The sequence below is a fragment of the Marmota flaviventris genome, chromosome 9 (genome assembly GCF_047511675.1).
Source record: "Marmota flaviventris isolate mMarFla1 chromosome 9, mMarFla1.hap1, whole genome shotgun sequence".
Classification (NCBI taxonomy): domain Eukaryota; kingdom Metazoa; phylum Chordata; class Mammalia; order Rodentia; family Sciuridae; genus Marmota; species Marmota flaviventris.
The window spans coordinates 101,494,071-102,070,786 of record NC_092506.1 but is presented as its reverse complement, the minus strand read 5'-3'; the positions used below and the strand labels follow the sequence as shown (position 1 = coordinate 102,070,786).

The 576,716-nt window shown below is 41.0% G+C and overlaps 13 protein-coding genes, 1 long non-coding RNA gene and 2 pseudogenes across 37 annotated transcripts in view; 9 read left to right on the top strand and 7 right to left on the bottom strand.

Annotated features, from left to right (window-relative positions):
* The window catches only part of Cep164 (centrosomal protein 164), a 64,920-nt gene extending 40,476 nt beyond the window's left edge, over positions 1-24,444 (bottom strand). For 3 of the 5 annotated variants that reach the window (XM_071616729.1, XM_071616732.1, XM_071616733.1), the window contains exons 1-5: positions 24,355-24,444; positions 19,098-19,198; positions 17,368-17,470; positions 12,904-13,015; positions 3,781-3,985 (exon numbers count right to left, since the gene is read on the bottom strand). In XM_071616729.1, the coding sequence (XP_071472830.1) occupies positions 3,781-3,985; positions 12,904-13,015; positions 17,368-17,449 (399 nt within the window). In that variant the 5' untranslated portion in view covers positions 17,450-17,470; positions 19,098-19,198; positions 24,355-24,444. Of the gene's footprint in view, positions 1-3,780; positions 3,986-12,903; positions 13,016-17,367; positions 17,471-19,041; positions 19,199-24,354 lie in introns of those variants that run through there. The other 2 variants (XM_071616730.1, XM_071616731.1) reach the window with 2 other exon arrangements.
* Positions 24,445-30,300: 5,856 nt separating this feature from the next.
* On the top strand, positions 30,301-54,764 carry Bace1 (beta-secretase 1). Of its 2 annotated transcripts, none has more exons than XM_027930700.2 (9): positions 30,301-31,014; positions 47,280-47,368; positions 48,882-48,966; positions 49,685-49,747; positions 50,347-50,481; positions 51,414-51,515; positions 51,858-52,007; positions 52,269-52,440; positions 53,030-54,764. In XM_027930700.2, the coding sequence occupies exons 1-9, from the start codon at positions 30,754-30,756 to the stop codon at positions 53,269-53,271; spliced, it is 1,299 nt and encodes a 432-aa protein (XP_027786501.1). In that variant the 5' UTR covers positions 30,301-30,753; the 3' UTR covers positions 53,272-54,764. The 2 variants fall into 2 exon arrangements, with proteins under 2 accessions (XP_027786501.1, XP_027786497.1); XM_027930696.3 differs by having other exon boundaries at positions 48,882-49,098; positions 49,610-49,747.
* A 2,323-nt stretch (positions 54,765-57,087) lies between these two features.
* On the bottom strand, positions 57,088-89,350 carry Rnf214 (ring finger protein 214). 4 transcript variants are annotated; one of them, XM_027930693.2, is made up of 15 exons: positions 89,266-89,350; positions 87,642-87,757; positions 84,027-84,537; positions 83,263-83,322; positions 80,097-80,237; positions 76,104-76,243; positions 61,327-61,423; positions 61,069-61,157; positions 60,436-60,526; positions 60,070-60,168; positions 59,513-59,889; positions 59,240-59,372; positions 58,929-59,033; positions 58,581-58,676; positions 57,088-57,704 (listed from the first exon to the last, which is right to left on the bottom strand). In XM_027930693.2, exons 2-15 carry the CDS (start codon positions 87,749-87,751, stop codon positions 57,639-57,641), a joined length of 2,115 nt encoding a protein of 704 aa, XP_027786494.1. In that variant the 5' UTR covers positions 87,752-87,757; positions 89,266-89,350; the 3' UTR covers positions 57,088-57,638. The 4 variants fall into 4 exon arrangements, 3 of the variants coding, with proteins under 3 accessions (XP_027786494.1, XP_071472829.1, XP_027786495.1); XM_071616728.1 differs by having other exon boundaries at positions 84,492-84,537; XM_027930694.2 differs by lacking the exon at positions 89,266-89,350 and adding an exon at positions 88,505-88,682.
* Positions 89,351-89,873: 523 nt separating this feature from the next.
* Pcsk7 (proprotein convertase subtilisin/kexin type 7) lies at positions 89,874-116,707 on the top strand. Of its 7 annotated transcripts, XM_027930541.2 has the most exons (18): positions 89,875-89,966; positions 91,363-91,493; positions 91,976-92,455; positions 93,114-93,248; positions 93,843-94,008; positions 95,368-95,458; positions 96,489-96,543; positions 96,996-97,134; positions 97,876-97,976; positions 100,500-100,667; positions 101,076-101,183; positions 101,742-101,844; positions 102,755-102,863; positions 113,111-113,260; positions 113,777-113,871; positions 114,662-114,755; positions 115,037-115,154; positions 115,431-116,707. In XM_027930541.2, the coding sequence occupies exons 3-18, from the start codon at positions 91,988-91,990 to the stop codon at positions 115,779-115,781; spliced, it is 2,451 nt and encodes an 816-aa protein (XP_027786342.2). In that variant the 5' UTR covers positions 89,875-89,966; positions 91,363-91,493; positions 91,976-91,987; the 3' UTR covers positions 115,782-116,707. The 7 variants fall into 7 exon arrangements, 6 of the variants coding, with proteins under 6 accessions (XP_027786346.2, XP_027786345.2, XP_027786347.2 ...); XR_003582066.2 differs by lacking the exons at positions 115,037-115,154; positions 115,431-116,707 and adding an exon at positions 114,085-114,166 and having other exon boundaries at positions 89,874-89,966; positions 113,104-113,260; positions 114,662-114,749; XM_027930543.2 differs by lacking the exon at positions 102,755-102,863 and having other exon boundaries at positions 113,104-113,260.
* Positions 116,708-116,941: 234 nt separating this feature from the next.
* LOC114088813 (transgelin) lies at positions 116,942-141,168 on the bottom strand. Of its 7 annotated transcripts, XM_071616726.1 has the most exons (29): positions 140,481-141,168; positions 138,454-138,575; positions 138,023-138,187; positions 137,891-137,936; positions 137,379-137,480; positions 137,187-137,270; positions 136,362-136,461; positions 135,999-136,064; positions 134,827-134,920; positions 134,397-134,449; positions 133,594-133,665; positions 133,053-133,124; positions 132,807-132,869; positions 131,860-131,978; positions 131,517-131,590; positions 131,368-131,434; positions 130,770-130,843; positions 130,504-130,627; positions 130,076-130,193; positions 129,326-129,462; positions 129,040-129,148; positions 128,660-128,736; positions 128,435-128,481; positions 128,057-128,162; positions 127,361-127,471; positions 118,524-118,715; positions 118,241-118,418; positions 117,850-117,952; positions 116,942-117,513 (listed from the first exon to the last, which is right to left on the bottom strand). In XM_071616726.1, exons 1-29 carry the CDS (start codon positions 140,661-140,663, stop codon positions 117,369-117,371), a joined length of 3,003 nt encoding a protein of 1,000 aa, XP_071472827.1. In that variant the 5' UTR covers positions 140,664-141,168; the 3' UTR covers positions 116,942-117,368. The 7 variants fall into 7 exon arrangements, with proteins under 7 accessions (XP_071472827.1, XP_027786335.2, XP_027786339.1 ...); XM_027930534.2 differs by lacking the exon at positions 132,807-132,869; XM_071616727.1 differs by lacking the exons at positions 116,942-117,513; positions 117,850-117,952; positions 118,241-118,418; positions 118,524-118,715 and adding exons at positions 124,381-125,806; positions 125,890-126,003.
* A 6,250-nt stretch (positions 141,169-147,418) lies between these two features.
* Pafah1b2 (platelet activating factor acetylhydrolase 1b catalytic subunit 2) lies at positions 147,419-177,670 on the bottom strand. Its single transcript, XM_027930552.2, has 6 exons — positions 177,531-177,670; positions 170,878-170,965; positions 162,661-162,750; positions 160,814-160,930; positions 158,443-158,565; positions 147,419-154,456 (listed from the first exon to the last, which is right to left on the bottom strand). Exons 2-6 carry the CDS (start codon positions 170,956-170,958, stop codon positions 154,178-154,180), a joined length of 690 nt encoding a protein of 229 aa, XP_027786353.1. The 5' UTR covers positions 170,959-170,965; positions 177,531-177,670; the 3' UTR covers positions 147,419-154,177.
* Positions 166,113-166,672, bottom strand: LOC114088983 (large ribosomal subunit protein uL6 pseudogene; annotated as a pseudogene).
* Positions 177,671-209,003: 31,333 nt separating the features above from the next.
* On the top strand, positions 209,004-445,240 carry Sik3 (SIK family kinase 3). Of its 3 annotated transcripts, XM_027930526.2 has the most exons (25): positions 209,004-209,287; positions 337,898-338,014; positions 341,931-341,994; positions 368,876-369,037; positions 393,012-393,136; positions 393,660-393,783; positions 412,071-412,189; positions 412,742-412,852; positions 413,108-413,251; positions 413,642-413,719; positions 413,829-413,938; positions 415,289-415,442; positions 415,773-415,928; positions 419,618-419,688; positions 421,863-422,006; positions 425,804-425,954; positions 426,707-426,832; positions 427,108-427,193; positions 427,883-427,992; positions 429,088-429,427; positions 430,012-430,901; positions 439,694-439,857; positions 440,737-440,869; positions 442,124-442,294; positions 443,019-445,240. In XM_027930526.2, exons 1-24 carry the CDS (start codon positions 209,015-209,017, stop codon positions 442,279-442,281), a joined length of 4,110 nt encoding a protein of 1,369 aa, XP_027786327.2. In that variant the 5' UTR covers positions 209,004-209,014; the 3' UTR covers positions 442,282-442,294; positions 443,019-445,240. The 3 variants fall into 3 exon arrangements, with proteins under 3 accessions (XP_027786327.2, XP_071472824.1, XP_071472825.1); XM_071616723.1 differs by lacking the exon at positions 413,108-413,251; XM_071616724.1 differs by lacking the exons at positions 393,660-393,783; positions 412,742-412,852; positions 413,108-413,251; ... (14 more) ...; positions 442,124-442,294; positions 443,019-445,240 and having other exon boundaries at positions 412,071-412,179.
* LOC114088984 (ubiquitin-conjugating enzyme E2 W-like) lies at positions 251,156-320,121 on the top strand (annotated as a pseudogene).
* A 4,763-nt stretch (positions 445,241-450,003) lies between the features above and the next one.
* Apoa1 (apolipoprotein A1) lies at positions 450,004-451,557 on the top strand. Of its 2 annotated transcripts, XM_071616725.1 has the most exons (4): positions 450,004-450,066; positions 450,233-450,386; positions 450,928-451,153; positions 451,199-451,557. In XM_071616725.1, the coding sequence occupies exons 1-4, from the start codon at positions 450,024-450,026 to the stop codon at positions 451,523-451,525; spliced, it is 750 nt and encodes a 249-aa protein (XP_071472826.1). In that variant the 5' UTR covers positions 450,004-450,023; the 3' UTR covers positions 451,526-451,557. The 2 variants fall into 2 exon arrangements, with proteins under 2 accessions (XP_071472826.1, XP_027786277.2); XM_027930476.2 differs by having other exon boundaries at positions 450,928-451,557.
* A 2,675-nt stretch (positions 451,558-454,232) lies between these two features.
* On the bottom strand, positions 454,233-455,711 carry Apoc3 (apolipoprotein C3). The gene is made up of 3 exons (XM_027930475.2): positions 455,654-455,711; positions 455,387-455,510; positions 454,233-454,356 (listed from the first exon to the last, which is right to left on the bottom strand). The coding sequence occupies exons 1-3, from the start codon at positions 455,706-455,708 to the stop codon at positions 454,233-454,235; spliced, it is 303 nt and encodes a 100-aa protein (XP_027786276.1). The 5' UTR covers positions 455,709-455,711.
* A 5,800-nt stretch (positions 455,712-461,511) lies between these two features.
* On the top strand, positions 461,512-463,957 carry Apoa4 (apolipoprotein A4). The gene is made up of 3 exons (XM_027930763.2): positions 461,512-461,560; positions 461,880-462,006; positions 462,967-463,957. Exons 1-3 carry the CDS (start codon positions 461,512-461,514, stop codon positions 463,955-463,957), a joined length of 1,167 nt encoding a protein of 388 aa, XP_027786564.1.
* A 34,133-nt stretch (positions 463,958-498,090) lies between these two features.
* Positions 498,091-499,763, top strand: Apoa5 (apolipoprotein A5). The gene is made up of 3 exons (XM_027930477.2): positions 498,091-498,130; positions 498,244-498,355; positions 498,812-499,763. Exons 1-3 carry the CDS (start codon positions 498,091-498,093, stop codon positions 499,761-499,763), a joined length of 1,104 nt encoding a protein of 367 aa, XP_027786278.2.
* A 2,232-nt stretch (positions 499,764-501,995) lies between these two features.
* Positions 501,996-511,422, top strand: Zpr1 (ZPR1 zinc finger). The gene is made up of 14 exons (XM_027930608.2): positions 501,996-502,208; positions 502,382-502,543; positions 502,955-503,045; positions 503,431-503,501; positions 503,944-504,030; positions 504,173-504,295; positions 504,664-504,711; positions 504,887-504,953; positions 505,322-505,392; positions 506,120-506,209; positions 506,713-506,823; positions 507,806-507,892; positions 509,787-509,852; positions 510,819-511,422. Exons 1-14 carry the CDS (start codon positions 502,038-502,040, stop codon positions 510,951-510,953), a joined length of 1,380 nt encoding a protein of 459 aa, XP_027786409.1. The 5' UTR covers positions 501,996-502,037; the 3' UTR covers positions 510,954-511,422.
* A 3,670-nt stretch (positions 511,423-515,092) lies between these two features.
* Positions 515,093-516,196, bottom strand: LOC114088924 (uncharacterized). Its single transcript, XR_003582091.3, has 2 exons — positions 515,976-516,196; positions 515,093-515,232 (listed from the first exon to the last, which is right to left on the bottom strand). It is a non-coding gene; the product is annotated as an uncharacterized lncRNA (long non-coding RNA).
* Positions 516,197-516,234: 38 nt separating this feature from the next.
* Positions 516,235-539,314, top strand: Bud13 (BUD13 homolog). The gene is made up of 10 exons (XM_027930677.2): positions 516,235-516,430; positions 518,906-518,996; positions 522,599-522,683; positions 525,475-526,356; positions 527,913-528,130; positions 530,104-530,209; positions 530,575-530,713; positions 530,989-531,173; positions 531,394-531,475; positions 538,913-539,314. Exons 1-10 carry the CDS (start codon positions 516,288-516,290, stop codon positions 539,004-539,006), a joined length of 2,025 nt encoding a protein of 674 aa, XP_027786478.1. The 5' UTR covers positions 516,235-516,287; the 3' UTR covers positions 539,007-539,314.
* Positions 539,315-576,716: the final 37,402 nt, after the last annotated feature.

The following is a 576,716-nucleotide window of genomic DNA, read 5'->3' as shown; positions in this document are numbered from 1 at the left end:
CTGTTTGGCTGGCAATGGGCTTGCTGAGGGGCCTCCTGCTCAGCTGGACCAAGGGCTAACTCCTGAGGATGTTCCAGCAGCTCTGGCCCCCAAACCAGAAACCTTGAGTCCCTCTCCATGGTTCTGATGGCCTCTTGCTCACCCTCACTAGACATCCTGGAAGACTCAGCAGCCATGCAACAGACCATGCTGGCGATGTCTTTGCTTGGCATTTCCTGCATGCTTTCAGGCAGCCCCAGGCCTTCCAGTCGCCTAGAGATCTTGACCATCTGAAGGATGTGCTGGTAGAACCTCTGATCCTCAGAGTAGTCATCACTCTCTGACTGCTCTTCAGCAGAGCTCTGCATGTGGGACAACTGGGGCACCATGTATGGGCAGGCGTGTTGATCTCTGGGCCCAGGGCCTCCCTGACCCATACCTGGCACAGATCCACGGGAGCTCTGTAGGTCCCAAGGGAAGTTGTTTACCTCACCCAGGATCTGAGAGCCAAGATGCAAGGCCAGGTTGCTGCTGCAGCCACTGATGCTCTCCACATCAGCCCCAGATACACTCGCCTTCCTATCTTCACTGGGGGGCTCTGGAGACCCTGCAGGGTATCTCTGCTCACTGGTAGGAGCCCCATTAAGGGCATTCTGGGCTGCTTCTGATGTCCCAGTATCAGGTGGTATTATGAAGAGTCCCTGCAGTGGAGTTTTGGCTGAGGACCCTTGAGCCTCAGGGATACTGGTCTCTGTTTCCTTGCAGCTCCCTGGGGTATCCTTGTTGACAAGCTTGGAGACTTGTCCCATCCACAGTCCTGGGGACTCTCTCTTTCGCCTCCCCCTGCCCAGGCTCCCACCTTCCCCAGGAACTCCCTGCCAGTTCAGGTCTTTAGCTGGGCTGTTATCTAATAAAAAGAGATTATTATTTCTCATAGGCAGCATATGGTCAGAAGAACACTGGGATAGGGAGGATTCTTCCTCAGGGGATAGTAAGGGAATGGGGCTCTGACCCTTGTCCCCTGCAGGGCCAGTGGAGCTCAGTGTGGTTATGCTGTGGCTGTGCTGCTCCCCTTTTAGCTGTGAATCCTTGATGGCTTCAGAAAGCTTAGAGTGGACAGGGGTCTGGCTCCTGCTTTCTAACACATCCTGCCCATTCCAGAGGGGTCCAGTGTTCTGAGGGCACAGGACACCAGGTTTCTGCTGTCTGGTCCTCATTTCCAGTTCTTCTATTTCAGGGTCTGAAAACCCCAGGTAGATTTTCTCTGTTGCCTTCTGGGGTGTCTCCAGACCCTGTTGATGAGCTAATTCTGTCCTGCATTGCGCTGGAGCCCTGCCTAAGATTTTCTCCACATCAGCAAAGATCTGGTGGGTTCGGGAAGCTTGATTTTTGGAGAGTGGCTGCAGTTTGCCGGGGAAGGCACCCATGAGAGGCCGAGAGGTGTCACCCAGCATGTATGGGCTCTTCCCTTTCTTAAAGGAGCCCTCACTTCTAGCCTGCATCTCTTGGTCTAGGTCCAAATCAGCAAGCCCAGGTGCTGGGAGATGGGATGGGCCACGAAGAAAGGAGGAAGAAGGTAGAAGTCCCTGATCAGGCTGTATTTCCTAAATGGATATATAAACATGCAGAGAAAACTAAGACAAAGCACTTCTGATTTATACTTGCTACTTCAGCCCTTGCTAAGCACTTAGCACAAAACCACCCTCCATTTAAAGTAAAGCAGAAATCAAAAGAGGGAAGAAAAGCTAAAAACTCCTTTGGGCTGAAAATGTTGTTTTCTGGGCTCCAGTTTTCTTCTTTACACAGAGCAGGCTGGACTAGATCAATGTCTTCCTGCAAACCATAATCCATGGAACCTGAGGGACTCAGCACAGGCAGGGCTCTACAAAGTATGCATGTGACAAAGAAAAGGCATCACCCAGACCTACATTCCCAAATTCAACCAGAGCAGCTTCATTTCTTTTTTGATAAGCTGAACCTCTGTAGAGAACTGATTTGAAAACAGGGCTTTACTATTAACAAAACTCTGAAAATCACCAGCCAGGTTATCTCCAAGATGCAATCTAGCTCTCAAGTTCTGTGATTGGTTAATTTTATAAAATCTGCCAATTTTATCAAAGACTTCTAGAAATTGCCTAAGTGGAAAAGAAGAGGAGAAACAACCAGTGCCCTGAACCCTGGAAACTCAGTCCAGTGAGATACTCAGAAAGTCATAGAAAAAACCCTGAAAAATAACCACTCTCTGCTAACATTCACACTAAACACACCCAGCTAAGAGTGCACACATCCAGAGGGCCCAAGCCACCTAAGTCTGGGTTGCCCACCAAGTCTGTCCCCTAGACAAGCTTGAGGTGCCTGTCCTGAGCCCTAAGAATCAGACTGAGGGTTCATGGCTGTCCAGTCATCCTCATTTCCTGAAATCACAGTAGGAGCTCTTTTTAACAGAGAGCTCCAGGAATTCAGACACACAGCCAGGACTCAGTCTGTCACCAAGCCTCTTCCCCAGAACCCACACTACATTCCCTGTCCCACCTTCAGTCATGTCAGCACCTGCAGGATGCCTGATTATCATTTCAAATAATTTCACGAAAGTAAAAACCTACCTTTTGCCTCTCAAACATATGATTTTAAAATTCAACCTATTTGGAAATTAACTGTCCTCTTCTATCTAGAGAAATGAACTTGTTATCTAGTTTCTCAGAACCATGAGTGATATGTGGGAGAGGGGGTAATCAACAAAGCTTAACATGATAAAGAAGCTAAATTAATCAGCAACTGTACAGCACCAGAATTGACACCATAGGAAAGAAAACAAGGCTGGGAGTGTGACTCAGTGGTAGAGTCCTTGCCTAGCATGCATACAAAAAAAAAAAAAAGATGAAAATCTTCATGGAGAAGTAAGCACCAGACTTTGGCAGGAAATAAAAACTATAAACAATAGGACAAAACAACTGGACCACAGAGAAGGTTGGAAAAATATTCTTGGTTCTCCTCATTTGGCTGAACTGAGTTTCCATGAGCCTTCCTTCCTCAATGTGCCCACAAGTTCCAGGCATGGGTAAAGGAAGAAGGCTCAGTGGCGGCACCAATAGCAGACAGGAAGGGCTCAGATCTCACTCCTGTAAAGCTCCAATTCCATTCCTCTCCCTATAAAACAAGGGTAATAACTTCTGCCTCATAAGTTCAGACACGCTGCAGAGACAAATAAAACAACAATGGATAAGAGCACTTTGAACTCAGCACAAAAGCTACTCAAGACCATGGTGATCACACTGCAATTAAATTTGTTACCCACCACTAACCAAAGACACCAAGAAAAAAAGGAAGCCATAAATGCAAAAAGCACAAAGCTTTGCTTCTGAATCTTGAAGGTACTGGTATTCTGATAACTTAACTCACACCACTTGAAGACAAGTGATGAGCCCACACTAGAAAAGCTTGACTCTGCGTGAAGAGAAAGCACTCACTTGTCTAGGCCCACTGGCTTCTATCAATTGTCCCCCATCCCCACTTTCCAAAGCAGCAGATGCCATCACCTCTTAGACTATCGAAAAACGACAACAATATATGGCAGAGCAGGCACTCTCATCAGTCTCATTATGTAACCCAGGTTCCCATGGAAAGAGAAAGAATTGTTTAAAGATAGTAATGACTGCTAGAAGCTGAAAGAAAATTAGAAGATGTAGCATCAAGAATGTATTGTTATTGTTGTTTTTCACCTCTTGGCTGAAGACAACTACAGGCTCCCCATCCCCTCAGTTCAGCCCTGGCCTCTCTAGAAGCTGGTACCCACTGACTCACCAGGGGACTTTGGGAGGTCTCTTTGTCCTTCTTTTCTTTCTTTTCCTTTTTCTTTTTCTTGTCTTTCTTCTTAATGGCCCCAGAAGTTGACAGCTTCCCTCGCTCTTGGATCACCAAGTTCCGATAATGCTCATCACACGGATGGTCCCACATGGACTGCCCATTGGCAAAGTTGAAATAATAAATATCACCTGTGATGTCCTGGCTGGGGATGAGCAGAATTCAGAAGTTAGTCCCTGCTCAGGCCAAGGCTACTTAGGACAAAAAGAAAAGAAAAAAAAAAGAAGAAGAAGAAGAAAAAGGGCAGGAGGAAGAGAAGAAGGAAAGCAGGGAGATAGGAGGGAAAAGAATGAACACAAAATTGAAGGGCGAAGGGCACCACTGGCTAAGATTAAGGAGTTCACTTAGATATAGAACAATGGACTGAAATACTTAAGGATTTCTCTAGATGAAGACATATAATCACTGTAGTTCCAGGAAATTAATATTAGACTGGAGTAGAAATGAACTTGGTTTTAGTTAGATGGAGAAATATAAACATTATGTCATCTAGGAATAGAGTAGACCTTGTTTAATATTTAATAAGAGTATGAAGAAGAAAAATGTGAAAGCTCTGGTTTTGTAGAAGATTCTAAACTCACAAGAAGTGATAACCCAAGGTAGCGGGGAACCCAACAGAAGAAAATAAAGGAGGAGAATCTGTTTCAACATGGACAAGTCCAAAATAAACCAAAATGAATGGTTTATTTTGGACTTGTCCATGTTGAAACAGATTAATAATTAACAATAATCTATTAGGACAGCGAACAGGAAAAAGAATCCCATCCCCAATAACAATATAAAAGATAAAATACACAGGAATGAGTACAAACCGTGTAAAATCTTTACAAAGCTTTACTGAAAAAGGAAAAACAATTGTCCCTAAGATTCAAATCTACAAAGATGCCAATTATCTCTAATTAATATATGAATCCAATACAATCCCAATAAGGCTCCTTATGAATTTGACAAGTTGAATCTTTAATTCAAATAAAAGGGAACATTTTCCAGAAATAGACAGGGAAATATCAGGGGTACTATGGTCTGGATGTATATTGTCCCTGGAAAGTTCAAGAGTTGGAAATTTGGTGTGGTGATACTGAGAGGTGGTTGAACTCTTCAGAGAATGGGCCTAGTGGAAGATGGTTACATCACTGGAGCAACTTTCCTTAGAAGGCATTAAGTTAGTTCTCATGGGATCCCTGAGCTGGTATGAGGCACCCAGCCTCAGGTATTTCATTATAGTAATAGAAACAGACTAATAACAGAAAATTGACACTGAGAGTTAGGGCCACTGCATAACTGATTTTTTTTTTTTTTTAACTAGGTAATAGGCAAGAAACAGGCTTAAAAAAAAAAGCCTAGAATGCTATTATAAGCGCAGTGTTATGGTTCTAGCATCAGATGGAAATGATGATCCAAATGAAAATGGTAGTAAAGGCCACTATTGTTACACAGATACAAAAAAACTTGGATGCATGTGTCCATCCATGCCCTAAAGCTTTATGGAAGGCCAAATTTAAGAATGACAGACTAATTTATCTGGCAGATTTTGGATTGGCAATTTTTTAATTGATAATATTTCTACATGAATAATAAAATGTGTTATTAGAAGGACTGCTAAATTTTAATTAATAATATGCACATGCTAAACAAGCACTCTACTATGAATTACATCCCTAGCTCCAGAAATTTCTTTGAAAGAAACATACAAAACTTCAAGCAACATGCTTAGCTAAACTGAAGGAAACAGATGACATTTCCCTGCCAACAAAGATAAAAATGGGACTAATATATAATACAACAACAAAAAATTTTTTTTCAAACTCAACCAGAAAGAAAAATTCTCAGGTGCAAGAAACAGAAACCCAGAAGCCCAAGTAATAAATATAGAACTGAGAAGCCAACATTAGTATCTGATTTGGATATAGGTCCCAGGAAATTGGAGTTTAATGTTAATTTAGGGACAGAAATGTGGCCTTAAGTCTTGATTAATTTGGTAATTAGAACTGTGACCCTTGCATGTATCTGGGGCTCTTAAGAACACTAACTCCACAAAAAAAAAAAAAAAAAGAACCCAGTAGGTCATGGAAGTAGCAAATGAGTATGGGGCCCACTCCAGGATCTAGACAGACAGAGAAGATCTTATGACAAATTGAAACTTCAGGACATATAAACAGAGTCCAAAACATGCCAAGTCAGGAAATTAATACAAAACTTTAGTCTTAAACTACTGAAAAACCCCTGGGAGAAGCAATTGTGAAGGTACTCAACAAGTGAGGAAGGAGACTCTCACAGAAAATAATCCCCATAGGAAATAAATTCACAAAATTCACAATAAAAATTACAAACCATGTGAGAAAAGAGTTCAACATGAGGGAAAATCAGAAGATATAATAATAAGAAGAATCAGTATACCATATAACTTGAGATAGTAGGATAATCAAAAGAAAACTAAAAATAACATTTAAAATTATTATAGTGGGCTAGGGACATAACTTAGTAGTAGAGTGTCTGCTTAGCATGTACAAGGTCCTATGTTCAATTCCCAGCACTGAAAAAAAAAAATTATGACAATGATAAAAGGGGTGGAATTCATAATGAAAGAAAAGAATTCTAAAGAAAAAAAGGAAAGGTTGGGTGCAATGGCACACATCTGTAATCTCAGCTATTCGGAAGGCTAAGGCAGAAGGATCACCATCAAGGCTAGCCTGGGCAACTTGAAGAGACCCTACCTCAAAATAAAAAATAAAAAGGTTGAGAATAGAGCTCACTGGCAGAGCACCCCAGGTTCAATTCCCAGTGCTGCAAAAATAAATAAAAACATAATAGAACTTGTAGGAATGACGAGTTATTAAAAAAGAAAAAAGTAAGTAAAACAATAGATTTGGTGCAAAAGAAAGAAAAAACAATGAATTATAAAATATACCTAAAGAAACTCAGAATGCAATATGGGAGATAAAGAAATTCTTAAAATGAGAAGTTAAGAAACATGGAGTATAAAATATGAAGGTTCAACCCCCAAAAAAGCTGATTTTGAGAAAATTAATACAACTTGCAAACTTCTAAAAAATTCAAGAAGAAAAGAGATGACAAAAAGTATCAGGAATAAAAAGGGAAGTAACTACAGAGTCAGTAGAGATTCTAAAACCATACCAGGAAATTAAGAACTGATGATAATAAAGTTTAAAACCTTCACCAAAAAGACAATTCCCCAGAATAAAAACAGGTTACCAAAATTGACTCAAGAAAGCCAGAATCGGGCCATAGCCATAGCCATTAAAATATTGAATTGTCAAACTTTATACATACACAAACACACACACACACACACACACACACACACACACACACAGAGGCCCAAAATGAGTTTTACCAAATCTTCAAACAAATTGCGGGGGGGTGGGGGGGGGAGACACATTCATACATTGCTGGTGGAACTGCAAATTGGTATAACCGCTCTAGAAAGCAATATGGAGATTCCTCAGAAAACTTGAAATAGAACCACCATTTGACCAGTGATCCCACTCCTTGTTATATACCAAAAGGATCTAAAATCAGCATACTATAGTGACACAGCCGCATCAATGATTATAGCAGCTCAATTCATAATAGCTAAGCTATGGAACCAACCTAGGGGCCCTTCAACAAATGAATGAATAAAGAATTTGTGAAATATATATGTCTATATATATATCATCACATTGTGTGATATATACACACAATAAAATATTCTTCAGTGGGTGGGGTTGTAGCTCAGTGGTAGAGTGCTTGCCTCACATGTGGAAGGCACTGGGTTCAATCCTCAGCACCACATAAATATAAAATAAAGGTATTGTGTGCATCTAAGACAAAAAAAAAAAAAAGTTAAAAAAAATATTATTCAGCCATAAAAAAGAATGACTTTATGATTTCTGCTGGTAAATGGATGAATCTGGAGACTATCAGGCTAAGTGAAACAAGCCAATCCTGAAAAACCAAAGGTCAAATGTTCTCTTTGATATGTGGATGCTAACATACAACAAGAGGAGGAGGGGAAGAGTAGAAGTTCAATGGATTAGACAAAGGGGAATGAAGGGAAGGGAAGGGGGATAGGAATAGAAAAGATAATAGAATGAATCTGACTTTACTTTCCTATGTTCACTTATGAATACACCACCAATGAAACTCACATATAACCACAAGAATGGAATCCTAATTAGTATAAGTTATACTCCATGTATGTATAATATGTCAAAATATACCCTGTTGTGTATATCAAAAAAGAATAGAAAAACAAACTTAAAAATAAGCCTATCCTAAGGGCCTGGGTTGTAGTTCAGTAGTAGAGTGCTTGCCTAGCATGCATAAGGCACTGGGTTAGATCCGAGGCACCACATAAAAAGAAAAAACAAATAAAATAAAGGTGTCATGTCCCTCTATAACTAAAAACAAATATTAAAAAAAAAAAAGCCTATCCTAAACAAACTATTCCAACAAAGAAAAATCAGGAAACTCTCCCTGAATAATGTTTTAAGGCAAAAACACCTTGATAATAAAATCACAAAGAGTCAACACAATAAATATATGGTTAATCTCTGTTATAAACATAACTGCAAAAATTATAAATAAAATACTAGCAAACTAAATCCAACACTACCTAAAACTGGCGTTCTATGACCTATTAGGATTTATTCCGGAAATTTCAAGATGTTCTAACATTAGAAAATATACTAATGTTGTTCACCACATTAATAGATTATGGGAGCAGTGTGCAGTATAATTATACCTGTAATCCCAGCAACTCAGGAGGCATCACCACACCTGGCCTTATTTCATATTTTATTTAGAAACAGGGTCTCAGTGAGTTGCTTAGTACCTCACTCTTACTAAGCTTTGAACTCAAGATCTTCCTGCCTCAGCCTCCCAAGCTTCTGCGAGCAACTTAGCAAGACCCACAGCAACTTAGTAAGATCTTGTCTTAAAAAAAAAAAAAAATTAAAGGCTGGAGATGTAGCTCAGTGGTAAAAAGTACCTCTGGGGTTCAATTCCAAGCACCCCCCCAAAAAAATTAAAGATCATATAGAAAAGACCAGCCTTAACAAAATATTAACTCATATAACCATGACAATTAAAACAGTGTGTCACCCCTAAGAAATTAGAAAAAGAGCAAATTAAACCCAAAATAAATCAAAGAAAGGAAATAATAAAGATTCCATGAAAAATCAATGAAATAGGAAGAAAAAAAAACTGTGAAATTCATATAACCAAAGGCTAGTTCTTTGAGAAATCAACAAAATATATAAACCTCTATCCAGAGTAATCAGAGATAGAGTATACAAATAACAAGTATCAAGAATGATAGTGAGGAGCTGGGGCTGGGGCTCAGCAGTAGAGCACTTGCCTAGCATGTGTGAGGCACTGGGTTCAATTCTCAGCACCACATATAAACAAATAAATAAATTCAGGTCCATCAGTAACTAATTTTAAAAAAAAAAGAATGATAGGGGAGCTGGGGAAATAGCTCAGCAGGAGAACACTTGCCTAGCATGCACAAAGCCCTGGGCCGATCCGCTGTACCACCAAAAAAACAAATAGATGAGTGGACAAATTCCTTGGAAGACACAAGCTACCAAAGCTCATTCAAGAAGAAATATACTGAATAATCCTATATCTATTAAAGAATATGTATTTTTAGTTTAAAATTTTCTCATAAAGAAACCTACAGGCCCAGATGATTTCACTGGTAAATTCTCCCAAAAATTAAAGAAGAAAAAAATACCAATCCTACTGAAATGTGTCCTGAAAACTGAAGAGGAAGAAATTCATAAATCATTCTTAGAACCCAGTATTAACCTATACTAAAATAAGACAGATTATTAGGAAAAAACTGATACTATACACCAATTTTCCCCATGGACATAGATGGAACAATACCTAATGAAATTTTACAAAGTCAAATTCAATAAAATATAAAAAGAGTAATACATCATGACCAAGTGGAGTTTATCCAGGAATATAAGGTTATTTAAACATTCAAAAATAAATCAATATAATTTTCTATATGAACAGAAAGAAAAGAAAACTATGTGATCTTATCATTTAATAAAATCTACCACCCATTCATCCATTCCTGTTTTAAGCTCTCGGTATGCTAGGAATAGAGGGAAACTTTCTCATCCTGACAATGAGCATTTCCAAGAAGCCTACAGCTAACATCTACTTAATGATGAAAGACTGAATGCTTTCCCCTTAAGAGCAGGAAAAAGGCAAAGATGTCCTCTGTCACCATTTCTATTTAATTATACAGAAGGCTCAAGTCAGTGTAGTAAGGTAAGAAATAGAAATAAAGGCTAATCAGATAAGAAAGGAAGAAGGGAAAATGTCTTTATTCCCAGAAGACATGATCATCTCTGCGGAAAATCCTATGGAATCTAAAAGCGACTAGACCTGACATAATTGAGTTTAGAAGGTTGCACACCACAAGATCAATACACAAAAACCAATTTTATTCATATAAAAAAGCAATGAACAACCAGAAATTGAAAATATACCACTTACAGAAGCATCAAAAATATAAACTCAGACATAAATCTGATAAGATAGGCAAGACATGTACAAAAATCTACAAAACATTTCTTACAGATATTAAAGAAAACCTAAATAAAGGAAAACAGACCATTTCATGGGTTGAAAGATCCAATATTGCTCAAGATGTCAGTTGTCCCCAAACTGATTGATACATAATCCCAATCAAAATCCTAACAAGAAACTGACAAGCTGATTCTAAAATTCATATGGAAATGCAAAGGACCTAGAATATCACTTTGAAAATGGAGAACAAAGTTGAAAGATTTACCCTAAATGATTTTGAGAGTTATTATAAAGCTACAGTAATCAAGATAGAATAGTGCTGAGCAAGGTGGCGCACGCCTGTAATCCCAGCGGCTCAGAGGCTAAGGCAGGAAGATCACAAAGTTCAGCAAAAGTGAGGCACTAAACAACTCAGTGAGACCCTGTCTCTAAATAAAAAACAAAATAGGACGTGGCTCAGTGGTCAAGTGCCTCTGAGTTCAATCCTGGTACTCCCCTCCCGGCCCACCAAAAAAAAAGAATAGTACTTGTGAAAAGACGAGACAAATAGATCAATGGAAGAGATCAGAAATTTCAGAAAAAGATGCTCCTATACATGGTCACTCTAAAAAAAATCTCTAAATGTCCTTCAATATTAAAGTAATTAACTAAATCAAGACTTTTTAAAAAACGTGATACAGCTGAGTAGCAAATATAGCTCAGTGACAGAATGCTTGCCTAGCATATGCAAAGCCATGGGTTCGACCCCAAGCACCACAGGGCTTGGGAAAGTAGAATACCTACACAGCCAATAAAAAAAGTAGACCTACATGAATTGACATAGAAGAGCAGAGTATATAACACTTAGGTTTAAAAAAAATGTGTGGGGTGTGTGGATTTTAGAAGGTGTGGAAGGGGAGCTGGGGGTGGAGAGAACTGAAAAGTATGGAAGGAATTACCAGTTAATAGTCATGACCTTGAGAAAGGGAGAAGATGACATGTATGAATTATTTTTAAAAATGAAAAACAATTCATGTTCCCCCTATAGCACAATGAAACACTGACAACCCTGGCAGGTACATGAAAGCAAGTGGCACAAAGTCTGGCACACAGATGGCTCTTAACCAGTAACAGTTTCCTACCTTCCCTCAGACTGTGTATTAGAAACAACACAAAACACTATCCTATAAGGTTATCCTATAAATACAATCATGAGTTCTCAGCACTTGGAATACTGTGTGAAGTGCTGACAGATTTCCTATAAGAAAGATGTCATGAAAAACTGGAGAAAGTCCAATGAGAGGCAGCTAAAAAGATCAAGAGAACAAGAAGGCTGCCATGTGAAGAAAAGCTAAAAGGATTATAATCCTTCAGCCGAGAAGAGTAATGCAACAATTGCCATTTTGGAATATAGCCATCGCATTAAATGATATGGGTAAGAACAAGATGATTACACCTTATCTCCCAAATTGCACCTTACCCTCTGAGAGGGGAGCCCCCTAAGACATCTGAGCACTAGTTTGGGACAATCATAGGAAAATCCACTCTAAGGTGGGAAGTAAACTTATGGCACTCACTTCAGGGAGACAACTTATGAGCTCTGTGCATGTAATGAGGAAAAGAAACTAAAGAAGACAGAGCAGACATATAGCACAGGAAACAGTGTCACTGTGAGTGGTGGTAGTGCAGTCCTCTGGAGAAAGAGTGAGCAACAGTGACATGGTACCCTGCAGCTTTCTCTCCTTAGCCACTGTTTCTTCACCAAAGCCAGTTTCCATGAGATAAACTGAATAAGCTGTGCTCCTCATAATCCAAAGAGCTCTAAAAAGATCAGTGAATCCACAAATGTGAAATATTCATTAACAGGTTACACAAATTCAGAGATGGCAGAGCCATGGATTGCCAAGAGAGAGAGATGCTTTGCCAGTCTAGGCAGCCTCACTACAAACTCTTTGGCACCAGCAACCATTCTGGACATGCTAAGGAGATACTACTGTCATGTTCAATTAACAGTGGGCACCAGGCACAGGGGCACAGACCTATGATCCCAGAGACTCAGGAGGCTGAGACAAAAAAAATCCCAAGTTCAAGACCAGCCTCAGCAACTTAATGAGGTTCTAAGCAACTCAGCAAGACTCAGTCTCAAAATTTAAAAAATTAAAAAAGGGCTAAGGATTTAGCTTACTGGGTTCAATCCCCAGTACCCAAAAAGAAAAAAAAAATTATCAGTCTGTAAGGAGTAACAACAACCCCTTCTTAGCCCACGCAAAACAGATGCTGGTGTAGAGGACCTGAGCCAGGATAGCAGCACTGTGGTGCTAGGTATAAGTACTGAAGCCTATCACAGAGACTGTCAAGTCAGCCTACATTGAGATCTGAAACATGAGGCAACTTAGCAAAGAAAGGGCACTGAGCTATCCCTAACTATAGAGGGCAGGTTTGGAAAAGATGGCCAATTAAAACCGACCTCCAATACCAGATCCCTCTGCCTCTGACAGGCCAAATTAGTGACCCACACCCCCACTTACTTACCATGGTTTCCATTCCACAGGCAGTGGGGCCACAATGCCCTCCCGTGCCAGCCACATCAGTTCTGGTTCCTTGATGGGATCAATACCAATCTCTCGGGCAAATTCAAGAATTTCTGCAAGAGTCAGGAGGGCAGAAAGGTAAAAGAGACGAGAAGTGGGGTAGTGGATGGAGAGAAGAAAAAATCATTATCAATCTGTTTTCTATTTTGCCTTTACTTTCAAAATCTTCTTCAAAGAGAAATTATTATTTCTCTAAATATAAATAATAAACATATAGAATTATTTCCTTACATCTTAAACAATTTATAAATGATACACCTGAATCAAATTAAGTTATCTCCATATTTCCAAGAATATAATCTAAAGATAAGTCTAACAAAGGTGGAAAAAAAAAAATGAAACCAAGGCTTCATTATGGTGGCAGGCTCAGGAAGAACCCAAAAGCTACAACCGGAACCATCCAGGATGAGGGCAACCTCACCAGAAGGAGATAAGCTTTCCCAAGATTTGCAAAAGGTTGGTGCAAAAGCACTCATCATTCAGTCAACAAACATGTTCTGAACAAATACAGACAACTAAGCCCCTAAGAACCTTACAAACTCACAAATAAGAGTATGAACCAAGTGATATATGATGTGACAGGAGCAGAGAAAAGGCAAAGAATGATTCCGCCTAGGAGCAGGGAGACAGCTAAGCTAAGAAAGTGAATGAAGCTCGGGAGGCCTTCTTCCCAACAACTGACCCATTCTTCCATAAAGGGAATTATTTCTTTTTCAATTTTGCTAAATATTTTGAACTCTAATACTTTTGCTTCAAGCACTTAGAATCCTTTTGCAAGAGATCTGGAGAACAGGAGAAATTTATGTACTGAATAAAGGGGTATCTCACCTTTCTGGGGAAGGAAAAAATAGATGAAATGACCAATAGAAGATGTCGCTGGAGGACTAAGGAATGATGAAATAAATATACAAGGGGCATCAATGTTTTAGTTGATAATAGCCCAGGTCAGAGATGTATCACCAATATGAGTCATCACAGTGGAGAATTTGGAGGGTGACATCTGCAGACTAGGAAATAAAACCACTTTTTTCAAAAGACCAGTCAGAACTTGGTTGGCCAGGGACTAATTTATTCATTGATTTTCATCATTTTTTTTTTTTTTAGTGCCTCCCACATGCCAGTCACTATATGCCATGAATAAGATAAAAATAGTCACTGCTCTTATGGTGCTTACATTCTAATTGAAGAGAAAATCAGCAAATAAGTAAACAAATAGACAAAGAATTAAAGTTTCTGATAAATGCCATGAAGGAAGTAAATGATGCCTAAGAGAAGGTCAAGGTGAAGGGGCACTTCTTTACCAAGGATGGCCAAGGAAAACCTCTCAGCAATGGAGACACTAAATTGAAACCTGAAGAAGTCAAAAGAAACCAGCCATGTAAAGTACTAAGGAAAGAGCAGACAGGTAGAAGAGCAGATACAAAAGACTTATGGCAAGATGCAGCTTAGCTCACAAGAGGACTTTCAGAAAGCCAATATAACTGGTAGAGAAAGTCTGGCCAGATGAACAGATGTAGAGTCCTACAACCGCAGCAAGGGTGTCATGTTGAATATACAGAAGAGAGTTAAAAGTAGAGACCAGCCTATAATCCCAGCGACTGGAGAGCCTAAGGCAGGAGAATCATAAGTTCAAAGCCAGCCTGAGTAACTTAGCAAGGCCCTAAGCAATTCAGCAAGACCCTGTCTCTAAATAAAATATAAAAAAGGGCTGGGGATGTGGCTCAGAGGTTAAGTACTCCTGTGTTCAATCCCGGGTATCCCCCCAAAAAAAGCAGAGACCACTAGAAATGGTCTGCTTCATATCATAAGATCACTCTGGCTACTAGGTAGAACAGACTGGACAAGGGCAAATGTATAAACAGTGAGCTAATTAGGAAGCTACTTAGGCAGTCCAGGAAAAGAATATGATGGCTTGTGATTAGAATATCTAAACTCGGACAGAACAAAAGAATTCATAAACATCCTTGGAAAAACCTTGACCTCATTTACAACAGCAACCCAAAAAGAAAACAGTCAGGTTGAGTATCACTTATTCAAAATGCTCAGATCTAGAAGTGCTTCACATTTCAGACTTTTTTTCAGATTTTGGAATAATTGCATAGACTTTACTAGTTGAGCATCCCTAATCTGAAAATCCAAAATCAGAAATACTCCAAAAAGTTTCAGATTTTGGAGAATTTTGGTTTTGGATTTCCAGAGTAAGCATGCTCAATCTACATTTAAGAAATAGGGGCTGGGGCTGTAGCTCAGTGGTAGAGCGCTTGCCTAGCATGTGTGAGGCACTGGTTTGATCCTTAGCACCACATAAAAAATAAACTAATAAAGATATTGTGTATCACTCTACAACTAATAAAAATATTTTTAAAAAAGAAATAACCTGAGCAAGTAGTAAGACGTCTATGAAGAAAACTTAAAGTCATCCCATAAGAGCACACAAAAAAAGAAATATGACATTTTGAGTAGAAAGACTTCACTTCATAAAGATGAAAGTTATCCCTAAATTAATTCAAATATTTAACAGAATTTTCCCCAAGTACTAACAGTTCCTCCATACACAGCTCTACCCAGAACTTGACAAGGTGATTCTAAAGTTCATGGGGATAAAAACAGACAAAATAGCAAAGAAAACTTTGAAAAATGACCAATAAGGGCATTTTGGCCCCAGTAAACATTAGAATTTATGATGGAGTCTCAATAATTAAGGGTACAGCAGTGACATATAAATAGGCATTCCAATGGAAGAAAAGATACACCCAGTACAACATCCAAATCAGAGAAGAAAAGAGAAGTATTCCATTAATGGTTTAGGAAGAAAACGTGAGAAAAGTATTTTCACCTTGGAGTGGGGAAGGCTTTGCTTTTCTAACTTTGATACATTAACTAATTCAGAGGCCAGATGAGAATGAACTAATAATACATTTAACATAAAAATTTAAAAAATTTGGGTTGAGGATATAGCTGAGTGGTAGAGCATGTGCTTGGCATAAGCAAAGTCCTGGGTTCAATCCCCAGTACCAAAAAATATAAAAACAAAAAACTTCTCTATGGCAATCAAACAAACACATACAACAAACTATAAAAAAAGCCCAAGGTTTAATGTGGGCTCATGAGCTCCCAGTGGGTGCAAGAGTTCTCGTTCCACTCTAACCCATCTACTAACCACATAGTTGGTGAACAAAATTTGTGAATCCAGATCCATAACTCTTTATAACTTCAAAGGAGTTTTCACTCCAAAAAATAACAATGCCTCAGGGATGAGGATATACCTCAATTGGTAGACTGCTTGCCTTGCATGCACAAGGCCCTGGGTTCTAATGCCTAGCACCACATACACACACACACACACACAAAAAAAAAAAAAAAAAAAAAACATAGTGCTTCAAAGAACAGGTTGAGGACTTAGAATACCTGGGTAGATCCTTTGTACCACTTAGTAGAATTGGGTAACTACAGGAAAATTACTTACCCTTTCTGTGCCTTGATTTCCTCACCTATAACATAGGAACAATAATAGTACTTAGCTTATGGAGGATTGACAAGGGTTGAAAAGGTAATAAATATCAGGCTGGGGTTGTGGCTCAGTGGTAGAGCGCTCGCCTCGCACGTGCAAGACCCTGGGTTCGATCCTCAGCACCACATAAAAATAAATAAATAAAATAAAGGTATTGTGTCCAACTACAACTAAAAATAAATTAAAAAAAAAAGAAAAGGTAATAAATATCAAATTCTTAAAATATAGACTGGCACACAATGGTACAAAATAATGTTATCATTGTTATTAATAATATCATTATGAAAAAAGAAAACACAGCTTTAGTTTGTTCTTAAGAAAACTCGGGTGGGGAGCAAGGAATTAAACTCGGTGGTACAGCATCTGCCTAGCACGAGCAAGGCCCTGGGTTTAATGCCCAGCACCACAAACAAAAAAAAGAAAAGAAACTGGGTTTGCCTCAGGACATACTATATTTCATGATATCCCCTACTACAATTTCATTTTAAACTAATCATTATGGGTCCAATGCCAGCACCAAAAGCAAAAAAAAAAAAAAGTTATCATTGATCTAACCCAGGTCAGCAAATCTCTTCTGTTCTGATAGTAAATACTGTAGGCTTTGTGGGTCATATGGTCTCTGTCATAACTATTCAACAATGCTACCATAGCATGAAGGTAGCCACAGGCCACCGAGAAGCAAATAAGCATGGCTGTTTTCCAATAAAACTTTATACAAAAACAGGCAAAAGGCCAAGTTAAGCCCATGGATTATAGTTTGCCAACCTTTGATCTAACACTTGTGCATGTAAGCAGCATTGAGCATGTACCACATGTTACACTGCAAGAACAAAAATAAATCAGACATAATCCCTGCCCTCAGAGAACTACTACAATATACTTCAAGCCTCTTACCTTGCTCACTGGGAATATAGGTCTCATCATAATCTTCCTCCAGAACCAGCTGGTCTCCTATACGGATGGGTCGTCCCGCCATGACTGATGTGGGCTCAAACACCTAGATCCCAGAGACCCCCCAACCAGAGAGAAAAATCAGTGACTCAGCTTAGAAGGGGAAAGGTAGAAGAGGGTCATGAAGCATCTGGGTCAGATCAGATCCTACATGCCAACTCTGCTAAGAACTCTGCAGGCACCAGCAATAATAGAGGGTGGGACTAACAGCTCAGAACTCAAGCCTCACGGGTTCTGTGTCTAGGAAAATTCCCTGAGATGCACCTCCCAAAGATTGTTGAACATTCAGTGAACCACAAAAGATCCACAAGCCTAACTCTCTAAAGAATTTGACTTCATAACCACCATCCCAAAGAGGAAAAAGAATTACAGCATAGGACCCCCAAACAGAAAATCTCAACAGATACCCATATACCCACATACCCTACTACACAGTCACACATTTACATCCAACAATGCCTACAGAGAGCTGGCAATCCAGGAAGGGAAGAGATACAACTTCAGTGATAGCAGAAGGCAGAAGGAAAAATTCCCAGTGAAGCATAAAAAAGGCATTCTAGACAGGGATCACCCTGGGCTGCAGCGGGTGTTCTGGAACATGGGATAACAGTATGCATGGCAAGGGCCAGAGTGGAAAGCCAGCTAAAAGGACCATGTGGACCACGCTAAAAGGCCTTGATTCTGCCCTGCAGAAGAGACACTAAGGGATTTGGGAAAAGAAAGTGACATGAAGTGGCCTTTTTTTTTTTTTAAGGACAAGAACTCTGGTAAGACTGGCATGGCTAGACTGAAGAAATGAGAAACTGGTGTCAGGAAAACCACTTAAGGAGGCTACTATCCAAGTGAAAGATGATGAAAACTTAAACTAGGGCAGAAACATTAAGAATGGAGAAGGGACAGACACAACGAACACAGCAACATCAGGCTTAATAGGACCAAGCTGTTAGAAGGACAGAATGGAAAGGAGTTGCAATGGACTACATTGAGTCCCTCCAAAATTCAAACATTGAAAAACTAGCCTGCAATGTGACTTTATGGGATAGAAAGTAATTCAGGAAGTGATTAGCGTTAAATGAGGTCTTAAGAGTGGGGCCCTGCTCTGACAGGATTAGTGTTCTTAGGGCTGGGGTTGTGGCTCAGCAGTAGAGCACTTGCCTAGCAGGTGTGAGGCACTAGGTTCAATCCTCTACACTACATAAAAAATAAATAAATAAATAAAATAAAGTTATTAAGTCCATGTACTAAAAATAAAAAATAGATTTAAAAAACAAAAAGGAGGAAGAGAGATCAGACTTCTCTCTCCACCAAATGAAGACACAGCAAGAAGGTGGTAGCCATGTACAAGGCAGCTACCAGAAACAGATGTTGATCTGTGACTTCCAGTCTTCAGAACTGTGAGAAAATAGATTTCTACTGTTTAAACCACTCAGTCTATGATATTGTTACAGTAGTGTGAGCCGACAACCATAGGAGTCCAACTTGAATCCAAGATTTCTAGCATTCATAGATGGAACAATGCCAAATTCTTCAACTGACAAGCTGGTGCAGTTCTAGAATTGCTCCTCTCTTCTTGCCCCTAGTCCCACCACCACTTCGGGACCCCCAGATCCCACTAACTTTCTCCTAGAATAGCTTCCATGCCGAAGCCTGATAAGCAGAGACAAGCTGCATGCCTCTCTTAGGAGGAGTTAGCCACACCAGGTGTGATAGACCAACAGGAGTCTGGCACAGCAGGTTCTGTTGCTCACTTCTTCAGAAGCTGTCACTCTTCCCCCTGTAACAATGAGCATAAAAATGGCCACCTTTAAGTAGAAAGGCCTGGAGTAAATGTTTAGAAAATGGCTGGAGGGGCTGGGGTTGTAGCTCAGTGGTAGAGCGCTTGTCTAGTATGTGTGAGGCACTGGGTTCGATTCTTGGCACCACATATAAATAAATAAAGTTCCATTGACAACTAAAAAAGAAAAATTAAAAAAAGAAAATGGCTGGACTTGGTGACTCTCAATCTACCCCAGATTCCTGTAGTGGGGCCCCTGACAAATGACAAAAGACCAATCAAAGACCATTACATACCCTCTGTGACTACAATAGCAGAGGTGTCCTGCCTTAGAACTCACAGACACTAGCCTCTTTATCAGTCCACAGGATGCTAAGGGAGCCAGACTCCATCCCTGACCCTCTCATTCCCATCATGCTGCCCCCAAGAAGGAAGACAAATGAAAGGAAGTACGTACGCAGGACCTAAGCTGAAGTGAAAATCTGTTCCTAACCCTGAGAACCCGTAATACCGAATACACAGTAGGGTACTCACACCTCTACACAATCAGAGAAAAGGGGGGCCTGACTCTTCCAATTCCAGACAGCAAAGCAGAAATGGACCAGGAACCAGAATGGCAGATGGGGCCCACTGCTGTGTGACTTAAGAAGTTACCTAGATCTTTAATACTCTTAATTAGAGAAGAGGGAAAGAGAAAATGAAAGGATCTACAGATAGGTAGGACTCAATAGTAGCCTGAACATCAGGGTGAACAAGCACTTATCAAGCATGGCTCTACAAGGCACTGTATTAACTAACATAGAATCTGAGAAATTTTGCAGTTAAGAAATGTTACTTATTCCTACATAACTCCAACCTCCAGAAAGCGTGAGACACATACAACTGTTTTCATGGCACAAATCCTAACTGAGCCAGGTGTGATGATGCATACCTGTAATTCCAAAAGCACGGGAAGCTGAGGCAAGAGGATCACAAGTTCAAAGCCAGCCTCAGCAACTTAGTGAGGTGCTAAGCAACTTAGCAAGACCCTGTCTCAAAATAAAACATAAAAAGAGCTGGGGATGTGGCTAATAGGTTAAGTGTCCCTGGGTTCAATCCCCAGTACCAAAAGGGAAAAAAAAAAAAAAGAAGAAAAGAAAAAACCCTAACTGGCTATGTACATAATAATCTGCATTTAACTATTTAAAGTCTGGGAAGAACATGGAAAATCTGAATTCAAGCACACCCAAATTTCAAACAAATCTGCCAGAAAAAAAAAAAATCAAAATATGGATGGCCTATATTTCACCTTCTTTCCTTGCCTTGCCTGGCTTCAGAAAGATGTGGGCAAAGACAGGGCCAAAGGGGTACAGAGTTGCAGGGAAGAGGAGTGTGGAGAGGGAGATCATACTTCTTAATGACTTCTACAGAGCATTTACCATTCAAGAAAGGTTTGCCGAGCACCTATCAAGTTTATTTACTTATTCATAGGCACTAAAAATGTAGATTTCTGCCAGATGCAGGAATACATTCTTGTAATCCCAGCTACTCAGGAAGCTGAAGCAAGAGGATCTCGAGTTCAAGGCCAGCCTAGGCAACTTAGTGAGACCTTATCTCAAAATAAAATTTTTGAAAGGGGCTTTTGATGTCACTCAGTGGTAGAGCACTTGCCAAATATGCAAAGGGCCTGAGTTGAATCCCCAGTATGGGGGAAAAAAAACAGATTCAACTGTCACTTCCCTGAGCTACAGCCCTGTGGACTGTGACCAATCCAGCAGTCCCAGATAAATGTATAATACAAATGAGATAAAAGTGCTGAAGGAAATGAACCTGGTTAGATGTGCCTATGCTGAGAACTGAAGAATGAGTAGGGATTCCTCAAAGAAATGTGTTCTAACAGCAGAAGTAGCATCATGTGCAAACGTCCTTCTGTAAGATACATCACCTACCAAGAAAGAGAATAGCTAGAGATGATGTTGAAGAGGTGGGCAGAAGCCAAGACATGCCGAGGACTTGGCCTTTATCCTAAGGCAAATGGAAGCCAGGCAAAGGTTTTGGGTTGGGGTGGGGAGGGGGAATCACTCTGGCAACCATTGGGAATATGGACTAGAATGGTGACCAGATTAGAAGGAAGAAAAACCAGAATGGCTATGGGAAGATGAGAAACAAAACCATGATATGGTCTAGGTGGGAGATGGTAACAACCTGGACTAGCTTAGTAACCTAGAGAAGTCCAAGAAAGCAGCCATTAGAGTTGCTATGGCAAATAAATGTCATGTCCTGAGATTTTCCTCCAGGCTTATGACTATGAGCGAAATTCTAGTCAATCATGGCACTCCAGATATGGCTTCTGAAGCCTCAACTGTACTTCGTGTTGCAGTCACCAACAGATCAGATGAAACCTAGTAAGATCTACTCACTACCTGGCCTGAGCCCCACTGCAAGCCTTAGAGTTGTTGGGGAGAGTCACTCAACTGCACTCTTCAATCTCCTGCCAATCCCAGAATCTAGCAGAAAAGGAGTGATCCACACATCTCCTCCAAAATCACCAACCTCCTGCCAATCCAGAAGCACCTCAGCACTGGGGACACAGTTTTCACATGTTCACAGGCATATTTCTCTCAACATTATCTTTTCCATGTGTTCCACCTCTTTTGTGAAGGCCATGCTTGTTCCTCTTAATTTTTCCAACCAAGCCTAAAATGAGCTTATATAAACTGCAGGAGCTCAATTACTGCTATAAACCACACTAACACAGAACCAAGGAATCTTGGGAACCGAAAATGTCCATGGTAGCACTTGCACATGCTAAATATCCCTTCCAATGCTAAATATCCCTCTCCACACTTTAAATGACATATGGCATAGTGATAAAAGAACCAGCTCTGGGAACAGAAAACCTGGACTCAAATTCCAGCTCTCTCACTTGCCAGCTGTATGACTTTAGGCAAGGTACTTCATCCTTTCTAAACCTCAGTAATCTCATCTGTATAATTCAGTGATGATAACCTATGTCGAAAAGATATTTGGCAGTGAATGAGATAATATCTGAAAAGTGTCTAGCACATTTCTGGCATAGAGTAAATGTCAAACCAAAAATAAAAGTATACTGGGCTGGGAGTGTAGCTCAGTGATAGTTTATGTGCTTAGCCAATGGGAGACCCTAGGTTCAATCTCCAGCACCACAAAAAATAAATAAATAACAAAAGCATCTCAGAGTGTTGTGAGAAGTGGTTAAATGTAAAATGCTTAAAGTATATTAAAATCTCAACAAATGCCAAGTGTTACTATGATTATTACCACTACTACTATATTTAAGGACTTATTCTATACTGTTCCAAAAGACAGATCCAATATCATTGAAGATAAGGTCATTCAGAAATTCAATAGTCATTTATTGAACACCCACCAGGCATTATGCTAGATACCAGAGCTACAAACCTGATTAAACATGATCCTAAACCCAAGTTCGGCCTAATGTGAAGCCAGACATATAAACACATGACTACATCATGTGTTAAATACAACAGGACACAAAGATAAGGGTAACTAATATTACTCTGGAAGTTGTGGGAAAGCATCACAGATATCTGGCCACTGAGACGGTTCCTGAAGGATAAGTAGGAGCTCACTAGGATAAGAGTAAGGGAACTTAAAGGCAGAAAGGACAGCACACACAACAGCAAAGAAGCAGGAAAGAGTGCCAAGAAACTTATTATGACAATAAAAGTTTAAATTTACTTAACAGTCCCTTTGTTCCAAAACTGTACTAAGTGTTTTATTTACATCATCTCACCTCATCCTCTCAGCTAGATAGAAATTATTATCACTGCTTTTCAAATAAGGAAATTGAGGCTAAGCAAGGTTAAAAAAAAAAAAAAAACTTTTTAAACTTGCCCAGTTTTTCAGCTAGTAAATGGAACAATAGAATATGCATGTATTTATCTGATTCCAAAGTCTGGGCCCTTAACCGCTTTGACATGATCAAATTGCAAGGGAGAGTGGAAGGAGTAGCAGGAGAGAGATCTAGAACGGAAGGCAAGGACTATATCATAAAAGGTTGGAAGGATTAAGGATGTTGTACATGATGAGGAATTATCACAGGATTTCACAAAGGAGACTAACATTGATGAGTTTTATAGTTTAGAGAAATGCAAGAACTGAAGCAGAGAAATTGCCTACGAAGTTAGCCTGAAAGTCCTGGCAAGATATTTATGAATTAAGTGGCTGTGAGAATGGAAAGGAAGGGCCAGAGGGTAGAAGAAGGAGAGTAACTGCACGTGACCTATGTATAAGTGAGGGGAAGGAGGGAACCAGATCACTTCAGTCAGTATATAGTGATTCTAGGCTTTGTCCAATAGACCATAGTAGGTATGCTGCCTAGAATATAGACATGTCTTACTTCATACTAGATGAATGTTCCCAATGTAGACGTGGCTGTGTGGTGAAATCCTTCACTACGATAGACAATACAAGCAGAGGAACAGATCCCAGACATCAGGAAAGAGATGATCAGTAATCAGATCTAAGCTCAGGAAAGAGATTCACCTTAAGAGTGGTTTGCTGAATGGATGGTAACTGAAACTTTGGGTGAAATCACCCAGAGACGGAGTGGTAGAAGAGAAGGGCTGAGTCAAGAGAACCAGGGGGAAGGGAGTCCTGGAAGCTAAGTGAAGAGAGCGGTTCCAGATGTAAACGGAGATGCTTGAATCAGTGCAGTGAAGAAAAAAAGAAAAACTTCCCAACTTCCCCAGCGGGCCAAAAGATGGCATTAGGTTGGGCTAGCCCGGGATTCGGAAACGGGGACGGGGCGGGGGATGAATCTCACAGGAGGATTCAGACAAGGCTCACAGGACCGGGCCTCGCACAGGCTCGGGCCGGAGGAGCGAAGGAGGGACCCAACTAGCTCTCACACCGCTCTGCGCCCTCACTCCCCCCACCAGCCGCCGCTCACTCACCCGCCAGGCCCCTGCCGCCTACTCGCCAGCGGGCGAGGTGGGGTTTTGAATAGATGCACACTCGCCCAACCGCTCCTTTTTCAATTCTTCCCTCAGTTCCCGCCCACACTCTACACATAGCGCTCGCTGATACACCAGAGTGCCTCAACTCACCGGCAACCCTCCTTCTCCTGCCTCGCCACCAGATCACACCACCCTCTCCCCTGAAGGAGTCCTCACCTGTCCCCCACCCCGGGAGCCTTGGGGCGATGGCTCTGCGCCGTTTGCCCAGCACCACCCCGGTTCCCCGCTTCCAGGGACGCCGGGGTGTTGCCCTGCAGAGGCCAACAACCACTTCCGGAAGGGGACCAACCTAGCAACTGAAGGTTCCGCCTCCACCCAGAGCCAATAGGTCCCTGACTGAGAGCTCTGGAACTGGATTGGTTCAAGGTCCTGTCGGATCACTCAGAGTTCTGACCGTTTCCCGTTGCACGATGGGAGTTGTAGTTCAAAAATACTTAATGGGGGGCTGGGGATGTGGCTCAAGTGGTAGTGCCCTCGCCTCGCATGCGTGTGGCCCGGTTGGATCCTCAGCACCACATACAAACAAAGATGTTGTGTCCCCCAAAAAATAAAAAATAAAAAAAATTCTCTCTCTAAAAAAAAACTTGATGGGGCTCCAAAAGGGATTAAAAGAGAGCCTTATATTTGCGTAAGGAAAATTTTTTCCAGGGCAGAGGGGGACAAGTCATAATATTTATAGAAACGTGAATTCCCAAGGCAGTTTATTGATCATCAATTTTTAGTAGTGTGGTTAATATCAGATGAATAACAGTGATCATTAATAATCAACCCATTGAATGGACCTTAAATAAACTAAAGAAATAAGAATGTTAAGTAATGGAAACCCCCAACCCCATTCGCCCCGCCAAAAAAAAAAAAAAAAAAAAACAACATAAAAACTGTCTCCCTTGTGTTCTGATTAAATCAGTGAATACCTGACCAAGAATTAAAAAACCTAGTTTCTATCATCCATATTTTGCTGGAGGACAGGATTCAGTTTACATATCTGCAAAATGGTGATAATAATATCTGTGGCAATTATTTTGAAGAGTCTGTTGAAGATGGAAAAAAAGGGACACAATATGTAGAGCTGGGCTGGGGATGTGGCTCAAGCGGTAGCGCGCTCGCCTGGCATGCGTGCGGCCTGGGTTCCATTCTCAGCACCACATACAAACAAAAATGTTGTGTCCGCCGGAAACTAAAAAATAAATATTAAAAAAAAAAAAAAAAATCTCTCTCTCTCTCTCCCTCTCTCACTCTCTCTTTAAAAAAATAAATAAATATGTAGACCCTGCAAACTCACTATCTGGCAGAAGAATCACTACTAATATAATTAGTTTTACTTACATGGAGGGCAAATATTCCTTTCTCTCTATGTAGTCTATCCTAGAGAAGTTAAGAGGGACAAAAGCAGCTCTGGTCATTCTTTCAATAGAAAAACAAGAACATAAAGTAGAGACATTAGGAGGTGCAGAGGAGATGATGAGGACATTCTAGAGATGTATCTGGTTCCTCCTATCTCTTGAAACTAGTCCCTGCACCACTTAGTCCACAGTAAAGAACTTGGATAGTTGTTCCTATAGATCCCAAACTAGACAGTTGGAATATATTTCTCATATTTAACTTCCTTTTTCCTCACTGCAGATGAAAAAGCATTGGTTCTCTTCCTTTCCGCACACCTTAAAAGTCTTACTGAGGGGGTTGGGGTTGTGGCTCAATGGCAGAGCATTGCCTCACACATGTGAGGCACTGGGTACAATCCTCAGCACCACATAAAATAAATAAGTAAAATAAAGGTATCATGTCCATCTACAATTAAAAGAATATTAAAAAAAAAAAAAAAAAAGTCTTACTGAGAGGCCAAAGGGACTAGCCTGGGAAGAACCTCTACGGCTCACCAACTAATTCACCACAGACATGCACAAAACAAGGATTCAAAACACCATTTCTAGTTCCCTATACACATGAACTTACAATCAATCTAGTTGATTTTGATTGTCATCAAAATACTTCACTTTACAATTCTATTTTTTTTTAGAGAGAGAATTTTAATATTTATTTTTTTGTTTTCGGCGGACACAACATCTTTGTTTGTATGTGGTGCTGAGGATCGAACCCGGGCCGCATGCATACCAGGCGAGCGCGCTACCGCTTGAGACACATCCCCAGCCCGAGAATACTTCACTTTAAATTTTGCCAGGCACAGTGGCACATGCCTATATCTCAACTGGGGAAGGTGAGGCAGGAGGATCACAAGTTCAAAGCCAGCCTCAACAAATTTAGCAAGACCCCAGGCAACTTAGTGAGACTCTGTGTCAAATTTTAAAAAATAGAAAAAGGGCTGAGGATGGGGCTTGGTAGCTAAGCACCTCTAAGTCAACTGCTGGTATCCAAAAAAAAAAAAAAAAAAAAACCACTTTGGTACCTTAATCTGGGTTCCCAACTCATGGGAAGAGCTAATAAAATAAGGGATTCTGTGGGTATCATATTCATTTTATCAGGTTTTCCTACAAGTTTGTACTCAGAAATGCAAACCAATTTATCAAATGCCCTTAGGTAAATATAATTAAGAAAGTTGTTTTTGTTTTTGTTTTGTGGTACTGAGGATTGATCCCAGGGGTACACTGGTACTGAGCTACATCCTCAGCCCTTCTTGCTTTTTATTTTGAGACAGGATCTGCTAAGTTGCTGAGGTTGGCCTCAAACTTGTGATCCTCCTGACACCATCTTTGGAGTTACTGGGATTACAGGCCTGTGCCACCAAGCCCAGAAAAGAAGCAAGTCTTTGGGGGGTGGAGGGATAGTAAAAATGACACAGCGATAGGAATATCAGTAATATACTAAATCAGTGAAGAAGAGAGAATTTCATTCATTGTAGGTCAGAGGTGAGCATTTAGAGGTGCTTTTTAAAGATGAGGGGATGAGTCTCACAAATTGTTCCCTAATCTCCCACATCAGAAATTCCACTGATAGAGCTTTTCTCTCTCTCTCTCTCTCTCTCTCTCTCTCTCTCTCTCTCTCTTACTGTTTATTTGGACTTCACAAAAGACATTCAACATGAAAAGAAAGGAAAACACTCATTAATCCTACCACTTTTTTTTTTTTTTTTGGAGTGTGGGGTGTATCGGGGATTGAAGTCAAGGGTACTCCACCACTGAGCCACATCCCCAGCCCTACTTTGTATTTTATTTAGAGACAGGGTCTCATTGAGTTGCTTAGAGCCTCACCATTGCTGAGTCAAGCTTTGAACTCAAGATCCTCCTGTCTCAGCCTCCTTACCGCTGGGATTACAGTCATGTGCCACCATGCCTAGCCTCACTTTCCTTTTTTCAGAGGCAGTGTCTTGTTAGGTTGCTCAAACTGGCACTCTACCACTGAGCTACACCTCCAGCCCTTTTTATTATTTATTTCAAGACAAGGTCTTGATAAACTGCCCAGCTGACCTCAAACTTGTGAACATTTTGCTTTAACCTCCCAAGGAACTAGAATTACAGGCATGTGCCACCCTGCCACATATGCCATTGTTTTTAATGGTTGTTAAGGATGTCATTGAATAAAAGTCACCTCTTTTGGTCTCCTATTGATGATCATTTACTTTGTTTCCAACGTCTTGATATTGTACACACTGCTGAAATTCCTGTTTTGTGGACTAGAGTCCTAGAAATAACAATGCTCAAAGAGTTCGTATTTTTTACATTTTAATAAGCATTGCCAAATTACCCTCCAAAAAATGCAGTAATTTACCAACACATTCACTAGCACCAACACATTGCCAATCTGAGAGGGAGGGAAGAAAATGGTACTTAAATAGTGTTTTGTGTTTTTACATTATTAATAAAGTCAAACTTTTTCATGTTATTTGCCATTTTAATCTCTTCTATGAATTACCTTTCACACCCTTTGTTCATTTTTCTATCACATTGTTTGGGGGGTTTATTGGTTTGTGGAAGCTCTTTGTGTATTGTAATTAACCCTTTGTCCCCCTGTTTATAGCAAATGCTTCCTAATGTGTAGCTTATCTTTTAACTTTGCAAATGTCACTTTCTGAGTAGTTGTAGTAGTAAAACTGCTAATAGCTAGCCTTTATGGAGCATGCCAGACACCATTCTCTGAGCTTTACATGGATTATCTCATTGATTTCTTACTTTAAGAGGTTTTTACAAATGATAAAATTGAGCACAGAAAGGTTAACAAGCCTGTGGTCTTCTGGTTACTAAATAGAAGAACCAGAATTGGAATACTTACAGTATTGAAGGGCTTCTGATTGTACAGAAGTTTTAAATATTTAAGTAGTCAAACCTATTCAGTTTTTTTCCTGAGTTTTGTTAGAGAGGCTGTCTTCAACATAAGATTATGAAAATATTTTTCTATTTCTTCCTTATTTCTATTTATTATATAAAGCTTTTTGATCTCCAGGGATTTATTTTTAGATGAGACATGGATTTTATTTTCTTTCCTTCCAAGTGGATTACCAATTGTCCCAACACAGTTATTGAATAATGCATCCTTTTTCCTCTGATATTAATTTCATCTTTATTTATATACAATTCCCATACATTCGTTGGTCTATTGATTTGATTTTTTTCTCTGGTGCTCAAAATCAAAAACAGATACTCATGCATGCCTGACAAGCACTCTACCACTGAGCCATGCCTTCAGCCTTTACAATTTTTATGTGTCTAATCACCTTATTGTTTAGTATTCTTCATCATATCTTCTAATCTGCAGATAATGATTCCTTTATTTTCCAGCATTTATAGCACTTGTTCAATTTTCTTATCTTATTGAATTGGCCAAACCAACCTAGACTCTGTGGAATAAGAGTGGTGATAATGACCTTCCTTTTCCTAAGCCTGACTTCTATGAGAATAACTTTAGCCTATAACAATAGGTTTTCTATGATTTTTCACTATCTTTATGCCCCTCCCCTTCCAGGGTTGGGATTGAACCCAGGGCCTCACATGTGCCAAGCACTCCACCCCAGAGCCACTGAGTCACACCCCAAGCCATTTGTTATCTTATTAAAAGTTTCCCTTTAGTTTTTTTTTTTTCTTTTTTTTTCATCAGAATGACTAGTGAATTTTAACAAGGGCTTTTTACTTCTGATAAATATCATGATGACATAATCATATATCATTTCTATTTTAAGTAATTAGAGCCCTACAGCTCTTTGTTTTAAACACTTAGCAATTAATATGTTGATGCTTCTTGGAGTTATAACACTTCAAAGCTCTCTGCAGCCATTCATCCTCAGCCTAACTGGCTGACAGTGCATGAATCAGGGGATCATAAGGATTTGTACCCCAAGAGCATCAAAGGCACAGATTCAGATAGAGAAGACCTGACTAGCTCTTAATTGCCTAGTGATTGCAGACTCTGGTGAAAACAGACACTCTTCATTCCCCTTGAACCCTTCTTGTGTGGTTTGCTGCCTAGCACACCCCTCCATTCCTTTAATCTTGTTCCCCTAGTCTCTGTTCTAGAAATACTATGCATTTTTTTAAAAAAATATTTATTTTTTAGTTGTAGTTGGACACAATACCTTTATTTTATTTATTTATTTTTATGTGGTGCTGAGGATCGAATCCAGGGCCTTGCACATGTTAGGCAAGTGCTCTACCACTGAGACACAACCACAGCCCCCACTACCCATTTTTAAAGCTCAAATTAAATACCATCTTCTTCCATTGAATCTTTCCAGTTCCCTTAGATGTCCCCTAAAGTCCTACTCCTTAATGCCACATCCTTTGTTTGTAACCCCTCTGTGGCAGGAATCACTTAATTCTGCCCAATGGACAGAATGTAGTGTGTATTCATTTTACTTTGTAGCACCAGTAACCTGGCAGTGTGCTTGGCATACAGTGGGTGATCAATCAATGCTGAAAGAAGTAATGACAAGTGAGAGGTATGCCATCACTGTAACTGCATCGCCCTGCCCGCCCTGCCAGGGCTGGGGAAACTCTTCCCCCCCAGGGTGCTGCAAGGTGTACTCCACCTCGGCAGAGGGCATACCAGACCCCTTTCCATCCCCGGAAGCTGGGCTGCCTGCCATGGAAAGACTACACTTCCCAGGGATCCCAGGGAAAAGCGAAAACCCTTTGGCTTTGACAGCCGCCGCCACAAGTCTTTCCGCCTCTCCAGCCTGCCTAGGAGCTGGGAGATAGGAGCTGGATTATGGTGGCCTGAGCAGCTAACGCAGTGCAGGAGCCCGGAGCCCCTGCCCCTTCCAACACCGCCGACTTCACCAGAAGGACCAGGACAGCAGTCGGCGCCAACCTGCCATGCCCGCCCCTCCCAGCCCCCTGAGGGGCCCAAGCCCACTGCTGAGGCTGTCTGCCGCCGTCCAGATGTAGCTGGGTCCTGGAGCCCAGTCGTTCCCCTCTTGTGCTCTGCAGATTTCTGCTGCTCGCCGACCATCACCTGGACCAGGGGACTGGTTGAGAGGCCTACAGGCACTGGAGTCCTGATGCCTCCAAGCCCCCTCTCCTGAGAGAAGCCACCGCCACCACCCAGATTTGGGAGCAGGCAACTTGGACAGACGTGGGCCTGAGGGAGCCCAGGAGGTCCGGGCCCACCATGGCCCCAACCCTGCCCTGGCTCCTGCTGTGGGTGGGCTCAGGGGTGCTGCCTGCTCACGGCACCCAGCTTGGCATCCGGCTGCCCCTGCGCAGCGGCCTGGCAGGGGCCCCCCTGGGGCTGCGGCTGCCCCGGGAGACCTACGAGAAACCAGAGGAGCCTGGCCGGAGGGGCAGTTTTGTGGAGATGGTGGACAACCTGAGGGGCAAGTCGGGCCAGGGCTACTATGTGGAGATGACAGTGGGAAGCCCCCCACAAACGGTAAGGTGATCGGGCTGGCGGCAGCCCTCCTTGCTGCACAGCAGGCGGGCGGGAATGCAGCAGGCTGACCCCTGCTAAGATGGGCTGGTCCTTCAGGAGGAGGGACCCCTTCCCAAACCATTCCTCTGGGATCTTGTTGGCAGAAGTCATCCCCAGTGCTCCCCTTTCCTGCCTTCTTTGCCCCCTCTGGCATCCCAGAACCCCTGGGCTGACTGCCCTTCCCTCACTCACAGTCATACACATGACCCCTCAGGAAGAATTTGGGGGCAAAAGAAGCATGTCAGTGGGGGAGCGTGGCCTGGGGAAGGGGCCAGGCCACAAGGACGCTATAACAGGTGTCAGCCCCCTCTGGCGCTGTCGGAGGAGTCTCCAAATTCCACCACTGTGGCTGCTGGCCACCCAACCCTCCTCTCCCCTGGCATTCCCAGGAATTCCAGGCCCTGACCTTCATTTCCTTGAGGACCAAGGAATCTTGGCACTAGTTGGATCAGCCCCTTCCTCCCATGGTCTGGGTTGCCACAAAAGCAGCAAAGGAGGGCCCTCCTGACCTAGCAGCCTAGAAGCCCCAACAGGCCCCTGCCTGCCCCGGGTCCCTTCCTTCTCCCCTTCATCCGTCCCCTTCCCCCATCCTACTCTCTCTCCTCTCTGCACTCCATCCCCTCCCCCACCCCAAGCCTCTAAGCACAGGCCAGAGGGGAGCTGAACTGAGCTTTGGAGAAAGGACAACTGGTAGAAAAGGAGTCTGAGCCCGTTCAAAGAGGTTTTCTTTCACAGAAGAGGGGCATGGCAATGATGGAGAAAACACTGCCCACTGTCCCCATCCCCATTCCAACTGAAAATTGCCAAGGTACCTCCAAGGTGGCTGGTGGAGGTTGTGCCCTCCCAGCCAGTGTGCATGCCATGGTAGTGTGGGCTTGAGCAGCTCTCCATGTGGGGTGCCTGGCTGACCTCTGCGTACATCTGCCTCCTCTGTGGGTGAATGAGTCTGGACATGGACATTGATATGGTTCTGCATATGCTGGTGTGTGTCACCTTGAATCTGATCCCGCACATCTTTGTGAGCCACCCCTGGATCTGTGTCATGTCCATGTCTGGAAAGCCTATCCATGGTGGGTGTGGAAAGGTGGGTGTGGGTTGAGGGAAGAGACAGCCATGCTTCCCTGAACTCAGATGCTGGACCTAGGAGCACTGTGGACCCTCACCTTCCAAATACTTGACAGAAGCCAGCCTTCCTAAGTCTGTGCCAACAGTCCTACCTTCCAGAATTCAAGATTCTGGTCTCCCCCGTTTACCCCCCGCCCCACCCTTTCCTATGCACCAAAACTTCTCCAGAAGTAGTCTCAAATCTGTGAGTGGAGACCAGGACAGTGCCTAAATCTAGGCCCTAAAAGCATAAGCAAACAAAATGCTAGGCATTGTCAGGAAGCAGGAGGCATGTGGAGCATGGAGCAGGCTATGCTGCTGAACCAACAAGAGGTTTGGGGTCAGATAGACAAGGAATCCCCGCTCTATCTACTACCCACAGCTTTCCCTTTTCCCAGCTACATGGCCTTGGACAAATTATATAACCTCACTGAGGCCAATGGCTTGTCTTTAAAATAAGTGAAATGAGATTTCTTTTGCAAGATGATTGTGAGGATTAAATGAGACTGTAGATAGAAACACCTAGAACAATGTATCTGGACACATATTTGACCTCCAGAAAATATTGCCTCACTTTCTCCTTAACTGGCCTGACCACCTCTTCCGCTTCTATGATATGCTACACAATGAGGCATGAAAACTTGACCCTCCATATTTTACAGGTGTGAAACTGAGGGACCAGTTACTATACTTCCCTGGTCTCCAGAGTCAATGTATACATGCCCCAGCCCAGCTCTTGGCAGAGAGTAATTGCTCAATGCTTGTCAGATCCTTCTTGCTCTTTGCTAGAAGCTACAAAAGTGGGCTGGGAGTCAGTCACACCAGCCCAAGGAGCTGTGCCAGAGATTCCTCAGTAAAGCAGCTCTGGATTACTCTGTGATTCCTAACCTGAGCCTAAGCCAGCCAGTTTGCTCAGTGGCAACTTTGATCTTCATAGCAATCTGTGAGGATGAGCTTTCTCCCTACCTGTGGGGCTGTTGTAAGCAACAAATGAGAATATGGACAGCAGAGCACTGTGAACGAGCAAAAGTACAATTTGGAGATCATTCTCTATGTTTGGGGGCTGATCCACAAAGAGATGGAAGACCCATTTTCTGCCCATAAAGACCTTAGGAAGGAAATGAAGTATAAGTACTTAATGAAGGTAATACTCAAGTGATAGTCTGCAGATCCCTGTCATCAGTGCCTGTTAAACTCTCTGGACTCAGGGAGTCAGAATCTCTGGGGGGTGGGACCAACCCATTTGTATCTCAACCTTGAGAATCACTGATTTATGGGAATACAAAGAGTGAAGGGTTAGGGATATATGCTATAGATGTGCATAAGATAATGAGTGAATCAGAGAAGGCTTCCCATAGGAGGCATGCCCTGACATGGTCTTGAAGGATGGATAGGTGTGGGAGGCCATTCCTAATGAGGAAATGGCACCTCTCCCACCATGCTAAAACTGCACCTTACTTGTCCATCTATGACTGCTGCTTCCCATCCTACCCACTTAAGGACTAGGAGAGGCCACAATGAATGAGGAAATAAGTTATGTGTGTTTGGGTTTGTGCATATTTGTTCAGGAGACAGAAGAAAGCCAGACCAGTTAATATTACTGGTTTGTGCCGAGATCAGATAAGTTTGGGTAAATAAGACAGAGCCAAATTACTTTTAAAAAATCTTAAATAATAAGCAATAAAGTTTGGACTTGACATTCAGCTATAAGGAGAAAATTGAATTTGTGCAGAGGAATGATATGAAAAGCAATCTTTTAGGAATAGACACTTGAATTTTAGAAAAAACAGAACAGAACAGGAATACAAGCAGCAGGTGGCTCTGTCAAAAAACCATCCAGGTGTGAGGTGCTATGACTAGGATTGCATGAGGCTGTGATAAGAGGGAGAGGAAACGGAACCACCACCAGCTCGTGAGGATGTTACATGGCAGATGGGCAGGACTGGTGTCAGTGCTGTGAAGGATGAAGAAGGCAGCAACTATGATTTGGAGAGGGGACTCTGGGGTGAACTAGAGGGCAACAGGAAAGTTGGCAGGAGGGCGTGGTCCAGGAGTACTGCTGTACAAATGTATACTTTTGTTTACTAGTAGAGTATATGCAGTTTCTTTTATAAATTCTACATTATTTAATTCTTTTCTTTTTGAAAAACATGAGCAGAATTATATTCTCTAAGAACTTTGTTATATGCTATGTAGAAATACATTTTTTGTCCTTTACAGCAATTTCTTTTTCTTTTTTTGTACCAGGGATTGAAACCAGTCAGTCAGTGCTTAAGGGGTACTTAAGCACTGAGCCAAGTCCCTAGCCCTTTTTATTACTAATTTTGAGATAGGGTCTCACTAAATTGCTTAGGGCCTCATTAAGTTGCTGAGGCTGGCTTTGAACTCTCAATCCTCCTGCCTCAGCTTCCTGAACCACTGGGATTATAGGCATGCACCACCGCACCCAACATTTACAGCAATTTCTACAATATATAAAGTCATGTATGTGTGTGTGTGTGTGTGTTGTGCTAGGGACTGAACCAAAGGTGCGTTACCACTGAGCCACAACCCCAGCCCTTTATATATTTTATTTTGAGACAGGGTCTCCCTAAGTTACCTAGGGCCTCACTAAATTGCTAAGGCTAGCCTTGAACTTGGGATCCTCTTGCCTCTGCCTCCAGAGCAATTGGGATTATAGGTGTGTGCAACTGCCTTTACAACAATTTCTACAATATATTAGGTCGTGTATATGTGTGTGTGTGAACCAGAGGTGTGCAACCACTGAGTTACAGTCCCAGCCCTTTTATTTTTTATTTGGAGACAAGAATCTGGCTAAGATGAGGAGGCTGGCCTTGAATTTGCCATCCTCATGCCTTAGCCTCCTGAGTCACTGGGGATTACAGGTGGGCCTGGCTAAAAAGATCTTTATTATTCACAGCCTCCAGAAGAAGAGAGGGCTCTGGAAAATTAAACCACTGGCCAGAGGGAAGATAGGAAGCTGAGACCTTGTCCCACCCCTTGTTCTTCCCACTGTGCCACTGTCTTGCAGAGATGAGTTTACCTCCAGCATTCCTCCTCCATTCTCCCCTAACACCTGCTTGGGCCTTCCTCGCTGCACTTGTCATAATGTGTTATAACTGGTTTTGTTTCCTTCATAAAACTCCCAAGCTCTTTGGGTGGGGGTGTAGCTCAGTGGTAGAGTGCTTGTATAGCCCAGACAGGGCCTGTGTTCCATCCCCAGCACTGGGGGAAAAAAGCTCTTAGGAACAATGCTGTTTTTATCTTATTTATTTATTTTGTAGTGTCTTATCTATCTTTGCCTTCTAATACCTAGGACAGTGTCAAACTCAGAACATTCACCAAAAAATGTTAAGTGAATGAATAAATATGTTGCAAGTCATCTAAACAGAACTGCTGATGGGCAGCAGTAAATGCAGAATTGGGAGTTCTTGGAGAAAGTGTTTTTATTCTTTTCACTTAAAAGGATGTCATCTCATGTTTTTATTCTTTTCACTGAAAAGCGTCACTGACCAAACACATCATAATAAATTAGAAGTGAAATTTGGTGATAGTCAATTCAATGTAACAAATAATATTTATTGAGTACTTACTATTTACAGAAGAAAAAAAATAATGCCTTAATTTCAGCCCTTGGAGAGCTCACAATTTGGTCTAAGATATAAACATAAACATCATATAAGACCAGATGCACTTGATACAGAGGGAAGAACAGTGGGTCTTGAAAGTTCACAAAGAGAAGTGGCCATTTCTGACAGGGTAACAGGAGAGGCTTGCTGGAAAAGTAAGCACTTCAAATATGGCCTTGATATGTGAATATGGCCTTGAATGATGAGAAAGCTTTGCTCTAAGTGGTGGGAAACTGACACTGCAGGGGGAAGTGCATGCACTATGGTGAGAGGTTGGAAGTGGTGGTAGAGATACTGTGATGCAGGGTAGAATCTGGGATTATTCTGGAAGTAGTCGGGAGTCTTAGTAGGAATATAAGAAGAGGACAGTGGAGTCTAATTTGAGCTCCAGGGAAATAAGTGTGGAGGAAGACTTGGATAGTCTAGAGTGAGAGACGAGGATCTGTGAGGATACAAGGGCCTGAAGGAGGGTGCTGACTGTGAGGGCAGAAAGGAAGAAAGGTTCTCAGGACACGAGTATCCACATCTTATTTCCACCAGTCCTTCTCTGCCCTTATGAGATTTAAGAGGTGAGAGATAAGAAGAGAAGTTGGCTTCTTTCTGTTGAACCCCTCTGACTTTTTGTCAGGGAACACAGCAAAAGGAGCAAGCTTTTAAAAGAATAATATGGTTTAAGTTCCCACGTTTATTTTTCCACTTCAATTATGAGGGACAGGTGTTAGCATACCCATTTTAGGAATAAAGAAATTGAGGCCCAGAAAGATTAAGTGGTTTGCCCAAAGTTACTCAGCTAGGAGGAACAGAGCTGGAGTTCAAGTCTTTAGATTCCATGTTCAGATGCTAATTCAGTCCCACATTTTATAGTCTTGAACGTGTTGGTTGACCTAGGGATGCTGACCTTGAGGGTATAGTCCTCCACCAGCTGACTGTGGGGGTCTGGAAACCAGGAGAGAAGTCAGAACTGGACAAGGAGATTTGAGAATCACCTGCAAATGTGGTTGTAGAAGCCAACTTAGCAAATGGACTTGTTCTTAGAATAGACAGAAAAAAGAGGAAGGTGATTATGGAAAGAATATTGGGTATAGACAAAGGAGAAAGAAATGTTCAGAGAAGTGGAAAATTATGAGGCTTCAGGATCTCAGAAACCAAGAAGGGACAAGTGGTTTCCCTTTTTTCTCTCTGTCCTCCATAATGTTTTTCAAACTGTGCCTTGTAGGGTTCTGTAAAGGGACCACAGAGGAAAAGGAGATGATTAGGAGAAAGATAAAGCAAGAATCTGGACCTCCCATCCTTCCTATCTCTAAGCTGTCCACCTCCTACTGCTCCAATTCTCCTGATGCTCCCAGAACAATTCTGGTTTTTTTAATTATTTTTACACAGTAGACTTTTGGGTTATATTTCATTTTTTAAATTATGTATTAAAATGGTTAAAAGCCATGGAGCTCAAAGAACTACCCTCCAAATTAAACAAATTAGGAAAGCCCCTAGCTGCTAAGCAGCTTGCTCAGCGCTTGTGACTACACTGGCCTTCCCAGGCTGGGCCTCAGCTGCACACAGACCTTTGCTAAAACCCTGTCGTTTCACACACTTCTCCTCTGCCTCCCAGCTCTGTAAACATGAATTTTATCTGGAGGTGGGGAGTGTTGAGAAAGACAGTGCCCTCTCTCTAAGGTAGAGAGTCAGGAGCCCTTCTTGGGCATCACCAGTGAAGACCTAAATAGAAAATTCTGATTGAAAATCCAGGAAGAGACTCATCTCTCAGGGAAATCCCCATTCCTGACAATTCACTTGTCTCTCTGCTGGGAGCCATCTCCCCTGGGTGCCTGGGCAGTGGAGAGTTCTGGGAAGGAGCCAGACCATTTTCCTGGTTTCAGAGCTGCCCTAAGAGTCTCCTGACAGGATGGCCCAGAGGGCTGGAAAGCTTCACTGATGCTTGTCTGCCACATCTTCAAGTCCTGTAGTCAGGTGGTTCCTAAGAAGAGAGAGGTGGACATTCTGAGGGGAACACTGAATCATTAGTCCTGGGGGATACTGCCTCCACCCCCATGGGGTATCATGGAACACAGGCTCAGGTGATTTTTCCTACAGCCTGACGAAACCATGGAACAAGCTGGCTGAGCGCCATCTTCTCTCATGCCAGCCTTCCTCAGACTCCCCAACTGCCATCACCCTGTAACTACCCTCTTTGTGCCTACTGTAGCTCCACTGTATCCAGGCTGTCTTGTTGCTTAGCCTCTCGGGGTTGGTGAACCCCACTACCTATCTTTTCCAGTGCCCAAGGAGATTTTCCCAAGGAACATAAGGAGTGAGCTCTAGCAGCTTCTAATGGCTGAAGCAAGTTAGCTTATGTGCTGGGCATGACCCAGATGCCATGGGAGGAAACTGGGCTTATGCCAGACATCAGATTTTTTCACTGAGAACTGACCAAGAGATTAAAGCCATTGAAATCTGTGAGTAGGACAAGTTAGACAACAGGAGGGACTTATTGTCTGACAATGAGAAGCAGGTAGCTAATAGCTGCTGTGTTCCCTTGTATAGCAGGGTTTTCCAGGTAAAGTCTGCAGAGGCTGAAGGTACACAAGAGGCCACAAGGGCTGGAGATGCAGCTCAGTGATAGATTTAGTAGTTAATGTGTACAAGGCCCTGGGTTCAATCCCCAGCACCACCCCCTGCAAAAATCTTTAAAAGCCACTGTCTTAAATCTGTTTCTCTAAGAACAGACTGGGACATTTTTTAATTGTGTCTGTCACCTCATGTGACTAGGAAGCACTGACAAATGCTAGTCGAGTTGAGATAGAGGCTGGGGGGAAAGGGAGCATCCTGGCCAAAGGAGGAAGGTTTCACTAGATAACCTTGACTTAGGATGATCTTGATACCTTGGGATTCTTTGAAAACCAGCCTAAGGTGGGGTAAGTGACACTAGGAAGCCTTCATGCTCCCAAGTACCCACTGCCAGTGACCACATAGAGAGCGAAGTGACAGGCAGAAGATATGTCTGGGATAAGAGGTGTATCTGTGTGGGGTCAGCTGATTTGTCCAGGATGGGAGGAACCTGGACAAGACCCAGTCTCTGAACTGTTTGAGGCAGGAACTTTGGCTGCTGACTTTAGGTTCCTCGTATCCTTTCTCGCCCCTTCTCTCAGCCTTGGTCAAGTTTGGATCTGGGAAGATCCACTGAGAAAAGCAGATGGATCTGACTCAGAAGACTCTGGGACCAAGACATTCTGGAGCCACCAGGACCTCTTTAAGAACCACAGGGCCCTGGAAAGACATTCAGTCAATGAGCATGGATATGGGGGGGCATCAGTTGTCACAATCACTGTGTTCAGTGGTCATGCATACTGCCAGATTGAAAATCCCCCCTGTGTGCACCCTGGGGCTGAGAATTAATAGCAGGAGTCTGTAGGATCACAGAGAACTAACTGCAGGAAATGAGGCAATTACTGTCAGTTTAAAAAAAAAAAATCAGTATGAAGTACCTACTTGAGGCCAAGGAATAATTAAGTAATAAGGATACAAATGGCTCTCTACCCTTGTGGAATTCATAGTCTGGGACAGACAGACAATCATAAAATAAGTGATTAAAGGTTTACTGAGTTTGTGACAGAGAAGCATAGGTTCTGCAGGAGGAGGAGCCTCATCTTGGCTTGGGCATCAGGGAAGGCCTGTGGGAGATGGGATGTTTCACTGTGACTTGAAAGTTGAACAGGAGTTAGGCAACAGGGAGAGAACATTCCAGGCAAAGAAAACAGCATATGCCCTGGTGCACAAGTGAGATCATCCTTCTACTACTAGGAAACCACAAGAAGCACAGTGAGGAAAGGGGAGATGTCAAGAGATGTTTGCTGGGGTTGACCTATGACTGTTCAGATGCCTTAAGGTCAAGGGTCCCAGGATTTAATTTAGATAGTTGGTATCAGATGTAGAATAACAAATTGCCAAAATGTAAGTGACTTTAAACAAGAATCATTTCTCGCAATTCTGTGGGTTTTGGCTTGTGGTTCTTCTACAGGTCTCACTTGGGCTCACTCATGTGGTTCACTTTTCTGGCTCTGTGAGGTCCTTCATCCTCAAGGAGGCAAGACTGAGTGGCTTCACACTGAATCTCAGGCCCACCCCCAGTGCACAAATGCCTAACAAGCCCCTCCTGTGTGGTTTGCTGATATCCTAATGGCCAAAGCAAGTCACATGGCTAAGCTCTGAGTCAATGTCAGAGGGGATCACACAAGGGCATGGATACAGGGGCATGTGATTCATCAGTGTAGCAATCTACTACACAGGAAGGTCAAGGACATGGAAGACCACAATTGAAGGTTGGGCAGAACCAATAAATTCTTGTTCTAGCTTTGTGACTTGTTGTGTAAGATGGGTTAAGTTGCTCACTCATTCTAGGTCTCAGTTTCCTTTTTCAGCTTTAGCCAAAAGGCTTGTTGGACAAGAATATAAATCATTTCCCTCACTGACACTGGGTTCCACACAGAGGAAAAGAGACTTCCTCTTTAGGATGAAGATTTGCAGAAGTGGTCAGAGCCTGGGATAGTCTGCTAAGAAAAGTTGTGGGTTTGTTTTGGTTCCAGAGTGTCACACATACTGACAAACATTCTGAGCTACACCCTCAGCCTAGGTTGTGGCTTCTTAATAACTAGAGATTATTCAAAATTGAAAAAAAGCCCCACCTCTCCTGGACAGTGGACAGATGCCTCCTGAAGGCCCTTTCCATCCACTAGAAGCTCAGCTATCCCGTCTATTGAGGAGAGCTGGTATCAAGATGGGAGGGATTTGGGGAACAAAGGGCTCATCCCAAACTTGCCAGTTCCTTTCCTGTCTCATCATCAGAGATATGCTGAACAGAGTGAATCCAGGCAGGTGTGCCCTTCCCTCTGGGGCTTGTTAGCACTTCCCATGAAGCCACCTTCCCTCAGAGGCCTCCAGGAGCACATTTGTTTGTTAAGTGATTGGCACTGACCTAGCCCTGACCCCAGGCTACAGTCTCCTGGGCATCTGACTGCTGGGTATGCCTGGGCCAGGGGACAAGGAAGAAGAGGGCTCCAGGCTGCAAGAACACAAGCCTCCTGTGTCAAGCCAGGGCCAGGAAAGAGGAGAAGGTCTAAGCCAGGCCACACCTATAGCCTAAATCAGCCACTGTCTGAGGGATCATTCCCCAGCCCCAAAAGACAGGATTATCTCTTCTACCATTTCTTTCCTTAATACAAGAAATACTTATTTCTAGGTACTGTGATACTCGGTAGAGATACAATGAGGATTTTTTTTTAATTATATATGCAAGAGAGCCAGTGCAGTGGTCCACATGCTGATAATCCCAGCAACTCAGGAGCCTGAGGCAAGAGGATCAAAAGTTCAAGGCAGCCTGGACAATCTTGTGAGACCCTGCCTAAAAATTATTATTATTTTTTTTTTTTTAAAAAAAGGACTGAGAATGGCTGGATGCGGTGGCACAAGCCTGTAATCCCAATGTCTGGGGAAGCTGAGACAGGAGGATCTTGAGTTCAAAGCCAGCCTCAGCAAAAGCGAAGTGCTAAGCAACTCAGGGAGACCCTGTCTCTAAATAAAGTACAAAACAGGGCTGGGGATGTGGCTCAGTGACCAACTGCCCCTGAGTTCAATCCCTAGTACCCAAGAACAAAAACAAAAAAGAACTGGGAATGTACCTCAGTGCTACAGTGCCCCTGAATTCAACCCCTAGTTAAAAAAAAAAAAAAAAATACAAAGAGAGGTGAGAATCAATGTGAAATTACAAGAGTGGCAAGTTTTTTGGAAGCATTTGAATAAGAGAACATGACCTAGTCTTTCTCCATGAGGAAGTCCCTCTTGAGCTCAGGCTTAAGGATGAGCAGGCAGTGAGTAGACAAAATTGCAAGTGAAATAATGGTCCAGGCAGGGTGAGCAGCCAGTGCCACAGCATCTGCGGATAGGGAGACTGAGATGAGGCCAGGGTGGCTGGTGGGCAGAGGGCTTGGTAGGGGTAGGGGATACACATAGGTTGGATATGCAGCCAGGGTCAGACCATGAAGGGCCTTGTAGGAGATGCTAAAACGTGAAGTTTTCGTTTTAATAGCAAAAGGCAATTATTGACTTAAGAGGGTAACCTGGTCAAGTTAACACTTTATTTTATATTTTTAAGAGAGAGAGAGAGAATTTTAATATTTATTTTTTAGTTTTCGGCGGACACAACATCTTTGTTTGTATGTGGTGCTGAGGATTGAACCCGGGCGGCACGCATGCCAGGCGAGCGCGCTACCGCTTGAGCCACATCCCCAGCCCCCTCAAGTTAACACTTTAAAAAGATCACTTCTGCTGCAGAAAAGACTGGAGAGGTACAGGGTGGATATACCAAGACCAGCTGAGAAGCCACTGTGCTATTCCAGAGTGAGATGACGATAGCTTGTCCTAGGAGTGGCAAAAGAGATTGCAAAAAATGAATACATTCAAGAATGTGGAGGGCGTTAGTTGGACAGGACTGGTTGGTGCACTGGAAAGAGAGGTGAAGAAGAAGAGGTATTAGGTTGTCTCTGGAGTTACTGCCTTAAAGAATAGATGGATGGTAATGCCGTTCACTGATACAGGAACACTGGAAGATGACCAGATGGGAAGGACTGTGTAAAGTCAGCTCTGGACATCCTGGTTTTGACGTGTCTTAAGACACTTCAGTATGAGCATTCAGAACTCAATAGGGAGGAAAGAGTAAGCATTAGAAGCTTAGGGGGTCAGGAGGCTGAGGCAGGAGGATGGAGAGTTCAAAGCCAGTCTTAGCGAGGTCCTAAGCAACTCAGTAAGACCCTGTGTCTAAATAAAATATTTTAAAAGGGTTAGGGATGTGAATTAATGGTTAAGCACCCCTGGGTTCAATCTCTGGTACCAAAAAAAAAAAAAGAAGAAGAAGAAGAAGAAGAAGCAGCAGCAGCAGCAGCAGCAGCAGAAGTAGGAGCAGCTTAGGGGTCCTGGAGTTCCAGGCAAGATGCTTAGCGGGGAGAGGATGGTGTGAGAGGAAGAAGCCCAAGCTTGGGATGTGAGCCTGAGAAGGAGAGAGAAGAGAGGACCTGAGGAGTAAGACGAGGACTGACTTGAGAAAACTCTCTTGTGTTGGTGACATGAAATCACTGGTAATTGTAGTAAGGGCTGTTTGGTAGTGGAAGGCTGGAGGCAGACCCAGTTTTAGAATGGGTTGAGAAATGAGTAGGAGGTGAAGAAATGAAGACAGCTTGGCTTATGAAAGGAGAGGAGAAAGAAGGTAGCTGGAGGCGGGTGTGAGATTAAGGAAGTTTTTTGTTATTTTTTAATGAAGAGACTCAAGCATTTGTAAAGGCCAGTAGAAGAATCCAGAATTGATGGTGTTGGGTGACATGATGGCTGAATCTACCTGAGGGAAGAGACATCATTAATAGGGTAGGTGCCTGAGAAAGGAGGAGGGAATTGGCTCCAGAGCTAAGGTGAGGCTGAGCCAGGAGGGACAGCTGAGGGGAAGGATGGGCTGGGGCAGCTGCAGGCAGGCTGGTATGACTGGCTGTGGAGATGAGGATGGTCCCATCTAACAACCCCCTCCTGTGAATAACAAGGTAAAACTTCCACTACTTACTTCCCTCTTGGGCTGCCCCTGAGGCCCTGTCCATGAGTGTGGTGGCTCAGCTCCTTTACCTCCACATCCCTGCCCTGAAAAAGGCCTCCACTGGAGTGGGAAGGGAGAGAGGTCTCCATGGAGAGCCCAGAGGGCTCAGCTAGACACATTGAATGACAGGACCAGAAATGACTTCTCTCAGAAGCAGGACCACATGCAAAGGGCAAAGAGTCAGACATTTGCTCCAGAGGGAATCTCTACTGTTTATTTTGGTTTCCCTTTTTTTTTTTTTTTTTTTTTGAAGAGTGTGGAGAGAGAGAGAGAATGGAGAGAATGAACAGTGGGGGGCCTGGAATCCTGGCATGGGGGTGAGTGAGGGGGACAGGAGTGGCAGGTGTTCCTTCCTGGGCTTGGCCCCCTTTGAGGTAGAAGAGGAAGAATTTCCTTAGAAGGAATAGAAAGACTGAGACTGGAAGGGGATCAGGATACCCTCAAGATGGGGAACACAGTAATCTGCAGAGAGAGGAGAGGAGGGGAGTAGGGAGACAAGGAGCACACCCCACCACACACACTAAAATTCCATTCCAGCTGGGAGTGGTGGCGCATGCCTGTAATCCTACAGATTCTGGTTACTGAGGCAGGAGGTTCCCAAGTTTGAGGCCAGCCTCAGCAACTTAGCAAGACCTCTCAAAATAAAAGATAAAAAGGGCTGGGGATGTAGCTCAGTGGTAAAGCATCCTCAGGTTCAATCCCCAGGTTCAAAAACAAACAAAACAACAACAACAAAAAAAAAAAAAAAACCTTCATTCCACTGTAAAGAAATAGCCATGTTTGCTAGAGCAGGCCAGGCACACACATTCCAGGTAATCCCCCCTTGCCACCACCTTGCAGAGGCTACTATAGGGACTGTGTAGGAAAGAGACCCCTTTCTCTTTGGGATCCAGTAATAGCAGAGAGCCTTGTGATATGAGGCCCACCCCGGGTGCTGAGAGTTGAAGGAGGTCCTGGGGAGGCGGGGTGAAGAAGCCTTTTTTTAAATCATTAACCTGGATGATTGAAATCTGAACTGCTGAGCCTCCCAGTTCTATTGATTTTCTCTGAAAGCACAGCAGCTGGAGCTGGTGGCTGCCCAGAGACCAGAGAGAGGGACGGGGAGAGGCAGCCGAGGGGAGGCAGGGAGGGAAATGGGAAACCAGCCAGGGGTGTGGAGCTGGGAAGGAGGCAGGGGCACAGGGCTGAGAAGCAGGCTTTGGGGACAGGCTGGAGGCCAGGAAGTCAAAGCAGGCACTGGGGGTGGGTACAGTCAGCACAGCCACAGAGGCACCACAGAGAGCAGGGAGGAGCCAGGAGAGGATCTGGCAGAGGACAAAACTGAAGCTGGAGAAGAAGTGACCTGCTCAAGGTGACAAGGTCAGAGCCTGCACCAAACCGGAACTCAGCTGATTTCACTGCATTGATAGAGGGTACAGAAATAAAGGCCCCAAGGTGGAAGGGGGGGGCCGGTGGGGGGGGGGAGCTGAGGTGCTGAACGTGAAAAGTAGGCAAGAATGGGATTCAATTTACATATTACCATTTTTGGAGGACAGGAGCCTCATGAGAATACAGTAGATACTCACAAAAAATGGCTCTGGTCTGACTGAGGAGGGGTCAGACCATCAGAGTGTTACTGAGCCGGGACGTTGTGCCGTTCATGCAGTGTGTCAATCACTGAAGTGATGAATTTTGCCAAAGAGAAAGAGTATATTCACACTTGTAATCCCAGCAGCTCAGGAGGCTAAGACAAGAGGATTCCAAGTTCAAGGCCAGCCTTAGCAATTTAGCAAGGCCCTAAGCAATTTAGTTAGACTCTGTCTCAAAATCAAAGATAAAAAGAGCTAACACTGGGTGTGGTGGTGCCCACTTATAATCCCAGCAGCTCAAGAGGCTAAGGCAGGAGGATTGCAAGTTCAAAGCCAGCCTCAGCAATTTAGTGAGGCCCTAAGCAACTCAGCAAGACCCTGTCTCTAAATAAAATACAAAAAAAGGGCTGGGAATGTGGCTCAGTGGTTAAGTGTCCCTGGGTTCAATCCCAATACCAAAAAACAAAACAACCAAGAATTTATTCACAAGGCAGTGAAATGTGACAGAGTTGAAGGATATCTGTGGGATAAAGAAACAGGGTTGCTATAGTTTGGATCTGGAATGTTCCCACAAAGGCCCATGTGTTAATATCTCGGTCTTCAGCATGTTGTTTCTGGGAGATGGTGGAAACTTTAGGAGATGGGGCCTAATTAGTAGAAGGAACTTGGGTCACTGGGCATGTGCCTTGGAAAGGGATATTTGGATCATGGCCCTTCCTTGTCTGTCTTGGTTCCTGTCCTCTGTGAGATGAACAACCTCCTCTGCAAACATTCCCAACACGTACATCATGCTGCCACTGGCCCAAAGCAAGGTGGCCAAGTGACCATGGACTGAAATCTCTCAAACCGTGAGCCAAAATAAATCTTTCCACCTTTTAAGTTGATTTGCTCAGGTATTTTGTAATACCAACAGAAAGCTGACTAACACAAGGGTGGTCTGAGGTTCAGGAAAGGTGTGGAGGTAAGTAAAGTGAAGGAATAGGTGGTCTGTGCAAACTTGAAGACTGCATGGAAAACAGTGATATTAGCATATCTGAGAGTGGAGTTTTGGTCCTCTGATGTCAAAAGATCACACAGTAGACACCTGTGCAGGCTCAAATAAAGGGACTGGTGGTTTCAATCAGTTTGATACACAAGGCTAAATAAAACCAATTTAATCCTTAACAAGGTGAATGAGGTGTTATCTATAGTAAAGGTAGCTGAGGTCTATTAGTTTATTGTTTAGTTAAGTGACTTCTAAAATCAGTGATGAAAATAACTATAAGTGAATGAATCTAGAAGATTTGTTCAGATTTTCTCTGGATTTCAAAAGAAAGAACATGCTCTTTGGTTTTTAAACTTTCACTAGGGACAGAAAATGGCTCAAGCCTCTTAGAACAGAAAAAAAAAAAAATTATGAGAGCCGTTGCGGTGGCACATGCCTATAATCCCAGCCATTCAGGAGGATCAAGAGTTCAAAGCCAGCCTCAGCAAAAGTGAGATGTTAAGCCACTCAGTGAAATCCTGTCCCTAAATAAAATACAAAATAGGGCTGGGGTTGTGGCTTAATGGTCGAGTGCCCCTGAGTTAATCTCTGGTTAAAAAAAAAATTATGAGGAGTCAGTTTTAAGAGGAGGAGGAAAAAACAAGGTAAAAGAAATGCTAGGAACTGCACAGCAAGGAGCACCAAGAAGACTGCTGTCTGTGTCCATGCAGCCCAAACCAGGGCCCGCACAAGATAGGTTTTCACCAAGACATCATATGTGGCTCCTGGTTCTCCATTATTTCTGACAATAGGACATATAGGCCTCTTATGAAATTCTGAGATAGAAGGGGAGCCACATTCTGGAGGGCAGGGTCACAAAAACACAGGCAATAATGTGTCCTCCTAGTACCCTTACCTGTGCCAGCTCCTAGAACAGCTTTTCTAAGAGCTGGGGTGGGGGTGGGGTACACAAGGCTTCTTCCTGGGAGAATCAGAAAAGGAGGAAAGGGACAGGCTTCTGAGAGCAGAGGCCATCTGATGATAGAAATGGGAACAGTGAAGACACACATCCAGTGTGGCTCTCATGACATTGAAAATGTCAATTCTATAAACAGAAGCAGACACAACATTTCTGAAGCCAAATTGAAGGTTCCATGGACCCCAGGTTCTGTCTATGGTTGTGGTACCAGTGGGTGCCAGCCTGGCTGGTCCTGCATCATGGATGCTTCAGCCTGGACATCCCAAAAGGAAAATGTGGCTGTGGGGTGAGGGGCCGTAAGGCTGCTGAGTCCAGAGCCATCTGTCCACAATGAATTTCTCTTCCCTTTCTCTGACAGCTCAACATCCTGGTGGACACAGGCAGCAGCAACTTTGCTGTGGGGGCTGCCCCCCACCCTTTCCTGCATCGATACTACCAAAGGCAGCTGTGAGTCCTGGGGAGAGCCCAGGGGAGGAACCTTCCCCAAGGAGAGTTGGGAGGGGTGCAGAGAGAAAAACCAGATCCTCAGATCCTTTCTTCCTGCCAGGGAAGGGGAAGGGAAAAGAAGGCAACAGTGGCTAGGGGAGAAGGGTGAAGAGGAAGTTTAAAGAGGCATACTGAGGGAAAGTGTGATATGAAGGCCAGCCACCTATAGGAGAAGGAGGCAGAACGCTCCATGGCTCCCCAAGCCATCTCAGCAGGGAGGCGAGGGAGGCTTCACCCAGTGCTGTCAGTGGCTCACAGTTTTCTGACAATAGCAGCTAAAGCTAGGCTGAAAGTCTGCAGTGGTTAGCTCCCTTTGCTGTGTTCTCACCCAGGGACCACTGCAGGTGGCTTTGCATGGTTCAGGGACGTGAAAGAAAGAATTTTCCATAACCCCCACTGCCTGGACCCATATCAGGAACTGAAAGCTACAATGTCTTTTCCATGGACCACCCAGAGTGCCACCAGCTGGGTCCAGCTCACTGGTCAAAGGGAGGTTGGAGTGAGTTTTTAGGTCAGAGAGGCAGTGGAGAAAGATCTGGAGGCCCCCTTTAGGCATTATGGGCTAGGGATGTGGCTTAGTGGTAGAGTGCTAGCCTCCAAGCATGCTTTCCAAAGCATGAGACCCTGGATTCGATTCCCAGCACCACAAATACATACATACATACATAAGGCATTATGAGGAAATGGCAAGAAGGCATCTAATATCTGAGTCACTTGTGTGAGGATGAAAGTAGAAGCTTGCATCCTAACCTTAGACTTCCAGGCAGGTGCCAGTTCCTGCCTTCTTTGGCCCCCTTCCCTTTTAACATCCCTACCTAAACAAACAGTTGGGGAGGGACAGGGGTAGGAGCAATGAAAGGGCATTCAGGTCTTCATCCCAATCAATCACTGCTCCCACTCAAGCCCTGGCTAGTGGCATGCTTGTTGATGAGAATGCTTCACCAGGTGGTGTGCAATGCCTAGCAGCTCTGCTGAGAGGCTTGTGCAAATCCTTTCTCTAAAAGAACTTGCTACAAGCTTCCACACTCACCCTGCCTAGCATTTTCTCCATCATATAGATGGTACCACTGGGTCCCAAGGCAGAAAGTGAGTCAATGGCTCCTTTTCTGTGGGAGCCTGCTGGAATCAGGGGGAGAAAGAGATGCTGCTAACTGTCCCTGCAGCAGCAGCACAACAGCAGACACAATTCACAAAGCCCAGCTTGTTCTTCACAGGCTTGAGCTCCAGATCCAGGAATATGCACTATGGAGACAGGACAGCACACCCTGGCAATAGCTCCCCTCATCTTTTTATAAGATCACTTTATAATTTTTTTTTTTCTAGGTGAGGAGTCTAGGGATATTCTACAGAGTAGCCTGAAAGCAGATTCTAGAATGTCCCTGAGATAAGATGGCATTGGCAGTAGGTTTGATGGTGGATCTCTATACCAGTTGTTGTGGTTCTGCATCTACAGATTTCTGCCTCCTTTCCACAGGTCCAGCACATACCGGGACCTCCGGAAGGGCGTTTATGTGCCCTACACCCAGGGCAAGTGGGAGGGAGAGCTGGGTACCGACCTGGTGAGCATCCCTCACGGCCCCAACGTCACTGTCCGTGCCAACATTGCTGCCATCACTGAATCAGACAAGTTCTTCATCAATGGCTCCAACTGGGAGGGCATCCTGGGGCTGGCCTATGCGGAGATCGCCAGGGTGAGAGGGACAAGGCCTGACCTTACACACTGAGTCTGCATGTTGCATGCTACCTGCCATGTGGGAAAGGAATTAGGAGAAAGAAGGGAGAAGAATAGACCCAAAGATAGATACATGTCAGTGTGAAGTGTTACCGAGCAGGGGTAGGGTGGCAGTCTTAATTTCAGCCATACAGAGGGCAGAACTATAGTGAGAGCAGCTCTTATAGGTACAGGAATAGGTTGTGGTTTCTGTGAACTCTAGGATCATTAAAAATGAGAGGCCCCCATAAATCTGAAGTAGATCAGGCATACAAGGATGAAAGAGTCTCTGGCTGTGGGCCATGATTTCCTGTTTGCATTGCCAGTGTCTCTTGCTACCCTCTCTCTGGCAAATCTCAGTGCCTCAACATTGTCTTTCCCAAGGAACATCCCCAAGTTTTTGCTCTTGCCTTCCAGCATAGGCAAAAACTGGCCTCGGTTCACTAGGGTCTTGAATGTGAGGATTCACTCCTTGTCTCTTTCTGCCACAGCCCGATGACTCCCTGGAGCCCTTCTTTGACTCCTTGGTGAAGCAAACCCACGTCCCCAACCTCTTCTCCCTGCAGCTCTGTGGCACTGGCTTCCCCCTCAACCAGTCTGAAGTGCTGGCCTCAGTTGGAGGGAGCATGGTGAGTAGGTCCTCAGAGAGGAGGTCCTGGCACTGGGAGAGATAGGTGCCATCTGCCCCCCTCCCTCTAGGTTACAATACAGTCATCTCTACCACTTAGAATCAAGAGCCATTATTTTCATCCTTGCATTATTCCTGAAAGAAGTCAAGGCATCTATGGTAAACCTGGGATGTGGATTAGGAATATTCAAAGGAAATGAAAATAAGACCTATTGAATTCAGATTACTCAGTCTGATGATCAGAAGGCAAGAGATACATGCAGTTTAAGCTATTTATTAATTAATTAGGACAATGGTGAATAGTTCTCCAACAAGCAGAGAAGATAAAACTCATAATTGAAGCACATAATCAATCCATTCAACATTTATTCTGCCAGTTTAGGTTTAAATAACTTTATAGCAAAAGTCTCTTTCCCTGAACACACTTGAGAAACTATAAATCACTTTGGGGCATGATTTGATTAGAAGCAGAAAAATGAAAAAGGTCATCTGTGGAGGGCTTTGCCACCCCCAAGGAATGCCTGATCTTATTGCTTGGTTTCTGGGTGGCTTGCTCTTCCTCCAGACAGAGACACAGATACCTGCCTCTTCTTCTCCTAGATCATTGGGGGTATTGACCACTCACTGTACACGGGCAGTCTCTGGTACACTCCCATCCGGCGGGAGTGGTATTATGAGGTGATCATTGTGCGGGTGGAAATCAATGGACAAGATCTGAAAATGGACTGCAAGGAGGTAATGAAACCAAGGGGCAGCCAAGGGGAGGTGAATGGGATAGATGCCACAGTAAGGGGTGGCTTTTCATTATGAGGTTGGAACAAGGAGGCAAAGGTAGGGGACCTGTGGAGAGGTTGAAGGCTAGGTCTAGAAATCAGAAGCTTAAGGGTCACAGAGCAGGACCTGAGGTTAGGCGCCAGGGATGGGCACAGCACTTTTACAGAGACCATGGGGCTTATGGTCTAGTGATAAAAAGAGCATGGACCTAGTCCCTGTCTGGACTCTTTTCACTAACTGGCCAGCTTTATGATCTCAGGCAAACCATTTGCAAGGCAGTGTCATATGCCACAATAGAAGAGTCCAGCTTTGGAGCCAAAGACCTGGATCTGAATCCGGTTCTGCCATTTACTAGATATGTGCCCTTAGGCTAGTTACTATTCAGTGTTTTCAGTTTTCTCATCTTACAAAACAGAGGTAAAAACAACTTTCCCAAAGATCATGGAGAAGGTCAAGAAAGTGTCTTCAGTGGCTGGCGGTACCCAACAAATGCTAGGTAAACCATTTGGGTCTCCTTCCCTAGATTCTTATGTATGGTAAATTAGTACTATGACAAACTAAAAAGCACTAAACAAAATTATTTTTAAGATTGGAGAATATCTGCAATTGTACAACATTTAGTGAATGCCTCCTGTCTGCTGGGCACCATTCTAAGAGTTTTCAGTGAGTTAATTTAGTTAATCTTTACAATAACTCCTGAGGTAGGTTAATATCCTCATTTTCGAGATGAGGAAACTTAGGCACAGAAGTAACTGGCTCAAGGAGGTACATACATGAAGTGGCAAAGCCAGGATGCCAACCCAGGCAAGGCTCCAAGCAATCAAACTCACCTCTCCAACTCTGCCCAGAGCCTGGCATCAAAAACTCTTCTAACCCTTTCCTCTCCTTCTCAGTACAACTATGATAAGAGCATCGTGGACAGTGGCACCACCAACCTTCGTCTGCCAAAGAAAGTATTTGAAGCTGCAGTCAAATCCATCAAAGCTGCCTCCTCGGTCAGTGGACTAAGAACAGGGTATAAGAGATGTCACAGTTTCAGAGGAAGTCAGTTAGAGTTGCATTTCTCAGCAAGAGTCAAGATGTCTCATTTAGATCTTTCCACTTAGAGCTCTTAACAACTGCTCTCCTTTATGGGTCTGTTGCTCTTGATACAATCCTCCAGTACAAATCGATTACCTTTGTTGCAGTTCACCTTTCCCTACCTTGGATATTTCCCTAGAGAAGTAAATAAAGGGCCCAGTCAATGTCCTATGAAAATGGAACAGGAAAGAGAGTGGGAGAGGAAGGACAGCGGGAGAGGCCGATTCCTCACTGTTATTCATTTCTTGTTAACACAGACAGAGAAGTTTCCAGATGGGTTTTGGCTAGGGGAGCAACTGGTATGCTGGCAAGCAGGCACCACCCCTTGGAACATTTTCCCCGTCATCTCACTCTACCTGATGGGTGAAGTCACCAATCAGTCCTTCCGCATCACCATCCTTCCACAGGTATGTCCCCAATCTGAGGTGGTGGATCAGAGGAAGAGGACAAAGTACATATTGGGAGATGGAAAGCAGGTATGGTTTTATACTTGGAAGACAAAACCAATGAGTGTCCAGTGACAAAAGGTTCTTGGAAAAACCCATCCCCTTAGCACTCAGGGATGGCAGAGGGAAGAGCTAAGTGCAGAGATACCTAGAGGGCAATGACGTGGGGAAGGAGAGAGCAAAGAAGACACCCTCTAACCTTTGATTGCTTGCTTACCCTAGCAATACCTGCGGCCTGTGGAAGACGTGGCCACGTCCCAGGACGACTGTTATAAGTTTGCCATCTCACAGTCATCCACCGGCACTGTTATGGGAGCAGTAATCATGGAGGGCTTCTACGTTGTATTTGATCGGGCCCGGAAACGAATTGGCTTTGCTGTCAGCGCTTGCCATGGTGAGAGTACCAGGAACAAGGGTGTGGGATCACTGTCCATATTCTGTCAGCAGTTAGGACACCTGTTACTTTGGGAGGGAGTTAACAGATACCTCAAGCTAAATCAAAATGTTGTGTGAAAACTAGTGTCAGTGTTTATGGACGATTTCTTGTTGTTGTTGCTTTCTGGATTGTCTCCCCTGGTGACTCCCTGCCTAGACTGGTAAGCTGTTGGAAAGCCAGAGCAGCAAGAGCTGCCTCAACACCTTGGGAAGCTTTAAATGCCAGGCAGTAGGCTGTCAGCTGCCCCACAGTGAGGCTGAATGCCACTTCAGAACGGCGGCAGGGTTCTGTAGTGAGATTTCATAGAGTAGGCAAGTGTGCTAGGGGTGTAAGAGGCTAGCTTTTTGGTCAACCCAAAACTACTACTTTGGGGGTATCATTCCTAGTGGATAGGTAAGCAGGGGCCTGGGAGACAGGCCTGACTTTCCCACCTGCTCCTAAATAACTCCAGGAGGGAGAACTAATTTCAAGGTGTCACTATCAGCAGGTCTTTTGTAGCTGCTCTGTGACAACAAGAGCTACCCATTCACATCTGTCCTTTCTCCAGTGCACGATGAGTTCAGGACGGCAGCGGTGGAAGGACCTTTTGTCACACCAGACATGGAAGACTGTGGTTACAACATTCCACAGACAGATGAATCAACCCTCATGACCATAGCCTATGTCATGGCTGCCATCTGCGCCCTCTTCATGCTGCCACTCTGCCTCATGGTGTGTCAGTGGCGCTGCCTCCGCTGCCTGCGCCATCAGCATGATGACTTTGCTGATGACATCTCCCTGCTAAAGTGAGGAGGCCCGTGGGTGAAGACAGATTTCCCTGGACCACATTTTGGTCACAAGTCGGGAGACTCAGATGGCACCTTTGGCCAGAGCACCTCAGGACCCTCACCCACCCACCAAATGTCTCTGCCTTGGCAGAAAAAGAAGGAAAAGCTGTCAAGGTGGGTTACAGGGCTTGCACTGGTAGAAAACAAGAGGGAAGAAAGAAGCACTCTGGTGGCAGGAATACCCTTGATCACCTTAAACTCGAGATGGGAAATTCTGCTGCTTGAAACTTACTTCAGCCCTGAACCTTTGTCCACCATCCCTTTAGATTATCCAACCCAAAGTATTCTTTCCTTATTTCCAGAAGTCCTGGCATTATACCCAGGTTACCCCAGCATGTGTCTCTGTGGTACCCTGGCAGAGAAAGGGCCAATCTCATTCCCTGCTGGCCAAAGTCAGCAGGAGAAGATGCACAGTTTGCTATTGCTTTAGAGATAGGGACTGTAGAAACAAGCCTAACACTGGTGCAAAGACTGCCTCTTGAATTAAACAAAAAACAATTAGATGGAATATTTGTACAAATGAGGAGTGGTCAGAAAGAGGAGAAGGAGGGGGGGTACAGCAGTTGGGATCACAGCTAGGAAAGGCAGAGATACAACCACTCGCCAGTCCCAGTTTTAGACCTCATCTCCAAGACAGAAGCCCATCTCCTGAGTCGGATGTCATTTCTCAATGTTTCTGTGGTCACAGCCTGACCAAAAAGTGAGATGGGAAGAAGGGCTTATCTAGCCAAAGAGCTCTTTTTAAAGCTCTCTTGATTAAAAAGTGCCCGTGAAGAAGTTCCACTTAACAAAATAATTTCTACCTTAATTCCACTTGTCTCTTCCTGACCCCTTTCCTCTATGTATGATAGGTGGTAGTGAAACACCCCAAACCCCAAAGCCCCAGGTGCCCTAGGGGAGAGGAACTGGAGTTTAACAAGGCTGGGCATTATCTTCCTGGTCACAGGTTCACTCCCTCCCCAAGGCCCCTATTGCTCTGGAGCTTTGCAGCAGAGGTGCTAAAAGGAACAGAGAGAAGGCCTGTCCTATCTAATCCTTAAAAGCAGAATCCTGAAGATTCATTCAACAGGTATAGGAGTGATGCCTTATACCTCTGCCCAGATTTCTTCCTGTTTAGCTGTAAGAAGTGGTAAGATCATTAGATTAATACTGAGTGGTTTTATTGTTTTCTTTGCTTCTCTAATGGCCCCTCTACTTATTTGGCTAAGACTTCACACACTGGCTAGTATTATACTATGACTGTCAGCAATCGAGGGCTTTCTGGCTCTAAGCCACTGCCTTCGATGTCAAGGCTGCTTGAAGAAAGGATGGCAGCCTCAGGCTTCCTTATTTTCTTCACCACTTTTCCTGTGTTGGAGGCTGTCCTTTCTCCTATCCTGCTTTCTGCTCCCCACTCCCATGGGTACCCAGGCTGGTTCTTGGGTTAGGCAGTGGGGACCAAGTTCATTTTCTCCCTATCAGTTCTAACACACTAGACTATGATACCAGTGTTAGTGGGAAGAGCTGAGTTTTCCCAGTATACCCACTGCATCCTATCCAGTCTACACACTGCTGCCAGGCAGGGTACCTAGCAAGTAGAGAATTATTTGATGAGGGAGAGGGAAATATAAGGAGGGCCTCTGGAGTTGCTGGCCTCTGCCAGTTGTCCACAAGCCATAAACCAATAAAACAAGAATACTGAGTCACAGTTTTTTTATCTGGGTTCTCTTCACTCCCACTGCACTTGGTGCTGCTTTGGCTGACTGGGAACGTTCCACACCTATAACGACTTGACAGGAAGACTGGAGACTGTCCACTTCCAGCTCAGAACTTACTGTGTAAATAAACTTCTAGAACTGCTACCATGAAATGAAAATGCTACATTCTGCTTTATAATTTCCACCCATGTTGGGGAAACTGGCTTTTCCCCAGCTCTTTCCAGGGCATACAACTTAACCCATTCATTAGTAAGTCCCACTGTCCTATTATTTTTTTTAAGAGAAAACTTGCACTTATTTTTCTTTTTACAGTTACTTCCTTTTAACTATACTGAAACTATGAACTCTAAGTGTGAAAAAAAAATCTCGACAACAGTTTCTTGCTTGTAAAAATATGTATTATACAGCTCTATTTTTAAATTCTACTTCTGAAAAATGACTGTCCCATCTCCATTCACTGCATTGGGGGCCTTTGCCTTTGGTCTGCACGGTTTTTACCACTACAAGCCAGTGGGCAGAGGGAGAAGGGAGAACAGGGGTGGCCAAAACTAATGCGTTGCTTTCTGATTGACCCTGAACAAAGAAGACAAAAAAAGCAATGATGAGGCCCTAGCCACCATGTACAACTCTCTCTGAAACCACCACCCTCTGCTGGAGTTGGCTTCCCAGGGGCTTTCACTGGGAAAGCAGCTAAGCCCCTGATCCATTCATTCCTCCTTTCTTCTCTCTCTATTCCTTTGGCTTCAAAAGATTTTTTGGAAAAGAAAGAATATCCCTTACACCCATCTCTAATTTCTAAATTTCCTGGGGACACCAGAAGATTTTACAGGTAGCCCAAGGCTGCTAAAAAGTTGAGGGGAAAGAAAATCTTAAGATTATAAGATAAAAACTTAATCCTCCCAAATGAAAAGAACAAAAAGGAACTGGTCTTCCATTTTGCCACCTTTCCTGTAATGTCAGTACCAAACTGGAGGCAGTAATATTTATTAACCAAAGAAAGTAGGTCATCTGACCTCTGAAGAGTTGAGTACTCAGGCCATTTAAATCACCCTACAAGATCCCAGCAAGTTCAGCTTCTTACACTGATGCTGGTCTTTAAACCTGGGCAAGTAAGGCAAGAGAAAAGAGGAAGAATTCATCCATGAGCTAATAGGTGAGAATGAAAGACAAAAAAGGAAAATGGTAACAAGACGAGAGCATTTAGTTGGATCCTAAAGGAAACGTCTTTGCCACCCTGGCACATATTGCTAGACATTTCCAGGTTCCACAACAGGAAAAATCAGTTGCCAGTAATATAATGATGTCTTTCCTTTGGAGACTTTTTTTTTTTTTTTTGATTAACACTCAGTTTTTACTTGCTTAACTCTAAAAGAGAAGGGAGCAAAAGCCATTTCCTGAAGGAATAAAGATAAAAGGATAGGAAAAGATTCAAAGCTCTAAGAGAGTCACAGCCTTCCCAGGTATAAAACCTAAAAGCCAGAAGTGCTCAGTAAGCAGAGGTGGAAAAATGATCTTGTTCCAGATAGCTATTCACAGAACAAATGATTTATAAATGTGAAATCCCACCTCCCTTCTTCATATCACTTTGGTCTCCATTTTTCCCAGGACAGGAAACACATCCCCCATACTTTTCTTGCTTTGGAAATTAAAATCCAGCATCCCAAGATCATTCTGCAAGTAATTTTGCACAGACACCTCCTCACCCCAGTGCCTGTCTGGAGCTCACCCAAGGTCACCAAACAACTTGGTTGTGAACCAACTGCCTTAACCTTCGGGGGGGAGGGGGGTTAGCTAGACTAGGAGACCAGAGTGAAATGGAAGGGGTGAGGACTTTACAAGGTGGCCTGTCAGAACTAGACTAGAAGCCAAGCCAATGGTAGCCAGGGATGGCTTACCCCATGAAAAACCTGTGGGTTGTGCTAATTTCTATCCAGAAAGTAGGTTGGACAGAAGCTGGCAGGGGAAATGGGACTTGGTTATGTGGTTGTTATTCTTGGACTGTGAATTTTGCTGATGTAAAACAGAATATTCTGTAAACCTAATGTCTATGTATAAATAATGAGCATTAACACAGTAAAATATTCAATGAAGAGTCAAACTATTAGGGTTACATTTTTTACCTCAATCAGAGAGTCTCATTTCACTCATTTGAAGTGGAGTGACTAGAACAACACTGAGGCTTGCAAAGGCTCTCAGTAAGCAAGGCATCTGGTTGGACAGCAGGTGAGCACCAGGCTTCAAATCTGCATACATGAGCCTTAAGGAAATGAACTACAGGCTGAGCCAAACCAAAGCAGGATGGCCTCAGAGCAACAGCAGCTTCCTAGATGTATTTGATAACAGCCCCAGGCAAGGATATCACATTTCAAGGCCAAATTAAACATCATCTTCCCTATAATCTGTAACCCCCAAAAGAATTGCAAGATGAGGGGGAACGAACTGTTTCTGCATAATATACATACTTTCATTTACGAACATTTGAATACAGACTTTCTATACACACATTACCTATATAATAAAAATGTACATGGCATGAGTATATGTCACTGTATAAATATAGAGTTTTAGAAATCTTGAACCCGCGCTTCCTGTTCACATCAGTTTTCCTCTTCTTCCTCCCCAGTCAGGTCCATCATTTAAGAGTTGGACAAAAGGGACAAGTGTCATTTGTGTTGGTCTGGGCCCAGAATTTGATACACTGGAAAGAAAGAGAGACACATCTCAGATTTATCTGAGAAGGGAAAAGAGAGTGCCATTAAAGTTCAACAAGATTTAAGTCAAAAAAGTTCTTTCTGTGGGAGACTAAACAGGCTATTTCAATGGCTCTTACTCTCAAAAGAATCTTCAGAGCAGATGAACCTGTCCTTTTTACAAGGACCAGGAACTTGGCTATTAAGGGCACTCATGAAGTTGCTTTTTGTTAAGTATCAAATGTGGCTTGCTACTTCTTATGATCTATTTGATCTGTGATGAGCTTTCATCTAACACTCACATCACCCTCAGAAATACCCATCACCTTATTCAGGACTTTTTCTTACCAAGAATTTAGCTGTCAATCCAGTTTCTACCTCTTGGAAAAGAAAAACAAAATAGTTAAGAAGAAATCATCCCTGCTGCTAAAAGATTTACCTCTGCCTGGTAATGTAAGAAAACAGAAATGACTTGGCAGTCAGTGAAGGTAATCTCTCATGGGCAGTCCTTCAAGCTCCTCTATTAATGAAGCTACTAACTGCATATTTGGGTTCCTTATTCCTCTCATCTAAGCAGTCTCTTGATAACACTATATTTGAAATGATGGTTAGATACGTAGGATTGCCTCTTACAGTCAATTTTCTAAGAAAGTGACTTATCAATGGCTTAGTATGAACTACTTACCCAGTGCCCTAAAGGGAATTAGCTAAAAAGAAGCTGGGAGACCCCAGATGCAGTATTCTGAATTCTGCTGATGTTTAAGCTACAATTTACTGAAAACCTTATGATTAGACATTAACAGTGAGCATCAATCCAGTAAAATATCCAAGAAAAATTTTCTCAGCTGTCAGAAAACAAACAGAAGAAAGTATGTGCTACTCACCTCCTTGTGCAACACATGGGTACATGCCATTGGATGCAGCTCACTGGGCTGGACAAGTTTCTGGCACATCAGACACAGCTTACAGGTAGCGGGAGCCTGCAGGACAGAGATTGCATGCCACAAAGTAAGGAATCTCTGGATCACCTTTCCTTTTATGCCCATGATTTGATGCAAAAGAAATAAAAGTACAAATACAGATCTTGCTTCAAGTATTCCCATGTTCCCAGTAGGACTATAAACAAAACAGCTGACAAGATGTTGGTTTCCTCCTACACTCCACCCATAAATCCACCCACTTCTTACCCTCAGCTTCTCTACATCCAAGTGTTAAAAGAAAAAGAGTCTCACATGTGAAGACCTCCCAGGATATGAAACTTGGGCAGAAGGCAAGAACATTGGGGTACTGATTTGGGCCAGCGGAGCAGGGTACAAGGCCCGGATCCGACCAAGTGGCTGTGGGTAGAAACAATTTCAGGGTAAGGAAGAGTGATTAACAGTACATATAGCAAAAAAGAAATCATTTACTTCCAAGTTCAGCAAAGCAAGAAAACAGACAAGACACTCAGGCTGTAATGCTTCTTCCTACCCAGAATCTTTAAAGTCTGTCTCTTCTCCAACCTCTCAGGAGGCCTCAGCTCTTTCCAGGCAGCTTTTCTCACCTGAGTGCTTGCTGCCACCCTCTCATGTTCGGCCAGTCGTGCAGCTACCAACTGGATCAGTTCCTCCATGGTCAAGCCTGCCATGGTGGTACGTGCTGTCTTGATTTGCTGAAGAATGTTGGTCATCTGGGCCCTAAGAAAGACAAATGTTGAAGGAGAGGGAGAGAGATTCTATGCTACACCCCTGGGGAAACACCTATGAAATCTCCCCTATTACAAACCATAAGCATTTCTCTGACAAAGATGTTTTAACTAATCCTTTAAGATACTTACTTATTGCACTGTGGGAACCGAGTCAGCAGCTTCTCCAAGATCTTCTCCAGTTTGTCTACTGGTTGGGGCCGGGGAGTTTCAGTAGAAGCCTTAACACCGCCCAAGCCTGGGGGAGGCGGGATGGAGGCGGCAGGGGGCATGTGTGGACCATGGGGGCCAACAAGGGAACCCAAGCCAGGGCTATTTCTCCCATGGGAGCCAGGAAGGGGTGGGGAAGGCTGGTTAGACTGGGAAAGGGTGGGGTTCAGGATTGGGAAAGATAAGGAACGGGGATCTGCACTGGGCATAACCATGGGCATTGTGACCTGCCCAATGGAGAAGGGCATCCGAGGAGCCAGAGAGGGACTGGGTTGAAATACTTGAAGCATGAAGTCTGTCTGCAAATGGGAAGATGCAAAGGACAAGAGAATGGAAGAAAGTTTAGGAAACTGAAACAGAAATCAATGAACTACCCTTACACTAAATAGGGATGGTCCCAATATCTTCATAAAAAGAAGAAGAAGACTCTGACTCTGCCACCAACACAGAAATGTAGACCCCTTCAAAGATTCTCTTACCTCTGATGGGGGTGGAGGCAAAGTTGGGGTAGGAATTTGAGGAAGGCTGCTCAGCTTGGCTCCATTCCTCACTAGCTGGATATGACTGTTAAACTGGTCCTAGATGAAAGGAGAAGAAAAGATCATACTTTACTTCTGAGATGAGTGAGTCTCTGCAAAAAGCACACCTTTAATTAACAGGAAAACAGGAAGTGGTGAGACAGGCCCCAGTGGCTACACAAAAAAGGCTACCTCCTGGGCCAGGAATGTAGTTTGGTTGGTAGAGTGCCTGCATAGCATGCACAAGGCCCTCGGCTCAATCCCCAGCACCAAAAAAAAAAAAAACATAAATTAATGCTGATCAAATGATCACCCACTATCACTTACCCGAACATTCTTTTTCATTATCCGAACTCCATTTAGTCTAGTTTCCCACTCCTGCTTGGAACGAACTGTCTCCAGTGTTGGGGGAGTTGACCTTTCAAGAAACAAGAGTAATTTACAGAATCAAATTTTAAATCTCCAAGATAGCAAAATAGTAGTTGGGTAATGAACCTTGAGAGAAAGGTATGAGAGAAGGTATGAGAGCCTGAGAATCTAAACTCCATTGACTTTTAAGCCAAAGATTTGGAAAAGAGGATCAACCACAAAGGGGGTTCTTGTCCACCTTAAAATGTCACAAGAGGCATCCAAATTCCATAGCATAAAGAAGAGAAATGACCATATAAGAAATAAATCTCCTAAGACCTTTGTTATGCTTTGATAGCTTAACAGGTTCTATTTATTCAAATGGAAACAATGAAATAAAAAGTACAAAGATGAAACTGTAGGGGGGAGGATTTAAACAGTGCAGGAGTTTAGAATACAGGAGAGAAATCACTGTTTAATTACTACTGCACTGAGATGGCTTCAAATCCCTGTGAAGAAAGAATAAGTGCCAGATTTGCTGGCTTAGAGTTTTAAAAAACTAAAACAAACAAACTACAGAGCTACTAAACCTTAGAATGGGAAGGTACTTACTTGAGGTAAGTAAGGTGCAGTTCTGCTTCTTTTTCTGCTTCTTCTAATTTCAATACCAGCAACTCTTTCCGGCTTTCTAGTGATAAGATCTAAAGAAATCACACATGCACACATATACATACACTTCATTAATTTTTCATACACAAATACCCCTAGATAGTTAAAACAAGTGCCCACTGGCTCTTCTGATATTATACCAAAAGTATGTACCATCTGGAAGGCCAAAACCAAGGCTTTCAAGATATTAGCTCCTCTCACCTCTGCCTTCCAGGCCCGCTCTGTCTCTTCCATAATGTTCCGATTTATTTCACCATCCTGATTCTTGAGTCTATCCAGTTCCATTTCCCACACCTCTCTGTAAGATAAGAAACCAAGAACAAGACTGAGGGAGAAAAGATTAGTTTGCCACCAAGGCAAAAGGAAAACCCAACACTGGTCTGCCAGGTATGCTACAGAGCATTTCACACTTAATATTCATTATAGATATGGACAGATGGTGTACAGAAAGGTCTGCAATTGCATAAAGGTCCTATATTTGGAAATAAATATATTCACATCTCCACTTACTAAAAAAACATTTCCTTGAGCAGGAAAGAATATCTCTTAGATCCAAAACCCTCCACTAAAGGCAGGACATTCTATGTTCAAGGAGGCTTAAAATCTTTGTAGCATTCCTCTTATTTCCCAATTTGTTTTTTACATGAAGGATGTAGAACCAAACATATCATCTGAAACACAGCAATCAAACACATCAATACTGGCTTACTGACTTCTGCATTTTCTTAGCTATAATAAACATTCTTCCAAAGAAAAATATGTTCTCTTTATATCTCAGGACTTTTCATTTTCATCCATATCCTCCTACCCCAATTCCCATCCCCAGAGTGTAATATTCACCTTTAGGATTAGGATGATCAACTGTTTCAGTTTATCCAGTACTGCAGGATTTCCTAGGATGTGGGACTTTCTGTGCTAAAACTAAGGCAGTGATTACTCAGAAGTGAAGAGCCCATCATGGAACAGAGCCAGGAAAAGAATTTCCTTCTGTTACACTGTATTGTGGTAAGTTTTACAGCGGAAAGCATGGATTACCCAGGTTAACAAATAGAATGATACAAAATGTTTAAATTATTTTCACTGGATTTTAAAAAGATGAAAAAAAAAAAAAAAAAGGACAGCTTGAGAAGAGTTACATCTAAAGAGAAATGTTTACCACTTCTCTTTTTTTTTTAATATTTATTTTTTTTAGTTGTAGTTGAACAAAATACCTTTATTTTATTTATTTATTTTTATTTGGTGCTGAGGATCAAACCCTAGGCCTTGCACGTGAGACGTGAGCTCTCTACCGCTGAGCCACAACCCCAGCCCTTACCACTTTTCTTTAGTGACAGAAACAAATTGATCCCCTCTCAGTTTTTAGTAACTTTACATAATTAAAAGGGAGCAATTCACTTTCTGAGGTCCCTTCTCACATATTCTTGCTTTTGACCCAACTTACCACACGTCCTGTTCTCTATTTCATAGATACTGGGTCATATTTGTATGTGCATATGTATGCTTTACACACACATTCACTCACTTATTCACTTTTACATTAAGTCTACTCTCAGCAGACAAGGCCTATTCATCTTTATAACAGATATGAGTTAAGTGAACATTTCTCTCTTATTCTCCATGTAGTATCCCAAAATTAACTTTCCAGCAGAGGAAGAATTCTATAAAAGTTCTTTAGAAAAAAAATTTCTAAGTAGCCATGTTTTCCTGCTACAACACATATTCTCAAATTCCAAACCCTCTTAACTGTAAACATATGTGAAATAGGTTGCACAGTCCATCACTGATCCACTTAGCTTACTTTTCACTCTTAGACAATGGGATAATTACATGAAAATATGACACACTGTTAGTTGTCATCTATGACTGATGTTATTCTTTTTTTGTTAATTTTTTTTAGTTGTAGATAGACACAATACCTCTATTTATTTATTTATTTATTTTTATAAATAAATAAATGGTGCTGAGGATCAAACCCAGTGCCTTGAACATACTAGGCAAGCGCTCTACTACTGAGCCACAACCCCAACCAGTGACTGATGTTATTCTTGAAGATTGTAGATGGTCAATGAACATCTATGACTCTCACTAAACATATTTGTCAATGACACACACATATATATATATATATATATATATATATATATATGAGAAAAATCCTCATAGACTGATGGAGACAATACACATATTTACACACAAAAAAATCTTTTCCTTTGAGTATTTGTCCACATTTACTTCACTGGAATCCAACAAGACAAAGGGAACTACTAAAAACCACAACAAAAATAGTTAAGGGGTTCTTGAATATAGTTACAAAAATACTCAGCCTTATCAATATGCTAACTACCCTATAACATAAGCACCAGATTTCACTTCACTAAAGTATACTAGCTGCAACCCATCATAACAAATAAATCATTCCCCATAGTAGACAGTTTAAAAAAAAATTCTTTAGAGAACAGAAACCACTGGTTATGTTTAACTTTTTAAATTCTTGATCTAATTTCTTTCAAGTCCCATACTTCTGTTATTTTGCAGTTAGTTTAAGGTACAAATGGTTCAAATGAATAAATTCATTATTATTCATCAGATGTGTACTATTCATCAGACTGTATAATCCTGGCTTATTGTAGTTTCCAATATGCTTGCATAAATTTAAAAATTAACTTTGATCTTGATCATGTAAGCCAGGCAAATTATTAAAAGTTTAGACAATATAAAACAGAAAAAGGACACTTCACAGAAGAAACACAATCGACCAACAAACATATGAATAAGTGTTCAATATCTCTAGCAATTAGAGAAATACAAATCAAGATTTCATCTCACTCCTGTCAGAATGGCAATCATCAAGAATACAGGCAACAATAAACATTGGCGTGGATGTTGGAGAAAAGGTACACTCACACATTGCTGGTGGACTGCAAATTGGTACAACCACTATGGAAAGCAGTATGAAGATACCTCAGAAAACTTGGAATGGAACACCATTTGACCCAGCTCTCCCACTCCTTGTTTATACCCAAAGGACTTAAAATCAGCATACTACAGTAATGCAGCCATGTCAATGTTTACAGCAGCTCAATTCACAACAGCTAAACTATGGAACCAACCTAGGTGTCCATCAATAGATGAATGGATAAATAAAATGTGATTATATATACATATACACACACACATATATATATATATATATAAAAAGCTGAGTATATTCATATATATATATATATATATATATATATATATATATATATGAATATACTCAGCTTTAATGAAGAATGAAGTGAAATTATGGCATTTGTCAGTAAATGGATGGAGTTGGAGAATGTCATTCTGTGCGAAATAAGCCAATCCCAAAAAACAAAGGCCAAATGTTTTCCCTAATACAGATGCTAAATCACAATAAGGTGGGGCAGGGCAGGGGGCACTAGAGAAAATAGCATTACCTTAGATTAGGTAGAGGGAAAGGAAAGGTGGGAAGGGGAGGGGATATGGGGATAGGAAGGATAATAGAACGAAACAGACATTATTAGTTTATGTATATATGCGACTGCATGACCAATGTGATTCAACAACATGTACACTCAGAAAAATGAGAAATTATATCCCATAAGTGAATAAATGCCTTCTATTGTCATGTATAACTAATTAAAACAAATTAAAAAATTAAAAAAAAATAAACAGAAAAAATCTAATGTAGTGTTCCCAGCATTTTTACTTACTGGTTGCATCACCTTAAACAAGTTACTTAATCTTTCTAGGCCTCAGTTTCTTCATCTAAAAGATGAAGAGTACCTACATCGTAGGATTAATGAGTTAACTGAGAAAACACACATAAAGAATTTAATAGGATGCCCAGCACATGGCAAGTAGCCCACAAACGTTATTGTTTTTTAAAAACTCAATTTCTCACAATCATACTACTCGTAAAGAATCACTATTATACTTCTTTCCAGACTTTGAAAACAAACATTTGCATACTTGTTTATGTATATGTAACATATGCATATAATATTTATTTGTTCTAATCAGTTATATATGACAGTAGAATGTTCTTCAATTCATTGTATACAAACAGAGCACAATTTTTCACATCTCTTGTGGTACACAAAGTAGGGTCACACCATTTGTGCAATCATACATGTACCTAGGGTAAAGATGTCCGTCTCATTCCATCATCTTTCCTACTCCCTTTGCCTCAAAGTTCCTCCACTCATTCCATTCTCCTCCCCCACCCATTAGGGATTAGCATCCACTTATCAGAGAAAACATTTGGCCTTTGGTTTCTTGGGGATTGGCTAACTACACTTAGCATGATATTCTTTAACTCCATCCATTTACCCGTAAATGCCATAATTTTATTTCTTTTATTGCTGAATAATATTCCATTGTGTATTATATTTTCAACATCTTACTTTTCTATATTAATAAGTATTTTTCAGAAATGTGGGGTTTTTTGGAGGGTGGTGGTACTGGGAATTGAACCCAGGGCTACTTATGAACTGAGTCACATCCCCAGCCCTTTTTCTTTTTTATTTTGAGACAGGGTCTCGCTAAGTTGCTTAAGGCCTTCCTAAATTGCTGAGGCTGGCCCTGAACTTGCTATCCTTCTGCCTCAGCCGCCCAAGTCACTGGGGTTATAGGTATGAACCACCAAATCCAGTCATAAATGTGATTTTTAATGACTGTTTAACATAAAGATCTACCTTTTTCTTTCTTTCTTTTTTTTTTGTGTGTGTGTGTTGTGTGTGTGGTACTGGAGATTGAACCCAAGGCGCTCTACCACTGAGCTACCTCCCCAGCTCTTCTTATCTTTTATCTTGAGACAGGGTCTTGTTAAGTTGCCCAGCCTGACCTGAAATCCTTGAAATCCTCCCAAATACCTGGCATTACAGGTATGTACCACCATATCTGGCCCTTAAGTAATTTTCAATTTCACAATTATAAATAAAGCTGTGATTATAATGAGCATTTAGGCATGTGCCATTAACATAGGCTAATGATAAAAGTGACATTTAAATTTGAGAGATGCTGGGGCTGGGGTTGTGGCTCAGCGGCAGAGTGCTCACCTAGCATGTGCGAGACCCTGGGTTCGATCCTCAGCACCACATAAAAATAAATAAACAAAATAAAGGTATTGTCTCCAACTACAACTAAAAAATAAATATTTAAAATAAATAAATAAATAAATAAATTTGAGAGATGCTAAGCTAGGTAAAGAGCACAGCCTCTGGAACCAAACAAATCCTTGCCCTATTACTCTGTGCAACCTTTACTGAGTAAGGCTTTCTATACCTCATTTTCCTGAAATATAAAATGAGAGAGAATAAAACAGTCTACAACTTACTGAACTGTGACGCAGATTAAATGAGTTAATATAACATCTATCTTCAGCCAGGCATGGTGTCATGTACCTGTAATCCCAGTGGTTTGGGAGGCTGAGGCAGGAGAATAGCAAATAAGAGACCAGTCTCAGCAATTTAGCAAGGCCCTAAGCCACTCAGTGAGATCCTGTCTCAAAAAATAAAGGGACTAGGGATGTGGCTCAGTGGTAAAGAACCCCTGGGTTCAATCTCCAGTATCAAAAATAAAATAAAATAACATCTGTCTTTAGAGAAATTAAAATATATGAATACATTTTTTCCAGCAAATGATGGAAAAATCAGCTTGCCATTAACTGAGAGAAGCAGATACTCAGTGTCCTATGAAATGCTTTCAAAACTAAGAGACAGAGCTAAGAATTAAGATCTGTTGAGTCCTCAGCCCAAAGGCCTTCCTTTCAGAATAAATCACACTGAAGGCAAGGCAAAAGGAAAAAAAGCAAAACAAAACTGTTGGAGGAATTAATTATACATGGGTTGGCTGCATATATATCCAAAGGGTATATTCCCTGAATTTGTAGAAGGTGATTATGAATTCTTCTTTGTTTTGACTTAATTCAACATCTACTAAGCAGCGTTAAGTATAAAAATCTAAAACCTGGGTATATAAATAAGTCTAATTCCTGCCCCCAAGAAGCTCACATTTTTGTTTGTTTCTGGTACTGGGAATTAAACTTAGGGGTTTAATTCACCACTAGCTACATCCTTAGCCATTTTTAAATTTTGAAACAAGGTATCACTAAGGCTGGCCTCAAATCTGCAATCCTCCAGCCTCAGCTTCCTGAAGAGCTGGGATTATGTGCCAGCGTACCTGGCTTCCCAAGGTCTTAATCTAGTAGTGTGCCAGGTGAACAAAGGGAACAAGGAAAATCTGGACAAAACAAAAAGCATGTGCATAGGCCAATGAGCAAGAAAGCACTCCAGGTCATTCAGCAGGCAGCAGATATATAAATCTAAAGTTCAGTAGTATAGTCTGAGAGAGATGAGAGTCTCTAGCATACAGACAGTAGCTACAGCCATAGGTATAGAACAGCAGTTTCCAAAATGTAGTCCATGGTTCCCAAAACACTTTGAGGGGTATGGTCCACGAAGCTAAAACTTGTTTCATACAACTGCTAAAAGTTGTATGCCTTTTTCATTTTCATTCTTTCATGGGTGAACAACCAAGTTTTCTTGAGGCTATATGACATGTGATTGTATCATCACTAATGACTAACAGAATATATATGCTTTTGTATTCTTGTATTTCCTACAGTAAGTTTAGAGTATAATTTGGCCTCACAATTTTTTCTTTCTCAGTTCTTCTATTGTGCTATGACTAGCTATCTTTAGCTCTGTTTGCAATAATCTACATAATCCCATTAATAGCTAATAAACCATTGCTATAAAATTTCAAAGTTCTCTACAAAGCCAGGTAAAAACAATTATACTCTTATTTTATTTGGCAATAATATATTTTTTAAATGTATTTATTCATAGTAGTGGGGATTGAACCCAGGGACCCTCTACCACCAAGCTATATCCCCAGGTATGCCCGCCTCAGGCTTTTTTCCCCCGTTTTGTTTAGTACTGGGGACAAACCCAGGGGCACTTTACCACTGAGTTACCTCCCCAGTCCTTTTTAAATTTTATTTTATTTTGAGACAGGGGTTCAATAAGTTGCTGAAGTTTGCCTCAAATTGCAATCCTCCCACATAAGATTCCTGAATAATTGAAGATTACAGATGTGTGTCACTGTGCCCAGCGATATTTTATAAAATTTTTAAAAACTTTTTTCAATTTTCATTTAAAATGTATTACGTTAGAATTTAATAATATTTGTTAAAATGAAGAATTCATTTGTAATAACACTCTTTTATTTAAACATGAATCACTGACTCAGTCACTTGCCATTGTCTTTATTACTGCCAGATGCTTGCAAGCTGCAGGTAAATTCAGTTTTCTTTAAGGATATCCTTGATGAAGCCACATAAAAATACTAATTTTATTAAATTTCCAACACTTAAAAACACATCTTTTTATATTTTATGTGATAAATGCTACATGCCAAAGCACAATGGCTATCCCAAGAAAAAGCACTTTGGGTACTGAGTTAGGAACTGAATTAGCCTCCTTTTTCATGAAACGTAATTTTTATTTAAGAAAACGACTAAAAGATATACTAAAGTTATTGGAACTTGAGTATATGACAGATGTGTTCTTGAAAATGAATGAAGTAATCCTGTTATTTCAAAGAAAACAACCATTTATTGCCAACAATAAAATCTGGAGCTAGCAAGCAAAAGTTAGAATTTTAGAAAGTCTGTACCTGCCACTGTGAGCTTAGATGCTTCCCACTACTAAAAGACTATTCTAATGAAATTGACAGTGACAGAATATGGTTCTTTAAATATTATATAATAAAAAATAACACTTGGAATATCTGTATACATCTGCATAAATGTTGAGCCAATACTTTATTATAAATTACGCACTGTGTTATCAAATCAACTATGGAACCCACTCAGAACTACAGAGTTGGTATAAAGATTATTTTCCAGTGAAGACATGAGATTCAACAGCCACAGAAAAAAGCATTCGGAAAGATTCCCTCATTCCAATTGAAAGCAGCAACTTCCAGGAAACAAGGCCGTCATAAATTCGTTATAAGGTAGATCTACTCCTAGAAAGGGAATGCAAATAATCTGCCCCTTCTTTGGGGCTCTAAAGAAGATGAAAAAAAAAAAAACTAGATAAACATGTTATAAATGTTCTTATCTCCTGAAAACACATTTATCTTTCCAAAAAGTTCCATTAGTTTCTCACCCCCTTCTAAGAAGACAATGGTTTTCTCATAAGTGCTTTTCTCCCTTTTCCCCTTCACCTGGTAAAATGGAACCACTCCTTTGAGTTATTGGTCACTGAACTGTCCCATGTGTATGCACACTACATACATAAACTGTTTTTTCTTCTTGTTAATCTGTCTTTTTTAGAAATATTTATTTATTTTTTAGGTGTAGATGGACACAACACAATGCCTTTTTTTATGTGGTGCTGATGATCGAACCTGGGTTCTGCCCATGCGAGGCGAGCGCTGTACCACTGTGCTACAATCCTAGCCCTAATCAGTCTTTTTAATTTGCAGGCTCCAACTGCTAATTCTGAGAGAGTAGAGGAAAAGTTTTTGCACCTTTTCATAACACAGGTAAATGATCCATTCAAGTTCAAGGTAAACCAATGGATTTTGCCATAGCAGTACAAAAAGAATCTCTATGGATGTGGTTTCAGATTGTACTAAGCAAATAACCTTTAAGAAACTATGGCTTGGGGCTGGAGTTGTAGCTCAGTGGTAGAGCACTCACCTAGTATGTGTGAGGACTGGGTTCAATCCATACCACCACATAAAAATAAATAAATAAAATAAAGGTATTGTGACCATCTACAACTAAAAAGAAAAAGAAAAATGGCTTGACAAGTTTTAGAGTAGTATCAAAATACATTATTTTTAAAAACTATTAAATATCCCCTGCTTTTCCAACTACTTAATCATGTATTGTGATTTTTGTTAATATATTTCAACCAAAACAACATTTTACAATCAATCAATGCAAAAACAGCCAGAAAAATTCATCTTCCTCCATTACAGAGATTTATAAAAACCGAAACGATGTTAATCTTCTAACTGAATTGATTTTTTAAATTTGGAAAATAATTATTTTTCATGAAAAATATGCTATTTATGTTAATACATAGTTTTGTGATTATTGTTGTTATTTGCAGAACTGGAGACTGAACTCATATGTACTCTACCACGGAGCCTTTTATTTATTTATTCTTAATTTTGAGAGAGGGTCTCACTAAATTGCCCAGACTGGCCTCAAACTACTAGGATTAAGAGATACTCCTGCCTCAGCCTCCCACGTAGCTGAAACTACAGGCCACCATGCCTAGCTCACAACACCTTTTGTGACTTCAATATTCAATTTCATGATCAATATGACACTAGGAACTTAGAGCTCTTCCTTTTCCTAAACTTTATTCCTTGCCAATCATCTACCAGCAGAGCCATATCTTGAGCCTCATTAACACATATGGTCCATTTTCTAAATCCCAAACCTGGTTTTGACTTTCTCTGACCACAATTTCCTTTCAAAACACCATTCCAGTTCTTCACAAGGAATGAATCAACACTGATCACCTCCTATGTCACCTAGTTCATTAGCTTCATTTCTAGCTCCTTTTTTCCTAATATTTACTACACATACTGGCATGTATATCCTGCAAATATTGTTTTTTGAGTTTAATCTGTTTATGATAGGATTTAGAATTCCACTTCCATCCAGATTCATTCTCTGGCTATAAACAACTGAAAAACTGGGAAAAAAATGTGAAACAGTGTCTACAAACGCTGGACAATAGGAAGCATAGAACAGACCACTGAGAAAAAGAACACAAATGAAGACAGACCTATAATGCCCTAGCTAACTGCCTAGTGGGAGTTGCCAGACTGTAGCATCTGAAGGGTGAATACAGAGCTGGCACTGTTGCTGAATTAAGGAGACAAAAGGCAGGGGTCAAGAGAATCCAAAATGACTACAATTTTGAGGGAACAGTACAGAGAGTAAGGACTATCTTTTTGATTCTCAAATCTACAAAACATTGCCATGAGAAACTAAAGAAGGAAAAAAAAAAGTAATCTTCTACATGACTAAATAGAAGACTCAATATTATTGTACATCAGTTTCCCAAAATGATCTGAAGATTCAATACAAATCCAAACAAATATCAAGCACACTGTTTTTTATAGAAATTGATAATATGATTTTTTTTAAAGAGAGAGAGAGAGAATTTTTTTTAATATTTGTTTTTTAGTTTTTGGCGCACACAACATCTTTGTTTGTATGTGGTGCTGAGGATCAAACCCGGACTGCATGCATGCCAGGTGAGCGCGCTACCACTTGAGCCACATCCCCAGCCCTGATAATATGATTTTAAATTAATAAAAAGTATCTTGAATATTCAAAACAATTCTGAAAAAAAAAAAAAGTCAGGCATTCATAATACATACTTGTAATCCCAGCTACTTGGAGACCGAGACAGAAGAATCTCAAGTTCAAGGCCAGCCTCAGCAATTTAGTAAGACTCTGTCTCAAAATAAAAATTTTTTAAAAGGGTGGGAATATAGCTCAGTGGTAAAGTAACCCTGGGTTCAATCCCCAGTACCAAAAAAAAAAAGAAAGAAAGGAACAGAGTTGGAGGATGCATTTGATTTGATTTTAAGATGTAAAAAGTCACAAGGCAAAGAAGGAAAGAAATATACCAACATAACAGAATAAAGTACAGAAATAGAGCCACATTTGTATGTGTAAGGGCAAATATAAAAGAAAAATAAGGGCTTTAATTCTCCCTTTTGAAAATTATGGAAGAAATTCTCCCCTAACTAATCTCCCCCACTGGACCCTGCAACCTTTTCTTTCAAATTTTCTGCCTGTTGTATGTATATTATAAACTCTAAAAATAGTCACACAAATCAGGAATGTTTCAAGTACCTAGAAGCCATCCCTTTAAACTGCACACATCCAAGGAAACAGCGTCCTTGTCTCCCAGATCCCAAGGGAAAGCAGGAGGGCACCTTACTCCAATTTACAAAATTATCTCCTATGATAAAGCAATCTGTTTCTCCAAGTAAAACTACACAAGGGATCTCCCCAATTACCATAAATTGGGTGAAGCATTCTTAACAAAAAGTGCTGTCAAGTCCTCTTACTTAAGGACTACTGTTTGTTTATTTATTTATTTACTTATTTATTATTTTGGTTCTGGGGATTGAACTCAGGGGCACTGACCACTGAGCCACATACCCAGCCCTATTTTGTATTTTATTTAGAGATACTAAATATCACTGAGTTGCTTAGCGGCTCGATTTTGCTGTGGCTGGCTTTGAACTGGTGATCCTCCTGTCTAAGTGTCCCAGCCTCCAGAGCTGCTGGGATTACAGGCGTGAGCCACTGTGCCCAGCCTTACTTCTTATCTTGAAAGCATCGTAATAGGTTGTTTCTCTTTGTTATATAAGGGGGTAAGATCTTGGTCTTTGCCATCTGTCAGAGGTTTACCTGTGATGTATATCACATTCAGATTTTTCTTTTCTTCTTCTTCTTCTTCTTTTTTTTTTTTTTTTTGGTGTGGTACTGGGGATTGAATCCAGCACCTTGTGCATGCAAGGCAAACACTCTACTGAGCTATATCCCCAGCCCCACATTCAGATTTAACAGCTATTCAATTATAACTGTTTTCTTTCTCTATCACCTTTTCAAAGTGGTTTTCTGGTTTGGGGGAAGATTTTCTTTTTTCTTCTTCTTCTTGTGTTTGTGCGTGCATGTGTGTGTGTGTGTGTGTGTGTGTGTGTGTGTGTTACTGGGAAATGAACTCACATATGCTAGTCAAGTGTTCTACCACTGAGCTATATTCCCAGCTTTTTATTCTTTTTTTGTTTGAGACGCGGTCTTGATAGTTGCCCAGGCTGGCCTCAAACTTGTAACCCTCCTGTCTCATCTCCTGAGCAGCTAACGCTAAACTGTATTTACAACTGGGCACAGTGGTGCATGCCTGTAATCCCAGCAGCTCGGGAGGCTGAGACAGGAGGAATTTAAGTTCAAAGCCAGCCTCAGCAAAAGCAAGGCACTAAGTAACTCAGTGAGACCCTGTCTCTAAATAAAATACAAAATAAGGCCGGGGATGTAGCTCAGTGGTCGAGTGCCCTTGAGTTCACTCACCGGTACCCACCCCCCCCCAAAAAAAAATTACTCTATTTCCTCAACAGTGGTCAATTTATTTTCCACAAAAGTGTCAAGATAATTCAATGGGGAAAGCATAGTCTTTTGAACATAGGGTGTTGGAACAAACATACATCCATATGATACTCCAGCCTTAGGTGTACCATACTAAAAAATAAACTCAACGGATTGTAGACCTAAATGTAAAGGTTAAAACTATAAACTTTCTCAAAGAAGGTGACTTTGGGTTAAGAGGATGCAAAATGCATGAACCACAAAAGAAAAAATGCAGTACACTGGACTTCATCAAAATTGTATCTTTTGTTCTTCAAGAGACACTATTACAAAATGCAAAAGCAAGCTACAAACTAGTAGAAAATATTTATAAAACACACACCTGATAAAAGAATTCATACAGAAAATATATAAAGATCTCTCATAACTCGATCAGAAGACAAAGGATTTTGTTGCTGTTGTTGTTTAATGGGCAAAGACTGATCTGAAAAGCCTAAAATATTTACTAGAAAGCAGTCAATTCCTTCCCTTCACCCTAAACTGCTGACACCCAGTGAAATACATTTCCTTACTATAATTATATCTTCTCTAGAATTCTGTGTGAATAAAAATCATATATATTCTGTGTCTGTTTTCTTAGGATGACATTTCTCTCTCTCTCTCTTTCTCTCTCTTTTTTTTTTTTAATGGAGATAGAGTAGTCTTGCTATGTTGCCCAGGCTGTTCTCCCAGGCTCAAGTGATCCTCCAGCTTCAGCCTTCTGGGTGCTGGGACTATAGGTGTGTGTACCATACCTGGCCAGAAAAAATGGGGTTTTTTATGTTTTGCTTTTGCTGGGGATGAAACCCAGGACCTTGCGCATACTAGGCAAGTACTTCACCTCTGAGCTACATTCCCAGCCTTCAGATAATACTTTTGATTGCTGACTCCAGATTAAGAAAAAAGGCAATCAATGGATAGGAGCTTCAAGATGACCAAGATGCTGGAATTAGCAGAAAAATATTCTAAAGCCTCCATTTTTAACTATATGAAGGGACACAAGGAAAATATGCTCACAAGGGTATAAACAAATAATAATTTTTGGCAGAGAAATTACAAAAAAAAAAATAGAGTTAGGGTTGTGGCTCTGTAGTAGAGCAGTTGCTTGGCACATGTGAGGCACTGGGTTCGATGCGATCCTCAGAATCACATAAAATTAAACAAATAAACACATTTAAAAAAAGAACTAAACTGAAATGACAGAACTGAGAAATAACAACACTGGAAATATGAAATTCAAATTCATTGCATGGGCTTAATTACAAGAATGAAAATGATATAAGGAAAAGTAAGTAAATTAAAGATACAATAGAAATTATACAATATAAGAAAGAAAATTAAAAAGATTGGAAAGAGCTGGGCATGGTGGCACATGCCTATAATCCCAGCAACTTGGGAGGCTGAGGCAGGAGGACCACAGGTTCGAAGCCAGCCTCAGCAACTTAGCAAGATCCTGTCTTAAAATAAAAAATAAAAAAGGAGTGGGGATGTGGCTTAGTGGCTAACTGCCCTTGGGTTCAATCCCGGGTACTAAAAGACTGGAAAGAAACAGCAAGAAGAGACTTGTTGAGCTATAGGACAATATCAAAGTCTTACACATGTGGACATGGAGTCCAGGAGGAAAAGACGAAATGGGGCAGAGAAAATAATTGAAAATTATGCTACAAAAATTTAACAATTTTGGTAAGAGACACAACTTTATAGATTAAGAAACTCAGAAAATTCTCAACAGAAAAAATATGAAGAGAACCACACCCGAAAGCCAAATAGCTAAAAACTAAAGAAAATGAGAAAATCTTGGGGAGTAAATAGTGACATAATACAGAAAAAACAACATCAATTGTCACTTACTTCTCATCAAAAATAATAAGAACCAATTTAGTTTATAACACCTTTAACTGGGTCTTGCTAGGTTGCCTAAGCCTATGGGAGGCCATCCTCGCACGTGATTTCAGTTACCTCCCTGGCTGGGCGAGAGGCGCTTAGTCACATCTTTGTGTCCAGAGCTTTCCCCACCCTTCTCAGGTCCAAGGGCTTGTCTGTGTGGAGGCGTGTCTGGCCACTACCCTGAAGACCCAATCATCGCATCTGACCTTGGGACACTGACCCCCTTAATCTTCATTGGATGGGATTTTCCCCAGAATTTTTTGTTCCCCAATAAAAGTCCATTCCCTGGCATGTTCTCTCTTGCTCACTAGCCTCTTCAGTAAACCTCGCTACCATAATAGGCAGCTTGAGGCTGGAGCTAGGAGAAGCCACCCTGGAGCTGGTTTAAAGGTAATTAGAACCTGTCTCTTTAATTCAAAACTCCCTTGAATTTCTCACGCAGCTGAACCTTCATTTATGAAGCCTGTGTTGGCCACGGGCTAAATAAGCCAGTCCCAAACTTGTGATTCTCCTGCCTCAGCCTCCCAAGTAGCTGGTATTACAGACCTACACCACTATGCCTGGCTCACACATCAAAATTTTGATCATATACAGAACTCAATAATTAACTGCTATAATTTCTTTCTTCTTTTTTCTTTCTGGTGCTAGAGATTTAACCAAGGGCTCTGTATATAGGTGCTCTACCACTAGGCTATACCCCAGTCCCCTAACTTTATAAATTTTTAAAGTTATTAAAAAATACTGGTACCTCTTTTCTATTAAGTCTAACAGAATACTGAGAATGCTAAATCATTAGAGAATTTTATTTGTGTGCTTGTTTTTCAAATAAAAACCAGACTGAAAGAAACTACAACACAAATGAAAGTGGCCCCATATGCACACATGTACACATACGCACATTAATTACCTTCTGCCCTTCTCACACAGCTTCTCAATTTCAGCTTTCAGATCCTGCTCCTTCTGCAAAAACTCCTTCTTTTCTTTCTCTATCTTCTTTTTTGTTTCTTCTCGCTTTATTGTCACATCCTGTATAGCCTTTAATATCTCCTAAATCCCACAAAATCACAGTCACACACAAATAAAGAAGGAAATAAATTAGTTCTTTTGATCTGAAGGTTGTGTTCAACAATCACATATACATATTGATTTTAGTGGATTCAAACTGAATTGAAAGAATCTGGCTGTTGAGCAACTCCAAAAGTCAGAATTCAGACTGCAGGGAGAAAGTTACAGGAACACAGACTTCAACTCAACAGGAAAAAACCGTATAATAATCACACCGTTCAAAAACGAAACACACTGCCTTGTGAAGCAATAAGTTGTCCATTTTTGGTGCTCAAATGTCAAATGAACACCCCTCAAGACTGCTGGGAAAGGCATTCTTGCTGTAGGAGGGAGTTTGTTGCATCCAACAAATTGGTCTTGTCTTGTTTTGTTATTCTACTCATGTTCTATTTGTTATATGTATGGGTCTTCTGTTTATTTGACTTTTTTATTATTTAACAGCAGCAAATAAGAAATCAAACAATACAAAAGTATTGAAGTTAAATTACCCCCAAGTTCATACCACTTCCACCCATAAGGGCAATCAATGTGTTAACTGTTCTTATTATGACTGCACATTTTCTCAATTCTCAAAGAAATACACATGTACTTATATATCTATTTCTTTGGCTTTTTTTTTAAGCATTCCTGGGGATCAAACCTAGAGTCTTGATCATGCAAAGCACACAATCTACCACTGAATTATATCCTCCATCCCGTTTTTCTTTTTTTATGAAGTTATTTTATATTCATTATTTTACATTGTGCTTTTTTCCACTTGGACAACATACATCAATAACTACAGATATAACTCAAAAATACCTAGCTGCATAATAGGACATCACATAGACATATCCAATTTATCCTGATGAACTGTTAAAAGACCTTTGGGTTTATTCCAACTTTTTTTGTAATTTTACTTCTTATCACACAAAAAAATCTTTCCTGATTTTTCTCTAGATTTTTTTTTTTTTTTTTTACTTTTACCATGAATTTGTAGAAATCTTCAGAATGTCATAAACGTTAAATTTTTTTATGAGGGGCTGGGGTTGTGGCTCAGTGGTAAAGTACTCACCTAGTATGCGTGAGACACTGGGTTCAATCCTTAGTACCACATAAAAATAAAATAAAGGTATAAAAAAAGGTGTTTTAAAAATTTTTTTTTTTTTATATGTGCTAAAAATATTTTCTCTCTCTCAGCAGGTTTTTATATTGTTTTGTACTGGGGATTGAACTCAAGGGCACTCAACCACTAATCCACTTCCCCAGCCTTATTTTGCATTTTTATTTAGAGACAGGGACTCACTGTTGTTGAGGCTGGCTTTGAACTCATGATCCTCTAGTCTTAGCCTCATAGGCTGCTGGGATTACAGGCACGCGCCACTGCACCCAGCTGGTATTTTTAATTATAGATAATTAAATTCTGGGTTTTGTGCCTTGCTTAAACTGCAATAAACATTCTATATGTCTATACTTTCATACATAAATTTGTGCCTGTAGAATGGACTCCCAATAATGAGACTGGTCAAAGTAGAAGCATATTTTAAATTTTAACTGACAATTCCTAATAACTAATGAGGTCATCATAATTCACACTCTTACTAATCATGTCTACAAGAGTTCACTTTACCTCATGCTTGACAACTTATTTCATTTTGGCTCATCACTTGGGGGAGTAAAGAATAGTATCCAATAATATTAATGTGTACTTCCCTAACTTTCATTCTTTGTTTTATACCAGGGATTGAACTCAGGAGCACCTGGCCATTGAGCCACATCCCCAGCCCTATTCTGTATTTTATTTAGAGAGAGGGTCTCACTGAGTTGCTCAGCGCCTCACTTTTTTGTGGCTTTGAACTCACAATCCTCCTGCCTCAGCCTCCTGAGCCACTGGGATTACAGGCATGTGCTTCGTGCCTGGCATTCTTTATTGTTTAATGCTTATTTGAATAATGTTTTGTTCATTACTAAATGTCCAAAACTTACATCAAACACTCTAAAAATATTTTCTGAATGAATGAGTACCTGTGAGTCTGAGCTTCTTTCCAATTATTTACAATCATTTTGCTTTTCCTCTTCTATGAATTACTATTTATAACTATAGTAGGCAAAATAATACCCTCCCCCAAGATATCCATATTCTAATCCCTAGAACCTATTTATTATGTTACCTTCCATAGCAAAAGAGACTTTGAAAATGTAACTATGGTAAGGACCTTAAGATAGGGAGATTAATGAACTATCTGGGTGGGCCTAATATAATCACCTAAATCCTTAAAAGTGGAGAACAATTACCAGTTGTGATCAGAGCAAAATTTGTCTAGGGAATAAAGATCAAAGAGACACTGTTGTTGCTTTCAAGATGAAGGGGCCCTTAAGTCAAATAATGAAGGCAGGCTTTACAAGCCACAGACAAAAAAGAGTTGGCCCTAGAACTCTCAGAAAGGAACACAGTCCTACTAGTACTTTGACTTTAGCCCAGTGACACTCTATGTAGACTTTTTTTTTCCCTTTGGGTACCAAAGAGTGAACTCAGGGGCACTCAACCACTGAGCCACATCCCCAGCTATGTTTTGTACTTTAGAGACAGATTCTCACTGAGTTGCTTAGTGCCTCACTTTTGCTGAGGATGGCTTTGAACTCGAGATTCTCCTGCCTCATCCTTCAGAGCCACTGGGATTACAGGTGTAAGCCACCATACCCAGCTTAATGTAGACTTTAAGCTGCTAAACCCATAGTGATTTGTTACATGAGCAATAGGAAAATAGCATAATAACCTTTCCTGATTTTTTCTCTAGATTGACTTTTACCATGAATGTGAGCTATCTTCAGAATGTCAGACATTATATCTGGTCAGATGTGCTAAATACACACACACATACATATATATATATACACACACATATATACACATACATACATGTGTGTATATACATATGTATATATATATATGTATGTGTGTATATATATATGTATATATATACATACACACATATGTACATATATATGTATACATACACATATATGTGTGTATATATACATTTTTTTTTGCTAAAAATATTTCCACTCAGTTTAACAATCTTTCAACTAATTTTTACATCACTTGGTATTTTTAATTATATGTAATTAAATTAATTAATTAATTTTTTATGGCTTCTGGGTTTTCTGCCTTGCTTAAAGTGACCTCTTATAATTTGAGGTTTTATAAATACTCCCCAAAATTTTCTTCTACGTTCAACTTTTTTCCAGTTTTTATATAGAGATTTTTAATCTACTTATGAATATATTTTTCCAAATAACATAAGATATCAACAAAATATATTAAATAAATAATCTTTTCCTCTCTGAACTAAAATCAGATTTATCCCCTGGACAACAGGATTGTTTTTATTCTTAAACTTCTATGACAACCATTAAAAAGTAAATATCGCTTTTCTTTTTCTACTAAGAAACAAACTTAAAAGTCTGATCGGGGGCTGAGGTTGTGGCTCAGTGATAAGAGTGCTCACCTAGCATGCATGAGGCATTGGGTTCAATCCTCAGCACCACATAAAAATAAAAATATTGTGCCCACCTAAAACTGAAAAATAAATATTAAAAAAAAAGTCTGATCAGAACTGTTGCTTTACTCTTTGATTTTTTTCTTTTTAATATTTATTTTTTAGTTGTAGTTGAACACAAAACCTTTATTTATTTATTTTTATGTGGTGCTGAGGATCGAACCCAGGACCTCGCACGTGCCACGCAAGCGCTCTACGACTAAGCCACAACCTCAGTTCTCTCTTTTGCAAATGCAAGGCAAATACTCTCCCACTGAGTTATATCTCCAGTTCAAAAATTTTAATAAGTAAACTACCTGGTGATTCTTCATTTCTTCTTCTCTCCTCTGCTGAAGTTGCTTTAATTGCACTTGGAGTTGATTCTCCACCTGCCTCTGCTTGTCCAGGACTTCCTGGTAACGTTCTTTCAATAGGGTTCTCTCTGTCATCATTTTGTCCTATTGGAAAAAACAAGTTTATTTTCCAATTTAAACGTAAGAAACTAAATGCCTAACCAAGACATTATACAGAGTTCTAAAGCTGTGATGTCCAATACAGTAGCTACTAGCCAGATGTGGATAGGTAAAATTAATCAAAATGATAAAATAGAAACAAACAGACCCTCAATTACCTAGGCACACCTCAAATACTCAAAAGCCAAATATGATTAGTGGCTACTGTACCAAACAACTAGGTTAACAGAACATTTCTACCACTACAGAAATTTCTGTTATACAATACTGCTATAAAGCAGGGGTTGGCAATCTACAGCATGTGTGACAAATCCAGCCATCGCATGTTTTATGTTTTTTTGTTTTTTGTGGTGCTGGGGATTGAACCCTGGTTCTTGTGCATACAAGGCAAGCAGTCTACCAACTGAGCTATATCCCCAGCCCCTCATCGCATGTTTTTATAAGTAAGTTTTATTAGAACAAAGCCATGCCCATTGGTTTAAAGATTGCTTTCAAACTATAACAGCAAAGTGGAAAGATTACAATAAATGCCACACAATCCACAGAACCTATCTGGTCCTTTAAAGAAAATGTTTGCCCACCACTGTTACTAGGGATAAGAGAAAGGAGATATTCTATCGTCCATTAGGAGAGAGAAAAAAGTAATACGCCAGAACAAAGAACAGATCACCTACTCAAAGAATAGGACGCCTTACCAATCATTAGCACTGACAACTGACATATCCACTAAAGAAGTCTGGGTAACCTCATATTCAGAATGAGCAACTCAGAAAGCTCACATAAATTAGGGATTAGAAGTGATGTTTGTGAGGACCACAATATGGCTCTGCCTCCCTCTCATCAGCAAATTAAGGAAAGCAATGGTCACCTCTCAAATGAACATAAAAACTTAAAAGAGTCAATTTAAAGCAAATTTGGTATAAGGTAGTTCTTGTAAAAATTAAACCAAGAGTATTAAGCTGAATTTGTTCTCTAAAGGATGATTATTTTTCAAGAAAATAAAGTTCCTGAAAGTGAATATTAGAAAACCTATATTGTATTATCATCATAAAAAACAGGCTCTCGGGCTGGGATTGTGGCTCAGCGGTACAGCACTCGCCTAGCACGAGCGGGACCCGGGTTCGATCCTCAGCACCACATAAAAATAAAGGCATTGTGTTGTGTCCATCTACACCTAAAAAATAAATATTAAAAAAAAAAAAAACAGGCTCTCAAGATGGTTTAACTTTGGGATAAACCAGTCCTCAGTCCATGTACCAAAATGTGACCACATCACTCCAAAGAACTGATTCCTCAACATCACATCTTTGCAGGGATTATGAATGTAGGGTCTGTGGATAACCCTGGGGGATCTTTGTACTCTCTGAAATTGGGGTGTGTGTGTGCATTTTACTTTGATGACAATTAAAAGTTTTCAAAAGATTCTAAAAGAGGACATAAACATTGTTAACTTTGTTAACAAAGTTTAAGAACCAGTAAGTGAACCAGAAGATTAAAGGATTCTTTTCTTTTTTAACCACAGCTCCTTTCCTTTACCTCCTTCATTCATAATACATCTTTTTATAATACATCTTTTTTTTTTCTTTTGGTACTGGGGATTGAACTCACGGGTGCTTTCCCACTGAGCTGCATCATCCGACATTTTTCTTTTTTTTCCCTAATATTTTTTTAATTGTCAATGGACTTTATATTTATTTATATACAGTGCTAAGAATCAAACCCAGTGCCTCACACATGCTAGGCAAGTGCTCTACCACTGAGCCATAATCCCGGCCCATCACCAGACATTTTGAGATAGGGTGTCACTAAGTTGCTTAGGCCCTCACTAAAGGCCGAGGTTGGCCTTGAACTTGTGATCCTCCTGCCTTAGTCTCCCAAGTCTCTTGAGATTACAGGCATATTCCACTGTTTCCAGTTCTCCATGATACATCTTTAGAATAACACAGGAAAAAAGCATTAGTTTGCACCAAACACTTTTCCTTTCTATATTGTTCTTTCAAGAAACACATCTTACCCTCAAGATCTCTTTTTCCTGATCCTAGAGTGTCTTTCCCAGATTGCTGGGAGATTGAGGCAGGAGGATCATTTGAGCCTGGGAGACCAGCCTGGCAAATATAGCAAGACCCCAGGGATTTGTAAAAGTAAAGTCCTCTAAGATTTAAAAACTAATTACCAAGGAATAAAATGGAAAAGATACATGTAAACAGTACATTAAAAAAAAAAAAAAAAAAACTTGACAGAGTTTGACTGGAAGCTCAATGATGTGACAAGATTACCAAAATTAGTCAATGTAAGCTTAAGAAATAGTGTTTAGAATAAGAGGCTGAGACTCATTCTACTGTGGACTAATTATGCTATAATCTGAACTATTTCATTTGATTCATTTTTTTACATAAAAATAAAGGTACTGTATTGTGTCCATCAGATTTTAAAAGAAAGACTGATAAAATGGAACATAGCTAAATGAAAGTAACCAGGATAAAAGGATTAAAAACTGGAAAAAATATCATAAAAAGAAAAATGCTAAAACAAACAAACAAACCAACCCAGCAACAACAAAACAAAACAAAGTAGGAACATTTCACCTGGAAAGATTTAGACTAAGCTGGGCATTACACCTGTGTAATCCCCAGCAACTAAGGAGGCTGAGGGGGAGGACCGCCGCAAGTTCAAAATCAGCCTCAGCAACTGAGTGAGGCCCTAAGCAACTCAGCAAGACCCTGTCTCAAAATTAAAAAAGCTGCTAGTGTGGCTTGGTGTAAAGCACACCTGGGTTAAATCCCTAGTACCAAGAAAGGAAAAAAAGAAAAAGAAAGAAAGAATTTGGATTTGAGGAGGAGGCACTGAAAAAAAACACACACACACACACACACACACTTTAAATATATGTAGAGCTATTACACTCTCTGGAGTGAACAAGGAGATTCCTGCACTTTTTTCAACTGAGATAAAACGTTTCTAGATTTTATACTTTAATGGTGTCATATAAAATGACACTTTTAATACTTACCAGATTCTTTTCAATATCTTGATCTGTGTTCACCTCTGAATCTGCTGTCTTAAAATCAGTCTAAAAAGAAAGAAATAATATATTCAGAATTTTTCAGAGTCTCTTTAAAAAAGGCAGAATTATTCCAGTACTTTCACTTAGAAATCTGCCACAAACAACTAAGAAGCAAACTTTCTGCTCTGTCCCCTTATCAGCTTCACAGTGAGAAGCAATGTAGTTCTAGCAAATGAACACCAACATCCACATTGCATCAATCATTTATCCCACAAAATAACCTGAATAAGACCCAAATTTGGACTGAGAAAGCCTCAAATCTGAGATAAGAATCTACTGTGCCCATATTTCCTCCTACAACAAAGCACACTAGTCACTATAAAGCAGGATACACTGTACTTCTTAAGATGTAGGTCAGAGAATTAACAAGGATTCCTCCCGTAAGGACAAAGATGGGAAATATGAATGCTAATGACCTATACTAATCAATCACTCAGTGATTGATTATATGTAGCTCATAAAGCTCCTATTTGCCATAAAATTAAACACTGGCTACTGGCTTTCTTATTTATGGAACAGCAGAATGAAGTCATTGCATGACATTGTATGAAAACAGTATGATGGGTGGTAGCAAAAACAAAAAATAAAAACAAAAAAATAAAAAACAAGACAGCATAGCTCTCCACCAAATATGAACTATCTCCTACCCTCAAAAAAAAAAACAAAAAAACCCCAAATTCCATTTTAGTAGTAGAAACTTGATACTTGACCTGTACAGCAATGTTCTGAGAAAGCTTCAGGGAAGAGCTATCCTGATCATCATCCTGATCCACTCTGACTCCTTCAACCCCATTTGCTGGAGGCACTACAGGTCGGAAATCCAAGCCTGTGTCCCTGCTACCTTCCTTTGGGATGGAGGCTTGTGGGGATTTCTCTTCAGAGCAATTCCCGGAGGCAAGCTGCTTTGTATGGCACCCTGCCTTAAGAGACCGAGTGACTGGATGGAGGCTCTCCTGGAGGCTTGTGTCCCCCTCCTCTCCTGCTGTGCTGGCCAAGTCCTTCAAATCAGACTGAGACCCACTGCCAGAAAGACACAGGGCTGTGGCTATCAAGTTTTCTCCTAAAACCTCCTGATGCGCTGCTGAAGTGTCACCCGCTGATGAACCAGGATTCTGCTCTGGGTGTTCCAAATGGACATTTCTGTTATTCTCCTTGGTTATCGTTTGGCTACTTACACTCGATGGAGGTGAGTTCTTCTGCTTCTGCGCTGGGTCTTTGGGGCTATGAAAAACACAAGGTAAAAAGTTTCTAAGTTCTGGGTGTTGCTCAGTGGTAAAGCACTTGCCTAGCAGACATGAGGCCCTGGGTTTGATCTCCAGCATTACCAAAACACAAAATAAACAAAAAAGATGGTTTTTTTCTCACCCAATCCAGTCTTAAAAAGGATTACATATCAGAATGACAAAGAATTTCATTTCTATCCAATAACTTGTATTCCATAAGCAGATAAGAACCTGGGTTCTGGAGATAGTCTACAGCCAATGTCTAAACATAAATGACCTTGAAGATCTAAAAAAGTGTTTTGAGGGCCCATATGAATAATTTTGGGGATATAGATAAAATAACCTAATGTTTATTGGAATATTTAGCTACTCATAACATTTTCATAAATAAAATATTAACTTATTTGTATCTCACTCTCATATTCCACAAAAAATAATTTCCCTTCAAATTCATTATAAATAACTTTGGCCAGAACTACTACTTAAATTCAATAGTTTTTCAAAGCATAGCATCACCTCAAGTTGTTTAAAGAACAATCCTTACACAACAATTGTTTAAGGATTCAATTTTGAATCCAAAATTGAAGTTGCTGATAGAAATCTTATCCTGAACCACAAGCATACATATATTTAATATTGGGATAATTATTTTGTCACTTATCACAGACACTTTTTGCCCCAGTGCTAGGGATAGAACCCAGAGCCTTGTATGTACTAAATACACATTCTCCACTGAGTTACATTCCCAGTCTATGTATTGCTTTTTTTTTTTTTTTTTTTTTTGGTACCAGGGATTGAACAACTGAGGGGCACTTGCCCACTGAGCTGCATCCCCAGCCCTATTTTGTACTTTATTTAGAGACAGGGTCTCACTGAGTTGCTCAATGACTTGTTTTTGCTGAGGCTGACTTTGAACTCGAGATTCTCTTGTCTCAGCCTCCCAGCAGCTAGAATTACAGGCATGCACCACCACACCTGGCTGTGTATTACTTTTTAAGGCGATCTTTAAAACATATTTACAATGACATCCAACATTCACAGCTATAAGTCTTTCACACATAGATATAATTCTATGTTAAAATTTTTCCCTTCCCTTCACCCCTTTCTTAAATGGTTCTGTCAACTGATCCCTTAAGCATCCCAAACTAGCAATGATTGAGGCTTCAGGTCAATGTGTCTGCCTTTCCTCAATACCACTTGTCCAAAATAAAACAATTGAGAGAGTATCTGTGATATAAACATCTTTATCACACCTTAAGCGGATTCCTTCTTGCTGGCAGTTAACTGTGAGCTGAGAGAAAAGAACTTATTTTAAATCTGGTACATACAATGCCAGGTTTGAATCCTAACTCTTAACACTTACTAGCTGTTTGACTCTAGGCAAGTTATTTCATTTATAAAATAGAAATTATATAACCCACCTAATAGTATTATAAGAATTCCATGAGAATATATATATACACACACACACACACACACACATACACACATATTAATTACAGAGTGGCCAGCATATAGTAAACACTTAATAACCCTTAGCTGCTATTATTATTAATAGTAGTATGTGGTTGATTTTATTTATACAAAATGAATAAAGACTTAAAAGATCCAAGTTTATGATTAGGTTTATGTAACATTTCCTCATGACCCATTCACTAACAAGCATCTCCTCTTTTTTTTTTTTTTGGTACTGGGGATTGAACACATTTTACCACAAAGCTACATCTCCAGCCTTTTTTTTTTTTTGGTACTGGGGATTGAACTTAGACACTCTTGACCACTGAGCTACATCCCCAGTCCTATTTTGTATTTTATTTAGAGACAGTGGCTCAGTGAGTTGCTTAGTGCCTCACTTTTAACTTGAGATCTTCCTTCCTCAGTCTCCTGAGCCGCTGGGATTACAGGCATGTGCACCACTCCCGGCTTCCCAGCCTTTTTTTATTTTTTATTTTCATTATTTTGAGACAGGGTCTTGCTAAGTTGCTTAGGGCCTTACTAAATTGCTGAGGCTGGCGGTCAAACTTGAGATCCTCCTCCCTCAGCCTCCTGAGTCACTGAAATTATAAGCATGCATCACTATGCCTTGCTTATTTTTTATTTTGAGACAGAGTCTCATTAAGTTGCTGAAGCTGGCCTGGACCTTGCAATCCTCAGCATCTCATGTCACTGGGATTACAGATGTGTACCACTGCACCTAGCAACACATCTCTTCTTTGAAACAAATGTTTAAGTTATCTGGAGTCAGACAAACCTTGGTTTAAACCCTGACTCCAACATGGCTTGATAACCTTGGGCAAGTTACTAACCTCTCTGTGTCTCAGTTTCTTCAACTCTAAGTGGAAGCAATAATATTAGCACCTACCACCTAGGACTAATATGAAGATTAAATGTTTAATATGTATAAAGTTATTAGGGGCTGGGGATATAGCGCAGTTGGTAGAGTGCTTGCACCACATGAACAAGGCCCTGGCTTCAATCCCCAGCACCAAAAAAAAAAAGTTGATGGGATGATATTATCTATTATGTTAAGTCCCAGATACTTTAATCAACTTAATTCAACATGGCACATAACTAAGTATTAACCATTGTTGCAAGATTGGTAATTGCAATTCTTACCCTTGAGAGTATGGATGGGAGGCAAAATGTGCACATGAAGTACTAGGCAATATTAACCAAGATATCTAGATAGGCAGATACACAGACATATCTGCATTTGTATATGTATATATATGTGAATGTGTCTCTGTGTATATCTGTATCTATCTACATAACAAAGTATTTTATAAATGAGTATGGTATATAAACATAAGTTTAAATGAATACATACAATCTATATAGGACAGAGAAGGGAAATATTTACATTTTTTATGAATTGATGCATGTATTCTAACCTATTTATTCAACAAACATTTAGCATGCCTACTGAGTGTAAGACACTTTGTTGGATACCAAAAATACAGACAGACCAGGCAGTCCCTACCTTTAGAAAGTTTAATCTACTGCAGTGTCATTAGAGCTCAAGAAGAAAAGACCAGCTACAGAAGTCCATCTCAAAAGTCCTTTACCCAATTGAACCTTCCCTGTCAAGAATGCAGACATTACCTTAGACCATCTGGGAGACTTTCTTCTGATTTGGAAGCACATAAAATAGAAGAGGATTCCGGCGGATTGGAGGCATTGGCCACAACACCAGCCACCTCAGATGCTGCCATCGCGCTCTGCACATTCAGAAACAAATTACAGGCTACAAGTTTCAAAAGTTTAAGATGAATGTATCTTTCCCCCTCAGAATACCGACTCAACAGTTGCTCCAAGAAATACACACAAGGAAAATCTTGGGCTCCAGGAGAAAATATTTAACACTATTCTGCAGGAGGGTATTAAAAGAGTCACAGCATGCAATAGGTCCCAGTGGACATCAATCTTCAGGAGTCACTTTATTTACATAAATATCTAGGAGTTCATACAAAGCTTTTATTTATTTTTAAGAAGTGCAGTCATTTAAAATAGATCATAATTTGTGAGAATCTTACAAATGGTACAAAAGATGTTTTGGGCCTAGCATCAATAATATCTTATGTTTTTAAATCACTTTATGGCAGTTCCATCTAAAGCATTCTCCATTAACTTAAATAAAGTTTTTTTGGAGGTGATTGCAAGAAGCAGCAATCGATATTGGCAACTCCAATATTATTTTTTCACTCCCTCAATGCGTTCCGTCCACACAAATGGGAAAAGTCTGATACCCATGGCTGGAGCAAAGTACAGACTCTTAGGAGTTAGCACAGTGGAGCAAAAAAGAACTTGGTTAGCATGAAAATGAGAAGCAGAAAAACATAGTAACACTGGTAAGGAAACCCAGAAGATGCCTTTTTCCCCCCTCCACCAAAAGGTCATCCTTTTTGCTGCAAACTCATGACCTTCTATGGTAAGATGGAAAACAAAAACAAAAACAACGAACCAACCCTTGGGAGGTGAGGGGTGAACACAGCCTTGGTTTACATTCTTGTTTTTATTTTGACAGCACCCCAGTGATACCCCTGAACCCTGAAGAGTGCACAGAGCAGATAAGAAGACCAGGCTGTGTCAACACTTCAAGCACCGCCTGTGTCTCAGTTTCTCTCATTATATAAAGCTCCTGGGAAGAAGAGACCCCAAATCGCTATTACTCTTAAATGCAAATATTCTACCTCCAACAATGTCTAGCGTCGGGGTCATCGGTGCCGGGTAAACGGAACGACAGGGCAAGGGTCGTACATGCAGTTCCGTGGCCAGAGCCCAACCGGGGCGGGGGTGGGGAGGAACATTTGGCTGGAGGGCCGGGTGTGCCCAAGGGAATCCCGCAATCCCCCGGCGGCCACCAGCAAGGTGGCGACGCCTGGGGCGACGGGTCCTCAGAAGAGAACGGAAAGGGGACAATAGGGTAAAGCAGCGGCGGGGGTCCTAGCCACCCTCAACAGGGAACTGCTACTCTGGCCGCTTGCTTCGGCCAAAGCCACCTCCACACCTTCCCCTTACCTCCCCCCCCAACGCCGCTTCCAGCCCCGGTCCCGCTTCTAGGCCCGGATACCCGCCCCCGACCTCGCAGCACCCTCCACGCCCCCCACCACGACCCCCGCCCCCACCCCTCCGCCCCGCAGCGCCCCCCCCCCCCGGCGCACGCGCCCCGCACACACCTCCCGCGCCGCGCCCCCCGGGAGGAAGGGGGGGGAGGGACGGGACGCACCTGAGCGGGCGGAGCGGGGGGAGGGGGCGGCCAAGCCACGGGGGAGGGGTCGAGCGCCGGCCCGCGCGCGACACCTCCCACTTCCGGCGGCACGAGCGGAGGGGGCGAGGCTCGGGCAGCGAGAGGAAAGGCCGCGTCGGCTCCGCGCCTCCCGCGACTGCGCCCTCTGGCGGCTATAGTTAGAACTACCCGGAGCGCAGGGATGCTGGCGAAGACCCTTGAGATGTAAGTGGACCCTGCCTCGGCGCCAGGAAGAGGGATTTCTGACCGCGAGAAAGAAGGAGGCCTGGTGGAGACAAGAGCCCTTCTGGGACTGCTACAGGGAGAGTCAGGGCCATAACGGTCAGAGGAAGAAGAGCAACGAGGTTGTGTTTTAAGGTCGGAACCGAGAGGCCCTTTTCAAAGGACGCCATGAAGAAGTACACTCTGGGGAGGGATCCTGTTGAAGATGCCCAGAGGACTCGGGCGTTGGAGCCCCGCGCGCTAAGCCGAAGCCCTGCACGCCGCTCCGCGGAGGCCGCCTGCAGGCTCCGTCCCGGAGCACCGGTTGCTGGGCCCGGCGGGTTGAGGGTGCTGGAGGACCCTCCGCTGATTGGCTGCGGCGTCCGGGCGGAAGTGATGCTGCTGTCACTGGCTCCCCGGGCTCCCGGGAAGCCGCGAGTTTCCGCAGGGAGGCGGCGGCGGCAGCCGCGGCCGGGCTGGTGAGTTGGGAAGTAGAGCGGGGCTGGACATTGGAAGTCCGGGTGGTCCAGAACTGTGGGGAGCCGGCGCCTAAGGAAGAGGGCGCTGCACAGAGGCGCTTTTAGTCCTGGTGCGAGGCCTCGCAGAGGTTCGGGGCCCTGGTCCTAATGAAGAGGGGGCACCTTATTCGAAGCAGTTGAGGACAAGGGAGGGGGAATCGGTGAAACAAGTCCCTGTGCATGACTTAGTTCGAGCAGGGTGTAGAGGCGGCAAGGAGTCGCTTAAGAGCAGAATCTTGGACTTCGAGTTGCCCTTCTTCCTTGAGAAGAAGGTAGAGATAGGCCCAGCAGATGGGCGAGGTGGAGATCTGCTTTCAAAAGGTGTTTAACATTACTTCCCCAGAAGTCCAGGGGACAAAAGTGCTGATCTGCTCCCGGGAGACAGGAAGGGCTCGAGTTTCTCTTTCTTCCGGCAGTCTGGGTGGGATGTACTGAGACTGAAGAGCCTGCCTAGATGGCTCATTCCCTTGCCACCAACAAAATTTCATTTCCACTTAGTGGAGTATGCGGACTGGGAAAGACACCTGAATATTTTGAGACAATGGAAGCTACTAGAGGGCAGGGAAGAATTTGAGAGAGAATAAGCCCTGGAACCTAAGAGGAAAAGAGAGAGATGTGGAATGGGGAATCCTGGAGGGAAATGTTAAGTGGCCTAAGTCCTCTCCCTTTCCAAGGAGTCTTCAGTAAAAACACATGTTTTGTTTTTTTGTTTTTTTTCTAGAATGTTTTTAGTTGACTTCTTTTGGGTGTGTGTCAGAGTTCAAAGTTGGCCCCATGGTGGACTCAGTAGACAGCAGAGGCTTTTAAAGAAGCCTAACCACCCACATTTGCTTGTCCCCATGGTTGCCTACCAGTTCTGACTTGACCCTTCTATCTCTTTAAGAGCTTTTAAGACCTTTTCCCTGGTTCTTTGGATCCTAAGCAATTAGAGGACAGGTTCAGAGCCTGAGCCTTTGCTTCCAAGCCAGCCTGTTGAGCTGGTTACAGGGGCATCTCTTCGGTGCTGCTTTCCAGTCATTGCTTATCTCCCAGTTGCCCACTTGCCCTTTATACTGGTTTTGTTTTCATTCTCTGACTTTCTTCCTGTTTCACCTTGCCACCTCCCTAGGCTAACAGTTAAGCCTCTGCTAGGGCCTCTACAGAAACAAATGAAAAAGGATAGCTTGATAGGTCAAGAGTAGAGTTGCTGGATTTTGTACTGATTTGGACTTAACTGTGCCAGAGCTGTTCCAGTCTAGGACCGGTCTTAGATTCCTGGCAATGATACTTATCATTGTCCAGCATCTTTGGTGACTGGTCCTTGGCTAGCCTCTGCTTGTTCCACTGGATTTGGTGGGACACTGTTTTCTGTTCTTAGGACCCACAGGTCTTCAACCTGTGCTCAGAGTCAACAGTTCTCACAGCAAAGGTGGCACTTTTTCTTCATTTGCATAAAATGAGGATGACGTGGTTAGCCAAATCAGAAGCTCAACCTCACAGAGAGTCCAGGTAGGAATGGGGCCCCATCGCATGGGAGTTAGCCCCGAAGACAACTGAACTGAAGTCAGCTGGGATATGACTTACGTCCCTTCTAAATAAAGAGGGGAAGGGTCCTCCTAAAAAACAGTCATGTTGCTACCAGTGTTTGTGGGCGTATCATGTACTTTGATCCCTGAGAGTGGCAACACTGGGAAGAGCAGGATGGTGCCCATGAGCAACAAGACCCTGCTTGTTTATCTGGTGTAGCAGAGTTTGGCCCATCATGCCATGGGAGGTCATCCACTGGGGTTAGTCCTGGCCTGCACTCCACCTGGGGCTTAGCTCCATTGGTCCAGGGTAAATATGATCAAAAAAAGAAGATCAAATGTTTCATAATGGGAATAGCAGATTGGTTTCCAGGGGCAACACACAGAGGACTCAAAGTTACCCTCTCAGACCCCTGTGGTTATCACCTCTTTTTATTTCTTTTATTCCATTCTCTTTGCCCACAGCCTGCTGCTCTGATGCCGAAGGGAAGACAGAAAGTGCCACACTTGGATGCCCCCCTGGGCCTCCCCACCTGCCTCTGGCTGGAATTAGCCGGGCTCTTTTTATTGGTTCCCTGGGTCATGGGCCTGGCAGGGACAGGTGGGCTAGATGCCCAGGGCACAGGGGGGCTGAGCTGGGCTGTGCATCTAGACAGTCTGGAAGGTGAGAAAGAGGAAGAAAATCTGGAGCAGCGGGCACATGCTGTGGCCCAGGCAGCAGGATTGGTGAACGCCGGACGCATCGGAGAGCTCCAGGGCCACTACCTCTTTGTCCAGCCAGTTGGGCACAAGCAGGCCATGGAAGCGGAAGTCATCCGGCAACAGGCAGAGGCTGTGTTGGCCAGGCATGAAGCTGTGCGTTGGCACTCAGAGCAGAGGCTGCTGAAGCGGACCAAGCGCAGCGTCCACTTCAATGATCCAAAGTACCCACAGCAGTGGCACCTGGTGAGTCCAGCCCTGCAGTGTCCATTTCAGATGAAGAGGTTCTAGTCTAGTTCTTTAGTGGGCTTTTCACCAAATCCCTCTTCACTTGTCCCATCCTTGGTCTGAGGGGCTGTTTCTGGGGGCTGAGTGGTATGGTACCCTCAGCCTCTACTTTCCCTGGAACCAGTGCACTATAGTGCTTAGGGCTTGAATGCTGCCCAGGCTTACACTGCAGCTCTGCCACGAACTAGATCTGTCTTCAGGCAAACTGCTTCACCTCTCTATGCCTCACTTTCCCCACCTGCAAAATGGTACCTACCTCCTAGAGTTAAGGCTAGAATAAGTGAATTAATATATATGAAGCACTTAGAACAATGCTTGGCACATAGGAGAAATTATTTCATATGTGATAACTACTGACATTATTGCATAATAATTATATTATCCAACCTATAACCCAAGCCACCATTTCACCCTGAATCACCCATGGGTGATGCCAACCTTCCCTGGAGACCAGCGTCATGGCAGAGTTCTTATGTGCCTCTCTTGGTTCTGTTCCCTAGTACTCTTTTGATTTGTAACCTCTGTCTGGCTCTTTGGTGGAGTTCAAAGTTGAAAGTTGTCTTTCTCTAGACTGTGCTGTGTGTCTCACTAGATTCCCACCCCATCTCTCCTACAGAATAACCGCCGGAGCCCTGGCAGGGATATCAACGTGACAGGTGTGTGGGAGCGCAATGTAACTGGACAAGGGGTGACAGTGGTGGTAGTGGACGATGGAGTGGAGCATACCATCCAGGACATTGCACCCAATTATGTGAGTGGCCTGGGTTGATCACTCCTACCCCATGTCATACCACCTTCTTCATGTTGCCTCAGTCTTATTCCCTTTCCTAAAGGGCACTGAGCCAAACCAAACAGCCTGGAAGGTGGGGTGATATTCTTCCTTCTCTCCTTTCCCTGCCAGCCTTCTAGGTTGGCAGTTAAGGCACAACAGGTGGCTCCAATCCCAAGGGAGGGCAATCCTCAGAGGTACTTCCTGCTTCCTGTTGCTGCTCCCTCTCTGGTGTGAAGGAGTGGCCCAGTTAGGCTACTTCTTCCCTCTCCACCATTCTGAGTACCTTCCCTTCTCTAAAGCATGACCTTCAGAGAGCCCTAAATCTCTTTTATCCAAAAGAGAAGATTATAATTCTTATAATTATATGTTCTTATACTAGGCCAGAGAGAAGGGTGCTGAGAGACATGGCACTTCTCAGTTCTGTCCCACTGTCTTTTGCTCATATCTTGTATCCTATGTGATGTGAAGAAGATGGGCCTGCTGGCCTGACTTGGAATCCCAAACTCCTACTTCCTTTCTCTCCCTGACCCCTCTAACCAGTGAGTGACCACATGTCACCCCTCCATATTTCAGAGCCCAGAGGGTAGCTATGACCTCAACTCTAATGACCCTGACCCTATGCCCCACCCGGATGTGGAAAATGGCAACCACCACGGCACGCGGTGTGCAGGAGAGATTGCTGCTGTGCCCAACAACAGCTTCTGCGCAGTGGGTGTAGCCTATGGGAGCCGCATAGCAGGTAAGTTGGGCTTCCCACTAGCCTTAGAGGGCTTTTCCTGTGGCCACAATGGTCATTCCCTGCTCTGCACCCCCATTGTGTAACTTTATTCCATCCCAGTATTCACAACCTGGAGCAAAGGATAAGCTCTTAATAGGACTCCTTAGCTCATTGATTTTTCAAACATGTTTTCTTAGCAGCAAGCCCCACTCTATAAAACAGATAAAAATAGAAATGCTCTTGACATGGGCTAGAGACTCAAGCCCCTGGTCAGTTTCTTCCTTTTTTCTGATGATGGCTATGCCCCAATACTCATAACAACTCCTTCAACTAGACTACATTGTACTCATATTTTCATACGTTACAAACTGTCTTCTCCTCCGTTGTTCTTCACAACCTCTTGTATCTATGGAGGCTGCTGTCACAGGCCCACCTCCCAGCCCCCAGTGCTACTCATGATCACAGTTGCTTTCCATCCTTTCAAGAGAGCTAACCCAGTCCTATGCTAGAAGAGGTTCTCTGGTTCCTTTACCTCTCAGTCTTTGTCATGACAGAAGGTGAAAGGAATGAATAGGAAAGCCATCCACTTGATTCCTAATAAATGCCTGGGAACCTAAGCACCCAATGGGTTGGCTGTAGTTCTCATAATATCCAGCAGAGGGCAGTAGCCTTCTGCAGATGAGACTACAGAGGGGGTACGAAACTTTCAAGGTTCCCTTTTTTTCAAAGCCTCATTTGTCCCTACATGGTCCACCAGGATATGACCCACCCTACTTTGGAGGGTGAAACTAGGCATCCCTGGAGTAGTAATGGTACTGAACACTATTTACTGAACACCTTTGACATGTCAAGCACTATGCTAGGGGCTTTACATGATGAAGGGTGAAAATAATAAGAGAATCTTGGTTAGCTTCGTTCTAGCCCCACTCTTTTTAATCAGACTCCAAGATCATTAAAGTCTAAGTTCCAGCATGTTAGTAAAAATATTTTTGGTTAGGCATGGTGATACATGCCTGCCAAATCACATTTACTCAGGAGGCAAAGGCAAGATGAAGTTCAAAGCCATCCTGGACAACTTTGCAAGACCTGTCTCACAGTAAAAAGGTATAGGACTGTAGCTTAATGGTAGAGTATTTGCCTAGCATGTACAAGGTTCTGGGTTCAATCCCTAGCACTGTTGAAAAAAAATTTTTTTTTAAATTTTCGACAGGTAATACAAATACATGGCATAAGAATTCAAAAAGTACAAAAGAGTATATAGGGGAGAAGTATGTCTCCCCCATGTAGCTCCCCACCACCCAGCCCCCCATTAGGGAACTGGCACTGACAGTTCTTGCAGGGCCAGAATTAGTGAGGAGCTGGTATGTCTTCAACACCTAGGTATCCGGGTACTGGATGGACCACTCACAGACAGCATGGAGGCTGTGGCATTCAACAAGCACTATCAGATCAATGACATCTACAGCTGCAGGTGAGGCAGAGCTTCGGGTGGGGCAGAGCCAGTAGAGGGCAGGAGGCTGATGTACCTGGGAGGAATCTTCCAACAAAGGGACAGCAAAATGGGTTGACTCAGGCAGATAAGAACAGGGAACTCCTCACTGGGCTAGCTGATAAGGTCATTGCCCTCATCTTCAGTTCTCCACTAGGTCCTCAGTCTTAAGTTCCCATCGTCCCAGTAATCAGTTTGTCACATAAGAAGTGCCCAGCCTGCCCCACATTTATTATTTTCTTAACTCACAAGGCCCTGGGGAGAAAGTGGGCTATCCTCTCCACTCCGGGTATACTGAATCCCAGAGGCAGTCTCTGCCATCCTACAAAAATGCTCCTGCAGCTTCAGGTTATGGCTCTGGTAGACAAGTTCCAAGAAGGAACTGAGGTGAGGTGGCCCTGTAGCATTGATGGTACCTACTCCTCCCCCTAACGACTACCTTCTTAAATCCTTGACATCACCCACAAGATGTGTTTCCTCGGGGCTGGGGTTATAGCTCAGTTGGTAGAGCACTTGCTTAGCATGCACAAGGCCCTAGGTTCAATCCCCAACACCACACACACACAAAAAAAGATATGTTTTCTTTTAGACAAAGAACAGAAAACTCAGCCTAAGAATCAAGAACTGACCCACATAGAATATCCCATCATGCATGCTTTGCCATCAAGCCTAGTAGTAACCCTGTTCCTCTTTACCACTATGTATAGTCTCCTGTTCCCTGGGACCTGAGAAAGGACTCTATTTTCCACTTAGAAGAGATAGACTTGAGCCCTGTCTGTTAATCGTGGAAATCCAAGTGGTGGGGATATAACTCAGAGGTAGGGTGTTTGCCTAGCATTCTCAAGATCTGGGTTCAATCCACAGTATCGGGGGGGAAAAAAAAATGAAAGTTCTGAACCAGCACCCCTGGGAGGAGAGTAAGAACTACAGGCAGAAGGGTGGCTAGCTGAAACTGGGAGTCCCTGAGTGGGTACCACAGCCACAGACTGCTTCCTGTATTTATTCTCAACAGCTGGGGCCCAGATGATGATGGGAAGACGGTGGACGGTCCCCACCAGCTTGGAAAGGTAACTGAACTGCATGAAGACAAGGAGGCCTAGAACACTCTTCATTCAGTCCTAGAAGAACTACTACAAGTCGATCCCTCTTCCTACCCACTCCCACTTGCACTGCCAGACCTGTGCCATCTAGCTCTGCTGCCTTCTTGCAGGAAGAAAGTACAGCTAACCTGGGGTAGGGGGCACCTACAGGAATGAAGCAATGCTTTTAAATTGTTTCCCTTTGATCTTGTTCTCAGCTCCCTTCCCGGCCCCACTCTGTTATCTGATAAACAGAGTACATCAAGTGTACTACTCCTCTCCCATCCTGTGTCCATCTCTAAATATCTTTCTCCCATACCTGTGCCCTTTGAACTTTTTTCCCTTTTCTTTTTAGAAGGGGAAGAGGGGATGACTGGTTTGGTAGGTAGAGGTCTTTCTCTGAGCTCCTCAACTGATACCCTGACATTTTTGCTCCTCAGGCTGCCTTACAACATGGAGTGATGGCTGGTCGCCAGGGTTTTGGGAGCATCTTTGTAGTAGCCAGTGGCAATGGAGGCCAGCACAATGACAACTGCAACTATGATGGCTATGCCAACTCCATCTACACAGTCACCATAGGTAGTGACCTGATGGTTCTGTGTGTGTGTGTGTGTGTGTGAGAGAGAGAGAGAGAGATGTATCTTGGGGAATCATTGTGTCTATCTAAATGTACGATCATGAGTGTCTCTTTGGGCTCAAATAGGACTAGCCTACTCTCGAGATCTTAGGGCTTCCCTATGAACACGTCCAACCATTCCCTGAAGATCACCTCCCCATCTCCAGCCCAACCACCACTGACTCAGCTTCTGGTTTGGCCTCTCTTTTCCATGGCCCATTTGCCTCCTGCCTGAAACCTTCCCTCACTCCCCACTAGCCTAAATTAAGTGCCCTTTACCTGTGTTCTCAATCACAGCATTTGTCACAAGAAGTGTATTTATTTACTTACTCAGCTTCCTACCTGGTTTCTTGAGATCAGGAAGTGGCCTTTTCCAGATGGCCCTATTGCCAAGCACAGTATGTCACTCCCAGTAGATATTTTGTAAATGTTGGGGGGGGAAATGTGAATAACTAGGTATAGTGGTGGAAGACTCTTGGTTTTTCCCCAGAGCCTATGGGAAGAATAGCCACAGGGCACAGAATACTCTGTGCCACTTGAGGCTGCTTATTGAGATGAAGATTGTAGGCATTCTGAGACAGCTCAGATCTTTTTTTCCACTCAAGATGCCTCCCCCAGATAATAACTCAGAAACAACTCTGATATTATCAGGCCCTGTGCAGGATCCATTCCTCATCTCAGCTCCCATTTCCCTCTATGCCCAGGTGCTGTGGATGAGGAGGGTCGGATGCCTTTCTATGCAGAGGAATGTGCCTCCATGCTGGCAGTCACCTTCAGTGGTGGGGACAAGATGCTCCGGAGCATTGTGAGTGCCTCCCAGACCCTCTGCCCCCTGCCCCTACCCTTCCCATAGGACTCCTCTCTGGCATCATAAGGTGTTCTTTTGTTCCCGGTCCCGCTCCTAGGGCTCCTCTGCCTTCACAGATCTAACTCTTGGGCATGCCACTGTTGGGAGAACCACCAAGGACTCTGCATAAATCTGTGTGAATGGTTTTTATCTTAAACTTTTTAACTTGGGACAAATGTACATATTATTAATAGAAGCAAGTTTTGCATTGATTAAACAATTTCTTTGAAATGTTTTCCTGTGGTAGAATTTGGGCTTGCGCTACCTTCCATGAACTTAAGAAAGAGAATCATGGTATTTCTATAATTCCATGAGTTCTGTCATATTGGTCCTCAAGAGTGGAGCCAGCGCTTGTCTCTATGAGATCCGTGGGAAAGAGAGCCTGTCTTCTGTTAACCCACAGAGCTCTTGCTAGAGCTGTCATTGAAGCCATAGCATAGAAACTGGAGCAGGGGACCAGAGCTGCTCTAGCCCATGGAACCTTGAAGGATCCAGGGGCTACGGCCTGCATCCCCTGTGCTGGGCTCTCTCCAAGCAGGGTGAAGCCAGGTCTGAGGACCACCATCATCCTAGAGCTCCCTCCTGTCCCTGTTGCTCACGCAGTGTAACACGGGTATAGGAGGCTCCAATAAGAGCTGGGCTGGAGCCAGCTGGTGTCAGATTTCTCCAGTGGCTGGGTTGGAAGGTCTCTCCAGGGCCCCTGGGAATTAGGCAGCTTTGTCTTCCTGCAGGGTCAAGTTCAGTTTCCAAAACTAAAATTTTGTTATGCCAGTAAATGACTTCTGATCAACACAATGTTCCAAGGCTCTGTGCCAGCTGACCCCTACTCCCTCCTCCCGCACCCAAGGAGAAGAAGAAGGGGAAGTAGACTGAAGTAAAGATCAAGCAAGGCTTTGCTGGGTAGCCTGGGGTCCATGCAATGGCCTTCCCCACCCTGAGCCAGGCTGTGTTATGAAAAAGCAGGAACATACTGTGCTACTCACACCTGGCAGAATTCTGGGGGACCTCACTCACACTTGCCCCAGGGCAGATTTCCAAGAAGGCTCCATAACCATTGTCTGTTGCTCTGTGGTACCTGGCTTTCCCCTCCAAACTCAACTCAGCTTCTTACCCTTACCCTACCTTCCACCCAAACTATAATTTATCCAGAAATGAAACGAGTTTATTTAGCCAAGTTTCCATTTTGGAATGTCCTTGCCCTGGAAACCTCCTGTTGCTGGTTTCTATCCAATGACCAGGGCAGCTGGGTGGAGCTGTCTTTGTAAGGGCAGGGGTGCGGGCATGTGCTTTCCACCACTAAGGCCTGGGGGGGCTCCCCTGGACTTCCCTATGGCTGCACAGGGCTCCTGCCACCCTGGGCAAGTTCACAGGCTTCCCAGCTACACACTAGACTGTCATTGTAAGGCTGTTTCCTTAACAGGAAAAAATCAATCTGCTTCCTGGCACCAGCCAGGCTTCCCACCTCATTGAGACTACAACTTGGAGAGTATTTCTCCCTTTCCTTCTGGGAGTGCACAGTGTCTGGGTGAAAATTACATCTCTTGGCAGCTGCTATAACAGCTGGGATGGAAGCAGTGAGTACAATGGAGAAAGGGCAGCTCTTGGCAGAAGTCGGTACCCTAGTATTTTACCCAGAAGAGAAGTATGGAAGAAAGGAATTCCGTAGTCTTTGCATTGGCACCATAGGTTAAGGATCCAAGTGCCACCTAGTGGAGCAGGTTCAGGCAGGGTCCTCCTCAGCCAGCCCCTTTGAGGCTCCATGTTGATGGGACATGAAAAGAACTTGATGCCAGACAGATGCCATCTCCCCCACTCTCACACCCCAGCTCAGAACCACAAATGGAAAGCGGGGCTCCGGAAAACCCAGCTAAGCTGCCAATCAGAGCACAGAGGCAGCTTATCCTGTGGGTGGCCACCAAGCAGGGTGCCCGACTGTGTACACACTGTGCCCATGCCAAGCTTGGGTGGGCAAGGACAGCTGTCTCCCTGGAACATACTCCCTGTGTTTGCACCCCATGTCTCTTCAGCCCCCGTGGCTGAGCTGCCAAATTGTATTTCCTTGACTGGTGCTGTCACTGTTGTCCCTGCTCCAACTGAGGCCCAGCAGCTCCCGTGACACTTCCTCTGTCTAGTGTGGCTGTGAGGGTTGAAGGGCTTGGGGTAGAATTTGGGAATGGGAGCAGGAAAATAAGGGAACAAGAATAGGAAATTATTGTCTGCATCAAAATCCTCTCACATGTTTTCATCTCCTTTTCTCCACAACCATGCCCTCAGAAGCAGCTCTTTCATTTTGACTATGTGGTGGTTCCTTGGGGGGCCAGAAGGACTACAGGTCTCCTCTGTCCTGTTGGTGGGCCCCATTCTGGTCTGACAAAGAAAGGGCCCACCAGAGAGGGTTGTTCTGAGGACTGTGTGGTTTCCCTCCCTCTGCAGTTTTGAACTCAGTCACTAACCCTCCCCACTCCCCCTTCCACTTCCTAGGTGACCACTGACTGGGACCTTCAGAAGGGCACTGGCTGCACAGAGGGCCACACAGGGACCTCAGCTGCAGCACCTCTGGCAGCTGGCATGATAGCCCTCATGCTGCAGGTACGGCCCTGCCTCACATGGCGTGATGTCCAGCACATCATTGTCTTCACAGCTACCCAGGTGAGATACTACCAGGTAGATAAGTGGTCCCACCCAGCCCACCCCAAGGTTTGAGTATCAGCAGGCTTCAGATTCTAAATGTCCCAAATGTTAGGTGTCGAGTCCCTTTCAGAAGAAGGGTATGTGTAAGCAGTGGTATGGGAACCCCATCAAGACCTCAGGCTTCGACTCACTCATATCTCTTCTGCAAAGGAGAGCTCTGGCTGGGCTCCCTCTCCAGAAGCAAGCTTCTGGGGTAGTGATATCATGGGGTTTTAACCTTCGATCCCAGCTTTTCTGGGGGAATCCATTCCTCGTGGCCTCAGTGGAAAAGTCTGGATTGGATTGGCCAACAGTCAAGTGAAAAGTGAGGTTGAGGCCGTTGAGATGTGGGTAATGCAGGAGACTGAACCAGGCCTCTGCTTTCAGTATGAAGACCGCCGTGCAGATTGGCTCACCAATGAAGCAGGCTTCAGCCACAGCCACCAGCATGGCTTCGGCCTGCTCAACGCGTGGAGACTCGTCAATGCAGCCAAGGTGAACAGGCGATGGCAAGACGGGGCGGCCTGCGTGCGTGGCAAGCACTTAACAAATATTCATTCATTTCATTGATTCAACCATTTTCACCCTCATCCCAGCTGATGGTCATTTTACAGATGAAAACCACTCCGACCCAGCACTGTAACTGAAAGTCCCAGACTTATTAAGGAGAGCCCATGGGAGCAGAGGATAGCTGGGGCCTCTCAGGTGCTCCAGTTCTCTTTTCTTTTTTTCTTTTTGTGGTGCTGGGGATTGAACCCAGGGCCTTGTGCATGCGAGGTAAGCAAGTACTCTACCAACTGAGCTATTGCCCCAGCACTGTGCTCTGGTTCTCATTGGACATAACCATCTCTATGATTCCTTGAGTTGGTGCCCTAATGAGCCTCAGGAGTGAAAGAAGGTGATGACAAGGAGAGGAAAGATGGAAAGAGGGCTAGGCCTTAAAGATCACATCACTGGCCTGTGTGTGTGTGTGTGTGTGTGTGTGTGTGTGCATAAGAGAGAGAATGAGTGAGAAGTCTGTGTTGATTTGCCATCCCTCCCTTTCTTTAACAGATCTGGACATCTGTCCCTTACTTAGCTTCCTATGTCAGTCCCGTGCTGAAAGAGAACAAGGCTATTCCACGGTCACCTGGCTCCCTGGAGGTCCTATGGAATGGTAAGTAGTTAACCCAGAAGGGTTAATCTTAGGCTTGAGGCCTGGGCAGTGATGGGGAAATAAAGCTTGTCCTCCCTGCTGGATTCTCCCCCCTTCCTTCAGGAGCTGAGCTCCAGCCAAACCTGTGGAGTTTTCTTTGACCATTTTAGGACATGTTGCTGCTTCTGAGTTGGCTGGCCCCTGGCTGCTAAAACAAGACCTTTCTCCTGAGTTCCTAGTAGCGAAAAGGAGCTGCTGAGCAACCCGCTAGGAAGGCGGGTGGGTGGGGTGGAGGTGGGACTTGGGGAGACTCAGCAGGAGTTGGAAGAAGTTCCTGTGACTTCCATGCTAAGATGTTACCAGACCACTCTATCCTAGTGGCTTTTGGATGAAGTAAAAGTGTTAAAAACTCTTTCCTTTGATTCTCAGATCTATCTCAGAAAGAGAGAGAGCCAGATGTCGTCTGTTGGGAATGAGACAGAGGTATAAAAAGAGATCCCCTAGACTAGAGTTACTAGGGTTGCTAGAATTCTAAAGGGGTGGGGTTGGAGTGTTACCTCCTAAGCCAATGATGTAGTTGTATGTTGAGCACAAAGGCAGAAACCCTTCCCAGAGAAAAAGTAGCTGGACCAGGATGCTTGTTCTAGAGGACCCTATGTCTGCACAGTTTTTTTGTTTTGTTTTGGTGCTAGGGACTGAATCCAGGGCCTTGCACATGCTAAGCATGTGATATACCACTGAGCTAGACCCACAGGTCCTCTGTACATTTCCCAGTTTTCCTTACCCTCAGTTCCTTGGGGGATTTTTTTTTTTTTTTTTTTTTTTTTTTAGGAATTTTGATAGAATTATTCACTACTTTTCATGAAAGTTGAGGGACATCACACTTCATACCCAGATCAGAACTCTGTCCTCATGTTTCCTGTCCTCCTAGGAAGTGGTCAAACCAGAGCCATGGCAGGAGAAGGAGTGGCCAAAGGAGGGAACCCAGGAGGAAGGAAGGAGGGGGCAGCCTCCCTCGGGTGGAGCTTTCGCCAAGAAGAGTTGAGTTTCTATCCCTAAGCATGTGCAGCTTTTGCCAGTCTCCCTGCACGTGGAAGGAGACCTAGGGCCCTGGTTATTGCATTTTCCGTAAAAGGAATGCTATCTTGGAAAGGGCATAAGGCATGAGCCAAGGCAGAGAAGTTCAAAAACACACCCAGGAATGCAGTTCCATCGAAAGCCCTGGCTTTGCGCTCACTGTCTTGGGGATCATGTGCCTTTTAACCTTTCCCTCCTATTCAGGGCTGTTTCCCATCAAATCTGTCAGATGAGGAAGTTGACTTAAAGGACTAGGGGTCTTTCCAACTTTGTCATCCTCTGCTTCTCACAAACCAGGGCATGTTGCCCCAGAGTGTCTGACAAAATTCCATAGATATCAAGGCATCTGGCAACTTCTTGTCATTAGGAAGCAGGAGAAAGGGAGGAGAGCGGGAGATGGTCTAGGGGACAAGCAGGATGCAGAGGATAGATCCAGGGAGGTTTGCTAGTGAACCTCATCCAGGGCAGCAAGCAGTCCTGATGCTCATTTCAGAGGCCAGAGAAGGTGATTTGACATGACTACGTTCACCCCTGAGCAGACACAATGGAAGGTGTAAGCTTGAGGGCTGGCTTAGAAGGAAGTAAGTCCCAGTAGCATAGAACTGAGCACTTCAGTCCCAGACAGTGGAGATATCTCCTCCCCTAGAGCAAAGCTATAGTTTTTTTCCAGCAGAATCCATGTGATTCCTTGTATGGGGCTAGAAAGGGAACTTTTTATAAGGTAGAGGGAGCTAAATGTCCCTAATATAGAAGAGGATATGAAAGACCTCTAAGACTTCAGGGCAGCATTGTCCCGCAGGACTTTCTTCTATGATGGAAACGTTCTAGATCTCTGAGGCCATATGGATCTACTGAATGTTTGAAATGTAGTTAGTTTGCAGAACTGAATTTTAATTGCATTTAATCATAATTAAATTTATATAGTCGCATGTGGCAAATGGCTGCCATCTTCTGAAGCACTGCTGAAGAGCAAGACAGGTTTTCATTTCTCCCCACTGACAGGAATTTAGGAGGGAAAGGGATGGGTTCTCTTAGCTCCATTAGATCTAACACTGGGTCGAAAATCGCCAGACATAGGACATAGAAGGTAGGAGGGAGAGTGGAGTTTGGGGAAGACTGGCTTCTCCACAAGAGTCTGTAGGTTAGAAGATGCCTGAACACTTATTTGCACCTATCTCTTGTCCTTCCATACAGTTGAGTGTACTATTAATCCTCTGCCCGCGCAGTTAGTCCTGTTCCTCACCTCTCTACGTCTCCCTCTTCAGCCCATTCTTTCCCTCTCTCCTTCCTTTCGCCTTCCAACTGAAGTCCCTGTCTCCCCTCAACCAGTAGTTCAACTGAACTAAGTGAAGCTGCTGCCTCTCATCACACACTCCCTCTGCCATGGAAGACTCACTTCATGACTCACTGTGCCCCTTTCTTGGACTGATCCAGGGGCTAGTTTAGAATCCATCCTTGTTAACCTTCTTGTGACTCTGACCCTACTAATGAGGAGTTAATTGCAACCCCTCCCTTCCTCTGGCTGCTGTGACCCCCTTTGCTCCATAGTCCTCTTCTGTCCTCTCTGCCCAACTTACCTAATTTTTGGTTTGCTTGTTTACTATTCTGGAGCTGTGACTGTCTTCCAAGACTCATCCCATGGCTCTTTGTCCACCTTCAGTTTCCATCGCTTCACACAATTCCTCTAAGTCTTATTCCAGTCCCTCATGGGTGGGATAGATTGTCAGACCTCCCACTAAATTATGGGCACACAGAGCCCGGGCATCTTCTGGAACAGGATGAGAGGTGAAAAAGACCTCAACTTACCACAGACTAAATAATAATAATAAGATGAGGATCATCAGCTAACATTTGGGTGCTTTCTGTATGTCATGCACTGTTGTAATATTGGCTGTTTCTTTGTTTGCAGTGCTGGGGTTGGAATCCAGGGCCTCGCACATGTTGGGCAGGTGCTCTAATACTGAGCTACACCCCCCACACCCAGCCAGTAATAGTTCATTTCATTTATTAACTCATTGAACTCTAGTAGAAATAACTCACATGCAGTACTACCCAGTCCCCACCCACACAACTAAAAAATGGATGTGACATGCCACTATGTAAACCACTAACAGATAAGCACTCCTTTTTGGATTCTATTTTATTTCATAATGTTCCATAACATGTCATTTATTCTCCTTTATGTCTCTTCTCTGCCACTTCAGGGCTCTCCTCCACCTACGTCAAGACTTTTCCTTTTTCTTTTTATTCCTGAACCACTGTGTGCTGTTAATTCCTATCTATATATTGCATTTAATACATATAAAAATTTTAGATTTCATTATCCACTCTCAAAAGGCAGCTTTGTCCCCCTCCCCCTCCTTTGGTAGATACCAGGAATTGAGTCCAGAGGGGCTTAACTACTGAGCAACATCCTCAGCCCTTTTTTATATTGATTTTGAGACAGGGCCTCACTAAATTGCTGAGGCTAGCTTTGAATTCAGAAACCTCCTGCCTTAGCCTCTTGAGCCACTGGGATTACAGGCATGTACCACTGTGCCTGGCTCAAAAGGCAGCTTTCTTTCCAAGTTTCTCCCATGTTTGTCATTACGATTACCATCCCCTAGTCTGCCAAACATGAAACTTTGAAAAGGAGTTTTCAGTCCTTCTGTCCCCCTTCTCTCCCCAGGTCTTCTCCTAGCCTTTCCCTTGTAGTTTAGTCTTTGTTTTGTTTGTTTTTTGTTTTTTCTCTGAGGTCTCTCTTGATTTGATTCACTCATTCATTCTATAAATAGGTAACACCTATTTTGCCCCAGGCACCGCATAAATTCTAGGGATTAAGGGATAAGATGATTTCTGCCCTCAGGGAGTTCTCCTTCTCGCATGGGAGACAGTGGGCCATGGAGACAGCACGTGTGCTTTCAGAGCACAGTGGGGAGACAGGGAAGGGTTCTTAAACCAGTCGCTGACCTAAGTTTTACTATATCAGCTAGCCAGGAGAAAAGTGACAGGACATCATACAACAGGTACAACATGTGCAAAATCAAGGGTCTCTTCAGAGAGCTGCGGGTAATTCAGGATGGCTGGAGTGGCGAGCAAGGGAAGGAGAAGACCAGAAACTGGAAGGTGGCAGATAGACCATGTGTTTGTTCTTTACCTTGAAGCCTCCAGGAGCCTTTAAAATATTGTCACCAATTGAGATTGATATAAGGAGACCGAGAGGAATCAAAGATCTGCCCAAAGTTTCATTTTCTAGACACATGTACTAAAATCTTTACTGATGAACTGGTTCACTGCCTGGGGATTCTATAAAAGGAATTTGGGAAGTGAAGGAGTAGAAGTCATCCATGAAATAAATATATTGATAATTTTTGAAATTAGATGTTGAGAACATATGCACGCTCTACTTTTTTATGTCTGAAGTTTTGTATAATAAAAAGTGCATATGTATATAAATTAATATTATACTTATGTATTTATATATGGTTACATAAATAAGTACTGTGTCTTATGTTTTTAAAAATATTTACAGATGAGAAGGTTTCCAGGTTTTTAGTTGGGCCAAGGACTAGATGGCGATGCTCTCAGGTAGAATTGGAAATCTAGGAGGAGGAACAGATGTGGGCAAGGCTGTGAAGTAAGGAAGAAAACGAGCTATGCCATATTTGTGCATACCTTTAAAGGTTTTACCTAGAAAGCAGTTGAATAAATAAACGTTAGGTGTAATGAATTTGGGAGTCATGGAAGAAAAGATCTTGGAGAGAATGAGATCATCAGGCTTACAGGGAGATAGTCATGAAAGAGGGCCCAGAATGAAGCCTGATGTTAAATAAGCAAATATAAGAAAGGAGTCTCTAAAGAAAACTGAGAAGCAATGACCTGAAAGGCAAGAGAAAAATCAGGAGATTGGTATTATGGGAATCAAGGAAGGTTTCAGTGAAAAAGGACGAGTAAGGCAAGGACTAAAGATCATGACCAGGTTTAAAAAAGAGACCACTGGTGACCTTGGGAAGAATCACACCAGTGTATTCACAGGGCCAACAGCTAGATTGCAGCTGGCTAAATAATTAATGAGCACAGGAGAAGATTTCTAGTTATAGCTGGCAAATTGAACCCATGCTTTTATTCCTGCTCTCTCCCACAACCTTACAAAAATAAGAATAAAGGAATAAAAATGTATAAGCACAAGGACAAAAAGAATGAGAGAGAAGACTACATCAAAACGATAGATTTCATCACACTTTTGGAAGATGGAAAAGAATGGAGAAGTGAGCAGGGCTAAGAAAACAAAATTCCCACTGGGTGCCGTGGCGCATGCCTGTAATCCCAGCAGCTAGGGAGGCTGAGGCAGGAGGATCACAAGTTCAAAGCCAGCCTTAACAAAAGCAAGGCACTAAGCAACTCAGTGAGACCCTGTTTCTAAATAAAATACAAAATAGGGCTGAGGATGTGGCTCAGTGGTTGAGTGCCCCTGAGTTCAATCCCTGGTACCTCCCCACAACAGGGGGAGAAACTAAATCCCATTCCTGCCATAGTATCCCAAAACACTCAGGCCCTATATGCTATGGAAGACAAAGTATGAGACTAAAACTAGGGGTCAACTGAAGGTTAGACTTCAGTCATCTTCTCTCATCCTAATAGCCAGATGATAGCATCTTCCTTTTCCATGCAGGAGTCAGGAAGTTTATTCCCCAAAGTTAGGGGCTCCAGGTGCAGCACAAAGTGGGAGGCAGGGACTATGCTGAGAAAAGGAGACCCTCTCCATGAGCCAGCTGCTCGGATCCCAGGGTGCTGCAGCCAGGAACTCAGAAGAGTCCTTGATGGAGAAATGGAATGGCTCCTTGCCATAAGACAAAGACGCTGACATGTGGGGCTCATCCAGTGACATAAGCAGGCCACGGTCCAGGTAACTTTGGACCTTCCAGGTGAAATGCTCCACCTGTGCTGAGAACTTCCAGCTGGCTTTTGGAGATAATAGGGATCACTAGATGTTTGGGAAAAAGTCCTCTGAGATTCTTGTCAATCAATTATTACTGTCAATCAGTGGAATTGTACCTAGCCTAGCTAACACCCAATTACATGGGAAGGCAGAATAAAGCTATTTCCAGACACTGAAAGCCTTTCTCGTGCTCCACTTGTCTGAAAACTACAAAAAGATGTGTTCCTCTACAATGAAGGATAAATCAAGAGAAAAGGGAAGAAATAAAGCAAAAGAAGGAAGGAAGGAGAGAAGAGAGGAAGCAAAAGCCCAGGGTAAAGGAAGGTCCCACCCCAACAGCAGTGCCCCAGATAGGAATGGGACAGGGGCTTCCAGAGAGAATTCCCAGGGCAAATATCACTGAATGAGCTCCTGATCTGTTGGTTTATTTAGAATAATGGTATCCAGGGATGTTTATGATTCTTTTGTGCAGTTTGGGAAGAATTACTGATAGGGATATGAATTTAAGTAAACCACAAAAACAAGGCAATTATTAACTCCAGAGGGGTAAACAAATCATTTAGGAAGGGAAGTATAATCCTTGTCTGCTGCCTGGCTAAATTCAGTATTGTATTTGCAGGGTCATTGTAAGGTAGATAAAATATTGATCTAACTAAAAATTATTATATAATTAGTTTGAGAAGCAGAAAGAAGGGCAAGCTGGAGAGAAGGTGTGGGTATGTGTGTTAAATCCTCATCAGCCATATTGGAAATCAATAAATAATGTCTCAAATTGATATGCCATGAAAGCTGGGCATAGTGGCATGTGCCCATAGTCCCAACTACTCCAGAGGCTGAGGCAGGAGGATCACTTGAGCCCAGAAGTCAGCCTATTCAGGCAACATAGTGTTCAAGGCAATATAGTGAAACCTTTTCTCGAAAAGAAAAAAAAAAAAAAGTAGATAAACCATGAAATAGCTGTACATATCTATTATCTAGAAACATGAAGGTAGATCCCAGAAGAAACCAGAAATAATCAGTGTTTGCCTCTGGAGAGTGGATCACAAAGATTAGGAATAGAGTAAGGAACTGTTCTTCTTTATGATAGGTACTCTAGAACCAACTTCCAATTAAAACTGGACTTAGAGCTGGGCACCATGGCGCACACCTATAATCCCGGTTACTCAGGAGGCCAAGTGAGACAAGAGGATCGAAAGGGCTGGGACTGTAGCTCAGTGATAGAGCACTTGCCTAGCATGGACAAGCCCTGGGTTCAATCTCCAGTCCTGGAAAGAAAAAAAAAAAAGTGCATACAAAACTATTTTTGTAGGAAAAAAAGGTCAAACTAGCCATAGTGAATATATAAGACTTTCTCAAGAAGTTTGACAGTAAAGGAAAAGGAATGACACCTAATAATGATGTAACCTTAATATTTGGTAGGTCCCTGTTTTAAGCACTTTAGGTATCAATACTGTAATCAATCCCAGCAACCGTGTCCTATGTGGTGTTTCATTTTACAGATATGGCAACTAATTCAATTCTCATAGCAAGTAGTGGAATAGCTGGGATTTAAACCCAAGCTGGATGGCTCCAGAGCCCATGTTCTCAACACTAGGAGGCAGAGAAAAATGAACAGTAGAGAAAGGGTTCAGTTGTGTTTATTTTTTGTGTGTAGTAGGAAAGACATAAGCAAGGAGACCCAGCCAAGAAGATGGATAACTGGGCTGATCCAGTGTTCCACGTTTGCCAGAGACTGCTGTGAATGGACAAGAAAGCAAGGGGACCTTGAGGTGTGAACAGAGTGTTGGAGAGAGGAGCTGCAGGACCTCAGCCAGGCTGAAGGAAAGAACTTGATGGATAGCAAGGAAATGAAGGGCCAAGCAAACAGAAGGAGGGGGTTATTTTCAGACAAAGCGAGACAGGTGGAATTAAACAAAATAAACCACACACACACACACACACACAGGCTGGGTATGATGTGTTGAATAATCATCAACATTTTATGAGGAATATGGGTGCCTTTACATTATGATTTTTTTTTTTCCTTTTTTTGGTACCAGGAATTGAACCCAGGAGTGCTTAACCACTGAGCCATATCCCCAGCTCTTTTTAATATTTTATTTATAGAGAGGGTCTTGCTGAGTTGCTTAGGACCTTGCTAATTTGCTAGGCTGGCTTTGAACTCACAATCCTGCTGCTGCCTCAGCCTCCTGAACCTCTGGGATTACAAGCGTGCACCACCACACCTGACTACATTCTGACTTTTGCTCATCTACTTTTCTTTTTTTTTAAAGAGAGAGTGAGAGAGAGGGAGAGAGAGAGAGAATTTTAATATTTATTTTTTAGTTTTTCAGCAGACACAACATCTTTGTTTGTATGTGGTGCTGAGGATCGAACCCGGGCTGCACGCATGCCAGGCGAGCGCGCTACCGCTTGAGCCACATCCCCAGCCCCATACTTTTCTAATTTATCTTCAATTAATCTATATTGCTTATATAATAAGAAAACACAATAGAACTTACTAAGCCATTTGGAAGTAAAGCAGTCCTGGGATATGGTTTGGATATGAGTGGCTGACATGGGAAGTAAAGAAATGTGGCGTTAGGCTGGATATGATGGTGCATACTTGCAATCCCAGCAACTCAGGAGGCCGAGGCAGGAGGATTACAAGGTCAAGGCCAGCCTTAGCAAATTATTGAGGTCCTCAGCAACTTAGTGAGACCCTGTCTCAAAATAAAAGGACTGGGAATGTAGCTCAGTGGTAAAGCGCTCCTGGGATCAATCCCCATTACCAAAAATAAAAGAAGTTATGGAATTAGAGAGAGGTTGATGTCACAGTGGAGAAGGGGAGCCGTCACTCTTCAGTGAACAAAGTGAGGGGGAGTAAGAGGAGATCAAGGACTAGGAAGCACAGAAATCTGGGCATGGCGGTAATCCTAGCTACTCAGGAGCCTGAGGCAGGAAGAGTGGGAGTTCAAGGGCTGGTCTGAACAACTTAGCAAGACTGTCTCAAAATTAAAAAATAAAGGGCTAGAGATGTAGCTCAATGTTTACCTAGCATGGTTAAGGCCCTGGCTTCAATCCCTAGTACTGCTCCTCCCACCCACCCCCATAAAAGAGTACCTTGAGCCTTTCCTTTCTCCTTCCATCCCAATTATCCACGCACACATCACCTCACCCCTAGAGTGAGCTAGTTTTCTTCTCCCTGGTTTATCCTACCCACAGATAGCTGTTAGATTAACTTTCCTTGAGCATTTTTTATTTTAAACTGCATCATTGCTCAATAATTTATAATAGCTCTTAAATGCTTGTTTAAAATCTTTAAAAAAGAATGTTAAAGTCCTTCCCATCCTATGTCTCCTTTCTCCTACTATCCAATACCTCTCTGAGCTTCTTCATCTGTAAAATGAAGGTACTGCTCTGTCTTATATATTGGAATGAATTCTTGGAAGAAAAGTTGCTTTAAAAAGAATTCTTTTATTGCAATCTAATTTCTTAATAAGCCCAAATTGAGTCTTCCACTTCATTAGTTTTTATTTCCAATTTTATTTTGAAATAATTGTTGATTCATGGGAGGTTGCAAAATAATGTACAGGAAAATCCCATGCACCCTCTTCTAATCACATTGTACACAATAATAATGCCAAAACCAAAAAATGGACATTAGTGCAATTCATATGGGTTGGTTCTCACTAGGTTGACATGCAGTCTCTATTTGTGTATGTGTGTATCCTTGTGTAACCATCACCATAACCAAGGTCTAGAATATGCCATCACGGGACTCCTTTGAGTTACCTCACACTCATGTTCTTTTCCCATCCCTAGCTCCTGGCAACCCCAAGTCTGTTCTTCATCTCCTCAGTTATATTATTTCATAAATTTTATGTAAGGCTGGGTGCGGTGGCACACACCTGTAATTCCAGCAACTCAGGAGGCTGAGACAGGAGGATTGCAAGTTCAAAGCCAGCCTCAGCAACTTATCGAGGCACAAAGCAACTCAGTGAGACCCTGTCTCTAAATAAAATTCAAAATAGGGCTGGGGATGTAGCTCAGTGGTTGAGTTCAATCGCTGGTACCAAAAAATAAAATAAATGTCATGTAAGTTAAATTATGTAGTATGTATCATTTGAAGATTGGCTTTTTCCATTCAGCATGATTTCCTTGAAGTTTATCTACTTTGGTAGTTTTTTTTTTTTTTAATTCAAATTATTTTTTAATTGTTATACATTGCAGTAGAATCTATTTTGATACAATAAGTTCAAATTTTTTTTAAAGAGAGAGAATTTTTAATATTTATTTTTCAGTTCTCTGTGGACACCACATCTTTGTTTGTATGTGGTGCTGAGGATCGAACCCGGGCCGCACGCATGCCAGGCGAGCACGCTACCGCTTGAGCCACATCTCCAGCCCTTTATTTTGTTTTAATCAATTTTATATTGCAATCCTAGTGACTTGGGAAGCTGAGGCAAGAGGCCAGGGGCACTTAGCAAAACCCTGTATCAAAATTAAAAGGATAGGGCATGTAGCTCAGTGGTAGAGCACTTAGCAAGTACGAGGTCCTGGGTTCAATCCCCAGTACTGAAAAAAATTAATACTTATATTGTCTTCCATATATGAGACTTGCTCACGTCTTTATACATGCCCTTTATCTTTGTAAATTCTTTCTAGAATATCTTCTCCCAATCAGTTTTCATTTCCTTTTCAGCATGTCTATTATCTACCTCAACTCATCTGACTTATGTCTTTTCCCTTATCAAGGTCATATCATATAATTTTCCATTTGTGAGTATAAGGCAGGGTTCATGCCCAACTTATCTTTACATTCCCAGCATCTAGTACAGTGCCTGAAAAGTAGGATGTACTCAGTAGATAATTTTTGGATGCATGAATGAATGACTGAAGTTACTCAATTAGGTTCTTATTTTTTTGTTTTATTTTGGTTTTTATTGTTTTTTGTTTGTTTTGCTTTGCTTTTTGTTTTGTTTTTGCGGTATTGGGGATCAAACCCAGGGCCTTTAGTATCCTAGGCAGGCTCTTTACTACTACATCTCCAGCCCTTCAGTTGGGTTCTTATATTGTGTCTTGGTTGTGTATGTTGTCTTCCCAACAATACTCTAAACTAGGTTGTGAACTCCAAAGCAGCACTGCATTCCTGTCACCAGTGTACACTGGGTCACGGTTCAGTTTGCCATAGATGTTTGTGTGTGTGGCTTCAGTAAGCTCATGCTTTTGTGTACATTGGGATGAAGTGAGGGTATAAGTGTTTGTGGGCTGGATTCCCGGCTGCCCAGCCTGACTTCCTACAGTCAGCAGGACGGACCTGGAGATGTCAGGACTGAAGACCCTGGAGCATGTGGCAGTGACAGTCTCCATCACTCACCCACGACGCGGCAGCTTGGAACTGAAACTGTTTTGCCCCAGTGGCATGATGTCCCTTATCGGCGCCCCCCGCAGCATGGACTCGTACGTACATCTGTCCATGACCCCTGAGCTCTCTGCAACAAGAGCCTTTTCAAATAGATACTGGCACTGTCCTAAGCAAGTGTGGCACTGGCTATTGGCAGCTGGAAGCTGTTGATCACATGCTTTATTCAAGTGTTTACAATGTGCTAGGCATTGTACTCTACATATATTTGCTCTGATCCTTAAAGAAATAGACTTTGTAACCTCCTTTGGCAAATGAGTGAACAAATTATGGAGCTAGAAGTGCCTGAGTGAGTAAGAATAAATATAGATCTGTGGGACTCCCAGACCTGTGCTCTCTCCAGGTTAGCTTTTTTCACTCTGCCACATGGAACCAAGTCCCTCATTCCCTGAGATCCCAGGAGCAAGGGACAGCCCTTGAGAACCCCATGTGACACCCTCCAAAATGACTGTAGCTCCTTTCTGTGCCTACTACAGTAAGAAAATGATGCTTCTGGAAAAGGGGCAGCTCCCTGTGCCATGCTTCCCATGTTTTCTGTTTCGTTCTGTCCCTAGGGATCCCAATGGCTTCAACGATTGGACCTTCTCCACTGTGCGGTGCTGGGGGGAGAGGGCAAAAGGCATCTACAGACTCCTTATCAGGGATGTAGGTGAGCCTCCCCACCCTTCCTTCAGGGCCTTGCCTCTCATGATTGTCTTCTGGTCCCTGTGGCTCTCAGAGTCCCCCCAGAAGCTGTCCCATGTGGAATATATAGGGTTGCCGGTGGCTAAGAAATGTGCCTCATCCAGAAATTGAGCACTGATCTCTAAAACTGTTCTTTTATACTATTCCTTGGAGAAGTGACTGATCCATTTTTCCTCAGGATAGCAACAAAAATTCCTTGTTGAAACCACATTTCAAGTCTTTTCACATATAATCATCCTTCGGCCAGCCCTGGTAGGCAGGTAAGGGCAGGACTAATTTTCACCATTTTTTTTTTTTTAAACTGAGGCCCAGAGGTTTGAAGTGACTTTTATAAAGTCAAAATAGTAGTGAAGGTCAGAGTATCAGTGAATGCTAAATATCTACAGTATCAGTGAGGAGACTGGAAACTGAGCCCAGCCCTCCCAACTTCCAGTCAAGTTAGGTATTCACCAGATCAGTGGTTTTCAAACCTTCTTTAATTTGGTAGAAAAGTATTTTTTCTTTCCAAAAAAAAAATCTGAAACTGCAAAATATGGAAGACAAAGGCTCAACTCTGCTCGGAGTATATCCTTTCCACCTTCCCTTTCCATCCCTAGGGCACCCTGTGAGGCACTTGTGCAGAACCCCGGGGTCTGTGGGACATAGTTAGACAACCTTTACAGCAGGCCACATGGTCTGAGTCCCCTTGGGTGGCGGGAGGGCTGGTATGGCCTACGGAGGGGCATTGCTCATGGACTACCCACTTGCCACCCCAGGAGATGAGCCGCTCCAGGTTGGCATCCTCCAGCACTGGCAGCTGACCCTGTATGGCTCTGTGTGGAGTCCAGTAGACATCAGGGACAGACAAAGGTAGGTGTAGCTGCATGTGTCAGAGGGAAGGCAACTCGTGAAGGGATAAGGAAGAGGCCACACGGGGAGCCCCTTCTCCTTCTGAACCCCAGCTGTGCTTCCCAACTCCAGGCTCATATGTGTAGACAGAGCCATGGGCTAGGAAGCCCCAGTGTGCTCTTGCCCTGTTTCCTGTAGGCCTTTTCTCCCTCTCTTCAGGTGTAAGGTGGGAGGCTGGGTGAGGGCAGATGGCATAGGAACCATGTTCAGTAGGGCGTCCTAATCCCTTTTCTTCTCCACAGGCTGTTAGAAAGTGCCATGAGTGGAAAATATCTACATGATGGCTTTGCTCTACCTTGCCCACCTGGGCTGACAATTCCTGAGGAAGATGGTTACACCATTACCCCCAACACCCTGAAGGTACTAGGGCCAAGACTCCAATTAGGGGCAGACAGGACTGTGCTGGGGGTTTAGTCCTTGGGGCTATTCAGGATGATCTTATGGCAAGAGTGGGTAAGACCTGGGTCCCAACAGTGGTTTCAGAGCATTGCTCCTTCTCTTAGGGAGCAGTCCTTGTGTGGGGGAGCGGCATGAGGGGTAGAGGTGAGAGAAGCCGTGCCCAGAAGGGGAGACTCCCCAAGCTCATGGTTCTGGGCTAGAAGCAGTCCCTAACATAGGTACCTGACTTTTCTCCAGACCCTGGTGCTGGTGGGCTGTTTCACCATCTTCTGGACCATTTACTACATGCTGGAAGTATATCTGAGCCAGAGGAATGTGGCTTCCACTCCAGGCTGTAGGAGTGGACCCTGCCACTGGCCCCAACAGAGCCGAAAATCCAAGGAAGAGGGGACAGAGCTAGAATCAGTGCCACTTTGCAACAGCAAGGATCTAGATGGAGCAGAGACAGAGAGAGGGGGCCCTTCTACCACCTCTGGCCTCCTCACCTCAGACCTGCTCGATGAAGAGGACTGGAGCATATCCCAGAACAAGAATCCTCAGCACCAACCCTTAGACCTGTTGCAGGGAAAGGAGGAGCAGATTTGTTGACCTCGGGGCCTGATAGACTCAATGTGGACAGGTTCTTCCTTCCCAACTTTGGGGAGCTCTGGAGAGAAAGCAGTCCTGATGCTTACATATGGAACCCAAGGCCTAAACAGTATGTTTGGGCTGCCCTCAGGGAGGGTAAGGGCCTTCCTCAGTACAAGTGGCAGAGGACTGATGCAAGAGAACAGTCTGGTGAAACACAGGATCCTTCTCCCTCAGACTGGGAGCTTTTGGTGAGAAGGTCCTAGACAAGGGATTGGTGCCTGCATGGGGCAGGCCTCCCTCCATCCCCATTCTCTCTCAGGCAAGCCAGTGATTTAAGTCATAGGGACCCCTGTTTATGCATGGGTGGAGAAGGTGCCTGCATCACCAGGAACATGACTGGGTTACTTGGGAAGAGGGCTTGTGGGAGGCTCGGTAAAACCCCCTACATGCCTGCCCACAAGCAGCTGCCTCCATTGTCCCTCCCTGCACTCCTGGTCTGAAGCCAACTTTGAACGTGCCCCTGACTCCCTCTGTCGTCACCCCCCACCCTTCCTCCTTCTGAAGGATCAGTATGGTGCTCCTGGTACAGCTGAGAAGGGGCACTGCTCCCCAGGGCCCATGCCACTTCATCAGGAAGTCTGTGGCAGGATTGTGGACAGGTGTGAGACAAGTGTTTTAGGAGACAGCCTGGGGAGCCACTGCCACTTAACTAACCCTATGACCACCCTGTCTTCCTCTGCAAAGTGCTCAGGGAAATGGCCTTCCCCCGGGAGGCCTCTGTCCGCCTGACAGGCTGTTACTTTTGCTCCCTCTCTTGGCCTCCTCCCTTCTGAGCTGATTCGTTGATTTGAATTTTTTTAATGCTTAAGATTTGATTTTTCACAGCAACATTTTGTTGATTTTTTTTCTGCACAGCTTTTCCAAAATAAAAAGCTTCCAAACAATTCTTCCACTCCCCATTTATTCTGCCTGCCCAGAGCTAATGCCAGGAGCCAGGTGGCTCCTCTTCCCCTCTAGTCCTCAAGATTCACTCTCCTGTCCATGGCCTGCATGAAGAGTCCTCCAAAGGACAGCAGCCAGGAACACACCCGAACCCCAGATGCCACCTGCTTTCTGCTTGGGTTTCCTGGAACCATAACAGGAATGACTAGGGCAAATCAAACTCTGCCAGACAGGCCTGAGAAAAGATGGACGTATATATATTTTTTCCTTTTTGAATTTTAACCCCAAAAGGAAAATTCCAGAAAAAGATGGGGGAAAGCCGGCTGGGTCTCCATCAATGGGCTCTTGCTGCCAAGGAGGAGAATGGGCTTGCCCCATACCCACACTATCCCAGCCCATGTCCCCCTGCTCAGCCTAGGACAGGGAGACAGTAGAGGCGGGGGTACAGCTGGGAGAAGGGGCCAGGGCAGTGGTGCTTTGAGGTAAGAAGTAGGGCTGAGGCTGGGGGGTGTGAAGAGCTGCCACTGTGCAGTCTCCTCTGCCCAGTGACAGCCTTACACCTGGACAGCGCTAAGAACGCACACAGCTGCAAGTGAGGCAGGCTAAGCAGGAAGGCAGCAGCCAGCGGGCGGGCAAGCAGGGCTCCGGGCTGGCCCTCCCCTTCTAACTGATGATCTGCCGAGGTCTTCCGTAGCCCGTCATGCCGGCCTGGGAGGCCCCTCTGTTGCTGCCCATCTGAAGGCCAATGACATGCTTTCCCTCCTGCAGCTGGCTCTCTGTGAATTCCCTCTTATGCTCCTGGGCTTTCCTAGAAGAAGAGGAACCAGGATAAAGACTCACCAGAACTTGGTATCTTCCACCTGTTTTCTAGTCCCTCAGTTGCTTCCTCATCAGATTCCATTCCTTTCCGATTTCACTCTTTTCCCCCTCATCTAGCTGACCCCAGAGGCTGAGGAACCTTCTTGAGCACAGGAGAGAAGAAAGGAAGGAGTCAAGAAGCATAAACGATAATTCCCCCTGTCCTAGACCCTCACTTGGTACCTTCCTGGAGCTCTGCTTCCTCTGATCATTCCCACAAGCTGAATAGCCCAAGCCACCCCCATCCCATGAAGAAATCAGGCTGAGATCCCTGGTGGCCACATACTTCATAAACCAGTTGGGATCTCCACGGTAGTGCCCATCATTCTTCGTCACTGCCAGGCTGCCCAGAGCCATCAGAGTTCTCTGCACTGCTGCCAGGTCTTTGCCTATAAGAAGAAAGAGCAGCCAGGAGACATTTTCAGGACGATATAGACAGGACTTCACCAGAGATAGCCCCTGTCTCTCAGAATGCCAGGGACAATGCCAAAGGAGGCTCCAGTAAGTCCTTGTTGGTACAGTGTAGCATTCTCTTGGCAATTCCTGTTACTGCTAGGTACAGATTACTAGACCCTGGATGAGGCATATTTGATCATTCCTTCTCCCTGCCTCAGAATCCTGGTCACCTGCCTGCCTGCCTCCCTCCCGACTGGTTCCAGCCCCTTTTCCCTTTGTACCTTCAAAGAGATCAACAGTCTGGAACATGTCAGTCTTGGTGACCCCATAGTCTTCAGCTGCCTTCAGGAACTGAGCCACCTGCTCCATCTGCTTGAAGACCATGGAGGGTGGGTTCTCTGGAACCTTAACTGGCTTGGAGCCATCAGGATACAGGCTGTTCACCAACTTGCTCAGAATCTGCCAGGCATAGGACACAGCGTGGCACTCATCTTAGAGGTCCTGACCCTGCACCTCAGGATGGCACAACCCCAGCCCCCTTCCCCTTCCCAGGGTGCCACTCACCACACCATTCTTCAGCCAGACCTGGAAACCCAGGCGGCCACGATCTGGACGACCCACATCAGGGCCACACTGCACTATGATCCACTCCACCAGTCGTTCCTCCAGTTCCTCGTCATACTTCTTCTCAATTTTGGATTGTACTTCACGGCTCATGCCATAGGAAGGACCCTTGTTGGCCATGTTGCAAGAGAGCTAAATCACAGCAGGGCAGAGAAGGGAAAGGGTCACAGAATTAGGAAACTGCTGTTTTCGTTTGTGCCAGGCAGATCTTCTAGCTCTGCATAAAGACATTTACTGCAGCACATTTAGGCCAGACCCATCCCCTTAGTGTAGAGGCCTTTCTGAACTTGAACCCCAGGACATAAGAGGTTCGGAGTTCTAAGCAGGGATCTATAGACTTTTTGTGTAATGAATCAGGCAGTAAATATTTTAGGCTTTATGGGCCATATCTTCTCTGCTGTTGTGGCATGAAAATAGTCATAGACGATACATAAACAAATGAGCATGGCTATGTGTCAATAAAACTTTATTTACAAAAGCAGACAATAGGCTAGAACCTGTGCCCTGGTCTAGAGTCTTTGTCAAGACTGGCTAGAGGCACTGGAAGGGCCTTCCAGAGGTCATATCACCCCCCAAAATCAAGCCGGAAGTTGTCATTGTCCAGGTAGATGTGAAGTAGTTTACTGCTTCTGCCTCAAGGAACAAGTTACCTCCAACCCTTATTGGCACAGAAGTTGGAAGTGCAAAACTTCAGCTCCTTGCCAGGTCCACTCAGTCTCTGGCCTTACAGCGGAAGAGGCTGAGACTGGCAAAGCCACCAAAACCCAAGAGTCTTTGGCAGAGCAGCTGCATTTCCTCCAGGGAGCTGACGTACCCATTCACTTTTCCCCACCCCTCAGGCTCCTGACACTGCAGTAGCTTAGGGAACCAAGAAGTCAGGGCCCCCCAGGGATATTCCAGAGCCAAGAATCTGCCAGCCAGAGCATGGGAAGCCCCGCCCCAGGCCACAGCTGCTGCTTCAGGGCCTGGGCTTGGCACTCGAGAGGAGGGAAGGCTACAGGAGCAGGGGCATGGGTTTCTGGGCAGACATGGGTGTGGCTGGTCAAGAGAAATGGGACCTGACCGCAGGTGTCACCCTGGTATGGATTTATCTGAAGAGCCTTCCAAAAGAGGTAGCAGAGGAGGCCAGACCCATCCCATGGCCTCTGAAAAGTCAGAGGTTGGGAGGGAGAGAATGATGTGAGGATGGAGGCAGTCAGCACCCTCCCTCACCTCCCACATGTGAGGCCTGGGACCCTTTCTCCATCCCCCATCCCATGGGAAGCAGAGTGAGCTTCGTCATCACATCACTCTGGTCCCGGCCAACTCCATTGTCTTGCCCTTCCTTTCCCCGTGGCGGACAGCCTTGCTGAGCTGATGTTCCCCAGTTGTGAAACAGGATGACAGGATCCATGCAGAGGGTGGTGAAAATGACATAGCATCTGTGAACTATTTCCCAACTGCCTAGGCCTAGTGGTCTCCTGCAGGTGACCTTGAGAGGGCCAGCCTTGGCCAGGAAGACAAACACAGTGAATGATCATCACCCCCTCCAACACCCACCCTCTTCCCAAAATCATTCCCTGATCCCGTGACAAAGTTTGAGAGAGAAAAAACAAACAAAAACCCCCGCAAGAACCTCCTCTCAATGCCAGCCTTCTCTCTGAGTCCGTGTCCTCATTTGTGCGGTAGAGGTGAGTCATTGCAAGGACATGGTGCTCTGAGCACTGGGGGGCAGTGGAATTCTTAGCCCACCACCCCTTTTCCAACTGATGATGCAGGGGAATCCTGAGGCAGTGTTCCCCTGGTCAGCTGCACATAGCCAAGACCCTCCGTCCCCAACCCACTGTCTGGCCCACCCACGGGCTCCTGCACAAAGGACTGTAGCCAAAAGTCACAATTCATTTGGACCAGCCAACTGATTTCCGCCAATCCTTCCTTCTGGCCTCCACCCAGCCTCCGTCTGGACCTTTGTCCCACCATCCCAGATAGGTGTCCAGGCCAAGATGTTCATCATCTTCTATCCCCTGCCCCCTCCCACCCTCACATCTTCCTTCCCACACCCACACCGCATGCTGGGCAAGGGAGGAACAGCATGAAAGGAGAGTGTATCACCCCACTGGCAGCTTTCTGTCCCAAGAGGTTTGGAGAGAAAGTACAAGTCAAGGAGTCAAGGCTCATGGTGACAAGAACACAACTTTGCAGCCCCTCGATCTAGAGACATATTTGGATTTTGGTCAGAGCAAGGAAGGGCAATGAAATGCTCTTCGCGTCACCTCCACCCAGCACCTCTCTTCTTCCCTGCCTCCCTCCTGGTGGAGATACTGAAAGTGGAGAGTCCCAGGACATCCTTTAGAGTCCTCTGATGGAAGCCACCCCAGTCCCACCTTCAAGCCATTGGGAAGAGGAGAAGGAAAGAAAGAGGCAGGCAACCAGTGGCATTTCTAGACAAAGCTCTGGGGTCAGGAGGACTGGTGCTCAGCCTTGATGCTCTTGCCCTGTGGCTCCTTGTCAGGCCTCCTGTCCCCGAGGTAAGCCCTTTTTTGAGGGTGGGCAGTGGGAAAAAGGGCAGGAAGCACCTTCTTCTAGCCAGAGCCTAGAAGAACAAGCTGACCAAGGGGTCTCTCCAGGACTGTGGGACCCCTGCTCTCATCACCAGAAAACACAGCGAACAAGAGTGAGTACATCCAGATCCCTTAAAGTACTAGGGGTGGCTCATCTAAACTCCAGGGACCAAAATTACCCCTACTACGTAAACATGGCCCACCTCACAGCTACCCTTTGAAGGCGAACCACTGAGACACAGTGGGAAGGGCTAAGGATCCCCAACCTGACCAGCTATTTCTTCAAAGCTCCTGAACCTGCCACCCACCTGCCTGTAATGGGGGGGGGGGACTCTTTCAGCCTGTGGAAGAAGCTGCTCCCAGTAAGAGAAATTCTCCAGCTTTTCCTTTCATCCTGCCACCCCAGCCTGTTCTGAAATGCAAGAGTTCTGTGTGGCTGGGGGTATAGCTCAGTGGTAGAGGGATGCTTAGCATGCAAGAAGCCCTGGCTTGATCCCTAGCACCATGGAAAGAAGGAAGGAAAAGAGAGAAAGAAAAAGAGTTCTGTGGTCCTTCACACTGCCTTAGGAGCTCACTCTGGGGTTCCCCTATGCTGCTCAAACCCTGGGACCATTCCAAGGGGCCACTGCTCTCCAGAACTAGTACCTCACGTGGCCCTCACCTCTTTCGACTTCTCCTAGAGGGGACACACAGCCTTGGCCTAATCAGGCAATGCCTTGAGTTTGCACACACACCCTGTAGTGTGAGTGTCACAGAAATGCGGAGCCTCCCTCTTATGCCAATTGTTTCCACCACGCAGCCCTTTGCACCAGCCAAATCATCTGAGCATTTCAGGAAGACTGGGGCTACCCAGTCTCAAATTCAGGACTCCAGGGATCCATCCTATGCATCAAATGGACAGCTCAGGTCTGGAGCCTGGGAATACAAACTGAGAGGGTTGTGGTCTTTCCCAGCCAGCAAGCCCACCACCCTGGAGACCTCTGGAGAGTCCTGCCTGAAATACACCACTGCGTGGAGCTCCAGCCCCAGTTCCCTCCCAGGCCTGGAGAGTGTACTCACTCACAGGGCTTCCTCAGAGTTGGCAGCAGGGAGTATGGCCTCGAGTCCGGGCTTGGCAGACAGGATGGGGCAGGGGCTGGGTGAGGGGTTTAAAGGGCTGCCACTGTGGTGACGTCAGCCTCCCCGCCAGCTCGCCCTCAGCCCCCTCCCTGCCGAGGAAACCGACTCTGGTCCCCTCCCCCCCGCCCCCCAGTGACTCCACACAGGCTCCATATTTGGGGAAAGACACCAAGTTGGAGCAGTCTGTCGGGGGCTGCCCGAGACATTCTCTGCGTGCTTTGGAGATGGAGCGGGCCAGGGCGGGGCATGCTGCCGGCAGGAGTCGGGCCGGGAAAAGCCTTTTATGGGCAGGACCACAAAGGCCTTCCCTGCCTCCGGATTTAGGGCTGCTCCTGCTTCACTTCTCCCTGCCCCCGAATTTGGGAGGAGGAACTCAAGAGAGTCTGCCAGAGAGGAAAGGGACCAGGGAGCTGGGGATCCCTGGGACTTGTAGGGGTAAAACAGTCACCTTCTCTCCTCCTGGGGCTTCTAACTCTAGTCAGAGGTGAGAACTATGCTTTACTAAGGACCTACTCCATGCCAGGCACTTTGCAAATACTGTCACTTAACACAGCCACATGGTGAGACTGTATTACTATCCCCATTTTATGATGACTGAGGCCACATGATGAGTGGTGAGTGGCAGAAACAGGCACCCTGTCCACCTCTGATGGGCACTAGGGAAGTTGTCACACCCACTTTTTAAATTTTTTTGCAATCTGGGGATTGAACTCGGGTATGCTCCACCACTGAGCTACATTCCCAGCCCTTTTAATTTCAAGACATTCCAAGTTGCTGGGGCTGGCCTACAATTTGCCATCCTCCTATTTCATCTTCCAAATAGTTGGAATTGCAGACTGGTACTATCACATCTGCCATACCCACTCTTCTCAGTTGTACCATCCTGGGGACAGCTTTCAGTTGGGGTTCATCTTTAGTTACATACTTTAGGAGGGAGTAGGATTTGAGGACTCAGCAGTACTGTAGTGAACAGTGGCCGCATCCAGAGGGCAGTGATAAAAAGTTCTCCAAAGCACAGCAGGACTGGAGACACTAACACTAGGGTAGAAGGTTCAGGAAGTTGGGTCATCCCTCCCTCCCTTTAGAATTGGGGATTGAACTCAGGGACTGCCCTACCTACTCTGGAAAACAGACTAGACTACATCACCCCAAGAGGAAGATCCACTGACACCTTGCTTGTGGCTTGCTACAGGAGCTTTGAGAAGGGATAGGTTAAAAAAGTGGGAGACTTCCAGTGGGGTTTTTGGGCTACTGCTGTGGCACCCACCATCCTAAGACTTGGTAAGGAGGATGTAACGCTCTCCACTGTACAACACCCCAAGCCAAGCAAGGCTGCAGGAGGAACAGACAGGCCTGGCAGGGAGGCACAGAGCCTGGCTCAGAAGCTCCGCCCACCACAGCTAGTATTGCCAGCGCCAGAGCCTAGTGATATATAGAGCAACAGTGCCTCTCAGTGGCGCCTGAAGGGAAAAGAGGAGAGAAGCTAAAGATCAGCAAGAGAAAAGCCCACCCCTCCATTCTCAGACATCCTAGACCTCTGAACTCACCTAGTGTCCTGAACTCACAACTCCTTGGCCCCCAAGTCTTGTCCTCGGCCTGCTGAAATCTAAACAAACCTTCCAAGAATATCTCAAAATCCCCTTCTCTTGGGGTTTGCCCATCATCCATTACCATCTTGCCATCCCTGACCACCACCTTGCCATGGCCTGCACACACTGCCAACTAAAGCCACATCCGGGAGCACTGCCTGGGCCTGCAGCCTGCAGAGCTGGGAAATGCTCAGGCAGAAATGAAGCTGGTCTCAGCAGGGTGGGTGGAGGCCAGGTAGGTAGAGGCAGTTGCTATTTGCCAGGTAAGGGGGGATCTTTGAGGGTAGACTGCATGGCAAAGGATTTTCCAATATCTAATCTGTGCCCAGCACAGTGCCTGGTACAAAGTAGGCCCCCAGCAAATATTTATTGACTTAATGATGTTGTTCAAGGCAGAGAAAAACACGGGGGAATCAAGAAACCTAATGCAACCATGGCATGGAAAAGAGAAGGTCTCAAGAGAAATGGGACCTGGAGAACACTGCCCCTCACCACAACCAGTGTCAACATCTCCACCCAGGACATAAGAGCAAACAAGGGCCCAGGAACTGCATCTGGTTGTCTCTTTATTGAATGCACTCATTCATAGAAAACACAAACACAACCGTAGCATGGAAAGACAAACCAGGGCTCTGAAACAAAAGACCCAGACCCATCTCCTCTCCCCAGCCCAAGCAGAGCTATAAAAACAACTTGGGGAGAATAATGCACATTCCCACCCCCGAGGCAGAGGTCTGACCTGATGGCCCCTGTCCTTGGCATCTGGAATGGACCAGGTGAGGTGAAGGGAAGCCAAGGACTGGAGTGGCCAGGAGGCCCAGAGCTGGGGGCATCTCCATGTAAACTCCAAGGTGTGTGTGTGTGTGTGTGTGTGTGTGTGTGTGTGTGTAACCAAAAAGAAATTGGCTGGAGCCTGGACGGAAACTCAGAAGCCAAAAAACTGGGAAACGGAAACTGGGTCCTAGCGTGAGGCTGAGCCTGGGGACATAAAGGACAATGGCATGTCCCTTTCTTTCTAAATTAGGCACTGGGACTCTTGTGGCCATGGTGAAGGTTGGGCTCTGCACCATCCCTTCATTGCCCCTGGACATTCTTGGGCAGTGTCAATGGCACTGAAAGGCCCCAGCTGGGGCTTGGCAGGACCGAGGGCATAGAAATACAGAAAGGGACGGACGGGTGAGTTACTTTTCCTTCCAATCCTGGTGCTGGCATCAGTCTGAGCACTCATGGGATGAGAGGGTAACATCTGAATCCAGCCCTTCAGACAAGAGGCAGCTCTCAAATTGAGCTGACTCTCATTGCTAAAGAGTCAGCCCGAGTGCAGGTCGAGGGAGGAGGGTCCTGCCCTGGGCCCCTTGCAGGCCTTAGCACCAACCAGCCAACCCCTGAAATCCCACAGCCATATCCATCCTGGGCAGTGATGGCAGCTAGGAACAGTCCCAGAGAACTGTGATCCTGGGACAGGGCAGAGAATCAGGCCCCAGTCCAGGGCCCTGGAGCAGGAGCATGGGAGGAAGAAAGGGCTTTGGGTCCCAGGCTGAGGGGGAGGAGAAGGATGGGCAGAATGGAAGGCATGAAATGGGGAGGGCATTGCCTTCTCTCCTTCCTCCTGAAGAGGGACAAAGAGCCAAGGGATGGGACCACAGAAAGCCCCAACACTGAGAAGAAAGCAGCAGTTTGGCCAATGTCTGGGGTATCAGGAAGCAGGCCTCCTCCCTTGCAGAGGGTAGCTGTGAGGCCCATGCCACCCTGTGACTGTCCCAAGTTAGGTCTGGACTAGACCTTGCCGTCCCGCTGCCACCCAGTGCTGGGCAGCAGGCCTGGGACTCACACCTCCAGAGCTACAGAAGCACCTGGCAGGTGACAGAGGAGCTCAGAGCCCCATGAGGTGAAGCGAAGGGTCTGGCTCCTGCTAGAAGACATAGATCTTGTCCCGCTGCACAGTATCCAGGTCGTCATCCAGTGTCAGCAACACCTGGGAGATGGCCACTGCATCAGGCACAGAGAAAGAGGCAACCTCTGCCCCTACCCACCCTCCCACCTGGGCTCAGTGCCTACCAGGAAGGACCCAAACATGGCAATGGAGGATAAGAAGTGCCAGATGTCATGGTCATCAAAGAAGTCGAGGAGGATGCAGTCCCGGTTGTGCTCCCTTGACTCTGCAGGGGTTTTCTGGGGGAAGCACAGGGAGAGCTGCCTCCTGACCCTGCCCTGCCCTGGCAAGGCTAGGGCTGGGCCCACCTCCAGTATCACTCCAGGACACCCCCACTTCCCAGCTGGTCAGGAAAGTGCCTTGTTCTGACTTGTCTCTGGTCCTCATCCCCCACATCTAAGAAATGGACTTTTGTTACAAATTTCTGCCCAAGATTGCTGCCTTCTATTCTTTCATTTTATTTTAGTCTCATCCTCCCCCCTTCAGATTCTTTTCCTTTATCTAAAAGCAGGGAGACATGATTAACTGAAGATGCCATCAACTCAAGAGATTCCCAAAGACACAGCTGACTCCTAACTCAGCACCCTGCCTTGGACTTAACCCCTGCTCTCATCTGTCCTTCAGGCTTACTGTTTTCTCCAGCACTACTGTCAGGTCGTAACCTTGCTCCAGACAACAGTGGCCACGACCTGAGATTCCCAAGGTCCTCCCTACTCTATCTACAACCTCACCCCCCAGACATCTACAACCTCTACCCCCCAAACATTTACCGATCACCCACCCTGTATCCAGGGCTATCTGCTAAGTTGAGGGCTCAGGCAGGACCACAACCCACCCTGCCCTCAAGGATCTTGCAGTCCTTGCTTGGTTCCCAAACTGGTACATTCATTGACCTCCAAATCTACCTTATTCATTTCTACCTCTGTATCATTACTCAGGTCAAGCATTTCTGGGCCACAGGGCTCTTCCCCATCACCCAGAGCCTTTATGGCCAAGAGCAAAGCCTGCTTCCTTTGGAAAGTTTTCCTGGACCTCCTACCTCACAGAGACCTCTCCATCCTCTGTCCTGAATACCCATATCCTAGCTTACCCTTGCTCTTCATTTTAAATATGTTGTAAACAGCAAGATATAAACTAGGGGCTGGGATATAGCTCAGTGATAAGAGTATCTGCTTAGCATGTGCAAGAGCCTGGGGTTCATTCCTAACACCAAAATAATAAATAAAACTGAAAAACAAAAACGCAAGAGATCAGTGACTCTCTTGAACTAGATATAAGTGCCTCATAGATAGATATCATGTCAGACTTAGTTCTGACTACAGATTCAAAGCCCTACACACAGCAGTGCCCTTTGAGGTTGGGGAGAGAGTCTCACAGCTCTAGCTTGAAACCCCAGCTGCCACTCACTGGCTTTGTGCCAATGGGGAGGTCACTTGGCCTCTCTGAGATTCAGCTGCCTCATAAGTAAAATGGGGCTATCTTGGTGCTAGAATGTTGAATATCAGGAGAAGTAATGAGAAAGCAACTATGGAAGTGCTGGCCCACAGCCCCATCAAGCTGTGTCAGCTCACGGTGAGCCTGGGAGTGACTCCTTACCTGCCAGGTGCTGAGTCCCTGGAAGAAGAAGAAGAGTGCAAAGCCCCAGACCACAGAGGTACAGACGATGCAGAGCAGGGGGATGAGCTTGATCCTCTCTCCGCTCCGGAGCTGGGTGGGGGTCGGGGGAGAAATGGGCTGAGAGCCAGGACTCCCCCAGGCCACATCCTGGCCTTCCCTGGATCTCCTCTCCTAGGCCTCTCAGACTCCCAGGACTCACTCCTTAGGAAGCCTTCCTGGATTCACAGCACCTCATGACTACAAGCTCATTCAGTCCCCATGCAAGCAGCCTGGTCCTCTCCCTGATATTCACCCTCTCTGGGCTTCCATGTACCCAGAACCCTGTGCCAACAAAGGGTCCTGGCCAGGGGGCTCTCCTCTCCCACTGCATGGCCTGGGGGGTCCCTTGGGAAGCCCCCGGTCCTTAGAGGCTCAAGCCCATCACTGACAAAATGAGCTACACCTCCTCAACCTCTTCAGCAACCAAAGGGCCCTGGGCTGGGTTGCAGCTTGGTAGCAGGGATCTTGCCCAGCAGTGGCTCCCAGGGGTCAAACACAAGAGGGTGTAGCCTCCTGCTGTTCAAACCCCACTGGCACAGACAGACGAGCAGAAAAATTCTCACTCCACCTCAATGCGGGCCTGGCAGGCCAGAAGCAGAGCAGCTGACAGAGGAGGCTCAGTCCTTCCCCGCTCACCTTCATAATAATGTAGAAGGCAAAGTAAAGCAGCAGGTTGCAGATACCGATGGCCAATAAATAGGAGGCAAAATCATTGGGGCGCATGATGAGCCCATAGGCAGCCCTGGGAAGAGGGTGAGAGGCAAGTGAAGAGGGGAGGGCCGAGAGCAGAAGGCTCTCCTTTGCCTCCACCCCACCATGCTTGACCATGATGTTGGACTTGGTTCAGAAGCTCACAGAAGATTCTGAAACCCAGGGACCAACACCTCTCTCCTCAGCCCCAATTTCTGGTGCCCAAGGTTTATAAGTTGTCCACAGCCCCTGAGGCAGCCAGTGGCTGGCCACATCCCCAGCTGTCTGCCCAGCCAGGCTACCACAGCCAATGGCCACACTCACAGCGACCAGTTGATAATGTTGCCCATGACCAGCAGCACCATGCGGTCCTGGGGGGAAGCAGAGACACGGGGACTGAGAGGGGGAAGAGAAATAGGGAGAGAAGTGGCAGAAGGCCCAAGTCAGCTGGTCCCCACCCCTACCCTGGATTTCCCACTACACCTCCCTATCCCCGTGGAGGGAACTGACTATACGGAGGAGAAAGGGGCTGGGGAGCTGGGCAGGTACCACATAGAGGGGCCCGCTGCACTGCCGGATGCAGTCCGTGTAGAGCACGTGGAGGATGCGGCGGAAGATCCCCGAGTCTGCAAGGAGGAGGGCACGGAGCTGAACGGCATGGGCACCCTTCTTTGCTGGATCCCTGGCCTATGCCAGCTGAGAGGAGCCAGGGCCCAGAGAACCCAGGAATGCCAAGGCCTTTTCTAATTCCTCACCCAGTGGTACCTCCACAGGGGCCAAGGTGCAAAGCAGGGGGACAAGCTTGATCTCCAGTGAAAGGACATAACCAGAGGGTCTCTGCAGGTCCAAGTCCCTGAGGCCACTGACCCCTCATTCCAGGGGGCTTCCCAGCCTCCCCCTCATACATCTTGCCCTGAGCATGCCCTCACCCAGCTTCCAGCGGCCCATGTAATAGAGCTGTGTGCTGAGGAGCAGGGTGGCGATGATGTGAATGACAGAAAAGACAATCCAGAACACCGTGTTCCCTTTGCCAAAGACCTGTCAGGAGGCCACAGGAGGCATAGCTGAGGGGTGCTGTTGGCACCCACTCCCATGCCTGTCCTTGCTAGGGCTGGCTGCATAGCCAGGCTAGGATTTCCCTTAGGGAAGGAACAAGATTTCTTCTGCAGGAGGTGGAGGGGGATGTGCACACCCACGTGTGTGAATGGCCCTCACCACGCCCAACACGGAGAAGAAGATGACAATGGCCAAGCAGGCGTAGGCGCTGTAGGCGCTGGCGTTGATGTCTGGGTGCCGCTTCTGATAGAGCTTCAGCATGCAGAGCCCAGCAATCATGTACATGAATGACGTATCTGGGTTGGGGGACACAGGAGTGAACTACAGAAGTACCACCAGGCTCTGCCCTCTTCCTCTTCTTTCTCTCCTCTGCTCTCTTTCTCTCTGCCCTCCTCCTTTCCTCTCTCTGCTCTCTCCTTTTCTTCCCCTTCGGGCAGCCCCCAATAAAATCTCTTGGTTGAAAAAAAAAGAAACATCTACCAGGCCTCAGCAGAGAACTCCCAGGCCCGACAATTAGAGAAGAGGAGAGAGCCCAATGCCTCCTTATGGCCACAGGGTGAGTTGGTACTTAACCTAAGCTCCAGTAGTCCCTAATGTCCCTGCCACCACAATGATGGTCACCAAGAGTCTGACCTGATGACAAGGTCAACTTAGTCTGAATGACTTAGCCTGTGAGCACCCTGACATCAGGGGCCACTTCCTGATGCCCTCTGTTCTCAGTGATGACACATGCCTCCATGCAGGAAGAGATCGACGGCTGCCTGTTTTCTATACTTCAGACATGTGCATTCATATGTCCTCACCCCAGGCTTGGGAGGTTTTACACAGCTGTTGTGGGGATCCTGTGGGTGAGGGCTTGGGCAGATCCCTGCTCTAGGTTTACCCAGAGAAGAGGGAGACGCCACTCACCAAACTGGAAATTGGTGTAGTTGGGGCAGACGTGATAGCAAGCACTCAGCAGCCCCTCCATCATCAGCGCAGTGCCCATGGCATAGAACAGACCAAAGTGTTTGGGGATCCCACATTCCTACAGGGGAGGAAGAGAAGGTGAAATGGGAAGGGAAGAAGGGACTCCTAAGAGAGAACCCCGAGAGGAGCAGAGTGGGATGTATATTGAGTGGGTGTACGTGCCAGGCTGGGAAGAGAGGGCAGGGCAGGGCTAGACTGGACAAGGGAGGAGAGGGTGGAGCAAGATGGGGCAGTACAGGGCCAAGCAGGGCAGGTCTGGGCACAGCAGAGCTGGGCTGGGCAAGGCCATGCCTGCCAGAAAGGATGCATTAGAGCCAAAGCTCAGAATGTGTGCCTGAGCTGGTCTCAGCAGGCAGCAGCTCACTCACCAGGGCATAAAGGTCATTGCGCAGCAGGGCCCTGTTGTGGTTGATCTCCCGCTGCAGGATGATGAGCAGGAAGAGCAGCCCCAGCAGGATGTACCCCAGGTTGCTAAGGATGTTGTTGAAGGCGCTAGAAGGAACAACACAAGGCACATTGCCTAGGCCTCACACTCAGGCCTCTTCCCCAGCCCAGGCAGGCACTTCACAAAGCCCCTGCCCCTTCCCCAGTTCACCACTGCCCTGGAGAGGGGAACTCCCAGCACAATCCCCACCTGAGGTTTCCCAGTGGGTGGGCACACAGGAAGTTGTAGTAGCAGATGTCCTGATTCCCAGTGACATTCACCACCTGCAGCAGGAGTGCGGCAGGAAATGTGGCTGCTAATGTGCCAGATTCAGCTCATGGCCCATGCCACACCACCTGGGCCAGACTGACAAGACAGTAAGTGTACACACAGCATGTACATGTAGTACCCAGGGGACGTGCTCTTTTTGAAAAGAGGGATGCCAAGTGGCAGTCATTATCCACCCCCATAGCTGTGGCTGAAAACCCCAAGGCATGATCATGACAGAAGTTCCTGTCTCACAGTCTAGAGAAAAGGGAAGAGAAACCAACTCTTACAAAGTCCTGTGATGTTTGTTTCAAAATTCTCACAACATTTATGTTGCCCCATTTTGCAGACAAAGAAACTGATGCTCAGGGAGGTTAACTGATTTTTCCAAAGCCTCTCAGCTCATAGGCAGAGCTAGGATTGGAAACCTGGCAATGGAATCTAAGACCTGCACTCACTGCAGAGCTCCCAGCTAGGAGGCTCTGAATGTAAGGGCAGAGTCCTGAATTGTGGCCAACTGAGCCAGTCCCTGCCCTCTCACCGTCTGGTAGGTGATCACCAGCTGCACCACAGGAAGGGCGTAGAAGACAGCAATGGTGGCGATGTTCCTGAGGAGTAGCAAGGAGCAGTGAGGTGGGCAGGACTGAGAAGCACTCCACCTCCCACAAGGAACCGGCTTGTCCTGCTCACCAGAAGTAGATCTGGTACTTCTTTCGAAGAACACGCTTGTCCTTCCGTGCCAAGTCAGCCACATAGAGGTATTGCTGAGGAGAATCAGGAGTGAGCCCCACTTACCACTAGCTGGGAGAAGGGGCCTCCCTCATACAGGCCCAGCTCAGGGTTCTAGGCTATCCCACTGCTGTAACCAGTTAGACCAAGAGGGTCTGTGCTGGGGTCAAGGGGTCGGAGGGAAAGTTAGTTTCCCCTGAGCTCTCTCCCTCTGCTTCCCTGACGAACCAGATGGCTAGGGCCTCAAATTAAAGGTCCCTTCCTCAGAAAACCCCTGACCAGGGCCAGGCACATGGTGTCAGACCTTGGTGCGAATGACATTCTTGTCTGAATCGATGTCGGTCAGTGTGTCATAGTCATCCTCCTCCACGGAACTCATAGAGTCCAGTCGTGGTCGAGGGCCCACTGGATCAAAGGGGCGGTCTGAGAAGGGCAGGAAAAAAGGGGTCAGCTGTTGGGCACAAAACCCAAGGTCTGCCCCCACCCATCTGAGGCAATTGTCAAAATTACTAGGCTCTGGGGAAGTGGCAAATTGTGGACTAAGGCTCAGAGCTGGGGTAGAGGTGGGCCCAGGTGCTGGGAGACATCAGGTGCTCCTAAGTCAGCGGGGAGTGACAGGAGTTCTGCAAAGAGGCCACCAACCAGGGTCAGCTCCAGATTTGCTCCCCTCCTGGCTCTCCTCCCTAAGGTAGGGCTCCCAGGCAGGACACTGAGCAGACCCCAGGCCCCAACACAAGCAACAGGATTGAACTTGGCCAGTCATGCTGATTAGAAGGTGCCCAGCCATGTGGATTCTGAGAAGACACTGCTGGGAACCTCACTAAGTTCAAGACCCACTGAGCCTGGGGTGCAGGCAAGGGCAAGAGGCTGCCTCCAGGAAGAGCACCTCTCCTTGACCTCATCTGTCTCTTGCCTACAGAAGCTTCCTTCTATGACCTCACCTGACCAAAGCCCCACAGGCCAGAACGTGACTCCCATGTTCAGGAGCCTGTCCCCAGCAGACTGGGGAGAGGGTGCTGGCAAATGAGACAGCAAACTATAACATCTGACCTGTGGTGGCCAAGGTGCCAGCCCACTGGCATCAGGGGCCAGTGCCTGTCTCTCTCAGAAGACACACAGGCTAGTATTACTGGCATTAGATGAGGAAGCCATGCACCAAGCATCTTTCTGACCCTGGAGCCAGCAGGCCCCAGTCAACTGCCCTGGCAGGAGCTGATTGGCAGGGCAGCCCCACCCCCTCCCCACATCTACCCATGGCAATGCACAGCTGCCGCATCTGGCCAGAGGGGAGGCGCCGCTTGAACTGGTCGTGCCCTTCAAAGGAAAGGGAAAGTTACCAGGGAACTGGGGCCAAGGAGGAAAGGATAAGGGAGGACAGGGGCAGACCAGCAGGCAACTGCTGGTTCCAGCATCTGGCAGAAGAGGCAACCGCCCACCATGACGCTTCACCCAGCCAACAGCAGCCCTGTACCACACACCCCTGCCTGTCCCACTTACCCTGGTAACCATAAGAGAGGTCCCCAGTACCGGCACTGTCAACCAAACCATCAGTAGATCCGGAACCATTTTCTGCAGGGAATGTAAATGGTGAGGTATGTGGGGAAGGGACACTGGACCCATCCTGATGGGGCTCTGAGTAGCTGTGAGGGCACAGGCATCAAAGAGCCAATGGCAAATGAATTACAGTAGATGGGGTAGAGAGAGAAGATGGGAGGGGATGGGAGGGGAGGGGAGGGGAGGGGAGGGGAGGGGAGGGGAGGGGAGGGGGGATAGTAGAGGATAGAAAAGGCAGCAGAATACAACAGACACTAATATGGCAGTATGTAAAAACGTGGATGTGTAACCGATGTGATTCTGCAATCTGTATAAGGGGTAAAAATGGGAGTTCATAATCCACTTGAATCAAATGTATGAAATATGATATGTCAAGAGCTTTGTAATGTTTTGAACAATAATAATAATAATAAATCAATTAAAAAAAAAAAAAGCCAATGGCCACTTCAGCAGTGGGCAAGCAGTCTCTGGTTTTGACACGTACCAAAGGAGCCATAGTTGTAACCCTCATAGGAGGAGCTGCCAGGAAAGGAATCAGCCAGGACCCGAGGGTGCCCTGCAATGAGAAGTCAAGATTCCCTTACCCTGGAAGCAAAGAGAGGCCTAGGACCAGGGGGAAGAAAGAAGGGACAATCCAAAGAAGACAGTTATAAAGGGGCCACGTCAACAGTGAAGAATAAGTACCTCTCCAGGCAAATACCTCACTACCACCCACCACCACTACCAGATGCCCTGAACTCCAATGTGTTCAATGGAAACACGTCACCCTGTGCTCTCCCTAAAGAGAGAGGAAGTCAAAGAAACCATGTACTAAGCTACCAGCAGCAAGGACAAATGACATCCAGCTGCTCGAGTTCCCCCAGACAGCCCTTGTGCTTCACCTCCCTCCCCTTTGACAGTAGCTCCTCTACCCACAGCACCTGGAGCTTACCAAGGAGAGAAGCTGAGAGAGAAGGTCCCAAGCAGGAGGAAGAATAGAAAGAGAGGGCGGGGTGGGGGGAGGGAGAGAATGGAAAGTTAATAATCTCAAAGACTGTAAGCAGCACTGCCTATGACAGACAGCGTAGCTAGACATGGAGAACAGACCACACAACAGCTTCCAGGGTACACATAGGGATGGACAGCAGAAGACACCAGCCCTGCTTCCATCTGTGGAATGTCACTCCCAATCCAAACATTCAGAAACCCACAACCCTTCCTCCTCTAACCACACAGAGAACCATCCACCACTTTCCCTCCCCAGGACTAAGCAAATCCTGCCCTCCCACCCGGGCCCTTTAGAGATACCACTTTCTGGGCAGACTCGGTCTATGGCCACCAACAGAGTCTTCTTCTTCTGCCTGCAGTGACAGAATCAAGAGGATACCCAGACTGGGTAAGATGAAGATCCCTCCATGCTAAGTTGACCTCCCTTCTACCCTCTCTACCTCATTCTGATTCCTATAACCCTAAACCCCAACCTTGATCCTGGGTTCCTCCTGGGCTGAGGAGCTATGTGGGGTCTCTATACCTGGGTAAGAGATTAAGGTTCCCCTTCCTGGTCAGTTTCCAGAGAAGTGGCCTATGGACCACAGTTTCTAATAGGCACCTGCCTTGCATTGCCCTGAGGACAGTTAGGAGATAACCCTGAGCCAGCTCAGATCCTGCCAGGCTATCTCACTCATACTCCCTGCCCACCCACCCTCGACCAGGGGAGGGCTCGGCAGTTCCATCTTACCTCCAGTTCTCCCAACAGGCCAGAAGGACGGTCAATAGGTAAAAGGAGAGAAATATGCCCAGACAGAAGAGCATCCCACCAACATAGGCCTCGGCTACAGGGAAGGAAGCAGGAAGGTGAACAACGCAAACTTTTCAACATTACCATCATGATGCCCAAGGGCCATCATTATCTGGCTCCTCTGCCCAGCCCAACCTCTCACCACATAACCCCTCAAATGCAATGCCTCAGCCAGTATGAACAACTGACAGTACTCTAACTGCACTAAGCTCTGACATGATCCTGTCTTTGTTCATGTTGCTTCTTGGGCTAGAACTTTCTCTTCTACTTCTTGAAAACCCCATCTTGACCACATTCAAACCACAGCACAGGGACTGTGCCTTTTAGGATGCCTTCTCAGTCCTACATTCCCACAGTGACTTGTCCTTTGCTCATCACAACTTTCGGCACCCTGTATAGCAACAGCCTCCTGTCGTCTACACGGGAGCTCCTTGAGAACTATAGCCCTGGGACAGAACCCAGGACGGGCTCAATCAATATTTGCTGAGTCAATGAGGCACTCAAGGGGCAGCTTTTCTCCTCTCATCAAAATCCCTTATTTTTATCTTATACTCTCAAGTTTATAAAGAGCCCCATTTATGAGGACTAGGTTGTGGCTCGGTGGCAGCGTGCTTGCTTAGCATGTGTGAGGCACTGGGTTCGATTCTCATCACCACATAAAAAATAAATAAATAAAATAAGGTCCATGGATGACTAAAAAAAACATTAAAAAAAAAAAAAGCCCCATTCAATCACTCAGTAAATATTTATTGAGTACTATCTAGGGTCCAGCACTTTGCTACTAATTTTCTGCTAAGCCTAACAACTGAGTTTAATAGGACTATCTTATTATTTCTATTGCAGAGGACCTAGGAGATTCCTCCGCTGATAAGTGACAGAGAGTGCACTAGAACTCAGCTGTTCCATCTTTTGCCATGGACTCTGTCCCACGTTACACTGGATCCCCCTCCAGGATCGTTCCATCTTGAAGTCTGCTAAGATACCTGTTCCCTACCCGTAAGCCTACTTGAGTAGGTCCTTGTCACCCTTCCCAATCAGAGAGCACCCTCTCTCCTAGGTCTGAGAGGAATAACCAGAGAAGCTCCCTATCCCACTCAGCTCCGCACACTCACATGTGACTGCTTGAGATACCAGCACTGACAGGGTTTTCTGGCGGTGCCCTTGATCGACTGGCTCATCTGGAAGAAAAATGTCAAAGTGCCAAAGATGGTTACTTGGAGCTTAGCTAGAATTGGTAGGAGCAGGACACAGAGAGTTCAGGGCCAAAACCTCATGATCTGGAGGGCTAGTAATAGCACAGTGGTAGAGTGCACATTTAGCATGCATGAGGTCCTGAGTTCAATCCCCAGCACCACAAAAAGGAAAAAAAAAAGGCATCTCTCATCAGATCCACCAACAGCCATGCAGGTACTTCCAACTCCCAGGAAGCCACCAAACCTCCCCATACCAAGCCAGGACCAGGGCACAAAATTTACCTTCTACAAAGGGGTAGAAAGGCAAGGAACCCCCACAGGCCTGGTCTTCAGTCTTCACCACTACTACCACGTAAAAGCTGTTGCTGGGGAAGTCTTTGCGCTGTAAGATGATGAGGTAGAAGAGGAGGAGGAGGAGGAGGATCATTCCATCATGGACACAGCGCTTTTCTGAATACTTACTTTGGGCTAGATGCTATGCTAAGCTCTTTAATATATTATTTTACTTAATCCTCAAAAAGATCCTTGAAGAAAGTACTATTATTATCCTTGTTGTATTGACTTAAAGAAGTTAGCGAAGAGTCATATTGCCATTACATGGAAGAGCCAGGATTTTCTAGTTGCAGAACTTCAACCCTAAACCTATACCATGGCCAGGTGAGCAAATTTATATGTGCCTCACATGGGTTATCCTACTTCAGGCTGAGCAACAGCCAAGAAAAAATGTGGAGATGCCATGTTACTTGTCAGATGCATGGGTTTGATACTGTGAGGTAAAAACATGACTTCCTCTTCCCTGTCCCCAGAATAGGTCGTGGCCTTTGCCAAGGATAACACCTAGTATTAAACAGGACCCTAGGGCCCCTTTCCTCTCCTCACTCACCTTATAAAAATGAAATAAAGACAACAAAAAAGAGAACTCTGCTCTTTCTATTCCTAAGGGTGACTGGGATTATAGTTCAACTCACACATACCAGGGGACCCAAAGTCACAGGAACTAGATAGCCTGTTTCGAGTAGGAATGGGGCAGAGAACAAGGAACGGATTTGGAAAGCCAGCAGCTTCTCTGCAAGCCGCATCCTCGACAGGACCATGTGCACTTCCTACCTGCACAGTGATGGCTGCTTTCTTGGTCATAGTCTGGTACATGCCGATGAAGGCGACATTGTTGTCCAGGTCATACACAGGGCACTATAGAGGAAGGTGGGAAAAGACAGATGGACAGGAACCTGGGCCCTATCCCCTCTCTTTAATGGCCTTGCTACTCATAGGAGGAAAGCAAAAGGGCAGGCAACTTACCAGGACATCCTGGATGGAGATGACTGAGCAGGGAAAGGCCTTGTTGGACGTCACCTTGACAATCACAGAGTCTACTCCCTCAGGAAACTCATACTTGAAGTACTGAGGGCACAGCAAGGGCAAAGAGAATCTTACCTCATGAGCATGCTCTCTTTACCCCCCTAGAAGGAACAGTCTCCCCAGAGCAAGGCCCCAGAATCCTCTTGGGTTGGGCAGCGGAGGCTCTCTGGGGAGAGGGGCCTGCCCATAAGCACACTTGCTCTCCACCCCGCTTCAACCACAGCTGGGCACTAAAGGCAGTGTCTGGGAGGCAGAATAGGAAAGATGGGAACCAGTCCCGTATCTCTGTACTGTTGCTGAATATCTGTCCCTCATCACTGCAGGGCTTCCAGAGAAACCCTCCGTGGAGAAAGTAAACACTTGTAAGCCCCAGAAACACCACTGACCACTCCTGCTCTCATGTTTAAGCTCTTCCATTTCTCCTTCAACAGGAGGTCAACAGGGATTTTTACCTGGGGTTGGGCTGCAGTGGTATTGAAGGTAAACTGTTCCCCAGTCCTGCAGGGCAGAGAAGATCCCCTGTAGTCACACCCAGGACTTAGGAATGAAGCTGGTCCCCATGGTTCCCTCTCTACCCTGCAGACCTGAGCACAAAGTCATCCATTCGGCTGACCCGGAGCTGATATGTGGTGTTGACTGGTGAGAGGGTGGACACATCCACGTAGAAGAACTGGACCTCAGACTCATTCTTCGTAGGGGGCTGACATAGTGTTCGTTCCACCTTTTGGTAGAGATATTTGCGCTGATACCTGTGGCCCAAAGCAGAGAGTCACAATGTGATTACCATGCCAGCTGGCCTGCCACTCCAGAGAAGCAAGGCCCAGTTCTTCCCATCAGGTTCCCACACCTCCTGAGCCCTAGGCTGACAAGCTCCAGGCTGGCTGACTTGGCCTTCAGCTACTGACTAGCTTCTGGGCTCAGGCACTGGGGAGAAGAAACAAGGGAGCTCCTGTGTGAGGCTCCAAGCAAGGCCTGGCCCAGGACAACCCCTCCCCCATCTCCAGGTCCTACTCACAGCCCTCGCAGGATTAGGGGCACCTGGAAGGACACCACAGCCTCCTTCTGGCGGACCACAAACAGCAAAGGCGCCCCCTTCTGCTTGTTCAGGACGTTCACGGACACACGCACGCCTTCGGTCTGCAGATGACATGGAGGTACCCTCACTCACACCTCTCCCCACAATCACTAACACATGCCTCAGGAGTCTGTGAGCCCTGCCCTCCCTCATCCATCCTGGTCAGGCTAGGACACCATCTATGCTCTGATGCTAGAATAAACCCTGTCTCCAGGAGGTACTGGTGCTAAGTGAAAGGAGAGGTTCATGAAGAGGCTGGCTCCTGGCCACAGGTGTGTGCGGGGCAGCAGGACCAGGCACCGAGGGGCCAGCACCCTGACCAGAGATAGTGGAGACCTCAGGAGTTTCTAAGATAGCCCATTCCTTTCCATGCACATGGGACACACAGGCCTGCACATGTACACACGTACACGTACACACGTACACACACACACACAGAGAAGAGCAAGAAGTGTTTGCAACCTTCTTCCTTGTAAGCCACGAAACCAGCAGGAAGCTCCGGTTCAACAACTGAAGTGGAGGCCAGAGCCCAGTGGGGATGGGGTAGAGGAATCATGGGGAAAATGTGGGAGGTGTCGAAAACTTAAGTTGTATCCTTAGCTCTGATCAAAGGACAGGACTGTAGAGAAGTCACTTCACATCTCTGAACCTCAATTTCCTCTGGTATACAATAATACCCTCACCCTTAGCTATGTAGGAATATATAGAGAACGGTGGGAGATTAAATAAAAAAAACAAATAAATCCTGGAAATGTTTGTTATTGGGGTACTGAAGCCCAAGGCTTAGAGTAGTATTTTTCTAAAGGCCTTTTTTGTGTGTGTGTGTGTGTGTGTGGTACTGTGATTGTGTGTGTGGGGGGGGGGGGTACTGGGATTGCACCCAGAGGCATTCTACCACTGAGCTATATCCCCAGCTTTTTTATTTTTTGAAACAGGGTAAACTAAGTTGCCCAGGCTGTCCTTGAACTTGTGAGCCTACTGCTTCAGTCTCCTGAATAATTGGGATCATAGAAGTGTGCCACCATACCCAGTTAGACATGATAGCTCTGGGATGACCCCAGATATGGGGGAAAAAAGGACTCCAAGCAGGAGGAGATCAAACTTCAGAAAACCAGGTACTAAAGGCAGATCCTGGCCTTCCAGAAACCAAACCCTGTCTGGCCTGAAGAGCATCCCAATTCTTCATTTTCAACTCCACTGCTTTCCAGTAAATCTAGACCCAGTCACGGAGAGAGAACAAGAAAGCTAGGCAGGAGACCACCCAGCCTGATTGTAAGAGCTCTCCCAGAGTGCTCTACCTAGGGTCTAGACTTCCCAGGCCTAACTATGCCCATTCTCAACTCTCACATTTGGGAAGAAACCACTCTCACATTTGGGAAGAATCCAAAGAAAAATTCGGGTGAGACAGATTCTTCAAAGGGGATGGACTAACTCCCTTTCCCTTGCCACCCAACTTGCTGTTGATCTTATCTCTACCACCCTCCACTTGGAAGGCCAGCTGGCTCTCTGAAGTAGGGAGAGGACTGGGAAGTCCTTCACTCATCTCCCCAGAGAGTCTGACTTCTACTTGCCTGGGCAGAGCCTTTCAGTTGCAGGCCTCTCTCATTTGTTGCGGTTGTCTGGGTAAACCCAGTAGCAAGCAAGCTTCCCTTGAACTCAGACCCCCCAGGACTACCAGATACTGAGGGTCAGGATATGGAGCAGGCCCAGTGTGCTCAGACCACAGATGGTGAAAGGGAACAGGTAGAAGAGAAGATGGGAATACGATAAATTCAAAAACTGTACCGCTGGAGCTTCAGAGAAACATTGGTGAAAAAAAGGACTGGTCAAAAGGCTCCTGTGTGGTTCTGGGAAACAACCCCAGCCGGGTACCTGGTTCATGGAGCCTCCTAAAAAAGCAGGGGAGTGGAAGCAAAGCCTAGCCCTTCTGCTCACCCACTCACCACCGGCCCAGCCCCAGCCCTCACCCGGTTGCGAGTCACAGTATGGTTGAAGGTGTAGATGTTGACCAGCTCGCTGTTGACTTCATCCACGTAGGTGCGCTCAAACTCTGCGTCTTTCTGCGAGACGTTCTTGGGCCCCAAAACCCCCAGATGGCTCTCGACCGAGGCCACCCAGAGCACCAAGAAGGGCAAGCCCAGAGCGAACATGGCCCCAGCAGGGCGGCAGTGGCAGCGGTAGCGGTAGCAGTGGTGGTGGCGGCGGAGACAGGCAACAGGACACCTCCGGGACGGGTTGCGGCTGCGGCCGCAGCTTCCAGCATCTCACCCGGACCAGAACTTTAACCCCGGCCTGAGATTAGGAAACGTCCCCTCCCCGGAGCCGCGGAGGCGCTCCCAGGAGCCCCGGAGGGGAGGGGGCGGCGGGGAGGGGGAGGCAAGGCTGCAGGAAGGGACCCCAGCTCGCGAGGGACTGAGCACGGCCCCGCGACCCTACAGCCCCCGGCCAGGGTTGTGGGAACTCGGGCGGCTGGTTGCCGGGAGCCCTGAGACGCCGGGAGAGGGGAGGGGAAGCCGGCGGCGGGGGCGGCCGCGAAGGGCGGGGGGTCGGAAGGAGAGGGGCGTGATAGCAGCCGGACGCCGTGCGCGGCGGCGAGTTTTCCCGGACGCGGGCTCTTTAAGGGCGGGCGGACGCGGCTCCGGGGCGCTCGGAACTCGGGAAAGTGAGCTGCGCCGCGCGGCGGTAAACAGCAGGGCGGCCGGCCCGCCCGCTGACGTCAGGGGAAACTGACACAGATTTAAAGAGCCAAGTCCCGGATTGGCCCTTAAAGGGGCCGCAGTCCTCCCGCTGAAGGGGAAAGTCAGACATCCTCTCCAACTTCTACCTCGCTCCTGCCTCCTCTTTAGATATGCTTCCCCCTCTGGAAGCTTCTGTAGGGATAAGCGGACGTCTCTACGAAGGATCTCCAAGTGTTGGGTTCTTGTTGACAAATTTTAATCTTTATGCAAACATAGGACCAACTTGCACCCTCCCGGCCATTACAACCACCACCACCAACTCCGCCACTCCAGCTCAGTTTTCTCCCCTGATACTTAAAAAACGAATTAGGAAACCGGACGGGGCAGTGGCCCTGCCGGCAGAGGGGAAGCTGAGGCAGAACTTCAGAAAGAATTCATGACTCTCCCACTGCAGGGGTCACACAGCTGTAAGGATGCCTTCCAAGCTCGAGAGCTATTTCTCTGCTCTGTAGGGGCTGTTATAAAGCTCACGGAAAGATGCTGACCTTGAGTGTAAATCAGTAAAACTTTTGAAATATTTTGACTCTTTTAAGAAGCTTAAAGAGATACATACACTTTGGTCCAGTAATTCCATTCCTGCATTCTATCCTAAAGAATAACAGTTACAGATACAAATGTGTGGGCAACTATGCTTTTCACTGTGATATTTCAGATACTCAAAAGAAGCTACTTGAGAAGGAGTGGTTAAATGCACTATTATCATGAAGTCATCAAAAATGATGCTTGCCACTTTAACGAACATAGAATATGTCACTATATAAGCAGTATACCATATACAATGACATGCACAGAAAAATGTTGAAGTGTACAAAATTAACAAACTGGTCTGGTGACACAAGCCTGTAATCCCAGCGACTCCGGAGACTAAGACAGGAGGATCACGAGTTCAAAGCCAGCCTCAGTACCTGTGAGACGCTAAGCAACTCAGTGAGACCCTGTTTCTAAATAAAATACAAAATAGGGCTAGGGATGTGACTCAGTGGTCGAGTACCCCTGAGTTCCCTCTCCAGTATCCTTCCCCAAAAAAATTAACAAGGAATATCTTTGAATTACAGGTAAATTTTTAAAACTATGTGTATTGTATATCATTCCCCTATAATTCCAAAAGTATATATTAAAAGTACCAGAATAATAGAAAACTCACTCTCTTTTGAGCAGTTTTTTTTTTAATTTTCTCTTTTTTGAGAGAGAGAGAGAGAATGTTTAATATTTTATTTAGTTTTCCGTGGAAACAACATCTTTGTTTGTATATGGTGCTGAGGATCAAACTGAGGCCGAACGCATGCGAGGGGAGTGCGCTACCGCTTGAGCCACATCCCCAGCCCCTTGAGCAGTTTTTAAAAAGGCTGGGATTGTGGCTTAGCGGTTGAGCATTCCCCATGCACATGTGAGGCCCTGGGTTCGATACTCAGCACCACATTTAAAAAAAAAAAAAAAAAAAAAATATATATATATATATATATATATATATATATATAGAGAGAGAGAGAGAGAGAGAGAGAGAGAGAAGTCCAACTATAACTAAAAAAAAACAATAAATACTTTTTTTAAAAAATACTTTTAAAAGATGTATAAGCATATGCCGGGCACAGTGGTGCGAACCTGTAATCGTGGGAACTTGGGAGGCTGAGGCAGGAGTATCTCAAGTTCAAAGCTACCCTCAGCAATTTAACAAGACCCTGTCTCAAAAATAAAAAGGGGGCTGGGGGTGTAGCTCAGTGGTAGAGAGCTTGCCTAGCATGTGTGAAGCACTGCATTTCATTCTCAGCACTGCATGTAAATAAAGGTCCATTAACAACTAAAAAAAAAAAATTTAAATAAAAATGAAAAGGACTGGGAATGTAGCTCAGTGAAAAAATGCCTCTGGGTTCAATCCCCAGCAACAAAAATCAATAAATAAAATGTATGAATTTGCTATAATGTACACGTATTCCATTTATAGGACATACTAAATATGTTTAAGGGAAAAGAAATGTGGTTACCTTAAATGCTGTCAGACATTCTGGTGAAGCCAGGTAGGCTGGTGCCTCTTAAGAATTCTCTTAGCTGGAAAAATTGCAGCAGTCTCAAGTCAGCTTTTGGCCCTGCCTTACTCCCAGGGCATCATTCCAATGAGGGCTATTTTACCTTATGACCAGTTATAAATATTTATTCATTCCTGCAATAAATATTTAATAAGCACCTACTATGTGCCATGTACTGTTCTAGTTAATGGGCAAATGGTGAATGGGAGCATTAGAGCTGGCCCTTGTCCAAATACAGCAAACTTAGGGTGAAGGCAGAGCAAGAGGCAGCAAAAGGAAAACCCTAGAAAGTCAGCCAGAAGGGCACCTTAGGGGTTTCCTCTACTAACCTTTCCTTGAATGATGAGTAAAGGGAAGCCCAGAAAAAAGACAACTTATTAGTAGCTTACTATACTCAAGCCTTCTAATTATTTTTACTTTTTTTATTTTTTGGTGCTGGAGTTTGAACTCAGGGCCTCATGGACATAGCTCAGTGGTGGAGCGACACCCCCAGTCCCTATACTCGAATCTCTTGCACATTAGTCCAGTACGTTTGCCAGCATCTAGACAACCCTGGATCAGAGGACCCTCAAAATAACAAGAGGTTTTTATTTGTTTTTTTCTTTTTTGGTATTGGGAATTGAACCCAAGGGCACTTAACCACTGAGCCACATCCCCAGCATCTTTTTATCTTTTGAGATAGGGTCTCACTAAGTTGCTTAAGGACACACTAAATTGCTGAGGCTGGCATTGAACTTGCTATCCTCCTGCCTCAGCTCCTGAGCTGCTAGGATTATAGGTGTGCACCACTGTGCCTGGCCCTCAAGAGGTCTTTATAATGAGCCCTCCATGTAGTCAGATGCCCAGTTTGGAGAATCAATGTGGATTTCCATATTCCAACTGAACTTCTCTCTTGATGACCCAGCTCATCTTGCTAGTAAATACCAAGAACACTCCCCATTGACTTGAGCTCCCCACTTATAGTCTGATGTAATTCAAAGGGCCTACCATTTGCCAGGAACTTTCCTGGGTGCAGTGAGAACAAACTGAGGATTATAGAGTTTCTGCTAAACCCAGGATGGATGACTAAGGGAAGAAGCATTAAAGTTTAGCCTCAAAGAAAAGAAAAAAAAAGTTTGGCCTCTTAGGTTTTTGGGTAAAATGTGACCCTAGACCTTTTAAAAATACACATATGGGGGGCTGGGGTTATGGCTCAGTGGTAGAGCACTTACCTCAAATGTGTGAAACACTGAGTTTGATTCTCTGCACTGCATACAAATAAAAAATAAAGGTCCATCAACAATTAAAATAAATATAAAAAATTTAAAAATACACATATGGGGTTCTACTTCACACTTACTGAATCACAGTGGAACTAAAAAATCTGCATTTTACGGGCTGGGGTTGTGGCTTAGTGGTAGAGCGCTTGCATTGCACATGTGAGGCCCTGGGTTCGATCCTCAGCACCACATAAAAATAAATAAAATAAAGGTGTCCATCTAAAAATAAAAAAAAAAAAATCTGCATTTTAACAAATTCTAGGAGCTTGTGTAATAAAATTTTATAATTAGTGCCTAGTGCCACCTAACTGTGGACTATCTATATTCCTATCTGCTGCTTTTCTCCTCCCACTATCTTGAGAGAAAGAAACTCAAGCAAACTCAGTGATCCTTCTTGCAAGGTCTCCAGGGCTTAACCTTTGAATTCTCAGTCCCCTGGGTGTTTAGGCCTTGTGGGAGCGTAGCAGCCCCAGATTTTCTTGCTGTTCTCCTCTGCAGAACTTTCCTTAGTCTCTGCCCCACCCCCTGGGAGGGATCAATAGGACACAGTTATGAATAGGCCCTTTCTGAAATCTGGCAGAGAGGAGAGAAGGCCTTTTTGTTAGCTGCTGTAGTCAATACAAAAGAAAAGCAGTGCTGGGTCTCAAAGCCAGACTTTGTGCAAAGGGGAGATGTGGAGGTCTCAGGGTACTTCAGCTTTCTTTTTTTTTTTTTTTAAGAGAGAGTGAGAGAGATAGAGGTAGAGAGAGAGAGAATTTTTTAATATTTATTTTTTAGTATTTGGCGGACACAACATCTTTGTTTGTATGTGGTGCTGAGGATCGAACCCGGGCCGCACGCATGCCAGGCGAGCGCGCTACCGCTTGAGCCACATCCCAGCCCCGGTACTTCAGCTTTCTGTGCGTGTCTAGCTATTGCATTCTCTGCCACAGTATACAGAAAGCTCAATCCAAAGCGGCCCTAAAGGGGGCAGAGTAGGTAGAGTCATATGGCTCAAGATACTCCCTTGTGGGTCAACTTTCCTGAATCTGAGCAGCAAACATACCAAAGACATGGAACCATTTACAAAGTAGCTGACAGAGGTTCCCAGCCTTGCATGGGCCTGCTCATTTTAAGTCACAGGGGATTTGTGAAGTTTGGGGCAAGAGGACCAGGAAGAAACTCTGGCTGGCTAAGGGGTATTGTTAAAATGAGCCGAAGACTTCACAGGAATAGGATACTATAAAAATCAGTCAATGTGCTATTCAAATCCAATCAAGTATATAATTTAGAAACCTGGGAGGAACAGAATGGCCGTGCCTATCTGCCTATTGGGGTGTGACAGACCTTAGTGTCAAGAAATGGTATAACTTTAGCACAGAGAAAAAGGTTGCAAAACCAACTTCAAGTGAAGGAAATGGACTTGAAGTTCCTTGTTTTCATCATGACCATAAAAAGGGCTCAGTGTGTCCATTTGGAGCTCAGAATTGTCTGGACCTAGGCAGCCCCAGCAGCAGGAGTTCGGCACTTCTTTCCATCATTTAAGTTCTGTTCTTTCCCAGGGCTGCTCTTGTACCTGGACATTTCTCCTTCAAGGACTGTGAAAACTGGAATCAGATCAGATTGGGACTCAAGAGTCCAAAATACTCCACAGTGGTATTGGGCTTAGCTGCATTCACCACTCTAAACTATTGTCTGGAAAACACAAGGGAGAGCAGCTTTGACCAAGTGGGCAGGTCTTTTTGTCTTTCTCCTAGAAATAGATCAATTTCCATTTCCTAAAACTGAGAAATTACTGCAATTCATTCAGGCCCTGCATCTGATCTGGTTCCCCCTGGCCATATGATAGAACCAACATCAGAACTTTCCAGGAAACCAGGCTGGTTATCAGGTTATAGGAAACAAGCATATAAATAATTGATCAGTTCAAATCTGTGCCTCCAAAGATCGCTGATAAAGATGAGACAGCCATCCTCCTCCAATTTCAAGAAAGCTTGGGTCTCTCGACAGGCGTGGTGGCGTACACCTGTAATACCAGAGATTCAGGAGGCTGGGGCAGGAGGATTGCAAGTTTGAGGCCAGCCTCAGCAACACAGTGAGGCCCTAAGCAACTTAAAAAGACCCTGTCTCAAAAAAAAAAAAAAAAAAAAGGCCTCAGTAGTAAAGTACCTCTGGTTTCAATCCCTAGTGCACGCATGCACATACACAAAATTAATAAAAGCAAGCAAGCAAACTTAGGTCTCTAAAATGTTCGAAGATGTACCTCAAGAACTTTGGCCATCTCTGGCTGTATTTAAAGATTACACATAGCCATCCAATTGTTATTCCAAGTTGTTCTCAGTAACAGAAAGGAATCCTCTCTTTTCACTTGGGCCACATCTCAGGATATATCCCATACCTTCTCCTAGTCTATTGGTCCTCAGATCCCTCACAAAGATGATTTTTGTCACTCATAATATCTTTGTTTCTTTGAACCTGTCTAGCTTTTTCTTTTACCTTCTCTTCCTATAAACATTATCTTTATTAATTCCATCTAGTTCTAAGCAAACTATTCAAAAAGAATTCTCAGAAAGTATTTAAATTTTTTTTGTAATTGTAGATGGACACCTTTATTTTATTTATTTTTATGTGGTGCTGAGGATCTAACCCAGTGCCTCACACATGCTAGGCAAGCCCCTAAGCTACAGCCCCCAGCCCCTCTCAGAAAGTTTTATATTATGTATTGCATCTGTTGTGTTGTTCGAAAGTATGTGTTGTTCCACTTTTGCCTTTATTCATCACTAGCAGAAATAATCTCTCTCATAAGCAGCATCATGGTGTCATCTGAAAGACTAGGCATAAAGATCAAAAGATTTGTGTGACTATTTCAATTCTAACAGTTACTGGATAGATGACCATGAACAAATCACTGGATTTCCCATTTATTCATTCATCGCCTAGTTTTGTACTATTCACTAAGCTAGGTGCTAGGAACAAATATTCTTTGTTCTTAACAACTCATAATGTAGTAGTATAAAGAAAAAGATAAGCATATAGTACAAAATAAATGCCATAATAAAAGTTTTACACAGGGTTATCATAGGAACTCAGATGTAAGACCTCACAGACCAAAGTTGAAAATAGGAGAAACAAGAGTACACTCTAGGAGGTTTCTCTGTGGGATAGAGAATGAGTAGGAGCTAGCCCAGTAAACAGGCAGGAGTACATCCCAGACAGGGAGTTCCAACTAAGGGGAAATACATAGACTTAAGTTCAATGCTAGGGGAATGAAAGTTCAAGGGAAAATGTGAGAGAATAAGAATTGAAAGGAGGGGAGGGCTAGGGCTGGGGGTGCAGCTCAGCATTAGAGCACTATCTCCCATGTGTGGGGCCCTGGGTTTGATACTCAGCACCACATAAATAAAATAAAAAGGTATTATGTCCACCTACAACTAAAAAAATATTTAAAAAAAAAAAAAATTGAAGAGGGGCCAGGGCATGGAGACTGTTGGATGTTACATTTAATAGCTTGGACTTGATCTTGTAAGTCAGCAGCTGTCAACAAGCATGCTGCAGTACACTGAAGTGTTATGATTTAGCACAAATGTGCTGGCACAGCTTGATGGATGTGTAAAATCTGCATGTAAATAAAGTAGAATGAGCTAGCAAAAAAGTGAAAGGTAAGAGGCATTGTACAAAATCAGGCCAGAGTCAAAAGACTTCTTACAGTTAGCAAAACATTAAAATCTTTGTTTCTGGGCCATGTAAAACTAGGTAGTTGTTCAGTGCAGCGCACACCTGTTATCCCAGTTATTTGGGAGGCTAAGGCGGGAAGATCACAAGTTCAAGGCCAGCCTCAGGAACTTAGTGAGACCCTGTCTCAAAATAAAATTAAAAAGGGGCCAGGGGACCCAGCTCAGTGGTAGAATACCCCTGAATTCAATTCCTAGTACCATAGGGGAAAAAATATAAAAACAAAAAATGTAGCCACTTTGAGATTCTGTATTTGCCATGGCTTTCCCCATGTTCGGAGTGAGGGACCTTTGTCTTCTAAGCACACCACAACTTCATCCACTTGTGCTAACTGAAGTTCAGTTGGGGGTAATTTGGATTACAGACAAGCAAATCCTCTGGACCTACACTGCCTTCACTGCTGCTGGGTATTTTTGTTTGTTTCTTTTTGTTACTGGAGATTGAACTCAGGGGTGCTTAACCTTGAACTACATTCCCTATCCCATTTTTTTGAGACAGGGTTTTGCTAAAGATCCCATTAAATTGCTGAGGCTAGCCTAGAACTTGTGATCCTCCTGCCTTAGCCTCCTACATTGCTGGGATTAGTCTGTCCTACTGTGCCTGGCTCTGTTAGATGATTAAGGGTTCATAAAAGCGGCTGACAAAGGAGAGACCTTCATAGATGGAGAGAAATTTGGAATGATTAGATACAGGGGAAGGGCAACTAGGAAAACAAAAATTCCTCAGTTTAATATTTCCACATTTTCATCATGCTATTTTGAAGTAAGCCATTTTAGTTTAGTAGCAGCACTGTGGTGAAGTGTGATGAATCATACAAAGATTAGCGAAACTTCTATCAAGGAATACTATCGTGGAATATCCACTAGCTTGTGTGGTATATTATCAGGATAGGTACTGATGTCAGTTGAGTAACTGACCTTTGTTCTAGTCTCATAGAAGAGAATAATTAGAGGAGGCTGCTTTAGTTTAGAAGGTAATAAATGAGCCCATGCTCAAGGTTCATGTCCTACATTCTGTTGTCACATTAACTCAGTCTGATGACACTCACCCAGTTCAGATAAGGCATTCTCTACCACAAGAACCCAAACTAACCTTTCTGCAAAATGGTTTTAGCCTTTTATGTGGTGGACTTCAAGGGAGGTAGCTGTGCTTTCTGAAGGTCTGACTAGAACTCCTCGTTTGACGTTTTCATCTGCAACTGTGGTCACTTCCCACAGTTTTAGAAGCTGCTAAACTCCTACCTACTTAAAAGTTATCTCTCTGCAACATATTGTGATTATACTTAAACCTTAAGCTTTTAATTGCTTTTATTCCTATTCTGCTATACTAGGGACAGACACAGGGCCTGGCACATGCTAGGCAAATACTCCACCACTGAGCTATATATCTAACCCTCCTCCTTCTTTTTCTTTTTTAATATTTTTTAGTTGTAGGAGGACATAATGCCTTTATTTTTATTCATTTATTTTTAAGTGGTGCTGAGGCTCGAACTCAGGGCCTCACAATGCTAGGCTAGCGCTCCACAGCTGAACCACAATCCCAGCCCTGCCCTCTAACCCTTCTTTAGATTTTTAAATTCATTTAGTCAAGTAGTATCTTCCTATTAATCTGAATTTTTAATAAGAGTAGCTAGGCAATCTTTGAACCCCTTCATGTATACTACCAAAAATTCTTGCTCCATATTCACATTTTAATTTTACTGCTGGTTTAACGTAGGAAGATGACCAGACAATGCACTTTAAATAATTCTCATTACTATGGCTGCAGAAAGACTGAAGGAACTCCAGACTTGGTTCAAGTGGGAAAACTGTCTTACTTCATTCCCAGGACCTTCAACTGAAAGGAAACCAGGGATTTGTCATCAACTTAGCAAATCAAAAGCTGGAGCCAAAAAGATACCTCAGCATGAATTAGCAGCAGCAAGAGCTAGGACTTTTAAGTCAGGTAAAGCTGGGTTCAATTCCTAGATCAACCATTTAAATTACAACTAACCGGGACAAGATTAAAAAAAAAAAAAAAGTCTCTGGGCCTCTTAGGCAAGAATAAAAAGAATGCAGTTACATAAATCACACAAGAGGTTAACACATGGAAAATACTGTCCTGAGCATTTCTTTTTCCTTGCAGTGCTGGGGATGGAACCCAGGGCCTCATACATGGTAGACAAGATCCCTACTTCTGAGCCACATTCCCAGGCCACCAGGCTTTTTTATCTGGATGGCAAAGAAACTCAGCAGTGCAAACTTTTTCAAGTGCTTAAGTTTAACCTCAGGGCAATAATGGAGAGATTTTCAAAATTAAAAATTGTTAGTGTACAGAATGGAAAAACAGTGCAACCTGGGACATTTTACGTGAATTAATTCTAAACACTGCGATTAGGGAAAAGGGTCAAAAGGTCAGTTTATGGTTTAAGAGTTATTTTTAATTGCCAGATACTCTGAACCAATTTAACACATTTAACAATTTTTCCTCTTTTGTACCCAGGATTCCTTATAACTATTCACCCCACCCAAGAAGGTAAGCGTACATTCAGTTCCACAGAAAAGTAGCAAAATGATAAAAGTATCCAATTTACTTATGATAAGGTAGGAAAAAAACCATCCCTTCTTTTTCCCACTGGAATCCAAAATATGATAAAAGGAGACAGAAAGACATCAGCAAAGTTCGAGTGAAATGGACATTTATATTGAAATATGCACTAAACAGAATGAGTACTAATAGTCAAGGAAACTTTGCCAAAGCAGAGTCACAAGCTCCCCTTGGGGAGGTTCAGTCAGCCAGCGGCAGTGATTCCCCCAAGGAACACCCCAAGGGAGTCTGGGGCTCCTCTCCAAAAAGCCTCCTTTCAAGAAGCGCCCACTCACTGCTCCCACATGGACCCACACAGATTCAGGAGCCTGGACATGCTCCTCCTTTTCAAATAATTTTAGTTTCTTCTTCACTGCAATAAATATAAAATTGGCAATGTTCATACACCACAGCACAGACATTATTTCAGGCTTTAGCATACAACTGTAAACAGTGACTAGGTTAAAAAAAAAAAAAAGGCCAAGAATTTCTTTTTATGTTTTTAAACAAGAGTCAACAATTATTTTCCTTTTTTGTGATACGAGGGATTAAATACAGGGCCTCACGCTTCCTAGGCAAGCATTCCACCACTGAGCTACATACATCCCCAACAGGTTTGTTTTATTTTGAGACAGGGTCTTCCATGCTAAATTGCCTGGGGTGGTCTTGAATTTGGGATCTTCCTGCCTCTGCCTCCTAAGTAGGTAGAATTACAGGCAGGCACCGATTACAATTCTTAAGAACAGACCATGAGGTACTTAAGATTTGTCTTGGCGGATTAAGATTTTTGACAGAAGATTCAAGGTGATGGCCAGATCACTGCCTATGGCAACCTACACTGTGTGGGCAATAAAACAACTTGCACTAGATCGCCCTGAGGCAGTCTACCTTCAACCCAAACACAGGCATCTTTAAAGTTCCATCACTGGCTACCAAATAGCAGGAGGGTGGGCAAAGGGATTAAAATTTTCTGGGAAAGGAACAGAACAGTATCTCTACTAGCTGCCTGGAAAGTTGGCCCCTTAAATCATAACAACTAGGACATTTCACGGACAGTGCATTAAATTTATATTTTAAAAAAAGTACAGACTTTGCAGTAAATTCTGTCACTGAAGCAAACTGGGATGTTAATCAAAGTAAAAAAATACATTTTGTCTAGAGCAGTGCAAAGAAATCTTGGCAAGAAATGACAGTGGACTCAACATCTGCACATTAGCAACAGGGCAGAATTTTATTTAAAAGGCTAGTGGTTCAAATACTATTGCTTGAATAGCTCTGGTAGATATAAAATGTACTATCATCTGAGGTTTATACACATAAGCAAAGGAGCTGAGGCCAGCTCACAAAGGGATATTTGATCCTCAGTGACAAGAGAAGCTAAAAGCGCATGCTTGCAGGAATAACCTAAGGGATTTATTTGGACCATATTCCCACCACCTCTGACAGACACAAAAAGACCCAGATAGGAACCTGGCTTTCCACACAAAATTCTGGCTTAATTAACACTCCTTCCTGCAACTATATATCTCATTAAGAATTAAAAAAAAAAATCTGACTTGAAAAACTGAAGAGCCTGGGCTACCAAAAATAAAAAGGGAATTTTAATATAGTAAACAAGTTTAGTAAACACCATGTATATTTTCTGTTGTTAATGAAGACATGATACATTCAGAAAACTAATCTTTTTTTAAAGACAAAAAAAAAAAAAAAACAAAAAGAAATCCTAGAAAGAGGCTCAACAAGGAAAAAAAACCAGCCCAAGTTCAATCCTTCTCAGTCAGATGTGAGTACTACACAGATCAGTACCTTTCTATGAACACACAAAGCCCTGCCAGTTGCTTTGCAAGCAGCACATAAAACATATACCTTCGTTACTGAGTTTGAATTTAAGCAGAATCATTGCAGAGCATTTTGATGGGTCATATCACTACCCAATCTGGTCCAGTTTAAAATGTTTGTAGATCCAGTTTGTATGTACTTCATAGGAATAATAAACAATAAACCACCTACTGTTCCATTATTTTCTTAAATGGCAGTTCTTATAGTTCAAGCGAACCATTAAGATTATAAACAGCGCTTTTGAAATTCTCAGATAAAGATACATTAATAAGAAACCTGAAAAGTTAAGTGAACCTAGTTTTTTTTTACTAAACTGCCAGGATAAAGGTAGAAAGCCTATCAGTAGCTTTACTGTTTTCTCACGAAATGTCAAAAGATTTTTTTGACTGATATTAAAAAAAATAAAATATAGAGCTGGGGTAAGAGGGTAGTTCAGTGGTAGAGTGCTTGCCTAGCATCTGCAAGGCCCTGGGTTTGATTCCCAGCACTGTAAAAATTAAAAATATACACCACAGAATACTACAAAATTTGAAATGTCAGGCATTATGGAATGAGAAACAGAGTTCTGATTTTTTTTTTCATAAAAGGAAACTGTAATAGGTTTTAATGAAAAAACAAACTAGAACTCTGAATATGGATAACACCACACAGACTCTAGCACAGAACACCACACACAAGAATGAGTTACACATCAGTAATATCATCATGAGAGTAAATGGCTGGGGACTCTGACTTCCAGCAATGGAGCTCCTAGATCAAAATTTGTTAAAAGCTCGTAAGGTCAATAAAGACCAAAAAATAAAATTAAAAAGGAGAAGGGATGAGGAGATAAAGAGGAGGAAAGGCTGCATGCATGAGTCTATTATAGACATGATATTCAGCAGCATAAAAAATAATACCCTCCAAAAAGCTTGTCAAAGGGGGCAAAACCTATTTTTCACTGTTAAGCATGGGAAAGATAAAGAGTGGTACAAATTCACTTGTAACTATCGCATCTCCCATATTTGAGTAATACACATTTAATATGATGCTATATGTTAAGAAAACACCAAGGACATATATGAGTAAAACAAAACAAAAGGCTAAATTATGAACCTTAAAAACTGGAAAACAAAAAACAAAAAACATCTGTTTAAAGCCAAGTAGGTGTGATTGTGATAATTATCATATGACATAATCCTTAGAAAAAGGCCAAGAAAAGAATCTTCATATTATTCAGTACTTGGGCTTGATGATATCCTAGGAAAAACAGTGATAATTCAATGAATGTGTCACACAAACAACTAAAAAGTCACCTTCTGGTTTCAAATCAATTTAAACAACAATCTTCCTTGGCTAATTTTTCTCCTGTGTCAAACAAAACTTCTATATACAGGACCAGTTTAAATCCCTCCTCCCTTCAAACACTAGATATGAGCATCCAGGAGCATTCTACAATGCAAAGTGCCTTAAGAAAGAGGATTCTGTAGTGCCAGTGATATAACTGATCTGAGGAAGCTGGGATGCTATTAACACTGATGGGAGCCAGTCAGGCAATGGTGGTCTGTTTCTCCTCAGGTGTTTCCTCCAGCAACTGCATGATCAGTTCATGGAGGGGTTTGCAGATCTTTGCATAGCCCCCGCCTGTGAGATGCAGAAAATCAAACATGTCATGGCAGGAGATGGCACCGTCCGAGTGCACGAAGCCCCCATCTGTATCCAAGAGCTGCACATTGGCAAGCTTCGGCAGGGAAACCTTGAGAAGCTGGTTCACCTTGGCATTCTTTTGCCGCAAAGGGTTGGGCTTCTCACCTCGAGGTAATAAACCCTGGGGCAAAACAGAGAAGAACATTAAGTTTGAAGGTTCATGTGTTTTTCTTCACAAGCTTGTGATTTCAGATATTTCTGGAATACTTACTTCATTTGACACTGTAAATAACCTTTGATTTCTAAAACACAAGATTAGTTTTAGTGGAAGCTGACCAGTCCTGCTTAATTTCTTCATTTTTCTTTCCTCCTCCTGTCACTCAATTCTTGGCTGGTGTTCTTTGGGGAGGCACCCTTAGTCTACTATTATCTCTACTCTAAACACTTCACCCTAAAGCTTCAGAATTACATACTGAACTTCTGGCTACAGAACCAAACCTGGATGCACTTGAGGTACTCCCAACAAGTCCAAAAGCAATTCATCATCTTCCTCTCAACCTATGCTGTTACATTCTATCAACTGGTCATTCCAACATCCCTGAGTCTCTCATCCCACACACCTTATTTATCACTGTTACTGTGCTGTTGCATCCTAAATATTTCTCTAAACCATCTACTTTGTGTGTGTGTGTTTTAGTTGTAGATAGACACAATATCTTTATTTAGTTATTTTTATGTGGTACTGAGGATGGAACCAAGTGCCTCACACATGTGAGGCAGGCACTCTACCACTGAGCTACAAGCCCAGCCCTAAACCATTTGCTTTTTTTCATCCTGATCATATACACACACTGCTATAGCTCAGGAACTTACCACCTCAATTCATGTAAAAATGAAATGTCCTGACTAGACTTCCTAGCTCCATTGTTGTTTTCCGTTCAATCCTGTCTCCTATAGCTATCAAAAAAATCTAGCTCAAAGCCATACTTATTAATGCCATATGGAAGATACACCATAATACACTAGAAGAGAATTGGAACCAATGCAGTCTTGGTGAATCAGAGCCACATAATACCTGGCAGGATAAAACAAGGTGCCCTAAAATGATTTTAACTTGTATTAGTGATCTAATATAATTTTCAGGTAGATAAGAAGTCTGTCAGCCTACTAAAAAAGAAAAATGCCTACTCTTTCTTATATAGAGCACAGTTTTATCATCCCAAACTAGCAGTAGTCTTTACAGAAAACTGATCCCATTACAGAACTATTGTCAGATATCCCCAACCTAACTGGGTGTAGTGGTGCACACCTGTAATCTCAGTGACTCAGGAGGTTAAGGCAGGATTCTGAGTTCAAAGCCAGCCTCAGTAACTTAGTGAGAATCTGTCTCAAAATAAAACATGAAAAGGGCTAGAGATGTGGCTCAGTGGGTAAGTGTCTCTGGGTTCAATCCCTGGTAACAAAAGAAAAAAAAAATCTCTAATATTTCAGTTGGTTGATACCCAATAGAAGTTACTTTTATTTAAGCAAAAATTTTTCCACTAGCTTCTCTTATAGGGTCTGTATGGTAACAGGTCTTATTTTACAGAAGTATATTTCCTGCAAGTATTTTTTTCATTTGTTTATTTATTTATTTATTTTTGTATGTGGTGCTGAGGATCGAACCCAGGGTCTCGCACGTGCGAGGCGAGTGCTCTACTGTTGAGCCACAACCCCAGCCCCTGCAAGTATTTTTTTTAAAAAACATAGCTGGGAGGCTGAGGTGTGGTTCAGCCGTAAAGCGCTTGCCTTCCACGTGTGAGGCACTGGGTTCGATCCTCAGCACCACATAAAAGTAAATAAACAATAAAAATACTGCGTCCATGTATAATTTAAAAATATTAAAAAAAAACATGCTCAAAATATATACATTTTCATGTCTAAGCTTTTTCAGAAAATGTTAGGGCCAGGAGCACCAATTTATTTTATAAGTTTATAGCTCCAAAGAGCTATAGAGAATTATGACTCATTACCCTGGTCCATTACTGTCTATCCTTATTAAGTATCTCAAAAATTTTACAAAATGAAGTCAAACCCTAGTTTGTATTTCTGTTAAAAGCATAAGGTGTTGTATCTAATAGTTAACAAAGAAAAACACTCTTCAGTGCTGACATGTTAAAGTCTGGGTAGACGGGGCTGGGGATGTGGCTCAAGCAGTAGCGCGCTCGCCTGGCATGCGTGCGGCCTAGGTTCGATCCTCAGCACCACATACAAACAAAGATGTTGTGTCCGCCGAAACTAAAAAAATAAATAATAAATATTTAAAAAAATAAAAAAATAAAGTCTGGGTAGAGATATAATGAACAATAGGAAAGATGACCAGTGAATATCCATCAACAACTATATATATATATATATTTATTTATTTATTTAAGTCTCAAGAACAGGGAAACATATTTACTGAGATTTTTTTGCCAAGGATGAGAAAAATTATGCATTTGTATGCCATCTTCCTTAATATCACTACTGAGGGTATTCCATATGATTCCCTCCCCACATTGGTTTTTAACAACTGCTAAAATATGGTAATGTTAAAGGAAAAAATATATATATTATACTCCTAATCCCTTCACCTTCTAACAAGTGTTAATTTTGTTTCCTTTTAGCCCTTTTCCAACTACATGTTTAAGTAATTCTAAATATAATATACATGTTGTTTAGCATTCCAACTTTTCATCTAAACACACCATAAAATCTGTTTTTACACAGCCCTTATAACTGTAATGTATTTAACACCAACATATTCAATGACTTTTGTAATCACATCCCTATACTACTGGCTATTTAGGTTATTCCCAATATTTTAGTATTATCAATAATTAATACTTCTGTATTTTTCAAATTTCAAAATCTGCCTGAAATAAAGAATATTTATGGAAGATTTACCCAGCAACATTCATACAACAATATTTCCTAAGCAACTACTAAATTCTTGTCACTGTAATTTAAAAGTAAACTGTTAACCACAATACAATCCTTTCTGGAATAATACAGGATATATCAACAAGTAAATTATACCATGGAATAAAAAAAAAAAAAAGATCTGGCTCTGTAGCATCGATAAATCAAAATCAAGTCTCCCTAGCACAGCATACTAGGCCACATGATCTGGCTCTGGCCTCTTCCTCCTGACAATTAGAGCCTCAAACTTTATATATCCTCCTATGTTTACCCAACAAATACATACAGGTACAAGCCTTTGATCATTTTCTTCTTTTTTCTCTGTAATGCTTCCAAAGTTCTTCCTTCCCCATTTGGAGAACAATGAATTCTTTAAAACTAAACTCTAATATGGTAATGTTTGTCTAAAACATCCTCTGTTCTTTCCTCACTGCCATTAGTATACAGTAGAGTAATTCCCTATATTGCTGTCTCCATCTACTAGACTGTGAACTCCCTCAGAGGGATGATGCCTTATTCATTTTTGTGTGCTCCAGACCTAGGATAGTGCCTTGTATACAATGATCCTTATGTCTGTTGAACAAATGGCTACCTTCTTAACATTATCTCATTAAAGAACTAAATATGTATCAGAGTTTACTAAAATGTACATTTCAAATATGGCTAAAAAATATCTATATCTAGGCTTTTACACTAAGAAATATAGCTGTTTATCTTTAAGACTATGAAGAATTAGCTTTAACTTTACAAATGATAACACTTTCTGCTTAAGTAAGATTATGAAGTATCTCTTTTCCTCGACAGAAATTTCTGATGTTTTAGAGAATTCAGATATTCTAATACATATAACACCTCTAACATACTAACAGCAGATCAAACAACAAAGCTAACCTAAAACTAGGTTTATTAAAAAGAGACACAGGACTCAAACAAATCTCTATGTACAATTTTTTATCAATAAAGGTAACAAAGAAAAAGGCTACATGAGGCAACAAAGGATTTCCATATGTCTGAACAAAGATAAGCAGATAAAACAACCCTATAGTTGGTATAGGGAATGCTGAGACTAATAACAGTAGGAGATACATCAGAGAATAAAATAGGTCAAGTAGTAGTACCTTAAACTTTCACCTAAAGATTATCCAGATTCATCAGCCACAGTATTTTTAAAAAGATTCCTCAGCAAAACTAAAGTATCAAATTCTCCACTCAGCAAAGATTACATACCAATACGATAATTTTGGCCTGTGGCTGCCTTGTGTTGATAAGCTGTACGATGGCCTCAATCCCGCCTGCTACCTCTTCAGCTGTATTTTCATGGTTGTTTGTTCCTACCCAGACAACAATGACCTGGAAGGACGGAAGAAGGGGGGGAAGGCGGGGAAGGAGAGGAGGGGATAAATACCCAGAAATAAAGGAATGTCTAATATTTAGATGAAAATCTGATGTCAACAAAGAAAGAAATATGAACTTCTCAGCTGATGCTGGGTAACTTCAACTAGGCAGCTATCTTAAAACATTGATTTATACCTCATATCCTGCATCAGGATAAATTCCAAGCAGAGTAATATTTAATTGGCAAAACTATACTAGAAGGAAAAGAGAAAATTCTATTATTATAGAGTAGGAAGCTAATCTCTCTAGATTTTGAGAGATTAGCTTCCTACTCTATAATAATAAGATTTATGGAAAACTCAACTATATTAAAATAAAATCTAGGGGCTAGGGTTGTAGCTCAGTGGTGGAACAGCTGCCTAGCATGTGTGAGGCACTGGGTACGATTCTCAGCATTGCATATAAACAAAAAAGTCTACTGAAAACTAAAAAATGTTTTAAAAATATAAATAGGGCTGGGGTTATGGCTCAATGGTAGAGCCTTGCCTAGCATGCGTGAGGTACTGGGTTCAATCCCTAGCACCACATAAAAATAAACAAATAAAGTAAAGGTATTGTATTCATCTACAACTAAAAAAAAAAATATTAAAAAAAAAAAGAGAGAAAAGGAAATGTCTAAAAAATACCAATCAATCAATCAATCAAACCTAGGCAGCCACAGTGGAACATGCCTGTTAATCCTAGTGACTCAGAAGGCTGAGGTAGGATTGCAAAATCAAGGCCAGCCTGTACAACTTAGACTCTGTCACAAACAAACAAATAAATGGGCTGTGGATATAGCTAAGAAGTAGAGCATTCCTGGGTTAAATCCCCAGGATCCCCAGTAAAATCTGAGAAATATGGGGGGAAAAATGTAATTCACATCTCCCCGATTAGGAGCATCTCATATAACAATAGAAACTCTGAAGGGATTATAATGTGTATAAATACAAAGGTGAACTCAAGGAAAAGAGTCACTAGAGTGGAAGCTGGCTAATGTTCCAAAAAGCTTTCCTCTTTAAATAAAATAAATAATTTTACAAATTGGGTGTGGTGACACACAACTGTAATACCAGTGGCTTGGGAAGCTAAGGCAAGAGGAACACAAGTTCAAAGCCAGCCCCAGCAACTGAGTGAGGCCCTAAGAAACTTACTGAACCCTGTCTCAAAATAAAAATTAAAAAGGGGCTTGGCAGTGTCTCAGGGGTTGAGTGCCCCTGGATACTTGGGGGGGGGGGGGTATCATTCTACAAAGTGGCTGTCACTTAAGAGACATACATCTAATGATATGGCCCAACAAAACAACTTTCTGCTCCGTCCCAAAAGAGACACACGAGGGTTAGGGATGTAGCTCAGTGGCAGAGCACTTGCCTAGCATGAGGGAAGCCCCTGGGTTCAAACCCTGCACTGCAAATGGGAAGAAGGAAAAAAAAAAGAGGTGCATGGATACTTTCAATGAAATCAACATTTATCAGCTCAGCTTTGGGGTTTTTCTTTTTTTGCAGCACATAGACTCAGGATGTTTATAAGGTGATAAGTAAACAGATCCACATTACTTCCCGAAGTAAATCATGGCTCTGTTTCCATGGCCCACCTAAGAGCAGTTTCCCCCTCATACTGCCCCAGGTCCATCACTCCACAGAAAAGCATATATTGTTAGCACTAAATCTTTTCTTACAACTGAAGAAAATATATATTTTTTAATTTTAATATTTATTTTTTAGTTTTCGGCAGACACAACATCCTTGTTTGTATGTGGTGCTGAGGATCGAACCCGGGCCGCATGCATGCCAGGCGAGCGCACTACCGCTTGAGCCACATCCCCAGCCCATGAAGAAAATAATTTTAACAATTTCTTTTTCTTTACTGGGAGGAGGGGGTACTGAGAATTGAACCCAGAGCACTTTACCACTGAGGTACATACCTAGCCCTTTCTATTTCTTATTTACAGACAGGGTTTCGCTAAGTTGTTGAGGAGGCCTCAAACTTGCCATCTTCCCTGCCTCAGCCTCCCAAATCACTGGGATCATAAGTGTGCACCACCACACCCAGCTAGTTTTAACAATTTCAAATATAACCCAGGCAAACAATATGTAAAACATGAAGCAAAGAAGAATATTAAAGCAATGTGTTGTTTTTAACTACAATTTCAGATAATTTAACAACTTAATTTGACAAAGACTTAAAATTAATGATATTCTTTTAAAAGTAAGTTTCATTTCACCTTAGGTTTAATGTTCTCCAGTTCTCCATTCTTTAATCTCCACAAAACGTGTCTTGTTGTATCTCCCCCAATTCCAAAATTAAGTGCATGAAGTGGGGAAAAAAGCTCTCGCCATATCTAAAGAGAAAACTTGGGTTAGTAAAGCTAAAATTAATGGAAAATGAAATTCTTCAATTGCAATGGGTGGTAAAGCCTCTAAAATAGACAATTTCCATTATCTCTACTCAAACATACTGCAAAGGGGATGTGAGGGTGATCTGGCTAAAACATCCGTGATCGCCAGGCTTGACTCAACTGATCTGGCTGGCTAGATGGGTGTTCCCTTCCTCCTTCACCTCTCCATGTACTTCTCTCCTGAAGCTTTGTGCTCAGACAAAGAGGATTACCTTCCTGTTAAAGGATGACCATTCTTCAGTCAAGGGTATACAAGTAGCTGTGCTCCCCTGCTAGAACCTCCAAACAAGCTCTCAAACACACTGCAAATGATGTGCCATTCACTGTTTAAACAGCTTTGAAGATGCCATTGTGTTGTAACAAATTCTTGATGCAGCACTGAGCTCAAGAACTCAGTCACAACTCAATTTGATGATCCTTAAAAGATCCCAACATTTTAAAATTAAGCTACCAATTCAATAAACTCTCCTTTTCAATTATTCAACTATGTTTTTAAAATTGGGTGAAGCAGAAACACATGAGCCAAAAAAAATAAAAATCAATGTCTTCTTTTAAATTTTAAATTTCCCTCAGAAAAATGCCCAACCCCCCAAAAAGATTTGGAATAGCTCATTACAAAAATAAATAAGACAGCTTTGAGTTGCTATCGTCTCTATTTTCTTCAGGGCCAGCCTTAAACAAACTTAATTCTTTCCTAGCAACACTTGTCTCCCAAATATTAGTATCTGAGCAACAGACAGGCCAGACAGTTTTGGTGAGCCAGTCAGGAGAAATGTGCCCTCTGGTGGCCCTCCCAGTTTGTATGGAAAGGAGCAATAATCACATGTAAAGGCAACTTGCTGCACATGGTGAGCCAAACCAGCAGCCTGGACTTTAGGGAATGATCCAGGAATAAATAAGTCATCTTTTCATCTTGGGGATTCTCCCTTCTTTTCTGCTCAAAGTGATAAGGTACTTATAAATAACTTGGTGGTGGAAGTAAACAGTCCTTGGTCTTTGGAGAACCTTATAAGGTCCTCCAGCCAGGCATGTCATACCAGGGAGCACAATTAAGATCTTTAATCTTCACTGTTTGGGGCTATAGCTTAATAGCCATTTGGACATTGCTCGGGCAGTTTTGGGATACCAACTGATGTGAATAAGATTCAGAGAATTAGGGGAAAAAAGGAAATCCCTGCATCTCCTTCAGGGAAAAATTCATTTGGAGAGAACTCTTTTGGTAGTTTTTTCTATAGTAAAGACTCTAGGAAGAGAAGTAAATTAATGATTCAGAAAGGAAAGAAAGACATTATTACCTGGTAGTAATCCTTGGGAAAAGTAAAAAACAGAAATTGGTCTTCTAAATGCGTTAAATCCACATCAGTTGGTGTAGAGACAAGGTACTACTAGGTCCCATATATTTAAATTAAAAAATAAATAAACATAACATCAAACTACTTGGAAGTCAGAACAAAAAACAGTTTACAAACAATGCTGTTTTTGTTTTTGTTTTTTTTAAATCATGTTTGGTGGCACCAAGAATTCCATCAGGTAGGTCTGATTTCCCTTATACTTTGAACTAGAGCTTCTCTAAAAGTTATGAATAAATCTATATGGTCAGATCACAATGAAAGTCTGTTGGTAACTAACAGATACATACTAGTAGCCATGAACCACCCTCTCCCCACTTTTACCTCATATTGTTGCATTAACTGTACCATGGAGTCTCCCACAAATAATACATCGGGCTCTTTGTCTTTGCAGTCCAGGACAAATCTATTGTGCTGGTGTGAAGAAAAAAGAAAAAATCAGAAACTGGCATTTATTTCCCTGAGATTTCTTGGCCTAGAAGGAACAACCAGTTATTGTTAAAACATTTCTCTTTGGCTTGGGGGGGTATAGTTCTGTAGTACAGAGCATACTTAGCGTGTGCAAGGCCATGGGTACCAAAAAAAATAAGCAAAAAACCCAAACTCAAAAAACAAACACCTTTTTGGTCTATCCTTAAAGTTATTCTTATTTTGTGATCAACCAACTCTCTTCCTCCCTTACCATATATTGATCACTTCAGTATGATCAAGAAAACCCGAATTCTACTGAAACCAGAAAAGAAAATTACATTTCATGTTTTTTTTAAATTTATTTATCTTTTCCTCATACATTCTTTATATATACCTATATACATACTGGGGATTAAACCCAGGGGCTCTCTCCCACTGAACACCAACTGGTGTGGATTTCAAGCATCATTAGCCCTTTTTATTTTTTGAGACAGGACCTCAACTAAGTTGCTAAGGCTAGCCTCGAACTTGCAATCCTCCTGCCTAAGCATCCCAAGTCCATAGAATCACAGGTAAGTGCCACTGCACCCAGCTTCCTCAAACTTTTATTAAAAAATTTTCCAGGTTTGGGCTGGGGCTGTAGCTCAGTGGCAGAACGCTTGCCTTCCAAGTGTGAGGCACTGGGTTCAATGCTTAGCACCACATAAAAATAAAATAAAGGCATGCTGTCCATCTTCAACTACAAAAAAATAAAAAATAAAAATAATTCCCAGATTTGCCAGGCACAGTGGCGCACACCTGTAATCCCAGTGGCTCAGGAGGCTGAGGCAGGAGGACTGCAAGTTCAAAGCCAGCCTCAGTAAAAGCAAGGCACTGAGCAACTCAGTGAGACCCTATCTCTAAATAAAATACAAAACAGGGCTGGGGATGTGGCTCAGTGGTTGAGTGCCCTGAGTTCAATACCTGGTATTGCCCCCCCATCCCCACCCCACCAAAAAAATTCCCAGATTCATCTCTATGTATGCATATATGTTTGCTGAACAATTTAAAAGGGTAAGTTGTAAATATGATTCTTTGTCCCCTAAATATTTTTGCACACATCTACTAAAAGGACATTCTTCTATGAAACCATCAACTACTTTCATACTAAAAATGAACAATAATCCCATAACATCAATATTCGATCCATTTTCAATCTTTCCAATTGCTCCAAGAGCTAAACTGTTTCTATCCTTTTTTTAAATTTTTTTTTTTTTAGTTGTAGATGAATACATAGTATCTTTATTTTTATGTGGAGCTGAGGATCCAACTCAGTGCCTCCCATGTGGGAGGCAAACGCTTTACCACTGAGCTGTGGCCCCAGTCCTCCTCCTTCCTTTTTTAGAGACAGAATCTCAGGCTGGGATATAGATCAGTGGTAGAGAATTTGCCTATCATGTGCAAGGCCCTGCCTGAGTTTACTCCCATGTGTGTGCATGCACATATGCACACACATGGGACAGAGTCTGGCCTAAGTTGCCAAACAGTTCCGAATTCCTAGTCATGAGTGATCTCTTGCCTTAGCCTCCTGAGTAGTTTGAGATACAAGCATGTGCCAACACACTTAGCTAAGACACTTTTAAAAATGAATTTTACCCATCATGCTAAAAGACAAAATTTTAAATTTTATATTCATCCCAGAAACAAATTTGCAGGATGCTTTAAGCTAGTTCCTCAGGAAGGTATGAACACTGTTTCTTTATTTTCCAACTCTACATTCTACTGTTTCCCTTAGGAATTCAGATAGAATTGCTATTTAACGTATTTCTGGTGACAACAGCAATGCAGATGACACACTGGAATGAATAAAATGAAAGTAATGAAAATACTTCCAGAAATAATTTGACAGTTTTGATTAAAACAGTTCTTCTCATGGTGACAGAATCAAGGACAGCCAGCTTGCCTGCCTATCTTTCTCCCTCCCTCCCTCTTTTTTTTTTTTTTGTATAAGAGACTGAATTCCTGGGGTGCTTTGTCACTGAGCTACATCTCCAACCCCTTTCATTTCAAAAGGTTTTTTTTGGTATCACAGACTGAACCCAGGGGCACTTCACACTGGAGCTACAACTCCTCTCCTCCTTTTTTAAGACAGGGTTTAAGTTGCTTAGGGCCTTGAACTTGATTCCTCCTGCCTCAGTCTCCCAAATCACTAGGATTACAGGCACACCACCATGGCAGGCTCTAGGCCTCTTTTAAATTTTTTAAAATTTTGAGACAAAGTCTTGTTAAATTACCCACGCTGGCCTCAAACTTAAAATCCTCCTGGCCTCAGCCTCTTGACTAGCTGGGATCGTGGGTATGAGCCAGCCCAGCATAACTTTTTTCTTGCTTCCATGTTTTGTGCAATAAACTTTTTTTTTTAATTACTATTTTTTCCAGAGGTATTTTCAAATTGAAAGGTGAAGATAAAACAAGAATAAACCAGGGAGCTGGGAGCACAACTTAGTGGAAGAATACACATGACTGGCATGCACAAGGGCTTGTGTTTGATTTACAGCACTAAAAAAACCCAAACAACAACAACAACAAAAAACCTTAGCTATTTCAAGTGTCAACTCTCAACTGCATGCACCAATTATCACTTTCAATATCAACAAGACAGCTCATGTTTATAGAGTAACAGAATTTAAGCATTGCTGTTCTAAAGATTCCAGCACTTCACATTTCAAGTACAGAGGCAGAGCTGTGAGTGGTGGTGCACACCAGCAACTTTGGAGGCTAAAGCAGGAGGATTGCAAGTTAGAGGCCAGCTTTAGCAACTTAGCAAGTCCCTGTCTCAAAATTTCAAAAAAATAAAGCAAAAACTGGGGATGCAGCCCAGTGTGGTCAAGTACACCTGGATTCAATCCCAGTATCAAATAAAATAAACCAATAAAGTATAGAAGTAGTTGTATTAAGTTTGAAAAAAATAGAAAAGACTAATCCAAAACTATTATCATTTTAGGATATTTTCTTCTCATCACTTTTTTCACATGATCCTATCTATCTTCTACTCCCCCCACCTTTTGTTTTGTTTTGTTTTTAAACACAGTTAATCATCACAAACACCTCTCTCCTGGCACAATGGGTTTGGGGGTCAGGGGCAAAAGAACTATACTCAAATTCTATCTTGTTTATTTTCTAGTCCCGTGACATTAAAGCGAGTGTATAATCTGAGTCTTGGTTTTCACAGCTGGTGATAATTCTCTTTTTGGAGTTTAGAAGATCATTCTATGAAAAGGGCTCAGCTATTCTATGGCATACAATATGTAGTCAATAAGCGACAACTATTAGAACTGTACTCAACATCATATTACATGCATTTTTCTATGTAGTTTTTATGATTTTTATAATATTTTTAATGGCCACATCATCTTCTTTGAATGCATCCACTGCTGTTCCAAAGGTTCTGATACTTTACATTTTCTTTTACAGTACAAAAATAGTTGTAATAAGCTTGGAAAAATAGCAACATGTTCAATATCATTTCCCTCAAGAATTAACTCATCTTTCTGGGACTGAGATATGGAATAAGCAACAAATGTCTTCATCTGAACCCTACAGATTTTTCACCCAGGAAATCCTGAATTCAACAAGAAACCCATTCTCCTGAATAATGATGTGGATGGGGAAGTGAGCATACAGAGATCTTGTCTTCTCACAGAAGCTCAGGGCTTGATTGTGTTTTGTACAGGACTAAGGACAGTGTGAACAGTAGCCAGTTCCTTTCTATTTCCCCACTATTTGTCAACCTAAAGCCTATTCTTTTTCTTTCTAGGGAGACAAACTTCCATATTGATGTGACTGAAGTCCCTCTGGGGCCCTTCACAATAACCGGGTATCCCTTCAGAGTGATGTTGACATTTTCTGGAACGTCAACAGCCTGACTACCAAGAACAATCTTCATTTTCATAGTAGATGCAGTACAGAGCTTCAAATTTATAACAAATGAGCTATATAACAATCTATACTGGCTAGTGATGTATTAGAATTATTCTTATTGTACTTTCACTTGAACTGATTATTAGCTCTCCTACACCACTCCTTTCTTTTTCCATTTCAGGAAACAAAAGTTAAATACTTCATGTCATGACTTTTGAGGTACTTACATTCTAATACTTTGAGGATATTTTTATTGATAATGTAACCAAAGAGATCAATGCTTCATTTGCAATATTTACTACAAATATTTTCCTCAGTCTACTGCTGAGCCTTATTTTTCAAGTTAATAGGCTCCCCCCATTTCTTTTTTTGATACTAGGAAATGAACCCAGGAGGGCTTAACCTCTGTCAAGTTAATAGGTTTTGCAATGATTTCTATTAAGTTTGCCTATAGTAGGGTCTATATATAACCTTTTTTTAAAAAGCTGATTAAGGAAAATATAAAATGTTCACAAAGTTAAGAGAATAATACAAGGAACTGCCATGTATCCATCATGAGCTATAGCAATAACATAACTTTCTTTGGGTGAGTTGGGGTACCAGGGATTGAATTCAGGGGCACTCAATCACTGAGCCACATCCCCAGTCCTATTTTGTATTTTATTTAGAGACATCTCACTGAGTTGCTTAGCACCTCGCTTTTGTTGAGGCTGGCTTTGAACTGAATCCTCTTGCCTCAGCCTCCAGAGCTGCTGGGATTACAGGCATGTGCCACTGTGCCCTGCTACAATAATATAACTTATGGCAACATTTTTCTTCTTCTTTTTGCAGTAGGAGAGATTGAATCCAAGGGCACTTAACCACTGAGACACATCCCCAGCCCTTTTTTTAGATTTTATTTAGAGAAAGGATCTCACTGAGTTACTTAGGGCCTCACTAAATTGCCAAGGTTGGCTATGAACTTGCAATCCTCCTGCCTCCACACCCCATGTCAACAGGATTACAGAGGTGTGCTACCACACCTAGCTCCTGGCAACTATTATTTCAGTCATACCCGCAACTACTATCCCACCCTATCCCCGGATTATTTTGAAGCAAACCAAGGATAAATAATTCCAGGTATGAATATTTCAGTATGTAAATCTTTAAAAAGACTTTAAAAACTATAACCACAATAAAATTTTACTCCAAAAACATAAAACAGTAGTTCGTAAACAGCAATAAATAGCCAGGGTCCAAATTCCACATTTCAATTTTTGTTTGATTTTTTTTTAAAATAAAGCAGGATGTTAATAAATTCCTTTTAACCTACAGGTTGCCCACCCTTCTGCTACAATCTCCTAAATTTACTTTTTGAAAAATATATTGACATATAAATTTTATTGATTGCATTCCCATAGTGAGAGTAAATATCTTCATCTGTCTTTGGATTCAATCTCTCCTACTGCAAAAAGAAGAAGAAAAATGTTGCCATAAGTACTGGCGATTGAATCCAGGGGCACTTAACCACTGCGCCACATCCCCACCTCTTTCTTTTTATTTTGAGACAGGGTCTCATTAAGTTGTATAGGACCTTGCTAAATTGCTGAGACTAGCCTCAAACTTGTGGTCCTCCTGTCTTAGCCTCCTTAGTCACTGGAATTACAGGTGTGCACACCACACCTGGTAAGGGTTAGATATTTTGGCAATATAGTAGGTACTCTATATTATCGAGTTCTGCTCTACAGATTCAACCAACCTGATCAAAACTACTGTCAACTTTTTCCTTTTCATTCCATAAATAACAGAGTATAACAACTACTTATAGGGCACTTACATTGTATTCAAGTGATCCTGAAATGATTTAAAGTACACAGGGAAATGTGCATAGGGTTGTATCCAAATACTATACCATCTTATGTAATAAGTTGAGCCATCTGTGGATTTTGGTATGGGGAGAGATTTCCCTGGAACCAATCCTCCATGAATACTGAAGGACAACAGTCCATAGGTATTTCATGGGTATTATATCTCATGCTTGTTTAATCATAATTGTTTTATATTTTCCTTTTTAAAAAATACTTTACTTTGAAATAATTTTAGGTCTACAGAAGAGATGCCAAAGTTAGAGTATTCCCATATACCATTTCCTCACAGCTTCCTCCAATGTTAACATCTTACATAAACATGGTACTTTTATCAAAACTAATATCAATAAATACTATCAACTAAACTAGATTTTTTATTCAGGTTTTTTTTCCTCCTCAGTACTGGGGATCGAACCCAGTGGCACTCTACTGCAGAGCTATATCCCCAACCCTTTTTTTATTTGGAGAAAGGGTTTTGCTAAATTGCTGAGGCTGGCCTCAAATTTATACAACTATCTCCAAAGTTGCTAGGATTATAGGTGGTGCACAGGTGTGCATCCAACTCATTCAGCTCTTACCTGATTTTCTACTAATGCCCTTTTTCTGTTCCTGGAACCAGTTCAGGATACCATGTCGAATTTAGTCCTCATATCTCCTTAAGCTCTTCTAATTTGAGACAGTGTTCTGATCTTGTCTTTTGTAACTGACACTTTTGATAAGTAGTGGTCAGGTGTTTTGTAAAATGTCCTCAATCTGGGTTTGACTTCCACAGAGGTGATACATCCTTTTTGATATGTAGGGTACATGACCTTAATATGACTTATTACTAGTGATGTTAACAGAGGCACTGGGTTCAGTTCTCAGCACCACATATGAATAAATAAAGACCCATCAACAAATACACACACACACACACACACACACACACGTATATGTAAATGGACTTAACGCTCTAGCTGCTGGAGAAAGGGATATCAAAAAATAATGGTCACACGTTAAAACTATCAAAGTAATTTCAGGGGAGACCCTCTGAGACTAGGCAAATACTACACACTTCTCCTTAAAGTGTATCCACCAATTTTAATATTGATCAGTGGAGGCTGCCTATGGATATTATAATATGCGAGTCCACAGATTATTTTATTTTCCCTCCTTCCTTCTACATTCATTAAAATTCTAGCTGTCCACCACTGTGCACACTTGAAACCACTATGACTCAGGATGCTGAGGCAGGAGGATCCCAAGGTTGAGGCCACCATGAGCAACTTAGTGAGATGTCTTGAAATGAAAAATAAAAAGATTGGGGATAGATATAGCTCGGTGGTAGAGCAATCTAGGGTTCAATCCCTAGTATCAGGAGAAACACACAGTACACACACAAAACCCACTCTAGTGAAACAAATGGAGAATTAAAAAAAAAAATTTTATTATATATATTTTTAGTTGTAGATGAACATATGGTATCTTTATTTATTTTTATGTGGTGCTGAGGATCGAACTCAGTGCCTCACACATGCGAGGCAAGTGCTTTTCCACTGAGCTACAGCCTCAGCCCCACAATTAGAGAAATTTGAATATGGTTTGTAGATTAGGTAATAATATTCTATCAATGTTAAATTTCTAATTTTAATTAGTTATGTTTTAAAAAAAAAAAAAAGAGTCCTCAGGGGCTGTGGCTGAGGCTCAGGGGCTAGTAGCGCACTTGCCTGGCATGTGTGAGGCACTGGGTTTGATTCTCAGCACTACATATAAATAAATAAAATAAAGGTCTAACAACTTAAAAAAAAAAAAAAAGTTATTTGAAAGAAAAAAAAAGTCCTCATTCTTAACAAATATTCTGAAATATTTAGGGAAAAACAAGAATAGAGAGCAAACTTACCCCCAAATGGTTCAGGAAAATTAGTATGTTGGAATATACAAATAGATTCAGAGAGAATTAGGCAGATATGGCAAAATGTTAATGATTCCTAAATCTAGGTAAAGGATATAGGACATTCTTTCTAAAATTTTTGCAATATGTGTTTAATTTCAAGACTTCTTTAAAAAAAAGTTTTTAAGACATTACTATCTTTTTTAAAAAGTTTTTATTATTGTTCAAAACATTACATAGCTCTTGACATATCATATTTCATACATTTGATTCAAGTGAGTCTTTTTTTTTTTTTTTTTTTTGACATTACTATCTTTTAAGACTAACATAGGACAACCACCAAGCTATCAAAACATTCCTCAGCTCCAATGACAGACTAGTGATCAGGAACATTTCTAACACTAGATTTTTTATTCATAGGTATACTTATACATTGCAGCTTTGGTCAAAAGACTCCCCCAAAATTGAAGAGACTTGTCCCATGTGAATAATAGATATGCACTTCCTTTTTACCTGAGACATCCATCTGTCATCTCCTTGAATATCTTCTGCTGCATGTGGAATTGCTGCTGGGTTTGAGTCTCCTTGGCTCATTCTATACCTGAGAAAAAATGTCTATGTCATGTTCATTTATTAAAAAGAATGCTTGTTACCACTTAAATATTACATGACAGATTTTAAATAATTTGTTTCATAATGGGTTTTGGCCTAGAAATTAAACTGGGATTTATTTTCAATAGTTATAGCAATTATTAGTCCACTAATTACAAAATATCACAAAACAACTCTATTACAGATATGATAAAACCAATCATAACCTGAAACTAATTTTGAACAATTTTTTACTAGTTATTTTTATTTTTTTTTACATGTCTTCACTAAAAACATTTTAGTGATGATGAGCTCAAATATGGACCTAATGGGTAGGAAGGAGGAATAAGTAAAATTCAGAAAAAAATTAGAAATCCTAATCTTCTACAAAGACAAATAGGAATCCAGATCATTTTCAACCAGTTCTGGAGAATACATACTAGAAACAGACTTCATATGCAAAGACAACAAAAAAAAGGAAAATCCACGTTCTTTATGACTTATACACAAAAAGGAAGCCATCCTCAAACTAGAGTCAGGCTCTCTCTAAATGAAAACTGATATAGTAAATAAAAATATAAATTCATTTCAAACACACATACTTGTGCACATTTGAGCATGCACATAAATACACACAAAAAGTACCTAAAACACCACATAGGGGATTGCCAAGGGAGTTCTTTCTTTGTTTTTGGTGCTGGGGATCAAACCTGGGGCCTCAGGAATGTCTACCATTAAGCTACACCCAAAAAAGTAATAGTATTATTAATTATAAAATTAGCTCAGTTCTAAATGATACTACTGAAAAAAAAATTAGGGTGAGGGCCAAGTTCCTATCTGAATGAAACTATAAAATATCCACATCATAGGGGTATGTTTCTTTATATTACTGTAAAGAAATGTAAATGTATGTTGGAATATACATAGATTCAGAGAGAATTAGAAAATGGTTGCTCTCTACCCAATTCTCACAATAGCACTATAAAATGAAGAAAGCAAGCGTCATCAGAGAATTCAGATAATCTGTGTGGTGAATTACTGAGAAAGATTTGCACTTAGGTTTGCCTGACATCCATGTAGCATCTGACTTACTGAAGATAAATCAGTTTATGCTAACTCCTTATATGAAGACTTTTATGTAACCACTCAAGAGACATGCAACATAGAATTAAAATCATCAATGGAGTCTGGCATGGTAGCAAACACCTGGGATCTCAGGTACTGGGCTAGGGGTGCTGAGGAAGGAAGTTTGCAAGTTCAAGGCCCACTTATCAAGACTTTGCTTCAAAATAGAATTGAAAAAGGGCTGGGGATGTGTCCCAGTGGTAAAACATTTGCCTAGCATGTTCAAGGCCATGAGTTCAATTGCCAGTACCATCATCACCAGAACTACAACAAAAACATCAACAGAATAAAGGAAAAATAAAAATTAAAGGGTCAAAAGACTGTCACATATTAAGTTTGTAAAATTTGTGCGTTTTACTTTTGTTTTTAAATCAACAAAATGTTCTATATAGAATTTTTAGTGCCAGACACTGTGACACACACTTGTAATCACTGCTACTCAGAAGGCTAAAGCAGGAAAATTCTAAGTTCAAGGCCAGCCTTGGCAATTTAGCAAGACACTGCCTCAAAATAGAAAAGAAAGGAGCTGGTGGGGTCGAGGTGGTGAATGCCTGTAATCCCAGCGGCTCGGGAGGCTGAGACAGGAGGATCAAGTTCAAAGCCAGCCTCAGCCAGCGAGGCTCAAAGCAGCTCAGTGAGACCCTGTCTCTAAATAAAATACATAATAGGGCTGGGGCTATGCCTCATTGGTGAAGTGCCCCTGAGTTCGATCCCCGGTAACCCCCCCCACTCCCCCCAAAAAAGCTCTTACTAGTCTTAAGACAGATGGCAATGCCCCTTCTCCATCTTCAAACTTTGATATCTACATATGTAAAAAAAACATAACAACATACAATTCCATTTTAAAAATCAACTATTCAGGGTTGGAGTTTGTAGTCAGTGATAGAATGCTTGCCTAATAAGCATGGTGTTCAATCCCTGGTACTGGGGAAAAAAACACAAAGAAAGGGGCTGGGGATGTGGCTCAAGTGGTAGCGCGCTCGCCTGGCATGTGTGTGGCCCGGGTTGTTGTATGTGGTCCTCAGCACCACATACAAACAAAGATGTTGTGTCCGCCGAGAACTAAAACTGAAAAATAAATATTAAAAAATTCTCTCTCTCTCTTAAAAAAAAAACCAAAGAAAAAGAAATAGTTCAAAGAAATGAGTATGTTTATAAAGTATAGAGAAACTGGGGAAAAAAAAACACAGACATAAACAGCTGTCTTAAAGTATTTAAAGATTATTAGGAAAGTATACTAAGTTTATTTTGCATGACTCAAAACAGAAAGAATGCCAGTATATACAGTGAGATTTGGGCGGGGGGGGGGGGGGGGGGTTTAAATATAGGGCCTAGTGCATTCTAAGTATGTGCTTTACCACTCAGTTACACTCCCACCATAGTGAAATAAATTTCTAATAAATAAAGAGTACAGACTAAAATGATTTGTCTCATAAAGTAGATTTGTCTCAATGGAGATACAAAGAAAAACTAAGTCAATATGTAACAGTAAAGCATCAAGTGAACATATGAGTAAAGGTTGATCCAGATTAGTGGGGTCCAAACCTTCTTCAATGTTTTAGAATCTTTTTGAAATGCACTCCAGTATACTTGTGTATAAATTAAATATTTGAATTACTGTGTAAAATATAAAGTTTATTTTTTCCCTTTTTAAAGTTAAAAGAAGTTTTTAAGTTTTTTTCTTATGTTTTCATCTTATGTATCACAAAGGGTGAACATCCTTTCAAGACCAATGGTCAACATAAACATCTCTTAGATTTAGGGTTCAGTTTACCAATGTAGATTTTTTTAATTTATCCAACAGGTAAACAACTAATCTAAAATAATTAAGCTGGGCATAGTGACACACACCTGTAATCCCAACTACTCAGAACGCTGAGGCAGGAGGATCACAAATTCAAAAACAGCCTGGGTTAAAATTAAAAAATAAAAATAAAAAGGGCTGAGGATGTCACTCAGTATACAAGTCCTCGGTTCAATCCCCAGTACCACAAAATTAATTAATAATTAAACTTATTATCTATAGAACCCTGTGCTAGGAGCTTTACTTCAATAAAATTGAAGCTCAGAGAAATATAAGAAACCTCCATGATAGCTGGGATTTGAAATCATAGTAATACATAGATTAACTATCCCTCATCCAAAATGTTTAGAACCAGAAGTGTTTTGGATTTTAGACTTTGCAATATTGGTACATACACAAATGAGATATCTTGGGGATGGCACCCAAAGGTAAACATAAAATTCACTTATATATCACAGGCTGGAGTCGTGGCTCAGTGGTAGAGCACTTGCCTGGAATGTGTGAGGCCCTGGGTTCGATTGGCAGCACCGCATCTAAATGAATATAAATCCATTGACAAATAAAAAATATTTTTTAAAAAATTAACTTATATATCATATACATCTTATATGCATAGCCTGAAGATAATTCTGTGTTATTTTTAGTTGCCTGCATTTGACTGTGATCCATCACATGGTGTCAGGTGTGGAATTTTCCACTTGTGGAAAATTCATGTCAGTGTGCTCAAAAAGTTCAGATTTTGGAGCATTTCACATTTTCAGATTAAGGATGCTCAACCTATTACTATTGAACAAACCCCAAAGTATATTATCCTTGAGCAAAGGATGTTACATTCTGTACCGAAAAGACAATATGAAACAGAGACAAATTTTAATTTACCAAGTTTTTCTGCTTATTTTTTATCATCACTACCCAAATTTAATGGTATTTTGATACTGAGAAATACTTCCACCTGAACTTCCTTACTGACAAAATGAAAAAGGCATGTGGAAAGAGAAACTGAGGGGGAAAAAAAAGTCACTTGTCTAAAGCTAAAAGGCAGCTATAATGGAAAGAAGACTAAAAAACACCCAATTAGGTAGTTCTTTTTCCCCTTTTTAATTACGAATACAGGATCATCCTTCCTCTTCGCAGAGGGCAAAGTATTTGGGCAAAAATTTGTTTCTGTGTGCCTTCAGAGACTTGGATTTTGTACTATTTTTGTCCAATCAAAAATCTCAACAATACAAAGTAGCTTTCACAGTTTCACTGATGCCTATGCTTGGTAACATTTTAAACACCCTAAATACCAGAAGACAAAAACTAAGCCTGAAACAAGATCTTGGGTTCCATCCCCAGCGCGGGGCGCATACATACATACATACATACATATATACACACACACACACACACACCCCTGACCCATAAACCCAAGTGATTTACTCTTTAAGAATCGGGTGAAAAAGCCTGGCGTGGTGGCATACACCTGTTATCCCAGCCGCTCAGGAGGCTGAGAGAGGAGAATCAGTAGTTCAAAGCCAGCTTCAGCAACCACAAGGAACTAAGCAACTCAATGAGACCATGTCTCTAAATAAAATACAAAATAGGGCTGGGGATGTGGCTCAGTGGTTGAGTGCCCCCAAGTTCAATCCCCCATACCAAAAAAAAAAAAAAGAATCAGGTAAGAGATGAACAACCTAGAGGGTTATGCATTTGGAGGATTCAAATGTGGGAGACAGTTAAAATTGTTGAATTTTTTACAACAAAAAATGAAGAATGTGTCAGGAGCTATGCAGAAGAAGCCTGTGTTATATCACATAAAAAAAAAATGTGAGTAACTAGGTTTTCTACCTCAGTGACAGATTTGCGTAGTATGTGCAAAGCCCAGGATTCAATCCCCAGCACTGCAAAAACAAACAAAAAAAGTAACAGGGAAGGATTTGACTTCCATCTCATTTTACTGATTCATAAGCAAGTCATAAACTTGAGATCACAAACAGAATCATTTAGAAAAAGCTAGCAGAATGGATTTAATAGATAAGAGCAAAGTTTTGTTAATTTATTACAACAGGCTATATTCCAGAAAATCCTTAATTGCCTATCAAAATGAATTTTCTGAGAAGGTGAGGAGCAAGCAACTAGCACAATTTTGCTGCATTTTAAATCTTCTTTACTTAATGTGGCCTATGACAATACAAAACAAAACTAGAATTTCCAGATGCATATAGCAGGATACTGCAGAAACCAGTTCCAACAAAGAAGTGTAAATGTTCAAGCTGAACTGGATGATTCTTTAAAAGTTTGAACTGTGAAACAGATGGAAGGAGAAAGTTTACATAAGAATTAAAAGATGTAGAATGTTTCCACTCAGTCCTAAGATTCTTCATTTTGTTTCATAGGGAGCTGGCAGGCTTATTCTAAAGAAGAAGACAAGCCTCATCCAGAATACCCTGCCTCAGTGGTGGTGGGTGGGTCCCTGGGTTCCAGCACATCCATAATTTATCACATGCCCTAGCCAACAAATTAATGCACAATGATTCCATCCCCTGCTCTCCCACAAGGAGGCAACCTTTATGTCAGAACAATGTGCCCAGGAGAAGAACCTAAAGATCCAAGGCATATCCAAGGCAAAGACAAGCCTCCCTATTTTTTCTTTCTTCTTTTGCCACACCTTTACCTCTCTCCCCAATTTAAAGCTGTACAAAATGAGGTCCCCAGGCCCTAGGGTCCAGGCGGTTCTTCCTTTCTCCATGGGCAGGCTCTACAAAGAAGCCAAAGCTTGTATTGAGTTTTCTTAAGGTTTGCATATAAATAACGAAAAGCCAGCGCTGGCCTGGGAGCTATGGAAAGCAGAATAATGAGTCACCCCGCAACGACTCAATCAAACCTGTAGACCACAATGCCCCCGGATCTGGTAAATGGACGGGGACTGGGGAAGGGGGACCACCCCCAAAAAACCTATCCACTGACAGGTTTAACTAGCTGATTGGAGAATGGCAAATCACCAATCTCTCTGAGCCTCATCTCTAAAAAGAGGTGCTGGACTGGATAGCCTTCCAAGAAACAATTTGAGTCATGACATGGATCTTTAGAATACGGTACAGGAGGCAACTGAGAAGTTTCCAAAGAGGCGGCATTTTTCAACAAAAGGGGGAGGGAAAAGTGCTTGGTAAAAACACACACATTTGGGCCTCCAACTAGAGGCCGGCGGAGAGAGCAGGGTCAGAGGTTCAAGCCCAGGGATGGAGGGAAAAGGCAACAGCGACGCTGGAGGCTGGGTGTGTACGTATAGGAGGGAACGATCGGATGGGGGAGCCGGGGGTGCAGGAAGGCCTACTCCAGAGGTGGGCAGGGCGCCGCGCCCCGCCACGCTACACCTCCACGAGAATGGCAGGGTGGAGGCGCCGGCCAGCGGCTGAGGAAAGTCGACAGGTTTAGGGATGGGGTACCGGGAAAGAGGCTCACAGGCGGAAGGCGGGCTCCACACATCTCGCCAGCCGAGAAGGCGCGCGCTAGGCCCCCCAAGGGCTGGCTGGGGTGATGGCGCGGGGGAGGGGCCGGCCAGGGTGGGGGAGGGGAGGTCGCGGGCCTCTCACAATAACACCTCGCGGCGCGTTCCAACCCCCACCCTTCGGCCACGGGTTCCGGCAACCGTGGATGCACTCACTCAGGTAGAGGGTCCGTGCGGGCCCCAAGCGGCTGCGGCGTCGGCTGGTGGCGCGTCTGTCGCTCGCTCAGTCCCGGCGGCCCCAGTCCGGCGCGTCCCTCCTCGGGCCCCAGCACCAGCAGCAGCGCCTCCACTTCCGGTTCCCCTGCCACTCAGGCAAATGGCTTCCGGAAGTTCCGCCCCCGTTCCTGCCTGGCCTCGGACTGGCCCGTCTCTCACTTTCACTCTCAAGGCGCGCTCTCTGCTCGCGACCAGGTGTCCTGCCACGCCCTACTGGGTTCTCTGCTTTGTCTTCTCTGCGACGCTTCTTTCGCCTGTAGTCTGCACCGCTTGGGCCTCTGTCTTTCCTACAGCTGCATCCCCGAGTCCTGCGTTCCCATCACCACGGTGTGATGGATGCCATCCGAGTTGGCATTCGGGACAATGTAGCGTGACCTCACGCTGACGCCATTCCCTTCTAACCCCGCCAACCTGATTTCTTCCTCCCCTCAGAGAATAAACCAGATTGCTGAAAGTGTGAGGGAAATTGGGTGCCAAGGTTAATGAGGCAGCCCCTTACTTTTATAAGTGGAACTTGTTTCTGTGATGAACGTACAAATTGTGGGTGACCCCTTTTTAAGGTGATACCAGAGAGGATAGGGAGCCCCAGTCTTCCTTAAAGGTCCATCCAGGTCAGGAGAAGACATACAATGAAAATATATGCTAAATGCTAGATAAATGCGGAATCTGTAAAAGCAGAGAAGAGGGGCAAGAGATGTGCTCAGACTTTCTTAGGAAAGGTTTGGTGGAGCAGCACCTGGGTTGATTCATTCAGACCTATGCTGGTTAAAAGGCAGAGCTTCCAGGAATATGAAATTAATCAAGAGATTCAGATTTGTTTCCCAAAACCTGTTAAGAATACTGTAAAAACCTGGGAACCTTAAGTGTCAAGATATGTTAATTTTTTTGTCAGACTACTTGTTCTGTCAGGGGATACTGAATTTGTATTATCTCAGACATAAACATCCAAAAATAATTTTTTCTTGATACAAAGTAACTTTCACATTGTTAACTTACTTTGGAACTCTCCTGCAGATGTTCACACATAGGTAGTTTGGGCTCAGTAAGGGTTGTTTTAAATGTTTTACTGAAAAGAATTTGTGTCTGGGAATCCAAATGATATCCAAGAGATAGCCCAGAAATATATTGATAAGACAAACAGCTTGAATGATTCTTCAGGAATAAATTGAGGGAATCCTGTATTCCCCTCATTCAATACACCACATTCATGAGAAAATTTTCTTGAGGTTATCTATTTATTTATTTATTTATTAGGTTTTAGTCATAGATAGATACAATACCTTTATTTTATTTATTTATTTTTATATAGTGCTGTTTTACATATGCTAAGCACTCTACCCCTGAGATATTGAAGATTTACAGATAGGTAGTTAATGTAGTTAGGTAAAAGGGGTCTAATGTGGAGTAAGATATATAAAACGGAGGCCATTATTAAGAATGGAGTCCAGGAAACCAGAGCAGCACTTGGGGAAATTGAAATGTTAATGTCCCCAAGGCCCTGATCGCTTCCTAAGGAAATGTTAATGAAGTAGCTCCCAGCAAACAGGGAGGTGCTAATCAAAGCTGCCCCAGGCCTTCCTGCCCATATTACTCCTTCAGCCCACCTATCTCCCACCTTTTGGACCTTCCCACCTGAATTCTAACACTGCAAGATAACGGGAAACAAAGGACCAGAGTATGGGAAAACTGAAAGATCTTAGCTATAAAAAAGGGAAGACCTCCCCCCTTCCATGGATTCCACCTCTTGGGTCCCCTTCTTCCTACGGGGAGAAGTCTTTTCTGCTGTCCTTTAATAAAGCTTCTACTTTCCACTCTAAACTTGCCTCTGCATGCTTCTCTGGTTTTATACTTCAGCTTCAGGGAAGCAAGGACTCATCACCGGTAAAAAGCAGTAACATTACAATCCCAGTCCCACTTTTTATTTTTTAATTTGGAAACAGGGTCCCACTAAGTTGCCAAGGCTGGCCTCAAAACTTGTGATCCTCTGCCTCAGCCTGCCATGTCACTGGGATTACAGACCAGGCCAGGCCCTAATATAGCATATAATCCAATAAAATATACTTGTAAATATTAAATAATACTTTATATCCTTAATGAGTGTAAGTGTGTTTGAGGAGGATTGAGGAATTCAATGCCAGGCCAAAATACACATGCTATCTAGGCATCTGGGTGTCACTTATTAGCTAAATGCTTGGCTTCCATTGCCCAACAACCTTGAAGATAGTTTTATTCAAGGGCAGGCCTAATGGAGCATACCTGTAGTCCTAGCTACTCAAGAGGCTGGAGTGGGAGGATCATTTTTCATGGAGAAGGTCTGAGGTGGTCCTGAAAAGGGGGACCTCAACACAGGGGAGGGGTTTTTGACGTTTGTGAGAGAAAAGAATTTCAGGGTATGCCATATATTGACGCACAAATGTTTGTTTATGAAAGCAAGGTGTACATATTCAAAGGAGAATTTATACTATCTGAAACAGAAGAGTTTTAGGATTTCTTGACTCTTCTTTTAAAGGAAACTTGACAGCCAGGTTCAATTTGTAATCCCAGCAACTGGAGGCTAAGGCAGGAGGATGGCAAATTTGAGGCCATCCTGAGCCTATGTCAAAATATTGTTGTATTCTCAATGGTAGAAAGCCCTTGGGTTCAAATACCTGAATGAGTGAATGAATGAATAATATATAAAAACCTGGTGAGGGGATGTGGGGATGACATCAGACTGGTAATCACAAGATGATTTATAATGGTCTGGCTATTCTCAGGATCCTTAGGTAGAAGTTTCCATTATCTGACCAATAGATAACGTTGGGAAAATACCCTTAAGCTTCATGTCTGCCTTTGCTCAATCTATTCTAAAAATATGTGTATTAACGGGCTATGTGATAGGGCACAGAGTAATTTTCATAAGTTGCTGAATTTCCAGTATCTTGAAGATTATGAGTGAAGATTTGTAAATTTCTCTTAAATTTGGGATTGAGAGGCCTGAAAGAGAGAACTAGTTTGTGGAGGAAAGGCATGAGGAATTTTAACATAAGGCTTTCAGATCAAAGTTATAGTCACCTCCTTTTGCTTGCTTTCTCCTTTCATGTGTGTGTGTGTGTGTGTACATGTACTGGGGATCAGTGATATTTTACCACTAAGCTACATCCACATGCCCTTCTTAAATTTTTATTATAAGACAGACTCTCACTAAGGTGCTTACGGCCTTGCTAAATTTCTGAGGCTAGCCTCAAACTTGTCACCTCCTGCCTTAGCCTCTGTAGTCCCTGGGATTACAGGTGTGTGCCGCTATGCACCACTTTACCTATCTTCTTTATGTTTCTTCTATTCTATCTCAGCTTGACCCTAGGAGTTCAAGGCTAGCCTATAAGGTATTATTATTCTTCTTTATAGATAGTCATGGAGAACCTGTGGTAGAGAGAAATCAGGTGATTTGCTCAAGGTGACAAAGATAATAATAAAAAAAAAATGGATGACTTCAAATTTAGGCTGAAACTAGCTAGGGCTTGTACTCCTTACCATCACTGAATCATCCTTTCATATAGAAATAAAAGTGTAGGCTGGGCATATAGCTTAGTGATATAACACTTGCCTAACATGCATGAGGCCCCAGATTCAATACCCTGTACCTCCCCACCCCCCCAAAAAGAAAGAAACAAAAATGCTAGGATGTGAGTATATATTCACAAGGGTATACATAATAAGCACTGTTGTAATGGTGAAAACCAGATGCAAGGAGAATCAACATTTACAGAAGATGTTTGATCAACTGTGGAGGATTCATAGCACAAAATACTATGTAGCCACACAAAAAAAGAATATGATAGATCTCTACCAATTGGGAAAGATTTCCACAATGGAAAGAAAGATACAGATAAATACAAATAATATAATCTCTCTCCCCTCCTCTCTTTTTCTGGTGCATGTGGTATGGGAATTGAATCCAGGGGTACTGTACCCCTGAGTTACATCCTCAGTCCCCCTTTTTAAATTTTGAGACAGGGTCTCCATATATCACCTCAACTGGCCTAGAATTCATGATCCTATTGCCTCAGCCTCCTGAATAGCTAGAATTATGGGTGTGTGCCACTAAACCTGACTCTAATCTCACTTTTAAAATATAAAACAAGAGTCATGCACTGTAGCACATGCCTGTAATCCCAGCAGCTGGGGAGGCTGAGGCAAGAGGATCCTAAGTTCAAAGCCAGCCTCAGCAACTTCATGAGGCCCTAAGCAACTTAGCAATACCTTGTCTCAAAATAAAAAATAAAAATGGGCCAGAGATGTGACTCAATGCTTAAATGCCCCTGGGTTCAATTCCTGGTACCAAAAAATAAAATAAAAACCAAAACAAACTCTCTCAACAATACAAAAAACAAAAACAACTCAAATTAAAAATGGGCAAAAGATTTGGACACCTCCTAAAGATGAAACACACATGAAGAAACCACTGGATGGAGAATATTTCACCCTTAAGATTCGTGGCCATGCATGCTTTGAGATGTTCCAAGAGTTGAATGAAGCCCTGGAGCTCAAGGATGCCCAGGCTGAAAAGGAGCCAGGGGAGAGCAGGCCTAACCCCAGCTACCTGAAGTCCAAGAAGGGGCAGTCTACCTCCCGTCATAAAAAAATAATATTCAAGAGAGAGGGGCCTGATTCAGACTGACATCCTCTGACTCTAGTCTCCCACCCCCACCCCTGCCCTCCTTCCCTAGCATTTTGGAACTTGGGTACTTGAATCCCTGCTTAGTATAGGTGTGCCTCAGAAATGCCTAGGAATTCTGCCATTTGTCTTGTCTATAGAGTTTCACTCAAGTCAGCCTGCACTGGTGTTTTGGGGAGAGGTGAGAGCTAAGACATACTGGCTTGGCTTTAACTGTGAAGAGTGGGAGATGGAAGAAAATGTTCTTGCATGTAAGGGTTAACCTACAACCAGCCATCCAATGGGTTGGAAGCCCTTCTTCAACCATGCTGACCAGAAAAGCTGTCTTCAAGTTGTTTAATTTCTCCTAACTTCAATACCCACATCTATAAAACGTTGATCATCGTACCTACCTCACGGGTTTGTTGTGAGGGTTAATAAAATAATGTATGTCTGGCTTTGAACTGCCTTGTATTAGGAGGTGGCTGGGACTTGGCCCCCTTGTGGTTGTTGGTTTCCTGCCCCTGTTAGGGAGATGTGTTGATGGTTTCCAAGATTGAGCAGCTGGTTAAGGGGAAGGAGTTGCCAAGTCTCTGCTGGCCAGCCAAATCCTGTCCAACCTCTTGTTGAACCTTGGCACCTGAAATGAAATCTCATCCCATCCCACAGCCTTGAGGATTCCATCTCAGGCTTATATAGGGTCTGTGTCCACCAAGATCTGTTTTACTTCCCCCATATGCTCAGGGTCAGGTTTTTGTAGTTTTGGGGGTTTTTTAATTTTTTTTATTTTTTTATTTGTTTGTTGGCACGCTGCAAGACAAATCTGCATTTGTCACCCCATACCCCTTCTCTCATTTTATATCCCCTTTTTATATCGATTTCTTGTTTTACAATAAAACTTTGCTACCAAAAAAAAAAAAAAAGATGAAACACACATGGTAAATATGTATATGAGAAGATGCTCAAGATTTTGTCATTGGGAATTGCAAATTAAAACAACAAGATATCACTGCACAGTTATTATTTGCACCAAAATACAAATTTTGATAAAACCAAATGCTGGGAAGGGTATGAATCAACAGGAACTCTCGTTCACTGCTGGTGGGAAGGCAAAATGGTACAGTCACTTCAGAAGAAACATTTTTTTTACCATACAACTTAGTGGTCATGCTCCCTTGTATCTACCCAAGTGAGTTTAAAATTAACATCCATACAAAAACCACACATGGATGTTTATAGCAGCTTTATTCATAACTCCCAAAACTTGAAAGTAACAAAGATGTTCTTCAATAGATGAATAGATTAAAAAGAAAAACTGTGGTACATCTATACAATGGAATATTATTCAGTGCTACTAAGAAATGTGCTTACTTAGAAATGTGCTACTAAGCACAAAAAGTCATGGAGGGAAGTTAAATACATATTATTAAGAAAAACAATCAGTCTAAAACAACTACATTACTATATGATTTCAACCATATGACATTCTGGAAAAGTCAAAACTGTTGAGACAGTAAAAAGATCAGTGTTTGGGTTGGGAAGGAAGGGAGGGATGAATAGGTAGTACAGAGGGAATTTCTAGAGCAGTGAAATTATTCTGTATGATGCTGTAATAGTTAATACATGACATTATACATTTTCAAAACTCAGAGAATGTACCAAAAAAAGAGTGCACCCTAATGTAAGATATGGACTTTACTTAATAATAAATTATCAAGCCAGGTATGATGACATGTCTGAAGTCCCAGCTACTTGGAAGCCTAAGTCAGGAAGATCTCTGAGCCTAGGAGTTCACAGCCAGCCTGGACAACATAACAAGGTCTGATGCCAAAAAAAAAGAAAAAATTATAAAGTATCAATGTTGACTCATCAATTGTAATAAATGCAACACATTAATGCAAGATGTTAATAATAGGGAAATTATGGGAGTAGAGTGGGATGGAGGAGCAAGCTATATATGAGAAATTTGTACTTTTCATTCTGTTTTTTTATAAGCCTAAGACTGCTCAAAATGGATAAGTAAAGTTGATTAAAACATACAAGCAAAGCCTCTAATACATGTCTTTTCTATATGTATGATCACATGTGCAATGAGAAAGCCAAAAGAGAGCGCACCAGGGTTTTGGTGATGGAGTGATGGTGAAGTGGGAGGGGCTCAACGCAGACAGAATTTTGAGCAAGTACATGAATATAAACATCAAACCCAGGGTCTTTTATTTATTTATTTTTATTTTTATTTATTTATTTTTTATTTTCCTTTTCCTTCCTTCCTTCCTTTTGTGCTAGGGATCAACACCAAAGCCTTACCCATGCACTTGGTCACAGAGCTACACCTCATCCCTACTTTTATTTATTTATTTATTTTTTAAAGAAATTTGATTTTTTGAACTTTTTTTTTTTTAGCTGCAGATGGACTCAATATCTTTATTTTTATTTGTTTATCTTTATGTGGTGCTGGGGATTGAACCCAGGGCCTCAAGTGTGCAAGGCAAGTGCTCTACGGCTGAGCTACAACCCCAGCTCTTTATTTATTTTTTTAAATTCAGGTTTTTGAGCCAAGAAAATATTTCAAACAGAAAGGAAAAAAGGCCAGGGCAGGCACAAAGAAGAAGATCTGACACTGTATCCAAACTGATCCCTTAGCTATACTGTTGAAGGTTAATCCAGTTTCTAAGGGAAGAGAGGACCCTGAGATCAGAATCACTGTATACATTTATCTTGCACAATTTGTGAAATTGTGTAAAGTTTGCATTAAAAACAAATCAGCAGCCAATCAACCTAAACAAACAAATAAATAATGATGTCTATTACTAAAACATGTCCTAACTATTGGGTAGAACACTTGCCTAGCATTCAGAAAGCCCTGGGCTAGATCCCTAGCAGAGAGAGAGAGAGAGAGAGAGAGGGAGGGAGGGAGATCTTTCATGATCTCCCACACATGTCCATCTTTTGCCCATCTTTTAAGACCCAGTTTAAATGTCCGTTTTCAATTCTACCGGCTGGAAAAAAAAATAAAACCTTTTTCCTTCTTCTGAGATAATGCATACTTTGCCTATATCTTCTGCGGGTATCTTATATCATCTCTGTACTACCAGATGCCTAAAATTCACCTTCAGAGGTTGAGGATTGATACCTGAAATCCAGGAGGGTCTCCACTTCACTGTTTCTAGGGTGTCTGTTCCAGGTTGTAATTTCACCGAAAAATTGTCAGCAAGTACTGATAAATCCTGCCAATAGCTGCTTCATTGCTCTTGTTCTGTCTATATTCAAAATTTCCCCCAATCTCAGAAGTAGTGGATGGGAATGGTATCTTGGAAAGAAGGAAGTTTTCAGTGAAAGGTCCAGCATTAGCTGGGCACAGTGGTACACGAAATCCCAGAGATGCAGGAGGCTGATGCAGGACGTTTGAAAGTTTGAGGCCAGCTCCAGCAATTTAGCAAGAACCCTCAGCAACTTAGCGAGATCCTGTATTGAAATAAAAAATATAAAAGACTGGGGATATAGTTAATTGGTAAATTGCCTTAGGTTCAATCCCTCAGTAACAAAAATAAAAACAAAAAGAAAGAAAAAGCATGGGGGAGTCAAGTCCTCAGGCTCCTTATTTTTATGAATTTCCTAGCCTTCTCCCAAACATTTCAGAAAATATGATGAAACAGGATATATGTCCAAAGATTAGGTTAAGTTGCTTGCAGTCTAAACAGTAGTGGGGGAAAAAAAAAAGTCTGATTTTTTTTTCAAATACCTCAGTTTCTCAATTCAGACTTACTGAACTAGAATTATTGGGGCACACATGGTGAACGAACAGATACATAGTTTAAAAAAAAAAGAATTACTAGGACAAATTCTTTAGGTGATTACTATGGACACTGAATATTAATAGCCACTGACTTGTACATCTCCTCAGATGACATTCAAGTAGCAAGCTTATAGACCTGGAAACTTTTATCTTTTTTTTTTTTAAAGAGAGAGAGAATTTTTTAATATTTATTTTTTAGTTTTCGGTGGACACAACATCTTTATTTTATTTTTATGTGGTGCTGAGGATCGAACTCAGCGCCTTGCACATGCCAGGCAAGCATGTTACCACTTTAGCCACATCCCCAGCCCAACTTTTATCCTAATTAAGTTTCATTTGATTTATTTGTCACATAGCTAGATTGCTATTGATGTCCCTCCCTACAAAAAGAGTGAATTCTTTCTATCTTAGGAAAGCCAAGAGGATATTCAGCTTCTAGTTAATCAAATAGTTATCTTTAAAATGAATTCAGAATATGCCACAATGAATCCTACCATTATGTATAATAATAAATGCACTAATAAAAATTAATTAAAAGGGCTGGGGTTGCGGCTAGGGGTAGAGTGCTCACCTGGCGCATGCAAGACCCTGGGTTCGATCCTCAGCACTACATAAAAATAAATAAATAAAATAAAGTTATTGTGTCCAACTACAACTAAATAAATATTTAAAAAAAATGAATTCAGGCTGAGTACAGTGGCATATACTTGTAATCCCAGCAACTAGGGAAGCTGAGGAAGGAGGATTGTAGGTTCAAGGCCAGCCTCAGCAATTTAGGAAGGCCCTAAGCAACCTAGTGAGACCCTGTCTCAAAAAATAAAAAGGTCTGGGATATAGCTCAGTGATAAAGAACCCTGGGTTCAATTCAGAATAAGAATAATCCATTTTTTTCCTCCTTATACCGCTATTTTCATCTCCAACATGTTAAAAATGCAAAGAAAGCACCTGTTTCTTGTTTTCAGGGAAGATGTAGTGTTGCCCATGACAACCATCAGACCACTTGAGATTTACTGCAGCAGGTTCCCTGAGCAACCCTGACAATCATCTTTGCAGGGAATCTTCAGTGGGAAAAGGCTCTGGCTAAACTAGTTATTTGCTTCCCCAGCTCCCACCTGTTTCTGACCTTTCTTGGGTGGCATAAAGAACCTGTTCACTAAAAGGTGAGTTAAGAATTGTCCACCTCTCCATGTGTGACCACACAGAATGGTGCGAGTCTACATCGTGCACAACCAGAGAAATGAAAACTTGTGCTCCATTTGTGTACAATGAATTGAAATGAATTCTGCTATTGTGTATAACTAATTAGAACAAATAAACAAAATTTGAAAAGTCTAGATATTAAAAGTCAAACAATAGGGGCTGGGCTTGTGGCTCAGTGGTAGAGGGCTGACCTGGCATGTGTGAGACCCAGGGTTTGATCCTCAGCACCGCATATAAATAAATAAAACAAAAGATCCATTGGCAACTAAAAAAATTTTTGTAAATGCTATAAAAAAGTCAAACAAGGGCCTGGGGCTGTGGCTCAGCGGCAGAGCGCTCGCCTAGCGCATGCGAGGCCCTGGGTTCAATCCTCAGCACCACATAAAAATAAATAAATTTAAAAAAAAGATAAAAAAAAGTCAAACAATAAATTTTTGTCTATATATTAAACTTCCATTATTTCTGATGAAGTTATTAATCAATGAGTTTATGCTGTACATGATGAATTATTTTTATCATTCTGATTTCAATAGTATTAATTTTACTTTTGAAGCTATGAATAAAATTTCTTCTTATTTGAATATGAATGAAAACATTATACTTAAATCACCAATATTTGTGAATAAAAAGGAGTATCACAGTGTACACTGGATCTTAAAAAAAAAAAGAATTGTCCATCTCCTTTGGTTTGGGTTCTTGAGGCAAGGCAAAACACAAAGAAAACTCTCCTTGGAAAAGTAGAAGCAGCAGTTACTCTGGATATAGGAAAATTATAAGAACTGCCTGCCAGGGAGTCTTGCTGCCCAGCTGATAGCCTGACATGGAGGGTTTTTTTGTTTATTTATTTGTTTTGTTTTGTTTTTTACAGAAGCTTGAAGCCAGGGGTGCTCCACCACTAAGCTATATCCCCATCCCTTTTTCTTTTTTTTTTCTGAGAGCCATGTTCCCTTGCTGGCCTCAAACTTGAGATCCTCCTGCCTCAATTTCCCAAATAGCTGAGATTATAGGCATGTACCACTGCATCCAGCTGACACAAAATGTTAAAGAACTTCATTTGAAGCTGTGCTTCTGAGTACTAGAGAATTAATAGTTGAAAATTACTCAAAGACCTATGGTGTAAGAGGCATCTTTAACTTTAGGCCTACATTGTGACTGGATTAGTGCTCCAGAGAACAAGACCCAATACACACACACACACACATACACACATACACACACACAGGATTTACTGTGACTGATTATCTCATGAGGTTATGAAGGCCAAGTACAATCTGCTCTCTACAAGCTAGAGGCCTATTAAAACTGCAAGTTTAATTTCAGTCCATGCATGAAGACCTGAGAACCAGAGTGCCAATGTCTGAGAGCAGAAGAAGGTAGACGTTCGAGCTCCAGCAGAGTACATTTACCCACCCTCTGCCTTTTTGTTGTATTAGCACCCTCAACTGATTGGATGAGGCTGACCCACATTGACGAAGGCAGAGTGTCTAAAATACCCTCACAGGCACACGTTTAGAAATTCAAGGTGACACGTAAAATTAACCATCAACTTCAAGGTCCAGTTACCATCTTCTCTGGGATGCCCATGATTTCACTGACTTTTTGTTATCTGAAATGGCGCTGTATCACATGAATTTTTGCTGCTGTTTTAGTGCCCATCTATTAACTTAGGAAGCTCCTCCTTCAATGGTCGTAGCAGCTCCATAGGCCACCTATAGCCTTCATTCCCAAAATATCCACAGTGCTCTCTCGCCAACGGCCCGCACTGACAAGATGAACTGGGTTCAAAAGAGCTGGCTGCAACATTAAACTAAGAAAATGGCGAAAAAGCATAGGCCACAAAAGTCATTTTCATATCGAAGGCGAGACTGCTCTGAAACCTCAAGGGTCCTCTTCCATGCTGGAATGCAAGAGAGCAAGTGCACCCAGAAAGGAAAAGAAGGCAAAAGATTTTCAATAGAATATTCTATCGATAGAATATTATATTCCAAGTAAGGTTTCAAGGTGGAGTCTTGCTTCGTGATGTCTTGTGGTCAACAGATCGATTGACATCTTGGCAAGTCACACCTATCTCAGGTGCTGTGTGGGATCACAGGCGAGCGAGAGGAGAGGCACACTTGCATCGCACAGCCCAATTAGTGTGCATGCCAGACCTGTCCCCTCATATAGCTAGAATGTGCAGAGCTCACATACACAGTTCATGGATGGCTTGCGACAATGCTCTATCAAGAATCACTGCTGATCCAGGTGTGGTGGTACATACCTGTAATCCCAGAGCCTCGGGAGGCTGAGGCAGGAGGATCTTGAGTTTAAACCCAGCTTCAGCAACTTAGTGAGGCCCTAAGCAACTCAGCTAGATCCTGTCTCTAATAAAATATAAAAAAAAAAGGGACTGGGGGACTTAGATTGTGGCTTTCAGTGGTAGAGTGCTCGCCTAGCATGTATGAGATACTGGGCTCGATCCTTGGCACCACATAAAAATAAAAAATAAAGCTATCATGTCCACTTACATCATATATATATTTTAAGGGCTGGGGATGTGGCTCAGTGGTTAAAACATCCTGTGTTCAATCCCTGGTGCCAAAAAAAAAAAAAGTTGCTGCTGAGCGGGGAGATTTAGTACATGCGTGTAATCCCAGCTACTCAGGATGCTAAGGCAGGAGAATCTCAGGATCAAGCCCAGCCTGGGCAATTTCATGAGAACTTGTTTCAAAATAAAATTTAAAAATGGGCACTAGGGGGGCCGGACTTATGGCTCAGTGGTAGAGCACTTGCCAGACATGTGTGAGGCACTGGGTTCAATCCTCAGCACCACATCAAAATAAATAAAAACAAAACAAAGGTATTTTATCCATCTACAACTAAAAAAAAAGGGGGGGGGGAGCGGAGGGCACTAGTACCAATTCCAAGTACCAAAAAAAGAGGGAAAAAAAAGTTGCTGCTACTCTGAGATATTTTGTTTAGACCACCTCATACGATGTATCTGCATGGTAATTCCTGGTAAGGACTGTCCCCTTTCTGATGAGAACAATGCAGACTGCTGAATTCAGTATTGTGCTGGGATTCTTGCTGGGTATTGACACATCTGCAGGAATGACACTGCCCCTTCTCTTTGGCACTCTGGGTGCCTCCCATTGCTCCATCAAGAGCTTTCTGGGTATCAGAGACTGAGTGCATGGTCTGTAGCAGATTAGAAAATTTTCCCTCTCTTTGGTTTCGTGGTCAGAGAAAGGGGTCCTAGAACATGTTGTATGAGCCTTCTTGTTATAGAGGCAGGGAAGCAGCCCATCCTTTACCTCCATAAGACTTGTCTTTTGGACAGGGCCTGAATCCTCAGCTAAGGGGATGAGCCTGCATTTCTCTGAATAACAGTGGTCACACTGCATTCTGACAAACAAGGCCTTGGCTCTTGGAGAATCCTATCATACCTGGCTTATTCCCCTAGAAGGAGGTGTCTCAAATGAGGAAGCCAGCCTTCCTGACAATAAAATTCCTCAGAGGCATCCTACCAGACACACCCAGCCCTGCCTGAGTCATCTGCAACAGATAAGAAGAGAACTCAAATCAACCCTGTGCAGCCATGAGCCATCCTACAGGTTTGTTATGTTTCCAAGCTTTATTTATGCTATAGAACCACAAGATACTTGAGATCAGACACCACATTGTCTTTTTGGGGGGCGGGAGGGGCTAGGGGGTGAATCCAGGGTGTTTAACACTGAGCTACAAACTAGCCCTTTTTTATATTTTATTTAGAGGCAGGGTCTCACTGAGTTACTTAGGGCCTTGCTAAGTTGCTGAGGCTGGTTTTGAACTCATGATCCTCCTGCCTCAGACTCCTGAGCTGTGAGATTACAGGCGTGCACCACCGTGCCTGGCTTCCTTTCCTTTCATAATTTTTAATTACTACTATAGCCCCAGAATTATCCTACCATTAAGCAAAATAATCCTATATTACCCAGTATGATTTACAAAGTCCCTTTTGTTGTTGCCTTTATAGTGCTTGGGTTTGAATCCAGGGCCTTCTAGGCAAGTGCTCTACCACTGAGTAATACCACCAACCTTTACGAAGTACTTTTACAGATATTGTCACATTTAGCATTTATTTATTTATTTATTTATTTGGTACTGGGCATTGAACTCAGGGGCACTTTACCACTGAGCTACATTCCCAGCTTTTTTTTTATTTTTTAAGATACGATCTCACTAAGATGCTGAGGCTAGCCTCAAATATGCAACCCTCCTGCCTCAGCCTCCCAAATCACTGGGATTACAGGCATGTGCCACCTCACTCAGCCCTCATTTAGTTTTTATGACAACCTCATTTTTCAGATTAAATAACACAAGCCATCCACACTCACAAAGCTACTCAGTTATGGAGCCCTAAGCCACTGTAACTGACTCAGCATTCAGATCTTATTGACACCACTGCTATCATCAGGCACCAACTACAAACCTAGCGGCAACCTTCCCTCTCTGAAGACCCTTCTTTTCCATGCAAATCTCAGCAGGAAGCATAAAAAAGGACTGAGGCCACTTTGTTTTTACTTCATCCTTCTTCTCTCCCTATACAACATACCTTCTGCATTTGGGTCCTTTTTCTGCTTGAAGCCCTGAGATTTTGTTATGGATTGAATGTTTGTGTTTCTGCCAAAATTCATATACAAAAGTCCTAACCTCACAGGTGGTGGTATTTGGAGATAGGACATTGGGGAAGTAGTTAGGTTTGAATAAGTTCCTGAAGGTAGGTTCCTCGTGATAAGAGTAGTATCCTTATAAGGAGAGAGAAAGAGACCAGAGCCCTCTCTCCACCATGTAAAGATGATATAAGAAGGTGGTCATCTGTAAGCTAGGAAGAGGGTCCTTACCAAGGAACTGCATAGGCTAGCACCTTGATCTTCGACTTCTCGCTTCCAGAACTGTGAGAAATATATTCCTATTGTTTAAGCCACCTGGTCTGTGGTTTTCTGTTATGGCAACCTGAGCCTCCCAGATCCCAAGCCTGCCATAATCATGGAAAAGATAGGATCCCTTGTTATTGCTTTGGTCTCCTGGTTTCTAGGCTTGTTTTCACCTGCTCTTAAAAGGAAACACTATGAAGGCAAGAGTGCTTGCTTCTTGTCTTAGTTCATTCTCTGTTGCTATAACAGAAAACCCAAGACTAAGTGATTTATGAAGAAAAGAGGTTTACTTATCTCACAGTTCTGGGTTTCTGAGGCTGCCTTGGGAAGCCAAAAATCAAGGGCAAAAACCAAAAAATAAATATCATAATGTTTACCTATGGAAAACAAAAACTTCAATTAAAAGAAGAAAACAAGGCCAGGAGAAGTGGTACCCTTCCTAACAACTCAAGAGGCTGGGGCAGGAGGATCCCAAGTTCAAGCCTAGCCTTGGCAACTTGGCAACAGCTTGTCTTAAAATAAAAATAAATAAATAAAAAAAAGGGCTGGGGATGTAGCTCAATAGTAGAGCACTTCTTGGGTAAATTCCCAATACCACCAAAAAAAAAAAAAAAAACAACGAGTAAGTCAGAAAACTGACTGAAATTAAGAAGAAGGTTAAGGAAAATTGTGTTAGGTAACATAATTCCATAACAAAATATATAGCAGTATTAGAAGAAGCAAAAATCAAAATACTACATATAATAAAATGAGTGAAGAACAAGTTATCAAGAAAATAACAGCCAGGGAGCTGAGGTTGTGGCTCAGTGGTAGAGCGCTCGCCTAGCATGTACAAGACACTGGGTTCCATCTTCAGCACCATGTAAATGTAAAATAAAGATATATGTCCACCTAAAACTTAAGAATAAATATTAAAAAAAAAAAAGAAAACAACAGCCAGGTGTGGTGGTGTATGCCTGTAATTCCAGTGGCTAGGGAGGCTGAGGCAGGAGGATCAAGAGTTCAAAGCCAGCCTCAGCAAAAGCAAGGCACTAAGCAACTCAGTGAGACCCTATCTCTAAATAAAATACAAAATAGGGCTGGGGATGTGGCTCAGTGGTCAAGTGTCTCCGAGTTCAATTCCCGGTATACCTCCCCCACCCGAAAGAAAGAAAGAAAGAAAAAAAATAAACTAATAATAAAAATACAGTATCTCACAGTTCTGGAGGCTGATATACATGTACAGGTCTCCCCCACCCTGAGTCAAAAAGGCACTAGGTAAACACAATACTGAGAAGAATTCAGCCCAGGAGAGCACCTCTACAATGAGACTACAATCTAACCCTTGAGGTCTACCAACAAGGGACTGGCAAGAAATGACAGACAGGGCAAGTGCTAGTGAACCAGTTGAGGTTTTTATGACCACAAAGGATTCTTCAAGGGTGGGGGACTAGTTTTTCTAACATGCACGAGGCACTGGGTTTGATCCTTAGCACCACGTAAATGTAAAATAAAGATATTGTGTCCACCTAAAACTTAAGAATAAATATTAAGAAAGAAAGAAAGAAAGAAAATAACAGCTGGGTGTGGTGGTGCATGCCTGTAATCCCAGTGGCTGGGGAGGCTGAGGCAGGAGGATCGTGAGTTCAAAGGGATCAGCTGTATGGCTCATTAAGTCACTGGATATGGAGTATGGAGTAGGGCTTTTATCTTTGCTTTTTGGTCAGTAAAACTGTCGAATGGGAATGGGGAGGAATTGTATTACTTTTTCCTGTGAAAGTCTCCTTCCTTGAGCTTTTCCGTACATACCTCCTTCCCTGGAGTCTGGTTTCTTTATGTAAATTGAAACTGATTCTGACTCTGAATTCTACGTGTCAAAAACTAGTGTAGACCCAACCCTCCTTACCACCTTCCCTTGGTGGTCGGGGTATAGTTTAGTGATAGACGGTGTGCCTAACATACCTGAGCCCTGGGTTTGATCTCCAGCTCCACAAAAACAACATCAAAACACGCGCCCGCGCGCACACACACACACGAAATTTCCCTCTCCCTTTATTGAAATCCATTTAGCTGAGTCTAAAGATAAAGGAGAGGATGTTTTCCTATGAATTTTTTTGTTTGTTTTGACGCCAGGGATGGAACCCAGAGTGCTTAACCACTGAGTCCCATCGCCAGCCCTTTTTCCTTTTGAATTTTGAGAAGGAGTCTCACTAAGCTGCTTAGTTCCTCACTAAATTAGTGAAACTGGCTTTGAACTTGTGATCTTCCTGACTCAACCTTATGAGTTACTGGGATTAGAGGTGTGCCTCACCACACCCAGCTACCCTAGTGAGTTTTTAAATTAAAAAATTAAAGCTTTTATTGAGGTATAATTCACATATGATAAAATTCACCCACTTAAAGGATGCAAATTAATGGTTTTATTATGTTCCTGGACTCATGCGATCTTTACAATTTAAATTTCCAACATTTTCACTAACCTGAAGGGAGATGCTCCATCCATTAGTAGAATCCCATCTATTCCTAACCCCCAACCCTTCCAGCCCTACACAACCATTGTCTTGCTTCCTATTGCAATGAATCTGCCTGTTCTAGACATTTTATTTAAATAGAATCATGCAATATGTGACATTCATGTCTGGCTACATTCCCTTAGCATATTGTATTTAAGGTTCATACATATTGTAGCTCATTACTTAATTTATTTTTATTAATATTTTATGATTCACTGTATGGTTATGCCACATTATTTTATCCATTCATCAACTGATGCATATTTGGGTTGTTTCTGCTTTTTGTTATTATAAATGATGTTGTTATGAACCTTCATGAACAGATTTTTGTGTGAATATATGTTTTCAGTTCTCATGGGCATGTACCTAGGGTGGAATTGCTGGGATATATGGTAATTTCACATTTAACATTTTGAGGAACTGCCAAAATATTTTTCAAAGGGCCACACCATTTTGTACTCCTACCAGCAGTTCCTGAGATAACCAATTTATTCTCATTCTCACCAACACTTGTTACAGTCTGTTTTATTAATTTTATTTATCTGGTAGGATATGTTATCTCACAGTATTTTGATTTGCATTTCTCTAATGATTAATGTTGTTGTATTCTTTCATGTGCTAACAGGTCATTTGAATGTCTTCTTTGGACATCAAATGTCTCTTCAAATTTTTGTCCGGTGTGTATGTGTTACAGGGGAATAAACCCAGGGGCACTAAATTCAATGCAGGCACTGAATTCACTGAAGCACTATCCACAGATATTTTTATTTTTTATTTTGAGTCTCACTAAATTGTCCAGGCTAGCCTTGAATTTGCAATCTTCTGCATTAGCCTCCCAAATTGTTGGGATTACAGGCATGTACCATCATACCCAGGCTTGTCCTCTTTTAAGTTGGATTATTTATCTTTATATTATTAGGTTGTAAATTTTTAATATAGTCTGGGTACAAGCCAGATGTATGATTTGCAAATATTTCCACCTGTTCTGTAGATTGGGTTCTCACTTTCTTGATGGTATTATTGTGACACAAAACTCTTATTATTTATTATTACTGCTAATTTTATTAAGCTGTGCATGTGGGGCACACATGTAATCCCAGTGACTCAAGAGGCTAAGGCAAGAGGATTACAAGCTGGAGGCCAGCCTGGGCAACTTATCAAGATCTGTCTCAAAATTAAATAAAAAGACTGGGGATGTAGCTCAGTGATAGAACTCCTACTGTTTTGTTATATTCTGTGGACAAGGCTTACCTTTCTCTTGCTTAATGTGTTCAATACCCTTATTGTGGGGGGTTTCTCTTAGCTACATAGGAGGCTAAGGCAGTAGTATCATATGAGTCCAGGAGCTGGGAACAGCTTGTACAATATTGTGAGAGCCCACTCTCTCTCTCTCAAAAAAGTTGAGCACTGGATATAGTGATACAATCCTAGTGACTCAGAAGGCTGATACAGGAGGATCCCAAGTTCATGGTGAACCTTGGCAATTTAGTGAGACACTGTCTCATGTTTCAAAAATAAATAAATAAAAAGAACTGGGGGTGGCCAGGTGCAGTGGTGCATGCCTATAATCCCAGAGGCTTGGGAGGCCAAGACAGGAGGACAGCAAATTCAAAGCCAGCTTCAGCAAAAAGTGAGGCACTAAGCAACTCAGTGAGACCCTGTCTCTAAATAAAATACAAAATAGGGCAAGGATTGTAGCTCAGTGGTTGAGTAGCCCTGAGTTCAATCCCCCATACCAGGAAAAAAAAAAAAAAAAGGAAAGAAAGAGAAAAACATATTAGCCCAGCCAGGTGTGGTGGACCACACCTGTAGTCCATTTATTAATGAGTCTGAGACAGGAGGATTGCTTGAACCCAGGAGTTCAAGACCAGCATGGCAACAAACTGAAACCTTATCTCAAAAATAATAATGATAATAATAACAACAATAGTATTGCTATTTATATTTTAATATGGATAAGTTGGGCTACAGTGTATCCATTATTTATTTAGTCTGTTATGCTTTTGGTGTCATAGCTAAAAAACCTATTTCCCAAAAGAATGTCAAAGACTTACTTCTATATATTTTTCTTTTCTTTCTTTCTTTTTCTTTTTCTTTTCTTTTTTTTTTTTTTTGGTACCGGGGATTGAATCCAAGGGCACTTAACCACTGAGTTACATCCCCAATCCCTAGCCCTTTTTTCTTAATAATATATTTTATATAGAGACAGGGTTTCACTGAGTTGCTTAGGGCCTCGCTAAATTGCTAAGGCTGTCTTTGAACTCACAATCCTCCTGCTTCAGTGTCCCAAGCTGCTGAGATCACAGGCATGTGCACCTGCACCTGGCTCCTATATTTTCTTCTAAAAGTTTATAGTTTTAGCTCTTACATTTAGGTTTATAATTCATTTAAATTAATGTTTGTGAAACATAAAGTAGGAGTCTAATTGTGTTCTTTTGAATCCGGCTGTTCAGTTGTCCCTGCACCATTTGTTGAAAAGACTATTCTTTTTCTTTAATTTTTAAATTTGTTCTAATTAGTGAAAAGACTATTTATTCATTGGATTATCTTGGCATCCTTATAAAAAATCAATTGACAATAAAGGTAAGGATTTATTTATGGACTCCCATTTTGGTTCCATTAACTTTTATTATTTTATACTGTACCACACTGTCTTGGTTACTGTAGTTTTCTAGTAAGTTTTGAAATTGGTAAGAATAAGTCCTCCAACTTTGTTCCTTTTATTAAAAGATTGTTTTACCTATTCTGGGTGCCTCACATTTTCATATGAATTTCAGGCTCAACTTGTCAATTTCTCCAAAATGTAAATAAAGCCACTAGAACTTTATATGATCAGGATTAAATCAGTAGATCATTTTTGAGAAGTGCTGCCATCTTATCAACATGATGTCTTTTGATCTTCCTTAATTTATTTTAACAATGTTCTGTTGTATTCAGTGTACAAGTCTTAACCTTTCTCTTGTTAAATGTGTATATGAGTATTTTATTCATTTGGATATTATTGTAAATGGAATTATTAAGCCCAGTGCAGTGGTACATACCTGTTGTCCCAGGAGGCTGAGGTGGGAGGATCAATCTCTGGAGCCCAGAAGCCTGGGCAACATAAGGAGACCCTATGGCAAAACAACAACAACAACAAACAAACAAAACAACAACAAACAAACAAAACAACAACAACAACAACAAAAAGCAAGAGAATTAATATCTTTTCTTTTCTTTTTGGTACCAAGGCTTGAACCCAGTGGGGTTTAATCACTGAGCCAGGATCTCACTGAGTTTAAATGCCTTGCTAAGTTGCTGAGGCTGGCTTTGAACACACAATACTCCTGCCTCAGTCTCCCACGCTGTACACCACAGTGCCCGGCTGGAAATTGATTTCTTACTTTAATTTTCAGAAATTTTGTTGCTAATGTATGGAAACTAGCTTAGTTTTGTATATCTATCTTGTAGCTTGCAACCTCACTAATTAGTTCAAATGACTTTCTAGTGTATTCCTTAGGGACAGAAAGAAATTCAGCTACCTATTTGGGGAGAGAAATTATTTTTAGCTTTTATGCAGTCTCTGGGGAATTTTTTTTTTTTTTTTATACCAAGGATTGAACTCAGGGCCACTCGACCACTGAGCCGCATCCCCAGCCCTATTTTGTATTTTATTTAGAGACAGGGTCTCACTGAGTTACTTAGCATCTCCCTTTTGCTGAGGCTGGCTTTGAACTTGTGATCCTCCTGCCTCAGTCTCCCCAGATACTGGGATTACAGGCATGCGCCACTGTGCCTGGTTGGGGGCATGTTTTAACAGTAGTTAGAAAAAGTCTTCCATCTTTCCTTTTCTTTGTGTCTGAGTAGAAACTGGATCTTTCCCAACTATCCTATCTCTTGCCCTTTGTTTCCTTGAAGGAGCGCAGCCCGAGGATGTGGTATGTGCGCTATTCTTGGACAGTACTTGATTGCCCAGCAAAACCTTAATTTTTCCCTTGACTTCTTCAGAACTCACAAGCATGTACAAATATCAATTTAAAAAAGTCAAAAGGAGTCACTAAAGTTAGAGTGGGAAAAATAAAGTGGGAAAGTAAATGTAACATAGGAAGCTGAAAAAGTAAATTGGGGTCAGGCTGCAAAGGAGTTTGAATATGCTGCTCTGAGAGTTGAACTTTACCAAATAATGGATCCACAAATGCCTGGTGCTTGGAAGTCAGTGAAAAGAAAATCTTAGAAAAATCAAAGCTGTTACTCAAGTTGGTATAAAACTTAAAGGTGGAATATTTGATACTACTTTGGCTTCTACCTCCAGGTCTGTTTGAGTGTGGCTCCAGTCTCTCGGGGCTTAAGGGTTGAGTGAGGCTTGTTAGAACCCTGAGATGCTTTCCCTATGTGGTTCAAATCCTTTCACCCTACCTCATTATGCTATGCCCCTAATTTTTAAATTTAAATTTTAATTGTTTTGGTACTGGGGATTGAATCCAGGGGTGCTTAACCACTGAGCCACATCCCAGCCCTTTTTATTTTTTATTTTGAGACAGGTTTTCAATAAGTTGCTAATTTGCTGAGGTTGGCCTCCAATTTGTGATCCTCCTGCCTCAGCCTCCCGAATTGCTAGGATTACAGGTGTGAACCACTGTGCTTGGTATGCCCCCCCCACACTATTTTTAACTTAAAATTTCACTCAACTGGGCTGAGGATGTAGCTCAGTGGTAGAGCTCTAGCTTGTCTTGTGTCAAGCCCTGGGTTCTATTCCCAGCACCCCAAATACAAAACAATAGCAAGGACAACTCCACAAAATTTAACTCAACAGTATAAACTTAAGGAATAATAAAAAAAAAATTAGAACATTTTTTTAAAAGAAGAGCTAAAAAACAGATATGGGTGGTTCCTTTCTTAAATAGTTAGTTTATTTCATAAAATTTAGACATTATGCCAGGCGCAATGGTGCATGCCTGTAATCCTAGTGGCTCAAGTGGCTGAGACAGGAGGATCACAAGTTCAAAGCCAGCCTCAGCAAAAGTGAGGTGCTAAGCAACTCAATGAGACTCTCTCTCTAAATAAATAAATATATGAAAAACAGGGCTGGGGATGTGTCTCAGTGGTCAAGTGCCCCTGAGTTCAATCCCTAGTACCAAAATAAATAAATAAATAAAGACTTTAGTGTACATATAGTTATTTTTTACACATATAACTTTAAATGAATTTTATTTTTTAAATTTTTTTAATATTTATTTTTTAATTGGACAGAATATCTTTATTTATTTATTTTTATGTGGTGCTGCGGATTGAACCCAGAGCCTCACACATGCAAGGCGAGCGCTCTACCACTGAGCCACAACCCCTGCACTTAAATGAATTTTAGAAGAAAAAATGCCACCAGGATTAAATTTTTCTGTCCCATAGAGCTTCTATAGCTTTTTTAAAAAAAGTTTTTTTAGTTGTAGATGAACACATGGCTTTATTTTATTTATTTATTTATTTTTAGAGAAAGAAAGATTTTTTTTTTTAATATTTATTTTTCAGTTTTCGGTGGACACAACATCTTTATTTTATTTTATGTGGTGCTGAGGATCGAACCCAGCGCCCCGCGCATGGCAGGTGAGCGCGTTACTGCTTGAGCCACATCCCCAGCCCCAAAGCCTTTATTTTATTTATTTATTTTTATGCTGTGCTGAGGATCGAACCCAGTGCCTCACACGTACTAGGCAAGCAATGAGCCAACCTTTCTATAGACTTTTTACAGATCTCTGGCATTCTACAGAAAGTTTGAGGATGCAGTTTCTTAAGCAGACTGTTAAATGGTGATAATAAATAGTTTGATATTTTTCATATGCATATTTACTGTGAATAAAAGTAAAATTTACTGTTATCATTTTCATCTTTTAATCACCACTTTTAAGTGTGGAAAGGCAGAGGTGGGATGTAGTTCATTTGTAGAGCACTTGCTCAGCATGCAGAAGGCCCCTGGCCTTGACCCCAGCATGGCCAAAACAAAAAAGTTTAAGTGAATTGACTTTGGAGATCAACTGCCTTCAAATTGCTTCTCAGATTCACCCCTTACTGGTGAAGTGAGCCAGTCATTAGATAGGCCACATAACTTAATCGTCTATAAAGTGGGAATAATAACTACTTTGTGAAGTTTTAGAGTTAGAATGTTCTCATTGCACATACAGTTTCCATCATAACACGAAGATGTCCAACTTCCAAAGATTTAACTGAACATGTTCAGGAAACCATGCCAAAAGATTTAAAACTCTCACTTTTTGTCTTTGACTAGGAAGTTAATCCATTTTCAGCCTAATTCAATTCTCAATCATTCCTAAACTTTTGAAAGTGATTTGGAAGCCAGCATGTTATTGTCTACTTGATTTTGGCATTTTGGGGGAGGAAATTCATACTTAAGTACACACTATGTACCAGACTCTTATTCAGGTCCAGTTAATTCTAACAACCTCATAAGGCAGGAGTGATATTACAGAGAGGGCAACTGAGGCTAGAAATGATCTCCTAAGTAGAAAAGCCCATGTCTAATTTTAAAACCTTTGCTCTCTATTTATCATGTCACACTGGCACTTAAATGAGGCAAATGAACGAGATTATTTATTTACTTATTTATTTAGAGATGAGATCTCATTGTGTTGTTCAGTCTAACCTTGAACTTTTGGGCTCAAAAAGTCCTCCAGCCTCCTGAATAGCTGGGACTATTGGTGTGCTCCACCATGCCTGGCTTTGAAAGTATTTTTAAAATAAAAATAAGCAGAAACAATTTTATCCTTAAGAAAAAAAATTAAATACCATGGGAATTTGGGAGATAAAAAGTAACATCCTTGGGTGGCACAAAACCACAGCAGAGATTGCTACCTAAGTCTAAAGCCTCTCTGTAAACTCACCCTCACTGGAATTTCTACTCAGCCATACAGAAATCCAGCTTCCTAGAGCCAGCTTCCATTTGGATTCAAGCTTTCTGGCTCTTGATGCGGGCTTGTGGTTTTCAATAGCCTGCAGTTTACATAGAAAGAACTAGAAGGCTTCAGCAAAAAAGGGAGTAGTTAGGCATCATGCACTGAAGGGCTTTAACCAGCAGGTGTCTCTGCAGACAAGGGAGAGGGCTCCTTTTGACTTCAAGAGTTGCAAGATGGATTTTCTAGTTAGGGGAAAATTGGGGTGGAAATGAAGCAAACAAAGGTAGGTTAGCTACCTACAGAAATCAAACTCAATAGTGGAAATTGTTCTTAGCTAACAGCTGGAAAGGTTGGTAGAAAAATCTGAGCAAAAGTCATTCTCTTTTTTCCCCTTACAGTACGTGAAATTGAACCTTATGCATGCCAGGAGTCCCACCTCCGAGCTACATTCCAGGCCCCCTTTTTTCAGTATATTATTTTGAGACAGAATCTCACTAAATTGCTGTCAAACTTGTGATCCTCTTTCCTCAGCCTCTAGAGTAACAAGCATGAGCCACAATGTGGCTGATAATACAGCCACAGAAAAAGCCAGTTTTTGTTTGTTTGTTTTGTTTTTGTACTGGGGCTTAAACCCAGGCCCTTGCACGTGCTAGACAAATGCTCTACCACTGAGCTACACACCCAGCGGCATTATTATTATTATTATTAATTTTTTTTTAGTTGTCAATGGACCTTATTTTATTTATTGATATGTGGTGCTGAGAATCGAACCCAGTGCCTCACACATGCTAGGCAAGTGCTCTGCCACTGAGCCACCAACCCAGCTCTTAGTGGTATTATTATTATTATTATTATTAGTAGTAGTAGGCCTTGAACCTGTGATCCTCTTGCTTCAGCCTCTCCAGTAGCTAAAATTACAGGCATGTGCCACTATACCGGGCACAAAAGCCACTCAACTCTGCAGTAAAAGCAGAGCACCTGTCCTGTGTTCATAAACATGCAAGGCTATTTGAAAGTGAACCCTGAGAACTGAGAGGCAATTCCCTAGACTGGTGCTGTAGAAGAGGAAGCTCTTAGGTCAAGGGAGAGGTGAAAATAACAGGAAAACAGGAAAGATGCAGTTCTGTAGGTGGAAAACCAGAGAGACAAAGGAAGACTCCACCCTGGGTAGACTTAGAAGCATGCATTTATTTTCTCTGAAATGTTCTGACCTCCTAGGATCTTGGATATACTTCTATGTTCAAAGGAAAGAAAAGATCTAAATCTTAATTAATATGTATTGTTATTCTTTTCTTTCTTTTTGGGGTGCTGGGGGTTATGGTACTGGAGGTAGAATCCAGGGGCACTTTACCACATCCCTACCCCTGTTTTTTATATTTTACTTTGAGACAGGGTATTGCCAAGTTGCTGAGGCTGGCCTCAAACTTGTGATCATCCTGCTTCAGCCTCCTGAGTCGCTGGAATTACAGGTGTGCACCACTGTGTTGGGCTTTAATTAATATTTATTGAGTACCACACTTTTCATTTGGGAGAAAGAGGCAAATTACAAGGAAAAAATTTTATTAGTATAAATATTTGATAGCTGATCAAATAACTATGGATACTGCATCATAAGGAGCATAGACTTTCTTTTTTTTTTTTTAAAGGAGCATATACTTTCATGAAAGAAGTTTTCCTGGATTATTTTTTTTCTCTATTAAATGTATTGTTGCATTTATTTTCCTTATAAAACCAAAGTTGGTGACTGCAGTGGTGCTGATTGGTGGCAGAGCATTTGCCTCACATGTACAAAGCCCTAGGCTCAATCCCAGCACCGTAAAAAACAAAAACAAACCTAAAGATATATTTATCTGGGAAAGATATTGATCCTGAATGATAATACAGCCACATGAAAAACAAGATACATTGGCTTCTTTGTATTCTCAGCTATTATAGAGTTTGAGACAGGAGGATCCCCTGAGCTTAGGAGTTCTGGGACAGCCTGGGAAACATAATGAGATCTTGTCTCAAACAAAAAAAGAATGCAGATTTTTTTTTTAAAATCATCCTTAAAGATGCCTAGAATTGGGTGTGGTGGTACACTCCTGTAATCCCAGCTACTCCAGAGGCTGAGGCAGGAGGATGGCAAGTTTAGGCCAGCCTAGGCAACTTAGTAAAACCCTATCCCAAAATAAAAAATAACAAGGGCTTGGGATGTAGCTCAGTGGTAGAGCACTTGCTTAACATGCTTGAGGCTCTAGGTTCAATCTCTAGTACTGGAAAAAAAAAATTGGGGAATGATTGAAAGGATATTTAATAATAGTCTAAAAATACATAAACCACATTCTAGAATATATACAAAAAGTAAGGGTAATTTTTATGTTCTGTGTTGTAGATAGAATGGTTAGATTGAAGAGAAAAATGTGGCAAACTGAAGAGAAAATTCTTGACTGAAAGCTTATTTAGTTACCCTTAAGTCCCCTCCCCATGATATTTTATAGGAGGAGTATAAGTAATAACTTTGGCTGCTTAGACCTGCTTCTAGATACCCAGGGGAAATGTTTGAATATGACTACATTGATCTGGGATAGAGAATTGAGGTAAAAGCCACACAGCTAAGGTGGTGATGTAAAGCATGGCCCTGCCAGAGAGAAGGCCCACAATTCAGCTCTCCTAGAAAACCAGGGCGTTTGGAGTGTTCAGACAACATGAGCCCAACATGACCTTGTTCTTATGTGATGGCAGAATTTATAATCAGTAATTTTCATGTTTGGGAAACAAGTGGCTTGTAAATATTCTCTGATAGTGTTTTTTTTTTTAGCATACAGAATTTCTGAATAATGCTTCTGTATCAACTGACTGCTTGTACAGCATCAGCTTTTTCAGAGCAATAACAAATTGGGCCAATGTGAAGTAAAGAGCTGAATTTTCTGTAAGGTCCTCCTGGCTCTGAGAGACCATGGAGGAACAGCGTGAGGCTACTGTTTTCTTTTCGGTTGCTCATAAACTACCCTATATACAGGCTAAGTGGGCCTTTAGACTCTCAAGAGTAAATGTGTTAGATCCCACTGTTTATACCACTCTGAATTCAGGCTTTAAATTCTCAGGTTTTGTCCATCAAAGGTCCATCCATCAAGGATGTCTTGGCTTGCTCCCTTCAAATTCTGGAAGCAAGACACAATGACATTACATTGGAAAAAGTCTCCTTTGTATCTTTGAATCTATCTTTTGCTTTTGCAGAAGACGCTGAGTTGATTATGATGGCAGATTGGGAGGTGGATGGTGGCTAGCTCTCTGCCTGTCCTGTGGACCACAGGGTCTCTATGAATGCCACCCTCAAGCCACTCCTTTGAGTCTGCAGCAGGTCCGGAACATACCTACTGGCCTGTTCAAATGAGGGCAACAATGTTCTTACACAATAAGCAGCGAGTTTCTTTGGAATGCCATGTACGGTGAAGCCATCACAGGTACTTCATTCAGTTGTGTACTCTGTTCTTTGTAGACATAAGCTTCCATTGCCTGTGTGTCCTGCTTTTAGGAACTCTCAAGACCTTCTTCTCTGGATATATTATTCAGCTTTCTGTCACTATAACAAAATATCTGAGGCAATAAATTTATAAGAGACAAGATTTATTTTGACTCTCAACTTGGGACGTTCCAGTCCATGATTCATTAGCCTCGTTTCTTTGGGGCCTGTGGCGAGAGGCAGCATGTTATAGTGGGAGTACATGGTGGAGCAAAACTGCTCACTTTTTAATGTGGTCCACTTTATGCTTTGAATATAGCCCTTGCTGCTCTGCCACTGCAACTTATTTTCAAAATGGACATGTTTCTTTCTTTTCCTCTCTCCATGCTCCTCCCTAATCTCTTTCCCTAATCTCAGGGGAAACAAGATTACCTTTCTTCCCCATTTTAGGCATATTTATCTCTCCTTGAGTATACATACCCACCATGGGAATGAAGTGATCCAGATTTTGGGGATGGTACCAGAAGATCACAGAAATGTCTATCTCTCAGCGCCGGGCAGGGTGTCACACACCTGTAATCCCAGTGGCTCAGGAGGCTAAGGCAGGAGGATCTCGAGTTCAAAGTCAGACTTAGCAAAAGTGAGGGGCTAGGCAACTCTGTGAGAACCTGTCTCTAAATAAAATACCCCCCCCCCAAAAAAAATGGCTAGGGGTGTGGCTCAGTGGTTGAGTGGCCTTGATTTCAATTCCTGAAACCCTTCTCCAAAAAAAAAAAAAAAAAGAGAAGAAGAAAAAAAAGAAAGAAATGACTAAATGACTATCTCCTAAATTAACAAGTGAATTACAACTCCATCAGAGAACATGAGGAATCTAGCCTTTGAATCTCCTCTATAAATCCCCCTGTTCCTGCTGATGGGCAGAATCAGAGTCTTTGGGACAGGAGTCCCCTGTGTTTCTTCTTTGCTAGCAAAGCAATAAAACTTCTATTTCCTTTTTCTTAAAACTGTTTTTCATTATTGGATTGGCGTTGGGGAAAGGAACCAAGCTTTTGACAACAACTTTATGGCTAGGAAGCAAAGGAGAGAAGATAGAGGAGTCCCAGGTGCCATAAGCCCCTTAGAAGATAGGCTCTCAATCATCTAAAGACCTTTCTCTAGGCTCTATCCACCATCTCCCAGTGGTACCAATCTGGGGACCAACTCTTTAATACAAGGGCCTTTTAGGAAACATTCCTGATCCAAACTATGATACGAGGTCTAAACTGAGCATAGTCACACTGGCTTTTGGAGAAACCACTTTTCCTACTGATTCCTGCCTTGACAGGGATTATAATTCCCTAGGGAAAGATCTCAGATTCCAGAGGTAGATGCCTGGTTTTGAATCTCAGTTCTATCACTTTCCAGCTCTATGACCTTGGCAATTCCCTTAATCCCAATGTACCTTATTTTCCTTATCTGCAAAATAGGAAGAATAAATATCATGCATCTCATGGGATTGTGGTGAGACTTAAATGAGTTTACATATGTAAACTGTTTTGTATAATGCCTGGCAAATTTTTATTATTTTTCTTATTATACTTTTGCAGTACTGGGGATTGAACCTTGGGCCCTTGAACATGCTAAGTATATGCTCTACCACAGCTTCACACCAGCCCCCAAATTATTATTTACTGCGAGATCCTACTAAAATATAACTCAGAGGTTGGTACTCAATGTATCTTTATTAAATATACACAACCAATTTTTCTTTCTTTCTTTTTTTGCACTGGGTATTGAACCCAGGGGCACTCAACCACTAAGCCACATCCCCAGCCCTATTTTGTATTGTTTTGAGAGACAGGAGCTCACCAAGTTGCTTAGTGCCTCACTGTTCCTGAGGCTGGTTTTTAACTTGCAATCCTCCTGCCTCAGCCTCCTGAGCCACTGGGATTACAGGCATGTACCACCATCCCCAACAAAAATTTTCCATTTTCCCTACTGATTTTTTTGATTAATCCCCTCCCCAATTTTCTATATTCTTCTCACCAAAAGGTACTGTTCAGGAAGATTTCCAGCAGGTCTTTATCCAAGTATCAATTGGACACATTACCTATCAACCTTGCTCCACATGGGCGGGGAACATAAATGGCATGACACACAGCATATGAGTACATTCTGGTCATTATCGTGGAACAAGGGTGTCTGCCTATTCTCTCTGGAAATCAGACCAATGCTCCATTTTTCTAGGTCTTCCCCAATGTTGTCTTTGATACCCTTGAGAAAGAATGAAAAAGTTGTACTTGATGTTCAAATTATCTCTGTGAGTGGAAAACACTGTAAGTGTATAGTCACTAGTGAAAGTGATTTCAGTGCTGCTTCTGCAGTCTCCAGAGCGAAAGATTTTTTTCTTCACTTTTCCAGCCAGCTTAGGGATCCTTAAGTACAATGGTAAAACTGGACCTCTGGTGCACAGGACCAAAGTTATAGAAACAAGTTAGGGCCATAGGGTGGTGAGAGAGGCTGGCCACACCCTATCATTTATCTGGGATTGAGTGAACTCAATTGATGAAAGAGCTTAACCAGTGCAAGAAGGGAGGCCTACATCATCCTTATCCTTATTTGCTTGTAAAGAAGCCAATTTGTGTTAATTGTGTTGGCAATTTGGAACAGCCACAAGGGAACTGATTCAAGACAATTGTGGGATGACCTCTCTGTTCCATCCTAGTCCCAGTCATTACTCATAGTCAGGTGGGAAATTGGAGCACTAGGAAATGTTCTTTGGTCAGAGAGAGTAGACATGTTTTGCTTCTCACACATTTTACTGTGTTACAAGTAGTTTTAAAGACTGTACATGCAGGGAATTCTGCCATGGAGAGAGATATAGGAAACTGAAGGGATAAATTTTAACATCGGGGTAGTCACTGTCTTCCCTCTTCCCCTCCTAGTTTGCAAAAGGTTATGTCCCATTGATAGCCCAATTTCCTAACCCTCATCCCCACCTAAGGCAGCTAAATTGATCTACTCAATTGGGGGGGGCGGGGAAGAATAGGGGTAATCCTAAAAGAGTGTGGAATTGTCAGATAACAGAGGAGGGAAGAAAAAGGGGTCTGAGTTTTATTGATGGAATTATTAACTTGATCACTTAATGTTTTTGAAGAGTCACTAGTAAGGACAGAAATCTTATTTTACTATTTACTTATTTTGTCTGACTGTTCATCTTTAAATACGACACGGCTCACCAGACAATGTGCAGCACTGCTTCACCCAAGTTATCCAACAACAGAAATAGTATGCAGACACTCAGACATCTATCTAGCTATAGAACTGTTCAGAGACGGGGGTGGTAGGAAGGAAAATGACGTACTTCTCTGGCCCTCACCCACCCAATGACTGGAATGCGTGTTTGGGCTGGTTTCTCCGCCCTGGAATACGCAAATCCTAGTTTCCCCATTCTCCTCTGTTCGGCGACAATTAGATTGATTGTACAGGGTGAGCTGGATTTTGTAAGAGGAAGGAATTTTACTGAACAATTCGTTTGCCTTGCTACTAACTTGGTTACAGTTGCTTAAATACTGCAGCTATTCCTGCCTCTGTGGCCTCAAGGGCTAAAGTGGGACAAGGCTGGTATTTTTGGTGATGAGGAAATACTTATAAGGGAGGTTGGGTGTTGTCGAACTGGGGCAGAGATCACAGTTGGGGTCACTGCGATCCCGGGGTCAAGGAGGGGATCGGTTTGGGGTTGGGCATCATGCATCCTCAACTCGGGAGCCGCGGCCCAGGCTCTGAAGTTGCTGGCACACTTGCGGTTCCCTCTGCCTGCTCCCCAGAGGGGGGCACCCGGGAGCCGGCGCCTAAGGAACCGGGGCCCACGCGGGAAGGTCGAGCGAGCCGGTGAGGTCACGGTTGCCATGGCTCTGGGCAGTGACGCGCGTCGGCACGTGACCAGGGGTTGCCATGGCGCCGGGCGCCCGGCGGCGCGGGAGCTCCGCCTCCCGGAGTGACGTCTTTCAGGCCCCCCCTCCTTTTCCCGCCCCCCCCCTTGCCCCCTCCCCCCGAGCCGGCTCCCCGCGGCCCCGGAGGTTTCACTGCACAACAAGATGGCGGCAGCGGCGGCGAGCGGAGCTGGCGGGGCTGCGGTGGCCGGAGCTGGGGGATCCGGGCCGACGGGCCGCCTGCTGCCTCCGCCCGCGCCGGGGCCCCCGGCCACCCCGGCCGCTGTGCCCCCGGCAGCCGGCCCGCCGCGTCCCGCAGCCCCGGCCTCCCGCGGGCCGATGCCGGCTCGCATCGGCTACTACGAGATCGACCGCACCATCGGCAAGGGCAACTTCGCTGTGGTCAAGCGGGCCACGCACCTCGTCACCAAGGCCAAGGTACTGGCGCTGGGGGACCCGGCGGCTGTGGTCTGTGCAGCCCGGGACCATCCGAGTGTGGCGGGGCCACGCGAGATCCGCGACCCCCGGGACTGAGGGGTCGGGGCAGCGAGTGGGGTTGGCATTTGGGAGAGCGTTGGGGGCCTGGGAGACGGGCAGGGAGTCGGGGCGGAGGGAGTGAGGAGGTAGAAACACCGGCGGACCCGGAGAGGGAAACTCCAAGCCGAGGGGCGAAGGGGCCACAGAGCCCTGGGACCCCGAGCCGAGCAACTGGTCACGGGAAGGGGGGTCCTCAGGGCTGCGTGGAGGGTAGGTGGAAGGGTGAGTGGAAAGATGGGGTTGGAACTCTCAGGGGGCCGGCGGACTGTAAGCCAAGAAGACTCCGGAACCAGCAATTAGGAAATCGTAAGGGAATGAGGGCAGGGGCATATGAAATGTGGACCAGGAGGATGGGGGGAAGACAAGGGTAAAGGCAGACCTGGGCTTCTGAGGGGCCCCGGGACAGATGGAACATGGACTGGGGTTGTGTAGTGGGTGCAGGGCACTGCAAGGTATGAGACTTGGCACATTATGACAGGAATCCGCATTTGATCATCAAAGACTGATAGTGCAACTGGAAGCCTAGGAGAGTCTCGAATATTGGAGGAGGCAATGAAGAAAATGGGGAAATGAGGGGGGAAATTGTTTTGTGTGTCAGTAGGAAGGGGCCCAGGTTTATGGTGGCACTAGTGAATCTAGGGTTAAACAATTTGGGAGAGCTGGGTTGCTGGATATTTTTAGTTGTTGGAGGGTCTGGAATTGTGGGCTTTATGGGAATCCAGGGTGGGCTTTCAGTGGTGAGGGCAAACCTTGCAACTGAGAAACCCAGACACCAGAGGATTACACTCATTGGGCCTTTTGGTTCCCAAGGGATTTGAGGAGCTATAGTAGTGAAATTGGCCAAGGTCAATTAGGAAGCCATATAGGTAAACATAAAATTCCCCCTTTGAGGAAATATGGGTAGCACTTTGATATAAGCTTTCTGGGGGGTGTTGGAATCTAAGACATCAGGAGGAATCCTGTAGTTTTTATAGAACCCACAAAGCCCATTTTCACTCCAGAATTTTTCTTTGCTTGGTAACTCACTTGAATGAATACTTTTAATGTAGTCATTCATTATATTTAAAACTGCAGTTTGTGCTTTCCTTCAGCCTGACAAATGAAGAACCCTTATAGCTGCTGCTGCTTCCTACCAAAGCCACATCAATTCCCCTCACCTCCTCAGCCTAGCCTCTGGTTGTCATGACCTACCTGGGGTTTTGTTTTTATGGCCATCACTTGTTTTCAGAAGCCTAGGTCTTCTCTCCTGTTCATTTGCAACCTGAAGTTCCTCCTCCTGCCCCTCTCTCTGCCAAAGACTACAAGAGGCTGTTCTTACCAAGGTGGCAGGGTGGGTAGCTGTGGCAATTGATTGGTCAGTTTCACTTCCTCTGGAGGCCCCCCTTCAACCTTTTTTCAGTTTATACCAAAGAATGTCAAGTCTTCAGATTAGAGCTGAACAAGACACCCAAGTCCAAGACTCCCTGATGGTTCCCACAGACCCTTAGGGGAAATAGATTGAGCCTGTAATGTAGACTCTGGTACGTGGCCTCACCACCTAGTGTTTCCAGTCCTGTTTACTGTTAGTGAAGCCAAATTTATAAACAGTGTTGTCGTCCCCCTCCCTTCTAAGTAATCACATTGTGCTTCTGTGATTATTTTGCTCTGAGCTCTGGGGAATGGACTCCATGAACTTAATTGGTTGTCTGGTTTATGGTCTTAATGATTTGAAAATATTTGAATCTTCCAGCCCTTGGATATACCAAAATATTGATTAAAAAAAACCAAAAAAGCAAAACTATGACTTCCCCATCTAGGATTGAATGTTTTTGTAAATATAATTGCAAATAGTTGATTCTTTATATATATATATATATATATATATATGACATTTCTATGTTCAGTAGTCAGCAAAGCCAGTGCCTAATTATGGCTGGTCTGCTGGCTTTCTAATTTTGTGTGTGTGTGTGTGTGTGTGTGTATTTTGAAGCTTTTTTTTCTGAGACCTTGGTATCCTTTAGGACTGCAGTATTTAAAACATTGGCTTGTTTATGAGTGGGTGTCACTGTTTATGTTGGTTTTTATCTTTGATCATTTGTGGTATACAGTTATGCAATTCTTATGTATGGAAATATTCAGGGTCTTGAATGAGACTGAATGGCTTGGACAATGAGTTGCATGTGTGAAGAAACCATACCAGCACTCATTTGTGTTTCTGTAGCAGTGTGCAATTTCCTAGTTACAGTTACAAGTACCCTATCTTTTGCAGCTTAAATTACTCTGACGACATGAGTGAAGCTTAATTCACAAGGAGTTGTCATGTGCTCTGGATGAACGATGAACATATTTTGGCCTGCTCCTTGCTTATCTGAATCCACTTTGGAAGTGGTTCTCAACTGCTGACAGCTTAGATGTGCCTAGCAGCTGTTGACATACAGTATGATGGCCTATTAATGCCATGGTTTGGTTATATAATGGTGGGGAAGGTGTATATGTACTAGAAGTTGCAGGAGCTGCTGCTTCAGTTACTCAGGTAGAGATTTTTCTCCCCATGCACTGCTGCATTTATCTTACTTCTGCAGTCAGGTCAGTCCAAAGCAAAGAGTTATCTCCCCCTGCCCCCATCTCGTTCTACAATGTATTATTTTTGTTTTTTCTTATTGAGGTGTGTGGTTTTCTTTTTTCTTTCTCTTTTTCCCCCTGTAGGTAATTGAATAGTCTGGGTTTTTCTTATAACCATAAATAACAATCAGACTCAAGTAATACAGATGATACTTGTGCAGGTTAAAGGGGTTAGGTAATAGATATTTTCTGAACATTGGAGAAAAAAAATATTTATGGTCACCTTTTCTTACATGACCCTTTCCAAGGACTAAGAGACTAAAGTAAACTTCATTTATTGACTAAACTACTGTACTTCATCCAACAATAAGTGGTGAAGCTGGCTCTTTCCCAAATCCTGTTAACTCGCAAACCTCCTAGAGTAGGACCCTGGGATGAATAAAATCAGTAGAGAAAAGGATGTTATCTTCCTATTTGGTTTTTGTGTACTTTTGCAGCAGTGGCATTCATGAGCTCAGACTTCATATTGGCAGCACTGCAGTGCTTAGAGCGTCACTGCAGAACAGTTCAGAGCAGTGAATATTCATCTGTGACACACTTTGGTCAGCAGCTCACCCTGCCTTTGTCCTACCTGCTTTGATTTCCTTTTATTTTGGGGGAGGAGCCTACCATAAGGTTCTCTGGCTGTCTTCTTTAGATAGGACACTATAAAGTATTGAAGAGGTTAAAAAATAGGTTTAGTGCTTTTAGATTGCTTGTAGTCTGTTTCATGTTTTTGTGCCTTCATGCTAGTTGGACAAATGGGAACCAAGAGTAGGTATATTTTGTGTGCATTTAAAAAAGTATGCATGACTATAAAAATCTTTGGTTAAGTACTTTTAAACTGCAGTGTGCGGTAGTACACACCTGTAATCCAGGCTGCTTGGGAGTTGAGGCAGGAAGCAAGTTCAAGGCCAGCCTGGGCAACTTAGTGAGACCCTGCCTCAAAATAAAAAGGACAGGGAATTAGCTCAGTATAGAATACCCTTTGGTTCAGTTCCCAGTACCGCATAAAACAAAATAAATGAAAACCCTTTTAAACTGTATTTCAGTAAATATGCATCACTTGCCTCTTATTGGTTTGTGATAAGAACTTCAGCTTTGGGTAAGACTGTCTGGTTTGAATCCTCTGTTGCTTAATGATGGGCCATGAGAAGTTATTTAACTTCTTTGTGCTTGGATTTCCTCATCTATAAAATGGGATGGCAATAGTACTTACAAGTTTGGGTGTTAGGAAGATTCAGTAAGATAATATATGTAAAGGTATTCATGTTTAGTCAGCATTTAATAAATGTTATCATCATCATTATCATCAGGTGCGATAGTAACCAAGATAAGACACTCCTTTTTTTTTTTTTTTTGGCTTTTTACCCTTAGGAAGAGTTCATGACTGCATATATCTTCAGTTTTGTGTGGGTGTATGCCATCCTGATGATAAGCTTTCATGGTGAAAAAAATTAATAATTTGCTATTGTTTCAGGTGCCCCTTTGAGATACCTTGGGTTTAGTTGCTGTGGAATGTGAGCTGACTACTCTCATGAAATTGTTATTTTAAAAACACAGTTTTTGGCTCATTAAACTTCTTTTTTTTTGTGGGTGGAGGCATTAGGGATTAGGGGTACTTTATTGCTGGGCTATATCTCCAGTCTTTTTATTTTTTATTTTGTGACAGGGTCTGGCTGCTTTGCTGAGGCTGGCCTCAAACTTGAGATCCTCTTGCCTCAGCCTCCCGAGTTGCTAGGATTATAGGCATGTTAACTGTGCCTGACTTGATTAAACGTTTTTTTTAAACAATTATGAGACTTAATGAAAACTAACACTGACTTTTGCTTTGGACTGCCTTAAATTTTCATTATCTTTTGGTAACTAATTTTTGTCATACTGATAATAGAACAGTTTGAGTGCAGTCTTTTCTCCAGAGATTTGCTTAAATTTGGTGGAAAATATGTAAAAACATTCCTATAAGCTTAAGAACACATTTGCACTTATGTGCAGTGTGCTTCTTAGAAGGCTTAGGTTAGGATCCAAACTTTAAAAATTACACAGAGAAAACACCTTCCCCTTTGAGATTGTTCCAAATATTAACCAGCCAGGACACATTTGTGTGCTGTTTTACTGCAAACTCATTTTCACAAGACTAACTCAGAGTGGGCTAAAAGCATTATTTTTACCTTTAAGGAAGGGTTGATTGAAATAGATGAGATGATGCATGTGCCCTTTAGGAAGTTGAAAACAATAATTTTTGGCATAACTGGAAGAGATAATTATGTCAAAAAGAAATTGAAAGCAAGATTTACATTACATACATTTGAGGAAGATAGTCCTATCCCTAAACAATCTAGAAGTGACTATTGAAAGATGACTCAGTTCATTTTGACATAGTTTTGATGGGTTTACTAACTTTTTGGAACTTGGAGAAGAGCTAAGACTGATTGGGACTAGTCTTCAGAGTCAGAATACCAGTATTCCACTTTCAGCATCCAAGATGTTTATTTTAACATTCTGACTTTGGTGCCAGCTCCCTAGAAAGTCATAGATCTGGCTCAAGCCAGAGGTGCCCAGACTAGTTATTCCTGTGCCAGAAGTGCTGTTTTCATTTTCCAAGCATCAATCTGGCTGATATTTTCTAGTTCATGGCACCAAAGAGAACAAAATGGACACATGGAAAAGAATAAGAAATACTCTGTATTCACTAGAGTCTCTGTAATTGTAAAAAATGCCTAAGACATATCTGCTAAGAGATGGAATCTTTCGCTTATCCATTCATTCATTCAGCACACGTTGACTGAATGCAGTTATTTTATCAGTCTATTCTAGGCTCTGTAATAAGCCAATGAAGAGGAGAGACAAAAAAGTACTTGCTTGGAGCTTACTTTCACATAAGTGGAGACAGACAGGAGACATGTTAAAAATATATATGTGTGTGTGTGTGTGTGTGTGTATGTATTTTTCCATATAGTAATGAGTAAGTATTAAGAAGAAAATAAATGGTCTAGGTCTACATGTCTGGGGAGAGGTGCTGCTTCAGATAGAGTGGTTATGGAGGGATTTTTCAAGATTGCGACAATTGAGTTGAGACCTGAGTAATGAGGGAAAAGCATCCTGGGAAGATTTGGAAGACAGAACATTCCCCGCAGAAGGAATGGCAAGTGCAAAAGTCCTTGAGAACAGAAATGAGCTTGGATTATCTAAAGATTAGACCCAGGGTCATGTATCATGGTACCTTAGTCCACAAGGGTAGGATGGTAAGGGGTAAGGTTAGACAGGTAGATGGGCCAGATTATGTAGGTCTTGTAGGTCATTTTATGAAATTGGGCATGATATAGGGGATTGGCATCTGATAGTATCAAAGTGGAGCACTGACATAATTTGATATTTTAAAACTCATGTTTTTTTTGGTGGGGGGCGGTACTGGGAATTGAACTCAGGGGCACTCAACCACTGAGCCACATCCCCAGCCCTATTTTGAACTTTATTTAGAGACAGGGTCTCTCTGAGTTGCTTAGTTCCTCACTTTTGCTGAGGCTGGCTTTGAACTCGCAGTCCTCCTGCCTCAGCCTCCTGAACTGCTGCCATTACAGGCATGCACCACCACACCTGACTTCATGTTGGGTTATTTTATGGTTAAGGGCAAAAAAACCTTTTTCTGATGCACTTCTTAAGACACAGGAAATGGTCAATTTTAACAACTTAATATATCCTTTCACACTTTAAGAGAATGCCATACTTTTTTTTTAATATTTATTTTTTAGTTTTTGGTGGACACAACATTTTTATTTTTTATTGTATGTGGTGCTGAGGATTGAACCCAGCGCCCCGCGCATGCCAGGCGAGTGCGCTACTGCTTGAGCCACATCCCCAGCCCGAATGCCATACTTTTTGCATATAAGCTAAACATGATCAGTCAACAAATATTTGTTCATTTGTCAGGCACAAAAAAGACTTTAGAGGTATGATGTTCTTTTCCAGAGTCTGGAAAAATGGACTTAACAGAATTTAGACTCTCTACTTTTAATAGACTATTAAAGTTGTTTAGATCAATTATCCATTATGTTCATGGCTGTCTTCTGTATCATCTCTCATTTTCGTGGAGTCCTATAGCTAGTCAGTCAGGGAGTTGGAATTAGAATTCAGGTACCTGCTGGGTGTGGTGGCACAAGCCTGTAATTCCAGTGAGTTGGGAGGCTGAGGCAGGAGGATTGCCAGTTCGAGGCCAGCCTCAAAAACTTGAAACTCTAAGCAACTTAGTGAGATGTTGTCTCAAAATAAAACATAAAAAGGGCTGGGGACTTAACTCAGTGGTAAAGCACCCCTGGATTCAATCCCTAATTAAACAAAAAATGAAAAGAATCCAGGTATCTATGCCTAGTTAACTCCCTGACTTTTGTAATTATAGAAAACATTATTTTTGCCCTCTGAACATTTGTTTTTTTGTTAGAGACAAGATATATCTCCTAAAACAAGTGAGATTCCTCCAAGAATGGAGGAAGAGTAATATATACCAACACTGTACTTCACCAGTGCTCTGTCATTATGTCATAGTCATCCTACCATTTACCTGCAGTCCTCCCTGCTTTGCCTTCAGATCTCCTACTCTGACACTCTTGGTGCCCCCTTGACTTGACAGATGTGGAGGAAGTAAACAGGGAAAGAAATAAACATTGAAAATACAGTGACCCAAACCTTTACCTGCCTTATATAGTTTTCTTGTGACACTCTTATCTAGCTACTGCCAGGGAATATGGGTGGTTATGCTTTTGGGTTGGATTGGTCTACCTTTGAAGGTGATTTCTTAGATGAACTCCTCACTTACCAGATCATTACCAGTTTCCAGTGATGATGCCATCTTATAACACGTTAAAAGAATTGGTTTCCTAGAGACTCCTTGATGACATGGTGAGGACTGAGAGAACCCTGTATCTAGGGTTTTTCTTAATTTCGTTCTATTTTCTGGCCTGAGAGCTACACCTGTTCTTCACATGAGTAAACTCATACATCAGGTGAGTCCCTGATCCCTCCTAATGAGTAGCTTTATCCCTTTCTGATATAATCATATGACCAGAGCGTCCTTAGCCTGACTGATAGTATCTAGAGGATGAACATTATACATATTCTCATGGCTTTTGTCTTTATTTGATATTTCATTGTTAAATAAATGGCCTAGGCAGTGTCTTTGAGAAGACTGTAGTCTGGAATGAATTAGATTGAAAGACCCCTTTTTGGATCTATTCAGAGTAGAATCCCATCAGCTTGTACAAAACTGTTGGATGAGGCATCATGAAGTTATGTTAGGAACATATTTTGATTAGCATTTGTGATCCGCAGTAGGTAAGGAGTCTCTGCCACTGTAAAGTATTTTATCTCAGTATTAGGCTTTTCAAAGAGGTAGGAATCAGATTGTGAATACTTAGCCACAGTTCTTAGAAACTGAAAAGGAAGAAGAAAACCTGTTGAAGTTTGACTATGTGGGCTGTGCTTACTCACTTGAATACTTTTGACCAGTTATTTTAAGCTAAATTTAGGTTTTGATTAGGAAGTTATCAGAAATTATCAGATTCCTGCCTATTTCCAGTTCTAGCACTTGCTTACCAACAGTATGCTTTCCTTCTTGTAGCTCATCCCATAAGTGCATGTGAATGCTTTCTAAAAAAGTGCTCCAGAGCTGGGGCTGTAGCTCAGTGGCAGAGCACTTGCCTAGTATGTGTAAGGCACTGGGTTTGATTCTCAGCACCACATAAAAATAAACAAAATAAAGGCATTTATTTTGTCCATACACAACTACAAAAAAAAAAAAATAAAAAAAAGTGCCCCACTTTGATACTATCTGATGCCAATCCTGGGTATCAGGCCCAATTTCATAAAATGGCCTATAAGAGCTACGTAATCTGGCCCATCTACCTGTCTAACGTTATCCCTTACCATCCTATTCCTTGTTGACTAAGGTACCATGACATGTGAACTTGGGTCTAATCCATAGATAATCCAAGCTCATTTCTGTTCTCATGTGAATACTTTCCTTTTTATAGCTCTACCTAGAACTGATTGTGAAAATTTGGGTTAGCTATCCATTTCTTCTTTTTCTTCTTCTGTACTGGGGATTGAACTCAGTGATGCTTAACCACTTAGCCAATCCCCAGCTTCCCCCCTACCTTTTTATACATATTTTATTTAGAGACAGGGTCTTGCTGAGTTGTTTAGTGTCTCACTAAGTTGCTGAGGCTGGCTTTGAACTTGATCCTCCTGCCTCAGCCTCCCAAATCACTGGGATTATAGGTGTGGGCCACTGCATCTTACTAGCTGTCCATATTTCTTGAGGCTAAATACTTTGGAGAGGAATTTTTTGTTCATTCATTGCATCTATCCATTCAATAAACTATTGAAAAATTATCAGAAATAGAAAGGGGCCTTCGCATGGTGGCACACAACTGTAATTTCAGTGACTTGGGAGACTGAGGTGGAAGGATCACAAGTTTGAGGCCAGTCCGGGCAATTTAGTGAGACATTGTCTCCAAATAAAAAATAAAAAGTGCTGGGGTGGGGCGCAGTGGCACATGCCTGTAATCCCAAGGGCTGGGGAGGTTGAGAGAGGGAGATCACAAGTTCAGAGCCAGCCTCAGCAACATTGAGGCACTAAGCAACTCGGTGAGACCCTGTCTCTAAATAAAATACAAAAATAGGGCTGGGGTTGTGGCTCAGTAGTTGAGTGCCCATGAGTTCAATCCCTGGTACCAAAAGGAAAAAAAAAAAAAAAAAATCTAGCCTCTTTTGCTCCATGGCCTGTCACAATACAATAATTTAATGTAATCAAATAATAATTATATTCTCAATATTTAGTACAATGTCTATAAGTATTCATTAAATGAATGAATGTAAGTAATAAAAAATATCTGTTTGTTTTATACTCAGTGCATCTTAGACTTATTAGAATTTTCTATTTCTGTTTAAAATGTTAAGGACAAATAATTTTCTACCTTTTTCTCAAAAATCTCTTGTTAAGGAGATTTTATAATCTTTCTGGGCAAGTATTTTTTTACTTTTAAAAAATATTTTATATATATATATATATATATATATATATATATACACACACACACACACACACATACATACATACATACATACATACACATATACACATACATACACACACAGTGCTGGGAATCAAACCCAGGGCTCTGCACATGCCAGGCAAATGCTCTACCACAGAAGCACATCCTAAGCTTTTTGGTATATTTCAAGCTTTCATTATTATGAAGTTAAGTGTATCTAAAGTAAATCTTACAATTTAAATTCAAGTTACTTATTGTATTTACTTATTTTTACAGTGTTGCGCCTTGTGAATTCAGGGCCTTGTGCATACTAAGCAAGTGCTTTAACCACTGTGGTACATTTCCAGCCCATGTTCTTCATTTTTTTTCCCTATTTCATTCTATTGCCCCGGCTATTCTTGAACTAGGGTACTCAAGTGATTCTCCTGTCTCAGCGTCCTGAGTACTATGAGTACAGGCATGTTCCACCACCCCCGGCTAAGTCTCCTATTTTATGTTATTTATTTAGTTTTTAGTACTGTATTTATTTAGTTTTAAGGGGCACTTAACCACTGAGCCACTTCCCCAGCCCTTATGTTTTATTTTGAGACAGGGTCTCACTAAGTTGCTTAGGGCCTCACTAAATTGTTGAGACTGGCTTTGAGCTTGAGATCCTTTTGCCTCAGCCTCCTGAGCCACTGGGAGTACAGGCGTGGAACACTGTGCCTGGCCATTTCTAAATGGAAGGTTCTTTCATATCCAGGCTCCCAGTGGGTTAATTCTCTGAGATGGCTCCATGAGTATGGTCAGCCAGTGCCTCTAGTTTTCCCTCTTCTGCCTTGGAACCTCTCCCTTTGGAGACCAACCAGACTGTCAGGCTATTGGCCCTTCCTGAAAAAACTTCACACTATTTGTTGAGTTGCTTCTTGTTCTTTCCTTTCTTTTGATTACTGGGATTGAACTCAGGGGTGCTTAGTTTCTTAGACATATCCCCAGCCCCATTTTTTTTAATCTTTTTATTGATTTTGTTTTTTTTTTAAATTCATGACAGCAGTGGAATGCATTAATTCTTATTACACAAATAGAGCACAGTTTTTCATATCTCTGTGTATAAAGTATGTTCATGTCAATTCCTGCCATTATACATATATTTTTTTGCATTACAATTCTTAATATACATATATACCAAAATTTTTCATATCTCTGTTTGTATAAAAAGTATGTTGACACCCAATTCAAGTCTTCATACGTGACCTTTGTATAATGATGTCCATTCCATTCCACCATCCTTGCTAATCCCCTGCCCCCTCCCTTTTCCTCCCACCCCTCTTCCCTAACTAGAATTCATCTATTCCTCCCATGCTCTCCTTCCTTACCCCATTTTCTAAGCCCCCTTTTCTATTTTATTTTGAGACAGAGTTTCCCTAAGTTGCTATGACCTTGCTAAATTGCTGAGGCTGGCTTTTAACTTGGCATCCTCCTGCTTAAGCCTCCCTGAACTATTGGGATTATAGCTGTGCACCACCAGGACCAGCCCTTCTTGTTATTTTCTTTATATTTAAGTGATCTGATTAAAATAGTTTTTTTCTCCCCCCGTCATTGACTAGTAATCTCTGTGTGTGTGTTTGTGTTTGTGTTTGTATGTGTGTGTGTGTGAATATTGAGCCCAGCACTGTTCTGTCACTAAGCTACATCCTCAGCCCTTTTTATTTTTTATTTTGAGACAGGGTTTCACTGAGTTGCCTAGGCTGGCCTCAAACTTATGATCTTCTGAGTTGTTGCGATTATTGGTGTGCACTACTATGTCAGCAATCTTAATGAATTACTTTTAATTGATTCTTAATTTTAATGGATTAATGCAAGTAATATTTATTGTATCATCTGTATTCTAAAAGAGATTACAACTAGAAGGTAAGAAGAGATTTTATTCTAGGGTAGATAAGGGGTTAAATTAAAAGAGCAGTTGACTGCTTGCAGCTTGAATCTAATAGAGGAAGGAAGACGAGGTATTAAACATAATAAATTCTTCTTTTTGTTGCTTTTTGCTTTGTTGGGGATCAAATCCAGGGCCTGCTGCATGCTAGGCAAGTACTGTTTACTGAATCATATCCCCAGCCCATAATAATTTTTTTTACATCAACCACACTGTTTTTATTGGCTCTCTTCTATACCTTGTCCATTTTTTTCTGATTATAAAAATTACTTTGTGCTCATGGAAGAAATTTGGGAAAATTTAGAAAAGTATAAAGAAGTGTAAGAAAAAAATCACCCATAATCCTGACACTCAGAGACAGTAGTTATTTATATTATAAAAGATTTGTACATATATATGTGTACACACACACACACACACACACACACTTTTTTTTTTTTGGTGCCAGGATTAAACCTGGGGTGCTAACCACTGAGCCACATCCCCAAACCTTTTTATATTTATTTTGAGACAGGGTCTCTCTGAGTAGCTTAGGGCCTTTGCCAGATTGCTGAGACTGGCTTTGATTTGTGATCCTCCTTCCTCAGCTTCTGTCACTGGTTTTATAGGCATGCAGCACTGTGCCCAGCTGTACCTATATATTTTTAAATAGGTTCATGTTGATACAATGTATTCTTTTCCAGCCTCATTATTATCATTTTTACATCATTAGAAACTTTTAGTAATTAGTAATTTTAATTGATATATACTTTTCTGTGATATGACTATAGTATTTTTTTTTGAAACTTTTTCCTAATTTAAGGTTTTTCCCAGTTTTTCTCTTTAAAAGTTTGCTGTGAAAACCATATTTGCACCTGAGTCTTTGATGTATTTCCGATCTTTTGTTCTGGATAGATTGTTGAAAGTGAAATTACTGGGCCAGAGGGAACACATGTTTGTTAGACACCTGATATGTATAATGCCACAGTGCTTTCCAGAAAGATTGCATCAGGATTGGTTTCCCCAGCAGTGGATTGAGAAGGCCTGTCTCACAGCCAGCCACACTGGCTCTCTTTATCTTATCTATCTCCACTTCTGCCTTCGTTGGCATGGAGGTATAGGGCTTTTAAGTCCCTATTGCACCTCCAAACCTAGTGTGTAGATATAGTATCAGTCAGAAGAGTATTATAGCATCTGCCTAATCCATCTTTCCCTGAGCCAAACTAGAAGAAAGAGGAGAATAAGTGTGTATCTAACCTTTTACTTGCTTTTTTGAATCATCACTCTCTCTCCTTATCTTTCACAAAGGGACATAAATCTGTACTGGAGGAATTGCTGAAGCAAAGAAAGAAGGCTAATGAGAAATATACTCTGATTACCTGAACCTTTGATTTTTTCTTTTGAAACTTTGATTTTTAAATAACTATTCTTGGCTAAATCTGAGCGAGAATTTCAGATTAATGAAGGTCATAAATTGTTCCTCCTTCTTTTTAATGGTGAAAAGACTGTGAAGTGGATTGTGAGGGAGATAATTGTGAGAATAAATATGGTAACATAGCTTCCCTATCATGTTTGGATTTGCTTTATGCGCTGTACTTTATAAGTTATTTAAGAGATTTACAAGAGCATTTAGGCTGATTCAGGATATGATTCTTGGAATGTTTTGGGATTACCACAGTTGTGTGGAGTTACCTGTATTTTGGACAACTGATGATAGGCTCTTTTATTTCCAATAGAAGCCCTCTTACACAATAAGTTTGACTTATGATTTACTTAGTTAATTGGGGAAAAAAATTGATAAAGCATGGAAATCAGAAGTCTGCATTCATGTACTAATGTTTTATTTTATTTTTTTTTAGTTTTAGATGGACACAATACCTTTACTTATTTATTTATTTTTATGTGGTGCTGAGGATCAAACCCAGTGCCTCACACATGCAAGGCAAGTGTTCTGCCACTGAGCCACAATCCCAGCCCAACATGTACTAATGTTTTAAAATGGTTTGTTTTAGAATATTTCCAACATAAAGAAAAGGGAGAGAATAGTATAATGATTCCTCATGGACCCACTGACTATCGCCACCTTGAATAGCTGTCATCTTGTGGCCAATCTTTCATCTGTGCCCTTTCCCACTTCCCCTTTCTCCCCAGATTTTGAAGCATGTTCTTTGATTAAATCTATAAATATTTTGGTATATATCTCTAAGTGGATGAAGATTCTTTTTCAGAGAAATATAACCATAGTATGATTATCCTACTAAAACAATTAACAAGAATTCCTTAATATCATTAAATATCAATTCAGTGTTAAACTTTCCTTGATTGCCTCACATTATTTTTAATCACTTATCTGTTTGAATTATAACATAAACAAACTTCATACATTACAGTTGATCTGTGTCTCTTAGTTTGAAAGTATTTTATTCTATAGGTTTCCCCTCCCATTTTTTCCCTTGCAAGCTAAGAAACACATTGGCTAATATTTGATATAGGGCCAAGACTTTTTCTTTGCATGCCCTGATTAGAGTTCTTTTGTCTTGTTTATATTAAACACATGCAAAATTCACTATGATTTCCAGTTTTAAAGAAAAACAGTAATTTAATGGCACTTGTGATGTGATAAGAGTACAGAATCCCTCTTGATTTTTCTGATCCTCTTCCCCAGTGTTTAACACTGGTCTCATCCACATCTAATTTGACTTTAACAAGTCTTTATTAGACTTAGTTTTTATAGAAACATGTACTTTTTTTCTCCCTAATTCTTCATCAGTTTGCAATATTTGATTAAATTCTCATAACTATAACAGATAGTATGCTTGGAAAAAACCTATAAATTACTGATATGCATACATATAACAATAGAAGTATCCAGGAGTCAGACAATAGTTGTTAGAGTTGTTAATTGAGAACAGTTTCTCTCTCTGTGTGTGTGTGTGTGTGTGTGTGTGTTGCTGGGGATTGAACCCAGGACCTTGTGCGTGCTGGGTAGGCACTCTACCACTGAACTATACCCTTAGCCCTGACAATTGTGTGTTGTGAGCATCATTTGTTTTACAGAGAGAAGAGGAAGTATTAATTATATTTGCATGTTGGTCAGATGGCTGTGAATTAAGAGTTAATGCATTAATTTAAAATTATAAATAAGCTAAAACTCTTAGAAATTTGAGGACAAACTATTTTATAGAATCTTTTATTATTTATAACGTATACTTCAGGTTTTTTAATTTGACCACTTATGTTAGAGTTTGCAAGAATTGAACTGAATTCGATTAAGGGCCAATGATATTAAAAACTTTGTGAGGAAACATCCTAAACTCTCTTAGCTTAAAAGGTTTATATCTGTTCACTGCCAATGTAGTGTTCCATGGAACAAATTGACATTTTCATGTAGTAAGTTGTTTTCTGTTTCTGGCAGAAGAAATCTTGGTTCATATGCCATGAGAAACAGAATTGTTTTTATTGTGGAAGGCAGGAGCAGAGCTGTGTGTTTCTTATTAGGATTAGTTGGGCACCTGCAGGATTTCTTACTTCTGTCTTTCTGCTTCCTGCCTCCTGTTGTCCTTTCCTTCTGTCAAAATGTTCTAATGTTGCATAAGCAATGTTCTGACAATAGATGAGTTTTTTTAGTAGCTCATTTTTTTTAAACCCTGAAAATAATGTTTTTAGTGATTGTATGTTCTTGGCTTACTTTCCATTTCCACATCAACAGAGATATTGTGATTCTAGTCAAATGGGGTAGTTGTATTCTGCCAGTGATCTTTGTGTCCAAGTCAGCTGCAGAAATACCACTTTCACATTATACCTAAATAGCATCTATGTATATAGTAGTTTTGGAAGATAACTAAAGGTTGGAAAGGCACTTCAGGATCTTTTAAAAGGATTTTCCAGTTCTCAGGAATAAAATAACTTGTTTGAAGTATGTTATTCATTGGTCTCTGACATATTCACAAGAGGAGCTAGTGATTTCAGCCCATTGGCTCTTCTGATGCCATTTTCCTCCTTCCTTTTGAGTCAGCAGCTGCATCCAGTGCCCTGCTCTAATTGAGCTCCTAGTAAAAGGAGCACTGTTACTCTGAATCATAACCTCTTTATCAATACTTGTTGAAGTTATAGGCAAAGAATCCATTTTGGAGTCACTTTGACTTTAGAAAACCACATTTCAGTTGTGTTACCTAAATTCCTCTTCTTTTTTTAATGCTATTACCAATGTTTTCTCTTTTTTTCATCACTTTGGAGGAACTTTTTGGCCCACCAGAGTTGCTTGAGACAATCTGTAGTCATGCACTGAGCCCTGGGGGATGTGTTTCCAATTTGATTTTAGGAGCAAGTAGTTTGACTTTGGGTGAATCACTCAACCTCGTGGAGCTTCCAGTTTCTTTTTTACTTATTTTTTTCCCCAACAGCTTTATTGAGGTACAGTTCATATACAATACATTTTACCCAATTTAATTTTTTTTGTGCACTCAAATAATTTCTAAAAATATTTATTTATTTATTTTTTAGGTAGATGGACACAACACAATGCCTTTATTTTTATGTGGTGTTGAGGATCGAACCCAGGTCCCGCCCGTGCTAGGCGAGTGCTCCACCGCTGAGCCACAATCCCAGCCCCATCAAAGAATTTCATAGCCATCGCCACAACAAATTTTCTAACATTTTTGTTCCACATAAAAGAAATGCTGTATTCATTAGTGGTCATTGCTCATTTCTGCAACCTTTGTCCCCCAGCCCTTGTAACCACTAATCAATCTATAGATTGGCCAGTTCTGAACGTCTCCTGTAAATGGAATCGTGCAGTATGTGATCTTTTGTACATGGCTTCTTTCAGGTAGCATAATTTCTTCAAGATTCATCTATCTATAGTTATCTTAAAATATATATGAAACATGGGAGGTTGAGGCAGGAGGATCATAAGTTCAAGGCTAGCCTCAGCAACTTAGTGAGGAGGCCCTAAGCAACTTAGTGAGATCCTGCTTCAAAATAAAAAATATATAGAGCTGGGGAATAAAATACCCTTGGAATAAATCCCCAATACCAATAAATAAATAAATAACAAAAAATATATGTATGTATATAAAAAAAGATTCATCCATCTAGCATATTTTGGAATTCCTTTTTATGGTTAATGTTTTTTGTATGGATGTAGTACATTTTGTTTATTCTTACATGAATCAATGTATATTTCTATTATTTTTACCTTATGAATAATGCTTTTACAAACATGCACGTGCAAATTTTTGTGGGTTGTATGTTTTCCTTTTTTGTGGGGTATACAACCTGTGAGTAGAGTTGCTTGGTTATATGGTAACTTTATGTTTAACTTTTTGAGGAACTGTCAAAGTGCTTTCTAAAGTGGCTGCCCCATTTTGGCATTTTCACAAGTAATGTATGTAGTATCTCCACCTGCAAAACTTAACTTTCTCTTTTACTTTAGTCGTTTAGTGGATGTGAAGTGGCATTTCAGTGTTGGCTAATGGTATTGAGCATCTTTTCATATGCTAATTCATCATTTGTATGTCTCCTTTGGAAAAATGTCTGTTTCTTTTTTTTTTTTTTGTATCTGGGATTGAACTCAAGGGCACTTAACCACTGAGCCACATTCCCCAGCACTTTTTATATTTTATTTTGAGACAGGGTGTCACTGAGTTGCTTAGGGCCTCGATAAGTTGCTGAGGCGGCTTTGAACTCATGATCCTCCTGCCTCAGCCCTCAAGCCTCTGGGATTACAGGCATGTGCCACCAGCTAAAAATGTCTGTTTCTGTTCTTTGCCCATTTAAAAATTGGGTTATCTGTTTTTTTATTGTTGAGTTGTAAGAATTCTTTTATGTTCTGAATACAAATTCCTAATCAGACATACAATTTACAAATATTTTCTCCCATTCGGTGGGTTCTCTTTTTACTTTCTTGGTAGTTTGTAGCACAAAAGTTTTTAATTTTGATTTTCTAGTTTTTAAATTTATATAGTTATTCTAACTCTGAAATTATGTGTTCTGCTGTGATTATGTGTACCTCTGTGCTCATTTTGTATGTGTATGACTCATTTTTACATAGCTCTTTCTTTCCCAGGACACTTTTTAGCCTCAAAATTATTAAAAATATCTATCTCTGTATCTGATACTGTATCTTATAAAATAGAGAACAAAGAGAGTATTAATATTTTGTAAAGAGATTTTCCTATTCATGTTAATATTTTGTTTTTTATTAAAAAGGGATCATGCCACATATCTAGTTTGATGCTTGTTTTTTCATTCAATAAATGGCTGAAGAATATTTCATTTTATGAACATATTGTGACTTTTTAAATAGTATCCTATCGATAGATTTTAGGGCTCTTCCCAGTTTTTATTATCTTTTTTAAATTACCGATTATACATCAATTAATGTTCCTGTACATTTATATTTGCACACTTGTGCTAGTATATTTCTTTTCTATGTGATTTATTTGGTATTGCACTATTTACTATTCATATGATTCTTAAGTCTCAGGCTTTTTTATTTAAATTTTTAAAAATGCAAGAGCTTTATTAAGTCTGACCTAGAGTTAACTTCCCCAAAATTATGTATTCTGTGTATGTGTGTGTGTGTGGTTCCGGGGACTAAACTCAGGGTGCTTTACCACTAAGCTATATCCCCAGCTCTTTTTAGAAAATTTGAATTATTTTTATTTTGAGGCAGGGTCTTGCTAAGTTGCCCAGGCTGGCCTTGAACTTGTAATCTTTCTGCCTCAGCATCCTTAGGAGCTGTGATTATAGGCATGCATGTGCCCAATTTTTTTTCCCCAGAATTGTTTGGAATTTTATAGATACTTGTTATTACTTCAGAATCTGATTGTCAATGTCTACAAAATTAGTCTGCTTGAAATTTTTTTTTGGGGGGGCTACCAAGGATTGAAATCAGGGGCACTTGGCCACTGAGTCACATCCCCAACTCTGTTTTGTATTTAATTATTTAGAGACAGGGTCTCCCTGAGTTGCTTAGCACCTCGCCTTTGCTGAGGCTGGCTTTGAACTCAAGATCCTCCTGTCTCAGCCTTTCAAGCCACTGGGATTACAGACATATGCTACTGAGCCTGTCCGGTTGGGTTTGAATTGAATTTGTGGATCAAATTGGGGGTAACTGACACTGAATAATATTGAGTTGACTTATTCATGCACATGGATTATTCCTTTTTTTTCTTGTTTAGTTTGTCTCAGCAATGTTTTGTAGGTTTGAGAGGACAAGAAGATAGTACCTACTTTTTGTGCCACAGTGCCCAACCATGTATTCTTTTTTATCACAATACCACAATACTTAAAATGTTAGGATCTGTGTTTGAAGACAGATTCATTTTCTCAGTAATTATGTAGAAAAATTCACTAGAAGTGGTATACCTAGGTCAGAGTATGAATGCTTAAAATTTTGAAGATGTTGCCAAATGGAACCTTCAAGTAAGGCCATGCTAATTTGCTCAATTTAAGAGTGTATCATGTTGCCAGGTGTCGTGTGTGCACCTGTGATTCCAGAGATTTGGGAGACCGAGACAGGAGAATCGCAAGTGTGAGGTAGCCTCAGCAATTTAGCGAGGACCTAAGTAACTTACTGAGACCCTGTCTCCAAATAAAAAATTAAAAAGGGCTGGGAATGTGACTCTGCCCCTGTGTTCAATCCCCAGTATAAAAACCAACCAACCAAACAAACAAACCAAAAAAACCCTCAAAAAGTATGATAATGCCATTTCTGTTTTCTTTAACCCAGGCAACTAGTTTCTTTAGGGTGTCTGACAAGTGAAAACACAAAAAAAGTAATTTTATTTTTTATTTGTCATTATTTATTAGTGCAATTTGTCTGTTGGCTATTTGTATTATTTTTCCTGGAATTATTTGCATCCTTTCTTTATTTTTCCATTGGGCTTTGGCTTTTTCTCATTAATTATAACAACTTTGTGAATATTAGGGAGATTAGTTACCTTTTAAAATGTATTGCAGGTTGAGGGTGTAGCTGAGTGGTAGGGCACTTGCTTGTAGTCCCCAGAACCTCCCTCCCACCCATAAAAATAAAAAAGTAACACATGTTTTTCAGGACTTTTGTTTTGACTTTGTGTATATGCGTTTATAAAACGTAAACATTTTTATGTTTATAGTCAGATTTTTGTTTTTCTTGATGGCTTCTCAGTTTCTTATTCCAATCTTATAAAAATATTTACCCTTGTTTTCTTCAAATACTTTTATGGTTTTGTTTTTAAATTTAAATATTTGCTTCATGTGAAGTACATTTTAGTATAAACCAAATAAAGTGAGGATTAGTTGTAGAATTTGTTGGAGTTGTAAGTTTAGGCTTATTTTTGTGATTACTAATGGCTTTCTTCCTCCCATTTGACTTCACTCCAAGAGGGCAAGGGATTGTGACTTTATTTTTCTATTTCTTATTTTCAGTGTCTAGCACAGTGCTAGCCTCATGAGAGGCCCTCCATTCATTAAATAAATGGATGACACTAGGTTTTTCTCCAGATGACTGACTAGCTTGTCCTGACATTATTTATTGAATAATTCATCTTTCCTCCTGACTAGAAAAGCTACCTTATCATTTGCAAATCCTCCACAGGTTCTTGGGTATATTCTGTACTCTTTAGTCCATTGATTATACTGTCCTTACTTGCTTTAAAAAACTATCATTTTAGGGGCTGGGGTTGTGACTCAGTTGTAGAGTCTTTGCCTGGCATGTGTGAGGCACTGAGTTTGATTCTCAGCACCACATATAAATAAATAAATAAATGAATAAATAAAGGTCCAGCGACAGCTAAGTATTAAACAAAACAAAACTAAACCTATCATTTTATAATTTTGGAAATTTGTAGTAGAACAGTATTTTCTCACAGTCTTTTAATACAGAATAGAGAGTGGGGGGAACAGAAAAGAGAGAGAGAAGGTGCCAGAAAAGCAGCAGTATAGTTGTGTTGGCACCTATTTGTCATCACAGCAGATAGTCAAAAAGATATTACTTCAAAGTCTTACACAGAATTCAGTTTAGTGATCTTGATTTCCTATCTTGTGCATGAGATGGAATTGGGTTGATTCATCGGAGAAGACTCTGGTGAAGTTCAGGTGACATTGCTGAATAATTACTTTCTTTTTCTTTGCCTCTTTTTCTCTGTGAAACATTAGAAATTGTTAAATTTGGAAATAGAGCATTCTCTTGGGATTTTTCTGTAATGTCTTTCTCATGGATTTATGTTGCAGTTTATTAAAGTCTGAGAAAAGAGCTAATGAAAAGGGGCGTGCCTGTTGTGATAAAAATCCTTATTTTCTTTTTGGGTTGAACATTATTCCAGAATGCTTCAATGAAATTCCATTAATTTTTAAATAACTGCAAATCGTCAAGGGTATTTTTGTATGATCACCCCTTTAAAAAAAAACAGAGGTTTTAACAAGGTCTTTCAGACTTTTCTTTAATAAACCTAACCATGGATTTTAGAATTTTTATTCATTTATTTTTAGATGGTTTTCACTATGTTGCCCAGGCTGGTTTTGAAGTCCTGGGTAAGTAGCTGGGACTAAGGGTATGCACCACCACACCCGGCTCAATTTTAGAATTATTACGGAGAAAAATAACTCGAATAGGTTTGTTTGTGACCCTTAGTTTCTACCCTGGAATTAAGTGCCACTGAAAATAACCCTGAAACAAAGGGTTTTTATGTGGTAGAACTTGTTGTCGTACATAGATTCTTCTCTTTGCATGTTTTCTGTGGGTAGAAAAATGGGCTTACTTTTCTTTCAGTTGCAATTTTAATTTTTCTCAATTCCAGTCTTAACTAAGAGAATTTTTTGATCAGTTAACTGCCCCAGCACACCAATCAGTTGATAGATAATATCTCATGTTGATTTGTTACTCTTGAGATTTACTCTGCTAGCAAAACACCTGTCTGCATTTGAACTTTGCTGTATTGTTGACGTCTGGGTTTGAAGATTTGCTCTAAAGAAAACAAATAGCTTTTGGAAAAAAGAGAAAAGGGGAAAGACTATGTCAGCAAATTTCTATATGCTTTCATGGAAGAGATTTCCCAATTAGAAAGCTTTTTGCAGGCTTAACCTCCTTGCCCTAAAGTAACCCAGCATTTCATTATGTATTCCATTGAGGTTTTGGAGCTCTGTGCCAGAAAGTGAGGACCAAGGTTGAATGTGAAAGGAATATTCACAGGATGAAGCTCATAGTCAACAAAGTGCTACTTCATAGGCTAGGTCCAAAAATAACCTGCTTACCATCAGGGAGTAAGAATGGAGGTAGCATTAACTGCTGTTTTGAGCAGTGTTTCAAATCCTCGTGTGTCACTTCAGAATGATTAAAGTCATGTTTAAGGTAGTATCATTTAAAACTTAGGTTTGGGAGAATGTTGCCTTGATAAATTTTCTTTACCCTGTGCAAGAGGCTTTGGAAGAGAGATATCTTTCTGCCAGATTGGAAGAAATTCTTTTTATTTCTTTTTTTGTTGTTATTGATGGACCTTCATTTTTTATATGTGGTGCTGAGGCTCGAACCCAGTGCCTCGCACATGCTAGGCAAGCACTTTACCACCGAGCCATAACCCCAGCCCCAAATTCTTTTTTTTCTGAATAGAGGGGTAGTCTGCCTTACAGTCTGCTTTAGTCTAATCCTTAAATTCAAATTAGTGATTTGCTTGGCTCCTGTGGTACATCTTGACTGATTAAGAGGCAGAACTCAGAATTTGGTTCAGAATAGTTAAGATAGAATAAGCAACGGAATGAATTCCCAGCATAACCTGAAGGTAGGGAATGTTACTGTTCACAGGGCTCTTCTAAGGCTTACAGTAGAGCCCTAAATCAGTAAGTTTTAAGAGTTATAAATAACATTGGATGTGGAAGTGCTTAGCACATAGACACATAATTAGCAAGTCAGGAAGTTTGACTAGAAGGAATAAATTAACTCTAGTCACTTGATGGAATGAGATAATGGAAGGGAACATAGTTTGTTTCAGGTGGTTATAATTGTGATGTTGAAGCTGGCCCAGGAAATGAGTTGTCAGATTATGCTGGCATCCTCAGTAATGGTTCAACTTATTTCTCAGATTTATAGTTGTATGAAGAGATGATTTTCCTACCCATTTAGGGAACTAGGGGTTTAAAAATTTAAAAACTACAGAAGAGTGAGATACAATGAGAAGTATCCTGCCTATACCTGTAGCCATCCAGCCTGCCCTTCCCATTAGCAGTTGGTATTATCTATGTTTAATATGTTCTGAGATATTTGATGTGTATATAAGTAACATATGTATCTATTATTCTACTCCCTCTTAAAAAATTAAAAAATTTTACTTACTAATCTGCATCTTACTTTTTCCCCACTATTGTCTCCTGAGAATTATTACATATAACCATATAAAGAACTTTCTTTCTTGTTTTTTAATTGCGATCCTGTGGGGTAGAACTCATGACCTTGCACATGCAAGCTATATCTCTACCCCTTTTTATTTTATTTTGAGACAAGGTCTTGCTAAGTTGCCCAGGCTGGCCTTGAACTTTCCATCCCCTTGCCTCAGCCTCCTGAATAGCTGGAATTACTGGCATGGTTTCACCATGAAAGAGGATTTAAAAAAAAATATTATTAGGGTTTATTGACAATTCTTGTCACAATAGAAACTTGCTATATTTAAATTAAATCTATGTAGCATGTTCACAGATGTCTTATTTGAGCCTTTCTTTGATTCCATAAGGTAAGTACATTTTATTTTAATTAATTATTTTTTTGTGTGTGGTGCTAGGGATTGAACCCAGGGCTTTGTGCATGCGTGCTGGGCAAATGCTCCACCACTGGGCTACATCTCAACCTCACCTACAATAGCAAGTTTTTTTTCTTTTTTCTTTTTGGTGGTGGTGTTGGGGATTTAACCAGGGTCTTGATCGTGCTAAGCACATGCTCTATCACTGATCTACATTCCCATCCTTAGCATAGCATTTTATTTCAGAAGGAAGTATATCCCCTTTAGAACTAGTTTACATGCAGAGATAGAAGGAAAGCCAAGGACAGAGACTCCCATTTGAGTATCTTTCCATTTTACCTAAAGTAAAGTGCGGAAGTACAGTTGTGGGTCTCTAGGGATGTGAGGGTGGGAGAATAAGATGAAATAAGACTGGGTGGGGCAAGCTTAAAAGAGAGAGGGATGTACCTTTCATTCTAGAAAACAGGGTCCTTTTGCTAGGAATGAGAAGAGCTGGATCTCAGCCTATGATAGGAACATAAAAGTATTTAGGCACTGGCAGAGCCTCTTGGTTTGATTGCCATCTTGTAGTATGGTAAGCCAGACATGGTGGTTCTTGAGAAAGTGGGGATTGCCAGAACTTCCTAGGAAGGACTGGGGGCCAAACAGCATTGAAGATTTAAGGGAGTGCTAAAATTGCTTGAAGCCATAAAACAGGAATTTATATCACAGTGAAAACAAAGGATTTTTCTTAGAAGCCTCAAGTGTCAGGGAGAAATGACAGCATTTTAATAGCAAAGAGATGGCTGTAATGTCAAGTTTGTTTTGCCCTCAAAGTTGAGGATTAGATTGCAATAGTGGTAAATGCTTGTGACCCCCCAGTAACCCCGGCTGCTAGGTAGGCTGAGGTAGGAGGATTGCAATTTCAAGGCCTACCAGGGGGACTTTTAGAAAATAAAACATTAAAAGGGCTGGGGAAGTAGCTCAGTGGTAGAGCATACCTGGGTTCAGTCCTCAATACAGCAAACAAAACAAAACAAACAAAAATATTGGGAGAATAACCTGAATATTGGGAGAAAGCCTTGGACCAGATAACTCCATAAAGGTAGGTAAATCATTTCAGAATTGGATATATAGATATGAAGATATGTGAAGCTGATTCCTGCTCTCATTGTATAGTTAATATTATTTGGAAACCTGAGTGTGGGTCTAGTTATCAGCTTTCTATCTTAAGTAGTATGTGTGAAGTACCTACTAAATTCTGTTTACTTAATAAAATTCTTGCTAACCCCTCAACAACTTTGAAAAGTAACAGTTATATCTAGTTTCCATTGAGGAAACTAAGGTTTAATTAGGTAACTTGTCCAAAGTTTTATGCCTTTTTAAGTATAGAGCTGAGATGTATAAGTAGGTCTGTATGATTATGAGTCTCTTGTTATTTTCATGGTACCAGATGTTAGGCCCCCAAATTGAACATTTGAATTCTAATTTCAGCTGTACATAATCACAGTCTTATCACTGTCATTATAAAAGTGTTAATATGTCCAGACAGCTTTCCTGTTATGGATGATTTGGGCTGAAAAAGTAGAAGGAATGCTAAGGAAAATGACCAATAGAGTTGCTAAAACCTGGCCAAACTCCTTCTGAATATGCATATAATTTAAAGGAAAATAATGCACTTGCTATTGTGGTTTTAAGCTAAATTTTCCAGTGCCTTCTTCCCTCATTAGATTTCGTTTCCTATAGTTCTTCCATGTAGAGATTATATGGCTGCATGGAACACTATAGCTGGTGATAGCCAGGTCCTGGAGCTTTTTGGGTTGGGAGATGTTGTCTGGAATATCTGTATGTACTGGGATGTACCATAATCAGAAATTTTGCATTCTGAAGTTTGAAGAGGTAGGAATCTCTTTGACTTAACAAATTCTGGTTTAAAAATATTAGGCCCAACTAGATTACCCTCGTTCTTTTAGCATTATCTTGCAAAATATTCATGTCTACTTTTTGGATAATACCTTGATGAACTTTACAACAACCATTGTATGGGAGGTTGACATTTTGGTGAAACTATCATTTGGAAACTGTGATTCAGCATTAGTCACTGGCTCTTCTGCTAGGTTATATTTTCTTGTCTCTTGCCTTAATTGTAGTAAGTCTAAGTCATATGATTATACAACTACCAAAAAGAATGACCTTAGAACACATTTCCCTATAGGTAGAATATTTGTATATATTAGCTCTCCTTTGGATTCTCCTTTGGTATATTGGTTATTTGGAGAAATGTTAGCATAACTTCCAGGTTATGCCCATTAATATCAAAAAGTTGAATACCATCTTAGGAAAAATGGACATGTACACTTAAGTATTCTTAAAAGTGTCGGTGTTATGTGCTTTCTGGACATAATCATTTTAGTACTTAATATAGCATAAGTTTATATCCCTTTTGGCCAACTTTTAAGACCATGGATGGTTTGGTTTCATTCTGTTTTAACCATTTTCTCACAATTCCACATTTCCTCACTGTCTCATGAAATTGTCACGTTAATCTTCCCTTAAAAATTGTTTTGGTTGCTGGTCTGTAATCTCAGCTACTTGGGAGGCTGAGGCAGGAGGATTATAAGATGAAGATCATTCTGGATAATTTAGTGAGACCTTGTCTCAAAATAAAAAATAAAAAGGGCTAAGGATGTAGCTCAATGATAGAGCAACCCTAGATTCAATCCTGTGGGGCAAAACAAAACAGAATAATAATAATAAAAAAATCTTAGTGTTGGGATGTGGCTCAGTGGTAGAAAGCTTGCCTAGCATGCTTGAGGCCATGGGTTTGATCCTCAGCACTCTATAAACAAAATCTCTTATCTGGAATGTTTCATCCCCCTACCCCTTCTTCCTTTCTTTTCTTTCCTGTAATTATTCTTTGATTTCACCCATGTTTGAATGTCACTATGTTCTAGGATCTGTACCAGACATTAGGAGGAGTGGTCAACAGAGAGAATGCATGGCCTAGAGCTTCCAGTCTGTTCTGGTGTTCTTTATTCCTGTCTTGCCCTGCCTTCAAGTTTCACTTAAGTCTGAACTTCACATGTTCTCTTTAACTTTTCAGATTTCATGGGATTTGTTTTTTGTTTGTTTTTTTCTTGGGGGTGGGGGACCAGGGATTGAACTCAGGGGCACCCCACCACTGAGCCACATCCCCAGCCCTATTTTGTATTTTATTTAGAGACAGAGTCTCCCTGAGTTGCTTAGTGCCTTGCTGTTGCTGAGGCTGGCTTTGAACTCGAGATCCTCCTGGCTCAGCCTCCCAAGCTGCTGGGATTACAGGTGTGTGCCACTACGCCTGGCTGATTTCATGGGATTTTATTCTTTTAACAATTTTTTTCTCGCCTAGTTCTCTTTGACTTCTTTGGCTCTTGCTGACCCATCCCCCCCATGGCTACACTGCTTTATACCCAGTGCTTTTTGATAGAATATCTCATACTGTGGACTAACTGTTCAAGCATTTTACCAGCTAAATTAAATCTTTAAAGGGCAGAGATCTTCATTATTTCTTGTCCTCCACTATACTGAACCTAAGTAAACGAGTAATGAAAAGTGTTTGAGTCAGTTTGCCCTGCTGAATGTGGTAGCTACCAGCTCTTGGAACTTTGAAGTAGTGATGAGATTACACCTGTCTTTTTAAAATGTCCTAGGGTTTGCAGGCATAGCTTAATGATAGAACATGTGCTTTTTTCTTTTTTTAAAAAACTTTTTCCACGTTTTTTTTATTGATGCATTATAGTTACACATAATGATGGGATTTGCTCTTACGTATGCATACATGCACACAATATAACAATATAATTTGACCTATATCATTCCCTATCACTTTTCCCCAGAGCATGTGCTTTGAGTCCTGGAGGCTCTGACTTTAATAATCAGCACACTCTACCCTTGCCCACCACCAAATTCCTTCTCATTATTTGCCTACCAATTGCTTCTCTTAATCTATGCTAAAAATGAACGAGAATGACCCTGTGGATTCACTATCTGCATTTATATAATTTTCTAATGAAGGTGTTATATTTGAGGTGATCATTGCATAGTTTCTCATCTAGTTCCCCATATGATTAATGGGGTGTGGATTTCATGATTAAGGAACAGAGCTAAGCTAATGTTGATGCCATATTTATTTTGTTATAATTTTTTTGGTTTAAATGCCCATCACTACATCTCACTTCACGAAGCGTTAAAACTTACTTAAAATGGGAAGCTGATAATGTAATAATTGAAAATTGAAACTGAACTCTTCAGAAAAATTAATAGAAATGGAAAATAATCTTTTAATGGGCCAGTGTTATTTACATTCATACAATGTTAGAGATGGAAACTCTTCCTGAGTAGTAAGTGAATGTGGCAACTTAAATGTGAAGAAAGGAAACTGAAGTAAATATTTTTCGGTTAAAAGCTCTGAGGTGATGACTGACTTCAGTATTGGAAATTAGAAGGGATATTTTCTTTATTAAGAAGAGTAGAGGGCACTAAAGAAGGGAAATACTGTTCTGCTTATACCTGAAAATTAAGGTAAGTATATGAAATTAAAAGAGTAAAATATCATGGAAGGGACAAAGAAAATATTTTTCTCTTTGAAATAACCCTATATAATGTTTTGAACAAAACAATTTCTAAAACATTATATGACAGTTGGGGAAATTTGATCATTCACTAGATATCTAACATTAAGGAATCATTATCATTTTAGGTTGGGTAATAGTATTGTGGTCATATTGCAAAGACATCGGACTTATGTTTTGGAAATTTATACTGAAAACAACAAGACATCTGAGCTCTGCTGGGGAAAGGAAGTGGTCAGGAATATAGATAGGAATGGCTGTGCATTTATTTATAATTGAGCTGGCTAATTGGTACAGCAGGCTCGTTATATTATTTCTTTCTACTTCTGTTTATGTTTGAAAATTCCCATAATAAAAGCAAAACAAAACAAAATAAACCTCCCAAATCTCCCCAATCCAATAATTTACCTACAGCATTGTCAGACTTACCCGTTTTCCCATCTGACTACAGATAGACTGGGTAGAGCCATGGATTCTTGCCAATATTTCCAAATTAAATATGGTTCAGATTTCTGTCCCCTTAAATTTCAGTCTATTGTAATACACATCAGTGAGACAGCAAACTCTGAGTCTTCCCAACAGAGTGAAGTTATAGCAGGGGACAAATCATATTACCCACCTGTGTTTAAGGTTCTTCCTTCTTGGAGTTAGAGACATAAGGTTTAAAAAACAGAACATATTCAGAGAATAGGAAACTATGGTTTAAAATTAAATACTGTATTTTATAGTTCTGACTAAACACTAGAAATTCAGAGAGAGGGAAAAAACATTTTGGGTAGGAATAGCAAATACTTTTATTAGGCCAGAGGTCTTTGAGATCAACTTTAAATAAAGTGTAGGAGTTAGATTGCTGACAGTAGTAGGAGGACCGCCCTACAGGGAGGGAAAATACTTTGGGGGAGAATGAATGAATTTGGATTGGTGGATGGAAGATAGATGGAATGGGGTCAGTTCACAAAAATTTATCGGAGGCATTTGGACTTAATTTTACAGGACATAGGGAAATGCAGAGCCAGTTTTGACTCTCAAGGTACTCTGTTTATTAGTTTTATGATGCTATAGTGTTTTCTTAGTCTTTGCTTGGGGGCTGCCACTTGACTGTGCAGTCTTTTTAATATAAAATTATTTCTGTAGCGTACCCAAAGGATTATTCAGGAATCAGAATTAGTATTTCTACTTTAAACAAAAGTTTGGGAAGGGACTGAGGCATTCAAAGTTAATTAACTTAATACGGTGAAGAGTGATTGAGTCAGAGGCAGATATGGGTTCAGATCAAATTTCTTGGGTTGGGGGGTGCTGGGGTTGTGGCTCAGCGGTAGAGCACTCGCCTAGCACGTGCGAGGCACTGGGTTCAATGATCAGCACCACACAAAAATAAAAACAAATAAAAATAAAAGTATTCAAAAATTTCTTGGGTTCTTAGTTCCTTGTATTCTATTTATATTGGAGATAATAGTTTTCCATATTACTGGCTTTTTAATTTGAGATCTTGTGTGTTACATATATGTAATGTCAGCCTTACACATTTCCTGCCTTTTCACACCCCGCCTTCTTTCTGGGAATATATATTTTTCTTTGTCCTTGTTTTGTGTGTGGATCTACAGTTTTTTTTGTTTTTTGTTTTTTTCCCAGCAGGCCTGGACCAGCACTTCCTTTATCCCGTTCTGTAAGCCTTTTGAGTGGTAGTTGTTTTCATTGCCACTGACAGATATGCCCATTGTGATGTTATGCTCTCAGTTCATGCTTCTAATTGCTACCACTGTGTATTCTCCTCCTCCAACCCCCAATATGAAAATGGGATGTTATCCCAGTGTTTTCTGAGATTCTTTTACTTTCAAAAGATTTTAAAACATCTAATAAAAGCTACTACAAACATCTTAGGTAACATGATAATTTTATAGATTTTCCCCCCACATAACATTTTAATATTATTTTCCCTTTTGCTCCTGCAGGAACTGGGGGTTGAACCCAGGGGTGCTTTACCACTGAGCTGTATCCCTAATTCTTTTTACTTTGAAACAGAGTCTCTTGCCCAGATTGCCTCAGCCTCCTAAGTAGCTGGGATTACAGGTGTATGCCACTGCACCTGACCATTTAATATTCTTAATCAACTTGATTGGTATAACTTATATTCAGTAAAACCATTTAAAATGTTCAATTTGAATTTTGGCCAATATATACACCTGTTTATTCCCCACACAACCAAGATATAGAACAATTTGTTATCCCCCAAAGTTCTCTAATGCTCTTTGCATTCATTCCCACTTTCCTCGCCTCACAGAAAACTGTTGATTTGCTATCATCATAGGTTAGTTTTGCCTTTTCTGGAATTTCATCTAAGTGGCCCTCCTCTAGGATGTATTCTTCTTTAATTAGCATCTTGTTTTTAAGATTTATTCATTGTTGTTGTCTGTATTAGAGTTTGCTACTTGTATTTGCGGAGCAGTGTTACATTGTATAGATGCAACAGGATTTGGTTATCCCTTTAAACTACTGATAAACATTTGGATTGTTTCCAATTCTGGGCTGTTATGAATAAGCAACTGTGATATTTATGTACAGCCTTGCATAGAGGTATGTTTTCATTTCTTTTAGTTTATATTTTCATTTTACTTAGATAAATAACTTGGAGTGAAATGGGAGGGTCATGATTAGTAAATTTATATTTAACTTTTTAAAAAACTGCCAAATAGTCTTCCAAAGTAGCTCTACCATTTTACCTTTTCTCCAGCAGTGTATGAGATATGAGAGGTCCAGTTGCCTGAAATCTTACCAGTGCTAGTGTGATGTCTTCTAAATTACATGCTAGTAGTCTAGTTATTATATAGTGGTATTTCATGGTTTTAATTTATGGTTTCCCTAATAACTAATGATATTGAATATCTTTTTGTATTCTTATGTGCCATTCTGAACATCTTCTTTGGTGAAGTATTGTTTCAAATCTTTTGCCCACTTTATTTTCTTATGTATTTTTTATTGATGCGTTAAGGTGTATATATGGCGGGGTTTGTTGTTACATATTTGTATGTGTGCACAATAATTTGGCCAATCATTCCCCAGTACTTACCCATTTTATTAATTAATTGATTGATTGATTGATGGTGGTGTTGGGGATTGAACTCAGGACCTCATATATGCTAGGCATGAGCTTTAACTACTGAACTCTTCCCTCAGCTCTATCTAGCCCATTTTAAAAAGATTGGGTTGTTGTTGTTGAGTTTTGAGAATTCTTTAAATATTTTGTATTCAAATTCTTTATCAAATAAATGCTTTACAAATATTTCCTTCCATTTTATGGCTTATCTTTGTATTCTTTCAATAGCATCTTATATGGTGTGTATTGCTCAGGATTGAACCCAGGGCCTTGCTTATGCTACACAAGCACTCCTACTACTGAGGTACATCTCTAACATTCAGTAGTATCCCCCCCCCAACCTAAGGATTGAACCCCGGGACGCTTAACACTGAGGCACATCCCCATTCCTTTTTATATTTTATTTTGAGACAGGTCTCACTAACTTGCTTAGGGCCTTGCTAAGTGGCTGAGGCTGGCTTTGAACTTGTTATCTTCCTTCCTCAGCCTCCCAAGCTGGAATTATAGGCGTATACCACTGTGCCTGGTAATAGTGTCCTTTGATGAACAAGTTTTATATGTTGAATTCCAGCTTATTCATTTGTTCTCTTAAGAATTGTGCCTATTGTTCCTATTGTTCTAGCTACTTTTTCATGTACCTGTGACAACTGCAATGTGCTTTGAGTAATCATTAGATTTTAATAATACTTGATAAAAATATTTATGTGAGGTGACATTCACCCACACTAAACTATGGTTTGATAGAAAAAGCATATATTCTAGTGAAGACCAGATTTCTTGGTCTAAGAAACTTAAATTGATATGAGTAAAAAAATTAATGAATCTTAGCTCATTAAAATATTTGAAGATTATCTTAAAAATTGAAGACTTGAAGAAAGTTACAAAATTTGTATGAAAATATCATGTACAGTATGATAAACAAATAAATTTGTTAAACACTTTTATATAGAGTACTTTGCCTTAAGACACATGCACGTTTCTGTGTTCTCCAGTGATATATAGTATGAAGTTTAAAATTTGTTTTCATTGATTATTTTCAAAAGTCAGTGGGTTGTTTGATATTCTGTAAAAAGAAAATAAAAAGAGAGAAAAAATCATTTCCTTTATTAATGTATTAGTGATTATTTTAGACTTTTTATTTTACTATTTTAAATTTATTTATTTTTATATGACTTTTTTAAATAGTTTTTTTAGTTGTTGATGGATTTTAATTTTATTCATTTATTTACATGTGGTGCTGAGAATCGAACCAATGCCTCACACATGCAAGGCAAGCTCTCTTCCACAAAGCCACAACCCCAGCCCAAAATTTATTTATTTATTTTTGCAATTCTGGGGATCAAACCCAGTGTCTCACACATTCTAGGTGACTGCTCTACCACTGAGCTACATCCCTAGCCCTATTTTACTATTTTAAATACAGTTCATAATTAAAATAAAATCAGCCTTCACCCTTCCTTTTTTTTAATTAATTTTTTTTTTTTTTTTTTTTTGTATTGGGGATTGAACCCATTGTGCATGTTAGGAAAATGTTATACTACTGAGCTGTATCCCTTACCTTTAAATTTTTGTTTTGAGATAACATCTTGATAAGTTACCCAGGTTGGCCTTGAACATTTGACTTTCCTACCTCAGTTTCCCAAGTCCCTTCATTCACTTTGATTACAGGAGTATGCCACTGTGTTGGCCTAACACAATTTTTAGCAATTAAAAGTCAAAAACAGCTAGGTGTGGTGGTGCACACCTGTAATCCTAGCAACTTGGGAGGCTGACTCAGGAGGCTCTCCAGTTTGAGGCCAGCCTCAGCAACTCAGGGAGACCCTGTCTCAAAATAAAAAGTACATTGTTTATCTTTAAGTTTGTTTTAAGAGAACTCTGTTTGTAAGTTATTTAGTTACTAATTGCTTTGTTCTGGAAAGAATTTAAGTGTAACTTTTGTTTTAAAGCACCTTTTAAAAAAAGGAGCTATAACAATTGACAAATCAAATTCTGGGTAGCAGTTGATAATTATAAAGGCTGATAAGATTACATGCTGAATTGTAATAGTTATTTATGACAGTGCTTATCAGTAGAAAAGAACTGTGATCTTTGGTTAGGTACTGAACTGCCACTAGAGGTAAAATGCCTTGTAGATAGATGAACAGGAAGAATGCTGAGCCAGTACTTATTGCTCAAGATTGCTTTGAATTAGCAATCTCAAAGAATAAAGAAAAAGGACTGAAGAATGGGAGGCAATAAGAAGTATGCTATTTTTTTTTCCCCTTTCCCCTCACTTCCTCTTGTATGTAATTTTGTATAACCACGAGGGTCTCCTTCCATTTCCATGCAATTTCCCTTCTCTTTCCTTTTCCCTCCCACCTCTCACCCCTGTTTAATGTTAATCTTCTTCTCATGCTCTTCCATGCTGCAATCTGTATACTGGGTAAAAATGGGAGTTCATAACCCACTTGAATCAAAGTGTGAAATATGATATGTCAAGAACTATTTAATGTTTTGAACAACCAACAATAAAAATTAAAGGAAAAAAAATTAAAAAAATAAACTCAAATCTAACCATAAAAAAAAAAAGAAGTATGCTATTTTTATTTAAGGTAGCTCCAAGAGATAATTAGTAAAGTGTAGGGTTACAGGTTTTTTCCCTTTGGTAATGAGGTATGTTATACATTGGATAATATGAACACTAAGTTATTATTATATTTGGTGCTGGGGATTGAACGTAGGGCCTTATACATAGGAAGCACATACCCTACCACTGAACTACACTCCTAGCCCTAAATTATTAATTAAAAAAAAGTCTAGCCAGTTACTGACACATTACAGTCAAAAGCAAGTTAGTCTCAGCACAGTAGTGATCCCAATTTTATAAATACTGAAGGATTTTGACCTTAATTTTATCTGCCATTCTCCTGAATTGTTAAAGCTGGGCTCCTACAGGCACACCTTTCCTAGATCTTTCTGATACTCATACTCATTAGCACATGATAAAAGTTATCAGTGTACCTGAAGAGCTATTTTTTTCTGATTGAATATGAGATGTGGAGCATGCAATTTGTAATCAGTGGTACAACGTTACAAAATTTGTCTTTCTCTTTTAAGATGAGACATTTTAAGAAACTTTATTAATTTATGATTAATTATAAGAAGTTAAAATCTGGGTATGCTCTGCTCCTCAAAATTTCTTTTTACTCACATCTTTCTTGGTAAATCAGGCCAAAGGGATTGTTTACTTTCTGAAAAAGTGAAACTAGGTCGTTTTGGTTGCAAGTATCCTGGCAGCTGACTTTAGGTTGGTCAGGGGAGGCTGCCATTCTTAGTGGTTCTGAGTATAGATGCTCTAGAAACCAAGATAGTACACATGCCTGTTAACCGATATGGTGAGAGGTAATGAATCTTTTTCCCCTTCTTGGGGGAATTCCAAGCTCATGAATTTATGAGTTCAGTGTTCATATCTTCTGAGACATGGGTACTGATCATATTAGGTTAAACTTATTTGAACTGACAGTTTTAGGGAAAGGGGAGGGTGTTTAATTTTAACAACTTATAGTTTTTATTTCAGTTTGATGAATATTGAATAGTTAGTATCAGGTATATCTTCATGTGATACATTCTGTTAACTATAAGGAAGCTAAAACCCCCCTACTTGTCATGTAATTCATTTTATCAGCTGAAAATTTCTAAGTATGATATTATAGTAAACCCCTAAAGCTACTTTCAAGTTCATCTTGAAGAAAATTTAACTGTCTTGACTTCAGTAATAAACTTGAACCACATTATGGGCTTTCACAGTGAATGACTTTTTAAAAAATATCCTGTTTTACATGTTTTTGGTGACTTACTTCTAGTAGTTTCCAAACTGGTTTGGGGAATTAAATTGGTAGCTGAGTAACCTATACAAGATTTTCCTGCTATGTGTGTGAACCAGTTTTCTGGAAACACCCTTACATTGATAGTCTTCTAGAGGGTGCACAGTTTTTCCACACTTAGTGATTTGGGCACTAAAGCCTGCATTTAGTTAGAGGTGATAAATGGTTTAAAATATTTTTTTTTTCCAGTTTAGTGTCTGAAAAATGATTCAGAATTGAAACTGAAGTGAATTTTAAGTTACTATATTTCCTTATAGTTACTTTTAAATAGTTGCTGTCTATTACTAGGCATATTTTGGATATATGGGCTACAGTTTGGGCCAATATTTTGTGTTATGTTGTTAAATATTTTGACTAGTCAGTTCACTTTTGAACTGAAACTGGTTTTTGTGAGAGGGCAATTGGAAATTGAATATGATGGTCCATTTGGAGAAGTCAGACAGTTGACATGTTTTGCTTTAAGAGTTCTTGGGGAAATTTTGATAACAGAATATATATTCCAAATGTCATAATATTTTGGGGTCAAGAAATTGTCAGGAAAATCAGGAAGCTTGTGGTTCATACTGAAAATATTATTCTACTGAAATATTAGCCTATTTTTGTTTTACTAAAAATACAATATTTCACTGTGTATATATAATGTGACATTCACTATTTTTTCTTTTATACTTAAACAAAGGCAAGTAAAAAAAAAAGAATGTTTATTATAAAATGTCCAATTTATAAAAAAACCTTACCCTGTTCCCAGTTTTACTCTGCAGAGGTAACTTGTTAACCATTTGTAATGTGTTCTTCCATACCTTTTTTGTGCATATAAAATATTTTTAGGTAGATACTGGGGGTTTCACTTTGTCTGAATGCAGTTTTTGAAACTCAGCCTTTTTGCATGTGAGTATAGAAAATCTGCCTATTTCCACACTTCCATTTTTATTTTAGTTTTTTAAAAGATTGTTTTCTTGGCTGGGCATGGTGGTGTTCATCTGTAGTCCCAGTAACTCAGGAGGCTGAGGTAGGAGGATCATGAGCTCAAAGCCAGCCTCCGCAGTTTAGCAAGGCCCTAAGCAATTTAGCAAGACCCTGTCTCTAAATAAAACATTTTTTAAAAGAGGACTAAGGATGTGGCTCAGTGATTGAGTGCCCTGGGTTCAATTCCTGGTACCAAAAAAAAAAAAAAAAAAAAAAAAAAAATTGTTTTCTTATTAAAATATACAATCTTAGAAAATAATCACATCTGACTGGGCTGTGATGGCACATGCCTATAATCCCAGCAACTTGGAAAATTGAGGTGGAAGGATTCCAAAGTAAACGGTCTGCCTGGGCAATTTAGCAAGACCCTGTATCAAAATAAAAAGGGCTGGGGATGAAGCTCAGTGATAGATTTCTTACCTAGCATATATGAGGCCCTGGTTTTTTTTTTTTTTTTTTTGTACCAGGGATTGAACTCAGGGGCACTCAACCACTGAGCCACATCCCCACCCTATTTTGTATTTTATTCAGAGACAAGGTCTCACTGAATTGCTTAGTGCCTACCATTACTGAGGCTGGCATTGAACTTGTGATCCTCCTGTCTCAGTCTCCCCAGCCACTGGGATTACAGGCGTGCACCACTGGCTCCCCATGTAAATTTTGACTTACAGGTTTATAGATCTTTTAGCAATAGGGAACTAACATTTATTGAACACTTAACTCTTCTAGTCACTATTCTAACTGCTTTCACATGTTTGAACTCATTTAATCTTCCTAACAACTTCATGATGATTATCCCCAATTTACCAGCAAAGATACTGAGACTTAAAGCAGTTCATAACTTGCCCAAAGTGATACCACCTGTAAGTGGAAGAGCCAGACTGAGCCCAAGCAAAGTTTGCACTCTTAACCTCTTAAATATATTACCTTACCAATAGCAGACACAGTTATCTCTGTGTGACTCACATGATAATGCGTTTAATTTCTTTAAATGGGTAGACTTTATTATTTTGAGCAGTTTTAAGTTTACAGAAAAATTGGGCCCAGAGTGCAGAGAATTCCCATATACCCTGTTATTTCCCCTTCCACTTCTAATTTGTCTCAATATTAATCTTTCACTAATCATGTATATTTGTTACAGTTAACGAGCAATATTGGTTCATTATTATTAACTAAAGTTCATAGTTTACAGTACATTTACATTTTTGTGTTGTACATTGTTATGAGTTTTGACAAATGTGCAATATGTATCCACCATTATAGTATCATATAGAATATTTTCACTGTCCTAAAAATCCCTTTTGTAACACCTATTTATCTCTTTCTTCCCCTGATCCCCGGAGACCACTGATCTTTTAAGTGTCTCCATAGTTTTGACTTTAGCAGAAAGTGATATATTTAGAAAAATACAGTATGTAGCCTGTTTAGAATGGCTTCTTTCACTTGGTAACGTGCATTTAAGTTTCCTTCATGGCATTTTTTGGCTTGATATGCCATTTCTCTTTAGCAAGTATATTTCATTGTCTAGATGTACCATAGTTTATTTGCCCATTCATCTATTAATGGACTTCTTGGTTGCTTTTGGTTTTAGCAATTATGAATAAATATTTGTGTGCAGATTATTATGTGGACATAAGTTTCTAACTTGTTTGGGTAAATGCCAGGGGCACAATTGCTGGATCATATGATAAAAATATATAGTTTTATAAGAAACTGTTGGTTTCCAAAGTCACAATACCCGCCAGTAATGAAAGATAGTTCCTGTTGTTTTCACTACCATTTGATGTTATCAGTGCTTTGGATTTTGTTCATTCTAATATGTGTGTAGTGTTACCTCATTGCCGGTTTAATTTGCAGTTCCCAAAAGACTAATGTTGAGCATCTTTTTGTACTTATTTGCTATGTGTGTTTCATGTTTGTTGAGGCGTCTGTTCAGGTTTTCTGCCCATTTTTAAATTGAGTTGTTTTCTTATTGTTGACTTTTAAGTTTTTCTTTGTGTATTTTGAGTACCAGTTCTTTATCAGATGTGTGTTTTGCAGAGATTTTCTCCCAGTCTGTGGCTTTTCTATGCTTTTAGTTTGTACATGATACTTACTCTCTACTTGTGACAAATAGTCATCAATTTAAGAGTTTCTGAGCTGGGCATTGTGGCTTGTGCCTGTAATCACAGCTGCTTGAAGGCTGTGGCCTGAGGATCATGGCCTGAGTTCATGCTCAGCCTGAGCAATTGAACAAGACCCTGCCCTGACTTTTCTATTTCTTTTTTTAAGAGCTTTTGTCAGGAATGGCTATTTAGGGAAGTCCTTGGAAATTATTGGAAAACAAATAGATTAAGCCTTGCTACTAGTAAGGCATCCTGTTTTATTCCAGATACTTAGCATTCCTTAGGGTGTCATATTTGAGTGCGTAACTCAGTTTAACTTCTGATTCTTGTAAATAGTTTACTTTCTTTCCATGTTCTCATGTGCCCTTAGTGCCTTTAACATTCCTTAAAATTAAATTGCTTGTCTAACATGCTAATCTCATTCTGTTTGATCTTTCTTGTCCCAGCTATGTTTCCTTCACTTCTTTATAGCAGTCTAGTCCATGGCCAGTGTTCCAGATCTGAAATCATAAACTTGGAAAATTTTACTTTGTGAATACAATTTCCTGTCTTTTAAATTCTGCCATTTGTTGAATTTAATCTTTTGATTTCACTAAGGTTGCCACCTCCTTAAGTCTTCCCTGACTCCCAATTTGAGACATTCTCGATGGCATGACTTTATCCCATATGGACTCTGTGACTGGTTACTTTCAGTGAGTCATAAGTATCCTCAGTTCTCCTGCATCTTTGTTCTCCTCTCCCACATGCCGTGTACTTCTCCAGCTGTGAAACAAACAATGCTGGTCTTTTTCTCTGTTCCTGCTCTGTCTGGGGCCTAAAGAAATGATTTAATCATATTAATTTGTTCTATTACTAATTCATGAGTTCTAGCCACATCTGTGCTTGTTATTCTCTTTAGTAGTCTTCTCATTTGTCTGTAGTTGATTTCATTTCTGTTACCAGAATGACTATTCTTTCTAAATCTTCACCCATTTTCCTTAGGCTGGTGTCACCTCCCTCCATCGCAGCTGGCTCTGTACATCAGCAGAGTGACCTTCTGAAAAAAGAAAAAACAACACATTTATTATATTATTTCCTACAGTTCCTTTCATTTCCAGATAAATAATAAATTATTAAGTTTAATGTGTCCTTTCTAGTTTTCCAGCCTCGTCTCTTTTTTCAGTGCCCCAGCCTCACTGGCCTTTTGCAGATCTTTACATGCCACGTTCATTGTTAGCAGACAGCTTCACGTATTTTGTTCTTTCCGTAGACACCCTTTTCCCCTTTATATGTTTAATTTATGTTTGTCTTTGGGACTTATGTCACTGTCTCAAGAAAGTTTTCCCTGACCTTCCTTTTGCCTCAAGGTAGATTAGATTCCCTGGAAATAATTAATGGTAGTGGGAGTAACAACAATAACAGCGAATATTTGACTATTTATTGTGTGTCAGAGGTTGTTCTAAGTACTTTTCATTTAGGAAGTTTTTAGTCTTCCCAGCAACTCAGTGAGTTAGATAGGTAGATAAATAGATAGGACCTACAGTTATGAGGACACTGAAGCAAGGGGCTTTAAGTTGATGGCTTCATATCACACAGCCATTTGGTAGCAAAGTTGTGATTTGAACCCGGGCATTCTGACCCAGAACCTGTGATCTAAACTGCAGTGCTGTTCTGTAATGGTGATCGTAATTGTGAAATTTATGTTTTGTTTATTTCCACCAGGTTGCAAGCTCCTTGGATCAGAGATTGTTCTTGTCTGCATATTTTTTGATTATCCAGTGCCTGGGACAGAGCCTGGCCCTGAGTAGGTTGTGTCAGGTTCCTTGTTACCACTGTTTGTTTTCTGCTTGTTGAGTAAATAGGGGTTTTCAGTGTGACCTTCCTCAGTTCCCTCGTGCTTCCAAATATTAAATCCTCTTGGTTGAAGGAATAGGTGCCCTTACATATTTTAAAAATCTAACCTGTTTACCTTTTATATTCTAGAGTATACTACATGTACTTTGTAAGTAAAAAAGTTAGTGTAATGTACACAAGTAAAAGTGAGTGCCCTCCATTTTCCTCTTCCTTTAACCTTTCACTTTCTGGAGGTGTCAGCTACTGACAGTTAATGTTTATCTCCTTCTGTGCATGTTCAAATTACACGAGCACTGAACAGCATGCATGCTGGTCTAAGGTTTTTTAAAACTCATTTTGTCCCATTGTCCCAGAGGTGGAACATTTATAAAAATTAAGTATAATATATAATATTTAATAGAACTGCATAATAGTAGAATTATATAACATAATAATTGTAATATTCAATTAATGTAATAACACATAGAAGCTCTATTTCCAACCTATGTTAATGCACTTGTGTCAGTTTCATTAAATTTTTCAGAGAGTTGAAAACTTGGGATATAACAGGTTAATCAAAAGCTAAATTATGGTATTGACCTATAGTGTTGTAAGAGGAAATCATTGAGAAAAACTAGATGAGGAGGACATGGGCTCTCTGTTATTTCTTATAAGTCCATGGGACTACAATTCTCTCCAAAAGAGTTTAATTAAAAATTAAGTGACAGGGCTGGGGGTTGTAGCTCAGTGGTAGAGTACTTGCCTAGTACGTGGGAGGCACTGGATTTGATTCTCAGCACCATACAAAAAAATCAGTAAATAAAATAAAGGCATTGTGTCCATCTATAACTAAAAATATTTTTTAAAAAAGTAAGTTATAGAAATTTCTTCATGTGAGCTTATCTCTCTCTCTCTCTCTCTCTCTCTCTCTCTCTGAGAGAAAGTTGTAGGTGGATACAATACCTTTATTTTATTTTCATGCTGTGCTGAGGATCAAACCCCATGCCTGTGCCTCACACATGCCACACGAGAGCTCTACCCTGAGCCCCAGCCCCAGCCCTCTTTTTTTTTTAAATGGCAACATAAGATTTCATTATATAGATTTGCATGACTTTGTTTTACCTTTCCCCTAATGATGGACTTAAAAGTTTTATATTCCCATTTTTTTTTTCATTTTCCCCAATACTGTATATCCTTGCTTGAGTTTATATGCAGAGCCAAGTTTTAGAAGACAAGAAAGTATCAAAAGATGTGTACATTTGAAATGTTGGAAGTGGACAGTTGGTCCTCCAAACCAGTGAGCACTCTCTCCAACAGTTAGGATAGAAACTCTTGGTCTCCTGCTGCTGCTTCTTAGGACTTCTTTTTATTAATCAGACCTTTTCCAATTTCCTGTATTTCCCTTGCTGTTGGTTCTCTGCTGTCTCCCCTTCCTCCAGCAAACCCTCCATGCAGGTGAGGCTTTCCTTTAGTAGTTATCTTTGTCTATTTGTGTTGCTATAACAGACTACCTGAGGCTGGGAATTTATAAAGAAGAGAAATTTATTTTTTATAGCATGGGTGTTGTAAAGTCTAAAATCAAGATGCTGACCAGTGTGTTCTCCCATGAGATTCTAGTCTCTACTTCCATAGTGGCACCTGGAATGCTTCTCCAGTGGGGAGCAGTGCTGTATCCTTACACAGAGTAAAGTGAAAGGGCAAAAGGGGTGAACTCTCTGCTAAACCCCTTTCTAAGGGCACCTAATCCCACTTATGAAGAGGGGAGCTCTCATGACCCAATTCCCTGTTAAAGGTACCACCTTTAATACCACCACATTGTTAGCACCTGAATTTTAGAGTCAGACACATTCAAACAGTTGTATATGATGAAAGTTATAAGATGATTTCACAAGAGTATGAATTTGCAAGCCACATGGATAAATTGCCATACAAACAGAATTTTTTCTTAGATTCACAGTGTATAAAGAGGGAAGAATGATGTGAACAAATCTTGCAAGGACTTTGTAGACCAGGTGTATAGCCACATAATGAGTTAGTTCCAAATATTAAAGTCCAGTTGCTTAATTAGGATGGACCTCAAGGGGAAAATAGGTTTAATTAAAGTTGGAGATGTTCTCTGGAGAACAAGTTGTTCTTGGAGAAGCTGACTTGACCACCACAGTGGAGCTCTGCAAAGACAGGTGAGGTCCCTGCATGCTAAAGGGTGGTGCAGGTGTTGGTGGGTGAGACTTTGGAGATTAGCTCCAAGGCTAACAGGGTGTTACCCTGTCACAGCCTAAGCTTTCCGTGTTCAGAAAGGTGGCTGACAGTACACAGCCTGTCATAGCACATGCTCTCTGTCTTTGGAGAAGCAGCTGAGTGTAGTCCTCTCCTGGCCTAAGCACTCAAAGTGTCTGTCAAACTCTTTGAGTTCGTATGTGTTTTGAAGTCTAGTAGGTAAGGTCATTTACTTGGTCAGTAACTCACTCATGGAGAGTTTGATAAGGCTTGATGTAACATTCCCTAGAGTAGGGGGAGTTACTTCAAATTGTCACATGGGATCTCTATTTGGGTGCACTCTTGAAGGGAGTTGGGAATATGCTTCAAAACATTATGTAGCTCACTATATTTGGAATCATTTCAAAGCTCTGTAACACAAACCATAACTATAGCTAAGTACTTATCCTCACAACAACCTTATGAGGTAGTGCTTGTTATCCCCATTTTACAGGTGAGAGGATCAAGGCACAGAGAAGTTAAGGACACCCAGACAACAGTTAGCTGATTATTAACCTACGGCTTCAGAGTCCGTACTTTTAACCATTATGCTTTAAGAAGGGGCCAGCAAACTATTGCCAGCTGCTCAACTCTGTCCTTTGGCCTGTTTTTGTGTACTTCCATCCCCAACTAAAAATACCTTTTTACATTTTTACAGGCTGTTAGAAAAGAAGTATATGGGACAGGATGTGACCCACAAAGCCTAGAGAAAAAGCTCACAGACTCCTGTTAGTGCCTCTTTTATTTACCTCCATAACTACCTCCATTTCTTTCCCTCCCTTTCTTTTATATGCCTAAGGTAATTTTCTGTCCCAGCTAAACCTACTTAACTTAACCTCTTATTCTTTTTGATATTGTTTATTACTTCATTTTTTGGTACTGGAGATTTAACCCAGGGACACTCAACCATTGAGCCACATCCCCAGCCCATTTATATTTTATTTAGAGATAGGGTCTCTCTGAGTTGTTTAGGGCCTCGCTAAGTTGCTGAGACTGGCTTTGAACTTGCGGTATTTCTGCCTCAGCCTCACGAGCTGCTGGGATTACAGGTGTGCACCACTGCGCCCAGTTTAAAAATTTCCTGTCCTTTAGCCTTCTGAACAGAAGTGTCTTCTGGGTTTTCTCTTTCTCCCCAACTTGCCACTCCTCATTTGCTTATTACTACCCTTGTTGCTCTGCCTCTCTTGCTGCATTTCACGTGGTTATATTCTTTTGGACTCGGTCCTTGACTCTTCCTTCCAACCCATCTTCAGCCCCAGTTTCTGTTTGCCCTGATCCACCCAGAAAGACGTGCTTTTGAATCTGGTTGCATTAGTTTCTGTCTGAGAGACAAGACTGATTTACTTTATCTCTCTGTGCTTCTGTTTGTTCCTCTGTGATGATGGGAAGAATAGTGCTATCTACCTCAGGATTGCGTGGGTTAAATGAAATAGTAGTGTAAAACATTCAGCACAATGTCTCATTTATAGTAAGTGCTTGGTGCTTGTGGTAGGAATAGTAATAATAATGTAGTTGTGTTTTTTAGTTTTTCTCTGTGAAACTCAGCTTTCCTGAAGTCCATCCAAAATATTCAGCTGTCTGCTAGAGATCCACATTAGATATCTTCCAGATACCATCAATTCAAGTTTATCTGAAGTCATCAGTCTTTCTCTAGCTTCAGTACTAAGTGACTATGGCCTTAAATAAACTACTTATTTTACTTAAGCCACAATTTCTCCATTTTTGAAAGGATGATAATAATAGAACTTATTTTATCAATATTAAATATGACAATTCTTATAATTTAGTATAGAATTAGAATATAGTAACAGCTTACTTTTTTTTTTTTTAAAGAGAGAGAGAGAATTTTAATATTTATTTTTTAGTTTTCGGCGGACAAAACATCTTTGTTTGTATGTGGTGCTGAGGATCGAACCCGGGCCACACGCATAGCAGGCGAACGTGCTACCGCTTGAGCCACATCCCCAGCCCTAGTAACTAATAATATTAGCTGCTATTATTATTTATTCTTCAAATTCGATTCTCTTTCTACCCTGTTTTGCCCACAAGAAGAGCCTTGGAAATAAACTTTGCTGTCTTCTTTTCCATATACCCCGTACGCAACTTTCCACCAGTACTGTTGATTATTCTACTTCCAAAATGTCTGCTTGCATCCATTTACTAATTATCATTTCTTGACAGAATTATTGTGTTAATTTCCTAATTGTTCTCTGGGCCACCTTCTACTTTCTCTCTAGACTTATAGTAGGCAGATCTGTTTGTATCATGCTGTGGTAAAGGCCTCAGATGGGTCCTTCTTACCTGAACTATAAACCCATCTAGTCTCATTTTGTAGCCACTCCTCTCTTCTTGGGATCCACACTGTGAGTAGAGTAGACAACTGACTCTTCTGTGATTGTACCTTGTCCTCTAAATCTGATGCCTTTATCCCTGACTCGCTTTCATTGCTCTTGCATTCTTTTGGCATGGAGTGCTGTGTTCTGTCCCTCAGTCGGTCCCTGCAAATAAACCCCCACATTCGGGCCCAAGTGCCTTGTCTGTGTGGTGAATTCCTAGTCATGCTTCAGTGTTGGGTTTCAAATATGACACCTGCTCTCTTCTCCTCTCTTTAGTATTCACTGCCCTCCAAGACAACATTAATTGGTCCTTCTTTAAAAGGCAAGCCAGTGGGTAATTAAAATCCCTGAATTTAGAGCTGGATTGCCTTGGTTAGTAATGTAGCTGTAAAACTGGGATAAAACTGTTTAACTTCTTTGTGCCTCAGTTTTCCCATGTATAAAAACTGGATACTATTAGTCATGTTGTGAGGATTATATGAATTAATGTAGGAAAATGCTTTGAAAAGGACTTATATAGACTGAATATAAATATAGCTATTATGTTATTATTCTTAAAGCATCACTTCCATACCTTTTTAATAGCATTTACCACTTTGTATTGCAGTTACTTATTTTTTTTTATTTATTTTTTTTGTATTTTCTCTAATGTATTGAGGCTTCTTTGAAGGTGGGTCCCTTCTAATGAACATCCTGTGTCATGAATATCTAGCACACCAATAAGCATTCAATTATTTGTGCTGTTTGCTTGGCTCATAACAAAGCTCCAGGGCCTCCTGTGTTGGAACTGTCCACATCTTTCATCGTTTGGAAATAATTGCTTTCTGAAACTATGACATTTGAGACACAAAACTGTTCAGGACCAGACCTCAGTGGGCTCTTTAATGAGAAATTTGCTATTACAATGAAGCTTCCTACAATAGTAGGTAAATTGCAGCTGATAGCTTGCGGTCATCGGGAGGGAGTTTTACTCCCAGAGCAGGAGAACGTCTCAAGTTTTTTACTTAAAGGGACATAGTCTGTGGGTAGAAAGACTCCTCTCAGAATTTTTTTTGTTTCATTGTGTGTAAGTAGAGCTATCTCTGCCCTTTCAACTTTATTCTTATAAACTTACTGAAAATCGAAATGTTAAAATTTTTTTCCTTTTAGTGATTCAGAGAAGAGATTTCTTTATAATAGTGATACCGAGTCAGATAAAAGCTCTTTATAGAGGATTGTAGAGTATTAAGTCATTAAGCCCTGTATGGTCTGGTTTTACTGACAGCCCTGAACGCCACATCATACTTGGGCTATTGCAATAACAACTGGTCTTTCCACCTTTAGTCTCTTTTCCTCTGGTCTGTCTTGTCTACTGGTCCCATATTAATCTTTCTAAAGCCCTGCTTTGATTCTTCTCATGCATTATTAAAAAATCCCTCAAGAATACTCCATTGTGTACAAGGGTAAGTTCCGAACTCTTTAACTTGATATTCTGGATTTTTATTAGTCAGGGTTCTCTAGAGAAACAACCAATAGGATAACATGTAATATATTAATATATTGTTAATATGTAATATAATATTATGATAATATAAATAAATTAAATAAATATATATGTAAATATATTTCCTATTGGATATGCACACACAGACACAGACATACATACACTCATATATGTCTACACACATATGAGTAGATTTATTATGGGAGTTGGCTTATGTGATTATGGAGGATAAGTCCCAATGATTAGCTATCTGCAAGCTGAAGGATCAGGAAAGCTGGTGGGATATTTCAGTGGAGTCTTGATGGCCTGAGAACCGGGGGAGCCAAGGCTGAAGGCCAGGGAATTTGGAGGAGTTGTTTGCTGGTGTAGGTCTTAGAGTCCCAAGGCCTGAGAACCAAGAGTTCTGATGTCTAAGGGCAGGAGAAAGTGGATATCCGAGCTCAAGCAGAGGCAGTGAATTTGTCCTTCCTCTGTCTTTTCTTCTTTCATTTGTTCCCTTGGGGAAGGGGGCTCTACAGATTAGATGATGTCCACAGACATTGGTGAGGGTGGATCAGATCTTCAGTATTTAGTCTGCTAATTCAAGTCCTAATCGCTTGGAATCACCCTTGCAGACATGCCTAGAAAAGCTTTACCAGCTATCTGGACATTCCTTAACCCAATTAAGTTAACACATAAAATTAACTATCACAGTACTCTCTGCAGTCTGCCTCTGGTTACTTTTTCTACCTTATCCTCTGCTGTGTACTTGAATGCACTTTGTGATTTATCTGGCTAGTTGTGATTCCTATAATGTGAATTGCATTTTCCTTTTGTATCTACCCAGATACAAAATTTTTGAAATTCTGCGTCTCCTTTCAGTTGTACTTTAAAAAGAAAAACTTATTTTGAAATACTTATAGAATCACAGAAAATTGCAAAATTAATACATAGAGCCGTGTATATCCTTGAGCTCTTCCAATGGCAGTGTCTTATATAATTGTAGTATAATATAAGATCCATTTTAAAATTACATTTTGAAGAATGTTCTTACTGGTAAACAAACAAACAAACAAACAAACAAAAACTCTCTTCCTTTACTCACCTCTTTCCCCTCCTTTCTTTCCTCCCTTACTTTCACTAGATCAGATGTGTGGAAGTGTCCAAGAATCTATGGACTTGTGTCTGTAAAACAAATTAGGTGGATGATAAAGCTGGGTAGTATGGTATCTGGTGTTCAAAGGAAAGGACATGGCTATATGGCACCATAAGACCAAATTTATCTACCTTTATGAGTTAGCCTTGAACATAATTTCAAAAGAGGCATTTCCAAAGGTGGAATGGGCTGTATTATTTCCTGAAGTAACTGAGTGAGGCATAGTTCTCATTTGGATGTGATTGTTCTAGTTTACCGGTTAAGCCAATCTCAGTGTTGTATAGTCATACCATTTGTATTCTTAATGCTTATGCTCTTCCTTGAGAATATGTTTTAAAAAAACAAATTAGTTAAAACACATGCTGGTTTTTGGGGAAAAAAGTTTATTTACTTTTTTTTTTTTTTTAAAGAGGAAGGCAGAAGGCTTGTAAAAGGAAGAGACTTTGGAAAATAAAATATATCCTCCAAATTGGATTTTTCATCCAGTGCTGGTGGAAATGTAAAGTGGTATAGCTATAGCTACTTTGGAAAAATTTGACATTTCCTTAAGAAGTTAAGCCTAGTTACTATGTGACCCAGCAATTCCATTTTTAGGTATATATCCAAGAAATTTAAAACATTCACACAAAAACCTATATGTCTAAGTGTTCAGAATAGCATTATTCACAATAGTGAAAAAGTGGAAACAACCCAGATGTCCATCAGTTGATGAATGGAGAAACAGACATGCTGTGTCCATATAATGGAGTATTACTCAGCCATAAAAAGATATGAACTACTGAAAATGCTATAACACAGATGAACCTTGAAAACATTATGCTGAGTATAAGAAACCAGACATAGAAATCAATGTAGTATGTAATTACATTTAAATGAAATGTCCAGAATTGACAAATTCATAAGGCAGAAAATAGATTAGTAGTTGCCAGGGCCTGAGAAGGAGGAGGGAATGAGATATGACTGCCTGTGGGTACAGTTTTGGGCTGAAACTAGATGGTGGTGATAGCTGCACAACTTTTTGAGTGTACTAAAAACTGAATTCCATACTTTCAAATGGTAAATTTTATAGATTGTGAATTATATCCAAAAATATATTTATTCTCCAATTGCCATGTCAACTGTGATGTGGTTTGGAACTGTTCACTTGGTGTGATGGAACATGAAAGACTTCTTATATTCTCAGCTTCAAATGAGGCAAAGTATTAGTGGGAGAAGAGAGTAACTTAGAGTTAACCCTGGTCCTGGTAACTGCTTGATCCCCGGTGGCTCTAATGAACAGAATAAAGGTAGAAGGAGATGAAGTAAAGATGGAATGGCAAGATGACTGCCTTTTTATTTTTACCTGGGAAGACTGGATAAACAGACATTGGAAAATAGGCATTTGTAAACTTTGTATACTTCCCTAAAATCTTTAAGTTGCTGAAGCTAGCCTTGAACTTGCCATCCTTTGCTGGGGGTACAGGTGTGCACCACCATGCTTGACTTGACTATGTTTTTAATAAATATCTATGTTTTTAAATAGTTGACAATTCTTTTTAATTTTTTTTTTTTTTTACTTGTAGATGGCCACAATATATTTATTTATTTTTGTGTGCTACTGAGGATCCAACCTGGTGCCTCATGCATGTGAGGCAAGTGCTCTACCACTGGGCTACAACCCCAGCCCAAATAGTTGACAATTCTTTAAAAAAATCTTTTTTTTTTTTTTTTTTTTTAGTTGTAGATGGACACATTACCTTTTATTTATTTATTGTTATATGGTGCTGAGGATCAAACCCAGTGCCTCACAGGTGCTAGGCAAGCGCCTCTATCACTACAGTCCCAGCCTTCTTAAAAAAATCTTTTAGATTCCAGGCAGATTTACTAACCCAAGAGTGAATCATGAACTATTTTAAACAGGTTCTGACACTGTTGAATTCAATAAGCCAAGGTTCCTGGCATTCTGTTTTGGATGTGTTCCTCATGGATCTTTTTAAATAGATATTGGGAGAAATACATTGGTCTCATAATAAATTATAGGGTAAGACCTTCTGTGTGTGGAATTAAATTTATTTTTATTAACTTTTCAAAGGTGAATCAGGGTTTTCATTTAAATGGGAAAATATGATTTTCATCAATAACATACTTATTTTTTCCAGATTTGCATATAAATCTGAAATAGCACCAACATGAAGTGGGTAGCCATCCAGAAACATTATTTTTTGGCAGACCGAGTTATATTTATGGTTTAAAATTAAATCATACTATCATGTTTGAATAAGAGGTTAATCTTTTTTATTTATTTAGTTATTTATTGGTACTGGGGATTGAACCCAGGGGTGTTTAAACACTAAGCCACATCCCCAGCCCTTTTTGTTTTTTATTTTGAGGCAGGGTCTTAGTAAGTTACTTAGGGCCTTGATAAATTGCTGAGGCTGGCCTCAAACTTGCAATCCTCTTGCCTCAGCCTCCCAAGTCACTGGAATTATAGGTGTGCACAACCATGCCAGCACTTCAGTCTAAATTAAAGGGATGTATGCAAAATGGAGAGAGAAAAAAAGATTTGCCTAATAATATGAATATTAACAAGAATGTCAGGTTACATGCACCAAGTCTTACTATCTGCCATTTACTGCTGTCATTGTTTTATATTCATCATTTCATTCCTCATAATAAATACTCTGTCATTTGATTAAAAAAATTAGTACTGTGTAGATATTCTCAGTGACTAACATTTTTTTCTTAAACTATTTTTAAATAACTTTATTTGTTAATTTTTTTAAGTGGTGCTGAAGATCCAACCCAGTACCTCACATGTACTAGGCAAGCGCTCTGCCTCTGAGCTATAGCCCCAGCCCAGAAATTACCTTTTTAAAAAATATATATATTTTTAAGTTGTAGATGGACAAAATATCTTTATTTATTTATTTTTATGTGATGCTAAGGATTGAACCCAGTATTTCACATGTGTGAGGCAAGTGCTCTACCATCGAGCCACAACCCCAGCCCTGGAAATTACCTTTTATGTTTAGTTACCAAAATGTGTAACTTATTTGCATTGTTCTCCTAGTAGTAGAAAAAACTCAATAAATACTTTAGATAAATAAAAATAATTAATATGAATATTTTCATTACAGGAAAGTATAAAATAAATTATATTAAATACTATGGGAAAAGTGGAGTAGAAATGTAATTTACATGGGAAAGGGAATAATATAGCATTTTATGTGGGATATGAATATTCTACTACAGTTTTAAAATGGAGGGTAAGGAAAATCAAATTGCTTTTGTGTTTAGATTTCTTTCTTTTATTTTTAAAATTTTGTTCTTTTTAGATATACATGATAGTAGAGTGTATTTTGACATACCATACACACATGGAGTAGAACTTCCCATTCTTTTGGTTGTACATGATGTGGAGCTACACTGATTGTGTACTCATATATGAACATAGGAAAGTTATTTCTAAGTTGTTATTTCTGATTCATACCATGATCTTTCCTATTCCCATCCTTCTTCCCTTCCTTTCATTCTCCTTTGTCTAATCCACTGAACTTTTGTTCTTCCCCTGCCCTTATTGTGTGTTAGCAGCCGCATATCAGAGAGAACATTCAACCTTTGGTTTTTTTTTTTTTAAATATTTATTTTTTAGTTTTAGGTGGACACAATATTTTTATTTTTCTGTGGTGTTGAGAATCAAACCCAGTGCCTCGTGCATGCCAGGCGGTGCGCTACCGCTTGAGCCACATCCCCAGCCCCAACCTTTGATTTTTAGGATTCGTTTATTTCACTTAGCACAATAGTCTCCAGATCCATCCATTTATTGGCAAAAGTCATAAAGTCATACGTTTTTTATTGCTGGGTAATATTTATTGTTTAGATTTCAATTGGAATTTCAAGTGATATGATAGTTTTGGTAGTATTAAAATTAGTGATACAATATTTTTTGTTTTTTTAAGTGTCTGTTTAAGGATTGGGGACATAGCTCAGTTGAAAGAGTGCTTGCCTTGCATGTACAAGGCCCTGGGTTCAATCCCCAGCACCACCAAAAATAAAAATAAAAAAGTCTTTAAATGAGCTTATGTTGATGTATGAATGAAAGTATATGTTTAATAGTGATTAAAGCTTTTGATGACAAACTATAGGTGTTAACCTAAAAATATTCAAGGACATACTCTTTCCTCTCAAATTTTTAAGGTGGATAGATGAACAAGACTCTTTGAATAGCTGGTAAAGGAGATAGAGATTAAGAGGAAATATACACCACCAATGAAACTCCACATCATGTATAACCGCAAGAATGGGATCCTAATTAGAATAAGTTATACTCCATGTATGTATAAAATGTCAAAATGCACTGCACTGTCATGCATATCTATAAAGAACAAATTAAAAAAAAAAAGAAGAAATAGTCTGCCTTCAGTTAACTTCTTAGTTAAATGGTGAAGTGAAGATATTTATATATGGTTTAACTAAAATGAAACCTTTATTTTGTCATGTTTTGCTGTTTACTATAATATGAGTATTGTGCCTCAGTGATGCGTTATGTTTGTTAAATGACCCTTGAATAGTGTGTGCCTGTTACCATGTAGGCTACTGTGCAGAACAGGGGGTTGTATATTTTAAAAGACAGATGGATAGTAAAAGCACACACTGTGCTGACCACTGATGAATAGTAGGGTTTTCTCTCATTATCTAGTTCCTGTAGTCATAAAGAAGGTGAGGCTGAGAGTCAGGACACCCCAATTCATATGACCTTGGCCAGATTACTTAACACATTTGAACTTAGTTTCCTCATATAAGAAAAGTTTAAACTGTATGATCTTGTACCTCTGAAATTTAGAGTATATCAATTGAATTCATACTTTTGTACATAGTGCATTAGTTTTAGAAGGGATAGATATAGTGAAACTTTAGGAAATGGATGTCAAAATAATGGAACAGGTATTTAATGTAGTGTGTTGCATAGCTAAATACTAGTTATCTGAAGACCTGAAGTGAGATTAAGACAGTCTGTTATAAGGCTGTTGTGGTTTTTACCATTGTCCTTTTCAATTAAAAGGAATGGATGACCGAGGGAAGCAGAGAGAAAGGGTCAGAGAATTTCTCCTACTTGTTTTGAGAATTAGAACAAATTCCACTTAGGATTAGTAACTAACAATCCCAATTTTAGCTTCATGCCAGTGCCTCTAGTGAATGTTATATTTTTGTAATGTCCTAGCATTACAAAATTGCTTATTGATTACAGACAGGTCCAGGCTTTGGTCTTTATAGGTCAGAGGCAGAAACTAATAGAGCAGTTACTGTTCACTCTTCATGGACTGGGACTCTTAGGTTCTTTATAGAGCTCAAGTGAAACTCTCTGGAACAGTTCCACCAGAATGGCTTTCCTGGGGGCTTATGAGGCTTACAATCTGAAACTGATACTCTTGTAGTACAAGAATAACTACAAACTCATGCGGAATTAGAAGGCCAGAGAGGAGAGATGCCATATGCAGCTCTTATTCTTAAAAGTGCCTTGGCTCGTGAACAGAGATTTTTCCTGTCAGGAAGCAGATATTTGGTTATATATTGACAAATCCTCTCTAAACAATTTTTAGAATAGAAAACTTACTTCTGTCTGTATTATGCCTTTGAAGGCCGAGTATTGAAGTATGCAAAATTAACATATGGCAGTTTAACACGTGTAGCTATCATCTATTTAACAAGACTTCATCTTCTAGGTTTGTGAACATTGTCTCCATTGTTTGGGGCCAAGAAAGAACTGAATAATTTCTGTGACTGATTTGCAGATATTATTATCATTTATACACTTATTAGCTTCAGTATTGGATAGTTGACTAATTTGCCTTTTTCATGTATTAACTTTCATTGGACCCTAATTTTTTTTTTTTTTTGGGTGCTACAATTGAACCCAGGGGTAAGCCTATGTTCCACCACTGAGCTACACCCTTTAAGCCACATCCTTTAAACCAGTCTTTAACTTTTATTGTTGTTGTTGGTAAAAAAATCCGACCTGAAGAGGTCTATCTTTAAAGTGATCAGGCTTGATGCGTTTGATGCTGGGGAAATACTATTTCCTGGCAGATTTTGTTGGATTTTTGTATCATTAAATCTCAAGTCAGCAGTTTACTTTTTGTTTAGTAGTTGTTTTGGCTTGTCTGAATGAGTCATAATTAAAATTTAGTACTCATAGTCTTGTCTAAGCAGGAATTATAGTATAGAGATACTTGTTATGTGTAAAGTCAGAATGGTACAGGTTGGCTGTGATTACTGAGTTTTTTTTAATACATATTTTTTAGTTGTCAATGAACTTTAAAAAAAAATTATTTATATGCGATGCTGAGAATCGAACCCAGTGTCTCACACATGCTACTTACATTTTTTTATATATACCATAGTCTCACATATTCCGTGAGCTACAACCCCAGTTCCTGGGATGGGTTTTTATGAATACTAAACTCCTTTAGAATTGTTTTAATAGGTTTCTTTATCACCTACTCCCTCTCAAACTTAGAAAGTAAAAGTAAAAAAAAAAAAAAAAAAAAAGGTAAAAATAATAGTATTCTGGTTTCATAACCTGAAAATTCCTTTGAACTACTTACATTTTTACATTTATTATATAAAAATAAAATGATTATTTTATGTCTGTTAAAAAGATTCAAGAAGCTGAGTGTGGTGTTCTGTGCCTGTAGTCCCAGCTATGTGGGAGGCTAAGGCAGGAGTAAAGGATCTCAGGGTTCAAGGCCAGCCTGGCCAGTTTAGTGAGATCTCATCTTAAAAATAAATAAATAAAAAGATTCAAAAAGGTTCAAGAAATAGAAGGAGTTTTAAAAGCATTTTTTGTAATTCCTTTGCTCATCTCTGATAAAAATATATGGTCAGGAACATTGATTCAGTGCATGTGACTTCTGGTCCATCTTAATATATATATTTTTTTAATATTTATTTTTTAGTTTTCAGTGGACACAACATCTTTATTTTATTTTTATGTGGTGCTGAGGATTGAACCCAGCGCCCCACGCATGCCAGGCGAGCGCACTACCGCTTGAGCCACATCCCCAGCCCTTAATATTTTTTTTAAATATTTATTTATTTATTTTTTAATTGTAGTTGGGCACAATACCTTTATTTTATTTACTTATTTTTATGTGGTGCTGAGGATTGAACCTAGGGCCTCCCACATGCGAGTGAGTGCTCTGCCGCTGAGCTACAGCCCCAGCCCCTTAATAATTTTTTTTAAATAATATTTTTTTAGTTGTCAACGACCTTTTATTTATTAATTTGTTTATATGTAGAATTGAACACAGTGTCTCACACATGCTAGGCAAGTGCTCCACCGCTGAGTCACAACCCCAGCCCCTTTAATAATTAATATTGCTAATGTTTCCTATGATCATCTGACATAAGAACCAGCCCCGCCGGTACTGGGGATTGAACCCAGGCTCTTGCACATGCTAGGCAAGCACTCTGCCTTTCATCTATGCCCTCATCCCTGGTATAAGTATTTTGTTGAGCCAGAGCTATTATACTATGACAGTAGCCTTCATGTCAATTGAATATAAATTAAGAACCTAGGTAGGGTCCAGGCATTGCACTAAATGCTGAGGGTACAAAGGTGAATAAGACATTACTTATACTATACTCAAGATTAAGGTAGCTGATAGAAAGTAAATATAGTAACATTGTAAAATATAACTGAAGTTCAGAACCAGAGAAAATGTAAATTAGATTTGGAGGCGAAGATATGGTTGAATAATTAGACAAGAACCTTTGGCTGAACAACTCAGGTAATAATGTTCCTCTTATTAGTGACATGATACAGAAGTAAGCTTTGTTATGTTAAAGCTGTATTAAGGCATGGTTGATATGTGTAGTAGGATTATGAGAATTCAGGCATTTTTGGGAACTCTCACAAAAATTCATCTGTGGTTAGTTTTGTAAACAGCAGTGCTTTTGTTGTTCAGTTATATGAGTTAAATGTCATGGATTTCAATATTTCTAAAAATTGTATTTAAATCTTGAGTAGAGAGAATCTAAGTACCCAGGCTGGGCACTGAGCTTTCATTTTATTTTTCTATGGTAGTATATATTTTTATATAGTGTATTTTTATTTACACAGTAAATTATAGATTTTAATGTTGAGGTGGAAAAAGTAAAAGTGAATTGTAGTTTAGAAATTGCCCTACTTGGGGCTGGGGATGTGGCTCAAGCGGTAGAGCCCTTGCCTGGCATGCGTGTGTCGCTGGGTTCGATCCTCAGCACCACATACAAATAAAGATGTTGTGTCCGCCGAAAAATAAAAAATAAAAAAATTCTCTCTCTCTGTCTCTTTCTTAAAAAAAAAAAAAAAAAGAAATTGCCCTACTTTCTTTCTATTTTTCTTTTAGTATTAAACTTTCCCTATTCATGATCTCTAGAGTTGTTTCGTCACCTTGGGGCATGGGGTGGGATATCCTTTGCTGAATCCAAAACTACTGTTTTTCTGTATCTTCATAGACTAAGGAAACTGATCAAGTAAATGATTCGTAATTGGAATGTGGAGGTTGTTTTGAGAACTCTTGTGGGCATATCTTGGTTTTGAAAGGGAAGGTTTACAGTTCTAAGGGGTGTGTGAACACAGCTTTCTGACAGTAGCTTTTGATTTTATTGGCTCAACAAATATCATTGTTGCACAATACATAATCTTCACTATGGTAGCTAATGAGATACGAAACTGCATAATTACACCAACAGATATTTTCCTTATAGAATTTGGCGGCTACCAAGTAAACCATTTAAAAAATTTATCTTAATTAGCTTAGTTATGTAGCATCATTGAGTCTTATATTTTTCTTCATGTTGTTGCACTTCACATTCTTGGTTGAACAGAGAAAGATATTAATTATTTTAAGCAAGAGCTTCATTATTTTAGCCAGTTGGCTTTCTTTAATTAGGATGGTTATTCAAATGAGATCCAACTCTATGAAATGCTTCCTGAAAATATTCAGGAAGTCAGTATGGAGGAAAAACTCCTGAAAGATGAAATGTTTCCAGGTTGTTTTAAAGATTATCCCCACTGTTTTTTATTCATCCTTTTATGTGTTAATCCTGCAAAGATTCCTGGTTGTGGTACTGATATTTGGGCAAAGGCCTGTGCTGTCAGTATGGTACAGATATTGATATTTAAAACCAGACACGATGTAGATATGCTGCAAGAAACCCCTCAGGTCTTCTTCTAACTGTTCATGTTTCCTTTCTAACCTGTAAGATGTGTTTGTTAGTGTGTTTCTTTATTTCAGCCAATAGAATCTAAAGAGAGCAAATGAGAATATACAGGACCTGTCAGTAAATAAGCTTCAGTTTCAGGAGACTGGGAGTAGCTGTTGAGAGCACTGTGGATTTAGTGAGGATGCTTTGGTGGATGGATGGTGTTTGTTAAGGGCTAAAAATGGAGGAATTGCAGCATGTGTGTCTTCTGTCATCCCTGAGGCCATTTATTAGTGTTTGAACATGTTCATAGCTCAGAATGGCAGTCCACAGACTCAAGATAATAATTTGAACAGGGAGCTGGGAGAAATAAAGATGATTTGAGTACATAGGATAAAAAATGAGCCATTAAAGGAAAGATCACATGTGAATGGAAGAATAGAGATTGGAAAATGGTAGATTGGAAAGAAAAAGATTAGAAATACATAAAAAATAGGATGAGGATAAATAGGCTCTACCAGTCTCTCTCTCTTTTTTTTTTTCCAGAGTTTTCTATTGTTGTTGTTATTATTATTTTCCTTTTCTGATTAGTAAAGGAAAATACTTTGTGGAATCCTTGGGCTGCTTTGGACAAGGAAATTAGAAGTTCATTCTAGTTGTATTGTCAGAATATAATCTGAAAAGTTTTGTTGTCAGGTAGAAAACAAAGCATAATACTCATTCATGGAACTCCTTTAGTTGGTTCATTGGCCACTTAGGATAAAAAATAAGAGAGACTTTCAGAGTAGCCTGTGATCTTTGAAAAGTCCTTCAGAAATATGACCGTAAGATACCTCTTTCATTGTACCCCAGTGCCTCCCACTCTTTTTTCCACACTAGGGATTGATCCCAGGTGTGCTTTACCATGAAATTACACCACAGCCTTTTTTATTTTTGAGATGATTCTCACAAACTTGCCTGGACTGACTTTGAACTTGTGATCCTCCTGCCTCAGCCTCTGGAATCACAGGAATTACAGGTGTGCTCCACCATGCCTGGCACTTCTTCCATTTTTTCAGATGTTTTAGTATCACAGTTTTCCCCAGTGAGTTCAGTAGAAAACAAGTGTCCCTAAATGTTTAAATATATGTTCTAGGAATCAAAGGGTTTAAAGAATTATTAAATTTGGGAACTGATAGGGCACACAAATAATTAACTAATTAATTAATTTTTACTAATAGAACATCTGAGAGGTCTTAGAACTCCAGTTTAAAAAATAAAATAAGGTCGAGTGTTGTGGCACACAACTGTAATCCCAGTGGCTGGGTAGGCTGAGGCAGGAAGATAACAAGTTCAAAGCCAGCCTCAGCAATTTAGCCAGGCCACAAGCAACTCAGCAAGATCCTGTCTCTAAATAAAATACAAAAAGGGGCTGGGAATGTTGCTCAGTGGTTGAGTACCCCTGGGTTAAATCCCTGGTACCAACCAACAAACAAATCAGTGTGCCTTGTGAATTCCTGAAGGGATAGTTGGGGTTAGGTATGTAGCAGTTCTCAAACTTATTTGACCACCATACAGTTATATTGCCAATATACATAATCACATTACTTGTAATTGTTTCTTTAATGCCTCCTCTGACTTTGCTATTAGTTTCCTCTCTTATCTCCTCCAAGTTGGAGGATTTTTCTGTTTTCTCATTTCCATTTGTGTATTCCCTTTGGATGAATATTAATATAAGCTTACATTTTTATAAATATATTTTTTTAATCCCAACCCCACGAGCTAACATTTTAAAATAAAATATTCTTGGGGATATAACTCATTGGTAGAGCACTTGTTTAGCATGGGCAGGTCTTAGGTTCAATCCCCAGCACTGTCCCCTGTCCCCTACAAATAATATTCTAGAGATCTAATGTACAACATGAAGACTGTAGTTAATAATATTGTATCTTACTTAGTATTTTTGCTAGGAGATTAGATTTGTATGTGCTGTGGCCAAAATAACTGTGTGAGATGATGAATATGTTAATTTGCTTGACATAGTAACCATTTTACAATGTGTAAGTAAAATCATGTTGATGTACTTTAAATATACCTTAAATGTATACAATGTAGAGGAAATATGATTATATTTATATCTGAACTCATTTGGATCTTCTGGTTTCTTGATAATCTGATTCCAAATCCTATCTACATTACTAGTTTTATTTGCCACCATTCTTCCATGATAATTCTTCATGTGAGCTCAATTTCTTTACTATTCTGTGGTTATATTCTATACTTATAATGTTTTCCTTTACCTTCATATTATGGTCTACTCAGGTGTGCACTCTCCCCAACCTGTACAGTTTAATGTGTCTCTCCTTCCTCATCACTGATACCTAAAGGTGTCATTCTACATGACAGTAGACTGTATTGGTTACACATTGGTTTATGGTTATTTAAGCTCATGTCTTATTCAGAAGAGAGGGAATACTATGCCATATTACTCACAGCTCCAAGCTTAACTATTCCCTTACACAGAGTAATAATACTAGCTAATATTTATTGTTTCCAAAGTGTTTTATGTGATTAGTGAGCAGTAGAATAGCTTACTCAAAGTCACGTATTAGATTAGTGATGGAGCCATAATTTGAACTTGACAGTCTCCTGTTCTTTATCACTTCATAGCTCTGCTCCCTATAGTAGGTGATCACCTAGTGGTTGAATGAATAAGCAAATAAGACTTTAGAAAGAGGCCATGGCTGTGGCTTAAAGTTGTAAGACACTTTCTTTTTACATTTTCAAAGTTAACACCTGTTAAGTCATGTAATAAGCTTTCAATTAATAAGAACAATTAACAAGCATTCAGGAGGGATATGGGTGTGATAGAGATGAGTGTGTGGGGAGTAGATGTGCTTAATCATTGTTTTTAATTCCTCTGGTGCTTGAAGGTGTTGTTCTTATTGAAGGAATAGTGGTGAGTCTAGGCTTTGGAGTGTCTTTTTTACCCTTGCACCCCCACCGCCCCCCCCACCCCGCTCCCAATTGTGAGTTAGCATCTGCTTATCAGAGAGAACATTCAGGCCTTTGGTATTTTGGATTGGTTTATTTCACTTAGCCATGATAGTCTTCAGTTCCACCATTTACCAGCAAATGCCATAATTTCATTCTTTTTTATGCCCAGTCTTTTTATTCTTTATTTTGAGACAGAATCTCACTGAGTTGCTTAGGACCTTGCTTAATTGCTGAGGCTGGTTTTGAATTTGAGATTCTCCTGCCTCAGCCTCCCAAGTTGCTGGGATTACAGGCATGCACTATCATGCCTGGCACAAAATTGCTTTTTAAAAGAGAGGCATCTTTAAATTAAAACAATAATCAAATTAAATTATAATTTCAAAATAGAAAACATACCTATTATGATGTGCAGTAAGAATTCTGATGTGCATTATACAATATATGTACAATAAGCATCAACACGTCAGTGGCAAGCTGTTCATGGATTTGAGTCCATTGTAGAATTTGTTCTGAATAATTTCTCCTTGTTGGGCTTTATTTTTGGTGTAAGGAAGATGATAGGGACCTTTAATTTATGAAATAATTTTTAAAAATTAATTATGCCTTTTCCTTTGACTAACCCTTAAAAATCTGATTCTACCTTTCTCATGCTGAGAATTCCTATAGTCTCAGTGTAGAGTCAAGGTGATTCTGAGCTGAGAGATCCTGAATGAATGGGGAAGGTGGAAGAATCTTAGTTTGGAATCATCTATAGGGAAGAAATATGAGATTATTAGCAAAGATTAGAAGAGTGGAGAGTCATGCAAATAAAGAATCTTGTAGTAATTTCTTTTAGACTCGAGCCAGGGGTATGTTGATTTAGTTATAAATTATTACAGTTGGTATTTTGTAAAATCTTCTTTGAGTGTTCTTTGTTTGGTTGAGTGGGTTCAGATGAGGCTGAGAAAACAGGAAGATTGTGCTTGGAAGAGGGGAGAAGGTTGTTTTTAGGCCAAGACAGGTTCGTAATCCTACAAAGAGAGTTTCCAGGCAGGATATTTCTGCTTATAAAAATATTGTCTGATATGTAAATTCACATATCTGGTATAAATGATTCTGGCTAAGGTTTCTGTTTTCTTTTGATTCAGGAATAAGACAAAATAGTTCTGTACCCCAGAATACACAACAAATAAGAGGCATAAAACTTTTCAGAACTTCTGAAGTGCTATGGTTTTTTTGATTTCTTAATGCATTTAGCATTTGAAAAACCATGTGTAAACACAGGAAAGGTGTTTAGCATAGGATTTAACTTGTTTTTGGCAAGTAAACCAGCCTTTGAATTACTGGCTCTGTGGTGGTTCTGTGTGTGTGTGTGTGTGTATGTGTCTGTGTTTTCTTCTTTTGCTGGATTGTCATCTCTCTTTTCCTGTCTTGGAAGATTTCTCTTTATCTAGGGCAATTACCCCACTTATACAGGGAGGCAAATTCAAAGTCATTGTTTTGTTTAACCAGAACTTCCATTTATATCTGGTCCTAAGCTGAGTCATTGAGGTTTGTTTTAACCAGCTTAGGTCTTGAAGCTTGCCTGCTTCATTATTTGGGAGTGGCAGGAACCTGGAATTGTTATATATTTTTCCATCTTATTCATATTTGTTGCTTAAAGGTGTCAGGGTCACACCCTTTACCTACAGCCTTCTTCATGGGTTAAGGTGTTGGCAACAGTGCTCTACCTCATCCTAAGTCCCACCACACATTTCCTCACAGCCTGCTTTTAGGGAAGCTCTCTCAGCCTATTCTGGCCCATGGAGATCATTCTCTCCTTTGAACTCAAATAGCCTAATTTTCTCTGAGTCATATAGCCATTAATCTTGTTTTGTTTTGTGTTATCTTCTGTAATTGACTTTTATTGTTAATGTAAGCTGCTTGAGGGCAAGGGCTGTTGTTAGTATATTATATATAGTATTATAGAGTGACTCTTTTTCCCTAGATTTATCTTGGGAAGTTTTTGTGCCTCATATGACATGGGGACCTTTTAGAACAATTCCTAAGAACTCTCAAAATCTTTGGAGGCCATGCTCTTTTGCTTTTGCCCTTGATAAAAGCACTGTGGTCACATTGTATCCATCCTGTCCTGTGTCCCAGACACAGCCAAGTGTGACCAGACACTGCAGACTTCCGAGATTAATATTTACCTTGAATAAGGGTGGTTTTTGGTCCTGGGGATTGAACTCAGGGGCACTCAACTACTGAACCACATCCCCAGCCCTATTTTGTATTTTATTTAGAGACAGAGTCTCACTGAGTTGCTTAATGCCTTGCTGTTGCTGAGGCTGGCTTTGAACTCTTGATCCTCTTGCCACAGCCTCCTGAGCCATTGGGATAACAGGCATGGGCCACCATATCCAGCAAGGGGTGCTTTGTTATTTTAAAGAAATAACCATATTCTTTATTTAGGCTTAATTTTTATGACCAAATATTTAAAAGAATGTAGACAAATGATGTATAGTAGGTTAGCTGTGGGGCCAGGTGAACAAGCAAAATGTTCAGATCTTGTGTGACAACATTATATAAAACACATTCTAATTTTGCTGTACCTGCTCAATAACATTAGAGATGAATTTAGTTTTCTTTAAGGGATATTTTTGTTTTTGTTTTGTTTTGTTCTGTTCTGGGAATTGAACCCAGTTTCTTATGCATGCTAAAATATATGCCCTGCCAATGAGCTATTAGCCTGTAGAGGATTAAAAAAATAATAGGAGTTTCAAATTAGGAGTTTAAATTAGGTATATCTCAATTTTCATATGATTCATTTTTGTTTTGACTGCCATATTGGAAACCCCTTGCCAGAGTCATTTAATATATTTTTTATACTGACTTTCTCTTGGTGTAACAGTTCTGGAGGAACTAACTATGTTAAGCCAAATTGACTGAGTGATGAAACAGTCACAGTAAATATGCCTATTTTGGGGGGAAGAAGAGTCTAAAATTGTACCTATTAGGAGCTATGCCTTCTTGAAGAGGATATATTTAGATATTCACTTTTTTCCCCTCTAATAAGTTGGGAAAATATAAACCTTGAGTTATTTCCTGAATTATTTCCCAGGAGGATCACTACCTTGGTTTTTAAGCCTTCTTTCTTTAGGAATCCTGACTCTTCTATAAGCACAAGTCAGGTGCTGGCTGCTCTTCTGTAGTCGAGCTGGAGTGAATGTTCCCAAGCTTTGGTGAGCCCCTGAGCCCTCCCCGGAGCATGTATTTTTCTAAGTTTCCTTTTGTTATGGTTAGTTATATTTTTGAGAACATTTAAAAATGCTTCCATATCATACTATCTTAACTTTCAGGAAAATGAAGTTATATATTCTTTCTGTTATTAATGAGAAGCTATTTATTTACCTACATCATTTAAAAATTTTCACTTTTTCTTTCTATCTTATCCCAAAATAATGGGTCTTGGATGTTAGAAAAGTACACATATATGCTGTGGGGGTAACAAGTAAGTACACATATATGTATGGGTGTAACAAATAAGTTATTTTTAATTAAATTTGAACTACGGCAAAATACATCTTATTTAATTTTTTATTTTTCTCTTTCAATTTTGCATTTGTTTTCCTCTACTGTGTCTGTTGTGTTGTTGAAAATAATTCTCTCATATCCGAGCCTTACTTTTTTCACTAGGATGCTTTTGTTGTTCATAGGAAAACATTTCGTTGTCTTTTTTTTAAATATTTTTTTTTTAGTTGTAGTTGGACACAATACCTTTATTTTATTTATTTATTTTTATGTGGTGCTAAGGATTGAACCCAGGGCCTCGCCTGTGCTAGGCAAGTGCTCTACTGCTGAGCCAAAACCCCAGCCCTAATTCATTGTCTTTTTAAAAAATTTTTCCCAAAATATTTTGATTCTTAAAAACAAGTTTACTCAACACTTATAATTGCTTGTATTCATAATTGCCATTCTGACTGGAATGGGATAAAGTCTTAGAAGTTGTTTTGATTTGCATTTCTCTAATTGTTAGAGATGATGAACATTTTTTCATATGTTTGTTGATCAGTTATATTCTTCTGTAAAATGTCCGTTCAGTTCCTCAGCCCATTTATTGATTGGGTTATTATTATTATTATTTTTTTTTGGTGTTAAGTTTTTTGAGTTCTTTATATATCCTGGAGATTAGTGCTCGAGGATGTGGGGGAAAAGATAGACTTATACATTGCTGGTGGGACTAGAAAGTAGTGCAACCACTCTGGAAAGCAATATGGAGATTCCTCGGAAAACTTGGAATGAAACCACCATTTGACCCAGCTATCCCATTCCTTGGTCTATATCCAAAGGCCTTAAAATTAGCATACTACAGTGACACCGCTACATCAATGTTTATAGCAGTTCAGATCACAATAGCTGAACTATGGAACCAATCTAGATGCCCTTCAACAAATGAATGGATAAATAGAATGTGGCACATATACACAATGGAATATTACTCAGCCTAAAGAAGAAAGAAATTATGGCATTTGCAGATAAATGGTTGGAACTAGAGAATATCATGCTAAGTGAAACAAGCCAATCCCCAAAAACCAAAGGCTGAATGTTTTCTCTGATAAGCAGATGCTGATTCATAATGGGGGTGGGGGTAGGGGAAGAATGAAGGAAATTTGGATTATGCTGAGGGGAGTGAGGGAACTGGAGGGGGTGTGGGGATAGGAAGGACGGTGGAATGAGACAGACATTATTACCCTATGTACATGTACTGGTGTGACTGCACCATGTATAGCCAGAGGAATGAGAAGTTGTGTTCCATTTGTGTACAGTGTGTCAAAATGCATCCTGCTGTCATGTATAACTAATTAATATAACAACAGCAATAACAAAACAAGTTCATCTAGCAGCTTCCAGTTCTGATCTTGGGTGAGTTAGCACCTTTACCTGTACTAGATATTTAAAACAATTGAGGCTAAGACTACTTTTGATTGGGTTGGTTTTCTAAATATATAGTAAAAATTTCTGTCTTGAGCTCTTTCCCCTAATGAGTTTTTTTTTTTTGGGGGGGGGCCGGGGGGAGAGGGGTGGGTACTGGAGATTGAACTCAGGGGCACTTGACCACTAAGCTACATCCCCAGCCCACTTTTTACTTTTTAAAAATTATTTTTTATTCCAATTTGTTATATCTGATAGCAGAATGCATTAGATTTCATATTATACATATAGAGCACAATTTTTCATATCTCTGGTTGTACACTAGTCAGAGGTTTTTGCAAAGGAATCTTTATCTGGAACTTCAAAAAGTGTGAAATTGATAAAAAGTTTTTTTTTTTTTTTTTAGTATAAACCTATTTATAAGTTTATTTAATTGTAAAGAAAAGAATGACAAGGTAGTTTTGATAAACATAGAAAGGGAGTTATCTGTGCTTTAGAGAGCCCTAGGTTATTTTTGTGTTTTGTTTTAGTTGCACAGTATAAAAAAATTCTGGTTTACATAGAAAAGTACTTATAAATGTTGGCAGTTTTTAAAAAATATATCTTTACTAACAGCAACAATACAGGTCACTAACATTTTTTAGTACTGAGTATTACACTCTTGTTTTTTGAGTATTATACTTTTTTAAAAAATATTTTTCTTAGTTGTAGATGGACACAATACCTTTATTTTATTCATTTTTATGTGGTGCTGAGGATTGAACCCAGTGCCTCACACATGTGAGGCAAATGCTGTACCACTGAGCCACAACCACAGCCCAGAATTATACTCTTTTTTATTTTTTTAGGTGTAGATGGCCTTTATTTTTATGTGGTGCTGAGGATCGAACCTGGCCCTGCCCATGCTAGGGGAGCGCTCTACCGCTGAGCCACAATCCCAGCCCGAGTATTATACTCTTGATAGAGCTTTTGTATGTATTTTTTATAAGACAACTCTTTATGTTCTCTATGATCTAGTTCGAACGTTTTTGTTGTTGTTGTTTTGGAGATTGAACCCAGTCTGAGCTCAGACCTTTATTTATTTATTTTAAAATTTTGAGACAGGGTCTAAGTTGCTTAGGGTCTCACTAAGTTGCTGAGGCTGGCCTTGAATTTGTAATCCTCCTGCCTCAGCCTCCCCGTTGTTGGGGTTGTAGGTGTGCACCTCTATGCCCAGCTTGGTAGTTACTTTTAATTTTATAAATCAGAAATCCTAGGTACAGGGAGCTAAGGTAACTATAACAGAATCCACAGAGAGTAGGTGGTAGTTAGGCTCAAATGTGGTGCTCTTACCTGCTGAGCTGTATTTGTATTGCTTTAATTTTTCAGGTAATTTGATGTAGAAGCTTCCAAATGAAGTACTAGGAAATTCTAATATCCAAATAGAATTATTAATATTCCTTAATTCATACTTGTTTATTTTGGAGTGATAATTGAGTAAGTTTTGTGGTTTATTTATTTATTTTTTAAAAATATTTTTAGTTATACATGGGCACAATATCTTTACTTTATTTATTTTTATGTGGTGCTGAGGATCAAACCCAGTGCCTCACATGTATGAGGCAAGCACTCTGCCAGTGAGCCACAACCCTAGCTCAGTTTTCTGGTTTATTTAAGTCTTCATTATACATTAAAAATATTATTTGTGTCTTTAAAAAAGTCCTTTTTTATTCATTGAGAGTTTTAAAATAGATAAACATATTTTGTTTTGGATGTTTAGTTGGACTGGTAAGTTTTATTTTTATCATTGGCATTATTTGCAACTGTAAAGCATGGTAACATGATAACTTTGCATTGCAAACTTATCAAAAATATTAACGGGAGGCACCAGTTAATGTAGCCATTTATAATTGGGAGATACCAAGCTGAAGGAGGTTCTTGGTGACCAAAACCAAAAAGTTTTCTGATTTTTTTAATGTTGTTTTGTTTTGGTCTTACTTGAAGTATTATGACATTTGTGTTTGGATAACTAAGAAATTTCACAAATGAAAGAGATGATTTTGGAACTCAACGTATAATTGCACATAACTCTGTAAAATTTGAAATTTCAATACCATACCATAATAAGATTTATACTTTGAATCTTGCTGACATCTTTTTAGCATGTCATGCTTGTCCGTGGAGCATGATATTTATACTACATTTAAGGAATAGTTTTTATAAGACCCACTTCTCTTTAGTTTTTCCTGTCATTGATTACTTACCATCAGTACAGGTCTTATTATGTTTTGACCATCTTATTTGAAGGTATACTAAAAAGTGATCAAAATAACTTTTAATTTTCCTTCCTCTTATTGTGTGTCATGTTTTGCAAATAAATTTTTTTATCTTTATTCTCATTTACTTGCTATATTATTCTGTTTTCTGTTACTGTAGCAAAATATCTGAGGCTGGTTTATTTATTTATTTATTTTTTAATCTTTTTATTTGTTTTAATAAGTTACACATGACAATACAATGACCTTGACATATCATACATTTGAATCAGATGGAATATAATTTCTCATTATTCTGAGTGTATTTTAAAAAAATATTTTCAGCTGTAGATGGAGACAAGATTTTTGTTTTATTTATTTTTTTATGTGGTGCTGAGAATCAGACCAAGTGCCTCACACATCTAGGTGAGCGCTCTGCCACTGAGCCACAACCCCAGTCTGAGGCTGGACAAAGAAAGATGTTTGTTTAGCTCATAGTTTGGTAGGTTCAAGAGCATGGCACTGAATTTGCTTTGTTCTGGTGAGGGCCTCGTGGTGGATGGCATCACAAGGGTAGAAACATGTCCAAGTGGCCAGCATTTGGAAGAATTGGTTGGCAGTTTCAGACTCTCTAAGGAGATAGATAGCCTGTTCTTTCAGGAATAACCAGATCCCACAAGAACTACATTATTCCTTTCTGAGTTTGGTTTCCCCAGAGACCTAGCCAACTTCCACTAGACCCTGTCTCTTAAAGGTTCCACCACCCTGAGGACCAAGCTTCCTTTGGCGAGCACAGTGAAACCATCAGCCATAGAACTCGCTAACATGAAGCAGTTTTTTTTTTTTAATTTTTAATATTTATTTATTCTTTTTTAGTTTTCGGCAGACACAACATCTTTGTTTGTATGTGGTGCTGAGGATCGAACCCGGGCCGCATGCATGCCAGGCGAGCGCGCTACCACTTGAGCCACATCCCCAGCCCATGAAGCAGTTTTAAGATCTCTAACATTCATGTCCTTGCCTAAAGTATAAAGATTTTACTTAATTTCACCCTTCCAATTATTCAAATATTATAGATGCTTCTCTCTGATCTCTTTTCAAATAATGATACTAATTATATTTCAGGATTAATTTGTTTATGCAGTATTAATAGCATGTGGTTTATTAAGCTTTTTCTCCAGAGTGTACATTTGTTTGTTCTGTGCAATAACTTACTTTGAACAATGCAGTGGTATTTTTGTTGTTAGATTTAAATTTCGTTTGTATGTCCCTCCAAATAATCTTACTCTTTTTTTTTTATTCTTACTAACTCCCTTCTGTCCTCAATGATGTTTAATAACTTGACAGTGATCATAAATCTGTTTTGTAAAATTTAGCTTCATTAAACATATCAAAGACATGTGATACTCTTTTCTTCCATAAAAGATGACCTCTCAAGTTAATAATGACTCAATAATGATTTTTATATAAATTAAGATTTTAATAAAGACTCCAGTGTCTTCATTGTAGAGTATGAACTTTGGTGCAAGATCATTTTCATTTATTTTTGTTGCTCAGACTTGTGATATCCACCCTTTCTGGGTTTTGGCTGTGTTCCAGTTAGAAAGGAAAATGAGGGCTGGGGATGTGGCTCAGTGGCAGAGCACTTGCCTTGCACATGTGAGGCACTGGGTTCAATCCTCAGCACCACATTAAAAAAATAAATAGACAAAATAAAGATACTGCATCCATGCAAAACTAAGAAAAATTTTAAAAAAAGCAAAATGAAAATAGGATAGGAGAAAGGATTTTTAGTTGGTAGTGACTGACAACTAGTACTTGCAGGTTAAGTTCATTGTTTATGTAGCATATTTAGCGTGGGTCAGTAGGTTCTAGGCTTAAGAGAGAGCAAATCATAAATGAGCAAATGCTTACTAAATGTTGGGTAGGGGGCAGGAAATAGTAAGCTTGCATTTTGCTTGAGGTGACAAGCATTTATTGCTTTTGGTTATATTGACCTATATAAGGTGAGTGTTCTAATAGGAAACGTTTTTAAGGTAGTAGTTTGAAAATAAAATCTTTAAAAATTATTTAATTTGTGGTTTTGAATAAACAAGGTCTGTAAGGACTTTTTCAAGGAAGACCTGTCTTTATGTACATGTATTTCCTGTTTATAGCAGCCTGCACAAAGAGAATGGGAGGTATGTGTGTACTTACAAACACACACACACACACACACACACACCCTTGAGTGCTTTATTAGGAAAGTTCATGTGTTATCTTATTAGATTAATGGTAGTCTTAGAATATATGCAAAAGAAAACAATTGCTTTCTCATTTATAAATGAGTGGCAGATATCTGTCTCTTTATCTAGATGTATCTATATCACACACACACACACACACACACACACACACACAGAGTGAATGGAGTCTGGTCTGTTTATTGAGACTTTCCCATATGTCTCTGTGATAGTCATGGGAGAGAGAATTATGTGTGTGTGAGAGAGATTTTTTTCCCGATTTATGCTTGTGCTCATGTTGTTTGTACTCCCTGCCATGTTTTCTTTCCTCCCTGTCTCATTCACTTGCCAGATTTCTTTCATTTGGTAGTTAAACTGTCCCTGACCAATACAGTAGATTATAACACACACCTCCTCAAATTACTTAAAACAGGAACTGTGTATCCTTTTTTATTTTTATACATTTCTCTCTTTTTTTGTGGGGAGGGGGGTACTAGGGATTGAACCCAGGCGTGTTTTGCTACTGCACCACATCTCCAGCCCTTTGTTTTGTTTTGAGGCAGGGTCTTGCTAAACTTTTGAGATTTGCCTCAGCCTCCCGAGTCATTCCTATTACAGGTGTATACCACCATGTCCAGAATAATAAAAATTTCTTGACTAGATAATGACTGAATGAATGAAGTGTTTCATGCTGAAAAATGAAAAAAAGGTTTGACTTTAAGGAAAAAAAACTCCTAGGATTTGTAGGTAGCTCAGTGGTAAAACACTTGCCTCACATGTGTGAGGCACTGGGTTCGATCCTCAGCACCACATAAAAATAAATAAAGATACTGTGTGTTCATCTACAACTTAAAAAAACAAAAAACAACAACAACAAAAAACAAACAAACAAAAAAAAACACCCTAGGATTTGGAAGTAGAGAAACTGAATTTCAGTCCTGTCACTGTTTTAATGTCTGTGTAACTTCAGAACAGTCTCTCTCCACTAAGTTTTAGTTCTTTTGCAAAAGTAACACAGTAGAAGTAGTAATTGTAGAGCAGTAGTAGCAATAGTACTATTAGTAGAAATAACAATAATAGTAATAATTTTAAAGTGCTTTTAAAATAAATACCCTGCAAATTTTAGTTAACATTATTATCAATAATGAAAAGGCTCTTGGTGTTTGTAGACTGTACATATGTAATGTCTGTCTTTATCAAAGTAGGAAGAGAATTAGTTCAATCTTTGGGTAGTGGAGTTCAGTGGTGTACACCTGCAATCCCAGCTACTTGGAGACTGAGGCAAGAGGATCACAGATTCAAAGTGAGCCTGAGCAAATTAATAAGACACTGTCTTGAACTTGAAAAAACTGGGAATATAGTTCAGTTGTAGAGTGCCCCTGGGTTTAATTCCTAGTACAGCAAAACAGAAAACAAACAAAATGAATTTTGGGTAGATATACTCACCAATTATAAGATTTACCCGGTTTTGATATAATTTGGTTGCACTGCTGACCCTTTGCTTTACTGTTGAATTGTGCCACCAAACATTCAGACATTAAAGATAGGTCAGAGTGAGTCAGTTTTAGAAAACAGCCTTCCCTGAAAGTAGTCCATAATGCTATGGTTGATGATGTGAGATTTCCAGGATGACAAAGCATGCAGTTGGTAACAAAGTTCCATGTTATTTTCTAGTGTGGTTTGACTTTTCGAACTATTGTTGGTGACAAACTTGTGTACTCCTAATCCACCCCATTTTCCATGTTTTCTCTACAGAAATGTATAGTTAGAGCAGTGATGACTAATATGTTTTCAAGAAGTGCTACTATAACCTTTAAGTCTGATGGCTAGATTGAGCATTTAAAGCTGTAACTTTTTCACTGCATCTGGATGACTGTATGTTCTTACCAAATGAATCACATTATGAATATGCGTAAGCTTATAAACACAACTTTTTATAAGAAATTCTTACATTCTGAAACAAAATTACATTGGTAGTATTTTCCAACTTTTCCACAAGAAAAAGCTTTCCATCAAGCCCTGGAAATTCTTTGATTAATATATATTTTCCCCCTCATCACTTGTACTGCATTCTAATGACACTTTTCGCACTATGTTCTCCATTCGTTTTTCTGTGGAATTTCCTAACTTCACTGTTTTATCCTGCCTTTTAGATTCTACTGTTCCTTTTCAGTTATACCATGCTGCCTCTTGTTTATCTTTCATGGGTATCAAATGTAAAATGAGGGATTGGACAGGAGTCAGTGATTTTCAAGATACATTTACTCAGAGTTCTAGGATTTTCTTAAGTGGCTTCTAGGTTTGTTTGTAGAATGATGATTGAATACGAGAAAACTCTTTAGACTGGGGACCAGAGGGTATATACTGGAGTGAGGCAGTAGCCACTCATTTCCAAATGACCTTAAGGGTCTTCTTTTGCATTTATTATTATTGATAAATGGTTGTGTCCTGTTAATGTAAAGGGGCAAAAAGAAGGTGGAAAGGCATTTGATAGAAACTTTTGTATTATTTTAAAAAGGATGGAGCACATTCCACAGTTACTTAAAAGAGTTTCTACATTGTTACACTAATTTCTAAGGCAGATTTTAGTTGCTGAGTTTGTAAAACATCACAACCTTAACTTTGGTAGTGTTATCAGATGGGCCCACGGCAACTTTTACATATGTTGCAGCTTTTCATCCGTTTAGAGTTATAGGACACTACTGAAGCTTTGTTTATCTTTCAAGACAGTCTTTGTTCTTATTTGCTAACATGACAATTTTTAGTAGGTAGTTTACAGAAGAGAGGCAAAAATGTCAGGAATAAGCATGTTTGTATAGTCAGTGTTGGTAATGCCTTTTTTTTTTTTTTAAGAGTGTTAATAAGGATGACTGACTTTGGAGGTGTACTAGAGTTTTTAAAAAAGTGAACATGTTATCTTGGGTGTCATTTGTATTTTCCACAGTCTGCCAATGGTTGAACCTGGCATGTCTGTCAAGGAGCTCTTTTTGCTTTCAGATATAAGGGTGTTTTTTAAAATCAACCCTTGAAACAGATCCATTTTTGTATTTATTTCTGTTTGTATTTGTTTCTTTATAAACAAAATAGACCTGTCTGACTGGCACAAATATTCTTTAGCTACCTTGCAAAGAAAGTGACAATTTCCATTTATAATATTAGTAATTTACCTTTATAGCATTCTACATTTTCTTCTTTGTCCTCCACAATCTGTTAAACATTTTTTCAGTGACTAGGAGAGGTTAATTTGGGTTGTGATGTTATCAATGAAATATCAATTAATTTCTTTTTCTCTTAATCTGCCTCAGAGGAGAGGTACAGGGCAACCCTCTCTGGTGCCTTTCACACAGGGATGGTCTGTTTTGCTTTACTGATGTTTGAGACAGCTCTAAGTTGTGAGATGTGGTCTACACGCTCACAGGCAGATGCAAGTCTTCACACTGCCCTGAGACCTTCTCCTTTCTGATAGTAGAGTCTCCAAAAGCCCCTTGGATATTTAATTCTTCAAGAATTAATTAGTGCACACAAGTTGGAAATGTAGATCAGAGGAAAAAATAGCAAGTTCTTTTTGTATGAAGTGGAGCTTACTACCCTTGCTGCTTTCTAACTCAAGAGTTTGACTATTAAATAATTGTCTTTGATTCTGATTTCTTTCTTTCCTTTTGATACTGGGGATTGAACCCAGATCAACTCTTGTATTTTTTAAAAAATAAACTGTATGTACCAGGAAATGCACAGGTCTTGAGTTGGGAGATTTGATGAATACCTTAATCAAGACAGAAAAAATTTCTTTCATCCTTGTAATTCCCTTGTGCCTCTTTCTAGTAAATCCCTAGACACATTACTTCTATGATAAAAAGATTTCGACACACTCAAATATGAAATGATCAGATCTTTTTTTCTATAGTAACTAGTAATATAGATAATATAAAGTAAGACTTATATAAAACTAATTTTTTTTTTCTGTGTATGCAGGCCTATAAAAAGTGGAAAAGTGTTCAAAAGCTGGCTCCTTAACTAATTAGTGGATTTTTCGGGGGGTATTGGTACTGGAAATTGGAAATTTCGTGGGAATCAGACTGGTCAAAAAGCGGCAAATGGCATTTGGAGAGTGGGAGACATTAAACTTTATTTTATGCAGGTGGGTCGGTCCAGAGGAGATCAGACTCCAAATTCTGAGCCCCTATCTCCAGTTTCTCACAACATTTATAGGCTCTCTGCTGCCATAAAATTTCTAGTCCACACAGTAGAAGGTTGGGCTTGGGGTTTCTATCAGGAAGCTTGTTTGGTAAATCTTGAAGCCTTGAACCTGACGCCTTAACAGGGGTGTTTACACTTCAAAGCGGAGTAATTAGATTCCTAGAGGTACTTATTTATAATCCAAAAGGTAGGGGTCTATGGTGTTAATTAGGGTTCTTGAAGAAGGGCTGACTAAAAAGAGAAGGGAACTTTCCCTTTCCTAGCCACTAGTTTTTCACAACACTGTTCTTATAGTTTATTTTACATCCAGGTTTGGTTTTATCATCCATCACAAATACAGGACCTCATGCATACTGGGCAAGTGCTATACCACTGAGCTACTTCCCAAGCCATTTAAAAAAAATTTATTGTGAGACATGGTCTTGCAAAGTTGCTCACATTGGCTTCAATCTTCCCATCTTCCTGCCATATCCTTCCGAGTAGCTGGAATTATAGACATGTGCCATCATGCTTGGCTTAATGGAATTTTTGATAATAATGATTAACAAAGAAATTGGTAAACAGAGTAGGCCTGCTACTTTTGCCCCCCACCCCTCTTACCAGGGAGTTGAGCCGTATCCTCAGCCCCTTTTTAAAATTTGAAACAGGGTCTCACTGAGTTTCTTAGGGCCTTGCTAAATTTTTGGGACTGGCTTTGAGCTTGCGATCCTCCGGCCTCTCAAGCTGCTGGGGTTACAGGCTTTCGACCATGCCTGGCAGTCCTGCTACTTTTGATGTAGACTTTCTTCTTAAAACATACTCCTTGGGTTAGGGGTTTATTTTAGTGAGAGTGCTTTTCTAGCATGCCTGAGGCCCTAGGTGAGATACCTAGCACACCCCCCCCCCCCGCAAGCATGTGTGCGTGCGTGCGTGTGTGTGTAATCCCTTATGTATGAAATTGAGAGCAGCTTTCTCTATGATAAAGTGGCAAACAGAGCTATCAAGTAATATTTTTGAGTACTCTTTTATCTCCCAAGTAAAAGACAGAGAGAACATTGGTCTAGTCAAGTTCTCACTTTTTGTGTCCCTAGGATAGCACCCCCTTATTTTTAAAACATCATTTACCTTATCAGACTGCAGTGGACTTTGGTTAATAATTGGAAAATTCTGTGTAAAGAATGCACTTTTGTCCATGTGCTCTGACCACAATGATTAAGTAAGTCTGTACTAATGACTGACCTTTGATATTCACCACTTTTTCTCTGACTTGTGATTTCATTCCTTTCTTTATGCAAATAGTTCTGAAGGTTTAATGTTTATTTTTTATTTCACATGCTATAAGCTTTCTTTTCTGGTGTAGAAACAACCCATATGAACATGGGTGACCCAGGAGCTTCTCAAGGGCATGTGCCTTTTGAGAACTGGCTCAGTTGGCTGTTACACTGCTTTTTTCTGAACAAATGAAGGTATAGTTTCATCTGACTCACTAGTCACACCCCTGGTTTGGAAGGTTGTTGTTTCTTCGGTATGTATGTTTTTGTTTTAGCTAGTAGTAATTGATGTGGTTGAGGTGAGGCCTTTCCTTGATGGAAGGTATAGCTTTGAACTTCCAGTCTCTTTCAAATAGAAATAGTATAGCCCCTTTGGCTCAGTAGTAAATTGTTGTTTGATTTCCTCTTTTGTTAAGGACAGTTCAGGGGCAGAAAATCATTTTATTTTTGTGATCTTGATGTTAGTTGTTAAAAATGATTTGTTGAGGTACTTACCCCTTGCCCAATGTTGAACACACTGTTTAGCAGTTATTATGCTGTACATTTAGAAAAATTATTTTTATTTCTTATTAAAGATGGAAGAAACAATAACTAGCTGTCCACTGGGTTAAGCTTAAAGTTCCATTACTAGCTTTTTTGTTTGTTTGTTTTAATTGTAGTTGGACACAATACTTTTTATTTTATTTTTATGTGGTACTTGAAGATCAACCCAACGCCCCGCACGAGCGCTCTGCTGCTGAGCCACCAACTTCAGCCCATTACTAGTTTTTGTTTGATGGGGGAGGAGACATAACAAATTATATTACATGCTTAGCATAGGAGCCATAAATGGTATGGGATCTCATTAGTTGTTTAGTTTCAGGTTAATAGATATTATGTGTCTAGTACTGGTGGTATATGCCCCTGGGAAAGAAGGTCACAACAAATGGATGAATATAGAACAATGGAAATGTGATATAAAATTCCTGCGGGGCTGGGGGGGCTGGGGTTGTGGCTCAGTGGTAGAGTGCTCGCCTAATATGTATGAGGCCCTGAGTTCTATCCTCAGCACCACATACAAATAAGTAAAATAAAGGTATAAAAGAAAAAAAAATATATATATATGTTGTAGATGGACACAATGCCTTTATTTATTTATTTATCTTTATGTGGTGCTGAGGATTAAAGCCACAACCCAGCCCAACTTAAACACACACACACACACACACACACACAAATTTCTTCAGGCTTCTTCATCCAGCCTCTATCTTGTGTCACTGGAAATGGAACTTACATCACTGGGTCTTATATAAAGCTATTGATTTACAGTTTCATTGCTTTTGAAATTGTGTAGGGCATATGAGGCTTCTGTGTCATTGCTCAGTCCATTGGCGAGCTAAGTACCACTTACATTCAAAAAAGCAATTTTCTCTTTTATTTTTTGAAAAAAAATTTAAGGGGATGAATGAAATTTTTAAAAACACTTATTCCAGCAATTGCTGTTTTTAAAATATTTTATTTGTTTACTTTTGTGCTTATTGGCAGCTAGGCATCCCTTTTGATCTTTAATACTTTTTATTATTTAGTTACTTATTGTTTGGAATAGTTCAGACCTAACATGTAAATTAGTAGAGTTCATTTCAGTTATTTTACAAGTTTTTCTTCCTTAAAAGGAAGTTGATAGGCAATTTATCTGTGATTTCCTAATTAAATTTGCTTCATCTTTCCCATTTGACTGTCAGCCACCTTCAGAATATCAACGTTCTATATACATTCTTCATTTGAATCTCAGTGACTAAAGCCTTCTTAACTTGGAAAATGTCACTTCCAGTACACATCATTATCATTTAGAAAGCTTTGTAACTGCAGTATTTACTGTTGGTTTCCCTAAAGTCAAACTTTATTGATTTATTTGAATAAAATCAGAATTAATGAGAATTTGGTCAAAGAGGAACTGAAACCTGTGTTTCACAATCTATTAAGAAAGAGTTGATTCTAGGGGCTGGAGTTGTGGCTTAGCGGTAGAGCACTCGCCTAGCACATGTTAGGCCCTGGGTTCGATTCTCAGCACCACATAAAAATAAATAAATAAAATAAAGGTATTGTGCCCAACTACAACTAAAAAACAAATATTTAAAAATGTTAAAAAAAAGAAAGAGTTGATTCTAAGTTTATTTCTTTTTCTTTTTTTGGTACTGGGGATTGAATCCAGGGGCACTTAACCACTGAGCCGTATCCCCAGCCCTTTTAAAATATTTTTTTTTGTTTAGACACAGGGTCTCACTGAGTTGCTCAGGGCCTCTCAAAGTTGCTGAGGCTGGCTTTGAACTCATGATCCTCCTGCCTTGGCCTCTCGAACAATTGGGATTACAGGTGTGCACCACCACGCCTGTCTTCTAAGTTTAAATATTGACAGAGAGAAGATGGTAGTTTCTAATGAGTTTTGCTAATTGTGAATAAGTCTTAATTGTTTGTTATGGGAATTTATTTGAATTCACTTTGCAATTATTTACTGATAAAATTGCCACTTACCCACTCTGAGCTTTAATAGGTCAGTTCTCTTCTTGGGGCTTCATATCTCTTCATTTGTAAAATTAGAACTTGCATTGTGATGTCTAGTGTTCATTCCATTTCCTGAAATTCTATGATCATTTATTTCCTTTAAAATTTTATAATAATTCAGTTTTTTACTTACTGAGAATTACTGTTCTCTATATGATATGGCTAGAGCATTTCTTCTTATTGCTAGGCTAGGCACAGTGGCGCATGCCTATAATCCCAGTGGTTTGGGAGGCTGAGGTAGGAGGATCATGAGTTCAAAGCCAGCCTCAGTAACTTAGCGAGGTACTAAGTAACTTAGCGAGACCCTGTCTCTAAATAAAAATAAGCTAAAAAAGAAAAGAAAAGGCCCGGGGATTTGGCTCAGTGGTTAAGAATGCCCCTGGGTTCAATCCCTGTTACCCTCCCCCCCCCCCCACTAAAAAAAAAAATCTTCTTATTGCCTACTTGCCATGGATTGTGGGTTTATTAGAATGGCAGACAGCTCTTTCCTTCTTGTTCCATTTATATTACACATGAAGTGTCTTATAAAGATGATTAAGATTACTTCCTGCCATAAAAGATAATCAACTAGGATGAGGTCAACAGCATTTTAAGAGTGGAGTTCTCTTCTGACAATGTCATTTGGTCAGAGTTGTCAAATACTATTGTATTTAGATATCAGCTGATAATAAATTTATATCATTCTCTGTTACTTGGTCAGATTTTATGACAATTCAAGGGCATGAATCTTCCTACATTCTAAATGAAAATCAGAATGAAGTGTTCATATTTTCAAGTTCCATAGTATTTTCTCTCAATACTTTCTGCTCATATATAAAATAGTATTGTGCAATAGTTTATTAATAATGCTATATATTTTGTACTTTGCCACTCATGAAATGCTTTTACAAACATTGTTTAACTTGGACCTCAATATAAGCTACAATATAAGCAGTTAAGTGCTTTCTGTGTGACAAATGTGGAAACTAAGATTTGGAGAGATTAAGTCATTTTGCCAAGGCCAAGTAGTTAGCATTGAAACCCACATTCTCAAATGTAGGATTTATAGATTCTACCTCCTCTATAGTTGTAAATGAACTATATAATCAGTCTGTTTTTCACTAGGATTATGACACACTTAATTAGGAGTCAAATGAGTTTTGATTCATATGATACTTTTTCATTCAGGTATTTTGATTTTTTTCAAGGTATGTCATATCAGTTTAATAGTATCTTGCCTTAGGGCTGAGGATGTAGCTCACTGGTGGAGTATACTTAGCATTCATGAGAACCTGGGTTCAATAATCCCAAGCACACACACATTAAAAAAAAAAGAAAAGAAAAAAGAAAAATCTTATATTATGTTTTATTGGCTGCTTACTGTGTGCCTAGCACTTTAAAAACTCTAATTATTTTGAAGACTGGGGTGTAGTTCTGTGGTAGAGTGCTTGCCTAACACATGTAAGGCCCTAGGTTTAATGCCCAACACTGCAAACAAACAAACACACATTTTATTTAGAAAGAAAATAGGTGTACTAAGAAGTGCATAATAAAATAAACATACAGCTTAATGAATTGTTATAATCAAATATTAATGCATATAAAGCACTGGCCAAGAGATAGAATATTACTACTATGCCAGAAGAGAAGCCAGCTTCTCTTCCTTTTTCAGTTTTTCCTCCTCCTCCTCCTTATGATACTAAGGATTAAATCTAGGACCTTGTTCTTGCTAGGCAAGTGCTGTCCTACTGAGCTGCATTCCCCAATCCTTCATGTCAGCTTCTTGTATGCTGTCTCTAATATGCTAGCTTTTTGATAATTCACATTTCTTTTCTTCCTTCTACCCTCCCTCCCTTCTTCCTTTAGAACCAAGGGACATTTTATCACTGAGCTACATCCCTGGCCCTTTTCATTTTAAATTTTGAGATGGGGGGTCTTTCTAAATTGCTTAGAACCTTGCTAAGTTGTTGAGGCTGGCCTGGAACTTGCAATCCTCCTGCCTCAACCTCCTGACTAACTGGGATTACAGGTATGTGCCACCACACTTGCCACTATTTTTTTTTTCTAGGCTGAGAATAATTATACATTTATAGCTATGGTAAGGCTACACAATTAATCAACATATCAAGAATTTTGCTTTTAACTAGATTCACAGGTCCTTTCTGTGTGAGATCTGAATTGAGCAGTTTTGATCTACAATTAAAGATCTTTAATTTAGTTTTTCTTAAAAAGTGAACTCTTTGTTAATTGATACTTACAGTTTAGTATATAGAGTCAGAGAAGGAGGACTACCAGGATGATCCAGGACTTAGTTTTGTGAAGGATTGTTTATATGTGGGGAGGAAAATGGGAAAAAGTGAATTCTTGACAGGGCAATGGAAGCAAAGATATGCACATGGAAAATAGAGGTTATTTTTAGGAACCGCAACACATTAGGCTAGCATTAGAGGACAATGAAAAAGTGGTTTGAGGGTACAGTATGAAGACCTTCAAACATTAGGCCTAACACAGACAGCTTTGGAAAAGCTGGGGTAATGTAGTGATGATTCTAGTTCCATGTGGGCTTGGGCAAAGGCCACTGACTTTAGGATAGCCTCTGTCCTCTAAAAGCACCATCTAGCCCTTGTAAACATAAAACAAAACAAGACAGCAACAACAGATTTCAGGCCAGGTGTGGTTGCGCACACCTGAAACCCCAGTAGGGAGGCTGAGGCAGGAGGATTGTGAATTCAAAGCCAGCCTCAGCAATTTATTGAGTTGCTGACAGGGTCTTGCTGTCAGCAAGACCTGTCTCTAAATAAACTATAAAAAAGGGATGGGGATGTGTCTCAGTGGTTAAGAGCTCCCTTCACTGGGCTCAATCCTTAGTAAAACTTATCCCCAACCCCCAAGTCTGAGAGATGACCAGATTGGGTGTGTACTGATAGCGGACTACAAGTAGGAAACCTCCTTTAGTGGTAGTTGTTCAGCTGTATTGTTTAGAAGTCTTCCTTCCTTTTCCTAGGGATTGAACCTAGGACCTCTTGCATGCTAGTCAAGCACTCTACTGAACTACATTCAACCTCACTATACAAAGTTTATATGTGAATAAATCTTCAACAAATCCCAAGTAACTTCTGTCAGTGCTTAAAAGTGGTTAATAGGGAGGGAGAGGGAAGTTCTGGGGAGTGATATTGGCCAACCATATTGTCCTGTTGTGTGCCCGAATGAATGTGTCACAACAGACCCTTTAATCATGTACAACTGTAATGCACCAATGAAAAATGTGGAAAAAAAATCTTTTGAAAAAGGCTGATAAATGGCAAAGAAATCTTTGTGACTCTCACCAGAATTTCTGGTTCTGGACAAAAAGAATTTTCTCTGTTTAATTTCTCTAGAAAATAACCATTTGGGAATAGTCTGCTCTATTCTGTGTAACAACGGGCAGAAAATTTTCTCTTGATGATATAAAACAATCTCTCATCCAAAGCCGTCTTTTGGAATTAAGAATGGAATCATCATACGCCCATATTCATATGTACATGTTTAGGCAGCTTCCCCCCCTCCGCCCCACCCTCTTTTTGTTACTCCTCATCCCATTGTGGTTTGGCTTGACTAAGCTGTTTGCAACACATCAACATTCTTAGTGTAAAACATGTGCAGTTTCTATTTGAAAGGAGTGAGGGGAAAAATAGAGTGTTGAGATCAGATTTCATTTCTGACAGTATTTCTTTTTTTTTTTTGGTCAAAACCAAGTGCCAGCTTTATTTATAAAAATGGATAAACACGTGTAGTCCATACCCAGGACAATTCCTGTCTGTTAGCAATCCATTCATTGACTCTACAGATTTCCGTAATTTTTATCCCTGGACATAAGGCAGAAGGACATACAGTCAGCCATCCATAGAAACAGGTGTCACATCTGAGGATTCTACCAATCATGGATAAAAAATATTTGAAAAACATTTTTAAAGCTGGCTTAGTGTTGCATGCCTGCAATACCGGTGACTTGGGAGGCTGAGGCAGGAGGACCACAAAGTCTGAGGTCAGTCTTAATAAACCAGCAAGATTTCATGCAACCCAGCGAGGCCCTGTTTTAAAATAAAAAATAAAAAAGGCTGGGGTTGTAGACCAGTGACAAATCCCACAGGGGTTCAATCCCAGTACCTGCCTCCCTTCTCCAAAACAAACAAACAAACAAAATCTGTTTTGAAGACACACCCACTTTTTTCTTGTCACTGTTCTCTAAACAGGACAGTCTAACTACTTAAATGGCATTTACATTTTATTAGATACTATAAGTCATCTAAATATGATTTAAAGTATAAGGGAGAATGTGCATGGGTCATATTCAGGTAACTGAGCATTTCTTATAAAGGACTTGAACATACCAGACTTTTTAGTATCCACTGGGCATCCTGGAACGAATTCCCTGCAAATATTATGGGACAACAAACATCTGACAGTTTTTGTTTATGTAAAATATTCCTTTTTAAACCTCCCCTTCCCTCCACTCCCCTCCCTTGTCCTTCTCCCCCGACCCCATCTTTTTCTGAGATGGGGGGTTCAATAGGTTTGTCCCCGAGTCCTGGGCTCAAGTGCTCCTTCCACCTCAGCTTCCCAACTAGCTGAGACTATTGGCATGTACCACTGTCCCCAGCTAGACTTTTGTCTTTAAAACAAATCCTAGCAATCACGTTTTGGTTGATTTGTCTACTATGTTAATGAAGTGGAGCTGTCTACTTGGCCTTTCTCCACAGGAATAGCATTTAAACATTCAAAAGAAAAGTTAGAGATGACAATGGCCTTGGGACACAGAATGGGAGCATAGGTGGCATGTGACCTAGAAAGCCAGCAGAGAAGAGTCCCCATAGTAATCTGGGCAACCCTGGTGATGTTATAGTCCTTGGGGACCGAGAAGAAGAGGTTTAGGTAGAGAAAAAAGGAAAGTCAGATGTTAGTATCCTCAGCGTTGAGCACCCTCCGAATCCATGAGAATATAGCCTCTGAGTTTTCTTGTTCCTGGTTTTCCATTTCTCTGTGCCTCTGTCTCAGCTTTTTGTTTAGGACTGCAGAAATGATGCATCTTTTTGTAGAGCAGAATCTCCAGAATCCTCAGTACCAATGCTGAGAATGTCACAGGGGGACAGAGGAAAGGGAAAATAGTAAATTCTGCATTCATAATCTACTTAATCTGCTGCCCTCTTTCCGGTCCCTCTGAACAGGTAGTTCTGTGGGATTGGTAAATGCTGGGTTGAGCAGTGAACAAAATTTTATAATATCAGCATTAAAACAAAGCAGCTGGAGGATTTTTTTTTTTTTTTTTTTTGAGATGGACTCTCACTGTTGCCCAGGCTGGTTCCAAACTCCTGGGCTCACATGGTCCTCCTGTCTCGACCTCCTGAGTAGCTGAAGAAAATATTTTTGAGGAGTAGTTGAACATCTAGTCAGATGAAAATACTGACTTAAAAGAAAAATATCGCTGAGCGTAGTGGCGCACCCCTGTAATCCCAGCAGCTCGGAAAGCTGAGGCAGGAGGATGGTAAGTTCACAGTCATCTCAGCAACTTAGCGAGGCCCTGAGCAACTCAGTGAGACCTTGTCACTAAATAAAATGCAAAGTAGGGCTGGGGATGTGGCTCCGTGATTGAACAACTCTGGATTCAATCCCTGCTACCAAAATAAACAAGTAAATCAATAAACAGAAAAAGAAAAATTTCAGGAACATGATAAAGATTTATTTATTTATTATTAGGGATCCAGGGCTTTGCGTATGGCGGGCAAGCACTCTCCCACTGAGTTACATTCCCAGCCCTAAGGAACGAATTATTAAATGGGGAATTGCTAAATGATTTGTAAGGCTTATTGGTCTGATACATTTGTTAGAACACGCAATAAATGTACTTAGATTTATAGCCTACAAAGCAATTTTTTAATGATATTTATGAAGTGGTTACATTTAAAACAATAAATCTTGATTTTATGCATCACAGTTTCGTAAAAATAGCAACCAATATCTTTATCTTCCTACCTTTACGTGTTCTAATTTTGGAATAATTTATCTTTGAGTTGCTTGCTCAGCAATGTAATTTTATCAAATGGAAAACTATTTGCAATTTAGTATTTTGATTTCAGAAGTAGTACTATTTGTTGGATTTGATGTTCATTTATATAACCAAACCTTAATCAAGTGTCTTCCTTCTTTTCTGTCTTAACTGATCAAAGTCCTGACCAATAGAATTTTGAAGTAACCTTGAAATTTGAGATTAAAACTTTATTTTTTTTAAAGAGAAACCACAGTGTCTTTTTTTTTGCAAGGCTTTTAATCAGATATACATGTGTGCTTAATTGAATTCAGTGTTCTGATGTTTCTCCATAGAGACTTTGAATTGACTTTGAATTGAGAGACTTTTGTAGTTTAGGAGTATTATCTTGTATCTCTTCCTTTGTTTTTATATTAATAAGTGTGTAAGGCTACTATAGAAAAATATAGAATTTGGAATCAGGAAGTCCTAGGTTCAAATTGATCAAGGTATTTAATCTTTGAGAGACTCAAGTTCCTCAACTATAAAAATGGGATCATATTGTTCATCTATTGGGATTTTCATTGGATTTGATCAGGGGAAAAATGTTAGCATGGCATATAACTAAAAATGTTCGTTTATTTGGCTTTGGAAATCATTTAGGCTTAAAGTCCTAATTTCCTACTTGTTTTGGAATAAGTCCAAATTTTATAGTTTCATTTCAGGATTTTTCTTCAAAGTTACGCTTTTTAATGTGTCTTCTTCCTGCTGGACACAGTGGTGCATTCCTGTAATCCCAGTGGCCTGTGGGGAGGCTGAGACAGGGGGATCATGAATTCAAAGCCAGTCTCACCATTTAGTGAGGCCCTAAGCAACTTAATGAGAACCTGTCTCTAAATAAAATATATGAAAAAGGGCTGGGGATGTGGCTCAGTGGTTAAGCGCTACTGGGTTCAATTCCAGGTTCCCCCCCCCCAAAAAAAAAAAAAAAAGTCTTCCTCTCAATTTTTATTTATCTAATTAACTTAATGAATATTAATTAATTAGAATCTAATTGAGAATCTAACTCGCACATACTAGGCAAGTAATCTACCATTGGGCTATGCCCCCAGCTTCTTCCATTTTTTAAAACTAAGTTTCCTATTTGCCAAGTTTCTTTCTATTGTTATGTTTTCCAAAAGTGTTATCAAAAGGAAGACAGTGTGCATTTTTTTTTAGTGAGGAAGACTGAACACCTTGATAGTATAGTGAACTCTCCATATGTGAAGAGTTTTCTCTGTTCACCAATAACTGCAATAGTATCAGTTTTAGTAGGGCAGTCTTTACCTAATGCAAATTTCTAGAAAAAAATTTATGTAGCTTCTCAAGTTACTACAATGCACCATAACATAATTGTGAGTCCCCCTGAGGATGGGAGTATGTAAAGATATAATGGAAGGGCTGGGGTTGTAGCTCAGTGGTTGAGCTCTTGCCTTGCATGCATGAGGCACTGGGTTCGATCCTCAGCATTACAGAAAACAAACAAACAAACAAACAAACAAATAAATAAATAAATAAAAATATTGTGTTCATCTACAACTCAAAAAATGTTTTAAAAAAAAGATATAATGGAGTTTAGGATCCTCCACCACATTACAAGAATTTGTGATTGAGTGTGCTTTGCCATATGTACCTACAGACCTTCAGAGCATGCTTTTGGTTGAGAAAAACAATTGCTTTTACTAAATTTTAAGGATATTTAGTTCACCAAAATATTGTTTGTTCCTTTGCTTTCAACAAAAAGCTGTTGCTATAAGCATGAGCATATCTCACCCTGGAATTGGTGAGTAGTGGTGCATTGTGAGACTTATGCTTCCAGTTTCAGGTTCTTTCAGTGAATTAATGGGGCTGCTCTGTTGTTAGTGATCTGGCTATGAGGACTTTAAAAATCAGTCCATTCTCTTGTATGATAATTGTGTAATATCCTATAACAAGATTAATCTGGGATAAGGGCTTTTCTATGAAGATTACTGTTTTCATTCTGGGAGAGAAATAAATGACAAACCAACTGTGCATTTTCTTGTCTGTCCCTAGGTAAGCATGAGAGGTTGCCTGGGTTAAGTACTGTATTTACAAAACAACACCCCCTCTTCATGCTTTACATTTAACCATTTCATATTATTTGTGAAGATCTTCAATTCTGTTCTTTTAACTCTGTTCTCCCTTACTATTCCCTTTTACTCCCTATCCTCCTTCCTTGTAAAATAGAAGGGCCTTTGTCTTGAGTAGGCTTTGTGTGGAGTACTTAGGAGAGACTTGCATAAGTCTTGGCCCAAGCTTGGCAGCAGCACTAGATCATTGAACTTACCCTTATTTTACTTTTGACTGGATATGGAATCTCTCCCCCTCTAGATCAAAGCTATAGCCTGTAAGGAAACATTCATTAAACCACCTTTACCTTCACTTAATACATTTCAGTTAATTTCGAGTTCTAGCAGAGATCCTGATGATTTTCTTTTTTAGACTGTATAATTTTTACATGTGTTAACCCATTTGTGCCAAAGATTCAGAGAAGGCTCTGTTTTCTAATTAATTTGTCCTCTGCTTTTTTTTTTTTTTAATGATTTGTAGTTAACTTTCAATGACAGTATAGAGCTACTTAGTTAAGGTTGAGCAAGCTTCAGGGAATACTGTTTGTTGATTAGCCTTTGCTCTCTGTTCTCTTCCCTGTGCCTCTGTTAACTGGGGGTCATGATTCTTCCTTGGTGTATTTGTTGTCATCCCCCCTCCCCATGCCTCACCGTAGCCCTATATCTGTTCACCAGAACTGCAGTAGTGTCAACTCTAGAAGGGCAGCCATCATTTTCTTTGCTTAAATGGAATGTTTAATATACCATGTATATTTCCTCTTCCCGCATCTTTACTGGGATCATTATGTTTTGCTGCTTGTATAAATATCATATTCCTGGTATTTGTGATACTTTAGATTATCAAAAGCAGCAAAAGATGGTATATAATCAATTGATATATGCCAGACTAAAAACTGTTTATTACTCTCATTCTGTGAAGTAGATGTTCCATTTTAGAGATAAGTAAATTAAGAGAATGCTTAAATCTAAAGCTCTATAAAGTTAGTAATTGTCAGGGCTGGATTCAAACCCAAAGACCAGACTTCAGAATCAATGCACTGACTTTTATCTTGCCTGTATGATGCGATCCAGTAAACTAGCCACTCTGTGTTTAAGAAATGTTCATGGTATGACCCTCATAGGCTCCTTACTGTCCTGTGTAATTTAAGATTCATTTCTGAACCACTTGATGCCTGGCTTTCCCATACATAAATTATAATATTGGTAATGATTCTCAGTATTAATGTACTAGAACTAGAGCCAGTGGTGTGGTGGGCATTGATATTGTGAAAATGAGTCTTTGCTGTTATTGAGAATCACTATGTTAGAGAATTGGTAAAAAACAAAAAACAAAAAACTAGAAATTTGTGAGGCACCTTGGAAAAAGCACTCTAAATTATGATAAAATTATTATAGGCCCATGAAATTCCCTATAAACACAAATTTCTAAGCAATCTGATACAAAATGTTAGAGAAGGAAAGCACAGCTTATCGTTTACTTACAGTCTACTATGGTAGACAGATGATGAAAATGTGCTTTGAAATGTTTTTAGAAGCAGGAATACTTACTCAAGGTGTGATTCTGCCTAAAAACAGGACTAGATGACCTCTCAAAATCCTTTGATTGTCGTTCAATTGTTATAAAACAGACCAGTTTTATAGATAGGGAAGTGATAAAATGTAAAAACTCTGTCACTTTCATCTCAGATTTATTTCACAGTTGCTATTTCTGAACTACGGAGGTTTCCCCTTTTTTCAGATATCTTCCATTCTTCCTGTTGTCTTGAGATTTCACCTCATTTTCATTGAGTGTAGTTCTAATACTTCTGTGAAACTGATATTTCACCTGTACACACGGTTTCCTTGAGCGAATTGTAACTTAATAGTTGTTTTTTGTTTCTTTTCTTTCCTTCCTTTTTTTTTTTTTTTGTTGGTACTGGGGATTGAACCCAGGGGCACTTAATCACCGAGCTACATCCCCAGCCCTTTTTATTTTTTGTTTTGAGATAGGGTCTCACCAAATTGCTCAGGGCTCACTAATTTGCTGAAGCTGGCTTTGAACTTGTGATTCTCCTGCCTCAGCCTCTAAGATGCTGGGTGTTCAGGTGTGTGCCACCATGCCCAGCATTTCATAGTATTTAAGGTCACTGATTTTTTCCTACATTTATTTATTTATTTATTTATTTATTTATTTATTTTTTCCCTTTATTTGTAGTTGGACACAATACCTTTATTTAATTTATTATGTGGTGCTGAGGATTGAACCCAGTGCCTCACGCATGCTAGGGGAGTGCTCTATCTTAACCCCAGCGCAAGGTCACTGATTTAATGGGAGTGGAAAGTAGGGTCTTTAAGCCAGTTTAAGTAATAACAAATTTCTGTAAGTCATTTTTGTCATATCTTATTGCTCACAGGCTTGAGCCTTCTAATTGGATACATGATTTTTTTTTTTTTTTTCTTTTTTGGTACTGTGAATTGAACCCAGGATGAATCTTTTTTTAAAAGGACTTTTAAAATTTGAAATCATATGTAGCCTGGCCAGAGATAAAGTTCTCCTGGACTAGCTCATAAGACTTAAGTGTTACAGGGCTGTATGCCCTAGACATGGGCTGTGGCATAGTTGCCATTCTGAAAATTTCCATAGGGAGGGTTTGCTGAATAAGACTGGCATCTCTGAGTTGAGTGGAAAAATCTGTATGATGAGGGCTTAAAAATTAGTAGACATAGTTTTTGAAGGGCCTTGGGGTTTCTAAATGATCTTATTTATTGCAGGTTTCTACCAGTCATTTTACTTGTTAGCCAAAGAACACATCAATCAAAGAAAGGCAAATTGAGCAGAGGAAAATAAGAGAAAAACGTGTGTAGCTTTTTTGGTTGTGGTTTGTTTTGTTTTAATAAGAGATATCCTCTTTGGCCTTCATTCCTTAAATTAAAATTGGGCCAATTGCCTGACAGCACAGAAATACTGTGGTCTTGTTAACTCTTTGATCATCACAACTTTATCAAAGGCAGGCATTGATCAGTTTACAGCGTTGGCAGAATTAAAGCAAGCTTTGAATCCTGTACAGAAGACTTTCTTGAGATGTGACCTTTTAAGGTCAAAATACAGGACCTAACAGTACTCTTGAAGAAGGACATTTGTGGATGTGGACTAGCTGAACTGCCTTTCTGGTGAGGTCTTCTCTTTTACTACTTATATATAGACTCTGGGATCAGACTAAGTTCAAATTCTAGATATCTCATTTACTAGCTTGTGGGTAAATAATTTAACATCTGTGTGATCAATTTCCTAATCTGTAAAAGGCTGCTAATAATAACATCTACATGTAGGATTGTTATGAGAATTAAAAGAATTTAAAAAATGCATCCAAAATGCTTATATACTAAAGCAAAGTATACTTATATACTTTGTTAAATGCTTAACAAAGTGCTTAGTATATAATAGACCTTAAAAAATAATTAACTGTTAATATTTTTTGTGTTTCCAGAGCTTTATCCTTTGTTCATGCTTTGTTTTTGTACTCTAAGCATTCCACAGTAAGAAAAGGAGAAGAAGTCATTTTGATATGGTCTTCTATAAAATGATCTCAGAGATTTACTAGGAAAACTATTATGTTAGGTAATAGGCTCCTTTCCTTTTTGGTGCTGGGCATTGAACCCAGGGCCTCACACATACTAGGCAAATGCTCTATTACTGAGCTATATGCCCAGCCTTAAGATAGGGTTTTGAGTTCTAATCCTGCCTGACTTTGCCAATCAACTAGCTGAATGAGAGTGGGCAATTCTTCTAATTTCCTTACCAATTAAATTGAGATAGCTGGACTAGATGTCCATAACATGTCTTCTAGGGCTCAAATCTTCTGATGTTAAGCTTTAATTAGCAAGCTTTGGTTTGGGATTTCTTTATCCTCCTATAGCCTTTAATCTTGTTTTCTTTCTTGTTACTAGGTAGGAATTGATTCAGAGTTGGCTGAGGTGGGATGAGAAGAAGTGGGAGTCACACCAGATTTGGTTGGAATAAAGTTATTCCTGTCAGGTTCTGAATAGTGTAGACTTGATAAAGCTAATGTGGATTTTTTGTCATTAGAAGAGACTTAATGTAGCAAAAATCAATATCATAGGAAAGGACATGTCACTGTGGCAGGCAGACTGCTCTCTCTTGCCCAGCTTGTTTTGTTGTTGTTGGTTGGAATTGCTCTGGCAACTACAAAGGCTGCATTTACTTGACAAGTCATGTATGCTAAAGGTAGAACACTAACTGCTTTTCATGCTGGCAAATCGCATTTTACCAGTACTGGCTACCTGGGAGGAATGTGTGCATGTTGGATTTTAGAACAGGAAAAACACAACTTCCACCTCATTTCACAGAAGAGTTCACTTAGGGATACAGACTTTTTGGTGACAGTAACTGTTACTTTTTGCTTATTAATTCCAATACTTGCATAATGTTAACCTGGTAGATATTGTCAGATGACAAGCCTTCCTCCTACATGTTCTCCACAAAAGAACTGCTAGTGACAAGCATTTTATTATATTGAAAATTCAGCTTGATACTGTTTTAGGTTAAAGTGTATTTCTTATGAAGCCAATATTGTGAAATGTTCTTTTTTCTTCTTCTAGAATGTGTTTTTTTCCCCCTTGGCAATGGACTAACTGTAGCCATAGTATATAGAAAGGGAAGCTATTGCCCAGACGGACACCGCTGAAAGGAACTTAGACATCTAAATGGATTCTGCTTCCATTTGGGAAAAATGATCTAAGGTGGACCCCCCCACTCCTTTTTTTAGACTAATTATATTCACATATTTGCAACTTTAAGTCTACTCCAGAGTCTAGAGGTTTTCTAGGTGTTATTATAATGTTCAAAAGGCAGGCTTTAAAAACTGGGGAAAGAGGGCTGGGGTTGTGGCTCAGTGGTAGAGCGCTCGCCTAGCACGTGTGAGACACATTAAAAAAAAAATCAAATAAAGGTATCGTGTACACCTACAACGTGTGTGTGTGTGTGTGTGTGTGTAATATATATATCCCGCCCCCCCCCCCCCCCCCCCCCCGGGGAAGTGAGTATAGGGTAGATTCAAAGACAGATGTGAAAAGATGGCAAATTTAGGGAACTATAAATGGTTTCTTAAGGCCAAAGTACAGTGGCAATGTGAGGAAGTGGTAAGAGATGGGAAAGGATAAGTGTGTAGAGATTAGACATCAAGGAACTTTGCATTCCATGCTAAGGAGTTTGGATTTGTTTCTGTAGATAAGGGGGAAAATTCTAATATTTTTTAAAAAGGGGACAGATAGAATCAAGTTTGCCTTTATTAATTCATGTGGTGATGTGGAGACTTCTTCACCATTGAAATCATTTAAGCAAGAAATAATGACCTTGGGCTGCAGATGTATCTCAAGGTTAAAAAAAGAAAAGAAAAAAAAAAAAAAAAAAAAGAAAAGAAACAGTGTGACCTGAATTGTGGACCTTATACTAGGCACTCAGAAAATGGTGCACTTTATTCACTCATTATTTTGAGCAATTTTTATTATGTTTCTGTTACATGTCTGGCACAGAGTTATATACTGGTTACCAAGGTGAACATGGTACAGTTATAGGGGAGCTTAGCGTCTAATGGGAGATTCAACCAGTAAGAGGCAATTATCAAGGGTTCAGGATGTAGTTCAATGGTAGAGCCCTTGCCTGGCGTGCAGGAGGCCCTAAGTTTCATCCCTAGTACCAAAACAAAAGCTAATTACCATTGGTAAATGCTACAACAGGGCATTTATGACAACATATAGATCTTAATCCAGTGTCTGGGGGCAGGAAGAGCGTTTTTTAGGAAAGCTTAGGTGGAAGTCTACCAAGTCAAGTTGTGTAAAATGTAGGCGTGGGGTTAGTTTGGGGGTTTTGGAAAGACAAGTGTTTCAGCTGAGGAAATAGTTTATGAAAATGGTTGGAGGAGGGGAAAAAAAAACCCCTGGCTTATTTAGGGAACTGTCGATTGTGTAGTGTGGCTGGATTGTGGAAAGAAAGGAAGTGGGTTGAGAGAAAAAAAGCCAGGGGAATTAAGCAGAGTTACCTTACAAACCATGCTAAGGATTTTGCATAACAGCAAATCAACTGTTTTAATCTGGAGAGTGTCCTGATCAAATTGGAGAAATCCCTGAGGCTGCAGTATGGAGCATGGGAAAAGGAAGAGGAATGGAGGGGATAATAGAGAGGAGCCAGAGAGGCAGGAAAGGTGTTTTTGGAAGCAGAAGAAAGAATTTCAAGTAGAAAAGAGTTGTCAGTTCTGCAAAATCTTGCTGAGAAGTCATTATGATAGGAACTGAGAAGTATCTACTGAATTTGGTATTAGTGGGTTAATTGGTGACCTTAGTGAGAAGAGTTGCAGTGGGGTGACAGGGATGGAAGGCAGATTCCACTGGATTAAGGAATGTTAGTTAAAAATGTAACAGATCACATTTAGCTCAAAGGTCCCTTGCCTGATCTCTGAATTTTAGCAGGCTTATATAAAAGAAGAAAGTTCAACACGAAAAAACATTATTCTAGGGTGGAAAGATGTTGGAATGAGATGGACATCATTACCCTAGGTACATGTATGATTGCATGAATGGTGGGTCTCTACTCCATGTACAACCAGAGAATTGAAATGTTGCGCTCCATTTGTATATGATGAATTGAAATGCATTGTGCTGTCATGTACAACTAAGTAGAACAAATTAAAACAACAACAACAACAACAACATTCTACTGTTCCTGTCTTGGAAACTGCTTCCTCAAACCTAGTATTGGGCAAGGCAATAGCTCCAGTGCTTCTGCTCCAATATAGAATGTGAAGAATGTGCAGGGAGCTGACATAGTACCTTGAATAATACAGTCTATCTGCAATTAGCTACACATTGTTAGAGTTTATAGATCAACCCACTTGGGATTTGTTTGTTTGTTAACTACTTTCTTAGACATCTCTTTTAAAATCTTAAGTGCATTTTAATGTGTAGTTGTCACAAGTTAAAAGCTACTCTTTGTAGAGACTTGGCTGTGAGGAGAAAAGGGAAGGGGAAGAGTGAGCATGAAAGGCTCTAATGAAGATGAAGAGTATTTGCTTATGTGGTTTCTACAAGGAGAACAACAGGGTGGGAGAGAATTACATTATTTTGAACATTTATGTGTTAGTTTTTTCTCATAATTTTATAGGGCAAGTATTGTCATTATTGGAAGCTGGGAAAATCTGGAATAATTAAGATAGAGAAAAAGAGCCAGGGAGATAGGGAAGGATAGAGCTAGAGAAAACAAAGGGGTATTGGTGTTTAGGATTCCAAGATTGGAGTAGTTATGGATTGTAGCTATAGATTCCCCAGGAATGGGATTGGGGTAATAAATTGGGGTAGCTCTTGGCAGTAATGTCATAGTTGTAGACTTGAAGTTGCCTAGAATGTTGGTGGTAGCAGGATGGAGAAGACAGAGCCAGATGCCAAGTTACTTTTTTTTTAAAGTATTATTTTTACTCATAGATGGGCACAATACATCTTTTTTTCTTTTTTTTTTTAATGTGGTGTCGAGGATCGAACCCAGTGTCTCTCTCACATATGCTAGGTAAGCACTCTATCACCGAGCTACAACCCGAGCCCCCAGGTTACTCTTTATACATTGCAGAATGACCTGAAAATTAGTTATGACATTGACTAGACAGTAATATAGCTGAACGATATGAACCTCAGAGGAAAGGAAGATTTCTCTTCTGCCCTCACACCTACTCAAAGGTGGAAGAACTTTGGAGGAGACAGAATAATAATCCCATACGTGAAGAATATTTGGCAAGAAAGTTAACTTCTGTAGTTGAGCTACTTTATTGAGAGATCAGTGATCACTGTTTTCTAGAGAGATTTAGACTATGTTTCTTGTAGAGATTACTGGCACTTTTTGTGAATGCATTTGGGAAACTGCTGCTAGGCAACCTGTTGTCATTTCCTAATGTAACCATAATCTAGTGTCAGTGACTAATGATCTCATTGGGCTAGTTATCTTCCCTCCAGCTATGCTGGCATCAGTAAGTACATTAATGGTGTTTAAGAAACACATTCATTAAAAACCAGATAATCACTTTGGAGCTGGCCTTAGCAATGTCTGAATGAGTTGGGCAAGTTGGAGGAAATCTTGAGCCTGAGAGCTACTGTCTTTCAGGTTGGTTTGGGTGAGGTAACAAAAGATGATTCAATTGTAATTTAATGGGATCTGATATTACTTTATAAGTCATATCACTTTAATATGATGCTTTGTCATTAATGTTTTAGTAATCTGACAGCATTAAAGACAGTTGATATTCTCCCTGTTTTATTATTTCTTGGCTTCAGGACAGAGCTGTGCATTAAAATGCACTTAAGATTTTAAAAGAGATGTCTAAGAAAGTAGTTAAAAAGCAAACAAATCCCAAGTGGATTGCTCTGATTTATAAACTCTAACAAAGTGTAGCTAATTGCAGATGGATTTCTTTATTCAAGGTGTTGTGTCAGCTTTCCTGTGTGTCCACCTTCTATACTGGAGCACAGCAGTGGTGTTATTGTCTTGCCCATTATTAGGTTTGACAAGGTAGTTTCCAAGCAATATAGTGTTATTTCATGTTGGACTTTCTGCTTTTATATAAGTCTGCTAAAATATAGAGGTTAAGTAAAAGGCCTTTGAACTAAATATGTCCTAATAGAAAATTTTAGCAACAATGAAAAAATTTATCTAATATACGTATCTAAATTAAATATATACCTTTTATATATTGCTTATAATCAAAGAAATGCCTGTGAAAATTAAATTGTTTTATTTATCAAAATGGCAACAATTATTAAAAAAGATAATGACATTGCTGTGGGACTGGAGGACTAAGTAGGCACAGTTTTGTTTTTATGGTGCTGGGGATTGAACTCAGGGCCTTGCTTGTGTTAGACAAATACTCTACTACTGAATTACAGCCCCAGCTCCTGGGTACTTTTTGAATGAAAAGCAATCTAATAGTGGTATGTCTAAACAGTCTGAGAAGTATATTTTCTTTATATTTAGTTTCATTTCTAAGAGTTTATCTTGAAGAAATAATCACTGGTTGAACTGGAGAATATTATGCTAAGCAAAATAAGTCATTCCCAAAGAACCAAAAGGCTGACTGTTCTCTCTGATACACGGATGCTAATTCATGATAAGGGGGTTGGAATAGAGGTACTTTGACTAGAGACAAGAGGGGAGTGAAGGGGGAGAGGCAGTATGGGGGTAGGAAAGATGATAGAATGAATCAGGCATTATTACTTATGTGCATATATGATTACATGACCTGTGTAACTCTACAACATGTACAACCAGAAGAATGAGAAGTTATACTCCATTTATGTATGATGTGTCAAATGCATTCTACTGTCATGTATAACTAATTAGAACAAATAAAAAAAATTTTTTTAAAAAGTAATAATTATAGGTCGAATCAAGAATGTAGCCATAACAACACTTATTCAACATTGTTTACAATGGGGAGAGTGTTTAATAATCCAACCCTAGATGATTAATTTTAAAGTACAGAATAACTTCATAACATGGATTGAAGATATTGAAAGATAAACAATATGTGTTCTTAATATATACATACATATATACACACACAGCGTAATTTGACTTTTGTGTGGATAGATATATACAAAGGAAAAAAGTATAGACATTTTAAAGAGTTTAGAGTTAGGTATTGAGCAGGCAATCTTGGTGTACTTACTTGGAAGAGATTGGGATGATAAAGTGGATAACTTTTTTTTTTTTTTTTTTAAATCACGGTACTGGGGATCAAACCCTTGAGCATGCTAGGTAAGCCCTGTACCAATAAGCTATATCCCCAGCTCTGAAGTAGAAAAGTTTGAGCCAGGTGACAAAAGTTATAGACTGTTCACTAAATTCTTTGGTATGATTAGTGATATTTTAAATTTGTATTTTCTAAATTTTTTACAATAAACATGCATTACTATGTAATTTAAAAATTCTTTGAAAAACAAATGCAAAAAGGTGATTGATTGTTCAGCTTTCAGTGAATTGTATGGCTGTGAACTTGGTTAAGTGGGCTAATAGCATATAATATGACGATAAAAATATTGATTATTTAATTCCCTCATTTTATACCCTTAGCCATGGCCAGTTTATGGGATTTTAGGGAAGACATTAAAGCAAAGAATGGAGAGAATAGAGATTTGTATTAAATATGCTTCATTTGTATTAAATATGCTTCATCTTAAGAAGTGTTGAGTAAAATCCTTCAAATTTCATAGAAAATTTCATATTTTTCAGTTAAAGGCCATCTTCAGATGGCCCCTTCCCATATCTTACTTTAGACTATTACTGATCTAATAAGACATATGAATATGTTGAACTTCAAACTGAAATAAAGCAAATGTTCATTTGGATTGGATAATTGACAATTAGAGATTACAATTAATTTTTGTCAATGATCTGCCCTGAGTTGAGAGGAATCACCTTCTAAAACTCTTCTAAAATTTTTTTAGAAGAACTGAAGTTGCAGTTTTTAAAAAGTCACAGATGTTTAAATTTTGGAACTATATTTGGAGTGCAAACATCTATATATGGCTTAAAATTGTCAAAACATCTTCCCTGTTAGTATGACTCAGTGTAAAGAAGTGATAGACCCAAAAGTGAACTATAATCCACCAGTAAGAAACAGAAATGCTTTAACACTTGAACCTGCCATTGCATTACTGTTCTAACATTTTTTTAATTGTATAGTCAAATTCTATTCAAGTTTGATTCCCCTGTGTTTGTGAAAATGGATTTTCTTTGCAGATTCTTCTGAGCTGTCCAGTGGTGGAACACTTGCTTAGCCTGCACAAGGCCTTGGGGTTTAATCCCCAGTCACCCCCTGCAACCAAAAAAACCGAGTCTTTTGAGCTATCATTAGTTATGTAAATTTGGAATGTTCCTTGATTTTATAATACCTTTGCTCTTGAGGTTGCCTGTAATTGTCAGTATTCTCTTTGACTTGTACAAAATCGATTATTTAGTAAAAAATTGTTCTCTAACTGTATACTTCTAATCTGATAAAGAACAACTTTTTGGACTAGTTAGGGATTATGGCTAAATTTCTATTTTTATATGGCCAATTTATACTTCTGTATTTATTGAGCCAGAAGTTCATGTAATAGCACACATAGACTTATAATTCTATGGCTAGTCCTAAAATTTTTGATGATCTCGGAATTGTGGAAAGAACAAAGCCTTGGGTTAAATGAAATGTCTGTGTGCCAGAAGTTAGCCAAGGCATTCTGAAGCATTTGATCTACCAAAATTTATTGTGCAAATGGAGAAAGCTATACCTTTGCCTGTGTCCCCCACCCCAGCCCTTTACTCTATGAGATCTTAGTTAAAGTCCCTGATTCTCATTATGATGGAATTGAGATATGAAATATCTGTTTGTGTTTACCTGCAAATTCTATCTAAGATAAGGAGATTTTCAAATTTTCTCTTTGTTCTCTCCACCTCTTTTCTGAAATTCAGATATAACTTTTCTTTCTGGAATCCAGTATCATGTGTAGTACCTTCATAGGAGTACTACTCTGGAACACTAATACAGTGTGCAGTCTCACTCTATTTATGTCTCCTGGGCATTAAAGAAAAAAAAATTTTTTTTTTTTTTTAAAGTGATTGGGTCTCACTATGCTGCACAGGTTGGCATCAAACTTCTGGGCTTAAGTGATTTTTATGCCTCAGCTTTCTGAGTACAGGGACTATAGGCACTCTACCATGCCTAGCCTAGGCATTTTTTAAAAAAATGGCAGAAAAAGCAATAACTTTTAGTTGACCTCAGAAGTTAAGGAAACCATGAGAAAATCGTGTTTTTAGGTGGATTCATTAGGGATTTTTTTGAGTACATATTATATAACTAGTATATTGCTGTAGGCTTTAGTGTCAGAAAAATCATGAAAAACCTGGGAAGAAGGAATTAAGATGATATAAAGTTCTAAAGAATATAGATGAAGAGGTGAATCCTTCTTTTTGGGGAGTTGTCTAGATAGGTCTATAGTATACATTTTTTTTTTTTAAAGTATAACAGTACTCAACTTCTGCTTTGTTATTTTGAAAAGAAATTAAATAAATTAACATTCGTTGTCAGTAATAACACTTGTGCTTTGTAAGCTTCTCAACTTTCCTGACCTGGTTGGAGAAAATTCTTTGGTCCTCTAAATTCATAGTATGCTGTCTATTTTCTTTACACTGAACATTTTTTCATCTCTCAAAAATATTAAGGATCCTAGTCTTCTCATTTTAATATACTAACATCTTACTTTTTCCTTAATCTTTCTAATCTAATTTTTCCTTTTCCTTAATCATTTTATATTTTATCTAGTTATATTTATGTAAGCTACCTTAAACTTTTCTGAGTCAAAGCAAAATGTAAATTAATAAATGGTTTGCATTTTAGTAGTATGTATCTTATTCTTCTTTCCTATTATACTGAACAAAGTCCTTGGCATATAGTTTATGGTGCATAGATGTAATATCCATTTAATGTCTTACATTTGTTGAATGAATAATTTCTGCATATCCAAGCTGGTTTGCTGCCTGGGGTCTTCTCTTTGCCCGCCTAACAAACTCCTGTCTGTTAGATCTAGATTATCTGGCTGAGCATACAGTCAGTGTTTTGCTCAGCACACCTCTGTTGATGTGCATGAATTTATGATTTTTTGCACACTAGTTGCCAAAGGAGTCAAAGTATGTGGCAAAATGAAGAAAGGCTTGTAGTGAAGATATTTGAAAGAGGCAATTTAATAGTAATCACCAGTGGTTCTTCTGAATCTTATTTAAGTCATTAACTCCAGAGAGGTGTAAAATTGCTTATGTTAGGATAGACTTAGAAATTCCTTTTGATAATGGAAAAATGAAAAGTCCTCTGTGAGCTGGGTGTGGTGGTACATACCTTTAATTCCAGTGACTCTGGAGGCTGAGGCAAGAGGATCACAAGTTCAAAGCCAGATTTAGCAATTTATCAAGGCCCCAAGCAACTTAGTGAGACCCTGTCTCAAAATACAAATAAAAAAGGCTGGGGATATATAGTTCAGTGGTAAAGTGCCCCCTGCCCCCCCCCCCCCCCCCCCCCCCCCGCAAAAAAAAAAGTCTTCCTCTGTGATGTTAATGATAGGTGGGATACTGTTTTGAGAACACAAACCTGTTAATTTTAAGTCTGCGTACTTCCATTAGCAATTTAATCAGGATAGTTATTAATTTCCAATTACTTATTCTTTTTTATAATGAGTGTAGAGAAATGCCATGTTTTTCATCCTGTTGGATTTGTTCCTCCTTATTGTCACTGGTGTGGGGCAAATGTGTAAGTTATTAGTATTTTCCTGGGCATAAAATTACAGCTGAATTTAAGAGAATATTTTTTCACCTTCCTGACAAGCTACAACAACCAAAATAAATAAATAAATATTTAGTTATTTTTTGCTTGAAAAGAAGCAAGTAAAAGGCTTATCAAGTGCACAGTATATTGCTAGATACTGTGGATAAATTTTTAATGCAGATACATTTCCCTGCCTTGAAGGAGATTATTATCTTGTTGAGTTAGGGCTAACAGACTCACCTAGAGAATAGTATAAGTTTATTCTCAGGAGCTAGTTTGTGAGAAGACTAGGAATATTCACTAGGGAATCAGAATGTTGGAATCTTCCCAAACACTCTGAACATGGCTAGAAGAGTAGATAAGATTTGCACAGGTAGGAAGTAGGAATGAGAGGTCAGTGCCTGGAAAGTGGGCCTTTTAAATTGTGGTGCTGCAAAGAAGGAAACAAAAATTGGGATGTTTTATGTGAGGCAGAGCGGAGAGTGTCAGGACTAAAACAGATTGTTTGGGGGCTAGCAATTGCAGAAGGAGTATGGGAACAGCTTTGAGAAGATCTTAAAATCCATCAGTCTGAATTTGTGAGTAAACACAGATTCCTGGAGCACTATAAAAGGAGTGTTTTAGGAAGTTGAGTCTGACAGTGGTATTATAGAGGTTAGTTATATACTGCAGTATATATTAATGGTCATCATAAGGAAATTAATTAGATAATCTCAAAGGAATTTTATAACCACTTATCGAATCCTTACCAAGCACTGTTTGTCCCTAATGGTTATTTCATTTAAACTTGAAAACTACCTTGAGAATTTGATATTATTACTGTTCTCACCTTAACAAGTGAGGAAACTGAAGCAAAGTAAGGACAAATAACTTACTTAGGGTCACAAAGCTAATAAGGAGTAGAACAGTCAGTCTGGCTTTAGAAACCATGGTTTCTCTTATAAAATGTGTTTTATTTAGAAAATAAGATTTTTTTTCCAGAGAAAATAAGATCAACATTATTTTCTTCTGTGTAATATTTTTCCTTATTCACTCTCTATCCCCTGACCAACAACATGGCTTAATGTTTTAGAACAAAGATTTGGCTTAGGGATTTCAAATAGTTTTTTGTCCATTTCAAACTTTTTGAAACCAGTTACTGGTTACTGGCAAAGAATACATTTTAATATCAAAACTGTGACAAATTATAACAACTTTAGACAATTTTAAGGCTGGCTAATTTCTAAATGTTTCTAGTTTCCTGAGTTTCTTTTCTAGGTCATGTTATAAACAGGAATTTTTTTATATTTATGTCTTTTAAAATATATTGTTATACCTGTACTTAAGTGCTAAGCTGATAGAAGCTGTTTTTAAAAAAATACATTGCAAACATGTGTGTATCTTGGGTTTAAGCTGTCAGAAGATTCATCGTGGATTTCTAGTTTGTGTATGGTCACTGATGGATAAATGTGTACTGAGTAATTTAGAAAAGGCAGTTGCTTGGCAGTCAGTGGATTCTGGGTTCCCTTTTACGTTCGTGATAGTTCGTCTCTTCGCTGTGTCTTTTAAAATGAGAGATTGAGCTCCTGTAAAAGCATTTCAGAGGTTTTTTCAACTAATGATTTCCCCTCTTATTCTTTACTGTTTGGTTTCCTAGACAACCTGGCCTCCCCTAGCGCCCTGCTGACGTCTTTTCAGCCCCTCTTCCACTCCATTCTCCTCCCATTACTGGAGCTTTTTTTTTTTTTTTCATTGCTGTTTTAGTATTGCACCAAAGGAATATTTATATTTTCTTAAATAAAACTTCCTGTATGTTTCTTAGAATGTATTAGAAGGATAGGGACAGAAAAGAAATCACTTTCAGAAGTTAAGTAACCTGTATTTTGGTGTCAATCTAAAAGGCCTGAATTTATTCTGTTGTTTCTAATGTTTCATTAAGTTAAACAGCAACAAAGAAAATATTTCCAAATTAAACTGGTAGCCTATGATTAAACCATTTTATTTTTAAAAATTTTAAATGTTATTGTATTTTTAAACACATTTATCTATCTATCTCTCTGTCTATCCACCTGTCTGTTTATTTATATGTGGTGCTGAGGATTGAACCCGGTGCCTCACACATGCTAGGCAAACGCTCTACCACTGAGCTACAACCCCAGCCCCTGATTAAGCCACTTTAGAAATGTAAGAGAAGAAAAGCAATCTGAAAATGGTGTGAATTTTATAAATTGTTATTATAGAGTTATGTTACTTTTTAAACGATTGTGTCTTTGAAAATCTTTTCTATTACAGTGGGGAGGAAAAAGTAAGTACAGCTCTAGAAGTATACCTGTTGTTCACCTTTGGTCCCTTAGTGATACTTGTGAATCCCAGTTCTTTGATCTTTTCAATTCCGTTGCACTATCAGCCACTGTCCTGAGCAGAGAGGACCATATATATTACCTAAAGCATAGTAAAAAAGTCCTAATTTAAATACGGTGATACAGTGTCTAGTTAACATGGTTGATCCTAACTGTAGTGCTGGTTGCCATATCTTTTACTTTTACATTTGGCAGTATTGTACTTTGGCTTGTGTGTGTGTGTGTGTGTGTGTGTGTGTGTATGTGTGTAATGTTGTAGAGTGTATGGTGTATCTGTAAGAAGTGGATGATTTATTCAGCTTTTTTGCTGCTGTAGCTAAAAGACCCAATCAGAACAACTGTAGAGGAGGAAAAGTTTATTTGAGAACTCATGGTTTTAGAGGTCTCAGTCCATAGACATCAGGCTTCATTCCTTGGGGCTCAAGATGAGGCAGGGCATCATGGTGGAAGAGTGTGGTGGAGGGAAGCAGCTCAGGTGGTGATCAGGAAGCAGAGAGAGTGACTCGACTCACCAGAACAAATATATGCCCGAAAGCCATGCTACACTTCCAATACCCCACCTCTTCCAGCCTCACTCCACCTGTCTTCAGTTATCACTCAGTTATTAAGGTTCTTATAACCCGATCATTTCTTCTCAGAACCTTCTTGAATTGTCTCACACATGAGCCTTTGTGGGTCACCACACACCCAAACTATAACAGTGGATGAGAAAGGAAGAAATAGAAATAGTAAGAATTTGCAATATAAATGTATATGTATACAAATATATGAAAAGATAAGGTTATTTTCTTTTTTAGTGGTCTTTAATAAAATTGGCAATATGTGTCTGAATGTATATGTATATAGATGTGTGTGCTGTAAGTTAGGAGTGAAAAGCTGCCATAGAAACAAGAGGAGGGAAGAATTAATTTTGCCTGAAGAAGTCAGGAAAAACTACATTTAAAAAAACTGGCTATAAACCTGTTATGAGGAGATTGAGGATTACTAGTCATGTGCAGTGATTAGTAGAAAAAAGTAATGGGGATGAGGAAGGGGACAGTGACAGGGAATATTAGAAGATGTAGTTAAAGGAGATTGAAGGCAGATTGTTTGATACTGTTTGACTTTGTGACTTAGGTATTAGATTGATAGTATTATACCTGGTTCTTCCCATTCCCTCAATTTTTTTTTTTTTTTCAAAAAAGCATTCTCTAATGTGGAAGTGTTATGTGGTGATTAAGAATACCTGATATTGGTAGTCTCACACTAACTAGCTATCTTTCTGATCTTGTGTGTAAAATGTATATGATGTTGTCTATCTCAAAGAGTTGTTTTAAGAGTCAAATTGCTTGAGACATTATATGAAAGGACAGCATTTAACACAAAGTAAACAGGAAATGTAGGTAATAAATAGTGATATTTTGTAATACAACTTTCATTATAGAAGAAAATTAATGGAATATGAAGGATTAGTGGTTTTAGAAAGGACAGAGGGAGATCTTGTAAGTGGATTAATTAGGAAGTCATTACTTTATCCAGAAAATGCTGTTAGGTGACAAGCATGCAGAAGAGGAGATTTGGCTGAAGAGAAAATGTGATCAGTTTAATTATGGATGGGCTGACTTTAAGATACCTTTTGGAAGTATGAAGTTTGGGAGGAGGGAAGCCTGGAGATGAGGGTCTGGGAATAGTGACTGAGTAAGTTGTGGCCTAAGCTGAAAGCTTTAAAGAACACTAATGTTTAAGAATTGGAAGCCAAAGAGGCTGTCCCTGTTTGGTTCTTAGGGCTGTAGTTTACTGGTCTTTTGTTCTATATCCTGGAAGAAACTAGAAACCAAGGAAAATTAATGTTTTTTTCCCCCTAAATGTACCTTTTTTCTACTGTCAGTAAAATAATTTGTACTAAACTAAGTTATGAAGTTATATATTCTGAATTTAGATTTTTTTGTTTTACTCATTACTGTGCATAGGTTAGACCCAACTTTGGTTGAGCATTCTAACCTTTGTACTTCGTTTAGCAGCATTCTCTGTAGTTGTCTTTTAAAGGGAAAACAAAGTTCATTCTTTGAACCGGGCACTGACTTATTCTGATATTGACAGATTTCCTCCTGAAGTCTAGACATTTGGCTGGTATAGTTTTATTCAGTAAAGTTCTCACTTCTGAATTTTAGACTTAGTGCAGATTTGCTGGTAATTGGCCACAGGAACACCTCAGTGATCAGTGTGGTAAGTATCATGTTGTATTGCTGCCAACAAGCTTGCATAGTTAATGTGTTCAGTCATAGCCTTCTTTACATGACGGCACCTCTAAAATACAGAACATTTTGTTACCTTCTCACAGCATGCCTACTATTTCCAATTTCTCTCTCTCTCTCTCTCTCTCTCTCTCTGAGTGAAGGAAAAAAAAAACTCAACACTTTTCAGATTGAAATTTTAACAGTTTTGGATCTTTTATTGTATAATTTTGAGACTCAGAAATTATTAGAATATAAATTTCAATTGCCTACTTCCCAGTAAGTTGGGTTTAAATCTAAAGCCCTTACACGTATTTTTATAATTACCTTTTTGAGTTAAACTTTCAGAAATTCTTGCTTCACTTAAATATTTACTTTTGTTTCTTGCCCTGCCTTAGCCTACTTCATGTGTCAAAATCTGCACATGAGATTTTATTTTGGAAATGAATAGGAAGTGAATAGTCTCACACAGGGTCAGATCTAGTTTTTCATTTTTATTTGCTCAACCCCTTCTAGGATACTAATTGAAAAAAAAAAAGTAACAACAACTTGGGTTGCCTTTACTTTTAACTTATAACTTTTATTAGGGTTTTACCAATACTGTATCATTTTGGTTCTGGAGGTCTCAGAGGGCTAACTTGGTTCTTAGTGATTGGTCCTGAGATTTAGAAAGAGAGTTGGTATTGGTGTTAAACCATCAGCATCCTTCTCGTTTTCAAGAGGCAGAAAGGAAGAATACTCAGTTTCAGGGCCTTAAATAACTGTATGGTGTGCTATAAAGTTATAATGTTAAATTAGTTTCTGGCCTGCCCACATTGTTTCCAAAGTTCACTTCCCATGTTTAAAGAACTCTCCCATTTTAAATACAAGCATAGAGAACTGTGTGGCAACACTTACCTATCTATGAGGAACTTGAACTATTAAAAAAAAAAAAAGAATGTAGAAAGAAAATATGCTGCTGGCACTGTAGACTAGACTCTTATATGGCCAGACTTCAGCAAATTAGTAAAATAACATCCTAAAATAAAAAATGAAAAGGGCTGAGTATGTAGCTCAGTAGTAAAAAGTATCTCTGGGTTCAGTCCCCAGTACCTTCCTTGGGATGAAATATCTTCTTTGTTTACTCCCATATTTTTCCTCCTGTGTCCTTTTTCCATTACCCGCAACGTAAGAGAATGTTCTTTGATTCATTGTACTCTCATTTGGAAGGGAGAGTGTGGATTATTTAGGTATCGGGAGGGAGAATTAAGATCTTCTCAACTTTTGGTCTATCTAAGGAAACTGGCATTTTTCTTCTTTTAGGTTCTTTAGTAAAGTCTTGTATTTTTCTTCATAAAATTCCCATACATTTTAGTAATCTGCCCCCCTCCCCAGCTTCTAATATTTTGTGGCTATTCTCATAAATTAGCAGTGTATTAGAAAATTACTGAATTTTTACATGCCAGGAATCTTATAATTTATTTTGAATTTAGATTTTACTTATCCCCTCAGAGCTTTAGTTTCATTACCCATGAAACAAAGGTGTAGGGTTAGAATAAGATAGTTCCAAGGATCTTTAGGGTTCTACTATTATATGGTTCTCAGTTGAGGTAACTTCTTAAAAATATATATACATATTTTATGATGTTAGTGAGAGTTGTCCTACCTAAACCATAGATAAACCCTGTGAACAAAACAACAAAAACCAAAACAGCTTTGTTCTCATGAGTTTTGACACACTGTTTTCTACATATTCTTTAACTTTTTTTTTTTTGAGAAAAAGGAAAAAAGTTTTATGGCTTTGCTAGCAAAGGAACACGGGACAGGACTCCTATCCCAAAGGCTGTAATTCTTTCTTTAACATCTTGAAGTAAAGAATGTTTAACTTTTTTTTTTTTTAATGTACTAGGGATTGAAACCAGGGACCTTTACCACTGAGCTATATCCGCAGTCCTTATTCATCTTAAAATTTCTATCTATCTATCTATTCATTTTTGGTGTCAGGGATTGAACCCAGGTGCTTTATCACTGAGCCACATCCCCACCCTTTTTCGTGTTTTATTTTGAGGCAGGGTCTCACTGGGTTGCTTACAACCTCACGAAGTTACTGAGGCTGGATTGGAACCTGTGATACTCCTGCTTAGCCTCTGGAGCTGCTGGGATTACTGGCATGCACCACCATGCCCAGCTAACATTTAAAAAATCATAATCAAAGGTACAATTTCTTATTCTGATTGAAGTGAGTTACTGCTGTTTCCTCTCCCATCATTTTAATTTGTTACTGTGCTAGTTTTATTGCATATTTCCCCTCTAAAAATAGATGGTCTTTATGTAAACCAACGTTTTTATAAATGTTTGTATCTCAAGTAAGTTTGGTGAATTTAGAGCAGGTGCTGTTAAGAGGGCTTCCCAGTACATGTTTATTCTCTTCCATGCTTCTGCCCCGAGAATCCAGTGTACAGATGTCAGAAGATTTCAATGGGAGGCGTCAGTAGTATTCTTGAAAAATTATTTTTATGTTTATTTTTGCTGGCTGGTGTCAGATGTTGTATTTGTTATATCTCAAGGTATATTCAATCCTAACCTAAAATATGTAACTCAGCACCAAACTACCTTTTATATCTTTTATAAAGATGTAGGATAAGTACATTCCATTAGATGCTTGTCAGGAATTTGTGTGTAATGACCAAATGAGTTTTAAGCCTAATTTGAATAGGGTTCCAGAAAATGAAGTCAGGGGAAAAGTTAGTGTGGCTCATAGTGGGGTGACACTTAGCTAGTGCCAGTTTGTTCATTTTAATTGGCTCTCTTGTTTATTTGTTTTGTGTTAAGACACACATAACATAAAACTTACCATCATAGCCATTTAAAAATATACTATCAATAGTGTTAAATAAAATTCATATTGTTGTACAGTTGATCCCCAGAACTTTGTTCATCTTGGAAAACTGAAATTCTGTCCATTAAACAACCCCTTATTTTTTCTTTCTTTAGCCCCTGAAAGCCATCATTTTACTATTTCTATGAGTTTGACCTAGTAGATTTATATATTATTTATTTATGTATTTGTTTATAACTTGTCCTTATTTATTCTAGGTAAATGGATTTTGAGCTTAAAAAGAAGAGTAATACAATAAGCCAGGAGCCACACTTCATAATTGCTTGGGTGTTGATAATGGCCAACTCTGAAGTTAGAGTATCAATCAGTCTTCTGTAATTCAGTTTGGAAATTGCTGTTCTTTTTGTTTGAGGAGGATGATGATAATGACGTTAGCTAGTGATAATAGCCAATGAGTCTTATAGTACTCTTATTGCATGTCTAAGGATGGAGGAAAAACCTGCTTCTTTTGGGATGAAAGAGAAGAGAGAAGTTTGAGTAGATGAACATGGGTAGAGATAGAAGAGAAATTGAGAGAGATCTTCATATTTGTTTTCTCTATTAAGTATTAGACTGGGTCATTTGTTGAAAGGTAGAGGTCTGAGGTTAGAAGGCTTAAAGAAATTGATAAAAGTTTAAAATTACCAGAAAATGGGGTAGAGGCCTGATCAGGGATGATGATGATGATTTTGATGATGATGATAGTAGTGGTAACAGTAGTACTAGTATTACTACTACTACTATTATTAATAATAATAATGAAAGCAACAATGACAATAGCAATAGTATGTACAGCTGGTATCACTAGTTATGTCTTCCATGTCAGCTACTATTCTAGTCACTTTACATTTTAATCAACTGAACTAAAATAGTTGTTACAGAGAAGAAACTAAATTGCAGAGTTGGGATTCCAATTTTATTCACTTGGCCCATCCTCAGTCTCTTTCCTCTTTCTTCTTTCTTCACTGTAAAGGACATTGAAATTGTCCATTAGACCTTGCAAGTAAAAGGTTTAGGGTGTAATTAAATAACAACAACAACAGCAAAATTTTTTCTTTAGAGAAAGGGGAAAGAGTGGATTGAAAAAAGCTTTATATATTTAAACTATAACAGATACATTGATACTTTTTTTCTTTTCAGAATAATTGGTGCTTTTGATGGGTTGCTCGCCTAAATGAAGTGAGCTGCCGTCCAGTAGGAACCCAGATCTGGTTATGTGACCTTAACAGGCAGAGGTACCTGAAATTATAAACTGATTGTCTCCCTAAAGCCTATGTCTGAAATACTGGCTTGGGGTTAATTCTAGGTCAGTGAATTTGTCTTATTATGCAGGAGTAAATGAGGCTTTTAAAAAATTTGTAGTTATTCTATTTGCTAATGAGGTATTACTTGTATTTCTAATCTAAACTAAGGACTATGTTTTATTTTGTTTCATTTTTAGCAATAGCTTCTCCAAATGTGGAATTTAGAAAAAGAAAACTCAGTTTCTCCAGTATTATAAATGCAGGTTTAAATTTCTTACATGTCTTTATTTGATGTATGTAAAGGTTCTTTTCAAAGATACAAGTGACTAAATGGGTGCATAGTTTGATGTAAAGCAGCCCAGAGCAGAATGAATTCTAGTGAACCATTCTACTGACTAGCATTTCAATGTCCAGATGGACAAATATCATATTGATTTACAACAGCAAACTCAACTATAAAATAATTAATTTCTAGACTGTAACTAATTTATATGAAGACCCTCATTACCCAGATGGGAAACTTCATTATTGCATTATGACTTAGGTTTACATTGCCTAAAACCAGAGAAAATGACTTTGATCCCCAGATCTGCACATGTCAGATCACTTATAATTCAGACTCAGCAGTTACCTTTTTTTAGCTTTACTTTGAAAATTGTTAACATATCAATAGGTTATGTATTTTATTCTCTTCCTTGTTATTATTATTATTATATTATTATTATCTAACATGTTGATTTTAACATTAGGAAATAATTGTTAAGGTTTGAGATGAAATCCAATATTGATGAATTCTGTTAAATCGGTAAATACAAACTGGTTTACAAGAGGGACTTGTTGCAAACTCTTTTCACATGTAGAAAAACTCTTCAGAAAGACATTTTTGAAGTTTTGCTATGGAGAAAGATTGTCAGTGAATTAAAAACAAACAAACAAACAAACAAAAAACCTTTTCATAGGTCCCTTCTTGGGAGTGTGGTAACTGGTACTTTTGGACTCTATACATAGAAATCCAAGTCTAGGAGAATGTCTCAGGATATAGCTATCTACGTTTTGTATCCAGAGCTATTAATTTCTTCATTATTAGAAGAAACCACAAATTGCATAATGGGCTTGGCATTTTGTTGGTGTCAAGAAAAGGATGATCTCAGAGGACTTGTAAGCCTGTGTTGGGATGTGTGATGTGTGCCTTTTTTCCCCCAAGTTTTTTGTTTGTTTCAACAGCCTAAGATATTTTTTGAAACTGTAGGTATTCCCAAGATAGCAAATCCAAATCAGTACACAGAACAGCCATTTTTGCCAGCACCAAAATGCATACTTTGCTGAGTTTTCTAATCTGAGCTCCAGAGTTTATACATAGCAAATTCTAACATCTGCCAAGTTCTGTTATGACCCAGAGGGGAATGAAATAGAGTAGAATGAAGAAATCTGGAAATGCATGCTGCCTATAGGGTAAACTGCATTTTGGAATTTGCTTCCATGTTGCCATCCCTTGTGGACCACTGTGATGTTTAACCGGCTGAGCTGGAAAGGTAATATATTGCACAAGATGAAGAACAGTAAATGGTCTGTCTGGTGGCTTGCTGTTAAGCCTCCCACCAGTGCCAACTAATAGCCATAATAGCCATTTCTCCTATGGGGTGTAAGAGTTTGGCTGTCATCTTTTTAGGAATATGGGGTAATTTGTAGCTATTGCTTTTAGCATAGTAAGGAGATATGACATTTATAGGGTTGCATCCTGGTGGTTTTCTTACTGCCTCATTACCCACTGGCAACCCCATGAACTGCTACTTTGAATCTGGAAAACTACTGTGGGTTAATTTTAAAAATTATATTATGAGTGTCTGTTACACACAAATGCATATAAATTTTGAATACGCTTGATTTATATTTTGCCAAAGAGAACTTGAATTTATCTCTGTTCACAATACAAAAAACTTAAAACATGGACCCTAAAAATAATGTGATTTTTTTTCTTTTTAAATCAGTAAAATTCCCTTTTTCATGGGTTGTAATGCAGTTCTCAAAAAGGTTTACAATATTTATAGGACATAAACCCCAATAATATTTGTAAGTATAAACAATATGGAGCACAAATTAGTGTCCTTAAGTTCCCTAAGATTTGCTTTATAAGAAGTATATTGGGGCTGGGGATGTGGCTCAAGTGGTAGTGCACTCGCCTAACATGCGTGAGGCCCTGGGTTAGATTCTCAGCACCACATAAAAATAAAATAAAGATATTGTGTCCACCTAAAAAGCTAAAAAATAAATATTAAAAAGCAGAAGTATATTGATTGAAGATATTTTCAAAGTATTTCCATTCAAGTGATATATAGTACTTTATATAACTGCCTTTAAAAATATAGATGTATTCCTGAAATTATTGATCAGTTTTTAATCAATAAACTGTCTTAAAATGAATGATGAGCTGGGCATGGTATTGCATGCTTGTAATACCAGCACTTTGGGAGGAGGAAGCAGGGGGACTGCAAGTTTGAGGCCAGCCACAGCAACTTAATGACCCCCCTTCCCCTTACCCCCATCTCAAAATAAAAAACATAAAGGGCTGGCAATATAGTTCAGTGGTAAAGTGCCTTTGGTTCAATCCCCATTACTGGGAGTAGGTAAGTTTGTTGTTGTTGTTTTAAGTAATATGGTCAATTAGATGAACAGAGAAATCCCTTTGGAGCATACACTTTTAAATGGAGCTAGGGAAGGGGGAAATATATGAATACATATAACATGGATGTGAAATTCTGAAATTATTATAAGGAAAATAATTGAAGTCCTGAAAAGATCAGAAAACATGATTTCACAAGGTAGATAGCATAAACTCATAAGGTGGTGTTTGTGCTGTTTCAAACTGGATTAGAACATAGGGAAGGAATACAGAAAATTTTAGTGCCCTAGCACAGTAGAGACTGCCCTGGGCATGATTGGAATCCTGGAGGGATAAAGTCCTCAGTGGATGAGTCAGAAAAAACCATGCTTCGGATGCTCTGGTTGCAGATTACCTATTATTTTCTTGAATCTGGGTTGAAAGGGGGAAAAAAAAATCTTTGTGTCACTGTGACCAAAATACCTGATAAGAGAAGGGGAAATTTATTTTGGCTCATGGTTCCTGAGGTTTAGTTCATGCTTGACAGACATTGCTCTGGGCCTAAGGTAAAGCAGAACATTGTGACAGAAGAGGGTGGTGGAGGGAAGTTTCCTCTCATGGCAGTCTGGAAGAGAGTGGAGGGATGTGGGGACAGAAGAGGAGAGGGAGAGAAGGGAAATCGGGGAAAGGGGCCACAGCTATACCTCACCTGCCTACAGTTATCACCCAGTCACTCCATTCAAACTGGATTGGACCAATTAGGTTATAGCTCTCACAATCTAATCATTTCATCTCTGAATATTCCTGTATTAACACAGGAGTTTTGGAAGGTACTCCTCATATCCAAACCATAACACTGCTTAAGCTGACACACATACTCATGTGAGTTGTCAGCCAGATTTCTTATTACCTGTGAGGGCTAAGAATCTCTAGCTGAAAACTTAGTGAAAGGGCTCCCTGTTGGTTGTGATCCTCAGTGTCTGGGGAGAATCAAATTCATATCTCTACAGAAGCATACTTTAGAGATAGACTTCAAGGAACTTTTATTATGGAAGTTGCAAGAAGTGTGAATTTGCACAAGAAAACAAGCAACTATCACTTGATTAGATGTGGAAGATTATATTTTCCAGGTAGGGCTACAACAATGTTTCTAGAACTGTGTGCTCTTCTAGAACCTTGCCCATAATGCTCTCCTGGACAGCAGAGGCCTAGGTACCTGAGCCAGGACTCTGTTCTCATCATTCCTCCAGGTGCTCTCCTGGATGGCAGAGGCCTAGGAGCTGGTGTCAGTGCAGAAACGACTACAGAAAGAATTGTTGGCTTTGCAAAATTACCCACCTCCAGGGATGACTTAAAATGAAGAGTGTTCAAATTCAATTACACAGTGTACTGTAGACTTGGAAGGTATACCGGGTACCTTATATGAAAGGGAAATTCTTCAACTTCTATATGTTTGGTCATTTTTATTGGTGAAAATACTCCCGTTCATTCTAATATTTATAGCAATGGTCGTATCTGTTTATCTATTTAACAGAAGACTGATCCCCAGAGCTCTCAGTGTAGTTAGTTTTTCTTAGCTTTCATTACTAGCATGCTTTTGAGCTGCAGAGAAAAGAGAAGACCACCAGGTAATTCTTTATGTGAACATGTAATAAGAATTCAAAGAAAACAAAATGGTGACACCATGTGTGAAATTTTCTATATCCTCACTTAAATAGAGTGAATTTTATACTTGAGTTCTCCCAAATGTTGAAATAAAAGATAACCAGTCATTTCATGAATGCCATTCATGAGTGCTGCACAGATATGAAAACTTAGGATAATTTTAGTGAGAAATACACAAGACCTAAAGGGAAAAAATGACAAAACTATAAGAACTGTGAAAAAAGCAGAGACACTTTAATGAGGAAATATATTGTTCTTAAAAAATGTAATTTTAGTAAGGATCTCATGGAATGATAGGGGTAGGTGTTTGAAAAGTCTGGAAAAAGTAGGTGACAGAAGCAAAGTTTGAATTTTGAACTCTAAAGATAATGTATGAGAATTACTCTATCAGGCACTGAGACATTAACAAGAGTAGATCACTCTATAGAATTATTCTATTTAGGCCCAGTTGTGTATGAGATTTAAATGCATTATAAAACATTGAGAAGGAGAAAGATTATTTAGTATCTAATTTTAGATAATTGGTAATTATCTGGGAAGGAAATAAGTTTACATGTTCACTTCATATATAAAATATTTCTTGTGGATCATTTAAAAATAACAATAAAAGAGAAAAAAAAATTTTCAAAGGGAAATAGAGTCTTTGTGTCCTTCATTCAACCTGTGCAGACCTTTGTGATTGCTGTGACCAGAAGAACATGATGGAAGTGAGATTATATGGTTTTTGAAGCTAAGTCCTAAAAATAGCACACATTTCTTCCTTATTTTCTTGGGATGCTCATTCTTGGAACCCATCACTGTGCTGTGAAGAAACACCTGGAGAGATCCATATGGAAAGGAACTGAGACCTTAGGCCAATGGCACCAGCTAGGTTCCCAGCTGACAGCCAGAACTAACTTGCTGCCTTGTAATTAAAAGCCATCTTGAAAGTGGATCTTCCACCCCCCTGTCCAGCTGACCTAAGGTGATGCCACATGGAACAGAGGCTAACTCTCTTCTCTGAGTCCTAAACAAATCACCCAATATATGAGCAAAAAGTGATGGTTGTTGTTTTAATCTATGAAATTTGAAGGTGGTTTATTACACAGTGATAGATAGTTACATTAGCAGTAACTATCAGTCTCATGAAGACTACGGATGTTTCTCATAAAAACTACAGAGATTTAGTCAGGTGTGGTGATATATGCCTGTAATTTCAGCTACTTGGGAGGCCAAGACAGGACGATTGCAAGGTTGAGGCCAGCATGGGTCACTTAGCAAGACCCTGTCTCAAAATAAAAATAAAAAGAGGTGGGGATCTAGCTCAGTGGTAGAGCTCCTCTGAATTCAATCTCCAATACTGCCCAGAAACAAAACAGAAAACAACAACAAAAAACTCCACCCAAAACCAACAAATAAAAACTACACACACACACACACACACACACACAGATGAATGATAACGATTATAAAGAAAAAATTAACAAACTTCAGGAGAGTGGTTTTTCTTTGGGTATGGAACTGTGGACTGGGAGAGCTCATAAAGACTTGTGGTTTATATACGACACATTTCACCGAAAAAAATTTTAAAGTGCATTGTTGAAAGAAACCATGCAGTGGTTCTTTTTCTAAGGAAAGAATTTTGGTAATGCAAATACTAGTTCATTTTTCCCCCCTGGTGCCATCCAAATGTTCTACCACTGAGCTACCTCCTCAACCAAATATTAGTTCTTAATTAATCTTTTGGCATGCATTCTTGCACAAAAAATCCTCCAGTCAATCTATTTTGAATTATTTTTTCAGAGTTTTTATATTATCCTTGCTAACTGGGAAATGTGCCTAGGAAGAAGGTGAAACTAGGAGAGTTCATCCACATGTTCAGCCTCAGTGGTCATTAGCCTTGTAATGAGAAATTAGGCCTCTTATCCTAGCTGTCTTGAAGTTGGCTTACTGTTGTTAAAAATAAGACTTTTTAGGTTTATTTATTTATTTTAGGTCAGCAATAAAGGAACACGCTCTTTTTTTCTTTTCTATTTTTTTTTTTTTTTGCCTCTCCCCAGCCTGAATCTGCTGTTTGTTAAAAACCTCCATGCATTGACATCTCTTCCTTTTCTGAAGTAATATGAAACCCAATAATTACACACAGACCTGACCTACTTTGGAGGAACGAGAGGACAAAGAAAGCCTAGCTTTCTTCGTCCTCTTTTGGTTAAAAGCAAAGATTTGGGATGTAAGGGCTAGAACTTTCTATATCCTTTATTCTTTGAGGAGCCCAACCAGATTGTCCTTTTCTCATACTCAGAAGTTTCTTTATGTATGTGCTGCTTATCCCCTGAAGGACTTGATGCTGAGGAAGCCACTGCATGTTTGCTGATCAGGAACTATTTGTTTGTTTCCCAAGGCACTGTTGCTCTGAAAAAAATAAGGATGAAAGAACCTCTTTATTTGCCTTTATTTTTAATTATCCTATTCTATGTGTTTGATTTTAAAACTATCTTAGTTTTTTTTAAAAAGAGGTATTTAGGATATAAACACACACCAATTTTTGATATTTGCTTTATTCATTGACTTTAAAAATAATAAAAGGTTTGGTTCATTATCCATTTGTAAAGTACCACACATGGGTCCTGGGTCCTGGGTCCTGGGTCCTGTACTCGATACTTACAACTTTACTAAAACTACTTTGTGTAATAAACACTGACCTTAGCCAAGGGAGATGACTCTCAGTGTCTGGAATATTGAGAACTGGAAGAGGATGAGAGAGTGTAGTACTGGTGTAAGGATAGCGACATAGAGATCAATGGACTAGAATCAAGAGTCTAGAAATAAAATCTTATGCTTATGGTCATTGATTTTTGACAGTGATTCCAAGACAATTCAATGGAGAGAGAAGAGTCTTTTCAACAAATGTGTTGGGATAAGTAGATATCTACATGCAAAGAAGGGGCGTTGGGTCCTTGCTTTATATCATACACAAAAACTAACTCAAAATGGGCTATAGACATACATGTAAGGGCTAATACTATAAAAATCTTAAAAGAAAATACAGGAGTAAACCTTTCTAATCTTGAACTAGGCAATAGTTTCTTAGATATGACATCAAAAGTACAAAGGACAAAGGGAAAAATAGATAAATTGGACTGTAGTAAACTTAAAAACTTTTTTTTGTTGTTGTTGCCGCAAACAATACTATCACAAAGTGAAAAGACAACCAATAGAATAGGAGAAAATATTTACAAATATTATAGCTGGTAAAGGAACTTATATTGAGTACATAAAACTCTTAACAACTTAATCCTAAAAAGACAATTAACTCAGTTGAAAAACAAACCAAAAATTTGAATGTCTGATTCTCCAAAGAAGGTATTCAGCTGGTCAGTAAACTTATAAAAAGATGTTCAACATCATTAGTCATTAGAAAAATGTAAAACAAACCCACAATGAGATACCACTAGCATGACTATAATAAACATATGGACAATAACAAGTCTTGGTGAGGATATGGAAAAAATTAGATTACTCTTGGGATTGCTAGTGAGAATGTAAAATAATGCAGCCACTTTTTGTCATTTTCTCAAGCCTCCAATGTATGACATTTAAGATCTACACCATAAGTAAAAGAAAGCAATCCAGTTGAGAAACCTTAAATATCCTACAACCACTTTCCCCTATTATTAATATCTTATATTAGTATAATACTTTTGTCATAGTTAAGGATCAATACTGGTACATTATTATTAACTAAAGTTCATATTTTGTTCAGATTTCTTTAATTTTACCTAATGTGCTCTCTTTGTGTTTTATTGCATTTAGTCATCAGGTTTCCTTGGGCTTTTTTGGCTGCAACAGTTTCTCAGACTTTGTTTTTGATGACTTTGAGAGTTTTGAGGAGTACTAGTCAGGGGTTTTGTAGAATGCCCCTCAAATGTAATTTATCTAATATCATTGCTATGATTAGACTGAGGTCACAGATTTTTGTGGGAATAAAACACTGCTAACAGGTGTAAAATACCATATTCTATCATATCATACGAAGAACTTTTACTACCAACTTGACATTACCATTGATAGTAACTTAGTCACCTGGTTGAAGGGGTATTCACCAGGTTTCTCCACTGTAAAGATGCTTTTTTCTTCTTTCTAATACTGTAGTATCTGGAAGGAAATTATTAGATACACATGCTTTTGATAGCATTTTTGCAATTGGCAAAAGCAACTTTGTTTTGAAAACTAATGAGCTTGACATATTTACTTTCTCAGTCAGAGAGCTTATCTATGTACACACAGAAAGGATTTGCTGCAATAATAAGTTAGGGCCAAAGCTTTTCTCAAGAAAAAGCTTTAGATCTGTTCACATTCTTGAACTCTCTAAACAGCACATACTTGTTACAGTTTCTGTGGGTCAGGAGTCCTGGTATGGCTTACCACGTCCTTTTCGCTGAGATTCTTAGAAGGTTGCAGTCATGGTATTAGGTGAACTGCATTTTCACAGAGGCTTATCTAGGAAAGAATCCACTTCCAAGGTCACTCAGATTATTGGCAGAATGTATTTTCTTGTGGCTTTGTGATTGAGAAACCCCGCTTTTTGCTAGCTGTTGGCTAAGGGCCACCTTCAGGTCATATAGAGAGAGGCCTCCTGCAGGTCTTAGAAGCCACCCACAGATCCTTTCCCTCTGGGTTGCACTGACATGACTGTTGTCTTCATCATACCCTCTAGCTCCACATGAAGGTGGGGAGGAGATGATACAAAGGCATGAATATGTGTGTATTGGAATAATTGGGGTGTCTCCTTAGGATTTGTCTGCATACATAATATAACTTGTGTAGAGATTATTTAATTTTGAGTAGGACTGCATCTGGTGATCTGTCTTTTTTAAATTTTTAAATTCTAATTTGTTATATATGACAGCGGAATGCATTACAATTCTTATTACATATATAGAGCACAATTTTTCATATCTCTGGTTGTATACAAAGTATATTCACACCAATTCGTGTCTTCATACATGTACTTTGGATAATGATGTCCCTCTCATTCCACCATGATTTCTAACCCCATGTTCCCTCCCTTCCCCTCCCACCCCTCTGCCTTATCTAGAGTTCGCCTATTCCTCCCATGCTCCCTCTCCCTACCCCACTATGAATTGGCTTCCTTATATCAGAGAAAACATTCGGCATTTGTTTTTTTGGGATTGGCTAACTTCACTTAGCATTATGGTGATCTGTCTTAATGTAGTGAGAAGAAAAAACTTTATAATAATTGGCACTAGGTAAAATGAAAATAGGTAGCAGAGATTTAATGGAGCATATCAGCAGAGGATGAGGAAAGAAGTTGGAGAAAGGTTGAAGTACTGTGATATATTTCCCTATTTCAGAATTTTGCCAGCTAATGCTGCCTACTTTCATGACTAGTCATTTTACTGTGTTTATATTTAAAAGCTCATTACTATAAAACCTAGTTTTGAGAAGCAGCAAAACAGCATAGTTAATGGCTCAGGTTCTTCACTGCCTGGGTTGAAATCCTGCCTCTGCAACTTTCTGTTGTATAACCTGGGTAGATTTCTTCCTTGGTATATGCCTCAGAAAATTCTGCAAGATAAGAATAATCATAGTACCTGCTTTTTAGTGTTGTTATGTGAATTAATAGTTAATTATTGTTCAGTTTTTCAAGTGCGATAATGGTTTGTGGTTATATTTTTAAAAAGAGAATGAATTCAGCTGGGTATGGTAACACATACCTGTAATACCGGTGACTCTGGGAGGCTGAGCAGGAGGATCACAAGTTTGAGGATAGCCTTAGCAACCTATCAAGAGCTTGTCTAAAAAATGAAAAGGGCTGGGATGTGGTTCAGTGTGAGAGCACACTTGTGTCCAATCTTTATACCCTGCCCATAATATTGTCTAAGATGTAAAAGAGGTCTCAACATACAGTGTAATAGGTTGATTTTTGCTTAAACTGTGGATACTTTTAGTGTTTCAAAAAGCCCTTCACTATTATTAACTATATTCAGTTTTTTAGTCAATTAGTACAGTTAATAGTTTTTTCAAAATATTTTTTAGTTGTAGATGGACATGATTTATTTATTTATTTATTTATTTTCATGTGGTGCTGAGGATGAAACCAATTGCCTCACACCTGTAAGGCAAGTGCTCTACCACTGAACTACAACCTCAGCTCATGATAGTTTTAAGTAAAATTCTTGGAGCTCCTGTAGCAGCTTTTTGAAATTCTAAACTTGTGCTCTAATATCAATTTAGGAATCTCATGGAAGGTCAGTATTGAGGATGTATGTAATCTGCTAAAGGAAAGCAGACATTCTTGTTAAATGTTAATTCTGTTATATTAAGCATGTATTTAATGTCATTGTGTTTTGACATTTAATGTGGTTATGTCTAATCCACGTAATAGTGAGTTATATTTTAATGGAACCATGAATCAATTTTTTCTACAGCAGTGTCTTTTTAAAATATTATTTATTTATTTAGCTGGACACAATATCTTTATTTATTTTTATGTGGTGCTGAGGATGGAACCCAGGGTCTCGCACATGCTAGGCGAGTGCTCTACCACTGAGCCACAACCCCAGCCCCTACAGCAGTGTTTTTTTAAATCAATAATCCCAAACCTATCTATAAAATAAATATTAGAAATTTGAGAATCAATTAATGTTTACCAGACTTTCCAGGGATTGATTTGAGTTATATAAATATACTATTCATCACATGAAATGCTAAAATTCATTATGGAAATGAAATTTATTTTAATTGAAAATGTAATGGTTGCTAAATATAAGGAACTCATTGAATCTAGAGTAAATGCAAAAAGCCATCATACAAAGAAAGCATTCCCATTTTGATGAAATTCCAGAGGGATATCATCTGCCAGCTGTGTTGGTATGCAGCTGTGATTAGGAAAGCCCCTCAGAAGGTAGTTGATTCTAGAGTCCTGCAGGGCACAGGGAAGCTGGCTTTTTAACCTTGGATTACATAGGGGAAACAGCCCAGTACCATAACCATTCAGACTAGGAATAGATGGTTTGACAAAGATGCACCTCTTTACAATTAACTTTACAATTAACTCACACTCCTGGCCTCTTAAGAATGCATGACAAGTAAGATTTAGAAATAAGGAGGGTAAGATGCTGATAATGGAGATTGCTTCCTGTTTTTCTTTAGTTTCATTGTCAAATAATGGGGAGATGTCAAAGATAAAAAATTCAGAAAATTTTTCAACCATTACTGTGTTCCCTCCTCACTCAAACTCCTGCTATTTCATGCAGACTATCTTATTGGACCTTGGGGGCATATTAATACAATTTGAAACAATTTAATACAGATACCATTGCTGGTTTTATTCACCAAAAACAGCATTGCCATTGTAAGGTTAGTAGATACCAATGTAATAAGTCCTCCTAGGGTAGGTTTAAGAAAGTTTTGTTATGACAGATGAGTTAAACCTGCTTTTCAGCTGATGCTTTAAAAAGTTTTAGTATTCTAGGTGCTGTATCTAAATGTACTAAACAGTACTCAGGCTCCTTGACAAATGCTGTTCTTGGGAAGATCATAATCCTTCTGTGAGTCCATGTTATTTTTACCTATGAGTTGGCACTCCAGGAAAGAGTAGCATGCACTTCATTAAGAACATTCATCTTGAAATTCATTCAGCTTTCTGCTTCTTTCTTACCTCATTTTCAGGCCACGTTGCCAAGTTCTTTCACCACATGTCTAATCTTTCTTCTTTGGGACTAAAATCTAATCTTTTATATAGTTTAATTTTCCACTACAACTATTAAATTTTCTTTGGGTTCTGTAACAATGATTATTTTGTCTTTATGCCACTTTTTTAAAAAAATATTTTTTAGCTGTCGATGGACTTTATTTTGTTGTTTTATATATGGTGCTGAGAATCTAATCCAGTGTCTCACACATTCTACCACTGAGCCACAACGCCAGTCCTATGCCACTTTCTTAGATATTGTTCTTTGCCACTTTAAACTGTTAGACCTTCTTCTTAAATCATTTAGTTCTTACCCTATACTTACCCATCTCTAATACTTTTTGAAGCATCTCTTGGACTGGGGATGTAGCTCAGTGGTAGAGTGCTTCCAGCATGCAGTGAGGACCTCAGTTTCATCCCAAGCAAGCCCTCCACCCACCCCCAGCATCTTCCCTCCAAGAAAAAGAGTATCAAAAGCACCTCTCATTTGCCCAACATTCTTCTTCAACCCCTTGTCTTCTTTTGCTCTATTCAAGTTTCAGGGCATCATTTTTTACCGACTTTCTAACCTTAGAATTAAGCCATGCGTTGTATTTTATAAAATATCTCTCTTTTAAACCTGGAGTTTGTCAATATAAATGCCTGAAAATGAGACATTGAATACTGATACTTTGTATCAGATTCTTAACTGATTTTCAGTGTTACTGTCACCTCCATTTTTTCCTCCTCTCTCTCTCTCTGTCTCTCTCTCTCTCTTTCTTTCTTTCCAAACATCTTTTTGTTTCAGTTCATTTAAGTGGTCGATGGACAGGCCAAGAGTTGATTTAATATACTATAAACCATACAAAACATTGTTGGCACTTTGTAAATGTTAAAATAACAACAATAACAACAGTAAAAATGTCAGTGTGCCTAAGAGAGTTGTCTATGATGTTAGAAACACATCTAGGACTTCTGCTCTCTAAGAGGGTAAATGTTAACCAGATGGGAATTATTGGAACTGAGAAATCATTTCCTTTTTGTCTTTGAAAATTTCCCTTCTATGCCTTGAATTTCAACTAATCACCAGAAAATTTCCTTTGCTTCAGACACCACTTATTAATTATGCACAGTGTTCTAACTTAGAAGTGCTCAAGAATAATACATGTTCCGTGGTATATTTTCCCACTTTTGATAAGACCTCCATTCTCAATCATGCACACATTGTAAATGCACTAGCTATTTTATATTCACCCTGTAATCCAGCTCAGAGAAGTTCAGAAAAAATGGAAGTTCAACTGCTCACTTATCAAATACTGGATATTTTAAATTATGGTTAAATGCTTACTTTGGGGTTCATTCAGAACTGATAGGCCCTTTTCTTTGTCGGCCATGTTGAGTCCTCTTGTCTGGATTTGGCCAGTTCCCTTCTATCCCAGCCATTCCTTAGGCTTGACAACTGAATGTTTTTAAACGGTTGTGATTGGTGTATAAAAATGAATAAAATAATCAGTTCTTTCCTAATATCTATCTTTGGTTTGTTTTTTAATACTTGATTTAACTGTTTATTAAAAACTAAAATAAGGACTCCAGTTGAGCAATTGGTTTCAATGCAGAGGTTAGGATCATCCCAAGATGGTGGCTAGCCTACCTTCTGACCTTGGCCATGTGGTGCATTATTAATCATGGTCGTTTAGTGCCTGGGAAGTTTAGCTTAAGACCCAGCTTATGTAGTTTGTGTTGGTTTGGGGTTTCATTAAACCCATTTTTTCTGAAGATAATTCTATTTTCTTGTAAGTTTAAAAGAAAAAAATTTCATCAAGGCTGGTTTCAAATACATTTAAGTTCCTTTTCAAGCCAACTATTCCCACCTTGGTCCTATAAAAGAATTAAGCCCTACAGAAAAAAATAAAACAAAACAAACAAACACAACTTTTTTTTTCTTTTCTTTTCTTCCTCCATAGCTTTGTTGAGGTAAAATTAAAGTACAATAAAATGTATATATTTGAAGTATGCAATTTGAAATCATGCAGACTGTGTTTCCTGCATGATTTATTACATTAGAAATCAATCACCTTAAGATATATAGAACCTCACCTTCACATGTCAACTATTTTAAAATTAAATGGCACATGTTTTAATATCTCAGAGGTCAAGGAAGAAAGTATAAGAAAAGTAAATAAAAAGTACTTTGAACTAAGTGATAAGAAAGGCTTAACATATCAGGATCTCTGGGATGAAATAGTACTCATATGAAGATTTATAACTTGAAATACTTGTATCAGAAAGAAGCTAGAATAACAACCAAATTATTTTCAAATTATGTAGAAGGAAGGAAAAAATAAAAATGCCAGTGACTATTTTCTCAATTCTCCCAAATATGGAACCATTCTAAGTGCGTAGGAGAGAAGTTGGCCACATTACATATAGTGATGCATTAGGGCAATTGTTCTCAAAATTGATTCTTTCACCCCAGAGTCTCTAAGATTCTTTTTGTGGGTCTTCAATGTAAAATTGTTTCATGAAATTGCTAAGGTAGTCTTCATTTTTCAGTTTCTCTTCTAGTTATAACATGAAGAATCCATGTTATAATTTCCAGAGACTACATGTTATGTGATGATGTAGTTGGTCTGACAGTGTGCTTTGTATATACCTTTTAGAGTTTTGTTTTAATTTCCAATTTTAATTTATTTAATTTCAAAGTCAATATTAAAATGTACCACCTATATAAACCAAACTTCTTTGAAGGTTCTCAGTAATTTTTTTTTTCCCTCAGTGTCTTTTAAGAGGAGCTCTGAGACCAAAAAGCTTGAGAGCTGCTGTTGTAGGGCTGTAAGGCTTCCTTCTCTTAAAGAGCCCCTCACATGGCCAGTAGTGAGCTGCTCAGGGGTCGGGCAGTGCAGTAAACCAGTCACTTGTTCAGTAAGCAGTTTTCAATGGAATTAAGTTGAGTTCTTAGAGTATAACTTTTGAGACTTTGAGATTCTCTCCCAAGGCAGTATTTGAGCATTGAGTACTCTGTGGCTTGGGAAGTTTTCTATGAGGTATGGAACTGGCAAATCTCATTATCGAGTCAACCTTTTCAGAAGTCATCTTTATGGAATGTGTCCTTTAACTGTTAGATTAATTATCTAGCTTATTTGCATCACTTGGACTAGTCCTGTCTACTAAAATGAGGGATAAATAAATATATGTACACACATGTACATATATTCTAGCAATACTAAGAATTTCTAATCATATTTAAACAGTAAAAAAAAATGGGAAATTAGTTTTAATAATGTATTTTATTTATGGGCTGGGTTGTGGCTCAGTGGTAGAGTACTTGCCTACCATGTGTGAGGCACTGGATTCGATCCTTAGCACCACATAAAAATAAAAAAGTAATGTTGGGCTGGGGATGTGGCTCAAGGGGTAGCGCGCTTGCCTGGCATGCGTGCGGACCGGGTTCGATCCTCAGCACCACATACAAAGATGTTGTGTCCGCTGAAAACTAAAAAATAAATATTAAAAAATTCTCTTTCTCTCTTAAAAAAAAAAGTAATGTTATTTTATTTAGCCTAGTATCCAAAATATTATCATGTTTACATATAATTAATAAAGCTTATAAATGTGATAGTTTACATTCCTTTTTTAGTACTAAATATTATATATTTGGTTTATATTTTATTTCTGTATTATGTAGACTAGCCACATTACAAATGTTTGGTAGTCACGTGTAGCTGGTGACTACTGTATTAGATTATACAGGTCTAGATCACAATGTGATTCTAGAACTGACCTGAGAATGATCTAGAGTAGATACGCTTTGAAACAGAAATAGAGAATAAAAATTTTGCAACAGATGTTAATATAAAAATGTAACTCATTGAACAAAATTCACAAGGGCAAAACATTTATCTGCCTAAATTTTAAGACATTTCAAAGAGAAGTAAAGCTTCTTTCCTTAAATGAATATTGAAAATTTTTTTCTATAGCTATGAAAATGTTTGTTCTTCCTTCTTAAAAGCATACAGACTATTTACTATATTATGTGAAATTATTATACATGTATCTGTATACCCATTTAAGGGAAGTCTTTTGAGAGAAATTTAAGTTCTTGTGGTCTTTGTGTTTACTGTCTAAATGATCTTTTTACAAAATGTCCATTTATCATCCCATAGCCCTGAAATCCGACCATCAGGGCTTTATTTTTGATGGAGAATGGTGAGGAGGAAGGTTGGTTTGTTTTGATCCCAATAATGAACTTCTCCCTGGTTCTTTGTCTTTTATTTTGTCACCTTATCTTGCCTGTGAATGTTGTATCAGAATATGCAAGTGAATTATTGCCTGTTGTTGGGAAGAAACCACTATTTTTTTCAACTTTATTCACTATGAGCATTACTTTGCTTGTAAAAATGAGGGGAGAATAAAAGACTTATGGTTTTAGAAGTGAAAACTAAAGGGAGGAAATGGCTGTTTTTTCGCCTTCTAGAATGAATAATAAAGAACTATGACTTTGGCATGATCTGAATTTAATTTTTTTCCTTACCATATGCCAAATTAAAAGGAAGAGTTTGTTGAAAGGAAATGTCTTGAGGAGAGAAATTCTTAAGGACTTTCACATTCTGTATCTGTTTAGCAATATATTTGATGCAGTGCCATGATTAATTAACATTATTAGAGTGTCAATTCACAGAATCATGTATTTTGTAAGATGAAAGAATTCTGTGTAGAATAGGTGGACTTAGGAAATAATAGCCTCTTAGTAATGTGTTGGAAATTGCTTTCTTGTTATAATTTCTGTTTCTGTGTGTGTGTGCATGTGTGTCTTGTGAATTATAGATTTTTCAGCTCCAATCTAAAAACATGTTCTTTGAGAGTTTGTCTTCTATTTATCTACTGATTTACTTTTGCTATAGGCACATTTTTTCAAGCAGCTAGTACATACTTTAAGCTAAACCCTATGTTAGATAGACTCCAGTAATCTGTAACTGTGAAATTCTTGTTCATTGTTCTGTTCAGGTATTCTCAAAATAATCATACCTGCATGCTGGCTCCCTGCTCTCTGACTTAGTATTTTCTATATTCCGTTGTGTGTGTTTGTTTGCTTTTTAGAAAACGTCCCTTTTCCAGTTTGTAGCTAAGGTAGGACCTGAACTTCAGGGAGTTGCCTTCCACATTAAGTTGTTCTATCAGGCAGTAGTGTGGTTGCCAAATGGCACTAAGTGTTGTTCTTGGGTGTTATAGTCCTTAGTGGGGACTGCAGGGGAGCCTGGCCTGCTGTGAAGAAGCCGGCTGCTCTCTCTGGCATAGCCCTTAGGGTCGGGCCTTGCTATGGCTCAATCTGACTTTCCTGAATGGAATGCAGTTTTCCCCAGCTCTGTTCCTTCCATGTTCTTCCCACATCAGCTGGCAGCAATCAGTTAGTTATGAATGTTGCCCACAAATTGTTAGCTATTTTTCTTTTTGGCCCCCCCAACTTGCCTCTTGAATAAAGAATCAATGTAATTCGGATCCAGGATTATGTTGCTTAGTGAAGCAAATCTAATCTTTGCCAAAGATTGCCTAAAATTTAGGGCTTGAGTCCAGAAAACATTAAAATAACAATAGTAGTATCTGTAATTAATACATACAGTAGTGTGCCCCCCCACCCCCATCAGTGGGTGATACATTCTGAGATCCCTAGTGGATGCCTAAAACTTGAGATAGTACCAAACCCTGTGTATACTATGTTTTTTTCCTATGCATACATATTGTGATAAAATTTAATTTATATATTGGGCACCATAAGAGATTGACAGTAGCTAATAATTAAATAAAACAGTATAACAAGTACACCGTAATAAAAACTATGTGAATGTTCTCTATCAGAATTTTGTACTACATATCTTAGCAACTTCAGCATACAATTTCTTTTCTTATTAAGATGAGAACTTGGTCCTATTCCACTGTATGGCTTCTCTTGAAAGTGTTCATCATGTCATACAGTGCGTGGTTAACTCTTCTTTCTGGCATCTCCAAATTGCCAGCATCATGGTTTTTGTGCTTCAGAATCATTAGTAAGTAAAATAAGGGTTGCTTGAGCACAAGCACTGTGATTTTATGACACTTGATCTGATAACCTAGTTGGCTGCTAAGTGACTAATGGACGAATAGCATATACAGTTAGATATGCTAGACAAAGGGATGATTCCTGTCACAAACAGAATGGTACCGGATTTCATCATGCTATTCAAAATGGTGTGCAGTTTAAAACTCATGAAAGATTTATTTTTGAAAATTTCCATTAAATATCTTTACTCCATAGTTGACTGAGGATACCTGGAGCTGCCAAGAGTGAGTTGCAGATAAGGAGGGTCCCACTGAATTGCATGATGAACACTTTCCAGATATTATGCTAATCATTCATTAACTTAGTTAACTCTCAGCAACCCTTTAAATGAGGTTCCACTGTTGCCAATATTTTATAGAGAGGGAGCTACAAAAAAAAAAAAAAAACTTGCTCAAGTTAAGGAATAATTTAAAGGTTTGGAATCTAAGTATCTTGACTCCAGAATTCTTGCATTTGGTACTCTATTAAATTGTTGGGCAAAGCTTCACCTTTGAGTGTTTTGTGAAATTTGAAATCTCAGTGCACTGAAGGATAGATAGAATTTAATGTTTGTTTGTTTTGTACTGGGAATTGAACTAGGGAGCACTCAACCATTGAGCCACATCCCCAACCCTATTTTTGTATTTTTAATTTAGAGACAGGGTCTCACTGATTTGCTTAGTGCCTCGCTATTGCTGAGAAATTTAATGTTATAAAATTTCTGTTTGTCAGGCCTACTGGCATATGCTTGTAATTCCAGCTACTCGAAAGGCTGAGGCAAGAGGATGAACAAAATTAAGGCCAGCTTGGACAATTTAGTGAGACCCTGTTTCAAAGAGCTGGGGATATAGCTTAGTGGTTTAGTGCTCCTGGGTTTATACTCACTGTAGTCTCCCCCAGAAGATAAGAATGAGTTTTAGTATTGTTATGATTTAGATGTGGTGTCCACCAAAAGCTTATATGTGAGTCAATGCAAGAAGGTTTGGAGGAGAAATGATTGGGCTATACTCTTAACCTAATGAATTAATCCCTAATGGGATTAACTGAGTGGTAACTGGAGGCAGGTGGGATATGGCTGGAGGAAGTGGCTCATTGGAGGCATGGCTATGGGGTATATATTTTCTATCTGGAGGGTGGAGTTTCTCTCTCTGCTTGCTGATCATAATATGAGCTGCTTCCCTCCACCACACTCTGGCATAATGTTCAGCCTCAACTCAAGCCCCAAGAAATAGAGTCTGCTGACAATGGACTGAGACTTCTGAAACTGTGAGACTCCCCAAATAAACTTTTCCTCCCCTCAGTTGTTCTGGTCAGATCTTTCAGTCACAGTAGAGAAAAAGCTTACTATTAACAAGTTTATAGGACTGTATTCCCTTTATGTGATGACAGATGCACTTGTCATAGAATGTAAAACCATATATATATATATATATATATATATATATATATATATACATATATATATATATACACACACACACACACCACTATATACATACACTATACCTTTATATTTATTAAAGTATAATTTTTATTAGGTATACGGCATATAAGCTCTTAATACCAATTTTACTCTAATAGATGATTAGATTTGGCTTTCTATTTACTTTAAAAGTATTAGGGCTCAGAAAACAAATGAAACTCAGAGTCCAATGTGAATCACAGGCCCTACAGTATGACTCCTCCAATTACAGTATAATATGCTCTCTTGAGAATGAAATAGTACAAAAATTTGGTCATTTTTCTTGGCGACTTCCCCCACCTTCCATCAATGCCATCAATTAGTAGCATATGAAAAAGATGGGGGTTTCAACCACAATCCCTTGTCTATACCCCCATTGTTAAGATCAACACTAGTGCTTAGTACTTTCCAACCTTTTGCACATTGCAACGTTCACAGAGAATTGTGTTAATTCTGGAGTGAACAGATGTGGCTCCCTGAGACTGGAGGTATTCCATTGTCACTCACAACCCATTTCCAGCACACCTGATCATTGGTTTGTGAGTTTCTAAGCTTGTTAGATTTATGAAAGTATTTTGGACACTACCAAGTGCCGTGCATATTTAAGTTTTTTTTTCATTAAGACTCAGGTATTCATTCTATAAAGAGACATGGTTGTAATGATAACTTTGTTTTGGGAGCTGTCCTGAGAGAAGCAGGAGCATATGCCACACCAGTTGCTGTAGTTAATGTTCTGTATGTGATCTGGCAGTGGCAAGGAGAAGTAGTTATGTGAGTGGTCAAGGGTCATGTGGCTCGAGATTTTCTTGTAGGAGATCAAACAGTCAGTAAGATTTGTTAATGATTCTGCTGTTTCTCCTCATTAAATTCTCCGCTTTTCAGCCTGTCCACTACTTTATATTGTCAAATTCTGACGTCTAGCCAGGCACAGTAGTGCATTCTGTAATCCCAGCAACTTGAGAGGCTGAGGCAGGAGGTTTGCAGGTATGAGGCAGTTTCAGTAATTTATTGAGACCCTGTCTCTCTCTGTCTCAAAAAAAAAAAAAAAAGAGAGAGAAAAGAAAAAATGGGGGTAAAGTGTCCCTGGATTTAGTCCCCAGTACCCCGAATCTGTCTTCTTAGTGAATTCTTCCCTGTTTGTTTCTTCTCCTCCAGGTAAAGGTCATTCGTTATCCTCTGTTCCGCCACAGAGCTTTTACAGAGCCCTATTGATTGTACTTGCAGTGTGATGTTATCTGTATCACCTATCTCTTTCTCCTGCTGAATTGTGAACTCCTTGAGGTGAAGGCTGTGTCTGATTATCCTTGTAGCTTGAGCTACACCCAGCTCATTTCATCACATTCCACTGGTAGGCAAGGCAGTGTTCTTGGAATCAAGCTGAAATTTCTCTTTGCTGTTCTCCCATTAGTCTTATTCTTACATCTGAAACAATTCCAAATAAAGTTACCTTTATTTCAGTCATTCATACATTTAAATAATCTACCATGTATAGTTCCATACAGACAATGCCTCTGACCTAAATGTTTTTCTGTTGAAATTTTGCTTCCTTTGTTTTTCTTTTTCCTTAATAAATCTCCTTTTCTTCTCTCAGTGTATGGAATCTTGAAATTTTAAGAATTAGAGAATACTAAAGTTTGTCTAGTCGGGCTTTTCATCTAACTTATATTGATTATGTACTGATTAAGTAATTGAACATGAGATAGGCAGATATTTTGGGAGTGAAACAAATGTTTAGAGTATTTCACTGAGAATGATGAAGTTTAGTAGATTAAAACAAAGTTCTCATTTTCCTTCTGCTTTAAGACGTATGTGCTGCTAGGTGTCTTCAGAATGATGGACCAAAAGGAAAGACATTTTGTGCTGAAGCAGTGTGTATATGGTACAGAAAGATCTTCAGATACTAAGAATTTCACTCTCAAGCCACACATCCTGGATATGCCTCATTCTGACTGTAAATTACTCAATCTTGGGTTAATTACTTACTCTTGGGTTAATTACTTACTCTTAGTGTGCATTAAAGAAACAAGGGGCATAATAACATGGGTGTTATGAGTTTAAATGAGTTAGTACTGCAAAGCACGAGGGATTGTGGCTGGCTGGCACAGTAAACGTTTGGTATGGCTGCCACCACCACTATTACCACCACTTCTGTTGAATTACATAAGCACCTGGCAAAGTATGCAAAGAAAGCCCTTGTGAAAGTTCTGGTAGAATCTTACTAAAAACGTCATGTACCTACAAGAGACCCTATGTACTGCTCTGTTCACTGAAGCATGACTTGACCCAGATTGTAACCATATCTATGGAGTAATGAAATATTTTTTCGTGGGGTTTACTGTATAGTCTTTTAAAAAATGACAGAAGACCCACTAGCTTTTGGAGTCCTTTCCTTTGAGACAAACTTGCAAGGACTCCATTTCCTGCTTTTTTTTTAATTAATAAATTCATTTTTCTCATTGACATTCTGAAAACAAAACAATATATATATAAAAACTGGCGCTTTGTGTTTTGTAAAATATAATGTTTTAAAGTGGATTTAATTGGGTAAACTTTTTGTAAGGCTTCAGAGTAAATTTTTTCCCTCTGCTTTCAGGTTGCCATCAAGATCATAGATAAGACCCAGCTGGATGAAGAAAATTTAAAGAAGATTTTCCGGGAAGTTCAAATTATGAAGATGCTTTGCCACCCCCATATCATCAGGCTCTACCAGGTAGGCTGCATAGGGCTGTAGTGAATGGCTATGAAGAATCAGGAGAGTCTGTTGTATTGAAGACTGCCTTTGAAGACAATGTGGATGGTGAACATCTGTGACTTTTTTTCATATGTTCATCCTACTGTCTTCCCCTCCCTTCTGTCGTATTTCCCCTGGCTCTTTATTGAGGTCTACCTTACCCAGGTTGGTCTTTTTAATTTGTTCTTGAAAACTTGATTTCTTTCTCAGCAAGAATTGTATAAAAACATTATTCTTAAGATAATGAGAGCCTATTTTATTTAGGTCAGAATCCTAAAACATGATGGGAAACCCAAAAGGAATAGAGAATTTTGAGAGATAAAAAGAAATCAATATATTTGTCTTAAAAGATTATTTAAATATTAATTTCTGTGATTGTGTTGTGAATTAGGATAGCAAAGGATATTTTAAGTATTTTCTTGCACCAAGCAAAACCTACCTTTTGGGCCCAGGGTTATAGCTCAGTGTAAGAATGCTTGTCTAGCATCATTTGGGAGCCACTGAGTTCCATCTCCAGACACACACACACACAAAAACAAAACAAAACAAAAAAAACCTACCTCTTTCCTATTATAATAAGGACCTGACTTTAGTTTTCCAAGGTGGCATTTAGTTATTTTGATAATTCAGAGACAGAGTGCATGCCAGGGGAAAATTACTGTTTTAGTTTTCTTATCTTCCTAAGAAACATTAACATTTTATGAGATCATCAAAATGATTCCCTAGTCTTAATGCAGACACAGTAAATCTGATGATTGGAATTTGAAGCCAGATAGGGGGGGGAAGGACCTTGTCTTAGCTGGCTGGTGGAAGAGATATTTTGGGAGAGGTGGGGCTTTGGGGTACTTCTCAAATTGCAGTGTGTTGGCAACAGTGAGCTTTGCCTATGCACAGGGCCAACCCCGCTCACTGCTTTCCACAAGCACAGTCATCTCTTAACTTCTGAAGGAAGTGGCCACCCACTCAGTTTGTTTGCTGTTGTTACTTTGCAGTAAATGCTTTCTGACCCAGACATGGGACCATGTGTAAGACTGGAGAAAGCATGCTCATGCCACAGTGGGCAGGCTTGCTTTAGTCTGTTCATTTTATGGAAAAGAGAGCACGTTGTGATGTCAGTATGTGTGGCTAAAGCTACAGCTTTAGAACTCTTCTCTGGCATTAGCTGCCCACACAATGGAATGAATTAGGTCAGCAGGAACAGACCTGTTGAAATTTATCAGACTAAATTATGTTGAACAGCACCTACATTCTGCCCAAGAAGCAACCCTGTGAAAAATTTTCTAGCATTACCTGAGTACAGCTAGCAAGCTTGCAGGTATCATAACCTTGACTTCCTTCCTATCTTGGTAGACTGAATAAACTTCTTGACCTCATCTTCTAAAATAAAGCATCTTAAAAGTTTTCTGAAGAGGCTAACTTGTAGATGTTAACCTTAAAACTGAATTCTGCAAGTTTACCTATCTTACTCAAAATTGCACTAGTTTATAAAAATTTCTCTCCTCTAGCCATGACCTTAGACAGTTTCTTTTCATTTTGTTTTCTGAGCAGCTAGTATTTTTAGTAGGAAGTCCTAGCTGCCAAGGTGATTGGCTGGAAAAATGTCTACATATGATGTCAGATAGTTTTCAAGTCAGTTTCCTCAGGTTTATAGAGTGACCAAACATAGGTCACTATATAGGAAACAATGGTTTTTGAACTTCTAAACATTTTAGTAATAAAAGAATATTTGCAGTTAATAAAAGGCCTGGGAAATACATAGTATTACATTAATTTTTAATTTTTTCCCTAAATACCTTCATAATATTTAGAGCATTTGCTATTTTTTTTTTTTTTTGTACTGGGGATTGACCCCAGTAGTGCTTTACCACTGAGCTACATCCCTAGCCCTGTTTATTTTTTTATTTTGAGACAGGGTCTTACTATTTTGCTTAGGACTTCACTGAATTGCTAAGGCTGGCTTTGAACTTGTGATTCCCTTGCCTCAGCCTCCCAAATCACTGGGATTACAGGGTTGTGCCACCAGAGGACTTACTTTTTGTCATATAAGTTAACATATAGAGAGAGCTTAGAACATGTAACACACAGTGGACTGATATCAGCAGGATAGAGTTTTTGAACAAAGATCAAAACAGAATAACATAGCTGTTAAGATTTAAAAACTTAAAATCTTTCACTGGACTCATAACAATGGAATAATATTAAGCCAATAAAAGAAGAGATAGATCTATACATTAAATAGTACTCATGTATGATATTAATGTATAAAGATACAAAAGAAATAACTGGGAAATAATTTAACTAGCTATAAAATAGTAAAAGTCTAGAATTGCCATGTCAAATATGGTAGACACTAGCCACATGTAACTGTTGAATATTAAAATGTGACTAAAGTGACTACAGAACTGAATTTTAAGTTTTATTTAACTTTAATTAACTTAAATGTGAAAACTGAAGCAATTTACCATTGTTTAAGATAATATTTTGGACATGTTGGGGTAAGTAAAATACATTTTTAGAATTATTTCCCTCTTCCCTTTTACTTCTTAAATATGGCTACTAGAAAAGGTAAAGGTATATATGCAGCTCATTATATTTTTTATTGTATAGCATTGCTTTTGAAGGATGTATGATAATTATTAATGATATTCCTTTGGGGAAATGAGATGGAGGGGATTGGTAAGAGGAAACCCTTTGGTTTCTTATTTATATACTGGGTATTTAAAGTGTTTATGATGTGTAAGATATATGCGTATATATTACTTTGTTTAAAATGTTTGATGAGAAAGGTAAAAAGGAAGAAAGGAGTGACAATGCACTATACCATTTTTTTTTTTTTTTTAATGTAGCAAACGGGGACCAAGACAAATACAAATGGATAGTTTATATTACTTACAGAGTTGATATTTTAATAAAGATGTAGGGAAGATCCGTGGAGAAGAAAGAGATCGGGAGGGAGGGAGGAGAGATGGGAAAGGGAGGAAATATGGAATGAATTTAAGAAAAATCACATTATGTGCATATATAAATATACCAATGGGAATTTCACCTTTGTGTGTGTGGAAAGCACCAATCAAGGATGGGTAAATGGATGAACAAGGGGAGGATCAGTGGAGTGCTGGGTAGGGTGGAGAGAAGGAAAGGGGGAAGGGGGAGGAATGGTGACTAAAACAGAATAGGTCAGATTCCATGTACGTATGATTTTGTTACGATGAACCCAGTTACTATGTGAATTATAATGCTCTAATTAAAAAAGAATGAGAAAACACACACAGAAAAAAGAGTTGATATTTTAAGTTATTTTTCCTGTTTTTGAATAAATGGGCAGTGGAAAGGAAAGTTATCATTTTTTATTTAAAAAGAAAATCCTATGTGATCTTTGCACAGTTCTTAAATGAGTCCCTTCTTTTTTCCTAAGGCTTTTTTTTTTTTTTCATTTTAGTTAGGGTTTTGGTGGGACATTTTTGAGCAACAAATGATTAATGTTGAATATGAACTTTTTAAGTTCTTAGCAGTTTCTTTGCTTCTCAGTTTTGTGGAGATTAATAGATTGTATAAACTTATAGAATGACAAAAGGATTCTCTCTTTCAAGTAGAAAATGTTTCTTACTTTTGGGAATATGGATATCTACTTTCTTTCTTTCTTTTCTTTCTTGTGCTGGGGATTGAACCCAGGGCTTTGTGCATGCAAGGTAAGCACTCTATCAACTGAGCTATATCCCCAGCCCTCTCCCTTTTTTGATAATGTTTATATCTGTCCTACAATGCATTGAATTTCCTTTAAGCAGTGTGGTTATTAATATTTCATTGTAAATGACAAAAGAGGACTCATTAGTTTCTCTTCCTATGATATCAGTCTGCCATTTGTGTCACTGTCACTTTCCTGCTTTTGCACCAGGTTATGGAGACAGAACGGATGATTTATCTGGTGACAGAATATGCTAGTGGAGGGGAAATATTTGGTAAGTACATTTATTGCATTCTTTAAACAGTTATTGAGCACACCATGGCAAACCTAAAATAGCCATTCAATGCCTTTGTCACTTGAGCAGCTGTCACTTGATGCTGTCCTCAGTACTGTCATTTTCTATCAACAAAGTAATTTAACTTTTTTATTCACCTAGTCAAATCCCTGTAACATCTTTGTTTTTTTAGCAAAGGTATTTTGTTTATTTTGATCAGGTGTTGACCATTAAGATTAAAGTTCTCCAAAATCAAACATTCCTTCTGATAATGTGCCTGAAGGTCCCCTCCTGTTGTCAGGTTCTGACCAAGGTTACCAAGACTGACAGAACTCCCACAAGTGTGCGGGCCTCTGTTGTGTGAGAAGGCAACACGTGGAGCAGACAGTCTCACCCTAATGCATTCTTTAAACTTTAAATATAACTTGTAACTGTATTCCTTACCATGTGCTCACATTTCCCCTTGAAGATTTGTGTAATTTGGGGGTTTTGCCTTCGGTAGATGTTTTTTTCTCTTATACTTGGCTTTATCACAGCATTAAAACTAAGCAGGAGAAATTGTTTCTGGCAAATTTGACTTTTTGAGGTGCTAAAAACTAGCAAAAGAATTTTCTTTGGTAACATTGGTAAATGGAACCATGTAGAGGTAAACCGTAAACTTTCAAATCTAAATTCATGAATTTTTTTTTCTTTTGGCAATTAACTATAGAGAAAGATCTCTTTTTATGTATATTAGGTTTGTCTAATTACTTTTTTAGATTTGTTTTTAATTTTATAAATATGAACACCAACTAATTTAAAATATATTTAAAAGCATGGAATCACTTTTAAAGTGGAACATTCTTATTAATGATAAAACAACTGTGACTGCATGGAATAGCCAATGTATGTACCTGTGTGTGTGTGTTTTAAACTTTGCCCAGCAATCTAATATTTTTTGTGTCTACAGTATTTTCAGGATAAGCGCTAGTCCTTTTTAAAGGAGGACCAGGCATTTCCTAAGTTTTCTTTAATTGGCTTCATTGATGAACTTATTTTATGCCAAAGCTAGTAGTGATGGAATGAAATTTATAATGAGAATGTAGTGTTGGAAGGAATACTTTGTTTCAAAGAAAGTAATACATTAAAATGTTTGAAGAATAGTGTTGTGTGTCAAGAAGAAATCAGCTTGATTATCACAACTGTAAAATGTAAAGGTTAGAGGTGCAGATTTGATCATGGACTCATGATTACCTTGTGGAGACCACAGACATTCTCCTAGAGGGTGCTGTTCTATGGAAGGTCATGAACCAGAAAACTAAAGTATGTCAGAAACTATTTGGAAACAGAGAAAAAGAGCAATCATGTTGCTAAGAAGTACACTATGGCCTGACATGCCAGGCCAGGTTATGATAAGACTGATTTGATTCAGATGGCAAATGTATGCAAGAGTACAGGGATGACTTTCATTTTCTAGGTACTGTTTTTTTTTTTTTTTTTAATAAGTTTGTTCCATAAAAAAACAGTTCATCTCTGAAATCTCTGAGCTTCCTGTTGACTCTTTTATCTCTTAGAAAGACATTTATTGATGCAGAAGCAGTGATAATCTTGGAAGAAAGATTATGTTGTTATGTTTATAACTTTCTAAGAACCAAGCCCAGGGCATATCAGATCTACCCTTCTCTTTTGGAAAGCAGAGCTTTATTTTATTTTACATCAGGAATTGAATCTAGGAGTACTTAACCACTGAGCCACATCCCCATCCCTTTTTATTTTTTATTTTGAAACAGGGTCTCACTAAGTTGCTTAGTGCCTTGCTAAATTGCTAAAGGCCAGTTTTGAACTTGCAGTACTCTTGCCTCAGCCTCCTGAGTTGGTGGGATTGCAGATATGCACTGCTAAGCCTGGTTCGGAAAGCAGATTTTTAAAATTTGTTCTTTTTAGATATACATAACAGTGCAGTGTGTTTTGACATATTTTACAAACATGGAGTATAACATTCTAATTAGGATCCCATTCTTGCAGTGGTACATGATGTAGAGTTACACTGGTCGTGTGTTCATATATGAACATAGGAAAGTTATGTCCTATTCATTCTACTGTTTTTCCTATTCTTATTCCCCTTCCCTTCCCTTCATTCTCCTTTGCCTAATCCAATGAACTTCTGTTATTCACCTCCTTCCCCTTTTTGTGTTAGTGTCCACATATCAGAGAGAATATTCAATCTTTGGTTTTTTTGGATTGGCTTGTTTCCTTAGCATGGTAGGCTCCAGATCCATCCTGGCAAAAGTCATAGTCATTTTTCTTTATGGCTGATTAATGCTCCATTTTATATATACATACATATACATATATATACATATATATATCTCACAATTTCTTTATCCATTTATCTGTTGAAGGGCACCTAGGTTGGTTCCATAGCTTAGCTATTGTGAATTGAGCTGCTATAAACATTGATGTGGCTGTATTTATACTATGCTGATTTTAACTCCTTTGGCTATATACCAAGAAGTGGTGTAATTGGGTCAAATGGTGGTTCCATTTCTAGTTTTTGAGGACTCTCCACACTGGGAAGGCAGGTTTTAGGTGTACAGGGCAGGGAACAGTCCTCTGGTCATAGACTCTTTGTAGAAGTGCAGCTCAAAGGAAGCCAACAGATATGTAATTTTTTTTCTTTGGTACTGGGGATTGAACCCAGGGGTGCTTTACCACTGAGCTACATCCCTAGACCTTTTTACTTTTTATTTTGAGACAGGGTCTCATATAGTTGCTGGGGCTGACCTTGAACTTGTGATCCTCCTCTCTCAGCCTCCCGAGTCACTGGGATTACAGGTGTGTACCACCAAGCCTGGCTCAGAATATACTTTTGATAATATTATTTTTTAAAAAGAAATACATGTTATAACACATGATATAATGTCCATATAATTACGTAGAGTAAATATATTATTGATATTATTATAAAAAATCCAGATGAGGGCTGGTACTATAGCTTAGTGGCAGAGCATTTGCCTAGCATGTGTGAGGCACTGGGTTTGATCCTTGGCACTGCATAAAAGTAAACAAATAGAATAAAGGTATGCTGTCCAAAAAAATGAGGAAGAAAATGTTGTAATACTCTTAAGAAATCATTGAGACTGTACTGCTCATTGAGATAAAACCATCTCATGAGCTCCAATTTTGTGAGCTTTGTACCTGTGTTAAACATGAGAGGAGTTTCTTTGTTAAGAATATGGGCTTTGGAGGTAGTTATACTTAGGTTTTAATCAGATCTCTGCCACTTACTTGCTCTTTTACCTGGGCAAATTACTAGTGATTCTGGTCCTTGACCTCAAGGCCTATAAAAGGTTAGGTCTACAATATTTACTTTATTGTTGTATAGATGGAATAAGACAGCACACATAGAGCCCTAGCACATGCTTCCTTTTACCTTTATATTAAAGAACAAACAGGAGATCAGTCTCTGGCATGATGTGTAAGGAACTTTGCTGGTCCACTGCCCAGTGAAACTGTTGAAAACTATGAAAACCAGGCATTTTAAAGTCTATAAAAGTGGACCTAAAGACAAACAGCCAATGAAGAAACACTCAAGAACATTATGAATATTTGGTAAGAAATTAGATAATCTGTGGTGTTTGAACCAATACTTCTCTCTTCTTTCCATTTGAGGGCTCAATAAAATGGGAGGTAGACTCTGGTTCAGGCTTATGCAGCCATGTCTCCTCTCTACCAGCACCTACACAGGTGGCTTTCTTCCCAGAAGGAGCAGGACACTGTTGTTTGTCATCCTTTACCCAGTGACCTTTTTGCTGAGGATAAGTCCTGGGGGACTGCATTTGAGAGTTGGGGGCCTACATGTGGAATTTGATTGTAGCATCCTGAGAATATTGGGACACAGATTCCTCTTGCCTAGGGTCATAAGACTATGGTTTCATGCCAGGAGAAGCAAACTAAGAGGACCTCAGGCTGCTGTCCCTTTCTCTTTCTCCTGTGTTCTCCTGAGACTCCTAGATTGAGTGTCCTCGGCAAGAAGTTTGCTGGTATCCCTACTCCCAGCTCTAGAGGCCTGTCTCAAATATTTTACCTGGGGAGAAAAACAGACTATAAAACAGCACCTAATTTCTTCCCAAAGGAACTGACTTCATTTGCAAGGGAGAGTAAAGAAGTTCAAGGTAGACTGTACTCTCAGAAACAGTAGAAGTTATGGTAAAAGACACTTGAGAGGACATTTAGGACACAGTTCAAAAACTGTCAACTTGCTATTTTGCAGAAGACTGGGCAATAAGACAACCCCAAAGTGTTTTCCTAGAGGCAGAACAAAAAGTAAAAAACACTGCTCTTAGACACTATTCCTTCTAAAGTTCCATTATTCAATAGTATTGTTCTTAGTCCCATTTCGGCCCGAGGGTATTCTTTAACAATAGATCAATCGATTATCAATTGGTGGAGTTTAAAAGCTGGGTTTAGTCTGGAAAAGAAGCAAAGAGAGTTCTACCCCAAACACTGTGCTCCCAGAGTAACTGCAGGCATAGCAAAGCTTTCTCTCCCAAAGGAATAATTAATACCTGAAGCTAAACATTGTATATGTGGAGGAATGAGCTTCATGGATAAAAACCAACTAGTCACAAAATAAGTGAATAAGCAAATAACAATGTTAAGCCCCTGAAAATATTGAGAAGTGTACCACTCACTACCCAGAGGTGCTCTAATATATTATCTAAAATGCATAGTTTCCAATATTAACAGCAACAAATAAGGTATACAAACAAACAGGAAAGTCTAAACCATATAGTGGACAAAAAGTGGGCCACTAAAACTGCCTGTTAGGGTGAGACTAGATGTCAGATTTATTGGGGGGAAAAGAAGGAAAGAAAGAAAGAAGGAAGAAATGAAGGAAGGGAGGGAACCTTTAATAAGAGACGTTATAAATGTGTTCACAGAAATAAAGGAACTTATAATTTCTTGCTTCAAATAGAGAATACCAGTATAAAGAAATTATGAAGAAAGAACCAAATTAAGATTATGGAGTTGAGGGACTGGGGTTTTGGCTCAATGGCAGAGCATTTGCCTAGCATGTGTGAGGCACTGGGTTTGATCCTCAGCACCACATAAATATAATTAAAGTATAGGTGCGTCAACAACTAAAAAAATATTTTAAAAAATATTATGGAGTTGAGAAGTAAAATAAAATAAAAATTCACTAAAGAGACTCAATCATAGATTTGAAGTGACAGAAGAAAGAAAAAGCAGACTTGAAGATAGATTGATATAGATTTTGCAGACTGAAAAATAGAGATTTAAAACAATGAGGAACAAAAACCAGAACTGCAGAGAAATGTGGTATGTAAATCAGCTCTGTATCACTGTGATAAACACCTGAGAAAGACAGAGGAGGAAAGGATTATTTTGGCTCATAGTTTCAGAGATTTCATTTCATGGTAAGTCAGCTTCATTGCTTTGGGCCTGAGGTGAGGCAGAATTTTATGGAGGAAGTGTGTGGTGGAGGAAAGCTGTTCAGCTCATGGCAGCCAGGAGGGAGAGAGTGAAAGAGAAAGGGCTAGAGTGAAGATAAACCCTTCTAGGGTAGGTTCTGGTGACTGCTTCTTCCTCTATCTGGTTCCTATCTCTCAGAAGTCCATTTAGCCCTCATTAGATCAACATTGATGAGGTCAGAATCCTTGTGATCCAATCACTTCCCCCAGACTCCACCTTTGAATACATAAGACTTTGGGGGACATTCCAGATCCAAACCATAACAGTGTGACACCATCAGGTGCACCAATATATGCATAATGGGAATACCAGAACGAGGGACAAGAGAGAGGAGGAAGAAGAAAAATGTGTGAGGAAATAATAGCTGTAAATTTCACAATTTTTTTTTTTTTAAAGTATAACCTGTATGTCCAGGAAGTTCAGTGAAATTCAAGTAGAGGCAAAGAGAAAATATGAAAAGCATCATGGGAAAAATGATGCATCACTTAAAGGAAACCCCAGTTAAAAGTAGCAGCTGATTTTTCAGCTAAGACAGTGGAGATCAGAAGGCAATGGGATAACATTCAAGGTGCTCAAAGAAAACAAATCTGTTAACCAAACTCCTTTATCTTAACAAACTGTGTTTCAAAAGGGAAGATAAAATAAAGATTTTTCCCTAGTAACCAAAATCTGAGAATTTTTTGCTGCCAGAGCCACCTTACAATTATAAGAAGCACTAAAGGAAGTTCTTCAGTCTGAAAGCCCATGACTCAGCTGGTAATCTGAAGCTACCCACAAGATTAAAAAACAAATGAAAAATCAAAAACAAAACAAACAAACAAAAAAACCCAAAATAAAAACCTAACACCAGTGGAGGTAATTTTGTAATTATAAAAGGATAAATGCATATTTTTTCTCCTTTATTCTCTTAACTTGTTTAAAAAGCAGTTGTATGAAATTGTTAGGCCTTTAATGTAATGTATTTGTATCATACCTTCATATAATAGCACAAAGGAGGTATATAGGAGAAACACTGCATTGGCCTAAGCAAATCCCTGCAGTTGCTTCAGTAATAAATATATCAATATTGTTTGGTTTATAATATTAATAGATGTAATGTGTATGAAATACTACTGCAGGGCTGGGGTTGTGGCTCAGCAGTAGAGTGCTCGCCTTGCATGCACGAGAACCTGGGTTCGATCCTCAGCACCACATAAAAATAAATAAGTGAAATAAAGGTATTGTGTCCAACTACAACTAAAAAATAAATATTAAAAAAAAAGAAATACTACTGCAAATGGAGGAAGAGACTAGAGATACAAAGGAGGGACATTTCTGTGTATCACGGGGATTAAGCTTGTATAAAGTGGAAGCCCATTCAGGGCATAATGTAAGACTAATATTTTGGTAATACTAGCCCTGATTAAATAAAAACAACAATAACAATAAAATAACAAGGTAAACAGTTTGAATAGGAAGCAGAGTTATTGAAAGAGAATTTTCCATGGGTTATCTCACATTTCTTAATATCTTGTAGCAGGGCACTGAGTCCTTTGCTGTAGATTCTGTTTTTAAGGATGTTTGTATAGTCTTGAAAAACAGACCCCCTTCAGAGCATATAAATATGTCTGTTTATTACCATTGGAAAAGATTTGAGTTCCCCTCCTATAATGTATTCAACTTTGTGTGTGGGTGTTACCTAGCTCTCTTTGCATTGCCCTGTGGGAATTAGGGCTTGCAGAACTGAAGCAAATATGTTGATGTTTGTGTGGCTTGCTGTGCCTTAAGTATAACAACTTAAGGGTTGTTATACTTAAGAGGGGTCTTCATATCTTCTGCCAGTATCCATGCAACTGTGGCAGGTTAAGTTGTTAGCTTGCATGTAGGGTAAAACCTCTAATCCTCTTAGTGCAAGGAGACATTTTATTTTGATTAGTTTATATAGGAGACTTGATTATAGGTTAAGATTGAAGATACAGGGGTGAAGAAGAAGTATTATTTTAAAAAAAGCAGTAAGACCCACGAGGAATAGGAGGTGACTGAGCTATGAGCTAGTTGCAAGGAAATGACCTTGTACTAGAAGAAAATAAAGAATGCATGTGGCTGTAGTCAGGTAGAAGAATTGAGGCAAGGTACTTCATACCTTTTGTTTTTGGAGTAGGAGGCTAGGGTTAAGGGTTAGAGGGCAGGGACATGGATAAGAGTAGAGATTGTGAAATTAGCTACTGGGAGACATGAAGAAAGAAGTGATCCAGAATTAAAGTACTGGGCTGGGATTGTGGCTCAGTGGTAGAGCACTTGCCTAGCATGTGATGAACTGGGTTCAAGCCTCAGTACTACATGTGTTAGTCAGCTTTTTCACTGCTGTGACTAAAGGACTGGACCAGAACAATTGTAGAGGAGGAAAAGTTTATTTGAGGGGTTACAGTTTCAGAGGCTTTAGTCCACAGAAGGCCAGCTCCATTCCTTAGTGCTCCAGGTGAGGCAGGACATCATGGCAGAGGGAAGCAGCTCACATGTTGATTAAAAGGGAGGGAGGGAGGGAGGGAGGGAGGGAGAGAGAGAGAGAGGGGGGAGAGAGAGGGAGAGGGAGAGGGAGAGGGAGGAGGGAGGAGGGAGAGAGACTGACTCCAATTGCCAGGTAAAATATATACCCAAAGTCACACCCCAATTCCCACCTCCTTCAGACACACCCTACCATTTCAGTTAATCCCTATCAAGGGATTAAATCACTGATTGGGTTAAGACTCTTACAACCCAGTCATTTCTCCTCTGAACCTTCTTGCACTGTTTCACATGTGAGCTTTTTAAGTTACCTCACATCCAAAACATAACACCACATAAAAGTAAATAAATAAATAAATTAATTAACAAAATAGAGGTGTTCTATCCATCTACAGCTTAAAATAAATAAATAAATGAAAGTACCCATGTTTATACCTACACAGTTCACGGTAACCAAGTATGGAACTGGCCTGGGTGTCTTTCAGTGGATGAATGGATAAAGAGAATGTGGTATAAATACACCATGGAGTTTTATTCATCCATAAAGAAGAAAGAAATTAACGTTATTTGCAGGAAAATGGATGGCACTTAGAGTTTTATGTTTAGTGAAGTCAGCTAAACTTAGAAATTCTGTCAATGATTATATGTTTTCTCTCATGAAAAAGTTAGGAAAAAGAAGGAAAAAAAGGTGTGGGGATGTGTTTCATGGAAACAGAAGGCAGACTAGTAGAACAGAGGACCGGGATTGAGGAGGGGAGGAACAAGGTAGGTACTGGGGAAAGAAATCGACAAAATCATATTGTTTGTATGTGCAGATATGTAACAATGAATCCCACTACTTTGCATAACCATAAGGCACCAATAAAAAAAATCTGGAAAAAATCAGCTCAAAGAGTTGATTAAAGGCCCTAGAGATAGGAAACCCTGAGCTTATAATTCCATTATATAGGATTGCATGATTCCCCAGCAGTGCTCAACTACCTGTGCGTAAATGTGATAAGACAGATAATTAGACTGATCCAGTGTTTGGGGTTTATAAGACATGTGCAATAGAAGAAGAGACAGAATGTTGAGACCACAAGTAATAATGTAATTAATGTTTTGGCTATTGAGTTTAGGTTTAAGTAGGGCAAGGGATACAAATATGACAGGGATGAATGATCTTAGATTAGAATTTAAAAAGCTACAGGTCTAGATGAAGTTGAAAAGCAATTGTATTGAGCATTCAAGAGGGTCATGGATAATAGTCTCAAACTATGCTGTGCAATATAGTAGGCACTGGCCATTCTTGCTATTGCATGTTTGAAATATAGCTAGTACAACTGATAAACTGAATTATTTTTAATTTAATTTACATTTAATTTTCAAAAGTAAGGCCTGTGTAAGAGTTTTAGATCAGCTGTAAGAGTTAGCCAGCCACAAAGTTAGAGAGCACAGTCTTCAAGGTCATTCTCACTCTGGCACCGCCTATAAGTTCAGAAATTCCCAAAACCACCCTCAGATTTTATAAATTGATAGAAGGACTCACAGAAGTATCTGAAAGCTATGTACTCATAGTTATTATAGTTTACTACAGATAAAATATACAGATTAAAAATCAATCAAGGGAAGAAGTGCAGGGGCCAGAAGAAGCACCAGATGGAGAGATTTCATTGTCCTCTCCCTTTGGAGGCAGGATGTGTCATTTTTCTGGTATTGATGCATGACAATGTGCAAAATGTTGCCTCAGGGAAGAGTTCATGTGCAGCATTTTAATTTTACATAGGCCTGATTAATTGATTGCTCAAATGATGGATCCCTGTGTCCAGATCAACTGATGTTGATCACCCAAAGCCTCCACACCAAGTCACATTTTGGGTCATTTAGGGTAGCCAGCCTCTACCCTAAGAAAGGAGAGATTTATGGGCATGGCATTTCCAACCCTCAACTGTAGACTCTCTGGTATTACTGAAGACCCCCAAGCAAACAGATGTTCCTAGCTGGCATAACATTTCAACAGCCTAAAGATTACCTCCCAGAAGCCAAGAGAAGATCAAACCTTCTCTTTGGGCAAGGCCATATTCTTTACTATACAATGTAAAATCCTTCTCTATTCAAAAATTGTATTTCACTCTGGCCGTAGACAATTTATCATCTGAATTATAATATGCCTTAAGTGTAAAATACACATTGAATTTTTAAGATAGTATTATTTTAAAAAAGCAGGTAATTTTGCAGGCTGAGGGACAGCTGATCCACCTAGGCTTCCCTCTGATCCAGCTGAGCCTGAGGCTGATAAAGAAAATGTAGACTCATCACTTCTCAAATTCTGAAACAGTAAGACCTTTGCCTTTTAGTCCTTGTTAAAAGACAGTCCTGGCTGAGTGCAGTGGTTCCCCTAGCCTATAATCCCAGTGGCTCAGGAAGCTGAGGCAGGAGGATCATGAGTTCCAAGCCAGCCTCAACAAAAGCAAGGCACTAAGCAACTCAATGAGACCCTATCTTTAAATACAAAATAGGGCTGGGGATGTGGCTCAGTGGTCGAGTGCCCCTGAGTTCAATCCCTGGTACACCCCTCTATCCCCCCCAAAAAAGGCAGTTCTAAAGTGACTTTTGACCTCAGAAACAAATTTTTAGAAGAAATGCATTTGACTTAAAATTTTTTAAAAAAACCTAAATAAACTTACTAAGTGCAGCAGGCTGTTGGGGGTGGGGGTGTGAGGGGGAGGCAAGGGTAAGGGACTGGGACTGTTCAACATGGACCTGGGGTCTCTTGAGCAGTTCCCTTTTTGCCTGCCTTTCTACTAGGATGGCATACAAGACTCTAAATGTAGAATTTTTGTTGAGAATTTTGTATGTGAAATAGCAAGCTACTCTCTGCTCCACCCCAGTACCAGGGATTGAATCAAGGTCGCGTAACCATTGAGCTGCACCTGCAGCCCTTTTTTATATTTTATAAGAGACAGGTTCTTGCTAAGTTGCTGAAGCTGGCTTTGAACTCACTATCCTCCTGCCTCAGCCTCCAGAAGCACTGGGATTACAGGTGTGCACCACTGCACCCAGTCCAGTAAGCACTAGTTTAAATCTTAAGTTTGTATGAAAAGTTACATTGTAAAATAAATGAAAATGTCTTAAAACTTACTTAATTTTCAGACAAAAAGGCAATATATACCTTATGAAGTGATTTTTTTGATGTATTGGGTTAAATAAGTTATTCAAATTAATTTCAAAATGACTGATTCTTTTTTACTTTTTAATGTGATTACTAAAAATATTAAATTATATAAATGTATTTCTACTTGACAGTGCTGATCTAAAAGGTTATGACAAGAGAAGTATATTGCAGATTGAGCATCCCTAATACAAAAATCTGAGCTCTGAAATCAAACTTTTTGAGTGCCAGGAAGATAGTCAAAAAGTTTCGGATTTTAGATTATGTATGATAACTAGTAAAGTTTACACAAATACTCCAAAATCTGAATAAGTGAAATTGGGAATAATTCTAGTTCCACACATTTTGGATAAGGGATTCAATCTATACGAGATTTTAGAATTTCAGAGGCAGAATAATGTAAAGCAAAGACTAGTCCAAGATATGACCATAGGGAATTGCTGAACTTTAATGGGATTTTTACTGGGGAGAAACAAAGTTTAATCTAATTGTCAAATGTGTTATCCTTGTGATGTTAACATTTCCTAGGTTACTGGCAGAATCCTGGTGGAACAGTAATCTATCAACTGGGTTTCAGTATCTTTGATAAATGTGAAGGCAAGAGAGGCAGAAAGGGGTGAATCAATTGCTTAAGCACAAACCATAGTAGTGTGAAGTTAGTGGGAACTTAAAAGAACTTCTTACTTTACTTCCTAACGGCTCATGGAATATTGTCTTTTTACTTCAAGAAACCTATAAAGGAATCCTTAGTCTAAGAGGAATTATTTGGAAAGGTGACTATAAATATGAGGTGTCAGGACATGAATATGAAAGTCCTGCTTCCCTTCTTTGACCTATTAAACTCCCACTTCATTTTCAGGACCCATCTCAACTATGATTTCCTCTGTAAGCTGCGCTCTGATTTTGCCACATAGACGGTTCCCTTTTTCTTCTTTACTTTGAACCTATTTCCCCTATAGCATTTTTGTAGGTATTTTTTGTTGTTGTCTGTTTTTCACATTTCTAAGTTTGTTGTTTACTGAAATTAAGGTAATTTAATTTGATTTATCATTTTTCCTCTGGTGGCTTTTTTTTTTTTTTTTTACCAAATCCTTAGAACTCCTAAATTCTAAATTTTGGAATGTTCCTGGGTTCAGTGCTGCTTTACCTCTTTCATTACCCACGCACACCTATTCCCCAGTTGATTTTACATAACTTAGTCAGCTGTTGACTTCAGAAATTTTAATTTCTAGTCTTACAGCTCCACTAAACTCTAGATTATGTCTCCAGCTCTTTATGTGACATCTCCGGTTGGATGTCTAATAGACATTTCAATTATTTTCCTTGATACTGGGGATTGAACTCAGGGGTGCTCTACCACTGAGCTACATTCACAGCCCTTTTTTATTTTGAGCCAGGGTCTTGCTAAATTGCTCAGGCTGGCCTTGAACTTGTGATCCTTCTGTCTCTGCCTCCCATGTGGCTGGGGTCACGGTGTGCTCTACTGTGCCCAGTTGACATTCAGTGTTAATATATACAAACTCACCTTTTCATTTGCGTATAGCCAATGTCTTTTTTCATCAGACCTCCTTATCTCAATAATGGTAAATCCCTGGGCTGGAGTTATGGCTCAGTGGTAGAGCACTTGCCTGGCATGTGCAAGGCCCTGGGTTTGATCCTCAGCACCACATAAAAATAAATAAATAAATAAAATAAAGTTATAAAAAAATTAATGGTAAATCCCTTCATCAAGTTTCTCACACCAAAAACCTCTGTAGAATTATGCTTGATTTCCCCCACCCATACCTTAATCAGATTCATCACCAAATCTTGGTGACTCTTCCTTCAGATATGCTGAATTTAATCACTGTTCGTCACCTGTATCACTACCCGTCTGGTTTAAGCCATAATCGGTTCTTGGTAGAATTACTGCAATAGCCTTTAACCAGTCTCTGAATTTGCCCTCATCCCCTGTTACAGCTGGAATGATTCTTTTATTTGTTTGTTTGTTTAGTTTTAGATGGACACAGTATCTTTATTTTTTATTTTTATGTGGTGCTGTGAGGATTGAACCCAGGGCCTCATGCATGCTCTGCGAGCACTGTACCACTGAGCCACAACCCTAGCCCCATGGGGTGATTCTTTTAAAATGCAAGTGTAATCTCATCACTCAGTTACGTCTTTTGGCTTTCACATCTATTTGGAATAAATCGGTAGTTTCGATCCAAAAACTGGTCTCTAGCACCATTCTGAGTGCAGCTGCTAGCATTCTCCTTACATTCTCTTCTCTTTCTTGTTCTTGTTGAATGTATCCTCACTTTAAGGCCTTCATATGTTCTGTTCCTTCTTCCTGAAATACTCCTTTTCCAGGTAACTACTGTCTCTTCCATTTCTCTGAAGTCTTTTATCTGGTGTTACATCATTAGAGAGGACTTTGCTAACCCTGTTATCCAAATCTCGTTGTTCTTACTGGCCCACTACTCTCCATTTCCCTTTCTTCCTTTATTTTTCTTCTTGTTTCTTATTACCAATTGACATTCATTCATTTGTCTACTGTCTCCCTTCACTAAAATACAAGCATCATTAGGGTAAGAATTTTGTTATTTTTGATCCTGCCAATCTTAGAAGAGTACCCATAGAGAATACAGGTCTGATGTTTATGGATCAGTGAATGAAAGACTAAGTGAATAAAAGAATGTCAGCAGATTGTAGATTATAGCATTAATATTTTATTCATCTGTTCTTCATTATTTAAATCCAAGTCAAGCTTGGAATTTTCATGTTATTCTATAGCGTATTTTTGTTGAATGAGCCTTGATCTGGAGGTGGAAATACCTTTTTTTTACTGGTTAACTGTGCAGAGAAAGACAAATTCCAGATTATGAATTCTAAGCAATGTAAATGATTGTTGAATGAGCGTTTATTATTATTCATTCAGTTGATTTATTGAGATGATTGCATACTATTTAGCACTATATTGTAAAGGGGCAGTCGTGGCAGTGTGGTCCTGTTTAATATTACAAACAGAATTGTAGTACTGGTTGGTTTTGTAAACCACTAAACTCATAAGTTAAAACATCCACAATATGATTTCTTTAGATATATATCCCAAACTTCCTATTTGAGACCATGAACTCATAAATCCAGCACTTTATCAAGTAGAGTTTCCTGAATACCAGGCAGAACTCATGGTCATTTTGATTTAAAATTACAACTTGAAAGGAACTGTTGAAATGTGTATAATTTATTATGAACATTCTCAGTGCCTTAAAATAACATTTCCTAGTAATGCCAACACTAGTGGAACCTAGAACTTCTCACTAAACTATTTGTTTATGCCATGGGGCACAAATACTGACTATAGGGCAGGGAATGAGAAAGACAGAAGCACATAATCATTGTGTACCAGATACTGAGTTAAGTGTTGCATTAAGTAATTTTATCTTGTTACGTCCTAGATATCTACAAACTCTTAACATATTTATTTGGACACACTGGTTATATGCTGGTTTGTTGTAGCTTTAAAAAAAACATGTTTTTATTTAATTCTGATTATTTTTTGTATATTCCCAACAAAACTACTACTTTTCCATGTAAGTATTCCCTGTGACTATATGAACTAGCTACTTGCTAACAGAAACAACCATACCATTGAACTTTATCTTGCCACTCTGAATCAAAACAATTCTACTTCATTCCCCAATTAATTTCCTGTTATTATTTTCTGTTTTTTTTTTACTTTATTTTCTTAATATCAGGCACAGCTAACATTTATATCTGTATCCCAAGATGTATGAGAAAGCCACCTGTGCTTTGACCTCGCTTTATTTCAGAATATTCATACATAGTTGCCTGATCATATTGTATTTTCTACCATGATATAAAAATAAATGCCACAACAAGTGAGCCACATGTTTTTGCTGTATAGAGTATAAGTCCCAAAGGCATATTTTTTCTTGGCTTCTATATTCATACTTTTCCTGAGAGTTTTCTGAACTATTTTTTAAACTCTTTTTGGAAAATGTAGTTTCTTGACAAATTGAAACTAATAGAGAAATGAAAAGATTTTAAATTATCTACTTTAAAAATATTTGACTTATAAGAGATTCCTATGCCATATTTGCAGTGCATTGTTTACATTTTTTACAATTTATAACAACCTCCTCCTTCTCTAGCCAGCATACACTTTTTTCTGTGCCACTTATTTGTTTAAGACACTGGGTTGTGCCTGGCATGGGGGCACGTGCCATAATCCCAGCAGCTCGGAGATTGAGGCAAGAAGATCACAGGTTCAAAGACAACCTCAGCAACTTAACAAGACTGTAAGCAACCTAGACTGTAAGATCAAGGTCTCAAAATAAAAAATAAGGGCTCAGGATGTGGCTCAATGTGCCCCTGGGTTTAATCCCTGGTGCTGAAAAAGAAAAAGAAACTGGGTTGTCTTAAACATTTTTTTATATTCTGGATTTGAATGACATTATCTTTATGGATTTGAATGATACTATCTTTATGGTGTGACGCAATATATTTCCCGTGTTCATATTCCTTGTAAAATGGTAGTTATATTTAGGAATTTGGTTTAACACAGGTTTAATTTTTTTGTGTGTTGGGGGGAGAAAGACTTCATAGCTTTCGTATTGCATCATTTCAGGTGTTGTATAATGTGTGTTTTTCTCACTTTCAGTAATACTTAGAATAATCTGTAGGTTTAGGTATTGTTCATGTAATCCACTTCTTATATTTTCCAGTTACCTTTTGACTGAATGTTTTAGCTGTCCTTATTATTTAGTTGCCTAGATACATCTTCATTAGATGTGTAAAATGGTGCTTGATTCTCTCATTCAGTTTACATTTATTATCCATAATTCTTATGTAAAGAAATTTACCTTGTAAACTGTATAGAATCTATAGTAAAGGTCATGCAAATGCTTGATTCTTTTATGTATCAAATTGGTACCCTAGTACTCTCCACTGGAGACCAGTAAGGTGGATTTTGGTTATTTTAAAATGTAATTGTGAATTATGGTCTTCAATGTATTTGACGTGCTTCAGTCCATTAAGGCATTGTTCTTTTGATGTTCACGTTGTCCCTCTTAGCCAGTGGTGGTTCCTGTGTTCTTTTGAAGTGATCTCAGTAATCTCTGATATCTTCTTTGCTATAGCACAATATCACTAGTTTATCTTGAATATTTGGATCAATATTTGGAATCAAACATTTCTCTTAGGAACTCTGGGTCCTTCCCATGGAAAATAGCATTTAGAGACCAGAGTGTTGGCACTATCCCTAGTTCATTAGGGAGAGTGTTCATTAGCCACTGGGTTATTATTGCTTACAGATCCATTTTTGTTCTTACAAGAACCTTGTTCTTACAGTGTAGGTTGCTTATAGTCTTGCTAAGTTGTTGAGGCTGGCTTTGAACCTGTGATCTTCTTGCCTCAATCCCTGAGCTGCTGGGATTATGGCATGTGCCCCCATGTATCTATTCTAGACTTTTTTTTCTTTTTTTATAAAGAGAAAAGTAAGATTTGAATTTATACTCCCCCTTCCCCTTCTCTGTTTCCTCTTCTTCCCTCTTCATAGTAGTGGGAATAGAACCCAGGTTCTCAAGCATGCTAGGGAAATGCTGTACCATTAAGCTATACCCAACCCTTTTTATTTTGAGATTGGGTCTCTCTGAGATGCCTAGGCTGGCCTCAAATTTGTGATCCTCCTGCTTCTGTCTCCCAGGTAGCTGGAATTACAAGTAGGTGCCTAATTTCTACTTCTTAAATATCATATCTTTGCATCTTTTCTCTTATGTTAAAACCTATGGTTCAAAAATATTTTGAGATGAGAGAACAAGGGAGAGATTAATTGATTCAAAACAACACTAATACTGTTACAAATAACGAGGAGACTCTTGATTCTTTTTGTTTTTAGGATATTTACCATGAAGCATTTTCATAGTTTATTTGAACTACTACAACAAAACACCTTAGACTAGGTGAATTATAAATAATAGAAATACATTTCTTATAGTCTGGAGGCTGGGAAGACTTGGAGTCAGTTGAGATCTCTCTCTGTGCGTCTCTGTCTGCCTGCTGCCCTGCTCTTAGATCCTCAAATAGCCAAAGAGTGTAGAGGGAATGAACTTGCTCCCTTAAGTCCTTTTATAAAGGCACTTGTCCTATTCATGAGAATATAGTCTTTACGACCTAGTCATCTCCTAAAGGTCCCACCTCTTAATACTATTGCATTGAGATTGTTTCATTATGAATTTTGGAGGCACACAAACATTCAAACCATAGCAAAGATATATAAGCAAAATACTGCATTTTATTATCACTTTAAAAATTCTCATAGTAGTTATGTCACAACTTTGTATGTAATTAAGTTCTTTTTTTTAACAGTTTGCTTTCAACTTTCAGAAATTGCTTTTCCTTCTATTTGATTCATCTTTGAATTGTTTTAATTATGAAAGACATTATGTGTTTCCATGTAAAACAGGGTGCGTTCAAGGAAGTGTTTCTCTATAAGCAATCATTTTTACAAGCATTTTATTTTAAATTAATTCTTTTGGAAAATATAAACAAATATACACACATACACAGATATATGTTTTTATTTTTCCTTCCTACCTACACAGTTAGAAGCATTTATGCATATTTTCCCACACTTTGCACCCTCTATGATAGAATTAACCAACAAAGCATTGCTTATACATTGATGTAACATGAGAAATTCTTTGTATTACCTGAGAAAAAGAAAAATAATATTCTTATTTTATTTTTTTCAAAGAAAAAATAATTACTTGGCTCACTGATTTAGAAGTTTCAGTCCATAATCAGTTGGCCCCATTATTAGTTCAGGCCTGTGGTGGCTCATCATGGCAAGCACACATGGCAGAACAGAACCATTCACTTCATACCAGGAAACAAAAGAGAGCCAGAGAAGGGGCTGGTCTTTTACTATCCCCTTCAAGGACATGCCTCCAATGATCTGAAGACCTCCCACTAGACCCCACCTCTTAAAGGTTCCACCACCTCCCACTAGCTCCAAGCTGGGGACTAAGCCATAAGGAAATTTAGGGAACAATTAAGATAACAACTGTAGCACATTTTAAAAATATTTTTCACTAAACACTTAGAAATCCTTAAGCATTATAAAATAAATGTTGTAAATTAAATTTTATACAATGTTATATCTAAGTACATGTATTCTGCTGCTGCAAAAATCAAGCAAGAGCTTGAATAGTTTTTGGATAGCACAGAGAGGCTTGTTACTTTAAGAAAACCTATAATAATCCCTTCAAAAGACAATAATCACACATAATTTGTTACATATTAAAATAACTGCCCCTAAGTAGTAGTGTGGCCTTGGGCAAGATTTTTCTAGTTTGTTTCTTTCTCTTTTTTTGAAAAATAATATTCTTGAAATGCTTTTGGAATACATGGGATCCTTTTTCACAGGCTGCCTCAGCTTTTGCTTATCCTAGAAATGTTTAAGAAGCCATAAGAAAATAAATTTTTCTTTATCCATTATGGTGAATGGACTTGATATCAACAGATAGTGTTTTTTGTTTTATAAAGACAACATTGAAAATACTTTTTAAATTTTCTAGACTATTTTTTTTTTAGTTGTAGGTGGACACAATACCTTTGTTTTATTTATTTATTTTTAATGTGGTGCTGAGGATTGAACTCAGTGCCTCACACATGCTAAGCAAGTGCTCTACCACTGAGCTACAACATCAGCCCCAGAAAATACTTTTTATAAACCTTGTTTAGTGTCAAAGTGAAAGGTAGAAAGCAGTGTGTTTTTGTAAAACCTTATAGTCAGCCCTCTGTATCCTTGTGTTCTGCATCCATGGTTTGAACCAACCATGGATTGGAAATACTTGAAAAAAAATCCCATCTGTACTTAGCTGTGTAGGCTTAGTTCTTGTCATTGTTCCCTAAAGAATACAGCATAACCAATACAGTATAACCATTTACATTTACTTTATATTAGGTATTATAAGTAATCTAGAGATATTTTGAAGTATACAAGAAGATATATGTAGGTATTGTGCAAATACTGTACCATTTTATCTAACAATTTCAGCATATGTGGATTTTGATATCCTGAGGGTTCCTAAAACCAGTTCTGTGTGGAAACCAAAGGCCACCTGTAGTCTTTTCTCCAATTGATAGTGCTTGAGTTAATTTATAATTATCAAGCGTTCCTCAAACGTAGAGCACTGTTCTATGTAGTAAAGAAACATAGAAAAAATAGAAATAGTTCTAGTTTAAAAATTTCAAAGATAAAGCATGTCTTATGATTGTTAAGATATTTCTCAAAACAATTGTGTTTCCTCAAAAGAAAAGATGGCAGAAAATTTAAGGTACTTTTTGCTTTAATACCTAGTATAGACTCTCCTGTAAGTGAAGTTACTTCACAAATGTTAGTGTATCTCTTTGAATTACTTTGGAAGACTAAATCCATTTAGTTGAGCAATAAAATTTAATTCAGCATTATTTTTTAAAATAAAATCCAAGGCCCATCTTTGCTAGCTACTCCTCTGGACAGAGGATTAATATTTAGAATATATAAAGAATCCAAAAAACACCAAAAAATATCAAATAACCCAATTAATAAACAGCAAATGAATTAAATAGACACTTGTCAAAAGAAGAAGTAAAATTGATCAACAAAGGTATGAAAAAATATTCAATATCATTAGCAATTACGGAAATGCAAAGCAAAACTACAGGAAGTTTATCTCACATCAGTCAGAATGGCATTCAGCAGGAATACAGATAATATGTGCTGGAGATGATGTGGAGAAAAAGAAACACTTCTACACTGTAAATTAGTACAACCAGTGGAGAAAAAGGAACACTTCTATACTCTAAATTAGTACAACCAGTATGGAATCAGTATGGAGGTTCCTCAAAAAACTAAGCGTGGATCCATCATATGACCCAGTTATACCACTCCTTGGTATTTATCTTACAGAATTAAAGTCATTATACTATACTAATATTCTCATACCCATCTTTATAGAAGCACAATTCACAATAGCCAAACTGTGGAACCAGCCTAGGTGTTCATTAGTGGATGAATGGATAAAGAAGATGTGGTACAAATGCACAATGGAATTTTATTCAGCCATAAAGAAAAATGAAATTATATCATTTTCAGGAAAATGGATGAAACTAGAGACCATCATGTTAAATGAAATAAGCCAAATTCAGAAGGTTAAGGGTCGGTGTATTTTTTTCTCATATGTGGAAGCAAGAGAGGAAAAAGGAAAAGAAAGGTGGCTGGGGTGGGGGGCATCTCATGAAAATCAAAGGGAGATCAGTAGAGGAAAGGGACCAAGGGGTGGGGAACAGCAAGGAAGGGGGAAAGTGCTGGGAAGTGATATAGGCCAAATTATATTGTTATATTGTATGCATGTACAAATATGTAACAACAAATTCCATTATTATGTGCTATAATGCACCAATAAACATGTGGAACAAACAAACAAACAAACAAAATCCATGGTCCAGAAGTAGTTTTAGGAAGCTGGGATAAGAATTCATTCAGTTACTATTTGTTCTTTCAAGATATACTAAGTGCCTCATGTGCCAGATACTGTTCCAAGTATTAGATACAGTAGTAAACAAAATAGGCAAAATTCCCTCTTCTCATGAAGTTTACTTACTAGTAGGTGAGACAGACATTACACAAACTCTAAGTAGAATGTGTAATTACTTAGAAAATGATAAAAAGTTCAAAGGAGAGGTAGATATCAAGGGGAGAGCTGACAATCATGATAGGAGTGGTCAGGAAAGACCTCACTGAGGTTATTTTTTTTATAAAAGCTCATGCAGAAAAAAAAAAGCTAGCTGAAGAACATTTCAGGCATAAAAAATAGAACAATTACCAAGAGGCAAGAATATTGCTGCTGTTCTTCAGAAATAGCAAGGAGGCACATATGGCTATGTAGAATGAGCGAGCCAGTGGAAGGTGAGATTAGAGGTCACAAACTGGAATCCATTGAATTAGACAGGAAAAAAAATGACATGATCTGATTTAGGGTTTAAAAGAACCATCCTGACAGCATATAAATGCAAACTTAATTTCATACAAGAACTTATACACAGTTGTTCATAGCGGCTTTTTCTCTAATAACCAAAATCTAGAAACAACCATCATGCCTTTCAATAGCAAACCATTTTATAGTTTCATACTTCTCAGTAGTAAAAAGGGACAAATGATTTATATATGCAACAACTTCTTTGGATATTAAGGACATTATGGTGAATGAAAAAAGCCAATCTCAAAAAGTCACCTACTATATGATTCCATTTATGTAACATTCTTTAAATGACAAAATTATGTAGGTGGACATCACATTTGTGGTTCCCAGAAGTTAGGCATGGTGGGAAGAACGGAAGCAAGTGTAACTGCGCCAAACAGTTCTGTATCTCATGGGAGTTTCACAGATCTGCATATGATAAAATGACATAGAACTCTATGCACATTGTACCCTTGTCAAATTCTGGGTTTTGACATTGCTTTTTAACTATGTTAGATTTGACCCTTAGGGGAAACTGGAGGGTATATGGGACCTGTTTGTACTATTTTTGCAACCTCTTTTGAATCAATAATTATTTCAAAAGAAGAAGGAGAAGATTGCATTGGCTGTTATTTTTGAATGCAGATGCAGAAAGCTAAAAGCCAAAGTAGTGCCACTAGTTAGCAGTATTATTAGGAAGAGATTGCAGTAATCTAGAAAAGAGACAGTGGCTGTTCAACTGGCTTGGTGGCACTAGAGTGCAGTGGAGTGAGGGAGAGCTGAATTCTGGATATGTCTTGAAGGTATAGTTAATAGGATGTCTTAATGGATTGGGTGTGGGGTATGTGAGGAAGAGAAGAATGGAAGACAACACAAAATTTTTTGTCCTACACAACTGGAAAAATGAAGAAAAGTAGTAACAAGCAAATCAAGAAGTCAGGTGTAAGGTAGTTATATTCTTGGCAAGGACAATAAAATGACAAGCCTTCTTCCTCTAATCAGTGGCAACCTGGGTCTGTGAGTTCTAGGACAATAAGATATTAAAGTGAGTGTAGTCTAAAACAGAAAAGCAAGTGCCCTTCTGAACCTGCTCTTGGGCAGCTGATTTATTTTGACCTCACCCTGGCTCTTTTGGAATGAAGCACTTGTTTGATAAACAGGAAGTCGTTTCCATGGGTGTAGGAAGAAGAAATGATAGAACTGAGTGACAAAGTAAAGAATTGCTAGCTGTGGTTAGCTTGGGATGGGCAGAAATTTTTTTCAGGTAGCCACCTAAGGGGGCATACGTGCTACCTTCCCCCTTTCTCAGTTGTGTTTGCTGTTCAGCCTGAGAAATGTGGTTTCTGCCCATTGCTGGACATACTGTCAGGTTCCTTTTCAGCCGTGTTTGGCATCAGCAGTGAGTTGTAGTCTTAGCAGACGAACAAAGACAGTGTCTGCTTGGAGTGGAAAAGTGACTTATTTTAAGCGATATTAGCTCATCACACTGTCCCATTAGTGCCATGCCTCTTGAGCGTCCAGTGAAGCTGGTCTGAGGAAGGGAAGCCTGGCTTATGTGTGTTTTCACTCTTTGAAAGGTTAGAACCTAAATGTACCACGAGGTATTTCTTCCTAAGAGTGGTGCAATATTACAGAGAATTCTGAAGAAAATTTTATGTTCTAGTGTTCTAGGACTTTTGAAATCGAAAAATTCAATTCATCCCTTAATCCAATAATATCACCCCTTCGAGGATGTATTAGTTCGGTAGTGTCACTAACTTTGTGTGGGGGTGGGTGTGTAAGAGCAGATAAAGATTAAGAAGGCCAGTGCCAAATGATTTATGTGATTGAAAAGTGAGAAAGGAAACTTAGACTCTTTACTCTTGGTAAGAACTTGAAACAGGAGAACCATTTTTGCCTTTTAACTGAGAGTTACCTCATCCCTGTCTGGTTTAGATGGTGGGAGAAGAGTTGTGGTAGAAGAAAACTTTAAATTTTCCCCAGATCTAAATAGATAAATAGTTACTGACCGTGAAAAAGGACTGATGAACGCAGGCGTCTCATTGGAGTTTATTTAGATGGGGGGCAGGAATCTAGAAATAACAGAAGCTCGGGTCGTGGCTAGCTTGTCAGGTGGTTAGATAGAGGATTTGGGTGATATCTGTAGCCAGTGCTTAGGAGAACTAGCCCACTGAATTGCCTGAAAGAAGTACCATAACTCTTTAGAATTCCTTGCAAGTGGAGTTTATCCTGACAAGGTTCAAAATTTATTTTACTTTGAATATTGTGTGGACTCAGGAGCCATTTTATTTCATGGGCCTTCTGAAAACAGCCAGGATTTACTCAAATGCTGTGATGGGTGTGTTAAGTCCAGGCTGGGCTCCCACTCTGGATTTCTTCACTTAAAGTTAAATATCACTTTTGAACTTGAACTTTTGCTGCCTATATTGAGCACATAGGAATATAAAGCAGCCATTTGTCAGCGGGCAGCTGAAAGGCGATTTTCAGGAGGGACTGAAAGCCACTGCAGGCTTCCTGGCACACCCACTAGACCCCATGGGGAAACTAACAGGGAGAGTGGGGGGAGTCAGATGGCAAAAATAAAACCTGAGGCTAAAATCTGAATGAGACTAACCCACTAATACCCTTATGCGGGGAAGAGCACAGTGCTACCAAAGAAGAGAAAATTGAACATCGCATACAGTAGCTAGCAGGAAATGTCTAATATTTGTAGCTAACATTTTTTTTTCTTAAAAAGGTGATTTTTGTATTTTCTTTATATCTATAACTGTAGGAATACTGTGGTTGACTTTGGGGAAAATATTATAGTTTAGGCTGAGGGTAGCTTTAACTATTATAGTTGTACCCACTGTGCCGCCACAAATACCTTTTAACCAGAACCATTAACAGTTGACAATGGGTATATAGAATAATCACATTTAAGCACTACAGAATCCTGAAGAACTTTGTCATCTATTTCAAAATGCTTAAAGATTTCTGGTATAATATTGAAAACACCTTTTTAAAATTGTCTTTTTAAAACATCTTTGAAAATTAGAGTTTTGTCATAATGAAAGCACAGATTTATTCCTAAATACACTATCCTTTCTTTAGCTATGGCATGCAACTGAGTTTACTTCTGTTTAGCACATCAAGAGGTGGGAGTATTGTCAGAATGAATGTTTTGTCCAAGGACAACCAATGTGTCATTGTGGAGATAAAACAGAACTAGGCTGCATTCCTACGGCTCCTGCAGAGTCTTTGTAGCAATTTGGAGAACTTTCTAGTCATTTTAGGAAAATAAGGTACTTAGGAATTTATAGTTTTTTTTTTTAAATAAAAGAAAATCATTTTGGAAATCACAAAATTAATCATTCTGTCGCTTTTAAAAAGTGCTTTGATGTGTTCTGGTAATTAGTATTTACTGCCAGACGAACGTCTCTGGGGCATTTTAATTAATGGGTGACTTGGCCAGATGAGCTTCTGATGGCAAACCTTCATAAGAGCTTATTTTTATGTTTCTCAAGAATAGCTGTCTCTTCAAAGCTCTTTAATTAGACAAAGTTTAGCAACTAAAACATATTATTAGAATAATTAGGCCTCTCTTAGGAGAAATAGGGGGTCAAAGGAGCAGGTACTGTTAGAGAATGGCCTCTTAAAATAAAACATAGCGTTCTACATCTGATGGATGTCCAGTTCTTTAACAGCTTATGTTAAGTTACTGTCCCTAGTCACAGACTTTGTGTTGTTTAAAGTTCATATGACAGATCTCACCAAAAGTCTAAACACACCAGAGTATAAGCTCGTTTATCACTACCTCTGAACTCCCATTGGAAACTGTGTTCTAGTCCTTTAATGGCCCAGCCAAAGACTTTTTATTTTCTCCTTTTTCCTATTAATTGGTAACTTGGAAATAACAATAATTATTTTAAAGGAAATGTTTCAAAGATCTTGTGCATGGCAAATAAAAATTATAATAGTTTTTTAAAAATTTCTTAATTATTTATTTATATGACATGTTTTTAAAGTTACTATAGTGTTCATACTCTAGAATTTTATGTTCTCTATGGTCAGGATGTGGTTTGAATTTTTTCAAAATCTGTTGTATAGATAGATGGATTATATCACCTGGCTTTCTTTCTTCACCCTTCTCCTACCATTTCTTGCCCCAAGTTCTCAGTCTTTGCACTAGTAATGATGTTTTACCCTGAATTTCCTTTTTGTGATGGTGTTGGGGAGGAGGTAATACCTGACTGGTCCTGTGGGTGAGATGTCACCAAGTCAGTCTGGTGATCTGGTGGTATTAGTGGAGCTACTTACTATTGATAAACAAACAGCAGTACATTTTTCTATATTGTCTAATTTTTCACTTTCCTACTATTTCAGGATGTTTAGAATGGCAAATATGTCCTCTTTCCTGCTAAATCAGTTGGTTAAAGGACAGTGCTGATGACACTATTAAATATTTCAATCAGAATATACTGTATCACAACTAAGATTTTTAATCGTTTCAGCTGTCATGACCTGTATGTGTTGGTTTATGAAGAACTGAGTCATGGATATATATGTCATTGATTCAGTGTAAACCTGCTGCCATTATTGGATAGTACTTAAGGAACTTCCTGTATTGATTAGAAATCAAATTACTTTTTAAAAATTTGAGGATGGCCCAATTTATAGATTTATAGAATTTATCTCATGGATATTCTTTAGTAACATGTATTGATGCTGTTTCGCTACTGTGACTGAAAGATCTGACCAGAACAATTGTAAAGGAGGAAAAGTTTATTTAGAGGCTGAGGGTTTCAGACACCAGACATCTTCATCCATAGACAGCAGGCTCCATTCTTCAGAGCTTGAGGCGAGGCAGGACATCATGGCGGAAGAGTGTGGCAGAGAGAAGCAGCTCACGTGATAATCAGAAAGCGGGGGTTGGGGGGTGGAGATAGAGATAGAGAGAGAGTCCATTCTCCAGATACAAAGTATATACCCCATAGCCATGCCCCCCATGAACCACTTTCTCCAGCCACAACCCACTTAATCCCATCAGGGATTGATTAATTGATTATGTTAAGACTATACCTGGTCATTTCTCCTCCAAAGCTTCTTGCATTGTCTCACATGTGAGCTTTTGAGGGATACCTCACATCCAAACCATAACATGATATCATCTGTAAAAAATTAATAGCATAGTTTTAAAAACATTTGGAAAGCCCCAAAAATGCAGATACAAAAATGTAGGCATGTTGCTAAGTGATCAAAGTGTAGAACTTCAACAGAAGAGATACTGGCCTGAACAGAGTCCTGTGTAAAGCATTTCTCTCCCTTGGCAATGCCTGCTTTTTCTTAAATTGCTGATTTAGGGACTCTTGCCTTTTAACTCACCTTTTACCGCAAGAAATACTTCTTATCTTTATGTGTTCATTAGCTAATGTATGTGTAAGCTTTTGTAATGGGGAGTATGACAAGCAAGGTGTTGAGTGTTGTGATTCTTGAAAAATACCATTAAACCCCCAGAACATTTTTTTCTTACAGTAGTACAAGTGTGTTGGTATGTACACTTGCACGTAACAGGATTTATACTTAAAATAGTTGGGTTCTTATTATTACTGCTGAGTTTTTATGGCTACAAATCAGGACTAGAAACATGTTTTTCTCATTTTATTTGTTTTACTCCTTTAACTCAGCCATTGGTGGGGCCTCCAATCCATCCCACCTGAAGACTAACTTTTGATATTATACCAACATCCAAAATGGGTACTGACTGTGCTCTTCTTCAAAACAGACCATCTGGTGGCCCATGGTAGAATGGCAGAAAAGGAAGCCCGTCGGAAGTTCAAACAGATTGTCACAGCCGTGTATTTTTGTCACTGTCGGAACATTGTCCATCGTGATTTAAAAGCTGAAAATTTGCTTCTGGACGCCAATCTAAATATCAAAATAGCAGGTAAGAAGTGTGCTGAGAATGTAAGAGAGGGTCAAAGAGCTTTTCCTGCAGGGTTCTTAAATTTAGGAATTATCTATTTCCGTCTATTTAGAAAGATGTACTGGGAAAGTAGGGGAAAATTTTTTAAAAATATATTTTAGTTGTCGATGGACCTTTATTTAATTTATTTATATGCAATGCTGAGAATCAAACCCAGTGCCTCACACATGCTAGGCAAGTGCTCTACCTCTGAGCTACAATCCCAGCCCATAGGTTATTTTTTAATAGCCTGAAAATTTACAAACTTTCAGAATACATTTTTTTAAAATGTGGTATTAATGGAAACTATCATGGGAAAGAAATAAAAGTATGGTATTTAAAATTCTATTATTTTGGTTGATGGGTTCTTTTTAAATAGGAAGAATAAAAGGTAGAATAAAATGGAAAGGAAAAACTGATAAGGTTGTATTGTATGCCCTCTCAGCTTCAGTTGAAGAGGCTGATTTATGTCACTACCAACATAGAACATGCTTATTCTGAAGGCTGTGTTTTATGGTAATTTAGTAAGAGTAGATCATCTAGTGGCTGACTGGCAGTCCAACCTTCCCTCCCTGCAAAACAATATTTTATTAAAAGCTGCTTCATCTCTTGAGATGCTAAAAGGTGAATTTAGGACCTCTTAAGGTTTTTCTGAGCATTTTTTGGGTACATATATAAATATAATGTGTCCAGATTTCATAAGTTTATTAAAGATGATACTCAGGTAGTTTTAACTAATCTTTTATTCAGTCTGCCTTTTTATCTCCTCGAATTTCACTAATCCGCCCATCTGATAGTGCCTATAAAGCACTTCCACTGTAACTCTGCTCATGCTTTAGTTTTACTAAACTATCAGCATTTTGCCTAAAGAATACAAGCTCACCATCTATTGATAGAAGAAAATGATTGCAGTTCTTATAGACACTATAAATAATAAGCCATTTTGGTTTTCTGATCATTTCCCTCATCTCCCAGATTACAAAGAGAGCAGTTCATATAGAGAGCTGAAATGTAGTTTGAGAATCATTGCCTTGGAAGATCAAGATGACAAAAGCAGTTCTAAAGATTTTCCTCCTTGGGCTAGGGCTATAGCTTGGTGGTCGAGTACTCATCTAGAATGCCAAGGCCCTGGGTTCAATCCCTAGGACCACAGAAACACAAAACAAAAACCTAAGCTTACTCCCTTAGTAGGCTGGAAGATGAGAAATAAAATTTATATCATATGTCAAAGTACCTATAATACCCTTGCTGGCTGGCAATTCTTTTGCCTTTCCTTTGTATAGGTTCCCTTTTACACCCTTGGAATGTCACCTAGGTTTTAACTTATATCAGGCTGATGGCTGCACTCTGGTATAGAACTTTCATATAATTTGTAGACTCTTTGAGTCTGGGGCTAGCTCCTTACATAGTGTATAAGGTTAAGACTTTCTTTATCTTACAAGAAAATCATGTTTTTCCTTTCCTCTTGGGTCTGTTTTATTTTCTCCAACCATCTCTAGATGTTGGCAGTTCCCACAGAAATGGGTTGCAGCCTGGCAATTTTAAATCCTCTTTTGTAACTATTGTAGCTTCAATTAAATTAATAGTAATAAAATCTACCAAACTTCCACAATCCTTAGAAGTATGATAGAATATATTAACTTCTTACTTTTGCTGTAACAAATCACCATACTTAGTGACTTGAAATAACAAAGATTTTCGCTTACATTTCTGAAGGTCAGTAACCCAGGGCTAAAGACAAAATGCTGGCAGGGCTGGTTCATTCTGGAGATTCTGAAGAGAAAAATCTAGTTTCTTGCCTTTTTTCGGTTATTACAGGCCACCTGCATTCCTTGGTTTGGGTCCCCTAGTCATCACTGCAGCCTCTTGCTTCCATTGTCACATCGCCTGCTCATAGCTCTAATCCTCCTGATTCCATCTTATAAGGACCCTCGTGATTACACTGGACTCTCCCAGATAACCCAAGATAATCTTTCCATTTTAAGATTCTTAATCACTTCTGCAAAAAGTCTCCTTTACCATGGAAGTTAACACATTCACAAAGTATGGGCTTTAGAATTTAGATATATTTGTTGGATCATCGTTGGGGGGAATCTTTGGATTACAGACTAGGGTTGTAAATTGAAAGAAAGCCCTCTTCATGTTCTGTTGTTTTATTCTTCCTTCACTGACACAAAATTAAAGTTTTAAAAGTATGTTTCATTCGTTCTTAATTTTGAATTTAGAACAATTTTGACTCAGTTAAAGAAAATTCCTATGTCCTTTAGTTTTTGCACTGAGGAACCAAGAGTAAATGCAGAGTTCATTGATGATTGAAATTGGAAACTACTGAAATATTTGGGTAAGGTGATTTTTAGGTCCTCCCTCCCTCTTCCTCCTTTCATTAGTAGTTAAAACAAATCCAAGTATTCACAGTGAGAGTCTGTTACCTGCTGGCGTGTCATTATAGACTCCTGGCGGTGCTGGCAGCCAGCCTTGGGCTCTCTGTGTATAACACATATACTTTGGCAAGATTTTCAAATTGATCAACCTACAGCCTGCATTTTTATTGTTTGTTTTCAGAGCAAAACAAAGATTAAATGAGCACCTCTAGTATTATGGCCTGCTACAATATGTAACATTTTTCTTTGCTTATGCATTTTTTTCTCTTACATACCATCATTACTCAGTTTCTCAGTCATTGCCTGTACTTCCTTTATCACACATAAATTAGATCAAATTCTCATTCTCATCTGCCATATTTTCTTTGAACTTAATGGACCAGGGGGAGAAATGCTTCTAGTTTAAGCTGAGTAGAACATGGCTAATTATGGAGGGTAGCTTGGATGGTTTTGACAGGAGAAGTTCAGATAGTTAATGAAATCAACTTTAATTTTAAAAGCTAAAGTAACTTTCAGATCTCTGATCTTTTTGGTCTTTTTGGATAAAGCATTTTAAATCTCAGTAAGAAGAAAGTACTATGTGTGAAAGAAACACATGAGAGAAAAAGAGACCTTTTTGTTTTATTTAAGATATTAGTTTTAAGCAGCTCATCTGTAAAATCATCATACATGTACACTAGCTAATAAAATTGGAACTAATGAAAATTCAAATTAGAGTAGGGTGTGTTGGCCCACTCCTCTAATCCCAGCTATTTGGGAAGCTGAGGCATGATAATAACTGGTTCAAGGTCAGCTTGGGCAATTTATCGAGACCCTGTTTCAAAGTAAAAAGTAGAAAGGTCTCAAATAGCTTTGTGGTAGAATGCTCCTGGGTTCAATCCCTAGTTACCAACAACAACAAGTCAAATTAGGAAATGTTAGAAATTCATGTTTTCCTTATGATTTTAAAAATCATGCATTCACTATAGAAGATGAATAATTGTTCTGGGATGTTTGTGTTTATTTTTGTATGGCTTAATGTGGCAGTTTGTGTATTATTTGATACTATAAAAATCTAGTTATTACAAGTACCCATGCTAGCCTAGCTGTCTTAGACGTGTGCTCCCTCAACGTGAAGGTGAACTTCATTTTGAGGTATTATAAGAGTCAACCATCATTTCATAGTTTACAGTTTTTTTTGTGCTTAAATTCTTATCTATGAATTTTTGTTCTGTTTCTAGAGAATGAAACCCAGGTAAACAACCATTTTCTTCCTGGTTTTAGAATTAAAATTTTTTTCTTAATGGCACAAGCAAACCTGTCTTGAGTAAAAATTTTTAAAAGATGTTTTCATTATTAGTAATGCAGTATAAACACTGATCATTTCCAGAATAAAGAATTTTATTTCCGAAAGGCAAAGTTATCAAACCCGGGACTAAGAATTTGCAGTGATTCTTACTTGTTGTTAAAACAATCTGTGCTTGGGTAGCAAAAAGAGCAAACAGAAGTTCAACCCTGTGTATTCAGCCAGCAAATGTTTTGACCTCCAAATGTTAACATCAGAATTAGGCTTTGCATGGTTAAGTCCTTTACAAAGTATTTTAACATATATCACTTAATTTCATAATATTTGGCATATAAATATAACTTACTAGAAAACATTGAAATCGTTTCATCTTCTGACACAATTCACTTTCCAAAACCTTGAATTTCTTATAAATGAGTGCCCATGTAAAGTTTCTTTCATATAGAGCCCCAAGCTGGGAAAAGAAGAGGATTCTTGGCCTCTGCCGTTTCATTTTTTAATGCTTCAGGTATGTGAAGTTCCACAGAAAATCATGAAGGCCTGAAGAGATACAACCTGGCTCTCAGCATGTGGCCTGCATCCCTGGGTGATGGCCACATGATAGTTCAGTGCAGTAGAAGAGATGTTACAGGCACATCATGGTTTGTTGCCACACCAGTGGCACAGTCTGATTACCACAGTATTTTAGGAATGAGGAAACCTTTATTTTATAAAATTCAAGTAGATTGTATATCCCATTTGTTGTTTCACTCCCACCGGCTAGCACATAACTGTTCTGTAGTAGGTGCTCAATAACTTCACGGACCTGAATTTCACAGCAGTACTGGTAAAGACATAAATACCCTATTGAGGACCTAAATGAGGTGAGACTTAAGAGATAATGGGATCAATAACGTAGAGAGACTCCTAGAAGCTCAGGCAACCAGCAAATGCTGATAAAGCACCTGCTATGTGCAGGCACTGATGGAGGCCTTGGGGATACAAGTGGCAGATACAAATATCCCTTGGAAATAACAGTCTGATGGGGAGAGATAGACAAGCAAATAAGCTCTCAAGGAATCTGTGAAAAGGACAAAATCTGAGTAATGTGATAAATCCATGTGGCAAGCTATTGCTTTTAACTAGGATAGTCAGAGTTGTCCAAGCAGAAGGAAGAGCAAGGCAAAGGCCCCAGAGAGATGAATCTAATATACTTGTGAGGTAGGAGAAAAGTCAGCCTGACTGAAGATGATAAGAGGAGAAGGGGAAATAGTTGTAGTGGGGGAGATGGCAAGGGCCGGCTGCTCGTGGTGGGACTGTGGGGGTTAATTTTTATACCAGTGAGAAGCTCAGTTGCAGAAGCATGACAACAGTGACATGAGTATAGCATGTTTGCAAACAAGGCCAGAAAGACAGATTTTATACTAGATTATAAAGTTATTTGAATACAAGGCTTAATAAATCAGGGTGACAGGGGAAAGAAAATGAGAGTAGGGAAAGGGACAGGAAGGGTAATAGGAAGACCAGTGAAAGAAGGGCTGCCAAATGGCAAAATCCTGCGTGAGGACGGTGGTAGTTGACACGGAAAGGCAGGAGAGGGCAACAAGGTACCAGGGAGAGTGGAAGGAAGAATTTCTAGGTCTGGATAATCAATCGGATATCTGGGCCAGGAGGAAGGAACTTTCAAAGATATGTTTAGAAATAGAGATTATGTTAAGCTATCAAATTAAAAATGGTGTTATCTGATTTTTTTAATGGTTGACGAATTACTATTTGAAAGTAATCTTGTTTCCAAAGATTCAATAGAAGAAAATTTATACTTAAAAAAAGACTGCCTAAAGAAAAATTTTAAAAAAATTTATGAAGTATATCTGGCTTACTCCCTGAAGAAAAGTTCTTTCAAATATTCAGATGTTATGAGAATGTTTTGAAAATTGTGGAAACTTTTTTTTTTTAAACCTAAGAAATTTGGAAACTTTTCTCTTGAAATGTTGACTCCCAGAATGGGCTCCCTGAGACAGTTTCCACTCCCGTGTTATTGTTTTAGTTGGCAGACTGCAGAGATCTGAAGGGCAACTACAAAAAGCCAGTATTTTGGAAAGACTTTTCAGAGTGCATGGATTTAAGGTACTATGGAAATTTTTGACCTTAATGCAGTGAGAGGAAGACTGTCACATTTTTTTTTAAAATGAGAAATCAAAGCATTTTGTAAGTCCAGTCATCACTCATTCTCAGTAAGAATATACTGAAATGCTATTCATTTGGAAAAACAAGGTTGGAAACCCTGGATTTTGGGAAACTCTTCTACAGCATAGTGCTTGAGAATGTCCCTGAGTGTCCTCAGGAAGTTACTGTGCATCTTGCATTGTATCAATCCAAATTTAATTTTATGATTCTGACACTATTTAGGTTATCATTCAATGCACCTTCCTGATTGACAGGTTGATAAATTGATACCCAGAGAAGGCTATCATGAGTCCTAAATTCAAGTCTTAATCAAACCTAGGAATTTTAACACCTCCACCTGTGTCTCTCCACAACATGGCATGTGACACTCAAGTAGAAGTAGGTGCTGAATAGCTTTCATGTATTGTTGACCATTGGGAAAGTAAAATTTGAAAAATTATTTTCTTCTGAATCCTATTTCTAAGGCTAGACTTTAAGTGAAAATTATTCCAAAGGTATTTCAAGTACACAGGTGACTTATTTTGTATGAAAAAATTCTAAAATTAAAATTCAAACAAGCAGATTTTTGTCAATCAGAGTTTTAGATTATAAGTGAAGTCTTACTAATCTTGAAAAGTGATTGCATCCTGCTAGGATCAAGGACGATTTTCAGTTTTATAGGGTTTCATTCATGATAGTTCTGCTACCAACACAGAAGCATCACTTCTCTGGTTTCCCACACAGCAGAGGGGAATGAACTCATTTAGGGTGGGGTGATGCAGTGTGAAATGACCCACTTCAAACACACTTTTAATCAAATGCTTGAATTTTAAAATTCATGCACATTTTATATTCTTTTCAATATCATATTTACATTTTTAATATTAAAATTGTTAACTTAGTTTAATATATATATTTATATTCATGCTAGTATCTATTAACTACAAGTCACTTATTTGGGCATAATTGGAAAACAAGGGACGTGGCTGGCGGTGGAGAATAGAAAAGGAAAGGACACAGAGGGCAGGAAAGAAATGGAAACATTTGCTTTAAGGCCTGAGGCAAAAGAAAGGAAGTGGTGGGAAAGGAACCTGAGCCTGAGTGCTCCCTCCTCCAGCCAAGGGAAAAGGGAGCTGAGCTGAAGGAAGGCAGTTGAAGCGCAGTGTGCTTGTTCCCTACCAAATCATCGAGATTTCAGATGGCTCTCTGTCTCTGAGCCCATGTCGTTTAATGTAATGGAATGATAAGTATGTGAAGTAATAAGTATGTTAATTGGCCTGATCTAATCATTCCACATCATTCCATACCCCTATTATAATATCACCTTATACACCATAGAGATACATATTCATTACTTGTTGGTTAAAAATACAAATGAGTAGAATATGGATAAGTGATTAAAAGCCAGAGTTGCACCTTAATCTATAAAATACCTGGAATAAAGAAAAATGTATTTATCAGCATCTTTTTGAAGCTGTAGAAAATGATAAATTTAAAAAACCTTAAGTAATCTAAGGATGATTGAAGAAAATTAGGTGCACATTTACCTGTAGTTTCTAATTCATGATGTTTTAAAAGAACATTGATATTCTGTTTACAGTGTTGTGATGTTATTAGTGGGTGTAGAAACTGTAAGAACTTCTATGAATCTACTCAGGACCATGTTTCCCCAACTATTTTTCTTCCATGATCTTAAGATCCTCAACAATATCGAGATGTTGGGAAGAGACTTAACAAGTCACCTGGCGTGTTCCTTCACTTTGCCTCAGAAGCCTTCATTGTGTTGTGGAAAATGTGACATAAACTTAAAGAGATGTCAACAAGAGTGAGACTGGTAGGTAGGCTTTGCTAGGTGCCAAAATATCAATAAAAGTCCCGTTAGCCCAGGATCTGGTTCTTGTTTTTATGACTCATGATATATATATATTTTTATCAGTTCTCTTAAAAATCATAAGATAGCAAGTATAATATTTATATTTGTTTTCTTAGTGTCCAAAAAAAAAAAAATCAGTTTGCTTGTAGTCAGCATGGGTAATTCACATTTAGACTTTTAAAAACATCCTGCTATGATCTTTTAAGTCGTCTTTGCTCAGGCTACACACAGAACACCCTTAACTTAACACCTCAGTTAGCATATAGGATCTTCTTCTGGCCAGCAGTTTCTGAATCCTCAGGTTCTCAGTGTTCCTGGGGTTTCATGTCATAAAAAATGGTAATGGTTTCTATTGCCTTTTCTATTTTTTAGGTATCAATAAATTAAGTCATTATTTAGATCTTCCTACCCTTCTTAAATATTTAAGAGAGCTGAGTAAAATCAAGTGTGTCCAATTTGCATCAGCCAAATTAGGGAAGCAGCCTAGGTGTCAGTGGATGAATAGATAAAGAAAATGTGGTATATATTTATATGCAATGGAGTGTTTTTTCCAGCCGTAAAGAAGAACATAAGTATGTTATTTGCAGGAAAACTAGAGAGTGTTGTGTTAAGCAAAATAAGTTCAACTCAGAAAGTCAAAGGTCATATGTTTTCTCTCATATGTGGAAGCTAGAGACAAAAACAGGAAAAGAATGGTATGGGGGGATGAAAATAGATGGGAGACCAGTAGAGAAAAGGTATTTAGGGGAAGGAGGAGGGGAAGGAAAGGGAAAGGGGAGATACTGGGACATGATATTGACAAAATCATACTGTTATATTGAGTGTGTGTACAGATCCCACTATTTTGTATAATTTCAATGCACCAATGAAATCTGGAAAAAAATTAAAAATTTAAGTCAAGTGTGTCTACCTGCTATCAGGGAACAAATGAGCATGCTTTGACTTAATCATTCCATTTTTTTTTACTCAGTTTAAGTAGTTGATTACTATAACAGTTTTTATTAGGATGCAGTTTTTCATTGTATTTTGTTAAATTTACTCATATTATGAACCACTGGATTATACAAAACTTAAGGAACATTAGTATTGAAATTTCAAATTAATGAGTATAAAAATAATTCTACAACACTTCAAGACAAACTTTGCTAGTTTAATGAATTATTTTAATTTGATCACAGTTCTTGTATAACATCAAGATGTGTTTCTAGGGCCTCAAAAGTCAAAATTTTTAAATTATATATATTTTTATATAGACATAATATATACATACTACATACATATAAATTTACACACCTATTTCCTTTTCCATATAAATTTTATACACCTATATTTTTTTCTGTCAGTCATTCAGCTATTATTTGCAATTTGATTTATTTAGATTAAGGAATGTCCACATTCATAATGTATTATTTGCAAAGAAGTGATTAGGCATAATGGCCTAGAACTTGCTTGCTAATCCATTTTATTATTTAAAAACAAAACATGAAAACGAACAAGTTTGTGTTTTAGGTTCAAATATGTAAGCATTCCAAATTCTAGATCATGAAATGTTTCCATCTATTTTAGGCATTATAATCTGAATATATATGTGGTTTCCAAACTAAACATGATATATCAATTTGAAATGAATACATTTGCTTACATAATTTAAGTAAATTAGTATGAGTCACTTCTAAAATGATTTGTCTAAAAATTCATAAAGAAGTTTTAAATCAATTTAAAAATAATATGCTTATGTTAAACAAAATATATTTTATTTCAAGTTACTACTTTATCATAAATCATGCAAAAATGACAATTATACTTTATATTTCTTGAGATTTTAAGTTAATACAATCTTTGGAAAGGAGTTTGTGAATCAAAGAAGTGGAAAATAATGGTTAACTGTACAATTAAATAAATTGCAATTTTCTTTATATGATAATCCAAGTGTAATCTTGGTTTTCTTGATCACATTGAGAGATTTTTCTGAACTCTGGATAGAATTTTCTTCAAGAAAACCCTGTTTCTCTATTATATACCAATTACCCCCTGGACTTTTCCTTAAAACTCATCATAGGATGATTAAAATTACACACCTAGCTGTGTAATTATTTTATGTGTACCTTCCTTGCTGGGCTAATCCCTTTGAGACAAGGACCCTGGGTGTCTGTCTTGTTCTCATTGCACGTTTGTGGGCCATCAGAAGATTTGGAGTACTCCTATTAGCATATCTACACATTATCTTTCAGGTGGGTTGCTATTCGTGGGTCTCATCTGAATTTGTGTATTCTATTAGCTTTGACTAAGCATTTTATTACCTGCTTATAACTTCTGGGTAATATTTTAGAGTTTCTTAAATGATAATCCCATCTTCTTTTCTCACAAATAATTTTTTTTTTTTTTTGCTTCATCATATTTTTTTCTTTCTTTCTTTTTTTTTTTTTTTTGGTACTGGAAATTGAACCCAGGGGTGCTTAACCACCTAGCCACATTCCCAACCCCTGTTTTAGAGATTAGGTCTCCCTAAGTTGCTGAGGCTAGCTTTGAACTCATGATTCCACTGCCTCAACCTCCCAAGCCGCTGGGATTATACCTGTGCACCATTGCAACCGGCCCACATATCTTATTATTTTTTAATTTGGAAAATATTGTTATTATACCTATATACCGTATTTCCACTTGATATTTTTAATTCGTTGAGAATATGAAATGGATTCATCATGTTATATAAAAGGCGCACTAAAATTTTATATGGCTTTCTCACCTATCCATATTAGAAACTTTTTGAATAATTAGGCTTACTATTCTAATTGTTATAACTTAGAATTATGATTGTAATAGTACTCAGTAATATTTTCAAGAATCTAATGAGTATTATTTACATATCTTATAGAAAGTATCTCATTATAACCTGTTCCTTTGTACACCTACTCTTACCAAGTTTGATGTAAAGATCCTATGTAGGGGAGGATTTTGCTTTGTGGCTTTTTATGAGAAGGGTTAGGATAGTGCTGTCTCTAATAGAGTGGTGGAGATTCATTTATTGCTTCATTTTAAAATAGCTGTGTTCAGTGATCCTACCTGTTAAGAAATATTGGGGGAAAATACCAAGTCAACCACTGAAAATGCCCATATAATGATGGTTCAAATTCCCCCCAAAATAAATTGATTGCTTGATTTTTCCCCCCATGAGGAAATTTTCTTTTGTATATATGTGCTTAGTCTGTGAGTCAGTCGTTTTTGGCATTACCTCTTTATAACTTCTAGTCAGGAAGTTCAGCCAGAGGTTGGAGTGATTATTAAATACTGAGGACTTCCCAAAACCTGTTTTTAAGAGTGGACTAATGTTACGATTCCTGGGAACTTTGAAACATCCTTTATCACTACCATAATTCTGAGATCCACACAATTGATTCATATTTTGTTCAATTCCAAATAAAGCCTTTGGGCCACATGATTTCTCAGCCAGTAAGATTGTAGGGGCAAAGCAGAATTAGTTCCTTATCTCTGTCATGTTCCATTTTAACAGTCTATATAACTGTCCCACTCCTCCTATTTTATATGTTTTTCCACCAATGTTGATCTTTGGTTCTTTGAGTTATTTCTACCAAGAACACCTAACAACTTGTTCCACCTCCCTTCTCCTTTAAGTTCATTGAGAAATTAGTCAAGGGCCAAAGTTATTTTCACTTTTTGTCTTTGTCTGTAATGCAGTCACCATATTACAGTTTAAGTCCCCAGAAGCTTTCAGATTTGAAAAAATGGAGGATCTTATCACAGTGTTTTCCAGTGAAGGTGGTTCATTTAAGATCAATTAGTATATTCCCACTTTACTTTTTTCCTCTGCTCTACACTTCCAAACTGTTTTTATATAGCAAGGAAATGAAGCCAAGTTACCATAGAAAGAGTGGCTGTCGATTGCAGCTGTATTGCCTTACATTGGAACTGGCTGGTTGGGCCTAATCTGTTTATATCTACTTCAGATTGTTCTTTGGTCAGCCAAAAAAGAAGTCAAGGGTATTGCTCTGAAATGGACCAAAAAAGAAAATTTCCTGTTGCAGTTTCCTGATTTTTAAATTAGTGCCATCCATTCTTCCCTCTTTCCTCTACTACATTACACATATCTAAGTGGTGATACACTTATTTGGGGGCATATAATGTCACTCCTTCAAATAGACCCAGGCTCCTGATCTTGCCTAGAACAAAGAAAGTTCAAGTCTCAAAATTGATAGTAACTCTGGTATTTAAACCATCCTAGAAGAAGACATATGGTTCAAATTAAAGTCTGTGACTCTATTAAGAGAAAGGGATTTAAGTTGCCATTTCAGTCTACACAAAAATGCTAACCAGCCAGGGGGCTGGGGACTGGAAAAAGCTCTTAACAAATTATGTTAAGAGCCATTTATGAGGGGAGAAATAAATGACCATAGGCCACATGAAGAGAAAACCTCCACCCATAGGACTTTTGATGTGTGGGTGTGAATATCCATTTGCCCAGTTTGTGGCTGGGTTCTGTGAATCTCCTTTCTTCTGGTACTTCTTAGAATAGTCATCTTAAGGTTGAATTTGTAGGTCACAAATCTTTCCCATTGCCAATTAAGTAGTAAAGGATGTAAAATATTTTTATTGACATCAGTACCTGAGAATTATCTGAAACTAACTTCAGATAAATTCTTACTGTTCAAGATGTCTTAACATCTTTATATTTAAAATAAAATTTTAATTATAGATTAATATAAGCACATTTTAGGGAATTTGGACAGATTTCTAAGTATTCAAACTATAATCATGCCATGTTAAAGATTATCATCATTTCAAATAGATTTCCTTTTATCATTTTTCCTGTGCATGTTTTCCATAATTATAATCCATGTATATATAATTTTATATGCTACTTTTGTCCTTTGTATTATATCAAATATTTCCCCATGCTGCTCCCTATAATAATCATGTTTAAAGATTACATAGCAAATAGATGTACCATGATTTACTTGATCTACTCCATATTGTTATAAGAACGGACATTCTTTAAGTTATTTTTTTATGTTTATTTTATTTACTTATTTTTATATGGTGCTGAGGATCCAACCCAGTGCCTCTTGCATGCTAGGCGAGCATTCTACTGCTGAGCCCGAGCCCCAGCCCCAGCCCCAGCCCCAGCCCCAGCCCCAAGAACAGACATTCTTTATAGGGCTTTGGTGGTAGCACTGCCCACCTCCCCTTTTCTTTGGCATTTATTAGTGCACTTCAAATCTGTGAGTGCATTCGATCTTTCTTACCTTAGCACTGAATCTTTCTTTGTCTTAAGTTCCAGTATTCTTTTGCAGTTCTTGTTCTGTATACTGAAGTTGTCACTCTTCTCTTGTTTTCTTCACATTTCATCAGTGTTTGACCTACTAATATAAGCTGAGCTTCAGCCTGCGTTAGTGTGTTGGTCAGCTTTTCATCTCTGTGACCAAAGTATCTGAGAGGAATGATTTAGAGGAGAAAAGATTTATTATGGTTCAGGGTTTCAGAGGTTTCAGTCCATACACGTCTGGTTCCATTGCTTTGGGCCTCAGACAAAGCAGAAATTATGGCAAAAGGGTGTGGTGCAGGAACCCTGCTCACCTCATAGCAATGGATGTGGAGAGAGAAAGGAAGGGGCTGCTGGAACAAGATATATTCTTCCAGGGCATACCCCCAGGGACCTATTTCCTCCAGCTAGGCCCCACTGCCTACAGAGTTTACCACCTTCCCAAATGCCACCAAATAGGAATCCCTCAACAGATTAATCCGCTGCTGAGGTCAGAGCTTTCATGATCCATTCGCTTCCCCAAATCCCCTCCTCTGAACATTGCTGCATTGGAGACCAAGCCCTCAACACCTGGGGAACATTTCATATCCAAACTCTAACAGAGAGTTACTTTGGATTCCCTAGAATCCGACCATTAGATTCATCCCAGGTATTCTCCCTTTCTCTTTCCCAGACTGACTTAACCTGAGGCAGTCCAGCTCTAGTGTTCTTTCAGGTGGCATTAGCTCTGGAAGGCTGAAAGAAGATTCTTATCCAACCCCCAAGCACCTGTGGTTTTAGAGAAGTGATTAGGCTCTGTCTGTTCACTTGTTTGTTACCTGTGGAATTTGAATAATTTAACGGTTATAACCTGAAAAAAAAGTAGGGAAGAGTTAAGATTATCTGAAAGGTTTGCCAACTTTTGGTTATTCAGTTTTGTTTGTCTTTTCTTTTAATTCTGTTCAGGATTTTTTGTTTTCTTATGGTCAAGTTTTATGACTTGATAGTATATGAGCATGTTTATCTTAAGATGTACATATTGAATTAAAAGACGAGAAATTAATTTTTTCATGTTCTTTGACGTGAAAAAGCCAGCCACATTATTGAATTTTTAAATTACCTACACATAATATCTTTGTCTTCTACTAATAAAAGTTATTAAGAATTTTTTTTTTCTGGTTCTAGGGGGCTTAACCCTGTCTTGAGATTAAGAAATAAAAAAATTTTTTAAATGGCTAAGGTGTTAGAATTTTTCTAACATTTGCAAGGTCCTGTGTTCATCACTGGTACTTTAAAAAAATAAGTTACTTACTTACTTACTTACTTATTTTCAGTACTTGGAAATGAGCCAGGAACACTCTGTCACTGGGCTACATCCCCCCAGCTCTTATGTTATTATTTTCTTTTATTATTAATTAATTAATTTATTTTTTGTGTGATGCTTGGGATTGAACTCAGGGCCTTGTGCATGTGAGGCAAGCACTCTAACAGCTGATCTATATCCCCAGCCCTCTTCTTTTATTTTTATTTTGAGTTAGAATCTCGATAAATCGCCCATGCTGGTCTTGAACTTGTAATCATCCTGACTCAGGCTCCCAAAAAACCTGATTACAGGTGTACACCACCACACCTGACCTAACATTTTATTTAACTACAATTTTAGTCTTCCTAATTTGCATAGCTTTCCTTCATGTTAGATTATTGCTGCTTTCAACAAAAAGATTAGTGAGATTTCTGTTTTAGCAATTCCTACACTTTTGGTTTCTCATGCATACATTTCCTTTTTCTTATACTCTATTTTCTTCCTCCCTCCCTCTTTGTTCTTAAATGATCAGTGAATCATTTGTTAGATATTAATTGAGTGCCTTCTCTTTGGCCAGGCAGTGTTCTAGGCTCAAGGAAATCAGTGGTAAGAGAAACACTCAAATCCCTGCCCTCAAAACCCCCTGCCAGACCCAGTGGTACATGCCAATAATCCCAGCAGTTTAGGAGGCTGAGGATTGCAGGTTCAAAGCCAACCTCAGTAATTTAGCAAGACTGTAAGCAATCTAGTGAGACCCTGTCTCAAAATTGTAAAAAAATTTAAAGGGCTCAGATGTGGCTCAGTGGTTAAGTACTCCTAGGTTCAGTTCCTGGTAACAACAACAACGAAACAAAAAACCCACTAAAACCCAGTGATTGCTTAGAGGTCCCAGTGAAATGGTTCCAGATCCAAGAAATAAAAATGGGGGAGAGGGGAAAATGAGTCATTCTTTTTTCTTCTTCCCTTCTCACTATAAAACATTATGTTCATGAATAGAAAATATTCCATAAGCATATACATACACTTCAGTGAACCACTAAAGCAAATGCTTGTGTTGTTTCCACTTAAATAAAAAACAAGAATATGTCATTAGCAGTCTGTATCCCCTTTCACAGCCCCATCTCTGCTGAACATCTAACCACTGTCTTTACATTACTCAATTTTGTATCAAGGAATGCTACTTATATTGAATATAATGTGCAATGGTTCCATTCTTAAACAATGTAGTTTTGTCTGCTTTTAAAATTATATTTGAGTGGAATCATGTTGATTATTTTGTGTTTTTATTTCTTGCAACAGTATGTTTATGAGATTTAACCATGTTATTTATATGGCTGTCATTCATTTTTATTTTTATATAATATGCCATAATATGAATACATCACAAGTTATTTTTCCATTGAATCTGTTTACGAATAGGTATTTGCTTTCAGTTAGAGTTCTAGCAACTGCAGTGATTATTTTTAAATACCTGTGTCAGTATTCCCTGTGACATTAATCTGCACTAGTAAACACAGGAGTATGTATACACCTAGGGGTGAAGTTGCAAGGCCAGTTTCATTTAATAATGCCAAACTGGTCTGTATGAGAGTTCCAGTTGCTTGGTGTCCCCTCCAGTGCTTACTGTTACTATACTCTTTAATGTTTGTCAACCTATTGACTGTGTAACAGTTATCTTATTGTGGTTTTAATTTATTTTTCTCCTTAAATAGGTTGAGCTTTTTGTGTCTATGGGCTCACTTGTGTGCTTTCTCTCTGTTGTCAGCTGTCTTCTTAAACAGTTCTTTTGTCCATTTTTCTACTGGGCTATTTCTCTGTCCTGATGATTTATATGAGTTTTTAATTTCTTTTCAGTTGTCTATGTATGAGTCCTCTGCTTTATCTCACTTTGTGATTTCTCATTTAGTTCTTCTTAAAATGTCTTTTAATGATTAAACAGTTTAGAATAGTTTTACTGTAACCAAATATACTACTTTTTCTTTTCTTTTCTTAAAAAATACTTTTTAATTATCAATGGACCTTTATTTTACTTATTTATATGTGGCGCTGAGAATTGAACCCAGTGCCTCACATATGCAAGACAAGTGCTGTACCATTGAGCCCCAGCCCCAGCCCACTACTTTTTCTTTTATGATTAATGTGTTTTGTTTGTTTCTTAAGAATTTCTCTCATTCCCTGAGGCCATAAGAATATTCTCCTTTATTATTATTTTATAAAAAATTATCATACTTATGCCTTTCATATGAGGGCTGTGTTCCACCTGGAATTGATTTTGTGATATATGTGAGGTAGACATCCTGTTTAATGTTTTTCTTATGCATAACCAATTGTTTCCATGCCATTTATTGAAATATTCATCCTTTCCTCACTCGTAATACTGTGTCTACAATTCTTGCCAGTGCAGTCTTTTCAAAGAAACTTGTAAACACACAAGCACTATAGCCTTTTGGAATATAGTGAAGACCAAAGAGTTAATTGTCAACAATAAAATGACAAACTAGCAGACTGTAATAACAAAGAAACATGAAAATTGTAATAAAAATAATCTATTTGATGTTCATTTACCTAAATATAAACATACACACAATGCCGAAAGCACGGTGTGGGCACGGATGTGAGGGGCACTAGACTGCCATTATAGGCTAAATCTAGCATTTTCTTATTTTTACCTTTAAACTTGAGCCTGGTCTCAACTTTTGAGCCTTATTTCTTCAGACTTGCAAAAATAATGATAAATATGAGGTACTATATGTAGCATAGCTCTTGACAAAGTGTCCTTTAAACATTCATTTATTTTATACCATATAATTTAGAGTGTTGACCAAATGGGAAAACTATACTGAGAAATGAATCAAGGACATCAGTTCTAGGTCTTCTGGAGATACTGGACTCCCTTCAAGAGTCTCAGCACTCAACTCTGCAGCAAATTGCTCATTTCTAAGTACTCTGAATTTACTAATAATTTACGGTTATTATTTATTGTTTAGCATCAAATGTGATATAAAATACCTTATTTTACTCATCAATGATTTGTTCCTGATCATTCAGAATGAATATGAATTGGTTTATAGTTGATTCCTATGACTTACAAACAAAAATTCTGAGGGGGAAATTAAGCCATTTTTTAAAAAAAATTAGAGGTTTTACTGGGGTTGAACCCAGGGGCACTTTACACCAAGCTACATCCTCAACCCTTTTTATTTTAAGACCAGGGTCTCACTAAGTTGCTGAGGGCCTTGCTAAGTTGCTGAAGCTGGACTTGAACTTGTGATCCTCCTTCCTCAGCCTCCCAAGTTGCTGGGATTTCAGGCATGTGCCACACTGTGCCTGGCAGAAATAATACCATTCCTAATAGATAATAATTATGTTATCTTTGTTTCCCCAAAATAAAAATTGCACAATACTTGGATGACATTATATGGATACTGTATACCCCCTTTTCCTTTTTTTAAATATTTTTCTCGCTTCAACTTTCTTTTTATAAAACTGTTTTTCTGATTTTTCCCTTCAGCCTTTCTCTCTCCTTTGTGCTGCATCCTCTTGCTATTCTTGTACCTGAGAGTAGGAAGTACCTCTGGGTGTTTCTTAAATAATACTGTTCACCTCTTTTCTTTATTTTTTCAGCAGTATTTTTACACTTATTAAAACTCACTTCCTCAGAACATCTCTACTTAAATTTTTTAATTAACTTCTCAAATTTAAAACATATGATATAGTAATTTCTTTTTCCTTCCCAAGTCAGCTTCTAAGTAGAAGCTAAAGTCTATCATCTACCCAAACATTTCAGGGCCATATTCTCTACTTTTCCTTCTTTTTCATCCCATGTATTCTGTTTGTTTACCAAGTACTGTCTACTCTTTTCAAAATATTTTTTGATTTGTCCTTCTCGGTTTCACTAATACCACTTTAACACAAGTCTTTGCTCTCACACCCAAGCTAATCTTGCTTTTGGATTAATTTTTTTTTTAGTTTTTGGCGGACACAACATCTTTGTTTGTATGTGGTGCTGAGGATCGAACCCGGGCCGCACGCATGCCAGGCAAGCGCGCTACCGCTTGAGCCACATCCCCAGCCCTGGATTAATTTTTATCATGTCATTGTCTGCTCCAAAATTTCAAGCTCCTTATTGCCTCTGAGACTGGTCCTCAAACCTCTTCAGAAAGAACTACATTTTCTTAGCATTTACACCAAATACATAAGTGACAGAACAAAATTTAGGTGATTTAGTCTCATCAAAATTAAAACTTCTGGGGCTGGGGTTGTGGCTTAGAGGTAGAGCACTCACCTAGCAGGTACGAGGCCCTGGGTTCGATCCTAAGTACCACATAAAAATAAATAAATAAAGGTATTGTGTCCAACTACAATTAAAATATATATATATATATATATATATATATATATAAACTTCTGGTGGGCTGGGGATGTAGTTCAGTGGTAGAATGCTTGCCTAACATGCACAAGGCCCTGGGCTCAATCCCCAGAACCACCAAAAAAACACTTAAAAATTAAAACAAAAAACACTTCTGTGCACCCAAAGACACCATCAAGAAATTGAAAAGACAGTCCACAGATTGGGAGAAAATAGTTGTAAATCATATTAAAAATGTGTATCCAGAATAAATTTTTTAAAACTTTATAATGAAAAGACATCCTTATTTAAGGTGAGAAAAAGATTTGAATAGCTATTTTTCCCATACAAATATGCAAACAGCATTTTTTCATAAGCTTATGAAAAGATGTACAATATTAATCATCAGGGAAATGTAAGTCAAAACCACAGTAAGATACCACTTCACTCACGCTAGTATGGCTTAATAATAATATTTAAAAAGACAGTAGCAATTATTGGCAAAGATGTGGAGAAATTGGAACACTGAATATCGCTGATGGGGTTGTAAAATCAGCATCCACTTTGAATAATAGTTTGTCAGCTCCTCAGAAAGTTAAGCAGAGTTATCATGTGACCCAGCAGTTCCATTCCTAGGTGTATATCCAAGAGAAATGAAAACTCTTTAACACAAAAATTTATGTGAATGATTATAGCAGTATTTTTCATACAAGTGAAAAGTGGAAACAACCTGAATGTCTAACCATCGATGAATGGTATATTCATACTAAGGAATATTACTCAACAATAAAAAAATAAAGTACTAACAGGATAAAACATGAGTGAACCTTGAAAACATAATAATTGAAAGAAACTTGTCACAAGCATGTCTATTTACATTTATGTGAAATGTCCATACTAATAGGTCTATGGAGAGAGAAAGTGAACAACACCAGGACTGGGGCTCTGGAGAAACATTTGGGGAAATGGGGAGTGACTGCTAATTGGTACATGGTTTCTTTTGGGGGGGGATAAAAGTGCTCTAAATAGCCTGTGGTTATGGTTGTACAACTCTTTAAACTAACTGTATGCTATAAATTGATGAATTTTATGGAATGTTTCCTATATTTCTTATTTTTTACCTCAAGCTACAGGGGAAATAAAAACAGTCCTTGAGTGGAAGATAGTGAGAATGTGCCAAGAACCAAAGGTTATAATTAATTCATAATCAGATTCCTTATATCTGAAGTCTAATAAAATTTTTAAATTGGGGGGAAAAAACTTCTTTTTTCTTTTCTTTCTTTCCTTCAAAAGAAAAGAGAAGGGCTGGGATTGTGGCTCAGCTGTAGAGCACTTGCCTAGCATGTGCAAGGCTCTGGGTTTGATCCTCAGCGCTACATAAAATAAATAAGTAAAATAAAGGTATTGTGTCCAACTACCACTAAAAAATAAATATTTAAAAAAAAAAGAAAAAAGAAAAGCAGGGACCTACAGGATGAAGTCTGAGGTTCTTGTTTTATCATTTAAAGCTATACTTCATTTGGCCTGATGCTACTCTTCATTCATACGGAAAATTCTTGTCACCTACCTGTACAAGCCCCAGAGCAGTCATACCCAGAGCAGTCTCTTTATGGTTCTTTGAACTTAGCAAGCTAGTTCTAAGTGTCCTTCCCTGCTTATATTCCCTTGGCCCTCCCCCCCATATAGCATTCCATTTCCACTTTCTGCCCTGCCTCTCCAGATCCTGGCCACTCAACTAAGTTCTATCTCCTTTTTGACTTATGTGCCAAAATTAAATCTGTTATGCTATTGGTTCTTCATAGGAACTAACACATTGCTTCACCCATAAGAAGTGTTCTATAAACTCAAGTTCAATAAATAAGTGAAGGAAAATAAGGAAATATTTGAGAGATTTGTAAAAGAGAAATGGAGAATAAGAAATTCTAGTAAATAAAAAAAATGAAAGATATAAATAAAAGCAATTTCAGAGACAAAATGTGAATGGAAATGTGATTTTCCAAGTCCAAGGTAACGCTTCAAACTTAGTTCTAAAGCTTTTCTTTACTTGCTTCTTTGGTATTCTGATGTAAGCTAGTGAGACTACTTCTTCAATTCTTTTTTTCTCATTACTTTTAATTTTAGTTTTGAGAATTTTCTCTTCCATGTTTGGTGATCCATCATATTTATTTTTCAGTTGTCTAACTAAAAGCAGCAAAAACCATCATAATTCTGTTCCACATCTTATCTGTTACCCACCTACCCCGTCTCACTTCTACTTCTTACCACATAACCCTAGCATTCCCCTAGTACTTTACCAAATCTAAAGGAGACTAGTTTGGGTTTTAGCTCCTTTTTTTTTTCCCCCCTTCTAGTTCTCTTAAAATGTCTAGCAAAATGTCCCCAAAGGCAAGCCACTAAGAGAATAGAAAGGAGGCATTCTCCTTCTCTAGTTGTTCAGTTCCTGAAATGTCAATTGGAAGGAACTGAACTTTCAAAATGAGTTCCAGAGTTAATATATGTTAATAGTTTCACATTTCTCCTGTATGGATAATTTAAACTTTTAGAAAATAAAGTATAACTGAATAGGCAGTGAACTAGCCAGAATTTTAGTTTACAAGATGCATAGCAACAGTGAAGATTAATGTGAAGTACTTGTAAAGAGCTGCTGAAGGGAAGATAAGATAACAGTATGCTTTCCAGGAAACTTCAATTTATAATAATATGCACATGTAAAAGCGAAGCTGGGCCAGATCCTATAGGTTTGGTACATTAAAGAAAGAATTGGGACACTCAGGCTGCCTTTGTTAGCATCTGCTTTCCCAGTATGTTACATACAGCCAAATAGCTGGCTTCACCAGCTAGACCCAATGACCAAATGCAAGATTTCAGTAAGGATCAACAACAGGAACAAATTCTGATGACTTGCTCTTATTTCTATTATATACCAAACAAGATCTTCTACTCTTGGAAACCTTATAAGAGGTCTTCTATAATCACTCCAAGTATTGTTCTTACTCCTAACTCTAAGGCTTTGTATTTAAGCAAAATTTGCCCTAACAAAGCACTGAGGAGAAAGCCTTCCACATGGTATTTTCTGCTGAGAATCAATTAATGCTTCATACAGGAAGTAATATTTGACTGGGCCTTGAAAATGAATGATATCTTAAAGGTGGAAAAGAAAGGAAAGGCACGGCACAGAAAGGAAATAGCTAAGAAAGGCATGTAAACACAGGACGGGAGTAGTCTAGTAATGCTAGTATGGCTGGGGATAAGTTGGAAAGGTGGGAAGGGACTGGAACTGGAAGGACCTTATATTACCAAGCCGAGAGATGAAGACCTTCTGCAAGCAGAAGGGAGCCACCAAGGGATTTTGAGCAAGGAAGTAACAGGTCTGATTTGTGTAACATTCCCTATGTTGTGAATAGTTGGCTTCTTGGGAAATGAAACGATGTTTGGTAATAAGCGTGGCATCAGTTTAGGCCACAGGTGAGAAGAGTATGAAATACAATGGTGGGAGCTGGGTTGTGGCTCAGTGGTAGAGCACTTACCTAGAACATTCGAGGCCCTGGATTCAATCCTCAGCACCACATAAAAATAAATAAATAAATAAACAAACAAACAAATAAAAATAAAGGTAGGGGCTGGGGCTGTAGCGCAGCGGTAAAGCGCCTGCCTCACTCGTGTGAGGGCCTGGGTTCAATCCTCAGAAGCACATAAAAATAAATAAATAAAGATGTTGTATCCATCTACAATTAAAAAAAATTAAAACTAAAGGTATTATGTATATCTATAACCAAAAAAGAAAGAAAGAAAGAAAGAAAGAGAAAAGATGATAGGACTGGAAAGAGAAAGCAGGAGACAGACCAGACATGCTTATGGTGCAGAAGCAGCTCAAAATGGGAAATGAAAGGAAGAAAGGAATTCAAGGTGACTCCAGTGTTCCTATAATAGAGATGGTGATGCCATTAATGAGGCCTTACTGGAGGAGCAGCACTGGAAGAACAAACTTGATTTTGGAAAATGGTGGGTTTCTAGTGTTTCTTTCCAAGCAGGAATTAGAAGTTTAATGCCAGGAACTAAAATCTGGTTCCAGGACCAGAAATGTAAATTTGGGGAATTATAATCAAACAAATGATAATGGAAGCTGTGGGAGAAGAAGAGTTAAGAAAATATGGAGCAAGGAAAGACAGTCAGAACCAGCAAATGCTTATGAGGAAGTACCTTCTACAGAAGGTAGAAGAAAGGATAGCAAACAGTGAAAGGAAGCAGAGTTATCAACAGAGGAGTACAGCCAGGAAAGGGAGCAACAAGATCCAGGGACTAGGTGGATGTCTGTCCTTTAGTATTGCTGTGGCTGCAGGGAGCACACATGGTAAGCCTGAGGCAGGAGGCAGTTCCCACCGGAAGTGAGGATGAGGGAGTTCTAGCCTGTCATAGGGACTTGTTCATAAATAAAACTGTATTTCGGTGAGTCTATTCTTTGGCCTGACATCCTTGCTCATTTTCTTATTATTTCTCCTAAAGATCCAACCCCTCCTACCTCCCATTCGCTTCTTCTTAAAATAGTAAGGAGAGAAAGCAAAATGGGGTGAAAGTATTGAAACACAAAGAGAATTGAAGTTAAAATGTTCAGGTGTTCTTGGTTCACTTTATAAATAAGCTAAATATTCCTTTTTTAGCCCCCCACAGTACTGGAACTGAACCTAGGGGCACTTTACAACTGAGCTACAGTCCCATCACTCCCCCACTTTTTTAAAATTTTGAGGCAGAATCTGGTTGAGTTGCTGAGGGTTTTGTTAAGTTGCTGAGGCTGACCTCAAGTTTGTGATCTGCCTGTCTCAGCCTACTGAGTTGCTAGAATTAACAGGAGTCCGCCACCATGCCCAATATATTCTTCATCTTGCATAAGCCTCCTTAACAATGATCACATCACTTTGTGTAATTTTTAAGTGGTCATAATTTGTGCTTGTGTTTGTCATAAGAAATAAAAATAATACGAATTTTTGGTCCAACTGAGGAGGCTTCATGTATTTTGATTTTGAAGCAGTCTAAACATCAATGTTCCGTTTTATTTTTATTCTTAAAGGGATAAGTACCACCTACCCCACTCTGCCTAGGTTTATGAAGGGATCAGTGTTGTTGTTGTTGACATAAACCAGTCATTCTTACTTTAGTTAACCAGGTACCTTTTACATTCCAGCTTGTCTATATTTCTATTTCACTATTTTATTTTTAAGTTTCAAGTGATTGTTTATGTAGTTTCTAAATGTTCTCTTTTTTCATTTGATATTCACACTTAATCATCTGGGGACCTTTGCACTGGTGACTAGAGACTAGTGTTTGCTGGGTTGTGATGACATGAATTGTGTCCATTTGCCTTTCTAGATTTTGGCTTCAGTAACCTCTTCACTCCTGGGCAGCTGCTGAAGACCTGGTGTGGCAGCCCTCCCTACGCTGCACCAGAACTCTTTGAAGGAAAGGAGTATGATGGGCCCAAAGTGGACATCTGGGTAAGTAACTGCCTTCTCTTCAACCCCATCCACCCCATCACTGGGTGGCACTGTCCTCATCCTGGAGGACACATAATTCTGCATGTGAATGAAGAGCATGGTCACCTGTTCTTCAATTCCCATTCTTCAGCAGTCTTCTGTCTAATATTCATCTTATGGGCTGAACATTAGTTTCAAACTACCCCTTGGAATCTGCAAAAGAGCCCCAAGGGCCAGTGTGGATGGGCACCCTTGTCAAAAACAGTGATTCTTTCTGTTGTTGCTTTGCCTTATCCCTAGAAGATAAGCACTGAGAAAAGTTTGGGATATGACCCCAAATACAGGTCTGGAAGCAAAGAAGAATGTTAACTATTCTGAAGGTGGTTGGTCTTGACAATGCCCCATATTATCTGTCATAAAAACAGAAAAAGTTTGTTGGATAATCTTGTGTGACTCATCATCATCTTAACACACATACCAAAATGGCCTCTTTTTTATTTCCTCTGATGCTATTAATTGTACATACTCTCTGTTTGGGATGCAGAGTCTTGGAGTTGTCCTCTATGTACTTGTGTGCGGTGCCCTGCCATTTGATGGGAGCACACTGCAGAATCTGCGGGCCCGGGTGCTGAGTGGAAAGTTCCGCATCCCATTTTTTATGTCCACAGGTAAGGGAGCTGCCAATACACAGCTGTGACTTGGGTTCATGGAAAGTCAGACATGCCAAGTTGTTCCAGGAATTTAGTGATGGAGTATAAATGGCCCATTTAACAACCTTTCTTAGTTCCAGTTTCTTTCCTGGTGCTTCCAAGAGGCAAGGTTTGGTAGGAACAGAGTAATATCTACATCAGCACCAGATAGCCCTGCCTGTGTTTGAATCTGAACTTTACACATTACTAAGTCTGTCTGAGCTTTAGTTTCTGCATCTATAAATTGGCTGAGAGTTTTGGGAGGGGTATTACTGTAAGGATTATATGAGATAATGTATATAAAGGTCAGTAGGCAATACAATAAATATTCTTGTTACACCTCCGTCCTCCCACCGCATCCCCTTTTCATTATAACATAGGGTTTCCATTTGTTAGAGCCCCATTGCAATATGTGTGTGTGTTTTTTTAAGTATATTTTTTAGTTTTTGATGGACATTTATTTTATTTATTTATACGCAGTGCTAAAAATTGAATCCAGTGTCTCACACATGCTAGGCAAATGCTATACCACTGAGCCACAACCCCAGCCTACAGTGTGGTTTTATTTTATTTTTTTGGCACCAGGGATTGAACTCAAGTACACTCAACCACTGAGCTGCATCCCCAGCCCTATTTTGTATTTTATTTAGAGACAGGGTCTCACTGAGTTGTTTAGCACCTCACTGTTGCTGAGGCTGGTTTGGAACTTGCGATCCTCCTGCCTCAGCCTCCCGAGCAGCTGGGATTACAGGCGTGCACCATGGCACCCAACTCCGCAATGTGGTTTTAAATGCTAAGGATAAAGCATGCTTTGCATCCTAATCTTCTACTACTTCATTTCCTACTTCTATAATATTCGTACTCCAGACTCTCATAAAAAAATGTTTTTTAAATGAGTGGGCAGTAGGGTAAGTAGCTTTTGGAAAAATTTGACATTGGAAACAGATACCAGATACCCAGAATCTAATTTTTTTTCTCCATCTATATGCATATAAGAGAATATTTTAGAGATAATATAGAAAGTAGTGTACTTTGCTTAATCATCTGTTTTCATTTTAAGGAAGAACATATGTCGCCTGGGTTGGCAGCAAAGTATAAGCACATGGGAATTGCATTTTAGAATAAGTAGGTGAAACATGAACTAGATTTAACTTTAAGTTGCCTTAGAATGCATGACTTAGTAGTATATTAGACAATGATAAATTCTGTGAGAAAAATGAAATAGAGGAGTGCAGGATGGTGGGTGGGAGGTCATTTGAAAAGATATGGTGGGGAAAAGTAAATATTGAAAGAAAGTGAGGGCTTAAGCTATGACGTCTGCAGAAGAGAGTCCCTGGCTGAGGGATTTGCAGGTGCACTGGCCCCAGAGGAGGGAACATGCCTGAGTATTTGAGTAACAGGAAGCAGGTCTGTGTGCTCTAAAGGAAAGGGGGACAGCCAGGAGGCAGAAGAGACCAGAGAGGTAAGATGGAGCTGAATTTTACCGTTTAAGACTATGCTTTTTATTCTGAGTGAAATGCAAACAGTTGGGGGATTTTGACAGAGGAATGATGTAATCTGACCTGTTTTTTCCTTTAGATTGTATTATGAAATTTTTCAGACATACAAAAAAGTTGAAAGAATTTTACAGAGACTTTTTAAAAATATTTTTTAGTTGTAGATGGACACAATATCTTTATTCATTTATTTACTTATTTATTTTTGTGGTGCTGAGGATTGAACTCATGTGCAAGGCAAGCGCTCTGCCACTGAGCTATAGCCCCAGCCCAGCTACAGCCCCAGCCCTACAGTGACCTTTTTATTTTTTTATTTACTTCTTTATTCTGCAATGCTGGGGATTGAACCAGGGCTCTGCACACACTAGGCAAATGCTGAATCCCTAAGCTATATCCCAACCCTTAGAGTGACTTTAAAAATATTATTGCTGTGGATGCTATATTTCTAGTAGGCCAAACAGTACAATGGCAGAAGGAAAGAGACCAATTAGAAGGAAACTTAAAATAATTCAGATGATAATTATTGGTGGCTAGTTCTGAGACTGCGGTATAACATGGGAAAAAGATAACACATGGTCACTATTATAATGTGATACAATAATACTATCCACCATTATAGTTTCATACAGAGTGGCAGGCACTGTTTTAGACGTACCAAGTTTGATGTGCCTGTTAGACATCTAAATTGAGATATTACATAGCAGTTAAATTTGGGAGAGTTGTAGACTAGTATATTTGGGAATCATCAATGTATAGATGGTTTATAAGAGTGGCTAGTGAGGAAAGCCAAGGTCAGCTTGTCTTAAAAAAAGCCAAATGAAGATAATGGAGAAGGGACTGAGGAGCCATGGGGAGTGGTGCTGCCAAGTGAAGTAAGAAGACTGGAGCAAGTGTTGGATTTAGATGCGTGGAGGCTGTTGATCTTGAAGTAGTTTTGGCGGAGCTGTAGGAACAAAAGGCTCAGAGAAGAGGATGGAAGGGAATGGAGTAAGGAAGTAGTCATCTCTCTCTCCAGTTTTAATAAAAAGGAAGAAGAGGTGTTCCAGGATATTGCTCTGGCCAGGGTCATCAGTGATCTTGTCTTCAATCAACTGCCTGTCTTGAGTTTTATCTTACTGCCCTCCCAACAGTTTTTAGTGCTTCACCATTCCTTACCCTTTAAAATGGATTTTATATTTTAGAGCACTTTTAGGTTCACACAAAAACTGAACAGAAGGTATGGAGTTTCCATATACCCTTCTGTGCCTACCCCCGACACTTCCCTTCAATCAACATCTTCAAGTACTGTGGTACCTTTGTTACATCTGATGGACGTACTCTGATGCAGAATTATTGTCTACAGTCCATAGTGTACATTAGGGTTCATTGAATGTGGCATTTGCTGTGGGTTTTGACAAATGCATAATGACATGTGTTCACCAGTATAGTACCATACAGAATAGTTTTGCTGCCCTAAAAATCCTCTTGGCTCTGCCTATTCATCTCCCATTTCCCTCACCATCACTTATTCTTTTATTGTCTCTTTTCCAGAATGCCACATATTTGGAAACATCACAGTATGTAGCATTTTCAGATTGGCTTCTTTCACTTAGTAACATGCACATTAGTTTCATCCATGTCTTTTTATGGCTAGATATCTCATGTCCTTTTAGTGCTGAATAATAGTTCAATGTCTAGGTGAACCATAGTTTATCCTTTTACCTTGTTGCTTCCAAGTTTTGATAATTATGAATGAATTTGCTGTAACATCCTTGTGCAGGTTTTTGTAGGGACATAAATTTTCAGCTCATTTGGGTAAATACCAAGGAGCTTGGTTATGGGGCCATATGGTATATGGTTAGTTTTGTAATAATCTGACAAACTGTCTTCCAAAGTAGCTGTACCATTTTTCGGAGAATGAGAGTTCTTATTGCTTATATCCTCACCAGCTTTGGTGGTATTAGCATTTTGGATTTTGTCCACTCTGATAGATATATATTGATATCTCATTGTTTGGGGTTTTGTTTTATTTTTGTTTGTTTTGTTTAGTCTTGCACATGCTAGGCAATTGCTCTATCATGTCCGCCCACCCCATCCTCTCTTTTATATTTCAAGACAGTCTTGCTAAGTTTCCCAGGCTCACCTTGACCTCGGTATCCTCCTGCCTCAGTCTCCCCCATTGATTCTTACTTGCCATCTGCCTGTCTTTGGTAAAGTGTCTCTTTAGGACTTTTGTCACTTTTTTTTTTTTTTTTAAATAAATCTTGCTTTGTTGTCCATGTTGGTCTCAAACTTTTGGGCTCAAGAAATCCTTCTGCCTCAGCCCCCTGTGCAGTTGGGATTGCCCACTTTTTATATGAGTTTTTTACTTCATTTTTAAGTCAGGTAAAGACCTTCTGAAACACTTTTTTCTCATTGCTTCCAAGTTACCACATTCTCCAGTTGTGGGGTTCTTGACAAACATTGCAGAAATGACTTTAATTAGCTAATTTATTTTAGCTCTTAAGACAGATATTTATTTCAGAGAGCAAGGCACACATTCAAGGAAGAATGTGGGTCATCTCAAGAGTGAGAGATACTTTTAGGGTTCTCAGACTCTTCTTTTAAAGGAAACTTGGTCATGGTATCTGCTGGTCACAGGAAAGTCTGTGGTGACCTGGTCATTCTCAGGTTCCTTAGGGTGATATGGTCTCCATTATCTGATCAGTAAATATAATTGGCACTTACCCTAAATTATAGGTTGCTTAAAACATAGTATCTCTTTTTGTTTTATTTATTACATAGGCTAATTAATAGTGCACAAAGTAATGTTTCTAAGTGAGTGAATTTATGGTAACTCTAAAATTGATAAATTTCCTAGAAATTTGGGAGTGACAGGCCTGGAAAAGAACTAATTTGGGGAGTGATGACAGGACTGGGAGGAGAGGTCTTTGGACCGTGAGCATGAGGCTTTTTTTTTTTTTTAGTTGTGGATAAACAATAACTGTATTTTATTTATTTACTTATTACGTGGTGCTTAGGACCAAAACCAGTACCTCACACGTGCAAGGCAAGTGTTCTACCACTGAGCCACAACCCCAGCCCTGTATAAGACTTTTAAAGTTCCATTTTCCTTGGTTTTTCTTTTGTTTCCTTCTTACTTTTATTTTTTTCTGTACTTCCTCAGTACAATCTCTCTTGCCTAAATTCAGCTCTGTGGATTTCTGGCTCTAGTCTTGTCCTTTTGTAATCCTTTCTCCACATTGCTGCATGAGTAATCCTTTCAAAATACAAATATAAAAACAAAACATGCTGGACACTCACAAATCTGATCATACCATTTTCCACTTAAAACATTTCACTGGTTTCCGTTGCCCTAATGTGCTAATATGTCTAAAGCACTGACTTTTAAACATTTTTACTATGGTCATAATAAAAACATGTCTTCTCCGGTGACCTAGAACATACATATGTGCATACAAATGAACAAAAGTATTTTTAAAAAAGCAAAGTTTACTATTACTGTATGCAGTACACTCTAGTATGTTTTATTCTATTCCATTAAAAAATGGTGATTACAACTTAATGAACTGAGCTTATGACTGTTGCTTAAAAAACAGTGGCATGGAAATACCTCTCTGTGCTGGCTCCTACCTTTCTCTTCAGCATCAGCTCCCATCTACAACCAGCCGTCCTAATTGTCTTCTAGTTCTCTCAATATCATGTTCTCTGGAAGCAGCTTCCTCTGCCCCAAATACTTTTTTCTTCCTCAATCCCATTTCATTCATTCCTGTATTGTAGAATCTAGAAGAAAGTAGATGGGCTAGAAGTAAGAACCAAGATATTTTTCTACTAATTTTTCAGGCCCCTGAACTTTACCTTACCATAATACTTATCATACCTTATATTTTAATTCCTTTGTTGTTTGTCTTCCACACTAAACTTTAGAGTAAGTACAGACAAAATGTCTTTTTCACAGTTGTCTATAATCTAGCATAGTGTCTGGCATGTAGTAAGATTTATCTCTGTCAGAATGCAGCCCCAATTTCTCCCCAATGACTTTCATTTACATTTAGAATAAATTTCTGAAAGTCATTATTGTTTTAGCCTATAGAGCACAACTAGGATTGACCCTCCCCTCCTTGATCTCATTTCTCTGCTCTGCACTCCCTCTTTCTTTCTGGATTGGTTGAACCAGAGGCGCTGTACCACTAAGCTACATTCAACCCTTTGTATTTTCTGTTTTGAGCAAGGGTCTTGCTAGGTTGCCCAGGAAGGCCTTGAATTTTTGATACTCCTCCTGAGTAGCTGGAGTTACCAGTGTGCACTGCTGCGCCCAGCTTGATCTCATTTTCTGTTGCTCTTCATCTAAGGTTTTGAACTCCAGTCACAGAGGCATCCTTGCTATTTCTCCGCCTTATAAGCATATACATTCCTGTTTCCTCAAATATTTTCTTGTCCTCTCAGAGGGGCCTTTCCTGACTATCCCCGACGTTTTATATATATATATATATATATATATATATATATATATATATATATATATATATATATATTTAGCTATAGGTGGACATTGGACATAATATCTTTATTTCATTTTTTATATGGTGCTGAGGTTTGACCGACATTTTTTTCTATAACTCTGCTTTTTCTTCAGAGCATTTGTCATGACCTAACAGTATATATTGTCTCTTACCTCTGACCTCCAGTATCACTTGACTGTACTAAGCTTTTGTATTTTGTTGACTGCTAGGTTCTCACAGTTTAGGGTAGTGACTGAGTTCTAGTAGGCACTCATAAGTATTTATTAAATGAATGAATTAATGCACAGGTTTGTTAAAATGTTGACTACAAAAGCTCTTTCAGAGGGGATATGCTTATTCAAATAATAATATCAATAGTAGTATCAAGAAATTAGCTAGGTGTGGTGGAACACACCTGTAATCCCAGTGATTGGGGAGGCTGAGGCAGGAGGATCTCGAGTTTAAAGCAAAAGTGAGGTGCTGAGCAACTCAGTGAGACCTGTCTCTAAATAAAATACAAAATAGGGCTGGGGATGTGGCTCAGTGGTCAAGTGCCCTGAGTTCAATTCCTGGTACCGTGTGTGTGTGTGTGTGTGTGTGTGTGTGTGTGTATATATATATAAGTATTTCTTTAGAGTTTTAGAGTTTATCAGATATTTTCTTATACTTGATCTAATTTGAGCAACATAACTATAGCATATATTATTTTATCATTTTGCCGATAAAGTTTAGGAAGCTGAAGTTTAAAGAAATTACTTGACTTCCCTAAGGCCACATAGGTAATAAGTAACTTAGTCATTACTTAAATTCAGTGTTTGTTCTGCTACACCACACTATTGCAAAAAAGGGCAAGATAAATAAACCACTTCCTCTGCTTTTCCAATGTCCACAGTATTTCCTGTGAGCAACTTGAATCTCCTCTACTCTCCACCCCCACATCCTCAGATCATGGCAAAATATTCTTGCTCAAGCCTTAGCAGAGCAGGCTTTAGAGAGTGGATCTTGGTAAACAGCTAGCCATGCTGTCAACCCCACTGTCGATTAATGCTTAGACATAAACCATATTACATTAAGTACTTAGAAAGAACTAATATTTATAATATAAGTTAGTGTGAAAGCTTAAAGACTCAAGAGAAAGCCCACCTGATTATCCTAAATGTAGTCACTCTTTTATCTCAGACAAGTAATTCCCTAACTAGGAACAAAAATTTTTGTTAAGATTAAGTAGAGAAAACAAACCAGTCTAGGAAATGAATTAACATTTTTATATTGCTATATTACCATTATGATCTCTCCTGCCTCCGAATGTACATGCACTTGGTGTTGCCTTGAATCCTAGGACCCATCAGAAGGTACTATCAAAAGGAGAGGAGAACATGAATTCCTAAGATTATTCATTCTTTTCTTAACTGAGATACCCTTCCAATACCATGAGGTTTCAAATTCATGTGAAGGAAGCCCAGAGACTGCTGAGTCCTCTTCCTGTTAACAGCGACTGTTTCTGGGCACGGTTGTGCCTTGCTAGACTTGAGAGTTAATTCTTCTTGTGGAGGTAAGAGCCTGTCAGGTGTGCTGTCACTGTTCTACAGATTATGTGTTGAGGGAAGTCCTTACGAACAAGATCTCTTCTTAAGCTGTTATCATAGACTTGAGCTGAATTTGTCCATTTTTTCTGTTAGAAACAAAGCTGGTATAGTTTGCTAAATTAACACTTGAGAGACAGGGATGAAAGGCTATATCATCTAGCTGCTTCTATCCAAGTTAAATTCCAGAGTATCCAGCTATATGGGATACCATGATCAACAATGGATATGGTTAATTCAAGAATTCTAAGCTTCTCTTTATTGTCAGAAATATGTGGAATGAAGTATCTTCACAATTAGAAGTTTTTATGCCTTTTTAAAGTTTTTGTTTGATAGAAGCTTCCTGTGGTAGGGGTCCTGATACGTGCTAAAGATGTATGCTTTCAACTTAGAATGACAATGCTACAAATTTATAAGATGATTTATTGAAAGCTGAATTGACTTCACACCACGAAGTCTTAGAATTATTTGGAGTTCTTCCTCCCTTCCCTGCTAGAATGTCAGCCCCTTGATAGCAGTACTATGTTTTGCACATTAATACCTTACATAAAACTTTAAAAAAACCCCAGTAGGGTATAAATTTGCAGTAAATATTTTTGAATAAAAAACTAAATTACTACTGAGTCACTTATGTTAAATCACTTATGTTAAACTTTTGTATTATATGATTAAAGTGATAGGTAACTCACTTGGTTTTATGTGCTTTTGTTATTTGAGTTATTGTGTAGGTGATCAGGTCAAGTGACTTCTAGTTTTTAAAGGTGTTTTGGCCTTCTGAGGAGTTGACTTTCTGTGTCTCATACAAAACAAAATCAGTCAGACTATTTGGGGGTTAAACTTATCAGAGCATCCCAGAAAGTATCCCTTAGGAAAATCCCCAAGCCAAATTATACAAGAATTATCTAGGTGGTATAAAGTCAATTCAGCCTTCAATAAATCCTCTTTAAATTTGTAGCACTGTCATTATAACTTGAAAATGTACATTTTCCTGAGTTATCATAGAAGATGAGACAAATGTGCCTGACCACATGTGTCAGCAGATGCTTTTTTCTGACTCCCCCTCCCACCAGTGGAAGACAATAACTCAAATATTTTGGGTATCAAATTCATTCAGTAACAGCATATTTTGAAAAAACCCTGGGATTCCTACTTATCAAAGCCTAGTTTTCCTTATTCTCCTAGCAACATAGTAAGATCATTTATTTAACTGAAGGAAAATTAATTTACAATGAAAAAAAACTGCAGTGTTAGTGAGTGCATAGAAATCTCTTGTGGACAATATTTTTGAGTCCTTATTGATTAGACTTCATTGTGACTTAATTAGTTGTAATACTGCATAAGCATTTTATCACTGGGAATGCAAGACCCAGGCTTACATAATGGTTCTGATGGAGAATGTACCCTGCAGCTACTGCCAAAAAGCTTCCACTTACAAGCAAACAACTCTTCCCTGATCGGCTTACTCATCAAGAACCACACAGCATCTTTCTTGGCTAATGCCACTTTGTTTAGAGAGAATGGGGCAGGGGATTAAAGTAGCTCACCCACCTGTGCCAACACACTAAGGGGTACAGAGCCCTCAGAGCAGTTCTTTCATGCCTTTCAAGGTGTACTTCACTGCTAGGGAGAAAATCATGTTGCCTTCATGTCAGTGAATGCAGAAAACAGGAGTGATGTCAGAAAAGAAGCTAGTGTAAAGCAGGTCTCCTGTAGCCATCCCTTTAACACCCACCTACCATTATAGAAAACCAGGGCCTAAGTGTTGATACTGCCCTATTTATTATTCATCTTTTCAGGCAAACTGTCTCCTTGCTATGGCAACCCTATGTAGAAAAACAGAGAAAGGAAGTTCTAAGTAGAAGGACTCTAGAGGTTTAGATAACATTTACTGAATACTTTCCATGTGCCAGGCACTGTTGCACTAACTACTTAAAGCTCAAAACAATGCTATAGTGAAGGCTATTATGTAAAGTAGGTAATATGATGGGTCATTTGATGGACAAGAAATTAGAACATGATAAGTTTAACTAACATGCCTAAGATCACACATCTAATAAGTGGCAGGGCTGAGATTTGAACAATGACAGTTTGACTTCAGAAACCATCTAACCATCTTTGATTGTATTTTAGTTCTCACTAAATACATATCTGGCAAATTATTCCAAGTATCAAGAGAGTCCTGGAATGGATATCTTTGTCTAAGTACATCTGGATAATCTATCAAAGGAAGTGCTAATTACTAGCAAATACTGGGTGTTGGACTCTGGAGTAAAACTGAGCTAGAATTTTGTTCTACTATAATGATTGATGTTAGGACTCAGAAAAAAACACTTTTACTGTAAGCAGCAAGTCTTGGTAAATGTGAAGCAAAATGGACAGGCTTCAGCACAGTAGTGTAGCAAACAAGGGTCTTTTCAGCTTGGACTGGATTTCAGTGTGGGCATCTCCAGCCTTAAGCAGGGTCTCTTGATTTCTGAATTTTATGGGAGCATCACAACCACCAAAAAAACCTGACTGATAATAAGGAAATTGAGGGCTGCAGGTACAACTTGGTGGTAGAGCATTAACTCCTAGTGTGTACCAGGTCCTGGGCTTGATCCCCAGCACCAAAAGAAAAAAAAGAAGGAACCTTTTAAGAAATAGGTATTATTTTTCTAATAAATAGACACGTAGGTCAAACACTATTTTCTTCATAGTCTATCTTGTGTTGAAAGAAGCCTCTCAACATCAGTGTATTGATTCCTAATACAAACTTTTCTTACCAACTGCATCTCTGTTAGCTAAATTGTTCCAATCCATCTCCCTGTGGCCTCTATGTTCAGTCATCAAAAGTGTCTCACAAGATTTAGAGCTGTAAGGAACTTTTCTTCTATTCCAGAATATTCTGATTACATTACAGAAACCAGTGATATATTTGTATTTATTTGAGGAGATTTGTATTTAATTCGAAGAACTCTCCTGTACAGCCTAAATGCTACTCTTCGCTGGCATACAGTTGGTAATTAATAAATGCTTATTGGTTGAAAAAAGAAGCAGAAAAGTGAAGAAGGTCCTTGACTTTTTTTAAAAAAAAAAAAAAAAGAAAAATCAAGAATGCTACACTTTCTAATATGATCACTATCTCACTGTTGGAATAGCATTTTAGAAATTTGCCAACATGTTCTAGTATGGGACTTCTGTTTTTCTATCCAGAACAACTGAAAGCAAATGATTTCAAAGCAACATTTTTCCCCTCTATTTTCTTGTGTTAGAGGAACTAATCTCAGTGCTTATTTTTATGAGTCAAATCTTAGTACAATTGCTATTTCAGATTAATTAAGTTCCATTCCAGTTAATTTCAAGGTCATATGTTTTGTTTGATTGTATGTAAAACTGTGGCATTAACTATTGCTTTAAATAACCAATTCTTTAACTTCGTATTTAGAGATGCTTTCTTATAGCAATAGTGTAACAAAATTTAATTAACTAATTAATTAATTTTTTTTTGAGAGAGAGAGAGAGAGAATTTTTTTAATATTTATTTTTTAGTTTTTGGCGGACACAACATCTTTGTTTGTATGTGGTGCTGAGGATTGAACCTGGGCTGCACGCATGCCAGGCGAGCGCGCTACTGCTTCAGCCATATCCCTAGCCCACAAAATTTAATTTATAAAGTAAAAGTATTCAGATTCTATAACACTTGCTTTTGATATATGCATTTACTTGTTTTTTCCACAACATTATTGTTCTAGGAGTATCTAATGTTACAAAATTTCTTTGCAACAACAACAAACCCCCTGTATTTTGAATGATTATATTTAACATTTATATAGGCTGAATGTGTCTATAAACTGGCACAGTGTATGTTATTTATACATACCAATGTCTTATTTGAAGACCATTTGTCTGTTAAGTGTTTAGATTTTTAAAAAGTGACCATGTGAAATAGATTTCACCCTAGTTGGTAGTTGACAGTGAAAGAGTTCCCTTAGGCATATTAATAAAATGTCATTTTTAGAGTGCATTCCACAGGCAGAGTGAGGATTCCTAACTCTGGCCAGCTTCTTACCAAAAGAAGGTATTTTGGCCAAAAACAAATAAACAAACAAAAATCCCACTATTTTTATTGATTTACCTTTAAATTATTTCTGTAGGGATCATGACATTGCAAGATGGTCACACTACTTTAGCCATAATTCTGAAAGTATCAGGATATTATGACATACTTTTATTTACCTTTCACGAAGAAAAACATTATATTTTGTGTGTGGTTTTCCTTTTTGGAAAAGGTAGACAGAATTAAAAAGCAGCTGTGAGTCACGAGCATTTGTAAATCCAGACAATATGAAGTAAGGGGATAGACTCTTACTTGCCAAAGCCATCTGCTCTGTCCTGAGAGTGTCATTGCAGACTATTCAGTCATGTTCTGTCTGCTGTGATACTATCAGTTCTTGCCCATTCCCATGTTTGAGCTGGACAATGTGAATGAAAAGAGAAGCAAGCAACATATTGCCTAGTACCCTTGGCTAAGGATAAGACTTTAATGCCATTTAACTGTTAACCATCTTAAGATGGTTAAGACTTTAATGCTATTTAACTGTTTACAATTTTTTTTAATAAAGTTCTTCATTTTCCATGGAAACAGATGTTTTAGAAATTTAACAGCCAATTAATTTGTTTCCTCTTTGGATTTTGGGATTTAGAAAAATAGAGCCCTCTTTGAAACTTGAATTGTTCTAAAAGTAATTCATTGCTAAGAAAAAAACATTATTTAAAAATGTGCTAAAATTATCAAAAATAAAGAACTGTTGGGCCGACTGCTCTGAAATTACCTTTGAACTTACCTAGTATTGACAGGAAAGTGCTTGTGAGAAACTAGACTATATACTTTCTCTCACCACCTGTAGGAAGCATGAATTTCCTGAGTAATTATTTCTTCCTTGCATTCTTCCTTTGCCTTCTGGCATACAGATGGCTTCTGTTTCTACCAGCTCAAAGTAGTTTTATGTGGCCAGAAAGAATCTATGACTCAGTTCAGACCATTCCTCTGCCACAGAGCTGAAAATGATGGCTTTGCCATGTCCTATACATTAGCATTGCATGAGGGGTTTAAGGAACGGTGGCTTTCCCTCCTTCATAGGATCAGCCTGAAGATGTTGATAATCCAGTTCCCTAAATTTCTGCCTCAGCCTCTTCTTTGTCCGCAGTTGTTGACTGGGGATGACTGTTGTTGGTAGCCCTCTATCATAGTCTCCATTACCTGGCAATCACCAGAGTATATGAAGTAAGGTTGTTCTATGTTGTTTAGTTCTTACTAGTAAAATTACTAGTGGAATGACCCACACGCCCTTTGTTCTTATGTCTCTGCCTTCTCATTTCATCCAAATTGTTATTCCCCACACAAAGCTGTTTTCTAGCTAGTTCATAGTTTTCTGACCGTCGATTGACTTAGCCCATTTGGTACTAAGTTAGCCTGTGAGTGATACCTATCGAGATTACATGCCGTTTGATATGTCAGAGGTGGGAATTAAACTGTTTTGATTTATTCTTATAAAAATATGCTACCTAGGGGCTAGGGTGTGGCTCAGCAGTAGAGTGCTCGCATATCACGTGCAAGGCCCTAGGTTCGATTCTCAGCACCACACAAAAACAAAATAGAGATATTGTGTCCAACTACAATTAAAAAAATAAATTAAAAAAATATACTACCTAAAACACAAGTAATTAATGTATTTTAGGTACTATATAGGTTAAGAACTCGATGGAGTTCTGACTAGAATTTATATCCCGATTCTGCCTTTTATTATCTGATCAAGTTTTTCAACTCTGATTGTTAGTTTTTATGTCTATAAAATGCAAATTATAGTAATAGAGGTTGGTGTGTGAATTAACTTAAAGAGTTTAACACTCTATCATATAAGTGCTAAATAAATGTTAGTAATTTGAATGATTTACTCTAATCCTTCATTCCCTCCTTCCCTGTGTGTATTGTTTTCTGTGTATCTTTCACTCTTACTTTTTCAACATGCTAAAGGAACATTATGCTATAAGTCAAGTCCACAGGGTTTCTGGAAGAGATTTAGTTGCCAAGAATTGTTTAGGTTTCTTATATTATTGCTTCATTGCGGCAGCTCTGCCCAAGTGCAGGCATCTCCTCAGGTGGTCACCCACTAATGTGAAGGGAAGATTATTCTGTATAACTTTAGAAAAGATCACTGAGAACGTACCCCTGTGGGAGACGTTAAAAACCATCTAGTTACCTTTTTGGCCCCATGTAGTGCCGCATCTGAATCTTAAGTGAAACGATAGTTTTCTGGTTATTTCAGCTTAAAGTGTGAAGCATGCCTATATTCTTATGGATTTTAGGATATTGAAGTTGTTAGGGCCTCTTCCATGTCAGCTATCTTGGTAGTCACTGGGGATGCACACCTCTGTAAGCCACAGGGACCACCCTTGAAGGATTCTTAGTCTTCCTCAGATCTAAGGCTAGGAGCCCTTCTAATGGCATCTCAAATGCCAATCTCTGATTAAACATTTCTAGTGAATGTAAGCTTACTACTACTTCATAGGACAAATGGTTCCCTTGTCACAGTCCCATGACTTGGAATTGGTGGTGGTGTGTCCAAGGAGTTCATCCTATCTACTTGTTTCTGGACTTACTTTTTCAAGTAAAATCTTACCCAGAACACTGATGTATAAAATAAGTAAAATTAGTTGTGCTACACGTGTGACCTTGCCTGCTGGACTGGCCCCTCCTTAGATCCTGATCATTAAAAAGATTCATCCTGGGCTGGGGTTGTAGCTCAGTGGTAGAGTGCTCACCTCGAATGTGGAAGGCATTGGGTTTTTCAGCACCATATAGAAATAAAATAAAGTTATTGTGTCCATCTACAACTAAAAAAATATTTTTTAAAAAAAGATTCTTCCTACAGCGAACCTGTGACTTCCTAATTATTCTAAAGCCCTTAGCACAGTACAAATCTACTTTGTTGTCATCTTTGTAAATGACCCTTCAGATATTGAAGGACACCCAGCATGCCCCTTCCTACCCCCACCTTCTCTTCTCCAAGATAAATCAGCCTCGCTGCCTTCACCCTGTCTTCAGGTGGCATGTTTTCAAAGTTTAGTCAGGAAATTCTTTCTTAAGTTCTGTCTTTTCCTACCTTAGAAACTTGAGGCAGAGTTTCTGTGAAACTGTCTTAGGTGAACTTAAAGTTGGTTTTTAATCCCTTACCATCTTCAATATTTTTGTCCCTCCTCAAGCCAAATACTTTCAACGTCTTTTAGAGATTTATTATCAAAGACAAAAAGAAAAAAAGATGTTTCCTTCTTAGCTGGAGTCACGCTGACAATCTTCATTCCCATTTTAGGACCCTGCCCATTACAGGAGCTCGCTCTCCTCACAGTCATCATGCCTGTCAGCACAGCGGGGCTCGCCTGCTCTGGGCATCCTCTAGTTAACATTATGTTGGTGTATCAAGTTTCATGGGCCCACAGTGATTTTCACTGCAGAGACCGCTTGGCGTCTCGCACAGAGCAGATGAAAGCAGCCTCCGAAGGGAAGCTGCTTTTCTGGCACACACAAGCAGAGCAGCATATTCCTTCATTGCCCAGAGTACTTCAGTTTCATTCAGCATCAAAGGCTCTGGCCTTTGGGAGGGAACAAGTGATGGGACCATTTTAGACATTAAAATAGAGTTCTTGTTGGCATCTGAAAAGCTGATGTTTTACACCCTTTGATCTGAGGACCCATCATCTTTGCACTCTTTCAAATTGACTATCCTGTGGTTGGCTGTGTTTTTAGGTTCAGGAACATTTATTCCCTTCATTTTCATCCTCTTTCCATAGTTTATATAGAACAGTATATTCAAATCTTCTTTAATAATTTCATGAGCTGTATAACACAGAGAAAGTACGAATTGATGATGCTACTCGAACATTCTGCATTTTGTCATATTTTACCATCTGTGCAGCAGATGAGAAGTGTTAGATTTTTGTTCCTTTGGATATTATGTAGGGCAGACAAGATAAAAGCTCTTGTCCTTGAGGCATTGGCATTGTAACCAGCAGTTCTTGCTCTGGGACCTGTAGACATTTAGGGAAACTATAGCAAGCTTTTTTAGAGTTTTGAACAGTGAAAAATTACATGATGGTTTCTGTGTATAATTTCTTGGGCAGAATTTTCTGGTCATTTTCAAAGGTATCCAAGCCAAATGATGATTAAGGACAACTAAATAGAGGTTTCAAGGTCCTCAAATTGAATGAGATATATAGATAGATAAATAGATAGAAAGATAGATAGATTGATTTTCATTAGGACTTGTGGCAGTATTTTTTGTTTTGCTTTGTTTTTAAGGAAATCGCCTTGAAAAAAAATAAAATCCCTGTTTTAACCCAAGCTTGTATCCGAATGTCATTTGGCCTTGGTCATCTCATTTTAAGCACTAGTGTGTGTGGAGATCAAAGGAAAACAAACGAGTGCCATCTAGAGGCCTTGACAACAACTTCCTAACTTTCAAAGAAGGCCTGGCCTTCTCCCTATGGAGGGGTCATTAGCTTTAGCAACTTTCTAAATTAAGGACTTTTTTTTTTCCTTGTGTAATTACAGACCATAGACATGTCTGTCAGTGAAGCTACAGTTGTGCAATCTAGCCTTGCTACTCTGAAAACATAATTTTAATGAAGCTTAACATTTTAGATGACATTTACTCTTGTTTTAGAGGGATACAGAAACTGTAGTCTTTTGGATCTCTACATGTGAATGTACTTTTAATCATACCACAAGAACAAATTGGTACCTGATATAAAGTAATTTTGATTTAGGAACTTCTTTGTATTTTAAAGCTAGAGGATATTAAAAATTAAGAGTGGTATAGCATGGTGTTTGCCAAATGCTGTGGAAATTGCAGAGTTGAATTTTCCCTGGAAAAATAGATCAACCAGAATGTATATCAACCTAAAAATGTATAACACAGTAATCAGGAGCACAGCTTCACATTACTTTACAACATTGAGTACATTAACTTTTCAAAATCATGTTTCTTCTTCATTTATAGATGTGGCTAATGAGAGTGTCTGATATAAGGTTGTTGTAAAGATTCAGTGAAATATAAAACATTTCCACAAATAAAGTCTTATTTGATTAGGGTCAGAATTAAATACAATAAATACTTATTTATGTATTCAGTAGATATTTATTGAACTCTCCTAGTAAGTGTAATAACTATTTTTTGGTATTGGAGATTCAATATGGCCATGGTAGTGAAAATGACTTATATTGTGGTAGGAGAGACATAAACAAGTAAATATATAAACAAGACAAGTTCACAAATCATTCGTGTGAAGAAAATTCATGAAATGTAATAAAGAGTGACTGGCAGCCTGCTTTAGAGTAGGTGGTAAGGGATGAGCTTTCCAAGGAACTCACATTTAAGCTTTTACCTGAATGACAAGAGAAGATCTGAGAAGTAACCATTCGAACTAAAGAAGGGAGCAAATGTAGAAGCCAGTGGGTGGGAGTGTGCAGAGCATGTGCAAAGACTAGGCAGGGGCCTCAGAGGCCCAGGACTTTGGATTTTCATTCTGAGGATTAAGGGAAGAGATTGTGGAGTTATATGCAAGGTAACAATAGGCCCAGATTTATGCTTCAGAAAAATTCCATTTGCTTCTCTATGGATCAAGCCTGGAAGCAGAAAAGACCAGTGAAGAGATTTGCAGGTGTCTAAATACACTGTAATGGTGGCTTGGATGAAGATGTTGAATTAATGGTTCAGGGATTTGGATCCACTATCAGCTCTTCTCTCTGCCTAATTTTTACCATTTCTAAAATGGGAATGATGATAATACATTCCTCTTAGGATTGCTGTAGGATCCAATGAGATAATAATAACGTAAAATGCTTAGAAGAATGTGTTAATACTGCTACTGTATTATCACCTGCAACCTTTGTCATGACTGCTACTCCCACATGATCTTCAGTAGCTCCAATTTGCCGATGAGAAAAATGAGAAATAGAAGATGGTTTTGAAATCTGAATATAGGTTTCTTGATTTTTTTTAACCTATTGTTTTTTTCTGCAGTGTAACCTATAGTATGTGTTCCCAGAGAAAAATATCTGTTGATCTGAATCGCTCACTCACAGCTTCGTTTTTGTACCTGTGAATGTTTACATAACCTTGGAAAAAATTCTACATAAGCCTAGCTGAATCCCAGCGTATGGTAAAGAGGTTGTCTCTGCCTGTTCCTCTCTCCATATATACCTTATACCATCATAAATGTCAAATTCCCTGAGTTTTGAAGAGTCATATTGTACAGCAAAACCCAAATCATTAAAATGTACCTAATAAAATACATATGGAAGATAGAACTGAATATTTTGAGAACCTTGAGAGAAACTAAATCTCTTTAGAGGATATTCTTCTCTCCATTAATTGTATTAAATGGGGCCATACTTAATATGAATAAATTAAATCCGTGGATTATCCCCAGATTTTTCTGGTCAGACTTTCAGTGAAAGCATTTGCCTTCTGTCACATCTTCACCTGTCTCTGCTTTGCCCACCCCTTTCTGGAGAAAGAAGTGTGATAGGTAAGAATCAAAGAAAAAGAGAGACAAAATGAAAAGCAAGGAGCTTAAGAAGCTACCTGCTGGTCTTGCCTGTAAGTTGCTCAGATCCACTGGTACCTGCCCTCACCAGAGACTGAAGGCAGGCTGTTTGTCTGTTACAGAATGTGAGCACTTGATCCGTCACATGTTGGTGTTAGACCCAAATAAGCGCCTCTCTATGGAACAGATATGTAAGCACAAGTGGATGAAGATAGGAGATGCTGACCCCAACTTCGACAGGGTGAGCTGGCCATCTCTTGCCTTGGTGATCTCCTTTTAGAGCTACAGCAGTCTCTTTTGCATGTGATTGTAATCTGGACAATACCTGAAAAGATGGGTAGGCACAAGGTACAAACTGTTGGGTAATATTAAAGTAGCAAGGGAAGAAAACAAAGACTGTAAAAATCAGCTAAACTGCTGGAGAATGGTGAGACTGGTTCCCTGCTGTTTTTTTCCCAAATTTGAGTTTGTTTTTGGCTTTCAAGATACTACAGCCCACAGTTCGGGAGCTCTCTTACCATAGGGATGTCTCCTTTCTCTTATCTTAGTGTGCTCAGTGGTTTCTGTAGCCTATCTTTTCAAAACCATTGTGACTATCCGAGGTACCCCAAGGAGCTCAGGAAACAGGGGGATCTTATCTGCTCATAGCCATTCACCAGAGCTGTCTTGCTTAGACTCTGAGGCCAAAACACCCTCAGCTAGGGTGCATGGAACAGCTTGGTCATTGTATATGATATGCCACATGGAGGTGATTAATTAGGGATTTGACTGCTTGCATCTTTTCATGTTACAGTTAATAGCCGAATGCCAGCAACTGAAGGAAGAAAGGCAGATGGACCCTCTGAATGAGGATGTCCTCTTGGCCATGGAGGACATGGGACTAGACAAAGAGCGGACACTACAGGTATCTAGGAAGGAGTGGAGAACAAAGTGAGGTGTAGTAGTCCTTCCTCTATCCTGCATTTTCTATTCTTTCTCCTTCCTGAGAACTTGGGTCTCTTTGCTTTCCTCCTTTTTCTCTTCCTCTGCCCCTCCTGGGCCTGGGAAGGAAGGAAAGAAGGTGCTTTGGTCTTCTGATGTTATTATTGAAAGGGTTTTGGTCATTGACATGCCATTTCATCAGGGTTTTTTACTTTTTTCCCCCCTTCTCTCTTGGTAGTCATTAAGATCAGATGCCTATGATCACTATAGTGCAATCTACAGCCTGCTGTGTGATCGACATAAGAGACATAAAACCCTGCGTCTCGGAGCACTTCCTAGCATGCCCCGAGCCATGGCATTTCAAGCACCAGTCAATATCCAGGTGGGCAATGTCTCCAGTGATCTAGTTCAGGACACGTAACACCAGGGGGTAAGGGTTAGCTGCTGCTCACCAACCCCAAGTCAAAGGAGTTTCCTATTCTTCCATACTTCTATCATCTCTTCCTTTGTCAGAGACCAATCAAGACTTGAACCTTTCTTTGACAGAGAGGATGGATGGTAACAATGATTGCTTTCTTCTTTTCTTTCTTTCTTTTTTTTTTAAGAAATAGCCAATCACTGGGATACTGTCCTCTCTAAAGAATGCTTACTTATTGTGACTTCTAAGGGCAGAGGAACCAAAGACTTTAGCAGTCAGGACTACTTTGAAAAGCTATCATTATTTCCCTCTAATGTTTAAGGTATTCGTGTATACTTATGTACTACTTTACAGGCGGAGCAGGCAGGTACCGCTATGAACATCAGCGTTCCCCAGGTGCAGCTGATTAACCCAGAGAACCAAATTGTGGAGGCAAGTAGCATCCTCTGATAGTTGCCAATGAAACCACTTTCTTTCCCATATCTACATTTCCTTTCCTTCCTTCCTATTTCTAATTGGTTGTGTTTCCCTCCCGCCTCAGCCGGATGGGGCAGTGAACTTGGACAGCGATGAGGGTGAAGAGCCTTCCCCTGAAGCACTTGTCCGCTATTTGTCAATGAGGAGGCACACAGTGGGTGTGGCTGACCCACGGTGAGTGTCTGGGCAACAGCCCTGCCAAGCACCAGGGCAGAGGATTCCTACCTGGCTTTTTCATGGCACGTTTTTTCTACTTTATGCTCTCTCCCAGATGAGATCTAAATTAAGTGGCTAAGATAAGTTTTAACCCTTAACACATCCTGGTAGATCAACATGGATTTAATTTAAGAATTGTGAGGTATCCGTGGGGCTCTAGTGGGCTGTTAGCAATCATCATGCCAGTTAATCACAGTACTTTGGTGAGGAGTGTGATGGTACCTTTGCCCACAAAGATTGAGGTCTTTGAATCTAGGTTACACAGAAATACCTCTTAAAATTCATCTAAATTTGACAGCTTTTAGAAACATTTGCCACATGTTATAGTGCAAGACTCGTCTAGGAAGGGAGAACAAGTGATGTGATATATATCTGGACTGACTTATTTTTATATGTAAGTGAACAAGAATTCAGAAACACACCAATTTCTCAAAGTGTTTTCCCAAAGCTGTCTTTCCTAGTGTTCCCTGATGCCCTCACTCTGGGGAAAAGGACTGAAGGCCAGCCAGCTCACTCCATTTTTGTTCTCAAATTGAGAACTCTCAACATTAAAAATAGCCTACTTCTTTTATGAATATTTTCTTTGCTGAGTAGGAAAGAGAAGGTTGTAGCAAGAGTTCTGAGAGTTCAACTAGGGGCAAAGCTGGTTTTCTTATAAATATCTCTTTTCTCTGAGTGAATTTCCAAAACTCCCATGCCTGCTGATTTGCTTGCTTTATGTTTCTTGTTCTCGGCCGATGATCAAACAGGCAATAAGGGGAACATTCTGTCCCCACACAGTGTGTCAGCTTCAAAGGGGTGGAGTCCTGGGTCGCTGTTAGTGCAAAGGTCTCTTATTTTAAAGTCTGCTGTAGAACCTACTGTTGCAGCATGACAGCCCTGTACATCCAGTACTTATCTGTCCTGTCAGCACTGACAGGAGCAATTGCATTCTTTCCCTGGTGAATCAGTTGCTACTTCAGGCAACCATTGTCTTAGCAGTGGCTCATGTTCCCCAGAAACTTGCTGTTCACCTCCAAGCTTTTAAAACCTGACCTGGACTCGTGCCAGTGTTTCCTCTTGACTCAGAGCTGTTGGTTTTACTGAGTGGTCAATGAAAAATAGCGGTCCCCAATCCCAGGAAGTAAAATGTCAGAATCAAATTCACACATTAGGCTTCTGCTTTGCTTTGGACTCTTGGAATAGAAATTGAGGAGAAAAGTAAAAAATAAAATAAACTATTAAATAACAGTATCATCAATTTGGGGATTTAAGTACCTCTGAGAAAGAATGTTAACCACATTTCTCTGTCTTCCTGTTTTCTGTCAGCACGGAAGTTATGGAAGATCTGCAGAAGCTCCTTCCTGGCTTTCCTGGAGTCACTCCTCAGGCTCCATTCCTGCAGGTGGCCCCTAACATGAACTTCATGCACAATCTGTTGCCCATGCAAAATTTGCAACCAACTGGGCAGCTTGAGTATAAGGTACTTTTGGTGTGGGAGAGGTATTGCCCCAGGAAAATAAATGAACTCCTGAGAGACTTTGAGGATTTGAGGATTTCCTTGTAGAAAAGAATGATCTCCTTTGTAAAGCAATTTGGGTGAGAAAGGGAGGATTTCTGTAGTCTACATCATGATTAAAGAATCATGAATGTAATGCATTCCACTATTGTCATGTATGAAATAAATAAATAAATAAAAATAAAAAGAAGAGCAAAAAAGAACCCTGTAATTTAAGTGGACTGGAATTCTTCTGTTTTTGCCCCTCTTTCCCCCTATTTTACGAGTCAATCCTGCCCACTCTTCTCCTTGTAGGAGCAGTCTCTGTTACAGCCACCCACCCTACAGCTGCTGAATGGAATGGGCCCCCTTGGCCGGAGGGCATCAGATGGAGGAGCCAACATCCAACTGCATGCCCAGCAGCTGCTGAAGCGCCCACGGGGACCTTCCCCACTTGTCACCATGACACCAGTAAGTAGCAATACAGAACCCAGCTGATTTTGTCAGAGGCTTTTGATAAGAAGGTTGTGTGCCTGAGGTTGGGAACCCACGGCCCACCTAAATGTCTGAATTCCCTCTTTTCTCCAAAATTTTGATGCTCAGTATATTCCCATTTTCTTCAGTCTAGTAGACTTTTCCAGTATTTATTCTTGATAATTCACCAGATCATTTCATTTCTACTCAGAACCCTGCTCCTGGAAAGGCTCTTCCTCAACAGCTGCTTACAGGCACCCATGTTAAATATGGCCTTATTCCTGCAGCTTAGAGGCTTCTCACAGACAACTTTCCCCTGATGGACAGAAGGCAATTGAAATAAACAGCACTCTTTGGAATTAATTGCTTTTTAAAAAAAAAAAAAATTTAAATGGATCTTTTATTTATTTACATACAGTGCTGAGGATCGAACCCAGTGCCTCATACATGCCAGGCAAGTGCTTTACCACTGAGCCACAACTCCAGCCCAAATTAATTGCTTTTTTAGACAGGTTCCAAAATTGCCATCTCAACTTCCTTTTTTCTTTTGATCAGCATCATCTCAAATTTTGCTAGAACCTCGATTATTTTATTATTCAGCTTTGGCCTAGTCAATTGGTATCTCTCAATCACACTGGTTTTTGTCTGCGGGGGGTACTACTGGGGATTGAACTCAGGGCCTTACACATGCTAGGCAAGTGCTCTACCATTGAGCTACACCCCCAGCCCTCTTTGTAGTTGCCCAGGCTGGTCTCCAATTTCCAATCCTCCAGTCTCAGCCTCTAGAGTAACTGGGATCACAGGCATGTACCACTGTAACCAGCCACACTCTTTCTGTGACAACCACATTCAAAGATTTTTTTTTTCTCCTCTGAGTTCTCCTCTGAGTTCAGTTTATTTCTGGTTATTTTTCTCTCATAGGTCATTCATTCATTCATTTATTCATTTTCATCATACAATAAGATTGGGTACTAACTATATTCATAGTGCTTAAGTGACATTTTAGGGTAATGCTTCTCAAACTGTCTGTAGCTGGGGACTTTTTTGTACCAGGGATTGAACCCAGTGGTGCTTAACCACTGAGCAACATCCCCAGCCCTTTTTTGTATTTTATTTAGAGACAGGGTCTCATTGAGTTGCTTAGGACCTTGCTAAGTTGCTGAGTCTGGCTTTGAACTTGAGATCCTCCTGTTTCAGCCTCAGCCTCCCAAGCCACTGGGATTATAGGCATGTGCTACCACACCTAGCTCAATAATAATTGAACTTGATAATTCACCAGATCATTTCATTTCTACTCAGAACCTTTTTTTTTAATTCTTCAATCCATTGTCCACTGATATCTTTGTAAAATACAGTAAAAGTGAATCACTAGAAAAATGAAATTTTAAAAACATAACAAATACAGGGCTGATTTTTAAATTTAATTCAGTAGACAAAATTATACCATTAATTGTTATAAAGTCTCTAGCAACTTACTGTTTATACTTACTGTTTATATCTATACTTTCCTTATCATGGATTGGTAACAAAATACTTTATAGACTGGTATAAGTCCATTTACCAAACTTTCAGTTATCACTGCAGTCAAGAAAACAAAAGAATTATATATCATAGTTGTTGATGTAGTGAGTTTATGATATGGGAAAACAAGATGAACCTATGTGAAGTATCTGAACAATAGTAACAGACCATGTGTGAATAGGTGCCAAAGTGAATAACATGGATTATTAGAGGGCAGAGATATGCAGGGCAGGATCAATATTGGCTAGGAAGGGGTCAGGGACAGCTTTTTTGGGGTGGGATAACACTCTGTCCACTAGAACTGTTTCTGCCAAGGTCACTAACAAGCTCTTGTTGATAAATCCAGTGGGCATTTTTAATCTTTATCTTTTTGGATGTCCCAACTCCATTAGTCACTGTTGACCATTTTTTCCCTTGAACTATTTTCTTTTTTTGGCTTTTGTGCCAGCACACTCTTTGTTTTCCTCCTACCCCTCCTTTTCAGATTTCCTTTCTGCTTGTTCCTTGAAGTTGACAAAACCTCCAGAGTTTTATCTTAGACCCTGTTCCCATCTCACTTGACATACCCTCTGCATGATTTTGTTTACTCCCATAATTTCAGTTGCCATTTGATTCTCCACCCAGAACGCTCTTCTGAGTTCTAAACATCTGTGTGTATGATTGCCTGTGGATAGCTATAGTTCATTATCTCACAAGTACTTAAATTTTAGTGAGCATGTCCCCAAATGAACTTACCACGAATCTGTGAAACCTCTCCCTCCCCTTGCATGACAGTAAATGACACTGTCGTTCTCTTGGTTGGTTACACAGGCTAGGAACATGGATTTTCTCTTTAACTCTTTTCTTTCCCTTATTCCCTCTGTTAAATCAGTTGTCTAACGCCTGTGAATTAAAGATCTTCTCCTCCTGTTCGCCACCCTTTTCTTAATTCAGATCATTGTCACCCATTGCCTTGATTAACATGGTGGCCTCCTAACTGGCTTCCTTGCTTCCAGTCATCTCCTGCTCCCTGCCACCAGCCCTTTTTACCCTGCAACTAAAGAGAGCTAATTTTTCAAGTACAAATCTTATGACATCATGCTCCTGCTTAAGTTCTTTAGTGATTCACCACTGCCCTTCTCAAAATAAACTTCTTTGTGTAGTATTCAAGGTCATTGTTACTGGTGACAGTGTCCCTCCCCTGTCTCAGCTATAGTCCCTTCCTGCCTGATTGTTCACTTTGCCCTTACAGAATTATCATAAAGGATCTGGAAACCCTGGAAGCATTCAAATGATGGAATTTTTTCAACAAGTTTTTTGTTTTGTAATTATCTTCCATTTTTAAAAAATGCTCTTTTGTGGTAAATGAACATGAGTTTTGCTCTAGTGGCTAAGGCACGCAGCATTCCAGTCCTCAGGCAGATGGAGATAGGTCTACAGTCATGCGTTGTAGTGGTTTTCATTTCACTTGCATGTTTTGGTGGGTAACAGCTATTTTAGGGCATTGAATCACAACTACACAATTATATGTTATATACAAAAATGTTCTCTAAAAACATCATTATGCTTTTCTGGAGTTAAGACATCGAAACACTGGAAATGACGTTAATATGAAACAACAGGTCAGTTCCTAGACTTGCTAGGTAAATAGTTTTCTTCTCTGTTTTCAGGCTGTCTAACAGCTCAGGCTTTCTCTTTTCTCTCAGTCTAGAAGACTTTTCCTCTTTTCTTAGTTAGGTCCTGTATATCCTTTAGGTCTAAGGTTACCTCCTCCAGAAAGCCTTCCATGATTCTCAAGGACCCCCTTCTGTTGAGTGTGGAGAACTTGGTCATGTTTTTTAATTGTTTGTTTGTCTCTGTCTTCCACTAGACTGTAAAATGAGGTCAAGGACTCTTGTCTGTAAATCTCACGTTTTATTCCGTAATATAGTAGGCATTCAGCTATTTGTTGAATAAATGAATCAATGAATGAAGAGTAAGAGGAAGAAATCTGAATTGATATCACCTGAGCAAGGTAAAAATGGGAAAATGGTATATCAAAGTTCCATGTAACCCAGGTGTCCTAGAAGAGTATCATTAATGAGGAAGTTAACAGAAAATCTTGCTCCAAACCCGAGTACTAGAATATCTAGAAACATTAGAGAATAAGCTGACATCTTGAGCTTTTCCTTCCTGTCTCTCTTCAGGCAGTGCCAGCAGTAACCCCTGTGGACGAGGAGAGCTCAGATGGGGAGCCAGATCAGGAAGCTGTGCAGAGGTAATGTGACATCTGGCAGTGCTTGCAGAACGTCCTTGGGCAGGCTCCCCCTGCAACCAACGAAAGGTCACCTCTGCCCAAGGAGGTGGTACAGTGCAGCTTCAACATTTGTGTGGTCTCTTTGCTCAAGCCAGATGGCATGTTCCTCCCCACATGGAAGTAACAGAAGACTACCCAGAAAATTTCATTTCTGTAAGCACCATTGGAAGTCCCCTAAGTGACAGCAATAACCATAAGAACTTTTTCTCTCCTCCCTCCCTCCTTCCTTGTCCCCTGCCTTCATATTTGCAACTCTGATAGTATTCACAAGGCACAAAGCCTGCTCCTACCTGCCAAGAACTGTTTACTGAAAAGGAATTGGAGATTTGGGATGACAGTGATCCTAGCTAGTCTGGCCATGGACCTCTGGCATGGACTCTTCCTTTCCAGGAGAATGAATGAATACCTCTTGTACTGTTTGCTGTGTGTTTCTTCCACTCCCTTGTACCAACAAAGAGATATTGAAAAAAAAATATGGGATTCGGGCCAGGGACAGATGCAAATATCCATTGTTTGCAGAACCTTGTTGAGAGATGTCTAATTCACAGAGACGGCAGTGACCATCAGGCATGCTGTACTGTTCATTTGACCTCAGTCCCATTAGCCCGGGTCCTCAGCTCCATGCATGTCCCCTGGTGGGAGTTGTCTTTCTTATTTTCCGGGGAGGGGTTTCACCAGAATCCAGCATGTATTTTCCCAGAAATCCAGGTGTTCTTCAAGATTATATGTTTTCCCTTGAGGAAAGTTGAAATAAAATGGTTTTCGTGGGCTCTTGGGGAAACTTCGGGTGTCTTTATCAAATGGATATTAAATCACTGATGGCTTACTCTTTAGCAAGTTTACATACTGCTAATTATAGTCTGTTAACTGACTTTAGTTGAAATGGGCAAGGTAGATAAGAATGAAACAAGACCGGTTTTTCAGAACCTGATGGTTGCTGGCCAGGACTCTCTTCCCACTACCAGGAGCTCCATATGAGAGCTGCTGTTCAAAATGAAGCTGGTCCCATGTGGAAAGAAAACCATATTGAACTGAGTTGTTAGGTGGGCCAGCTTCTTCTGCAGTTTAATCAATAGAAGGAAAAATGTGATGACTTTTTCCCCTTGATGCTGTTATTTCTGTAGTTTGCTGATAACGGGGTATGTAAGGTTGCAGACGAGCCCTGCTGGTGTCATGAAGAGATGAGGAATGAAGAGGTTCACTGCCTTCCCATCTTAAAAGGGACAGCAATATTTTATTTTAGCTTCTTTGTTCTTGGACTTTACTTCTTCAGCCCCACCTTCTTCCTTTAGACTAGCATTTTAAGGATTAATTTCCATTGGCTTTGATAGAATGGAAAGGAATAGAACTTCTCTTTTTCGTACCCAAGAAGAACTGCAGTGGTGTGGAAGCCATCCACCAGACAGAGGGGACTGGTATCTTGTGGGTGGTGCTGCCAAAGCGTGCGTCTAGAAAGTCTTCAGAGAAAAAGTCATCAGCTTGTAATTCTTGAGCTTTTGAAACCCTTTGGATTTCCTGCCTTGCCTTTCCTCTCCCCTTAAAAACAATTCTAAACACTCCACATGGCTTCATTACTTCATCTTCTTCAGAATATGGGTCCAGTTTTTCTTCTCCAATGATTAAACCCAGATCATGAGGGAAGAGGTAGTTCTGAAATTCATCCCTAAATAGAAGAGTCTGTTTTCTATGAACTCTAGGAAGAACATCCTCAAAACCTGGGGTCTGTAGGACCAAGAAACATATCCTCCTTGGCTCATCTCTAAGAAGAGGCCTTAGGGCTCATTTTCTCTGACTTGTATTTCAGAAATTTGGAGGGAAAAGAGGAATGAAATTAACATGTAGAAAATAAATTCTTCTATTGAATGGAATTAAATAAGGAAAGTTGATCTTCCTATCTTTGCAAGCTAGATCTGCTTTCTCGCTTCTCTTCACTGAGTACTCTTAAGTTCAAACTTCAATATTAAGCCAACTTTTGTTGGCCAGTTAGTCATCGACTCAGGAGTCTGTTTTTTGTGGAGCACCTTTTGAGCTCTGGCACTATTTCCCTGAGTGCTTTGGATTAACTTCTATGCTTCTGATGGAGGAGTATTCCTGTCTGTCTTTTTTACTATGAAATGTGCTCCTGCTTGTTGCAGGTACTTGGCAAATAGGTCCAAAAGACATACACTGGCCATGACCAACCCTACAGCTGAGATCCCACCGGACCTACAACGGCAGCTAGGACAGCAGCCTTTCCGTTCCCGGGTCTGGCCTCCTCACCTGGTACCTGATCAGCATCGGTGAGTAGCCACATGACAGTGTGAGCTCCTTGAGGTTCGTGGACAGGCCCCTTCTGACTAGTCTCCCATTGATGGTGACTATCTTTAAGTAGAAGCCATCTGTCATCCTGAACTCACATCTTCTCAGCTCCTTGCACTAAGTATTGCACAGGGCAAAGGTTCTCTACTGGGCCTTGAAGCAATGCTAGATTCTTCTTTCCAATTATCTTGCAGACCTTTTTATTGTCTGCAGCTGATTCCCATGACTCTAGATATTGACTCATAGATAAATTGAATTTGAGACCTTCAAGGAAGTGAAGCCCTCAGAAGGTCAACTGGAAATAAAAGGATTTATAGTAATATTTATAGTAATTCAGTAAACTTGATCTTTAATAATTTATCACCTTCAAAAGAGTAAGCACTTCATATCATGTTACCATTGAACAACAGGCTGGATATGGAGGAAGATACATCCCTTGTGCATGGTAGAGCAGGGAGGCAGCATCCTTTTGAGTGATGTGCTTGAGAAGTCATTCTTTGAGTGTTCGGATAGCAAAATCTTTTGCTAACTCTCTGTTAACATTTAGAATTCATTCTCTTGAAGAAATAAAAATGAGTTTAACTTTCCTGACTAGGAAAACTTCATCAAACCCAAGTGAGCTTGAAAACAAAGGAGATGATACTTTGGTAGAGTAAGAAGATGATGATTGTCTTCTGTGAATACCTTGATGACAAAAAATCTTAGCCACTCCATTTCTGAAGCTGTCCACATGCTGATAGGCCGCACTTTCAAAGTTACCATCAATTGCTCAAGCATATTTTATTCGAGTCTTTTCAGGGGGACAGTGAAAAGCAATCTTAATTGGGAAGGTTGAGTAGTTGATACAGTCTAAGGAGATCCACTTTATGGCATGTTTTTATGAAATCTTGCAACCAGTGCACACTGCAAGCAGGATGCAGTGTATTTATGTACTAGTTACCCGTTTTGACATCATGTAATCAGCAGAGACAGGTGAACTCTGAGCAGACTGGGACTTAATTAGTGCCACGTTGGAACTCTGGAAGAAGAAAGATAAGCTTTTATAAATAAGCTGTGAATAATTGAGCAAAAGTAGCTGTTAGGAGTAACAAGAATGAAGATTCTCAACTAAAACTCTCATGACACAGATAGTCTTTTTCAAATGAAAATCTCTCAGGACCTGTGTGGCTGGCACACATTGAAGCACACTTCGAGGGATTTTGGCCTCCACCGCTGCACCCCCACCCCCACCCCCACCCTCCGCCGTAAATTTCCTTTTTGTAACTCTGGGTTCTAACCTTGTGCCCAACAGATGCTTTATGACTTCTCCTCATCTCCATCTTTCCTGCCCTTCCAGTCTGACACTGCATTGTTCAGCCCTCGTGGGGGTCTTTTATGTTTAGCTTATGTCCTTTGAGGATCTTTGTTTAATTCTAGGTGTCCCTTGGGAGTTACTTTTCCAGGGAAACATGAGGATCAGCACATTTCCATGTCAGCCTTTGTCACAGACCTTATATTCTGCTTACACTTGTTACTAAAGGGAGACAACATTGGCCCTCAGCTCTGTTTATGTGATATCCACCCTGCCTACAATCATTGTCAAGGCCTTGCCTGCTAGAAATCTGTCTGCTGTCTGTTTTTATGTGAACACTCTTGATAAAGTGTTTCAAGGTTTCTGTGGCCAAAGGCAGTTTGAATTGGAAACAAATGAATGCTTTATGAGTGACAGATTGTGTAAGGTGGGGCATTTGTTTAAACTCAGCATGTCTTTGTGGGGTGACTGTACAAATATGTAACACAAAGAGATTCAAGTTAGTCTTCAAGGGAAAAGAGAAACTTTCCAAGTCCATAACCACTGAAAATGGATCATCTAGATAGGTTATTGAATTTCTTTCTTTCTTTTTCTGGAGAAAATGATAAAAGAACAGTATGTGTATTTGTTCTTCTGAGGTATAAGAGTGAAGTCCAACATGGGACAGAAGAGGGGTCTGTTCAGACTTTCCATTCCTAGAAGTATGTAATTTAAATTTTTAAAAAAATTCTAAGGTGTGAAAAAAAAATTAACACAAGATGGAATCTATCCAGGTGGGGAACTAATTCTGTTTGAAGAGTTTAATGGGAGAGTATAATGTGAGGCTGTCTTGAGTTTGAATGTGATTGCTAATAAAAATAAAATCAAGCACAAGTGTTACCATCAGTGCTTCTAAAATGAACAACTCCATCAGAACTGTTCCTCTGAAGTTACTGTGCCCGACTGACCTTGGGATCAGTCTCTTCTCAACCTGAGCTTCTGAAAAAATCATGAAATACCTGAACCTGGGATGTTATTGCTCTGATGACAGAGAATGGTTTTTGTGTAGAAACATTGTATTCACTGCTTGAAGAACACAGCTTTCTGAATGAATCAGAAATGTGTCTGTTATTCAAAAATATTGACAGCATAGGAGTTGAATTTGAGGAGGAAAATAACACTTGCTTTCTCTCAAAAAAATCTGAAGTAAAGACAGAAAAGAGAAGTTTTTAGAACGTGCTCCTGAAATCAGCTTTCATGATCGCTGTTTCTGGAGTGTGTTCCCTCACATCATTCATCATCCCCAGTTCATTTGTCATTTATGTTACTGAAACAAATATGTGTGTGTATTCATTTCATTAGCTCAGCTCTGTCAAGCTTCAGGTAGTCTGAAACAGAAGTCATCATTAGTAGAGGAGGGTAAGGGACTTTGCCTGCTGCCAGAATTCTCTTGACATCTTGCACAGCCTTCATTTCCCCAGTCCCTCCCTGTCTGCATTGTATTTGAACTCACTTGTTAGCCTGCTTCCTTAGCTGTGGTTCTGCTTCAGTCCAAATTGAATAACTGGCAAGGTGATCCATCATTTCACTCATAGTTCAGTGTAATGTCATCTCTATCCTGGCTATGAAACCCTGACCCTTTCCATCAGCTGTTGGAATGCTGCCTTGGCAGTCTTATATCTGCTTACCTCAACCCATAAACATCTCTTTCTGATTAGGTAACAAGTATAGGTGTTAGCTTCTAACCCTGATGCATTCTTTTATCAGTTGCTTGTTCATTCTTTCTGTAAAACACTGACTGTTCTGGTTGAGCACAGGCTCTTTGAAGGTAATGCATATGATTCCTCTATCAGGAAGGAGGGGTGGGTGCTGCTGCTCTGAGAAGTTAGCGTTCACAGTAGGTAACCGCGTGTGTGTTCACCAGGTACATGCAGGATCTTGAGGCCCACATTCCTTAAGAATGTGCTGTGTCCGTCCCAGGTTCAGAAGTCCCCGTTTTTCTCCACCCCAACCTTCACCCTCCCTTTCTAGTATAGAACTTTTGAGTTCCAGGCCAGACCTTTGACCACAAGCTGACTGTAGTTTCTCTCTGGTCATACAAAGGTTATTGCATAGGGAAAACTGTGGGTCAAATGGTGAATTTTAGTCTCTGAAGGCATCAGATAAATTTTAAAAGCTCCTGTACAGCCGGCCCTGGGGGATCCTGAGGAGCTTTTCTCTCTGGTCTAGTGTATTTATAAAAACTGAATTTACTTGCTCCCAGAACCTCAGGCCTAGAAAACTGGCCAACTAAAGGTAAGTGGAAATGGAAAATATATCCCTGGAGTCCTCTGAAGGGAAGCAGGCTAGGACAGCAAGCGTCTTCTGGACATGGCATGGAACAGGCCTAATACACAGGGCTACACATGCAGCCAGCCATCTTTGTGTTCGTCTGGAACAGCAGTCCCTGTGTGATTTGGTCAAAACCCCTGAGTCCTAGCCCCTAACCTTCTCTTCCCATGTATTCAGCTCCACCTACAAGGACTCCAACACCCTGCACCTCCCCACGGAGCGTTTCTCCCCTGTGCGCCGGTTCTCAGATGGGGCTGCAAGCATCCAGGCCTTCAAAGCTCACCTGGAAAAAATGGGCAACAACAGCAGCATCAAACAGTTGCAGCAGGTAATGGAGAGATGGCAGGCATCTCTGGAGAAGCATGGGTAACAGAGACCAGTATTGCAGGAGCTCTGGGGTGGTCAACTTTCTACCCCTATTCATGCCAGCAACACTGCAGTTTTATAGGCTAAAAAAAAACTAGAGCTTTCTAACACTCTTTCCTTACTTCTTGTTATGTACAGCTCTCCCCAGGATCAAACTTGCTTCCCCTGTGAGGGGACTAAATTTTTCTACTGTCTTTATAGTTTACTGGAAAGGAATTTCTGGGCTTGGGTTTCAGGGGGAAACTCCAGGGAAGGTACTTCTAAGCAACCCTGGTATTCTCCTCTTGATACAGGGTGCTGGGTCTTACTGGATCCTGTTTCACCTGGCACACTCTCCAGTTGGTATGGAATGGTGCTCCCAGAGGCAGGAAATGTAGCTCTAGGCTTCTGTGAAGGGCCAGTTTCCTTTCTGCCTTCCTGATGACCTTGCTTTGAATGGCAGGTGCCTTGTACGCAGATTTCACATTGGACACTTTCTCTCATATGCGGGCCTTGGTGTATCCTTGATGTTTCCCATTTGTTCATACAGAACAGAATGTGAAGATATTTAGTACACAGATACCTGTATAAATGGGTCAATTGTTCATCAAGGACACTGTTCTTCTCCTGTGGCTCTTTCTGCCTCTGAGACCTTGGGCAGATCTGCATCCGCTGAAATCACTGCATGGGGTGGGCCTGGCTGCATCCCATCTGTATTAACTGCTTTCCCTTCAGGAGTGTGAGCAGCTGCAGAAGATGTACGGGGGGCAGATTGATGAAAGAACCCTGGAGAAGACCCAGCAGCAGCATATGCTATACCAGCAGGAGCAGCACCATCAAATTCTCCAGCAGCAAATTCAAGTAGGCCCTCACTCTTTGCTTTCTCCAACTTGTTTGGAGTTTGCCTTCAGGCTGATTTGCCTGTGCATTTTGGAGGAGCACACTCAGGGCAAAGTGGCATTGAGTTATGTTAATGGTTGACATGTTTGAGTAAAGGTAACAGATCTTTTGATGAACAACAAAAGCATAAATCTGAATCACAGATAGTTCTCTCTGTTTCTTCCCTTCCTGAGAATAGCTCTGATTACTGTTCATGCTCACAATTATTATTTTCCTTTCCCCCATGTATGTTTTAGGACTCTATCTGTCCTCCTCAGCCTTCCCCACCTCTTCAGGCTGCATGTGAAAATCAACCAGCCCTCCTCACCCACCAGCTCCAGAGGTAACAAATCACTTTATGTTATGCCTAAACCACTGGCTCTATAGCAGGCATCCTAGGCCTGACTCGTGGGAGATATTGACCAACTTTAGTGTTCATTTTGGAAACATCTGCTTAAAAAGCAGAGAAACCAGTTTAAAGGTCAGGAGTCTCCCTGAAATCTGCCACTTCCTTTTCTTAGCCCCCTGAATAGAATAGTCTGTCACCTTCTACAAGAAGACAGGCACAGTGAACTTCACCTCCTATGGCGGGGAAGACTGGTAAAATAAGATGTGTATAGGGTTTGGGGGGTGGGTTTTTTTTTTTTTTTTTTGGTACTGGGGATTGAAGTCAGGAACACTCAACCATTGAGCCATATCCCCAGCCCTATTTTGTATTTTATTTAGAGTCAGATTCTCACAGAGTTGCTTAGTACCTTGCCATTGCTGAGGCTGGCTTTGAACTCATAATCCTTCTACCTCAGCCTCCCAGGCCACTGGGATTATAGGCGAGCATCACTGCACCTATCTTTGCGGGTGCGTGTAGGTTTTTAAATGATGGTGGTAGGTGGTTCATGTGAGGTTTTCTACCATGGTAAGCTTATCAAAACTTTTTTTAAAAAAAAATGGATTCTACTTGTGTTTGACTGAAACTTAACTCAAGATTATTCTGTCACCTCAGGAAGTTTATTTATCCATTTTGTCATTTTTAAGGTTAAGGATTCAGCCTTCAAGTCCACCCCCCAACCACCCCAACAACCATCTCTTCAGACAACCGAGTAATAGCCCTCCCCCCATGAACAATGCCATGATCCAGTCTCACGGTGAGTGGAGAGGCCCAGGCTGAACCATCAGATGCCACGTGGGGGAAAATGTCTTAGTCCTTGTGGTTGGTTGGTTTTATTTTGCCATCTTCCTCTTGAGTGTCATGAACCATTTGAAAGGCAGAATAACATAATATTTTAGAGTATGGGCTCTAGACCCAGCTTGTCTTGATTTAATCCTGGTTCCACCAGTTTCTTGATTGTGAAATCTTTGATAAATTCTCTAACCTCTATGTACCTCAGCTTTCTCAATAATAATATTAACAATAACAATAATAGTATTTAATGAATAAATATGTGTAAAGCACTGCAAGTCTCTGACATAAACAGTTTTCAGTAAACGTTAGCTATTATTAACATATTTACTAAAACCCTCTCTGGCCGTACCAAAGAGAAAACTGCACCAGAAGCTTTCTGCTGTTACCTCCATTTGGTTATCCATGGTGCATTTGGGAGCCTGTCTTATTTAGGTGGAAGTGACTTAAGAGGCCTCTGGTTAGTGGAGTTTTCAGCAATCACCACATGATGTAGACTTGCTAAGTGGTAATATGCACTTTAACCAGATCCCCAGTCCATGTATACATTCAAGTTTGAGAAGAAGCACTGTTTAGATTTGAATTATTCAATGTATAGTTTACAGACCAGCTTTTAGGGGAACTTGTTGAAAGTAGAAATTCTGGGGGACCTACCTTAACCTACTGAATCCAAGTTCTGTGGTTAGGACCTGGGAATCCTTTTTTTTTTTTTTTTTTGGTACTAGGGATTGAACCTTTAACACTGAGCTACATCTCTGGCACATTTTATTTTTTATTTTAAGAGAGGGTCTCACTAAATTGCTTAGGCCTGTGCTAAGTTGCCAAGGCTGGCCTCAAACTTGCAATCCTCCTGCCTCAGCCTCCTGAGTCACTGGGATTACAAGTGTGGCTACCATGTTTGGCTGTTTTTTTCACAAGTTCTCTAGACTTATGTGTACTGAATTTTGAGAAGACTGTTCTAGATGCTATCTGATGTGAGTCTCCTCATTGGCTCCATTATTTCCAGCAGGCAGGTAGCCTGGGCATTTGGTCAGTCACTGTGAGGTCCCTTTCTCTCCAGGTGCTGCCTCTGCCTCCCAGTTCCAAGGCTTACCCTCACGAAGTGCAGTCTTCCAGCCCCAGCCCGAGAACTGTTCCCCTCCTCCTAATGTGGCACTAACCTGCTTGGGCATGCAGCAGCCTACCCAGTCACAGCAGGTGACCATCCAAGTACAAGAGCCAGTTGATATGCTCAGCAGCATGCCAGGGACAGCTGCAGCCTCCGCCGGGCGGGGCATCTCTATCAGCCCCAGTGCCAGTCAGATTCAGATGCAGCACCGTACCAACCTGATGGCTACCTTCAGCTACGGGCACCGACCCTTGTCCAAGCAGCTGAGTGCTGACAGTGCAGAGGCCCACAGGTAAGACTGCCTGATGTCACCCAGCCCTCTATCCAGGTCACCTAGGTGGGAGGGGCGAGAGAGAACGAGGGAAGTACAGAAGGTCTGGCTAGGCTGTGTTTCACCCTTTCTAAAACCAGAGTGGTGGATTTGGAATGAACTTGTAAATTACTTATGGACCTAGGTTTAAAATGCTAATGAGGCAGAGGAGGAAAATGGCAAAGCTCCTTTACTAATTGTAGAAAAGGCCATTAGAGGAGTATGTTAAAATACCAGTTTCCTTGGTCCATTCTTCTAGGAGTCTCAACTCTCTCAATCACTCCTCTAAGAGATTGCTGCCTCTTAATATCTCAAATAACATTTTAAGATAGGCCAGGTTGCTGCCTTCAAATGATGCTCAAAGTGCCTGCCATGACACTTGGAAGACTTGGATAAGCAAATAAGGGGACCAATAGGGATGGTGCAAACATTCCCCTCCTCTGGTTGCACCATCATTCTCTGTACCTGGGTGCCCCCTGCTGAGGAAAGGTAGTGGCTGTTCCCCAAGGGAGTCTAGCGCAGTCATCACACAAATACCTGGTACTCACTCCCTTTTGTGTCTGCAGCTTGAACGTGAATCGGTTCTCCCCTGCTAACTACGACCAGGCGCAGTTACACCCCCACCTGTTTTCGGACCAGTCCCGGGGTTCCCCCAGCAGCTACAGCCCTTCAACAGGAGTGGGATTCCCTCCAACCCAAGCCCTGAAGGTCCCTCCACTTGACCAGTTCCCCACCTTCCCTCCCAGTGCACACCAGCAGGCACCACACTATACCACATCAGCACTACAGCAGGCCCTGCTGTCCCCCACGCCGCCAGACTACACCAGACATCAGCAGGTACCCCACATCCTTCAAGGACTGCTCTCTCCCCGGCATTCGCTCACCGGCCACTCGGACATTCGGCTGCCCCCAGCAGAGTTTGCGCAGCTCATTAAAAGGCGACAGCAGCAGCAGCAACAGCAACAGCAACAGCAGCAGCAAGAGTACCAAGAATTGTTCAGGCACATGAACCAAGGGGATGCTGGGAGCATGGCTCCCAACCTCGGGGGACAGAGTATGACAGAGTGCCAGGCTTTATCTTATCAAAATGCTGACTCGTATCACCACCACCACAACAGCCCCCAGCATCTTCTACAAATTAGGGCACAAGAATGTATCTCCCAGGTGTCCTCACCCACCCCGACCCACGGGTATGCTCATCAGCCAGCAATAATGCATTCAGAGAGCATGGAAGAGGACTGCTCATGTGAGGGGGCCAAGGAGGGCTTTCTGGACAGCAGGAATTCAAATACATTGACCAAAGGTTGCCACGACAGCCCCCTGCTCTTGAGTACCGGTGGACCTGGGGACCCTGAATCTTTGCTAGGAACTGTGAGTCATGCCCAGGAATTGGGAATACATCCCTATGGACATCAGCCGACTGCTGCATTCAGTAGAAATAAGGTGCCCAGCCGAGGTAAGAGTCCCCTCAAAGTAAAAGTCCTGGGCCAGTCTGCCCTAATTCAGGTGACCCAGTAATGTTAGCTGGTACTTTGTGTTTCTAAAAAAAAATCCTGAGAAGACCTTCAGGACCACATGGGGGAGAAGCACATAGAAAGTGGGTATTAGTGGATAAAGAGTTTGTTTTCTAGACAACACAATATAGTTAACACCAGGTGCAGTCATTAAGCTATTCCCCCTATTCATACCATAGATGGAATCCAAAGTTCCCATCATCAAAATAGCTCTGCAATAGAAAAAAGGCAACTCACACTAAGGAAACTTAGTGTAAATAGTGTTGAATTTAGAGTCAAAGCACCTATATTGGATCTTACCTCCATTGTGAATATAATAGCCATATCATTTTAACCATTTGATTCTCATTTTCCTCCTCTGAAAAAAGAGCAAGAGGATTTTTTAAAAAATGGTTCTTTGCAGAGTTTTATGAAGATTGAAACACGTTTGTGTTTATACATAATCTTATCATAGAAAAGAGAAAGAGGAATACTTGATAATCTGAAATGTGTGATAAAATGTGTAAGTGTGAGGTTTTATTATTACTTGAGGTGCTTCATTCTGGGCTGAATGGCACTATTACAGCTGTACTTCAGGAGGACTAGGCTGCTGGGAGCTGTCATGGCAGGTCATATGTGCAGCGGTGGGCAGACCCAGGATGGTTCAGGGTTGGGAGGGAACAACAGGAGAAACATCATACCTGTCAGATGGAAGAAAGGATTTGATTTTTCTGGGCTCCTATTATGAGGTAGAACCAAGATTAGGATAAAGGTTGCAGCAAATTTCAACTCCCTATAGAAGACCTTTAGAAGAACTTTATGGAATAGGCTGCCTCTGCAGCCTGATAGCTTCCTGCTGGGAGTGTTCAGCAGAGGTGAGATGACCAGAGCAGGGATGCTGTGGAAGATTCCTGTGTACGTAAAAGCTTCCAGCAGATTAGCATACACTAGCTCCCATAAAAGGAGTGTTCCTGATGATTCTAGTGTACTTTTCATATGCTTTTATATGTACTGTTCACATATAAATTCATTTCATCCTTGCAATCACCTGTCATCTCCATTTTACTAGTGAGACAACTGAGGCAAAGAGTGAGTCACTTGCCTGCAAGGTCAAGAGCTAGCAAGTGGCAGCTGAACCTAAGAGCTACTTCATTTACTCTATCATATGCTTACTGAGCATGCTCAGAGTGTTCAAGGCACTGGGGAAGGGGCAAAGCTAAAGCAAATAGTGCTTCAGCCTCCATCTCTCCCCCAGCCCTGGATTGCCATGTATGTGAATACTTATGAAGTGTATTCTTCAAAATTTATTTTCTCAGTGGTGGTGCTTGCCTAAAATCCCCACGACTTGGGAGGCAAGGAGCAAGTTCGAGGCTAGCCTAGGCAGTTGCAAGTTCCGGTCACTATAAAAATTAAAAAAGGGCTAGGGATGCGGCTCAGTGGTAGAGTGCCCCTGGGTTCACCTGGGTTCAATCCCCAGTACCACACACACATATTTTAATATCTCTGAGTTCTCATCACTTTGCCTTCTGTGTGATTCCCTTGTCCCGAAAGGCTATTAGATTCACTATCCTCCCCTGATTGTCAGAGGAACCCCCTTTGGCAGGCTGTTTAATGCTAGTGCAGCAGACGTACATGGCATTAGGATTGGATCTTGAGGAATGAAGAGGAAACTGCAGCCTTCACTCCTGCATTGCTTACCAGTACCTTGCAGAGAACATTTGGGTTTTTGGGGAGAACATTTTGTCATTTGGGTTTAGGGGAGAAGCCTGAGGAAAGGACAGTGGTGAGAGTGTTTCAGGGAAGTGTCCTGACCAGCAGGCAGGCTGGGTTAGTTGGGAGTATAGTAAACGAGGAACTCATGGAAGCTAAGGGAGAGGATTTCTAAAATGCAGGGTCCAGCTACAACATGCCACCAAAATTGTGGAGCACTGCTCAGCTCTCCCAGCAGCTTTAGAGAACTTGCAGGCCTGTCATCAGGTCCTTGTCAGATCCCTTTTTTCAAGTCTGAGGACTTCACTTCATGTCCTACTTCTTCTTCCACTTACTAACCACCTTTACTCCTCTCCTCCTTCTTTCTTCTCTCTACATTCTTATATCCACCATCATCCCTGCTGTTATCTCCTGTTTTCTGGACGAATCAGGCCATAAGTGTATCCTTAAAGGTTTTAGTTCAAAAGTGCTTTGTCTTCATAGCCTTCTTATCAGTTTTGCTGGATCTCCCTCCTACCCCCAAAGTCCACTTTTATTATTAATCTTTTCCCTCTGGTCTTTTTTTTTTTTGGTGGGGGCGACTGGGGACTGAACCCAGGGGCATACTACTGAACTACATTTCCAAGCCTTTTAATTTTTTTATTTTGAGGCAAGGCAGGTCTCTGTTGCTGAGATGGGCCTCAAACTTGTGATCTTTCTGCCTTGGCCTCCCAGGTAATTGGGATTAGGGGTAAGTGCCACGGAGCCCAGATCTCTCTGGTCTTTGACAAGAGCTTTTTCAGAAACTGCAGCTTTCACTCCTGCAGTACTTCCAGTACCTTGCAGAGACAAGTTGCCCTCCTTCCTGCCCAACTCACTGTAAAGTGCACGCTCTAGCTCAGCCACAGATGTGGCTTAAGTACTGTTCACCCAATCTCTAGCATCTATTCTTATGTTGTGACTTTGAAAGCCACACACACAATTATCTGTAACAATTGATGACACATATTTATGATGGTGTGAGTTTCGAATTTAATGAAATAAGGCAGTGGAGACATTAATGGCCTCAGGAAGCCCAGTGTGTGCTGCTCAAGTTAAAAAACCCTTTGGAAGTATAGCCTGTGTGTTTTCACTGATTTTCTTAGCCAATCTCCGAGGTGTGTTCCTGTAATCCCAGCATTTGGGAGGCTGAAGTGGGAGGATCACTTAGCCCAAGAATTTGAAGCCAGCCTGGTAACATAGTGATACCCATCTCAAACAAAACAAAACAAAACAAAAAACAGTGATTTTCTCTCCCCCTCCCCAGAGGAGTCCTCATTGCCTATATATTAAACAACATGAGCTCCATCAGAAAATCTGCATATCATCTGCTGCTACTTTTGCTAAGAGTTCTAGTACTGTGCCCCACCTTCCTGCAGGCAGGGAGGACAGCCTGAGGTTTCCTTTAATGACACCTCCATCTCTGCACAGTTACACATTAGTCCCCAAATGCTTCAGTTGTTATTTCCATGGCAGAGCAAATTCAATACAGTTTGTGAATGACTCTTGCCCAAGACTGTATTATAGGTAATATGGGCTGCAGAGAGGAAAACCTAAGGATGTGTCCTGAGGGAGCCTTCATTCTACCAGGGGAAGCAAGACAAGCTTAAGTTATTCAGGGAGAATTAGATGCCATCACATCATTGTAGGTGGTTTCTACTAGTAGAAGGTTGAGCACCAAGCAGGCAGCATGCTAAAGCTTTCTTTCAAATCCATTGAAGTTTTAGAACTCTTTCTGCCCCATGCTGCTTGTCTGCCATTCTAGAAGTAAAAATAAGGTTTGTTCTTCCTTGATAGTGTAAGATAAACTTTATTTTTTTGACTTTGCAAATAAATAAATAAGTACAGCAGTCCAGCCAGTTTACATGATGAGATTACCAATTTGAACTCACAAAGAAAACCACATCCTCTGAGCTTGGGCAGCTTCAGCATTATTGCTTCAGGCCTCCTAGAGGGGAATGCCGACAGCCTGGGAGGGGTCCCCCCAGGGCCTTTAAGAGGAATATGCAAGCATGTCATTTCTCTCATTTTCTCTTAAATCCCAGTAAATGAGTAAGGACAGTCAACATTGACAGATTCAATAGAGAGTTGTGCAAGCTGCCCCGAGGTTCTCAGGGAGGTGGGTGGCTAGCTTTGTGCCCCTTGTGTGGGGTTTTCCCTGCTGTGATCAGGTGATCACCCCCCTCCCCAACTGCCTCTGCTTTACTTGGGTAAGTGCTGGCACATGGAGCTCTTGGAAGTTCTCTTCTTCTGTTATTTATATGTCCTTCAGTCAGCCTGACAGCTCTGTAGCTACTGGATAGGCACGAATGTGCCAGAGACCTGACCCTAAGTCCCCTGTCCCTTAGTCAGTGGGTTAGTCTACTTAGACCCAACAGCTGGTCAGTAGGTCTCATCTAAAAAGTGTTACAAAGACATCTAGAGGCAGGCCCAGCATTCTTATTAAAAATGATACTTGTGCAATCCTTTACAATTTATCAAAGACCCTTTCACTTGTGTTCTCTTTTTCAAATCCCCAAACAATAAGTCCTCTTATTCTCCAGATAGGTAATGTAAGGGTAAGGAGAGATTCAGTGGCCTGCTAAGTCAGGTTCATTCTCTGTTGGTAGTGGAGCTGGCCCCTGGCTTTACGTATCCTGATTCCTTTATCTGACATTCTTTCCTTTGTTCCTCTATGTTATTTAGCTTTCTGTCACTGTGAAAAAATACCTGAGAAAATCAACTTATAAGGAGAATTTATTTTGGCTCAGAATTTCAAGAGTTTCAGTCTATAGTCACTTGCTTTTGAGCCTGTGGAGAGGCAGAATATCATAGTGGAAGTGTGTGGTCAAACAAGCTGCTCACCTCATGGTGGCCGAGAAGCAAAAAGAGAAAGAAAAGAGGTTTCAGAGTCCCAAAAGACCCTTTGAGGGTATGCCCCACAATGACCTAACTTCCTTCTGTTAGAGCCCATTTCCTAAAAGTTTGACCACATCCTGGTCACACCACAGGCAAGGGACCAAGCCTTTAGTACGTGAGCTTTTGGAGGACATTTAAGAGCCAAACTATCAGCCTCCTTGTTGCTACTCTGCACCTTCCAAACATAACTGCTGAGCAAAAGATGCTAGCCCTTCTGGGTTTCTGACCTGTTGATTATGCAGAAACTTGAGCAGACAGGGCTCTGGTTTGTTTCTCAACTCTTATTAATATACTTCTTTTTCATCTGGTTTTTGTTGTTGTTTGTTTGTTTGTTTTTTAAGTGCTGACCTCATGCATGCTAGGCAAGCACTTTAACACTGAGCCACATCCCCAACCATTTTTAATTTTGAGACAGGGTCTCGCTAAATTTATGAGAGTGGCCTCAAACTTGTGATCCCCAACACCCCACTACCACCACTGCACTGCCGTCACTGGGATTATAGGTGCCCCTGACCACTTCATCTGATTTCTTTTTTTAAGTACTGGAGATTGAACTCAAGGATGCTTTACCACTGAGCTATATCCCCAGTTGGTTTTTTTTTTTTTTTTTTGGAGGTGGGGGATCCAGGCATGGAACCCAGAGGCACTTAATCACCGAGCCACAATCCCAGGGTCTCACTAAGTTGTTTAGGACCTTGCTAAATTGCTGAAGTTGGCCTTGAACTTGTGATCCTCCTGCCTCAGCCTCCTGAGTCACTGGGATTACAGGCACACACCACCACACTCAGCTGTGCTTTTTCTTTCGAGATAGTGTCTGGTAAAATTGCTGAGGCTGACCTTGAACTTGCAAACCTCCTGCCTCAACCTCCCAAGTGACTGGGATTACTGGCATGCACCACCATGCCTGGCCCTTCATCTGAGTATTAACCACATTAATCTTTCCCAAATCAGAGGCTTCTTTAGAAATTAAAGTTTCAATAGCTCATTTGTTTATTTACATATGGGAAAATTGTCCCTCAAATTCTGCAAGTAGGGTTCAGCTTCTTTGCTTTTATCAACTGGTTCATTTACCCTTATCCACTCAGAAATAACATCTCAGAAAGGAAGGTAACTAAAATCAGTCTATACTGAACTTTTATGGTGCGTCAGGCTCTATCAAACACACTACACATCCACCTGTGGAGCAGATGGTAGTTAACAGGTGAAGAGACTAAAACCCAGGGAAACTGGATAGCTTTCCCAGGTCCCCTTCCTTAGAGAGTAATGAAGCCAGGATTCAAGCCTCAGTCTTCCTGATTCCGGACTAGTGCTTATGATCACTGTGTCACTTGCAACTTGGCTGAGGGATGAGCACTGGGCAAGAGGGCCAAGAAGCCTCATCATGTGATTTGTCAGCAATAGCTTGTTCTACTTTGGCATCAGATGGGAAGGCGGGGAAGAGAGCAAAGAGGACAGAATCGACACGATCCTCCTAAAACAGTGCCAAAGGGAAGGTTATGCTTTTTGCATTTGGAGAAACCTCATTCTTAGGAATAAAAACAAACCCAAAAAGAGTGAGAGGAAAGAAAGGAGACTTAACTGACATGAAGGAAAAACATTGAGGTCTCCAGAAGAGGGAGGGAGGCACTAAATATCAAGAACAAGGATTATATACTTCGTTGGCTTTGCCATCTCCTCGTGTGTAAGAACAATCATATTTGTCTTGGGGGAGAGAGAGGTGCAACTGGTGAGGTTTGCATTCAACTTTCTAGCAGATTTAAAAGAAGAAAGACCCCCCAAAGAGTTGAATGGATGGGGTTAGCTCTCAAAGAAGAGAATATAGCCATTAAGAAAATGCTTTGAAAAAGTAAGAAGCTACTTCTGGTGTTGCTTCTTGGCAGAGCAAACAGAATCAACAGCTCCTCATTCCTACCAAGCCAGTATTGTACCACTTCCTGCCAGTGGTTTTTGGTTGGCCCTAGGGCCACATGGGAGCTGGACCTACTGAGAGGAATTGGCTGAATAGACAAGATGGGTGAACTAATCCCACAGAACATGTAGGTTTTCTTGTGTAGGTTTACTTTTATCTTCCTGACTCTGAAAGCTTTTAGCTTTTAGTTGCAAAGTAGTTGACTTCTGGCTATTCCTTTGACCTCTTTGCTTTGAGAACTTTGAAAATATTTCTCATTTGCCTTCATATTTGGTCCTTGGGAAGCTCCCTGCTTCTCCTCTGATTTCCCCCTGAATGTCTTGCAGTATCAGCAGTGTGCATGTCAGTTAGTTCCCACCCATGTCAGTTAGCCTGGGCCTAACTTTGATCCTCATACAAGGTCATTTGGATATAGAGACCTGAATCCCTTTACTCAATGCTCTGGCAGTATGTTTGCTTTCTTTGTTCAAATAGATTAGAATGTCACAATTAGTGCTAGCATTGTGCCTTTTAAAAATTTGTTCTCACCAAGAATCAGTTCATCAGGAGATAAGCTCGATAGTTACTAAAGAGATTTGCCTCAAAAAACCAATCAAGCAAACAAAATATTTGTCTAAGTCCCAGGCTCTTATAGACTGAAGTCAAAAGTACTGCCCAGAGGATCTTGTCACCCTACATGTGACCTTGCTATTCTTGACTGGCGCTGGTCAAGAAGAAATACTCTTTCCAAATTCCAGGCCATAGAGTGGAATTTGGCTTGACTCTGACAAGAAACCAGCCAATATTAAGAGAACATTTATTAATATCGGTTAAAGTGATTATCTTTAAGTACTTCCTGGAAATAGGACAATGTTCTAGAACACCAAAAGCTTACAAATGTACACAAGATAACAGTTCTTGCCCTCAAATAATTTCTGATCTAGTATGAATAACTGAGACAAACACATAATTGAACATAATACCATGGATGATGTTAGAACATATAAATGCATTCTTCTGAAATTTGAAGGAAGAATCTGTTTTTGTTAGAAAGGAAAAAATTCATAAAGATGACAACATTTGAAATGGACCTGATTTGGATTGGCAGGAATGGAGGTTAAAAAATCATGCATTTCCAGGTAGCAAATGTATAGTACTGTGAATGGGCAGGGAGGAGTTATGTCATTCCATTTGACCTGAGCTTAGAATATGTTGGGGAGCAGAGTGTGAGAGGCTCATTGGAAGATAAGCCAAGGCAAAGCTGTGAAAAGGAAGTGTATGGACTACTCTATAGAAAGGTTAATGTTTGTCAGGTAGTGTTGGGGATGGTTAGGCAGCTAGTGTAATCATCCAGGCAAGAGGTGCTAGGGCTTCAGTGAGACTGAGAAGGTTGGGACTGAAGCTAGCAAATAGGTATTGCCAAAGTAACTCTGGTAGATTCTTTAGACTGTTGTGAACCACGAGTATGCACTCAGTAGTGATCTTAAGAACTTAGAAGATTTGGAAAATGAGGTATCAAAGCAAGGGTGTCTGAAGGAGTAACAGGCTGTGGGGGAAGGTGGTGGGTTTGGAATTGGACATAGTAAGTGTCCAATTGCATGCTGGAAATAATCGGAAATATGGATCTGGACCTTAAAAGATCATTTCAGTAATTCTTCACATAGAGGAATTACAGTTGGCACTGTAGAAATAGATATTGCCAAAGTAACTGTGGGAGAGAGAAAGTCAAAGACAGAAATTGAAGAGTGCTTGCTAATAAAGGGTGAAGGAACCACAGGATTTGGGAGCAGCAGTTAGAGAAGTAGAGAGAAGAGAGGTCTGGGGTGGTGCTGAGGAAGAGAGGAGACATCCACAGAATAGAATGGAGGCCATCCTCCCAGGCTACAGATTCCTGAACACTCCAGGAGTCATCCCTCTGTACATCTGCATTTGGCAACACAACAGAGTTCAGTAAACAGAAAAATGAAAAAAAGAAGAGGTTCATGTAGTCCAGCCGGCTCTCATTATGTGGCATTCTCGTGGGGTATGGTCCCTTCATGAACTCATATTTGCTGTAGGACTTGGGTTCTCATGCTGGTCCAGGCTCCTCTAAGCACTATTACCAGATGACTGGTATTAGCTGTTAGTGCAGAAGTGGTCCTGACCTTTCTCACTGTCCCTTGAAGGTCATTTCATTTCATGGGAGTTGATGTTGCTGGGAGAAGCTGCAGGCCTGCTCACACTGTTTTGCTCTCTTTCTAGAGTCTGTTATAGGGAACTGCATGGATAGAAGTTCTCCAGGACAAGCACTGGAGCTGCCAGATCACAATGGGCTTGGGTATCCAGCACGGCCCTCAGTCAGTGAACACCACAGGCCCCGGACCCTCCAGAGACATCATACAATCCAGAACAGTGACGATGCTTATGTATGTTGGTCCCTCCTGCTTGTTGGAGATTGGATCCCACCAGTTCCAACTTGTGAAAAGGAACAATGTAGCAAGGGGTAGCATCCACGCCTCCACTCGTTGGTCAGAGAGATCCCCTCTGGGAGATAAGGGGGCATTTCTTTGAATCCCATTCACAGACCAGCCCTTAACTCCAACAGGTTCCCATTAAAATATATACTCCAAATTTTAGACAAAAGAATCAGAACTAGTTGCCATCTAGAGGCTGTTATTAAACCCCAAACAGTCTAAATTCATATCCCAGGAAATGAACCTTTAGGCTCTTGGTTTGCTGTCAGCAACCACATTGAACTTACTGTGACACAGGGAGCTGATCTGACTCAGCAAAGCTTCATGGTCTGGGGCATGCTGCTAGGGTGGCACTAACATGGAAGCAGCTGGCCAAGTATGGCTATTCCAATTTAAATTTATCAAAATGAAATAAAATTACAGAGTTAGGGCCTCAGTTATACCAGTCATACTTGGCCTGCTCCCTAGCCCCCTGTGGCTGATAGCTAGCCTGTTTACCACCCAGGGTAGAGACAACTGAAGAGTACACCTGAACAGTAATGTCTGAAGATAGACTCCAGGGGTGGGGGTATAGCTCCTGGTTTTAGAAGGACATGTAAGTGTCAGAGGGATCTAACCAGCCCTCCCACTCACTGCATAAGGGAAGCTGAGGTAGCTTCCCACGGTCACCATTGCATCCCCCTAGGATGATGCTGCAGAGGAAAGGAGTCAGGGAGTGGTGCCCCAAGCCATCCTTTGCCCTGGCTCTTTTAGCGGAAACTCCTGTCCCTATAGGTCACCTGAGAAGGGCACATTCTCTGGTATCCTTATTTCCTTTCCTGTCTTCTGCAGGTACAGCTGGATAACTTGCCAGGAATGAGTCTTGTGGCTGGGAAAGCACTTAGTTCTGCTCGGATGTCAGATGCAGTTCTCAGTCAGTCTTCGCTCATGGGTAGCCAGCAATTTCAGGATGGGGAAAACGAAGGTAAGAGCCTTTTGCTTGGGATACCCTGGGTAAGTTCCTGGAGGGGCCCTTCCTCCACCTTTGCCAGGGACCCCTCTCTTCTGTGGAAGGAGTTCATGGGGAGGTAGATCCCCCACATCCCCATGGGGTTCTGGACATAGTACCTCTCCTCGCTTGTCTCCCCTAAATGTGAGTGTGTGCAGGAGGCGTGACTTCTGACTAAGCACTGGGTGATCACATTCCAATTTCTAATGCTGTGGGAAGGTACCTTTTTTTAATTATTTTTTTTAGTTTGTTGATGGATCTTTATTTTATTTATTTATATAAATGGTGGTGCTGAGAATTGAACCCAGTGCCTCACACATGCTAGGCAAGTGCTCTACCACTGAGCTACAACCCCAGCCCCTGGGAAGGTACCTTTAATAGCTGTTTTCTGTTTCTGACTAGAGGGTCTTGTATCCTAATGGAACTTTTTTTTTTTTTTTTTTGGTACCAGGGATTGAACTCAGGGGTGCTTAACCACTGAACCACATCCCCAGCCCTTTATATTTTTTATGTAGAGACAGGATCTCACTAAGACCTGAGAGCTTAGGGCCTTGCTGAGTTGCTAAGGCTGATTTTGAACTTGAGATCCTCTGGCTCAGCCTTCCAAGCTGCTGGATTACAGGTGTGCACCACTGTGCCCAGCTCTAATGGAATTTCTACCTCCTCTTAGAACCAGTCAAGGGAGGCGTCATAACAAATATAAAGCATAGGCCTGAGGATGGACAGGTCCTCACTTTATAGGCACTGTAGGGGAAGCATTTAACCTTTCTGGATCCCCAGCTCCTTACCTGTAAAGTGACAGACTCAGAAGAGCTTGTATCCTGGGCTGTGCTGTAAGGGATGCTGGCTTAATGGGACAGCAAGATGGAGTGTGCAGTGGGGCACCCAGAACAGCACACCTGGGAACGGTGCCTTTGAGCACTGCCATTGTCATCTTACCCTTAGAGAGGCAAGACTTTCTGAAGGAGCAATTGTCTCCTCCCACATAGAGTACTTGCTGGTTCTGAGGTTAGAGGGATAAAAGACAAGGGAAAATGGGACATACAGGGAAGAATCAGGAAGATTCACCCAGGTGCTCACAACTGGAACCTGCTGCAAGCTGGAGTTCGGGGCTGAGAGTCAGGCTGTGGGCTGCTCAGACAGGTTGTCTCCCCCTCCTCCTCGCTCTCCCCTTGCCCACTGCCTCTCTGGTTCCCTGCTAATCTCACATGTTCTTTTTTGGTCTTGCAGAATGTGGGGTGAGTCTGAGAGGTCATGAGCACGCTGACCTGGGTGATGGCAGCCAGCATATAAACGCCTCTTGCTATCCGTCTACGTGTATCACAGACATTCTGCTCAGCTACAAGCACCCTGAGGTCTCCTTCAGCATGGAGCAGGCAGGCGTGTAACAAGGAATGGAGAGTGAGTGTCGTCCTGGAGAGGGCCAAGCCACCTGTGGCCTAGTGCCATCTTCTGATCCCGCGGAGCATTCAGTGTGTGTCAGCCAGTGAAACTGACAGCACCACTTTCCCCTGCATCCCTCACGTCTTCCTGCTCTGTCACTAAGCACTGGGCTAGTTTTGGGGTGTACATGGGAGCATGTAAAAGAAATGGCAGGACGTGGTTCCTTGGTTTACATTAAGGCTCATGCCCCTCCTTGTGGTGTGGGTGTCATAACCCCACAGAGGCAGAGGAGCTATGGCACAAAGGCCAGTTACTAGGGAATGGAGATAGAAACCCAATAGGAAAACATATCTAGCCAAATTTTTTTAAGGAGAAAGCAACAGGATATTCTGGCATGGAGAATAATGATCAGAGGCCAGTGGTAGAATGTGGGTAAATTGACTGGTTTGCAAAGGGGTCTGCACTGGGGACTGTCGGTTCTGTCTCTGGAAAGACAGAAAAGACTTGATGAAAGTAAAGCCATCGGGCAAATCCAATATCAGAACCTCAGTATGGCCAGGCTCTTAAAATACCTGAGATAAGACAACACAAGTTATGTTTAAAAAAAGTGGGGAGGGTTCAGAACTGGGGGTGTAGCACTTGCCTGCCAAGTGCAAGGCTCTGGGTCCATCCCCAGCACCAAAAAAATTTTTGAAATGTTGATCTTGCTCCTTTCAAACTGTTCTTCTCTGCTTTATTGCAGGTTTGTGTACAGCTTGGGAATCAGAAGGTTGATTTTAAACCAACAGTATCTAGCAGCATTGCGCCAAATTGCCATTGTGTTTCTCTCCACCCAGAATATTGTGGCTCCTTTCCTCACATTTAGTTCATCAGTGTGCTGTTCTTTTGGGTTCTGAGGGTGTTTTTGCCATGTTTGCTCATACGACCAAGTCACCAAGGAAATAAACAGGAAATCCATGTTCTCCATCTTTTGTGAAAGTGTATTTGGTGTATTTGAGTTGGGAGGGATGTTTTTGTTTTGTTTTGGGGTTTGTTTGTGCTTTTTTTTTTGGTTGGTTTTGTTTTCAGTATTTCCTTCAGGAGGTGATTTTCTTTCTTTTTTTTTTTTTTTCCTCTTCTTTTTTGTCTCTGTATTTTGTGTTTTTCTTTCTTTTCCTTTTTGAGACAGGAGAGCCAGCAGTTAGAGTTCAGGGGCAAGACCTCAGGCCACTCGCCTCACAGGCTTCACTAAGAGCACCCTCCCTTGCTCTGCATTGCTCTTCCATGGGAGCAAATGCAAGAGGAAAGCATCTCTGGAATCTCAGTGGCAGAGAAAGGGAGAGGGAATGGGTGATGGCCTCTGGCCCTTGGGGAACAAAAAGAGTAAAAATAAGAAGAGGAGGACCTGGAGGTCTCTGCTGGCAGGATCCACTAGATACACACCTGGCCTGCATAGAGGCTGTGAGTGACCTGACGCCATTGGGTTGCCACCTTGAAGGTCTCAACTTGAGCCTCTTTTTGGTGTATAACTCAGCTCCCTTCTGGCAACCTGCAAAGTTGGTCACCATTACCATCCTGCTGGTTCTGCCCATGAATTAAACACCCAACAGTGGTGCACTATGTTTTGTGTGTCTTCTTTCTTTCTCATTTTATACTGTGCTATGAAAAGGATTGTTTTTCCATTGTGTGTGTGTGTGTGTGTGTGTCCCTTTTAGCTCTTTGTCACAGGCAAGAAGAATAGGAGGTTGTCTTGGGTCCTGCCTGTCTCTTAACCTTCTCCCTGGGTATCCTCAGCCCCTATATTTTCATTCTTAATCATGTAGGAATTGTTTTTGGTAAATGTTGATATTATTGTTATTATTATTGTTATTATTAATAAATAAAGACAAAAGGAATTTTTGTTTAAAAGAGAAATGTTTAACCAGATTCTGTTCTATTTGAATTGTGATTTGCACCTTTGGTTCAAAGCGTTTTCTTTAGGCATTGTTATTGTAAACAGCTCTCTCTTGTGCCAGTGACAGATGCAGTGGTCTCCTTTCCCCAGTTGAAGCAGCGCATACGCAATAGCTATTGTTTATGTCATTACTTTTATTTTTCTCTTCACTGTTAGAAACCAAAGTCTTTTCTGCTGGCTGGGGACTGAGAGGGGATCTGGGTTATCTTCTTCTGATGTTTAAAACCAGAGAGACATTAGATATCCTGACTCTCAATCCTTTCTTCTGGGAAAGGGGAGTAAAAGATTCCTACCCCCCCCTCCTAGTTTTTCATCCTGAATTTGCACAGAAGAGAGCAGGTGCCCAGTGCGGCCATCCTGGTGTTGCTGGCAGGATCCCCATGCAGCTTGTCCGTCTTCACTAGTACTGGCAGCTCAGCTCCTGGGCCCACTATCCCTCAAGTGGATTTCTGCAGTGCAAGAGCCTTGCTGGGGATCTGTCCCATGTTTCCATGGCCCCAAGTCTCCCCTCCACTTGTAGAGTCACCAAGTACTCACCAGAAGGAGGCTTACTTACCAAGAAAGGCCTAAGAGCTATTGTTGACTTCTCTGGGCTTGTTCCAGCTCTGATGCCCCAGCTTGCCCTACCGCTACCACACACTCAGCCTGATCTGTTTACATGGTACTGGATTTATGGAAGAGCAGATGCCACCCTCCAGCAACCACCCAGATGAAAGCCAGTGAGCCTATTAACCGTGCCATCCTGCGAACTACACTTTTAAAGACATCATTGCTTTGTATTGTAGTAACCAATATGCGCAGTATATGTTGAATGTATATGAATATACTTTCCTATTTCTGTTCTTCAAAAATGTCAGAAGTATTTTTTCTTTCTCAATTATGTTGAACTAAAAAAGGATTTAAAAAAAAAAAAAAATCTCCAGACTCAAGTTGCTAAGACCTTTTGTCCTTGTTTGTGTGGGGCATTTACAACTTAGTAACTTGGTTGGACAGTAGGAGGTTGTGAAAATAAAAACCTGATTATGTTCTAATGCTGATATGTTATTTGCCTTGTGGTTCAGAGTCTAGTTGAGAGAAGCATTGGGCGGCGGGGGGGGGGGGGGGGGGGGGTTGTGAAAGCTGGAAGGCTCAGGGCGGGAGAAGTCTGCCAAGCTTGGGGTTGGGCCGTGAGCAGCGTCTGCCTTGCCTTATGGACCTGGCATTCTCTAGAAACCGAACTCAGCTGCGGCTTGGACTTCACTCCTTCCACTGGGAGCACTGGTATTGCTGAGTAGATGGAAAACAAATTCCTTGAAAGGGTACTTGTGAAGGAGGAGAAGAGGGAACTCAAAGATGTTGGCCATGGCTGGAGTCGTATGGGGCAAACCCAATCAGCTTGGTGACATGATAGCCAAAGTAAGTGGTACAAGTATGGTAAAAGGGGGACTTTTCCTACATTTTCCCTTTCTCCACACCTGAACTCCAAGGAGTAGGATAGAATTCCCACTGAGGTCCCAGGGAGCTGGTTGGAGGTCTTCTATGAACAAAGCTTTCTGAAACTGGAATTACTAAGATTGTAAAAAGAACAAGTGGAGGTAACTTCTGAAAACTTGACAGCCCATGGGGGACTAGAAAGTTGCTGTGGGACTGATCAGAACAGCAAGAGCCTTCTCAGGGTCTTTTGGAGGTCCCTGTACACACCACATGCAGGGAAAGGTGAATCTCTGGAACCAAACCGTGATACGCCCAGATTTCTCTCAAAAACTTGTACACCTTTTTCCCTGGGTGCTGAAGCAGGGCACTGGAGATCTCCGCGTTCTGGAAAATGGAAACTGTGCTGACGTCTCCTTACAAGATCCCCTTTCTGACTTTGTGCCAGGTCCCACCCCACTCTGCCTACAAAGATAAGAATTCCAGGGGCTGCTGTGCTTCCTCATGCTGGTCAAAGATGAGCTATGATGGCCTCTTCCTGGGCAGGAAGATCAGGCAGAGTTGGGTATTCAAAGATGTCCTAGAGTCCACCTTGGGGCTCTATCACAAGAGCTGTGACAAAATTATCCAGTAGGATGTGTGGGGGGTTGGGGTCCTCTCCCCTGCTCAAGCAGAACCTCCCCAATCCTAGCTCCCCCATCTTAGCCCAAACCATCGTGTGGTCACACGTGTGTTCTGGGCAGGGCCCGCCACAAGGCTGAGTGCTCATTTCTTGAGTCTTCCTGCTCAGGGTCTGCTCCTTCACATGACCCTTTGCCAATCTGGTGAAACTTCCTTTAGTGTGCCAGTGTCACACATTGAGCAAATGTTTGGCGAGTGTCTGTTAGGTGCCAGGCCTAGCAAGGGACAGAGTCCTCTCCCATGCAGACTGATCAGTATGTTGGGTCATATATTGTGAAATGGGTTGCCAGTCATTCTGAGCAGAATCACCCCTGCAGCAGGTGCCAGCTTGCCCACACATGGCAGGGGGTCCAGGGCCTGCGCTTGGAGGCCACTTCAGCAATGTTCCCAACAGGAGGGAAGAGGATGGTGGGAATAAGGACCAATAAATGGTGAGAGGCCCCACATCCACTAAGCCAGTCTAACCCCAGGCTCTTGAAATTCCTATTGTCACTGGACCCAGATTCTGTGATAAGCCCAGTTTGTTAGTTTTTCCGTAGGCCTCTGTCCAGAAAGATTTCCTTCCTTTCCCAAATAGTAAAGAGGTATCTATCTAGACTCATTTAAGCCTACGATTTGCAGTGAAATGGAGCAGACACCAGTGAATAAATAGTTTCAACAAGGAAACTTCTTGCTTAGGGAGGTGCTGTCCCACAGCTCCCTACCTCTGCTGATGCCCTGGAATCCCCAAGCCAAGAACATCCCTGAAGAGTCCTAGGGCTACATAAGCCAATAGGCCCCCATCAAAGAACAAGAAGCCAAGGCTCCTGATTCCCAGCCCTGCCTCACACAGTTCTCAGCTGAAGAGGTCCAGGCAGCTCTGAGCTCTTAGCTGCAGTTTTCTGACAGGCACAATGGTAAGGAGAAGCTACAGTGTCCAGCCTCATGGGGACATACGTTAACTGTGGAAGTGCTTCGGCCACAAAAGAACTGTGCAGATATTAAATATTAGGTTTAACCATAATAATTTCAGTAATAAGCCAAGAGAAGGATAAAACAGTAGCAGATAGCTTGGAGTCCAATTGATAAGCTTCTCAGATCCCCCACATGCTGGCTGGGATGAAATCAACCCCCATCCTAAGAAAGGAACATCTCTTGGCTTGAGATCCAGTGGCTGCCCACACTGGGTGGGAAGTCAGTTTCCCACCCTCTCTGTAAACCACAGACAGCTGGGATGGCCAATAGCCAGACATCAGGAATAGCTTCTGTCCTGGAGATGTACCCCATCTGGGCACCTGCAAGCAAGGCCAAAGACAGAACTGTGGGATTCCCTGCCTTCCGGACTTCTGCTGTTAGAAGCTGAGGTCCTGGGCTATTCTGTGGCAATGCAAGTGTGTTTGTGGCAATAGGGGATGGAATCCAGGACCCGGGATTCTGGGATGCGAATAGTTACTATTTATTGAGTGTTAGTGACCTTCTTAACAGTTTCACATACGTGCTCACATTTCATGCTTATGAACAACACAAATTTATTATTTTACAAATCTGGAGGTCAGAAGTCCCAAAGGGGTCACACTAGGCTAAATTCATGGTGTCCCTGGCATTGTGCTCCTGGAGTCTCTAGGGGAAAATCTGTCCCTTCACCTCTTTTAGGGAAGGGCTGCCTGCATCTCTTGGCTCATCCTTCCAGTGTTCACGTTGCTCCAACCTCTGCTTCCATCCTCATATCTCGGACTCTGCCACTGACTCTGCCACCTCCCTCTGGACATTGAAGGACGATTGTGATTACCCTGGGCCGTTCATAATCACACTTGCAAAACCCCTTTTGCTATGCACAATCAGTCACAGATTCCAGAGAGGAGGACACACACATCTTTGGAGGACCATTATTCTGCCTACCATGCACACTGTGACCCCTGTTATAACTTTAATCAGAGATGGCATGTTCTATCATTATCTTCATTTAGCAGATAAGAACCTGAGATGTGGGAAGGTTATGTAACTTACCCAGGGTCATATGGCTAATAAGTGTCAGAGCCAGGATTCAAACCTAAGGTCTCTGGTTCCAAAGGCTTCTAAGAGACAAAAGGCAGGATATCAGCTGGGGCTGGAGTGGGAGAGGCCTGGATCTCAGCCACTCCCAGGTCTGACAGAAACACAAGCTGATTTCTAGAGAGTTGGGGAGTTTCCTGGGGTGATGGTATAGGGTGCATACCTGCCCTGGAACCTAAGTCCAGAGACATGGGTGCTAAGTCCAGCCCTGCCTCTAACTCTCGGAGAGATGAGATGTTGATTCCTTCCACTGGTTTCAGTTCCACATCTGGAAGGTGACAGGGTGAGGAGAGGCTGGAGTAGTTGGTTTCAAAGTTCCTCTCAGCTTGGACTTTCACAGGCTGCATGACCTGGGCTTTCCTAGCGAAACCTTGCAAGATGGTGCTGCAAACACCAACCGACACAGGGCACCTTCCACCTATAGCCTCTCTCAGGGGCCTCAGCACCCTGGACATTTCTTGAGCTCATCCGCAGATAGGAAACTGAAGCTTAGAGAGGTTATATAACTGGCTTACATTCCTCCTTCAGCAAGATGCAGACAAAATGAAACAAAAAGAAAACAGGTCTCCCTCTGCTTCCACCTCCAAGAGTCCTTCCTCTACACAGGGCTTTCTCAGATCCGATAGCCACTCTCATTTGTGTGTGATCAAATGAAAACACAAACAATGTAAAGGTGCATGTGTGAATGACTGAAATTCTACACTTGAATTCTGAGATTATGCTTTTTGGGTGTTAAAAAGTCTGTTTTGAAGTGATGGTAGATGGTGAAGTTGGCTTTGAAAGGAAGGCAAGGGTAATACTTTTAATGACAAAATGAATAGTTGGCAACTTCATGTTGGTATCTAGCATTTATTTTGATATGTCAGAGGCCTCTGAAATCTCCGTTTGGGGCCCTGAGCATCCTCCTCCCACAACTCCTTAGTGCCACAGATTCCCTTGGATTTGGGGTTTAGGAAGCCTGTGGAGGGTGAAGAGAAGTGTATGGCACCCTGGGAACTAAAGAAGGAACCAGGGTTGGTGGCAGAAGAGGCAGGAGCAGTGCAGACAGACGTGTGAAACAATCCTTGAAATGCAAGAAGACTGTGGGGGAGGAGATCTCCTGAGTGGAGGAGTCCCAGGTCCCTTCCCCTCTTTCCCTGCTACAGGCACAATGCACAATGACATGCACACACTCCCACACTGGGAGGGGAAGGGCATGATGGGTGCTGCTGCCCCGAACCTGGGGACCCACAAGCCTACAGCCACCCTCATCCTGCCCCTGTCTGAACCCTTGACCTCTGCCCTGCAGCCCCCGCAGCTTCCTGTTTGCCCACTCTATTTGCCTGGCTCCTGGGCAGAGCTGATCCTTGAACTCTAAGTTCCACATCGCCAGAACCAGTGAGCAGTGACAGGGCCTGGCTGGGCTTATCTGTCTTCCAGCCCAGCCCCTACCTGGAGGCATAAATAGACCAGGGAGAGCTAGACAGTCAGAGACTGCTGGAGAGTTCCTGGAGGTAAGTGCGGGTGCCTGCCCCAGACTACTCTGGCTCCCCAGCTCTAGGTGTTGGGCAGGACCTGGGTACCTGGGGCTTTCTTCACTTTAGGCTCCTCCTCCTCCCCTGGCTGACTACATGGGGGAACATGGGACTCCTTCACACAAAAGGCCCCCTCAGCCAGGCCCCTCTTCTCCTCCAGGTTCCCACACCCTGCAGGATGAAAGCAGTGGTGCTGACTGTGGCCGTGCTCTTCCTGACGGGTAGGTGCCCCCGGCCTAGGGAGATTGGGGATTCTCCCTAAGTCCAGTGGCCCACCATCCTGGATGCAGTGGAATTTCTCACTTGCCCCTCTCCCACCCTACGCCTGGCTTTTCAGCCCAGCTCCCAACCCAGAGCTGCCTGACCAGGGTGTCCCTCCACCTCCAGGGAGCCAGGCTCGGCATTTCTGGCAGCAAGATGAACCCCAGTCCTCATGGGATCGAATGAAGGATTTCGCCACTGTGTACTTGGATGCAGTCAAAGACAGCGGCAGAGATTATGTGACCCAATTTGAAACCTCTGCTTTGGGAAAACAGCTAAAGTAAGGACCCAGCCTGGGGGCTGGGGCAGGGGAAAGGTAGTGGAGTCCTGGGGGCAGAGAGGCCTATGGAAAGATGTTGTAGTCAGACATCCTCACCTGCTGTTTGATGAGCTGGCCCCACGGCAGGTCTTTGGTGGAGAAGTAAGAATGAGATCCCCAGGCAGGGTCACAGTCTCCCAGCAAGGGCCCACCTAATCAGTAACCGAACCACATTTCACCTGTGAATGCAGCCAGCCCCTTCCCCTCCTAACTTCCAGTGCTTTAGATACAAGACCGTCCTTCAACACCCATGCCAACCCCGGTTCTCTTTCCCACTAGTTCCTCCTTGTGCCTCAGGCCATCTGTACAATGCGACTTGGTGGGTGGCATTCAGGGTGTTGGAATCAGTGCATGGGAAAACTAGGACCACAGCTACTGCACGTTCAGGGACAGGTGATGGCCAGAGCCCACCCCAGGTAACCTGGGGCGCTGAGCTTGCAGATCCAGGGCAGTCCAGGCTGCCCAGGAAGCCACTCCTCAGCCCCTCTCTCTTCCACATCAGCCTGAAGCTTCTGGACAACTGGGACTCCCTGAGCTCCACTGTCAGTAAGCTGCGCGAACAGATTGGCCCAGTGACTCAGGAGTTCTGGGATAAACTGGAAAAAGACACCGTGTCGCTAAGGCAGGAGATGAACAAGGATCTGGAGGAGGTGAAGCTGAAGGTGCAGCCCTACCTGGATGAGTTCCAGAAGAGGTGGCAAGAAGACGTGGAGCGTTACCGCCAGCAGGTGGAGCCGCTAGGCTCCGAGCTGCGCGAGGGCGCGCGCCAGAAGCTGCAGGAGCTGCATGAGAAGCTGAGCCCACTGGGCCAGGAGCTGCGTGACCGCGCACGCGCCCACGTGGACGCGCTGCGCACGCATCTGGCGCCCTACAGCGACGAGCTGCGCCAACGCCTGGCCGCGCGCCTCGAGGCGCTGAAGGAGAGCTCCTCCCTCGCGGATTATCAGGCCAAGGCCACCGAGCACCTGAGCGCGCTCGGCGAGAAGGCCAAGCCCGCGCTGGAGGACCTCCGCCAGGGCCTGTTGCCGGTGCTGGAAAACCTCAAGATGAGCTTCTGGAGCGCCGTCGACGAGGCCACCAAGAAGCTGACCACCCAGTGAGGCGCCCGCAGCTACTGCTCCCCAATTCCAGCTTTCGGGTTCTTAGAATAAACGTTTCCAAAGTGGAAGCAGCTTCTTTCTTTTCGGGGGATGGAGGTGGGGTGCGGGACGCTTGAGAGCACTTCCAGGTTCGGAGAACTGGTGTGAGCCTTTGGCGTTGGAGCAGAGACTTCAACAGTTCCGAACACAGCCTGGGCCTCTGCAGGGTCTTAGTCCATATTGGGAGACCTGATGGCGCCTGACTGGTTTGGAATGACAGTCAACTGAGTCCTTGTCTTAACAGGGCGCAGACAGAAAGGAGGTAATGGAGGGCCAGGCAAAGTGGCAGATAATCAAATGCCAGGAGACCTAAAGAGGCTCAAATGGAGGTGTTGCAGCCCTGCCTGAGGGGGGTCCAGGAACAGGGCTGGGAGAAGTGGTTCCCCTTCCCAGAGGTGTTCCCCGGTGGGAGCTGGACAGAAAAGGTGTTCACCTGAGCAGAGGGCAAGAGCCTTTTCTAACTCTGTGGTTCAGCCTGGTGGGGTGGACCTCAAGGAGACATTGAAGGATTTGGGCAGGAAGTGCTTGGAGTTAGCCCTTTTCTCTTTTATTTACTCAAAAACCTCTTAAGCAAACACTTCCCTTTTCTTTTTGGCAAGGGCAGGACCCCCCCCCCCCCACCTGCTACTTTTCCTTTCCCCAGAAACAGACATAGCTGTGGAAGCTGTCTGTCCTATCCTTGTGGCTCTGGGTGCTGTTGTTCCCTCTGGCCAGGCCAGAAACAACCACCACCTCTCCCAGGTAATTTGCATATTTTTATTCCCAAGATGGCTTCATCTCCATCATCTCATTGCATCCTTTCCCACATCCTGAACAGATTGTCATTAGATTCATGTCACCATGGTGAGGCTGAAGCTTGGACTTTTGAAGTCACTCACTGAGGCAGGATGGGCTAGGTTGCTCATTTTAGATCCATCTGTCCCATTGGCATCTGTGATTATTTAAGGGAAAAAAAAAAGCAGTGGCCAGGCACTCAAGTTCGTATGAGTCTGTATACATACATGCACATGCTCACATTGACATCCCGCCACCCTCTTCTTGCTCATCTCTGTATGGCCCCATGGGCTTGCACGTGTTTTCATAGATCTGGGCAGCACTTCCCTGGAGCCTCCCCCTCTGTTCCCCCACCCCTGCAGCAGGGCCTTTTGCCCTGTGGTACAGGCCTCTAGATTTATTTTTATTTTATTTATTTGTTTGTTTGTTTGTTCATCACTGGGGATTGAATCCAGGAGTGCTTTACCACTGAGTTACATCCCCAGTCCTTTTTATTTTTTGTTTTGAGATAGGAGTCTCACTAAGTTGCCCAAGCTGGCCTTGAACTTGCCATTCTCCTGACTCAGTCCCCTAAGTTTCTGGGATTACAGACTTGTGCCACTACACCCAGCTCAGGTGCCCGAATATTCTATTCCTTCATAACCAGTGTAGCTTAATGAATTCTTAGATAACAGGGTGGGCTTTTTAGATTCTAATCATCCGGAGCTGCATTTGGATGGGAACATTTCTCAGGTGTGGGCACTGAGGTTCCTGGATATAGTTGGGCAAGAAGAGAAAGCCAGGTGAATTTCCAGAGAGAAAGTAGTCTCTAGTTGGAGCTGTTTGCATTGATGGCACCAAGATCTGTAAGGAGCCCATGCAATACCTGGCAGAGGAGTACCACAGCTTTTCTCTATGCCAACTGAGCAGAATATGGACAGCTGGCCCAAGCTCAATGTCTGGCCCTGGCATTTGTTACAGGGCAAGTGCCTTTACCTCTCTGAACCTTGGCCTTTTATCTGTACAGTTGAGGCCTGATCTGTGGTCCCAGATCTCTCTCATGTGAACATCTGTTGGGGCTGGGGGACACAAGGAACAGCCCCTGTTGGAGGTGACCTTGTGTTCCTTCTTGGTTCTGGTCCTAGGGGGCCAATCAGTTCAGCTGTAACAATGACAACCATTTACTAGGCATTTCTGATGTGCAGGTGCTATGCCAAATGCTTTCAAACAGTGTTTCATTTCATTTTCACAACAAATCAACAATGGAGGGGTATTTATTGTATCCATTTTACTGATAAGAAAGTGAAGCTGATATGAAGTGGTGGAGCCAGTACTAGAGCCAGTTGTGTCTTACTCCAACCACTACCCCATCCCACCTCCTTCCCTTAAGTGTGTTTCAGAAGACCAGGTGGCCCTGGCAGTGGAAGTCACCTCCACAGTTCTGGGGAACACACACCATTTCAACTCTGATGATGACATAAAAGTGCTAGCCGGGCATAGAGCACACATTCAAGTCATGCTGTAGAGCACTTGACAGTGATTACAGAATCGTCAACTCTATTCTCCTGTTTGATCTTCCATACAGGAAGATCATCTTCCAGGCAGACCCAGGCAGGGTGAGTAGGGCTATTCCTACCTCTCAGGTGAAGAAACTCAGGGCAGGGGGCACTGGTCCCCAGGCCCACCCACAAGAGAGCCCCAACTCATTCCAATGCCCGAACATGCATGGCACACAAGGGATATCCCACTCGCGGCAGCGTCTAGTTCAACTTTATTGGGAGGTGGCATGCCTGGATGGGGCCAGGGGGTGGGAGAATACTACCCCTTTAAAGTAACCTTCAGGGGCAGCCCAGGAGGCTGCAGAACCCAGGGAACTGGCAGGATGGATGAAGAGGCGGGCATGGAGCAGGAGATCTCAGAAGGCCTCCAACGACGGAGTTGGGCTGGCGTCGGGGGTGGACTCCCAGAACCCGGAGAACTTGTCTGTAAATGTGCTCCAGTAGTCTTTCAAAGAGTTAATGCCACCATTCATCCAGCCCCTAGGGGTAAATCATTACGAAGGAAAGAAATGGACCTGAGAGCTTGTTCATAGGCTATAGGACCCCCCCACACACACATCCCTGCTGGCTGTCCTGGCTACCTACTCTCCTTCACCCAGCAACACCCCTGAGACCTCAAGCAGGGACCACCTACAGTTCCCACCCCAAGAAGAAGAGATGCAAGGTGGATCTGCCCAAGTCAGACCCCACAGTTCCCCAGGTTGGAACATGCTGCCCCTCCCCCCACTGCAAACCCTAGGGACAAGTCTTGGATGGGGAGATGTGTGAAGTCAGGGGTGCTGTTGTATTTCATGCAAATGGTGTCCCCAGGACCCATACAACCTAGTGGCTCTGAGCAGGTGGGCAGAAGGAGGCAGTCTCTCATTAGATAAATCATTGGAGGATTAATTAGCTGTATAGTTTGGGCCAGGTCACCTAAACTCTCTGAACCCAAATTGTCTTATCTGCAAAGTAGGGGGCTAATACCCACTCCACAGCTGAAGCTGAGGACTAAGAACTTTTGCAAATGCCTCTGCTATACAAATGTGGCCAAAGCCAGCAGAGTGCAGGCTGACTGAGGAGAAGCTGAGGACTCATAGGTGGGGCAGACTGTAAGAACAAGGGCAGACTTCTGCTCCCAGACAGACACTGGCCCCAAGGCTTGGAACAGCAGGAGTACATCCTGACACCCCAGGCCGGAGATGGCTCAGGTGCAGCTTCCTCTATCCCAAGGATAATCAGAAAAGGAAAGTAGACGTGAGGGCTAAAATGGGCCACCTAGGGCTGCACTGGGAGAAAGAAAGGAGACAGAGGAAGAGAGTCTCCCCCCCCCCACCCCCGTCATCTCTCCCACAGCCGCCTGCAAAGGCCCCGTGAGGGAGCAGGGAGGCTCAGTCAGAGAGGCTCAGAGAGGTGGAGGCTCAGGAAAGCTGGAGAGCTACAGTACTATCACCACAGCCCCTGCCAGGACAGGGTCAGGTGGGGATGAGGGAGAGAGGGCCAGGGGTGGGAGGAGAGCCAGTGCGTGTACCTGGCCCGCTGGGCCATCTCAGAGTCCTGCACTTTGGTCAGTGCATCCTGGGCGGTCCTGGTGGCGCGGTCCATGTAGCCCTGCATGAAGCTGAGGAGGGAGGCATCCTCGGCTTCAGTCGCTCCTGCCGGGAGAACAGGACTGGGCAGAGGCAGCTCAGCCTCCAGGGCTGGCTCCTGGCTCCTGTGTGCTCACCGCCCACGAGGGCTCAGGATACCCAAGCCACCTCCCACCCTGCTCCAGGCCCAGTCCCCTCAAGGTGCTTACGGGCAGAGGCCAGGAGTGCCAAGAGGGTCACAACAAGGAGCACCCGGGGCTGCATGGCGCCTCTGTTCCTGTAGGGAAGTATCCTGTGAGGGGCACCTCTGGATCTTCCCTGGACATGGCATGGCCACTGAGGTGTGACCTGAGCCAGTCAGCAGGAGAAGCACCTACTCCTCAGCTAATATGGACTCCGACTTGGGACTCTGGAGACCTAGGCCCTGGGGGGTGGGACGGCTGGTGGGATGCTGGAGAACTCCACTCTCCAGACTGGGGATCAGGACACCTGGGGCCTGACTGCTAATATGCTGAGTGACTAGGGGAAGATTGCTGTCCTGCTGCAGGCCTCAGACTTCCTCTCTGGGGAGGACTGGTACGGAAAGGTTTCTTCCAGGCCTAAGTGTGCAAAGTGAGGGACAAGTGTGCAGACTGGTAGCCAGCTCCAGCTGCAGCTCTGCCACCACCCTGTGAGAGGCTTTGGGCAAGTGACCTCCCCTTTCTGAGCCTCCGTCTTCCCGAAGGCACAACGAGGGTGGGGGACTCCTGGACCCCTGAGGCTTCCCAGGCTCTGGCAGGCTGCTCTCCAGGCCAATGCTGGGGGCATGGAGCCTCCTCCAGCCCTCTCTATCCTCTTCCCGCCCTGGCCTCCTCCCCAGAGGTATTACCTGGAGAAGCTGCTTCTAGGGATGAACTGAGCAGACAAGCGAGAGGGTTCTGACCTGTTTTATATTGTCAGGACAGGTGAGCAGGCACCAAGGGCCTAATGAGCTGGGCAAAGGTCACCTGCTGACCAGGGCCTGAGGCAGGGAGGCCAGCTGCAGCCAGCTGCCAGGAGAGTTGAGAAATCCCTTGGAGGTTGCACCCATGCTGTTCTGTCACACAGCAGCAAGCCTGCTCAGCCCCAGGTGGGCCTGGGGAGACCCCATTCCCTCCCACAGGCTAACTCCCCAGGGAGAGGCTGGGCAGAAGGGACAGAGCTAAGGTTAAAGGGACAAGCCAGGGGCTTTGGGGCCATCTCAACCCTTCACTCTTGAGTTTCCAGGCCTATCCCTCCCTCCTCCAAGTCCTGACAACAGCTGGAGCCGGGTGGGGGTGGGGGGATGGGGGTTGATTCTTTGGACTTGGGAGCCAAATGGGTTGGGATGGTGGTGTCTGAAGGGAAGACCCTGAAGAGCAAGTGGAAGGGCCTGTGTGGGAGGCTGAGTTCCCCAGCCCCCAGCCCAGCACCTCCCCAAGGGGCTTCCATCTCTTGCTGCTCTCCCAGCAGCCTTCATGGCTGAGCCAGAGCAGGAGTTGGTGGGAGAGGGCCAAAGCCTGCCCTGAGCCCAAGGCCTCTGCCCCTCCCTCCTCCCATGCTCCTCACCTTGCCCTCTGGACCCACTGGTAACACCCCCTGGGACAGAAACAGCAATCATGGCTGGGGCCCTTCCAAGCCAGGCAGCTGGGACCAATGCTCTCCCCGGGGCTTCAGGCTCCTGAGTCCCCTGGCCATGTGGCATCTGGGAGGAACAAGGGATGGGGAGCCCCATCAGCAAGGGAAAGGTATGGCACAGAGGGCTCTATGGAGCTGTCCAGGAGAGGACTCATGTTTCAGGCCTGCAGCCAGGATGACAGCATCAGGGGACATTGTCTTCTGGATGCTAGGTCTTTGGAGCCAAGAAATTTCAGGTTTAAATGATGCCTTGGGCACGACTTATATAACCCAGGGCTAGATCTAACATCTCGAAGTCCCAATTTTCTACTCTGTAAAACAGGGATAGAATCTGGATTTCCCAGAGTTGTGAAGAGAAGCTAATGAGCACGTGCAAAGCAGCTGGTCTATGGAGGGGGCTCCGCAAACCTCTGTCCTCCCTCCCGAACACTGTGTCCTTCCCCAGACAGTCCAGTCTGAAGGCAGGAGGCATAGAGTAGAAATAGGGCCTGCTTTAGATAGGCAGCCATCCTCTGAGGAGGAAGTAACTTGCCCCATAGAGCAAAATCAGAGGCCTGAGGAACTGGCCTGTCCTACCCTCAGAACCCTTTACCTATGGCTACAACTTGAAATTCCGCTATGAGAGATTAATTTCTTTAAGACTCTGTATTCTGCTACCATGCAAGTAGTCAGAATCCTGATAATTAGGCATTGACTCCATTTTATTTATTTTTATTTGTTTGTTTGTTTTACATTTATTTTTTAGTTGTAGTTGGACACAATCTTTATTTTATTTATTTATTTTTATGTGGTGCTGAGGATCGAACCCAGAGCTTCGCATGTGCTAGGCGAGCGCTCTACCACTGAGCCCCATCCCCAGCCCCTTGACTCCATTTTATAGGTAAGAAACCTAAGGCTCAAAGGGGTATAGACCCACGCATAGGCACCTGGCCTAGCAGTGGCAGGACAGGGAACTAGAAGCCAAGTCTTTCTTCAGACATGACTTTAGTCTGGCTGGTCCTAGGTGATCTGGAGAGATGAGACCCTGAGTGACTTAGTGGTCACCCACAGATCTGAGCAAACTGTTTCAGCTTTCTGAGAGCAGAACTTGGGGACAGAGTGGGGAGGGAAAGAAGGTGATTAGAGGTCACTGAGTATTAGGGAAGGCAGAGAGGCTGCTGTGCCACTGTCCTCTTCTGTCCCAGCCTGTTCCTTACCTTGGTAAAGATCTGATACAGTGGGTATCAGATCTCAGGGCCACTGAGCCCAGGGAAGTCAGAAGATGTGGGCAGAGAGGCCCTGCTGGTTGGTGCTGAGTTGGATGGAGAACCAGTTGCCCCATTTAGCAGGATGCAGAATGAAGCCTGGGACTTGATCTCTTTCAGTGGGTCCTGTGCCCTCCAATGGGTCCAATCTGGGCCTCAGTGGTGGCCTCTTGATGGCAAACTTAAGCTGCCTACCTCTCATGCCTCCCTGGGAAAGAGGAGACTGTTCTTGGCCCCAGGTCCAGGTCCAGAGAGAAGCTGGTGGCAGGTGGAGAAAAGGAGGGGCTTGACCAGCTGAGATGCTCCTCTAGAGCTGGGATGACCATCTCCACTTCTGCTTGGGTCCAGGGGAGGCTAGTGCAGGGGCCCCTGGGATCCATGTCCCTGCTGCCAGGCTGGGCTGTGCAGCCTGATTCTGCCCTGTCAGCCAGAAGCCCTCCACAGACCTCTCTGCTGAAAGTCTTCCCCGTACCCCACACAGATTCTTCTTGTGACAACAAGAGCTCTCCCTCCTTAGTTCTGCCCTGGAAGGAGGAGGGGTGGCCTAAAGCAGACATGGGGACACATATTCAAGTGACTTGAGGGCCCCTAGCAGAGCCTGTCCCTGACTGGGCCTGGGCTGCCTGCTCCCGATTCTGACCTCTGGACTGGGCCCTGCTGCATTCCCAGGTGACAAGAGGTGACTGTATGTAATGCCCAACTGTCAGTCAGTCTCATTGCCGCCCCAGCCACGAGGACCAGAGAGGGACTTTAGTCCCCAAAAGTCCCCACCAGCCCTGGGTGGTGCCCTGTACTGACTCTCAGGCCCAGGCATGGCACGGGGCTCTCCTTTTCTTCCCACCACCAACGCAAATCATCTCTGGATGGACACAAACATGGTCACAGACACTGGGAAGTAAACATGAGCATTCCTAGTGTCACCACAGCATGCTGGGAGGCAGCAGGCCCCTGCCCCATGGTGTGGATGCACATCCAGCCAAGCCAGTCCCCTAGCTCTGGGCCCAAGTTTTGTGCCCACAGATGATTCAGAGATGGGCACACTTCTAAGAATCTGTCCATATCCTGGCAGGTGCCCCTGATCACCCCCAGCCAGCCAGACATTCCTAGTGTGGGTTCACCTGGGCAAAAGGTGAGACAGAAGCACCTCTGGACCTGTCCCACACTGGTGGCACCTGCTGCTTGGACTCTGGGTCCAGGAGGTCAGACTGTGGCTGAGGTGTCTTTCGTGATTCATTGCCCTCCTCAACTCTTGCACAGGGGGAGGAACGGGGGTTCTGAGCACTGATCTTTGTACCTACTCCAGGCTGGACTGTGCCTGATTCAGCCTCAGGCCTGGGATTAGGTCAATGTTATAGGAAGCCTTTTAGGGGCAAAACACAGCTAACATTTAATGAGTACCTACCATGCACCAGGTGCTGTTGTAAGCATTACACAGATTATCTCACTGAATCTCACAACCTAGGAGGAAGGTACTATGATTATATCTCATGGAGGCAACTTGAATTCAGAAAGGTTGTGAGACTTGCCCAAGGCCACACAGATGGTCTGTGGTGAAGCCCATACACAAAGTGTGGGAGCCCAACTCCAGAGTGTGAACTCAACAACTACTGACTGAGCATAGGCTGCTCCAGGAGGGAGTGAGCTCCCAGACATGAGAGGCAACTGTGGTAATGTACAGAGCACCGCAGGGAAATGGGGACCAGGCAGAAGGAACACTGCCATCAGAGGCCTTTTAGCTCTTTTCAACCCCATGAGACTCCAAGCCATTTCTAGAATATAAAAAAAAAAAAAATTGAAGATGTGGTAAATCAGACTTGGCACATTCGTGGTCTACTCTTGTTGCTCTTGGTTTACAAATAATCAGAGCCCACCTATGTGCCCAGCGTCCACTTGTGGGCAGCAGCCAGCAATGCAATACGATGAGTGTCATCACATAATCACGGGGGTGGGGGGGGGTGGATGAGCACTAACACAAAGGCCTGTGCTTTCCCCGCCATGTCATCTTCTCAGATGTCTTTCTGTGATTGTGCAGAAAAATTGCAAGAGGTCCACGTAAAAGACCTCCTAGCAGCAGCGGCACCTCCATCTTGGATGGGAAGGTCCTCAAGCCTCAGTTGCTGCAATTCTTCACAAACTGAATGCTCCTGCCCGGGGCATGTGGCTGGAGGTGCAGTGGGCAGCAATCAGGCCTCGGGATGTCAGGATGGCCCTGTTCTTCATCATCCTGCCTCTAGCCACCTGATGACCCTTGGAGGGTGAGGTCTCGCTCTGCCACTCTCTTTAGAGGAGTGAACCTTCCAATGCACTCCCCCTTTGGTCCAAATCAGGAAAACAATATTATTATTAATAATAACAACTAGTTGTCAGCACTTTCTCTCTACCAACCAGCACCCACTTCACAAGCACCATCTCATTTAATATACTGAACAACCGAGGCTCAGGACTTTGAATAAGTAGGCCAAGGTGGCACAGCTTGGCAGTGGTGGGGCATGAAGTAAACTTATACAATTTACCCCCCTCAGTACAGGGACCTGCCCACTCCACCTGCCTGCCCAAAGGCTGTTGTGGCACCTCCTCCTTGAAGGACCTGGATAACAGACCTAGATCTTAGCTCCCTGCGCTGTCTCCAGCCCTGCATGGGCTCTGTCCAGAGTGTGGTCCTCTGAGACGGAGTCAGGGTTGGTGGCAGCTGTGGGGGTAGGGGGCTGTCTCTCCTAGGGCAGATAGAAAAGATGAGGACCTTGTTCCCCCAGCCTGGCTCAGAACCAGATCTGCCAGCAGGACCTCTAGGGCATCAGTCCTGGCTCAGGGGCTCCCTTAGGCCACATTTCTCCCATAGCTTCTGGCTCTCCTCCTGCCCTTCTGCACTGGGTGGGGCCCAGCTCAGCCCAGCTTCTTCCCACCACTGCCTAAGCCCTGGTCTGTTGTCAGCTTCCACGTAGTCTTAGGGTCACTAAAGTCCAAGAGGCCTCCTAGGAATGTGTCACCTTCCAGCGTGGAGTCACACTGGGGAGGGAGGGAGGGAGGGAGGGAACCCGGAGGGGCTTTAAATGCCTGGCAGGCTCTGAGCTTCAGTCAGTTCAGACACAGCACAGGTGAGCTGTCTGAGGACCTTTCCTGCACTTCCCTCTGATTCCAGGAAGGATCTACTGCGACCGAGACTTCTCCAGCCCAGCAAGGAGCCCAGGATGTTCCTGAAGGCTGTGGTGCTGAGCCTGGCCCTGGTGGCCATCACCAGTGAGTAGAAGCTGCCTTTGGACAGGGCTTTCAGGCTGTACTGTGAGTGGAGCATGGTGGAGAGGCCAGAGGGCACTTCAGAGTGCCTGTCAGTCCCCAGCTGGACATGGTGTCTGCCGGGCTGCCAAGCAGCTCTCTCACAGGAGAGCTGGCTGGTGCCGAGTGGTGGGCTGACACACTGGCACTGGTGCTACTTAATGAGCCCAGAGAGGGAAAATGGTCTGTGCTTCCCCATGGTCATGCAGTCTGCAGCTCTGAACTCATGCAGAGGAGCCGGGAAAGAGATGGGTCCTACAAATAGCTTTCCATTTGCTGCCAGGTGCCCAGGCTGAAGTCAGTGCTGACCAGGTGGCCACTGTGATGTGGGACTACTTCAGTCAGCTGAGCAATAATGCCAAGGAGGCCGTGGAACAGCTCCAAAAGTCAGAAGTCACCCAGCAGCTCAAGTAAGTGGGGTGCAACCTGCAGAGCAGGGCTTCTTAAAGACCACACCATGAGTTGGCAAGTCTGAGCTTAGACCCCAGCACACAGGAACCTCACTGCCCTGCCACTAACTCCCTGCGGGACTATGGACTCTTTGGACCTGGGATCCACAGGTGTAAAGGGGGGTTGGGTAAAATAATTCCCAGGGTATCTTCCTGTATTCATGTTTGAGAGTTTAACAAATGGCCACAGTTTACCACTGAGGCTCATGGAAGAAAGGGAAGGAGGGAAAGGTCATGTGAGCACAGGCTCTCATGAAATCAGGAGAAGGCAAATGGGGGTGTTTGGGAAGCCTCTGGGCACATGCAAGGAAAATAGCATGTATGCTGCTAGAAGTCACTGGCAGAGGTGAAGAAAATTCTATTATGCAATGTGATCCTATATCACAGCATGCCAGGCCTGGCAGGGACCTCAAAGTCCAACCCTACTTCTCAGATAAGGAGGGAAAAGCAAACTTTCTGAGGTCACATGATAGTAGATAATGGCACTCAAACCAAGTGGGAGATCCAGAGATACCAATTCAGTGTAACAACACTCCATTGCATCTATTCCCTCAAATCATGGCACCCTAGAGAGGTCACAAGGGAGAAGATGGGTGGACTCAGTACCCTGCAACACCAATCTGTCCAAGGCAGGGATGTAGAAGAGAGTTTTATACAAATGGACAAGGTCCCCTGTCCCCATTTGGGGATTGAGCCCAGGCCTCACATGCTAGGCAAGTGCTCTACCACTGAGCTACACCCCCAGCGCTTTTTAAAGTTTTATTTTGAGACAGGGCCTCACTCACTAAGTCCCAGGCTAGCGTCCAACTTGTGACCCTCCTGTCTCAGTCTCCCTAGTGGCTGGATACAGGCATGGCCTGAAAAGTTCCTGGTATTTAATGTCAAAAGTAACAATGGCACTCTTGTGCCCTTTCCCTTCAGCACCCTCTTCCAGGACAAACTTGGGGACATGAACACATACGCAAGTGACCTGCAGAAGAAGCTGGTGCCCTTTGCCACGGAGCTTCATGAACGCCTGACCAAGGACTCAGAGAAGCTGAAGGAGGAGATTCGAAAGGAGTTGGAGGATCTGCGTGCCCGCCTGCTGCCCCATGCCAATGAGGTGAGCCAGAAGATCGGAGACCACGTGCGTGAGCTGCAGCAGCGCCTGGGGCCCTTCGCGCAGGAGCTGCACACCCAAGTCAACGCCCAGACCCAGCAGCTGCGCCAACAGCTGACTCCCTATGTGCAGCGCATGGAGACCGTGCTGCGCGAGAATGTGGGCAACCTGCAGGCTTCCCTGACGCCCTATGCCGATGAGCTGAAGACCAAGATCAACAGCAATGTGGAGGAGCTCAAGGGGCGCCTCACACCCTACGCGGATGAGCTCAAGGTCAAGATCGACCAGAATGTGGAGGAGCTGCGCCGCAGCCTGGCCCCCTATGCACAGGATGTCCAGGAGAAGCTCAACCACCAGCTAGAGGGCCTGGCCTTTCAGATGAAGAAGAATGCCGAGGAGCTCAAGGCCAAGATTGCTGCCAATGCTGAAGACCTGCGGCAGAAGTTGACGCCTGTGGCGGAGGACGTCCAAAGCAAGCTGAAGGGCAACACTGAGGGCCTGCAGAAGTCCCTGGCCGAGCTGAGCGCCCGCCTGGACCGACAGGTGGAGGAGTTCCGGCGCAGCATGGAACCCTACGGAGAGGACTTCAACCGAGCTTTGGTGCAGCAGATGGAGCAGCTCAGGCAGAAGCTGGGTCCCTATGCGGGGGACGTGGAAGGCCACTTGAGCTTCTTGGAGAAGGACTTGAGGGACAAGGTCAATTCCTTCTTCAGCACCTTCAAGAAGGAGAGCCAGGACAAGCCCCTGGCCCTCCCCCTCCCGGAGCAGCAGCCAGAGCAGGAGCAGAATCAGCCCACCCCGGTGGAGGGCTGAGCTGCCTCTGGTGCCCCCGACCCACCTCCACAAACACCTGCCCTGCCCTACAACCCGTCTGTCATTCTGTCCCTAAGCATTTCTTGTATGAGCTTGAGGACACATGTCCTGTGGAAAGTGATGCCCCCTCTCACTATTCAATAAAATTGCTGAGAAACTAGCCTCTTTTGGTTGCCATGTGACTCCTTGTGGATGGCCTGAGGTGGGAGGGAGACCACTGCTTGACAGAGCTTATTAGTGGCCTGACAGGAAGCTCTGGGGGACACCAAGTGCTGGGATGGTGAGACTTCAGGAGGGATGGCTGCTGTGGTGGAGAGGGGCGGGTGAGGAGTGCTGTAAGGAGAGGTGGGAAAACGTGTCACACATTCTCCAAAGACAAAATAAAGTCCTAAAGCCAACAGTTACTGAACATCCTCAGTGTACCAGTCATTGCTGTGGACAATGAACAGCTTTTGCGGTGCCGTGTTCCCAGCACTGGCTTTCACACTGAGAGGGACGCCTGGTAGTGCTCGCTTACTTTGGAGAGCTTACTCTACACTCCTGCCTTTTATGTTCTTGCCTTTAACTTATTAAATAAAGTTTAGTTTAGCCTAGCCCACCCCACCCCATTATAAATGTGATTCGTGCTTGCTTGAGAATCTGTCAACCTGTGGCTAAACCCATGGTCTCGTCTAGGGATGCAGGCAAGTCTGAGGAGCAGGGGTGGGAGCCACACTGAGCCTTCAGGGTCCTGGGACACTTTATGCAGCAGCCTCTGGCCAAGTGACCTGCCTGTCTAGAGAAGAAGTTGCAGCCACTGGGGTGAAGGACAGAGAGCTCAGAGGGCCTGAGTGGTATCAGCACAGTCAGATCTGGGCAACTGCAGCCCCTGGGATAGGCCCCATCCTCACCCCCAAAGGCTCAGACTTCCTCAAGGAGGGAGACTTAGGGATGAGCCAGTGGAGGAAACCTTGGCCCCTGAGGACTTGGCATCTTGACCTAGTCTCAGTCTCACTTTCACTCTTCTCCCCAGAGTGGGGACAGGGCCTTCAGAGCTGTCCTGGAAGAAGCTCTGAGCATGCTGCGCGGGGTACTCCTGGGGGTGTTCTGGGGCCTCCTGTTTCCCTCCCGAGGGTGGTGGCTGCAGAGGTTCTGGTCCTCACGCCAAATCAAGTGTCTGCCTCTTGGTAGGGACATGTGCTTGGCACCAGGGTGTGAATTCTGGCTTCTTGGCTGCCTACTGGGTGAGCTGGGGCAGATAATTGAACTTCTCTTGGAAGGTAGGAATGATGATTTCCAGCTTGGAGAGTTGTTCTGAGGTGCTGATGAAGCAAGATCTGTTAAGCACCTAGCCCAATATTTGGTGCAGAGTAAACAGGCAATAATTGGTATCTATCTTGCTGCTGGAGCACAATAGAGGCCAGATCTATGTGATCTCCCCTTCCTGTGTAACTCCTCACCCCAGCTCCAGGCCATGCCCTCTAACATGAGGCCACCAGGGCTGGCCAAGGGCAGACCCCCTGATTCTCTCTGACCCCAGCTGTCCTCACTCCCAGTAAGGTGGTGCAATGTCTCCCTCCACTCCGACCAGTAGCAGGGCAGAAACCTACCAGCAAGCATGTCTGGACAAGCCCACCAGCACCTGGAAGTTTCCTGGATGTTTTTAGAAAGGGAAACACAATATTAGGCACTAAAAAGAAGTGGGACAGAGGCTGGTTGGGTTTTTTGAGTAGGTCTGGAAGCTTCAGAGGTGCTCCCAGACCTCCTGTGAGGGCTACCTAACTGAACACTGTCTCCAGGATACCTGGGGCTCCAGTGCGTCCCTAGCTTGGTTCTTGGTGTGAGTCTTGAGTGGTACTCCTATATCTTCCCCACTGCCCCAAGGACTTTCCTGCATGCCTCTAAGGGTTCTGCCACAGTCCTGATCCACCTGGGTGGAACATGCCTGCTCTCTCTTGCACCTGGATTTCTCGCCTGAGTATAAGTCTCCCTGGTCACTGGCCTGGTTGCTGTCTCCTTGTAACAATATTGCTTTTGTCTGTTGTAATGGACTGAAGGTTGATACCCGCCCCCCAAACTCACAAGTTGAAATCTCAGCTGCCAAGGTGATAATACGAGGAGGAGGAGATTTCAGGAGGTGATTAGGTCATGAGAGCAGAGCCCTTATGAATGGGATCAGTCCCTTAAAAAAGAGACCCCAGAGAGATCCCTATCCCTTCCACATTGAGGATATAGCTAAATGGCACTAGTGATGAACACAGAGGATGCCCTCATCAGATACCAAATTTGCTGAGGTCTTTATCTTAGACTTTCTAGCTTCTAGGACTGTGAGAAGGAAATGCCTGCTGTTTATGAGCCTAACCCTAACCCTAACCCTAACCCTAACCCTAACCCTAACCCATGGTTTATGGCATTTTGTTATAGCAGCCCACATAGACTCAGGCCACCGCCCAGCCTCTGAAGCACTCTTGCTTTGCATGGGGAATTTCCTTCTGATGAGTTGGGGTGAGGGGTTGTTTTTGTTTTTGGTACCAGGGATTGAGCCCAGAGGCGCTTAAACAGCCATATCCTCAGGGTCTTGTTAAGTTGCTTAGGGCCTTGCTAAATTGCTAAGGCTGGCTTTGAACTTATGATTCTCCTGCCTTACCCTCCCTGGCCAGCTGCTGGAATTCAGGTGAGCACTACCACACAGGGCTCTCTGATGAGTTTTGGGTTTGAGGGGACTCAGAGGATGCCTCCCATTATAGGCTCTAAAAGTGCCACTCTCTTGCATTCCAGCCTCTAGTGCCTTGAGTCAGTGACCCAGGGCCTCTAATCAGCAAATCAGATCTGATTGCCCCAAGCTGGTGTGAAAGCAGAGGTAGTGGAGAGGCTTTTCTGTTTGCAATCAGTTTGCAAACTTTCTTTTTTTTTAATATTTATTTTTTAATTGTATTTGAACACAATATCTCTATTTATTTATTTATGTAGTGCTGAGGACCGAACCCAGGGCCTCATGTGCAAGGCGAGTGCCCTACCGCTGAGCCATAACCCCAGCCCCACCAGTTTGCAAACTTTTTGTTTGCAGTTTGCAGCCAGGCTAGAGCCTCAGTCTACAGTTTGGTTTTCGAAGTGGCCACCAGGCAAGCTGAGCTGTCCTGTCCCTGTGGTGCCTGCATAGCTGTTCTCAGTGGTTTAATTCTGGGAAGTGATTGTGGCCATGTTCCTCCCTTAGTTTCCCTTATTGTCTATTTTCCAAAACAAATGCTCCAGATTTCCTAGAAATTTTCTTGAAATTCCTAAAAATAGTTTGATAAATTCTGTTTCTATTTATATCTTCCAGAACAGGTATCTGTGGCTAGCACTTAAGAACATTCATTGACAGACTCCTTAGTCTTCAGGGAGATTTCCCTTTTCTTGGCCCTTAAAACCCACACCCTCATCCCTGCCCTGCTGCAGGTACTCTTACTGGCTTGTCTGAGGTGGAGCTGGGTCTGTCTCTCAAGGAAGGCAGCCTTCCTCTTTTGTTTCAAGTCAGTGTGCAGATTTAGTCCCCTGTGGCCCAGTCGACCCCAGCAGCTGAGACGATGGCACAACTGAGGAGATTAGGAAATGACCATCTGTTCTCAGCTTGGGCAACCAGCCCCATCTGCCTTTTTCAAAGCCTCTCGGACCTCTGCTCTCAGATCTCCTGTGAGTTCCACGGACTAGAACTTCTGAAATCACAAGTCACAATAAACCTTCCTCTTTTTAAGTTGATTATCTTAGATATTTGTTACAGTATTGGACAGATGATGAACCCACCTTTAAGGAACACACATGCATATCTGTATGTGACCATATAAGAAGATGAAAGACTCCAGGGACAGCTAGACCTGGGTCATCTCACTGGGAGAGAATGCTGCTTGACAGTGCATGCCAGCTGCCAACAGGAGACCCCAAGGAACCAGAAGGAAGGAGACCATGAAACAGATAGATGGCTTCAACTGTTTCATGAGTTCTCTATGCAGGCATTTGAAGAATGCAAAGGGAAAGGGGGTTGAGAAAGGAAAACAGGGGATAAAAGAGAAGAATAATCCTCCCTCTCCACCATGATGACCAGTGAGAAATGTTCAGTGGCAAGGACTATAGAATTTTTTACAGCAATAGAGCTGATGTCATTGCTCACTAGTATGAGGGAGTTTTTTAAAGCACACCATCTGTACCTCTTGACTTGTGCGACCCTCATGACAGACCGCGACATCAAAGGTGCAGTAGGTGAGGTACAGGCAGTTCAAAATGGTGAGGCATGTTACCTAGCAAGTGTAGAGATGGAATTTGACCCAGGAACACAACTTTTGTCTGCCAGCCTGCGATGCTAAGGATCCTTGTGGAGCAGAGGAGGCCCCTGCATGAGGGACAGGCTCGGGTTCTACCCCATCATATTGGAATCCCAGTGTCTGGCTTCCATGATACAGAAATTTGGAAACATTGGCAACCACAGGGCTCCTCTTAGGTTGCAGGGTTTTACCTCCTACTTTGTACATTTATACAGTACTGGGATTTCAGATAAACTTTTAGCATTACTTGTGAATTGTGATAAAGTATCTATAACATGAAACTTACCATTTTTAACCATTTTTAGGTGCACATTCAGTGGCATTAATTATATCCACAGTGTTGTGCTATCACCATCGCTTTCTGTTTCCTAAATTTTTTCATCACCCCAAACAAAAAACTCATCCACTAAGGTCTGGTGAATGATGCTGCTGTGAACGTGGGCATATGTATTATCTGCTCCAGTCCCTGCTTTCAGTCCTTTGGGGTGTATATCTAGAAGTGGGATTGCTGGGTCACGTGGTCATTCTGTTTAATTTGTTAAGGAATTGCAATAGTGTGTGTTTGTGTGTATACCTGGGGATTGAACCCCTGGCTGAGCTACCTCCCCAGCCCTTTTTTAGTTTTTATTTTGAGACAGAGTCTTACTAAGTTGCTGAGGCTGTCCTCTAACTTGTGATCCTCCTGCTTCAGCTTTTCTGTGATTACAGGTGTGTGCCACTGGGCCTGGCTGCCATAGTGTTTTCTATAGCAGTTACACCATTTTACATGTCACCAGTAATATACAAGGGTTCCTATTTCTTTACATCTTCTCTAACCCTTCTTATTTTCTTTCTTTCTTCTTCTTCTTCTTTTCAATAATAGCCAACGTACTGAGAGTATTATTTTAAAGCTAGAACAAAGTAAGTAAATATTCACCAGAGCTTCTCCAGGATGCAGTCTTGCCACCAGGCAAGGCTGAAGCCCCTGCTATGCATGGAAGAGGGAGCACAGGGAGCCCTGGACACATGGTGCTGTGCCAGGCTGAGACGCTGTCCACTCCCCTATGCCCATCCCCCAAGTCAGAGGTCAGCAGTCCTCTGAGAACAGCAGAGGGGTCACTACCCCTGAGGTCTCTGGTGTCCTGAGTGGCCCTGATCAGGGCAAAGGGAGGGGTCTGAGGGCCTATTCTCCTGAGGGGCTACTCTCCTGTACCTACAGGACTTGCAGCTCTTGAGGGATTGTCCTGCCACAGGGACAGCAGGAGGACAATCCCTGCTCTTGAGGGATTGTCCTCCTGCTGTTATCACAGGACACCCTGTGCTCCCAGGAGGAGGGGCACAGCCCTTGCTGCGCTCTGCAGAGAGAAACAACAAATGGGTTATCTGGGGACTTCCACATCCCTGTCTGGGAGTGCACAGGGTGGGGCTATGGCTATCCTGCCATGTCGCCATGAGCAGCTGATAATGGAGGGGGAATTTGAGATCCAGAATTGCTAGGTCAGGGGAGCGAGGGCTTGAGCGGCTGGTTCTGAGTTGGTGGTTTAGTGATAATGGGGACTAAAGGCCTGGGACCCATCACAGGATATCGACTGGAGGGAACTGCCTCATTCTATCCAACTCCTTTGACAATTACTTCTAACAGGTGAGCACAACTGTGACTAACAGCCTTTTGAGCTCACCCCCACCCCATTTGTCGTCATTGTATTTATAAAATGGCCTCCAACACAGCCCCAGTGATCCTCATCTCTAGTATTCACACCCTGTGTGGCCCCTCACATACTAAGGAGAGTGGACCTGTGTGATCAACAGGTATTGTGGAAGTCAGGCTATATGCTCCCAAGGTTACATCATAAAGGGTATTATGGCTGCTACATTGCTTTCCTCTTAGATCATTCATTTTCATTATTTTTTTTCAGTATCTAAGACTTTATTAATGTGAGTTTTTAAAAACAAATATCCACACCAGTGTGAGAGGTGAGCATGGGACAAGAGGATGAGTCAGGGGGAAAGGAATTCTGCTCTATTGGTAATAAAGCTCCAGGTTCATCCCATCATGGATTTCATAGTCCCTCAGAGACACGTGGTCCTTAAAAATTGTGTACCACTCCTTAAGAGCAATCTTGTTCCAACCAGTGCTAGTTTGAGCTGCGATCGGTTTCTTAAGGTCCCCGATGGTGTCATCGGTGTTGCACTTCACGCAGACTTTCTTCCCCAGACAACCTCAATCATCCTGACCGGAGCTCGAGTTGCCTCGAACCTGAAGACCCCACAACCTCTCCGCTCAAGCGCTGAAGCCCAGCCGAAGTGACCCAGTCTCATTATTTTTGAGACAGGATCTTGCTATGTGGCTCATGCAGTCTCAAATTTGTGGGCTCAAGCTATCCTTCCACCTTAGCCTCCCACAGTAACCATGTCTGGGGACACTCAAACAGCCCTGTGGAGAGATCCAAGGAAGGAGGAATTGAAGCTCAACTGTCGGGAGCCATGGTGAAAATATACACCCTTAAATCCTGAGCAAGAGATACTGAACAATTATTGCCCCTGCAATAAGTTGGGCTTTCCCTCCACTCAGAGGCGTGGCTCTGGGAATAGGCATCACCCAGAGGGGGGGTTGACTTACACTCACCTGTTCCTTTGTATCCTACTCCTTTGCTCTTTTTGGGGTAGAATGTTCCATGGAACCTCCCCTTGTGTGTCCCCTATATAAGACTAAAGAATTCCAGTGGCTCCCTTTCTCTCTCTTTCCACGGACCCCTAAGGTCAGAGAGCTGATTATTGAAAAGGTACTTCTGTGTATTTGCCTGCTTTCTTTACTGTTTTCTTAAGTTATTGGAATAGTCAGATTTTGTGAATCTAGTATTAGTTTGACAGCTAGGATAAATTGATACCCAACAGCTAGAACCAACTTGCCTGCCACGTTAATATGAGCTACCTTGGAAGAGGTCTGCAACCTCATCCAGGCCTTCAGATGGTTGTAGCTCCAGGTGCTATTCCACTTGCAAAACCCTGGACAGGCTCAACCAGAAACACATAGCCAAGCTGCTACTCACAGAACTGGTGACAGTTTGCAAATGTTTTATGTTGTCTTAATACACTAAGTTTTGAGGTGATTTGTTATGCAATAAGATTTAACTCACAGAGCAAGGCTCATGGTCACCACTCAATTGTTAACTAAATAAATCCTGCTTAATCTACAGATAGGCAATTTACCATCTCCCAAAACAATTCATTCTGTCTTTGACTTTGTTAAATAATATAAAATCAAACTGGCTCTTTCTCAGCTAGGTGTAGTGGCGCATACCTGTAATCCCAGCAACTGAGAAGATTGAGGCAGGAAGATCACAAGTTTAAGTTCAACCTAGGTGACTTAGCAAGACCTTGTCTCGCTAAATAAAGGGCTGGAGATGTAGCTCAGAGGTAGAGGGCTTGCTTAGCATGTGCATGTTTAATCCCCAGTATTGCAAAAAAGCCTAACAAAACCAACTGAACAAACAAATAAAAAAATCCAAAAAATAAAACAAGGAAAACAAGGAACTCTTTCCCAATATAGCTTGTATGTTTTACAAGCTATATTGGGAAAGATGTTTTAGTCTTATTTTGACTTTTCAGTTCAACAAGTATTAAAATTAAATTTAGTCTGTCTCAATGCATTTTCTCTACTTGAGTCTTATTTTTACTCTTTCAAACCACAGGATAATTAGTCCTTTACTCATACATTCTGCATGCAGGAAATCTGCCCAAAGACTCTTCCATGAACCCCAAAGCTTACAGGGACAATTAAGCCAGAGATACACTGTATTTCACAGACACCTGGAGACAAAGAATCTTGATTGGTTTCTGAGAGGGCAGAGGTCTTGTTTATCTTGTTTATTCTTGTATAGTCAGTGCTTAGCACAATGTTTAGAACTTAGGTAGGTTCTCAGTAAATATTTGTTGAATTAAATGAATGGCTTTAAATCTTTTTTTGCTTAGATATATGGTTCGTCTTTACCAGATAATACTGAATTGTTTTCCTGGGGAATTGGAGTGCTTTTTCTTTATCTCTTCCAGCAATAGGACATTCCTGGACAGGCCTTTTAATGCTCTTATCTTTTCTCTGACATCTTCAATCTCCATAAGCTTTCCTTTCTGGGATATTTCTTCACCCTCTATTCAGTTTTTTATATCTGCTGTCATTTAAAAAAAATAAAAACACTTACAAGTGTTTTTATTAATATCAGTTTTTATTAATATTGATTTTCAAATGTTCTTTTATAGCATCCTGTTCTTTTTTCATCAATGTAATGTGTTCTTTTAATTCTCTGACAATCTAATGCCCCTGAAAATGTTCTTTCTGCACAGGCTCCATTTTTTCCATGTTCCTTTTCCAGTGTTTCTTTGTTTGATTGGGGCTCTATCTATCATGTTAGGATCATTCCTGAAATAACTGGTAATCTTCGGTTGTTTGCTTACATTTAAGAGTGGGGGGATTTTTTTTTTCTTCTTGAGATGGGTCCTGCTAGGTTGCCCAGGCTGGCCTTGATCTCATGGTCCTCCCTCCTCAACCTACAAGTAGCTGGGATTTCTAGGCGCAAGTCACTATGCCTGGCAATGGTAGAGAATTTAAAGGTGATTGGAAGTTCCAAGTAGTAGCTTATTGACTATGAACTTCACTGTGGGGTGATCCCCTGGAATGTTTAGCTGGAAGAATCCTCCCCCATGTAAAAACCTTCAGGTCTTTCTTCTGAGCTGGTCATTGCCCTAAGAAGTTCCTTCTATTCTACATAGAGGGTAAAGGCCTGGATACCAGTGTTCTTAGGGTCCAGTTGAAGTAGTGGGATGAGGACTCAACATATAGAGAACATATTTTGGTTTATCTTATTGTGATGATGATGATTATTATTTTGTGGGTGGTGCTGGGGATTGAATCCAGGGCCTTGTGCATGTGAGGCAAGCACTCTTACCAACTGAGCTATATCCCCAGCCCTATTATTATTATTATTTTTGAGACAGGATCTTGCTATGTGGATTATGCTGTCTCAAATTTGTGGGCTCAAGCAATCCTCCCACCTTAGCCTCCCATTAGCTGGAACTACAAGCACGTGCCACCAGGCCTGGCTCCTGATTTAGTTCTTCTGTTTGTAGTACAGGACTCCTGCCCTCAACTCTGCCTTATTTCCTCTTTCCAAAGATCAGCCTTTTCCTTTTCAGAGAATAAACCTTTTCAATCTTCCACAGGGTGAAAGCTAAAGTTCTAAGCTCTTCTTAAATAGTTTCAGTCCATTTTTCATCTCCACTTTTATGGGCAACTGATACCTCCAGTTCAGGGCTGTGCACTGCCCAATTCTGAGGACGTGTTTCTCATGTGGCACATACTATGTATTTGTAAATTTATTGTGTCAAATTGCTGGCAGATGGCAGTAGAGTGTCTGGAGAAGGAGACTGCTTCTAATTCACACACAGGGGCAGCACAAGCCAGTAGCAGTTCTGCTACAATTCCCAAGCCTTTTGAGAATCTAGCGTGGGTGCTCATCAGATGCCAGCCCATTGTCACCCACTGCCAGCTTAAGACCAGCATTCTCAGGCCACCTAAATCTGTTGCAACTGGTCCATCTGCTTCCTGTGCTTCCAACATTTTGCTGTGGTCTTTTTGTCTATTCTTCCTGTCCATTATGGCTTACATGTTCCCTAAAAAGCAAACAAATGAACAAAACACACAATAATAACAAAATCCATTCTCCATAGTAGTTTTAGGAGGGTTTCAGGGAAAAGTGAAATTAGATACATGCACTCAATTTGCCATGTTTTTCTGGAAATCCACGGATGACCAAAAGCTTTGTGATGCCTCATTCCTCTAGGTCTCATTGATTATGACCACTTGGGAGGTCTTCAACATTAGGGTAGAGGGGTTATGGACAGCAATATGCTTGTCCAGAAAAACTTTCTTCCATTTAAACATTTATCATGGAATGCATGTATTTAGCTATAAAGATGATCATTGCAATGCTATGAAATAAAATATATTATAATTTAAAAACTTAGAAACACTACAAAGTACAAGAGGAGATTATTAAATAAATCATTGTATGTCCATGCTATCATCTATTTAAAGTCATCTCGTGAGTGAACATTTATTGATATGGTTGTATATGTGTATGATATATCCTTTAAATGATAAATGAGGTTTCTAAAACATTTTGATCCCAGAAAAATAAATTTGTAAAAAATACACATGTAAGCCAGGTGTAGTGACACACATCTGTAATCTCAGTGACTTGGGAGTTCAGGCAGGAGGATCATAAGTTCAAAGACAGTCTTAGCAACTTAGCGAGACCCTGTCTCAAAAACAAAAAATAAAAAAGCCTGGGATGTAGTTCAGGGGTAGATCAATCCCCAGTACTACAAAAAACAAAAACAAAAACAAAAAAACATCTAAACATATACCCATAAAAGTAATATGGAAGAACATACTAGTATTGGTGGTGGAATTATGGGTGTTTTTTTTTCTATTTTATTATCTGAGATTTATACCTTTTCTACATTTCATTTTTTAATATGGACAAAATATAAAGTTACATATTAATTTTGGATAATATTTTAATATCTTAATAATTTAGACCTCATACTCAAGAAATTCATGCTTAATTCAAACCATGGATCATGTTGGGACACCTCACCTAGATCTTCTGCAAAATCACCCTTTCTCAGTGACTTTTGTGTGTTGGCACTGGAGATTGGACCCAGGGCTTTGCACATACTGAGAACATGTTCCACCACGGAGCTCTACCCCCAGCCAGTGACTTTTTAATATAACTCAAAGGACCCTTTATATAAAGTCCCTCAAAGTCAGGCTTATTGGCACGTGCTTGCAGTTCCACCTACTCAGAATGCAGAGACCCGGAGTTTGAGACCAGCCTGGGCAAGGTAGCAAGACCCCATCTCTTAAAAATAAATTAAAAGATAAATAAAACGTTCCACCGAGATATTTATTTGGCAAATCAATGTTTGGATAAGGTTTCATTTCCCTGTGAAGCTGGTGTATCTCCTTCTTTCTGATTATGACAATGATGTAACAGAAGTTCCCTCTTTCAAGTTTTCCAGGAAACTCAAAGCCAATGTGGAGGTCAACTCCTGTACATTTGTCATCTCTTATTGCTTCTGTGATTGTATTCTGTATCGGGTCATAAGTTTATGCTACTATTTTTGTTTTCCCTGGTCTTAAGTTTCTCTTTATTTCCCCCATCCTCCTCTTGTCATCATTTTGATTTTCATTTCCAGGAGCCTCAAGTCTTTGGTGATAAAGATTGGTCTGTAGAAACAAAACCTGAACAAATAAATAATTAAAATTTTTATCTTTTTTTGGCACACTACTCTGTTGACTCAGTGTGCTCAGGACATCTCGTGGTGACAGTCCACGTCACTGCTCCCACCCAGCATTGCGCCACCAGCTGGTGTCCTGACCCAAACACTGAGCTGTGGGCACCTCCCAGACACCATGGGTCATGGTCTGGGAGGGCAAATAGGTTGCAGCAGCAAGCCTGAGGACCTGGCATCCTGCTTTAGCTAGAGCTGGTTCTGCTTATTCAGGGGACAGGAGGGAGGGAAGGGGCACCAGGAGGCACATTCAGGAGCAGATTGGGACAAAGTAGGAGAGATGACTTCCATCCCTAGTGGCTACTGAGCAGCAGCTCTTGGGCCGTCCCTTCCCTGGATGGCCCTGAGCTGTATTTCCTTTGCCCATATCACCAACACATAGATCTGGCTTCCCTGAATTTCCACAGCCCTCTTCTCTCCCAAATCATAAATGCTTTTGGTGAGGGGATCGGGACCTAGCTTCCTCCTGAGCACAGAGGGTCCCTGACTTCTCCCAGTTGTGGTTTTGCTTATCTCTTGTTGTGGTTTTTCTTATCTCTTAGCTCTGGAACACGAGACAGTGCTTGCAGCATGGACTTTGGAGGCAGAAATACCTGGGATTGGCCCAGGGAAAGACTTTGGACAAGATACTGAACCTCTCTGATCCTTAGTTTCTCTGTAAATAAAAGGAGTCCAATGCCTACCTTGGACTGTTGACTTGAGCATTACCGATAATCAGGATAAATACCAATGCATGGTAGGTGCTCTGTAGAAAAATTATTGTCACTCAGTCTTTTCAAACTTCCCTGGGTCAGATTCTGGGAGGCCAAGAGACTTGAGGAGTGCCCAGGTCCCTTCCCAGGCTGTGACCATGTCCTAGCCACATGGAGTCCGTGATCCTCTCCCCAGTGCTTCAAGTTAGGGTTTGTGTCTTATCTCTCTCCAGGTTGAGGGATGGTATCTGGCACACAGCTTGTGGCTTCCCGCCTCCACGTCTCAACCACGTGGGCCTCGGTGCCAGTGGCCACCTTTTTCAAGACTATGGATATGTCTTATACAAAAGGTAACCTCTCATCTAAGCCCACGGTGGCTCACATCTTGATCATCCTGGTGGCAGAACAGAAGGCTCCCTGGCAAAAGCAAACTCCCTCCTTCTCCTTCCTGAATTGTTCTTTGCTTTTCCTCCCTGCCCTGTATCCCCAAGGTCTACTTCCCCAGTTCTCCTCCTGCTCTCTAGAACAAACTCCTTTACGTCTTGGACCTTGCTTGGACCTCTCCCTCTACTTCCTGCCTTCAGTGGAGCCTGGTCTTCGGAGGATGAAAGACCTGGAATTGGCTCATGGAAAGACCTGCTCCCTGGTTGTCCCCACAGCACAACAGAGAAGTTTCCAGACCATGACGTCTTGGAGGCTGGTTCCCTCCAGCCACCCTCCCCTTCTCACCCTCATTGCTGACTTCCACATTCTCTGAAGACTCAGGCACCTGGTTCTTAGCTGACCATCTCTCTCTTCCCGCTAGAGCTTGTTGTCCTTGCGGTGAGCTCAAAATCTGTGGGGAAAATCTGTCCAAACCTTTACTTCTCAACTCCTCAAAGTCAGTGGCCTTCTTCTCCGTCTCCCTTCTGCTGATCACATATGTGCCGGCTAGAGACCTGGACCAGTCCACCTCTGACACCATCCTCTTCACCAAGCACAAGGCCTGTCCTCCCCATTACCCTATTTTCCCTTACGCACCCACACACTGGGCTTCATCCTCCCATCTTTCCCATCCCACGGTTACTCCAGGTGTCTTAAGTACCCTGGGCCCTTGTCCCTTCCCCTTCCTTGTGGAAAGGAAGGCAGAACCTCATTCAGGATGAATCTGGGGGTGATTTTTCAGTCTCACCCTGTGGAGCCCTGTTGGAGAGAATTATGCTCTGTGTACCAGGAAGTCAAGGCCTCCAACCTCTAATGGGCCAGGCTGCGGTGGGCCTTCCATGTGCTCCCAGGTAGCGGGAGCCAATGCTTCATCACTCCCTCTTGCCTTCATTCTGCCTCAGTCTTCTGCTCTCTGACCTCTACACCCCACCCTCCACTGCATCTGCTTTCCCTGGTTCAATAGGAGCCTCTTTGGGCACAAAATCCCTGCATGTTCCCCAGCCCCTTTCCCACTTGGTAAAGTGAGAGAGCCCCAGTGATTTGATATCAGTCACCTTCCTTTTCAAATTTTTATAATGAGATATTTCAAGCATATACCAAAGTATCTAATGGTATAACTAACATCCATGTATCCATTACCAAAATTTAACAAATATTAGTGTTTTGACATTTGTGTTCTGGAATTGTTTTTTAAAGAAATAAAGCACGACAGATGTAATTCAATTCCTGGTTGGTCTTTCCCCAATTCTGACTCCTTCCTTCTCTCCTCCTCTGCTCTCCTCTTCCCTGGGTCCAGCCTGAAGGTGCTGAGTCTCCTTTCCATTCTGGTTTTTAAATAAATTTGTATATATTTATGTAGTCAAACTGATAGGTAGTATTGTTCTACATGTTATAAAAATGTATGTAAATAATATAATCTTGCTTGTGTCTTTCAGCAGCTTGGTTATTTTCCCTTTACACTATGTTTTTGAGTCACATCCACGTTAAAGCATGTATACTAGGCGTGTTCATTCTTGCCAGCTATGCACCATTTCATTTTGTGAAGTGATTTATCTGTCCATCTACTGATGGATGGCATTTAAAAAGATGTTTTGTTTTGTCTTGTACTATTATAAATGCTCTTCCTTGAAGCCTAGTATGTGCTCAATTGTGGTAAATCTTTTCTGTTTCCTGGGCTATAATAAACTTATAAAATATTGTTCAAATTTCTTATTTTTTTCTTGCAATTCTAAATTTTGAGAAAATGGTATGAAAAATCTCCCACTAGTTTTGTCAGATTCTCTTTGGGATGCCACAGCTTTTTTGAATTTATGTTTTGAAGCTATTTCTTAGGTTCAGAATTGTATCTTCCTGGTGAACTTTTTTTTAAAATCATTAAGCAATGATCTGATTTATCCTTTTTACTTCAGAATTTATTTGTTCTGATACTATATTATATACCTGTTTCTTTTGATTAATATTTGCTTGTCTTTTTAAAGTCTCTTTATAACTCCTGTTTGCTAACCTTTTGCTGACATTATATTTTAGGTATGCTTCTTATAAATAGCAAATAACTGGAAGTTTTAGAAAATCAAATCTGAAAACAACAATAACAATAGTAAACCCTTATACAGAACCTGTTACTGATTGCTATTTTTAAAAGCTATATTAAGGAGCCAGGCATGGTGGTGAATGCCTGTAATCCCAGCTACTCAGAAGTCTGAGGCAGAAAGATTAAAGTTCTAGGCCAGCATGGGCAATTTAGCAAGACCCTGCCTCAGAATAAGACATAAAAAGGGCTGCGTGTATAGCTCAGTGGTAATATGCCTCTAAGTTTAATCCTTGGTACCCAAAATAAATAAACAAATAAAGCATTATTTTTCCTAGATTCTGAAGGTAGGTACTATCCTTATTCTCATTTTACAAATAAGGAAACTGAGACACAAAGAAGTTAAATAACCTATCAAGATCCTGGAACTAATAAGTGGCAAAATTTATGGAAGTCCTTGATCTACTTAATTTTACTGTTTTTACTGAGTTACCTCTATCACATTATTTTTATTTTCTATTTACCAGGACATTTCTTGGCTTCTTTTATCATCCTGCCATCCTTTTATTGGGTTTGTGTTCCTTTTAAGAAACAATTTTATATATTTTTTAAAATTTGCATTTTTTAAAAAAATCAAAATGCACATAGTTGAAAGAGTCTAACAGGTCTACAAGTCAGTGCAAATAAAAACCAGAGGATATTGGACCTTGTAGACTTCCTTCATTCAACTCCACCTTCATTCAACCCCACCTTCATTTCATTTTTCACTCTGAAGGGAAAAAAAAAAAACATAAACAAAAACAAACCAAAACGACAATCAAAAAAATCAAAAACAAGCTGGACGCGGTGGTGCACACCACTAATCCCAGTGGCTTGGGAGGCTGAGGCAGGAGGATTGTGAGTTCAAAGCCAGCCTCAGCAACTTAGAGAGTCCCTAAGCAACTCAGTGAGACCCTGTCTCTAAATAAAAAACAGGAAAAAGGGCTGGGGATGTAGCTCAGTGTTTAAGTGCCCCTGAGTTCCATCCCCTGTACTAAAATATATATATATATATATATATATATATATATATATATATATATATATATATATATGTTTTGCATGGCAAAAAAACATAAGTAAAGTCAAAAGAGATGATAAACTAAAAGAAACTATTTGTAATTTGTATTATCAGTAAGGTATTAATCTTCCTTATATCAAAGCGACTTTTACGAGTAAAAAAAAAAAAAAAAGACCAAATCCCAATAGAAAGTGAGCCCAATACACAGGCAAAACAGAAAAGGTCAAATAACTACTAAAGATAAGAAAATATCCCAGATTTAGTTAAAATAGGAGAAATAAGTAAGATTAGAATATGTATTTCATCATAGGAGAAACACATGAAGATACCTCTTTTTACATGTCAGATTATCATACATACTTTCAAAATTGTGTACACAGCCTTTGGAGAGGCAATGGGAGGAGAGAATTTTCACCTGTGGTTTACACATATACAAAACAGCACAATGCCATCAGTGAGGAGTCTGGCAAAAGACAATAATAAATACATATTTATGCTTGATCCAATAATCCCACTTCTATGCATCTTTCCAGAAAGTACATCTCCACAAATATGAATGAAACAATATACACATAAAATCATTTATTATGGCATTATTTTTTATACTGCTATTGTTTGGATCTGAAACACCCCCAAGCCCATGTGTTGAAGGCTGGGTCTCTGGCCCATGGTGCTACTGGGAGCTGGTGGAATCTTTAGGATGTGAGGCCTAGGGGAATGAAATTAGGTCATAGGGGGTGTGCCCTTGAAGGGATATTGGACCTGTGTTAGTTTTTTTTTATCACTGTGACCAAAAGACCTGACAAAAACAACATAGAGGAGGGAAAGTTTTTTGGGGGCTCCTGGTTTCAGAAGTCTCTGTCCATAGATGGCGGATCCCATTGCTCGGAGGCCAAGGTGAGGCAGAACATCCTGGAGGAATGGTGTGCAGGAAGAAAGCAGCTCAGAACATGGCAACCAGGAAGCAGAGAGAGAATTCCACTTACCCGGGACAAAATATAAACCCCCAAGGAAAGACCCACCTCCTCCAGTTACCTTCCACCTACCTACGGTTACCACCCAATTAACCCATATTAGTGGACTGATGCACTGATTAAGTTAAAGCTCTCATAATCCAATCATTTTGCCTCCAAACTTTCTTTAATTGTCTTATACATAAGCTTTTGAAGGATGCCTCACATTTACACCATAACACAACCCTAGCCCATTCCTGGTTCACTTCCTGCACGGTGAAGTGGACAGGCTTTCTCTACTGTGCATTTCCGCCATGATGTACTGTGCCACTATAGTCCCAAAACAAAAGGGCCATGTGAGTGACAAGGAACTGAAACATCTAAACCCTCAGCCAAATAAGCCTTTCCTTCTTTAAGTTGATTCTCTCAGTATTTTGTCACAGTGACAGAAAAATGACTAACTCATATATATTACAAATGATTGAAAACAACCCAATGTCCACCAATAAAAAGATGACTGTGAGGCTCAAACAGATCAGAAACTAAGAGAAACTATCACTTGCATGTTGCGAGAGAAAACAGAGTGAGAGAAATAGGAACGTAAGTGAGGCTTCGGAGAGAATAATATTTCATATCTTGAATTCATCAGGTTGCCAAGTATGTTGGGATACTAAGGGACATAATTCCAGTAATTACTAAAGACAAAAGGAAATAACATCTTTTCAACCAAGAGATCTGATTAGTGACTGCCTTACCAATGGTGAAATCTAAGATTACCGATAGTGGGAAAGCAGACATTGTGTGCTTTCTGGTGTGATGTAATGTGAAGTTCCTACTTCAACTTTAAAATATTCTTGCCATAGCGAGGGTGGTGGCACATGCCTGTAATCCCAGAAGCTTGGAAGGCCAATAGGAGGATCGAAAGTTCAAAGCCAGCCTCAGCAAAAGCGAGGCACTAAGCCACTCAGTGAGACCCTGTCTCTAAATAAAATACAAAATAGGGCTGTGGATGTGGCTCAGTGGTTGAATGCCCCTGAGTTCAATCCTCGGTACTCCCCCCAAAATAAAATAAAGTAAAATAAAATAAAATATTCTTGCCGTGGCACACACCTGTAATCTCCACAGTTCCTGGGCTGAGGCAGGAGGATCATAAGTTCAAAACCAGTTTCAGCAACTTAGGGAAGCTATATGCAACTTAGGGAAACCCTGTCTCAAAATAAAAAATAAAAGTGTCTGGTAATGTGGCTCAGTGGTAAAGCACTCCTGGGTTCAGTCCCCAGTACAAAAAAAAAAAAAAAAATCTTGTCCAATGGGACTGAGGTTGTAACTCAGTAGCAGAGTACTTGCCCAGCATGTGTGAGGCCCTGGGTTTGACTTCCTCAATGCTTCAAAAAAAATTCTTGTCCCCAGTACTTTAAACATTTGAGCATAGTGGATCCTTTAGACCTATATTCCAGTTTATGGACAACAGAAGATAGAGAAATGAGGCAAATGGTAATACAATGAAGAATCAGATGAATTAAGAATAGAGAAAATTCTACAAGATAACTGGTTTGGTCTTTTCCCCAAAATTAATGCCATTAAGAAACAAAGTAGGAATACTTTGTGGTGGTTTTTAACAACCAAATGCAGTACCCAAACTTTGATTAGATCTTGATTTAAAAAATAGAAATCTTTTTAAAAGAATGAATGGAGAAAGTTTAACTCAGGCTGCATGTTAGATGATATTATGGAATTGTTAGTTTTCTTAGACATGAGTTTGTATGTTTTTTTAAAAAAGAATGTCCTCATTTTGGGGGATATGAGGATTGAAGTTATGCAGAGGAAACGTGAATGCTATCTGTAACTTCCAAATGGTTCCAAATGGTTAAGCATACATATACAATACTTATATAGGAAAAGAAAACAAATATATCAAGATATTAAGAATCACTAAATCCCGGCAATAAGTATAAGAGTGATTATTGCACTGGTTTTTTTTTTTCAACTTTTCTATGGTATAGAAGATTTTCTTAGAAAATTAGAAGAAAACAGACTCTTGAAGAGACTGCTTGGACCATAAGCAATCCTCAGAAGTTTATTATTTTTAAGATCTATTTTCTGAGGCTAGTCAAATTTCTCAGGGAGAAAGTTCTTTCCATCTCCTTCCTATAAGGTAAAATCAACCTGGCCAGCATATTGGATGAGGGGAATAATAGTATGTGGAGAGAGGAGTCTCAAAAATCATATGTAATTTTTTTTTTTTTTTAGCACAAAAACCCTGGCCTCCAGCAATATCTAGTTTTCGACGGGCCAGAGACCCACTCTTAAACCCTTTCCCAAGAATAAACCTCTGGTTTCCTGCAGCTTTGGGGGAGGGACAATGACTTAGCTGAGAATTCAAAGAAGACAGCTGCTTCCCCATCAGACTGTTAAACATTTGCTACAGTTTTAGCCCCATTCTTACCCATGCTTCCAGAAGAATCTGTTGCTGCTATCTCTGAACTTTTGGGGAACTTGGATGTGCAGATCAGAGGACTTCTTGGCTTTTTCTTTTGCTGCTTCAATAGTCATTGGTAATGGTGCGCCTGGTTACTAGGGTGTGGCCATCTGGAAGCTTCCCAGCTTCCAAAATGCTGTTGCTTTTGTCTCCTTTTCTATTCTTCTTGTGAGTTTATGTATTTTTTTAAAGTGCACTTTAATGCCAATTTTATTGGGATTTCAGGAAAGAGCAGAGGTTAATGGATGTGATCAATTCGTCATTCTTTACTAGAAGTCAATCTGATGCTCTTTCGTCTCTTCTCCCTATATACTTGTTTGAAAATTATCTATTCTTTCTATTCTTTTAATGGGTTGTCTTTAAAATTTTAGTATTCTTGCCTGACCCAAGAAGTTCAAAGATAATCAATATTTTTATCTTCTCCCGGATAATGCAAAGACTATAGAATGCTTTAACTTTGATGTCTCCCATTTTTCATGGTCTAATATTTTCATTCTTCATTGCTTTTAACTCTGCTTTTAAAGTAGTTCATATATATATATATATATATATATATATATATATATATATATATATATATTATTTTTTTTTCCTTAGCGATGTGTTGAGTACTGATCTAGGCACTGAGTGAATTAGATGGATTAAACTACATAAAGATATATTTTGTTAGGTAAAACTACATGAAATTGCCAGTTGGGCCACATTTTACTTATAAAACTCATCTCTACCACACACACACACACACACACACACACACACATCCCTCATAACACATACATAGCTCCAAGCAACCCAAACATGTTATGCACTAAAATTACACTTCAAATAAGCCTGAGTGTGTCTTGCATTTATTCATTGTATTAACCAAGTTTCAATCAGAAAAAAACAGAAGCCACTCCATGTACTTCAAGTATGAAAAAATTTAATGCAGAAAATAAAACTATTGGAAGGGCTGGAGAAGTGACCACCTCAGCTTGCAGTACTGAAGAAGTGATTCCCAAAAGTTCACCTGTGAGTGGCTATAAATGGGAAGCTCCTCTAATTATCTCAGTCTTTAATAACTATCAATATGATCCCTCTGGAGGTCATCCAGAAGATGTTTAAATGCCAAGTGTGTCCACACTTCTGTCAGAAACTGCCAGTGAAAAATAATAGCCTCTCCTCTTTTTCATTTCACATGGGTTGACTCTAACCTGGGCCCATGGAGAGAAGGGGATTCTTGGGAAATGTAGTTCCCAGAGCCTCTTCTGCATCATAGGAACTTAGAAGGGGTGGTGTTATGGTTTTGATATGAGGTGTGCCCCAAAAACTCATGTGTGAGACAATGCAAGAATTTTCAGAGGTGAAAAAATTAGATTGTGAGATATTTAACTTAATCCATGGATACAGAATAACTGGGTGGTAACTGTAGGCAGGCAGGTTATGGCTGGAGAAGGTGGGTCACTGGGGTATGCCTTTGGGATTTATATTTTGTCCTGGGCAAGCAAAGCTCTCTCTGCTTTCTGATTGTCGTGTCCTGAGCTGCATTCCTCTGCCACACCCTTCTACCATGATGTTCTGCCTCATCTCAAGTCCTGAGCTATGGAGTATGGCTAATCAAAGATTGAACCTCTGAAATCATGAGCCAAAATAAAATTTTCTTCCTCACTTTTTCTTGTCATATCTTTCAGTCACAACCATACAAAGTTGACTAAAACAGGTAGTTATGATGCTGATTCGCAAACGGACAATCCAGGGTAGCCATACTTTAAAGCCTAATCCCCTAATGTTTGGGTTCTCATAAAAAAACATTATGGTACCACATATTTTTGGCATGATAAAATAAACATAACATAAAAATTACAATTTTAACCTTTAATTATTATTTTTTTTAAGAGACAGGGTCTTGTTATGTTGTCCAGGTTGACCTCAAACTTTTGGACCCAAGTGACCCTTCTGCCTCAGTCTCCTGAGTAGTTTCACTGTAGGTGTGTATCACTGCACCTGAATCTAACCATATTTTTTTATGTATAGTTTAGCAGAACTCAGTATATTCACTTTGTTGTGCAACATCACCACTCTGTCCTTCTCTAGAACTTTTTCATCTTTCCAAAAAGTGACTCTGTACCCCTTAAATAATAACATCCCTTTCCCTAGACCCTGGAAAAACACAATTATACTTTCTGCCTCTACAAATGTGACCAGTCTATGTATCTAACATAGAGAAGTCACAATATTTGTCTTTTTTGTGACTGGCTTATTTCACTTACATAATGACTTCAAGGTTCATCCATGTTATAGAATGTGTTAGAATTTCCTCACTTTTTAAGGCTGAGCAATATTCCATTTTGTTTCTGCATTCATTTGTTGATGAAAACAACTTTAGGTTGTTTTGGCTATTGTGAAAAATATTCCTCTGATCATTAGTATGCAAATCTTTTTTGTATACTAGAAGTGGAATTGCTGAATCTTAAGATAGTTCTATTTTTAGTTTTTTGAGGAACCATCATGCCAGGTACTACAGTGGCTGTACCATTTTACTTTTCCATCAACAATAAACAAGGGTTCCAATTCGCCACTTCTGGCTGGGGATGTGGCTCAAGCGGTAGCAGGCGTGCGGCCCGGGTTCGATCCTCAGCACCACATACAAACAAAGATGTTGTGTCCGCTGAAAACTAAAAAATAAATATTAAAAAAATCTCTCTCTCCAATTCGCCACTTCTTTGTCAACACTTACTATTTTCTGTATTTTTTAAGCTTTTAAAAATAATAGCCATCCTAATGAGTTGTGTTTGTCAACTTTCTGTTGTTGTGACAAAATCCTTGAAAGAATCAACTTAAAAGAAGGAAAATTTTATTTTATTTATTTTGGCACATGGTTTCAGAGGTCTGCTCTTTCCAAGGCCCATAGTGAGACAGAACATCATGGTAGGGAAAGCGTGGTGGAGCAAAACTGATCACTCTTACCCACAACCCAGATGAGACAAACTGGGTTTAAAAGAGCTGGCTGCAACATTAAGTAAGTGGCGAAAAATCACACAACACAGAGAGTGGTTTTTCAAATCAAGGGCAGAGCTGGGGCTGTGGGTCAGTGGTAGAGCACTCACCTAGCATGCATGAGGCACTGGGTTCGATCCCCAGAACTACATAAAAATAAATAATCAAATCAAGGGCAGAATGGCTCTTTGACCTTAAGCGTCAGTTTCCACTCTGGAAAGAGAGAGCATGCACCTGGAATCCCTTTATTTATAGGGAAATTAACAAAGGACTTTTAATAGAATGTTTTTCACCAAATAAGGCAGGGGTGGGCTGACCTAGCCCCAATGAATAACGCCCAGGTCCAGAGCTCTGAGAAAGCAGACTTCTTTTCCCAGTGAAGGTTGAGGCCACCTGCATGGCGCAGCCTAGACATCGTTCAACCCCAGACCAACACCCCCTTCACTCAAGGCTGAGAGAGTCTCCCTAATATTGCTCATGGGTGGCCCCCCACAGATACTTTATGGAAGCCAGGAAATATATAGAGACATAGGGGATTAGCCCAGGGACAAGATATTTTTCAAGGATATGCCCTCATGAACTTACTGTCTCTGAGTCCCACCTCCTTTTTCAACTCCCCCCATCCCTGCCAAAGACCCATTAAATTACAAATGCATATGATCGAATCACTTTCCCAAGGCCCCACCTCTGAACATTACCGCCTTGGGGACCTAGCTTTTTGTGAGATATTACAAATCTGAACTATGACAGATATGAAGTAACCAGGAATGCTTCTTATAAGTCTAGAGATAGAGAAGTTGGGTGTGGTGGCACATGCCTGTCACCGCAGCTTCTTGGGAGGTTGAGGTAGGTGTATTGCAAGTTTGAGTCCAGGCTTGGCAACTTAGAGAGCAAGACTCAAAATACTCAAAAGTAGGCTAGGAATGTAGCTCAGTGGTGGAGCGCTTGTCTAGCATGGGCAGGGCCCTGGGTTCCATACCCAGTACTGTAAAAAAGTAAAGAGTAGAGACAGAAAAGATCTGAAAACATGACCTCAACACAGCTCCATCTACCATGATGGGAGTCATTGATCCCTCACTCTTGACACCTTTCTTTCCTGATGTGGCCGAGGCTGCACGTCAGAGATGCTCCCTTGTATCTCTATTCTCATCTTCTTTCTCAGTTATAGATCTCTAATTTTCAAAACATCTTTATTGAAATATAATTCTCATACCATAAAATTCATGATAATGCAATGATATTTTTTTTGCATGTTCATAGATTTGTTTTTTTTATTGGTTGTTCAAAACATTACAAAGCTCTTGACATATCATATTTCATGCATTAGATTCAAGTTGGTTATGAACTCCCAATTTTACCCCGAATACAGATTGCAGAATCACATCGGTTACACATCCACATTTTTACATAATGCCCTATTAGTAACTGTTGTATTCTGCTACCTTTCCTATCCTCAACTATCCCCCCTCCCCTCCCCTCCCAACTTCTCTCTCTACCCACTCTACTGTAATTCATTTCTCTCCTTGTTTATTTTCCCTTTCCCCTCACAACCTCTTATATGTAATTTTGTATAACAATGAGGGTCTCCCTCCATTACCATGCAATTTCCCTTTTCTCTCCCTTTCCCTCCCACCTCATGTCTCTGTTTAATGTTAATCTTTTCTTCCTGCTCTTCCTCCCTGCTCTGTTCTTAGTTGCTCTCATTATATCAAAGAAGACATTTGGTATTTGTTTTTTAGGGATTGGCTAGCTTCACTAAGCATAATCTGCTCTAGTGCCATCCATTTCCCTGCAAATTCCATGATTTTGTCATTTTTTAGTGATGCGTAATGCTCCATGGTGTATAAATGCCACATTTTTTTTAATCCATTCATCTATTGAAGGGCATCTGGGTTGGTTCCACAGTCTAGCAATTGTGAATTGTGCTGCTATGAACATCGATGTGGCAGTATCCCTGTAGTACGCTCTTTTAAGGTCTTCAGGGAATAGTCTGAGAAGGGCAATAGCTGGGTCAAATGGTGGTTCCATTCCCAGCTTTCCAAGAAATCTCCATACTGCTTTCCAAATTGGCCGCACCAGTTTGCAGTCCCACCAGCAATGTACAAGAGTACCCTTTTCGCCACATCCTCGCCAGCACTTGTTGTTGTTTGACTTCATAATGGCTGCCAATCTTACTGGAGTGAGATGGTATCTTAGGGTGGTTTTGATTTGCATTTCTCTGACTGCTAGAGATGGTGAGCATTTTTTCATGTACTTGTTGATTGATTGTATGTCCTCCTCTGAGAAGTGTCTGTTCAGGTCCTTGGCCCATTTGTTGATTGGGTTATTTGTTATCTTATTGTCTAATTTTTTGAGTTCTTTGTATACTCTGGATATTAGGGCTCTATCTGAAGTGTGAGGAGTAAAAATTTGTTCCCATGATGTAGGCTCCCTATTTACCTCTCTATTGTTTCTCTTGCTGAGAAAAAACTTTTCAGTTTAAGTAAGTCCCATTTGTTGATTCTTGTTATTAACTCTTGTGCTATGGGTGTCCTATTAAGGAATTTGGAGCCCGACCCCACAATATGTAGATCGGAGCCAACTTTTTCTTCTGTCAGACGCAGAGTCTCTGATTTGATATCTAGCTCCTTGGTCCACTTTGAGTTAACTTTTGTGCATGGCGAGAGGAGGGGATTCAGTTTCATTTTGTTGCATATGAATTTCCAGTTTTCCCAGCACCATTTGTTGAAGATGCTATCCTTCCTCCATTGCATGCTTTTAGCTCCTTTATCAAATATAAGATAGTTGTAGCTTTGTGGATTAGTCTCTGTGTCCTCTATTCTGTACCATTGGTCCATCCGCCTGTTTTGGTACCAGTACCATGCTGTTTTTGTTACTATTGCTCTGTAATATAGTTCGAAATCTGGTATCGCTATACCGCCTGATTCACACGTCCTGCTTAGAATTGTTTTTGCTATTCTGGGTCTTTTATTTTTCCATATGAATTTCATGATTGCTTTATCTATTTCTACAAGAAATGCCGTTGGGATTTTGATTGGCATTGCATTAAACCTATAAAGAACTTTTGGTAATATCGCCATTTTGATGACGTTAGTTCTGCCTATCCATGAACAGGGTATATTTTTCCATCTTCTAAGATCTTCTTCTACTTCTCTTTTTAGGGTTCTGTAGTTTTCATTGTATAGATCTTTCACCTCTTTTGTTAGGTTGATTCCCAAGTATTTTATTTTTTTTTGAGGATATTGTGAATGGAGTGTTTTTCCTCATTTCCGTTTCAGAAGTTTTGTCGCTGATATACAGAAATGCCTTTGATTTATGCGTGTTGATTTTATATCCTGCCACTTTGCTGAATTCATTTATTAGTTCTAGTAGTTTTTTTGTAGACCTTTTTGGGTCTTCTAGGTATAGAATCATGTCATCCGAAAATAGTGATAATTTAAGTTCTTTTCCTATTTTTATGCCTTTAATTTCTTTCGTCTGTCTAATTGCTCTGGCCAGTGTTTCGAGAACTATATTGAATAGAAGTGGTGATAGAGGGCATCCCTGTCTTGTTCCAGATTTTAGAGGGAATGCCTTCAATTTTTCTCCATTCAGAATGATGCTAGCCTGAGGCTTAGCATAGATAGCTTTTACTATGTCGAGGTAAGTTCCTGTTATCCCTAGTTTTTCTAATGTTTTGAACATAAAGGGATGCTGTACTTTGTCGAATGCTTTTTCTGTGTCTATTGAGATGATCATATGGTTCTTATCTTTAAGTCTATTGATGTGGTGTATAACATTTATTGATTTCCGTATATTGAACCATCCTTGCATCCCAGGTATGAATCCTACTTGATCATGGTGCACAATTTTTTTGATGTGCCTTTGTATCCGATTCGCCAGAATTTTATTGAGGATTTTTGCATCTAGGTTCATCAGAGATACTGGTCTGTAGTTTTCTTTCTTTGAGGTGTCTTTGTCTGGTTTTGGAATCAGGGTGATGTTGGCCTCAGAATGAATTTGGCAGAGCTCCCTCTTTTTCTATTTCCTGAAATAACTTGAAAAGTATTGGTAATAATTCTTCTTTAAAGGTTTTATAAAACTCCAGGGTATACCCATTCGGTCCTGGGCTTTTCTTGGTTGGTAGTCTTTTGATTGCTTCTTCTATTTCATCCATTGTTATAGGTCTGTTTAAGTTGTGAGTATCCTCCTGACTCAGTCTGGGCAAATCATATGACTTAAGAAATTTATCGATGTCTTCACTATCTTCTATTTTATTGGAATATAGGTTTTCAAAATAATTTCTAATTGTCTTCTGTATTTCTGTAGCATCTGTTGTGATATTGCCTTTTTCATCCCGTATGTTAGTAATTTGAGTTGTCTCTCTTCTTCTCTTCATTAGCATGGCTAAGGGTCTGTCGATCTTATTTATTTTTTCGAAGAACCAACTTTTAGTTTTGTTAATTTTTTCAATAGTTTCTTTTGTTTCAATTTCGTTGATTTCCGCTCTGATTTTAATTATTTCTTGCCTTCTGCTACATTTTCTGTTGTTTTGCTCTTCCTTTTCTAGGGCTTTGAGATGAAGTGTGAGCTCATTTATTTGTTGGTTTTTCCTTTTTTTGAGGAATGACCTCCAGGTGATGAATTTCCCTCTTAAAACTGCTTTCATTGTGTCCCATAGATTCCGATATGTTGTGTCTGTATTTTCATTTATCTCTAAGAATTTTTTGATTTCCTCCTTTATGTCTTCTGTAACCCATTGATCATTCAGTAACATATTGTTCATTTTCCATGTGATGTAGGATTTTTCCTTCCTTCTTTTATCATTGATTTCCAGTTTCATTCCATTATGATCAGATAAAATGCATGGTATTATCTCCACCCCTTTATATTTACTGAGGGTTGCCCTATGGCATAATATATGGTCTGTTTTTGAGAAGGATCCATGTACTGCTGAGAAAAAAGTATATCCACTTCATGATGGTTGATATATTCTATATATGTCAGTTAAGTCAAGGTTATTGATTGTGATATTGAGTTCTATAGTTTCTTTATTCAACTTTTGTTTGGAGGATCTGTCCAATGGTGAGAGAGGTGTGTTGAAGTCACCCATAATTATTGTGTTGTGGTCTATTTGATTCTTGAACTTGAGGAGAATTTGTTTTATGAACATCGCAGCACCATTATTTGGTGCATAAATATTGATAATTGTTATGTCTTGCTGGTGAATGGTTCCTTTTAACAGTATATAATGTCCTTTCTTATCCCTTTTGATTAACTTAGTCTTGAAGTCGATTTTATTCGATATGAGGATGGCCACCCCTGCTTGCTTACGAGGACCGTGTGCATGGTATATTTTTTTCCCAACCTTTCACCTTCAGCCTGTATATGTCTTTTCCAATCAGATGTGTCTCCTGGAGGCAGCATATTGTTGGATTTGTTTTTTTAATCCATGTTACTAGCCTATGTCGCTTTATTGGAGAGTTTAAGCCATTAACGTTTAGAGTTACTATTGATATATGGTTTGTACTTCCAGCCATGTTTGATTATTCATCTTCTTTTTTTTTTTAAATTAGTTTGTTTCTCCATGATTAGCTTTCCCCCCGCCCTCTGTCTTTACAGAGGCACTTCCCACTGATGGTTTTGGTTATTGTTTTTCATTTCTTCCTCGTGTAGTGTTTTGCTCAAGATGCTTTGCAATGCTGGTTTTCTGGCTGAAAATTCTTTTAGCTTTTGTTTATCATGAAAGATTTTTATTTCATTGTCATACCTGAAGCTTAATTTTGCTGGATACAGAATTCTTGGTTGGCATCCATTGTCTTTCAGTGTTTGAAATATGTTGTTCCAGGATCTTCTCGCTTTCAGCGTCTGTGATGAAAAATCCGTTGTTAACCTTATTGGTTTACCCCTGAATGTAATCTGCCTCCTTTCTCTTGTAGCTTTTAATATTTTCTCTTTGTTCTGTATATTGGATATCTTCATAACAATGTGTCTTGGCGTTGGTCTACTGTGATTTTGTGTGCTCGGTGTCCTGTATGCATCTACAATTTGTATATCTGTTCCCTTTTTTATTTCTGGAAAATTTTCTGTAATTATTTCATTCAGCAGGTTACTCATTCCCTTGGTTTGAATCTCTGTAGCTTCCTCTATCCCGATGACTCGTAAGTTTGGTTTTTTTATATTATCCCATATCTCTTGGATGTTTTTCTTGTGATTTTTTACCAGCCTTTCTGAGTTGGCTAGACTCTTTTCAAGATGATATATTTTGTCTTCATTATCTGACGTTCTGGCTTCTATTTGCTCCATTCTGTTAGTGATACTCTCAATTGAGTTTTTAATTTGGTTTATCATTTCCTTCATTTCTAGAATTATTGTTTGATTTTTTTTATAATCTCTATCTCCTGATAAAGATGCTTAACTTCTTCTTTTATCTGTTTATGTAATTCACTTTCAATGTGTTCTTTCACTGTTTGGATTTGCTGTCTCGTATCCTCTTTAAGGTTCCATTCCATCTGTCTAAGTTATTCCTTGAGATCTTTATATGACCATTTTTCTAATGACTCTAGATCCTCCTGAATATTTAGGCTGTCCTTCATTGTTTGTACTCCTTTTCTTCCTTGCTTTTTTATGCTGCTCATGTTACTTCTTGTTCTGTTTGACTGCTGAGTTACTGTTTATTCTTATAAATTTATTTGATGCTTGGGAGGAAGTATATTAGAAGGGAAGGGAAGAAGTCACTAAAGAGAATGAGAGTAGGCAGGTAGAATTCAAGGAAGGGGGAATAAGAAAACTGAAAAGAAATGAAAAGACAAAAGAAAAAAATAGAAAATAAAGAAAGAAAGAAAGAAAGAAAGAAAGAAAAATTTTTAAATAATAATGATAATAAAAAAAATGAAAATTAAAATTTAAAGAAATAATACTAATAATAATAAAATAAAAAAATTTAAAAAAAATTAAAAACATTAAAAAAGTTAAAGAACAACAACACCAACAAAAAAATGAAAATGAAAGAAAAAGAAAAAAATAATAATAATAAATGCAGTCATAGAGTTCGATTAACTTCTCTTCCAGTAGGTGGAGCTGTGCCCACTGGGCCAAGCTTCTCCTCTCAATAGGTGGGAACCATTCACTGTGCAGCAGCTCTTCGTCCCAGACTGGGCGGGTCTCCAATCCTGAGTGCCTAGGGCCTTCTCTTGTGTTTCCTCAAGCCAGACCCCGCTCACCTGTGACGCTTACCACAATATTGGTTACATGCCAGGTCTGCTGCTCCTGGGAGCCCTGTTTTCATGAACGCCTGGGCACACTCTCCCTGTTTGCCTCCCTCAGACCCTAAGTTTGTAGAGCTTGGGGCTGAGAACCCCCAGCGAATTTGCTTGCCCTCCAGTTGCCATGCCCCCGGTAGCTGGTGCAAGAGACCTCAGTTGTCAGCACTGGTGGGAGCGGTAGCCGGGAGTTCCACGCTGCGAGTCCCGCGCCACTCCTGATTCCCTTGGTCTGGCTATGGAGCTCACAGGAGAGCTAGGAGGGGCCCTTACGGGAGAGCTGGGAGGGGCTCTTAAGGTTTCCCCGCTGTGTGAAGAGAGATGGCTAGGGGATTACACACCTGTCGCGCTGGTTTCAATGAAGTTATCTCCTCCGCCCGTGATGTCAGTTCTTTGCCAAGGTGGTATCCCGTGCAAATGGTGACCGTTCGTTCCCTTTGCCGGGTGACCAATGCAACGGGTGAGTCCTGACTGACTTTCCCAAGCCCCGTTTCAGTCCTGTGGCCACTGCCTATGAAGGCTCGGTTGGCTTTTATCTCTGTATGTTCAGACGGGCCGACCAGTTATTTCAGCGGGATCGTTAGTGCTGGGTCACGAGAAGCAGGTGAACTTGAATGCAGCTGATCGGGGCTCCGTGTGTGTGTTCTGAGGGGCCCAAACTGTTCGCCCCAGATCCACGTCAGCTCAGCATTGCCTAGTGATCCTTTCTAGAGCTTCGTGAATAGTAAGATCCAAAATCGCCCTGCGTAGGAGGGGTGCTCTCCGCGCCCGCGGGGGAGGAGGTGGAGGAGGCCATGTTGTGCAGCAGCTGCTCATGTTCATAGATTTGTACAACTATCACTATGACCTAAGTTAAGAACTTTTTTATCATCACAAAAAATCTTTTTACCATCACCACACTCCCATTTCCTACCAAACATCTGCTCTCAGCCCTAGGTAACCGTGAATATACTTTCTGTCTTTACGGATTTGTCTTTTCTGGACACTTCATATAAATGGAATAACACAGCATGTGGTCCTTTGTAATTAACTGACTTATTTTGCTGAGCATGATTTCAAAGTCCATCCATGCTGTAGCAGGTTTCAGTACTTCATTCCCTTTTATTGCCAAATAATAATCCAATATATGGATATACTGCATTTTGTTTCAGTTTTTTGGACTATTATGAATCATGTTGCCATGAACATTCATGTGTGAGTTTTTGTAGATGTATGTTTTTGTTGCTCTTAGATTAGACCTAAAAGTGGACTTGCTGGGTGATAGGATAACTTTATGATTGACCATTAAAAAGCCACCAAAGTATTTTCCCAGAGAGCTGCACCTTATATAGTTCCACAAGCAATGTATGAGGGCAGAATCCTTGAGTTTTAATTGAGCACTGGGCTCAGAGCCATTCACAATAAAGATGATATTTCCCAACATCCCTTACAGCTAGTGTGACTGCTTCTGACCAACGAGATGGGAGAACTTAAAATTTTGCCCTTAAAAAGAAGGAAAGTACACTCCCCGCCCCCTTCCTAGTGGCCGCATGTGGACACAGTGGTAAGTTGCCTTTGGTCATATGGTTGAAGACAACACACAGGGATGGTAGAGCCTCGAGACAGAGGGCATTGAGAGTCCTTATAGCTTTGTAGAGCAGTGCTGCGCTGCCATACTGGCATGGATTTTTTTAACAGAAAAAAAAATAAACTTCTGATTTCTAATCCACTGTTAACTTGGGTATTGCTCAGAGCTGAATTTATAATTAATGGATATCCTTGCTTATTTCTCTCTTATTATTATACTTCTACTTCTCTTACTGCCCTCTTTCAGGCTCCGTGTTAATGGGGATAAGTTAATCTATAAAAAAATAGCAAATAAATCTCCACATCTCAGTGGCATAACACAATAGAAGTTTATTTTTCATTCCGAAAAGTCTGACACAGGTTGGTGGGAAGTGTTCTTCCGAGCACTAGCTCAGAATCCAGACCCTCTCTCTTGCAATGGTGCCATCTCGTAGTTCTTTGCTTCCACTCTTTGGAAAGGAAAAAGTATAGGTGTTCCAGGAGAAAACCTTAAACAAACCCTCCAGCTTCACTTGTATTATCTGACTTAAAAAACATAATTTTGGAGTTCATACATTATTAGTCTCCCACAAGTTTTGCTATGTTATGATGATAATGGCTGTCTAGGTTACTCTCCAGGGACCTGAGGGCCACTTTTGCTGAAAACAGCTCTTCACTTGGGCCTGCAATTGTCTGATGGGTGATTGGAAGGCTCATCTTCTCCTGTCCTATGCTGCCAAACACCAGGGTGCCAGTTCTGGCTGCACCTCTCTCTGTGTGATGATGGGAAACTCCCTTAACCCACCCAAACTTCAGTTCCTTAATCAATAAGATGAATAACTTTCTATGTATTGGGTACTGTGCCAAACAGAGTAGGGGATATAGAGATGAATTAGACAAATTCCCTGCCCTCAAAGAACTCTCAGTCATCTCAACAAATCACTGCACTACAAAATAATAAGTGCTGTAGCACAGGAATATGTAAAATGCGATGTGATTAGTACGGAATCAGTTGTCTCCAGAGCAGGGAAGGGTCAAGACAGAAGAGATATTGGAACTGTGCAGCAGGGACTCCTATTGCCCCGTATCCATCCTTCTCTTCTTCCTGGGTAATAAAACTTTCTTTCAGCTGAGAATAGAGTCACCCAGAGGATACATTTCTCAGTCTCCTTTTCAGCTAAGTGTAGCCATGTGACTAAGTTCCAGCCAATGAGATGCCAGTAGAAGTGGTAAGAACAGTATCTGAGATGTGTCTTTAATGGGAGGGAGCATGTCCTTCTTCTTTTCTTATTTCTTGCTGACTGGGCGGTGGATTTGATGGCTGGAGCTGGAACTTGGACATGGAACCTCTTGTTGAGGATGACAGTGCAACAAAATGGAAGCAGTCCTTGGCTTACATTTACATTATGGAGAAATAAAATTCCATTTTGTTTGAGCTATTCTGTTTTTCCTTTTATCCTTGTTGGTCATTTGCACCTGAGCCTAATCCTAAATACAAAGTCAATCTGAAGAAAGTGAATTATTCCCTGGGAGATAGGCTATTTCAAGCAGAGAGAACAGTAAGCACAGAGGCTCACCTCTTTTGGGAAAGAGGTTGTATATTCAGCAAAGGCCAAGACTCTGTGTGGCAGGAGATCAGACTGGAGGTGGGTCAAAATGAGCACAGGAGAGGATGGATTGAATACACAGGACTGTTGCAGAAAGACCCACTGGGTATTATGAATGAGACCAAGGTGAGAGACAACTGGGGCTATGACAATGGTGGGAATGGATAAGAGAGGATTGATTCAGGGTACATTTACAGCTGGGTGTGGTGGTGGTGTGCCTACAGTATCAGCTACTTGGGAGGTTGAGGTGGGAGGATGATGAGTGTGAAGTCAGGCCAATTAGTGAGACCCTGTCTCAAAAAAAAAATAGGGACAAAAAGGAGGAATTTAGGAATGGGTATGTATAAATATATGGAGGGAGTTTGTCATAGAGAAAGACCTGGATTTCTGGGATTCCCCTCCTCAAAGGCCCAAGGATGGAGTTCAGCCTTCCCCATGGGGAAAGTCCTTCTCTTGTTCTAATCCCTTAGGCCCAGAGTCCCTGGCCCAGATATCACTGACTGCTAGATTAAGGATTATTTCAAAAATTGAGAGATGGAAGGGTCTTTAATCCCATACATGCTGGCTCTTTCTAGCTGTCTGAGTAGCCTGTGGGGGAGCTGTTGAGATGCTCAGGCTCTGCCAGCAGCTGGACCCTGTCCCTGGCTGGCTGGCTGGCTGGGGCACAGAGTCTCTGTGTAGTTGAGTAAGAGTAGGGCTCTTGGCAGACAAATAGCCAGTCTGTTGGTGGGCCGTCCAGCAGGTCAGTGGGCGGCTGCAGGTCATAGGTTTTGGGGGAAACTGGGTGAGTCCAGCCCCACTCTTAGCATTCTAGGAAGCACCTCTACTGGGGCATCCCAATTCCAGGGAACCCATTAACTCTCTGGGTGCCAGGGAAAAGACCTGAGGCAAGCTGGGAGGTAGCTGAGGTCATCCTTCTTTGAACCTCCACGTGGTATTTACTTAAAGTGATTGTTGCCACAGGTCCAGGGCCCTAGACTATAAAGCAGAATGTCTGCTCCCTGTGCCCAGAACTGAGCAGGTGAGCAGCTGGGGCAGAGGGATGAGGATCAGAGTCCTGAGGGAGGAGATAGCAGGAGGCCTCAGGAGAGAATAGGAAGTAGGAACTAGGACATCTTCCTCAGCCCTTTGGCAGAGTGGCTTCTTCCCCCTTGGGTATGCCTCAGTCTTCCCAGCCATGAAGACAGGAAGTGAGGGAGACAGCAAGTGAGGGAGCTGGGAGCTGCTTCTGAAGCTGGGATCTGGGGAGGATGGTGGTGGGGGAACTGTGCAGGGGTGTTGAGCTCCACACTCCCTACTATGTGACTGAAGTGAGAAATGTCTGAGTTATACACCTTCCTCCCCAGCCTCCCTGATCCATCTAGGTTGGTCCTTTCCAACAACAGCTCTGCTCCCCACAGCTCAGGGAAGAGTTAACAGGGTTTGGGACAGGGAGCCCCTTAGAACAAGTCCCTTCCTTTTCTTCTTTACCCTGACCAGGCTTCCATTCACCTCCTTGTCAAGAGTCCATAATCTCAGCATGGCTGTAGTCCTCACCTGGGCTCTGGTCCTCCTCTCAGGTGGGTCTCCAACCAGACTTCAAAGTAGGGGTGTGGGTGAAGGCTGGACTGAGGGACCCATCCCCCATGAGGGAGGAGAACCTGGCCCCTAATCATCCCATCCCTTTTTGCAGTGTTTTCAGCTACTCAGGCACGGAAAGGCATCTGGGACTACTTCAGCCAGAGAAGCAGGGACAAAGGCATGATGGAGCAGATCCAACAGCAGAAGCTGGCATGGGAGCCCACGTGAGTGACCAGGGAAAGGGGTATGGGCTATGGAATGATGCACTGCCCCTGATTCCAGGGCTTGCTTTGCCTGCAAATTCTAGTGGTCCTGGGTTCCAGCATCCTTGGACCCCAGCTCCTGAATCCTGGCCTTGCCATCTGTATAGCTGCTTCCCCCAGGCCAACTGTGGGAGGCAAGGGACCTGAGATCAATGGAGAGGAACCTTTCAGCAGTCCCAGAACATCAGGAGGATATGAGAGTATTGGCACCTGTAACACTTGCTTGCAAAGGAAGTACAACATGTTTGTGCTTTGTGTGTGAGGAGTTGCAGTTGTTTGGGGTTTAAGACTAGAACCCCTGGGCCACAGCCCTTCCTCCTTGGTTTCTGCAGAGCATCATCAGTATGCCATGTCTGGTGAAAAGGGGATGACTGGGGCTAGTAGACTGATGGCACGGATGTCTGTGTCCTTCCCCAGGAGCTTGAAAGACAGCCTTGAGCAAGACTTCAGCAATATGAACAAATTACTGGAAAAGCTGGCCCCGCTGAGTGGGCAGGGGAAAGGGCCTTCCCTGCTGGCACAGGACCCAGCAGGAATGAGGCAGCAGCTGCAGGAGGAGCTGAAGGAGGTGAGGGCGCGCCTGGAGCCCTACATGGCGGAGGTACATGAGCTTGTGGGCTGGAACTTGGAGGGGTTGAGGCAGCAGCTGAAGCCCTACACCATGGAACTGATGAAGCAGGTGGCCTTGCATGCGCAGCAACTGCAGGAGAAGTTGCGCATAGTGGGAGAAGACACCAAAGCCCAGCTGCTGGGGGGCGTCGACGAAGTGCTGAGCCGGCTGCAGGCGATGCAGAGTAGTGTGCTGCACCACACTGGCCGAGTCAAAGAGCTCTTCCACCCATACGCCGAGCGCCTGGTAACCGGCATTGGGCGCCATGTGCAGGAGCTGCACCGCAGTGTGGCTCCGCACACGGCCGCCAGCCCTGCGCGTCTTAGGCGTTGTGTGCAGGTTCTCTCTCATAAACTCACGCTCAAGGCCAGGGCCCTGCACGCGCGCATCCAGCAGAACTTGGACCATCTGCGCGAAGAGCTCAGTGCATTTGTCCGCGCCAGCGCTGACGGAGCTGAGCAGGGGGCCAGCCCGGACCCCCAGATGCTCTCAGAAGAGGTACGTCAGAAACTCCAGGCTTTCCGCCAGGACACATTCCTACAGATCGCTGCATTCACCCAGGCCATCGACCAGGAGACAGAGGAAGTTCAGCAGCAGTTGGCGCCACCCCCACCAGGTCACAGCGCCTTGGCCCCTGAGTTCCCACAAAGCGACAGTGGCAAGACCCTGAGCAAGCTGCAGAACCGACTCAATGACCTGTGGGAAGACATCACTTACAGTCTTCATGACCAGGGCCATAGCCGTTTGGGAGAACCCTGAGGGTCTACTTGCCCAGGTTCACCAGCTCTTTGTCCAAGGAGACCTGGATCCGAGCCTCTAGCATAGCCTGTTGGGCAGAGGGCAGAGGGTCCTGCAGGTGAGGCCATTGAAGAGAGTACTGTCCCTGGCATATCCAGCCTCAACTCCCCCATCTGGATACATTATACTCACCAGGCTTTGCAAACCCAGCTTTCCGTGCTCATTTGGGAATCATCATGAGTTGCAACACTTGGGTGAAGGGAGTCGGGAGGGAGAGAGGCCCTGTGTGTGTGGGAGATTGTCTGCAAGCCTTATGAGATGGTGCCACTATATCCCAGAGTTTGGCTCCTGTCACTTCTGGTTGCCTGATGGTCACAGTTACAGCTGGTCCAGAGAGAGGAGCGCTTGTCTTGTAGAGAGCAAGGAGGAAAATATGATGGGGGAGAGCATGTGGCGGTGTGTGTATATCCTTGCTGGCTGTGATGCTGGTTGGTATGAATGGTGGGGACAGCGATGGGATGGGCAGAGCCCATATTTCCTTAGCTCTGAACCTAAATAAGGGGCTGAACCCTTCAAGCTGTGGGGTCTTCTTAAACCCTTTCCGGAGCGTATTATATATCCTCCTCATCTCCAGCCCCTCCCTCCTAACTGCCAGGCCAAAATCTAGACTTCTGGCTCAAAGGAAATAGATGCTTACGATGAAAGTTGGCCTGGTGTGACTCTCATTTGGACCATGTCTGAGAGCAGCGGCCTCACCACCGTTCCCAAAGCACATACATCACCCACTACAATCCCTTGCTGCTTTTTCTCATGGAATCCCTCCCAATCATGGTCTGTCAGAGAGGCCTGGTTCTGGCTGGGTTCTGCCTCAGCTCTCTTGGCTAGACAACGGATGTGTGTCACATTGGGGTGAGGGCTGGGTTAAAGGCCCTTCCTCTGCACCTGTATTGTTCAACAGTCTGCTTACTACAGGGTGGTATGCATGGAATACAGGCTGTCACTGCAGAAGCTGTGGCCTGGTGGACCTGAGACTCTGGAGGTGGCCTGTCCCTTTTGTTCCTACTGCTCCAGAATCTGAAAGGTCTTTTTGGGACTGACCTTCTTGAGAGAGAGAGTTAGTTTTTTTTTTTTTTTTTTTTTTCCAGTTTTCGGTGGACACAACATCTTTATTTTATTTTATGTGGTGCTGAGGATCCAACCCAGTGCCCCGCATGCTAGGCGAGCGCGTTACCCCTTGAGCCACATCCTCAGCCCCACAAACTCTTTATCCTCCCATTCACACACACTCACTCACTCAGAGGCATCCTATATCAACTGGGATTTATGAACTTGGGGGTGAGAGAAAAGGGTAAACACACTCCCTCTCTTTTGGACTGCTGTCCAACACCCTTTTCTCATGGCTCATCCTGGCCTATGCAGGGTTCTCAGCAGAATCTAAATGAATCTGGGTTCTTCATGCCAGCAGACTAGTCATCCCTGACACCAGGACTTAGCCACTTTCAGCTACAGAACTAGGGTGTGGTCCCAGCATAGGGAGAAGGAGAAAAGCTTGGGGGGGGTGGGGGAGAAGGAGAAAAGCTTGGGGGGGTGGGGGGGAAGGAAAAAAAAAGAGTGTTTTTGTGGGAAATACATAGACGTGTGTTGAATGTGGTGGGGATGAGGGATTGGGAGTAAAAATAATGGTTGTGATTTTGAGACTAGAATTTGCGGAGGTGCTAAAAAGGGCAGAAATTAGGGCTAGAGAAGAGCACAAACGGAACGAGGGATTGGGAGACTGAGACAAGGGAAGAAACTGAGCAATCCGAGAGCGGAACATAGAGCCTAACAGAGGTCCTGGAGTCCAAGCAGCGTCTGGTCCAACAATAGATAGACACAAGTCCAGTTATGACCGCACCTCCTCCAGGATTCCCAGGGACAGGCCAGTCCCCTTCCCAACATGGCTCTCCTAGTCAGACTTATGGACCACTAGTTGGGCTTCTTGTGCCATGAATGCATTGCGAAAAAACTGCCCTACATCTGAGAGCAACTCCTGAGGAAAGTGACAGCCGAGCTGAACTGTATCCTGCTCACTATAGAAGTTCAGGAAGTCCCAGTAATTCCGGAAACCGGAAAACCTTGTCAGACACTGCTACCCGAGGGCCCAGAGTCTGCCGCCCCTTTAAGAAAGGGCGCGCGGGGGTGGGATGGGGGGCGGGGACGGCAGCTAGCGGAAGTGGGGCATCTAAAGCAGCGGAAAAGGTGGGGCCTCGAGAGCAACAGAAGCCGGAAGCCGAGGTGTGAGCTGCGCGTGGGGTGATGTCGGCCAGCGGGGCTGTAGAGCCGGGGCCCCCGGGGGCTGCCGCCGCCCTCTCGCCCGCCCCGGCCCGGCCGTCCTCCGCGGGGCACTTGTTCCGGCCCATCAGCGCGGAGGACGAGGAGCAGCAGCCCACCGAGATCGAGTCGCTGTGCATGAACTGTTACCGCAACGTGAGGCTGGGGTCGTGGTTTCGGGAGGCGGGAGTGTCGGGCTTAGGAGATGCGGGGAAGGGGGTCGACCACTAGCCTGGTGGATCCAGTCCGGAACTCAGAGGCGCACCCGGGAGAAGTGCCGGGAATGCGAATTCATTGATTATTTCCTTCCCTGCTTTTTTCTTCCCCAGGGCATGACGCGACTTTTGCTCACGAAGATCCCTTTCTTCAGAGAAATAATCGTGAGCTCCTTTTCCTGCGAACACTGTGGCTGGAGCAACACGGAGATACAGTCGGCGGGCAGGATCCAAGACCAAGGAGTGCGCTATGCTTTGAGTGTCAGGGGCCTGGAGGTGAGAGGAGCCTAAAACAGGTCCTCACTATCCCAAACAGAGCATGGGGACTGGCGTCAGATCTCTGTCCCAGGTCATTGCACCCAGAATAAATCCCCAATAGCTAAGCCTTAGTTCCCTCCTTTGTAAAAAGGCGTGTTACTGTCATCTTACATGAGATAAGATTTGTTAAAGTGGGAGTTTGTCAGATTATGGAATGAGCAGGAGTTACTATGGGTAGTATTCTCACCATTTAGGCAGTCTGGCTCATACCATATGTATGTACTGTTCTGAAGGAGTTGACTGGTCCCTCCCAGGTGGAGAGAGGGAGAAACAACTAGGTTGAGGTCTGATGGAGGGGGATAGTCTGGTTATTTCTTTAGGCGAAGCTGTCCTGCTGACCTGTTTGGACCAAGTTTCTTTTATGCCCAGGACATGAACAGAGAAGTGGTGAAGACGGACTCTGCCACCACCAGGATACCTGAGCTGGATTTTGAAATTCCAGCTTTTAGCCAGAAGGGAGGTAAGTTTAAGATTAGGACTGTTAAAGATTTGGACATACATATTGGATATATTGGAATCACATATATTGGAATCCTATACATTTTCTTTCAGAACACCTGATATTGGGCCTAGTTTGACTATGTAATCATTGTGATTTTTCATGGGTTTAACATGAACAGAAGGCTTAAGTAAAACAGTTTAGGGTAGTAAAAGGTAATGGTAAGACCATACTGTTCTTATTTTAGAATTTTAGCATCACTGTTATCAGAAATGAATGGAACCTAGTGGCTGGCCTCCTTTTACAGATGTGGAAATCAAGGTCCCGAGAGTTCAGGTGAATTGCTTAAAATCATATAGGCACTTGGTAATAGAGCTAAGTCTTTTCTTTTGTTGTTATTTATAAGCTCTGACCACCGTTGAAGGATTGATCAACCGTGCTATCTCTGGCTTGGAGCAGGACCAACCCACAAGAAGGGTGAGCTGATTGTGGGGGAACTTTTTGGCCAAGCATACAGTGGGGGGTGTAACTGCCAGGATGTTGTATATATTGTACTTTTTGTCCTTCTCATGTCTGTCTCCTAGTGTATATTTAGGTCTCATCTCAGACAATGTAATGTTATCTCAGAAGTACCCTTTCTAATCTCCTTGAATTATCTATGCTTCTGGGCATTCTAATATATCTTATATTTATTATTACAGAAATAATGTAAAATATTTAGTCATCTGTCTCCCTGACTGGCTAGAGAGCTCTATCAGAGGACTGTGATTTAATTGTTGTTTTATCCCTAACCTGGTATGACTACCTGCACTAAGTGGTGGAATGAGTGAGAAAATAAAACTCTTGGCAGCACCCATAAACTTCAGTCTTAAGAAGTATACCACCAGGGCTGAGGCTGCTTTTACTTTATTCATAACAGGCAAAAGAAGAAGCCATAGCTGAAAGAATTGATGAGTTCATCATCAAACTGAAGGAGCTAAAGAAAGTGGCCTCCCCTTTCACTCTGGTAAGTATTGAGGGACTGTAGTTGCTTTTCATTTAAGGGAGGAGAGAAAATTAAAACTGGGATTTTTCCATTGTGATCTTATGGTAGGTGGAGGGTTGTATGATTTCATGTTAGAATTATTCTCTCTTCACTCATCTATTAGATCATTGATGATCCCTCAGGGAACAGCTTTGTAGAAAATCCACATGCTCCCCGGAAAGATGATGCCCTGGTGATCACACACTACAACCGGACCTTACAGCAGGAAGAGATGCTGGGGCTCCAGGTAAGTGAACTGAAGAAGCCAGAAAAATGCTCTGGAATTATCTTGGTTCCTGGATTGCTTGGAGTCAGTGGAAACTTATTTTGTTGCTGTTACTGCCCTCTGTTAGCTTGCTTGTGCCTTTCATTTAGTTCATGTCAAGACTTAGGGTAAACTTCACAGAAAGGATACTAGCACCTGTGATCCTGTCTTGAGGCCTTTTCTTCCCTTGAGTGAAGATTCACTTTCTGGCTTTTCTTTCTGATTCATGAGTAGGCATTTGATATAATTGAGTGAGGGCATTTTTCTCCCACTGAGGCAAGGTGCGGGGAAATATTCATTGGCTGAGAGGTCTACTTGTCAACTTGTGATTTGCATCTCTGCTGTTTTAGGCAGAAGCACCAGAAGAGAAGCCAGAAGAGGAAGATCTCAGAAATGAAGTGAGTCATGTTGGTTCCTATGAGAAAGGAGCAGCATTGTGGGCTGAGATTGATGCTGTTAATTTTCTCTTTTCATTGCCATGAACATGGGTGACCACCAGCCTGCCAATTGAATGTCTGTAGACTGAGCATCCTGCCTGGGAGGCTCACTCTGTGTTGTTGAATTTTGTTTCAGGTGCTCCAGTTCAACACAAACTGCCCAGAATGCAATGCTCCTGCTCAGACCAACATGAAGCTAGTACGTATCTTTTGTCAAGCAGTTGGGTTGTTCTTCATCTGACTAAGGCATGAAGGTTATATTCAGGCTGGGAACATTCTTTCAAGAAAAGTCCATGCTTTATTCCAAGATATGAGGAGGATGTTGTCTTTGATTAGTTTGTGTACCTTACCGTTGGGTTCAAAGAGAAAATTAGGTCATGGCCTTGAGGCTCCTTTATCTGGCCTGAGCCATGTCTTCAACCAGCCCTCTTCTGGAGGACTATTAGAGTTAGGCTGCCCCGTGTGAGAAGTTACAGTCCTTGTCCAATGTCTGTGTGCAGTTTGGCGTTGTTTTTCCCCAGAGGGTGGTCTTGCTCTCTTGGAAGCAAATTTCCTTAACTCCATCTTCCAGAAATCCCCCACTTTAAGGAAGTTATCATCATGGCCACCAACTGTGAGAACTGTGGACATCGGACTAATGAGGTGAGTAGCCTCTATAGATTGGAAAGAAGACTGGCTTAAGGGTAACCCCTTTATAACTTTGATTCTTCCTAAATCTTCTTCAGGACTGGGGAGATGGAAGAAATGGGGGATGCTTAGTGAAGGGTAAGAAGCTCTTGAAGGAGCTGAGAGTTAGCCTAGAGGAGAAAAATTAGAGATAACATAACTCATTTAAGACATGAAATGTTGATTATATGGAAGAGAGAAAGATTTTGATCTGTTTCTCAGAGGGGTGAAGGTTCAAGGAGTCAGGTTTTGATTCCATAATGAAGAATTGTCTGAATATTGGTTGGGCTGCCTTGGTGGGTTATAAATCCCCTTTCCCCAAGTGTATTCAAGCATAAGCTGATTAAATTCTTAAACAGAACATTATAAAGGAGATCTGCACATTGGATGCAGTGGGTGAAAGGACTGGAATAAATGCTTAAAAGTCCCTTTCAACCCCCAAGTGTCAGATTTCTTTAAAAAGTAAATTCAGAGCTTCTTGGCAATTTGGGCTAAGTTTTGGAATGCTCCTGAGCCTGGGCACTCTGCTCCTGACACCTCTTGGTGTTTGTGATTTGGACAGCTGTTGCCCCTGTTGGTTTAGAAGGTTCTGTCATTGGTAGCCATTAGCCGGCCAGTTTGGAGGTCCGTATGTAAGTCTGAGGGAGACCTGGCACTGGATAAGGCTCTCTCTTGCTCTTGCTCTTGATTAATGTCTTTATAGGTGAAATCTGGAGGAGCCGTAGAACCCTTGGGCACCAAAATCACACTCTGCATCACAGATCCCTCAGACATGACCAGAGACCTTCTCAAGGTAACAACCTGCTCAGGAAAATGTCTTTATGTAGGAGACATTATCTTTTAAAACAATATTCAGGGACATTAGGGGTCCCCTTACTTGCCTGGGTTTGAGGATCCTTGAGCAGGGTAATCTCATGGTTGGAATTGCAGATTCATTAGGTGACTGTAGACAGGGTACCTGACAACATAGAGCTATGACTCAGCTTCTTTTTATTAAACTGATTTCATTTTGGTGGTTAAGATGATTTGGTGGTTAAACTGATTTCATTTTGGTGGTCAAGCTTTAGCTGAATTGGAGAAAACTGGGACAGCTGAAATTGCCCCCAAATTATCAATTGTGTTAATCTGGGAGGCCTCTGATTGGCTTTCTGTACTCCCAATTTAAATTTTCTTTTTTTACCTTTTATGATGTTGGGGATTGAACCCAGGACCTTACTAATGCTAGACAAGTGCTCTGCCATTGAGCTGTCCCCCTAACCCCTGATACAGATCTTCACTTGACTTCTCATTTTACAGTCTGAGACATGTAGTGTGGAAATCCCAGAGCTGGAATTTGAACTGGGAATGGCTGTCCTGGGGGGCAAGTTCACCACCCTTGAGGGGCTCCTGAAAGACATCCAGGAACTGGTAAGTACCCTGAGTATAGTACATAGCAGCAATGTGGATATGGGAAAAGGACCTGGAAGACCTCAAACATCTTAGTTTTTGGTTTAAGACTTGAAAACATGTCAGTTGGTCCTGACAACTGGGGATTTCTTTGCTTTAAAGCTGGTCTAAGATCTTAATTATTGTTTTGGATTTTAAAGAGAAGTTTTGGGGAAGTTTTCAAGGGAAATTCCCAGGCCTGACTCTGGGAAGGTATATTTATTTTGAGGTCTTGGGTAAGTCATTTATTTCATTGTAAGATAGGGTATGAGGGTCCTTTCAGGACCTAAAACTTGTTAACATACATGTATGTGTATGTTGACCTAATCTGTATATTTGGTCCTCTGTATCGGACCAGATTGAAAATATTTGGGAAAAAAATTCTGTCTATTGAACATGTCATCATTCACTAAACTATATAATATAATAACTATTTTCATGGCACTTACTTTGTATTAGGTATTATAAATAATCTAGAGATGATTTAAAATATCCACAAGGATGTACATAGGTTCTACACAAACATTGTGACATTTTATGTAAGAGACTTGAGCATCCACAGATTTTGGTGTCTGGGGGGTGTCCTGAAATCAATCCCATGTGGATTCCTAGGAATGACTATATATTTTATCTTTTTGATGGATCATTTTACTTAATTGATTTTGTTGTCAGGCATTTTGTCTTTGTAAATTATATTTTTTTCTTTGCATTTCTTTTCCAAATTAGGATTAAATTTTGTAAGAGCAATTTTCTAGATTTCATTTCATGTGACCAGTTTTGCCTTTTTGGCAGACTGATCCCATAAACTCCTAGAATGGCTGCATAGGTCAGCAAAGTGCTGTGGGATAAATGGAGACGACACTTTTTTTGACTGGGCACCAGCTACAACTCCCTGCTTGGGTTTATGGCAGGCCTACTAACCATAAAGCCAGGATTTTAACAGTTTGGATGTCATTTATTGCAGGTAACCAAGAACCCTTTCACATTGGGTGACAGTTCCAGTCCTGGCCAGTCAGAGAAACTGCAGGAGTTCAGCCAGAAGTTGGACCAGGTGAGTACCAACTGGCCAGTTGGTACTCAGGGTCCTGAGGTTCCTGTGAACAAGAGACCACATTTGTATCTCTTGCCACATTTAAACAATTATGTTGGGGATTCTTTTGGTTTCCTCTAGTTTTCTCCTTTATTTTGTTGGAGCATCTTCTTCAGTAGCTTCCTGAGAGAGTGCATGGGAAATACAATTGATAGGACCTATCATGTCTGAAAATTTCTCTATTCTACCTTCACACTGGATTGATTGATTGTTTGCTGGGAATAGAATTCTAGGATAGTAATGATTTTTCATCAGAATTTTGAAGATACTGCACTACTGTCTTCCAGTTTCTGGTTTGGCTATTGAGAATTTTGAAGTCATTCTGATTCCTGATCTTTCATATATGATCTATTCTTATAATCTTTTTGTCCTCTGTGATATGCAATTTCAGGTTGTGCCTTGTTTGGGATAAGTTTCAGCTACTGTGCTAATAAGTACTTGGTGGGTTTTTTTCAAACTGGAAAACTCACGTAGTTCAGTTTTAGAAAACTTTCTTGAATTATTCTCTTGGAAGATAGCCTTCTATCTGTTCTTTTAGATGTTAGACCTACTTGTCTGATCTTGGGTAATTTGCTTATTATTATTATTATTATTATTATTTTTTTTTTTCTGGTACTGAGGATTGAACCCAGGGGCATTCTACCACTAAGCTACATCCCCTGTCTCTTTATTTAGAGACAGAATCTTGCTAAGTTGCTCAGGCTGGCCTGGTATCTGAAATCATCCTTCTTCAACCTCCTGAGTTGCTGGGATTACAGGTATATGCCACTGTGCCCAGCTGTAATTTATTTATTTTACTCTGTTTTTTGTTTTATTAGTATTTTGTTCTAGTCTAGAAGATTCCTTCAACTTTATTTTCCATCCCTTTTGGTTGAGTTAATGTCTTTATTTTTGAAGAGCTTTTTTTTTTTTTTTTTTTTGATAGAGGGGTGGCTGACTGTCCTACCTTTGCCTTTTTTTTTTTTTTTTTTTTACGTTGTAGTTGGACACAATACCTTTATTTTATTATTTTTATGTGGTGCTGAGGATTGAACCCAGTCCCTTGCACATGCTAGGCAAGTGCTCTACTACTGAGCTACAACCCCAGCCCATTCCCTTGCCTTTTTAAAATAGCATTTTGTATTAAGGATGTAATTGTTTTTTTCTTGAGAACATTGATGCACTGGGGGTGGAGTGTATTTTTTCTCCTCACATAGTTTGTTTCCTTCATTTGCTTATTTTCCTTCTCTTTTCCCCATTTAAGTTTCTGTCAGCCACTTTGCTCAGATGACTGCTTACAAGTAGAGGACAGTGGGAGTGAGTGTTATTGGCATGAGGCTCATTGAAAGGGGCTTTAGCTTAGCTATTTTGTCCAGGTAGCCCCAGTATGGTTAGAGCTTTCCTGTGACTGGGCCTAGTCAGAGACCCATCAGTGGCTGTTTTCCTTTCTGTCTGGAGCATGACGTTGTGGCTGGCAGTGCTCTGAGAGCTGAGTATGGGAAGAGGCCTGGGATATGTGTATGCCTATTTCCAATAAGTGTATATTCACTTAACCTCCTTGTTCTTGATTCTTTTCTACTTAATTGGTTTAGTGTCTTCCAGTCCATACATTCCTATGGTAGTATCCCCAGAGAAATAAAAACAATTATTGGCTGTTGTGAGTAGGAGATGATATTGGGAGTATTGAATTGTTTCTTAAGTAGTTTTCAAGCAGTTCTTATTTTAATTCCTTTCTGCTCTACTTCCAGAGGTACCTAATTTCAAAACTTTTGGGGATTCTGAAATGTAGATTGAGTTGGCCCTTGTCTGGCAGTCATAGCTCTTTTCTGTCAGGAGCTGTGTAAAGTTTACTTGCTGTATTCTCTCTCTCCTGTAGATCATTGAGGGTAACATGAAGGCCCACTTTATTATGAATGATCCAGCAGGAAACAGTTATTTACAGGTATAGTAGACCTTCCTGGATATTTTTTGGGGGGAGTAGGGGTATCGGAGATTAACTCGGGGCACTCAACCACTGAGCCACATCCCCTGCTCTATTTTGTATTTTATTTAGAGACAGAGTCTCACTGAGTTGCTTAGTGCCTCGCTTTTCCTGAGGCTGGCTTTGAACTCGTGATCCTCCTGCCTCATCCTCCCAAGCCTCTGGGATTACAGGTGTGTGCCACCGCACCCGGTGGGGCACTTGGCCTTCCTGGATTTTTGTTGAAGATATATTTTCTGATCTTTGAGTATTTATCATATCCCCAGAAACTAAAAAGACTGGATTCTAAATGGACTGCTCTTCCTTAAGGAACTTATGCAGAAGAAAGAAGATAAAGGAGAAAGGGGGGAAAGTGGGAAGAGCTTTAAATTTATGTGAAGAAAGGAAAACAGGTTCTCCTAGGCTCCTTTCATCCTTGGTTTTGCTGTTGTCTCCAACTCTGGAATTTTCATTCTGCAAGTCTGATTGTAGAGTGAGGAGAAATGTTGTCCTATCCAGAGACCAAAATGGGAAAACAGAGAGGCTTTAAGCCAGTTGAGGAATTAATCTGGTGATTGCTGGAGATTTTAACTTTGTGTGTGTGTGTTGCTGGGGATTGAACCCAGGGCCTCAACCCTACTTTAACATTTATTGAGCACTTAATAGGCTCAGACAAAATTGTTACAAGTTCTTTCCATGATTAAGACCATTGCCACACTTTTCATAAGAAAGTACAGATGTAAAATGTTTTAGGTGGACTGTTCCCTGCCTGGAGCCAGGCTGTCCCACTCCTAACTCTTGTGAGTTCTGTTGCTGCCCCCTAGTAGAGCCTAGGCATTAGGGATTGGAGGGCATTAAGTTCTTAGGGAAGTAGGAGTTGGTAGCTCCCTGAGGGAGGAGGAATGGTGGGATTGCACAGGCACTGATTGTCTGTTCTTGGCCTTGCAGAATGTCTATGCACCTGAAGAAGATCCAGAGATGAAGGTGGAACGTTATAAGCGCACCTTTGACCAAAATGAGGAACTGGGGCTCAATGACATGAAGACGGAGGGCTATGAGGCAGGCCTGGCCCCACAGCGATAGCAGTGGGTGACTCACTAGCCAGCTCTAGCACAGCTCATCCTGCAGCTTCTTTATCACTGTGGGAAAAAATGCTGTGCAGTGCCCTTCCACAGGTACAGAGGACACCTGCCACACGTCAGCTATCTAGACACACTTTGTAAACAGCTGGTGATGCACCTGCAAGCCTGTTGTGTTACTTGACCTTATTTTGGAGGTTATGAATTAGCCTAAGAAACCCAGGAACTAAGCATGGGACATGCCATCATCACTTTTTCCCTATCAGTTCTTTACCCTCCCTCCACACAGTGCTCTACCCTCTGGAGTGTGAAAGCTGAAGTTGGTGAACATGAAAGACAGTTACAGCCGGACTTGGGAGTTGGTTTGGGGCATGTAAAGTACTGGCTTTCAACAGGAAAGAAGTCATCTTGGAGAGGGGGGTTTAGTCAGCACAGGTGAAGAAGTTTTCATTAAAATGATGGCTTTCCAACAATACTGGCCTCTGCCTCCACTCTGTTCTAGTTGGATATCATGCTATTAGAATTCAGCCTCCTGAAGAAAATCTTCTCCAGTGCAGCCACAGTATTTTGGGGGTTGGAACTGGCATTTCTTTCATCCCTTCAATGTTTGCCTGCTTTTTGCCAGGCACACCACAGAACAATGGACAAAGTAAATGTGCTTTTATTGGAGCTTACAAGTCTAGAGTGGAGAATTTATAATAAATGGATAAGCAAGATAGCATGTCAGATGGATATTGGTGTTACGGAGGAGTGTGTAGCAGGGAAGGGGTGTGTAGTGCTAGAGAAGGTGGCACCGTGTGTCAGATACAATGGTCAGGGAAGATTTCAGTAAATGACAATTTGTCATTTAGGCAGAGCTTAGACAGGTAAGGGAAGCTCACCTAACACAGTAGGAGGGTGGATGGGATTTCCAGGCAGAGGGAATTCTAAATGCAAAAACCTCTGAAGCTATAGAATAGGGGGCTGCCTACAGTTGCTAGGAAGTTGAAGACCCGATGCTTGGGACCCCAGCCAGCACTTTTTGTGCTGTAGTGTGCTGCCTCTCAGGAACAAAAGGTGAATGGTGCAGGGTGCAGAGTGTTTGTTCAAACAAAGGCCAGTTAATTGAGATACTATCACAAACCTTGCTTTGTGCTATGAACTTAACTGAAGAACTGCTTGGTTGTAGATGACTTAGTAATCAGAAGTCTACTCACATCTCTATTAAAAACTATTCCCAAAGACCACACTTGATTTTCTACCTAGAAAATGTGCTTATTGTCTACTCTGCTATTTCCATTGCTTTTCAGTGGATCAGCTCTTTTCAACCCTTTTCTTGGCTCTTATGAGACACCCCTGGTTTTTCCTTTACTCTCGTCATTCTTTATTTGGAATTTCTGCCTCCTTCTCTACCATAAATGTGTTAGTTTCCTAAACTTCTGCTTTCAGACATCTATTAATTCTTTGGCATGTTACTAATCATTTGGGTCCAACTCAGGAACATACATCTGGTTTTTATAAGGAAAGGCATGAGTAAGGTGTTTTTTTAAAAGCATTTGGAAACTGAGGTTAGCAAATGACTAACAAACTTTAAAGCTATAACACTTTGATTAGGCTTCCTATGACTCCAAGATACTTGTGTTTTCAACTGACTTTCTGCCAGAATAGACTTCCCCTTGGAGTAAGTGTGCTTTGTGCAGTTGAGCCCCATTATGAAGGAAAATATTGGCATTAAGGTCTTTAACTCAATTTTTTATAAGTTTGGTTGGGATGAAGCAATTTTCTGAATTTCATCCAGTCACTTCCCTGTTTATTCCAGTTACTAGGAAATGATAACCTGAGTTTCTGAAACTGCAGACAGGACCAAGGGCCAGACTATAGTGCTTCCTGATCTTGACAGGGCCAAGGTCTTAATACCATTCCCAACTCCATTCTCATTTCATAAAGCCTGTTGGGATAGTTAACTGTCATGCTCCACAGTCTTTAGCATATCGCATATGGTTAATAAATCTGTTACAAAGAAGTCCTCCACAGATTATGAATTGTACTGATGGCCCCTTCTTAGGGCACTGGAGGTAACATGTAGGTATTAAGGTAGGGGAAGGAGCCTGCTTTAAGACCAAAGGAGTCAAAATGCCTGCCTAAGAAAATTAGATTTAATTATAGCTATTAGAATAAAATTTAAGCAGAAAGCTTTGTGATTATATTGAAAGAGCAAACTGGTCCGTTTGTGAGAACATGCTTCCTGCTTCATATTTCAAACTTTTTAAAGTACACTAGAGTTGCGAATTATAGTAAATATTGAATGTACATCTGTGTTGGGATGATCCTGAGTGGTAGCAATGAGCTGAGTTTTGGGAATAAGTATGAGGTGCAATTGACTTGCCTAACTGAAAGCTTCAGTGGTGGGAAGACTTCTATTATAACATTGTCAGTATATAACACTCTTTGTAGCCTGTGATATGTCAATTGCTTATTGTACATTGTAGGGAAGGTTGTCAGCTTAAATGTTAGGCCAGTGGTGTTTTAAAAATAATTTTAAAATTTAATTAAAATTCTTTTTGGTTATACATGACAGTAGAACGTATTTTGACATATTATACATACATGGTGTATATTTCCATTCTTGTGGTTGTATATGATGTGGAGTAAACACTGGGCATGTATTCATATATGAACATAGGAAAGTTATGTTCAAATTCATTCTACTGTCTCCTATTCCCATCCTCCCATCCCTTCCCTTCATCCCCCTTTGTCTAATCCAATGAATTTTTGTTCTCTTCCCCAACCCATTGTGTGTTAGCATATGCATATCAGAACATTCATAGGCCAGTAGTATTTAAGAGTACTTGACTTTATTCTTATTTTTAAAATGTTATATACTTCTCTTAACAGCAAAGTAGTGTACAACTGTGAAAAGAGCCTGTGCTTATTCTGGTTGTTGGAGTTGAGTTTGGTACCTTTGATGCTTCTGTTTACTGGTCTATTAAGTGGGGATACTAGTGACATCTGCTTCCTAGGGTTTTATGAGGAGTAAGTGAGGTAATTGTGAAGTACTTTATAAATATGTTCTCTCATTGAATTCTCACAAAAATTCTAAAGTCTACTTTAAGTTCTTTCTGGGAAAAAGTGGCTACAAGTAAACAAATTATGCCCATTTTACAGATAGGGAAACAACCTTAGCAAGGTTAGGTAATTTCCAGAAGGAAGTGTAGCTTTTTGAGGCAGGCTTCAAACTCATGCCAGTCAGACTCAGAAACCTGCATTCTGAATGTTTTCATCACAAGTCTATAATTACTGTATTTATTATTATAACTGCAGGGAGACAGCAGAGCTCAGGCCATGCCACTGGGCACATACTAATCTGATCCTGCTTCACTGCCCTGTGTTGTAGGGTTGGGTAGTATCAGGCTAAGGCTGTCAGTGGGTGAAATGGTTGGAACTGAAGAAGACAGTAACAAGAAAGAGATGGACTGATGAGGCTATAGGGGGTATACTGCTGATTTTCATTGGAGCAGAAAAATGAGACATTTCAAATGCCTGCTGACATTTCAGTTCAGTTTAAGATAAACCAAATTGGACATGAAGTCAAGTCAGCTTTCTGGAGACCTTTGGGGCCCTCTAGCTAGTGAAACCCTATTTTCTCTGTCCAGTGTCTCCTTCTCACAAGCCCTCAAGAGACCTATCCTGCTTTCCTTTCTGGGCTATGCTATAGCCACCCAGCATAGCCCAGTAGTTAAATGTTCCTGCTTTGGGCTGGGGGTGTGGCTCAGTGGTAGAGTGCTTTGCCAATTGCAGTGAGGTTCTGGGTTCAATTCTCAGCATCACAAACATCACCCCAAAGACATGCTTCAAGGCAGTGATCTCCAAGCCTGTTTGTATTAGATAAGTGAAGAATGTTTTTGAACATGAATCCCAAGAGGGGTGTCTTTATTTTTAAAGTATGATAATGGGACTGGGGTTGTGGCTCAGCGGTAGAGTACTTGCCTAGCATGTGTGAGGCCCTGGGTTCGATCCTCAGCATCACATAAAAATAAATAAATAAAATAAAGATATTGTGTCCAACTACAACTAAAAAGTAAATATTTAAAGAAAAATAAAGTATGACAGTGCCTACTTGACAAATAGCCAAAAATAATGCAAAGTTCTAAACATGACACAAAAAAGAGCTCCAATATTTTACTTCAGAAAAAAAAGTGAATTACTTCTTGCACATTTGGCTATCCGCTGCCCCCAAGAATCATGTTTTAGCAAGTGTGAAGTTGAGCAATTTCCTGCACTTCTCCAAGCTTCAGTTTTGTCATCTGTAACAGGATAACAAAATTGCCTGAGGATTAATTGTGAGGGTTAAATGAGCTAATTAAGATAAAGCTCTTAACTCCTTACAGAAGAAAAGTTTGCCTTTCCACTAAAACTTGAATATTAGAATTCCGTTTCCAGCTTTCTTTATTTGCTATGCTGAAACAGTCCCGTGTCCACCCTGTGCATGCAAGGTAAGCACTCTACCAACTGAGCTATATCCCCAGCCCATGTCCATTAGAAAAAAAAAAAATGTTTTTTCTTAGTTGTAGATGGACACAATACCTTTATTTTATTATTTTATTTATTTATGTGATGCTAAGGATCGAACTCAGTGCCCCGCCCGTGCAAGGCAAGCAAGCTACCACTGAGCTTCCCTCCATGTCCATTTTATTAGCAACATTTTACATAGTTTCCTTCAAGAGGTAACTATGGCTACTAATAATATCAAACGTGGGGGAAGTTACACATGTTTTAGAAACCTACACGTTTTTATAGTCATTATATTGAATTCTGCGTTTCTGACTTTCTCTTTCAAATGGTACCTGGAAGCCTACTGGAGCAGATTCCAGTCCACCTAAAGATGTTTATAACTAGTAAAAATAGCTCATAGTGGAACAGTAATATTATTTTAGTCCTCACAACCATTCTGAGTTCTCCCCATTTTGTTAAAAAACTTGCCCGAGGTCCAATTAGGAAGTTACGTGCTCGTATTCAAATCTGGATCTGCTGCAACTCCAGAACCTACATTCTTCACTGAAGCCTCTGGGGACAGGTCTTGTTTAGATCGATTTATGGCCTCACGCTAGGACAGCGCTGTGCGTCGGATGGATGAACGGATGGAAGGGCAAAGAAGAAACAAGGTTGTGTCGTGGAGCCGATCCTGGAGGCGTTCACATTTCTCTTTATACTGAAAATACATCTCACTCGTCAGACTGGCAGTTCCAAGCCTACGCCACCACTTCCGCTTCTGGCTCCACCTACTGGGTCACCGCCGTCGGTTTCGCGTTCAGGAGGTTTGTCCCCAGCGCCGAGCCGTATACCCACCCTCGCCGCTGCCATGGCGGCAGCTCCGCCGCTCTCCAAGGCTGAGTATCTGAAGCGTTACCTGTCTGGGGCAGATGCAGGCATCGACGGAGCTCCCGAGTCCGGTCGCAAGCGGCGTAAAAAGCGGCCAAAACCTGGCGGGGTTGGCGGCAAGGGGTGAGTTCCTGGCAGGGGCGGGGCCTGTGACAGCTCGCTGCCCCCTCACCTTTCCCAACTCCGCCCTCCGCCTCCCGGTTCCTCCATCCTGCCGGCGCGCCTGCCTCATTGCGCTGCGACCCCTGCTTAAGCTCTGGGTCCCACTTGGACTGCGTCAAGCTCTCCTGACCTCTGCCTCCTCCCGGCTTACACCTAGCGCCTCTGAGCAGCTGCATGTGTTAAAGCCAGGCTGTAACTTTCCTTTTTTTCCCGCCTTTATAGCCTTCCGTCCTCTAGAGATTGAACGTCGTGCCTCCGAAAATACTCTAGCTACTTCAAAGCTTCTGTGCTTGGATATTTAGGGCCCTGTCTGTGGGGGTTCCTAAATCCTAGGGACTCTTATCCCGATTCGAAGACCCATCCGTGATCGTGTCTGTTACTATTAAATGTTATCATTGACGGAAACATTTACACACTTGTTATGCGCCAGGCACCTAAGAAATTTGAAATACATGAACTTAACTTACTATCAGAAGTAGATATTATTATTATTCTCATTTTCAAATGAGAAAATCTCGTGACTCAGCGTACTAGTTTAATAGTACCCCCTTCCCCAAATTCTCCTCAGTCCAGAACTTAAAATGACATTATTTGGAACTAGGATCTTTGCAGGTGTGATCAGTTAAGATGAAATTATACTTTATTAAGATGGGTACTAAATTCAGTATGACTAGTGTCCTTTTAAGAAGATGGAAGTTTTTCACATACAGGGAAAATGGCCATGTGTACGTGGAAGCTGAAATTGGATTGTATTTAAGCTGAGCCAATCCAAGCAAGGTCTGCCTGGACTACCTACCATAAACTGAATGAGGCAAGTAAAGTTCATCCTCAGAAGGCTTCCTAGGGACCATGGCCTTTTATAGACACCCTGATTTTTAATTTGATTTTTGATTTCAGCTTCTAGCCTTCAGAACTGTGAGAAAACACTTGTCTTTTTTTTTTTTTTTTTTTTTTTTTGATACTGAGGATTGAACTTATGGGCACTTCACCACTGAGCTACATCCCCAGCCATTTTTATTTTTCATTTTGAGACCGGGTCTCACTAAGTTGCTTAGGGCCTCCCTAAGTTGCTGAGGTTGGCCTGAATTTACAGTCCTCCTGCCCGGGCCTCCTGAGTTGCTGGGATTACAGGTGTGTACTAATGCCCATCCATTTTTGTCATTTTAAGCCATCCAGATTGTGGTACTTTGTTATGGGCAGTCTTAGGAAACTAATACACCCAGTAAAGTCAAATAGTTCCACAACTAGTCTGTTTTCTTTACTGGTTTGGTTCTTGCTTTATTCTTGCTTTCTGTTTTCTTTCTCCTCTGATTTGTTGTGTATTCTTTGGGAGCAATGCCATGATATGAAAATAGTTTGAGCTTTGGAATTAACACGTCCATATCAGAGCTTGAATCATATCTGTGCCACTTTATTAAGCTTTGTTGATACTGGCAAAATATTTCATCTCTTTGAGTCTCAGTTTCCTAATCTTTAAAATGAGAGTTAAAATTGAACAGTACTACTTACGTTAAATAGTTGTGATTAGAGCTGTTTTCTCAAGTGCCCCTAACTTTTCAAATAATAACTCTTCCCATCACAGTTCGTTTGTCTAACAAATATTTAATAAATGTAGTCATTCCTCAGTATCTTTGCGGATTGTTTCCCAAAATCCATGAATATTCAGGTTTCTTGTATAAAATGACATATATTTATATGTATCCTACACAAATCTTCCCATATATCAGAGCATCTTTAGATTATTAATAGTACCTAATACAATGTCAATGCAATGTCAGTAGTTGTTCAGAATTATTTAGGAAATAGTGACAAAAAGTCTCTACCTACTCAATACAGATGAGGTTTTTTCCTGAGTGTTTTCAGTCTGTGGTTGGTTGAATGCAAATGCAGGACCATTGATATAGAGGACTGATTGCAGCTATTATGCCAGTTATTGAAGGGTTTTGAGGATATCTCTGTGAATAAGAACACCTTGGTCCCAGTTTAATGAAGCTTAGAGAATCCAGGCTTTATACAAGTAATTGATTTCATTATTTTGGAAAAATACAATGAAAGTATCCCAAGGGTGTAATAGAGGTTTTTAGTTTAAGAGTGGGAAGAGGGTAGGCAAGGAAGATATGTGCAAGGAAATTATATTTATGCTTAGACCTGAAGAATGAGTAAGAGTGCCTGGTAAAGAATGAGAAGAGTAGGTCAGGTAGAGGGAAGGAACTGCATTTGTGAAAACTGACATAGTAAGGAATTTGGCTTATTGCAGGCATCAAAAGATGACTAGTAGTGAATTGAGGGGGCAGTGGCAAGGGATGAAATCCATATAGACAAAGACTAGATTGTGCAGGATTTTGAAGTTTATCCTAAACCTAACAAATAAGCGTTCTTTAGGTTGGCATCCCAGAATGACTGTTCCTTTTTGATCTATTTATTGTTCCCTTTTAGAATGCGGATTGTTGATGATGATGTGAGTTGGACAGCTATCTCCAACACTAAACCAGAAAAGGAGGAGGAAGATGATGGAGATTTGCCTGTGGTATGTATTTCTTAGTTATACCTATTGTCAGCACTTTGAAATGATGTAAGCTTCTCATTTGCTTCCCATTGCAGGATAGATTTATAGAGAAGGAAGCTGAGCACAGAGAGAAGAGGTGACATTTTCCAAAGACCTTTTAAATGTAGTCTTTTTTCATGATGCTTATGCATATGGTTCCAACTTTTAAATTTATTTACTTTGCAGTGTTGTGAAAGTGATATACGTTAAGTAGAAACTGTATTTTGAATTTTGAATTTTGATTTTTTCCTGGCCTAGCACTATTCATGTATGATACTATCTCATGATGCTGGGTAATGGCAGAGAACCACAGCTTCCAGTCAGCCATGTGATCACAAGGAGAATTAAGCAATCCTCTACAGTATATTGTGTGCTAAGCTCAAATGTTCAGTGGGTTAGGTGTATTAAATATTAAATATATTATTATTAAATATATTATTAAATATATTTTTGACTTGAGATAGTTTCAACCTATGATGGGTTTAAATGGATGTAACCACATTTTAAGTTGAGGAGCATCTATACACTGACTCCTTTATTTATGGGAAGCTCTATCAGCCTGTGGATGAGAAAAGAGAGAGGCGGAACTCCTCAACATGTTGACTGAGCCATAATTAGTATTATCCATGGTTCAGTTTGTTGGAATCTACCTTAAAATAATGTTTAGATTCTATTAGAGGAAAATTTTTATTTGCTCATTTTGTTCATTGATTTAAATAAGCTTTAAAATTGTGTACTCTTGCCTAAGTACTGGCGATTTGTAGATGAATAGAAAATACTGTTTGTACTTTAGAGGTTATACTCTAGAATGAGAGGCTGTATTTCATATAATTTCAAACAATAAAATAAATTCCACATAGGCAGCAAACACCATTAGAGCAAAGGGGAAGTAGGGCACTTTATATTCCACTGGGAGTCATGAAAGAGTAAGGATCTGAATTGAGTTTTGAAGGATGAATAAGAGCCAGGTGGAGGAAAACATAGGCCAGTAACCTCCCATTAGTATATTCATGGAACCAATGCTGATAATTTCTGAGAAACAGGTAAAAAAGAGCTGTTGATAGGCTGTATTATATTAAAAGATGGTAAAGATGGATTCCAGGGCAGTATAAGTTCCCAGTGAAATTCTAAAATGGATTTTTAAAAAGATGGCTTGTTAGTAATTATAAGTGAAATAGTGATCATAAGGAGCCAATTTAATTTTAGTCAGATCACTCAAATCTAATATTTACAGCATTTGTTTTATTAGAGCAATATACATTTATTATAGAATGTTTTGGGATATAAGAAAGTTTAAAGTATTAAAAAGAATGTAATAATCACTTGTACTGTGACCATTTGGACACAACTGCTAACATTTGGATGTGTAGCTCTTCAGGTTTTTTTCCTCCTTATAGATTATACATCCTTGCATTTTATTTATTTTTTCATACACAAATGGGATTATATTGTACAAATAGTTTTGGAGCCTACACTCTCACTTAATATTGAAAATATTTTAGTTAGACTTTAAAGTATTCTTTTTGATTTTTAATGGTTGCAAAGTAGTTCTATATGTTTTTATTTTAACCTGTCCTACTTACTGGACACATGGGTTTTTTTCCCCCAGCTTTAAAATATTATATTGGTTTGATAAATATCTTGTTTATAAGGCAGTTTAGGAATCCATTTTTTTTTATTTCTATAAAATGAAATTAAGGGGTCAGAGGGAATGGCCCTTTAGAGCTGTATTCCCATATTGCTTTCCAATAGCTGTTACCAGTTTACTCTCCCACTAGGGGTATATGAAAATGCTGGGTTTCCCACTTTTTCAATAATTTTTGGTAAACAACGAAAGCAACAGCCTATCTACCAATATTGTAGGTGAACAATGGTATTTAGTTTCTTTCAATACTAGTGAAATAAGTAATTATTCATATGTTTTTTGGGCATTTGTGTTTTGTGAATTTCCTCTTTGCCTAATTTTTAGGAAATTGAAATTTTGATTCTTATATTGATTTATTTAGTATTTATGTAATAATATTGAGAGGATGTTTTATCATTGCCCTTTCATTTTTTTTTATAAAGTTTTATTTTTTCTGTAATCAAGCCTATTAATTTTCTTTTATAATATTGCCTTTTGCTTTTATGATGGCTTAAAACCCTAAAAAAGGAGGTTTTCAGCACAGTACTCCCTGCACTGATTAAAACAAATCTTTATTATTGAATTCATTTTGTTTCTGTAAGATCATTACCACCATCACCAATAAAGTTAAAAATAATTATGGTGACTATGGTAGCACTGGCACATAAGAATAACTAGTAGTAGATATAATTTTTTGAGGACTTACCATGTATTGAGTTCTGCTAAGCTTTCATGAGTAATCTCATTCAGTCCTCATAGGATTCTTTTGAGTCCTGCTTTTACAAATGAGGAAACTGAGGCTTGGAATAATTTGCCAAAGGGTGCACAGATGTTAAGTGGCAGAGCTGGGGCTTTTGATTTTAGTTCATCCTGAAAGCCTATGCTGTCCATGCCCAGAGAACGATCTCAAAACAAGGTTATGTGAAGAATGATAGTAAGATTTTGGGAGAAGAGAAGTAGTAGAGGGGAATTATGACCTGGATTTAAATTCTAGTTTTACAACTTGTTAGCTTGTGACATTGAGAAAGTTACTTAACTACTCTGAGTCACAATTTGCTGGTCAATGTCCTAAAGTCTTTCTTTGCAGGATTATTGTGAGAAATGAGTGAGATAATATATAAGTACAAAATACAATGCCTCCCACGTAGTTGCTACTCTGTAACTAGAATTTATTAGAGAGCCATCTTTGAAACTCTTTCATGTGGAAAGGGGATCACTTGTATCAGAGGTCAGAATTAGGATTGAAGAAAAGAAGTTACAAGAGGGTGGATCAATAAAAATAATAAAACCAAGAATTTTCTAACACTGCAAAAATGCAAATGGGCTTCCTTGTAAGATAATGAGCTCCTGGTCAGTGAGTTTCCTGTCAGGGAGGGATTGGGCAAGCAATCATTTATTAGGGATACTATGGAGAAGATTCTGATTTGTTTGGCAATTTGGAGGATATCAAATATGGTTTTAATCGTGTAAAAATTATATAATTCTGTGTACATATCAATTGCTCCCTTTGGTTGTATTCAAGAAGAACTAGTATCATGACAACCCATAACAAGGAAGGTCTCATAAGGGCCCAAAATTCTTAATTAGTGATAGACATGGCAGTGAGGCAGCCTGTTTTTTTACTCTGAATGTAAAAGTATAGAAGAAATTTAATTTTAGTGTACAAGTGGCAGTTGTGTATCTGGAGGGTTAATAAAGAGGCTTGTAATGAAAGAAATGAACCTTTGAAGGGAAATTGACTAGTTGGGGAAAAACCTACAATTAAGCCAGTACAGTGACTATTGGATGTTTGTGGAGCAAACAATTGAGGACCACTGTATGTTTCTTTATGATCACTTCTCATGGGTATATGTGCACTGTGTATATTGGGAATGGGAGTGGCTATAATTTCAGGTTCTGAAGATGGTGGAACTCTCTGGCTACAGATTCAATTTATTCAGCATAGGTCCTTACTCCATAGGTGGCTGAGTTTGTGGATGAGCGGCCAGAAGAAGTAAAGCAGATGGAGGCCTTTCGTTCCAGTGCCAAATGGAAGCTTTTGGGAGGTGAGTTCCAACAAAACATGAATCTAAATTTCCCATTTATAAGATAGGTCTTTCTTTTCTGAACTTTTATTTTTAGAGGAACGCATAGTTTGTTTCAGTGTGTCATTGATCCTAAAAAGTATCATGGGAAAAAAGAAAACAGGACTTCTTCAGAGGTAATTAGACATGGGAAGTTGGAGACTGGGTATCCCTCTTGCTCTTATATTTTTGTATTAGGGCTGCTGAGGTCAGAAGGTCCTCATTTGAAGATCTTTCAGCACCCTGAGGAACAGAGTTGGGAGAGTTCGAATGCTTCTTTCCTTTTCTAGAATGAAGCAACCCATGTATGGATCAAGTACCAATGTTTTTGTCCTTTTTATTTGTTTTAGTAAATTTCTCCATTCTTCCCTTAAATATTGGCATTTTATAGTGCATTATCCTCTTCTTGCTTACTCTAGACCCTCTCCCTAGACTCATAATTTAACTTCCTATTTAAGAAGTTTTTTTTTTTTTTTACAGTTCTTAAGAATTGGTTCATATCTGTCTGAGCAGAGATAACTTCTTTTTCCTCTTTTTTTTTTTTTTTTTTTAAGAGAAAAGGTTTCATTTGGCTCACAAAGGGCAAAGACCTCTTATTTGCCATGGTATTCTCTTTGCCTAGTATAACGAGGTCCCCTTAATAAATATTTCTTCTCCAATTGTGTACAGTATGTCAAAATGCATTCTACTTTCTCATATGTCTAATTAGAACAACAAAAAAATTCAAAGATAGTTAACCAATTAAAAAAAATGACTAAGTAAATAAATATTTGTTGATAGACATATGATTCTTGCTTTTGTTAAGTTGCCCAGGCTGGCCTCAAATTTGTAATCTTCTGGCCTTAGCCTTCCTAGTCACTGGGATGTGCCTGACAGGATCTTGTTTCTGTATAATAGTTTAACTCTGCTGATGTTTGTTCCTTTTCACATGTAGTGGATATTCTGCCTTTTCCTATAGTTGTATTTCCATTTTTTCCATAATACTTTTTCCAGGAAGAATCTTCTGGTCTCTATATTTACAGGTCTCAGAAGTGAAACACAAATAGGTGCATGTGCACCCCCACCCCCACCCCAACACACACACATACACAGAGTCCTTTTTCTTCTGCCTCACCTGCAGTTGCAGTACTCCATCCCAATCTTATTATAGGAAATATCCTCACGGATCTCTGTCTGTACTCCCTTTTTATAATTATCCTGTCAGTTATCAAGTTCATGGATTAGGTTATTGTCAGTTTCTCCACTAGCATCTTTTCTCTTTAGAGTGAATTCTAATCAGATAGGCCTGTTCCCCAAAGTGAAGGAGCTGACTTGGTTTAATTCATTCATTTAGTAAGTATTCATTGGGTCCTACATACTTCTTATTTGTGTTTGGGCCATGGAACTCAATGATAAGAAATAGGGGGAATGGAGGAGCTGAAATTTAGAAATGTCCCAGTTGCTATAAACATTTCATTCTGTGAGACCTTTGAAAGTTGATGGTCTCAAACAACTTATTTTTTCAACTGTATTTTTAAAGATTGCGTATGAACTCTGGTGCCAAGTAGATCTGGATTTGAGTGTTTACTCCTTTACCACATGTTAGCAGTACGACTTTGGTAAATTATTTAGTCCTTCTGACTATCTGACTATCAACTTCCTCATCTATAAAATGGGAATAACAATATTTATCCCCTTGGCTTTTTGTGAGAATTGGATGAAGTAATGTAAAGCATTAGCACACAAATGATCAGTAAATACTTTTTTTTTTTTTTTTTCTGGTGGTTCTCCCCCCTTAATAAGGAGCACAATGACATGGGTTAAATACTTAATAGCATTTCATTTTGATGCGCACAGGTTTAGTCACTTGGCCTTTTGAATGAAGACTGAATACAAACTATAAATTAGACTAAATATATACTAGGAGCCACTGACTAGGAACTATGCACAAAAACGATTTGGGAAAGAAATTGGATTAGAAGACTGGGGTTCTAGTTTGTCTTTTCCTCTTGGTAGCTATGACTTTAGGTACGAAATTATTTAGTTCCTAGCCAGATGTGGTGACACAACTGTAATCCTAGCTGTTGGAGAATCTAAGACAGGAAGATCGAAAGTTCAAGGCAAGCCTTGGCAATTTAGCGAAATCCTGTCTTTGAAATAAAAAACAGAAAGGACTGAGGATATAGCTCTGTTGGTAGAGCATCCTTGTGTTCAGTCCCTAGTATCTCAGAACAAACAAATGAATAAACAAACCCTAAGAAATCACTTAGAGGCTTTTCTTTCTTTCTTTTTTTTTTGGTACTGAGATTGAACCTAGGGGTTCTTAACCATTGAGCCCCATCCCCAGGCATTTTTTATATTTTATTTAGAGACAGGGTCTTGCTGAGTTGCTAAGTGCCTGGCTAAGTTGCTGAGGCCGCTTTGAACATGTGATCTTCCTGTCTCATCCTCCGGAGTTGCTGGGATTACAGGTGTGCGCCACTGTGCCTGGCATGAGCCTTTTTTTAAATGTCTGTAAAACAAAGATACCTGCCTTGCTTACCCTACAGGTTATAATATAAAAAGTATATTTAAAATGCTTTACAAATTGATGATGTGGTAGGCAAATAAGAGGAGTTATTCTCAAGATACCCATGAGTGCTGGTTTGCTATCACTAAGCAAGAGAGCTGTGCAGACCTTTTGAACATTCTGAATAGTTTTGAGGTGTGTCTGTTGGGGCATTTTTTGAAACTTTGGGTGTTAGGGGTGGACCGAGCATTTGTGAGAATCTGACTTTTTGCTATTTGTGTTTAGGTTACAGTGAAGATGTACCCTCACATAGACATTTCCATCATGACACTCTGGACCCATCTCCTAGGCGGATCCGTCATGACACCCCAGATCCATCTCCTCCTAGGAGGGCCTGTCATGACACCCCGGATTCATCTCCCTCTGGCAGGGTCCATCATGATACCCTGGATCCATCTCCTTCTAGGAGGGCTGGTCATGATACCCCCGATCCATCTCCTCCTAGAAGGTCCTGTAATGACACCCCGGATCCATCTCCTCCTAGGAGGGTCCGTCACGATACCCCGGATTCTTCTCCTCCTAGGAGGGTCCGTCATGATACTCCAGATCCATCTCCTCCTAGGAGGGGCCGTCATGATACTCCAGATCTGTCTCCCCCAAGAAAGGCCTGTGATGACTCAGACATATCTCCTAACAGGAGGGTCCGCCATGACTCCTCAGATGCTTCGCCCCCCAGGAGGGCCTATCATGTTTCTCCAGATCCTTCTCCCTCCAGAAAGCCTCATCATAATTCTTCAGGTGTATCTCCTAAGAGAGTCCATCATGATTCCTCAGGTATCTCTTCCTCCAGAAGGGCCTGTAACAACTCCCCTGATACATCCCAAACTAGGAGAACTTTTGACTCCTCAGACACAAGGCATCCCAGGAGGGCCCATCACGACTCCCCTGATTTGGCAACTAATGTTGCTCATTTACTGCCCAGAACTAAAAGTAATAAAGCTCCAGAAAGAGCTTCCAGTAAGACTTCTCCACACCAGAAGGGGCCAGGACCCTCTCATCCATCACTCCCAAAGAACATCAAACATGAGTGTGACTCGGATCTCTCTCCTCCACGAAAAAAACAAACAAAAGCCCATTATGGAGATAAGAAGCCACTTGATTCTAAAGGTGAGTATCTGACTGCCCCTGGGAGGGGCTTAATTCTTTTGGTTCTTTCTTTTAGATCTTTACTTGCTTTATTGGAATTTGCTTTATGCAAATAGGTTTCTTTGGAAGAGTTTTAAAAAGTTGAGGGGCTGAGCTCAAGGGAATTGAAAAATTACAGTGATGGGAAGGGAAGTTTTTATATGTCATGTTATTTACTCTCCCTACTCTATATAAGAGTACTACATATTTCTTGCAGAAACCTTAGAATATATAGAAATGTATAATGAAGCAGAAAAAATGTGATACAGAATCCTGTCACTCGGGCAGTCATGACTAGTGTTGTAGCCAGAGTCTTTGGGTTTTTTTTTGGGATGCATTTTTGATGTAGTTGACTCCTGCTGTGCAAAATATATCTCATATATAATATTGACTACTCTTTTTGTTTAACATAATCTTCAGGTCTAAAAATACCTCTGTGTTGTTGTAATTTTTAATGGTGTTATGTTGTATAAATTGACTTAACAATTTCCCTTACATTACATGTGCACAGGTTTAGTCACATGTAATGTAATATCAAAAAAGGGCTGGGGATGTGGCTCAGTGGTAGAGTACTTGCTTAGCATGTGCAAGACCTTGGTTTGATCCCCAACAATTCCAGAAGAAATAACAACAAAAGGACCCCCAAAGTCTGTTCCTAATAGTGCATATTCATGGTTATTTCTTAGTTTTAGCTTTTGTAATCCTTTAATGAACATCCTTATGCTTAAACTGTTGTCCCTTTTTGGATATTTCCTTATCTGTGTCTGTATAGATTTCCTAGAAATCTAATTGCTTCTATATAGGTCTCTTAGAAAGCCAAGAAGTTGATTTACTAGGTCAGAAGGACTGATTATTTTCATACTGATAAGACATATTGCAGTTTTTTTTTTTTTTTTTTTTTTTTTGAGGGGGTGGTGGTGGTGGTGGTGATTTGTGATGTTTTTATCTAGAACTTAAGCTTGTATGATGAAATTTTTTCTTCATTTGTTCCTAAGTACAATTTTAAGTTTAAATTAAAATACTTCCATATCCTTTAGTGTGAGAATGTCAGAATATATTCTAGGTATTCCTGGCTTTTGCCACACCAGAGAGAGATGACTCCAAGTTGTCTTACCTGTTTTCTTGGGTGGGATGGGGGTACCACAGATGAGTGTATTAAGATCTCATAAACTTAGCACAGTTGCTAGTTACTATTTACTTGGTAATAGAACCCCTCATCCTGCCTATTAGTTTTAAAAGTTGTCACTGACTTTGTTCTTCCCTGTCATCCATCCATACTTATGTTTTGGTTAGTAATAGTTCCTCACAGGGGTACTAAATAAATATTGTACCTTAGCTTGGTAAGGGGATTATCTTTTTTTCTGTGTTTTGTTTGAGATCTAACCCAAGGTCTTGTGCATGCTAGGCAAGTGCTCTGTCATTGAGCGCTATGCCATAATTTATTCATTAATTTTTAGGCTCTTTTTCCAATCTAGGAAATTTCATACATGTCACCTAGGAGACATCAAAATCATGCACTGGATCTTCTTCCTATCCAGGTGACTACTGGAAAGCCTCTGATTCAGATCTTTCTCCTCCACGGCATAAACAAAGTTCAGGGCACCAGGATTCTGATTCAGATCTGTCACCTCCACGGAATAGACCAAGACACCGGAGTTCTGATTCTGACCTCTCTCCACCAAGAAGAAAACGGAGGACCAAATCTTCTGATTCTGATCTCTCTCCACCTCGAAGGAGTCAGCCTCCTGGAAAGAAGGTAGGGATTTCCAGATATTATACTCTTTTCTCAGAGAAACTCCTCTCATTTAACTTTATATCAGTCAAAGAGAATCAAGCCAGAGAAAAAGTGGGTAGGTCCTGGTATAGTATAGAAAATCTTAGTTAAAGGGTCTCCTGAAGCTTTCTTTCTCTCTGAGGGCAGGACTGGCTATAACAGCCCAGACTTGTAAACACAAAGCATGATGTTTTGAAAGTTTCAGATTTCAGAGCATTTTGGGTTTTAGGCTTTTGAATTAGAGATGCTCAGCACCAGATTCTCCAAGAGGCTTCAGCCTTTTTGGCTTTATAATTCCACAAATCTCATTTTAATAGTTCCAAAAACTTGGACTGAACACTTTACCACTGAGTGACATCCCCAGCCCTATTTATTTATTTATTTAAAATTTTGAGACGGTCTTGCTAAGATGCTGAGAGTCTTGCTAAGTTGCTGGGGCTGGCCTGGAACTTGGAATCCTTCTGCCTCAGTCTCCCAAGTTGCTGGTATTGTAGGCATGTGCCACTGCACCTGGCTTCCTGTTTTCTTAAGAACAAAATGAGGATGGTTGTTTGCAGAGTCGAATTAGGACAACAAACCTTGTGTCAGACTAATTGCACATTTGAATCCAGCTTCTAATTATCTCTGAAATTTGGGCAAGATGCTTGATAACTCTAAGCCTCAGCTTCTACATCCATAAAATGTTGGTAATGCTAGAATCTACTTTATAAAATTATTTGTAAGAATTAAATGAGTTGGTGGAAGTAAAACTTATAGCACTGTACAAAAAAGTAAGCATTTGGTATTGATGATTTATCATTATAAATTTATTATAAAGTGAACTGTAGGCCTTTGTATGTAGAGCTCTGGATCCAGGTCTCTATTCTGTCTTTATATAGAAGCACTTAAAATATGAAACTACTTTTATAAATTATATTGTCTGGGAAGTCAGTTTTGTTTTAAATCTTAATAAAGCTTGATAAATTAGCACAAGAAAACGCCACATGAACCCTGTGTAATTGTATTGTAAAGAACACTAGTAGTAGTAAAGGAATCGCACTTGTGAGTTGGTTAAAAAACAGAACGGGGGGCTGGAGTTGTAGCTCAGTGGTAGAGCACTTGCCTGGCATGTGTGAAGCCCTGGGTTCAATCCTCAGCACCATGTATAAATACATAGATAAAATAAAAGATCTATTGGCAACTTAAAAAAAATAAAACAGAACAATATAGCCTATGGTGTACATGTTTCTCTCATGGCAGACTTGCTCAGGTAAATTTCCTCTGATGAAGACTGAGAAATTGGTCCTGGCTGGTTAGACCAGCCTGTGCCTAACTTTCTTTAGAGGAAAAAAAGTAAGGTCTCTATTTCAGTTGAACGCTTTGATGTTTTATGTGTTATTTAGTACATACATAATCTGATACTAATCAAATGTAATTGCTTATGGATGTAATGATATAATACATACTCCATTTGTACCTTGGAGTTTAGCTTGATGCAAAGTGAAAATTAGTAGAAAATTTTCATTTGGTCATTTCTTCTATTATTGTCCTTGCTTGATGATCTTAGGTTTACTTGAATTTGTACTTTAAATGGAGTATTTTTTCAGTGCAGTGTCTTTTGGAACAGAGGTTGATACAAGTTTCTGGTTAGGTGACCTGAAAGTGAATCTTCATGTGTGCAGTTTTATATACTGAAAAGTTGGAAATACAAATGCTTAGCCCCTCCTTTAATATATTGTTGGTTTGTGTTTGTTTACTCTTAAACTTTATGGTACTATTAAATTTTCCTTGGAATTAGGTCTTATTTCGTCTTTTCTGTGTTGTGAATCCTATGGTCAGTAATCAAACTGTGAAGCTGGAGTTTTTGGTTTGGTTATTGTTGATCATGGACAAAAATGCAACTAATTTTGTAGACCCATGGAGCCTACTGATACATTGTCTCATTGATATTGGATGCTCCCTTTTCCATTGCACAGGCTGCATACATGTATTCTGGGGCTAAAACTGGGTTGGTGTTAACTGACATACAACAAGAGCAGCAAGAGCTCAAGAAACAGGACCAGGAAACCAAGGCATTTGAAGGTAAAATTGTTGAAGTGTAGAGTCCAACTAGGTTCATGTAGCTTCTCTTCTTTTTAAATATGGCTTATTGATTCTGATAGTTTAAATTTAATTGCTATTGGATTTCAGTTCTGGTTATTATGTATATTTTAATCTATAGTAGGTCCAAGTGATACTTTTCTTCTTAGAAGATGTCAGTTCTCAGGACCATCCTCAATATATACCTCAGTGTTGGTAGGAACTAGTGGGAGGGGGGAAGACTGCAAAAGTTCTTAAACTGGATCACAAATCCAAGGCAGTTGATTTCATCTGATAGAATGTTGTTCCTAAATATTAGCCTTTTGATACCTGGCATTTATCTTAAAAAGTATAATTTTCCTTTGTAGCTGAATTCCAGTTTGCTGAAACTGTATTTCGTGACAAGTCTGGTCGGAAGAGGAATTTGAAACTGGAACGTCTAGAGCAAAGGAGAAAAGCAGAGAAGGACTCGGAGAGAGATGAGCTGTATGCCCAGTGGGGAAAAGGGTAAGGGTACCACTGAAAGGGAAAACAAAACAGCAGTGACTGAAACAAGTCATTTTCTGCTTTTTAAAGCTGTTGTCAGGAAGGGTCATTCAATCTGCTGAATTTCCTTACCAAGAGGCTGATATATTCCATACTTCCAGTTGGATTCTGGGAATTTTACCTTTTTTATTATTTGGCCTAGGCTACTACAAAGCCGAGGTTCTCTAAATGTAGCATTGTGGTCTATCTCAGTGTAAGAGTGGAATTGTCAAATAGGATAGTTCTTTTTTGCCCAGGCTTGCCCAGAGCCGGCAACAGCAACAAAATGTGGAGGACGCAATGAAGGAGATGCAGAAGCCTCTGGCCCGCTATATTGATGATGAAGACCTGGATCGGATGCTCAGAGAACAAGAAAGAGAGGGGGACCCCATGGCCAACTTCATCAAGAAGAATAAGGCCAAGGAAAACAAGAATAAGAAAGGTGAGACTAATGGGAATTATCAGAGCTGGATGGAAGTGTCTTACTGAAGATAGAGTCTATGTGCAAAGATGGTTTTTCAGTACAATTTAAAATTCTTCATATTTTTCTGGGAGTTTAGATTCAACACAGTAGGGTTTTCTATATAGAGTTTTTTTCCCTGTTTCTATTCATCTCTGAATATATAGGTAACTAACAACTTTTTTCTCATTGCTCTCTTTAGTGAGACCTCGCTATAGTGGCCCAGCACCTCCTCCCAACAGATTCAATATCTGGCCTGGATATCGCTGGGATGGAGTGGACAGGTAAGCCTATTTCCTACATTTTAATTTTTGTCTTCCACCTCACCCTAACTTTCCCTACTATTCTTTTAAAACCACTCTTTATTCATCATCATTTTGTGTTGTAATCCTAAGGTGAATGATATGTACTTTGCCTGCTTCTATTTCTGAGGTCCACAAATTCTATTTCTTATGCTTGTAACATTCCCCGTCTTCTTTCTTTTTCACAATACTTTTTAAGTTCTGGACAAACAACTGAAATGGTCAAGATAGGATACTCTGTGCTTTGGACATCGATCCCTTTTTGTATTCTCTAATGTTTAGATGGGATGAGTGATGATTATTGTCCAGAGCTTTCTATATATTATATCTTTAAAACATAGTGCTTGGACCTTTTTTTCCCTTTAAAAAATTTATTTATTTATTTATTTTTAGTTGTAATTGGACACAATACCTTTATTTTATTTATTTATATGTGGTGCTGAGGACCAAACCCAGGGCCTCGCACATACTAGGCAAGCACTTTACTGTTGAGCCACAACCCCAGCCCAGTGCTTGAACCTTAATTCTCTTAATTGTCTTAGGAGTAAGTACTGGTAATGTCTCAGAGATCCCTAGACTTCTCTATTCACCTACGCATATATTTTAATTTCCCGTCTGTTGTGATATATAAACTATAGACTTCTATCTAAAGTCACTTCTGTTTACGTATTGGATCCCATCTCCTCTTGTCTACTAAAAGCATTCTAACATCTAAAACAATGATTTTCACATATTTAAATCTCAGGATCTCTTGACATTCTTAAAAATTATTGAGGCCCAGCCAGGTGTGGTACTGTATACTGGTATTCCCAGCTACTTGGGAAGCTGAGGCAGGAGGATCACAAATTCAAGGTCAGCCTTGACAATTTATCCTGTCTCAAAATAAGAAATAGAAAGGGCTAGGGATGTAGCTCAGTGGTGGAACACTTGGCTAGCTTACACCAAGTCCCACCAAGCCCTTGTATAGCCAAAAACCAAAAAAAAAAAAAAAATTATTGAACATCCCAGAAAGCTTTTGTTGTGTACCATATGGAAATTAAAACTGAACTGTTTAAAAAGTACTTATTATGGGCTGGGGTTGTAGCTCAAGGATAGAGTGCTTGCCTCAACACGTGTGAGGACACATGAGGCCATGGGTTTAATTCTCAGCACCATATAAAAATGAATAAATAAATTAAAAAAGATATTTTTAAAAAGTACTTATTAATTCACTCTATAAGATAGTAAAAGCCATTAAGTGTTAATATAATTACTATATTTTTTTAAACAAAAATAGCTACGTTATCCAAACTGAAAAACAGAAGGACAGCATTTATCTACATTTTTGCAAATTTCATTAATTAGTGGCTTAATAGTAGACAGCTGGATTCTGCATTTGTCTATTTTATGTAAGCTGAAGTATAGGAAGAAAATTCAGCCTCATACAGAAGTAATAGAAAAGGAAAGGTGTATTATATTTTTGATACTGCACAAAAGCTCTTTTCAGGTTAGTTATGTGGAATCTAAAACCCTTTCAAAGAACTTTTTATACTATCTCATTAAAATCCATTTTGATCTTTTTTATACTTTGATTTTTTTACTCATGTATGATTTTATAATAATGTTCACTGGTCATTTGAAAAATATTGGTTTGTTGAGTTTTATAAACCTTCTAAATATTGATATGTATTCATTATACAATATTAAAATTGTTCCTGTTAATATCATCTCTGACTTTATCACAGAAGTCTTTAAATAATGGAAAGCTAAAGAGTTCTTGGTGATGGTTATAGTTTTTTAAAATTCTAATCTACATTTGAAAGCTTGAATTTTATCCTTGGCAACAGATATTTTCAGTTGTTTTCCTTGAAGTAAAACTCACTTTGTACAGTATCTTTTTTGTAGATCCCATTAGATTTTATATCTAAAAGATCATGACATCTTCAAATACAGATAGTTTTACTTCTTTTGCGTTTTGGATGTCTTTCATTTTCTTGCACTGTTGAATTTGTAAGCACTTCCAGTGAAGGTATTAACTAGAAGTAGTAAGAACAGGCATCTTTGCCTTATTCCTATCCTTAGGAAGAAAACATTCAGTCTTTTACTATTAAATATATTGTAGGCTATAGGTGTTTTGTAGATATCCTTTATCGAATTGAGAAAGTTTCCTTCTATTCCTAGTTTGCTGAGTTTTTTTTTTTTCCCCTCAAAATTGTATGTTGGCTTTTATTCAAAATATTTTCTAATTCTCCTTTTGGTTTATTCTTTGCTCTGTTGGTTGTCTAGGAGTGCATTGTTTAATCACAAATATTTCAACTTTTCTAGATATCTTATTGCTATTGATTTCTAATTTAATTCCATTTTGGTCAGAGGACAGACTCTAATTAATTTTGAGCTTTTGAAATTTATTAAGATGTGTTTTATGGCCTTGTATGTTGTCTACCTTGTGAATATTTCATTTATACTTGAAGAGAATGTATATTCTGCAGTTATTATTATACTAATATCTATTAGGTTTCAGTGGTATTTAATGGTCTTTTTAATTTAATTAATGTATCCTGATTTTTTTTGTTTGTTATTTTTTTTTAATTTTCTATCAGTCACTTTCTTGTTTTACCTGGTTTATTGTATTTTTCAACTGTAGAATTTCAATTTGATAGCTTGTATTTCTCTGCTGTGATTTCCCATCTGTTCGTTCATCATGGGACATTTTCTTCTATCTGGAGAATACTTAAAATTAGTGCTTTGAAGTTTTGTTTGCTATTCACAATATTTGATTTACCACAGGTTTGGTTTCTGTTAATTTTTTCTTGAATATGTATCATATTTTTCTGTTTATTTACACTTTTGGAATTTTAAAATTGTTGCTGATATTATATGAATGATAAATTGTAGAGACTTTGGTTTCTCTTATATTACTCTGAAGTGTGTTGAATTTTATTGTAGAAGACAGTTAACATGGACATATTTGAACTCTGGACTCTCTTTTGCAGTAGCCAGAATCTCTGCTTAGTTCTTTCAGTTTCTAGTGGCTACTTTTTCATCAAGCTGATGATGAGACCTCTGTATGTGTGTAGTATAATGGTTAGCTAAGGATTTGGGTGGAGTTTGTGTATAGAGAAGTGGAGTTTATCCCTTTTGCATTTCCTACCCTTCTGGGATCCACCTCTCTCTAATTTTGTAGATGCTCTGCTTACTTTGCACTGACACCTCAAGCCAGTAAGCCTATAGTGTTTGGCCTCTGAACTGAGCAGCTGAGAGATTGCCCTCTGGCAAAAAGATTCCTAAATATCTTATCATTTTTAGACTTCCATCTAGTTCGTCCACTTTTGGCCACTCTTTCATACCTTCAAATACTTTCCAATACTTGTTTACTTTATCCAGGTTTTATAATTGCTATTTGAGGGTAGGTTAGTCTGCTTAAGTTATTCTGCAGTAACTGAAATCCACCTTCTCACCCTCTGTGGGCCTTAGGCATTGTCTTTTCTCCCTTAGGCTACCATTAAAACCCAAGGCTCCAGTTCTCTTATTGGCACATATCCTTAGAGTGGCTATGATTTTGGTCTAGCTGACTACTTTATTTTCCAGTTCACTGTATATAGGCTCTTTGTTTGGTAACTGGAAGATTTTTCAGAACACTAATTTTCTATATAGCCAGAGATAGATCTTCTTATAGCTATAACTCTATAGATATTGCCTAAAGATATGCCTTCTATACTGTTTATATGTTTGGATTTTTATTTTTCTTACTCAAAATTTAGAACTCCTCCTTACCTAAGTTTTTTTTTTTTTTTTTTAAATTGGTGTTTCTTTCTCATCTTTCCCAGTTGCTTTTCTCTATTTCTCATGTTTTGTTTTCTCTGAGATTCCTCCATTTATTCCTTTGACATGTTTGCTTGCATTTTGATCATCTGTCCTCCTCCTCTTCCCATTCCTCTTCCTCTTCCTCTTCTTCTTCCTCTTCCTCCTCCTTCTTCAGTGCTGGGGATGGAACCCAGTATCTTGCACACACTAGGCAAGTGCTCTACCAGTCAAGATTGTTTATTGTTGCATTAACTTCTATAGTTTCATCTCTTTTTGGACCATACAAGAGAATATTTCTGCCACCGATCTATAGAATGTTGCTGTCAGAAAGATCCATAAAATCAATGAAGCTGTCCTCTATTACTTACGGAGAAACTGAGGACCAGCTAGATAAGCAATTTATTTGACTCTTGCAGCTCACCTCCTAAAGCTGAAATTAGAGCCCTAGACTCCTGATTCTTGAGTCCATAGCTCTTACCACTATGAGTTCTCTTTCAGTTTGTTTTCTGATTTTGCTTAGGATTTGATTTATTCATGTCTTTTACATGATCATATTATTTTTAATTATTTAAGTATTTATTTTTCAAGACAAAAATTAAAGCCAGGTATGGTGATTCATCCATGTAATTTCCAGTGACTGGGGAGGCTGAGGCAGGAGGATCGCAAGTTCAAAGCCAGCCTCAGCAACTTAGTGAGGCCCTACATGACTCAGTGAGCCCTTTCCTGATCGGTGGCAGTGTCATTCTCTGGCTTCTAAATAAAACATAAAAAAGGATAAAGATGTGGCTCAGTTTTAGAGTACCTCTGTGTTCAATCCTGGTACCAAAAAGAAAAAAAAAAAGACAAAAATTAGTGGTTTCCTAGTGATCTAGAATACCATACCTGTTTCTAAGATTGGAGATGGTGCCATTCATAATAAGCTTTCCTGATTCCTAAAGCTTTCCACTACTCATCCCACTTATCCCTTAGGATGCTTGTTATAACTTTTAACAGTTATGTACTAGGTGCCAGGGATTCCACTATTAGTGAGAGAAAGGTCCTGATCTGAGGAGCTCACCTCAGATTTTAATTTTAAATGCTTCTTGTTTAGTATTACTTTGGAGGATTTTCAAGGTGCTTTGGGAGCACAAAGGAAAAGTAAATTTAGCCTTGGGAGGATGTGGTCAGGGAATGTTTCCTAGAGGAGCTGTCTTACAGGATGTCAGTTATTAGCCAAGATAAAAAAGAAAGGAAGGATGTTTAAGGAAGAAGATCTCACAGTGCCAAGTCAGGAGGATGGGGAATACTATGGTTTATGGGGTGGGATCATGAACAGTTTACTAGTTGTGTAGCATAAAGTGTGAAATGGAATTGTATGAGATATACTGGAGAGGTAGGCGGTGTCACACTTTGGAAGCCTTTCTGAGGAGCATGTACTACACCCTAGAGGCAAGGGGAATCATTGGAGCATTAAAAGCAGCCCTGCATTTTAGATAGACAAATCAATATGGCAGCAATGTGAAGTATGTGGAAGAAACCAGTTTGGAAGTAGAACAAATATTAGATTGTTGGAGTAGCTCAGGCTACAGGTGATGAAGGCCTGACCTGTAACAGTGCTAGTAAGGAGTAAGTGGGAAAATGGTTAGGGGACTGATATGCGGAAAAGGAAGGAGGAATTGTTTGGCAACAAGGAAATGTCATCGATTTCCTGAAAGCGAGTGAAATAAAAGCCAGGTTCTAATATGTTAAGGAATGAATGAAAAGCAAGGAAATGGAGACAGTGAATGGAGACAGGCTCTTTCAAGAAGTTTAGATAAGCTGGGCAAGGTGGCGCATGCCTGTAATCCCGGCTGCTCGGGAGGTTGAGGCAGAAGAATCACAAGTTCAAATCGAGCCTCAGCAAAAGCGAGACGCTAAGCAATTCAGTGAGTCCCTACTTCTAAATAAAATACAAAATAGGGCTGGGGATGTGGCTTAGTGGTCGAGTGCCCCCCAGTTCAATCCCCCATGCCCCACAAAGTAGTTTAGATAAGAAGGAATGGGGGTATAGCTTAGTGGTTGAGGGCTGCTTAACATGCACAGATCCTAGGTTCAGTCCCCAGCACATTTGCGTGCAAGTGCATGTGCACACAGAATGAATTTAGATAAGAAGACTGAGAGAATGCTTAGTAATTAGAAGAGATTCGAGGCCTATTCACTGTCTTCTCAAAACTCACCCTTGTATTGGCTTCCATGACACCTACCCCTGATTCTTTTCACTTGTCATTTCTTCTTGGCTGCCATTGCAAGCTTCTGTTCTTTTGTGTACTCCTTAAATGTTTCTCAGAGCTGCTTCTATAATTCCATATGTTCTCTCTAAATGAATCTTGCCTAGTCAGACCTTCCAACTACCCCCTATATGTACATGATTTCAAATCTGTATTTTTAGCTCAATCTCGGGTATCTAAATTCATGATAGGTTCTTCTGTTGATAGGTACTTGAGGCCCCTCAAATGCCACATCTTTAAAACTGCACTCATTGCAGCTTCTCCTACTCTGTGCCTGCTCTTGCTCTTGTGCTTTCTTTCCTGATTGGTGGCAGTGTCATTCATCTGGTCACTCAATAATTAACCATTGAGGCAAATTTAGCTCCTGTTTCTTTATCCTTCTGAATCTAATAACTCAGTAAGTACTGATAATTTTGCCATCCATGTCCTCCTCCTTGTCATTGCTTTCATTGTTTGTTGCCTATGCCCTTCAGTGAACTTCTTGCCTCAGATCATCTTCAGAGTGATTTCGTTGAAATGTCATTTATACTTCTGCTTTAAATCCATCCTTTCTGGATGGAACTTATCTTTTTACCATGTTCTAAAGCTTGATATGATTTGGCCTCTGCCTACCTTTCCAGTGTTGACTCAAGGATTCTCCCTTTGTCATATTTTAGGCTCCAACCATACCAGTTTACTTTTGGTTTCCTCCAAGTATGAGAGTATTTATTGTTTTTGTATCTTTGTTCTTGTTTATACTTTACTCTGTCCTGAAATGACCTCCTGACTTTTCGATCCCCTGCCTTCCATCTCCAGTCTTCTGGTTAAGTTGCTGTTTTCAGACTTAGCTTAGGGACCATTCCCACAAAGCTTCTCCTGACCATTCTTGTCCATCCCTCATGTCACTTTTTTACCATACCTCCCTTAAGCTGACTGAAGTTCCCATTTCTGTGGTTGCTGTGATAACCCCATGCATATTTCTATCACAGTTTATGCCTTTTATTTTGATTATTATTTAAATGTCTGTCTCATCCACTAGTCTGTGAGTTCATCAAGATAGGTGCTGTGTCATACCCATTTTCATATAGTGCCTACAGTGCCTAGTATCTGAGGATAATTCAATAAATAGTTAATGAATGGAAAGGATATATGATGTGGACATCAGTGGAGAGTGAGTTGGGTCTTGAAATGCTGAATAGCTGTCAAAGAGTAGAGAAGGATTTGAACAAGGACTAAGAAGAGAAGAAATTGTGTATTTTGTCTGTTTGATTCTTTTGCACATGCCTTAAATGTTTTCATATAACTTCTTTACTTTCCTTCCTACTCATTATATTGTGAACTGTTCTTTTTCTTTTAAAATACATGTCCAGTTCAGTGTTCTGGGTGATGAGTATGTCTTTTTTGATTTCAGATCCAATGGTTTTGAACAGAAGCGCTTTGCCAGGCTTGCCAGCAAGAAAGCAGTGGAAGAACTTGCCTACAAATGGAGTGTTGAGGATATGTAACTTCTCTGAGGCACGATGGGGTGCTGTGGATTGTGGTAGTGGGCATAGGACAGCCAGAATCCAGCTGTAACATCTGTCTGTGCACACAGTCAGGGCCCACACAGACCAGCAACTTGTCAAATGCCAGTTTTGACCACAGAAGAATATTCGAAACCTGATCTTTGGACTGAGGCACCTGGACTTCTCAGGTGTGTCAACACACTCTGTGGCTAGCTTTCATGGAAGCAGTGATTTCTATATCCCAGAGTTTGTTCTTGGCTAGGATTTTTCTTATTTTAATAAACATACATTTATTTTTTTAAAAATAATTTCCTACCTGGGTATTATGTTTGGGGGAAGAATTCCAGCTAATATTGAATCCCTGGGAGTAATGAATGGTTGGATTTTTCATTAATTTGGAAAGTAATGTGAGTAACTTTATCAGTGACACATCTTTTTTTGAGAAAACAGGAAATTAGTAACTAGACCCAGAAATATTAGAAACATGGTGTGTGATAAAGGTAGTGTCACAAATTAGTGGGAAAGAGATGGATAACGGTGCTCAGAAAATTGGCTTGTTGTGTGCAAAAATAAAGTTGGATCCCTACCTCATACCATATAAAACAAAATAAATGCTGAAGCAATTAAAGACCTAATGAAGTATAATTTAGTAAAGCTAGTAGAGGGTTTGCCTAGCATGTGTGAGACCCTGGGATTGATCCCCAGCAACAAAAATAAAATAAAGCTAGTAGGGTGTCTGTGTTACATTAGGGTGAAGACAGATTTCCTAAATAAGATCCCAAAGCATAATCCTGAAGATCTGATAGCTTTGATTATTTTATAATTAAAAGGGTTTCTATTTAGCAAAACAGCCACAATCAAAGCTAAATTTGGGAGTGATTGGGAGAAGCTATCTGCAATGTCTAAAAGTGAGTAGGGATTGCATATATAAGGAATTAAATATAGAAAGAACTTGTGTAAATCATGAAGAAAAAGATAACACAAAATAAAAATATGCAAAGAAATGGATAGGTAAAACCAAGAGAGAAATCCAGAATGGTTAATAAGTATATTACCTCACTAGTAATTAACTAAATGCAAATTAAGACGTATAATTTTGTTAAAAATTTCTACTTTATAGCTATTAGTTTGGCAAAAATAGATGACTCTCATAAAGAATGAAAACTCACAGGGAATCTAACTTGTGTATCCATTTTGGAGTTCAAATGGACAACATTTACTAAAATTAAATAATATTGGGAAGCAACGTTGCACAGTTCTTAAGAGAGGGCCCTGGAGCTATACTGCCCGAAACTGAATATCAGATATGTCATTTGTTAGCTGGTGACCTTTGGTGAGCCACTTAACTTCTCTGTGCTTTACTATCTTCATTTGTGAAGTAGAGATAATAGTACCTACTTTATAGGTGTAATGTAAGCATAGAATAGTGCCCGGCACACAGTAAATATAAAATTCTAAGCTATTTCTGTCATTATCACCATCAAATATGCTAGCCAGCTTCCCAGATGGCCTCCCATGATCATTGCCTGGTTTTTGAGCTCTGCATAGTCCCCTCCCACAATGAATAGGGCTGACTTGTACAACCCATAGGATGTACTGGAAATGTGTGACTTATGAAGCTAGGTCATGGAAGACATTGAAGCATCTGCCTTGTATTCTCTTGGATCACTTGGTCTAGAGGAAGCCAAGTCAGCTCCATGTCAAGACATTCAGACAACCCTCTGGAAAGGCCCATGTAGAGAGGCACTGAAGTCTTTCAGCTGTAGTCAGCTCCAAGTAGCCATCCATTTGAGTGAGCCCCTTTGGAAGTGGATCCTCCAGCTCTGCTCATTCCCTCAGTTCTTTTCAGCCCTGATTGACAACTTGACCACAACCTGCTGAGGAATCCTGAGCCAGAACCATTTAGGTCCATCTTCTTAACTCAAAGAAACAGTATATATATATTTTTTTTTTCAAAAAACAGCATTACTGAGATTTAATTTACCCACTATGCAATTCATCCCTTTTAAGTATGATTCAGTGGTTTTGTGTATCTCAGAATTGTGCAGCCATCACAATTAATTTTAAACTATTTTCATCACCTGGTAGATATAGGAAACCCAATACCCTATTAGCATTTAATTCCTACTTTCCCCCAACTTCCCCAAACATGGACAACCACTACTCTACTTTCTATCTCTATAGATTCATTTATTCTGGACTTTCATATAATATGTGAATGGAATTATCATACAATATATGGCCTCTTGTGTCTGGCTTCTTTCCCTTAGCATACTGTTTTCAAGGTTCATCCATGTTATCACGTCTGTCTGCTTCCTTTCTTTTTATGATTGAATGATGTTCTTTTTTATGGAATACACTTTTCATTCATCCATACATTATTTGGTGGATATTCAAGTTGTTCCCATTTTTGGGGTATTATGAATAATGCTGCATGAACAATTCATGTACAAGTTTTCAGATGTATGTTTTCATTTTTCATGGAGATATATATATATGGAATTTTTGGGTCATATGTAACTCCATGTAACTTTTTGAGGAACTGCCAAACTTTTTCTGAAGAAGTATATGAAAATTCTGGTTTATTTATATCCTTGCCAATACTTTTTATTACCTGTCTTTTTGATCATAGCCATCCTAGTGGATGTGAAGTGGTATATCTGATTATTGTTTTGGTTTTCATTTCCATAATGGCTAATGATATTGAACATCTTTATTTATTGAAATCCTTTGCCTATTTTTCATATATATGACAATCCAATTATATATACACACACATATAGATCATATATAGGTCATAAATATGTACATACACACACTTTTATGTTCAGAATTCTCTAGAGGGACCTGAGTATGTAGCTCAGTGGTAGAATGCTTGCCTAGCATGTGTGAAGCCCTGAGTTTTATTCCCCAGCTCTGGAGGTGGGGGAAAAGCTTTATATATTTTGGTGATATGTCCCTTATAGGATATATGATTTGCAAATACTTTTTCTCATTCTGTGAGTTGTTACTGTTTTAAAATGCTACAAAACTTACAGTAGATAATTTGCATTTAGGGTAGGTAATTTGTTGCAAAGTAGGAGATAACTAATATATATATATATATATATATATATATATATATATATATATATATATATATATATATATATATAAACAGTTCCACTCCTGGCTGTATCCTTCAGAGAGACTTGAAAAAATCCTAAAGTAGTTACATGTAAGGATGTTTATGTATAGTTTGCATAACAAGAAGCTAGAGGCAACTTAGATATCCATCACTAAGGGAACTAATAAGTAAAGTGTTATATATGCACATCATGAGCTATTATTTTAAAACATCAGATGAAAGCTGTTAGGAACTTAGTGACATGAAACTCCAGGTGAAGAAAACAGCAAAAATTAGCCAAGGTTTTGTGTGTGTGTGCGTGTGTGTGTGTGTGTGTGTGTGTTCGGGGGGGGGGGTGCTGGGGATGAACCCAGTGTCTCACACATGATAGGCAAGTGTTCTACCAAAGATCCACACCCCCAGCCCAGCCTCAAAATTTTTGTTTTTAAAGGAGAATCTGCACCTTAACTCATTAGAATAGGGTCTGTGGGAAGGATCGGAATGGGACTAGAAGGGGTAAAGTAAAGGGAAGCAAGGAGACCTGCTTGTAAAGTGGCAGTGTGCCAGAACTCAGACCTTTGGGCAGCTTGGTTCTGGGCACCTGAGGGTGCAAGTGCAGCTCCAGAAGCCAAGCAATGGAATTGACACGAGTTCTCTCTATTACTTAGGGTAGGTAGGCTAAACTGCTAGGTAGACTCTCAAGAGAATTTTCTTCCTACTGCTTACTCGTATAACATCCAGCTAGGTTAGGTTGAAGAAGTGGGACTGAGATTCTGTCCATAGTCATATAGGGACCAAGCTGGTGCCAGCTTCAACATGGCTTCCAAGATTGTTTTGGGCATTAACATTTCAGTAAGCTGAGTGGAGCTTGGAGGATTGCTTAGGAGATGTCATGGGCCCGCTCTAGATGTGGTACACACTTCCACTCATATTCCAGAGACTGCAACTTAGTCACTTAGGTCCCTTTTAACACAAGCCTGATAAATATATTTTGTGTCCAAGAAGAAGGGAAAAAATGGATGCTGTTGGAGAGCTATTGTCTCTACCATTTATATATTTCTCAATATTCCCCGCTCCCCGTCCTCCCCGCCCCCCAGCACCATTTGAGACATATATGGCTTTTGAAATAAATGTTGAGATCTGAAGATCCCAAACGGATTCATTTCTTTAACTGGAGAAATCAGCTGAGGTCTCTACCAAGTTGGGGATATCTTTTCCCTTCCTCTGGCCCGTGGTTGTCAGATGAGCTTAGGCAAGGAGATAAAATGTAAATTGCAGTTGTGTCTAGAACTAATGTCTTTGAGACAGAAGTCAATACTTTAACAGCACAGAAAATAGACTAAGATTCCACAGTTGGAATGTGGCAGAGTTGGGACTAGAATCTGGTGTTCTTTCTCCTAAGCTGTACTGCTTATTTGATCCTTTGACTCCTTGCTAGAAACTTTTTTTTTTTTTTGAAGACCCAACCTTAGATCATTTTATGGGGAAACTGGTGAAATCTGAATTATATCTATAGTTTAGTTCATGTAAATACAGCAATGTAAATCTCTTAGTTTTGACCAATGGTACCATAAGATATTAACATTTGAGGAATCATGTAAAGAGTATACAAGACTCTGTACTGTCTTCACAAATTTCTGTAAATATAAAATTACTCCAAAATAAAAAGCAAATTAAAAACAAAGACCCCAAGGAATATAGGGTCTGGACAATGGATTCTACTCTTTTTACTTTTGAGATTATACTTTTATAAGCTACTTTGTAAGCCCGCCCCTTTCCTTGGATAGAGATGGCAGTGAGTACCTTAAACCCCCAGCCCATTGTCACGTTTATTCTGCACTGCTAGGTTTTGATTCCATTATGGGTTCAGGATTTAGCTGTTTCTTAGGAACATGTTCACTGGCTTTAGGCATAGGTGCTTTAAAAACTTAAATTACTTTGTTTTTTCCTTTACAAAGCAGTCTATTGTATGTTTTCAAGCAGAGACTGATGTGTAGGGGAAGCAGAGGAATTCTTCCAGCTCTGTTTAGTAGTCCTTGGTAACAGCGTATCAACACCCGCCCCCCCCCCGCCCCCCCCAATCCAGTTTCTCTTCCTTAAAGTGTGAGAACAGCACATCCTTCCAGGAAGAAACCCAGCACCTGTCTAGTTTGTACTTGTTATTTGCTAGGCTGGCTACTAGAGGGCAGTGTGCCATGCCTTTTTTGGACTATGGAGAGCAGGGCCCTGGGTCTACACACTTCAAACATTAGGTCTTGAACTCCCTCATGGATATAGGTGGCTAAATTCAGTTGCATATTCCTCTCCTTCCTATCCCCACCTCAGATCTAGAAATGCAATCTTATCTCCATTATAGTAAAGATGTTCAAGAGAAGCACCTATTATCTAGATTTTGATGAAAATCTTTCTTACTTGGACTTTGAAAATCTTTATGTATATGGAATTTTGTTTTGTTTTGTTTTAATCCAATAGAGGCCCTCTTGCTCTCCCTTCCTTTCCTGTGCTTTCTCCTCTACCTTCAGGTTCAGACTTAAAAAGCAGTGTATGCATTAAAAGGGTGAACTTCATGGTTTGTTAATTATATCCTAAATAAATAAAATTAAAAAAACACACACAATAACAACAGGATCAGACACTCTCGCTCAAAGAGAATATAATTTCCACTGGAGAAAACTTAGTACTTTGTCATTGGCTCACCGGTTCAGTGGTTAGAGGGAATGACTCTGAACTTCTTTTTCCTCATGTCTCTTGGGACACTGACCTTCCAGAACACCAGTGAATCTTTCCTTTCTTAAGAGGTTTCTCGCCTTTGCTCAGTCAGCATTGTAGAGGGCAGGACTAGGGTTAGGGTGTGGCTGGGCAATCCAGTGTGAAAGCTGAGTCTAGGGCAGAGGTAGCTGTCTGGAGACCTTGATTGTATATGTTAGCTGGTTAGCAGATGTGTGTCCTGAACTGCATATTTTTATAGATGTTATTCGGTCAGTCACTCCTGATGTCCTGATTTTGAGACCCAAGCTTTGGGGCTGGCCTGTGAAAATAGGCAGAGGTTATGGGGTTGGGCTTTCTTTGCCACCTGCATACTAAGTTACTATGCTTGGAAATGACTCAGTCTGTCCTTTGTACCTGAATGATTTTCTGTGCCCAGTTGAGAAATTGCTTGCCTCAGACTTTATGCCATTGACGTTGGGCTTACACAACGTAAGCCTTTCAGTAAACAAGGGCATGTAAGTGGTCCTCCAGGTGGTTGGATCTTCAGCTGGTGCCTGTGAACCCTCCATGTTGAGAGGGGACAGAGAGCAGTGAGCTGACAAAGGAATAAGTTTCCCCCTCTGCATATCACATTCAGCACTCTCTGTCAGCTAAGGAATTACAAGAAATGTGCCTTTATTCTGTCACAGGTAAAAAAATGGAATATCTAGTGCTTAGTAAGCAGGACCCATTTTCTTTATTTTCTTTTCCTTTGGCAGGAGAGGAAACATTTGTAAGGAGAGAGGTTAACTTGTTCAAAGTCACTCTGAGCTGGGAAAGAGCTAGAATCTAAACATCAGATTGCTCTCCCTGAGATGGTCCCCACCCATCCTCACTCTAGGGGCAAGGTGAGATGCAAGGGGGAGGCTAGGGGAGTGTGTTTTCCCCAGCAGGTCTTACCAGGAGCTTCTCATTGCCTCTGTAATGAGGTTCCTGGAGTACATGGGGTTGAGCTCCCCAGTCCTGGAAGAATTGTTTGCTGGTAGTTTCAGTTTGGAACTTGTCTTTGAAGACCCCTAGTGTGTTAGAGTGGAACTTACCCTTGACTCTTTTTACCAGGGGCTTGAGAGAAGGTAGATAAGACATCTGGGAAGAGAGGAATACATGTCTAGGAAAACAATAACAGTTTTAATTGCTGTCTTTCATTAAATACTTACAGCATGTCAAGCACATGTGAAGTACATGCTTGCATCCTCTTTGGGGTCAGGGAGCCATCAGAGTCTGTGAATGGGTACAGATTAGGGAAAACCACATTTCTGGGTTTCTCAAGAAAAGTGAGGTAAACTCTTTCCTTTGTTCCTTGCTCCCTGCCTGAGGAGGGGTTAGGACCCTCAAGCTGATTATCTCTTGACAGAGAGCTTGGACACTTTACCTTGGTCACTGTGTTGCCATCAAACTTGGCCACGCACTTCCCATCCAGGATGGCCATCTCCCGCTGTGACCAGCTGGGCTGCTGATGCATACCAGCAGTGCACTGCTGGCCTCCGACTGTTCCCTTCTGCACATGCTGGATGTATTTGCTGCATAGGGAACAAATACCTCTACAGGTAGGGATCCCCTCTGAGCCAGTCCAGGCACACCAATCAAAAGGTCACTGTGCCATCATCCTGTTTCTTTGCCTTTATTTGTGGGTTTGCCTAAACGCAACAGGATATTTTCAGGTACTGTCAAATTAAAATTTCTTTATTGCTTCTCTGAAAATAAAATTTTAATTTATTTTATCTCTGTTTCCTTTCACACTCCTCAGTTATTATGCTGCGACTTAGCAGAGAGGACGAGATACCTGCAGCCATAGGATAGGGCCGTGGAGGGTGTTTCTAACCCACCCCATCAGGCAGCTAGAGGCTGTGGCTTAGAAAATAGGAATTTGGGAAACAGGAGCTTGGAAGTACATTTGCTTGTGGAAAGAAGAGCTGTCCTTGTTACTAGGCTATTATCCCTGGGCACTTTGGAGTGAAGATTATCCTTTCATCCACAACTTTGAAATAGTTGCTGTTTCTATAACACTGTGAAGTACATATTACTGTCTTTGTGCTCGAGCTGGGCTTTGTAAGCATAAAGAGATGAGTTAGAGGAATGTAGAGGGCTATCCTGGGCCCCAAAGAAGCAGGGTTTCATAGGGAAGATGCTAGGACAAAGACAGGAAGGTGGAATGCCTGATCCCCTCTACTCTCATGGGCCCTGATAAGCCTAGCTACTCTACCTCCTGTTTAACAGTTAGGGTTTGTGTCTCCCATGCATACTTAGGGAAAGGCCCTGACCCCCAAGTATGAACCACATGCCATTTGTGCTTACTCAAACCTCATGTGAGATGAGAGGACTCAGGAAAGCCGAACTAGAAGGAAATCCAAAGATTTCAAAATAATCCATTTTTTGCTCTGTTACCTTCTACAGGCTACATCTCTGAAATGGATGGCTGACTGATTTCTGAACTTACTACCTTTGTCTTGAGAATTAGGACCTCCTGCCCTTCCCCCAGCAGCTCTTGCTGGCCATTCTGGTTACTCACTCGATCCTCTGGCTTCTTTTGTCTGGGTCAGGGGTGAGAACTTGACTCCATGGTGGGGCTTGGAAGTCACTCTGGTACTGCTGGTTGTTATATTCTGCATGGCCCCTACGCACTATTGGTGCTACTTTTCTGCTCTGCATGTGAACTGGAAGTATTGACAGACCAAGAGGAGGACTCTGGAAGGAAATCTGATGAGTAGTAGTCACGTTGTGTTCACCTAAGAGGAGAAGAAAGTATGCAGAGGGCCTCTATTATGTGGGGACATCGTGAGGTTAAAGGTAGGGAATCTCTGGACACCAGCCTTGGCTCCTGCACAGCCAGCTCAACATATGAAGCCTTTTCACATTTCTGGACATATTTCCCTCTTTTTGTCCACTTGGGAAAGCAGACCCATAGCATGTGTCTCCACCACTCTGATCTTCTGTGTTGTCTCCCCAAGACCAGAACAAAGGGTCTTTAGTGGGGAATCACAGAGTGGCTGCCCAGTCCCCTTTGGATCACCTGAGTTTGGGAAACCTGGACTTCAGGGCTGCCAGCTGGCTAGCCAGAGCAGGAAGACTGGGATGGGGTGGTGGGTATGGCACCCTCCCAGGGGGATTCTGTCTGACCTTGTAGCCAAACATTGCCTGAAGGGCTGTTGAGGAGAGAAGGCTGGAGTTCTGGCTTCTTGCTGTTTTCCGCTGGGTTGGTGGATCCTAACACTGGGAGCTGTCCAGAGGACTGGAATGCCCCTAGATTGGGTGAAGTAAAGTGAACTGGAAACAGAGGGTTCAGATTTTGCTTTATATAGAATAGAATTCCTCTGTCCCCTACGACCTGTACCCTGCCAGGCTAAGTCTCACCTGAATGGTAGGGCTTCACCCCATGGTAAGTCTTAGGCTCTGTCTTCCAGGGCATGAAACGTTTTCCATAGGTTCTGCTGAAGGGGAGCCACCGATGTTTGAGGGGCTGGCTGGAGGAGTGCTGCAGTTGCATCTGGAGTGGAGCCAGGACTAGGGGCTCCAGGCGGTATCTAATGTCTCCTGGGACTATTTCATCCTGGGCTTCTGACTTCTGTAAAGCAACCTCTGCTGTCACTTCCTCTAGTGGGAAGTTCACTTTGTTTGGGGCTAACTAGAAGAGGTCTGTGGGGTCAATCTCCTGGAGTGAGGTCCTCATAAACTAGGCAAGTGTTATCTTCTAGCAAATTCTTTATTTGTAAAATTAGGACAATTCATGTCTTTCTAGGTTATTGAGAAAATCTAAAAGTGTCTGGCATAGTGTTTGGTATTTAGTTGGTGTTTCATAAGTTCTATCTTAAAATAGTGCTTAGTAAGTACTATCATCTCTTGAAATAGTAGGCTATTTCAAAAGCATGTTTGCTGCTTCCATGGCCCCTGTTGACCCTCTCCTTGGCTCATTTCTGACCTTACCTGAACATTAGGGTTGCTATTGCAGGGCTGTGTTTGGAGAACCAGAGTCTTTTGCTGGGTGGGATTTGGTGCTGTACTATTTGAAGAAAAGTCAGGCAGGTGATGTCTTTGGTCCCAAGGAGAAAGGGCATCTAAAGTGGGGGCGAAGAATAGTGATCAACCTATTCCAGAGATTCTTCCCACTTACCTCATGGCAGCCTTCCACCAGCTATTTCCCCACTAAGGAGAAAAGGGTACTGTTGGTGGTGTCCAGAGAGGACCTACTTTGAACTTATTTGAGGTCGGATCAGTAAGAACTGGCAATGGGGGTGGTTCCCTGCATTTAAGGGATATGACATTTCAAAAGCAGTTATTCCTAAATGAGCACTTCTGGTTTGTTTTGGTAGTTTCTTTTAGTTTTGAAAGTAGTGCTATTTGGGGGTGGGGCAGCTTACGATGCAGATGGTCAATGGTAGACGCCTGGGTGGATGGATGGAACTTCAGTGAGGAGGGCACCCTCCCTGAAGGCCTGGTATACCTGGCATGGAGCCTGTGTCTCCTAAAGGACAGGGAAAGAAGAGTCTCTAGGAGCACTGGATGCTAGAATCAAGCTGGGGGTTTTGTCCCTTCATGCTTCCAAAGCAGCAAGGCTACAGCCCTAGACCTGGAAGAGGCCCCTCCTGTTGTATGGAGAAAATGAGGAAGGGTGGCTGACTGCTCTGGTCGTGTTTTGGACAAAAGTAGAACATTAGACCCAGCATTTGAAGTTCAAGGATGGGAGATTGGGAAAGGAGAGGCAACTTTTGTCTGGTGAAGAAAGTGACATTTTTGACTAGTGTCTAGTGGAGGAGGCAGAGTAGAGTGAGTGGGTGGGGAATCTTCAGGGTGGAGAAAGTGGGCTGCCTGAGGTCATTTTTCCTGCAATGGATGTGGGAGTCTGTGGTTGTAGTGGGGAGCAGGCAATGAGAATTCTGTGGGGAGGGTTGTGTTTGATCCCCTGAGGTCTGAGTGGGGCCCAGGACAAGGAAGCATCCTGAATCCTTCTCTGCCTGTTGACCCTGCATTAGAGGGAGGGAAGGAGAGAGCAGGAACTTTGGAGACAGGGAGAGGAGAGAGAAAGGGAATGCCTGTTAGTGGGGTGACTAGAGGACACTGGCCTACAGTCAGAGCACAGAGATGGCTGTAGGGGAACACTTTGACCCTGTGGCCTGGGGCATGTTGGCAGTAGCTTCTCTGTTCAGCCATGTCCTCTGTCTCTAGTTCCTGAGACAGATGCTATGCTTTGGAAAATGGGCATTGATTCAGAGGTTGGTGTCTGAGGTTGCTGTGGGCCTTCTCTGAGTGTGAAAGCTGCTGCACTGGCTTTGGGAAAGAAGATGGAGGCAGCCATGTCCCCAGCAGCAGGCTTCTGTGACAGCAGTGAGGGGAGGGGTGATTGTAGATATAATTAGGCCTCTGCATTGTTGGGCTTGTTTCTACCACCAGCCTCAAGTCCAACCCTAGATCTCCATTGTGTGTGTGTGTGTGTGTGTGTGTGTGTGTGTGTGTGAGTGCACACGTGTGCATGCCCAAGCTTTGGCCCTTGAGATGTATGTCTTTCCTTGCCTGATTTCCAGCCTCCATACACACCAGGTATTCTGAGTCAGGGGGTTGATCTGCATCTTGTCAGCTGTGTGGATTGCCAATAGCTGACCCTTTCAGAACCTGGATCACAAAATAGGAACCTGAGTTAGAAGAGAGCTGAAAGGACTTCTATTCACTCCACTTTCCCCACACCAAGAAATTTTAAGGAGTTTTCATCATTTTACTAGTTCAACTGTTGTTCCCCCCTCTAGTTCCATGAAAATTTTTTATTAATCCTAGAATCAAAGTTGGAAAGGGTCTTCAACAAGAGCAAATCCTCAGACCCTTTCCAGTGCTACGATCCTCTGGAAGATCACATTTCTGTAAAGTGCCATTCCTACCCACACTTGAACACTTTCCACTCTGTCACCCCTTGTGGGACATATGTGTTCTGTTCCTGAGCAGTTCTGACCATTTTTAGTTCTTGCTCCTGGTGGCCTCACCATGACTGTACTATTCATCTTGAGGCTTATAAAAACAGACTACCTCTTCCAGCTGACAAAATTCCAGTTAGAGTGAGCTTAGGTCACAGAGCTCAGGGTGCTCTGGTTAGAGGAAAGTAGACATCACTCCCCTTAGTCTAGGTATTATAATCAATGATTTTAAGATTGAATTAACTTTCAAGTCACACCATTGGTTTTCACCGTGTTAACTATTGTTGAAAATTCCCAGATCTTCATTTCACATACAGTGAGAAAGGAGATGAAGTCCCCATTTCTTATCTGTATAGTTGGTATTTTGGACCCAATATAGTTACCTTTAGCTTCTAGAAATCCAACTTTCTTGCTCTCGACTTTCTCAACATGAAATGTAGTGGGATGCTGGGCCTTGTCCTGGTTTTTCTTGGTGAAGCAGAGGAGGAGGCTGGATTGGGGGTTATCTGGGCTCATTGTCCTGAGGCTCAGATGAGCCTGGCCAGCATGCTAGGGAGCACTTAGCTTTTGAGTCACAGTTTGGAAAGTCTTTTGATGTGAACTAAAAAGAACAGTTGACAAAGACAAACCACTGCTCAAGCAACCTTCTGGGGTACTGGGATGTGCTTGGTTGTGTGGCAGGGCAATAGAGCGGTCCTATTTGTCCGTTCTTCTTCAGAAATTCTTGCTCCTGCTCCTTGTGCAGGATCTACATTCTGATTTTGCCTTTTTCTGAGTTTTCATGGCACTTTGAAGACAACATTTATCCTGCTATTTTGAGGATTTTAAGGTCCTATAGGAAGGAACTGTCTTTTACTTATTTTCAAATTGCCAACACTTAGCCCAAGCCATGACAACGAGAACCAATAGTTATCATTTATTTGGCAACACTCCTAGCACTATATATAGGCACTTACCCTGCACTGGTATCCCTCCCCCACCCAATACCAACTAATGTTTCCACTTTGTAGGTGAGGAAACTGAAGCCCAAGACCACAGAACTACTAAAATCTATGCCTTTCCTCCAAATAGATGCACGATTCTGGGGTAGTTACTCAGGGAGAGGGGACCAGCGTGGGTATAGGAGTCCAGGCGCACCCCTCCCAGCTCCTGAGAGGAGGTCTGATCAGTTGGGCTTGTTGATCGTGGTGTCAGCAACATGAATGAATGCTTCACAAGCACAGGGAATTCTCCCTTCAGATAGTCACTTCAGTGTGCCACTTTGTGATAGTCATAACCTAGGCCCATGGATAGGGAGTCTGTGGCTTTTTGAGGGGACAGGGTGGGGGGAAGCATGATTGTCCCAGTATTGACCAGGGAGACTGAGGACAGCAACATCATCTAGAGGCATGTGGAAGGCAGAATCAGGGTGAAAGGCCTTGTCTGTAGGATGGGTCCAGTCTCCTCAGCCTTCTCCCAAGACCCCTCATAACTCCTACCCTCTCTGGACTTCACACTTTGGCCCAATACCACTTTTTCAGGGCTTTGTGTTTTCTCCAAGCCTGTTTCTGCCCTAATCCTCTTCCCTTTAGCAAAGCCATCCCCATCTTTCAGGGTCCAGCTCAAATGTCATTTCCTTCTGGAATTTCCTTGGCCCCTTGCTACTGGCAGAGTAGCAGAATTAAATGCTTTCTCTTTGGGCTGGCTCCCACAACACAGGTCCACACCTGACTCTGGTATGGATCTCCTTATAGTACAGTGAATTGTGATGTGTTTTTCTCCTATCCCAAATTTAGAGCTTAATAAAGGGAGAGGCCATAGTTTCTAGCATTCTGCACAAAACTTGGCCTATATAAGACACTGAACAACTATTTGTTGAATTCAGCTAAACTCTAGGTTGATGTTTTAATGGGGTAAGAACTGGGCAAGTGTAGAGTTGAAGAACACAGTAGCTATTTTATGAATGATGTGCAAATGTAGGCCAGGCATCTTTGAAATCTTTCCCAGGATTTGGTGATCCTTATTTTTCCTTTTCATGGTAATCCTTTCCTGCTTGGGGCTTCGGGGGACAAAACCCCAATCTGGCCCCAGCCAAGTGCCTGGGGAGAGTCTTGGTATTGGGCTGGAGGGAACATGTGGGAGGAGGTCTGGACCTAAGGCTCCAGGGCTAGTCAACTGGACTACAGTGGCAGGAGGTGACCTTGCTGGCCTCTAGCAGGTCTGGCCACTGCTTCATTGGGAGGGGATTGGGAAGGAGAAGGCAGTGCAGGAAACCTGCTCTCTCCCATTCCCCCAGCTCAGGTTCTCTCTACTTATCACTTTACGGAACTCTGTGGAGTAGGGGCTGTTGCGGCTGGCCTAGGTCCTCAAATCCCATAACTGGCGACTCCTGATGTAAAATGTGCTTTGTTTTATTACTTTGTATTTAATATTTATTAGCTTCTCTGAATGATAGAACATGTAGAAATTCCCAGATTTCTATGATCCCACAAAAACCCCCACAGTGATCCCTATACTTCTGTGCTCAGAACTCACAATCTAGGTGGGTAGAGGAAAATGGGTTCCCAGGCACTGGCCTAAGAGGAAGGGGTCCAGACTCTCTTCGTTTCTGTGGAGGGGAGGTGTGGAACTTATGAAATGTCTTAATTTATCTATTTTGTAATCCAAGACAGGTAGTCCTCTGGGCTAAAGGGAGAGAGAGGCTTTGCAGGAGGCCAGAAGCCACATCTGGAGTGTCCAAAGCCACCAGTGGCAAGAAGCTACCAGGCTGCTCAGTGTTGTCATCTGCTGGACACATGGAGTGACAGCATTTCACTGCCTTGGTACTTCTACCCTCCTACAGCATCTGCTCTTCTGTCCTCCTTCTTCAAGTATTTTCCCCCTTCACCTGCTTTCCCCCTCTTTCCCCAGGTGGGACAGTCAAGATGCCTCTTCTCTGTCCAGGGAATTGGACTCTGATTTTTTTTTTTTTCCTATGGTGCTGACTAAATGGGAGGAGGGTTGTTTGGCTCTATGCTCAGTCTCTCTGCCTTCTTCCCAGGTTATCTGGGACCCTAAACTTGAATGATTAGAGGCCATTTAATTTAGTGCCCAAACTGGGATACTTCTGAGAGGGAGGGAGGGAGGGAGGGAGAGAGAGAGAAAGAGAGAGAGAGAGAAAGAGAAAGAAAGAGAATACTCTTAATAATTATGTTGAGTCAACAAGCATAAATCAGGATTTTTCTAGGTCAGTGGGAACTCAGGGTAAGCATGGTTTAGGGGGGTCTTCCAGCCTTCTTTTTATTCCTAGGTGAGGTGTGGAAGGCAAAGGTGGCCAGCAGAGGCTGCTGCAGCACCAGCTATGCGTCTCACTATCTAAAAAACTCCCTTCACCATTTAGGATCTATGGGAGGAAGAGGGCTGTGGTGGCTAAAGTTTGCTGTAGTACAGGGCTGGGGTCCCCAGAGTGAAGAGGTACCAGAGAGTGGAGTCTTGGTTCATATGGGCCTTGTTTTCAGAGGGAAAGAAGGTTGTGTCCTTCCTCTAGTTTGGGTTGGAAACTTAGCCTATAACCCTGGGGCTGGTTTCTCAGAAAATCCCTGTCATTTCTGGTTTGGACTGTGACTTTCCTGAACTGACAATTCTTGTTCCTGCTCCTTCAGGCAAACTCTAGGCAAGTGGGTTCCTAGAACTACCAGACTTTGAGATCAGTGCCTTCCTAGGTAGATTAGCACTTGGGTGCATTGGCAAGCGGGATCATGGGCTCAGGGACACCCTGGGCCAGAAGGGACCTGAGGAATCTGGCATCTTCTTTGCCTGCCCTTGCTGACTGGCAGGTGGGGATTTCAGACCAGCCTTGGGGGCCTGTGAAGGGAAAGCATTCCTGGCAGCTGCCAGTCCTCCCTCCTCCCAGTCAATCCTAACTCTGGCAGTAGGAATCCATTTCCTTCTTCCCCATCCAGGGGGCTTTCTTTCCCTCAACCTTCAAGTGCAGAGAGGGGAAACTGTGATGTCTGTATTGGGAAGTCACAAGGGGAAAGCCTTGTTGGCTCAGTTGGGGTTTGGTCCTCACCTCCTCAGCTGTGATGACCTGATCCCTGGTTGCTCACCTGGCACTAGTAAGCACTTCTGTCATCTTCCTTACTCATCTGAAGGGAGAGCAGTGTCAGGCTTGGCAGATTGTGTGCTAGTGACCATACCATGGTAAAAGGGGAGGTGTTCTAAGCAGGCTGCAGGGAGAGCTGCCCTGCCTAAGCAGAGAATTCTGGAGCAGCAATGGGTATCCTGGGTAGCCATAGGAATTGCCATGGCAACGTGCGAGGCAATACAGCAATAGCAGCGGGAGGCTGAGATGGAGCAGGCCTCCTCTAGGCTGGAACTGAGTTCCTGGGGTGGTCAGAAGAGGGACTTGAGGGTAAGAAAGAGATCTATAAACCCACAATTGCCCCCAGTATAGGGTAATGTGGCCCTGCTCCTTGCCTCTTGCCAGTGGGAATCCCACATTCCCTGTTACGCATCTGTGAGGTGTGTAGCCTGGCAGAGGGCCTATTGGTGCGTGGAGGGGTGGGGAAGGGAAACCGAACGCAAATGCAGAGATTTATTTTCTTGTACACTGAAACATCGGAAGAATTGCAATAGGTTTTAGATGGCTGCAGCCTGCTTCTCTACCTGGGGGACTCTGAGCCATCAAAGTTAACCTAGACTAGTAACCAGGGATCAATTACTGGCCTGTAATGTGCTTTCCAACTTCCCCTTGCAAAAAGCAGCCTATTCGGAAAAAAGAAAATAAACCAAAGTACTTTTCTTGATCTCTGGTGTGGCTGAGCCGGTGTGCCCCCCACTCCCTCCCCACTTGCCTTTGCCCACTCCTCACTCATTACCTCCACTCAATGAGTCAAGGCAGGGTTAACCCCTCAGGTGCCAGGTTTCGGGTGAGAAGTGGTTGTTATTGCCTTCTTCTCACACGCCCTCCTCCCGCCACGGTTCTCAGGAGTGCAGAGCGGGCCAAGTCCAGTCCCTGCCAACCTCCTCCCCACCCTCCCTCTGGCTGCCAAATCTGACTTTGATTAGCGTGTGGAGGGGAAGAAAGCAGGAAAATAGAATATTAAAATCTTAATTCAATTTAAAACACTGTCATTCACAGGCATGCCAAACAGTGAGATGACTAATTATTATGCAAATGAGGCAGATAGAAAAGTGATTAATAATTGCACAAATTAAAAATTATTGTAAACATCCTGTGACGAGCGATAAGTCCGATGGAGAGGCGAGGGCGGTGGGCCGGGGAGCCATGGCGGAGCTGGCTTCTGCATCCTCACTTCCTCATTAGGGGGACTTCATTAGCTCTTGATGATGGGGCTCAGTGCTGCCAGGGGTGGAGGAGTGGAGGGCCGGCCAGTGCCCAGGCCGTCTGTGCTGGATCTTCAGTCCCTTTCCAGTTCCCCTTGGTGGCCCTCTCACCTGGCCGGGCTGAGCAGGAGGCAGGGTAGGGGCGGAAGGCTGGCCACTGTGGAGGACAGGTGCCGTGTGGAGCATTGCTGCTGCTTTCTACCATCCTTCTACCAGCTGCTGCCTCTGTCACTGAAGCCTCAGTGCTGGGTCAGGAGTGATGGTGAGGAGACCCCTGGGTGTGGGACTGGTGGGTGCATCCTGATTCATCCAGGCAGGTTCCTCAGGGGCTGAGGAGGGACACCTGCATCATGCCTGGGTGTTGCAAGTTCCCGGTGCTGATCCACAGGCACGAGATGTTGCTAGGGCCTCCTGGTTACCTGGATCTCTGGGGCCACAGAGGAGTTAACCCAGTGCTCTGAGCCCAGTCTTTTCCTTTCTCCTGGTTCAGTTTGCTTCCAGTTTCCTGCGGTGGGGTTGGCATGGGAGCTGCATCAACTTGGGTTGACCTGGTTTCAAGGCTGGGGACCAAGGCTGAATTCCTCTGTCCAATGGTGGCATTTGTGCTTTCTAGAGCATGTTGCTGTCCTGAGTCCCCCTCAGTGAAGTGAGTCATTCTTCTTGACAAAACTGAACTGTGGCTGTAGCACAGCTGCCTCCAGCCAGCTGACCTCTGGGCATGTGTGGGTGGGCCTGGGGATAGGCTTAGGGCAAGGTGGCTCGAGATGGGAAATTTCAGTCCCTGCTCTCCTTCAGTCACCATGGGCTTCAGGGAGCTTGCCTTCCATGTCCAGAAGAGAGTGCAGAACAAGCAGGGAGGCCCAGGGCCTGGTCCAAGGAGTGGCGGTGCTGGAAATTGTGGCAGTTAGGAAGATTTCTCATGGCCAAACCTGTTGGAATATGGAGAGGACACAGAAAAGAGGCAGGAGGTAGGACACAGAGAGAATGGGCTCACTCAGCCTTTATTATCTCCCCAAGAAGCCCAGATTTTCCCAACAAGGCTAAGAAGTGGACTTTTCATAGGCTATGTCCCCAAACTTCTGTTCCTGACACTGTCATGCATAATTCGTCCATCATCACCCCCCACCACCCCTGTGTGGTTTTGGGGACGAGAGGGTTGAGCCTGTATCAGGACCCACACAGTTATCTCAGGCTTGATAGCCTCTATGCAGTGTTGTCACCATGGCACTGGTCCCCCACCTGGTGTTCTGTCCTCACTCAAGATTTTTCCAATCCCATCAGGATTCTTGAAGGAGGAAAGTTCTTTCCCACTGGGACCTCAGGTACACTCCTGTCTTCTGCCTGAAACTCCCCAACTCTGAAGGCGTGTGAGCTCTTTAGTCATGGGTGCTGGGCTTCAGCAGGTCCTTCCCCTCCCCTCTGTCTGGCCATTGTTGGCTCCTGCCCTATGTTGCCTGGACCCATTGTTGTTCTCGTTCTGTTCTTGTCTTGGCTCTTCCTGGGCTCTTTGAGGCAACAGAGGGTAAGGAGAGGTGGTACTGATTCAGTGTGACCTTGGGCAAGTTGCCTCACCTCTCTGAATCTTTCCTCATGTTTTAAGTGGGGAAATTCTACAGCCTCATTAGATTTTTCATTTATCCTTTCCCATTTTCATCCAGCAATTAATTAAATCAAGACATCACTTTTATGAGCTAGGTGCTAGGGATGCAGACGGTCTCAAGGTGCTTTAGCCTTGTCCTGTGCTCAAGTTCCAGGACCACCCAGAGGGGGCTTAGTGGCTAGTGAGCTGAGCCCTCTGCGCAGCCCCACTGGGTTTTCCTATTTCAGCGCTGGGAGGTTCCTTCTGGCAACAGTCCTGCCTCTGCTGTGCCCAGGCTGCCCCCTCACTCAGGGCAGGGTTGGGTAGGGCCTGGGCTCTGAGTTTGGGGGACTGGTGGCACAAGGAGCTCCCAGAAGCAAGGTGGAGCTGCTCTTTCTTAAGGAGTGATTTTCCAAACCAGAATGCTCATTCCCCTGGAACTGCCACCCCTACGAGGAAGCACAAATTGCTGGTTGCTGAACAATCAAAGGGTCAGTCATTTGCCCCCTCCTCCAGGGAAACATGATCCTGTTATGTTTCCCCTGGAAGGCTGCCCCCATGCTCACCCTGCTCCTGGTCAAGAGAAGAGCAGGCTGCACTATGGCACTTAGTGGAACCCCCAAAGGGCCTGGTTTGGCTCCACTATGCCCTCTGCAGTTCCCAGAGTGCCCTAGGAATGGCCCTTGTGCCACTCAGGAAAGTCAGCAGGGAGAGGGCTTTGCTTGAGGCAAGGGGCTGGACCTTAATGAGGGAAAGGAAGGGGGCAGGGAGTGGGGTACAGGGAGGGCGGCCAGAGGGTAACAGGAGTCTGGGCATCTGAGAGGCTTGAAGCATCCCACCCAGGGCCACCTGTCCATTCTCATACCTGCCCTTCTGCCTACATCTGACACCCAGAAGTGCCTCTGTTACTGCTCTTAGCCAGTGAGGTATGGTCATTTGCTCCTGCTGCTTGCCTCTGGGGGAGGCTTGGTGCGCATATGTGTGTGTGTGTGTGTGTGTGTGTGTGTGTGTAAGGGGGGGAGATTTGGGGATTTGGGGGCTCTCAGATTCCACTCCTTCTATAGTTTTATTCTTTATTCTGAATAGGGACCAGTTTGACGAGAACAAGAGGCTGTTGGGAAGGTTGGTCTCCCATTGGGTGGGCTACTTTGTGGTCTCTTAGTCTTGAGGCTTTTTCTCTGGGTCTCAGCACTAGAACTTGGGTGAGTTTTCTACAGGAGAGGCTCCTCTGATGAGAACTTTTGGAATATGGCACCTTCCCCTTGGGAATTAGCAGGTGCTGGGGGTGGCATGGTCAGCCTGAAGGAGGGGCTGCTCCTTATGGGTCCTCTCTACACCCCAGGCCCCCTGCAGCCCTCAGCCCTGACAGCAGGCAGAGGTGAGGATGAGGGAAGGGAAGTGATCCCTGATTGCAGTGTGTCTTTGGTGGCAGTAAATTTGGGACTAAAAATCAATAATGCTGACATATGCCAGCCATGCTTAATTGTAGAATAATAGGACAATCCGAGATAAAAATCACTAAAAATATTGATGTGATGCCTCAGATTTGTGCCTCCCCCTTGCTACTCCCAATATGAATGCATCTCTCTGCGTCTTCATAGTGGCTGCTGAGCATCCCTGAAGGGGCTCTGGGGTGGGCAGCTTGCTCTCCTTGGGTCTGGTTTTGCCTCCTGGATATCCTCATGGAAACAGGGGTATGTGGGGAGTACGTGCAGGAAGCAGCAAGGGCAAAGACGGTGGTGAGAGCAGGGCCCTGTGTTGGGGAGGGATCCTATTTACCATACTGCTAGTCATGGGAGGCAGAATGGGAGGCTGGGAATGTTTATGAGCCTCTTTTCTCTCTTTTTCTTTTCAATTACAATGATACCTCAGGTGATTAACTGCTAATAACCTTGTTAATTTAAAATGGATCCTCTCCCCTTTGACCATCTAGGAAAGACTTAAGCCACAAGGATCAGCAGATTTGCAAGATGAGGATAGGATGGGGTGGTTGGGTGGAAGGGAGGATGCTGGGTCAGAGGCTCTGTGTTTGATGTCTCCAGGTTCCTGACCAGACAGCAGGCTGGGGACAGAGTGTATGGAGCATTCTCTGATGTATCTTGGGCTGTGGAGATTCAGAGGCACTGAGATCCTTCAGTCACTACACATTCCTAGTCAATGGGCCTCCCTGCTTGGGGAGAGGGCACATGGCTCTCCCTAGGACTCTTGGTCTAGCTCTGGTCTGTGCTCAGCCACTCAGCCCAAGATACTGCCTATCAGGAATTGGCCCTTGTCTTGGGGCTCATGATCCTGCAAACCCAACCTGTTGAGGGTCCCTCCTCCCACTTCTGCCCCTTCTGCATCCAAGAATTTGGGATATATTCAGGAAGAGAATAAACTTTTCATTCAGAGTGGTTGAGACATTTGTCAGAACTCAGGCATCTGGATGAGGGAAGCACCTGTGATCATTTTCAGTTAAAAAGATTTATTCTTTTGTTTGTTGGACATGCTTTTACAATCTACCTCGGGTCTCAGTGATATGAAGCTGAAGAAAGATGTGATCCCTGCCCTCAAGGAGCGTATTATTTTGACTAGAGTCTGTCAATGAACAAGTAATTACAGAACAGATTACGCAGAGCACAGGGAAGATACCTAACTTCCTAACACCTAAACTTGCAGGAGATGGAAAGGTGAGGAGGGTGGGAATTAGGGAGGGGCCGTTTAAACTGAGCTTTGACAGTTAAGGAGGAGTTTGCTAGGCAGGTAAGACAGGGTAGGAAGGCCATCCCAGAGGTGAGAAACCAGGGCGCTGGGGGAGTGGAAAGTGCTTTGACATGGATGGAGCACTCGGTGATGTGGGGAGGAAAAGTTGGCCAGGAAGAGAGCACAGCCAGATCCTGAAGGGTTGGTGGGATTCCTTCTGAGAGCTGACTTCTCTTGCCCAAGGGAAGTGTGCACCAGGGCAACCGGGGGTCACACCACATGGTTGGTACCTATGGAGACTCCAGCCTTGTAGCATTAGCTCAGAGAAGACTTGCAAGGAGCTGTCTATCTCTCTGCCTTTCTTTCTTTCTTTTTTTTTTTTAATTTTAGAGTAAAAAAAATGGGTTTGTGGGTAGGGAGAGGATCTGGAGATTTAGGAATAAACAGGTTCCCTGATTTGGTTTCCCCAAAAGGTTTTCTCTGTCCCACAGTGCTGGAGGCCACTTTGGAGACAATGCATCTGAGCCTTAGAGCTGTGCAGAGCACTTGTCTCCTCCCTGGAGAAGCCGCCATTTAGATGCTGGGAATCTGTTCCCAGTGAGCTCTCCACTTGCTGCTCTGGGGTGGCAATGCCCACCTTTGTCCCCAAACTTCAGCTCCTGGAAGAGGCCCCAGGTGCAGGTGACTGGTACAGTTCTTAGGGTGCTGACAGTTGAGGGAGCATCATCCCTGCCTGGGAGGGGTAAGAGCCCAAGTATAAGATACGGGGCTGGGGCCACCTAGGCATCCTTCTAACAGATCTTGCCACCATCCCCAGCAGGCAGAATCATTAACTTCTGAGTTGGGCCTGAGCAGTCTCAACCTCCATTCTCTTGTCCCTTTTCCTGCTGTTTCAGGTTTTCTTTCTTTCTTTTTTTTTCAAGACAAACAGCCGCAAAGCTCCATCTCTTAATGAAACTGTTTGATGTTAATTAATTATGCAGCTGCCTCATTTGCATGCACAGGCTGTGGCTTCCCAGCTTCTCTCCCACCCTCCTCTGCCAGGAGCCCTGTGTGTGCCTCAGGCAAAACAGAGACTTGATAAGGCTGGAGGCTGCCCACTCACTGGCAACCCTCTTGTTATTGTGCCACATTGAGAGCAGGATGTGGAGGCTGGCTTCAAGGGTAGCCTGTGCAGTCACACTTGGGCCACTACACTGGAGGCAAGTGTTGTAAACCTTTGAACCAAACTAAGAAGCCAGAGCACTTGGGTTTTATCTAGTTTCTCCCTGTGAGAGCTCTTTGACCTTAGTCCTTATTAACCTTTCCGGTTTCAGTTGCCTCTTCTGTAGAATGGGAAGAACACTGACGTCATCCCAATGGACCGGATCTTGTCTCTCTCTGTTTCTTCCATGATGGGTATATGGAAGAAGCTACAGAATTTCAAGTTTTTTTGTTTTTTAAAGCCAGAAGGGTTTTCTCTTGAAATAGTATGCCATGGATAACAAAGTCCCTAGGAAAAAAATTCAGGCTGTCCAAAAAGAATGAAGATGAAAGGGGAAAGTCACCTGCAACCTGGCCCTCTAGCACAAGTGGATTTTTGAGTGACTGGTTGAATCATATGGTCTCTTTGGGTCCCTTGAAGATATTGACTCCAGGATTCTGTGGGAACCCCACTTTTACCAGATACCCCAGTTCTACCTGCTGTAACCACAGGCACTCTAACCTCTAAATAGTCAGCATTGACACACATCTGTCCTGTTGTCATCAAGGATTTCTGCTAGGGTCATGCAGGCCAACGACCAAGGGCTCTGTTTTGGAGGAGGCGTGGTGGGAAGGACAGTGGCTGCTTCTGGCTTGAATACTAAGCCCTGGAGGAGCCACGAGGCCACACCTTCTGTTATGCTAAGGCCAGCATCAGAAAACAGGAACTTAAAATCTGTGGTGTTGAGGTGATTAAGTGGGAAAACTTCTGAGATTCATACAGGCATCAGGCCTGGCAGGAGGAATCAAAATTCATACTGAGTTTCAATGGATGGAGCCTGTCATGGGCAGGGTGGAAGATTGGAGATGGTCAAAGGTGAATCTCAAGCTTTTGGGGGCTGGGGACTTCTCTAGCTGTGGACTCTTTTCCTCTAAAATGTGTTCCATGCTTCTGGAAACCCAAAAGTCTTGGGCTTAAGGTAAAAGGATTCCTGTCTACTCTAGGCAAAGAAATATGAGGACTTTAGAAAAACCTCATGTGAAGAAGGGACAACAGGTCCAATAAGAGCCAGATGACCTATCAGGGTCTGCATGGGGACTTAAGGGTGGCCTCCTGGGAAGGGAGGTTACTGGGAGGAGAGCTTTCATCTGAAGACTGAGGACTAACCCTGGGATCCCAGAGCAAGCAGGCTGCTACCTTGGAGTATAAGCGCCAGAGAACAAAGCCTTGGCTTGGAAGGGCATAGTGCAGGGACAGAGCAGGTGTGCAGGAGGAGCTCTGGGTCCTCAGGATGGTGGGTGGGGCTGGAGATAGAGCAGTGAGGCTGCAGCCAGAAGACTCCAGATTGGCCTGTAGAGGAGCAGGCGGGGGTCTGTGTTGACATGGGAGGGGCTCCAGGTTCCAGAGGATCCAAGAGGGCAGGGAGCTAGGTCGAGTTGGGCTAAGGCTGTAGCTTCTCCTATCGTCCCATTTAATTGAACCTTCAGAATGATGTGTGTTTCTGGCACCGTTAGTCCATGTTGTCGATAGGAGCCTGAGATTGGAGAGGGTGGGAGGCAGACCCCCTGAGAGGATGCTGCAGTGGAGGACGGTGGCCTGGTGAATAACTGAAATATGGGAAGAGGGCTGGGGTTGTGGCTCAGTGGTATAAGGCTTGCCTAGGATGGGTGAGGCCCTGGGTCTGATCCTTAGCACCACATACAAATAAACAACAAACAAATAAACAAAATAAAGGTTAAATTCTTAAAAAAAAAAAGTGGGAAGAGGCATGTGCTTGTGGAAGGGACTGAGGTGGGACTGTTAACTGATGTGTCTGAAATTCCAAGTCCTGTGCTGTTTACCCTTCCTTGTTACCCAGCTCTTTGGGTGGGGTGGGGAGCTCATGCTTGATGCTACCCTCTACATTTATCCCCACCAGTTATAAGTCAGGTTTCTCCAGACTGGTGACCATAGAGGGCCACTGTGTCACTAGTGTGTGGTCACTGGGCTCTGGAGATCCTGCTCTTTTTATGTGAGCTGGGTTGGCAGTTTCTTGGCTTCAGACCAGAGGCCCAAGGGAGGATCAAAATGAGAGCTTCAGAAGGATGAGCCTTTCTTGGCTGAGCATGATCCAGAAACCAAAGAAGAGAGTCAGCTGTGGGTGCTGGGAGGCATGCCAGCTGGGGAGGCCCATGAACTGGGACTTGGTGCCAATCTGCCACTAGCTGTCTGATTGGCCTTGGGTAAGTCACCTTTTTTCTCTGTCTCAGTTTCTTAGTCTGTAAAATGGGATAATTGATCCTCTATTGATCTGCCTCCTTGTCTACCCACCATCCACTCATTCTGCCAGTCACCCACCCATCCAGCAAATATTTGTTGAATGCCAGCTCTGTGCCGGACTCTGTCTATATCACTGAAGATACACAGTAGTGACAAAGCTGACATGGTCTCTTCCCTTGTGAATCTTAGAGTTGACCAAGGAAGAAGGACATTAGATGATGCTGATGTTGCCTATCTGCCACGGCTGTCTGGGGACTGAACTAATGAAACACTATAGGAATGGACCTTTTATGAGCACTTTCCTGCTAGGAGCTCTTGGAATCACAGAGGCACAGCCCATGCAGGAGCTAGTGAGGCCTGCAGTTGGCCGAGCCTATGACTCAATGCTCTGTCAGGCACACCTCTATCCCCTCCCTACTGTTCATCTGGGTCAGCTCCCGCCCTCTGTCCCCGCCTCCAGCCATTTGCTGTGCCTTTTCTGTTGGAGGGAAAGGAAGCCTCAGTGAGCAGTCACATCCCAGCCCTGGCAGAGGGCTGGGGGTGGGAAGCTGAGCTGATTGTCACTAATTAGCAGCACCAAGCCATGGCCAAGCTGCAGAGGCAGATAAAGGGAGGTGGCAGGAGGGGGGACAGTACATGGATGGTCCGCTGTGGATGTCACAGGCCCAAGCTTCTCCTAAGGAAACCCCTTTCCCATGCCACACATTGGCTGTGCCCAGCTAACATCACCCACCAATGCATGGTAAAGAGGGGAGAGCTGTGGTAGCAGAGGAGGAGGCAGATGGCCTGAAAGGGAGGCCCTTTCCTACTCGGGCCTTTTCTGGATTCAAGGAGGTAGCTTCCCACCCTTAGCCTTCTCATCTCCAGACCTCTGCTTAGGCTAGCCTTTCTGTGGGGAACCCTTACCCTCTCCATCACCACATTTCCTCTGTCCTTCCAGACTGGAGCAACATGTCCCTGCCCTACCCTATCCCCCATCGGAAAGCAATCCCTTCTTGTAAATGATCTTAGCACTTGTAGGCAACCCACTTGACCTGAATTCTCCTGTCTGGCCCAACACCTCCATGAATTTCATGGCTCTCTTATAACAGGTATTCTAGGCTCCTTTGTATGACACATAGTGGGAACATTTCTTATCTCTCTGGCATCCTTAGGAAACCTCCACCTAAGTCCTCTTTTTATACATTGTATCTTACACAGTGCCTGATACCTAGTAGGTGCTCAATAAAGTTCATTAAAAAAACACAAGAATGTCTCTGGGCCTCCTGCATGCTCATGGACAATTTCTGAAGAAATATGAAGGTATATTTCTATTTTACAGATGAAGAAATTGAGGATCAGAGAGGCTTTTTTTTCAATGCCAAATGGCAAATAAGAAGACAAACTTTAAAATTTGGCTGTTTTGCTCAAATCCCTCACTCTCTACCAGGTGGGGACAGTTTATTATTTAGGAGGATTCTGTGGACTACAGGTTTGAGCTGTCTTGACTGGATTTCCATGAGGGACTTCCTAGGAAGTTTCTCTTTGTATAGAAATCGCTGCCCACTGACTTAACCTCCAGTGCTATGGCAGCCTTCTAGATTTACACTCTTGTGTAATAATCTGGAATGGGTTGAAGGGGTTGTCAATGTCCAACTCAACCAGCAAAGTTGCTAAGAGCTTGTCCCCAGCATCTCACTGCTTGAGCTAGTGTAATGGAACTTTCTTCTGTGGAATCCTGGGAGGAAATACTTGAGGAAAATGATCTTTGATATTTTCTGGGAGCTCAATGTTTGACTTGGTAATTATCAATACTTTCAGAAAAAAAATTCTGCAGGGGAGAGTGGAGGACTGAGATCTTATTATTTTTTTTAAATTTACAGGTATAGTGGATCTGTTGTCCACTTACACTCTACTTAAGAGTGTCTCTTACTCTTCTTTTCCAGTTACTGTATCTCTACTTTAGGCATGACTATTCCCCTGTTCTGGTGGGGCAGAAGGACAGACTCTTACCTTGCTCTCAGGAGTAACAACATGACTCAGGCCTGGCCAGCATTATGTTCCTGCCCACAGCAACTGGCCTTAAGAAGCCCACATGGTCCAAGGTGGGACAGTCAATGTGTCCCAGACTTTATCTGTGCTGAGGGAGAACAAACATCCCCCCCCACCCCGAGATCTTACACAGCAATAGCAATAATGTAAGCTCAGAGCAGCCTTTGGCTATGACTCAGGGGTCATTCCTCCCATGACTCCACCCAGGGAGGAAGCTCAAATTTAGAAAGAGGCAACAAGGGCAACGTAAAGACAGATGGAGAAAGGGAGAGAGGCCTGATAATGCCAGATGACTTTCTGGTTTTATTCTGCTCCTCCTGCTTACACGAGCCAACCATCTCCAATTTTGCAATAGTAGTTTAAATCCATCCCTTGCAACTGAAAGTGACTTAAGTCATTACCAAGTAGAGTTTTATACACACACACACTCACACACCTCATACACATTCACACACACATGTATGTATGTAAAACCACAAACAAAAGCATCTTTAAAATTGAGAACATTTTGCTGGCAAAAACTTAATACATTACCCTCTGTGTGCTAGTGAAAACTTCCTTAAGGGTCAGCACCCGATTTCGTACCTGTGCTTGGGAACCATAGGTTCAGCTAATCCTTCCAGAGGACAGGTTCTGAGGGCGGAGGGGCTCAAGAGAAAACTGGGATGACTTGGACCCCTGAGATACACTCGGCTTTATGTTTCATTTCATGAGGACTGTCCCTCCCTCGTGACTGCGCTGGAGGGTGTGTGTGGGTTTGTGTGTGAAACCTAACGTGCTCCACCCCAGGCCCTGCAGCCCTCCTACCCTTCCAGAATTTGCTCTTTCCACCTGTGAGTCCTCCAGGGAGACTCCTGGGGTGCTCTGGAGAGCGCCCCCTGGATAGTGGGTGTGTGGCTGCAGGACAGGGAAGCAGCAGCAGGTTCACCCGGCTTGGCCTGGCGTGAGCCATGGGGGCTTTATCTTGCCATTAATGGTTTTCTAAATTGGTGGCAGTGGAGCAAAAAACCCAATTTGCGCCTGGAGCACGCATGATTACTATTGTAATAACCTCAGCTAATAAGAATATGATGTGGGGCTAGGCTGGGAGAGAAAACACATTTCTCATTAGCTTTTGATTAATTACTCTACATAATTTCTTAGTTGTGGTGGCCAAGGGGGTGGGGTGTTGCCATCTCTTCACTTACCTTAATCCTGGCTGGCTAGGGGTAGTCTAGAGATGGTGTTTTCATGGTGGCCATCAAGAGAGCAATCCCTGCCTCTCCTCCACTTCCCTTCTCTCTCTCCTCCTCACGTCCTTTCCCTGTCTTCTGTCACCCTCCCCTCTCCAGCCCTCCTTTTCTCTGCCTTCTTAATCTCTTCTCTCCCTGTCAGCCTTTTCCTAGTCCCCATGGGAGTCCTACTACTGGTACATTATGTAGGAGCTGGCACTGTCCCTCACCCTGCCAGGTAGGTAGTGATTGTGGCAGGTTCTGGCTGAATCATTCTACTCCTTGAACCTAGACTGGACATTTCCTTCAGTCTCCATCCACTCCTGCTCCTCTGGATTTCCTTGCCTGATTTGGGGACTCTCTTCTTGGCTTACCTGCTCTGACCCAGGTTTGTTTCTGCCTGACTCAGCAGCCCTTGCACTGGGTCTTCTCAGGGGCTGCTGTGTGGTTCAGAATGTTCTTGCCTCCTTACCACCTCAACATACTAAGAGGGGCCTCCTGGCCCCTGGCAGCTAGACCAGGCTGGATGGAGTCCCTCAACTTCTCTTATTGGGACACCACTGCTCAATAAGACACTGGTTGGGAATACTTTCATTCTATTTTTAAACCAGCAGATTTCTGTTGACTCCCTACTTTGTACACAGAACTGTGATAGGCACAGTACAGCATATGAGAGAAATGAAAGCTGTGGATTTTGTCATTAGGTTGGGAAGTATCTTGTAATGCCAGATTCGTGGGACCCCAATAGACCTCCAGGAGCAGAAACCGATGCAATCACACAAGAGTCTTTATTGCAAGCTCGAGCCTGGATTCACAACCGTTTTCGACGCAGTAGTCCCAGGGAGTGAGTCCTGGTCCTTTGTTCGGTGAGATTTTATAGGTTTTGGGGGGATACTCTATGTGTCACAACATCACACCGCAAATCATTCCATACTGTGGGAAAATCAAACAACAACTCTTAACATTGATTAGCACATTCACTGGCAGGAACAAGTTAGGTAGGGGTGATTGGTTAGTACAAGAGGGGGATTCCTTTGAACTGATTGGTTTAAGCCACGAGGGGTGTACGGGCTAAACTACATGGTTTCCCAACATGTTATCAACCACCATAAACTACTGGGGGGTCATCTGGTATCCCAGGTATTTTCCCTGTCTCATGCTGATTGGAGGTTGCTAGGGGGTTGCTATGGGTCCTCACCTAGCCTAACTGAGTCAGGGACACCTGGCGCCTCAGACCTCTCCTGTTATTTACAGACAAACAACTCAGTAGGGTGGGTATATGCTTAGGAATGCTCTGTGGGTTTTTCCCAGGACAAGGGTCACGCCCCCTTCCTTAGGACAGGCCTTGAATTAGAAGCTGGTTTCTCAAAAATGGAGTCACATCAGTTTCTCAATCTCAAGGAGAGACAATCTAACACAGGCCATGTGCACTGAGTGCTAAATGGACAGGTTGGAGAGGGGCCTGCATAGGCTGCAGGGCCCATGGAGGCTTCCTGGAGGAGGGACTTACTGGAGGTTTTTATGGAGGTCAGCTTTGGATTGACAGAGGAGAGGAGAAAAGAGAGGGATTCCAGATGAGGGGATAGTGTGAGGAGGATGTGAAGGTGCCATTGTATTTTAAGTGGAGGTTTCTGTGGGAAATAAACTAAAAAGGAAAACTGGAGACAGGTTCGAACGTTAGGCTGAGGATTTAGAACATAATATGTAGTTGGGAATCCTGAAAGGTACTGGGGATGTTGGATTGATCTTATAGTAAAAGTGTGCTAAATAGAAAATGGTGAAATGTATTGGTGTAATGGTTTAAATGTTAATGTCCCCTCAAACTTTGTATGTTAGAATTGAACCCCCAAGGTGATGGTATTAAAAGGTGGGGACTTTGGAAAGAGATTTACACAAGACCAAAATAAATGGTTAGCTTGTTGGGTTCTTATCATGAAGCTCTGGAGAGAATCTGCTTCTAAGCTCATTCAGGTTTCTTGTTCCTCTAAGCTCACTGAGGTTCTTATTTCCTTCTGGCTGTAAGCAAAAGCCACCCTGATCTCTACTTCTGTTTCTTGCATGTGGACCCTACATTTCACACCAGCATGAGGGTACCAAATCCTTGTTATGCTTGCTAAAACTCTCTGGTTTTCTCATCTACCATCTCTTTTCTGTTCTTTTCTCTTTTATTGCATCTCTGACTTGAACTGGAAAAAGTTCTCTGCTTTTAAGGGCTTACATGTTTATACTGGGCCTATCTAATAATTCAGGATAGTCTCTATTTTAAGGTAAGTAACCTTAATTATATCTGGAAAGTCACTGTAATCATGTAATGCAACATTTTCACAGATTCCAGGGACCAGGGAATGACATCTTTGGGGAGAGACATCATTCTGCATGGAGCATCATCATTCTATATGGAGCATGGAGATGGGGTGGCTCCTGCCATAGTCCTGGTGAATGGAAAAAGGGCTAGAACTTGGAGTGTAATGAGAATGGAAAGGTTGGGCAGATGCTATGTCATTTCAAAGAAAACTAGAATTTGCCTGATGATTGATAGGTTGTGTGTGTGTGTGGTTGGGAGTGGAGTGTGAAGTAAGGGGACAGGAGTTAACTGGGATCCAGCCTAGGAAACAAGAGAAAAAACCTCATCAATCACGGTAGGAGGAGATACACGGGTTTTAGCACCAATGACTGAAGAGTGGCAGCAGATTTCTTGCCAACCTGGAACCATTTTAATTTTTTTTTTATAGTGGTGGGGATTGAACCCAGGACCTCTTACATGTTAAGCAGGTACTATACCACTGTGCTATAACTCCAGTCCCTAGCCTAGAACCATCTTAGGAGCAACTGAGGACACTTACCAGAAATGTCAGGCCTTGTGATACAAATCTGTGAGCTATTCATTTGGAAACAGTGGTTGAAGACTTGGGAGAGAGGGTAGGAAGAAAGTTGGTGAGAGTCTTTGGGGATGACCAAGGAAAATGTGGAAGAAGAAGAGCTGGGGGAGGGGAGGAGGGAAGGGGAGAGAGAGAAAGGCACACAGGAAGGAGGGGAGCCAGACAGGTCCCATCTGGGTGGCCAGGGAGCGCAGATGGGTGGTTTAGGAGGGCAGGAGTCTGTCAGTAGAATGGGACACAGGTCACAAGTTGGAGATGGGCAGCTAGTTGGTGATGGAATGTGTTCGTCTGTGCAGAGGCTGAGGAAAGACCAGGTGGTGTGGAGGAAGGAGAGGAATGAGAACATATAGGATGAGCTGGCACTATAGGGACTATGTCAGCCTGTGGGGAATGATGTTGGAAAGCAGGGCAGAGGGAGAGACTGGAACTGCTGGTAGCAGTGAGAGTGGGTACAATATAAGCAACAGTCCCCCAAAGTAGTGAGGTGGATGAGATTGAGAATGCAGTCGAAAGCGTTAGGGGGAAAAGACTGTGGGTAGACCACAGACACCTGTAGCACCTGTAGTGTGGCCCGTCTTGGAAAGGGCACTCACCTGGCTGTGGGGTGGTTTGCACATTGGCCCAATGCTGCTTCCTGGCTTCAAGTCCAGGAAGGGGAGAGCCAGGCATTAAGTAGTTTAGTGGGACCAGCTGCCTATGGGCCCCTGGGCCTCTTGGAACAGGAAGATTTTGGAGATGGAGGCCTGTTCTGAGGGGAAAGGAAAGGGAATAAAGCCAGGCAAATTAGCAGATCTAGTCCCTGTGGGGTCATTTCTATCTTGGGAACTATCTTCTCTCCCTTGATTATCTAGAGCAATTGAATCTCCAAAGCACAGATTCCTGGAGTGGAAGGAGTTAATTTTTTTCAAGGGGATTTGAGAAAAGAACGTTTATAAATGGGTGCCCAGCCTGCCAGAAGGGCCTATGGGAGCAGGAGAGCTGTCTCCAGGGCTCCTGGCTCCATCACCACGTGTTCACCTCCCCACCCGCAACCCCTCCTAACGCCAGTGCAGGCTGAATCCAGTCTGACATTTCACGGGCCATTGTTTGAGGCCTAATTGCCTGCCAGAGTCCCCACCAGCCCTGGCGGCTCAGTGCGGGTTCCCCACCGCTCTCGCAGTGGCCGGCGCACAGGCAGAACCAGGACACTCTTTGTGCCTCTCTGGGTGGGGACAAGCTACATCTGTGGGTCTGGGGGAGTTGGCAGCTCGGCCCAGGCCTCAGATCCCCCAAGGAGCTTCTGGCTTGCGGGGGAGTCACAGAAGTGGAGGGGGCTTTGCATAGGCGGAGGGGACGCAGAGGGGCTGGGGCAGAGCCCTTTGCTCAGCAGAAGAGTCAGGCAGGACGCCTGGGGATGGAGGAAGGCCCAGGAGGCCCAGGGCGCTCTGGATGTCGCCTACCTTGCCCGCCTCCACCCAGTCTCCGCAGCCACTTCTCCCAGCCCTCCGACTCCCTCCGCCGCCTCCCACCCCGCGAGGGAAGAGGAAATCTCGCCAGAGATCCATGTAAAAATAGATGTATTTCTGGATAAGCAGCGAGCCTGAAAAACGGCTGAGCCGGAGTCTGCTCCGCTGACAGAAGATCTATGTACCAAATTCCTCTTCAAAATCTATTTCTCCGGAGATTTATTCTTGCAGGGCTCTGCGGCGCTAGGGGAAGTCCTCAGAACCAGGGGACTGGGCGGCCGCAGCTCCCGCCCGCGACTCGGCCGCCGCGCCCCCCCCCCCCGCCCTTTTCCTGGTGACGGTTTCCCACCGTGAATCGTAGTCAAATTAAGCGACTGCTGACGGGCGCAGGGTGGGAGCCGAAAAGACAGGGCTGAAATGGAAGAGGGGTTTGAATGGCAAAAAGGTCATTCTCATGCATTACCCTGGCTGGGTCGGAAGCCAGCGTGAGGCGGCACGACACCCCATCCTGGCAACTGAGAGAATAAGTGATGGCTATATTTATGTTTCCATCTAAATGCATGGATCAAAGCAGACACTTTAATCTATTCAACAACAGCCTGAGGATTAAAAAGTGCAGGCAAATCACACTCTTAAATTGGTAATATATTTTTGCTTGTCACTTGACAAATCATTTTAGAGAGTGCTCCAGGCCGGGTGGGAGACCTGGAGATTTGAACTTGGCTCCCCGACCTGGAAGAGGCCCTAGCTTCCTAGAGTGTGGCACGAATCCACTCACTTACTCTAGTTCCTCTGAATTCAGTTGCAAGGGACTCCTCCAGGGGGAAGCGGGAGCTAATGGAGAGTATCAGACTTAAGATGGCAATCTTCATAACAGCATAGAACTGGACACATAATTATTCCTATTTCACCAGCTAAGAACCCCAGATAAGATGGCTTGCCTGGGTCACATGATGATAAGTGACTGAGTGGGATGCAAAGCCAGGTGTTTTGACTCCAAGTGCAATGGTGCTCTGGTCCCTCTGCTGGATCCGCTGGGTAAGTACACTTCCCAGCAGCTCAGGAGGCTGAGGCAGGAGAATGGGTGAGTTCAAAACCAGCCTCAGCAACTTAGCAAGGCCCTAAGCAACTTAGTGAGATTCTATCTCAAACTATAAAAAGGGCTGGGATGTGGCTTAGAGGTTAGTGCCCCTGGATTCAAAATCAAACAAAACCCACTTTCCCTCTGGGGCCCATGCAAGAAAGCAGAGAGGAGCAGAGCCTGCTCTGCCACTGCCCAGTATAACCCTAGGGAAGCACATTCTCTTCCAAGCTTCCTCATCAGTAAAATGGGGCTAAGGAGCATCCACCCCCCCTTTCCCTGGTGGGGGGGTGTCAGGAGGAAATGAGATGATGTAGGGGATGCACTTAGCACATTGACACAGAATAAGAACTCAGGCTTGACTGAGCTCTGAAGCAGATGACCAGACTGGAAGAAACTCACAAGCATGACTTCTGAAAAGTGGCGGAGAGAACCGGGTCCCTTAAGTCAGGAAGATAGAAGGCTACCTCCAAACACGCAATGGATCATGAAAAGAAAGAGAGATTTAACTTGCTCTCTGTGGCTCCAGTGGGATAACTGGAGAACTTTAGGAGACTGATAAATTTCAGCTAAATATTAGCAAGAACTTTCTAATCACTAGTGTTGGAGTAGGCAATAGCAATTGAGGCAGGAAACCCATAGACAGATAGAAATGGGAACCTCAAAGAATGGGGTCCTACTACCCAGATTAAAACCATAGGCTAAACTTCATTTTTTCTGGCTGCCTGACTGTAAAGTCCCACTCACACATGGGTACCCATCCTCTAATATTAGTCAACCTCAAAGAGTTGTTTTTAACTTAAGCAGTTCTTTTAAGGAACAAGTACAGGACAAACTCAGGTTAACAAAGACATTAAAACATCCCATTACTGGAATAAGAAACTGATTGTACACTTTTAATTGAACCAGAAAAGTTAGTACCTTGTCAAAAGAATATAAAAACCCTTAGACAACAGACACACCTGTTGGCATCCCTCTCTTGGGAGCCCTCCCTGTTTAGGAGCTCTACTTTCTTTCTATTACTCTAATAAATCCTGTTACTTTGTTCTCTCTCATCCTGTGTCTGTGGATTTCATTCTACAAATTCCAGAGACAGAGAACCCACCCATCCACCTCCATGATACACAATCTTCCTGAGGGTGGCATTTATATCAGTTTTCTTTAATGGTCCCTTCCCTTCCAAGCTGGAAAGTCTAAAATTTCATGAGTAGGAGCTGAGTCGAGTCAGCTCCCCATCATTCTTGGAGGGGACAAGAAGAGTTGGGTAGTTTAGTGAGATCAAATGATCTTTTTGAAAAAGGTATTCAATGTGTATATTTCACGATTTAATTCTGATTTATGCTTGACTCACATGTCCACTAACCTTCAGGTGTGTGGGATGGGCACCAGGTTTAGGAAGGGCCCCGGATGGCAAGGCCACTGTGGGTGGATGAAGGCAAAGGTAGCTCCTGGCAAAGTTAGGATTTGGTTCCCTTACCCAAGATGACCAGAGTGGTCCCTGGGAACCCAGCAGCACCAGGCAGCGGAAGAACAGTGGACTTGGAGTTGAGACTTGGGTTTCTATCTGGTTCCATCTCTTGATATGTGTGTGTCCATCCGCAAGTCACCTAATCTCTCTGAGCCTCAGTTCCTTCACATGGAAAGCAGGGAGCCAATACCTTCCCTGCTCATCTTTCAGAGGGCTTTTGAATATCTGAAGCTGGCTTTACTGTTCCCTTGAACTTCGGAGTGGATGCAGTTCATGGAAGAGAAGGGACGCCTTGGGTAGCCCACGGCGGGGCGTCCTTGGGCCAGCCAGCGTCCACTCAGTGTGCCCACCTTCGCGTCTTTCTACCCGCAGCGCTGGTCCTCGGCAGCAGGGGTCAGTTTTGATGTTCGGGTGAGAGTGTCCTGGGACAGGGCCTACGCATTGGCACGTGGCGCTAGCTCTGTCCTGGCGCTGATGGCCTGGGGAGGCCCGGGAGGTGATTGGCTAAGCCAGATAGCACCATCTGTTTGTGCAGAAATGGAGCGCAGGTGTCGGGTTTGGGGCGCAGGTAATTGCTAACGGCTGAGCCAGCTCTCCTTGCGTAAGGTTCCGGTCGAGGTGAGTCCTCTGCGTGGGCGGTACCCTGCCCAGCGCGCTGCGTCTTTCTTGAGCCTTCATCCTGCTGCCTCTGGTGAGCTCGCAACAGCTAAGCAAGGGAGGTCAGGGCATTATCGGATTCGTTTTACCAGCGTGGAAATCGAGAACCGGAGAGGTTAAATCTCTGGCCCAAGGTCCTGGAGCCAGTCAATACTGAGCCTGAACTAGCCCTTTGGGTCACCGACTCTTAATTCTATTTTCTTCGCGTGACCCAGCGGCGTTGTGCGGTTCAGGAAACATTTATGGAGAGCCTTTTATGGGTCAGGCCCCAGCTAGATGCAGGGGTTCAACTGGGGCTCTGACTGTGTTCATGGGAGGGCATAATCTTAACTCTTCTGTTTGAACCCTCTGTGTCCCCCACACGACACTCACCTCCTGGCTACCTGAGTAGTTTTCCCAGAATATACATTTCACCTGTTCACCCACCCGGTTATTCCCTGGGCCAAACTCCTTGGCTTATGGAGCAAGACTTTCCTGAATCTGGTTTCGGTTTACCTTCCTAGCCTCATTTCCCTTTGTTCCTGCCTACCTGAGACACCCCTCCTCCCTTCCAGCTACACAGGCCACCACATTGTTCTGCAGCTGTGGCCTGGACCTCAGTGCCCTTTCTTTTTTCTTTTTTAAAAATTAATTAATTAATTAATTTTTGGTACTAGGGATTGAACTCAGGGGCACTCGGCCACTGAGCCATATCCCCAGCCCTATTGTGTATTTTATTTAGAGACTGGGTCTCACTGAGTTGCTTAGTGCCTTGCTTTTGCTGAGGTTGGCTTTGAACTCACGATCCTCCTCTCTCAGCCTCCCCAGCCGCTGGGATTACCAGGTGCCCACCACCAGGCCCAGCTCCTCAGTGCCCCCTTTTCAGCCCTGAACTTGCCTTAGCTAAATCTACTTGTGCTTTCAGGCCTAGAGTAAATGTGACTTTCTCCCAGGAGCTTCCTTTGAATTTCCAACTGAACCTGATTCTTCTCCACCAACCAGTGACTCCTTTCTTGGGAGTCAGTGCTCTTTGCATGGCTTGTGAGATGACTCAAAGCAGGTGGTATTGAGTTCTAATGCTGCTCCCCAACCCTTCCTCACTAGTTTGTGTTTCTTTAAGGTCTGGGCCTGGGTCTTATTAATCTATGACCTGTCCCCTCCCCCAGCATCCTTCCTGCCTACAGGAGATGCTCAGGAACACAAAAGAGGTGGCACATGTGAAATCATTTTGTCAAGTACCCTACAATGCTAATATTGCTATTGCTAAAACTGAAAAGTGTTTACTGAATTATACCCTAGGGGATAAAGGGTATCTGTCTCAACAACCCCCTAATTTAAAACTCTAGATTATTTTCATCATCAATGTGAAAGTACAAAATATCACATTGACATGTATTGACCTTTGGTGTCCAGAAAGTTTTAGCTCATTATTATTATAGCAGGCGTAGAGACATATGTGCACTCTACATTCATCTTTCAATTTCTGTCATTAATTAACAAGCTACCATTAGGACCACATTGGAACAATGTCACAAAAATTCAAGTGTGCTTTAAGAGATTCTCAACAAAATGAACAAAGTATTTCTCCCAAAGGGCTTCTGTGATCTCTGGTTCTCAATGGTTTCAGTGGATGGAGAGGTGTCAGGGCTCAATTTGTGGCTTAGCAAGATACCCTGTGTTCTGTGCACTAGCCCCTTGTGCCTATAGTGGGAAGCAGAGGCTTCTTCCTGCATTGGGGGCAGCATGTAGTGAACCTGGAGATGAGTGGACCCACTCAGCTCTCTAAAAGAGTATGTGGAGCTGGACATGGTGGTGCATGCCTGAAATCCAAGTTTCTTGGGAAGCTGAGGGTGAAGGACAACTTAGACAACTTGTCAAGTTGTCAAGGCCAACTTGGACAACTTAGTGAGATGCTGTCTTGAAATAAAAATAAAAAGGGCTGGGGATGTAGCTTAGTCATAGAGTGCCCCTGGTTTCAATTTCCAGTATGGGGGTGGAGATTTTTGTTTTTATTTCAAGTCTAAATGACACAAGAATTGTTGGCTTTTTAATTCTTTTAGCATTTATGGAGGATGCAGATAAAACTGAGTAAATAGTGTATTCTGCATCTGCATGTACGTGTCTGGGGGAGTACCAGTGAGTATGTGGGGGAGGATGTGGTGACATTTATGATAAGCCCAGTTAGTACGTGGATAAGA

Excerpts from the sequence above, each read along its gene's own strand:
- Zpr1 (XM_027930608.2), top strand. The coding sequence starts at position 502,038 with ATGTCGGCCAGCGGGGCTGTAGAGCCGGGGCCCCCGGGGGCTGCCGCC. Across the intron at positions 503,046-503,430 it reads AGCTTTTAGCCAGAAGGGAG|CTCTGACCACCGTTGAAGGA; the intron begins GTAAGTTTAAGA and ends GTTATTTATAAG. Across the intron at positions 509,853-510,818 it reads CAGGAAACAGTTATTTACAG|AATGTCTATGCACCTGAAGA; the intron begins GTATAGTAGACC and ends TTGGCCTTGCAG.
- Sik3 (XM_027930526.2), top strand. The coding sequence starts at position 209,015 with ATGGCGGCAGCGGCGGCGAGCGGAGCTGGCGGGGCTGCGGTGGCCGGA. Across the intron at positions 341,995-368,875 it reads TAGTGGAGGGGAAATATTTG|ACCATCTGGTGGCCCATGGT; the intron begins GTAAGTACATTT and ends TCTTCAAAACAG. Across the intron at positions 415,443-415,772 it reads CTGGGCAGCTTGAGTATAAG|GAGCAGTCTCTGTTACAGCC; the intron begins GTACTTTTGGTG and ends TTCTCCTTGTAG.
- Bace1 (XM_027930696.3), top strand. The coding sequence starts at position 30,754 with ATGGCCCCAACCCTGCCCTGGCTCCTGCTGTGGGTGGGCTCAGGGGTG. Across the intron at positions 51,516-51,857 it reads CCATCAAAGCTGCCTCCTCG|ACAGAGAAGTTTCCAGATGG; the intron begins GTCAGTGGACTA and ends TTGTTAACACAG. Across the intron at positions 52,008-52,268 it reads GCATCACCATCCTTCCACAG|CAATACCTGCGGCCTGTGGA; the intron begins GTATGTCCCCAA and ends TGCTTACCCTAG.
- Apoa4 (XM_027930763.2), top strand. The coding sequence starts at position 461,512 with ATGTTCCTGAAGGCTGTGGTGCTGAGCCTGGCCCTGGTGGCCATCACC. Across the intron at positions 461,561-461,879 it reads GGCCCTGGTGGCCATCACCA|GTGCCCAGGCTGAAGTCAGT; the intron begins GTGAGTAGAAGC and ends ATTTGCTGCCAG. Across the intron at positions 462,007-462,966 it reads GAAGTCACCCAGCAGCTCAA|CACCCTCTTCCAGGACAAAC; the intron begins GTAAGTGGGGTG and ends CTTTCCCTTCAG.
- Rnf214 (XM_027930693.2), bottom strand. The coding sequence starts at position 87,751 with ATGGCAGCATCTGAGGTGGCTGGTGTTGTGGCCAATGCCTCCAATCCG. Across the intron at positions 80,238-83,262 it reads AAGATATTGAAAAGAATCTG|GACAAAATGATGACAGAGAG; the intron begins GTAAGTATTAAA and ends TTTTTCCAATAG. Across the intron at positions 60,527-61,068 it reads CTGCACCTTACTTACCTCAA|GTCAACTCCCCCAACACTGG; the intron begins GTAAGTACCTTC and ends GTTTCTTGAAAG.
- Apoa1 (XM_027930476.2), top strand. The coding sequence starts at position 450,024 with ATGAAAGCAGTGGTGCTGACTGTGGCCGTGCTCTTCCTGACGG. Across the intron at positions 450,067-450,232 it reads GGCCGTGCTCTTCCTGACGG|GGAGCCAGGCTCGGCATTTC; the intron begins GTAGGTGCCCCC and ends CTCCACCTCCAG. Across the intron at positions 450,387-450,927 it reads GCTTTGGGAAAACAGCTAAA|CCTGAAGCTTCTGGACAACT; the intron begins GTAAGGACCCAG and ends CTTCCACATCAG.
- Apoa5 (XM_027930477.2), top strand. The coding sequence starts at position 498,091 with ATGGCTGTAGTCCTCACCTGGGCTCTGGTCCTCCTCTCAG. Across the intron at positions 498,131-498,243 it reads GGCTCTGGTCCTCCTCTCAG|TGTTTTCAGCTACTCAGGCA; the intron begins GTGGGTCTCCAA and ends CCCTTTTTGCAG. Across the intron at positions 498,356-498,811 it reads AAGCTGGCATGGGAGCCCAC|GAGCTTGAAAGACAGCCTTG; the intron begins GTGAGTGACCAG and ends GTCCTTCCCCAG.
- Apoc3 (XM_027930475.2), bottom strand. The coding sequence starts at position 455,708 with ATGCAGCCCCGGGTGCTCCTTGTTGTGACCCTCTTGGCACTCCTGGCC. Across the intron at positions 455,511-455,653 it reads GGCACTCCTGGCCTCTGCCC|GAGCGACTGAAGCCGAGGAT; the intron begins GTAAGCACCTTG and ends TTCTCCCGGCAG. Across the intron at positions 454,357-455,386 it reads GAGATGGCCCAGCGGGCCAG|GGGCTGGATGAATGGTGGCA; the intron begins GTACACGCACTG and ends ATTTACCCCTAG.
- LOC114088813 (XM_071616726.1), bottom strand. The coding sequence starts at position 140,663 with ATGTTCGCTCTGGGCTTGCCCTTCTTGGTGCTCTGGGTGGCCTCGGTC. Across the intron at positions 131,591-131,859 it reads AGAATGTCATTCGCACCAAG|CAATACCTCTATGTGGCTGA; the intron begins GTCTGACACCAT and ends GATTCTCCTCAG. Across the intron at positions 130,628-130,769 it reads CACCCACTGGGAAACCTCAG|CGCCTTCAACAACATCCTTA; the intron begins GTGGGGATTGTG and ends TGTTCCTTCTAG.
- Bud13 (XM_027930677.2), top strand. The coding sequence starts at position 516,288 with ATGGCGGCAGCTCCGCCGCTCTCCAAGGCTGAGTATCTGAAGCGTTAC. Across the intron at positions 518,997-522,598 it reads ATGATGGAGATTTGCCTGTG|GTGGCTGAGTTTGTGGATGA; the intron begins GTATGTATTTCT and ends CTTACTCCATAG. Across the intron at positions 531,476-538,912 it reads CGCTGGGATGGAGTGGACAG|ATCCAATGGTTTTGAACAGA; the intron begins GTAAGCCTATTT and ends TTTTGATTTCAG.
- Pcsk7 (XM_027930541.2), top strand. The coding sequence starts at position 91,988 with ATGCCGAAGGGAAGACAGAAAGTGCCACACTTGGATGCCCCCCTGGGC. Across the intron at positions 101,184-101,741 it reads GACTCGTCAATGCAGCCAAG|ATCTGGACATCTGTCCCTTA; the intron begins GTGAACAGGCGA and ends TTTCTTTAACAG. Across the intron at positions 115,155-115,430 it reads TTACCCCCAACACCCTGAAG|ACCCTGGTGCTGGTGGGCTG; the intron begins GTACTAGGGCCA and ends ACTTTTCTCCAG.
- Pafah1b2 (XM_027930552.2), bottom strand. The coding sequence starts at position 170,958 with ATGAGCCAAGGAGACTCAAACCCAGCAGCAATTCCACATGCAGCAGAA. Across the intron at positions 160,931-162,660 it reads AGTTAATGCAACAATATGAG|ATATGGCGAGAGCTTTTTTC; the intron begins GTAAAAGTGGGG and ends TTTTCTCTTTAG. Across the intron at positions 154,457-158,442 it reads AGGCCAAAATTATCGTATTG|GGTTTATTACCTCGAGGTGA; the intron begins GTATGTAATCTT and ends GTTTTGCCCCAG.